General features: G+C 48.1%; 1 protein-coding gene across 4 annotated transcripts; it reads right to left on the minus strand.

Moving 5' to 3' along the window:
- Positions 1 to 11,176: 11,176 nt before the first annotated feature.
- On the minus strand, positions 11,177 to 442,545 carry MDGA1 (MAM domain containing glycosylphosphatidylinositol anchor 1). 4 transcript variants are annotated; one of them, XM_077282003.1, is made up of 18 exons: positions 441,913 to 442,545; positions 254,197 to 254,336; positions 235,009 to 235,183; positions 218,993 to 219,189; positions 212,478 to 212,610; positions 208,365 to 208,457; positions 172,872 to 173,141; positions 139,631 to 139,960; positions 135,557 to 135,850; positions 104,502 to 104,771; positions 104,150 to 104,301; positions 62,817 to 62,994; positions 60,365 to 60,388; positions 48,681 to 48,833; positions 47,661 to 47,813; positions 26,362 to 26,492; positions 15,023 to 15,131; positions 11,177 to 13,230 (listed from the first exon to the last, which is right to left on the minus strand). In XM_077282003.1, the coding sequence occupies exons 1-18, from the start codon at positions 442,067 to 442,069 to the stop codon at positions 13,139 to 13,141; spliced, it is 3,051 nt and encodes a 1,016-aa protein (XP_077138118.1). In that variant the 5' UTR covers positions 442,070 to 442,545; the 3' UTR covers positions 11,177 to 13,138. The 4 variants fall into 4 exon arrangements, with proteins under 4 accessions (XP_077138118.1, XP_077138117.1, XP_077138119.1 ...); XM_077282002.1 differs by having other exon boundaries at positions 441,904 to 442,545; XM_077282004.1 differs by lacking the exon at positions 208,365 to 208,457 and having other exon boundaries at positions 441,904 to 442,545.
- Between the last annotated feature and the right edge of the window lie 134,171 nt (positions 442,546 to 576,716).

Here is a 576,716-nt window from a genome sequence, read left to right on the forward strand (position 1 = left end):
CCCCCCACAAGTGACCCCATTTTAGAAACTGGAGCCCCCAAGGAACTTATCTAGATGTGTGGGGAGCACTTTGAACCCCCAAGTGCTTCATAGAATTTTATAACACAGAGCCGTGAAAATAAAAAATCCTTTTTTTCCCACAAAAATAATTTTTTAGCCCACATTTTTTTTATTTTCACAAGGGTAACAGAAGAAATTAGACCCCCAAAGTAGTTGTATAATTTTACCTGAGTATGCTTATGCCCCATATGTTTGGGTAAACCACTGTTTGGGGGCATGTCGGGGCTCGGAAGGGAGGGAGCACCATTTGACTTTTGGAATGCAAGATTGGCTGGAATCAATGGTGGCGCCATGTCGCGATAGGAGACCCCCTGATGTGCCTAAACAGTGGAAACCCCTCAATTCTAACCCCAACACTAACCCCAACACACCCCTAATCCTAATACCAACCCTAACCCTAACCCCAACACACCCCCAACCCTAATCCCAACCCTAATCACAAGCCTAACCCTAAGGCTGGGGTCACACATGGCGTAAGACAATACGCCACGTATTATACGTCCGTACTATGGCCGTAATACGGAGAAATGTTCCCAAAATAGTGATCCGTAGTCAGGGTGTGTCAGCGTATTTTGCGCATGGCATCCTCCGTATGTAATCCGTATGCCATCCGTACTGCGAGATTTTCGCGCAGGCTTGAAAAACCGACATCTAATGGATTTATTTGCTCAAATGTTCATTAAAACATATATACAGTATATATATATATATATATGTCATTGAGACACATATATATATATTCTGTATTTAGATTTCATTCAGCGCGATATCTGTGAACAGCCGGTAAATCAATTGCCGGCTTTTCATTTCTCCTGCACAAACCCGACAGGATATGAGACATGATTACATACAGTAAACCATCTCATATCCCCTTTTTTTTTGCATATTCCACACTACTAATGTTAGTAGTGTGTATGTGCAAAATTTCAGCGCTGTAGCTGCTAAAATAAAGGGTTAAATCGCGGAAAAAATTGGCGTGGGCTCCCGCGCAATTTTCTCCGCCAGAATGGTAAAGCCAGTGACTGAGGGCAGATATTAATAGCCAGGAGAGGGTCCATGGTTATTGGCCCCCCCGTGGCTACAAACATCTGCCCCCAGCCACCCCAGAAAAGGCACATCTGGAAGATGCGCCTATTCTGGCACTTGTCCCCTCTCTTCCCACTCCCTGTAGCCGTGGGATATGGGGTAATGAAGGGTTAATGCCACCTTGCTATTGGAAGGTGACATTAAGCCAGATTAATAATGGAGAGGCGTCAATTATGTCACCTATCCATTATTAATCCAATTGTTGGAAAGGGTTAAAAAACACACACACATTATTAAAAAGGATTTTAATGAAATAAACACAGCGGTTGTTGTAATAATTTATTGTTCTCGCAATCCATTTCCAGGCCCTCGCTTGGCAAAATAATAAACACACAAGATACATACCTTCTGATGTCAGATCACGTCCCACGAGGTAATCCATCTGAAGGGGTTAACTAATATTACAGGCACGAGCTGCGATAAACCACTCGCTCGTGCCTGTAATCCCCGGGTGCTGAAAGGAAAGCTGGATCTGTACTTACATTGAGTCGCGGTGATGCGCCCCTGCTGGATGTTCTCATGAACTGCAGCCTGGGAACTTTTTCCCACGCTCCAGGTCATATGAGGACATCCACCAGGGGGCGCATCACCGCGACTGAAGGAAATGTAGGTCAATGACCTACATTTCCTTCATTCGCCGGGGATTACAGGCACGGAGCACAGCTGCATTTAGCAGGGCTCCTGCCTGTAAAATAATTAACCCCTTCAGATGGATTACTTCGTGGGACGAGATGGTTCACCAGAAGGTATGTATCTTGTGCGTTTATTATTTTTCCAAGCGAGGGTGTTCCTGATGGATTGAGAGAACAATAAATTATTACAACAACCTCTGTTTATTTCATTAAACTACTTTTAAATCATGTGTGTGTGTGTGTGTTTTAACCCTTTCCTACAATTGGATTAATAATGGATAGGTGACATAATTGACGCCTCTCCATTATTAATCTGGCTTAATGTCACTTTACAATAGCAAGGTGGCATTAACCCTTCATTACCCCATAGCCCACCGCTACAGGGAGTGGGAAGAGAGTGGCCAAGTGCCAGAATAGGCGCATCTTCCAGATGTGCCTTTTCTGGGGTGGCTGGGGGCAGATGTTTGTAGCCACGGGGGGGCCAATAACCATGGACCCTCTCCTGGCTATTAATATCTGCCCTCAGTCACTGGCTTTACCACTCTGGCGGAGAAAATTGCGCGGGAGCCCACGCCAATTTTTTCTGCCATTTAACCCTTTATTTTAGCAGCTACAGCGCTGAAATTTTGCACATACACACTACTAACATTAGTAGTGTGGAATATGCAAAAAAAAAGGGGATATGAGATGGTTTACTGTATGTAAACCATGTCTCATATCCTGTCGGGTTTGTGCAGGAGAAATGAAAAGCCGGCAATTGAATTACCGACTTTTCACTAACAGCGCTGCGTATTTCTCGCAAGTCACACTGCAGGTCCGTGTGGAATCCGTATTTTTCTCGCCCCCATAGACTTTCATTGGCGTATTATTTGCGCAATACGCTGACAAACGCAGCATGCTGGGATTTTGTACGGCCGTAGAAAGCCGTATATTACGGATCCGTAATATACGGCTGATAGGAGCAGCCCCATTGAGAAGCATTGTGCCGTATGTAATGCGAGTTTTACGTACGTAGTTTTTGCGCTCTTACGTACGTAAAACACGCATGTGTGACCCCAGCCTAACCCCAACACATCACTAACCCTAATCTTAACCCTAATTCCAACCCTAACCCTAATTCCAACCCTAACTCTAGTTCCAACCCTAACCCTAAGGTTATGTCCCCATATTGCGGATTCGTGTGCAGATTTTTCTGCACCGTTTTTCAAAAATCCGTAGGTAAAACGCACTGCATTTTACTTGCAGATTCACCATGGATTTCCAGTGTTTCTGGTGCGGATTTCACCTGTGGATTCCTATTGAGGAACAGGTGTAAAACGCTGTGGATTCCGCACAAAGAATTGACATGCTGCGGAAAATACAACGCAGCGTTTCTGCACGGTATTTTTTACACCATGGGCACAGCGGACTTGGTTTTCCATATGTTTACATGGTACTGTAAACGTGATGGAAAACTGCCACGAATCAGCAGCAGCCAATCCGCACCGTGTGCACATAGTCTAATTCTAACCCTAACCCTAATTCTAACCCTAATTGCAACCCTAACCCTAATTGCAACCCTAACCCTAATTCTAACCCTAACCTTAATTGCAACCCTAACCCTAGTGGAAAAATAAAAATAAATATATTTTCTTTATTTCATTATTTTCCCTACCTATGGGGGTGATAAGGGGGGGGCTATATTTAATATATTTTTTTTATTTTGATCACTGTGATAGGTTCTATCACAATGATCAAAATGTGCCTGGAATGAATCTGTCGGCAGATTCGGCGGGCACACTTCTTTGGGAAGTTTTGGAACATTTTGGAAGATGGCGGCGCCCATCGCTGAAGACAGATGGACACCAGGAGGGAAACCGGGACTCGGTAAGTATGGGGGGTGGGATCGGACAGCGGGGGGGTGGCAGAGGGGAGGCCGGGGGCAGGCGGAGGGGAGAGGAGGGCAGCGGACAGGACGGAGGGGAGGAAACACTGACAGCGGTGGCAGATCGCCGCTGTCAGTCGGTGATGGGGGCAGATCACGGTCTCCAGCCATGGCCGATGATATTGCAGCATCGGCCATGGCTGGATTGTAATATTTCACCAAGTTTCATAGGTGAAATATTACAAATTGCTCTGATTGGCTGTTTCACTTTCAACAGCCAATCAGAGCGATCGTAGACACGTGGGGGCAAAGCCACCCCCCCAGGCTGAAGTACCACTCCCCCTGTCCCCGCAGGTCGGGTGAAATTTTAGTTAACCCTTTCACCCGATCAGCAGGAACGTGATCCTGCCATGACACCACATAGGCGTCATAGGTCGGATTGGCACTGTCTTTCATGATGCCTATGTGGCATCACAGGTGGGGAACGGGCTAAAGGGCCAGTACAGCAAAAATACTGCAATGGAAACCTTTACAACCTAATTATTTCATCCTTTTGCCACCACTAGAGGGAGCTCACTGCTTGGCTAGTACTGCACTCAATGGGTGCTGTATATATGTGTGTAATGAGCTCCCCCTAGTGGTGGCTGCAGTTTGCTTCTGTCACATCATGTTGAGCTCAAGGACTTAATACACCCTGATTGCAATCATGAGAATAACCCCGGGGTCACTGTCACCATGACGTTAGAATATTGCAGCAGTGTGACAGAATCGCCGGGAGTACCCACTATATGCACAGTGTAGTAAAAGTACAAACCAGAAGTAATTATCAGTTCCATAGTCTGTGAATTCTGTTGAGCTGCTGTGGCTCCATTTGTTACAGCAGCCTTCATAGGTTTCTACCCCCTCCTGCGATGCCCAAACCAGGAGATGTCCCGTCCGTGGTCACTTGACCCATTACTGGTCTCAGCGGTCATTTGCTAAACGTGTCAATGTCAATCCCAATGACATCATTTCTGGAATTCGCAGGGACCACAGAGCGGAGAGTGGGGGGACACAGGGGTAAGTTGTGTTTATTTATAACTTTTTTATTTACCCCAGATTAGATTTTGTAAAGTTATGGAAAAATCCTCTAATTAATATAAAGTAAACACAAAGACTAAGTGAGGCTAGATTGTGAGAATGACGGTAATGTCCAGGTCACTCTCACTGAGAATATTCCGCAGCGTCGGAATGTCCGGAGGAATCGGACACGGATTCCACTAATATGACAAAGGTTTATCAATAAAGGTACGATTTATGGTCTGTAAATTCCCTCATACTGATTAGAGGACGTTTCCAGTCTTCTTTAAAGGTTAGAATCATAGAATGGTGGAGTTGGAAGGGACCTCCAGGGTCATCGTGTCCAACCCCCTGCTCAATGCAGGAGTCACTAAATCATCCCAGGGTGATTCTCATTACAGTGTTCAATGCATGGTCACCATGAGAACATGAATCTCCAGAGATTGTCACAAAATATTAAAAGTATAAATCGTATTAGCTGACATATACTCCCACCATCAACCACCACCCACTCTGCGGCTCAACAGATTCCCCTGGTCATTCTCACTCCAATGATATTCAAGCATGAGACATGAATACGCCAATAATGAATCCTCTACACTGGCTCAGTATATCAGTATAGAGGCTCTGCGGAGCCGGGTAAATACTGAGAAGAACCCTAAGGTCATTCCTAAATATCAGCTGCATGAGAATGTCCTCCGGAATCTCCAGAAGATTCTTACAATATAGTAAAAGCACAGAACATAAATAAAGATTCCCAGCAGCTGGATAATGTGGAGATTGTCCAGGGTTATTCCCATAAATGTGGTATAATGTCTCAGCTGCTTGAGAATGTCCTCCGGAATCTCCAGAAGATTTGCACACTGTAATAAAAGTATAGAATATAAGTAGGGATTAGTCTAGATATTCTCCACCCCGAGCAGTTCAATATTCCATAGATTCCCTAGAGTTATTCTCATAACTGTAGAATAAAATATCAGCTGCATGAGAATGTCCATGAGAATGTCCTTCGGAACCTCCAGAAGATTGATGCTCCAGATATAATACAAGTACAATGGATCAGTAAGGATTCCTAGCTAGGATACGCTCCATCCTCAGGACTTTGTGGATTCCCCAGGTCATTCTCATTGCAGTATTACAATATTCCTGCTGCATGAGAATGTCCTCAGGAATCAGCAGAGGAGTCTCATACTATAATAATGGACAGAACATGAGCTAGAACTTGTAGCCATGATATTCTCCCCTCTCGGTGGCTCAGTTGTCTTTACATTCTCCAGGTCATTCTCACACCAATGGAATACAAGCACGAGCTACGAATAAGGATCGACCGTAGCATTCCCTACTGCAAGCAGCTGGGTTCTCTCTACGGGACTTTGTGGAGCTTGGCTGCAATGAGAACAACCCCGGGTCACTCTCACTATTTATGATTGTGAGGCCCCAATTCACTGAATTAGAGATGTTTGGTCTTTGCTTGTGACCCCAGAATTGCATCCTCCTGCCGGCCATCGTTACGGTCTTCTGGTTCTCTATGCCATGAACATAGGGGCTGTGATTGGGGCTGTTTGCCCCTCGGGGGAGGTGCTGACTCCTGGCTCCGCTCCTTATACCCTGTGATCCAGGAGCCTCGCTGGTTTCAGCTTCTCCAGTTTAATGCGCGCGAAGCCAAAACCTGATTAGAGTTTTCCGAGCGAGCGGGTGGAACAGATGTCAGGCGCTAATCTGTATACCTGGAATATCTGAGCTCCAATCCTGTGCTCTGTGCAATGTCTGTAGGATCTCCCCGAGGTGGCGCTGCCCCGCTGTCAGGCAGATGTCAGCAGCAAACAAGGGGGACCTGGGTAATTCATCTGTAATAAGGCAATTAATCTCCGCCATCTCACCTCCTGACAGCGGTGGCAAGGAGATATTTCATGTCTGACCCAAGTGATCAGCAGCCAGGAAAAATGAGAGTAAACTTCCCACAGCTGAGGACATTGTTACAATGTATCCAGCCTGGAGAACCCTCTGTCTAATGTATCAGTGTGCAGCCCAGATTGTAGAGTGCCACAAGGGCCACAGGCTCCCAGTTATCCTCCCATCATTGTGGCTCCTGACTGGTCAGTACTGGAGAAAGGAGAAGACGTTTGTGGACTCGGTAAAGGGTTTATGAGAGATGTAAAATAATTGTCTGCTGGTAGACGTGCCGGACCCTCCTCATGTTTTACGGGTATTATTGCAGCGCTCAGGGATCCATCTTGTCACCTTTTTTCGGAGAGTCAAATAAGCAAAGGTCTCCATTCTCCAAAATCAGTAAGGAAATTGCAATCTCATTGCACAAACTCCGTTGTTTTCTTCCTCCAATAATTCATTATTCGGGGGGGGAAAGACAGAATTGGTGCCATTATAATCACACTTTACACCTTATTAGCTTTAGGGTTTCCTTTTTTTGTGAGATTTTTGGAAAAAAATGAGTTAAAAATGACTTTTGTACATAAATCCTAATGAAGTGTCCGTGGTCCTGAAGTTTGGGGTCTGTTCAGATTGAGCGGTTTGGCAGCACAGGTGGACAGCAGACCCCTCGGCATTCACAGCATCTCTAAGGGCTCAGCAGGTGAGATGGAATCACGGGGACTAGGACTAACTGGAAACTCAGGAGCCGACGGGCCGATGGAGGGGAACCCAGGAGAGATGGACACAATTAGTACTGATAATGGAGGAACCCAAACATGGGACATTAGAGTCAAAGTCCTAAGACACCGGTGTGCCTCAATGGCCTTAAATAGATCTAGGGAGATTATGTCAATGATCCACGCCGACAACCTGCAAATCTCGACGTGGAGCACAGCAGAAGACATCGGACCCAGGGGAAGGAAGTGGAGCCAGGGAAACCCAGGGCAGGTGTGTGACAGAATCTGCGAGGTCTTTGCTGCACTTTGGTGATGAACATGAATCGAAATTAAAAGAGACATTGGGGCCGGGGAACACATCAGCCGCCCCACACACCGGTGACAGCGGTTCCTTCCATGTCTGTGATTTTTTTTCCCAAGAGTTCGTACACATCCAGCTGACATGAGACTTGGGACCCTCGCTCATATAAAGGAAGGGGAGACTCTGGCTTCTAAAGATAAACTTTTAGTACAGAGCTTGTTTAGAGGGGTGCGTAGGCCGCACTGGAGGTCTGGACAGGCCGCAGGAGCGATATCTGCTGTGCTCAGGCATTACCAGGATCGCTGCCGCCTGTCACTGGCTGCAGCTGTAAGGTGCTCAGGGCGGTGGCCGTGGGCGAGAGGCTGCTGTTGTGCCACACCCTGGCACCGCACAGTCAGACACTTTCCTGATTGTCCTGTGCTCTGCGTGTGGTGCCTGACTCTCACATTCTGGTCGCAGTCCTCTGCTGTCTCTGATTCTTCAGCTTCAGGAACGGCCGCACGCATCACAGGACATCCAATTCGATTTATAAAAGAGAAATACTCTGTGCTGCTGAGGGACCCGGCTTTTTGTGCTAGGTAACCCTCAATATGTCACCTACCACAAGATCCGCACACTCCAGTCCTGAAATCCTCTGTGCTCCTGGCATGCACAACCTTTCTCAGCTACGTAGCTCTATATGGGACCCCTAGAAAACATGCACCCTCCTCTCCTAAAATACTCTGTGCTGCTGAGGGACCCGGCTTTTTGTGCTAGGTAACCCTCAATATGTCACCTACCACAAGATCTGCACACTCCAGTCCTGAAATCCTCTGTGCTCCTGGCATGCACAACCTTTCCCAGCTACGTAGCTCTATCTGGACCCCTAGAAAACATGCACCCTCCTCTCCTAAAATACTCTGTGCTGCGAGGAACCTGCTCTTCCTAATATTTAACTCTGTATCCTATAAATGTATCTCTTCTGCTTTGTAAATCGCAATCTCCCCCCATCGGGATGATTTCTGTGCCCAGCGGAGCCTGGCGGAACAGTCATGATCCCCAATTACCCAGAAGCCTCGGAGTGTTGTCATCATTAACCTGCAGCCCAGAGCCCAGGAGGAGCCGTCCTAATGAGGGGGAATTGGTTAATTAAGTGTTAATTAGAGATGAGCGAGCCAAAATCATTCAGCTGGAATCCCCTCCCCCGCCCGCAGTGATGAAGCTCCGCCGGATGCTTAGAATATCCTTACAATACATAGACCCCGTATAATAATAATAATAGCAGAGCAGCAACATACAGAGGGTGCGGAAAGTATTCAGACCCCTTTACATTTTTCACTCTTTGTTTCATTGCAGCCATTTGGTAAATAAAGTTCATTTTTTTCGCATTATTGTACACTCTGCACCTCATCTTGACTGAAAAAAAAAACCCAGAAATGTAGAAAGTTTTGCAAATTTATTAAAAAAGAAAAACTGAAATCTGACATGGTCATAAGTCTTCAGCCCCTTTGCTCAGACCCTCATATGTAAGTCCCATGCTGTCCATTTCCTTGTGATCCTCCTTGAGATGGTTCTGCTCCTTTATTGGAGTCCAGCTGTGTGTAATTAAACTGATAGGACTCGATTTGGAAAGGCGCACACCTGTCTATATAAGACCTCACAGCTCACAGTGCATGTCAGACCACATGAGAATCATGAGGCCAAAGGAACTGGCCAAGGAGCTCAGAGACAGAATTGTGGCACAGCTCTGGCCAAGGTTACAACAGAACTTCTGCAGTACTCAAGGTTCCTAAGAGCACAGTGGCCTCCACAATCCTTAAATGGAAGAAGTTTGGGACCACCAGAAGTCTTCCTAGACCAGGCCGTCCAGCCAAACTGAGCAATTGTGGGAGAAGAGCCTTGGTGAGAGAGGTAAAGAAGAACCCCAAGATCACTGTGGCTGAGCTCCAGAGATGCAGTAGGGAGATGGGAGAAAGTTCCACAACTATCACTGCAGCCCTCCACCAGTCAGGCCTCAGGCAGAGTGGACCGACGGAAGCCTCTCCTCAGTGGAAGACATATGAAAGCCGCATAGAGTTTGCTAAAAAACACATGAAGGACTCCCAGACTATGGGAAATAATAATAATAATAATAATAATCTTTATTTTTATATAGCGCTAACATATTCCGCAGCGCTTTACAGTTTTGCACACATTATCATCGCTGTCCCCAATGGGGCTCACAATCTAAATTCCCTATCAGTATGTCTTTGGAATGTGGGAGGAAACCGGAGTGCCCGGAGGAAACCCACACAAACACGGAGAGAACATACAAACTCTTTGCAGATGTAGTCCTTAGTGGGGTTTGAACCCAGAACTCCAGCGCTTCAAGGCTGCAGTGCTATCCACTGAGCCACCGTGCTAAGATTCTCTGGTCTGATGAGATGAAAATAGACCTTATTGGTGATAATTCTAAGCGGCATGTGTGGAGAAAACCAGACACTGCTCATCACCTGCCCAATACAATCCCAACAGTGAAGCATGGTGGTGGCATCATGCTATGGGGGTGTTTTTCAGCTGCAGGAACAGGACGACTGGTTGTCATTGACGGAAACATGAATGCGGCCAAGTACAGAGAGATCCTGGATGAAAACCTCTTCCAGAGTGCTCTGGACCTCAGACTTGGCTGAAGGTTCAGCTTCCAACAAGACAATGACCCTAAGCACACAGCTAAAATAACAAAGGAGCGGCTTCAGAACAACTCTGTGACCAATCATGACCGGCCCAGCCAGAGCCCTGACCTAAACCCAATGGAGCATCTCTGGAGAGACCTGAAAATGGCGTCCACCAACGTTCACCATCCAACGTGCCGGAACTGGAGAGGATCTGCAAGGAAGAATGGCAGAGGATCCCCAAATCCAGGGGTGAAAAACTTGTTACATCATTCCCAAGAAGACTCATGGCTGTACGAGCTCAGAAGGAGCTTCTATTCAATACTGAGCAAAGGGGCTGAAGACTTATGGCCATGGGATAGTTCGGTTTTTCTTTTTTAATAGATTTGCAAAAATTTCTAAATTTCTGTTTTTTTCAGTCAATTTACCAAATGGCTGCAATGAAACAAAGAATGACATTTTCAAAGAGGTCTGAATACTTTCCGTACCCACTGTAATTGATACCCTGTACAATTCGGTTGCAGCTTTGTATGTGAGCACTGGATGCTTTGTATAATTTATAGGCTGTACCATCCGGTTGCAGCTTTGGATGTGAGCACTGGATGATTTGTATAATTGATACCCTGTACCATTTGGTTGCAGCTTTGGATGTGAGCACTGGATGCTTTGTGTCATGGATACACTGTACCATTCGATGCAGCTTTGGATGTGAGCACTGGATGCTTTGTATAATTTATACGCTGTACTATTCGGCTGCAGCTTTGGATGTGAGCACTGGATGCTTTGTGTCATGGATACACTGTACCATTCGATGCAGCTTTGGATGTGAGCACTGGATGCTTTGTATAATTGATACCTTGTACCATTCGGTTGCAGCTTTGGATGTGAGCGCTGGATGCCGAGGCTCATCACTTCGCAGACAGACTCAGGCACGAATAGAAAACGATATCAGATTTATTTAAAATTCTCAGATTTGGTAACAATATCCTAAATGTCATCTACAGATCAGATGACGTCTGTCCCCTGCGGTAATCTATGAGCGATGGAGGTGAGGTGGCGATGATGGCGGTGGGAGCGGCACAGATAGATGGGTCCTATGGGGCACTTTCCTCGGTGGAGACTCTAGGGTTCACGTGTCGCGATGGATAAACCACTAATTAGCTGGACTTTGGGCAGCCGCCATTGTATGTCCCCTTCTATTGTACAGGAGCGTCTCACAAAATTAGAATATCACCACAAAGTGAATCTCCTATATTCTATAGAGCCATTACACACAGAGTGATCTATTTCACGTGTTTATTTCTGTTAATGTTGATGATTATGGCTTACAGCCAATGAAAACCCAAAAGTAATTATCTCAGTAAATTAGAATAATTAACAATAAACCCCTGTAAAGGCTCCTAAGTGTTTATAAAGGTCCTTAGTCTGTTTCAGTAGCTCCACAATCATGGGGAAGACTGCTGACCTGACAGATGTCCAGAAGGCGTCACTGACACACTCCACAAGGAGGGGAAGCCACAAAAGGTCATTAAGAAGCCGGCTGTTCACACAGTGCTGTATCCAAGAATATTAATGGAAAGTGGAAGGAAAAAGTGTGGTAGAAAAAGGTGCACAAGCAACCGGGATAACCGCAGCCTGGAAAGGATTGTTAAGAAAAGGACATCTATGGAGCATTGTCAAGAGGAAGATGAGACACCAGACCCAACAATGCAGACGAGCTGAAGGCTGCTATCAAAGCAACCTGGGCTTCCATAACCCCTCAGCAGCGCCACAGGCTGATCGCCTCCATGCCACGCCGCATTGATGCAGTAATTGATGAACAAGGAGCCGCGACCAAGTACTGAGGGCATTTACTGATCATACATTTCAGTAGGGAACATTTCAGATTTTACAGTCATTTTTCCATCTGGTGTTATAAAGTATTCTAATTTACTGAGATAATGACTTTTGGGTTTTCATTGGCTGTAAGCCATAATCATCAACATTAACAGAAATAAACACATGAAATAGATCACTCTGTGTGTAATGACTATAGAATATAGGAGATTCACTTTTTGTACTGAAGAACTGAAATAAATTCACTTTGTGATGATATTCTAATTTTGTGAGAAGCCCCTGTAGAGCTACTGTCCGCGGTCTCTGGGCCGTCTGACCACTCGGGCGTTAATATGGGCCCATGATGTGGGAAGACCTGGGGTGAGAGCTCGGAGGCCAGCAATCCTTAGCTAAAGTCTACAATCATGGTGGTCTGGTGGTGAGGGTCAGCGCCCCCTCCAGGACCGTGGATGGTAGGAATGGAGTCTGTGATGGGAAGGACATGATTACATGGAGATACATGAACATATGAAGTGGGGAGAACATGCATCTGTCATGAGCATACATGAGCGTCTATGACACTGAGCAGCACGCAAGGGATCTACGTAGAAAACGATGGAGCCGGGACGTGTCCTACCAGGATCCTGCCCCAGGGCAGATAACATTCTCCAGCCACGGCCTCCACACTTTCACTAGAAATTTGTGCTTATATTCTCTGTACTGTTCCTTCTAGTTTTTGTGTTTTTGTTTCCACATTTCCCGGTGTGGACAACAAGTCCCAGCATCTCCAGGTATGAAGTCTCATTACATCCCTACTGTCTTCTTCTCTCGCTCGTCTCGCCTGTTTGTTCTCATCTCTCGCAGTTCTTGTAATTCCGTCTTTTTCTCTCCCCTTGGTTGTATTGTAGACGCAATGATCTTCCTAAAGGAATCCCTCAGTCTGTTGTGGGCTCCTTCAAGCAGTCATGCTCGCCGCTCTTTGGTAAGATCTGGACACTTTGGTGTGTCGGTGGAGGAGGAAAGAGGAGGAAAAGGGCACAAGGTTGGGGAGGCCACATTCGGAATCCAGTGGATGCCACTTTGTATCATCTCAGGAGCACGAAGAGAAGGAAAGATACCAGCCAGATGGGAAATCCTGAGAGCGGAGGGCAGGCGGAGCTGCTGGGGGATGCTACAGCTGCAAAACAAGAAGACAGGTCCAAGTTATCACAAGGTCCAGCAGAAAGTGCAGAGAAGTCATCTACAATGTAACAGGAATGTAACTGTGATGGTGTGATATGCTATGTGAGATCATTTTGTGAATATTTATATTTTACTGATTATCATGGTGTTCTCTTGTAGTATGAGTTATTTGCCAATTGATGAATGGCTGTTATTTGCCATCTGATATCAGCCCCCACATTCCTGTACTGTTATCTCTCCACAGGGTCAGTGAATAAACCTGTTTGCTAATATGCTAATGACATATTGAACTAGCTTGTTGAAACAATGACCCCCTGTAGAGCCTTAATCCTCCAGGCACCTTTGTCAGGTGTGGGAGGCCTGAAAACCAAACCAACCTGTTTCACTACTTCTGGACATAAGGAGAGGACAGGAGCTGGGGGGAAGTCAGTCTTGTGTGAAATGAGGTGAACTCAGCACCTCAGAGAGAGAAAGAAGGGAATATGGACTGTTATCCTCTGTGCTGGATTGTTGGACTTTTATTCTGTAACTGAACTGCATTCGTGTTCTGGAATATTTTATCCTTTGTGTGGTCGATCGTATATGGACCTTTTGTACTTTTGCCTAAATAAAGGTCTTGGGATTGTTCACTCTTCGCTGGCTCTATTGATTGTGTGGTACTGGAGAAGGAACCTGTGACAGTAACCCAATGGAAAAGCCACATCAAGTCTGAACCAGAGCTGCAATCATAATTCTGCAAGATACAGGAGCTCACACAGAAGCCTGTACCTGCACCCACAGCTGCCAGCCTGGGGCCATAAGAAGTCATTCACAAGATCGCGTGTATCTCACATTTGTCCTGAGAAAACTGGGCAGCAACAAGACGACATGGCTGATTGATGATTATTAGGGCATGGATAACAATCCAATGTCAGCAGCAAAATATGTAAAGCAATCGATAGTATTAGTAAAAAGCCTTAAATGAGCATTGAGCGATCTGTTGTGGGTCAGCGCTCGTCAGTGGCAGCACTTTGTCCTTATTATGGAGTATAAATATTCGGAGGATCCGACAAGTCTGATAACCGCAGATGCTTCCAATGATGCTCCACCACTAAAGAGTAAGAATATCCATTGTGAACAAACCCTTGGAAGTATATGGAACCCGTGATATCTTTTCTTGGCCTATTTTGTCTATCAAACATTTCTGCAATTATGAATGAACTTGGACGTGCCTTGTGCAGGATTCCAGCTTGCCGTACATTGCAAGCTGCTGAGCGCAGTTCAGTTGTACGATCATTCAGTCTCCAGCACCTGTCACTTCTCATGGACGTGCCTCTTATTAATTTTGGGCTTGGATTCATGTTCAGGAGAGGAGAGAGGATTGGAGGCTGAGCACACGTGGAGGCTCCCGTCAGGATCTGAACTGAGCAGCACTGAGCAGCTTGCAGTGTATTGTAACACAAGGAAGATTCAGAAAACAAATACTTAGAAATGTTTAACTAAAACCAATTCCAGAAATGTTTTATATCATAAAATACATAAAGTGAGCAAAAAATATGTCTGTTTCCTATAAAACAAATAAAGGGTCAAACTCCAGAACATCAGCAGATTTATAACGCAGAGACTTGATTGTTTGCTTTATGAGTTGTCCTATTGTGTTTGACACTGGCCTCCAGGATTCTGAAATTCGGACTTTTAAGATGGAGACTCAGTGATCAATTAATTGACAAGGGACGGAATCTACTGTATCAATCCTGCTGGATACGTTGCCCATCTTTCAGGAAGGACATTGAGGAGGATGGACTCACCTTTTGTTGGGGGGATCTGTCTTTTCGGACACTCTCCCTTCTTTATGGTGACATCATCAATGGCCACGTCTCCTTCTATCCCTTTTCCAATGACACATTCAAACACAATCTGGGGAAAGAGAAGACACGAGGGCAACAAAAGACCCATCATTAGGAACGAAGCCCGGGCACCAATACATTACGCATTCATCATTGTACAGCAAGATACATTCAGACTCAGCGAGCGCATCAGGATTGTGCCGCCGCACCGAGATTAATCCCCTGAAAGATTTATTTCCCACAGAAGCAAATGTCACCCACAAATAACACAGCGAGCAGCGAGATTTTACATAATTCCAGGAGAGGAAACAATAACACAGAGATGTCGGATAGTCAAGGATCCAGCCACATCTATCGCTACCTGCTCGCTGTGGATACAGTGCGCCGGAGGGGGGGGGGGGCAGAGATGTCTCAAGGGTTTTGTTAAGTAATAAGCCTCAGAAATTTTTGTCGGAGCATGAAACCTTACTGTAAACCATAATCCGCTGCCATACTCTGCAGAGAACTCCGGACACTGACTCCTTATTTACTTTACAAAATCCACAGATTGGCAAAACAATCTATTTCCTGGGTGGAGATATCAGAAATTCCAGAAGATGGCATGAAAAAAATGTTATGTACCCATGACAACACTTCCTGCTGACAGGTCAGCATTGTCATAGGGATGTTGTGTGGATCCAAAGGACCATAAACATCAATATTCGTACTGTGCACACAAAGCTTCTGTGAAGGATTCTTCAGGCAATTAATAGAACATTCCTGGAGCAGAAACCATACAGGACCTCTGGGCTCTGGGGGTCTGAGAACTTCAGCTCTTCGTTCTTTTGGTGCTAGGTCTTCTAGGTTCCACAGCGCGGGAACGTTTATTGTTAGGTCTCGACTCTGGATATTTTTCTGTGGATTCTCCAGCTCTCAATAACAAACCTCTCACTTCTGGATCTCCTTGCTTTGGGCATCTCAGCTCTGTGTGCCATGTCCTTGTTTTGAGTCCTTTCGTTCTTGGTCTCTTGGTGTTAGGTCTCTTCTCTCTGGATATCTTGGATCTCTATGTTCTGGATTTCTCAGTTTTGCATCTCTTGGTTCTGGGTCACTGAGATCACAATCTCATTGCTCTTGATCTTCTTGCTATGGTTCTATTACTTCTTAATCTCTATCTTCTGGGTCTCTCAGATGTCTCAGTTCAGAATCTCTTGGCTCTAGGTCTTTCCATTCTTAATTTTATGTACTTGATCTCTCAACCCTAAATTTTTCGGTTTTGGTCTATTGGTTGTGTATGTGAATGAGACTAGCGGTGGATACCGTATCGGGAGGCCGTGCCCTTCATCTCGCATACCGGCACTATCAGCCTGTGGGTGCTCTTTTGTGGAGTGTGGTCATCGCCCCACCACTACAGCACTTTATTTAAGCTACATTTAACCTTATCATTAATGCCCCAAGGGGTGGCGGCGCTCTTGCACACTTCGTGTAACTTTTTTCTCCTGCATGAACTTTGCCATATTTGCTATAATTAAGCACGTGACTGATGAAAGTCCCTATGGACTGAAACGTTTCAAGTGCTACAAATAAATCAAACCCATCGTTGCTCAAGTTGAGTGCTAGACTTCTTTTTTATTGGTTGTGTATGTCTTCACTCTTGCTTTATTGGTTTTGCATATTCCTGTTTGAGTCTCTCCATACTGAATGTCGCAGATCTGGGTATCTTGGTTGTGGATCTTGTTGCTTTAGTATCTGATCTTCAAGTGTTTGAGCTCTGCAGCTCCTGGCTCTGGGTCACAGAGCTTTAACCCCTTAGGGTACAGTCACACAGTGCAATTTTGATCGCTACGACGGTACGATTCGTGACGTTCTAGCGATATCCATACGATATCGCAGTGTCTGACACGCAGCAGCGATCAGGGATCCTGCTGAGAATCGTACGTCGTAGCAGATCGTTTGGAACTTTCTTTCGTCGCTTGATCACCCGCTGACATCGCTGGATCGTTGTGTGTGACAGCGATCCAGCGATGTGTTCGCTTGTAACCAGGGTAAACATCGGGTAACTAAGCGCAGGACCGCGCTTAGTAACCCGATGTTTACCATGGTTACCAGCGTAAACGTAAAAAAAACAAACAGTACATACTTACATTCCGGTGTCTGTCCTCCGGCGTCTCAGCTTCTCTGCACTGTGAGCGCCTGCCGGCCGGAAAGCGAGCACAGCGGTGACGTCTGACGTCTGACGTCACCGCTCTGCTTTCCGGCTATGGTGCTTACACAGTGGAGAGAAGCAGAACGCCGGGGGACAGACACCGGAATGTAAGTATGTACTGTTTGTTTTTTTTACGTTTACGCTGGTAACCAGGGTAAACATCGGGTTACTAAGCGCGGCCCTGCGCTTAGTTACTCGATGTTTACCCTGGTTACCCGGGGACTTCGGCATCGCTCCAGCGCCGTGATTGCAACGTGTGACCGCAGTCTACGACGCTGGAGCGATAGTCATACGACGCTGCGACGTCACGAATCGTGCCGTCGTAGCGATCAAAATTGCACTGTGTGACAGTACCCTTAGTGACGGAGCCAAATTTTTGAAATCTGATTATGTGGTAATAACTCTGGAAAGATTCAACATATCCCAGTGATTTTGAGATTATTTTCTCATGATACATTATATTTTATGATAATGGTAAATTTATGTCAATATGTTTTGTGTTTATTTATAAAAATATCAGAAATTTGAGAAAAATGTTAAAAAATTAGCAATTTTCTAACTTTGAATGATTATCCCTTTAATCCAGATAGTCATACCATAGAAAAACATTAATAAATAACATTTCCACATGTCTGCTTTACATCTGCACTGTTTGTAAAGTGTTCTTTTATTTTGTTAGTATTTTAAGAGGTTTAAAAATGTAGCAGTAATTTTTCATTTTTTCAAGGAAATGTACAAAATTTATTTTTTTAGGGACCTATCCATGTTTGAAGTGACTTTAGGGGTCCTATATATTGGAAACCCCCAATAGTGATATCATTTTTAAAACAGCACCCCCTGACATATTGAAAACTGCTGTCAGGTTGTTTATTAACCCTTCAGTTGCTTTTCAGGAATTAATGCAAAGTGACATAACAGAAATGAAAATGTGTATTTTTACCACCTAAACGCCTCTAACTTCTGAACAGGTTACAACAGCCGGCAGACTCTAAGGCCGCCATTTGGTCATGAATTGCCATGGCAAACATCAGGACCACACAATCATGATCCGAGAGCACCAATTGGGATAAAGAGGAAGCCCTCACACTCTGTTAACCATTTATAATGATGTAGTCTTTATTGACAGCAGCATCTAAGGGGTTAAACAGATTTTTACGGTGCAAGCACTGATTCTGGCTGATGCAGCAAGTTGTCAGCTATAGTGTACAGCCGACAGCTGCTGGATTGTCACCTGTATGGGGAGGCTATTCTCTTATATCTCAGGTCAGTTAAAAGACGTATTGACGGTCATTAAGGGGTTAAGTCTCTCGATTGAGTGTTTTGATTTTGGCTCTGCTGTTTCTGGTTCTTTGAGCTCTGCCTTTATTGTCTCTGGATCTGACAGCTATGGGTCTCTTAGTTCTTGATCTCTCTTAGTATTGGTTTTGATGCCTCTGGCTCCCTTGGCTTTGGATTAGGTCAATGAACTTTGAATTTCATGGCTCTGGATCTCTTTGCTCTAGAACTGCAACTTTTGGCTGTATCAGATTTGTGTCCCTTGGTTTTGCCTGTCTAGGCTCGGGCTCTCAGCTGTGGGTCACTTGGCTCTGGATTGGTTTGTGCTAGATCAGCATCTCTTGTCTCTCTCAGCTTTGCGTCTCATGATTTGGCTGTCTTGGCTCTGGCTCTCAGCTTTGCGTCTCATGATTTGGCTGTCTTGGCTCTGGCTCTCAGCTTTGTGTCTCTTGGTTTTGGATGTCTTGGCTCTGGCTCTCAGCTTTGTGTCTCTTGGCTTTGGCTGTCTTGGCTCTGGCTCTCAGCTTTGTGTCTCTTGGTTTTGGATGTCTTGGCTATGGCTCTCAGCTTTGTGTCTCTTGGCTTTGGCTGTCTTGGCTCTGGCTCTCAGCTTTGTGTCTCTTGGTTTTGGCTGTCTTGGCTCTGGATCTCAGCTTTGTGTCTCTTGGTTTTGGCTGTCTTGGCTCTGGATCTCAGCTTTGTGTCTCTTGGTTTTGGCTGTCTTGGCTCTGGCTCTCAGCTTTGTGTCTCTTGGCTTTGGCTGTCTTGGCTCTGGCTCTCAGCTTTGTGTCTCTTGGTTTTGGCTGTCTTGGCTCTGGCTCTCAGCTTTGTGTCTCTTGTTTTGGCTGTCTTGGCTCTGGCTCTCAGCTTTGTGTCTCTTGGTTTTGGATGTCTTGGCTCTGGATCTCAGCTTTGTGTCTCTTGGTTTTGGCTGTCTTGGCTCTGGATCTCAGCTTTGTGTCTCTTAGTTTTGGCTGTCTTGGCTCTGGCTCTCAGCTTTGTGTCTCTTGGTTTTGGATGTCTTGGCTCTGGATCTCAGCTTTGTGTCTCTTGGTTTTGGCTGTCTTGGCTCTGGCTCTCAGCTTTGTGTCTCTTGGTTTTGGCTGTCTTGGCTCTGGCTCTCAGCTTTGTGTCTCTTGGTTTTGGATGTCTTGGCTCTGGATCTCAGCTTTGTGTCTCTTGGTTTTGGCTGTCTTGGCTCTGGCTCTCAGCTTTGTGTCTCTTGGTTTTGGATGTCTTGGCTCTGGATCTCAGCTTTGTGTCTCTTGGTTTTGGCTGTCTTGGCTCTGGATCTCAGCTTTGTGTCTCTTAGTTTTGGCTGTCTTGGCTCTGGCACTCAGCTTTGTGTCTCTTGGTTTTGGATGTCTTGGCTCTGGATCTCAGCTTTGTGTCTCTTGGTTTTGGCTGTCTTGGCTCTGGCTTTCAGCTTTGTGTCTCCTGGTTTTGGATTTCTTGGCTCTGGCTCTCAGCTTTGGGTCTCATGGTTTGGTTGTCTTGGCTCTGGTTCCCAGCTTTGTCTGTTAATTTTGGCTGTCTTGGTTCTGGCTCTCAGCTTTGGATCTCTTGGTTTTGTTTCTCTTGGCTCTGGCTCTCAGCTTTGTGTCTCTTGGTTTTGGTTCCCTTGGCTCTGGCTCTCCACTTTGGGTCTCATGGTTTTGACTGTCTTGGCTCAGGCTCTCAGCTTTGGGTCTCTTGGTTTTAGTTCTCTTGGCTCTGGCTTTCAGCTTTGTGTCTCTTGGTTTTGGTTCCCTTGGCTCTGGCTCTCAGCTTTGGGTCTCATGGTTTTGACTGTCTTGGCTCTGGCTCTCAGCTTTGGGTTTCTTGGTTTTGGTTCTCTTGGCTCTGCCTTTCAGCTTTGTGTCTCTTGGTTTTCGTTCTCTTGGCTCTGGTTCTCAGCTTTGTGTCTTTTGGTTTTGGCTGTCTTGGCTCTGGCTCTCAGCTTTCGGTCTCTTGGCTCTGGATCTCTTTGCTCTAGATCTGCATCTCTTGGCTCTCTCAGCTTTTGGTCTCTTGGCTCTGGCTTTCAGCTCTGGATCTCTTGGCTGTGGTTCCCTCAGTCCCAGATCTCCATATATTTAATTTAAGTTGAGGACAACAGATGTGTTTTCATAATGAATTCCTCCAGGAGCGACCTTCCTCCCCACGCTGTGCGGTAATGTACAGGCATTAATCCGTTCTCCCGTTCCCCCCTTCCAATGTTCCAGGACAATTATCTATAATTGCGGTGAGAAAATATACTGCTAACATAAACAAGATTAGAATGGATTTACTAAAGGTCGGTGAACTTCACAGGCTTATTAATATTATTGATCGCCCGGACTGTGGAGAAGATGCGTTCTTCCACCTCCCTCTCTATTATGAGCAGCTGTCCATGGGGATCACATGTGAGCAAGTCATGATATTTATGTTTCATAACCTGGATATCTGGGGTCAGCGGGGTCCATGTAAAGGGTCCTAGAGCAAAAACAGTGTCAGGAGGGTGGATGTAAAGGGTCCTAGAAAAAAAACAGTGCCAGGAAGGTGGATGTAAAGGGTTTCTAGAGATTAAACAGTATCAGGAGGGTGCATGTAAAGGGTCCTAGAGAAAAAACAGTGTCAGGAGGGTGCATGTAAAGGGTCCTAGAGAAAAAACAGCGTCAGGATGGTGGATGTAAAGGGTCCTAGAGCAGAAGCAGCGTCAGGAGTGGGTGTGTAAAGAGTCCTAGAGCAGAAGTAAAGTCAGGAGGGTGCGTGTAAAGGGTCCTAGAACAGAAGTAGCGTCAGGAGGGTGCGTGTAAAGGGTCTAGAGCAGAAGTAGTGTCAGGAGTGGGTGTGTAAAGGGTCTAGAGCAGAAGTAGTGTCAGGAGTGGGTGTGTAAAGAGTCCTAGAGCAGAAGTAATGTCAGGAGGGTGCGTGTAAAGGGTCCTAGTGCAGAAGTAGAGTCAGGAGGGTGCATGTAAAGGGTCCTAGAGCAGAAGTAGAGTCAGGAGGGTGCATGTAAATGGTCCTAGAGCAGAAGTAGAGTCAGGAGGGTGCATGTAAATGGTCCTAGAGCAGAAGTAGAGTCAGGAGTGGGTGTGTAAAGAGTCCTAGAGCAGAAGTAGTGTCAGGAGGGTGCATGTAAATGGTCCTAGAGCAGAAGTAGAGTCAGGAGGGTGCGTGTAAAGGGTCCTAGAGCAGAAGTAGTGTCAGGAGGGTGCGAGTAAAGGGTCCTAGAGCAGAAGTAGAGTAAGGAGGGTGCGTGTAAAGGGTCCTAGAGCAGAAGTAGAGTCAGGAGGGTGCATGTAAAGGGTCCTAGAGCAGAAGTAGAGTCAGGAGGGTGCATGTAAATGGTCCTAGAGCAGAAGTAGAGTCAGGAGGGTGCATGTAAAGGGTCCTAGAGCAGAAGTAGAGTCAGGAGGGTGCGTGTAAAGGGTCCTAGAGCATAAGTAATGCCAGTAGGGTGCGTGTAAAGGGTCCTAGTGCAGAAGTAGAGTCAGGAGGGTGCATGTAAAGGGTCCTAGAGCATAAGTAATGTCAGGAGGGTGCATGTAAAGGGTCCTAGAGCATAAGTAATGTCAGGAGGGTGCATGTAAAGGGTCCTAGAGCATAAGTAATGTCAGGAGGGTGCGTGTAAAGGGTCCTAGAGCATAAGTAATGTCAGGAGGGTGCGTGTAAAGGGTCCTAGTGCAGAAGTAGAGTCAGGAGGGTGCATGTAAAGGGTCCTAGAGCATAAGTAATGTCAGGAGGGTGCGTGTAAAGGGTCCTAGAGCATAAGTAATGTCAGGAGGGTGCATGTAAAGGGTCCTAGAGCATAAGTAATGTCAGGAGGGTGCGTGTAAAGGGTCCTAGAGCATAAGTAATGTCAGGAGGGTGCATGTAAAGGGTCCTAGAGCATAAGTAATGTCAGGAAGGTGCATGTAAAGGGTCCTAGAGCATAAGTAATGTCAGGAGGGTGCATGTAAAGGGTCCTAGAGCATAAATAATGTCAGGAGGGTGCGTGTAAAGGGCCCTAGAGCATAAGTATTGTCAGGAGGGTGCGTGTAAAGGGTCCTAGTGCAGAAGTAGAGTCAGGAGGGTGCATGTAAAGGGTCCTAGAGCAGAAGCAGCGTCAGGAGTGGGTGTGTAAAGAGTCCTAGAGCAGAAGTAAAGTCAGGAGGGTGCGTGTAAAGGGTCCTAGAACAGAAGTAGCGTCAGGAGGGTGCGTGTAAAGGGTCTAGAGCAGAAGTAGTGTCAGGAGTGGGTGTGTAAAGGGTCTAGAGCAGAAGTAGTGTCAGGAGTGGGTGTGTAAAGAGTCCTAGAGCAGAAGTAATGTCAGGAGGGTGCGTGTAAAGGGTCCTAGTGCAGAAGTAGAGTCAGGAGGGTGCATGTAAAGGGTCCTAGAGCAGAAGTGGAGTCAGGAGGGTGCGTGTAAAGGGTCCTAGAGCAGAAGTAGAGTCAGGAGGGTGCATGTAAATGGTCCTAGAGCAGAAGTAGAGTCAGGAGGGTGCATGTAAATGGTCCTAGAGCAGAAGTAGAGTCAGGAGGGTGCGTGTAAAGGGTCCTAGAGCAGAAGTAGAGTCAGGAGTGGGTGTGTAAAGAGTCCTAGAGCAGAAGTAGTGTCAGGAGGGTGCATGTAAATGGTCCTAGAGCAGAAGTAGAGTCAGGAGGGTGCGTGTAAAGGGTCCTAGAGCAGAAGTAGTGTCAGGAGGGTGCGTGTAAAGGGTCCTAGAGCAGAAGTAGAGTAAGGAGGGTGCGTGTAAAGGGTCCTAGAGCAGAAGTAGAGTCAGGAGGGTGCATGTAAAGGGTCCTAGAGCAGAAGTAGAGTCAGGAGGGTGCATGTAAATGGTCCTAGAGCAGAAGTAGAGTCAGGAGGGTGCATGTAAAGGGTCCTAGAGCAGAAGTAGAGTCAGGAGGGTGCATGTAAAGGGTCCTAGAGCATAAGTAATGTCAGGAGGGTGCATGTAAAGGGTCCTAGAGCATAAGTAATGTCAGGAGGGTGCGTGTAAAGGGTCCTAGAGCATAAGTAATGTCAGGAGGGTGCGTGTAAAGGGTCCTAGAGCATAAGTAATGTCAGGAGGGTGCGTGTAAAGGGTCCTAGTGCAGAAGTAGAGTCAGGAGGGTGCATGTAAAGGGTCCTAGAGCATAAGTAATGTCAGGAGGGTGCGTGTAAAGGGTCCTAGAGCAGAAGTAGAGTCAGGAGGGTGCATGTAAAGGGTCCTAGAGCAGAAGTAGAGTCAGGAGGGTGCATGTAAAGGGTCCTAGAGCAGAAGTAGAGTCAGGAGGGTGTGTGTAAAGGGTCACATTTGTATGATCCGCCTTTAGCAGAAGAAGTTACTATTACACAGTGGATACACCGGGACCCCCGGACCCCACAATCTTTCTCTTTCCCTGTATTAGATGTTCGGACACTTTCTGTCCCGTCTCCGGTTCCTGTGCAGTTCGGCAGAGCGGACAATAAACGAGGCGCCGCAGGGATTGATTCCGTATTAAATATTTTAACATTCAGAGCGTTTCACTTTTTATGATTTGACTATTCAGAGCGGCGGCCGCTGACAGGACGACATTACTTCTATGGATCCGCTGTTTCCTCAGATGTCGGACGCACGTTTACGAGTCAAAGCCGCATTATGATGGTGGAGGCCGCACCGTACATCACAGTAATGTCCTCCAAAGGCTCTTACATCACAGCGTGGAGCTTATAGGGAGATATTAGTGCAGTCAGCGTCAGTCTAGGAACAGGAGAGGAAGAGGAACAGGAGAGGAAGAGGAACAGGAGAGGAAGAGGAACAGGAGAGGAAGAGGAAGAGGGAGAGGAACAGGAGAGGGAGAGGAGAGGAACAGGAGGGGAAGAGGAAGAGGAACAGGAGAGGAAGAGGAACAGGAGAGGAAGAGGAACAGGAGAGGAAGAGGGAGAGGAACAGAAGAGGGAGAGGAGAGGAACAGGAGGGGAAGAGGGAGAGGAACAGAAGAGGAAGAGGGAGAGGAAGAGGAACAGGAGAGGAAGTAGGAGAGGAATAAGATAGGAAGAGGGAGAGGAAGAGGAACAGAAGAGGGAGAGGAAGAGGGAGAGGAGGGGAAGAGGAAGAGGGAGAGGAACAGGAGAGGAAGAGGAACAGGAGAGGAAGAGGAACAGAAGAGGGAGAGGAAGAGGGAGAGGAACAGGAGAGGAAGAGGGAGAGGAAGAGGGAGAGGAACAGGAGAGGAGAGGAACAGGAGGGGAAGAGGGAGAGGAACAGGAGAGGAAGAGGGAGAAGAAGAGGAAGAGGGAGAGGAACAGGAGAGGAAGAGGGAGAAGAAGAGGAAGAGGGAGAGGAACAGGAGAGGAAGAGGGAGAAGAAGAGGGAGAGGAACAGGACAGGAAGAGGGAGAGGAACAGGAGAGGAAGAGGGAGAGGAACAGGAGAGGAAGAGGAAGAGGAGAGGATGAGGAAGAAGAGGTCGCCACACAACGGAGAACAGTCCAGAAAGCAACAGATGTAGCAGAGCTGAGCCGCGGACGAGGAGGAATCTGCTACATCATCTGTACACGGAGGAAACAGAGATCCCACATACATTGTGTGAGTACAACCGGGGTCTGGCGGACAAAGCACGCCCTGTAAGACCCACGACTCACCAAATCAGCTCTATTAGAACATATTCACAAGGAGAAAGAACACGAGCATTGATTTGTACAAAAACTTTAATTTAGATTATAGATAAATATACATATTGCAAGTTTTAATAGTAAATGGCTAAAAACACAGGGTGAATGCCTAAATGTGCTGATATAAACCCCTATACACCACACTCCCCAGATGACATGGCGGTTCTATGACAAATTGGTAAGTAACTCTATTAGTCCCCTATATTGGGGGTAAAGCAGACGGGGAAGAACACAATAGGTGCATAATAGCACCCATGCAACCAGGTTAAACCACCCAAGTGGGGACCCAGTAATGAAAACCCCATTAGTACTAGGATGAGACTCAGATAAAACAGGTATTAGCACTTACCAAGAGTACAGACCGGGTGGGGAGACTGGTGGGGAGAAAAAAAGCGCCCCAACGCGCGTTTCGTGGCCGCACAGGACCACTTCCTCAGGGGGATAAATTTGCTGCATGGAAGGACCTTCAAATAACCCATGGCCGTAGTCACATGGTAATCGGCGGCCAATGAGAACGGCGCTATCGGCGCATGCGCACTGCGCCCGACAGGTCCTAGCAGTGGATCAAAGCGTCAAGCCAAGTGCGCACGCGCAGGGCATCTGTACACGGAGATAGCACTGATATCTGTGTGTTACATAGGACTGCGGGTGACATCTACTATATAATCTGCACTCAGAATTATCACTGTGTTACATAGGTGCAGGTGACACCTACTACATTGTCTGTACGAAGAGTTATCACTGTGTTATCTGTGGTGTTACATAGGACTGCAGGTGACATCTACTACATTATCTGTACTCAGAGAGTGATCACTGTGTTATCTGTGGTGTTACATAGGACTGCAGGTGACATCTACATTATCTGTACTCAGAGAGTTATCACTGTGTTATCTGTGGTGTTACATAGGACTGCAGGTGACCTCTGCTACATTATCTGTACTCAGAGAGTTATCACTGTTTTATCTGTGGTGTTACATAGGACTGCAGGTGACATCTACTACATTATCTGTACTCAGAGAGTTATCACTGTGTTATCTGTGGTGTTACATGGGACTGCAGCTATATTCTGTGTCGTTCTTATTGTGCTGTGAATAAGCTATAATTGTCAGGATGGAGCAGTATACATTGTGCATTGTTGCCCGGCCGTTGTGTTCTCCCTGTTTCTTCTGTCTGCGTTGATCACTCGGGTTTTGTATCGGACCCTCCTCAGCTTCTGTAACAATCGTCTACGGGTCATGTGACTCCACAATGTTCTTACCTGGAAGGGCGCGGTGGGGTTCACCTGCAGGTTCTCTAGCTGCCACTTGTGCCCTTGGTTGCCTTTCTTGGACCAGACAGGAATATCCTGGGTGCCAATATTTTTGAGGCGCAAGAAAACTGTCAGGTTACCTGCAAAGGAAACAAAGAAATCTATAAAAAGTGAAGAACAGCGGACAAAAGGCGAAACAATCACCTACATCTATAGCTATCTATTATCTATCAATTATCTATCTATTATCTATCTATCTATATATCATCTATCTATTATCTATCTATCAATTATTTATGTATTATCTATCTATCTATCAATTATCTATCTATCAATTATCTATCAATTATTTATGTATTATATATCTATTATCTATTCTCTCTCTCTCTTTGCAGTGTGCGCTCCGGGTTTCCCTTTCCTGCTGGTTCTTGGAATAATAATTTTTCAACCATAAAGCTGGAGAAAGACTAAATGTTTCTCTGGCTCCTCAGAGATCTGCAGTGAGTGTAGCGTGGCCTGGGCAGCTCATTACTCGGCAGCTCATTACTCGGCAGCTCATCTCCCGGCAGCTCATTACTCGGCAGCTCATTACTCAGCAGCTCATCTCCCGGCAGCTCATTACTCGGCAGCTCATTACTCGGCAGCAGATTCTCATGTGCCCTCCTTTATTACCACTCACTGATGTTGAGCCCCGAGACCCGGCAGCTGCAGATATTCAGATTCTGCTGATTGCTCATGGTTTCCGCAGCGTGAGACCTAGAACTGGGAGATGAAAGCCTGAGAACTCTCTGCCCGGGTGTAATGTCCTTATGTGAGGAGCAGGTGAGGTGCGGAGGAGATGGACAAAGTGATTTCTCCATCTCCTCCATCAGCAGTAATCACACTGCACTTGGATGACATCTGAGTGCAGTCCTAGGATTCACACGCTCCCATAGACTTGGATGGATAAGTGCGATCTGATTATCAGATGCGCTCGCATCATGCTGCCAAATCGTGACGAGAAAATCATGTCAGATCTGCGCTGCCCCATAGGATGACCCCGGGCTGAGTGCTGCCCGATACCCCTTAGACTCGGCCGTGTTATTCGCCAGTGTGAACGAGTCCTTCAAGAACCCGTTGTATCAAAGTGATCATCCTCTTACCATACTGCAGTCACCATATTATACAGCGCTGGGCACTCACAGTTGCTCATTTTTCCTTTCTACCCGGCTAATTGTTCTCTCTTCCATCATATTTATGACATCACGAGATTAATAACTGACGAGCTGAATCCTCTGCTCCGCGCCCGGCTCCAAACTAGGAAGCTCCAGTAGAGAAATCCGCTCTGAAGCACAAACTGCAGCTTAGGTGACCGTCACCCTGATCCCTGAGCGGAGCCTGGAGCAGATCCCTGAGCAGATCCCCGATTGGATCCATGAGCAGATCCCTGTTCACATCCCTGAGTGGAGCCCTAAGCAGACGTGTGGAGCCTGGAGCAGATCCCTGAGCAGATCCCCGCCCTGAGCGGATCCCGGAGCAGATCCCTGAGCGGATCCCGGAGCAGATCCCTGAGCGGATCCCGGAGCAGATCCCTGAGCGGATCCCGGAGCAGATCCCTGAGTGGACCCCTGAGCAGATTTCTCAGCAGATCCCTGGTCACATCCCTGAGCGGATCCCTGAGCGGATGTGCGGAGCGTTATGTGGCCGGAGCTCTGTCCGTGCGCTCGGTGTTACAGCCTGCGATACGTCTTCTGCTCGCGCCCATTGTGATCTCAGACGTCTCCGGGCCGCGGCGGAGCCTGAACTTCACGTCTTCATTTTCTCCATCATTTCAGGGAGAAAAAAATGAATCTCTCTAAATACGAGACCCGAAATGTCGGCGCCGTGCTCCTGCATTATTTAGTGTCTGAGATTAATGTTCAGCTCAAAGCTCAACAGCCAAACAGTGAATCACCCCGGGCGCAGGAAACACCAGCATGGGGAATGAGCAGTGGAGCGTGCGGCACCGAGGTCACCGGCACCTGTGCACAGACAGCCACCTATACAGTGCGGCACCGAGGTCACCTGCACCTGTGCACAGACAGCCACCTATACAGTGCGGCACCGAGGTCACCTGCACCTGTGCACAGACAGCCACCTATACAGTGCGGCACCGAGGTCACCTGCACCTGTGCACAGACAGCCACCTATACAGTGCGGCACCGAGGTCACCTGCACCTGTGCACAGTCAGCCACCTATACAGTGTGGCACCGAGGTCACCTGCACCTGTGCACAGACAGCCACCTATACAGTGCGGCACCGAGGTCACCTGCACCTGTGCACAGACAGCCACCTATACAGTGTGGCACCGAGGTCACCTGCACCTGTGCACAGTCAGCCACCTATACAGTGTGGCACCGAGGTCACCTGCACCTGTGCACAGACAGCCACCTATATAGTGCGGCACCGAGGTCACCTGCACCTGTGCACAGACAGCCACCTATACAGTACGGCACCGGGGTCACCTGCACCTGTGCACAGACAGCCACCTATATAGTGCGGCACCGAGGTCACCTGCACCTGTGCACAGTCAGCCACCTATACAGTGCGGCACCGAGGTCACCTGCACCTGTGCACAGACAGCCACCTATATAGTGCGGCACCGAGGTCACCTGCACCTGTGCACAGTCAGCCACCTATACAGTGCGGCACCGAGGTCACCTGCACCTGTGCACAGACAGCCACCTATATAGTGCGGCACCGAGGTCACCTGCACCTGTGCACAGTCAGCCACCTATACAGTGCGGCACCGAGGTCACCTGCACCTGTGCACAGTCAGCCACCTATACAGTACGGCACCGGGGTCACCTGCACCTGTGCACAGACAGCCACCTATATAGTGCGGCACCGAGGTCACCTGCACCTGTGCACAGTCAGCCACCTATACAGTGCGGCACCGAGGTCACCTGCACCTGTGCACAGTCAGCCACCTATACAGTGCGGCACCGAGGTCACCTACACCTGTGCACAGACAGCCGCCTATACAGTGCGGCACCGAGGTCACCTACACCTGTGCACAGACAGCCACCTATACAGTGCAGCACCGAGGTCACCTGCACCTGTGCACAGTCAGCCACCTATACAGTGCAGCACTGAGGTCACCTGCACCTGTGCACAGACAGCCACCTATACAGTACGGCACCGGGGTCACCTGCACCTGTGCACAGACAGCCACCTATACAGTGCAGCACCGAGGTCACCTGCACCTGTGCACAGTCAGCCACCTATACAGTGCAGCACCGAGGTCACCTGCACCTGTGCACAGTCAGCCACCTATACAGTGCGGCACCGAGGTCACCTGCACCTGTGCACAGACAGCCACCTATACAGTGCGGCACCGAGGTCACCTGCACCTGTGCACAGACAGCCACCTATACAGTGCAGCACCGAGGTCACCTGCACCTGTGCACAGACAGCCACCTATACAGTGTGGCACCGAGGTCACCTGCACCTGTGCACAGTCAGCCACCTATACAGTGTGGCACCGAGGTCACCTGCACCTGTGCACAGACAGCCACCTATACAGTGCGGCACCGAGGTCACCTGCACCTGTGCACAGTCAGCCACCTATACAGTGTGGCACCGAGGTCACCTGCACCTGTGCACAGACAGCCACCTATACAGTGCGGCACCGAGGTCACCTGCACCTGTGCAGACAGCCACCTATACAGTGCGGCACCGAGGTCACCTGCACCTGTGCACAGACAGCCACCTATACAGTGCGGGACCGAGGTCACCTGCACCTGTGCACAGAGAGCCACCTATACAGTGCAGCACCGAGGTCACCTGCACCTGTGCAAAGTCAGCCACCTATACAGTGCGGCACCGAGGTCACCTGCACTTGTGTACAGACAGCCACCTATACAGTGCGGCACCGAGGTCACCTGCACCTGTGCAAAGTCAGCCACCTATACAGTGCGGCACCGAGGTCACCTGCACCTGTGCAAAGTCAGCCACCTATACAGTGCGGCACTGAGGTCACCTGCACCTGTGCACAGACAGCCACCTATACAGTGCGGCACCGAGATCACCTGCACCTGTGCAAAGTCAGCCACCTATACAGTGCGGCACCGAGGTCACCTGCACCTGTGCATATATATGCCCCTATAGGGTGCAGTTTCGCCCGGGGTTGCGGTCTCGCTCGGGGTTGCGGTCTCGCCCGGGGTTGCGGTCTCGCCCGGGGTTGCGGTCTCGCTCGGGGTTGCGGTTTCGCCCGGGGTTGCGGTTTCGCCCAGGGTTGCGGTTTCGCCCGGGGTTGCGGTCTCGCCCGGGGTTGCGGTTTCGCCCGGGGTTGCGGTCTCGCCCTGGGTTGCGGTCTCGCCCGGGTTTGCGGTCTCACCCTGGGTTGCGGTCTCGCTCGGGGTTGCGGTCTCGCCCTGGGTTGCGGTCTCGCCCGGGGTTGCGGTCTCGCCCGGGGTTGCGGTCTCGCTCGGGGTTGCGGTCTCGCCCGGGGTTGCGGTCTCGCCCGGGGTTGCGGTCTCGCCCTGGGTTGCGGTCTCGCCCTGGGTTGCGGTCTCGCTCGGGGTTGCGGTCTCGCCTGGGGTTGCGGTCTCGCCCGGGGTTGCAGTCTCGCTCGGGGTTGCGGTCTCGCCCGGGGTTGCGGTCTCGCCCTGGGTTGCGGTCTCGCCCGGGGTTGCGGTCTCACCCTGGGTTGCGGTCTCGCTCGGGGTTGCGGTCTCGCCCTGGGTTGCGGTCTCGCCCTGGGTTGCGGTCTCGCCTGGGGTTGCGGTCTCACCCTGGGTTGCGGTCTCGCTCGGGGTTGCGGTCTCGCCTGGGGTTGCGGTCTCGCCCGGGGTTGCAGTCTCGCTCGGGGTTGCGGTCTCGCCCGGGGTTGCGGTCTCGCCCTGGGTTGCGGTCTCGCCCAGGGTTGCGGTCTCACCCTGGGTTGCGGTCTCGCTCGGGGTTGCGGTCTCGCCCTGGGTTGCGGTCTCGCCCTGGGTTGCGGTCTCGCCTGGGGTTGTGGTCTCACCCTGGGTTGCGGTCTCGCTCGGGGTTGCGGTCTCGCCCTGGGTTGCGGTCTCGCCCTGGGTTGCGGTCTCGCCTGGGGTTGCGGTCTCACCCTGGGTTGCGGTCTCGCTCGGGGTTGCGGTCTCGCCCGGGGTTGCGGTCTCGCCCGGGGTTGCGGTCTCGCTCGGGGTTGCGGTCTCGCCCGGGGTTGCGGTCTCGCTCGGGGTTGCGGTCTCGCCCGGGGTTGCGGTCTCGCCCGGGGTTGCGGTCTCGCTCGGGGTTGCGGTCTCGCCCGGGGTTGCGGTCTCGCTCGGGGTTGCGGTCTCGCCCGGGGTTGCGGTCTCGCCATCGGATGAGGCTGGATTCTCGGCGGAGCCGTGCCGCTGACGTCTCTATTGTCACTGATGGTTTTCGTGGCCGTGTCATCCGCGCCCCCCGGGAATCCTTTCCTGGCTCCTTCGCTGTTTCTGTGTCCGGGGGGCCGGCAGCTACAAGCATTTCATCTCAGAGAGGTAACACTTCCAAGGGTCCCAGGGGCCCAGAGAGCGCAGCTCCAGAGAGCAGAATTCAGTGTAACCCCTTCACTGCAGAGACGAGAATCTACAGGTCTGCTCCACCTGCGCTCTCCGCCGACCCAACAACCCCCAAGAATCATCCCTGGTCCGGGATGTAGCGCCATTCACCCCTTGTTAAAGGGAGTGTCCACCTTGTGGGGACATTATTGTTTTGCCTACATTCATGTATTTTGGGATAACAATCATCTTTGCAATCAGGTTTCATAAATGGTCGCAGTTCGGCTTTTGGGCAGATGTTTCCGTCTCTTTAACCTTTGTGGCCCTAAATCAGCTGAATGCAGGAGAAAAAGTCATAAAACAATTAGGCCTCAATCACACGTCAGTATTTGATCAGTGTAAGGCCGGCGTCACACTTGGCGTAAGACAATACGCCACGTATTATACGGCCGTAATACGGAGAAATGTTCCCAAAATAGTGATCCGTAGTCAGGGTGTGTCAGCGTATTTTGCGCATGGCATCCTCCGTATGTAATCCGTATGGCATCCATACTGCGAGATTTTCGCGCAGGCTTGCAAAACCGACATCTAATGGATTTATGTGCTCAAATGTTCATTAAAACATATATACAGTATATATATATATATATATATATATATATATATATATATATATATGTGTCATTGAGACACATATATATATTCTGTATTTAGATTTCATTCAGCGCGATATCTGTGAACAGCCGGTAATTCAATTGCCGGCTTTGCATTTCTCCTTCACAAACCCGACAGGATATGAGACATGATTACATACAGTAAACCATCTCATATCCTTTTTTTTTTGCATATTCCACATTACTAATGTTAGTAGTGTGTATGTGCAAAATTTCAGCGCTGTAGCTGCTAAAATAAAGGGTTAAATGGCGGAAAAAATTGGCGTGGGCTCCCGCGCAAATTTCTCCGCCAGAGTGGTAAAGCCAGTGACTGAGGGCAGATATTAATAGCCAGGAGAGGGTCCATGGTTATTGGCCCCCCCTGGCTACAAACATCTGCCCCCAGCCACCCCAGAAAAGGCACATCTGGAAGATGCGCCTATTCTGGCACTTGGCCACTCTCTTCCCACTCCCTGTAGCGGTGGGATATGGGGTAATGAAGGGTTAATGCCACCTTGCTATTGTAAGGTGACATTACGCCAGATTAATAATGGAGAGGCGTCAATTATGACACCTATCCATTATTAATCCAATTGTATGAAATGGTTAAAAAACACACACACACATGATTACAAAGTATTTTAATGAAATAAACACAGCGGTTGTTGTAATAATTTATTGCTCTCTCAATCCATTTCCAGGCCCTCGCTTGGCAAAACAATAAACACACAAGATACATACCTTCTGATGTCAGATCACGTCCAACGAGGTAATCCATCTGAAGGGGTTAACTAATATTACAGGCAGGAGCTCTGCTAATGCAGCTGTGTGCTCGTGCTAATAATAATATTAAAACAACCTGTGTGTTTATTTCATTAAAATACTTTTTAATAATGTGTGTGTTTTTTAACCCTTTCATACAATTGGATTAATAATGGATAGGTGTCATAATTGACGCCTCTCCATTATTAATCTGGCTTAATGTCACCTTACAGTAGCAAGGTGACATTAACCCTTCATTACCCCATATCCCACCGCTACAGGGAGTGGGAAGAGAGTGGCCAAGTGCCAGAATAGGCGCATCTTCCAGATGTGCCTTTTCTGGGGTGGCTGGGGGCAGATGTTTTTAGCCACGGGGGGGCCAATAACCATGGACCCTCTCCTGGCTATTAATATCTGCCCTCAGTCACTGGCTTTACCATTCTGGCGGAGAAAATTGCGCGGGAGCCCACGCCAATTTTTTCCGCCATTTAACCCTTTATTTCAGCAGCTACAGCGCTGCAATTTTGCACATACACACTACTAACATTAGTAGTGTGGAATATGCAAAAAAAGGGGATATGAGATGGTTTACTGTATGTAATCATGTCTCATATCCTGTCGGGTTTGTGCAGGAGAAATGAAAAGCCGGCAATTGAATTACCGACTTTTCACTAACTCCGCTGCGTATTTCTCGCAAGTCACACTGCTGGTCCGTGTGGAATCCGTATTTTTCTCGCCCCCATAGACTTTCATTGGCGATTTTTTTTGCGCAATACGCTGACAAACGCAGCATGCTGCGATTTTGTACAGCCGTAGAAAGGCGTATATTACGGATGCGTTATATACGGCTGATAGGAGCAGCCCCATTGAGAATAATTGTGCCGTATTTAATGCGAGTTTTACGGACGTAGTTTCTGCGCTCTTATGTCCGTAAAACTCGCCAGTGTGACGCCGGCCTAAGAGCGGAGTAGTGTGCATACTGATGTGAATGAGGCCTTACAGCCTCTCCTGGCAGACCGAGCTCACTGACAGATCCTCAGATAGCTCACACTGCAGCCAGCAATGCACAGGACAGCAGCGCGGCTACAGGAGGGGATATGTAATGAGGGCTACAGGAGGGGATATGTAATGAGGGCTACAGGAGGGGATATGTAATGAGGGCTACAGGAGGAGATATGTAATGAGGGCTACAGGAGGAGATATGTAATGAGGGCTACAGGAGGAGATATGTAATGAGGGCTACAGGAGGAGATATGTAATGAGGGCTACAGGAGGGGATATGTAATGAGGGCTACAGGAGGGGATATGTAATGAGGGCTACAGGAGGGGATATGTAATGAGGGCTACAGGAGGAGATATGTAATGAGGGCAACAGGAGGGGATATGTAATGAGGGCTACAGGAGGGGATATGTAATGAGGGCTACAGGAGGAGATATGTAATGAGGGCAACAGGAGGGGATATGTAATGAGGGCAACAGGAGGGGATATGTAATGAGGGCTACAGGAGGGGATATGTAATGAGGGCTACAGGAGGGGATATGTAATGAGGGCTACAGGTGGAGATATGTAATGAGGGCTACAGGAGGAGATATGTAATGAGGGCTACAGGAGGAGATATGTAATGAGGGCTACAGGTGGAGATATGCAATGAGGGCTACAGGAGGAGATATGTAATGAGGGCTACAGGAGGAGATATGTAATGAGGGCTACAGGAGGGGATATGTAATGAGGGCTACAGGTGGAGATATGTAATGAGGGCTACAGGAGGAGATATGTAATGAGGGCTACAGGAGGAGATATGTAATGAGGGCTACAGGTGGAGATATGTAATGAGGGCTACAGGAGGGGATATGTAATGAGGGCTACAGGAGGAGATATGTAATGAGGGCTACAGGAGGAGATATGTAATGAGGGCTACAGGAGGAGATATGTAATGAGGGCTACAGGTGGAGATATGCAATGAGGGCTACAGGAGGAGATATGTAATGAGGGCTACAGGAGGAGATATGTAATGAGGGCTACAGGAGGAGATATGTAATGAGGGCTACAGGTGGAGATATGCAATGAGGGCTACAGGAGGAGATATGTAATGAGGGCTACAGGAGGAGATATGTAATGAGGGCTACAGGAGGAGATATGTAATGAGGGCTACAGGTGGAGATATGTAATGAGGGCTACAGGAGGAGATATGTAATGAGGGCTACAGGAGGAGATATGTAATGAGGGCTACAGGTGGAGATATGTAATGAGGGCTACAGGAGGGGATATGTAATGAGGGCTACAGGAGGAGATATGTAATGAGGGCTACAGGAGGGGACATGTAATGAGGGCTACAGGAGGAGATATGTAATGAGGGCTACAGGAGGGGATATGTAATGAGGGCTACAGGAGGGGATATGTAATGAGGGCTACAGGAGGGGATATGTAATGAGGGCTACAGGAGGGGATATGTAATGAGGGCTACAGGAGGGAGGAGATATGTAATGAGGGCTACAGGAGGGGATATGTAATGAGGGCTACAGGAGGGGACATGTAATGAGGGCTACAGGAGGGGATATGTAATGAGGGCTACAGGAGGAGATATGTAATGAGGGCAACAGGAGGGGATATGTAATGAGGGCTACAGGAGGAGATATGTAATGAGGGCTACAGGTGGAGATATGCAATGAGGGCTACAGGAGGAGATATGTAATGAGGGCTACAGGAGGGGATATGTAATGAGGGCTACAGGAGGGGACATGCAATGAGGGCTACAGGAGGGGATATGTAATGAGGGCTACAGGAGGGGATATGTAATGAGGGCTACAGGTGGAGATATGTAATGAGGGCAACAGGAGGGGATATGTAATGAGGGCTACAGGTGGAGATATGTAATGAGGGCAACAGGTGGAGATATGTAATGAGGGCTACAGGAGGGGATATGTAATGAGGGCTACAGGAGGAGATATGTAATGAGGGCTACAGGAGGGGATATGTAATGAGGGCTACAGGAGGGGATATGTAATGAGGGCTACAGGAGGGGATATGTAATGAGGGCTACAGGAGGGGATATGTAATGAGGGCTACAGGAGGAGATATGTAATGAGGGCTACAGGAGGGGATATGTAATGAGGGCTACAGGAGGGGACATGTAATGAGGGCTACAGGAGGGGATATGTAATGAGGGCTACAGGAGGGGATATGTAATGAGGGCTACAGGAGGGGATATGTAATGAGGGCTACAGGAGGAGATATGTAATGAGGGCTACAGGAGGGGATATGTAATGAGGGCTACAGGAGGGGATATGTAATGAGGGCTACAGGAGGGGATATGTAATGAGGGCTACAGGAGGGGATATGTAATGAGGGCTACAGGAGGGGATATGTAATGAGGGCTACAGGAGGGGATATGTAATGAGGGCTACAGGAGGAGATATGTAATGAGGGCAACAGGAGGAGATATGTAATGAGGGCTACAGGAGGAGATATGTAATGAGGGCTACAGGAGGAGATATGTAATGAGGGCTACAGGAGGGGATATGTAATGAGGGCTACAGGAGGGGATATGTAATGAGGGCTACAGGAGGGGATATGTAATGAGGGCTACAGGAGGGGATATGTAATGAGGGCTACAGGAGGAGATATGTAATGAGGGCTACAGGAGGGGATATGTAATGAGGGCTACAGGAGGGGATATGTAATGAGGGCTACAGGAGGGGATATGTAATGAGGGCTACAGGAGGAGATATGTAATGAGGGCTACAGGAGGAGATATGTAATGAGGGCTACAGGAGGAGATATGTAATGAGGGCTACAGGAGGGGATATGTAATGAGGGCTACAGGAGGGGATATGTAATGAGGGCTACAGGAGGAGATATGTAATGAGGGCTACAGGAGGTGATATGTAATGAGGGCTACAGGAGGAGATATGTAATGAGGGCTACAGGAGGAGATATGTAAAGAGGGCTACAGGAGGAGATATGTAATGAGGGCAACAGGAGGGGATATGTAATGAGGGCTACAGGAGGAGATATGTAATGAGGGCTACAGGTGGAGATATGCAATGAGGGCTACAGGAGGAGATATGCAATGAGGGCTACAGGAGGGGATATGTAATGAGGGCTACAGGAGGGGACATGTAATGAGGGCTACAGGAGGGGATATGTAATGAGGGCTACAGGAGGGGATATGTAATGAGGGCTACAGGAGGAGATGTAATGAGGGCTACAGGAGGGGATATGTAATGAGGGCTACAGGAGGGGACATGTAATGAGGGCTACAGGAGGGGATATGTAATGAGGGCTACAGGAGGGGATATGTAATGAGGGCTACAGGAGGAGATATGTAATGAGGGCTACAGGAGGGGATATGTAATGAGGGCTACAGGAGGAGATATGTAATGAGGGCTACAGGAGGGGATATGTAATGAGGGCAACATCAGAAATGATATATAGAAGGTGGACAACCCCTTTAAATATATTTGCGTCTAGGAAAGCTGGGCGACTTCTCGATAGCGGTGGCTTGGTGCTTACTGACCATCCTGGGGTCGTGATGCCGATTCTGGCCATTACTAGTCATAATAAGAAAATATTTGTGTAGAACTTTCCCTTGAAGACGGTACAAGCAGCAGACACTGATATACTCTGAGCATTAAGCCCTGACGTACACAAAATGAGAATATAACCAAGAAGTGAATCTCCTCTATTCTATAGAGTCATTACACACAGAGTGATCGATTTCACGTGTTTATTTCTGTTAATGTTGATGATTATGGCTTACAGCCTATGAAAACCTAAAAGTCATTATCTCAGTAAATTAGAATACGGTAATTAACAAAAAACACCTCCACAGGCTCCTAAGTGTTTATAAAGGTCCCAGAGTCTGTTTCAGTAGCTCCACAATCATGGGGAAGACTGCTGACCTGACAGATGTCCAGAAGGCGTCACTGACACACTCCACAAGGAGGGGAAGCCACAAAACGTCATTGGTAAAGAAGCCGGCTGTTCACACAGTGCTGTATCCAAGAATATTAATGGAAAGTGGAGTGGAAGGAAAAAGTGTGGCAGAAAAAGGTGCACAAGCAACCGGGATAACCGCAGCCTGGAAAGGATTGTTAAGAAAAGGCCATTCAGTAATGTGGTGGAGATTCACAAGGAGCGGACTGCTGCTGGAGTCATTGCTTCACCACACACAGACGTGTCCAGGACATGGACTACAAGTGTCACATTCCTTGTGTCCGGCCACTCAGGACCAATAGACAACGCCAGAGGCGTCTTACCTAGGCCAAGGAGGAAAAAAACTGGACTGTTGTCAGTGGTCCAAGGTCCCAGAGTCTGGAGGAAGAGTGGAGAGGCCACAATCCAAGCTGCTGGAGGTCTAGTGTGAAGTCTCCACAATCAGTGATGGTCTGGGGAGCCATGTCATCTGCTGGTGTAGGTCCACTGAGTTTTATCAAGGCCAAAGTCAGCGCAGCCGTCTACCAGGACATTGTAGAGCACTTCATGCTTCCCTCTGCCTACAAGCTTTTTGGAGATGGAAATGTCATTTACCAGCAGGACTTGGCCCCTGTCCACACTGCCAAAAGTACCAATACCTGATGTAAAAACAACAGTATCACTGGGCTTGATTGGCAGCAAACTCTCCTGACCTTAACCCCATGGAGAATCTATGGAGTATTGTCAAGAGGAAGATGAGAGACACCAGACCCAACAAGCAGATGAGCTGAAGGCTGCTATCAAAGCAACCTGGGCTTCCATAACCCCTCAGCAGCGCCACAGGCTGATCCCTCCATGCCACGCCGCATTGATGCAGGAATTGATGAACAAGGAGCCGCGACCAAGTACTGAGGGCATTTACTGATCATACATTTCAGTAGGGAACATTCCAGATTTTACAATCATTTTTCAAGCTGGTGTTATAAAGTATTCTAATTTACTGATAATGACTTTTGGGTTTTCATTGGCTGTAAGCCATAATCATCAACATTAACAGAAATAAACACATGAAATAGGTCACTCTGTGTGTAAAGACTCTATAGAATATAGGAGATTCACTTTTTAATGATATTCTAATTTTTGCGAGAAGCCCCTGTATCTCTGCTGGCTGTTAGTGAATGAGAGCAGTCTGAACATGAGTTCGGCAGTGACGCTCCCACTGCTGACGGCTTGTAACATTGTATCCAGTGAACTGGACAACTTCACCGATACATTGTAACAAACTGCCAGGGCCGGAGAGAGACGTGCTACAGACATAGCTTCTGTAGGGTCGTCAGATGCAGGCTCGGACTGGACCATAGGGGAACAGTGGAATCCCCGGTGGGCCCCTGTGCAGATCTGGGCCCCCAACCCCACTGTATGGGCAGTACTTGGCATAATTCACTCCGTACAGAAAAAAGCAGCATCTTATCATTCAAACTGCCCAGTTTATTATCAGATAGAGACATAGGCAAATCTGTGAACAAGGGTAGTGAAATATTTGTATAAAGGTGAAAAGTGTGCCCCCCAAAGTCGATGTTACTGGTGGGCCCTTGTCACCCCAGTCCAACACTGGTCAGATGGATACATTGTATCCAGCTCGCCTCCCCCCGCTCCCCTGCTCGCTTCCCTTCCTCGCTCCCCTTCCCCTGCTGCCCTCTCCCTCTTCCCATGCTCCTCTGCTCCCCTTCCCCTCGCTCCCCTCCCTCTGAACCCCTTCCCCCGCTTCCCTTCACCAGCTCCCTTCCCCTGCTCCCCTTCCCACCCTCGTTCTCCTTACTCTGCTTCCCCTTCCCCCCGCTTACCCTCCCCTCCCCCGCTCCCCTTCCTCTTGCTCCGCTTCCCCTTGCTCCCCTTCTCCCACTCCCCTTCCTCTTGCTCCGCTTCCCCTTGCTCCCCTTCCCTCCCTTGCTCTCATTACCCAGCTCCCCTTCCTCTGCTCCCCTTCCTCTTGCTCCCCTTCCCTCCCTCTCCTTATCTTGCTCCCTCTTCCCCAGCTCACCTTCCCCTTGCTCCTCTTACCCAGCTGCCCTTCTCCAGCTCCCATTCCCTTGCTCTCCTTCCCCTGCTTCCCTACCCCTTGCTCCCCTTCCCCTGTTCCCCTTCCCTCCCTCGCTCTCCTTACTCTGCTCCTCTTCCCCAGCTCCGCTTCCCTTCCTCCCCTTCCTTCCCTTGCTCTCCTTACCCTGCTCACTCTTCCCTTGCTCTCCTTACCCTGCTCCCCTACCCCTTGCCCCGCTTCCCCTCCTCCCCTTCCCTCCCTCGCTCTCCTTACCCTGCTCCCTCTTCCCCAGCTCACCTTCCCCTTGCTCCCCTTCCCCTACTCCCCTTCCCTCCCTCGCTCTCCTTACCCTGCTCCCCTTCCCTTGCTCTCCTTACCCTGCTCCCCTACCCCTTGCTCCGCTTCCCCTCCTCCCCTTCCCTCCCTCGCTCTCCTTCCCCTGCTCCCATTTCCCCCGCTTTCCTTCCCCTCGCTCCCCTCCTGCTGCTCCCCTCCCCCGCACTGTTCCCATGTTTGCACAAAGTTAATCATTTTGCCGCATTTCACAAACAAAAATCAGAATTGGATAAATTAAAATCGAATGTCGAGAAAGAAAAGACAAAATAAACAAACCCGGAATAAACCCCAGAGCGCTGCGCGGACATCAGAGCGATCAATCACCCGTCAGCAGCGCTCCCGAATCTGGCGCATTTCATTCCTTATTTAAGAGACTGTTAATGAAATGTGACCGGCCGCGCCGACGGCGATAAATGACTGCGGCGAGGGGCGGGGCCAGTGCTAATAGGGGGAAATATTAATTAACCCCAAAGGCTCCACGGTGTGGAAGTGTTTCAGGTTAGGCTTTGGCGCTGCCGCCCTTCCCAGCAGTGACGGGGTTAATCCGCCCCTCGTTCGCCAGCCGGTGATTTCCTTGCCGTTATGATAGGTTGTAGTTAACATTCTCGTTCCGCTTAATGGGCCGCTCCCCAGAAACACGGGATGAAGCCAATTAGACGCAGGCGCTTTCTCCGCCGCTCCGTTCACCTAAGTGTTTGGTTAATTGCTGCAATCTTATATTTGCTCCCAGACCATCTGTGAAGCTCGCGCCTCATCTGTGCCGCTCCAGCCCGGGGCCGCGGGGGGCTCACCCAGCAGCCCCACTAATGGCCGCCATGCCAGTGCCCGTAAGGGCCATCACCCGGCTCCACATTGACCCTGAATGGCGCAGCATTGCTTCTGCGTCTTTATCTTTCTTGTGTCGCTTCTTCACAGCGTTTAGCCGTGTCCGTGACGTATGATTGGTGCAACCTGTGCAGCTGCACAAGGGCCCAAGAGGTCTGGGGGCCACATCACCTCCACAGCAGCATTGTGATGAGGGCCAGGCCCGCATGTTGTTCTGGCAGCGGCCTCCTCCATATGTATCCGCCAGCGATGCCGAACAAGTCAGCAGTCCCCTCGAGCGTCCTCGGAGAGTCGACATCACGTCTCCATTTTGCAGCGGTGACATTTGGGCGAAGCCTGGCTCTTCGTGGCGATTGGTGACATTTACTGTGGTTTTTCATTCACCCTTGTGTCCCGAAGCTCCTCACCATTCCCGCAGAATCTGATTACAAGGGCTCCGACTGCAGCACCAGCGATCCCAAGCCCCTGTGTGAATGGAGCATGTGAGCTGCAACTTCATGGCTTCTCTGTGAGATCTCCGAGCTCTGGACTCAAGTCTCAATGAGAATGGACAGAGAAGCCGCGCATGTGCAGCCTGAGCGCCAACCACACAGGGGACGCACGGATCTCTGCTCGTGATCACGGGCGCATCACATTTGTCCTTGTGCATGCACCCAACATTGAAGCTTTGTCACTTATTGAGGCAAAGCCGTGTAGGCTAGGGTTAAATCCTAGCGCTGCAGATCTTGATTGGATGCACATGGCTAGTTTTGACTAAGGGCCAGGGCCTGTGTTCACCTAGGAGCTCTCGTCTGCTGAATGTTGGGCGGAGTAGAATGTGTTGAAGCTGGTGAGTGACCAGCCAAAATGCGAGCTGCAGCTGGTAGAGCGACAAGCCAGAGTCTCTCTGAATGGAGCCTGCAAGGGTCAGCTCGGAAAGCTGAGCAGTCTGTGTGTTGGAGCTGGAGCCTGTTCAGTGTGAACTGTGCTGTGTGAAGACTTCTGGTTGGTGCTGCTGTAGCTCGGGCTGAATGTCATAATGATACTGGGGGGACTGTACCTCTTCTGTGTAAGCAGTCCGCTCCAGGGAAAGGCCTGTCCTCTGCTGGGGTGAGCGGCACAGACATATGTGCTGCTGGATGAACTGTTATTTGCTCGGACCTTTGTGCACAGGCTGGTCTTGGTTCCCATGGGAACTTTATGAATAAAACTGCACCTGTGTGAACCAAACCGCACCGCCTGTGTGAACGGTGCCTAATCCTGAGCATGAATCCTTGCATTGTCCACAGGATCAGGAGGGAAGACGATCACCAGCAATCCCCCAGATCAGCGATCCTGTGTGCCTGGAGCACGCTGCGGCTTCACAGCTTCTCTGTCCGGACTCCAGGAGAGAATGGAGAGAGACGACCACTGGGACCCAGCAATCAGTGGTCCCCTATATGAGCTGGGTGGGGTCTGCACATCCTTATGGGACTGATGAAGACAGAAGATTTCTGCACTTGGTACCAAAGATCGGAGGAGCAGCACAAGCACCACCCCAGTCACAGGACACAGGTGATCTCTGGCCCCGCGATCAGATCATGTGGAGAGCTGACTACATTTTGGCCATTATCAGAGCTCAGGTGTCAGTTTGCACTGTCATTGTGGTATTCCATTCATGAATCAGGCGGCCCAGGATGAGCCTATGTGTTGGGGAGACACCGTGGGGCATGACTGTGGGACGTCTGATCATCTGATTCTCCTGCAGCCCTGCAGCATTATAGTGACGTTTAATATCTCAGTACTTTGGGGAACTGCCATACGAGCGATTGCCCATAGTGCTGTCGGTATGAGGTGTCGCCCCTGGTGCCTTGTCCTAGTCTGGGCTGTCATGTGAGGATAGCTGCAGACTGCAGATGTGGTTTGTGGCTCGTCGACACATAGCATCACCACATGCAGCTGCTGGCGGTCTCTGTTGCCCCCCGGGCCGGCTCCTCTCCAGCTGATCAAAATCATTGAAAGCGCGGAGTGTCGGCCTGGACGGCTGTGCAGAGTATCCCCCGGACAGGCGCACAGATGCTTCCAGAGTCTGTAATTGGGCAGTCATCCCGACTGACTGCAGCGCTGGCTCCGAAGAACGAGCCGAGGGGGCGACCGCTTATAGGGGGCATCAGCTGCTGAGGGTAGAGTGCACGCTCCTCAGACAAGACCCCGGCAGCCACATCTCACACGACACCGAGGCTCTAAAAAGTTACAGGACATTGCAGGTCTCTGATCTGCCTCAGAAGAATCTCTATCGAACGCAACAGGCGCAATGGAATGAGACAGAAGCAAAGATCACCTGCAAAATGTGCTGCACAATCCCCTGCAAAATCTGCTGCAAAATCACCTGCAAAATCTGCTGCAAAATCCACCGCAAAATCTGCTGCAAAATCACCCGCAAAATCTGCTGCAAAATCCACCGCAAAATCTGCTGCAAAAATCACTGGCAAAATCTGCTGCAAAATCACCCGCAAAATCTGCTGCAAAATCCACCGCAAAATCTGCTGCAAAAATCACTGGCAAAATCTGCTGCAAAATCACCTGCAACATATGCTGCAAAATCTCCCGCAAAATCTGCTGCAAAATCACCTGCAACATATGCTGCAAAATCTCCCACAAAATCTGCTGCAAAATCACATGCAAAATCGGCTGCAAAATAACCTGCAAAATTGCGGCAAAAATCAACCGCAAAATCTGCTGCTAAATCACCCGCAAAATATGCTGCAAAATCACCTGCATAATCTGCTGCAAAAATCACCGGCAATATCTGCTGCAAAATCCACAGCAAAATCTGCTTCACATTATTTATAGCTGATTGATAAATTGTAACTTTCTCCCTGCGGAGATTTTTGTGCGCCTGTTTTTTTTGTGTTTTATGTTTTAATGCACAGATTTTTCTATAGTCTGGAAGAACATACAACTTTTCAGAAAAAAAAAATCAGTGTTGATTTTGATGACGCTGAGGAACCACCTGAGCAATTTTGAAGAATTTGGAGGAAAACTTAAATACCGGAAGGCAATAACGAAAAGACAAGGGACTAAAATCCCACAAGTGATGAATCGGCCGTGTCTGGTGTCTCAGGAGAGGAACAATGTCTTCATTTCAAAAGTAACAAATTTAGGTTTTGTTAAAATAAAAGATACAAAGGAAAACTGAGAAGTTCCTTAAAGGAGCCTTGGCTCATCAGTCAGTCCTCCAGTCCAGGCGCGGGGGTCTCGGCTCATCCGTCAGTCCTCCAGTCCAGGCGCGGGGGTCTCGGCTCATCCGTCAGTCCTCCAGTCCAGGGGCGGGGGTCTCGGCTCATCCGTCAGTCCTCCAGTCCAGGCGTGGGGGCCTCGGCTCATCCGTCAGTCCTCCCGTCAAGGCGCGGGGGTCTCGGCTCATCCGTCAGTCCTCCAGTCCAGTCGTGGGGGCCTCGGCTCATCCGTCAGTCCTCCAGTCCAGGCGCGGGGGTCTCGGCTCATCCGTCAGTCCTCCAGTCCAGGCGTGGGGGCCTCGGCTCATCCGTCAGTCCTCCCGTCCAGGCGCGGGGGTCTCGGCTCATCCGTCAGTCCTCCAGTCCAGTCATGGGGGCCTCGGCTCATCCGTCAGTCTTCCAGTCCAGGCGCGGGGGTCTCGGCTCATCCGTCAGTCCTCCAGTTCAGGCGTGGGGGCCTCGGCTCATCCGTCAGTCCTCCCGTCCAGGCGCGGGGGTCTCGGCTCATCCGTCAGTCCTCCAGTCCAGGGGCGGGGGTCTCGGCTCATCCGTCAGTCCTCCAGTCCAGGCGTGGGGGCCTCGGCTCATCCGTCAGTCCTCCCGTCAAGGCGCGGGGGTCTCGGCTCATCCGTCAGTCCTCCAGTCCAGTCGTGGGGGCCTCGGCTCATCCGTCAGTCCTCCAGTCCAAGCGCGGGGGTCTCGGCTCATCCGTCAGTCCTCCAGTTCAGGCGTGGGGGCCTCGGCTCATCCGTCAGTCCTCCCGTCCAGGCGCGGGGGTCTCGACTCATCCGTCAGTCCTCCAGTCCAGGCGCGGGGGACTCGGCTCTGGACCCAGGGACATTCCCTAGTTCTGGGGTGCAATCAGCGCAGGTTTGTGATTAAAGCTTCAGGATGTTTTTCAGGTTTTCTCTTTTTGTTATTTTTCAGTTACTTTCTGCTTTGAAGCTAATGAAGAGACTAAAAGCTGAAGCTTTGGGGAGGGCTCGGACCACCCGGATTCCTCACAGGGCGGCTGCAATCACACAGAGGAGGATAGCTTCATACAGAGGCGACATTGTGGAGACAGACGAGCTGTAATAAAGGGGATTTCTTACCCATTGCAGTCATTACAGCTCAGTGCTCCCCCACGCTCATTTTTTACTTGGATGCAGCAATACACACATGACCGCTGCAGACAATCACTGGCCTCAGTGCTACCCTTTGCACTGAGCACTTCATAGAGCACCAATTTCCCACAGGTTATTTCCCTGAATTAACTCGTCACTGTCCTCACAATGGATCCTGGGACTCATGAATGTACAGATCATTTACACTGTGGCCCCATATCTCAGCCCTGGACAGTGGGAACCCCTGAGATGTGACCGATACAAGACTGTGCGACTAATGAGCATCCGAAATGCCCCCGACATTGGTGGCATCAGGCGGAGTGTGAATGAGCGCGGTCCGGGGGCTGCAGGTCACTGATGGAGGGTTTAGTAGGAATCCGGTCTCCTGCAATGATTCGCTCCGGATTTTGTGGCGCTCACATCTTTTCACAATGAGACAATTAGTTTATAGACGTGTTAAGTATTCCGAGCACCTAACAGCTGCCCCGATGATGAAAAGCTAATGCCTCTAATCAGCCATGAAAACGGTTTGTTGTGAATATTTATTCCCCAGAAGTCATCATTATACGGCCGCTGATTGTTTAGAAAAAGTGCACAAAGACAAAACCCAAAATGACAGTGTCAAAATATCTGCACCCCAACAAGAACTAAACTACGAGTCCATGAAATCCCAGAACATCCCCAGAGGAACAATCCCCAATAGCCACATGCTCAAGGACCAGTCCAGGAAATTCCCTAATATCCCAAGAGAAGCCATCCCCGATAGTCTCATACCGCAGGACCAGTCCATGAAATCCCAGAACATCCCCAGAAGAACAATCCCCAATAGCCACATCCTGGAGGACCAGTCCATGAAATCCCAAAACATCCCAAGAAGAACAATCCCCAATGGCCACATCCTGGAGGACCAGTCCATGAAATCCCAGAACATCCACAGAAGAACAATCCCCAATAGCCACATCCTGGAGGACTAGTCCATGAAATCCCAAAACATCCCCAGAAGAACAATCCCCAATGGCCACATCCTGGAGGACCAGTCCATGAAATCCCAGAACATCCCCAGAAGAACAATCCCCAATAGCCACATCCTGGAGGACCAGTCCATGAAATCCCAAAACATCCCCAGAAGAACAATCCCCAATGACCACATCCTGGAGGACCAGTCCATGAAATCCCAGAACATTCCCAGAAGAACAATCCCCAATAGCCACATCCTGGAGGACCAGTCCATGAAATACCAAAACACCCCGAGAGAAGCCGTCCCCAATAGTCACATACCGCAGGACCAGTCCATGAAGTCTCAGCACGTTCCCAGAAGAACCATCCCCAATAGCCACATCATGGAGGACCAGTCCAGGAAATCCCAGAGTATCCCCAGAGGAACAATCCCCAATAGTCATATACTAAAGGACCAGTCCATGAAATCCCAGCACATTCTCAGAAGAACCATCCCCAATAATGACATTCTGGAGGGAGGACCAGTCCATGAAATCCCATAACGTCCCCTAGGAGCCAGCCCTAGAAAGCCACAAAACAAGGACCAGACAATTTAATACCTCTAAGCTCAGTATGACCACAGAGAAAGCCGCACAAGAAAGTCACCCACAGACATACACCCAAAGCCAAAACAGCCCAGAGGAACCATCATGACAAGGTCAGACATTGAAAGATAGGCCTATCCAAACCCAGAACATTCACAGAGGAACTAACGTTAAAGGGATAGTCCCATCTTGAAGATCCTATTGGTGGACTCTGTATGATGCATTATTCCTGGATCCCTGGTCATCACCAACCAAGACCCGGCTTCAGACCACAACCATTAGAGGGGGGAAGACCACTTTTATCCACATCACCCACCCCAGCCTGGACAGTGAAGACCACACTTCATATAACCAGTGACACATTTGTAGGTGGTCATGTGACCGTATCTTGCAGATCTCCCCAGCATCAGTTACGTCTCGTATTGTGATCCTGCCCGCGGTGGGCACCACTCACCTATGTGCCGCCCGTACATGTGGTAGTAGAAGGACACACAGTAGATGGTTTTCAGGGACGGGAACTTGGAGGTGATGTTGTACTGGGGGCTGATGAGTCTCGCCTTGTCTCCAAACTTCTGGGGTTTGGAAGCTTCAATAAACATGTAGAAACCTGGGGAGAAAATAGAGAAAAGTCAGCAGCGCCCCCCGGACTGAGGAGCGTGCGATGGAGGGGAGCAGCAATGACAGAACTGTGGTGAAGCAGGAGCCCCCTTTATATCATCTGATACTTTGTATCTCGTCGTGTCTTGGGGTCCTTGTGTCCCCCCATTACAGCCCTGCAGGATCACTCTGTGCCACCCTGGCTCGGTCCTGCCCGCTCCGCTCTGCTGGGTCACAGATGGTGCCCGGCCCCCGGCACCTGTCCTGCTGCGTTATGTAAGGAGGACTGTAAACTCCTCAGCAGAGGATCGGGAGGAGCCGGAGCCAAATGTGAGGGGCACAATGCCCGGCACACAGGTGGTCCGAGCGGGCAATGTCCAAGTGGCAGCAGAAGACGGAGGTAAATGACCGGACAGCGTTCCAGGAGCCGATGGCACTTACCTGGGCTGGGAAAAGGGGCGGCCATGGTCCAACTCACACAGCTGAGGATTTGCTTCAATGTATCGGTGCAAACAATTCTCTGGGGACTAATCGCACCAGCAGCACCTGTCCACTGTTCACTATTAGTTGATACATTGTAACAAGCCCCTCAGCTGCGAGATGGGGCGGATACTTACAGAACGACGTCTCATTCACAGACATTAAAACAGAGACAGTGACAAAGTCTGGTAACGATATACAACTGCAGGCGGGGGCCACAGGATGGGGTTCTCTGTACATGTCTCCCTCTGTGGGGCCGGAGGGGTTCTCCAGTCTCTATAGAGGACCCTCATACATCTCTATGAGCAGCTGTTACCCTCTGGTGTGCCAATGCGGACCCTCCTGGGGGTCCCATCTCTATAGATGACCCTCATACATGTCTATGAGCAGCTGTTACCCTCTGGCATGCCGCTGCGGTCCATTTCCGGCCCCGTGTTCACCGTTCGTTTGATGCTCTCGGTGACTTTGCTCTGTCGGATCCAATCGAAGGTGTCGTATTTATCCTGGACGAAGCCACAAAGCTTCTCATCCTCGAACCTGCAGGTGCTGTCTGTGAAAAAACATAGTGGGGGCGGCCAGTCAGTACAGGGGGTCACTGCACCGTTCAGACATCATTCATACAGTAACATAATGAGCGGTGGAGAACGGTAAGCGAGAGGGAAAGGGAGCGAGGGGGAAAGGGAGCGAAAGGGAAAGGGAGCGAGAGGGAAAGGGAACGAGAGGGAAGGGGAGCGAGAGAGAAGGGGAGCGAGGGGGAAAGGGAGCGAGAGGGAAAGGGGAGCGAGAGGGAAAGGGGAGCGAGAGGGAAAGGGGAGCGAGAGGGAAAGGGGAGCGAGAGGGAAAGGGGAGCGAGAGGGAAGGGGGAGCGAGAGGGAAGGGGGAGCGAGAGGGAAGGGGGAGCGAGAGGGAAGGGGGAGCGTGAGGGAAAGGGGGAGCGTGAGGGAAAGGGGAGCGTGAGGGAAAGGGGAGCGAGAGGGAAAGGGAGCGAGAGGGAAAGGGAGCGAGAGGGAAAGGGAGCGAGAGGGAAAGGGAGCGAGAGAGAAGGGGAGCGAGAGAGAAGGGGAGCGAGAGGGAAAGGGAGCGAGGGAACGGGAGCGAGAGGGAAAGGGAGCGAGAGGGAAAGGGAGCGAGAGGGAAAGGGAGCGAGAGAAGGGGAGCGAGAGAGAAGGGGAGCGAGAGGGAAAGGGAGCGAGAGAGAAGGGGAGCGAGAGAGAAGGGGAGCGAGAGGGAAGGGGAGCGAGGGGGAAAGGGAGCGAGGGGGAAAGGGAGCGAGGGGGAAAGGGAGCGAGGGGGAAAGGGAGCGAGAGGGAAAGGGGAGCGAGAGGGAAAGGGGAGCGAGAGGGAAAGGGGAGCGAGAGGGAAAGGGAAGCGAGAGGGAAAGGGAAGCGAGAGGGAAAGGGGAGCGAGAGGGAAAGGGGAGCGAGAGGGAAAGGGGAGCGAGAGGGAAGGGGGAGCGAGAGGGAAGGGGAGGACATCGCTACAAGAATGGATCAACTGGGAACTTCTGGAAAACTTAAACTGCGCCCATAATGACGAAAAGAAAAACAGGGTTAGACATAAAACCAAATGAGGCGCAAATCAAAAGCAGGAGAAAAAAAGACCAAAACACAGGTACAAAGGCATCAATGAGTCGGGACACGGGGTTCTGTTGACACACAGCTCCAGGAAGGGGATTAACACATTTAAAAAAATTCAAATCTACTTGAATAAACCGCCCATAGTGCACAGGTTAAGAATAAAAATGGACAATCCCTTTAAGAGGACGTTTGTGGAGTTTTCTGCGGCTCGTGCAGGTGTCGGATATTCCGTGTCAGATCCGGTATCAGGCCCGCGGGTGAAGGTTCGCTTCTCCGCCGCCCTGGCTGATTACAAGCCGCCCGCGATGATTATTCTGACACTTCAGTCGCTAACACACGAGGCCGGACCTTTCCTTTCCACTTCATTTCTCGCTAACAAGAATCCGGAAAATGACCTTTTTATAATCAAAATGCAAAGTCCCGGCTGGACTTAATGAGCGTCGGCACGAGGAGGCGGGCACGGACCAGAGGTCGTTATATCAGCCGCCGCGGTTTCCTGCCCTCGCATTAACCCCTCGGCGCCCGCAGCGTCCGGATCCATCTCAGTGCGGCATCGGAGGCCGTAAAAAAAGAAAAGTGAAAGGAAAATTTATGTGACTTTAGTGGAAATGTAAAAATAAATGAAAAACGGACGGAGAAATATTTAAGAACTGAGAATCGAATAAAAAAAAAATGATGAACAGAAAATGAGATTCTCCCCGTTTCCCGCGGTCCCTCGTCAGAGCCATAATGTGCGATTCTGGTAAATGGCAGATCTGGAGCCTCCTGGCGCCGCTGACATTTACCGCCGTTCGTACACACACATTAACCGCATCACGGCTGGAAAATGGCGCAAGGAAAGGAAGATTACAGAGGATTCCTTCCTACACAGACTTATCTATTGTGTCCCCATGACAACACTTCCTGACCCAACACTTGGGATATACAGGAAAAAGTCTAAAACATTCTACAAATAATAGTAAAAAATTTGCACCATATTTTAACCTCTTGTGTCCATTTATTATGGACTTTGCCTTCATTATAAGTCCGGGTCCATCTACTAATCACGTCCGCAGTTCATCTTTTATCAACGTCTCCAGGTCGGCGCCTCATGACAATAATACAGATCACAGATTTAACAAGCGGCACCCCCCCATCACCGAGAAGCCCCATATCTCAGGGGTAAAGCAGTCACAGCATCTCCAGATCGACCGCGCCGGCGCAGAACGCATGAACGCTCACGGCTCGCCTGTTGCTATGGAATTCATTTATGGGAGAAGCGCAGATATTTCCTGAGTAATTGGGAACAAGTGACGGGACGCTAAAAAGGCAGAATTAGAGGGGGGAAGCATCACTGACAACCCCAAATATTAATATTATAGGAAGAGCTGCAGCTCCAAGAAAAGAATGTGACATTCAACCCTGCACTTATCCCAAGTTACATCCTGTATTATATTCCAGAGCTGCACTCACTATTCTGCTGGTGCAGTCACTGTGTACATACATTACTGATCCTGAGTTACATCCTGTATTATACCCCAGAGCTGCACTCACTATTCTGCTGGTGCAGTCACTGTGTACATACATTACTGATCCGGAGTTACATCCTGTATTATACCCCAGAGCTGCACTCACTATTCTGCTGGTGCAGTCACTGTGTACATACATTACATTACTGATCCTGAGTTACATCCTGTATTATACCCCAGAGCTGCACTCACTATTCTGCTGGTGCAGTCACTGTGTACATACATTACATTACTGATCCGGAGTTACATCCTGTATTATACTACAGAGCTGCACTCACTATTCTGCTGGTGCAGTCACTGTGTGTCACGAACCCCTGACTGCTTTCACCAATATGTCAGGGATCCACAACGTGACCGTCACCCCTACATCACGGATCGGGGTGACTTTAGGCCAACAGACGGCTATCACATGTGCAGGGGGCTTATTTTAGTGATCCCTCCACTCCACAATGTGATAAAAAGACACACACAAGGCTATTGACCTCTTGTTTACAGCAGGGGCTTATTTTAGGTATCCCACTGCTCTTCTATATACCACGAACTGCAGGGACTTATGTATCCCGCTTACAGTTCCACTTAACACTTGCAGCTCTCTGGGGCCCCCCTTACTCTCAGGTCAGATTAGGTACTGCACCTAGGGTAATTAGTCGCCAGAACGGCTACCTGCTATGTACTGGCTATTGGGCACGCTGCAGCGACGCGATAACTACTCCCACTCAGGCAGGAACAATAATTATTAACGCAGCAGTCGCTTCAACATCACCCAAGGTCCAGTGCACACGTTTTTGCTGCCACCAGCTCCGATTAAACGGGTCCGAAGCTAACCCAATACAGTAGCGTAATTCCCTTCAGGAGACTTAGGGTACGTTTTAGAGCATGGAGAAAGAACTAGTATTAAATATTATACCCCACAAAATTTAGGCAGTGCTTTATCAAAATATTTTACAAAGATGTTACAAATGAGACAATTGCAAATATGTACAAGATAATTATATAAAAGAAAACAAGGATTACATGAGAATAACACTTACATGTGTTCAAAGCATTGCAGGCAACCAGGCTAGTGGAGTTCCCATATGTCAAAATGCATCAGTAGGTCTGGATAGACAGCAGACAGACAGCTCAGGTAAAAACTGAAAAACTGACTCCTGGAAGCCTGGTTGAAACTTAAAACCTACAGCCTGTGACATCACAGAAAGGGCTGGCTTTTCCAAACCCTCCTACCTCTTCAGTTTTACTAACTGTGCATTAAATATATCTGATGCCCATAACTTCGCTACAGAACATGTCATAATCATACCACACCCAGCATTCATCTCGTATTATCGCTGGCATTCTAGTGAGATCAAATATGTCCTATTTGGGATGTATATTTACAGAGAAATCCCTACTTCTTTACCTGATGGAGTTAGAAGCTCATGTTAACAGTGCTGGATAGAGGCTCCGATGGAGATTAAGAATATATATTTTCGTGTTCCTATCTTAAATGGTTGGCCTAATATCTTACAAAAACAGAACAAAGGACTTTCATGGATTCTGGAAGTTTCTAATCCAGTTATAGCTGGAGAAGAGTTTACACTGCAGGAAACCGGTCGTAAATACCTCGGCTCTCAGAGCTAGAGGCCATAAAATCTCTACACTCATTGACAAGACAAGCTAAAACACAGTGAAGGGGGGGTCAGCGCCCACCCTATGGGTGCTGGCAGAGAAACTAAACTTATATATTTCATACCATATTGTGACACTGTGTACATACATTACATTACTGATCCGGAGTTACATCCTGTATTATACCCCAGAGCTGCACTCTCTATTCTGCTGGTGCAGTCACTGTGTACATACATTACATTTCTGATCCTGAATTACATCCTGTATTATACTCCAGAGCTGCACTCTCTATTCTGCTGGTGCAGTCACTGTGTACATATATTACATTTCTGATCCTGAGTTACATCCTGTATTATACCCCAGAGCTGCACTCACTATTCTGCTCGTGCAGTCACTGTGTACATACATTATATTGCTGATCCTGAGTTACAGCCTGTATTATACCCCAGAGCTGCACTCACTATTCTGCTGGTGCAGTCACTGTGTACATACATTACATTACTGATCCTGAGTTACATCCTGTATTATACTACAGAGCTGCACTCACTATTCTGCTGGTGCAATCACTGTGTACATACATTACTGATCCTGAGTTACATCCTGTATTATACTGCAGAGCTGCACTCACTATTCTGCTGGTGCAGTCACTGTCACTGTGTACATACATTACTGATCCTGAGTTACATCCTGTATTATACCCCAGAGCTGCACTCACTATTCCGCTGGTGCAGTCACTGTGTACATACATTACTGATCCTGAGTTACCTCCTGTATTATACTCCAGAGCTGCACTCACTATTCTGCTGGTGCAGTCACTGTGTACATACATTACATTACTGATCCTGAGTTACCTCCTGTATTATACTCCAGAGCTGCACTCACTATTCTGCTGGTGCAGTCACTGTGTACATACATTACATTACTGATCCTGAGTTACATCCTGTATTATACCCCAGAGCTGCACTCACTATTCTGCTGGTGCAGTCACTGTGTACATACATTACATTACTGATCCTGAGTTACATCCTGTATTATACTCCAGAGCTGCACTCACTATTCTGCTGCTGCAGTCACTGTGTACATACATTACATTACTGATCCTGAGTTACCTCCTGTATTATACCCCAGAGCTGCACTCACTATTCTGCTGGTGCAGTCACTGTGTACATACATTACATTACTGATCCTGAGTTACCTCCTGTATTATACCCCAGAGCTGCACTCACTATTCTGCTGGTGCAGTCACTGTGTACATACATTACATTACTGATCCTGAGTTACATCCTGTATTATACCCCAGAGCTGCACTCACTATTCTGCTGGTGCAGTCACTGTGTACATACATTACATTACTGATCCTGAGTTACATCCTGTATTATACCCCAGAGCTGCACTTACTATTCTGCTGGTGCAGTCACTGTGTACATACATTACATTACTGATCCTGAGTTACATCCTGTATTATACTCCAGAGCTGCACTCACTATTCTGCTGGTGCAGTCACTGTGTACATACATTACATTACTGACCCTGAGTTACATCCTGCATTATACTCCAGAGCTGCACTCACTATTCCCCTGGTGCAGTCACTGTGTACTGTAAGATAGTGCTTACCGCATGCGTTGGGGGACACTCGCTTGGCAGCGATATTCAACACACGGGCATAGTTGTTTCAAACGAAGCAGTCCATGTGGTGTATTAAGCCTCATAAACCATATCATGAGCAGTCCATTTACACACTGAACCAGGACATCACATCAAGTTTCAGATCCTTAATCTGTGGCAACTAAACACGCTGGTCCTCTCTGACCAGTTGCCGTGTACCACACAGTTCATGATACAATAAGTACCAACAGTCTGTGGAGGTACCTGACGGGAGCTCCTGCTCCACCTGCTGACTCCTTGTCAGTCCTCTCTTCCGGGTAAGCTGCCTCACGGGGGTCACCAACTTGCCTGGCCGGCACACATTAGTCAGTCCAGACCCACCGGAGGACTGTAGCTTCCCCACACAGTAGCTGTCACTGACTCTGCAGATCCCAGTCCTCACCTCGTGCTGTTCAGGGATCCGGTCCTACTCCCAGGACCTTCCAACACCCAGGTTACACAGGATCACACAGGTGGCCAGTCCGGGTACTATTCAGGACGTCCATCCCCAGCTGGGACCGTCCAATACCCAGGTCACCAGTAGCAAAGTCCCACCACGTGCTCTTCAGGGCCTAGCACACCCAATACCGAGGCATCTCTCAGGACCTTGCACCTGTACTATACAGGTCTGCACACTCAGACCACACAGGACCCATGTGACCCACACCCTGGTCACATTATATACCTTTTAACCACTCCCCCGGGTGGGACTGTGGGTGTATGTGGCTAGTTTGTCCCGCCCATCTCACATAACTAGCCCTGCCTAGCCTGCCATTATAATTATGCCAAATACTATAACTGTAGGACTACAGGTCCCAGAACACCACATTGCTTCAGGCAGGCAGCGCAGAGTCTCCTCCTCTGCGACACACATATCGGCCATTCACCACAATGCCGGACTTTGTCACATAATCACGTCCATGCATGCAACGGCCATGCACTGTCACAGCCTCAATACGCCTCCGTGCGTATACTGGGGAGACCATGCAGCGCCCCCTACCTGTCACAGGGGTCACTGCATCACATACCCCCCCCCCTCGGTTCAAACGTGTGGGGTTGAACATTTGTCTTAACCCAGGGGCCTCGCGACCGGGTACCCAAGGCACCTTGCCCTACCAGTCGAGAGGGCCCTCTCAGTCGGGTTTGGGCAACATGGTCAATCTGGTGTCGCAGTCCCCTTGCACCTATACGACCTGTCTGGACTGACTCTGTCAACACGTTCACTACCGGGTCTCCCACCTAAGTCACTCAGCCCTGAGCTAACTGAGGAGTCACTGCCTCTAACTCTTCCTTCAGGCTGGGTGCTTCCACCCCTTTGTTTGTCCACATTTCGGGTCGAAAGTGGCCGCCATCATCTTCGCCTTTCTGGCAGCTGTTTATTAACTTGCAGTCTTTCAAGTCTCAGCTGGTCTACCTCCCTTAGGTATGCCATGTGATATTCTAGGAGCATGCGGATATTCTCAAGACTCTCTCTGGATCTGACAACAAGAAATGGAACCATACCATCTTCACCCATGACCTGGACCTCGTCATGAGCCGGTATCCTCAGTCTCTTCACACTGGATTTATCCACCATCTCCTTCATCACTCTCCCAAGTCTCCGAATGACTTTCGCCACCAGAACTTTGGGTACTTGGACTGTGTCTTCCTCTAAGCCCAGCCGACTAAGAGCTTTCCTTTCACGCTCCAAACGTCGAACGGCTTCATCATTCTTCAAAATGATCCTCTGTTTTGTACGGAGGCAGTGTAGGTGCATATCCCTCAGGACAGCCACCCGCTTCACTGTGACTTCCTTAGTCGACAGTACGACCAATTGCTGAGTCTCAGGCACCCAGTGCACACTACACGCCTCATGCACACCCTTACTGGCACACACTTCTTGCATGTCTTCAGGTACTTCTATTATGCTCTTGAAAAGTGTGGTCTCATCATCTTCACGGACATCTGCCACGACCGGGTGACTGTCTTGTTCCGCTTTTAGCACAAACTCTTCCTCAGTCTTCTCTTCTGCTTGAGCCTTCGCCAAGATGGGCATTGGCAACTCCTCTGCCAGGCAGCGACGTTCCTCCTCTCTCTGGAGAAACTCCTGTTGATGCTTCTCTTGAGCCATTCTGAGCACCTCCATATTTTCCAATATGGCCCTATTCATGATTTGACACGCCGACAGGTGACGTTTGAGCTCAAAGACCTCCCTCTCCAGCTCGTCCACTCTGTGCACAACCGCTTGTCTTAGAACTCCTTCTTGTTCGACAGACTCTTTAAGCAGCTCTATCTCGCTTCTCCCATCCTCTGGATTGGTGGAGCATCCATCTCTTGAGGAGGTATTTACTTCAGGCACCACTTCTTTGGTAGCCTCCTCCACTTCTGCACCCTCAGACTCTGCATTGTCAGCGTCAGCCCTCTCTTGGGTCTCAGCAGTGACATCTTTAGGTTCGTCCTTTTTCCCTGGGACTTTAAAGTACTTCAGATACTCTAAGTCCTCAGTACCAGGGTTTCTGGAGCCTTCCCCACCTTCCGTCAAATCTTCAGAAGATGCAACTGGTTCAGCCCCTTTGCCTTTTTTTCGTCTCCGGCGACGGGAGGAAGTATTGCCATTTGTACCTGAGTCAACTTTACTGCACTCTTTCCCACTGGCGTCATCATCTGAATGAGAGTCACCACAATAGTCTGTCTCACACCCCACAACCTGGTGAACCCTCAAGTCACTCTTTAACCGGGTGTCAGCTTCACAGGCTTTATTAACCATGTCACCTAAAGTCAACTTGGGGTACCCATCAGGTGACATGTCCGTAAGTTGGGCAGACGCACCTTCCCCACTGGTCAACCCGTCGTCTGACCCACCAACTTTGGGAGGAATAAATGCTTTAAGGTACGCAACCCCACCAGCTGAGAGCCCCCCATTCACCTATTGTAAAGAAGCTCCCTTCTCCCACAAGTCTGTGAACAACTCAGAGTCCCGGCCAATTATCACTGGGCAGGGTAAGGTTGAGACTACGGCCACATCATGGATTGCACTGTCCTTGGTTGTCTCTAGGACCACCCTGGCTACTGGATAACCCTTAGTGTGCCCATGGATGCAGGTGACCCTGACCTTCCTACCGGGTATTTCGAATTCCTCAGGTGCAACCCTCAGTACAGTCACCGGGCCCCCAGAATCGACCGGTCTGTACATTTCCATCTCATACATCCGCAGGGCACACCCCCGTAAACTTTCACCAGGTGGATAGTTCACACAACATACCGGACACACATAACTCACAGGCCCTGGGCACCAATTTGTCTGCAGTACCTCTTTGGGACGCTCCGCCCCCTTTTGGGAAACCACCATTTCCCGAGATTACACCTCTTTTTGGGCTACTACCCCTCTTCGGGTTACCGCCCCTTTTTGGGACTCCACCCCCTTTTGGGCAACCATCCCCGTTTGGGTCACCACCCACTATTATAGACACCACCCCTTTTAGGGACACCCCTCGTGGACTCCCCCATGGCACTCAGGCCCCAGTTCGCACAGTACACCCTTATGTCTCTGGGCTTGTACTCGCCCTTTAAGAGTCTGCACGACTTTATTTATTTATTTATTTTTTTATAGGTCACTTCACCAGCTCCTGCTGGTTCTGCCACAGCTCCCGCTGCAGTCACATATAACCGGCACCTCCGGCTGCTGACCACAAGCCACCGCCAGTGCCACTGCAGCTCCGCCTGCTGCGGAACCTCTTGCTGCAACTGCAGCTATGCTCCACAAGGCTCTGCACGGCTCCTCCGCAAACTTCGTGGACCCGCTGATCCACAGCAAGCTGCTTGTTACTTTCGTAACCCTGCCGGGTTACAGCCAGACACAATCTTCGTGGCCCCGCCGAGCCACAGCAAACAACTCTGAACGTGCCTCCTGGACCGTTGCCCGCATTCTCCACCATATGTAAGATAGCGCTTACCGCATGCGTTGGGGGACACTCGCTTGGCCGTGATATTCAACACACAGGCATGGTTTTTTCAAACAAAGCAGTCCATGTGGTTTATTAAGCCTCATAAACCATATCATGAGCAGTCCATTTACACACTGAACCAGGACATCACATCAAGTTTCAGATCCTTAATCTGTGGCAACTAAACACGCTGGTCCTCTTTGACCAGTTGCCGTGTACCACACAGTTCATGATACAATAAGTACCAACAGTCTGTGGAGGTACCTGAAGGGAGCTCCTGCTCCACCTGCTGACTCCTTGTCAGTCCTCTCTTCTGGGTAAGCTGCCTCACGGGGGTCACCAACTTGCCTGGCCGGCACACCTTAGTCAGTCCAGACCCACCGGAGGACTGTAGCTTCCCCACACATTAGCTGTCACTGGCTCTGCAGATCCCAGTCCTCACCTCGTGCTGTTCAGGGATCCGGTCCTACTCCCAGGACCTTCCAACACCCAGGTTACACAGGATCACACAGGTGGCCAGTCCGAGTACTATTCAGAACGTCCATCCCCAGCTGGGACCGTCCAATACCCAGGTCACCGGTAGCAAAGTCCCACCACGTGCTCTTCAGGGCCTAGCACACCCAATACCGAGGCATCTCTCAGGACCTTGCACCTGTACTATACAGGTCTGCACACTCAGACCACACAGGACCCATGTGACCCACACCCTGGTCACATTATATACCTTTTAACCACTCCCCCGGGTGGGACTGTGGGTGTGTGTGGCTAGTTTGTCCCGCCCATCTCACATAACTAGCCCTGCCTAGCCTCCCATTATAAATATGCCAAATACTATAACTGTAGGACTACAGGTCCCAGAACACCACATCGCTTCAGGCTGGCAGTGCAGAGTCTCCTCCTCTGCGACACACATATCGGCCATTCACCACAATGCCGAACTTTGTCACATAATCACGTTCATGCATGCAACGGCCATGCACTCTCACAGCCTCAATATGCCTCTGTGCGTATACTGGGGAGACCATGCAGCGCCCCCTACCTGTCACAGGGGTCACTGCATCACAGTACATACATTACATTATATCAGACAGTACATACTGATCATTCTCATAGGGAGGATGAAACACAGTTATTTACAGAAACAAAAACAGCAGTGTAGGAAGAGAGAGAGAGAGTTGAAGGAAAGATGAATGCAGCACGTTATCAGCAAATACTGGAGGCAAATTTGCACTCATCAGCCCAGAAGCTACACATGGGACGTACTTGGATGTTCCAACATGGCAACGATCCAAAACACAAGGCCAAGTTGACCTGTCATTGGCTACAGCAGAACAAAGTGAAGGTTCTGGAGTGGCCATCTCAGTCTCCTGACCTCAGTATCATTGAGCCACTCTGGGGAGATCTCAAGCGCGCAGTTCATGCTAGACAGCCCAGGAATTTACAGGAACTGGAGGCTTTAGGCCAAGAAGAGTGGGCAGCTTAACCATCTGAGAAAATAAAGAACCTCATCCACAACTACCACAAAAGACTTCACGCTGTCATTGATGTTAGAGGGGGCAATACACGGTATTAAGAAATAGGGGATGTGAACTTTTGATCAGGGTCATTTGGATGTTTTGGGTTGTCATTATGATTTATAAAGAGAAAACACAGTAGTCTGACAATAAATGGCTTCACCCAACCACTGACCATGAGGGGAGAAAAACGTTTGGTGTTATCATTCATATTCTCTGAAGAAAGGCCAAGAAAGCAAAAATTGTGTTGGGGTATGTAAACTTTTGAGCGCAACTGTATATACACACATTACACATATGGACTCACCTGATTGGCTCGGGTAATTGACAGCTGGAAAACAAAAAATGATTATTAAGTTTTATCAATGAAAGTCTAATAAAATGAAAAAAAAACAAAACACAAAATCTCCTATCATCCACCGAGCCGCAGACATCAGGTCTTATCCTCCAGTCACCTCCAGAGCTGCAGTCACTATTCTGCTGTTACATCGTGTCATCCTCCAGTCACCTCCAGAGCTGCGGTCACACCCCTATAGTTATGTATTTGGACAGCTTTCCCGACCTCTTTAGGGGGATACATTTATATTAGTCAGGGGCTTCTGGCTGCTGCAGATCTTCTTCTCGGGACCCCCGGGGCGCTGCGGACAATCCATACATACACTGTACACTTTAGGGCAGTAACCCGACAGTCGGACCGTTCCGCCTCTGCAGCTCCGCACTATAAGGGGTTAACACCTCTGTATAAACATCCAGCCCCATGATTGGGGTCCTCCATGGCGGCGGTGGGCCAGCGGTGCTCCGCAGCTGCACACACAGAGCACGGGACTCTTGGGGGCTTCACGTGTCGCTGATCCGGCGCTGACCAGACAATCAGATCCCCTCATAGGAGAAACCGCACGGAAAACAGGTGACGAGCGGAGCGACGAGCGGACCCCCACAGACACTACAGACAGCGGGGGGCACAGAAGACACGGAAAGAAACAGACTCACCCCCGAAAAAGGAGGAACCGGAGGCGTATTAGAGTTATATGAAAAAGTTTGGGCACCCCTATTAATCTTAAGCTTAATGTTTTATAAAAATTGTTTTTTTTGCAACAGCTATTTCAGTTTCATATATCCAATAACTGTTGGACACAGTAATGTTTCCGCCTTGAAATGAGGTTTATTGTACTAACAGAAAATGTGCAATCTGCATTCAAACTAAATTTGACAGGTGCATAAGTATGGGCACCCTTATCATTTTCTTGTTTTAAATACTCCTACCTACTTTTTACTGACTTACTAAAGCACTTTTTTTGGTTTTGTAACCTCATTGAGCTTTGAACTTCATAGCTAGGTGTATGCAATCATGAGAAAAGCTACTTAAAGTGGCCACTTGCAAGTTGTTCTCCTGTTTGAATCTCCTCCGAAGAGTGGCATCATGGGCTCCTCAAAACAACTGTCAAATGATCTGAAAACAAAGATTATTCAACATAGTTGTTCAGGGGAAGGATACAAAAAGCTGTCTCAGAGATTTAACATGTCAATTTCCACTGTGAGGAACATAGTAAGGAAATGGAAGAACACAGGTACAGTTCTTGTTAAGACCCAAAGTGGCAGGCCAAGAAAACATCAGAAAGGCAGAGAAGAAGAATGGTGAGATCAGTCAAGGACAATCCTCAGACCACCTCCAGAGAGCTGCAGCATCAACTTGCTGCAGATGGTGTCACTGTGCATCGGTCAACTATACAACGCACTTTGCACAAGGAGAAGCTGTATCGGAGAGTGATGCGAAAGAAGCTGTTTCTGCAAGCACGCCACAAACAGAGTCGGCTGAGGTATGCAAAAGCCCATTTGGAGAAGCCAATTTCTTTTTAGAAGGTCCTGTGGACTGATGAAACCAAGATTGAGTTGTTTGGTCATACAAAAAGGGGTTATGCATGGCGGCCAAAAAACACAGCATTCCAAGAAAAACACTTGCTACCCACAGTAAAATTTGGTGGAGGTTCCATCATGCTTTGGGGCTGTGTGGCCAATGCCGGCACCGGGAATCTTGCTAAAGTTGAGGGATGCATGGATTCCTCTCAGTATCAGCAGATTCTTGACAATAATGTTCATGAATCAGTGACAAAGTTGAAATTACGCAGGGGATGGATCTTTCAGCAAGACAATGATCCAAAACACCACTCCAAATCTACTCAGGCATTCATGCAGAGGAACAATTACACTGTTCTGGAATGGCCATCCCAGTCCCCAGACCTGAATATCATTGAACATCTGTGGGATCATTTGAAGAGGGCTGTCCATGCTCGGCGACCATCAAACTTAACTGAACTGGAATTGTTTTGTAAAGAGGAATGGTCAAAAATACCTTCATCCACGAGCCAGGAACTCATTAAAAGCTACAGGAAGCGACTAGAGGCTGTTATTTTTGCAAAAGGAGGATCTACTAAATATTAATGTCACTTTTCTGGTGAGGTGCCCATACTTATGCACCTGTCAAATTTTGTTTGAATGCAGATTGCACATTTTCTGTTAGTACAATAAACCTCATTTCAAGGCAGAAACACTACTGTGTCCAACAGTTATTAGATATATGAAACTGAAATAGCTGTTGCAAAAAAAAACAATTTTTATAAAACATTAAGCTTAAGATTAATAGGGGTGCCCAAACTTTTTCATATAACTGTATATCAATGATCTCACCACCGGGGCTGACAACCTCTCGCACCATGTACAGTCAGGTTGTCAGCAGCGATAGATGAGGAGCTACCACTTACGCTCTTTGTACCGGATGGTCCGGGACGTGGAGTCGCCAGCACCGGCCGCTGTGTGCGGGGTCACCTTCACCTCGTAGCTCTGCGGGATCTTCAGATCGGTCAGTCGGGTCTCGTACAGAAAACCTTTCAGCACCTCGCGGCTCTTCACCAAGAAACTGTTCACCCCCTTCATGTTCGGCTGCAAATAAGACGATAAAAGCATCAGACCCTTATTATCAGACAGATACATTGAATCCCCCTAGTGGTGGCTGCAGACAGGATCTTATCATGTATCTCTGTATACAGGGAGCTCCCCCTAGTGGTGGCTGCAGACAGGATCTTATCATGTATCTCTGTATACAGGGAGCTCCCCCTAGTGGTGGCTGCAGACAGGATCTTATCATGTATCTCTGTATACAGGGAGCTCCCCCTAGTGGTGGCTACAGACAGGATCTTATCGTGTATCTCTGTATAGAGGGAGCTCCCCCTAGTGGTGGCTACAGACAGGATCTTATCATGTATCTCTGTATACAGGGAGCTCCCCCTAGTGGAGGCTGCAGACAGGATCTTATCATGTATATCTGTATACAGGGAGCTCCCCCTAGTGGTGGCTGCAGACAGGATCTTATCATGTATCTCTGTATACAGGGAGCTCCCCCTAGTGGTGGCTACAGACAGGATCTTATCATGTATCTCTGTATACAGGGAGCTCCCCCTAGTGGAGGCTGCAGACAGGATCTTATCATGTATCTCTGTATACAGGGAGCTCCCCCTAGTGGTGGCTACAGACAGGATCTTATCATGTATCTCTGTATACAGGGAGCTCCCCCTAGTGGTGGCTGCAGACAGGATCTTATCATATATCTCTGTATACAGGGAGCTCCCCCTAGTGGTGACTGCAGACAGGATCTTATCATGTATCTCTGTATAGAGGGAGCTCCCCCTAGTGGTGGCTACAGACAGGATCTTATCATGTATCTCTGTATACAGGGAGCTCCCCCTAGTGGTGGCTGCAGACAGGATCTTATCATATATCTCTGTATACAGGGAGCTCCCCCTAGTGGTGGCTGCAGACAGGATCTGACCATGTATCTCTGTATACAGGGAGCTCCCCCTAGTGGTGGCTGCAGACAGGATCTTATCATGTATCTCTGTATATAGGGAGCTCCCCCTAGTGGTGGCTGCAGACAGGATCTTATCATGTATCTCTGCATACAGGGAGCTCCCCCTAGTGGTGGCTGCAGACAGGATCTTATCCTGTATCTCTGTATACAGGGAGCTCCCCCTAGTGGAGGCTGCAGACAGGATCTTATCATGTATCTCTGTATACAGGGAGCTCCCCCTAGTGGTGGCTGCAGACAGGATCTTATCATGTATCTCTGTATACAGCGAGCTCCCCCTAGTGGAGGCTGCAGACAGGATCTTATCATGTATCTCTGCATACAGGGAGCTCCCCCTAGTGGTGGCTACAGACAGGATCTTATCTTGTATCTCTGTATACAGGGAGCTCCCCCTAGTGGTGGCTACAGACAGGATCTTATCATGTATCTCTGTATACAGGGAGCTCCCCCTAGTGGTGGCTACAGACAGGATCTTATCATGTATCTCTGTATACAGGGAGCTCCCCCTAGTGGAGGCTGCAGACAGGATCTTATCATGTATCTCTGTATACAGGGAGCTCCCCCTAGTGGTGGCTGCAGACAGGATCTTATCATGTATCTCTGTATAGAGGGAGCTCCCCCTAGTGGTGGCTACAGACAGGATCTTATCATGTATCTCTGTATACAGGGAGCTCCCCCTAGTGGTGGCTGCAGACAGGATCTTATCATGTATCTCTGTATACAGGGAGCTCCCCCTAGTGGTGGCTGCAGACAGGATCTTATCATGTATCTCTGTATACAGGGAGCTCCCCCTAGTGGTGACTGCAGACAGGATCTTATCATGTATCTCTGTATACAGGGAGCTCCCCCTAGTGGTGGCTGCAGACAGGATCTGACCATGTATCTCTGTATACAGGGAGCTCAGCCTAGTGGTGGCTGCAGACAGGATCTTATCATGTATCTCTGCATACAGGGAGCTCCCCCTAGTGGTGGCTGCAGACAGGATCTGACCATGTATCTCTGTATACAGGGAGCTCCCCCTAGTGGTGGCTGCAGACAGGATCTTATCATATATCTCTGTATACAGGGAGCTCCCCCTAGTGGTGGCTGCAGACAGGATCTTATCATGTATCTCTGTATACAGGGAGCTCCCCCTAGTGGTGGCTGCAGACGGGATCTTATCATGTATCTCTGTATACAGGGAGCTCCCTCTAGTGGTGGCTGCAGGATCTTATCATGTATCTCTGTATACAGGGAGCTCCCCCTAGTGGTGGCTGCAGACAGGATCTTATCATGTATCTCTCTATACAGGGAGCTCCCCCTAGTGGTGGCTGCAGACAGGATCTTATCATGTATCTCTGTATACAGGGAGCTCCCCCTAGTGGTGGCTGCAGACAGGATCTTATCATGTATCTCTGTATACAGGGAGCTCCCCCTAGTGGTGACTGCAGACAGTATCTTATGTATCTCTCTTATCATTTATTATAGTAGTTATATTCTTGTACATAGGAGCAGTATTATATTAGTTATATTCTTGTACATAGGGGCAGTATTATAGTAGTTATATTCTTGTACATAGGGGCAGTATTATAGTAGTTATATTCTTGTACATAGGGGCAGTATTATAGTAGTTATATTATTGTACATAGGAGCAGTATTATAGTAGTTATATTCTTGTACATAGGGGGACAGTATTATAGTAGTTATATTCTTGTACATAGGGGGACAGTATTATAGTAGTTATATTCTTGGACATAGGGGCAGTATTATAGTAGTTATATTCTTGTACATAGGGGCAGTATTATAGTAGTTATATTCTTGTACATAGGGGCAGTATTATAGTAGTTATATTCTTGTACATAGGGGGACAGTATTATAGTAGTTATATTCTTGTACATAGGGGGACAGTATTATAGTAGTTATATTCTTGGACATAGGGGCAGTGTTATAGTAGTTATATTCTTGTACATAGGAGCAGTATTATAGTAGTTATATTCTTGTACATAGGAGCAGTATTATAGTAGTTATATTCTTGTACATAGAGGCAGTATTATAGTAGTTATATTCTTGTACATAGGGGGACAGTATTATAGTAGTTATATTCTTGTACATAGGGGGACAGTATTATAGTAGTTATATTCTTGGACATAGGGGCAGTATTATAGTAGTTATATTCTTGTACATAGGGGGACAGTATTATAGTTATATTCTTGGACATAGGGGCAGTATTATAGTAGTTATATTCTTGTACATAGGAGCAGTATTATAGTAGTTATATTCTTGTACATAGGAGCAGTATTATAGTAGTTATATTCTTGTACATAGGAGCAGTATTATAGTAGTTATAGTCTTGTACATAGGAGCAGTATTATAGTAGATATATTCTTGTATATAGGGGCAGTATTATAGTAGTTATATTCTTGTACATAGGAGCAGTATTATAGTAGTTATATTCTTGTACATAGGAGCAGTATTATAGTAGTTATATTCTTGTACATAGGGGCAGTATTATAGTAGTTATATTCTTGTATATAGGGGCAGTATTATAGTAGTTATATTCTTGTACATAGGGGCAGTATTATAGTAGTTATATTCTTGTACATAGGGGCAGTATTATAGTAGTTATATTCTTGTACATAGGAGCAGTATTATAGTAGTTATATTCTTGTACATAGGAGCAGTATTATAGTAGTTATAATCTTGTACATAGAGGCAGTATTATAGTAGTTATATTCTTGTACATAGGGGGACAGTATTATAGTAGTTATATTCTTGTACATAGGGGGACAGTATTATAGTAGTTATATTCTTGGACATAGGGGCAGTATTATAGTAGTTATATTCTTGTACATAGGGGGACAGTATTATAGTTATATTCTTGGACATAGGGGCAGTATTATAGTAGTTATATTCTTGTACATAGGAGCAGTATTATAGTAGTTATATTCTTGTACATAGGAGCAGTATTACAGTAGTTATATTCTTGTACATAGGAGCAGTATTATAGTAGTTATATTCTTGTACATAGGGGCAGTATTATAGTGGTTATATTCTTGTACATAGGGGCAGTATTATAGTAGTTATATTCTTGTACATAAGGGCAGTATTATAGTAGTTATATTCTTGTACATAGGGGCAGTATTATAGTAGTTATATTCTTGTACATAGGGGCAGTATTATAGTAGTTATATTCTTGTACATAGGGGCAGTATTATAGTAGTTATATTCTTGTACATAGGAGCAGTATTATAGTAGTTATATTCTTGTACATAGGGGCAGTATTATAGTAGTTATATTCTTGTACATAGGAGCAGTATTATAGTAGTTATATTCTTGTACATAGGGGCAGTGTTATAGTAGTTATATTCTTGTACATAGGGGCAGTATTATAGTAGTTATATTCTTGTACATAGGAGCAGTATTATAGTAGTTATATTCTTGTACATAGGAGCAGTATTACAGTAGTTATATTCTTGTACATAGGGGCAGTATTATAGTAGTTATATTCTTGTACATAGGGGCAGTATTATAGTAGTTATATTCTTGTACATAGGAGCAGTATTATAGTAGTTATAGTCTTGTACATAGGGGCAGTATTATAGTAGTTATATTCTTGTACATAGGAGCAGTATTATAGTAGTTATATTCTTGTACATTGGAGCAGTATTATAATAGTTATATTCTTGTACATAGGAGCAGTATTATAGTAGTTATATTCTTGTACATAGGAGCAGTATTATAGTAGTTATATTCTTGTACATAGGAGCAGTATTATAGTAGTTATATTCTTGTACATAGGGGCAGTATTATAGTAGTTATATTCTTGTACATAGGAGCAGTATTATAGTAGATATATTCTTGTATATAGGGGCAGTATTATAGTAGTTATATTCTTGTACATAGGAGCAGTATTATAGTAGTTATATTCTTGTACATAGGAGCAGTATTATAGTAGTTTTATTCTTGTACATAGGGGCAGTATTATAGTAGTTTTATTCTTGTACATAGGGGCAGTATTATAGTAGTTATATTCTTGTACATAGGAGCAGTATTATAGTAGTTATATTCTTGTACATAGGGGCAGTATTATAGTAGTTATATTCTTGTACATAGGAGCAGTATTATAGTAGTTATATTCTTGTACATTGGAGCAGTATTATAATAGTTATATTCTTGTACATAGGAGCAGTATTATAGTAGTTATATTCTTGTACATAGGAGCAGTATTATAGTAGTTATATTCTTGTACATAGGAGCAGTATTATAGTAGTTATAGTCTTGTACATAGGAGCAGTATTATAGTAGATATATTCTTGTATATAGGGGCAGTATTATAGTAGTTATATTCTTGTACATAGGAGCAGTATTATAGTAGTTATATTCTTGTACATAGGAGCAGTATTATAGTAGTTATATTCTTGTACATAGGGGCAGTATTATAGTAGTTATATTCTTGTATATAGGGGCAGTATTATAGTAGTTATATTCTTGTACATAGGGGCAGTATTATAGTAGTTATATTCTTGTACATAGGGGCAGTATTATAGTAGTTATATTCTTGTACATAGGAGCAGTATTATAGTAGTTATATTCTTGTATATAGGAGCAGTATTATAGTAGTTGTATTCTTGTATATATGGGGCAGTATTATAGTAGTTATATTCTTGTACATAGGGGCAGTATTATAGTAGTTATATTCTTGTATATAGGAGCAGTATTATAGTAGTTATATTCTTGTACATAGGAGCAGTATTATAGTAGTTATATTCTTGTACATAGGGGGCAGTATTATAGTAGTTATATTCTTGTATATAGGAGCAGTATTATAGTAGTTATATTCTTGTACATAGGAGCAGTATTATAGTAGTTATATTCTTGTACATAGGGGGCAGTATTATAGTAGTTATATTCTTGTACATAGGGGCAGTATTATAGTAGTTATATTCTTGTACATAGGGGCAGTATTATAGTAGTTATATTCTTGTATATAGGGGCAGTATTATAGTAGTTATATTCTTGTACATAGGGGCAGTATTATAGTAGTTATATTCTTGTACATAGGGGCAGTATTATAGTAGTTATATTCTTGTACATAGGGGCAGTATTATAGTAGTTATATTCTTGTATATAGGGGCAGTATTATAGTAGTTATATTCTTGTATATAGGGGCAGTATTATAGTAGTTATATTCTTGTACATAGGGGCAGTATTATAGTAGTTATATTCTTGTACATAGGAGCAGTATTATAGTAGTTATATTCTTGTATATAGGAGCAGTATTATAGTAGTTGTATTCTTGTATATATGGGGCAGTATTATAGTAGTTATATTCTTGTACATAGGGGCAGTATTATAGTAGTTATATTCTTGTATATAGGAGCAGTATTATAGTAGTTATATTCTTGTACATAGGAGCAGTATTATAGTAGTTATATTCTTGTACATAGGGGGCAGTATTATAGTAGTTATATTCTTGTATATAGGAGCAGTATTATAGTAGTTATATTCTTGTACATAGGAGCAGTATTATAGTAGTTATATTCTTGTACATAGGGGGCAGTATTATAGTAGTTATATTCTTGTACATAAGGGGCAGTATTATAGTAGTTATATTCTTGTACATAGGGGCAGTATTATAGTAGTTATATTCTTGTACATAGGAGCAGTATTATAGTAGTTATATTCTTGTACATTGGAGCAGTATTATAATAGTTATATTCTTGTACATAGGAGCAGTATTATAGTAGTTATATTCTTGTACATAGGAGCAGTATTATAGTAGTTATATTCTTGTACATAGGAGCAGTATTATAGTAGTTATATTCTTGTACATAGGAGCAGTATTATAGTAGTTATATTCTTGTACATAGGGGCAGTATTATAGTAGTTATATTCTTGTATATAGGGGCAGTATTATAGTAGTTATATTCTTGTACATAGGGGCAGTATTATAGTAGTTATATTCTTGTACATAGGGGCAGTATTATAGTAGTTATATTCTTGTACATAGGAGCAGTATTATAGTAGTTATATTCTTGTATATAGGGGCAGTATTATAGTAGTTATATTCTTGTACATAGGAGCAGTATTATAGTAGTTATATTCTTGTATATAGGGGCAGTATTATAGTAGTTATATTCTTGTATATAGGGGCAGTATTATAGTAGTTATATTCTTGTACATAGGAGCAGTACTATAGTAGTTATATTCTTGTACATAGGGGCAGTATTATAGTAGTTATATTCTTATACATAGGGTCAGTATTATAGTAGTTATATTCTTGTACATAGGGGCAGTATTATAGTAGTTATATTCTTGTACATAGGAGCAGTATTATAGTAGTTATAGTCTTGTACATAGGAGCAGTATTATAGTAGTTATATTCTTGTACATAGGGGCAGTATTATAGTAGTTATATTCTTGTATATAGGGGCAGTATTATAGTAGTTATATTCTTGTACATAGGAGCAGTATTATAGTAGTTATATTCTTGTACATAGGGGCAGTATTATAGTAGTTATATTCTTATACATAGGGTCAGTATTATAGTAGTTATATTCTTGTACATAGGGGCAGTATTATAGTAGTTATATTCTTGTACATAGGAGCAGTATTATAGTAGTTATAGTCTTGTACATAGCAGCAGTATTATAGTAGTTATATTATTGTACATAGGGGCAGTATTATAGTAGTTATATTCTTGTACATAGGAGCAGTATTATAGTAGTTATATTCTTGTATATAGGGGCAGTATTATAGTAGTTATATTCTTGTACATAGGAGCAGTATTATAGTAGTTATATTCTTGTACATAGGGGCAGTATTATAGTAGTTATATTCTTGTACATAGGGGCAGTACTATAGTAGTTATATTCTTGTATATAGGGGCAGTATTATAGTAGTTATATTCTTGTACATAGGAGCAGTATTATAGTAGTTTTATTCTTGTACATAGGGGCAGTATTATAGTAGTTATATTCTTGTACATAGGAGCAGTATTATAGTAGTTATATTCTTGTACATAGGGGCAGTATTATAGTAGTTATATTCTTGTACATAGGAGCAGTATTATAGTAGTTATATTCTTGTACATAGGAGCAGTATTTTAGTAGTTATATGCAACAAAAGATAAAAATCAACACCAGTCATGCATGGATAACCGCAACAAGTGCTACGCAGCAAGTGCCAATAAGAATGTGAAAACATTTTTTTTTAATATACAGGATACCTTGAGGGGTTTGATATCCGTGTGCACACGCGCCCCGACGTGCGTTTCGGTAAGACTTCCTTCGTTCCGGTTATCCATGCATGACTGGTGTTGATTTTTATCTTTTGTTGCACTTTGTGCACTTTGGTTATTGATGTACTTACTATTTTGACACTTTATTTTTAGTGTTTGAACATGGAGCACTTATGTATTTTTACATGAAAAAATGTTTTGATATACTTTTATCTTTTGACACTTAATTCACGCTTACTTACATTTATCAGAATATCAGGATTTTCCAACAATCTTCTGAGAGGGCATTTATTTATTATACAAATCTATTAATGTATTATTATTATATATCCTGGAGCGCGCGCTGCTTTTCTTTTCTAACCATTTATTGTGATTTGCCTTACTGCCATAGATATAAATATAGATTATTATTATTATTATTATGTATTGTTATATCGCCATTTATTGCATGGCGCTTTACATGTGAGGAGGGGTATACATAATAAAAACAAGTACAATAATCTTAAACAATACAAGTCATAACTGGTACAGTAGGAGAGAGGACCCTGCCCGCGAGGGCTCACAATCTACAAGGGATGGGTGAGGATACAGTAGGTGAGGATAGAGCTGGTCGTGCAGCGGTTTGGTCGATCAGTGGTTACTGCAGGTTGTAGGCTTGTCGGAAGAGGTGGGTCTTCAGGCTCTTTTTGAAGGTTTCGATGGTAGGCGAGAGTCTGATGCGTTGTGGTAGAAGGTTCCAGAGTAGGGGTGATACGCGAGAGAAATCTTGTATGCGATTGTGGGACGAGGAGATAAGAGGGGAGTAGAGAAGGAGATCTTGTGAGGATCGGAGGTTGCGTGTAGGTAAGTATCAGGAGACGAGGTCACAGATGTATGGAGGAGACAGGTTGTGGATGGCTTTGTATGTCATGGTTAGGGTTTTGTACTGGAGTCTCTGGGCAATGGGGAGCCAGTGAAGGGATTGACAAAGGGGAGAGGCAGGGGAATAGCGGGGGGACAGGTGGATTAGTCGGGCAGCAGAGTTTAGAATAGATTGGAGGGGTGCGAGAGTGTTCGAGGGGAGGTCACAGAGCAGGAGGTTGCAGTAGTCAAGGCGGGAGATGATGAGGGCATGGACTAGGGTTTTTGCAGATTCTTGGTTGAGGAATGAACGGATTCGTGAATATTTTGAGTTGAAGTCGGCAGGAAGTGGAAAGGGCTTGGATATGTGGTTTGAAGGAGAGATCAGCATCAAGGATTACCCCGAGGCAGCGAGCTTGTGGGACTGGGGAGAGTGGGCAGCCATGCACTGTAATGGATAGGGTCGTTGGGGGGGTCGCGTGAGATGAGGGAAAGATGATGAATTCTCTTTTGTCCATGTTAAGTTTCAGAAATCTAGTGGAGAAGAAGGATGAAATAGTGGACAGACGTTGAGGGATTCTGGTTAGTAGGGAGGTGATATCTGGTCCAGAGATGTAGATCTGTGTGTCATCAGCATAGAGGTGATACTGAAAGCCATGAGATTCTATGAGCTGTCCCAGGCCAAAAGTGTAAATGGAGAAGAGCAGGGGCCCTAGGACTGAACCTTGTGGGACTCCGACAGATAGGGGGCTGTTATGATCCTTAGTGGTTGAGGATCACAAATGACTCCAGCTAAGTAACAAACATAGGACAAGCTCTAGGGAGGTGGCAAACTGGACTGACCGCAAATCTTAACCTATCCAAACACACTAGAAGTAGCCGGTGAACGTGCCTAAAAATCCTAGACGTCTCGAGCCAGCCTGAGGAACTAACTACCCCTAGAGAGAAAGAAAGACCTCTCTTGCCTCCAAAGAAATAATCCCCAAAGATATAGAAGCCCCCAACATGTAATAACGGTGAGGTAAGAGGAAGGCACATACACAGGGGTGAAAACAGATTCAGCAAATGAGGCCCACTAATGCTAGATAGCAGAAAATAGAAAAGGGGTCTGTGCAGTCAGTAAAAAACCCTTACAAAATATCCACACTGAGATTTCAAGAACCCCCACACCAACTAACGGTGTGGGGGGAGAAACTCAGTCCCCTAGAGCAACCAGCAAGTGAGGAGATCACATTTTAGCAAGCTGGACAAGAAACATGATGAATGCTGATAATCAAAAAATGAACAAACAAAAACTTAGCTTGTCTTGGAGAGACTGGGAGCAAGGTAGTCACAAGGAATCTGAAGAGCACTGAATACATTGATAGCAGGCAAGGAACTGAGTATCCAGGTGAGCTAAATAGGAAACCAACCAAGGATAACGAACCAGCTGATGCAGCCAACCTGCAGAAAGACAACACTACACAGTACCGCTTGTGACCACTAGAGGGAGCCTAGAAATAGAGTTCACAACAGTACCTTCCCCTTGAGGAGGGGTCACCGAACCCTCATCAAGACCCCCAGGGCGATCAGGATGAGCCGCGTGGAAGGCACGAACCAAATCGGCCGCATGAACATCAGAGGCGACAACCCAGGAATTATCCTCCTGACCATAGCCCTTCCACTTAACCAAATACTGAAGCCTCCGTCTAGAGATACGAGAATTCAAAATCTTCTCCACCACGTACTCCAATTCGCCCTCGACCAGCACCGGAGCAGGAGGCTCAACAGAAGGAACCACAGGTACCACATACCTCCGCAACAAAGACCTATGGAACACATTATGAATGGCAAACGATGCTGGGAGATCCAAACGAAAAGACACCGGGTTAAGGATTTCCAAGATCTTATAAGGACCGATGAAGCGAGGCTTGAATTTAGGAGAGGAGACCTTCATAGGAACATACCGAGAAGACAGCCACACCAAATCCCCAACACGAAGTCGGGGACCCACACCGCGGCGGCGGTTGGCAAAGCGCTGAGCCTTCTCCTGTGACAACCTCAAATTGTCCACCACCTGGTTCCAAATCTGCTGCAACCTATCCACCACAGAATCCACCCCAGGACAGTCGGAAGACTCAACCTGACCCGAGGAAAAACGAGGATGGAAACCAGAATTGCAGAAAAAAGGCGAAACCAAAGTAGCAGAACTAGCCCGATTATTAAGGGCAAACTCGGCCAATGGCAAAAAAGTCACCCAATCATCCTGATCAGCAGAAACAAAACATCTCAAATAAGTTTCCAACGTCTGATTAGTTCGCTCGGTTTGGCCATTAGTCTGAGGACGGAAGGCCGACGAAAAAGACAAATCAATGCCCATCTTAGCACAAAAAGTCCGCCAAAACCTGGACACAAACTGGGATCCTCTATCAGACACAATATTTTCAGGAATGCCGTGCAAGCGAGTCACATACTGAAAAAATAGAGGAACCAAATCGGAGGAGGAAGGCAACTTAGGCAAGGGCACCAAATGGACCATCTTGGAAAAACGATCACACACCACCCAGATGACAGACATTTTCTGAGATACTGGAAGATCCGAAATAAAATCCATGGAAATGTGCGTCCAAGGCCTTTTCGGGACAGGCAAAGGCAAAAGGAAACCGCAGGCACGAGAACAGCAAGGCTTAGCCCGAGCACAAATCCCACAAGACTGCACAAAGGAACGCACATCCCACAACAAGGAAGGCCACCAGAAGGACCTAGCCACCAAATCTCTGGTACCAAAAATCCCAGGATGACCCGCCAACACCGAAGAATGAACCTCGGAAATAACTCTGCTGGTCCATCTATCCGGGACAAACAATCTCTCTGGTGGACAACGGTCAGGTCTATCCGCCTGAAATTTCTGCAGCACTCGTCGCAAATCTGGGGAAATGGCAGACAAAATCACTCCCTCTCTGAGAATACCAGCCGGCTCAGAAACTCCCGGAGAGTCAGGCACAAAACTCCTAGAAAGTGCATCAGCCTTCACGTTCTTCGAACCAGGCAGGTATGAGACCACGAAGTTGAAACGGGAGAAAAACAACGACCAACGAGACTGTCTAGGATTCAGGCGCTTGGCAGACTCGAGGTAAATCAGATTTTTGTGATCAGTCAAGACCACCACACGATGTTTAGCTCCTTCGAGCCAATGTCGCCACTCCTCAAATGCCCACTTCATAGCCAACAACTCCCGATTAACAACATCATAATTCCGCTCGGCAGGCGAAAATTTTCTTGAAAAGAAAGCACATGGCTTCATCACAGAGCCATCAGAGCTTCTCTGCGACAAAACAGCCCCTGCTCCAATCTCAGAAGCATCAACCTCGACCTGGAAGGGGAGAGAGACATCTGGCTGACATAAGACTGGAGCTGAAGAAAACCGGTGCTTCAGCTCCCGAAAGGCCTCCACGGCCGCAGGAGACCAATTAGTCACATCAGAACCCTTCTTGGTCAAATCCGTCAAAGGTTTAACCACGCTAGAAAAATTAGCGATGAAACGACGGTAAAAATTAGCAAAACCCAAGAACTTCTGAAGACTCTTAACAGACGTGGGCTGAGTCCAGTCATGAATAGCCTGGACCTTGACTGGGTCCATCTCCACAGTAGAAGGGGAAAAAATAAAACCCAAAAAGGAGACCTTCTCTACTCCGAAGAGGCATTTTGAGCCCTTCACAAATAAAGCATTAGCACGCAGGACCTGAAACACCATCCTGACCTGCTTCACATGGGACTGCCAATCATCAGAAAAGACCAAAATGTCATCCAGATAAACAATCATAAATTTATCCAGATATTCTCGGAAGATGTCATGCATGAAGGACTGAAACACAGAAGGAGCATTAGAGAGTCCAAAAGGCATCACCAAGTACTCAAAATGGCCTTCGGGCGTATTAAATGCTGTTTTCCATTCATCTCCCTGCTTAATGCGCACAAGGTTATACGCACCACGGAGATCTATCTTGGTGAACCAACTGGCACCCTTAATCCGAGCAAACAAATCAGACAATAATGGCAGAGGATACTGAAATTTGACTGTGATTTTATTCAGAAGACGATAATCTATACAAGGTCTCAAAGAACCGTCCTTCTTGGCCACAAAAAAAAATCCTGCACCAAGAGGGGAAGAGGATGGGCGAATATGTCCCTTCTCCAAAGACTCCTTTATATAACTCCGCATCGCGGCATGCTCTGGTATAGACAAATTAAAAAGTCGTCCCTTAGGGAATTGACTACCAGGAATTAAATTTATAGCACAGTCACAATCCCTATGAGGGGGCAGGGCACTGGACCTGGGCTCATCAAATACATCCTGGTAGTCAGACAAAAACTCAGGGACCTCAGAAGGAGTGGAAGAAGCAATAGACACCAACGGAGTATCGCCATGAATTCCCTGACAACCCCAACTTGAAACAGACATAGCTTTCCAATCTAAAACTGGATTATGAGTCTGCAGCCATGGCAGACCCAAAACGACAACATCATGCAAATTATGCAAAACTAGAAAGCGAATCACCTCCTGATGTACGGGAGTCATGCACATGGTCATTTGCGTCCAATACTGAGGCTTATTCTCAGCCAATGGCGTAGCATCAATTCCCCTCAGAGGAATAGGAAATTCCAAAGGCTCCAGGACAAAACCACAGCGCCTGGCAAACGACAAATCCATCAGATTCAGGGCAGCACCCGAATCCACAAAAGCCATAACCGGGTAAGACGACAAAGAACAAATCAAAGTAACAGACAAAATAAATTTAGGCTGTATAGTACCAATGGTGACAGGTTTAGCGATTTTCTTTAAGCGTTTAGAGCATGCTGAGATAACATGAGTAGAATCACCACAGTAAAAGCACAACCCATTTTGACGTCTATGACTTTGTCGCTCAATTCTGGTCAGAGTTCGGTCACATTGCATAGACTCAGGTCTCTGTTCAGAAAATACAGCCAAAGGATGAGCAGATTTGCGCTCCCGCAAACGCCGATCAACCTGAATGGCTAAAGCCATAGAATCACTCAGACTTGTAGGGGTGGGAAACCCCACCATAACATTCTTAACGGCCTCAGAAAGACCTTCTCTGAAATTTGCAGCCAGGGCACACTCATTCCATTGAGTAAGCACCGACCATTTCCGAAATTTTTGACAATACACCTCTGCTTCATCCTGACCTTGAGAGATAGCCAGCAACGCTTTTTCTGCCTGATTCTCAAGATTAGGCTCCTCATAAAGCAGACCAAGAGCCAGAAAAAATGCATCTACATTAAGCAATGCAGGATCTCCTGGCGCCAGAGAGAAAGCCCAATCTTGAGGGTCGCCACGCAACAAGGAGATAACAATTTTAACTTGCTGAGCGGAATCACCAGAGGAACGAGGTCTCAGAGATAGAAATAACTTACAATTATTCTTAAAGTTTAGAAACCTAGATCTATCACCAGAAAACAATTCAGGAATGGGTATCTTTGGTTCTGACATAGGACTGTGAACAACAAAATCCTGAATACTTTGCACCCGTGCAGTAAGATGATCCACACTAGAAGTCAGAGTCTGAACATTCATGTCTGCAGCTGAGCTCAAAACCACCCAGAGTTCAAGGGGATGAAAGAAGCTAAACAGACTGCAGCAAAGGAAAAGCGGGAGGAAAAAAAAAAAAAAGTACTCAGGTCTTCTTTTTATCCCACTTCTGCGATGCATTAAACACTTTTTGGCCTGCTATACTGTTATGGTCCTTAGTGGTTGAGGATCACAAATGACTCCAGCTAAGTAACTAACATAGGACAAGCTCTAGGGAGGTGGTAAACTGGACTGACCGCAAAACTGAACCTATCCAAACACACTAGAGGTAGCCGGTGAACGTGCCTAAAAATCCTAGACGTCTCGAGCCAGCCTGAGGAACTAACTACCCCTAGAGAGAAAGAAAGACCTCTCTTGCCTCCAGAGAAATAATCCCCAAAGATATAGAAGCCCCCAACATGTAATAACGGTGAGGTAAGAGGAAGGCACATACACAGGGGTGAAAACAGATTCAGCAAATGAGGCCCACTAATACTAGATAGCAGAAAATAGAAAAGGGGTCTGTGCGGTCAGTAAAAAACCCTTACAAAATATCCACACTGAGATTTCAAGAACCCCCGCACCAACTAACGGTGTGGGGGGAGAAACTCAGTCCCCTAGAGCAACCAGCAAGCGAGGAGATCCCATTTTAGCAAGCTGGACAAGAAACATGATGAATGCTGATAATCAAAAAATGAACAAACAAAAACTTAGCTTGTCTTGGAGAGACTGGGAGCAAGGTAGTCACAAGGAATCTGAAGAGCACTGAATACATTGATAGCAGGCAAGGAACTGAGTATCCAGGTGAGCTAAATAGGAAACCAACCAAGGATAACGAACCAGCCGATGCAGCCAACCTGCAGAAAGACAACACTACACAGTACCGCTTGTGACCACTAGAGGGAGCCTACAAATAGAGTTCACAACAGGGGGCGAGGTGAGGAGGTGGTGTGTGAGTGGGAGACGCTGAATGTCCGGTCTGTTAGGTATGATGAGATCCAGGATAGCGCCAAGTCTGTGATGCCAAGGGATGAGAGGGTCTGTAATAATAGGGAATGGTCTACTGTGTCAAAGGCAGCCGACAGATCGAGGAGGAGGAGAACAGAGTAGTGTTGCTTGCTTTTGGCGGTTAAGAGGTCATTGGTGACCTTAGTTAGGGCAGTTTCAGTGGAGTGGTGTGACCGGAAGCCAGATTGTAAGTGGTCAAAGAGGGAGCAAGAAGAGAGATGGGAGGACAGTTCAAGGTAGACGTGTTGTTCTAGTAGTTTGGAGGCATAAGGGAGAAGTGATATAGGGCGATAGCTAGATACAGAGGATGGGTCAAGAGAGGGCTTTTTGAGGATAGGTGTGATGGAGGCATGTTTAAAGCTTGAGGGGAAAACACCAGTTGTTAGTGATAGGTTGAAGAGATGGGTTAGGGTTGGGATGAAGACTGTGGTGAGGTTTGGGATGAGGTGGGATGGGAGCGGGTCAAGTGCACATGTGGTGAGATGCGATCTTGAGAGTAGAGTGGAGAGTTGATCTTCTGTAATGGTGGAGAAGTTGGTTTTGGAGGTGGAGGGCTGGGAAGTCGGGAGGAAGGGCTCTGGGGCTTGTTGACCAAAACTGTCTCTGATGCTATCAATCTTCTGCTTGAAAAATGAGGCAAAGTCTTCAGCGGAGATAAGTGGGGAGGGAGGAGGTGCTGGGGGGCGGAGGAGAGAGTTGAAGGTGTTGAATAACTGTTTAGGGTTGTGAAAAAGGGAGGATATGAGAGATGAGAAGTAGGTTTGTTTAGCTGTGGCGAGTGTGGTCTTGAAAGTAGTGAGGGACTGTTTGAAAGCGATGAAGTGCTCGTTGGAGTGGGATCTTTTCCATCTGCGCTCAGCAGCCCTGGAAGCTCGCCTCAGTTCTAGTTAGATTAACTAATACTGATTCTTGTCTGGGATTTCTCTTTCTTTTAATTTATGCTTTGGTCTTGGTTTCACCTTTTCACTGAGTGGTCACCACTTGTCCTCACCACATACTTGATATATTTTATATATTATATATATCTTACTATATAGGTATATAATGATATTTTTTATATATATTTTATATTATTTTATTCTATTATCTCGTGTGTTGTGGTTTTAGCTCTCTATGCTGAACAGACTTGTATCATCCGCTCTACAGTATTCTGCCTTTTCATGCTGAGGTAAAAAGCCAGGAGTACGAAATAAACAGAAGGAAGAGACAACGGCGTAGTCAGGTAACAGTCCGAAGTCAGAGTACCAGGAGGATAGTGGTTCAGAGCAGAAGGGGTTAAACAGCCGGATGGTCAGAACTAGGTCTAAGGTCAGGGAATGAAAAATCAACATACAGAACGCAAGCCACAGAGAGACAAACCTCACAAGCTGAATTTACGTCAGGCAGAGGTCTGGGAGAAACAGCTCAGTTAAGTAGCTGGGCAATTACCTGGGACAATGAACACCTGGAGACAGCTAGCACCTCCCAGTCTCAGATTGGACGGCTGAGCTGTCAATCTAAACACCGGCAGCTCAGTACACTCCTGCACCAGACTGGACACTGACCTGTCCATCAAAACACTGACTGTTTCAGCACGCCCCTACATTGGATGGCTGAGCCGTCAGTAACTGCATCCCAGACACACTGAGGGGTGGAATTGTTACAATTGCCTCTTCATGCTGCACAGACTTGTATCATCTGCTCTACAGTACAGTGCGTCTCAATACTGCACAGATGTGAATTATTTGCTGCACATGCATGTTCATGCTGCCCTGCCTATTATAATTTGCTGTACAGTGAACTTCCTCTCGGTTTTGCACAGACTTGTATAATCTATCATGCTGTAGACTGCCTTTACATGCTGCACAGATCAGTATTGCCTGCTTCACACTACACTGTCCCACTATGCTGCACAAACCTGCATTTTCAGCTGTACAGGTGGCTGCCTCTTTCATTGTTTACTGCACTATAGGCTACGTCTCTGTGCTGCACACTCTTATATTTTCTGCTGTACAGTAGGCTGCATCTCCATGCTGCACAGACTAGTGTATACTGCTGTACTGTAGACCACCTCTCTAAGTTGTGCACCCATATTATCTGCTGTACAGGTGACTGCTGCTACATGCTGCATAGACTTGTTTGTAACCTTTACAGAAATATTGTATGATTGACTTTACTTGGTTTTTAGGTCAGGTACTGATGTCGGGGCGTGGGGTCATGAATATTGGATGCATCGAGTCCACAGACACATTGTACAGTTCTGCCTGATAGAAGAAGACAGATCCACGACCTGTGTAATGTGCGCGAACTGTCAGAAGCCATAGATGTCACCGGCTGACTGACGCGCCACACAGAAAGGTCACTACCTCCATTTACTATAAGGTCAGTGACCGTCACCAAATCCTCAGCAGGGCGCACGGCACCGTAACGTGCAACCTCAGAGGAGCCCACCATACACAAAGCATGATGGGAAATGTTACACTGTCAGCCCACCGCACCAAGACACGGATGTGGGACCAGAGAGTGAGGGAAGAAGGAATAAGATGATAGAAAGTAACTAAAAGAAAAGTGAGTGCAGCTCGGGAGCATAACTCAGAATCAGTAATGTAATGTATGTACACAGTGACTGCACCAGCAGAATAGTGAGTGAAGCTCTGGAGGATAATACAGGATGTAACTCAGGATCAGTAATGTAATGTATGTACACAGTGACTGCACCAGCAGAATAGTGAGTGCAGCTCTGAAGAATAATAAAGGAGGTAACTCAGGATCAGTAATGTAATGTATGTACACAGTGACTGCACCAGCAGAATAGTGAGTGCAGCTCTGGAGTATAATACAGGATGTAACTCAGGATCAGTAATGTATGTACACAGTAACTGCACCAGCAGAATAGTGAGCGCAGCTCTGGGGTATAATACAGGATGTAACTCAGGATCAGTAATGTAATGTATGTACACAGTGACTGCACCAGCAGAACAGTGAGTTCAGCTCTGGGGTATAATACAGGAGGCAACTCAGGATCAGTAATGTAATGTATGTACACAGTGACTGCACCAGAAGAATAGTGAGTGCAGCTCTGGGGTATAATACAGGATGTAACTCAGGATCAGTAATGTAATGTATGTACACAGTGACTGCACCAGCAGAATAGTGAGTGCAGCTCTGGGGTATAATATAGGAGGTAACTCAGGATTAGTAATGTAATGTATGTACACAGTGACTGCACCAGCAGAATAGTGAGTGCAGCTCTGGAGTATAATACAGGAGGTAACTCAGGATCAGTAATGTAATGTATGTACACAGTAACTGCACCAGCAGAATAGTGAGTGCAGCTCTGGGGTATAATACAGGATGTAATTCAGGATCAGTAATGTAATGTATGTACACAGTGACTGCACCAGCAGAATAGTGAGTGCAGCTCTGGGGTACAATACAGGATGTAATTCAGGATCAGTAATGTAATGTATGTACACAGTAACTCCACCAGCAGAATAGTGAGCGCAGCTGTGGAGTATAATACAGGATGTAACTCAGGATCAGTAATGTAATGTGTGTACACAGTGACTGCACCAGCAGAATAGTGAGTGCAGCTCTGGGGTATAATACAGGTGGTAACTCAGGATCAGTAATGTAATGTATGTACACAGTGACTGCACCAGCAGGATAGTGGGTGCAGCTCTGCTCAGCTGCTACTCACTGTGTTGATTGTGGGTGCGGTCGCTGCTGAACCTGCAGTGTGCTCCTGAGCTCCTGGGAACCACCACCTCTCCGCCCGGGGACCTGCTCTCTCTCTTACCCAGGGAGTGAGTGGGTTTCCTGGGATGAGTGAGGGGGCCAAGTCCCAGGCTTCTGCTTCCCGGACCAGGCTGGCGGGGGGCAGAAAGAGCCAGCAACCAGCCTGCACATCAGAAGATTCGGGGGTGAGACGCTCCACCAGGAGTCGCAGCAATGTGGCTCCTACTCCCCCCAGGTCTGCAGAGACCCAGAGAAGCCGCAAGGCTTCCATGGAGGAGAAGCCTGCTAGCGTGCAGGATGACGGCCCTTCCGGAGGAAAGCTGAGTGCTCACGGAGGTGAGGCCGACCTCGCTGAGGAGGGTTGGGCGCTGCAGAGACCCCGGGAGTCTGTGTCCACCTATGCCTCCCGGGTCATGAGCCACCTTCGTGAGTATGAAGAAGCAAGCAAGAGATTGAGAAGGCTCCGGGAGGAGCTGCGCTGCACAAGCGCAAAAGCTGCAGGCGCCTCCAGACCCAGGAAGACGCAATTCCAGGCGGAGGTAAAGAGGCTGAAGCTTGAAATTAATGACCTGGAGGTAAGAAAAGCGTTTATCCAAGAAAAAAGTGGACCATTTAAAGAAAAATTGCAAAATGAAGACCGATTTAGAGAAATGGCTGATAACAGAGAGCAAAGGCAGATAGGGCTGCAGCCTGGGAGCCAGGTGGATGATGATGATGATGATGATGAGGAGGAGAAGGAGGATGACCAGCAGAAAACCCCAACTGGCAGCCTGCTTAGTCACTCACAGGCCACGTGCAGCGAGCTCCCTGCTGGACAGGCGACAATGACATCTCGTCGCAGTTCTGCTGGCTCTGGGGAGGACAGTGACATCGGCCAGGGAGGGGCGCTAATGGCAGAGATCAAGCTCCTGGAGTCCCCAGTGTGCCTTCAGAACTTCCATCTTGGTGATGATTTACCAGAGGAGGCACCTGGGGGCCGGAAAAAAAAGGTGAAGAAGATCAAACCTAAGCTGCAGGAAGCGGTAAGCTATGTGTATGCCCCCCTCCCTGTACCCCCTGAGTCGGCTGCAGGGTCAGCTCGCTGTATAAGCCCCGTTGCCCAGCCCAGCCCGGGTTCTGCTGTGGATCCGGTGCAAAGGCGCGGGAAGACTACAAAGCAATGTAGTGAGGCGCAGAGCTCCGTTTCTGCTTGTAGTAGCAGGGACGTAGCAGCAGGTGCATCAGCCGAGAGGCTGGACAGTGAGGGCGGCCCGGCGGCGGGCGAAAAATCAGGCCACAATACTGTGGTGCGCTCCCCAGTGGGAGGGGGGAGCAGCCCGGTGTCAGGGGCAGCTCCGGTAGCCTCGGTGCCCCTGAATGCTGTTGCCGCTGATCACTTAGTTGAGAAGCGGCGGCAGTGTAAGGGGGTTACCGGGGCTGGGCGTTCTGGTCCTCCCACCAAAGTCCTGTTCTGTGTTGGCGCCGCTGGTCAACAAGATCCTGATGCTAAGGATCAGCGGTGCCTCACAGCAGCGAAAGATCAGCGGCGCCTGGTAGCAACCATGAAGCAGCGGAAAATATCAACTGATGATGCGGAGGGCACACATAAAACCAGGGGTGAGGTCACCTCCAGTTCTGTGGAGGAGACTCAGCCCCATGTGCCTGATGATGCGGAGGCCAAAATGTCACCCCCTGTTGTCACTGGTCCAGCAGGAGTGAATGTGGTGGTGGGTACGGATGAGGAAAACTCTTTGTCTAGTGGTTTGGTTGCTGGTTTGGTGGAGGGTGAGGAGGTTATGGAGGTGGGTAATGGTGATACTGTTGGTGTGGATGTGGTCACTGGTCCGGTTGCCCCCCCGGTGGTGGCAGCACCTGTGAGGAGTTTTGCCGCTGTCACCTCCGGGGGAAATAGGGCGTCCTCCTCGTCTCTGGGCTCTGGGGACGGCATGTTGCAACGGCGTCTCCTGGAGGCTCTAAAGAGGGGAGAGAGATCACTAATGGTAGAGGGTCGAGAGGTTGATCTATCCTTCTGGATAGAGAGGCATGGCCTCGGGGCCTTCCGAGAGCAAAGAGGGGGGGATACAGTGTGGTCCCTCCCAACAGCCGGGCCGGGTAGTGTGCGTAGGAATGTGGTCCGTCTTCGGTGGAGGGGCAGTGATGCGTGTCCTCCAAGGTCGAAGGTTGTGGAGCTCCTGCTGAGGATGGGCTTCAAGGCGGTTGACATCTACGCCTTGATACATCCCTATTCCACACCTGAGTTTGATGTCAGCTTTGTTCGGCCGGAGGGGCTTGAACTATTCTGGTCGAACTATGAGTTGACAAAAAATGAGCCCGGCTGGCGAGACTTTGCCGTTCAGGCGGTGTCTCGCCAAAATCAAGTCACGAAAGTGACCGTGATGACATGTAACGAGTCGCTTTCTTGTTATGACATCATGACGTGGCTTGGCCGGTATGGAGAGGTAGTGGAGATGCCAAAGAAAAACCGTGACGAGTTTGGTATCTGGTCAGGGGCCTGGACGTTTATGGTAAAACTTAAGCGTTCAGGTGGTACGGTTGCCCACATACCATCATCTGCCTTCCTGGGTAGGGATCGTATCCTGGTCTTCTACCAGGGGCAACCGAAGCTCTGTCACAAGTGCGGCGACCCCACACACTTCAGCGCAAACTGCACTGTGCAGAAGTGTGCATTGTGTGGGGATGTCGGCTATCTTGCTGCATCTTGTGTGGAGATTAGGTGCCACCTGTGTGGTGAGTTAGGTCACCCATTCAGCCGTTGTCCTCGCTCCTTCGCTAACGCAGTCGTGACCCCGGTGGGAGAAAGTCGTGAGGCTGATTCTGCTGGGGAAGGGACTAGCAAGGGTGAGGGAGCTGAGGGGCCAAGGAAGAAAAGCAATAAAAAGACGCCTGCCCAGCTAAGGCGTCTAGACAAGCGCAGACAGGATAGGGAGCTGGGCGAGCCTCGGGCTACTGGGGCGGCCCCTGTCCTGGATGCCAGTCTTGCTGCTGAGGCCCCAAGGGATGATGAGTTGGATGAGGAGGTCAGGAGGATCCACAGGGAGGAGAGTGCCACTGCCTCAGAATCCTCCCATTATGAAAGTATGGATGAGGATAATAGGCAGTGGCTAGAGGACAAGCGTAAGCTCGGCACCAGAAAGAAGAGAAAGAAGGGAGATAAAAAATCTTCTCTCACTCTGACCAAGGTACCTAAGGAAGGAAAAGCCGACTCCCCTCTGGTTGGTCTTTCTAACCGGTTCCAAGCCCTTGAAAACATCTCTTCCTCTGAGGAGGAAGCTGAGGGTGAGGTTCTGGCTTCGGCGGGGCTCACAGGGGGCGCCGAGTCTCCTCCTTCTGGGAACGTAAGATCCTTGGAGGGAGGGACTGGCCCAGAGTCCGGAGACGAGGACGAAAAAAATAAAAAACGCGTGGAAATGGATACCTCCATGTCATTAAAGAGGGGGAAGGATTCTTCCTCTGAGGCAGAGTATAAGGGGAGTGGGAAAAAGAAAGCCATCTAACTCAATCACCAATGATGGCGGAACCCACTCCGTTGACGCTGGCGTCCATTAATGTCGCCAGCATAAAGTCAAATACAGCTAGATTTGCGGCCTTTGATTTTCTCAGCCGGGTTGAAGCTGACATTTTCTTTTTGCAAGAGACGAGGCTGCCAAACATGGCAGATGTGTTTAAAGCTAAGAGGGAGTGGAGACTCGGGCCCTCCTATTGGTCTCTTGCGGCCGAGCCGTATAGCGGAGTGGCGGTCCTTTTTACCGCACCGGTGGAATGCCGACGGGTTATTGAGTTAGAAATGGGGAGGTGCCTGATCTTAGATGTCCTCATGAAGGGACAAGAGCTCCGGCTCATTAACATCTATGGTCCCCAATCTAAGTGGGACCGGAAGTGTCTCTTTATGAGGATCAAGCCCTACCTTTTTACAAGTCGGCAGGTTGTCTTTGGAGGGGACTTCAATGCTGTCACGAGGCCCCGAGATAGAGGAGGTTCCAGAGACAAGCTGACTTATGATAGCATCGCCCTTAATAGTATAGCTAGTGAGGCTCGCCTGGTGGATGTCCACATTCGGCACACCCCAGGCCACGAGGGGTTCACCTATCATAGAGGTAACTGTAGGTCCAGAATAGATAGGTTTTATTTAAAGGAGGAAGCTGTCTCTTCAGCAGTGTCTGTTGTTGAGGTGGAGTTCTCTGACCACTGTTTAATTTTGTTTTCTCTGAATGTTACAGAGACCCTCCGGATGGGAAGAGGCTTTTGGAGGCTCAATTCGTCTCTCTTGGAAGAAGCGGAGATAAGACAGTCCTTTGAGGATTTTCTTCAGAGCCAGGTACCCTTACTGGATCTTTGTAGTAGTAGGTCAGAGTGGTGGGAGATGTTCAAGGAAAGGGTGGCGAGATTCTTCCGCCAGCTCTCGAGCCTCAGGAGTCTGAGCAGGTACCGCCTGTATCAGGGTCTGAGGAGGAAACTCGAGCATCTTGTCTCAACTGGAGGTAGCCGCGAGGAGATCTCCAGAGTGAAATCTTTGCTTATGAGGTGTCAGTACGATAGACACGCATCTTTGGTTTTTGAGAGGGATTACGGGAAGTACCGCTCGCCTGACCCTTACAGAAACTGCAAGATGTCAGTGAATAGCAAAGTGGTTACAGGACTGGTCGACACTACGGGGTCCCTGAGGCGATCCAGATCAGGGATCCTGGAGGTTGTCAGATCCTTCTACTCGCACCTCTTGGGGAAGAGGGATCTTGATTGGGATGAGATGTCGGCTTTCCTGGCAGAAGCTGTCCCCGAACCAGGGGTAGACCCCTCTCTTGACGTTTTGACAGAAATGATCAGGGAAGAGGAAGTTCAGTTGGCGATTGAAGGGCTTGCTCCCAAAAAATCGCCTGGTCCAGATGGCTTAACATCTGAATTCTATAAGACCTTTAAGGACGTTTTGGTTCCCCTCTTGACTGAGGTATTCAATGAGTGTCTTTCCTCGGGCACTCTGCCGAAGTCAATGAGGAGGTCTGCTCTGATCATCTTGTCAAAGGGTAAGGACCCGTCTTGCATTGAGAATTGGCGTCCCATAGCGCTTCTCAATGCAGACAGGAAGGTTCTGGCAAAGGTGCTGTTTAATCGGCTGGTGAAATTTGCACCCCGACTCCTTTCGGGGGCCCAGCATTGCTCTGTTCCAGGCCGCAGCACATTTAGTGCTGTGCTCTGTGTCCGAGAGGCAGTGGAGCAGGGTAGGGCTGGTCACTGGAAGGGGTACATGCTGTCACTGGACCAGGCAAAAGCGTTTGATCGGGTTAATCACGAGTACCTCTGGTCCGTCCTTCTGAGATATGGCCTGCTGGGGGGGTTTGTTGATTGGCTTAAGACCTTGTACAGTGGGGCAGAGAGTTTCCCGCTTGTGAATGGTTGGATTGGTAGCTCTTTTGAGGTTGGGTCCGGTGTTCGCCAGGGTTGTCCCTTGAGCCCGCTGCTGTACGTGTTTGCGATTGACCCTCTTCTTAGGAGGGTGGAGCGTGGACCGTTGGCTGGGATCGGGATGGATCAGGCAGCACCGGAAGCCACTCTGAGGGTGGTGGCGTATGCCGATGATGTCACTGTGTTTGCTTCCTCTCACGAGGAGGCAGGGTGGCTGATGTCAGAGGTAGATCGCTACTCGGAGGCATCCGGGTCCAAGATCAACCGGGATAAGTGTGAGAGTCTCTGGCTGGGAGGAGGAGATCCTGGTTTTGAGCTCCCGGACACCCTTCCAGGACCCAAAGTCTCTGCAAAAGTCCTTGGCATTAAATTTGGCCAGGGGGATTACCCCAAACAAAATTGGGACAGCAGGCTAGAGATCGCCACTCAGAAGGTGAACCAATGGAAGGGTTGGTCTTTGACCCTAAGGGAAAGGGTAAACCTGAGCAAAACTTACCTGCACCCTTTACTGATTTATCTGGGCAGTGTGTGCATCTTGCCGGAATCTCTTTGGACTCGGGTCTACAGTTTGTTCTTCCAACTGTTATGGGGGAATAGACTGAACCTGGTCAAGAGGGAGGTTACTTACCGTACGAGGAGACTAGGAGGGTTGGGTATGGTCAACCCTGTGGTATTCCTTGTGGATACCTTCATTAAGATCAATATCGCAAACCTCTGGAAAGAGAGGGCTCCTCCGTGGGTATTCTCCTGTAGGGGATGGTTTCAGCCTTTCTTCCAGGAATGGGAGACAGGAGGGCAAGTGAAGGATCTTCGCACACCACATGGACATCTTCCGGCTTACGCTACCTTGGTTCTGAAGGTAATTCGTCGGTGGGGTCTGGGAATGTGGGAGATCAGGACTCTGCCAAGGAAACTACTTGACAGTAGGGTTCTGTTGACCCATTTCCAGAGGCCTCTGGCGCTCAGGGACTGCCCAAGTCGGGATCTTGGGGTGGGTTTGTATCTTTTGAATTCTATCAGGATCCCCTCGAAGTTTTGGGACTTGGCTTGGCGCTGCTTCCATGGGAAACTGTGTGTGAGGGACAATCTGAAGTGTAGGAGCTCTGAGGACAGGAATTGTCCTCGGGAGCATTGTGGTACCTTGCTGGAAAGCATGGACCACTTCCTGCTTCATTGTCCCTTCAACACAGAGGTGTACAACAGGGTGGGCGCCTTCATTGGCTGGTCTCGGCTGGCCGGTCTCTCCTATGCGGAATGGGCCTATGGAGCATTCGGAGACCTGGGTGGTCGGGACCGCTGCACCTTATTTCTAGTTAGCGCAGTGGTTAGGTATCACACGTGGAACGCACGGTGCTTAGTATCGACGCAACGAAAAATCCTCCCAGTGGAGGATGTGTTTAGGACCATACTCGGTGATCTGGTGAAGGTGCGCTCTCTGGAGTATGGGAGACTGGGCGCACGGAGGGCCGCGCTCCTCTGGAGGGGCTTTTCTTTTAGTGTGCCCTAGTCTGGTCATCTCCTTTCCTGGTGGTGGGCTGCTGCTGACACTGTAGATTTTTGTTTTGTTTGATCATTATACAGTGATGTAGGGCTGCAGGCGCCGAACTTGGGCTTCGTGTTTTGTAATTATTGTGGTGTGTACTGCTGTATATAATGTATATATTGTATATAGGGATATAGAATTGGGTGTAGGTGTTAGGTTGGGTGGTGGGAAAAGGGGGGAGGTGGGATTATCTTGTGGGACTATGGGACACTGGGTTGTTTGGGGGAAAAACTGGCACTGCCTGATCTGGCCTATGGACGTTGGACATGGACTGAGGCATGAGACGCAGGACCAGGGGGTTGGGAATGGAGGATAGCTTGTAGTATTGTATATATTTGTTTAATTTGTAGTTATTTTATTTAAAACTAAGAAAAAAAAAAAAAAGTTCATGTATATAGTCTTTGTTTGCCGTTGTTTATTTTATTTGTTATTATTATTTTGTTTGGTGACCGGACCAGGAGGTCAAAGTAGTTATTATGTATATACTGTGTGAGAGGAGAGAATGAGCGGCTGGACCAGTGTTCAGTATACTGATTATTTTTTTCTGGCTGATATTTCTGTTTTGTTTCTGTTATTATTATTGTTATGTTTTTCATTTTTATAATAAAAGATCTACAGGATGTAACTCAGGATCAGTAATGTAATGTATGTACACAGTGACAGCACCAGCAGAATAGTGAGTGCAGCTCTGGAGTATAATACAGGATGTAACTCAGGATTAGTAATGTAATGTATGTACACAGTGACTGCACCAGCAGAATAGTGAGTGCAGCTCTGGAGTATAATACAGGAGGTAACTCAGGATCAGTAATGTAATGTATGTACACAGTGACTGCACCAGCAGAATAGTGAGTGCAGCTCTGGAGTATAATACAGGATGTAACTCAGGATTAGTAATGTAATGTATGTACACAGTGACTGCACCAGCAGAATAGTGAGTGCAGCTCTGGAGTATAATACAGGATGTAACTCAGGATCAGTAATGTAATGTATGTACACAGTGACTTCACCAGCAGAATAGTAAGTGCAGCTCTGGGGTATAATACAGGATGTAACTCAGGATCAGTAATGTAATGTATGTACACAGTGACTGCACCAGCAGAATAGTGAGTGCAGCTCTGGAGGATAATACAGGGTGTAACTCAGGATCAGTAATGTAATGTATGTACACAGTGACTGCACCAGCAGAATAGTAAGTGCAGCTCTGGGGTATAATACAGGATGTAACTCAGGATCAGTAATGTAATGTATGTACACAGTGACTGCACCAGCAGAATAGTGAGTGCAGCTCTGGAGGATAATACAGGAGGTAACTCAGGATCAGTAATGTAATGTATGTACACAGTGACTGCACCAGCAGAATAGCGAGTGCAGCTCTGGAGTATAATACAGGATGTAACTCAGGATCAGTAATGTAATGTATGTACACAGTGACTGCACCAGCAGAATAGTGAGTGCAGCTCTGGAGTATAATACAGGATGTAACTCAGGATCAGTAATGTAATGTATGTACACAGTGACTGCACCAGCAGAATAGTGAGTGCAGCTCTGGAGTATAATACAGGATGTAACTCAGGATCAGTAATGTAATGTATGTACACAGTGACTGCACCAGCAGAAGAGTGAGTGCAGCTCTGTGGTATAATACAGGATGTAACTCAAGATCAGTAATGTAATGTATGTACACAGTGACTGCACCAGCAGAATAGTGAGTGCAGCTCTGGAGGATAATACAGGATGCAACTCAGGATCAGTAATGTAATGTATGTACACAGTGACTGCACCAGCAGAATAGCGAGTGCAGCTCTGGGGTATAATACAGGATGTAACTCAGGAACAGTAATGTAATGTATGTACACAGTGACTGCACCAGCAGAATAGTGAGTGCAGCTCTGAAGAATAATAAAGGAGGTAACTCAGGATCAGTAATGTAATGTATGTACACAGTGACTGCACCAGCAGAATAGTGAGTGCAGCTCTGGAGTATAATACAGGATGTAACTCAGGATCAGTAATGTAATGTATGTACACAGTGACTGCACAGCAGGAAGAGGTGGAGCCTGCTTGCCGTGTGCTCTGTGTGCTGCGTAGAGAGAGCTCCTGGGAAGGGAGGTAAACTTTTTCATCCAGGACTTTTTGTCTGCCCCCTTCCCAGGAAAGAAGGCTCATTTTGGGACTGGCCTCCGGGGCTGGGCCCCCGGCTCCCGCCTCCCGGTCCAAGCCGGCGGGGGGTGGGAGGACTCCAACTCCGGCTAGGGCTACAAGATCTGGCCAAGAATCAGGCAAGGGATCCAGCATGAAGACCCGTAGGACCCCTGAGGCCGCGGCGGCTCCTTCCCCCGGAGGTAGGCCGAGTACGAGCAGGGGTGCTGCAGCGGTGCCCCTTGGTTGGGGTACTAAGGCGGCTAGAGAATCCGCCGTGGGCTATGGTTCACGCATCCATGCGCACCTCTGCGAGTATGAGGACGCCTCAAGGAAGCTAAAATCCCTCTGGGGGGAGTTGAGGGTAGCTAAGGACAGGTCTGACAGGGCCTCCGGCAATAAGAAGGCCGAGCTATCCGCCGCGGTCAAGAAGATAAAACAATCCATACAAGACCTGGAAAGCCGGAGGTGTGAGATCCTGGATGGCAGCGGGCCCTTCCGTGAAAAGCTGGAGAACGACGACCGGTTCAGAGCCATGACCGGTGGGGCTCCGGAGGGGTCACGGAGCTCCGGCCAGGTGGTGGAGGAGGATGATGAGGAATGCGAGGAGGAGGTCGCGCCCTACCCACCGCCTGGTGGCCTGGTAAGAGATCTCCAGGCGTCGCATAGCGGGATAGCCCCCGAGCAGGTGGCTCTCCCGTCAGATTCTGGCCCTTCAGGGGACAGCGGGAGCGAGGGGGAGGATGAGGATGGTGGTAGTAGCAGCGAGGGGGGCTGCCTCGTCATGCAGCAGATCCGGCAGATCGAGTCCCCGGTCCGTTTTAACCAGCTGAGGTTCGGGGATGAGATCTGTGAGGACGAGGCAACCAGGAGGGGGATGAAGAGAAAGGCAAAGAAAAGTAAGAAGAAAACATCTACTGTGGAGAAATATGTGTATGTCCCCCTCGCTGGGGCCCCCCGATCCCGCTGTGCGGCACCCGCTACCCACCCCGGCTTGGGCTCTGTTGTGGGTCCGCAGCGAGGGAGCGGGGAGATTACAGGCCATGACACGCAGGGAGCTGCCTCTGTTTGTGGTAATGGAGGGGGTAGTGATGTGTCTGATATGGAGCATGGTGTGGAAGGTGGCCCAGCGGTGGGCAAGAGAGTGGCAGCCGGGACCGCATCTCCGGCGGTGAGCGCTGGGGTGTCCGGGTCCCCCACTTACGGATCCGCTAAATCTGGATCGCTTCTGGGGACCCAGGCACCTAGTAAAGTAAAGGGTGCGGGGCCTGCGGTGAAGGCGGGGTCTGCGGTGAAGTCGGGGCCTCCTGCATTGGGGGCACCGCCGCTGGTGGATGCTGAGGGAGAGTGGCCTAGCCTGGGGCCAGCCGCTGGAGTTGCTGTGGCCAGGCTGTTTGTGGCCCAGGGTGTGGTGGTGGGGGGTGCTGTGCCTCAGGGGACTGGTACCGCTGGGGGGATTCTGGGGGGTGGATCCAGCTCTGGGTCGGCTCTGGGGGTCCCGCTGCGGCCAGTCTCAGGGGGCGTGGCCTCCTCGGCACCCGCTGCCCATGCAGGTGCAGCTTTGGATAGCTCTGCTGTGCGGCTGAAGGCTGGGGGCGTGGCTTCCCAAAGAAAGGAAAAAAAAATGGACTTAGCCAGCAATGGAGCAGGGACTGCAGCAGATAGCAGCAAGGGCGCCTGCCTGGTGGGGTCCCCTGAGTCTGGGGGCTTACCTGCGGTGGGGGCTCCGGTGACAAGGCAGGATGGAGCTGGAGGCGGGTCTGCACCTGGCTTCCTACCTGCCAGTGAGGGAGGAGGCTCTGTGCCTGCTGTGGTGGACAGTCAGGCTGTGCTGCTTAAGTCCCATGGCAGCAGGACTCTTAAAGGGACAGCAGCGCTGTGTGTGCCAAACCCCCCAGCAGGGAGGATGCCACCAGTAGGTGGCGGTAGCCATGAATCTGGAAATACCCAAAAGGTGAGGCAAAATAAAACTGACCCCAGTGTGCATGTGAGTGAGAGTGGGGTGACTGATGGAGTGGATGAGGAGGGTGCGGGTATGGAAGTGTCTATGGTTGAGGATGCGAGTGGCAGTGCGTCTAAGGTGGCAAGTGTGAGTACGGTGTCTGATGGTAGTGGGAGAAGGGGGGAGGGGGCCGGTCCATCTGCCCCCCCAGCCACAGGTTCTCGGAGTTATTCGGGGGTGGTGGCTGGAGCCCCGGGGTCTAGTCAGGGGGTTTCCTCGCCTCTGGACCTCAGGGATAGCGTTTTGCGGCGCCGCTTCCTGGAGGCCCTCAAAAAGGGAGAACGGACGATCGAAGTAGAGGGAAGAGTGGTGGACTTGGCCTTTTGGCTGGATAGACACGGCCAGGCTGCCTTCCAAGATAAAAGGGAAGGGGAAACGGTTTGGTCCCTCCCGACAGCCGGGCAGGGGGTGGCCAGGCGGAATGTGGTCCGTCTTCGGTGGAGGGGCAGTGAAGCGTGCCCGCCAAGGGCGAGGGTTGTGGAGCTCCTTCTGAAGATGGACTTCAGGGCGACGGACATCTTTGCCCTGATTCATCCGTTTGGCACCTCCTTCTTCGATGTCAGTTTTGTTCGGCCAGAGGGCTTGGAGCTTTTCTGGTCGAATTTCGAACTGGCAAAGGGGGAGCCCGGCTGGCGAGACTTTGCCGTGCAGGCGGTGTCTCGCCAAAATAGTGTAAAGAGGGTGACCGTTCTGACAAGTAACGAGTCACTCTCTGGGGTCGACATAATGACGTGGCTTTCCCGTTATGGGGAAGTCACCGAGGTCCCTAAAAAAATAGGGACGAGTTTGGCATTTGGTCAGGGGGCTGGACCTTCATGGTAAAGTTGAAGGTTTCAGGAGGTACGGTCACCCACATCCCTTCCTCAGCATTTCTGGGGAGGGACAGAATCCAGATCTTCTACCAGGGGCAACCGAAGGTCTGCCACAGGTGCGGTGATCCCCGCCACTTCAGCGCAGGCTGCAAGGTACAGAAATGTGCCTTGTGTGGCGGGGTAGGCCATCTTGCCGCGGCCTGTGGTGACATTAGGTGTCACCTGTGTGGTGACCTAGGTCACCCGTATAGCCGCTGCCCCCATTCCTTTTCCAGCACCATCTCTGGCCCGGCAGGGGGGAGCCAAGGGGGGGTCCCCGGTGGTGCAACTTCTGCTGTGGCTGAGGGTGGAGGCATGAGGGGAGCTGAGGGGTCGGTGAGGAAAGGCGAGGCTGGTACATCTGCCCACCAGTGGCAACAGGTGAGGAGCCGTAAGGGCAGGGGGCAGGATAAGCCTCAGGCAACTGGGGTGATGACTGCCCCCACCCTGGAGACGGCAGCCGAAGCCTCTGAGGCCCTGGGGGAGAAGGCGGTGAGCGAGGAGATCCGGAGGATGGAGAGGGAGGAGTTGGCTGCTTCTGATAACTCTTCCCAGTATGAAAGTCTGGATGAAGAGGTGGTGGAGCAGCCTAAAAAAACGGGTGACAATCGTACCGGTAAGAGTCGGAAGAAGAGGAAGAACAAGGCTAAAAAATCTAAGCCGCCCCCCCTGGCCACTGGGGTGCCTACGGAAGGGCTCGCTGACTCCCCTCTGATCCCCCTCTCCAATCGGTTCCAAGCCCTCGATGACTCTGCTGTGTCGGAGGTCGGGGGTGAGGGGCCGGTCGCAACATCTGGGGTGCCTTCGGGGAGTGGTGAGGTCTGTCCTCCGGGGGATTCACACTCCTCTGGAGGGGGGACCACCTCGGGGTCCAGGGGCAAGGAATCTATTTCTGGGAAATCCAGTGCTATAAAAGAGGATATGGACACCTCGGTATCTTTAAAGAGGAGGGGTGAGTCGGGCTCCTCCTCAGAAGGGGAGAGGAAATCAGGGGGTACGGTTAAAAAACAGGCCATCTAACTCAATCACCCATGATGGCGGAACCTACCCCGTTGACTCTGGCGTCGATTAATGTCGCCAGCATAAAGTCAGATACGGCTAGATTTACGGCCTTTGATTTTTTCACCCGGGTTGAGGCTGATATTTAATTTTTGCAGGAGACCAGACTAACGGACCTGGGGTCCATCTACAAAGCAAAGAGGGAATGGAGGAGTGGGCCCTCATACTGGTCTCTTGCGGCCGAGCCGTATAGCGGGGTAGCGGTCCTTTTTAAGACCGTGGAGGTGGAATGCAGACGGGTGATCGAGGTAGAAATGGGAAGATGTTTGGTCCTTGACGTCTTCATGAGGGGACAGGAGCTTCGGCTCATCAATATCTATGGCCCACAATCCAAGTGGGACCGTAAATGTCTCTTCCTGAGGATCAAGCCCTATCTTTTTACGAGCCGGCAGGTGGTCTTCGGTGGGGATTTTAATACTGTAACCAGACTCCGTGATAGGGGAGGCCCCGGAGACCGGCTGGCTTATGATAGCGTAGCCTTGAATAGCATAGTAAGCGAAGCTCGCCTGGTGGATGTCCACATCCGGCACACCCCAGGTCACGGGGGTTTCACCTTTTTTAGGGGAAGCAGTAGGTCTAGGATAGATAGGTTTTTTTTAAAGGAGGAAGCCGTCTCTTCTGCAGTGTCCGCTGTTGAGGTGGAGTTCTCCGATCACTGTTTCATTTTCTTTACTTTGAATGTTACAGAGACCCCCCGGATGGGGAGAGGCCTATGGAAGCTGAATTCGTCCCTTCTGGAAGAGGCGGAAGTAAGACAGTCCTTTGAGGAATTTCTTCAGAGCCAGGTACCTCTCTTGGGTCTTTGCAGCAGTAAGTCTGAGTGGTGGGAGATCTTCAAAAGAAGGGTCGCGGGGTTCTTCCGTCAGCTCTCGAGCCTCAGAGGCCTGAACAGGTACCGCCTGTATCGGGAGCTGGGGAGGAAACTCGAGCAGCTCGTCTCGACTGGAGGGGACCGAGAGGAAATCTCCAGGGTGAAGACCTTGCTCAAGGGGTGCCAGTATGATAGGCACACATCCTTGGTTTTTGAGAGGGATTTCGGGAGGTACCGCTCGCCTGACCCTTACAGAAACTGCAGGTTGTCAGTGAATTGTAAGATGGTGAGAGGACTGATTGACAGTACGGGGTCCCTGAACAGATCCAAATCAGGGATCCTGGAGGTGGTCAGATCCTTCTACTTGCACCTCTTGGGGAGGAGGGATCCTGATCGGGATGAGATGTCGGCTTTCCTGACTGAAACCATCCCTGAGCCAGGGGATGACCCCTCTCTTCATGTTTTGGCAGAAGCAATCAGGGAAGAGGAAGTGAGACGGGCGATTGATGGGCTCCGGCCCAAAAAGTCGCCCGGTCCGGATGGCTTAACATCCGAGTTCTACAAGACTTTTAGGGACTCTTTGGTCCCCCTCTTGACTGAGGTTTTTAATGAGTGCCTCTCCTCGGACATTCTACCCAGTTCAATGAGGAAGTCAGCCCTGATTATCCTGTCAAAGGGTAAAGACTCGTCCCGTATTGAGAATTGGCGTCCCATAGCGCTTCTCAATACGGACCGAAAGGTTCTGGCAAAGGTGCTTTTTAATCGGTTGGTGCAGTTTGCGCCCCGGCTCCTTTCGGGGGCCCAGCACTGCTCTGTTCCAGGCCGCAGTACATTTAGTGCTGTGCTCGGTGTCCGGGAGGCAGTGGAGCAGGGCAGGGCAGGTCACTGGAAGGGGTACTTGCTGTCCTTAGACCAGGCGAAGGCCTTTGACCGGGTTAACCATGAGTACCTCTGGTCCGTCCTTCTGAGGTATGGTCTGCCTGGGAGGTTTGTTGATTGGTTGAGAGTTTTATACAATGGGGCAGAGACTTTTCCGCTCGTGAACGGTTGGGTCGGACACCCTTTTGAGGTGAGGTCTGGTGTCCGCCAGGGCTGTCCTCTGAGCCCGCTGTTATACGTGTTTGCGATCGACCCCCTTTTAAGGAGGGTGGAGCGTGGACCGTTGGTGGGAGTCAGGATGGACCAGGCGGAGCCAGAGGCCGCCTTGAGGGTAGTGGCGTACGCTGATGATGTTTCCCTTTTTGTATCCTCGAGAGAGGAGGCAGATTGGGTGATGTCTGAGGTTGAACGCTACTCGGTGGCATCCGGTTCCATGATCAACCGGGACAAGTGTGAGAGTCTCTGGCTGGGAGGGGGAGATCCAAGTTTTGATCTCCCGGACACCCTTCCAGGGCCTCAGGCCACAGCAAAAATATTAGGCATCAGTTTCGGCCCGGGGGACTATCCCCAGCAAAACTGGGAGGGCAGACTTAAGATTGCCGCCCAGAAGGTGGATCAGTGGAAGGGTTGGTCTTTGACCCTAAGGGAAAGGGTTAGTCTTGCCAAGGGCTATTTGCTTCCTTTGCTAATATATTTGGGCAGCGTCTGCATCTTGCCAGAGCCTCTTTGGACACGGGTCTACAGCCTGTTTTTCCAATTGTTATGGGGAAATAGGCTGAACCTAATCAAGAGGGAGGTCACGTACCGCACGAGGAGACTAGGAGGGTTGGGTATGGTCAACCCAGTGGTGTTTCTAGTAAACACCTTTCTTAAGGCAAACATCGCCAACCTCTGGTCAGAGAGGGCTCCTCTGTGGGTATTCTCCTGTAGGGGGTGGTTTCGGCCTTTCTTCCAGGAATGGGAGACAGGAGGGCAGGTAAAGGACCTTCGAACACCTCATGGGCATCTTCCGGCTTATGCTACCCCGGTTCTGAAGGTGATCCGTCGGTGGGGTCTGGGAGTGTGGGAGATCAGGACCATGTCGAGAAGGTTACTTGACAATAGGGTCCTGTTGACCCACTTTCAGAAGCCCCTGGCGCTCAGGGATTGCCCAAGCTGGGATCTGGAGGTGGGGCTCGGGTTATTGAACTCTAAGCGGATCCCCTTGAAGTTTTGGGACTTGGCTTGGCGCTGCTTCCATGGGAAGCTGTATGTGAGGGACAACCTGAAGTGCAGATGCTCTGATGACCGGGATTGTCCCCGCGAAGAGTGTGGCGGTATGCTTGAAAGCATGGAGCATTTCCTGCTTCGGTGTCCCTTTAATACAGAGGTCTACAGCAGGGTGGGTGCTTCCATTGGCTGGCCTAGGCTGGCAGGCCTTTCCTATGCGGAGTGGGCCTATGGGGCATTCAGGTCCCTTGGTGGCCGAGATCGGGGCACTGTTTTCTTAGTTAGTTTAGTAACTAGGTTCCACACGTGGAATGCACGGTGTCTAGTGTCTACTCAGCGGAAAGTCCTCCCCAGGGAAGAGGTGATTAGGAACATCCTGGGTGACCTGGCAAAAGTGCGCTTGCTGGAGTTTGAGAGGCTGGGTGCAGGGAGGGCCTCTCTTCTTTGGAGGGGTTTCTCCTTTAATGTGCCCTAGGGAGAGTTAGGTTCTGTGTGCCTGTGATAGGGTTGAGTTAGTCTTTTTTATCTTTTTATCTTTATTTTGTAGGGTCAGATAGATGTGTAGGGACAGGGAGGGACAGATAGGGACAGTCTTTAGGGACAGGTAGTTAGTATTAGGTTGGTAGTGAGGGTCAGTGAGGGACAGGTAGGGGCAGGTAGGGAGAGATTGGTAGGGCTATAGGGACAGGATTTTCTCTTTTGTGTTGTTAGGGAGGGTCAGGGTGATGTGCGGTAGATTAGGGTGAGAGCCTCTATGGTCTCCAGTTCCTGGTGGTGGGCTGTAACCCTCACTTATAGATTTTTGTTTTGTAATTGGTAACCCGGGTATAGGGCTTGCAAGCATTGAACTTGGGCCTGTTCTTTGGTCATGGTTATGGTGTGTACTGGTTATTATGTTATTATTGATTATATGTTATTATAAGGTTGTATACATGTTACATGTGTACTATGATGCGTGTAGGGGGGATTTAGTTTAGGTGGGGTGGGGGGTTTCTTGGGGGGTGGGGGGATGGGTTTTGGAGAATGGACGTCCGGCGGGATGCCAAGAAGAGGAAAAAAGGGCCATAAACTTCTATGGACCTTGTTCTATAGTGAAGGCCACAAACTTTCGTGGGACCTTGTGTGATAGGCCACAAACTCTCGTGGGACCTGGTGTGATAGGCCACAGACTTTCGTGGGACCTTTGGGGGAATGGTGGTGGTTTAGTTTAGGAGGTTAAAAAAAAATAAAATAAAATAAAAATATATATATATACAGTGCCTACAAGTAGTATTCAACCCCCTGCAGATTTAGCAGGTTTAATAAGATGCAAATAAGTTAGAGCCTTCAAACTTCAAACAAGAGCAGGATTTATAAACAGATGCATAAATCTTACAAACCAAAAAGTTTTGTTGCTCAGTTAAATTTTTATAAATTTTAAACATAAAAGTGTGGGTCAATTATTATTCAACCCCTAGGTTTAATATTTTGTGGAATAACCTTTGTTTGCAATTACAGCTAATAATCGTCTTTTATAAGACCTGATCAGGCCGGCACAGGTCTCTGGAGTTATCTTGGCCCACTCCTCCATGCAGATCTTCTCCAAGTTATCTAGGTTCTTTGGGTGTCTCATGTGGACTTTAATCTTGAGCTCCTTCCACAAGTTTTCAATTGGGTTAAGGTCAGGAGACTGACTAGGCCACTGCAACACCTTGATTTTTTGCCTCTTGAACCAGGCCTTGGTTTTCTTGGCTGTGTGCTTTGGGTCGTTGTCTTGTTGGAAGATGAAATGACGACCCATCTTAAGATCCCTGATGGAGGAGCGGAGGTTCTTGGCCAAAATCTCCAGGTAGGCCGTGCTATCCATCTTCCCATGGATGCGGACCAGATGGCCAGGCCCCTTGGCTGAGAAACAGCCCCACAGCATGATGCTGCCACCACCATGCTTGACTGTAGGGATGGTATTCTTGGGGTCGTATGCAGTGCCATCCAGTCTCCAAACGTCACGTGTGTGGTTGGCACCAAAGATCTCGATCTTGGTCTCATCAGACCAGAGAACCTTGAACCAGTCAGTCTCAGAGTCCTCCAAGTGATCATGAGCAAACTGTAGACGAGCCTTGACATGACGCTTTGAAAGTAAAGGTACCTTACGGGCTCGTCTGGAACGGAGACCATTGCGGTGGAGTACGTTACTTATGGTATTGACTGAAACCAATGTCCCCACTGCCATGAGATCTTCCCGGAGCTCCTTCCTTGTTGTCCTTGGGTTAGCCTTGACTCTTCGGACAAGCCTGGCCTCGGCATGGGAGGAAACTTTCAAAGGCTGTCCAGGCCGTGGAAGGCTAACAGTAGTTCCATAAGCCTTCCACTTCCGGATGATGCTCCCAACAGTGGAGACAGGTAGGCCCAACTCCTTGGAAAGGGTTTTGTACCCCTTGCCAGCCTTGTGACCCTCCACGATCTTGTCTCTGATGGCCTTGGAATGCTCCTTTGTCTTTCCCATGTTGACCATGTATGAGTGCTGTTCACAAGTTTGGGGAGGGTCTTAAATAGTCAGAAAAGGCTGGAAAAAGAGATAATTAATCCAAACATGTGAAGCTCATTGTTCTTTGTGCCTGAACTACTTCTTAATACTTTAGGGGAACCAAACAGAATTCTGGTGGGTTGAGGGGTTGAATAATAAATGACCCTCTGAAAATACTTTTCACAATTTAAAAAAAAAATAAACAAAGAAATAACATTCTTTTTTGCTGCAGTGCATTTCACACTTCCAGGCTGATCTACAGTCCAAATGTCACAATGCCAAGTTAATTCCAAATGTGTAAACCTGCTAAATCTGCAGGGGGTTGAATACTACTTGTAGGCACTGTATATATATATATATATATATATATATATATATATATATATATATATATATAAAAAAAAAATATATGATTAAGTTTTGGCCAGGTGGCCTATTTGCTTTCTTTAGGGCAGTTGGCCGACTTTTGTTTATTTTTCTAGGGATGAATGCATGGGTATGTGTGTATGAGGGAAGAAGGTACAAGGGGAGAGGAAAAAGGATATAGGTTGAGGTCTCTTCCCTTGCTGGGGGGCATTAATGAAATGGAGGAACATTTTGTTTGTATAAATATGCTGGACATTGGACTTTTGGGGACTGTGAATAATTTGTTTTGTTATTGAGTTTGTCTGTAAGCTTTGTTTTGTACTTTTATAATAAAAAAGAGATACAGGAGGTAACTCAGGATCAGTAATGTAATGTATGTACACAGTGACTGCACCAGCAGAATAGCGAGTGCAGCTCTGGAGTATAATACAGGATGTAACTCAGGATCAGTAATGTAATGTATGTACACAGTGACTGCACCAGCAGAATAGTGAGTGCAGCTCTGGAGTATAATACAGGATGTAACTCAGGATCAGTAATGTAATGTATGTATATAGTGACTGCACCAGCAGACTAGTGAGTGCAGCTCTGGAGTATAATACAGGAGGTAACTCAGGATCAGTAATGTAATGTATGTACACAGTGACTGCACCAGCAGAATAGTGAGTGCAGCTCTGGAGTATAATACAGGATGTAACTCAGGATCAGTAATGTAATGTATGTACACAGTGACTGCACCAGCAGAATAGTGAGTGCAGCTCTGGAGTATAATACAGGATGTAACTCAGGATCAGTAATGTAATGTATGTACACAGTGACTGCACCAGCAGAATAGTGAGTGCAGCTCTGGAGTATAATACAGGATATAACTCAGGATCAGTAATGTAATGTATGTACACAGTGACTGCACCAGCAGAATAGGGAGTGCAGCTCTGGAGTATAATACAGAAGGTAACTCAGGATCAGTAATGTAATGTATGTACACAGTGACTGCACCAGCAGAATAGTGAGTGCAGCTCTGGAGTATAATACAGGATGTAACTCAGGATCAGTAATGTAATGTACGTACACAGTGACTGCACCAGCAGAATAGTGAGTGCAGCTCTGGAGGATAATACAGGATGCAACTCAGGATCAGTAATGTAATGTATGTACACAGTGACTGCACCAGCAGAATAGCGAGTGCAGCTCTGGGGTATAATACAGGATGTAACTCAGGAACAGTAATGTAATGTATGTACACAGTGACTGCACCAGCAGAATAGTGAGTGCAGCTCTGAAGAATAATAAAGGAGGTAACTCAGGATCAGTAATGTAATGTATGTACACAGTGACTGCACCAGCAGAATAGTGAGTGCAGCTCTGGAGTATAATACAGGATGTAACTCAGGATCAGTAATGTAATGTATGTACACAGTGACTGCACCAGCAGAATAGTGAGTGCAGCTCTGAAGAATAATAAAGGAGGTAACTCAGGATCAGTAATGTAATGTATGTACACAGTGACTGCACCAGCAGAATAGTGAGTGCAGCTCTGGAGTATAATACAGGATGTAACTCAGGATCAGTAATGTAATGTATGTACACAGTGACTGCACCAGCAGAATAGCGAGTGCAGCTCTGGAGTATAATACAGGATGTAACTCAGGATCAGTAATGTAATGTATGTACACAGTGACTGCACCAGCAGAATAGTGAGTGCAGCTCTGGAGTATAATACAGGATGTAACTCAGGATCAGTAATGTATGTACACAGTAACTGCACCAGCAGAATAGTGAGCGCAGCTCTGGGGTATAATACAGGATGTAACTCAGGATCAGTAATGTAATGTATGTACACAGTGACTGCACTAGCAGAACAGTGAGTTCAGCTCTGGGGTATAATACAGGAGGCAACTCAGGATCAGTAATGTAATGTATGTACACAGTGACTGCACCAGAAGAATAGTGAGTGCAGCTCTGGAGTATAATACAGGATGTAACTCAGGATCAGTAATGTAATGTATGTACACAGTGACTGCACCAGCAGAATAGTGAGTGCAGCTCTGGGGTATAATATAGGAGGTAACTCAGGATTAGTAATGTAATGTATGTACACAGTGACTGCACCAGCAGAATAGTGAGTGCAGCTCTGGAGTATAATACAGGATGTAACTCAGGATCAGTAATGTATGTACTCAGTGACTGCACCAGCAGAATAGTGAGTGCAGCTCTGGGGTGTAATGTAGTAATGTACCGTGCAGGCTGTGCTGGGGAGTGCAGTAGGATAGACTCCACCTATAGAAGATATTTTACCCTTTTCTGATGCACTTTGATTTGTCAGTAATGTCGGCAGTCGTGCGCTCGGCAGGCGGTAGGTTCCTCGTACATTAGCGGTATATATTTATCTCGCCGCGGTAGCGATGCTTTTAAGGTGCTCTCTGTGAGCTTTGCGTGTCTCTTGGTGAAGTGCAGCCTCTGCTGTGGGGCGATTACATTAATATCTGCTACTGAAAACATAATGGAGTGAGGAAGAAGCAGAAGATACCGAGCAACACAGAAAAGAAAGCGGCCGTGCGCCCCCGACTGCCGGACCCTAATACAGGAGGACAGACACAATGTTACTACTAAGGGTTGTTTCCCACAGACATCGGTGCGGCATTATTTATTATAGTAACCAGACGGTTCATCTCTGCGTCACGGATACCACCTTCTATTCCAGGCTACACATCAACATGATCTAGAGATCTGCTCATCCTGAGCCTTCTGGTTTACAAATAGTGTCAGCTCTATAGAGAGGACAGTAGGAGCAGGGTACGGGGTCCCTGCCTCCATGGTGCAGTGTCCCGGCCTCCATGGTGTGGGTGCAGAGTCCCGCCTCCATGGTGCGGAGTCACTGCCTCCATAGTGCGGGGTCCCGGCCTCCATAGTGCGGGGTCCCGGCCTCCATAGTGCGGGGTCCCGGCCTCCTTGGTGCGGGGTCCCGGCCTCCTTGGTGGGGGGTCCCGGCCTCTATAGTGCGGGGTCCCGGCCTCCATAGTGCGAGGTCCCGGCCTCCATAGTGCGAGATCCCGGCCTCCATAGTGCGGGGTCCCGGCCTCCATGGCGCGGGGCTCATACATCACTATGCCATTCTTACCGGCTTCAGCTCCAGCTTGTAGTGCAGCACCGGGTCCACGGCGCCGGGATCCTTCTGCGTCCACTGGATGAGATAGGAGTAATTCTTGGACTGCTTGTAGCTCCCGATGGGGTTTGGGGTGTCGTAGTAGAATTCGGGGTTGTACGCTCGACCTGGAAGACGAAGGTATCAGAAAGTGTCATTGTCAGAGGAGATGCAGGATGTCGCCGCTCACAATGTGTCCACCTGTCACTTGCTACTCAGACGCCTTCCCTTCCGGGGAGCTTGCGGGGGTCCCGGCTCTCCGGGGGAAGGAAGGGTGAAATGTGGACTCATATAATGACAGGGGGTCCCAGACAATGCGGCCACTCACCAGTCACCTGAAAGACGCAGGAGTCGGAGCCCACGTCGTTGGAGATGGTGCACTCGTAGGTGCCGCTGGTGTCGCGGCTGGTGCTGTTGATGGTGAATGCGGAGAACTCCTGCTGCTCTATGGGGGGGACGCTCAGCAGTTTCCCATTAAACCTCCAGACCGCAGTGGCCACTTTCACCGGACTCCCCTTCAGCATCTTACACGTCAGGGTGTAGCTGCGCTCCATCGCCAGCCGGATGTCCTGGAACTTGGGGTCAACGACCGGAGCGACTGAGAAAGAGACAAGGAAAATAAGACGAGGAGGTGAAATATCAACCCCAATAATGACCACGGGGGGCTGGAGACACTGGAGGCTCACCACTGGAGAGGCCACCCTGTCCCCAAGGCCTCTCACCCTACTGCTGTCTGTGGCAGTCTTCACTGCACTATTAGCATTATGGCCAAGAAAAAGAGACTGCACAGGAAAAAGACTGCATGGGAAAAAGAGACAGAGAGTGCACAGGAAGATGAAACCGCAAAGGACGAAGAAGCTACACACCATGACTGCACAGGAGGCAGAGAGGGGGCAGCACAGGAGGTAGAGAGGGGGCAGCACAGGAAGCAGAGAGGGGGCTGCACAGGAGGCAGAGAAAGGGACTGCACAGGAGGCAGAGAGGGGGCAGCACAGGAGGTAGAGAGGGGGCTGCACAGGAGGTAGAGAGGGGGCAGCACAGGAGGCAGAGAGGGGGCTGCACATGAGGCAGAGAGGGGGCTGCACAGGAGGTAGAGAGGGGGAAGCACAGGAGGCAGAGAGGGGGCTGCACAGGAGGCAGAGAAAGGGACTGCTCAGGAGGCAGAGAGGGGGCAGCACAAGAGGTAGAGAGGGGGCAGCACAGGAGGCAGAGAAAGGGACTGCACAGGAGGCAGAGAGGGGGCTGCACAGGAGGCAGAAAGGGGGCTGCACAGGAGGCAGAGAAAGGGACTGCACAGGAGGCAGAGAGGGGGCAGCACAGGAAGCAGAGAGGGGGCTGCACAGGAGGCAGAGAAAGGGACTGCACAGGAGGCAGAGAGGGGGCAGCACAGGAGGTAGAGAGGGGGCTGCACAGGAGGTAGAGAGGGGGCAGCACAGAAGGCAGAGAGGGGGCTGCACATGAGGCAGAGAGGGGGCTGCACAGGAGGTAGAGAGGGGGCAGCACAGGAGGCAGAGAGGGGGCTGCACAGGAGGCAGAGAAAGGGACTGCACAGGAGGCAGAGAGGGGGCAGCACAGGAGGTAGAGAGGGGGCTGCACAGGAGGCAGAGAGGGGGCTGCACAGGAGGCAGAGAGGGGGCTGCACAGGAGGCAGAGAGGGCTGCACAGGAGGTAGAGAGGGGGCAGCACAGGAGGCAGAGAGGGGGCTGCACATGAGGCAGAGAGGGGGCTGCACAGGACGCAGAGAGGACTGCACAGGAGGCAGAGAAAGGACTGCACAGGAGGCAGAGAAAGGGACTGCATAGGAGGCAGAGAGAGGGCTGCACAGGAGGCAGAGAGAGGCCTGCACAGGAGGCAGAGAGAGGGCTGCACTGGAGGCTTAGAGGGGACTGCACAGGAGGCAGAGAGAGGGCTGCACAGGAGGCAGAGAGAGGCCTGCACAGGAGGCAGAGAGAGGGCTGCACTGGAGGCTTAGAGGGGACTGCACAGGAGGCAGAGAGAGGGCTGCACAGGAGGCAGAGAGAGGGCTGCACTGGAGGCAGAGAGAAGCCTGCACAGGAGGCAGAGAGAGGGCTGCACTGGAGGCAGAGAGGGGACTGCACAGGAGGCAGAGAGAGGGCTGCACTGGAGGCAGAGAGGGGACTGCACAGGAGGCAGAGAGAGGGGACTGCACTGAAGGCAGAGAGGACTGCACAGGAGGAAGAGAGAGGACTGCACAGGAGGAAGAGAGGGCTGCACAGGAGGTAGAGAGGGGGCAGCACAGGAGGCAGAGAGGGGGCTGCACATGAGGCAGAGAGGGGGCTGCACAGGACGCAGAGAAGACTGCACAGGAGGCAGAGAAAGGACTGCACAGGAGGCAGAGAAAGGACTGCACAGGAGGCAGAGAAAGGGACTGCATAGGAGGCAGAGAGGGGGCAGCACAGGACGTAGAGAGGGGGCAGCACAGGAGGCAGAGAGGGGGCTGCACAGGAGGCAGAGAAAGGGACTGCACAGGAGGCAGAGAGGGGGCAGCACAGGAGGTAGAGAGGGGGCTGCACAGGAGGCAGAGAGGGGGCAGCACAGGAGGCAGAGAGGGGGCTGCACAGGAGGCAGAGAGAGAGCTGCACAGGAGGCAGAGAGAGGGCTGCACAGGAGGCAGAGAGAGGGCTGCACAGGAGGCAGAGAGAGGGCTGCACAGGAGACAGAGAGGGCTGCACAGGAGGCAGAGGGGGCTGCACTGGAGGCAGAGAGGCCTGCACAGGAGGCAGAGAGAGGGCTGCACAGGAGGCAGAGAGGGGACTGCACTGGAGGCTCAGAGAGTGCTGCACAGGAGGCAGAGAGAGGGCTGCACAGGAGGCAGAGAGGGCTGCACAGGAGACAGAGAGGGCTGCACAGGAGACAGAGAGGGCTGCACAGGAGGCAGAGAGAGGGCTGCACAGGAGGCAGAGAGGGGACTGCACTGGAGGCTCAGAGAGGGCTGCACAGGAGGCAGAGAGGGCTGCGCAGGAGGCTGAGAGAGAGCTGCGCAGGAGGCTGAGAGAGGACTGCACTGGAGGCTCAGAGAGGGCTGCACAGGAGGCAGAGAAGGCTGCGCAGGAGGCAGAGAGAGGACTGCGCAGGAGGCAGAGAGAGGGCTGCGCAGGAGGCAGAGAGAGGGCTGCGCAGGAGGCAGAGAGAGGTCTGGACAGGAGGCAGAGAGAGGACTGCACTGGAGGCTCAGAGAGGACTGCACAGAAGGCAGAGAGAGGACTGCGCAGGAGGCAGAGAGAGGGCTGCGCAGGAGGCAGAGAGAGGGCTGCGCAGGAGGCAGAGAGAGGACTGCACAGGAGGCAGAGAGAGGACTGCACAGGAGGCAGAGAGAGGACTGCACAGGAGGCAGAGAGAGGACTGCACAGGAGGCAGAGAGAGGACTGCACAGGAGGCAGAGAGAGGGCTGCACAGGAGGCAGAGAGAGGACTGCACAAGAGGCAGAGAGAGGGCTGCAGAGGGAGCAGAGAACAGCGCCCTACCTGTGTGTAGGTAGTGTCTGGTATTGCAGTGCTGTGGAGTTGCCCTGTAATGTGTATTTGCCGTTACTGCGGGTGATTGACAACCTCTGAAGTTTGATTAGAGCCGCCGTGATTCGAGCGGCGCGGCCATGATATACAGTATTAATAGCAGCGGCCTCGGGGGTGACGTGAAGCTGGTCGGACCCTCCGGCAGGTTCCTGTCCTCCCTCATTCCTGAGCACCTTCATCTCGCCCTCGATGGTGTCCTTGCAGTGTGTGTATTGCTGGAGCACCGGGGTCTCCATAACTCACGTCCGCAGCGCCCGCTGAACTCTCGGATATAAGCCCCCCACCGGGGACCCGCTATTAAAGGCATCCATTATGTGGCGCAGGCCGGCGGCTCGCTCCTCCGCCAGTTGTTATTAGACCAATAAAATGTGTTATTATGACGGCAGAAGTCCCAATATCAGCAGTCCTGACACTTGGTATTTACCGGGTCCGTGCGCTCGGCCACGGGGGGCTTACGAAATGCGTGCGCTGCTAAAAGCAAAAACAAGACAATTTTCATTTCAGCTTCTCTGAGGCTTTTACTCCGACCATGAAATTCAGCTCGATGAGAACACGAAGAATTGGGAGAACATGGCGGACGATGCGTTCCTCTCCCCTACAAAACTGGTGCACGGGGATCTGTGAAATCCCACTCTGCACTGCAGTGGACTCCAACCTGCGGCAAACTACAACTCCCAGCATACCTTTGTGTGGAAACTTCCTGAAGAAGAAGCCATGAGCTTCGAAACGCGTTGAATAAACCACCTGAACACCTTACAACTATATCTGGATTCATTATTTGTCACAGCAGCGCAGATTTTATCCACATTCATCTATTATAACGTCTCTAAGAGGTCGCAGCGCCGACCTGTGGATCTGCAGCAGCTGACAAATTACACGCCTTTACTTTGCACCATCAGGTGAGCAGTTCTCTCATAATTCTTTAAGAGCAGTCCTGAGGATAAGACCCTATATGCGCTTTTTTGTCTCCTATTCTTCTATACTAGCATACCCCGACAGATGCTGAGCCCTGGGATGTGCTGTATAACAGCTCCGTGCTTGCCATTATGCGGTGCCTTGAAGTCTTCATACCCCATGAACGTTTCCACATTTTTCCTGTTACAGACACAAACTTAAATGCATTTTATTTGGATTTTATGTCATAGAAACCCAAACTAACAAGTATTTGTGACGTGTAAAGGAAATGATACAAGGTTTTCTAATGGCTTTAAAACTAATCTAAATGTAAAAATTGTTCTGTGCATTTGTATTCAGCCCCCCGCAGTCTGATGCCCCCAACTATAATCCTGAGTAACCAATCAGAAGTCACATAATTAGTCAATGACGTCCACCTGGGTGTGTTTTCTCCTCAGTATAACAACAGCTGTTCTGTGAAGGCCTCAGACCTTTGTGTGAGAACATTAGGGATGAAACCGAATCATGAAAACCAAGGAGCCCACCAGACAGGTCAGGGATAAAGTTGTGGAGAAGAAGAAAGCAGGGGGTTAAATTATAAAATAGCCCAAGCTCTGAACATCTCACAGAGCGCTGTGCAATCCATCATCAATGGTATAAAGAATATGGTAGAACTGCAAACCTACCAAGACATGGCCGTCCACCAAACCTGACACCCCAAGCAAGGAGAGCATTAATGAGAGAAGCAGCCAAGAGGCCCATGGTCACTGGAGGAGCCGCAGAGATCCACAGCTTAGGGGGAGAACCTGTCCACATGATGGAGGGAGGCTCAGGGCCGGTGCTGGGGGCCGATACTGACTTCTTTTCACCCTGAAGCCTTTCTTGTATACGGATATTTTTCCCATGTGTGCTTTGCTGCGGTATTTGTTCTGTAGGCCAGAAGCCTCTGCTACATCTCTGTCCCCGAGATCAGGATTAGTAACACACACCAGGAGACCTTGGGTTCAGCTTTACTGTACAGTTCAGCTACATTCGGCTGCGGCACAGTATGGGGCAGAGGCCCCTCCGGTTGGTGCTCCCATAAAACAGTACACTTCAAGGTCCTGTCTCCGTCCTGACCGAACTGTCTTCAGCTCAACAGCTCCTGTTGGCACTAGGAACTCCCCGTCCGACAACTTAGACTTCGTGAGGTGCTCCACCATTTCCTCTCCCTTTTCTCTGACCGGCCTCTTCCTCTTAGGACAGAAGGAGACATGGACTCCAATACCTCTTCCGGGTCATAGGCCCCAAACCATCCAGGGATCTGCACTAGACTCACGAGGCGCCCTTCTGGTGATTGGAAGCTTGGTGCTATTAGGACCATGACTATACGGACTATACTGACCTCCAGAATACAGACCATTGGTATATGGACCACCGGTAAACGAACCACCGGTATACAGGCCATCAGTAAACTGACCATCGGTATATGGACCATCGGTATACAGACCATCGGTATATGGACCATCAGTATATGGACCATCGGTATATGGACCATTAGTATATGGACCATCAGTATATGGACCATTGGTATACAGACCATCAGTATACGTACCATCGGTATACGGACCATCGGTATACAGACCATCGGTATATGGACCATCGGTATATGGACCATCGGTATACAGACCATCGGTATATGGACCATTGCTATACAGACCATCGGTATATGGACCATCGGTATACGGACCATCGGTATATGGACCATCAGTATACGGACCATCGGTATATGAACCATCAGTATACGGACCATCGGTATATGGACCATCAGTATACAGACCATCAGTATATGGACCATCAGTATACGTACCATCGGTATACGGACCATCGGTATACAGACCATCGGTATACAGACCATCGGTATATGGACCATCGGTATACAGACCATCAGTATATGGACCATCGCTATACAGACCATCGGTATATGGACCATCGGTATATGGACCATCGGTATATGGACCATCAGTATACGGACCATCGGTATATGGACCATCAGTACGCCATCCGATATTTACAGATACATCGCAATTCTGTAAGATGGGAAACTGTACATGGTCCTGTAAATGATTAATCGCTGCTGAGTAAAAAAAACAGATTGAGCACGGACAGCACACACACGACAGGTGAGAAAAAATCCTCCAACTTTTCTGGATGAAAATTGGATCCATTTTTTATAATCTTGTTCGACCCCAGCATTAGTCGTATACTGCACAAATCTGGCCTTTATGGAATAGTGACAAGAGGAAGCCATAAGAATGTAGGGGGCACAGCTAGTGGGTGGAAGAAGGGGCTCTGGCCAGGGCAAAGCACTATGTGTGGCAGAAAACTAACACTGCACATCACCCTGAAAACACCATCCCCACCGTCACACATGGTGGTGGCAGTATCATGCTGTGGGGAGGCTTTTCTTCAGCAGGGGCAGGGAAGCTTCCTACAGATCTTGCTGCACACTTGGGTGGAGAGCGCCATCTTGGACGAGTCCTGACAGTGATCATATTACACAATGTCAGGGTTAAGCCACATAACTGGTGATATTTGCTGCAGTAGACCAAGAAATGTACCAGGTGAACCCCCAGGAATCCCATGCACTCAGGAATTATTCTTACATTTTGCTGCAATTCTGACTGGAAGAGAAAATATCAGAGTCGCTGTCTCCTTGCGGTGTTGATCTTGTTACGCTCAGAAGCCGCCGCATTATCTGAGCTCCTGACGAGAGAGGTGGTGAAGCAGCTGTGACTTGTGTGCACATGAGAGGAGAGAGCACGACATCGGCGATGAGACGGCAGGACGCAGAGATAAGACAGTTATTATAAGAAGTTGTCAGAACGCACGCTCCGGCGTCAGGAGAGACGAGGAGCCGGCACCAGAGCCGCACTAATGATTAGAGCAGAGCCGCGCTAATGATTAGAGCAGAGCCGCGCTAATGACTAGAGCAGAGCCGCGCTAATGATTAGAGCAGAGCCGCGCTAATGACTAGAGCAGAGCCGCGCTAATGATTAGAGCAGAGCCGCGCTAATGATTAGAGCAGAGCCGCGCTAATGATTAGAGCAGAGCCGCGCTAATGACTAGAGCAGAGCCGCGCTAATGACTAGAGCAGAGCCGCGCTAATGATTAGAGCAGAGCCGCGCTAATGACTAGAGCAGAGCCGCGCTAATGATTAGAGCAGAGCCGCGCTAATGACTAGAGCAGAGCCGCGCTAATGATTAGAGCAGAGCCGCGCTAATGATTAGAGCAGAGCCGCGCTAATGATTAGAGCAGAGCCGCGCTAATGACTAGAGCAGAGCCGCGCTAATGATTAGAGCAGAGCCGCGCTAATGATTAGAGCAGAGCCGCGCTAATGACTAGAGCAGAGCCGCGCTAATGATTAGAGCAGAGCCGCACTAATGATTAGAGCAGAGCCGCGCTAATGATTAGAGCAGAGCCGCGCTAATGACTAGAGCAGAGCCGCGCTAATGACTAGAGCAGAGCCGCGCTAATGATTAGAGCAGAGCCGCGCTAATGATTAGAGCAGAGCCGCGCTAATGACTAGAGCAGAGCCGCGCTAATGACTAGAGCAGAGCCGCGCTAATGATTAGAGCAGAGCCGCGCTAATGATTAGAGCAGAGCCGCGCTAATGACTAGAGCAGAGCCGCGCTAATGATTAGAGCAGAGCCGCGCTAATGATTAGAGCAGAGCCGCATTAATGACTAGAGCAGAGCCGCGCTAATGATTAGAGCAAGAGCCACATTAATGATTAGAGCAGAGCCGCGCTAATGATTAGAGCAGAGCCGCGCTAATGATTAGAGCAGAGCCGCATTAATGATTAGAGCAGAGCCGCTAATGATTAGAGCAGAGCCGCGCTAATGATTAGAGCAGAGCCGCGCTAATGATTAGAGCAGAGCCGCGCTAATGATTAGAGCAGAGCCGCCCTAATGATTAGAGCAGAGCCGCGCTAATGATTAGAGCAGAGCCGCGCTAATGATTAGAGCAGAGCCGCGCTAATGATTAGAGCAGAGCCGCACTAATGACTAGAGCAGAGCCGCGCTAATGATTAGAGCAAGAGCCACATTAATGATTAGAGCAGAGCCGCGCTAATGATTAGAGCAGAGCCGCGCTAATGATTAGAGCAGAGCCGCGCTAATGACTAGAGCAGAGCCGCGCTAATGATTAGAGCAGAGCCACATTAATGATTAGAGCAGAGCCGCGCTAATGATTAGAGCAGAGCCGCGCTAATGACTAGAGCAGAGCCGCGCTAATGATTAGAGCAGAGCCGCGCTAATGACTAGAGCAGAGCCGCGCTAATGATTAGAGCAGAGCCACATTAATGATTAGAGCAGAGCCGCGCTAATGATTATAGCAGAGCCGCACTAATGATTAGAGCAGAGCCGCGCTAATGACTAGAGCAGAGCCGCGCTAATGATTAGAGCAAGAGCCACATTAATGATTAGAGCAGAGCCGCGCTAATGATTAGAGCAGAGCCGCACTAATGACTAGAGCAGAGCCGCGCTAATGATTAGAGCAGAGCCACATTAATGATTAGAGCAGAGCCGCGCTAATGACTAGAGCAGAGCCGCGCTAATGACTAGAGCACAGCCGCGCTAATGATTAGAGCAGAGCTGCACTAATGACTAGAGCAGAGCCGCACTAATGACTAGAGCAGAGCCGCGCTAATGATTAGAGCAGAGCCGCGCTAATGACTAGAGCAGAGCTGCACTAATGATTAGAGCAGAGCCGTGCTAATGACTAGAGCAGAGCCGCGCTAATGATTAGAGCAGAGCCGCGCTAATGACTAGAGCAGAGCCGCGCTAATGACTAGAGCAGAGCCGCGCTAATGACTAGAGCAGAGCCGCGCTAATGATTAGAGCAGAGCCGCTCTAATGATTAGAGCAGAGCCGCACTAATGACTAGAGCAGAGCCGCGCTAATGACTAGAGCAGAGCCACATTAATGATTAGAGCAGAGCCGCGCTAATGATTAGAGCAGAGCCGCGCTAATGATTAGAGCAGAGCCACATTAATGATTAGAGCAGAGCCGCGCTAATGATTAGAGCAGAGCCGCGCTAATGATTAGAGCAGAGCCGCGCTAATGATTAGAGCAGAGCGGCACTAATGATTAGAGCATAGCCGCGCTAATGATTAGAGCAGAGCCGCATTAATGACTAGAGCAGAGCCGCGCTAATGATTAGAGCAGAGCCACGCCAATGATTAGAGCAGAGCCGCAGTAATGATTAGAGCAGAGCCGCGCTAATGATTAGAGCAGAGCCGCCCTAATGATTAGAGCAGAGCCGCGCTAATGACTAGAGCAGAGCCGCGCTAATAATTAGAGCAGAGCCGCAGTAATGATTAGAGCAGAGCCGCGCTAATGACTAGAGCAGAGCCGCGCTAATGATTAGAGCAGAGCCGCGCTAATGATTAGAGCAGAGCCGCGCTAATGATTAGAGCAGAGCCGCGCTAATGATTAGAGCAGAGCCGCGCTAATGATTAGAGCAGAGCCACGCTAATAATTAGAGCAGAGCCACGCTAATAATTAGAGCAGAGCCGCATTAATGATTAGAGCAGAGCCGCATTAATGATTAGAGCAGAGCCGCGCTAATGATTAGAGCAGAGCCGCACTAATGATTAGAGCAGAGCCGCATTAATGATTAGAGCAGAGCCGCATTAATGATTAGAGCAGAGCCGCATTAATGATTAGAGCAGAGCCGCATTAATGATTAGAGCAGAGCTGCGCTAATAATTAGAGCAGAGCCACACTAATAATTAGAGCAGAGCCGCGCTAATAATTAGAGCAGAGCCGCGCTAATGATTAGAGCAGAGCCGCATTAATGATTAGAGCAGAGCCGAGCTAATGATTAGAGCAGAGCCGCGCTAATAATTAGAGCAGAGCCGCGCTAATGATTAGAGCAGAGCCGCGCTAATGATTAGAGCAGAGCCACATTAATGATTAGAGCAGAGCCGCGCTAATGACTAGAGCAGAGCCGCGCTAATGACTAGAGCACAGCCGCGCTAATGATTAGAGCAGAGCTGCACTAATGACTAGAGCAGAGCCGCACTAATGACTAGAGCAGAGCCGCGCTAATGACTAGAGCAGAGCCGCGCTAATGATTAGAGCAGAGCCGCGCTAATGACTAGAGCAGAGCCGCGCTAATGACTAGAGCAGAGCCGCGCTAATGACTAGAGCAGAGCCGCGCTAATGATTAGAGCAGAGCCGCGCTAATGATTAGAGCAGAGCCGCACTAATGACTAGAGCAGAGCCGCGCTAATGACTAGAGCAGAGCCACATTAATGATTAGAGCAGAGCCACGCTAATGATTAGAGCAGAGCCGCGCTAATGATTAGAGCAGAGCCACATTAATGATTAGAGCAGAGCCGCGCTAATGATTAGAGCAGAGCCGCGCTAATGATTAGAGCAGAGCCGCGCTAATGATTAGAGCAGAGCGGCACTAATGATTAGAGCATAGCCGCGCTAATGATTAGAGCAGAGCCGCATTAATGACTAGAGCAGAGCCGCACTAATAATTAGAGCAGAGCCACGCCAATGATTAGAGCAGAGCCGCAGTAATGATTTGAGCAGAGCCGCGCTAATGATTAGAGCAGAGCCGCCCTAATGATTAGAGCAGAGCCGCGCTAATGACTAGAGCAGAGCCGCGCTAATAATTAGAGCAGAGCCGCAGTAATGATTAGAGCAGAGCCGCGCTAATGACTAGAGCAGAGCCGCGCTAATGATTAGAGCAGAGCCGCGCTAATGATTAGAGCAGAGCCGCGCTAATGATTAGAGCAGAGCCGCGCTAATGATTAGAGCAGAGCCGCGCTAATGATTAGAGCAGAGCCGCGCTAATGATTAGAGCAGAGCCACGCTAATAATTAGAGCAGAGCCACGCTAATAATTAGAGCAGAGCCGCGTTAATGATTAGAGCAGAGCCGCGCTAATGATTAGAGCAGAGCTGCATTAATGATTAGAGCAGAGCCGCACTAATGATTAGAGCAGAGCCGCATTAATGATTAGAGCAGAGCCGCATTAATGATTAGAGCAGAGCCGCATTAATGATTAGAGCAGAGCCGCATTAATGATTAGAGCAGAGCTGCGCTAATAATTAGAGCAGAGCCACACTAATAATTAGAGCAGAGCCGCGCTAATAATTAGAGCAGAGCCGCGCTAATGATTAGAGCAGAGCCGCATTAATGATTAGAGCAGAGCCGAGCTAATGATTAGAGCAGAGCCGCGCTAATAATTAGAGCAGAGCCGCGCTAATGATTAGAGCAGAACCGCGCTAATGATTAGAGCAGAGCCGCACTAATGATTAGAGCAGAGCTCTGTTAATGATTAGAGCAGAGCCGCGCTAATGATTAGAGCAGAGCCGCACTAATGATTAGAGCAGAGCTCTGTTAATGATTAGAGCAGAGCCGCGCTAATAATTAGAGCAGAGCCGCGCTAATGATTAGAGCAGAGCCGCGCTAATTATTAGAGCAGAGCCACGCTAATAATTAGAGCAGAGCCACGCTAATAATTAGAGCAGAGCTCTGTTAATGATTAGAGCAGAGCCGCGCTGATTAGAGCCGCATTAATGATTAGAGCAGAGCCGCGCTAATGATTAGAGCAGAGCCGCATTAATGATTAGAGCAGAGCCGCACTAATGATTAGAGCAGAGCCGCGCTAATGATTAGAGCAGAGCCGCATTAATGATTAGAGCAGAGCCGTGCTAATGATTAGAGCAGAGCCGCATTAATGATTAGAGCAGAGCCGCATTAATGATTAGAGCAGAGCCGCATTAATGATTAGAGCAGAGCCGAGCTAATGATTAGAGCAGAGCCGCGCTAATGATTAGAGCAGTGCCGAGCTAATGATTAGAGCAGAGCCGCATTAATGATTAGAGCAGAGCCGCACTAATGATTAGAGCAGAGCCGCATTAATGATTAGAGCAGAGCCGCTCTAATGATTAGAGCAGAGCCGCATTAATGATTAGAGCAGAGCCGAGCTAATGATTAGAGCAGAGCCGCGCTAATGATTAGAGCAGAGCTGCATTAATGATTAGAGCAGAGCCGCACTAATGATTAGAGCAGAGCCGCATTAATGATTAGAGCAGAGCCGCATTAATGATTAGAGCAGAGCCGCATTAATGATTAGAGCAGAGCCGCATTAATGATTAGAGCAGAGCTGCGCTAATAATTAGAGCAGAGCCACACTAATAATTAGAGCAGAGCCGCGCTAATAATTAGAGCAGAGCCGCGCTAATGATTAGAGCAGAGCCGCATTAATGATTAGAGCAGAGCCGAGCTAATGATTAGAGCAGAGCCGCGCTAATAATTAGAGCAGAGCCGCGCTAATGATTAGAGCAGAGCCGCGCTAATGATTAGAGCAGAGCCACATTAATGATTAGAGCAGAGCCGCGCTAATGACTAGAGCAGAGCCGCGCTAATGACTAGAGCAGAGCCGCGCTAATGATTAGAGCAGAGCTGCACTAATGACTAGAGCAGAGCCGCACTAATGACTAGAGCAGAGCCGCGCTAATGACTAGAGCAGAGCCGCGCTAATGATTAGAGCAGAGCCGCGCTAATGACTAGAGCAGAGCCGCGCTAATGACTAGAGCAGAGCCGCGCTAATGACTAGAGCAGAGCCGCGCTAATGATTAGAGCAGAGCCGCGCTAATGATTAGAGCAGAGCCGCACTAATGACTAGAGCAGAGCCGCGCTAATGACTAGAGCAGAGCCACATTAATGATTAGAGCAGAGCCGCGCTAATGATTAGAGCAGAGCCGCGCTAATGATTAGAGCAGAGCCACATTAATGATTAGAGCAGAGCCGCGCTAATGATTAGAGCAGAGCCGCGCTAATGATTAGAGCAGAGCCGCGCTAATGATTAGAGCAGAGCGGCACTAATGATTAGAGCATAGCCGCGCTAATGATTAGAGCAGAGCCGCATTAATGACTAGAGCAGAGCCGCACTAATAATTAGAGCAGAGCCACGCCAATGATTAGAGCAGAGCCGCAGTAATGATTAGAGCAGAGCCGCGCTAATGATTAGAGCAGAGCCGCCCTAATGATTAGAGCAGAGCCGCGCTAATGACTAGAGCAGAGCCGCGCTAATAATTAGAGCAGAGCCGCAGTAATGATTAGAGCAGAGCCGCGCTAATGACTAGAGCAGAGCCGCGCTAATGATTAGAGCAGAGCCGCGCTAATGATTAGAGCAGAGCCGCGCTAATGATTAGAGCAGAGCCGCGCTAATGATTAGAGCAGAGCCGCGCTAATGATTAGAGCAGAGCCGCATTAATGATTAGAGCAGAGCCACGCTAATAATTAGAGCAGAGCCGCATTAATGATTAGAGCAGAGCCGCATTAATGATTAGAGCAGAGCCGCGCTAATGATTAGAGCAGAGCTGCATTAATGATTAGAGCAGAGCCGCACTAATGATTAGAGCAGAGCCGCATTAATGATTAGAGCAGAGCCGCATTAATGATTAGAGCAGAGCCGCATTAATGATTAGAGCAGAGCCGCATTAATGATTAGAGCAGAGCTGCGCTAATAATTAGAGCAGAGCCACACTAATAATTAGAGCAGAGCCGCGCTAATAATTAGAGCAGAGCCGCGCTAATGATTAGAGCAGAGCCGCATTAATGATTAGAGCAGAGCCGAGCTAATGATTAGAGCAGAGCCGCGCTAATAATTAGAGCAGAGCCGCGCTAATGATTAGAGCAGAACCGCGCTAATGATTAGAGCAGAGCCGCACTAATGATTAGAGCAGAGCTCTGTTAATGATTAGAGCAGAGCCGCGCTAATGATTAGAGCAGAGCCGCACTAATGATTAGAGCAGAGCTCTGTTAATGATTAGAGCAGAGCCGCGCTAATAATTAGAGCAGAGCCGCGCTAATGATTAGAGCAGAGCCGCGCTAATGATTAGAGCAGAGCCACGCTAATAATTAGAGCAGAGCCACGCTAATAATTAGAGCAGAGCTCTGTTAATGATTAGAGCAGAGCCGCGCTGATTAGAGCCGCATTAATGATTAGAGCAGAGCCGCGCTAATGATTAGAGCAGAGCCGCATTAATGATTAGAGCAGAGCCGCACTAATGATTAGAGCAGAGCCGCGCTAATGATTAGAGCAGAGCCGCATTAATGATTAGAGCAGAGCCACACTAATGACTAGAGCAGAGCCACACTAATGATTAGAGCAGAGCCGCGCTAAGGATTAGAGCAGAGCCGCGCTAATGATTAGAGCAGAGCCGCGCTAATGATTAGAGCAGAGCCGCATTAATGATTAGAGCAGAGCCGCATTAATGATTAGAGCAGAGCCGCATTAATGATTAGAGCAGAGCCGCTCTAATGATTAGAGCAGAGCCGCATTAATGATTAGAGCAGAGCCGAGCTAATGATTAGAGCAGAGCCGCGCTAATGATTAGAGCAGAGCCGAGCTAATGATTAGAGCAGAGCTCTGTTAATGATTAGAGCAGAGCCGCGCTAATGATTAGAGCAGAGCCGCACTAATGACTAGAGCAGAGCCGCGCTATTGATTAGAGCAGAGCCGCATTAATGATTAGAGGAGAGCCGCGCTAATGATTAGAGCAGAGCCGCATTAATGATTAGAGCAGAGCCGCGCTAATGATTAGAGCAGAGCCGCGCTAATGATTAGAGCAGAGCCGCGCTAATAATTAGAGCAGAGCCACACTAATAATTAGAGCAGAGCCGCGCTAATAATTAGAGCAGAGCCGCACTAATGATTAGAGCAGAGCCGCATTAATGATTAGAGCAGAGCCACGCTAATAATTAGAGCAGAGCCGCGCTAATAATTAGAGCAGAGCCGCACTAATGATTAGAGCAGAGCCGCATTAATGATTAGAGCAGAGCCGCGCTAATGATTAGAGCAGAGCCGCGCTAATAATTAGAGCAGAGCCACACTAATAATTAGAGCAGAGCCGCGCTAATAATTAGAGCAGAGCCGCACTAATGATTAGAGCAGAGCCGCATTAATGATTAGAGCAGAGCCGCGCTAATAATTAGAGCAGAGCCGCGCTAATGATTAGAGCAGAGCCGCACTAATGATTAGAGCAGAGCCGCACTAATGATTAGAGCAGAGCCGCACTAATGATTAGAGCAGAGCCGTGTCAATTAGAGCAGAACCATGCTAATGATTAGAGCAGAGCCGCACTAATGATTAGAACAGAGCCGTGTCAATGATTAGAGCAGAGCCGCACTAATGACTAGAGCAGAGCCGCGCTATTGATTAGAGCAGAGCCGCATTAATGATTAGAGCAGAGCCGCGCTAATGATTAGAGCAGAGCCGCATTAATGATTAGAGCAGAGCCGCGCTAATGATTAGAGCAGAGCCGCGCTAATGATTAGAGCAGAGCTGCGCTAATGATTAGAGCAGAGCCACACTAATAATTAGAGCAGAGCCGCGCTAATAATTAGAGCAGAGCCGCACTAATGATTAGAGCAGAGCCGCATTAATGATTAGAGCAGAGCCGCGCTAATAATTAGAGCAGAGCCGCGCTAATGATTAGAGCAGAGCCGCACTAATGATTAGAGCAGAGCCGCACTAATGATTAGAGCAGAGCCGTGTCAATTAGAGCAGAACCATGCTAATGATTAGAGCAGAGCCGCACTAATGATTAGAACAGAGCCGTGTCAATGATTAGAGCAGAGCCGCACTAATGATTAGAGCAGAGCCGCATTAATGATTAGAGCAGAGCTGTGTCAATTAGAGCAGAGCTGTGCGATGCACGGAAAAGTGACAGGTGACTTGTTATCTTCGACAATTGGAGAAAGTGCGTCCTCGGGTCATGGAGCAGAACGGTGGGAAGAGGTGATGAGAGGTGAGTGATGGAACGGTGCACAAAATCATCACCATACCAATACCACAGCGCTGTACAGAGGGTCCCCATATGACACCCCGCTACCATTCATGAGATTCTCAGCCTTTAGTATTATTCTCTTTTTCAGTAGCCATTATTATTATTATTATTATTATTTATATAGCACCATTATTTCCATGGTGCTGTACATGAGAAGGGGTTACATACAGGGTTATAGATATCGTTTACAGTAACAAATTTACGACAGACCGGTACAGAGGGGAGAGGACCCTGTCCTTCCGGACTAACATCCTATGGGATAATGGGGAACAGACAGAAGGTTGGGAGTGCGGCGGCTCTGGTGGTGGTGAGGTGGCAGCTCGGGTGCTGGTGAGGCGGCGGCTCTGGTGGTGGTGATGCGGCAGCTCTGGTGGTGGTGAGGCGGCAGCTGTGGTGCTGGTGAGGTGGCAGCTCGGGTGCTGGTGAGGCGGCAGCTCATGTGCTGGTGAGGCGGCAGCTCATGTGCTGGTGAGGCGGCAGCTCTGATGCTGGTGAGGCGGCAGCTCTGGTGGTGGTGGTGAGGCGGCAGCTCGGGTGGTGGTGAGGCGGCAGCTCTGGTGGTGGTGGTGATGCGGCGGCTCTGGTGGTGGTGAGGTGGCAGCTCGGGTGGTGGTGAGGCGGCAGCTCGTGTGGTTCTGAGGCGGCAGCTCGGGTGCTGGTGCGGCGGCAGCTCGGGTGCTGGTGATGCGGCGGCTCTGGTGGTGGTGAGGCGGCAGCTCAGGTGGTGGTGAGGCGGCAGCTCAAGTGGTGGGGAGGCGGAATTATTGTATCAGTTCTGGTTTCCTCTATTATGGTCCGATCCTCTCCGATTCCCTCTGTTCTGCTCCGTTCCTCTCTGCTCCACCCTACTCTGTTCCGCTGCTCTCCACTGTTCTGCACCACTCCGCTCTGCTCCGTTCCGCTACACTGCTCTGCTCCACCCTACTCTGTTCCGCTCTGGTCCGCTGTGCTCCACTGCTCTGCACCACTCCGCTCTGCTGTTCCGCTCCGTTTAGCTCTGCTCCGTTTCGCAGCACTGTTTTGCTCCACTCCGCTGTGCTCCACTGTTCTGCACCACTCCGCTCTCCTCCGTTCCGCTCCACTGTTCGGCTCCATTCCGCTCCACTGTTCGGCTCCGTTCCGCTCCACTGTTCGGCTCCGTTCCGCTCCATCCGTTCCGATTTGTGTTTTACATTTTTACTACTTTTTTAGGATTTTATCTCATTTTTTTTATTTATAGAATTTGTTTTTTGCTTCATTGTATTCAGTTTACAATTTGTAACTATAAGGAAACGTTTGAGCTGTCAGATAGAAGTATTGATGGACGGGGGTCCGCACCCCCTTGTGATCCTTCATATGAAGGCGCAATCAGCGCTCTCAGACACTGAGGATGGACTCTTGGACTTTCCTTCAGTTTCGTCCTCAGTCTTGCAGTAAAGAAATGCCTCTGTGTCTTAGCAATCGGCGGGGGTCTGAGCACCCGGACCCTCAACAACCAAAGCTTTTAGGGCTCGTTCACACAAGTGTCCCCAGTGCTCCCGACCGTCCTCCGACCAGTGTTATCCATGAGCAGATGAGCGATTGTATTCACTGATGGAATCTGTGTCTGGACAAAGAACCCAGACGGGATGTCACCGTTGTAATCTATGGGAGCAGAAATAAAACGGACGTGGTGGTCCGGAGCCGCAGTGAAGCGCCCGACTGTTACATTGTTATTGTGTAACAGGGAAGTGGGAATAGTCGTGTAAATGATTAATAGCGGCTGCAAAAAAGGACGGTACACGGACGACAAGTGAGAAAAACAATGGCAGACGATTCTGGAGGAAACTGATGTTTTTTTATACACCGTGTGAACCTGCCCCTACACAGACGAAAAACGGTTCCAGCCAGTAAAGGGGTCGTCCGGGGTTAGTCAGACATAGCTGCCCCCTATGGTCCATGGTTGTGTCTGTAATACCAAATACTACCAGCACACAGGGGGGCGCCCTTTTTACTTTTTTTTTGGACAGATATATATTTTTCTAAATCTTGAAAACTTCGTTAAAATGGAATACACATTGGATGAAGATCTGCCGTCAGATCTATGACGGGGGCCATTACACGAGGTCCCATTACTTGTATTCCTAGGAGGGGGAGGAGAAAGCCCCCACTGATCGGGGACTGAGGGTGACTGTGGCGCTGTATCTCCCCTGTGACTATCATCAGTGTCTCTGCCGCCTGGCTGTGACCTGTGGCCCTGGATAATGGCGGCACAATGTGACATCATTACCCCGCAGTAATAAATGCTGGAGCAGAGGCGGTAACAGATGCTCTCCGCCACGTCTGCCCTAAAATTCAATTCCCGCCTCGCCTCAGCATCACTTTAACCCTCTTTAACCTCCATATGTTGCACATATTCCATAATTCTGGCGTTATGGCTCCGCTCCGCCGCACAGATTGTGCTTTGTATTCATCTGAAACCTACAAGGGCACGGCGGATCTCCTGCGAGATAACGACCCGTCGTGCTGAGCGGCCACTGAATCACACGGACCCCGCACTGCGGGCGATGAGGACGATGCAGAGATAGAGACGCCCGGACCTGGAGAACGTCCTCCGGCAAATACGGACACGGGGGCTCTACAGTTAGGGGAAAAGGGGAACTCCACTGCACCCCGGCAGCATGGTCAGCGGGCAGAGCCTCAGGGGCGCCGAGCGGATTCTATTCTGTACACATCGCATGCTGTTGCTTTGCAGTTCTGCTTCCTCTCTGGGGACCGTTTGGTTACATGTAACAACATTTCACATTCCTAACTGCCCTTAAAGGGGATGTCCAGTGACGTCATCGAAAGCAAGCAACGACCATGACATTACAACCCACATAACTGCCAATGCACATGCAGGATGGGCAGCTACAGAGAACAGAGGGTGGGCAGGTATGGAGCACGCGGGATCAGCAGGTAGCGTCCAGGTGCTATTGGGAAGAAGCGTCCATGCAGGGTGGGCAAGTATGGAGCATTCGGTTTTAGGAAGTTTTGCTCCCAGTTCGCCCCCAGCAGTTCGCCCCCAGGTACACTTTGCCCCCGAACATTTCGCCCCCAGCATTTCGCCCCCAGGTTGTTTCGCCCCCGCACATTTCGCCCCCAGCAGTTCGCCCCCGGATGTTTTGCCCCCGGATGTTTCGCGCCCAGCAGTTCGCCCCCGGATGTTTCGCGCCCAGCAGTTCGCCCCCGGATGTTTTGCGCCCAGCAGTTCGCCCCCGGATGTTTCGCCCCCCAGCAGTTCACCCCCAGATGTTTTGCTCCCAGATGTTTTGCCCCCAGCAGTTCGCCCCCGGATGTTTCGCCCCCAGCAGTTTGCCCCCGGATGTTTCGCACCCGGATGTTTTGCCCCCAGATGTTCGCCCCCGGATGTTTCGCACCTGGATGTTTCACCCGCAGCAGTTCGCCCCCGGATGTTTCGCACCCAGCAGTTCGCCCCCGGATGTTTCGACCCCAGATGTTTCGCCTCTAGCAGTTCGCCGCTGGATGTTTCGCACCCAGCAGTTCGCCTCCAGATGTTTCACCCCCAGCTTTTTTCCCCCAGATGTTTCGGCCCCAAATTAGGCAGGGAATTTCAGCCTTGTGTTTTAGCCCTAAGTCCTCTTTCACAGTAGCCACTTTCCCAAGTGCTAAGCACTGGAAAATCGCTAAGAAGATGGCCAATTTTGAATATACTGGATGGTGGCCCGATTCTAACGTATCGGGTATTCTAGAAGGCACAGCCACGTGGTATGTTGCACAGATTATGTAGTATATTGGACAGCCGACGTAATATTTTGGACAGCGCACGTAGTAAATTGCACAGTCCACGTAGTAAATTGCACAGCGCACGTAGTAAATTGCACAGTCCACGTAGTAAATTGCACAGCGCACGTAGTAAATTGCACAGTCCACGTAGTAAATTGCACAGCACACATAGTATATTGGCCAGCCGACGTAGTATATTGCACTGCCCACGTAGTCTAGGAATGTGGGCACTATATAAGTGTTAAAAAAAATAATAAAGATATACTCACCTCAGCCACTGGCCCTGAAGTCCTCGCGCCTCTCTGCAGTGCTGGTGGTGGCTTCCGGTCTGAGCGTAGGACCTGCGATGACGTCGCGGTCATATGACCGTGACGTCATCGCAGGCCCTGGATGCATAGCATCGTTCGGACCGGAAGAGAGGCGCGGAGTACAGCGCGACGTCGGAGGGGGTGAGAATAACTTTTTTTATTATTATTATTTTAAACATTACATCTTTTCACTATTGATGCTGCATAGGCACCATCAATAGCGAAAAGTTGGTCACACAGGGTTAATAGCAGCGTTAACGGCGCGCGGTACACCGCGATCCGTTAACGCTGGCATTAACCCTGTGTGAGCGGTCAGCGGTGAGTGCAGGGCAGTAAAGCAACGGCCATTTTTCTGGCAGACTGTGACCATCGCTGATTGGTCATGGCAATGGTCGTGGGCGTTTTGCCATGACCAATCAGTGACTTGGATTTACATGACAGACAGACGCCGCGACCAATGAATATACAAATAAAACATTACAGACAGAAAGACGAAAGTGACCCTTAGACAGTTATATAGTAGATAAGTCAATGGCTGGAAAAGCGAGGTGTTGTTTCGGCCAGCTCTCTTTATTTTATTACAGGAGCTATTTTTGAGCACTTAGCGTTCATCAATAGCCTGTATCTTATGGGTCATTACCGAGCGCGCTCACAAAAGCGCTCTGAAAAATGCCAGTAAAGCACGTGCTTTGGAGTTCTAAAACAGTGGCAGCATAAGGGTGCTTTCACACTTCCGCTACATATGCACTACAGGCCGCCCGTTCGCTTCTGTGATGCCGCATTCCGCTAACCTGCAGCGGAACGAAAAGAAGAAAATGCTCTTCTTTTTGTTCTGACACTGATAGCGGAATGCGGCATTACAAAAGCGAACGGGCGGCTGCAGATCGAGGAACCGAGTCGTTCACTTCTATGGGCAATGCGAGCGGAATGCCAGCATTCCGCCAGCATTGCCCTGGGGTCAGCTGGATGTCAGATCCAGAGCGGATTGACCTCTGACGGCCACAAACACAAGTGTGAAACCACTCTAAAATTACAGTGTGCAAGAGGCCTAAAATCTAAACAATTTTGAACTTTTACCTGACCCAGCACTCACCTGCTTTGTTGCAAGTTTTGTTGCAGATGTAACAAGTAGCAGGCCACGTGTCCTGCAAGTTACATTAGACTAGCTTATATTCCACCTGTACATCAGAATATAGCAGTGTCTGAAATCTCCACAAAGAGAGAAGTGTACTGCCACAAAAAATCAGTCAGCTTCCACAGCAATTCACTTTCTACAAGTATGAATTCAGTTCTGTCCAAACGTGGAAGGAGGAAGTTGGTCCATGAGAATCACATTTACTTATTTTCCAAACGAACCGCTGATGATGTCCATTCCATCTGGGTATGTGAAAAACGGTCGACTTACAAGGGATGTGTTTGGACCAATGAAGAATCTGGCGAAGTTGTGAAAGTAGTCAATCTTCACAGTCACGCAGCACAAGCTGCAAGACCTAAAGCAATCCGACTTGTTAATGAGGCAGTCACCAGGGCAAGGACAACACAGGAGACACCACAACAGATTCTCACAGACGTCGTTTCAGGAGCCCATTCTAAGGGTATGTGCACACGTTGCGGATTTCTTGCAGAAATTTCCTGAAGAAAACCGGAAATTTTCTGCAAGAAATCCGCATTTTTTTTTTGCGTTTTTTTTGCGTTTTTTTAGCATTCTGCAAGCGTAATTAGCTTGCAGAATGCTAAAGTTTTCCAAGCGATCTGTAGCATCGCTTGGAAAACTGACTGACAAGTTGGTCACACTTGTCAAACATAGCGTTTGACAAGTGTGACCAACTTGTTACTATAGATGCTGCTTATGCAGCATCTATAGTAAAAGATAGAACGTTTAAAAATAATAAAAAAAATAAAAAAAATGCTTATACTCACCCGCAGACATCAGATCTCCTCACCGGCGTCCGTTCCTATAGCTGATGTGTGCGCGCAGGGCCTTCCATGACGTCACGGTCACGTGAGCGGTCTCGGCCAATCACAGGACAGTGACATCATTCGGCAAGGTCCTTCACCGCACACCAGCTACAGGAACCGAAGCCAGCGTGCAGCACAGAGGCGGGAACACTTCGGGGGCCATCAGAGGGCGAGTATAGGACTATTTTGTATTTTAATTCTTATTTTTTTACCAATTATATGGTGCCCAGTGCGTGGAGGAGAGTCTCCTCTCCTCCACCCTGGGTACCAACCGCACATAATCTGCTTACTTCCCGCATCGTGTGCACAGCCCCGTGCGGGAAGTAAGCAGATCAATGCACTCCTAGGTGTGCGGAATCCCCTGCAATTCCGCATTTTAATGAACATGTTGCTTTTTTTTCCGCGATGCGATTTTTTCGCGGAAAAAAAGGCTACATTTGCACAAAAAATGCGGAATACACTGAAAATAATGGGAGGCATATGTAAGCGTTTTTTTCGCGTTTTTATCACGTTTTTATAGCGAAAAAACGCGAAAAAAAACGCGAAAAATACTGAACGTGTGCACATGGCCTAATGTTGCAGCACTTCTCCCAAGAAAAGCATCACTGAAGAGGACAATACGATTAGCAAGGCAACTTGGCAATATCCCAAGGTTACCTCAAACCATTGATCAACTTGTTATCCCCCTGGAGTTCCAGGAGATCAGTATTGATGGTGTCCAGCAGCAGTTCCTTCTGCATGACTCTGGTGAGCTACTTAACCATTTAACATTGTATTAAAACAATTCCATTATGCATAATTATTGCAAAGTTTATTTTGCGCAATTATGAAAAATGCTAGACCATAAGGTGCTGATATAAAATACTATGTGATTTTTGCTTTCAAGGGAAACTTTGAGGGTAATATAATGTAGTGAGGCCTACTGATTCCAACTAGTGTTGGCCGATCACTGGAAATATGATCTAAATATATATATGCACACTGTACGCCCGAACAGTGTGTGTGTATATATATGTATATATGTGGGTGGGTGATGGTGGTCTGGCACTTTTGGACCTTTGTAATGCAATAAAGGATTTGCATAGGACTTCAGCAGTGCGGAGATCTTTCTTCATGGATGCATGTTAAGTATGGGCGGAAGCCAACCCCTGCTCTAGCAGCACACTGAGTCTTCAGCAACAATCTCAGTTGAGCCACTCTTCTTCCAGCTTTCTTGCATATATATAATGGCCCCAATCTGCGCTGTTAAAAAATAAACAAACCCAGTTATTCAACTCTCTCTCCGGTGTCCAGCGCTGTCTCCGGCGGTGCAGGGAATTTCGAAATCCCAACGCTATGCATTCTGGGGTGTGCATCACCACCTCTGCACATGTGCCGGGCTGTTCTGTGACGTGATGCTTTCCCAGGACCGTCTAGTGAGCGGTGCTGGGATCACTCTCCATTGCAGTTATAGTACGGCAGGCACAGAGGCGGAGAAGTGCCGCCTGGATTTCGGGATTCCCTGCACTGCTGGGCTAGGAGCCGGAGCCAGTACTGGACACTGGAGAAAGAGGTGAGTAACTGGGTTTGTTTATTTTTTAACAGCGCAGCCTGGAGCCATTTACTAAAGCTAAATATGCACACACGCTGTACACCCGTACAGTGTGTGTATATATATATATATATATATATATATATATATATATATATATACCCACACTGTTTTGGCATGTATGCCCGGACAGTGTTTTCAGATTACGGAGGATTCCGCTTTCTAATTCAGATCATCATCATGATCTGGCTACAAATCGGATCGTAATTTAAAATAACGATCAGCCTTAAAATCGTAATAAATTACGATCTTCAGTGATCGGATCGGCCAACACTAATTCCAAATATGCAGCATTGTACTGGCCATACCTGTCCTGGATGCTGCCCCGGAGTTCAGCCTCGCCTGCCTGCGGCATGCACCGGCTGAACTGCCATCGCCAGCTGATTCTTCGGCTCTCGTAGTTCAGTCCTGCAGATCCGTGGACAGGTCGGGCTGAACTCCAGAGCTCAGGTGAGATACGCCAGGATTTGCAGAGGCGTTTTGCCTGCTGCTTGCAAGCACTTTTTAAGCACTTTGCAAGCGCTGGCAAAACGCTTCTGCAAATAGGGGACGTGGCCAAGCTCTGCTATGGGCGTGGCCATGCCCTGCTATGGCCTAAACCGAGCGTATTTACCGTGGTTTGAAGGCATTTTTCGTGAGGTTTCCCTCTTGCCCATTCCCTTGAATGGGCGAGTTAAGCACGGGATCCGCCGGAAAATAGCTTTGAAGCTATTTTCCGGTGGGGCATTTTCCGGCCCCGGATGGAATCCGCCCGTAACCCGCACCATAGACATGAAAGGGCGGGTTTCATTCAGGAAACACAGCACGGAATACGCCTGTAAATCCAGCTTGTCTGGATAAAGCCTGAGGCCTCGTGCCCACTGACGGAAGGGGATTGCGGAGCGGCATCTCCGCAGCGGCTGTAATTGCGGTAGCAATTGCAGATCCCACAGGAATCTATTTGTGCCTGCAATTGTGGCCACTGTTGTGGTACCCTAATTCTGTATCAAAATCTTCACTTAACTCTATGGATTTAGGTGCAGCTTTTAGTGCAGGATTTCAGCCTCTTATCTGAATGGCTGGAATTTTCTTTGTATAATGGCAGCATACATTGACATGCTGCACTGCATGTTTTTTTTTTTGTAAACAAAATTTTTTCATCAGCATGTGGATGGGATTTACACATTAATGCTGCATATGACCCCAGCCTAATGGACCATTCAGTTATGCCTTAGGCCAAAAGCACACTGGTGATTTTACTGGCGTTTTTTGCATCCTGCACAATCCTCTCAATGAGACAGCATAGGCAGCGCGGATGTCACGAACGTCCGCACTGCCCACCCAACGACTAGCGCGCCCATCCGCCTGAATGGAACGCCCCATTCAGGCGAGCGGCCCGCCCCGTCGTTCATTCAGACGTCCAGCCACATGCCGCGTCTGGATGCGGCTGTCAACTAGACAGCTGTTCAGCATGGCGGCGATCGGCCGTGCTAAACGGCCGTCTAGTTGAAGGGTCTAAAGGTACCCTAAAAATGTGACCTATTTCAAGTTGAAGTAATTTTAATTTTAAACAAAAATATATCATTTTCCACTGGGACAATATATGTTGTAAAAAACTATTGGTTGGCCCCTTCACACTAGATTTTGCTTCCGTTTTTTTATTATGAAATCAGAAAATCTGGAGCAAAATGTGAGTTTTTAATGTGAGATATGAACAGAGGCTTCTGATTAGGATATTTTTTTTGTGAATTTATCCCAAAATTCTCTGTCTGCTGCTTGTTACACTTTTTCTGTTATTTCCTCTACTAATACTTTCATTTTAAATTAGGAAATGGACACAGCCGTTATGTTGATATTTGGAACAAGAGACAATCTCCATCTACTGGCACAAAGTAAAGAGTGGTTTGCTGATGGCATGTTTTTCACTACACCAGCCTTGTTTAAGCAACTTTACACAATCCATGTAGTCCACAGCGGCCTTGTTGTTCCGCTAGTGTACACCTTGCTGACAGACAAGAGCCGTTCTACATACCAGAGGTTGCTGCAAGAGCTGAAGAACTTGCAGCCTGGACTGCAGCCACACAACCTGATGTTGGATTTTGAACTAGCTGCAATACAGACATTGGAAAGTGAGTTCCCCAACCTTGTGAAGACTGGTGGCTTTTTCCACCTATCACAGTCGGTTTGGCGTAAAGTTCAAAATGAAGGACTCAAGATGCAATACCAAGGTGACCATGAATTTGCCCGTTGGATACGCATGATACCTGCCCTGGCCTTTCTACCACCACAGAATGTTGTGCAATCATTTGAAGAGTTGGTGGAAGATCCTGACTTTCCACAAGAAGCAATACCTATTGCTAACTATTTTGAAGACAGCTATATCGGTCGAATGAATCGCAGAGGACGTCAAGCACCTTTGTTTCCAATTCAATTCTGGAATGTGTATGAGCGAACATTGAATGATCAACAGCGAACAAATAATGATGTCGAAGGATGGCACCGTAGCTTTCGAGAAACATGTGGTACTCTTTCCCAAAATATATACCGGTTCATTAACTGTCTGAAACATCAGCAAGAGCTCCATAGTTTTGAAATAATTCAGATAATGGCAGGAAATCCCATCGCTGCAAGAAACAAAAAGTATGCTGCAATTTCAGCAAGGGTTAAACGTATCGTGCAAGATTTCAATAATAGAAGCTTGATGGATTATCTGAGAGGCATCGCCTACAGCTTTGAATTTTAGTTCATGGTCACATATTGTATGTTTTGAGAGCAGTGTTCTTAGCTGTAAAATAATTCAAGCATTATAACCTGTAATTTGTATTTTCTCTTTTTCTCTAATCCTTCCCCTCTATACCTTTTTATGTTTCTTGTTAAAACAGTTTTGATATATACAGTTAAAGCATAACTCTACAAAAAACATGGTATGTTATAGTACCTGTGCCCATGATATTAATTTCCAAAGGAGACCTTCCAGCAGCTTCACTTCTGTGTGAAAAGTCTCATCCAAGTTAAAGCTCCATGTGCTGCAGGATTTCAGTGGTTGCTAAGGAGGTTGTTTCTCCTTAGTAGCAGTACTTGTGGATGGATTCTAGAGGGTGTGGCTGCACAGGAGCATGCAACTAGCAATATATTCCTTATGATGTATAAAGGGCTGCTGGTTTACAGTCCTCTGCAAAGCCCCCCTATGTGTTCCATCCTGTAACGGCTTTACACAGGCAGGAGTGAGCCCTCCTCTTGTCCAGGACAGAGTACATGAGCGGAGGGTGAAGGGGAGCTTTGCAGAGGGCTGTGAGCAAGCAGCCCTGAATGTATCATAGGGAGCCAGAATCCATTCTGCTACCAAGGGGGCACGACCTCCTTAGTAACCAATGAAATCCTACTATTTTCCTGTCTGTTTGTAAAATTACTCATCTAGAAAACAAAGTTTTAGAATAAAAAAAACTAATTTGATCAGAATTCTATATCTTAGACTCATATGGTGTATTATTAGTGATAAGCGAACATGCCAATGTTCAGTTCAGGCAGGTCTTTCCCGGATGCGAAAGATCCAGGAGCAAATTGCTAGAGACAAAACATCCAGGGATGAACTGAACATCCGGGGGCGAACTGCTGGGGGCGAAACATCTGGGGGCGAACTGCTGGGGGCAAAACATCCTGGGGCGAAACATCCAGGGGCGAACTGCTGGGGGCGAAATGTGCGGGGGCAAAACGTGTGGGGGCAAACTGCTGGGTGCGAAACATCTGGGGCGAACTGCTGGGGGCGAAACATCGGGGCGAAACATCCGGGGGCGAACTGCTGGGGGCGAAATGTGCGGGGGCGAAACAACCTGGGGGCGAAATGTTCAGGGGCGAAGTGTACCTGGAGGCGAAATGCTGGGGGCGAAATGCTGGGGGCGAAATGCTGGGGGCGAAACTTCCAACTCCCGGAGCATTCAGGGTGGACAGGAAGCATCCATGCGGGATCGGCAGGTAGGATGCACACGGGATCTGCATCAAGATTGTCAAGACTACGAGGGATCGTCAGGAAGCGACCACATGGGATCGGCAGGTAGTGACCACGCGGGATCGGCAGGTAGGGTGCATACAACATTGGCAGGTAGTGACCACGCGGGATCGGCAGGTAGCGACCACGTGGGATCGGCAGGTAGGGTGCACACGGGATCTGCAGGTACGGAGAACGCAGGGTGGGCAGGTAGCGAGCACGCAGGATCAGCAGGTAGTGAGTATACAAGATTGTCAAGACTACACGGGATCGGCAGGCAGCGACCATGTGGGACCAGCAGGTAGGGTGCACACAACATTGGCAGGTAGTGACCACGTGGGATCGGCAGGTAGCGACCACATGGGATCGGCAGGTAGTGACCACGTGGGATCGGCAGGTAGTGACCACGTGGGATTGGCAGGTAGGGTGCACACAACATTGGCAGGTAGTTACCACGCGGGATCGGCAGGTAGCGACCACGTGGGATCAGCAGGTAGTGACCACGCGGGATCGGCAGGTAGGGTGCACACAACATTGGCAGGTAGTGACCACGTGGGTTCGGCAGGTAGCGACCACGTGGGATCAGCAGGTAGTGACCACGCGGGATCGGCAGGTAGGGTGAACACAACATTGGCAGGTAGTGACCACGTGGGTTCGGCAGGTAGCGACCACGTGGGATCTGCAGGTAGCGACCATGTGGGACCGGCAGGTAGGGTGCACACGGGATCTGCGGGCACAGAGAACGCGGGGTGGGCAGGTAGCGAGCACGCAGGATCAGCAGGTAGTGAGTATACAAGATTGTCAAGACTATGTGGGATCGGCAGGAAGCGACCATGTGGGATCGGCAGGTAGCCACCACGTGGGATCGGCAGGTAGGGTGCACACAACATGGGCAGGTACTGACCACGTGGGATCGGCAGATAGCGACCATGTGGGATCGACAGGTAGCGACCACGTGGGATCGGCAGGTAGGGTGCACACAACATTGGCAGGTACTGACCACGCGGGATCGGCAGGTAGCGACCACGTGGGATCGGCAGGTAGCGACCACGTGGGATCGGCAGGTAGGGTGCACACAACATTGGCAGGTAGTGACCACGTGGGATCAGCAGGTAGCGACCACGTGGGATCGGCAGGTAGTGACCACGCGGGATCGGCAGGTAGGGTGCACACAACATTGGCAGGTAGTGACCACGTGGGATCGGCAGGTAGCGACCACGTGGGATTGGCAGGTAGGGTGCACACAACATTGGCAGGTAGTGACCACGTGGCATCGGCAGGTAGCGACCACGTGGGATCGGCAGGTAGTGACCACGCGGGATCGGCAGGTAGGGTGCACACAACATTGGCAGGTAGTGACCACGTGGGATCGGCAGGTAGCGACCACGTGGGATCGGCAGGTAGGGTGCACACAGGATCTGCAGGTATGGAGAACGCGGGGTGGGCAGGTAGCGAGCACGCAGGATCAGCAGGTAGTGAGTATACAAGATTGTCAAGACTACGCGGGATCGGCAGGAAGCGACCATGTGGGATCGGCAGGTAGCCACCACGTCGGATCGGCAGGTAGGGTGCACACAACATTGGCAGGTAGTGACCACGCGGGATCGGCAGGTAGCGACCACGTGGGATCGGCAGGTAGTGACCACGCGGGATCAGCAGGTAGAGTGCACACAACATCGGCAGGTAGTGACCACGCGGGATCGGCAGGTAGGGTGCACACAACATTGGCAGGTAGCGACCACGTGGGATCGGCAGGTAGGGAGCACAGGGATCTGCAGGTACGGAGAACGCGGGGTGGTCAGGTAGTGAGCACGCAGGATCAGCAGGTAGTGAGTATACAAGATTGTCAAGACTGCGGGATCGGCAGGTAGCGACCACGTGGGATCGGCAGGTAGTGACCACGCGGGATCGGCAGGTAGCGACCACGTGGGATCGGTAGGTAGGGTGTACGCAACATTAGCAGGAAGCGACCACGCGGGATTGGCAGGTAACTAGCACGTAGGATCAGCAGGTAGCTAGCATGCAAGATTGTCAGGAAGGTACCGTGCGCGCTATGGCGGATGTTTGGGCCATAATGTCATCGGCACTGCTCATTATCGAGCAGTGCTGAACTTCAGCAGATCAACTTTTTAAGCTCTGCCCTGATACAAGAATCCCCTCCAAATGGACAGCATTGCTCCCATTATGGAATCAGTCTGTAAGACCCCCAACTCTTTAAGGTTCAGTTCCCAGGACCAGGACTGTCCTGTTTGCAGGGAAAGCAGCGGTCACAAGCGCTCACTGTCCCGTATCCCGCAATGGGAAGGACGAGATCGTGAAATCAGCACCGATCATTTAATGGAGGTCACGGACACAAAGTTCCAGATACATGATACAACTGTCTGCCTCCTGCCGTCACCACTAGATGGAGCTCCAGAGTGCACCGAATACAGGGGTATACATCCAGGTCAGTAATGACCAGGTGGTCACAAGTCCGTGAGGTTCATCCAGAGGAGTCAGAACAGAGTCACAGGGTCCCAGAGAGGACTGGAAGCAAAGGAATAACAAGTCATCACATCATCAGCACACACAATGCTGGACCGATCCGCACAGCGGCAACCTCTGCACACGCCGTGACTGTGCCCAGCAGGGTTGTCACCAGGCTGTATTCTCCTGTCCACCTACTGCTCTGTGCACCCCCAGCCAGTGCATCCTCAGCCCCTGTATCCTCAGCTCGTGTACCCCAGCCCATGCACCCCCAGCCCATGCACACCCGCCCGAGCACCCCCAGCCTGTGTACCCCAGCCCGTTCACCCCCAGCCCATGCACCCCCAGCCGGTGTACCCCAGCCTGAGCACCCTCAGCCTGTGTACCCCAGCCCGTGCACCCCCAGCCCGTGCACCCCCAGCCCGTGCACCCCCAGCCCGTGCACCCCCAGCCCGTGCACCCCCAGCCGGTGTACCCCAGCCCGAGCACCCCCAGCCTGTGTACCGCAGCCCGTACACCCCCAGCCCATGCACCCCCAGCCCGAGCACCCCCAGCCTGTGTACCCCAGCCCGTGCACCCCCAGCCGGTGTACCCCAGCCTGAGCACCCTCAGCCTGTGTACCCCAGCCCGTGCACCCCCAGCCCATGCACCCCCAGCCCATGCACCCCCAGCCTGTGTACCCCAGCCCGTGCACCCCCAGCCCGTGCACCCCCAGCCGGTGTACCCCAGTCTGAGCACCCCCAGCCTGTGTACCCCAGCTCGTGCAACCCCAGCCCGTGCACCCCCAGCCGGTGTACCCCAGCCTGAGCACCCTCAGCCTGTGTACTCCAGCCCGTGCACCCCCAGCCCATGCACCCCCAGCCCATGCACCCCCAGCCTGTGTACCCCAGCCCGTGCACCCCCAGCCCTGCACCCCCAGCCGGTGTACCCCAGCCTGAGCACCCCCAGCCTGTGTACCCCAGCCCGTGCAACCCCAGCCCGTGCACCCCCAGCCGGTGTACCCCAGCCTGAGCACCCCCAGCCTGTGTACCCCCATGTACCCCAGCACGCTGCGCTAGTACTCACACTGCACGTTCAGCTGCACCGCCGCCTCCCTGGACCGGATGTTGAAGCCGTTGTATCTCGCTGTCTGACACTTGTAGGTTCCGCTCATTTCCCGGGTGACGTTTTCCAGCCGCAGTTTTCCATCCAGAGTCTCTATCAGCATGTCACCGTTGGGGAACGAGGCCTCCTTGTCCATTCGCGTCCACAGAACGGGGGGCAGCGGTTTTCCTCGCACCTCGCACTGCAGCTCCGCCGTGGACCCCTCCCGCACGATGATCACCAACCGGCCCCTGGGAACGCTGATGGACGGCGGGACTGAAAAACAGCAGAAATCAGGAAACAGGGACTCGGCGGCAAATCACACAGGGTTTATCTACAGTATCACACACAGGGTGCATCTACAGTATCACACACGGTGTATCTACACGTATCACACACAGGGTGTATCTACAGTATCACACGGTGTATCTACACGTATCACACACAGGGTGAATCTATATGTATCACAGGGTGTATCTACACGTATCACACACAGGGTGTATCTACACGTATCACACAGGGTGTATCTACACGTATCACACAGGGTGTATCTACAGTATCACACGGTGTATCTACACGTATCACACACAGGGTGTATCTACACGTATCACACAGGGTGTATCTACACGTATCACACAGGGTGTATCTACACGTATCACACAGGGTGTATCTACACGTATCACACAGGGTGTATCTACACGTATCACACACAGGGTGTATCTACACGTATCACACACAGGGTGCATCTACACGTATCACACAGGGTGTATCTACACGTATCACACACGGTGTATCTACACGTATCACACAGGGTGTATCTACACGTATCACACAGGGTGTATCTACACGTATCACACAGGGTGTATCTACACGTATCACACACGGTGTATCTACACGTATCACACAGGGTGTATCTACACGTATCACACAGGGTGTATCTACATGTATCACACAGGGTGTATCTACAGTATCACACACAGGGTGCATCTACACGTATCACACAGGGTGTATCTACATGTATCACACAGGGTGTATCTACATGTATCACACACAGGGTGTATCTACACGTATCACACACAGGGTGTATCTACACGTATCACACAGGGTGCATCTACACGTATCACACAGGGTGTATCTACACGTATCACACACGGTGTATCTACACGTATCACACAGGGTGTATCTACACGTATCACACAGGGTGTATCTACATGTATCACACAGGGTGTATCTACAGTATCACACACAGGGTGCATCTACACGTATCACACAGGGTGTATCTACATGTATCACACAGGGTGTATCTACACGTATCACACACAGGGTGTATCTACACGTATCACACACAGGGTGTATCTACACGTATCACACACAGGGTGTATCTACACGTATCACACACAGGGTGCATCTACACGTATCACACAGGGTGTATCTACACGTATCACACAGGGTGTATCTACATGTATCACACACAGGGTGTATCTACAGTATCACACAGGGTGTATCTACATGTATCACACACAGGGTGCATCTACACGTATCACACAGGGTGTATCTACACGTATCACACACAGGGTGTATCTACAGTTTCACACACAGGGTGCATCTACACGTATCACACAGGGTGTATCTACACGTATCACACACAGGGTGTATCTACACGTATCACACACAGGGTGTATCTACAGTATCACACACAGGGTGTATCTACACGTATCACACAGGGTGTATCTACAGTATCACACACAGGGTGTATCTACAGTATCACACACAGGGTGTATCTACACATATCACACAGGGTGTATCTACACGTATCACACACAGGGTGTATCTACACATATCACACAGGGTGTATCTACAGTATCACACACAGGGTGTATCTACACGTATCACACACAGGGTGTATCTACAGTATCACACACAGGGTGTATCTACACATATCACACAGTGTGTATCTACATGTATCAGACACAGGGTGTATCTACACATATCACACAGGGTGTATCTACAGTATCACACGGTGTATCTACAGTATCACACACAGGGTGTATCTACACGTATCACACAGGGTGTATCTACATGTATCACACACAGGGTGTATCTACATGTATCACACAGGGTGTATCTACATGTATCACACACGGTGTATCTACAGTATCACACACAGGGTGTATCTACACATATCACACAGGGTGTATCTACAGTATCACACGGTGTATCTACAGTATCACACACAGGGTGTATCTACAGTATCACACACAGGGTGTATCTACAGTATCACACACAGGGTGTATCTACACATATCACACAGGGTGTATCTACAGTATCACACGGTGTATCTACAGTATCACACACAGGGTGTATCTACATGTATCACACAGGGTGTATCTACATGTATCACACACAGGGTGCATCTACACGTATCACACACAGGGTGTATCTATATGTATCACAGGGTGTATCTACATGTATCACACAGGTTGTATCTACAAGTATCAGATGTGTGTTGTACATTTATTATTGTATCCCTTTGTTTTCTTTTTCACGCCTCGATCTTTATTATAAAAATAAATGAGAACTCTTGCAGCTTTCCCGCTGACAGCGGGGCAGTTACAGAGTCGCCATCGGGGTCCTTTCAGGACCAGTTTTCAGCAGTTTCCTTATGATCGGTGACACCTCTGTATACAGTAAATAAATGAAAAACTGTTGTGTAACCGCTCAGATATTAATATATTATTTTCTTATTATTGTATACAAATATCAAATAACATAAAAATACATCAAATCAATGGGGAGGTGCACACGACATAAGGAGATCAGCTGTGAGGCGGCTCCATGAGGACGAAGCATCGGAAGTGATGGGAACAGAATGCAAAGAGTCACTAGAAGAGGAAAAGGGACTACCAGGTATACACAGTAAGGTGGCTGATGGGAGATATGTATCATGGAAGTCGATGTCCTCTGTGATGTAATCCTGGAGCAATGCTCCAGTATACATAGTACCGGTACTAAGAAGGATTAATCGGCCATGACAGGGTCAGGTCTTATTGTGAGCAGCTGAGGAGTTGGGGGGACGGCGGCCACATACTCCACTGATTCACATTGTAAAGAGGGACCTGTTGTCTCACACTGGTCTGTGTGTGGAGGTCTGCAGACCTCCAGGATTTTGTCTCTTTGCTACAGGACATAGAAGCTGGATTCTAAACTCCAGCAGGCGAATCAGCACTATTGTATGGACTTGTTACTTTATGTTTCACTTTGTGCCGGACACGGGCTGGATTTGAGTTTTCTGTGAGGAGTGAAATAACCAGCTGGATTTTAAAAAGAAATGGATCCCGTGACACCTTAGATCCCTCCCAAGTGAGGAGCATTGTTAGAGTACATACAGAATCTCCGATAAGATGGACATGGAACAGAAGGGAACGTCCGTGTCTGTATCAGCCCCAGGGGACGGTGAGAAGTTGGCAACATTTGTATTTGTCATAAAGAATGTGGATCACACATATTGGAAACATTCATGGCAATAACACGTTCCTGGGGTTGTCCGCTCCTCGCACAGCCGCACTCCCCCATATCACATAACAGCAGCCTGCGCTCACGGCCGGTGCGGGCGACGTTCCTGCAACGTTGGTGCCACGTCCTCTGGGGCTCATGTGACGTTCTCCATCTGAACGCTGCAGACAATCATCGGCCACTTCACGCTCACTTCCTTCTCACGAGATTGTAATCTGGAAGCAGTGAGTGGCCGCTGATTGGCTGCAGGGCTCAGATGGAGAACGTCACACGGATGATGGAGGACCTGGCACCGACATCGCTGGAGGTGACCACAGGGTGCGATTACTTTACACGGGGGAATATAGCTATTGAGAAGGGGCTGCACAAGTAGTGCACGACTTTCCCTTTAATGTATTCCTACCGCTGCTTGTTCAGTGTCTGCATTCAGGGAGGGGTGGTCTCTGTTCCTGACTGAGGGTCCGCACCATAATGCAGACTGACTGTAAGCAGCAGTTGATTGCAGCTCTGGATGTGACTGGAGCAGAACGCCGCACGTCTCACCTGTCTCCGCAGAGATGTTGATGTCGCTGCTGTTCAGGGTGATGGGCAGGTTGGGTAACGCGGCTTCGCACATGTAGGTGCCATAGTCGCTGAAGCGAAGCTCCGTTATTTCCAAGCTGCTGGTGACCGGGGGCAGCTCTGGGTCGTTCCTGGTGATCAGGATTCGGTCTGAGGTCTTGATCAGCTTCTGGTTCTTGTACCAGGTGTACTGGACCTTCTCTTGGGGCACCGCGTCCACGTGGCAGGAGACCTTCAGCTCCTGGCCCAGCTGGATGCTCTCACTCTCCTTGATGAGGTCCGGAGTAATCTGGTAAGTGATGTTCCTCATTGCTACAGGGCAGAAAAGAGATGGGGGCATTAACCGGGGCAGGTGAGAAATGGGCATTAACCGGGGGCAGATGAGAAATGGCCATTAACCGGGGAAGATGGGAAATGGGCATTAACAAGGGGCAGATGGGAAATGGGCATTAACCGGGGCAGATGGGAAATGGGCATTACCTGGGGCACATGGGAAATGGCCACTAACCAGGGGCAAATGGGTAGTGATCAGCGGTGACATCACTGAGAATGCCTCCTATCCATCACCAGAGATCAGCGGTGACATCACTGAGAATGTCTCCTATCCATCACCAGAGATCAGAGGTGACATCACTGAGAATGTCTCCTATCCATCACCAGAGATCAGCGGTGACATCACTGAGAATGTCTCCTATCCATCACCAGAGATCAGCGGTGACATCACTGAGAATGCCTCCTATCCATCACCAGAGATCAGAGGTCACATCACTGAGAATGTCTCCTATCCATCACCAGAGATCAGCGGTGACATCACTGAGAATGCCTCCTATCCATCACCAGAGATCAGCGGTGACATCACTGAGAATGCCTCCTATCCATCACCAGAGATCAGCAGTGACATCAGTGAGAATGCCTCCTATCCATCACCAGAGATCAGTGGTGACATCACTGAGAATGCCTCCTATCCATCACCAGAGATCAGCGGTGACATCACTGAGAATGTCTCCTATCCATCACCAGAGATCAGAGGTGACATCACTGAGAATGTCTCCTATCCATCACCAGAGATCAGAGGTGACATCACTGAGAATGCCTCCTATCCATCACCAGAGATCAGAGGTGACATCACTGAGAATGCCTCCTATCCATCACCAGAGATCAGCGGTGACATCACTGAGAATGCCTCCAATCCATCACCAGAGATCAGTGGTGACACTACTGAGAATATCTCCTATCCATCACCAGAGATCAGAGGTGACATCACTGAGAATGCCTCCTATCCATCACCAGACATCAGCGGTGACATCACTGAGAATGCCTCCTATCCATCACTAGAGATCAGCGGTGACATCACGGAGAATGCCTCCTATCCATCACCAGAGATCAGAGGTGACATCACTGAGAATGTCTCCTATCCATCACTAGAGATCAGAGGTGACATCACGGAGAATGCCTCCTAGCCATCACCAGAGATCAGCGGTGACATCACTGAGAATGTCTCCTATCCATCACCAGAGAGCAGCGGTGACATCACTGAGAATGCCTCCTATCCATCACCAGAGATCAGCGGTGACATCACTGAGAATGTCTCCTATCCATCACCAGAGATCAGAGGTGACATCACTGAGAATGTCTCCTATCCATCACCAGAGATCAGTGGTGACATCACTGAGAATGCCTCCTATCCATCAATAGAGATCAGCGGTGACATCACTGAGAATGTCTCCTATCCATCACCAGAGATCAGCGGTGACATCACAGAGAATGTCTCCTATCCATCACCAGAGATCAGCGGTGACATCACTGAGAATGTCTCCTATCCATCACCAGAGATCAGAGGTGACATCACTGAGAATGCCTCCTATCCATCACCAGAGATCAGCGGTGACATCACTGAGAATGCCTCCTATCCATCACCAGAAATCAAAGGTGACATCACTGAGAATGTCTCCTATCCATCACCAGAGATCAGAGGTGACATCACTGAGAATGTCTCCTATCCATCACCAGAGATCAGAGGTGACATCACTGAGAATGCCTCCTATCCATCACTAGAGATCAGCGGTGACATCACTGAGAATGTCTCCTATCCATCACTAGAGATCAGAGGTGACATCACTGAGAATGTCTCCTATCCATCACCAGAGATCAGCGGTGACATCACTGAGAATACCTCCTATCCATCACCAGAGATCAGGGGTGACATCACTGAGAATGTCTCCTATCCATCACCAGAGATCAGCGGTGACATCACTGAGAATACCTCCTATCCATCACCAGAGATCAGCGGTGACATCACTGAGAATGCCTCCTATCCATCACCAGAGATCAGAGGTGACATCACTGAGAATGCCTCCTATCCATCACTAGAGATCAGAGGTGACATCACTGAGAATGCCTCCTATCCATCACTAGAGATCAGCTGTGACATCACTGAGAATGTCTCCTATCCATCACCAGAGATCAGCGGTGACATCACTGAGAATACCTCCTATCCATCACTAGAGATCAGCTGTGACATCACTGAGAATGCCTCCTATCCATCACCAGAGATCAGAGGTGACATCACTGAGAATGCCTCCTATCCATCACCAGAGATCAGCGGTGACATCACTGAGAATGCCTCCTATCCATCACCAGAGATCAGCGGTGACATCACTGAGAATGCCTCCTATCCATCACTAAAGATCAGAGGTGACATCACTGAGAATGCCTCCTATCCATCACCAGAGATCAGCGGTGACATCACTGAGAATGCCTCCTATCCATCACTAAAGATCAGAGGTGACATCACTGAGAATGCCTCCTATCCATCACTAGAGATCAGCTGTGACATCACTGAGAATGCCTCCTATCCATCACTAGAGATCAGAGGTGACATCACTGAGAATGTCTCCTATCCATCACTAGAGATCAGAGGTGACATCACTGAGAATGTCTCCTATCCATCACCAGAGATCAGTGGTGACATCACTGAGAATGCCTCCTATCCATCACCAGAGATCAGAGGTGACATCACTGAGAATGTCTCCTATCCATCACCAGAGATCAGCGGTGACATCACTGAGAATGCCTCCTATCCATCACCAGAGATCAGAGGTGACATCACTGAGAATGCCTCCTATCCATCACTAGAGATCAGCGGTGACATCACTGAGAATGTCTCCTATCCATCACTAGAGATCAGAGGTGACATCACTGAGAATGTCTCCTATCCATCACCAGAGATCAGCGGTGACATCACTGAGAATACCTCCTATCCATCACCAGAGATCAGGGGTGACATCACTGAGAATGTCTCCTATCCATCACCAGAGATCAGCGGTGACATCACTGAGAATACCTCCTATCCATCACCAGAGATCAGCGGTGACATCACTGAGAATGCCTCCTATCCATCACCAGAGATCAGAGGTGACATCACTGAGAATGCCTCCTATCCATCACTAGAGATCAGAGGTGACATCACTGAGAATGCCTCCTATCCATCACTAGAGATCAGCTGTGACATCACTGAGAATGTCTCCTATCCATCACCAGAGATCAGCGGTGACATCACTGAGAATACCTCCTATCCATCACTAGAGATCAGCTGTGACATCACTGAGAATGCCTCCTATCCATCACCAGAGATCAGAGGTGACATCACTGAGAATGCCTCCTATCCATCACCAGAGATCAGCGGTGACATCACTGAGAATGCCTCCTATCCATCACCAGAGATCAGCGGTGACATCACTGAGAATGCCTCCTATCCATCACTAAAGATCAGAGGTGACATCACTGAGAATGCCTCCTATCCATCACCAGAGATCAGCGGTGACATCACTGAGAATGCCTCCTATCCATCACTAAAGATCAGAGGTGACATCACTGAGAATGCCTCCTATCCATCACTAGAGATCAGCTGTGACATCACTGAGAATGCCTCCTATCCATCACTAGAGATCAGAGGTGACATCACTGAGAATGCCTCCTATCCATCACTAGAGATCAGAGGTGACATCACTGAGAATGCCTCCTATCCATCACCAGAGATCAGCGGTGACATCACTGAGAATGCCTCCTATCCATCACCAGAGATCAGAGGTGACATCACTGAGAATGTCTCCTATCCATCACCAGAGATCAGAGGTGACATCACTGAGAATGCCTCCTATCCATCACCAGAGATCAGAGGTGACATCACTGAGAATGCCTCCTATCCATCACCAGAAATCAGAGGTGACATCACTGAGAATGCCTCCTATCCATCACCAGAGATCAGCGGTGACATCACTGAGAATGCCTCCTATCCATCACCAGAGATCAGCGGTGACATCACTGAGAATGCCTCCTATCCATCACCAGAAATCAGAGGTGACATCACTGAGAATGTCTCCTATCCATCACTAGAGATCAGCGGTGACATCACTGAGAATGCCTCCTATCCATCACCAGAGATCAGCGGTGACATCACTGAGAATGTCTCCTATCCATCACCAGAGATCAGAGGTGACATCACTGAGAATGCCTCCTATCCATCACCAGAGATCAGAGGTGACATCACTGAGAATGCCTCCTATCCATCACCAGAAATCAGAGGTGACATCACTGAGAATGCCTCCTATCCATCACCAGAAATCAGAGGTGACATCACTGAGAATGCCTCCTATCCATCACTAAAGATCAGAGGTGACATCACTGAGAATGCCTCCTATCCATCACTAGAGATCAGCTGTGACATCACTGAGAATGTCTCCTATCCATCACCAGAGATCAGCGGTGACATCACTGAGAATGTCTCCTATCCATCACTAGAGATCAGAGGTGACATCACTGAGAATGCCTCCTATCCATCACCAGAGATCAGCGGTGACATCACTGAGAATGTCTCCTATCCATCACCAGAGATCAGAGATGACATCACTGAGAATGTCTCCTATCCATCACCAGAGATCAGCGGTGACATCACTGAGAATGTCTCCTATCCATCACTAGAGATCAGCGGTGACATCACTGAGAATGTCTCCTATCCATCACCAGAGATCAGAGATGACATCACTGAGAATGCCTCCTATCCATCACCAGAAATCAGAGGTGACATCACTTCGAGAATGCCTCCTATCCATCACCAGAGATCAGCGGTGACATCACTGAGAATGCCTCCTATCCATCACCAGAGATCAGCGGTGACATCACTGAGAATGCCTCCTATCCATCACCAGAAATCAGAGGTGACATCACTGAGAATGTCTCCTATCCATCACCAGAGATCAGAGGTGACATCACTGAGAATGTCTCCTATCCATCACCAGAGATCAGCGGTGACATCACTGAGAATGCCTCCTATCCATCACCAGAGATCAGCGGTGACATCACTGAGAATGTCTCCTATCCATCACCAGAGATCAGCGGTGACATCACTGAGAATGCCTCCTATCCATCACCAGAGATCAGCGGTGACATCACTGAGAATGCCTCCTATCCATCACCAGAGATCAGAGGTGACATCACTGAGAATGTCTCCTATCCATCACTAAAGATCAGAGGTGACATCACTGAGAATGCCTCCTATCCATCACCAGAGATCAGCGGTGACATCACTGAGAATGTCTCCTATCCATCACTAAAGATCAGAGGTGACATCACTGAGAATGCCTCCTATCCATCACTAAAGATCAGAGGTGACATCACTGAGAATGCCTCCTATCCATCACCAGAGATCAGCGGTGACATCACTGAGAATGCCTCCTATCCATCACCAGAGATCAGAGGTGACATCACTGAGAATGTCTCCTATCCATCACCAGAGATCAGCGGTGACATCACTGAGAATGCCTCCTATCCATCACCAGAGATCAGCGGTGACATCACTGAGAATGCCACCTATCCATCACCAGAGATCAGCAGTGACATCACTGAGAATGTCTCCTCTCCATCACCAGAGATCAGCGGTGACATCACTGAGAATGTCTCCTATCCATCACTAGAGATCAGAGGTGACATCACTGAGAATGCCTCCTATCCATCACCAGAGATCAGCGGTGACATCACTGAGAATGCCTCCTATCCATCACCAGAGATCAGTGGTGACATCACTGAGAATGCCTCCTATCCATCACTAGAGATCAGCGGTGACATCACTGAGAATGTCTCCTATCCATCACCAGAGATCAGCGGTGACATCACAGAGAATGTCTCCTATCCATCACCAGAGATCAGCGGTGACATCACTGAGAATGTCTCCTATCCATCACCAGAGATCAGAGGTGACATCACTGAGAATGTCTCCTATCCATCACCAGAGATCAGCGGTGACATCACTGAGAATGCCTCCTATCCATCACCAGAGATCAGCGGTGACATCACTGAGAATGCCTCCTATCCATCACCAGAGATCAGCGGTGACATCACTGAGAATGCCTCCTATCCATCACCAGAGATCAGAGGTGACATCACTGAGAATGCCTCCTATCCATCACCAGAGATCAGCGGTGACATCACTGAGAATGCCTCCTATCCATCACCAGAGATCAGAGGTGACATCACTGAGAATGCCTCCTATCCATCACCAGAGATCAGAGGTGACATCACTGAGAATGCCTCCTATGCATCACCAGAAATCAGAGGTGACATCACTGAGAATGCCTCCTATCCATCACCAGAGATCAGCGGTGACATCACTGAGAATGCCTCCTATCCATCACCAGAGATCAGAGGTGACATCACTGAGAATGCCTCCTATCCATCACCAGAGATCAGAGGTGACATCACTGAGAATGCCTCCTATCCATCACCAGAAATCAGAGGTGACATCACTGAGAATGCCTCCTATCCATCACCAGAGATCAGCGGTGACATCACTGAGAATGCCTCCTATCCATCACCAGAGATCAGAGGTGACATCACTGAGAATGCCTCCTATCGATCACTAGAGATCAGCGGTGACATCACTGAGAATGCCTCCTATCCATCACTAGAGATCAGAGGTGACATCACTGAGAATGTCTCCTATCCATCACCAGAGATCAGCGGTGACATCACTGAGAATGCCTCCTATCCATCACTAGAGATCAGAGGTGACATCACTGAGAATGCCTCCTATCCATCACCAGAGATCAGCGGTGACATCACTGAGAATGCCTCCTATCCATCACCAGAGATCAGCGGTGACATCACTGAGAATGCCTCCTATCCATCACTAGAGATCAGAGGTGACATCACTGAGAATGCCTCCTATCCATCACCAGAGATCAGCGGTGACATCACTGAGAATGTCTCCTATCCATCACCAGAGATCAGCGGTGACATCACTGAGAATGCCTCCTATCCATCACCAGAGATCAGCGGTGACATCACTGAGAATGTCTCCTATCCATCACCAGAGATCAGCGGTGACATCACTGAGAATGTCTCCTATCCATCACCAGAGATCAGCGGTGACATCACTGAGAATGTCTCCTATCCATCACCAGAGATCAGAGGTGACATCACTGAGAATGTCTCCTATCCATCACCAGAGATCAGCGGTGACATCACTGAGAATGTCTCCTATCCATCACCAGAGATCAGAGGTGACATCACTGAGAATGCCTCCTATCCATCACCAGAGATCAGCGGTGACATCACTGAGAATGTCTCCTATCCATCACCAGAGATCAGAGGTGACATCACTGAGAATGCCTCCTATCCATCACCAGAGAACAGCGGTGACATCACTGAGAATGCCTCCTATCCATCACCAGAGATCAGAGGTGACATCACTGAGAATGCCTCCTATCCATCACCAGAGATCAGCGGTGACATCACTGAGAATGCCTCCTATCCATCACTAGAGATCAGAGGTGACATCACTGAGAATGCCTCCTATCCATCACCAGAGAACAGCGGTGACATCACTGAGAATGCCTCCTATCCATCACCAGAGATCAGAGGTGACATCACTGAGAATGTCTCCTATCCATCACTAGAGATCAGCGGTGACATCACTGAGAATGTCTCCTATCCATCACTAGAGATCAGAGGTGACATCACTGAGAATGCCTCCTATCCATCACTAGAGATCAGCGGTGACATCACTGAGAATGCCTCCTATCCATCACCAGAGATCAGCGGTGACATCACTGAGAATGCCTCCTATCCATCACTAGAGATCAGCGGTGACATCACTGAGAATGCCTCCTATCCATCACCAGAGATCAGAGGTGACATCACTGAGAATGCCTCCTATCTCCATCACTAAAGATCAGAGGTGACATCACTGAGAATGCCTCCTATCCATCACCAGAGATCAGCGGTGACATCACTGAGAATGTCTCCTATCCATCACCAGAGATCAGAGGTGACATCACTGAGAATGTCTCCTATCCATCACCAGAGATCAGCGGTGACATCACTGAGAATGCCTCCTATCCATCACCAGAGATCAGCGGTGACATCACTGAGAATGCCTCCTATCCATCACCAGAGATCAGAGGTGACATCACTGAGAATGCCTCCTATCCATCACCAGAGATCAGAGGTGACATCACTGAGAATGCCTCCTATCCATCACCAGAGATCAGAGGTGACATCACTGAGAATGTCTCCTATCCATCACCAGAGATCAGAGGTGACATCACTGAGAATGGCTCCTATCCATCACCAGAGATCAGAGGTGACATCACTGAGAATGCCTCCTATCCATCACCAGAGATCAGCGGTGACATCACTGAGAATGTCTCCTATCCATCACCAGAGATCAGCGGTGACATCACTGAGAATGTCTCCTATCCATCACCAGAGATCAGCGGTGACATCACTGAGAATGCCTCCTATCCATCACTAGAGATCAGCTGTGACATCACTGAGAATGCCTCCTATCCATCACCAGAGATCAGAGGTGACATCACTGAGAATGCCTCCTATCCATCACTAGAGATCAGAGGTGACATCACTGAGAATGCCTCCTATCCATCACCAGAGATCAGAGGTGACATCACTGAGAATGTCTCCTATCCATCACCAGAGATCAGCGGTGACATCACTGAGAATGTCTCCTATCCATCACCAGAGATCAGAGGTGACATCACTGAGAATGCCTCCTATCCATCACCAGAGATCAGCGGTGTCATCACTGAGAATGTCTCCTATCCATCACCAGAGATCAGAGGTGACATCACTGAGAATGTCTCCTATCCATCACCAGAGATCAGCGGTGACATCACTGAGAATGCCTCCTATCCATCACCAGAGATCAGCGGTGACATCACTGAGAATGTCTCCTATCCATCACCAGAGATCAGAGGTGACATCACTGAGAATGCCTCCTATCCATCACCAGAGATCAGCGGTGACATCACTGAGAATGCCTCCTATCCATCACCAGAGATCAGCGGTGACATCACTGAGAATGTCTCCTATCCATCACCAGAGATCAGCGGTGACATCACTGAGAATGTCTCCTATCCATCACTAGAGATCAGAGGTGACATCACTGAGAATGCCTCCTATCCATCACCAGAGATCAGCGGTGACATCACTGAGAATGTCTCCTATCCATCACTAGAGATCAGCGGTGACATCACTGAGAATGTCTCCTATCCATCACCAGAGATCAGCGGTGACATCACTGAGAATGCCTCCTATCCATCACTAGAGATCAGAGGTGACATCACTGAGAATGTCTCCTATCCATCACCAGAGATCAGCGGTGACATCACTGAGAATGTCTCCTATCCATCACTAGAGATCAGAGGTGACATCACTGAGAATGCCTCCTATCCATCACTAGAGATCAGAGGTGACATCACTGAGAATGCCTCCTATCCATCACCAGAGAACAGCGGTGACATCACTGAGAATGCCTCCTATCCATCACCAGAGATCAGAGGTGACATCACTGAGAATGCCTCCTATCCATCACCAGAGATCAGAGGTGACATCACTGAGAATGCCTCCTATCCATCACCAGAGATCAGCGGTGACATCACTGAGAATGTCTCCTATCCATCACCAGAGATCAGAGGTGACATCACTGAGAATGCCTCCTATCCATCACCAGAGATCAGCGGTGACATCACTGAGAATGCCTCCTATCCATCACCAGAGATCAGCGGTGACATCACTGAGAATGTCTCCTATCCATCACCAGAGATCAGTGCTGACATCACTGAGAATGCCTCCTATCCATCACTAGAGATCAGCGGTGACATCACTGAGAATGCCTCCTATCCATCACCAGAGATCAGAGGTGACATCACTGAGAATGCCTCCTATCCATCACCAGAGATCAGAGGTGACATCACTGAGAATGTCTCCTATCCATCACCAGAGATCAGAGGTGACATCACTGAGAATGCCTCCTATCCATCACCAGAGATCAGCGGTGACATCACTGAGAATGCCTCCTATCCATCACCAGAGATCAGCGGTGACATCACTGAGAATGCCTCCTATCCATCACCAGAGATCAGAGGTGACATCACTGAGAATGTCTCCTATCCATCACCAGAGATCAGAGGTGACATCACTGAGAATGCCTCCTATCCATCACCAGAGATCAGAGGTGACATCACTGAGAATGCCTCCTATCCATCACCAGAGATCAGCGGTGACATCACTGAGAATGCCTCCTATCCATCACTAGAGATCAGAGGTGACATCACTGAGAATGTCTCCTATCCATCACCAGGGATCAGAGGTGACATCACTGAGAATGCCTCCTATCCATCACCAGAGATCAGCGGTGACATCACTGAGAATGCCTCCTATCCATCACCAGAGATCAGCGGTGACATCACTGAGAATGCCTCCTATCCATCACCAGAGATCAGAGGTGACATCACTGAGAATGCCTCCTATCCATCACCAGAGATCAGTGGTGACATCACTGAGAATGCCTCCTATCCATCACCAGAGATCAGCGGTGACATCACTGAGAATGTCTCCTATCCATCACCAGAGATCAGAGGTGACATCACTGAGAATGTCTCCTATCCATCACCAGAGATCAGAGGTGACATCACTGAGAATGTCTCCTATCCATCACCAGAGATCAGCAGTGACATCACTGAGAATGCCTCCTATCCATCACCAGAGATCAGCGGTGACATCACTGAGAATGCCTCCTATCCATCACCAGAGATCAGAGGTGACATCACTGAGAATGCCTCCTATCCATCACCAGAGATCAGAGGTGACATCACTGAGAATGCCTCCTATCCATCACCAGAGATCAGCGGTGACATCACTGAGAATGTCTCCTATCCATCACCAGAGATCAGCGGTGACATCACTGAGAATGCCTCCTATCCATCACCAGAGATCAGAGGTGACATCACTGAGAATGCCTCCTATCCATCACCAGAGATCAGCGGTGACATCACTGAGAATGTCTCCTATCCATCACCAGAGATCAGCGGTGACATCACTGAGAATGCCTCCTATCCATCACCAGAGATCAGCGGTGACATCACTGAGAATGTCTCCTATCCATCACTAGAGATCAGCGGTGACATCACTGAGAATGCCTCCTATCCATCACTAGAGATCAGAGGTGACATCACTGAGAATGCCTCCTATCCATCACCAGAGATCAGAGGTGACATCACTGAGAATGCCTCCTATCCATCACCAGAGATCAGCGGTGACATCACTGAGAATGTCTCCTATCCATCACCAGAGATCAGAGGTGACATCACTGAGAATGGCTCCTATCCATCACCAGAGATCAGAGGTGACATCACTGAGAATGCCTCCTATCCATCACCAGAGATCAGCGGTGACATCACTGAGAATGCCTCCTATCCATCACCAGAGATCAGCGGTGACATCACTGAGAATGTCTCCTATCCATCACCAGAGATCAGTGGTGACATCACTGAGAATGTCTCCTATCCATCACTAGAGATCAGAGGTGACATCACTGAGAATGTCTCCTATCCATCACCAGAGATCAGCGGTGACATCACTGAGAATGCCTCCTATCCATCACCAGAGATCAGAGGTGACATCACTGAGAATGCCTCCTATCCATCACCAGAGATCAGCGGTGACATCACTGAGAATGTCTCCTATCCATCACCAGAGATCAGCGGTGACATCACTGAGAATGCCTCCTATCCATCACCAGAGATCAGCGGTGACATCACTGAGAATGTCTCCTATCCATCACTAGAGATCAGCGGTGACATCACTGAGAATGCCTCCTATCCATCACTAGAGATCAGAGGTGACATCACTGAGAATGGCTCCTATCCATCACCAGAGATCAGAGGTGACATCACTGAGAATGTCTCCTATCCATCACTAGAGATCAGCGGTGACATCACTGAGAATGTCTCCTATCCATCACCAGAGATCAGTGGTGACATCACTGAGAATGTCTCCTATCCATCACTAGAGATCAGAGGTGACATCACTGAGAATGTCTCCTATCCATCACCATAGATCAGCGGTGACATCACTGAGAATGCCTCCTATCCATCACCAGAGATCAGAGGTGACATCACTGAGAATGCCTCCTATCCATCACCAGAGATCAGCGGTGACATCACTGAGAATGTCTCCTATCCATCACCAGAGATCAGCGGTGACATCACTGAGAATGCCTCCTATCCATCACCAGAGATCAGCGGTGACATCACTGAGAATGTCTCCTATCCATCACTAGAGATCAGCGGTGACATCACTGAGAATGCCTCCTATCCATCACTAGAGATCAGAGGTGACATCACTGAGAATGTCTCCTATCCATCACCAGAGATCAGTGGTGACATCACTGAGAATGTCTCCTATCCATCACTAGAGATCAGCGGTGACATCACTGAGAATGCCTCCTATCCATCACTAGAGATCAGAGGTGACATCACTGAGAATGTCTCCTATCCATCACTAGAGATCAGAGGTGACATCACTGAGAATGTCTCCTATCCATCACCAGAGATCAGCGGTGACATCACTGAGAATGCCTCCTATCCATCACCAGAGATCAGAGGTGACATCACTGAGAATGCCTCCTATCCATCACCAGAGATCAGCGGTGACATCACTGAGAATGCCTCCTATCCATCACCAGAGATCAGCGGTGACATCACTGAGAATGTCTCCTATCCATCACCAGAGATCAGAGGTGACATCACTGAGAATGTCTCCTATCCATCACCAGAGATCAGAGGTGACATCACTGAGAATGTCTCCTATCCATCACCAGAGATCAGCAGTGACATCACTGAGAATGCCTCCTATCCATCACCAGAGATCAGCGGTGACATCACTGAGAATGCCTCCTATCCATCACCAGAGATCAGAGGTGACATCACTGAGAATGCCTCCTATCCATCACCAGAGATCAGAGGTGACATCACTGAGAATGCCTCCTATCCATCACCAGAGATCAGCGGTGACATCACTGAGAATGTCTCCTATCCATCACCAGAGATCAGCGGTGACATCACTGAGAATGCCTCCTATCCATCACCAGAGATCAGAGGTGACATCACTGAGAATGCCTCCTATCCATCACCAGAGATCAGCGGTGACATCACTGAGAATGTCTCCTATCCATCACCAGAGATCAGCGGTGACATCACTGAGAATGCCTCCTATCCATCACCAGAGATCAGCGGTGACATCACTGAGAATGTCTCCTATCCATCACTAGAGATCAGCGGTGACATCACTGAGAATGCCTCCTATCCATCAATAGAGATCAGAGGTGACATCACTGAGAATGCCTCCTATCCATCACCAGAGATCAGAGGTGACATCACTGAGAATGCCTCCTATCCATCACCAGAGATCAGCGGTGACATCACTGAGAATGTCTCCTATCCATCACCAGAGATCAGAGGTGACATCACTGAGAATGGCTCCTATCCATCACCAGAGATCAGAGGTGACATCACTGAGAATGCCTCCTATCCATCACCAGAGATCAGCGGTGACATCACTGAGAATGCCTCCTATCCATCACCAGAGATCAGCGGTGACATCACTGAGAATGTCTCCTATCCATCACCAGAGATCAGTGGTGACATCACTGAGAATGTCTCCTATCCATCACTAGAGATCAGAGGTGACATCACTGAGAATGTCTCCTATCCATCACCAGAGATCAGCGGTGACATCACTGAGAATGCCTCCTATCCATCACCAGAGATCAGAGGTGACATCACTGAGAATGCCTCCTATCCATCACCAGAGATCAGCGGTGACATCACTGAGAATGTCTCCTATCCATCACCAGAGATCAGCGGTGACATCACTGAGAATGCCTCCTATCCATCACCAGAGATCAGCGGTGACATCACTGAGAATGTCTCCTATCCATCACTAGAGATCAGCGGTGACATCACTGAGAATGCCTCCTATCCATCACTAGAGATCAGAGGTGACATCACTGAGAATGGCTCCTATCCATCACCAGAGATCAGAGGTGACATCACTGAGAATGTCTCCTATCCATCACTAGAGATCAGCGGTGACATCACTGAGAATGTCTCCTATCCATCACCAGAGATCAGTGGTGACATCACTGAGAATGTCTCCTATCCATCACTAGAGATCAGAGGTGACATCACTGAGAATGTCTCCTATCCATCACCAGAGATCAGCGGTGACATCACTGAGAATGCCTCCTATCCATCACCAGAGATCAGAGGTGACATCACTGAGAATGCCTCCTATCCATCACCAGAGATCAGCGGTGACATCACTGAGAATGTCTCCTATCCATCACCAGAGATCAGCGGTGACATCACTGAGAATGCCTCCTATCCATCACCAGAGATCAGCGGTGACATCACTGAGAATGTCTCCTATCCATCACTAGAGATCAGCGGTGACATCACTGAGAATGCCTCCTATCCATCACTAGAGATCAGAGGTGACATCACTGAGAATGTCTCCTATCCATCACCAGAGATCAGTGGTGACATCACTGAGAATGTCTCCTATCCATCACCAGAGATTAGCGGTGACATCACTGAGAATGCCTCCTATCCATCACCAGAGATCAGAGGTGACATCACTGAGAATGCCTCCTATCCATCACCAGAGATCAGCGGTGACATCACTGAGAATGTCTCCTATCCATCACCAGAGATCAGCGGTGACATCACTGAGAATGCCTCCTATCCATCACCAGAGATCAGCGGTGACATCACTGAGAATGTCTCCTATCCATCACTAGAGATCAGCGGTGACATCACTGAGAATGCCTCCTATCCATCACTAGAGATCAGAGGTGACATCACTGAGAATGCCTCCTATCCATCACTAGAGATCAGCGGTGACATCACTGAGAATGCCTCCTATCCATCACTAGAGATCAGAGGTGACATCACTGAGAATGTCTCCTATCCATCACTAGAGATCAGAGGTGACATCACTGAGAATGTCTCCTATCCATCACCAGAGATCAGCGGTGACATCACTGAGAATGCCTCCTATCCATCACCAGAGATCAGCGGTGACATCACTGAGAATGTCTCCTATCCATCACCAGAGATCAGCGGTGACATCACTGAGAATGCCTCCTATCCATCACCAGAGATCAGCGGTGACATCACTGAGAATGTCTCCTATCCATCACTAGAGATCAGCGGTGACATCACTGAGAATGTCTCCTATCCATCACCAGAGATCAGCGGTGACATCACTGAGAATGCCTCCTATCCATCACTAGAGATCAGAGGTGACATCACTGAGAATGGCTCCTATCCATCACCAGAGATCAGAGGTGACATCACTGAGAATGTCTCCTATCCATCACTAGAGATCAGCGGTGACATCACTGAGAATGTCTCCTATCCATCACCAGAGATCAGTGGTGACATCACTGAGAATGTCTCCTATCCATCACTAGAGATCAGAGGTGACATCACTGAGAATGTCTCCTATCCATCACCAGAGATCAGCGGTGACATCACTGAGAATGCCTCCTATCCATCACCAGAGATCAGAGGTGACATCACTGAGAATGCCTCCTATCCATCACCAGAGATCAGCGGTGACATCACTGAGAATGTCTCCTATCCATCACCAGAGATCAGCGGTGACATCACTGAGAATGCCTCCTATCCATCACCAGAGATCAGCGGTGACATCACTGAGAATGTCTCCTATCCATCACTAGAGATCAGCGGTGACATCACTAAGAATGCCTCCTATCCATCACTAGAGATCAGAGGTGACATCACTGAGAATGTCTCCTATCCATCACCAGAGATCAGTGGTGACATCACTGAGAATGTCTCCTATCCATCACTAGAGATCAGCGGTGACATCACTAAGAATGCCTCCTATCCATCACTAGAGATCAGAGGTGACATCACTGAGAATGTCTCCTATCCATCACCAGAGATCAGCGGTGACATCACTGAGAATGTCTCCTATCCATCACTAGAGATCAGCGGTGACATCACTGAGAATGCCTCCTATCCATCACTAGAGATCAGAGGTGACATCACTGAGAATGTCTCCTATCCATCACTAGAGATCAGCGGTGACATCACTGAGAATGTCTCCTATCCATCACCAGAGATCAGAGGTGACATCACTGAGAATGGCTCCTATCCATCACCAGAGATCAGCGGTGACATCACTGAGAATACCTCCTATCCATCACCAGAGATCAGCGGTGACATCACTGAGAATGCCTCCTATCCATCACCAGAGATCAGAGGTGACATCACTGAGAATGTCTCCTATCCATCACTAGAGATCAGAGGTGACATCACTGAGAATGCCTCCTATCCATCACCAGAGATCAGCGGTGACATCACTGAGAATGCCTCCTATCCATCACCAGAGATCAGAGGTGACATCACTGAGAATGCCTCCTATCCATCACTAGAGATCAGAGGTGACATCACTGAGAATGCCTCCTATCCATCACCAGAGATCAGCGGTGACATCACTGAGAATGCCTCCTATCCATCACCAGAGATCAGCGGTGACATCACTGAGAATGCCTCCTATCCATCACTAAAGATCAGAGGTGACATCACTGAGAATGCCTCCTATCCATCACTAGAGATCAGCTGTGACATCACTGAGAATGCCTCCTATCCATCACTAGAGATCAGAGGTGACATCACTGAGAATGCCTCCTATCCATCACCAGAGATCAGCGGTGACATCACTGAGAATGTCTCCTATCCATCACCAGAGATCAGAGGTGACATCACTGAGAATGCCTCCTATCCATCACCAGAGATCAGAGGTGACATCACTGAGAATGCCTCCTATCCATCACCAGAGATCAGCGGTGACATCACTGAGAATGCCTCCTATCCATCACCAGAGATCAGCGGTGACATCACTGAGAATGTCTCCTATCCATCACTAGAGATCAGAGGTGACATCACTGAGAATGCCTCCTATCCATCACCAGAAATCAGAGGTGACATCACTGAGAATGCCTCCTATCCATCACCAGAGATCAGCGGTGACATCACTGAGAATGCCTCCTATCCATCACCAGAGATCAGCGGTGACATCACTGAGAATGCCTCCTATGCATCACCAGAGATCAGAGGTGACATCACTGAGAATGCCTCCTATCCATCACCAGAGATCAGAGGTGACATCACTGAGAATGCCTCCTATCCATCACCAGAAATCAGAGGTGACATCACTGAGAATGCCTCCTATCCATCACCAGAGATCAGCGGTGACATCACTGAGAATGCCTCCTATCCATCACCAGAGATCAGCGGTGACATCACTGAGAATGCCTCCTATCCATCACCAGAAATCAGAGGTGACATCACTGAGAATGTCTCCTATCCATCACTAGAGATCAGCGGTGACATCACTGAGAATGCCTCCTATCCATCACCAGAGATCAGCGGTGACATCACTGAGAATGTCTCCTATCCATCACCAGAGATCAGAGGTGACATCACTGAGAATGCCTCCTATCCATCACCAGAGATCAGAGGTGACATCACTGAGAATGCCTCCTATCCATCACCAGAAATCAGAGGTGACATCACTGAGAATGTCTCCTATCCATCACTAGAGATCAGCGGTGACATCACTGAGAATGCCTCCTATCCATCACCAGAGATCAGCGGTGACATCACTGAGAATGTCTCCTATCCATCACCAGAGATCAGAGGTGACATCACTGAGAATGCCTCCTATCCATCACCAGAGATCAGAGGTGACATCACTGAGAATGCCTCCTATCCATCACCAGAAATCAGAGGTGACATCACTGAGAATGCCTCCTATCCATCACTAAAGATCAGAGGTGACATCACTGAGAATGCCTCCTATCCATCACTAGAGATCAGCTGTGACATCACTGAGAATGCCTCCTATCCATCACTAGAGATCAGAGGTGACATCACTGAGAATGCCTCCTATCCATCACCAGAGATCAGCGGTGACATCACTGAGAATGTCTCCTATCCATCACCAGAGATCAGAGGTGACATCACTGAGAATGTCTCCTATCCATCACCAGAGATCAGCGGTGACATCACTGAGAATGTCTCCTATCCATCACCAGAGATCAGAGATGACATCACTGAGAATGCCTCCTATCCATCACCAGAAATCAGAGGTGACATCACTTCGAGAATGCCTCCTATCCATCACCAGAGATCAGCGGTGACATCACTGAGAATGCCTCCTATCCATCACCAGAGATCAGCGGTGACATCACTGAGAATGCCTCCTATCCATCACCAGAAATCAGAGGTGACATCACTGAGAATGTCTCCTATCCATCACCAGAGATCAGAGGTGACATCACTGAGAATATCTCCTATCCATCACCAGAGATCAGCGGTGACATCACTGAGAATGCCTCCTATCCATCACCAGAGATCAGCGGTGACATCACTGAGAATGTCTCCTATCCATCACCAGAGATCAGCGGTGACATCACTGAGAATGCCTCCTATCCATCACCAGAGATCAGCGGTGACATCACAGAGAATGCCTCCTATCCATCACCAGAGATCAGAGGTGACATCACTGAGAATGTCTCCTATCCATCACTAAAGATCAGAGGTGACATCACTGAGAATGCCTCCTATCCATCACCAGAGATCAGCGGTGACATCACTGAGAATGTCTCCTATCCATCACTAAAGATCAGCGGTGACATCACTGAGAATGCCTCCTATCCATCACTAAAGATCAGAGGTGACATCACTGAGAATGCCTCCTATCCATCACCAGAGATCAGCGGTGACATCACTGAGAATGCCTCCTATCCATCACCAGAGATCAGAGGTGACATCACTGAGAATGTCTCCTATCCATCACCAGAGATCAGCGGTGACATCACTGAGAATGCCTCCTATCCATCACCAGAGATCAGCGGTGACATCACTGAGAATGCCACCTATCCATCACCAGAGATCAGCGGTGACATCACTGAGAATGTCTCCTCTCCATCACCAGAGATCAGCGGTGACATCACTGAGAATGTCTCCTATCCATCACTAGAGATCAGAGGTGACATCACTGAGAATGCCTCCTATCCATCACCAGAGATCAGCGGTGACATCACTGAGAATGCCTCCTATCCATCACCAGAGATCAGTGGTGACATCACTGAGAATGCCTCCTATCCATCACTAGAGATCAGCGGTGACATCACTGAGAATGTCTCCTATCCATCACCAGAGATCAGCGGTGACATCACAGAGAATGTCTCCTATCCATCACCAGAGATCAGCGGTGACATCACTGAGAATGTCTCCTATCCATCACCAGAGATCAGAGGTGACATCACTGAGAATGTCTCCTATCCATCACCAGAGATCAGCGGTGACATCACTGAGAATGCCTCCTATCCATCACCAGAGATCAGCGGTGACATCACTGAGAATGCCTCCTATCCATCACCAGAGATCAGCGGTGACATCACTGAGAATGCCTCCTATCCATCACCAGAGATCAGAGGTGACATCACTGAGAATGCCTCCTATCCATCACCAGAGATCAGCGGTGACATCACTGAGAATGCCTCCTATCCATCACCAGAGATCAGAGGTGACATCACTGAGAATGCCTCCTATCCATCACCAGAGATCAGAGGTGACATCACTGAGAATGCCTCCTATCCATCACCAGAAATCAGAGGTGACATCACTGAGAATGCCTCCTATCCATCACCAGAGATCAGCGGTGACATCACTGAGAATGCCTCCTATCCATCACCAGAGATCAGAGGTGACATCACTGAGAATGCCTCCTATCCATCACCAGAGATCAGAGGTGACATCACTGAGAATGTCTCCTATCCATCACCAGAGATCAGCGGTGACATCACTGAGAATGTCTCCTATCCATCACCAGAGATCAGAAGTGACATCACTGAGAATGCCTCCTATCCATCACTAGAGATCAGCGGTGACATCACTGAGAATGCCTCCTATCCATCACCAGAAATCAGAGGTGACATCATTGAGAATGCCTCCTATCCATCACCAGAGATCAGCGGTGACATCACTGAGAATGCCTCCTATCCATCACCAGAGATCAGAGGTGACATCACTGAGAATGCCTCCTATCCATCACTAGAGATCAGCGGTGACATCACTGAGAATGCCTCCTATCCATCACTAGAGATCAGAGGTGACATCACTGAGAATGTCTCCTATCCATCACCAGAGATCAGCGGTGACATCACTGAGAATGCCTCCTATCCATCACTAGAGATCAGAGGTGACATCACTGAGAATGCCTCCTATCCATCACCAGAGATCAGCGGTGACATCACTGAGAATGTCTCCTATCCATCACCAGAGATCAGCGGTGACATCACTGAGAATGCCTCCTATCCATCACTAGAGATCAGAGGTGACATCACTGAGAATGCCTCCTATCCATCACCAGAGATCAGCGGTGACATCACTGAGAATGCCTCCTATCCATCACCAGAGATCAGCGGTGACATCACTGAGAATGTCTCCTATCCATCACCAGAGATCAGCGGTGACATCACTGAGAATGCCTCCTATCCATCACCAGAGATCAGCGGTGACATCACTGAGAATGTCTCCTATCCATCACCAGAGATCAGAGGTGACATCACTGAGAATGCCTCCTATCCATCACCAGAGATCAGCGGTGACATCACTGAGAATGTCTCCTATCCATCACCAGAGATCAGCGGTGACATCACTGAGAATGTCTCCTATCCATCACTAGAGATCAGAGGTGACATCACTGAGAATGCCTCCTATCCATCACCAGAGATCAGCGGTGACATCACTGAGAATGTCTCCTATCCATCACTAGAGATCAGAGGTGACATCACTGAGAATGTCTCCTATCCATCACCAGAGATCAGCGGTGACATCACTGAGAATGTCTCCTATCCATCACTAGAGATCAGAGGTGACATCACTGAGAATGCCTCCTATCCATCACTAGAGATCAGAGGTGACATCACTGAGAATGCCTCCTATCCATCACCAGAGATCAGCGGTGACATCACTGAGAATGTCTCCTATCCATCACTAGAGATCAGCGGTGACATCACTGAGAATGTCTCCTATCCATCACCACAGATCAGCGGTGACATCACTGAGAATGCCTCCTATCCATCACTAGAGATCAGCGGTGACATCACTGAGAATGCCTCCTATCCATCACTAGAGATCAGAGGTGACATCACTGAGAATGCCTCCTATCCATCACCAGAGATCAGCGGTGACATCACTGAGAATGTCTCCTATCCATCACCAGAGATCAGAGGTGACATCACTGAGAATGCCTCCTATCCATCACCAGAGAACAGCGGTGACATCACTGAGAATGCCTCCTATCCATCACCAGAGATCAGAGGTGACATCACTGAGAATGCCTCCTATCCATCACCAGAGATCAGCGGTGACATCACTGAGAATGCCTCCTATCCATCACTAGAGATCAGAGGTGACATCACTGAGAATGCCTCCTATCCATCACCAGAGAACAGCGGTGACATCACTGAGAATGCCTCCTATCCATCACCAGAGATCAGAGGTGACATCACTGAGAATGTCTCCTATCCATCACTAGAGATCAGAGGTGACATCACTGAGAATGCCTCCTATCCATCACTAGAGATCAGCGGTGACATCACTGAGAATGCCTCCTATCCATCACCAGAGATCAGCGGTGACATCACTGAGAATGCCTCCTATCCATCACTAGAGATCAGCGGTGACATCACTGAGAATGCCTCCTATCCATCACCAGAGATCAGAGGTGACATCACTGAGAATGCCTCCTATCTCCATCACTAAAGATCAGAGGTGACATCACTGAGAATGCCTCCTATCCATCACCAGAGATCAGCGGTGACATCACTGAGAATGTCTCCTATCCATCACCAGAGATCAGAGGTGACATCACTGAGAATGTCTCCTATCCATCACTAGAGATCAGCGGTGACATCACTGAGAATGCCTCCTATCCATCACCAGAGATCAGCGGTGACATCACTGAGAATGTCTCCTATCCATCACCAGAGATCAGCGGTGACATCACTGAGAATGTCTCCTATCCATCACCAGAGATCAGCGGTGACATCACTGAGAATGTCTCCTATCCATCACCAGAGATCAGAGGTGACATCACTGAGAATGTCTCCTATCCATCACCAGAGATCAGCGGTGACATCACTGAGAATGTCTCCTATCCATCACCAGAGATCAGAGGTGACATCACTGAGAATGCCTCCTATCCATCACCAGAGATCAGCGGTGACATCACTGAGAATGTCTCCTATCCATCACCAGAGATCAGAGGTGACATCACTGAGAATGCCTCCTATCCATCACTAGAGATCAGAGGTGACATCACTGAGAATGCCTCCTATCCATCACTAGAGATCAGCGGTGACATCACTGAGAATGTCTCCTATCCATCACCAGAGATCAGAGGTGACATCACTGAGAATGTCTCCTATCCATCACCAGAGATCAGAGGTGACATCACTGAGAATGTCTCCTATCCATCACCAGAGATCAGAGGTGACATCACTGAGAATGCCTCCTATCCATCACCAGAGATCAGCGGTGACATCACTGAGAATGCCTCCTATCCATCACCAGAGATCAGAGGTGACATCACTGAGAATGTCTCCTATCCATCACCAGAGATCAGCGGTGACATCACTGAGAATGCCTCCTATCCATCACCAGAGATCAGCGGTGACATCACTGAGAATGTCTCCTATCCATCACCAGAGATCAGAGGTGACATCACTGAGAATGCCTCCTATCCATCACCAGAGATCAGCGGTGACATCACTGAGAATGTCTCCTATCCATCACCAGAGATCAGCGGTGACATCACTGAGAATGTCTCCTATCCATCACTAGAGATCAGAGGTGACATCACTGAGAATGCCTCCTATCCATCACCAGAGATCAGCGGTGACATCACTGAGAATGTCTCCTATCCATCACTAGAGATCAGAGGTGACATCACTGAGAATGTCTCCTATCCATCACCAGAGATCAGCGGTGACATCACTGAGAATGTCTCCTATCCATCACTAGAGATCAGAGGTGACATCACTGAGAATGCCTCCTATCCATCACTAGAGATCAGAGGTGACATCACTGAGAATGCCTCCTATCCATCACCAGAGATCAGCGGTGACATCACTGAGAATGTCTCCTATCCATCACTAGAGATCAGCGGTGACATCACTGAGAATGTCTCCTATCCATCACCACAGATCAGCGGTGACATCACTGAGAATGCCTCCTATCCATCACTAGAGATCAGCGGTGACATCACTGAGAATGCCTCCTATCCATCACTAGAGATCAGAGGTGACATCACTGAGAATGCCTCCTATCCATCACCAGAGATCAGCGGTGACATCACTGAGAATGTCTCCTATCCATCACCAGAGATCAGAGGTGACATCACTGAGAATGCCTCCTATCCATCACCAGAGAACAGCGGTGACATCACTGAGAATGCCTCCTATCCATCACCAGAGATCAGAGGTGACATCACTGAGAAAGCCTCCTATCCATCACCAGAGATCAGCGGTGACATCACTGAGAATGCCTCCTATCCATCACTAGAGATCAGAGGTGACATCACTGAGAATGCCTCCTATCCATCACCAGAGAACAGCGGTGACATCACTGAGAATGCCTCCTATCCATCACCAGAGATCAGAGGTGACATCACTGAGAATGTCTCCTATCCATCACCAGAGATCAGCGGTGACATCACTGAGAATGCCTCCTATCCATCACCAGAGATCAGCGGTGACATCACTGAGAATGTCTCCTATCCATCACCAGAGATCAGCGGTGACATCACTGAGAATGCCTCCTATCCATCACTAGAGATCAGCGGTGACATCACTGAGAATGTCTCCTATCCATCACTAGAGATCAGAGGTGACATCACTGAGAATGCCTCCTATCCATCACTAGAGATCAGCGGTGACATCACTGAGAATGCCTCCTATCCATCACCAGAGATCAGCGGTGACATCACTGAGAATGCCTCCTATCCATCACTAGAGATCAGCGGTGACATCACTGAGAATGCCTCCTATCCATCACCAGAGATCAGAGGTGACATCACTGAGAATGCCTCCTATCTCCATCACTAAAGATCAGAGGTGACATCACTGAGAATGCCTCCTATCCATCACCAGAGATCAGCGGTGACATCACTGAGAATGTCTCCTATCCATCACCAGAGATCAGAGGTGACATCACTGAGAATGTCTCCTATCCATCACCAGAGATCAGCGGTGACATCACTGAGAATGCCTCCTATCCATCACCAGAGATCAGCGGTGACATCACTGAGAATGCCTCCTATCCATCACCAGAGATCAGAGGTGACATCACTGAGAATGCCTCCTATCCATCACCAGAGATCAGAGGTGACATCACTGAGAATGCCTCCTATCCATCACCAGAGATCAGAGGTGACATCACTGAGAATGTCTCCTATCCATCACCAGAGATCAGAGGTGACATCACTGAGAATGGCTCCTATCCATCACCAGAGATCAGAGGTGACATCACTGAGAATGCCTCCTATCCATCACCAGAGATCAGCGGTGACATCACTGAGAATGTCTCCTATCCATCACCAGAGATCAGCGGTGACATCACTGAGAATGTCTCCTATCCATCACCAGAGATCAGCGGTGACATCACTGAGAATGCCTCCTATCCATCACTAGAGATCAGCTGTGACATCACTGAGAATGCCTCCTATCCATCACCAGAGATCAGAGGTGACATCACTGAGAATGCCTCCTATCCATCACTAGAGATCAGAGGTGACATCACTGAGAATGCCTCCTATCCATCACCAGAGATCAGAGGTGACATCACTGAGAATGTCTCCTATCCATCACCAGAGATCAGCGGTGACATCACTGAGAATGTCTCCTATCCATCACCAGAGATCAGAGGTGACATCACTGAGAATGCCTCCTATCCATCACCAGAGATCAGCGGTGTCATCACTGAGAATGTCTCCTATCCATCACCAGAGATCAGAGGTGACATCACTGAGAATGTCTCCTATCCATCACCAGAGATCAGCGGTGACATCACTGAGAATGCCTCCTATCCATCACCAGAGATCAGCGGTGACATCACTGAGAATGTCTCCTATCCATCACCAGAGATCAGAGGTGACATCACTGAGAATGCCTCCTATCCATCACCAGAGATCAGCGGTGACATCACTGAGAATGCCTCCTATCCATCACCAGAGATCAGCGGTGACATCACTGAGAATGTCTCCTATCCATCACCAGAGATCAGCGGTGACATCACTGAGAATGTCTCCTATCCATCACTAGAGATCAGAGGTGACATCACTGAGAATGCCTCCTATCCATCACCAGAGATCAGCGGTGACATCACTGAGAATGTCTCCTATCCATCACTAGAGATCAGAGGTGACATCACTGAGAATGTCTCCTATCCATCACCAGAGATCAGCGGTGACATCACTGAGAATGTCTCCTATCCATCACTAGAGATCAGAGGTGACATCACTGAGAATGCCTCCTATCCATCACTAGAGATCAGAGGTGACATCACTGAGAATGCCTCCTATCCATCACCAGAGAACAGCGGTGACATCACTGAGAATGCCTCCTATCCATCACCAGAGATCAGAGGTGACATCACTGAGAATGCCTCCTATCCATCACCAGAGATCAGAGGTGACATCACTGAGAATGCCTCCTATCCATCACCAGAGATCAGCGGTGACATCACTGAGAATGTCTCCTATCCATCACCAGAGATCAGAGGTGACATCACTGAGAATGCCTCCTATCCATCACCAGAGATCAGCGGTGACATCACTGAGAATGCCTCCTATCCATCACCAGAGATCAGCGGTGACATCACTGAGAATGTCTCCTATCCATCACTAGAGATCAGCGGTGACATCACTGAGAATGTCTCCTATCCATCACCAGAGATCAGTGCTGACATCACTGAGAATGCCTCCTATCCATCACCAGAGATCAGAGGTGACATCACTGAGAATGTCTCCTATCCATCACCAGAGATCAGAGGTGACATCACTGAGAATGCCTCCTATCCATCACCAGAGATCAGCGGTGACATCACTGAGAATGCCTCCTATCCATCACCAGAGATCAGCGGTGACATCACTGAGAATGCCTCCTATCCATCACCAGAGATCAGAGGTGACATCACTGAGAATGTCTCCTATCCATCACCAGAGATCAGAGGTGACATCACTGAGAATGCCTCCTATCCATCACCAGAGATCAGAGGTGACATCACTGAGAATGCCTCCTATCCATCACCAGAGATCAGCGGTGACATCACTGAGAATGCCTCCTATCCATCACTAGAGATCAGAGGTGACATCACTGAGAATGTCTCCTATCCATCACCAGGGATCAGAGGTGACATCACTGAGAATGCCTCCTATCCATCAACAGAGATCAGCGGTGACATCACTGAGAATGCCTCCTATCCATCACCAGAGATCAGCGGTGACATCACTGAGAATGCCTCCTATCCATCACCAGAGATCAGAGGTGACATCACTGAGAATGCCTCCTATCCATCACCAGAGATCAGCGGTGACATCACTGAGAATGCCTCCTATCCATCACCAGAGATCAGCGGTGACATCACTGAGAATGTCTCCTATCCATCACCAGAGATCAGAGGTGACATCACTGAGAATGTCTCCTATCCATCACCAGAGATCAGAGGTGACATCACTGAGAATGTCTCCTATCCATCACCAGAGATCAGCAGTGACATCACTGAGAATGCCTCCTATCCATCACCAGAGATCAGCGGTGACATCACTGAGAATGCCTCCTATCCATCACCAGAGATCAGAGGTGACATCACTGAGAATGCCTCCTATCCATCACCAGAGATCAGAGGTGACATCACTGAGAATGCCTCCTATCCATCACCAGAGATCAGCGGTGACATCACTGAGAATGTCTCCTATCCATCACCAGAGATCAGCGGTGACATCACTGAGAATGCCTCCTATCCATCACCAGAGATCAGAGGTGACATCACTGAGAATGCCTCCTATCCATCACCAGAGATCAGCGGTGACATCACTGAGAATGTCTCCTATCCATCACCAGAGATCAGCGGTGACATCACTGAGAATGCCTCCTATCCATCACCAGAGATCAGCGGTGACATCACTGAGAATGTCTCCTATCCATCACTAGAGATCAGCGGTGACATCACTGAGAATGCCTCCTATCCATCACTAGAGATCAGAGGTGACATCACTGAGAATGCCTCCTATCCATCACCAGAGATCAGAGGTGACATCACTGAGAATGCCTCCTATCCATCACCAGAGATCAGCGGTGACATCACTGAGAATGTCTCCAATCCATCACCAGAGATCAGAGGTGACATCACTGAGAATGGCTCCTATCCATCACCAGAGATCAGAGGTGACATCACTGAGAATGCCTCCTATCCATCACCAGAGATCAGCGGTGACATCACTGAGAATGCCTCCTATCCATCACCAGAGATCAGCGGTGACATCACTGAGAATGTCTCCTATCCATCACCAGAGATCAGTGGTGACATCACTGAGAATGTCTCCTATCCATCACTAGAGATCAGAGGTGACATCACTGAGAATGTCTCCTATCCATCACCAGAGATCAGCGGTGACATCACTGAGAATGCCTCCTATCCATCACCAGAGATCAGAGGTGACATCACTGAGAATGCCTCCTATCCATCACCAGAGATCAGCGGTGACATTACTGAGAATGTCTCCTATCCATCACCAGAGATCAGCGGTGACATCACTGAGAATGCCTCCTATCCATCACCAGAGATCAGCGGTGACATCACTGAGAATGTCTCCTATCCATCACTAGAGATCAGCGGTGACATCACTGAGAATGCCTCCTATCCATCACTAGAGATCAGAGGTGACATCACTGAGAATGGCTCCTATCCATCACCAGAGATCAGAGGTGACATCACTGAGAATGTCTCCTATCCATCACTAGAGATCAGCGGTGACATCACTGAGAATGTCTCCTATCCATCACCAGAGATCAGTGGTGACATCACTGAGAATGTCTCCTATCCATCACTAGAGATCAGAGGTGACATCACTGAGAATGTCTCCTATCCATCACCAGAGATCAGCGGTGACATCACTGAGAATGCCTCCTATCCATCACCAGAGATCAGAGGTGACATCACTGAGAATGCCTCCTATCCATCACCAGAGATCAGCGGTGACATCACTGAGAATGTCTCCTATCCATCACCAGAGATCAGCGGTGACATCACTGAGAATGCCTCCTATCCATCACCAGAGATCAGCGGTGACATCACTGAGAATGTCTCCTATCCATCACTAGAGATCAGCGGTGACATCACTGAGAATGCCTCCTATCCATCACTAGAGATCAGAGGTGACATCACTGAGAATGTCTCCTATCCATCACCAGAGATCAGTGGTGACATCACTGAGAATGTCTCCTATCCATCACTAGAGATCAGCGGTGACATCACTGAGAATGCCTCCTATCCATCACTAGAGATCAGAGGTGACATCACTGAGAATGTCTCCTATCCATCACTAGAGATCAGAGGTGACATCACTGAGAATGTCTCCTATCCATCACCAGAGATCAGCGGTGACATCACTGAGAATGCCTCCTATCCATCACCAGAGATCAGAGGTGACATCACTGAGAATGCCTCCTATCCATCACCAGAGATCAGCGGTGACATCACTGAGAATGTCTCCTATCCATCACCAGAGATCAGCGGTGACATCACTGAGAATGCCTCCTATCCATCACCAGAGATCAGCGGTGACATCACTGAGAATGTCTCCTATCCATCACTAGAGATCAGCGGTGACATCACTGAGAATGTCTCCTATCCATCACCAGAGATCAGCGGTGACATCACTGAGAATGCCTCCTATCCATCACTAGAGATCAGAGGTGACATCACTGAGAATGGCTCCTATCCATCACCAGAGATCAGAGGTGACATCACTGAGAATGTCTCCTATCCATCACTAGAGATCAGCGGTGACATCACTGAGAATGTCTCCTATCCATCACCAGAGATCAGTGGTGACATCACTGAGAATGTCTCCTATCCATCACTAGAGATCAGAGGTGACATCACTGAGAATGTCTCCTATCCATCACCAGAGATCAGCGGTGACATCACTGAGAATGCCTCCTATCCATCACCAGAGATCAGAGGTGACATCACTGAGAATGCCTCCTATCCATCACCAGAGATCAGCGGTGACATCACTGAGAATGTCTCCTATCCATCACCAGAGATCAGCGGTGACATCACTGAGAATGCCTCCTATCCATCACCAGAGATCAGCGGTGACATCACTGAGAATGTCTCCTATCCATCACTAGAGATCAGCGGTGACATCACTAAGAATGCCTCCTATCCATCACTAGAGATCAGAGGTGACATCACTGAGAATGTCTCCTATCCATCACTAGAGATCAGAGGTGACATCACTGAGAATGCCTCCTATCCATCACCAGAGATCAGTGGTGACATCACTGAGAATGTCTCCTATCCATCACTAGAGATCAGCGGTGACATCACTAAGAATGCCTCCTATCCATCACTAGAGATCAGAGGTGACATCACTGAGAATGTCTCCTATCCATCACCAGAGATCAGCGGTGACATCACTGAGAATGTCTCCTATCCATCACTAGAGATCAGCGGTGACATCACTGAGAATGCCTCCTATCCATCACTAGAGATCAGAGGTGACATCACTGAGAATGTCTCCTATCCATCACTAGAGATCAGCGGTGACATCACTGAGAATGTCTCCTATCCATCACCAGAGATCAGAGGTGACATCACTGAGAATGGCTCCTATCCATCACCAGAGATCAGAGGTGACATCACTGAGAATGTCTCCTATCCATCACCAGAGATCAGCGGTGACATCACTGAGAATGCCTCCTATCCATCACCAGAGATCAGCGGTGACATCACTGAGAATGCCTCCTATCCATCACCAGAGATCAGCGGTGACATCACTGAGAATGTCTCCTATCCATCACCAGAGATCAGAGGTGACATCACTGAGAATGTCTCCTATCCATCACCAGAGATCAGCGGTGACATCACTGAGAATGCCTCCTATCCATCACCAGAGATCAGCGGTGACATCACTGAGAATGCCTCCTATCCATCACCAGAGATCAGCGGTGACATCACTGAGAATGCCTCCTATCCATCACTAGAGATCAGAGGTGACATCACTGAGAATGGCTCCTATCCATCACCAGAGATCAGAGGTGACATCACTGAGAATGTCTCCTATCCATCACCAGAGATCAGCGGTGACATCACTGAGAATGCCTCCTATCCATCACCAGAGATCAGCGGTGACATCACTGAGAATGCCTCCTATCCATCACCAGAGATCTGCGGTGACATCACTGAGAATGTCTCCTATCCATCACCAGAGATCAGAGGTGACATCACTGAGAATGCCTCCTATCCATCACCAGAGATCAGCGGTGACATCACTGAGAATGTCTCCTATCCATCACTAAAGATCAGAGGTGACATCACTGAGAATGTCTCCTATCCATCACCAGAGATCAGTGGTGACATCACTGAGAATGTCTCCTATCCATCACCAGAGATCAGAGGTGACATCACTGAGAATGTCTCCTATCCATCACCAGAGATCAGCGGTGACATCACTGAGAATGCCTCCTATCCATCACCAGAGATCAGAGGTGACATCACTGAGAATGTCTCCTATCCATCACCAGAGATCAGCGGTGACATCACTGAGAATGCCTCCTATCCATCACCAGAGATCAGCGGTGACATCACTGAGAATGCCTCCTATCCATCACCAGAGATCAGCGGTGACATCACTGAGAATGCCTCCTATCCATCACCAGAGATCAGAGGTGACATCACTGAGAATGCCTCCTATCCATCACTAGAGATCAGAGGTGACATCACTGAGAATGCCTCCTATCCATCACCAGAGATCAGCGGTGACATCACTGAGAATGCCTCCTATCCATCACCAGAGATCAGCGGTGACATCACTGAGAATGCCTCCTATCCATCACCAGAGATCAGAGGTGACATCACTGAGAATGCCTCCTATCCATCACCAGAGATCAGAGGTGACATCACTGAGAATGCCTCCTATCCATCACCGGAGATCAGCGGTGACATCACTGAGAATGTCTCCTATCCATCACCAGAGATCAGCGGTGACATCACTGAGAATGCCTCCTATCCATCACCAGAGATCAGAGGTGACATCACTGAGAATGTCTCCTATCCATCACTAAAGATCAGAGGTGACATCACTGAGAATGTCTCCTATCCATCACCAGAGATCAGTGGTGACATCACTGAGAATGTCTCCTATCCATCACCAGAGATCAGAGGTGACATCACTGAGAATGTCTCCTATCCATCACCAGAGATCAGAGGTGACATCACTGAGAATGCCTCCTATCCATCACTAGAGATCAGAGGTGACATCACTGAGAATGCCTCCTATCCATCACTAGAGATCAGAGGTGACATCACTGAGAATGCCTCCTATCCATCACCAGAGATCAGCGGTGACATCACTGAGAATGTCTCCTATCCATCACCAGAGATCAGAGGTGACATCACTGAGAATGCCTCCTGTCCATCACCAGAGATCAGCGGTGACATCACTGAGAATGTCTCCTATCCATCACCAGAGATCAGCGGTGACATCACTGAGAATGCCTCCTATCCATCACCAGAGATCAGCGGTGACATCACTGAGAATGTCTCCTATCCATCACCAGAGATCAGCGGTGACATCACTGAGAATGTCTCCTATCCATCACCAGAGATCAGCGGTGACATCACTGAGAATGCCTCCTATCCATCACCAGAGATCAGCGGTGACATCAGTGAGAATGTCTCCTATCCATCACCAGAGATCAGCGGTGACATCACTGAGAATGTCTCCTATCCATCACCAGAGATCAGCGGTGACATCACTGAGAATGCCTCCTATCCATCACCAGAGATCAGAGGTGACATCACTGAGAATGTCTCCTATCCATCACCAGAGATCAGCGGTGACATCACTGAGAATGCCTCCTATCCATCACCAGAGATCAGCGGTGACATCACTGAGAATGCCTCCTATCCATCACCAGAGATCAGCGGTGACATCACTGAGAATGCCTCCTATCCATCACCAGAGATCAGAGGTGACATCACTGAGAATGCCTCCTATCCATCACTAGAGATCAGAGGTGACATCACTGAGAATGCCTCCTATCCATCACCAGAGATCAGCGGTGACATCACTGAGAATGCCTCCTATCCATCACCAGAGATCAGAGGTGACATCACTGAGAATGCCTCCTATCCATCACCAGAGATCAGCAGTGACATCACTGAGAATGCCTCCTATCCATCACCAGAGATCAGCGGTGACATCACTGAGAATGCCTCCTATCCATCACCAGAGATCAGCGGTGACATCACTGAGAATGTCTCCTATCCATCACTAGAGATCAGCGGTGACATCACTGAGAATGCCTCCTATCCATCACTAGAGATCAGCGGTGACATCACTGAGAATGCCTCCTATCCATCACCGGAGATCAGCGGTGACATCACTGAGAATGTCTCCTATACTGGTGGTGATATCACTGATCACTCTTTAGATTTGGGGCGCTCGTAGATTACTGCCATGATTCAGGACATACATCTCACTAGGAGGTTGACAGTCTTCTTCGCGGGGTTCCCCACATTGTTGATGGCCGTACAGTTATAAAATCCGGAATCTTCAGCTCGGATGTTCCATATTGTCAGATTTCCCCCTTTACTGACGCTGTTGGGTGGCATTGGTTTTGGGGCGTGAGACCAGACAGCTTTTGGTGGGGGGTCGCCTCCGGTAAGTGTGCACTGCATAGTGATGTTTTCTCCAGGGTTCACCACTAATGTCTCATTCACTGACATCTTGAGAGTAGGAGGAGCTGCACAGAGAAAGAGAGAGAGAAGGATGAGAAGACAAAGATATGAGCAGGAAAATATCTGACACCATGATGTGTGATAAAATGTCAGGACAAGTCATGAATTCAGAAACAGCCCAGATGATGTCAATTACCAAAACCAAAGACCTCACCTACTTTAATTAAATTACAGTGTTAAATTATGTGTATAATTACATTATAATGTAATTATAATATTTAATGTATACACAAGAATATAACTACTATAATACTGCTCCTATGTACAAGAATATAACTACTATAATACTGCTCCTATGTACAAGAATATAACTGCTATAATACTGCTCCTATGTACAAGAATATAACTACTATAATACTGCTCCTATGTACAAGAATATAACTACTATAATACTGCTCCTATGTACAAGAATATCTACTATAATACTGCTCCTATGTACAAGAATATAACTACTATAATACTGCCCCTATGTACAAGAATATAACTACAATAATACTGCCCCCTATGTACAAGAATATAACTACTATAATACTGCTCCTATGTACAAGAATATAACTACTATAATACTGCTCCCTATGTACAAGAATATAACTACAATAACACTGCCCCCTATGTATGTAAGGGCGGGTGAGGGTGGTAGTCATGGCTGAGAGTAAACCCTGTATCACACCCTGGCCTCCTCTCACAATACAATAATGTCTTTCCTTCTGCATACCTGTGTTCTGGGTCTCCGCGCCGTCAGGGTACACCCTGGGCTGCCGGAGGCTCCATGTCAACGGTACCGCACAAAGGGAGACACAGTCCAGCTCAACTTTAACAACTACAGCCTTACTTGGTTCTTTACGCACATCCATGTTCTTTCCAGCATCAACATCAGGTTTCACAATGTGCAACTCCTCTTCTGTCCCTGCCCTCCTCTCTCTGTCGCTAAGCTCGCTTCCGGGACGGACTGAAACTTTTGATTCCTCAGCGTCGTCTCTGCTCAGCCTTACTCTATTTGGGGACTCCCTCAGTCGTTTCGCACTGGTTCTGAGGGCTTCAGCCCACGCAATAAGCTGCCACATGATGAGCGACCTGCCCTTACTGCTTAGCCTATTCTAGCAACTGCAGTCCCACTAATACTGCACCACTAGCACTGTTGCTGTTGCTCCTTCTGATGAGGTCCTGGCCAGGGATGCTAAATGCCTGAGCCTTATACTTCTCCAACGTTGCGTAGCACGGTGTTGCCCAGGGCTAGTTAGCCCAAGTGAGCTGAACGGGCACCCTGGCTCCAACTGAGATCTATAAAGAAGTCCTTCCTGCCTTACCCACCCTGCCCCTCCTATTTAACTATTTACAACGCTATAACTACACCTATAATGTACCCCATCTTGTGGCTAACTTTGGGTACTACACTCACCCTACCAGTACAATGACATTACACATATATATTACATGGATATACAATGTATATACATACAGCAGAAAGAAATACAACCGGGACGTCACTTAAGGGGTTAGCGAGAGACGATGGACTTTACAACCTCTTACACTCCCCATTCCTTTTAACATGGTTGTCCCCAACCATAACATTTTTAATATTTACACATAATATCAGGGAGGAATATGGAGAACTGCTTTGACTCAATATGAGCTGAGTCAGTAAGTCTCTAAAGGAAGTTGGCCCCCTTCCTTTAAATATGGTGCTTCAGTACCCAGTCCTGCTTTCCAGCAGAAGGGGCGCAATGAGCACAACAGAAAATAACATGAGTCCATGCTCTAAACGGGAACACCTGGCTCACAGTCCTCCAGGTCAACAACACCGATTGTCCAAGGCATGTTTCAAATTATTAATCCCCTTTTTTATTATTATGACCGTCTTTAGTCATTCTATCCCCCCATCCTTTGGGGATGATCAGAGCTTCTCTTGCCCATAAGGACGCAGAACAGTCCTTCAGAAAATGTCTCTGTGCAACGAGCACAACAATATACAACAGAAAGTTTGTTCGGTTTTTTTTTCAACTCACCGGCACGCGTCCAGTGCCACTCTACTGGACCCGTTACGCTCCCGTGGACAGGCTGAAGGGGACTCTGCAGCCGCAGAGTCCATGGGCTGCCAAGATGCAGCAGAAGTAGAACCATAGGCAGGGGTGAAGGAAGCACAGGGTACCACCGATTCACATCTCGGGCCTGGATTCTTTTCCGAGCCGTCATCCTCGGTACATAAAGCAATAGCCACCGCATAGTAGCCTCGGGGGTAGTTCTCCCAATAAAAAGAGACCCGGTCCCTTTCACGTAAGGGTTTTCCAAATTTTATAGAGGAAGCATTGATATACACCTTGTCATTGGTGTCATCCTCCCATATAAACCCAAATCCCCGGTCAAGGTTGGTGTACATCAGTCAACCGTAAGTGCGGCGCTCTGCTAAGGTGCCCATCCCATACTGCCGCAGCTGGGCCCAGATTTCTTTTTCCCACTGCTTTTTGCCCGCAATCACATTCGCTATCCAGGCGGACTGCTCAGATGTAGGAAAAGGGCCCTTCTCGGTGGGGTAGCAATGTGAGGTGCCCAGCGCTAGGTCCACACCGGACGGGGCCTTGGCCTCTTGTCCATGATGGCCACAGGAGAGATCAAGAGGCTCAGTTGCGGAGGCGGAACACCAGTGGTTCGTCTGGCTAGGTGGAGCAAGCGGCAAGGGGGCAGCCTTTTGGGGTCACAGGCTGCAATAGACTCACCACAGTGGATCTCGGTAGTCCTGCTTCTACCGTCCCGCATATGATGTATCCCTCCACGGACGCTGCGAGGCCCTCTGGCTCCCGATGACGCAGTTCCGGCCGGATCATATCTTCTGGTTTAGGCTCCGCCAGGGAATATGGTCCCTGTCGACGCTGCAATGATGGCTCCGGGTACATAGGTTCTGGCTCTTCAAGCTGTTCTGGTCGTCATGGACGTCTCAGCTCCGTGTCTCGTGGCTCTTGCCGAGGAGGTTCCTGCTCCGTTGGGCCTTGTCGCTCTGGTTCTCACGAACGGTGTTATGGCTCTGGCAGCCACCTGGGTCCTTCGGTTTCAGGTACAGGGTGCACTCCAGCCGCATCGCTTCTCTGTCACCCGGGTTGGGTCCGCTCCTCCTCCTGCCACCATTTCCACTCGATGTGGCCTAATCCTGTGTAGTGTAGTGCTCAAGAGTGATGCATTGCTGCAGACGCAGGGTCCCATAATGGCGCCAGAGAGCTGCACCCAAGGTCCTCTTCTGGGCCCCACCCGTTCCCGGGTGCGGTCGCTTCTGGCCGCTCCACCCATTTCCTAGCCAGCAGTTTAAGCAAGCGAGGTGCTATCTGCCCCCGATGAATCTTCTGGAGGAGGGACGAGGGTCATCACCTGACAGATTTTCGCGCCATCACAGCACTGTCACGCCCACGAAGGGCGGAATCACAGTAGATGTCTTCTTCGTTGGTGCCATACTTCGCCATCTTCGTCACAATCAAGTTGTCAGGCAAATTTGTTATTCCAGTCACATTTAAAGTGCCAGTCTCTCCTTTCCTCGCAATTCCTTCACCTTACAAGGTGTTAGTAGATACAGCGGGGATACTTGTCACTTGTCTCAAACATGGTCATCTCTCTCGGCATTCTCACGCTCACGGCCGACTACACCAAGTGTAAGGGTGGGCCTGGGCAGTAGTCATAGCTGAGAGCAAACCCTGTATCACACCCTGGCCTCCGCTCACAAAACAATCATGTCTTTCCTTCTGCATACCTGTGTTCTGGGTCTCCGCGCCGTCAAGAGTCCATCCTGGGCTGCCGGAGGCTCCTTGTCGATGGTACAGCGCAAAGGGAGACACAGTCCAGCTCAACAACAGCCTTACTTGGTTCTTTACGCAGCACATGCATGTTCTTTCCAGCATCAACATCAAGTTTCACAACGTGCAACTCCTCTTCTTTCCCTGTCCTTCTCTCTCTGTCACTAAGCTCGCTTCCGGGACGGATAGTACCTCTTGATCCCTCAGCGTCTTCTATGCTCAGCCTTACTCCATTTAGGGAATCCCTCAGCCGTTTCGCCCTGGTTCTAAGGGCATTAGCCCACGTAATAAGCTGCCATATAATGAGCGACCTGCTCGTACTGCTTAGCCTTTTATAGCAACTGCAGTCCCACTAATACTGCACCGCTAGCACTGTTGCTGTTGCTCCTTCTAATGAGGTCCTGGCCAGGGATGCTATATGGCTGGGCCTTATACTTCTCCAATGTTGCGTGGCACGGTGTTGCCCGGGGCTAGTTAGCCCAAGTGAGCTGAACGGGCACCCTGGCCCCAATTGAGATCTATAAGGAAGTCCACCTGCCTTATCCACTGTGCCCGTCCTATTTAACTATTTACAACTCTATAACTACACCTATAATGTACCCCATCTTGAGGCTAACTTTGGGTACTACACTCACCCTACCAGTACAATGACATTAAACACAGGGCCGTATTTGCCACTAGGCACTTGAGGGCAGGTGTCTAGGGCGGGACGATGCGAGGGAGCGGCACATGAGCAAGTTTTTTGTTCGTTTTTTTTTTTTAAATTAAAGTCCGGGGTCTCCTGCCTCCCACCACCTCACCCCACCCCCCGTGTGCCCACCAGCCCACTTAAGGACGTCATACTCACCCTACTCCAGCGATGACTGGTCTCAGCGCCTGCAGCTCGTCCTGTGTGAGTGGTCACGTGGTACCGCTCATTAAGGTGATGAATATGGACGCATATTCATCACCTTAATGAGCGGTACCACGTGACCGATCACGCAGGAAGACGCTGCCGCACCGGGACAGAGATGGAGGGATGTTCGGCGCGGTGTGGGAAAGGTGAATATGACAGCCAGGGAGGACGGGGGAGAGAATAAAGGAGGGTGGATGGAGGACGGGAGGAGGATGGGGGAGCGAGCCACGCATGCAAGATGGGAGTGGGAGGGGAGGAAAGCTGAGCCATTCATTCAAGATGGGAGGGGGGGAGCTGAGCTGAGCCATTCATACAAGATTGGGGGAAGCTGAGCCATTCATACAAGATGGGAGGGGGGAGGGAAGCTGAGCCATTCATACAAGATGGGAGTGGGGGGAAGCTGAGCTGAGCCATTCATACAACATGGGAGGGGGGGAAGCTGAGCCATTCATACAAGATGGGAGGGGGGAAGCTGAGCTGAGCCATTCATACAAGTTAGGAGGGGGGAAGCTGAGCTGAGCCATTCATACAAGATGCGAGGGGGGGAAGCTGAGCCATTAATACAAGATGGGAGTGGGGAAGCTGAGCTGAGCCATTCATACAAGAAAGGAGGGGGGAAGCTGAGCTGAGCCATTCATACAAGATGGGAGGGGGGAGCTGAGCCATTCATACAAGATGGGAGGGGGGAGCTGAGCCATACATACAAGATGGGAGGGGGGAAGCTGAGCCATACATACAAGATGGGAGGGGGGGAAGCTGAGCCATTCATACAAGATGGGGGGGAAGCTGAGCCATTCATACAAGATGGGAAGGGGGGAAGCTGAGCCATTCATACAAGATGGGAAGGGGGGAAGCTGAGCCATTCATACAAGATGGGAGGGGGGAAGCTGAGCCATTCATACAAGATGGGGGGAAGCTGAGCCATACATACAAGATGGGAGGGGGGGAAGCTGAGCCATTCATACAAGATGGGAGGGGGGAGCTGAGCCATTCATACAAGATGGGAGGGGGGAGCTGAGCCATACATACAAGATGGGAGGGGGGAAGCTGAGCCATTCATACAAGATGGGGGGGAAGCTGAGCCATACATACAAGATGGGAGGGGGGGAAGCTGAGCCATTCATACAAGATGGGAGGGGGGAAGCTGAGCCATACATACAAGATGGGAGGGGGGGAAGCTGAGCCATTCATACAAGATGGGGGGGAAGCTGAGCCATTCATACAAGATGGGAAGGGGGGAAGCTGAGCCATTCATACAAGATGGGAGGGGGGAAGCTGAGCCATTCATACAAGATGGGAAGGGGGGAAGCTGAGCCATTCATACAAGATGGGAGGGGGGAAGCTGAGCCATTCATACAAGATGGGAGGGGGGAAGCTGAGCCATTCATACAAGATGGGGGGAAGCTGAGCCATACATACAAGATGGGAGGGGGGGAAGCTTAGCCATTCATACAAGATGGGAAGGGGGAAGCTGAGCCATTCATACAAGATGGGGGGAAGCTGAGCCATTCATACAAGATGGGGGGAAGCTGAGCCATACATACAAGATGGGGGGGAAGCTGAGCCATACATACAAGATGGGGGGGAAGCTGAGCCATTCATACAAGATGGGGGGAAGCTGAGCCATACATACAAGATGGGAGGGGGGGATATTTGAGGACAGAAAATGAAGAGCAAAGGGGGAGATGGGGAAACAGTACAGGGGAATGGGTGGCATGTATGAGGAAACAGTACTGGGGAATGGGGGGCATGTATGAGAAAACAGTACTGGGGAATGGGGGGCATGTATGGGCAATGGGGGGTATGTATGAGGAAACAGTACGGGGGAATGGGGGGCATGTATGAGGAAACAGTACTGGGGAATGGGGGCATGTATGAGGAAACAGTACGGGGGAATGGGGGGCATGTATGAGGAAACAGTACTGGGCAATGGGGGCATGTATGAGGAAACAGTACGGGGAATGGGGGGCATATATGAGGAAACAGTATGGGGGATGGGTGCAGACAGCATGGGGAGCAAATGGGGGAATGTATGCGGACACAGTAGCGATGTGAAAAATTTATGTGGACAGAGCACGGGGAGTGAGGGTGATGGGATGTGTGCAGACACAGTATGGGGAGTCAGGTGAGCAGGCAGTATAGAAAGTGAGGGGGTAAATATATGAGGAGACAATATGGTGAACAGGAGGGATGTTAGAGGAGACAGTATGAGGAGGGAGGGGAATAGTGTGATGAGACAGTATGGGGGGACAAAAGTGAGTGGGCACAGAATAGAAACTGAGTAGTGGGTTCGTAGCATGGGGGACAATATACCAAGGAGGGGGAGTGTGATGAGAGTACAGTATAAATACTGGGCCCTATAGGGGGGGGACACAGTATGAGAGGACAGTGTGAAGAGGGGGCCGGTATAGAAAGGAGAGGTCAGTGTGAAGAGCATGTACCATAAGAGGGACAGTGTGGGGGTCATATTTTGTGCAGACAATATAGTGAGGGGCAATTTTTTATTCAGGAGCATTATAATGACACTTGTATCTTTAAGGGCGTCATGTGGAGATTTTCTGCAAAAGAGCGGAGAAGATGGAAGTCTGCAGAGACGGCTGTGGATGAGAAAACTCATCATGGGGTCTGGACAAGATGAAGAAAAGAAGAACGACTCCAGAGGCGACGTCATCTATAAGGTACCTGGATGTAAATGTTATTTGTGATACTGACTAAGGGTACTGTCACACCGTGCTATTTTTGTCGCTACGACGGCACGATCCGTGACGTCGCAGCGTCGTATGAGTATCGCTCCAGCGTCGTAGACTGCGGTCACACTGTGCAATCACGGCGCTGGAGCGATGCCGAGGTTCGCTGGTAACCAGGGTAAACATCGGGTTACTAAGCGCAGGGCCGCGTTTAGTAACCCGATGTTTACCGTGGTTACCAGCGTAAAAGTAAAAAAAAAAAAACCGTACATACTGACCATCTGATGTCCGTCAGGTCCCTTGCAGTCTGCTTCCCGCTCTGACTGAGTGCAGCCGTACAGTGAGAGCAGAGCGCAGCAGTGACGTCACCGCTGTGATCTGCTCTCACTTTCCGGCCGGCGCTCACAGTCAGAGCGGGAAGCAGACTGCAAGGGACCTGACGGACATCACATGGTGAGTATGTACGGTTTGTTTTTTTTTACTTTTACGCTGGTAACCACGGTAAACATCGGGTTACTAAGCGCGGCCCTGCGCTTAGTAACCCGATGTTTACCCTGGTTACAAGCGAACGCATCGCTGGATCGCTGTCACACACAACGATCCAGCGATGTCAGCGGGAGATCCAGCGACGAAAGAAAGTTTCAAACGATCTGCTACGACGTACGATTCTCAGCAGGGTCCCTGATCGCTGCTGCGTGTCAGACACAGCGATATCGTAACGATATCGCTAGAACGTCACGAATCGTACCGTCGTAGCGATCGTAATTGCACTGTGTGACAGTACCCTAATTCTCATGTTTTTATTTATGTTAGGAGCATTAAAGGGGATGTCCAGGTTTGTGATGAGTCTGCAGTCATTCCTTGTGACTGCAGACTTCTGAGTTCTCACAGTGCGCCCTGCACGCTGTCAGGATTCTCTCGTGCCGGCGGTTTACATACATGCGGTCATGTGCTGACTAGACATATGTGGCCTCCGTCAATGATAATGAACTGAGCGAGGCCGGGCACGTCTAGTCGGAATGTGGTCAGAGGTATACAAATCCCATGCTTGTGCTGACATGACCGTCCACCGGCAAGGGAAAATCTTAGAAGTGTGCAGTGCATTAGTTGTGAGAATTCAGAAGCTGCGATGTCAGGATTCAGCTCTGCAGGTTCCAATAGTCGTCACATGGACACTTCACTCATATGCGACTTTTACACTTATGGTCCTGTGACAACGAGCTTCTCTTCTGCTTTTCTCAGTTTTTCACTGAACATTGGGAGCATTAGGGAGAGGAGCTCGTGGGTACATGACTAAGTGTGAAAATCGCATATGTCCTTGGCGGAGGGGGGGCGCCAAAATTAATTCTTGCCCCAGGTGCCAGAAACCCTAGATACACCTCTGCCGGTATGCTACTGCGAGCTGTGGTTACCGGGTCCGGTGGAGGGAGGTCTGTGCACAGCGCAGCACAGGCAGTGAGGCAGGGACTGAGGGTGTGAGAGAATGGAGACCCAGAGACTGCCCGACCCAGTCTACGCCGTAGCCTGGAGCCTCATTATCAGAGGAATATGTCAGGTAATACATTGTTTTTCTAAAGCTTTATAGTGTAGTTTTAGGTCAGAGAGGGATGAGCTAGCAAGGTGCAGGGACAGGTAGTGATGGCTACTTGCGGACATGTGCGGCACTTGCGGTGAGACACACTGCTAGCAGCGTTTTATTCCATTGCTGCAAGTACCGCATTTGCCAGATCGCCCGCAAGTCCCATAGGGAATGAATGAGGCCGAACGCAGTGTTGCCGTAAGTGATCCATTACGCGGCAGATGTCTCCCATATATAAAGGCTGAGGGTTGCAGTATTATTTATATGTGACGGCCCTGTGGTGTGATATCATTAGACAGCGGGCGCTTGGTGCTCGGGGGTGTGTGAGGAGGCGAGTGCTCGGGGGTGTGTGAGGAGGCGAGTGCTCGGGGGTGTGCGAGGAGGCGAGTGCTCGGGGGGGTGTGAGGAGGCGAGTGCTCGGGGGTGTGTGAGGAGGCGAGTGCTCGGGGGTGTGTGAGGAGGCGAGTGCTCGGGGGTGTGTGAGGAGGTGAGTGCTCGGGGGTGTGTGAGGAGGCGAGTGCTCGGGGGTGTGTGAGGAGGTGAGTGCTCGGGGGTGTGTGAGGAGGCGAGTGCTCGGGGGTGTGTGAGGAGGCGAGTGCTCGGGGGTGTGTGAGGAGGCGAGTGCTCGGGGGTGTGTGAGGAGGCGAGTGCTCGGGGGTGTGTGAGGAGGCGAGTGCTCGGGGGTGTGTGAGGAGGCGAGTGCTCGGGGGGGTGTGAGGAGGCGAGTGCTCGGGGGTGTGTGAGGAGGCGAGTGCTCGGGGGTGTGTGAGGAGGCGAGTGCTCGGGGGTGTGTGAGGAGGCGAGTGCTCGGGGGTGTGTGAGGAGGTGAGTGCTCGGGGGTGTGTGAGGAGGCGAGTGCTCGGGGGTGTGTGAGGAGGCGAGTGCTCGGGGGGGTGTGAGGAGGCGAGTGCTCGGGGGTGTGTGAGGAGGCGAGTGCTCGGGGGTGTGTGAGGAGGCGAGTGCTCGGGAGCGCGGCGCCTCCTCTGGTCGCTCTCTTGGCTGTTGATATTGTGAGTATTTCCTGGCACTTGCAGTGCTCACATTTGTGTTACTTGCAATCATCCAGATCGCGCTTTGCCCCTCGGGGGTCTCATAGAAGCTTCAATTAAAAGTAGAATCCGTTGTTTTAATTTGGTGTTTGCGGAACATATGACAGAGGTGGAGCGAGAGTCGTCCATCATTGTAGAGAACGTCACCCCCAGCCGGGAGCTGCGCAGATTGTGCTTTGCATGCAGAATGCATCGGATCGGGGCCTGCGCGCTGCCATGTGGCGGTGGGATAAGTGCCTGTACCCGCTGGTGGCGGCTCTGGAGGATCGTTACACTGGATTTGGAGCGGTGCACGCGGCGTCCCCCATGATCCGCTCCTGCTGTTGTTGGAGCTGCGCTGGAGGGCGAACAGGTGTTGTGGAAGTCAGAGAACAGGTAGGGCCCAAATACAGCATTAACCCCTCTGATGCCACGGCAGGGTACGCACATAGGAGCTCGGAACGCGCACTCGGGACGTCTGACCGGCACCTTCGTGTCATTCTCACATTTCTCATCAATCTCTGATATTTTCGCCGATCATCAGCTGATTTAGATTTCCAACATTTTGTAAGATCCCAAACCAGTTAACCCCTTGTATCCTGGCCCTTCGGGTGGATCAGCAGGTGGACACATCAATGTGCTTCCCTCTGCCGCAATCTTACAAGATGTCCTTTTGGGTCCTTTCTATTTTGCAGTTATTCCCAGCGTCACCTTATTCTTCACCCAGCACAGAAACTGTTAATATACAGACTAACATCTAGTTTCTTGCATCCTTGTGTCTGTTTTTATCACTGTCTGCTCTTGAGTCCTATTCTCATCTGTTAACACTTCCTTTCCCAGCTGCACTTGCTTCTCCCCAGTGCTGCACCCTCCCCTCTTCTGTGCTCACTTTTCTCAGTTCTCATTCAGTGTGGAGTTCACCCTTTGCCTCGGTGCAGGGTCTGCTCCTGTGCAGAACCCACCTGGCCGATTTCATCTCCTCCAATCCACATGGGTGCAGATGTCTGTGGGGTTTTACATAGTTGCTACCTGGTTTCCAGCAGAACTCTACTCTGCCGCACAACAGAAGCTTGTAAACATTAGGGAGAGCGGAGCTGAGTTTGTTGCCTGGTGCTGACAGATCAGTTTTGTGAAACTGCAAATGCCCCTGTCTAGATACATACAGCAGAAGAGATCCTCTGTCATTTGCATTAATAGAGCGACATTTGGTGTTTCACATCACTGGTCTCTCTGCAGCAGGCACCAAACACAGTTAATCTAATCTCTACCCCCGTACACAGAGCCCCATCCTGCAGTGTGTGATCTCAGCCCCAAGCCCCTTCATGCAATACGCAGCCCTCTCCTGCAGTACATCTCTCCTCTCAGCCTACACGAAGAGCTTACTATCACCGGTGTCAAAAATCAGAAATTCTCACAAATACCTAAGAAAACAAAGGGTAGACACAGGCCCAACGTTCCTGGTAACAATATCCGCAATGAAAAATGCACACAAAATTCACATGGAAAATGAATAAAGCACTCTAGTCAATGCATTTGGCATAACAATCCTTAATCATGACTGTCCTCTCACTCCCCTGTATACAGAGCCCCATCCTGCAGTGTAAGCTCTCAGAGCCCCATTCCAGGGCAGGAGAGGCCAGTACTGCCTTCAAAGCATGTGGAAACATGCATTGGACTGCAATCGCCCATATCCTGTTCTCGCTCATGGGACCTCTTCTGTCGGCGTTCTCCCCTGCCCCATTCTGCAGTACATCATTCCTTTCAGCCTCCTCCTAATGTGTATCTCTCCTCTCAGCCTCTCTATACAAAGCTCCATCCTGCAGTACATTTATTTGCTTAGCCCTTGTATACAGCCCCATCCTGCAGCATATCCTCTCATCCCCTCTATACAAAGTTCCATCCTGCAGTATATGTCTTCGTTCAGCCCCTCTCTGCAGTATATTTCTCCTCTCACACCCTGTATCAGCCCCCTTCCTGCAGTAAATGTCTTCTTAGCCCTTATATGCAGCCCCATCCTGCAGTATATCCTCTCAGCCCCTCTATACAGAGCCCCATCCTGCAGTATATCCTCTCAGCCCCTCTATAGAGAGCCCGATCCTGCAGTATATCTCTCCTCTCAGCCCCTCTATACAGAGCCCCATCCTGCAGTATATCCTCTCAGCCCCTCTATAGAGAGCCCCATCCTGCAGTATATCTCTCCTCTCAGCCCAATGTATACAGAGCCCCATCCTGCAGTATATCCTCTCAGCCCCTCTATAGAGAGCCCCATCCTGCAGTATATCTCTCCTCTCAGCCGCTCTATACAGAGCCCCATCCAGCATTATATCCTCTCAGCCCCTCTATAGAGAGCCCCATCCTGCAGTACATCTCTCCTCTCAGCCCCTCTATACAGAGCCCCATCCTGCAGTATATCCTCTCAGCCCCTGTATAGAGAGCCCCATCCTGCAGTATATCTCTCCTCTCAGCCCAGTGTATACAGTCCCATCTTGCAGTATATCCTCTCAGCCCCTCTATACAGAGCCCCATCCTGCAGTATATCTCTCCTCTCAGCCCCTCTATACAGAGCCCCATCCTGCAGTATATCCTCTCAGCCCCTCTATACAGAGCCCCATCCTGCAGTATATCCTCTCAGCCCCTCTATAGAGAGCCCCATCCTGCAGTATATCTCTCCTCTCAGCCCAATGTATACAGAGCCCCATCCTGCAGTATATCCTCTCAGCCCCTCTATAGAGAGCCCCATCCTGCAGTATATCTCTCCTCTCAGCCCCTCTATACAGAGCCCCATCCAGCATTATATCCTCTCAGCCCCTCTATAGAGCCCCATCCTGCAGTATATCCTCTCAGCCCCTCTATACAGAGCCCCATCCTGCAGTATATCCTCTCAGCCCCTGTATAGAGCCCCATCCAGCATTATATCCTCTCAGCCCCTCTATACAGAGCCCCATCCTGCAGTATATCCTCTCAGCCCCTCTATACAGAGCCCCATCCAGCATTATATCCTCTCAGCCCCTGTATAGAGAGCCCCATCCTGCAGTATATCTCTCCTCTCAGCCCAATGTATACAGTCCCATCTTGCAGCACATTGTTACAGCACACACCACAGCCTCCTGGTGTGAGTTCCCGCAGTGTAATGTGGGGGCTTCGTCCCTTTCTGTGACATCATCCCTTACAATAGAAGCTGTGGTATAGACATGTCTCAGGTTCAGTGGACATGGACAGCACTGCGCATGACCATCCATGAGCTGGAGCGATGGGCCATTTCCACAAGTAACTAGAGGATGAATTGAGCCTGGAGGAGATGTACATTATTATAAGACCACATTGTGATTTTGGAAAAACCCTTTAAATGAATGTATTTTGTGCTAAACATATCTTTTTTTCACTTGTAATGTTGCCACGTTTGGCTTTAACAGTTCGCGGTGTCTGACTGCAGGATGATGTCACGGAGGGTCTGTCACGGAGGGTCTGTCACGGAGGGTCTGTCACGGAGGGTCTGTCACGGAGGGTCTGCCAGCGAGCTTCTTCTGATGGAGAGTTTGTATCTCCGGTTTGAAGCTCTTCCATTCTGATTTAAAACACATTAAAGTTCAGATAAACTTTTAGAGGTCAGCCTAGAAAAAAGCAGATAAAAGCCTTACAAAACTCTCCGTAAAAAGCGCTCACTGACAGATTCTCAGTTAAATCATTAGCACCGTGCAGGGAGACAAAGAGCTTGTAAAAGCCAAAACGTGAAACATTTGTAGTGAACAACAAAAGCAAAAATGATTCTTAACCTAAAATACATGCATTTAATAAAACAAATGCCCCCTGAAGGCTTCCATGTCCTTGCCGACGGCGGACTTCATTTTCTCAGCCAGCCCCCTTCTGTTACATAGTTTTGTAATGTCTCGTCGTATTTCATGGTTCCATGTTTAATATACAGTGGGGCAAAAAAGTATTTAGTCAGTCAGCAATAGTGCAAGTTCCACCACTTAAAAAGATGAGAGGCGTCTGTAATTTACATCATAGTTAGACCTCAACTATGGGAGACAAACTGAGAAAAAAAAATCCAGAAAATCACATTGTCTGTTTTTTTATCATTTTATTTGCATATTATGGTGGAAAATAAGTATTTGGTCAGAAACAAAATTTCATCTCAATACTTTGTAATATATCCTTTGTTGGCAATGACAGAGGTCAAACGTTTTCTGTAAGTCTTCACAAGGTTGCCACACACTGTTGTTGGTATGTTGGCCCATTCCTCCATGCAGATCTCCTCTAGAGCAGTGATGGTTTTGGCTTTTCGCTTGGCAACACGGACTTTCAACTCCCTCCAAAGGTTTTCTATAGGGTTGAGATCTGGAGACTGGCTAGGCCACTCCAGGACCTTGAAATGCTTCTTACGAAGCCACTCCTTCATTGCCCTGGCGGTGTGCTTTGGATCATTGTCATGTTGAAAGACCCAGCCACGTTTCATCTTCAATGCCCTTGCTGATGGAAGGAGGTTTGCACTCAAAATCTCACGATACATGGCCCCATTCATTCTTTCATGTACCCGGATCAGTCGTCCTGGCCCCTTTGCAGAGAAACAGCCCCAAAGCATGATGTTTCCACCACCATGCTTTACAGTAGGTATGGTGTTTGATGGATGCAACTCAGTATTCTTTTTCCTCCAAACATGACAAGTTGTGTTTCTACCAAACAGTTCCAGTTTGGTTTCATCAGACCATAGGACATTCTCCCAAAACTCCTCTGGATCATCCAAATGCTCTCTAGCAAACTTCAGACGGGCCCGGACATGTACTGGCTTAAGCAGTGGGACACGTCTGGCACTGCAGGATCTGAGTCCATGGTGGCGTAGTGTGTTACTTATGGTAGGCCTTGTTACATTGGTCCCAGCTCTCTGCAGTTCATTCACTAGGTCCCCCCGCGTGGTTCTGGGATTTTTGCTCACCGTTCTTGTGATCATTCTGACCCCACGGGGTGGGATTTTGCGTGGAGCCCCAGATCGAGGGAGATTATCAGTGGTCTTGAATGTCTTCCATTTTCTAATTATTGCTCCCACTGTTGATTTCTTCACTCCAAGCTGGTTGGCTATTGCAGATTCAGTCTTCCCAGCCTGGTGCAGGGCTACAATTTTGTTTCTGGTGTCCTTTGACAGCTCTTTGGTCTTCACCATAGTGGAGTTTGGAGTCAGACTGTTTGAGGGTGTGCACAGGTGTCTTTTTATACTGATAACAAGTTTAAACAGGTGCCATTACTACAGGTAATGAGTGGAGGACAGAGGAGCCTCTCAAAGAAGAAGTTACAGGTCTGTGAGAGCCACAAATCTGGATTGTTTGTTTCTGACCAAATACTTATTCTCCACCATAATATGCAAATAAAATGATAAAAAAACAGACAATGTGATTTTCTGGATTTTTTTGTCTCAGTTTGTCTCCCATAGTTGAGGTCTACCTATGATGTAAATTACAGACGCCTCTCATCTTTTTAAGTGGTGGAACTTGCACTATTGCTGACTGACTAAATACTTTTTTGCCCCACTGTAAGAATCTGGTGATAATAAAGCAATGATGGGACGGCGGCTGCGCGGCGGAGATGGCGCCAGATTGATACCGCTCCCTGCACCAGCCGTCCGTAGCTTGGTATTTCGCTGGTTTCTCCTCGGTCCTGAGGCCACAGTCACGTTTTACAGTGTTTTGTCCCATAAACCACCCAGACGTCATATGTTATGAGCACCCCCCGCTCCGTGCCCCCCACGCCGCCCCCAGAGGCCGATCCTGTATTTGTGTCGCCTGCCAATAACCGCGGCTCGGGGTAATGGCCTCGGTCAGGTGGCAGCGCACTTTGCTCTCTCCCCGAGTGGCGCGGCGTTGGCCGCTAAGTACAAGTGACAGTTTAATGGGGTCCTGGTATAAGGCACTTCATTAGTCGCTGACTTCTTCAGGTCTTTGTTTCATCCTCCGGTGGAGGGTGGGGGAGGGGAGGTGGATTGAGACGCAGCGATCGACTTCTGCAATGTGCTCAGTTCTCTTCCGCGCCTCCGTCTCCCAGGACCAAGTAACCTGGCGATCAATAGCGCCGGTGATATCACTGCTGTCCGGAAACCCAGACACTAGAAAGGCTCGAAAGACGGCGGAAAAAAGGAAAGAAAAATCAGTGTTGTGACTCAGAAAATAAAAATTCACCAGTGAGAAGGCGGCTTTATGCTTCCCAGTGTTCGTGGGCCTGATCCAGCAGCGCGGGGGTCCCGCTAAGCCCCTGTTGCTTCTGATTCCCAGATTCTAGGGAGGAGGATCCGTATGGATGCACCATATGGCGGCACACGGATTGGATCCAGCTCCATAGCACAAAGCTGTAGGGACTGCGGAGCGCAGACGGCGGCGCATTGCTCTGCCGGATCAGAACATCTGCATGAAGCTTCCGCCTTCTCCCCGTGTTCTTTTCCCCCATGTGCCAAGAAAATCCTGAGGAGTTCATTAGAATCTGAGCACGAAATATGGAGATGAGAGTGAACCCGGCAGAGGCCGAGCAAAGCAGAGGCCGAGCAAAGCAGAGGCCGAGCAAAGCAGAGGCCGAGCCAGGCAGAGACGGAGCAAAGCAGAGGCCGAGCAAAGCAGAGGCCGAGCAAAGCAGAGACGGAGCCAGGCAGAGGCCGAGCAAAGCAGAGGCCGAGCCAGGCAGAGACGGAGCAAAGCAGAGGCCGAGCAAAGCAGAGGCCGAGCAAAGCAGAGGCCGAGCAAAGCAGAGGCCGAGCCAGGCAGAGACGGAGCAAAGCAGAGGCCGAGCAAAGCAGAGGCCGAGCCAGGCAGAGACCAAGCCAGGCAGAGACCAAGCCCGGTAGAGACAGAGCCCGGCAGAGACCGAGCTTAGCAGAGGTCAAACCTGGCAGAGACCGAGCCCGGCAGAGGTCAAACCCGGCAGAGACTGAGCCTGGCAGAGACCGAGCCCAGCAGAGGCCGAGCTTAGCAGAGGTCAAACCTGGCAGAGACCGAGCCCGGCAGAGGTCAAACCCGGCAGAGGCTGAGCCAGGCAGAGACCGAGCAAAGCAGAGGCCGAGCAAAGCAGAGGCCGAGCAAAGCAGAGACCGAGCAAAGCAGAGACCGAGCAAAGCAGAGGCCGAGCAAAGCAGAGGCCGAGCAAAGCAGAGACTGAGCCAGGCAGAGGCCGAGCAAAGCAGAGGCCGAGCCCGGCACAGACCGAGCCAGGCAGAGACCGAGCAAAGCAGAGACCAAGCAAAGCAGAGGCTGAGCAAAGCAGAGGCCGAGCCCGGCACAGACCAAGCAAAGCAGAGACCGAGCAAAGCAGAGGCTGAGCAAAGCAGAGACCGAGCAAAGCTGAGGCCGAGCCCGGCAGAGACCGAGCAAAGCAGAGACCGAGCAAAGCAGAGGCTGAGCCAGGCAGAGACTGAGCAAAGCAGAGACCGAGCAAAGCAGAGGCCGAGCCAGGCAGAGACTGAGCAAACCAGAGACCGAGCAAAGCAGAGACCGAGCAAAGCAGAGGCTGAGCAAACCAGAGACCGAGCAAAGCAGAGACCGAGCAAAGCAGAGGCCGAGCAAAGCAGAGGCCGAGCAAAGCAGAGACCGAGCAAAGCAGAGGCCGAGCAAAGCAGAGACCGAGCAAAGCAGAGGCTGAGCCAGGCAGAGACCGAGCAAAGCAGAGGCCGAGCAAAGCAGAGGCCGAGCAACAACAGAGGCCGAGCCCGGCACAGACCAAGCAAAGCAGAGACCGAGCAAAGCAGAGGCCGAGCCAGGCAGAGGCCGAGCAAAGCAGAGGCCGAGCCCGGCAGAGACCGAGCAAAGCAGAGGCCGAGCAAAGCAGAGACCGAGCAAAGCAGAGGCCGAGCCCGGCACAGACCGAGCCAGGCAGAGACCGAGCCAGGCAGAGACTGAGCAAAGCAGAGGCCGAGCAAAGCAGAGGCCGAGCAAAGCAGAGGCCGAGCAAAGCAGAGACCGAGCAAAGCAGAGGCTGAGCCAGGCAGAGACCGAGCAAAGCAGAGGCCGAGCAAAGCAGAGGCCGAGCCAGGCAGAGACCGAGCAAAGCAGAGGCCGAGCCAGGCAGAGACCGAGCAAAGCAGAGGCCGAGCCAGGCAGAGGCCGAGCAAAGCAGAGGCCGAGCCCGGCACAGACCAAGCAAAGCAGAGGCCGAGCAAAGCAGAGGCCGAGCCAGGCAGAGGCCGAGCAAACCAGAGACCGAGCCCGGCACAGACCGAGCAAAGCAGAGACCGAGCAAAGCAGAGGCCGAGCAAAGCAGAGACCGAGCCAGGCAGAGGCCGAGCCTGGCAGAGACCGAGCAAAGCAGAGGCCGAGCAAAGCAGAGGCCGAGCCTGGCAGAGACCGAGCAAAGCAGAGGCCGAGCCAGGCAGAGACCGAGCCCGGTAGAGACAGAGCCCGGCAGAGACCGAGCTTAGCAGAGGTCAAACCTGGCAGAGACCAATCCTGGTAGAGACCGAGCCCGGCAGAGACTGAGCCCAGCAGAGGTCAAGCCTAGCAGAGACCAATCCTGGTAGAGACCAAGCCCAGCAGAGGCCGAGCAAAGCAGAGGTCAAACCCGGCAGAGACCGAGCCTGGCAGAAAATGAGCCCAGCAAAGAAGACAGAGTCCGGGCCTATGAAAGATCGCAGAGACCGAGCCCAGCAAAGAAGACAGAGACCCAACCTGGCAGAGGCTGAGCCCAGCAGAGGTCGAGCCCGGCAGAAAACGAGCCAAGCAAAGAAGACAGAGACCAGGCCTATGAAAGTTCGCAGAGAGGAAGCCCGGCAGAGACCGAGCCCAGCAGAGAAGGCAGAGACCGAGCCCAGCAGAGAAGGCAGAGACCGAGCCCGGTAGAAAGTGAGCTCAGCAGAGAAGGCAGAGACCGAGCCCGGCAGAGACTGGAGGGGTCATCACTGCAGCACAACGGATAGTTCAGGGCCACAGATACTTTGTCTTGGATTTATCAAAGCATTTACGTCATAATTCTGCTGTAATTTGCTTGGAAAATATTTTCAACTTTGTTGTTCTCTCACCAGATTGGCAGAATTGTGGTATGATGCCGCAGATTGTCTGATGACGAGTGGTGTCGTTTTTTTACGCCAGAAATCTCACTCCAATCTCTGATTTTTTTCTCTGGAGTAAGATCACGACACTCGTCAGACGCGCCTGATATTAATAGGTGCGGACCGCTGAATGAATCGGGCGCCTCTGACTCCAGCATCCCCTCATCAAGATCAGCAAGAAAACAATGATGAATCTGCACCTTTATGTCTGAAGTAGTAAATGAAAGTGTAGAAAATACAGATTCCCCCCGCGATGTAATAACATAACAGTTCTAATACTTATACCAGCACTAAATACTAATACTGCACCTCTGCTACTATAGTATTACCGCACCACTACTACTATAGTATTACCGCACCACTACTACTATAGTATTACCGCACCACTACTACTATAGTATTACCGCACCACTACTACTATAGTATTACCGCACCACTACTACCATAGTATTACCACACCACTACTACTATAGTATTACCGCACCACTACTACTATAGTATTACCGCACCACTACTACCATAGTATTACCGCACCACTTCTACTATAGTATTACCGCACCACTACTACCATAGTATTACCGCACCACTACTACCATAGTATTACCGCACCACTACTACCATAGTATTACCGCACCACTACTACTATAGTATTACCGCACCACTACTACCATAGTATTACCGCACCACTACTACTATAGTATTACCGCACCACTACTACCATAGTATTACCGCACCACTACTACTATAGTATTACCGCACCACTACTACTATAGTATCACCGCATCACTACTACTATAGTATTACCGCACCACTACTACCATAGTATTACCGCACCACTACTACTATAGTATTACCGCACCACTACTACCATAGTATTACCGCATCACTACTACTATAGTATTACCGCACCACTACCACTATAGTATTACCGCACCACTACTACCATACTATTACCGCACCACTAACACTATAGTATTACCGCACCACTACTACCATAGTATTACCGCACCACTACTACCACAGTATTACCGCACTACTACTACTATAGTATTACCGCACCACTACTACCACAGTATTACCGCATCACTACTACTATAGTATTACCGCACCACTACTACTATAGTATTACTGCACCACTACTACTATAGTATTACCGCACCACTACTACTATAGTATTACCGCACCACTACTACCATAGTATTACCGCACCACTACTACTATAGTATTACTGCACCACTACTACTATAGTATTACCGCACCACTACTACTATAGTATTACCGCACCACTACTACCATAGTATTACCGCATCACTACTACTATAGTATTACCGCACCACTACTACCATAGTATTACCGCATCACTACTACTATAGTATTACCGCACCACTACTACTATAGTATTACCGCACCACTACTACCATAGTATTACCACACCACTACTACTATAGTATTACTGCACCACTACTACTATAGTATTACTGCACCACTACTACCATAGTATTACCGCACCACTACTACCATAGTATTACCGCACCACTACTACTATAGTATTACCGCACCACTACTACCATAGTATTACCGCACCACTACTACCATAGTATTACCGCACCACTACCACTATAGTATTACCGCACCACTACTACCATAGTATTACCGCACCACTACTACCATAGCATTACCACACCACTACTACTACTATAGTATTACCGCACCACTACTACTATAGTATTACCGCACCACTACCACCATAGTATTACCGCACTACTACTATAGTATTACCGCATCACTACTACTATAGTATTACCGCACCACTACTACCATAGTATTACCACACCACTAGTTGTAGTATTACCGCCCCACTACTACTATAGTATTACCGCACCACTACTACTATAGTATTACCGCACCACTACTACCATAGTATTACCGCACCACTACTACTATAGTATTACCGCACCACTACTACTATAGTATTACCGCACCACTACTACCATAGTATTACCGCACCACTACTACTATAGTATTACCGCACCGCTACTACTATAGTATTACCGCACCGCTACTACTATAGTATTACCGCACCACTACTACCATAGTATTACCGCACCACTACTACAATAGTATTACCGCACCACTACTACCATAGTATTACCGCACCACTACTACTATAGTATTACCGCACCACTACTACTATAGTATTACCGCACCACTACTACTATAGTATTACCGCACCACTACTACTATAGTATTACCGCACCACTACTTGTAGTATTACCGCCCCACTACTACTATAGTATTACCGCACCGCTACTACTATAGTATTACCGCACCGCTACTACTATAGTATTACCGCACCACTACTACCATAGTATTACCACACCACTACTACTATAGTATTACTGCACCACTACTACTATAGTATTGCTGCACCACTACTACCATAGTATTACCGCACCACTACTACCATAGTATTACCGCACCACTACTACTATAGTATTACCGCACCACTACTACCATAGTATTACCGCACCACTACTACCATAGTATTACCGCACCACTACCACTATAGTATTACCGCACCACTACTACCATAGTATTACCACACCACTACTACTATAGTATTACCGCACCACTACTACCATAGTATTACCACACCACTACTACTACTATAGTATTACCGCACCACTACTACTATAGTATTACCGCACCACTACCACCATAGTATTACCGCACTACTACTATAGTATTACCGCATCACTACTACTATAGTATTACCGCACCACTACTACCATAGTATTACCACACCACTAGTTGTAGTATTACCGCCCCACTACTACTATAGTATTACCGCACCACTACTACTATAGTATTACCGCACCACTACTACCATAGTATTACCGCACCACTACTACTATAGTATTACCGCACCACTACTACTATAGTATTACCGCACCACTACTACCATAGTATTACCGCACCGCTACTACTATAGTATTACCGCACCACTACTACCATAGTATTACCGCACCACTACTACTATAGTATTACCGCACCACTACTACTATAGTATTACCGCACCACTACTACTATAGTATTACCGCACCACTACTACTATAGTATTACCACACCACTACTTGTAGTATTACCGCCCCACTACTACTATAGTATTACCGCACCGCTAATACTATAGTATTACCGCACCGCTACTACTATAGTATTACCGCACCGCTACTACTATAGTATTACCGCACCAGTACTACTATAGTATTACCGCACCACTACAACCATAGTATTACCACACCACTACTTGTAGTATTACCGCACCACTACTACTATAGTATTACCGCACCACTACTACTATAGTATTACCGTACCACTACTACCATAGTATTACCGCACCACTACTACCATAGTATTACCGCACCACTACTACTATAGTATTACCGCACCACTACTACCATAGTATTACCGCATCACTACTACTATAGTATTACCGCACCACTACTACTATAGTATTACCGCACCACTACTACCATAGTATTACCGTACCACTACTACCATAGTATTACCGCACCACTACTACTATAGTATTACCGCACCACTACTACTATAGTATTACCGCACCACTACTACTATAGTATTACCGCACCACTACTATAGTATTACCGCACCACTACTACCAGAGTATTACCGCACCACTACTACCATAGTATTACCGCACCACTACTACTATAGTATTACTGCACCACTACTACCATAGTATTACCGCACCACTACATTATTACTGTACCACTACTACCATAGTATTACAGCACCACTACTACTATAGTATTACCGCACCACTACTACTATAGTATTACCGCACCACTACTACTATAGTATTACCGCACCACTACTACTATATTATTACCGCACTACTACTACCATAGTATTACCGCACCACTACTACTATATTATTACCGCACCACTACTACCATAGTATTACCGCACCACTACTACTATATTATTACCGCACTACTACTACCATAGTATTACCGCACCACTACTACTATATTATTACCGCACCACTACTACCATAGTATTACCGCACCACTACTACTATAGTATTACCGCACCACTACTACCATAGTATTACCGCATCACTACTACTATAGTATTACCGCACCACTACTACTATAGTATTACCGCACCACTACTACCATAGTATTACCGTACCACTACTACCATAGTATTACCGCACCACTACTACTATAGTATTACCGCACCACTACTACTATAGTATTACCGCACCACTACTACTATAGTATTACCGCACCACTACTATAGTATTACCGCACCACTACTACCAGAGTATTACCGCACCACTACTACCATAGTATTACCGCACCACTACTACTATAGTATTACTGCACCACTACTACCATAGTATTACCGCACCACTACATTATTACTGTACCACTACTACCATAGTATTACAGCACCACTACTACTATAGTATTACCGCACCACTACTACTATAGTATTACCGCACCACTACTACTATAGTATTACCGCACCACTACTACTATATTATTACCGCACTACTACTACCATAGTATTACCGCACCACTACTACTATATTATTACCGCACCACTACTACTATATTATTACCGCACCACTACTACTATATTATTACTGCACCACTACTACTATATTATTACCGCACCACTACCATAGTATTACCGCACCACTACTACTATAGTATTACCGCACCACTAGTACTATATTATTACCGCACCACTACTACCATAGTATTACCGCACTACTACTACTATAGTATTACCGCACTACTACTACTATATTATTACCGCACCACCACTACCATAGTATTACCGCACCAGTACCATAGTATTACCGCACCACTACCATAGTATTACCGCACCACTACCATAGTATTACCGCACCACTACTACTATATTATTACCGCACCACTACTACTATATTATTACTGCACCACTACTACTATATTATTACCGCATCACTACCATAGTATTACCGCACCACTACTTGTAGTATTACCGCACTATTAGTACTATATTATTACCGCACCACTACTACTATATTATTACCGCATCACTACCATAGTATTACTGCACCACTACTACTATAGTATTACCGCACCACTACTTGTAGTATTACCACACCATTAGTACTATATTATTACCGCACCACTACTACCATAGTATTACCGTACCACTACTACTATAGTATTACCACACCACTACTACTATAGTATTACCGCACCACTACCATAGTATTACCGCACCACTACTACTATAGTATTACCGCACCACTACTACTATATTATTACCGCACCACTACTACTATATTATTACTGCACCACTGCTACTATATTATTTCCGCACCACTACCATAGTATTACTGCACCACTACTACTATAGTATTACCGCACCACTACTTGTAGTATTACCGCACCATTAGTACTATATTATTACCGCACCACTACTACCATAGTATTACCGCACCACTACTACTATAGTATTACCACACCCCTACTACTATAGTATTACCGCACCACTACCATAGTATTACCGCACCACTACTACTATAGTATTACCGCACCACTACTACTATATTATTACCGCACCACTACTACCATAGTATTACCGCACCACTACCATAGTATTACCGCACCACTACTACTATAGTATTACCGCACCACTACTACCATAGTATTACCGCACCACTACTACCATAGTATTACCGCACCACTACTACTATAGTATTACCGCACCACTACTTGTAGTATTACCGCACCACTAGTACTATAGTATTACCGCACCACTACTACTATAGTATTACCGCACCACTACTACCATAGTATTACCGCACCACTAGTACTATATTATTACCGCACCACTACTACCATAGTATTACCGCACCACTACTACCATAGTATTACCGCACCACTAGTACTATATTATTACCGCACCACTACTACCATAGTATTACCGCACCACTACTACTATAGTATTACCACACCCCTACTACTATAGTATTACCGCACCACTACCATAGTATTACCGCACCACTACTACTATAGTATTACCGCACCACTACTACTATATTATTACCGCACCACTACTACCATAGTATTACCGCACCACTACCATAGTATTACCGCACCACTACTACTATAGTATTACCGCACCACTACTACCATAGTATTACCGCACCACTACTACCATAGTATTACCGCACCACTACTACTATAGTATTACCGCACCACTACTTGTAGTATTACCGCACCACTAGTACTATAGTATTACCGCACCACTACTACTATAGTATTACCGCACCACTACTACTATAGTATTATCGCACCACTAGTACTATATTATTACCGCACCACTACTACCATAGTATTACCGCACCACTACTACCATAGTATTACCGCACCACTACTACTATAGTATTACCGCACCACTACTACTATAGTATTATCGCACCACTAGTACTATATTATTACCGCACCACTACTACCATAGTATTACCGCACCACTATTACCATAGTATTACCGCACCACTACTACTATAGTATTACCGCACCACTACTACCATAGTATTACCGCACCACTACTACCATAGTATTACCGCATCACTACTACTATAGTATTACCGCACCACTACTACTACTATAGTATTACCGCACCACTAGTACTATAGTATTACCGCACCACTACTACTACTATAGTATTACCGCACCACTACTACCATAGTATTACCGCACCACTACTACTATAGTATTACCACACCACTACTACTATATTATTACCGCACCACTACTACCATAGTATTACCGCACTACTACTACTATAGTATTACCGCACCACTACTACCATAGTATTACCGCACCACTACTACTATAGTATTACCGCACCACTACTACCATAGTATTACCGCATCACTACTACTATAGTATTACCGCACCACTACTACCATAGTATTACCGCACCACTACTACCATAGTATTACCGCATCACTACTACTATAGTATTACCGCACCACTACTACTATAGTATTACCGCACCACTACTACTATAGTATTACCGCACCACTACTTGTAGTATTACCGCACCACTACTACTATATTATTACCGCACCACTACTACTATAGTATTACCGCACCACTACTACCATAGTATTACCGCACCACTACTACTATAGTATTACCGCACCACTACTACCATAGTATTACCGCATCACTACTACTATAGTATTACCGCACCACTACTACCATAGTATTACCGCACCACTACTACCATAGTATTACCGCATCACTACTACTATAGTATTACCGCACCACTACTACTATAGTATTACCGCACCACTACTACTATAGTATTACCGCACCACTACTTGTAGTATTACCGCACCACTACTACCATAGTATTACCGCATCACTACTACTATAGTATTACCGCACCACTACTACCATAGTATTACCGCACCACTACTACCATAGTATTACCGCACCGCTAGTACTATAGTATTACCGCACCACTACTACTATATTATTACCGCACCACTACTACTATAGTATTACCGCACCACTAGTACTATAGTATTACCGCACCACTAGTACCATAGTATTACCGCACCACTACTACTATATTACCGCACCACTAGTACTATATTATTACCGCACCACTACTACTATAGTATTACCGCACCACTACTACTATAGTATTACCGCACCACTACTACTATATTATTACCGCACTACTACTACCATAGTATTACCGCACCACTACTACTATATTATTACCGCACCACTACTACTATATTATTACCGCACCACTACTACTATATTATTACTGCACCACTACTACTATATTATTACCGCACCACTACCATAGTATTACCGCACCACTACTACTATAGTATTACCGCACCACTAGTACTATATTATTACCGCACCACTACTACCATAGTATTACCGCACTACTACTACTATAGTATTACCGCACTACTACTACTATATTATTACCGCACCACCACTACCATAGTATTACCGCACCAGTACCATAGTATTACCGCACCACTACCATAGTATTACCGCACCACTACCATAGTATTACCGCACCACTACTACTATATTATTACCGCACCACTACTACTATATTATTACTGCACCACTACTACTATATTATTACCGCATCACTACCATAGTATTACCGCACCACTACTTGTAGTATTACCGCACCATTAGTACTATATTATTACCGCACCACTACTACTATATTATTACCGCATCACTACCATAGTATTACTGCACCACTACTACTATAGTATTACCGCACCACTACTTGTAGTATTACCACACCATTAGTACTATATTATTACCGCACCACTACTACCATAGTATTACCGTACCACTACTACTATAGTATTACCACACCACTACTACTATAGTATTACCGCACCACTACTACTATAGTATTACCACACCCCTACTACTATAGTATTACCGCACCACTACCATAGTATTACCGCACCACTACTACTATAGTATTACCGCACCACTACTACTATATTATTACCGCACCACTACTACTATATTATTACTGCACCACTGCTACTATATTATTTCCGCACCACTACCATAGTATTACTGCACCACTACTACTATAGTATTACCGCACCACTACTTGTAGTATTACCGCACCATTAGTACTATATTATTACCGCACCACTACTACCATAGTATTACCGCACCACTACTACTATAGTATTACCACACCCCTACGACTATAGTATTACCGCACCACTACCATAGTATTACCGCACCACTACTACTATAGTATTACCGCACCACTACTACTATATTATTACCGCACCACTACTACCATAGTATTACCGCACCACTACCATAGTATTACCGCACCACTACTACTATAGTATTACCGCACCACTACTACCATAGTATTACCGCACCACTACTATAGTATTACCGCACCACTACTACCATAGTATTACCGCACCACTACTATAGTATTACCGCACCACTACTACCATAGTATTACCGCACCACTACTACTATAGTATTACCGCACCACTACTTGTAGTATTACCGCACCACTAGTACTATAGTATTACCGCACCACTACTACTATAGTATTACCGCACCACTACTACCATAGTATTACCGCACCACTAGTACTATATTATTACCGCACCACTACTACCATAGTATTACCGCATCACTACTACCATAGTATTACCGCACCACTAGTACTATATTATTACCGCACCACTACTACCATAGTATTACCGCACCACTACTACTATAGTATTACCACACCCCTACTACTATAGTATTACCGCACCACTACCATAGTATTACCGCACCACTACTACTATAGTATTACCGCACCACTACTACTATATTATTACCGCACCACTACTACCATAGTATTACCGCACCACTACCATAGTATTACCGCACCACTACTACTATAGTATTACCGCACCACTACTACCATAGTATTACCGCACCACTACTACCATAGTATTACCGCACCACTACTACTATAGTATTACCGCACCACTACTTGTAGTATTACCGCACCACTAGTACTATAGTATTACCGCACCACTACTACTATAGTATTACCGCACCACTACTACTATAGTATTATCGCACCACTAGTACTATATTATTACCGCACCACTACTACCATAGTATTACCGCACCACTACTACCATAGTATTACCGCACCACTACTACTATAGTATTACCGCACCACTACTACTATAGTATTATCGCACCACTAGTACTATATTATTACCGCACCACTACTACCATAGTATTACCGCACCACTACTACCATAGTATTACCGCACCACTACTACTATAGTATTACCGCACCACTACTACCATAGTATTACCGCACCACTACTACCATAGTATTACCGCATCACTACTACTATAGTATTACCGCACCACTACTACTACTATAGTATTACCGCACCACTAGTACTATAGTATTACCGCACCACTACTACCATAGTATTACCGCACCACTACTACTATAGTATTACCACACCACTACTACTATATTATTACCGCACCACTACTACCATAGTATTACCGCACTACTACTACTATAGTATTACCGCACCACTACTACCATAGTATTACCGCACCACTACTACTATAGTATTACCGCACCACTACTACCATAGTATTACCGCATCACTACTACTATAGTATTACCGCACCACTACTACCATAGTATTACCGCACCACTACTACCATAGTATTACCGCATCACTACTACTATAGTATTACCGCACCACTACTACCATAGTATTACCGCACCACTACTACCATAGTATTACCGCACCGCTAGTACTATAGTATTACCGCACCACTACTACTATATTATTACCGCACCACTACTACTATAGTATTACCGCACCACTAGTACTATAGTATTACCGCACCACTAGTACCATAGTATTACCGCACCACTACTACTATATTACCGCACCACTAGTACTATATTATTACCGCACCACTACCATAGTATTAGCAGAATGGATCAATTTTGGACACATTTTTGTACTGTGTCTCAGGAGTCGTCCCAACATGACATCCCCAGGCCTTATGTTCCTTGCACTGCAGTGAGCTGCCTGCGTAGCCTAAACCTGCTCTTCTGGCTGCAGCGTCTCCGGACTTGTCTCCATCGGGGACATCATTGGTCGCTGATTACACAGGAGCTGCCTGCAGCGAATCCTGATGATTTGTACAATCAGCGGCAGAGCAGTCCTCAGACGACCTCAGTGATTAATGACCTCAGTGACGGCAGCCGAGATCATTGATGTCTATATCCTGGGATTCCCGTAATTCCACCATTTCCCCCCATTGTTGATGAATATATATATATATACACTGCACAGCACGCACAGCGTCTCCAACCATCGAGGCCAATAGTAAGTGAGTGAATCACTACAGATGTTGGGAGACTGGAGAGAAACTGGGGAGATTTCTGTGTAATGGACGCTGTCATCACCGACCATAGAATATACGGCACATTATGTAATATCATAGACATTATACCCCCCCGCCATACGATGTGATTATGTGGCCGCGCTGTCACCGCTCATCACATCATTTCTACATTATTTATTACATTCATACATGAACAAAAAAATCACTGAATATTTTACTTTAGAAAGTTTGTAGCAATAAAGAATAAACAGCTGCAATAGATACATTATGCTTTTCTTTCACATTACATTATTTTTTATATAAAACGAGTAAAAAAAAAATTAAAAAAATAAGAAAATAAAATGTTGTGGCGGCAGAAATAGAACATATAATGTACGTATACACTGAGCAGACCGGATATTATATCATTGGATTATTTGTAGCAAAATGTAACAATGATTTACTAATAATAAAAAGAATAACAGCCTCAACCCCATGAAATAAATGTATGTGAACCCCCAGCAAGGGAAATACAGTATATCGACAGGACTTCACCCGCACTACAGACAGCAATATTTACGGCAAATGTGGAATTTCTTGTCTGTTTTCTTACTGAGCAAGAAATTCTAGAAGCAGCAAAAAGACTAAGCAGCAAAACTTTAATAAAGGCCACGTTCATAGACTCACACTCAGAGACTCATATACACACTAAAAACTCATACCAAGGTCTATACATGCTCATATCCTCATACTCACCTCTACACTCACTCATATACTCACTCATATCCTCATACTCACCTCTATACTCACTCATACTCACATCTGTACTCACTCATATCCTCATACTCACCTCTATACTCACTCATATCCTCATACTCACCTCTATACTCACTCATATCCTCATACTCACCTCTATACTCACTGATATACTCACTCACATACTCACATTCACCTCTATACTCACTCATATCCTCATACTTACCTCTATACTCACTCATATACTCACCTCTATACCCACTCATATACCCACTCATATACTCACACTCACCTCTATACTCACTCATATCCTCATACTCACCTCTATACTCACTCATATCCTCATACTCACCTCTATACTCACTCATATACTCACTCACATACTCACATTCACCTCTATACTCACTCATATACCCACTCATATACTCATACTCACTCATATACTCATACTCACCTCTATACTCACTCATATCCTCATACTCACCTCTATACTCACTCATATACTCACTCACATACTCACATTCACCTCTATACTCACTCATATACCCACTCATATACTCATACTCACCTCTATACTCACTCATATACTCACTCACATACTCACATTCACCTCTATACTCACTCTATCCTCATACTCACCTCTATACTCACTCATATACTCACTCACATACTCACCTCTATACTCACTCATACTCACATCTGTACTCACTCATATACTCACTCACATACTCACATTCACCTCTATACTCACTCATATACTCACCTCTATACTCATACTCACATCTATACTCACTCATATACTGATACTCACCTCTATACTCACTCATATACTCACCTCTATACTCACCTTTATACTCACTCATATACCCACTCATATACTCATACTCACGTCTACAGTCACTCATATACTCATACTCACCTCTATACTCACTCATATACCCATACTAACATCTACAGTACAGACCAAAAGTTTGGACACACCTTCTCACTTAAAGATTTTTCTGTATTTTCATGACTATGAACATTGTACACTCACACTCTTGGCATTCTCTTGATGAGCTTCAAGAGGTAGTCACCGGGAATGGTTTTCACTTCACAGGTGTGCCCTGTCAGGTTTAATAAGTGGGATTTCTTGCCTTATAAATGGGGTTGGGACCATCAGTTGTGTTGTGCAGAAGTCTGGTGGATACACAGCCGATAGTCCTACTGAATAGTCTGTTAGCTGCTTTTTTCTTGCCATAATACAAATTCTAAGTACAGAAAAACGAGTGGCCATCATAACTTTAAGAAATGATGGTCAGTCAGTCCGAAAAATTGGGAAAACTTTGAAAGTGTCCCCAAGTGCAGTGGCAAAAACCATCAAGCGCTACAAAGAAACTGGCTCACATGAGGACCGCCCCAGGAAAGGAAGACCAAGAGTCACCTCTGCTTCTGAGGATAAGTTTATCCGAGTCACCAGCCTCAGAAATCGCAGGTTAACAGCAGCTCAGATTAGAGACCAGGTCAATGCCACACAGAGTTCTAGCAGCAGACACATCTCTACAACAACTGTTAAGAGGAGACTTTGTGCAGCAGGCCTTCATGGTAAAATAGCTGCTAGGAAACCACTGCTAAGGACAGGCAACAAGCAGAAGAGAACACAAGGAATGGACATTAGACCAGTGGAAATCTGTGCTTTGGTCTGATGAGTCCAAATTTGAGATCTTTGGTTCCAACCACTGTGTCTTTGTGTGACGTAGAAAAGGTGAATGGATGGACTCTACATGCCTGGTTCCCACCGTGAAGCATGGAGGAGGAGGTGTGATGGTGTGGGGGGGCTTTGCTGGTGACACTGTTGGGGATTTATTCAAAACTGAAGGCACACTGAACCAGCATGGCTACCACAGCATCTTGCAGCGGCATGCTATTCCATCCGGTTTGCTTTTAGTTGGACCATCATTTATTTTTCAACAGGACAATGACCCCAAACACACCTCCAGGCTGTGTAAGGGCTATTTGACCAAGAAGGAGAGTGATGGGGTGCTACGCCAGATGACCTGGCCTCCACAGTCACCAGACCTGAACACAATCGAGATGGTTTGGGGTGAGCTGGACCGCAGAGTGAAGGCAAAAGGGCGAACAAGTGCTAAGCATCTCTGGGAACTCCTTCAAGATTGTTGGAAGACCATTCCCGGTGACTACCTCTTGAAGCTCATCAAGAGAATGCCAAGAGTGTGCAAAGCAGCCATCAAAGCAAAAGGTGGCTACTTTGAAGAACCTAGAATATAAGACATAATTTCAGTTGTTTCAGACTTTTTTGTTAAGTATATAATTCCACATGTGATAATTCATAGTTTTGATGCCTTCAGTGTGAATGTACAATTTTCATAGTCATAAAAATACAGAAAAATCTTTGAATGAGAAGGTGTGTCCAAACTTTTGGTCTGTACTGTATATACACTCATATACTCATACTCACCTCTATACTTACTCATATACCCACTGATATGGCCTCTATAACATCTATACTCTCTCATATACTCACACATATACTCATACTCACTTATATACTCACTCACCTACTCATACCCATGTTGATATTCACACCCAGTATGATTCATATCTATGTTCCTACCGTAGTGAAAATCATTCATAATCTCGTAGAAACCTCTCTCTCATAAACTAACAATCAGAACACTGATACATGCACCCACACCAACTCTGAGACTCCTTCCTATCTCTTCACACCTCATCATCCATACTTACTCATAACCTCAGACACTGTTACTTGCTCCTACATCACACTTACTTACACTGCTACTCACTGTATGACCGCAACTAAACACTCATAATTCTCATAATTACACTTCAAAACCATTTATACACAAATAAGTGCCTCCATGAATACTGAAAATCTCACTCATGCCGACACTCACTAATAATACGACTGTCCGCTCAGCATCACTATACAAGTGACAGATCAGACACTACTACATACAGACTATTCATACAAGTCACTAAGACGCCCACTGCCCAACCCAGACTCACACCCCTCACTTCTACTCGCACCAGGACCCCACTCATTCACATACCCACTCTTGTATTAATGTGTATATCCACTCATACACCCACTCACAACCTACATTCACTCACTTATCATCACTCATGCTAGTGAAATTCATCCCTACATTCACACATAATCTCACATGAATACATTCACTCATAATTCGTTTATGCGCCAACTCATTTGTTTAACTACTCGCTCACTGACCTACTCATACCCTCACTCATAATTAGAGACGGGAGGAAGAAAACGACGGACAAAGTCCTGGGACTCCGTTCTCTCATCTCTACTCATATCCATCTCCACCAACACCCACGAGTATAGTCTCCTGGTCACACACAAATACTGACACTCGTACACCCACTCACACCGTCATTTATGTATTCAATGACACGCCCGCTCACCATACTATTCACACCCTCACCTATAACTCCTCATACCACGCTTACACTTATCCCATGGTCACACACTAATACACCCAGACATTCCGTACAGAAACTCACCAAACCATTCACGGCCTCACTTACAATACTCTCACCCACAGTCACTCTCCAATACACCTACTCACTCACTCATACAGCCACTCACTTATACAAACACTCAGTGAGACACCCACTCACACATTAGTGTATATACTCGCCCATACACCTACTCACCATTCCACTCATTTATATTCATCCAAACCACTCATAACCAGACATTAATACATCCACCCACTCACTCATTATCTGCTCACTAAACACCCACTGACTGAGCCATTCATACTCCTCAGCATTCCTCATACAAGCACTCATACTCACACTCATCATCCCTCATACACTCACACTCATTCCCGCAATGACACTGTAAGCAGGCACTCAGTTTCCCAATCATTCAGACCCACATCCACTCATACTCACACTCATCATCCCTCATACAAGCACTCACACTCATTCCCACTATGACACTGTAAGCAGGCACTCAGTTTCCCAATCATTCAGCCACACGTCCACTCATACTCACACTCATCATCCCTCATACAAGCACTCACACTCATTCCCGCTATGATACCATCATGCAGGCACTCAGTTTCCCAATCATTCAGCCCGACGTCCACTCATACTCACACTCATCATCCCTCATACAAGCACTCACACTCATTCCCACTATGACACCATCATGCAGGCACTCAGTTTCCCAATCATTCAGCCCCACGTCCACTCATACTCACACTCATCATCCCTCATACAAGCACTCACACTCATTCCCGCTATGATACCATCATGCAGGCACTCAGTTTCCCAATCATTCAGCCCCACGTCCACTCATACTCACACTCATCATCCCTCATACACTCACACTCATTCCCGCTATGACACCATAATGCAGCCACTCAGTTTCCCAATCATTCAGCCCCACTCACACTCACATTCGAGCCCCTTCTTATGCAGAAAGAAACAGAGGACACTGACCGGCCTCTGCTTTGAGCCATAGGGGAGACTGGAGCGATTTCTTGCTTCTATACAGCTTTTTGTCACCTCCTGGTCGTCCCCACCAAGCTGCTCCTGAACGGAGAGAGGACTGATAAGTGGTCAACGTCTTACTAGGTGTTCAGTCATATATATACTGTATATGTGCTGCTGCCGAGCGCCGGCCGGCCACTTGTGGACAGGGGTGTCCATTACATGTCTACCTGGTAGTACCATCCTGTTACCCCCCGCATAGTGAACCGGGGTCCAGGATCCAGGGCCACACGTGACCAGAGGTTGTATGTGCTTCCTGGGCTCCTCAGATCCCGTGTGCATCACTACAGCCTGAGATGGCGCCATAGCTATACATACAGGGCATAGCCAGAAGACATTGCCTGAGGCGGCACGTGAGGAGGACGGGAGTCACTAGGAGCCTCATCGCCTCCCATAACACGCAGTGACAGATACATTTACACCGGGGGATCAACCTCCAGCTGTTTCCTACAGAGCGCTCGGGGGGTCCCGGAGGTCTCAGGTCTGCGCTCACACAGGTTTCTTATCTTACTGGGTTTGGAGCAGAAGCTCAAAGTTTTTAAGGGATTTTAAGAGTTGGAGGAAGATTTGGAAAGTTTTCGCTTAGCTTCCGCTACAAAATATCCTGTAGTCCCCGAATGTGTCGCAGCCTTCCTCACTCTCTCCGTAGACTTCACCAGCCAAAAATGTCAACCAAAATCCGGGAGTGTCGAATAAGACGATACTGAGAATGGCTGTACACATGGCCGACAACCTCATGGAAGACAGACTCATGGCCGGCCCTCTGTCCTCCATTACATTACAGACCCCTGAGTCGTCCTCTCTTCAGTTCAGATCTTCTTTCAAAAATGTTATAGAATATTGTGTGACAACCAACATGGACGCAAAACCGGCTTCAATGTGTTGTCAGACGGCTTTACCAGAAGCTACAGGTGGGGAGGGGACATATGACGCCACGTAAGAGCCACCGTGGCAGCCATATTGGTGGGGTGGAAAATGTGGAACTGAAGGTGACGTGGAAAGGAGGGTAGTGGACACCATCTCCGAGCACCCATAGTCCAGAGACCCCTGGGACAGTATCTTCCTGGAAAAGGCCCCAGGGTGTAAGGTGGGCTTCAGTACTGGAGCAGTCACTGGGGGGCTCATTACCGGTTGCACCATTGCCCCCGGGAGGTCACATATACAGTATATACAGTTGTGCTCAAACGTTTACATACCCCGGCAGAATTTTTTCTTTCTTGGCCTTTTCTCAGAGAATATGAATGATATCACCAAATCTTTTCCTCCACTCATGGTTAGTGGTTGGGTGAAGACATTTTTGTCAGACTACTGTGTTTTCTCTTTATAAATCATAATGACCCAAAACATCCAAATGACCCTGATCAGAAGTTCACATCCCCTGCTGATTTTGTCCTGATAACATGCACAGAAGTTGACACCAATGGGTGTGAATAGCTACTAAAGGTGACATCCTCACCTGTGACCTGTTTGCTTGTAATCAGTGTGTGTGCATAAAAGCTGAGTGAGTTTCTGGGATCCAGACAGACTCTTGCATCTTTCATCCAGCCACTGACGTTTCTGGATTGTGAGTCATGGGGAAAGCAAAAGAATTGTCAATGGATCTACAGGAAAAGGTAGTTGAACTGTATAAAACAGGAAAGGGATACAAAAAGATATCCAAGGAATTGATAATGGCAGTCAGCAGCGTTCACACTGTGATTAACAAATGGAAAATCAGGGACTCTGTGAAAACAAAACCACGGTCAGGTAGACCAACAAAAATGTCATCCACAACTGCCAGGAAAATTGTTCAGGATGCAAAGAAAAACCCACAAATAACATCAGCTGAAGTACAGGACTCTGAAATCTAGCGGTGTGGCTGTTTCAAGATGCATAATAAGAAAAATGGGCTACATGGTCGAGTCGCCAGAAGAAACCATTACTGTGCAAATGCCACAAAGTATCTCACCTACAATACACAAAACAGCACAGAGACAAACCTCAGAACTTCTGGAAGAAGGTCATTTGCAGTGATGAGACCGAAATTGAACTTTTTGTCCACAAACATAAACATTACATTTGGAGATCTATGATGAAAGGAACACCATTCCTACTGTAAAGCACGGAGGTGGATCACTGATGTTTTGGGGATGTGTGAGCTACAAAAGCACAGGAAACTTGGTCAACGTTGATGGAAAGATGAATGCAGCACGTTATCAGCAAATACTGGAGGCAAATCTGCAATCATTAGCTGGGAAGCTGCGCATGGACGTACTTGGATGTACCAACATGACAACGATCCAAAACACAAGGCCAAGTCGACCTGTCATTGGCTACAGCAGAACAAAGTGAAGGTTCTGGAGTGGCCATCTCAGTCTCCTGACCTCAGTATCATTGAGCCACTCTGGGGAGATCTCAAGCGCGCAGTTCATGCTAGACAGCCCGGGAATTTACAGGAACTGGAGGCTTTATGCCAAGAAGAGTGGGCAGCTTTACCATCTGGGAAAATAAAGACCCTCATCCACAACTACCACAAAAGACTTCAAGCTGTCATTGATGTTAGAGGGGGCAACACATGGTATTAAGGAATGGGGGATGTGAAGTTTTGATCAGGGTCAGCTGAATGTTTTGGGTTGTCATTATTATCTAAAAAGAGAAAACACGAAAACACAGTAGTCTGACAATAAATGGCTTCACCCAACCACTGACCACGAGTGGAGGAAAAGTTTTGTTGTTATCATTCATATTCTCTGAAAAAAGGCCAAGAAAGCAAAAATTCTGCGGGGGTAAGTAAACTTTTGAGCACAACTGTATATATACAGCCGCAGTACGGGGGCTCATTGCTGGTTGCACCAGTGCCCCCGGGAGGTCACACACATATACAGTATATATACACTCACTGGCCACTTTATTAGGTACACCTGTCCAACTTCTTGTTAACACTTAATTTCTAATCAGCCAATCACATGGCGGCAACTCAGTGCATTTAGGCATGTAGACATGGTCAAGACAATCTCCTGCAGGTCAAACCGAGCATCAGTATGGGGAAGAAAGGTGATTTGAGTGCCTTTGAACGTGGCATGGTTGTTGGTGCCAGAAGGGCTGGTCTGAGTATTTCAGAAACTGCTGATCTACTGGGATTTTCACGCACAACCATCTCTAGGGTTTACAGAGAATGGTCCGAAAAAGAAAAAAAATCCAGTGAGCGGCAGTTCTGTGGGCGGAAATGCCTTGTTGATGCCAGAGGTCAGAGGAGAATGGGCAGACTGGTTCGAGCTGATAGAAAGGCAACAGTGACTCAAATCGCCACCCGTTACAACCAAGGTAGGCCTAAGAGCATCTCTGAACGCACAGTGCGTCGAACTTTGAGGCAGATGGGCTACAGCAGCAGAAGACCACACCGGGTACCACTCCTTTCAGCTAAGAACAGGAAACTGAGGCTGCAATTTGTACAAGCTCATCGAAATTGGACAGTAGAAGATTGGAAAAACGTTGCTTGGTCTGATGAGTCTCGATTTCTGCTGCGACATTCGGATGGTAGGGTCAGAATTTGGCGTAAACAACATGAAAGCATGGATCCATCCTGCCTTGTATGGAGCATCTTTGGGATGTGCAGCCGACAAATCTGCGGCAACTGTGTGATGCCATCATGTCAATATGGACCAAAATCTCTGAGGAATGCTTCCAGCACCTTGTTGAATCTATGCCACGAAGAATTGAGGCAGTTCTGAAGGCAAAAGGGGGTCCAACCCGTTACTAGCATGGTGTACCTAATAAAGTGGCCGGTGAGTGTATATATATATACACCCGCAGTATAGGGGTTACAGGGAGAGGACAGCGCCGTCCTGCCGGCGGGGGCTGATACAGTTGATTTTTTATTTTTCGGGACATTATATAAATCTCACGGACCCTTCATAAAATGATAATAAATCCTCCCGACTGTCGGCGACGCGTTCACAGCCGGACTCTGCAGTTAGTAAATTCCATTATTTTATGGGCTGCCGGGAATCTCGGCCCGGGGTGAATGTGGATGAGATGACCGGTCCCGGACGCTATACCCCTCCATCCCCCGGCGCCTCTTACCCGTCCTGTTAGTGAGGCAGAAGGTGATGGACTTATTCGGGATCCCGCACACATTCCGCACGGACACCTCACATGTGTAGTTGGCAAAATCCTGAGGACGCAAATTCTTTAACTTCAAAACTTTGGTTTCACCCTGAGAAAAAGAGCAAAAAATTGAAATATTAATGCACTAATATATGTATCTAGTCCTGAATGGTAGTGTCTGCGGAGCTGTGTATCTAATCATGTGTGATACCGTCTGCTGAGCCGTGTATCGCATCCTTTCATGTGTGATACTGACTGCTGAGCTGTGTATCTAATCATGGTATGAATTTGGACACGTTGTGGCGGCATCTTGTCACATGTGGAGCTCCAGTCACTTTCCTAACAGCCGGACCCGTCCATTTCTTCCCACCAGGCCCCCCCATCATGCTGCTACCTGGGATAAACCTAATAACGTAGGATGGGAGACATTCTGGATTTCCAAGTTGTTCCCCCAACAATCATTTCCATCCCTTCGTCCTGTTTCCTGGCAGCTTGATGTGGAGGTGATGACTGTGAAGACAATGTTTCTTTCTCTAGATACATGAGACTGTGACTAGACTTTCTGCTGTGAGAGCGTAGGGAGATCGGCATCATTCATGGTCTGGACGGCGGAGGAACCACAGACGTGGACATGACGACGGAGGAACCACAGACGTGGATATGACAACGGAGTAACCATAGACGTGGACCTGACGACAGAGGAACCACAGACATGGACCTGATGACAGAGGAACCACAGATGTGATCATTACGACAGATGAACCACAGACGTGGACATGAAGACAGAGGAACCACAGACGCGATCATGACGACGGAGGAACCACAGACGTGGACATGACGACAGAGGAACCACAGACGTGATCATGACGACGGAGAAACCACAGAGGTGGACATGACGACAGAGGAACCACAGACGTGGACATGACGATGGAGAAACCACAGAGGTGGACATGACGACGGAGGAAACACAGACATGGACATAATGACGGAAGAACCACAGACGTGATCATGACGACGGAAGAACCACAGACGTGGACATGACGACAGAGAAACCAAAGACGTGATCATGACGACGGAGAAACCACAGAGGTGGACATGACAACAGAGGAACCACAGACGTGGACATGACGATGGAGAAACCACAGAGGTGGACATGACGACGGAGGAATCACAGACATGGACATAATGACGGAGGAACCACAGACGTGGACCTGGCGACAGAGGATCCGCAGACATGGACCTGATGACAGAGGATCCGCAGACATGGACCTGACGACGGAGGAACCACAGACGTGGCCCTGATGGTGGAGGAACCACAGACGTGGCCATGACGGCGGAGGAACCACAGACATAGTCCTGACGGTGGAGGAACCACAGATGTGGCCTGGACGGTGGATGAACCACAGACGTGGCCCTGATGGCGTAGGAACCAAAGACGTGGCCATGACGGTGGAGGAACCACAGACATAGCCCTCATGGTGGAGGAGCCACAGACGTGGCTCGGACGCTGGAGGAACCACAGACGTGGTCTGGACGGCGGAGGAATCACAGACATGGACGGGACGGCGGAGGAACCACAGATGTGGACCTGATGGCAGAGGAACCACAGACATGGACCGGACAACAGAGGAACCACAGACATGGACCGGACTGCGGAGAAACCACAGATATGGGTCGGATAGCGGAGGAACCACAGAGATGGGTCGGATGGGGAAGGAACTACAGACGTGGCACGGACGGCGGAGGAACCACAGACATGGACGGGACAGGAACCACAGACATGGACGGGACGGGGGAGGAACCACAGACATGGACCAGACAACAAAGGAACCACAGACATGGTCCGGAAGGCGAAGGAACCACAGATGTGAACCGGACTGAGCACTTTTCTTGTGTGTTAGATTTCGAGTTTCCATCCAAACAGAGGCGCTAATGTTGATGCTCATCCATGAAGCTTTATGAGGCAGGGCCCTTGGGCTACTTTCACACTAGCGTCACTGCACGACGCTAGCAGTGAAAGCGCCGCACAAAGGGGGCAGCGGATGCTGTTTTTCAACGCATCCGCTGCCCCATTGTGAGGTGCGGGGAGGCGGGGGCGGTGTTCCGGCCGCGCATGCGCGGTCGGAAATGCTGCAGACGACGCACCAAAAAACGTTACAAGCAACGTTTTTTGGTAGCGACGGTCCGACGCAACACGACGCAACCGTCGCACGATGGTTGCGACGTGTGGCAATGCGTCGTACTGCGTCGCTAATGCAAGTCAAGGAGAAAAAAACACATCCTGCAAGCACTTTTGCAGGATGCGTTTTTTCTACAAAACGACGCATAGCGACGTGCAGTGCACGACGCTAGTGTGAAAGCAGCTGAGAAACTTTCCTCTCCTTCAACTCCAACCACATTATTGTCCACAAGAAGACGGCGGCGCTAATTTACTGAATGAAGCGGAAAGCAGAGCGTCACTACAGTAGATGAGGTGATCGGGTCGACAGCGGCGGATCCCCCTTCTGATCTGTACAGGACACCGGGAGAGTTGTGATATTAGCAGTGATTAATAAGACAACACTGCAAAGAACGGGAGAACACAAGAACGAACGCACACACGATCCTCCCCAAACACAAGAACGCATGATCCCCCCCCAAACATAAGAACGCACGATCCCCAACCACAACAGCGCACAATCCCACCAAACACAAGAGCGCACGATCCCCAAACACAAGGACGCACGATCCCCCAAACACAAGAAAGCACGATCACCCCAAATACAAGAACGCACGATCCCCCAACCACAAAACACACGATCCCCCAACCACGAAACCGCACAATCCCCAAACACAAGAGCGCACGATCCCACCAAACACAAAAACGCACGATCCCCAATCACAAAAACACGATCCCCAAACACAAGAACGCACAATCCCCCAAACACAAGAGCACACGATCCCCCCAAACACAAGAACGCACGATCCCCCAACCACAAAACCGCACGATCCCCCTAACACAAGAGCGCACGATCCACACCAAACACAAGAACACGCAATCCTTCAACCACAAAAAAACATGATCCCCCAAACACAAGAACGCGCGATCCCCCATTCACAAAAATGTACAATCCCCACCAAACACAAGAATGCGCGATCCCCCCAAACACAAGAACGCGCAATCCCACCAAACACAAAAACGCATGATCCCAAACCACAAGAGCACACGATCCAACCAAACACAAGAGCGCACAATCCCTACCAAACACAAGAGCACGAGATCCTCCAACCAAAAAAACTGCCAGAGGTGAACTGACAATGTGACATTATGGATGCAGTCCATCACTGCAATTGGAGCAGATGCATCAGCTTTGGGGCGGCCACGACTCTCCTGCCGTCGTCTGAAGCATTGGGCCCTGGGGTATTCATGGTTCTCAGGGTCCGGGATATTCATGGTTCTCAGGGCCTGGGGTATTCATGGTTCTCAGGACCCCGGGTATTCATGGTTCTCAGGGTCCAGAGTATTCATGGCTCTCAGGGCCCAGGGTATTCATGGTTCTCAGCATCCTGGGGTATTCATGGCACTCAGGATCCAGGGTATTCATGGCTCTCAGGGCCCAGGGTATTCAAGGTTCTCAGGGTCCGGGGTATTCATGGTTCTCAGCTTCCTGGGGTATTCATGGCACTTAGAATCCAGGGTATTCATGGTTCTCAGGGTCCAGGGTATTCATGGTTCTCAGGGTCTGGGGTACTCATGGTTCTCAGAGTCCAGGGTATTCATGGTTCTCAGGGCCCAGAATATTCATGGCTCTCAGGGCCCGGGGTATTCATGGTTCTCAGGGTCCGGGGTATTCATGGCTCTTAGGGCCCAGAGTATTCATGGTTCTCACGGTCCGGGGCATTCATGGCACTCAGGATCCAGGGTGTTCATGGCTCTCAGGGCCCGGGGTATTCAAGGTTCTCAGGGTCCGGGATATTCATGGCACTCAGGATCCAGGGTGTTCATGGCTCTCAGGGCCCGGGGTATTCAAGGTTCTCAGGGTCCGGGGTATTCAAGGTTCTCAGGGTCCATGGTATTCATGGCACACAGAATCCAGGGTATTCATGGTTCTCAGGGTCCAGGGTATTCATGGTTCTCAGGGTCTGGGGTACTCATGGTTCTCAGGGTCCATGGTATTCATGGTTCTCAGGGTCTGGGATATTCACGGTTCTCAGGGCCCGGGGTATTCACGGTTCTCAGGGTCCGGGGTATTCATGGTTCTCAGCGTCCGGGGTATTCAGGGTTCTCAGGGCCCGAGGTATTCGTGGTTCTCAGGGTCCGGAGTATTCATGGTTCTCAGGGCTCGGGATATTCACGGTTCTCAGGGCCTGGGGTATTCAGGGTTCTCATGGTCCTGGGTATTCATGGTTCTCAGGGTCCGGGGTATTCATGGTTCTCAGCGTCCGGGGTATTCATGGTTCTCAGCGTCCGGGGTATTTATGGTTCTCAGGGCCCGAAGTATTCGTGGTTCTTAGGGTCCGGAGTATTCACGGTTCTCAGGGCCCGGGGTATTCACGGTTCTCAGGGTCCGGGGTATTCATGGTTCTCAGGGTCCGGGGTATTCACGGTTCTCAGGGTCCGGGGTATTCACGGTTCTCAGGGTCCGGAGTATTCATGGTTCTCAGGGTCTGGGGTATTCATGGTTCTCAGGGTCATTATGTGCAGTCACTAATGGTGTGCCGTTCGGTGGATGGGGATGTTTCAGCTCCACCAAGGTGCTGATTGTTGCAGGACCCCGCCACAAACATGGACATCAGTAAGTAATTAATTCACATCAGGGGCCACAATAATTATACTTATTGGTTTCCGTTATAAAACGTCCATGCGTCCATGAGATGCAGCACGGGGACGACGTCGCCGGAGTCGCGGTAGCAGCAGAGCTCGATGGCTTTACCTAATGGGACATATTCAGTGGCTTTGATTACATGTCTAGAAGAAGTCCGATGTTCTTCCCAATCATTGCTACATATGGATCTCACAGAGGGAGCGATAGATGCAGAAAGTTGGAGGTATCTGTCATCTGAAGAACAATGTTTGGATTTAGCCGTTAGCTCCGGACCATTACCTCTCAGACAACACCTATTTATACATCGTCTATTGCTGGCAGAATGATGTCCCCCGGGAACGAGAGCTGAGATTCTCCTGCACATCACAGGAACATGAAATAGCCTTCATCAAACATGCCAGATAACGATGGGCGCTGGGGAATTCACCAGGTCGAGGAGCCGTCCAGAAGCCAAATGCAAGGACTGTCAGATTATTCACAATGGAGAAACCTCTCATCCAAAGAATTCGGAGCCGTCCAGGGGAGGAATACAGATTATCCCACAACTCAGAATGTCCATAGTCCAGCAGCCGGTGACTCAGATTATTACATTATTACAAACTAACAGCAAAGTACACGGACAATAGCAAGAAACAGGGTATTTGTAGGGGATCGGCAGGTCATGAAGAGCTTCAGGGGTAGAAATGAAAATGACGGCCCCCAACACGCTGTCTTTTCTGCGGGATATGGAGCTGTCTGAGTGCTGAATATAGAGATCGTCATAAGTAAAGTAACACCCAAAACATAGAGGGGGAACACCTGGAAAATGCGCCTGTCCTCAGCAGATCCCCCACATGGACTCCACTGCGTATTATGGGAGGCTGCAAATTATTAACCGACCGTCCAATGCCAGAAACCGGTAGAATATTCGACTTCGGACTCTACTGAGGACGATGGAGGAGGACACGTCTTACAAACACTTACACTCATGAAGTGACCCCATCTTTTGCCATGACCTGATTGGCAGCTATTGGCGGCGGTGGAGATGATTGAGGTAAGTACAGACAATGGTGATGCTCCAACAACCAGACGCTTTTCCTCTTGGGGCTTCTTATTTATATTTCCATTTGAGGCTTTCAGATCCGTTATTTACCTTCGTGTCATCTGTACATGGACACTTGTGATTGATGAGTCCGTATAGAAGGCACCGGGGAGTGATGACATCCACAGAGCGTATTGATCGGTGCGATGACTTTGTGGTGAGACGTTTCCTCTTGTATCATTATGACCAGTAATGGCTGATTCTGCCAACTAGAAGAGGCCACTCAGATTGTATCCAATTCATTACGTGAAGCTGCAACCAATCGCCAAATGTAACAGAACTAAACTTGTGATTGGAAACATTGTATTTGGGGCACGTTTCCATAGGACTGCATGTTCTCCGCTCTCACAGTGCGACACACATCAGTTACAATATGATAACGGGGGACGCGGTGGGACACGATTACAAATAGTATCAAAACAGTAAAAATTGAAATTTGATTTGATGCAAAGTTCACCACGTTTTCAGGATTCCAGCAGCCCGATGAAATGAGCAGGAAAACACGACTAATGTGACAAGACTTTGCTCATGTTTGGGGTACAATTTAAAAGATTTCTTCGAAGGGTTGAGGTGACAATGCACAGAATGTGAGATGACAGTGTTACCTGTGTGTAGAGAGGTTCATAGATGTCTACTCCGTTGTCCTGATTGTGGGACAGAGTCTCCATCTCCCGTTTCCAGATGAAGCGAGCAGGTGGGTTGGAGCTGACAGTACATCGAAGGAACACGGTCTTCTCCTGATAGAAGCTCCCTCGCACGTCGCTGATGGTCTGGTGAATGGTTAAAATGGGTTCATCTAGATCTGGAGGAAAGGGTTGCAATGCACATTTATAACGTAACGTATAATGACATTAATTTACTCAATATCTTAATTATGATTAATTAATTTCTCAATAATCAATCCATTATGCACGGAATTATCCATAAACCAATTCATCCCCCAATCAAGAAAGAATAAAAAAAAGCAGACAAAACACCCAGAAAAAAAAACACCAACCTTCCAGGAATGTAACCCACCAACCAAGAATTCAACCAACCTCCCAAGAAACGAATCTGACATCAAATAATCCAACCAACGATTAACCAAGAAATACACTAAACAAGCAAAAAAAGGAAACCATCACTTAAGAAACTAACTCAACATTCAACATATAAATCCATCATCCAAGGAACCCATCAACCAACCAATGAATAAGCTCAATAATCAGAACCGATGTATGAACTCACCACTCAAGAAATCAATCCACTTGACTGAAAAACCAACCCACTGTCTGTGAAACTCCCCATCCTACGAAAGACCTACCATTCAAAGAAAGCATAGGGCAGCCAACGAAAGAACCCCAAAATCAAGGAAACATACCCATGTTTAAATAACCAACCCAACTTTAAAGAAACCAATTCACTATCCAATGAACTAAGAAAAGAAGCCACCATTTAAGAAAAACTCAAAATCTACTGTCCAAGAAGCCAATCCACCAAACAAGAAATAAACCCAACCAGAGGGAATCAGCTACAGAACGCGTGCAACAACCAATGAGCCATCTAATAAAAAAAACAACCTACTGTCACGCACAGTGTGGGAAAGTGCAACACGAAGGGATGAGGGGAAGGGAGCCCAACACTAGGGAAGGGGGGAATGGGGATCCCTAGGCAAATCTAACGTCACTATGTCTGCTCTAAACATCCCTATAAAGGTTTTGCACCTATCACCGGGCAGGAACCTAATCCCTGCCTGACCCTGGCGATAAGCCCTGCTTAGGGAAGGACGGGGTACGCACTTGTCAATCTCCACTACAACTAAAGACAAATGGGGATAGACGACCAAGCGAACAAGGGGAACACTTATCTTGAAAAGACTCAGATGTGACACAGACGTACTCCAGCAGCACCAAAGAGGAAGATAGCCAACTGCTGTAGCTTCAAGCCTAAACCGGGGAAAATGGAAATATCACTGGCAACTCCCAGTAGCAGGCTGGGAGTCTATAAACACCCAGTCCAGGTGTGTCAACTAGAGCTGGGGGAAGGCTGCCACTAGGCCAGAGTCAGAAACGTTAAGAAGGTGTCTGCAAAGCCAAACGCAGAGACCTTCTGCAGCTAGATGCAGTGCGACTGTCTGCAGCTTCTGACATACTAGTGACACCTACTATCTGGGATCCAATCCACCATCCAAGCAATAAACCCAGCCAAGAGAATGAGTTAAGGAACACGTGCGCCAACCAGACAACAGCCAATGAGCCACAGAATCAGCTAAGGAACGTGTGCGCCAACTAATGAGCCCTCCAAATAAAGAAGGCAGCCTCATGCTCAAGAAACAACTCAGCTTTCAATAAACTAACCCACTATCCAAAAACCCAATCCATCATCCAAGCAATAAACCTACCAAGAGAATGAGCTAAGGAACGAGTGTGTAAATCATACAACAACCAATAACCAATGGAATCAGCTAAGGAACATATGCGCCAACCAACGAGTCCTCTAACCAGGAAAGCAACCCACCATCCAGGGAACTAACCCATGAGATAATTTCCCAAGAAACTCAATCAAGAAACCAACCAAACAGTCCAAAAACCAACCCACACCCAAATGGTCCAATAAGACATCCCCATACCCTCAGGGCCACAATTCTACAGTTTTGCTCAGCTGACCCACCAAGATGAGCGATATTGAGCGTTTCATCTTGATCTACTGGACAGTCCATTCCTACACATAGTTTGTTATTAATTGCCAAATAATTAATCCAGAAAGGACATTTTTTTCTTCGCAAAAAGTGAAAACATTAGTGAAAGCGCCCCACTGAGACACAGCGGCATCCTCAGTAATATACATGGAAATAGTTGGCATATCCACGACACATAAATAGAAACCACCTATCATTTCAGACCAGGATTCTGTGCCGGAGACCATTAAAACTAATAAACTATAATATGCTATAATGGGTTACTAAGGAACGCCAGGTTTTCTCGGAAAGAATTTAAATGGCGTCTCCCATGGTTCCTCTACTTACCTGGGAGATAAGAAGAATTTAAAGGAACCAGAGAACGAATGGAGAAAAGGAAAATAAAAAAAAGCTTTCAGATATGGGGTGTAAAACACAAACTGGGAGAAGATGGGGAGAATAACAGAATCCACCAAATCCAGCTCCATCATTGACACCTAGTGTCACCACCGGGAGAGTGGAGGTTAATGGGAGGCGTCAGGAGTCTTGTATAAACCAGAGAATAATCAGATAAAAGAGACATTAATTAATGAGATGGAAGAAGCTGATCGATGAGAACGTCGCCATCCGGGGATACAAAGCGCAGGCTCTCATCACTTAACGAATAATCCTCTCTGGTGAGTCAGTCCCTCCTCTCCCTGTTATCGTGGCCTGACCCCTCACAGACTGACAAGCGGCTGCCCAGGACAAACACATAACACTTCACTTGTAAGAGGCTGATCCCCCCTGAGCGGAGCCGGGAGGGCGAACACCAGGAAAAGCCCCACCGACCGATGAACGAGTGAAAAATACATGTACAGTGGCGGTATACACAGCAGAGAGGAAACGGGGGAGACCGAAAACTAAGGGGTTCACATAATTATATTATTCACTATGGCGGCATTATTATGGTAGTTATATTCTGCACATAGGGGCAGTATTATAGTAGTTATATTCTTATACTTAGGGGGCAGTATTATAGTAGTTATATTCTTGTACATAAGGGCAGTATTATAGTAGTTATATTCTTGTACATAGGAGCAGTATTATAGTAGTTATATTCTTGTATATAGGAGCAGTATTATAGTAGTTATATTCTTGTACATAGGGGCAGTATTATAGTTGTTATATTCTAGTACATAGTGGCAGTATTATAGTAGTTATATTCTTGTACATAGGGGCAGTATTATAGTAGTTATATTCTAGTACATAGTGGCAGTATTATAGTAGTTATATTCTTGTACATAGGAGCAGTATTATAGTAGTTATATTCTAGTACATAGGAGCAGTATTATAGTAGTTATATTCTTGTACATAGGGGGCAGTATTATAGTAGTTATATTCTTGTACATAGGAGCAGTATTATAGTAGTTATATTCTTGTACATAGGAGCAGTATTATAGTAGTTATATTCTTGTATATAGGAGCAGTATTATAGTAGTTATATTCTTGTACATAGGAGCAGTATTATAGTAGTTATATTCTTGTACATAGGGGCAGTATTATAGTAGTTATATTCTTGTACATAGGACCAGTATTATAGTAGTTATATTCTTGTATATAGGAGCAGTATTATAGTAGTTATATTCTTGTACATAGGGGCAGTATTATAGTTGTTATATTCTAGTACATAGTGGCAGTATTATAGTAGTTATATTCTTGTACATAGGGGCAGTATTATAGTAGTTATATTCTAGTACATAGTGGCAGTATTATAGTAGTTATATTCTTGTACATAGGAGCAGTATTATAGTAGTTATATTCTAGTACATAGGAGCAGTATTATAGTAGTTATATTCTTGTACATAGGGGGCAGTATTATAGTAGTTATATTCTTGTACATAGGAGCAGTATTATAGTAGTTATATTCTTGTACATAGGAGCAGTATTATAGTAGTTATATTCTTGTATATAGGAGCAGTATTATAGTAGTTATATTCTTGTACATAGGAGCAGTATTATAGTAGTTATATTCTTGTACATAGGAGCAGTATTATAGTAGTTATATTCTTGTACATAGGGGCAGTATTATAGTAGTTATATTCTTGCACATAGGAGCAGTATTATAGTAGTTATATTCTTGTACATAGGAGCAGTATTATAGTAGTTATATTCTTGTACACAGGGGCAGTATTATAGTAGTTATATTCTTGTACATAGGGGCAGTATTATAGTAGTTATATTCTTATACTTAGGGGGCAGTATTATAGTAGTTATATTCTTGTACATAGGAGCAGTATTATAGTAGTTATATTCTTGTACATAGGGGCAGTATTATAGTAGTTATATTCTTGTACATAGAGGGTAGTATTATAGTAGTTATATTCTTGTACATAGAGGGTAGTATTATAGTAGTTATATTCTTGTACATAGGAGCAGTATTATAGTAGTTATATTCTTGTACATAGGAGCAGTATTATAGTAGTTATATTCTTGTACATAGGAGCAGTACTATAGTAGTTATATTCTTGTACATAGGGGCAATATTATAGTAGTTGTATATATGTACATGGGGCAGTATTATAGTAGTTGTATATATGTACATAGGAGCAGTATTATAGTAGTTATATTCTTGTACATAGGAGCAGTATTATAGTAGTTATATTCTTGTACATAGGGGCAGTATTATAGTAGTTATATTCTTGTACATAGGGAGCAGTATTATAGTAGTTATATTCTTGTACATGGAGCAGTATTATAGTAGTTATATTCTTGTATATAGGGGCAGTATTATAGTAGTTATATTCTTGTACATAGGAGCAGTATTATAGTAGTTATATTCTTGTATATAGGGGCAGTATTATAGTAGTTATATTCTTGTACATAGGAGCAGTATTATAGTAGTTATATTCTTGTACATAGGAGCAGTATTATAGTAGTTGTATATATGTATATAGGGGCAGTATTATAGTAGTTATATTCTTGTACATGGAGCAGTATTATAGTAGTTATATTCTTGTACATAGGAACAGTATTATAGTAGTTATATTCTTGTATATAGGGGCAGTATTATAGTAGTTATATTCTTGTACATAGGAGCAGTATTATAGTAGTTATATTCGTGTACATAGGAGCAGTATTATAGTAGTTGTATATATGTATATAGGGGCAGTATTATAGGAGTTATATTCTTGTACATGGAGCAGTATTATAGTAGTTATATTCTTGTATATAGGGGCAGTATTATAGTAGTTATATTCTTGTACATAGGAGCAGTATTATAGTAGTTATATTCTTGTACATAGGAGCAGTATTATAGTAGTTATATTCTTGTACATAGGGGCAGTATTATAGTAGTTATATTCTTGTACATAGGGAGCAGTATTATAGTAGTTATATTCTTGTACATGGAGCAGTATTATAGTAGTTATATTCTTGTACATAGGGAGCAGTATTATAGTAGTTATATTCTTGTATATAGGGGCAGTATTATAGTAGTTATATTCTTGTACATAGGAGCAGTATTATAGTAGTTATATTCTTGTACATAGGAGCAGTATTATAGTAGTTATATTCTTGTACATAGGGAGCAGTATTATAGTAGTTATATTCTTGTATATAGGGGCAGTATTATAGTAGTTATATTCTTGTACATAGGAGCAGTATTATAGTAGTTATATTCTTGTATATAGGGGCAGTATTATAGTAGTTATATTCTTGTACATAGGAGCAGTATTATAGTAGTTATATTCTTGTACATAGGAGCAGTATTATAGTAGTTGTATATATGTATATAGGGGCAGTATTATAGTAGTTATATTCTTGTACATAGGAGCAGTATTATAGTAGTTATATTCTTGTACATAGGAGCAGTATTATAGTAGTTATATTCTTGTACATAGGAGCAGTATTATAGTAGTTATATTCTTGTACATAGGAGCAGTATTATAGTAGTTATATTCTTGTACATAGGGGCAATATTATAGTAGTTGTATATATGTACATGGGGCAGTATTATAGTAGTTGTATATATGTACATAGGAGCAGTATTATAGTAGTTATATTCTTGTACATAGAGGGTAGTATTATAGTAGTTATATTTTTGTACATAGAGGGTAGTATTATAGTAGTTATATTCTTGTACATAGGAGCAGTATTATAGTAGTTATATTCTTGTACATAGGAGCAGTATTATAGTAGTTATATTCTTGTACATAGGAGCAGTATTATAGTAGTTATATTCTTGTACATAGGGGCAATATTATAGTAGTTGTATATATGTACATGGGGCAGTATTATAGTAGTTGTATATATGTACATAGGAGCAGTATTATAGTAGTTATATTCTTGTACATAGGAGCAGTATTATAGTAGTTGTATATATGTATATAGGGGCAGTATTATAGTAGTTATATTCTTGTACATAGGAGCAGTATTATAGTAGTTATATTCTTGTACATAGGGGCAGTATTATAGTAGTTATATTCTTGTACATAGGGGCAGTATTATAATAGTTATATTCTTGTACATAGGAGCAGTATTATAGTAGTTATATTCTTGTACATAGGGGCAGTATTATAGTAGTTATATTCTTGTACATAGGGAGCAGTATTATAGTAGTTATATTCTTGTACATGGAGCAGTATTATAGTAGTTATATTCTTGTATATAGGGGCAGTATTATAGTAGTTATATTCTTGTACATAGGAGCAGTATTATAGTAGTTATATTCTTGTACATAGGAGCAGTATTATAGTAGTTATATTCTTGTACATAGGGGCAGTATTATAGTAGTTATATTCTTGTACATAGGGAGCAGTATTATAGTAGTTATATTCTTGTACATGGAGCAGTATTATAGTAGTTATATTCTTGTATATAGGGGCAGTATTATAGTAGTTATATTCTTGTACATAGGAGCAGTATTATAGTAGTTATATTCTTGTATATAGGGGCAGTATTATAGTAGTTATATTCTTGTACATAGGAGCAGTATTATAGTAGTTATATTCTTGTACATAGGAGCAGTATTATAGTAGTTGTATATATGTATATAGGGGCAGTATTATAGTAGTTATATTCTTGTACATAAGAGCAGTATTATAGTAGTTATATTCTTGTACATAGGGGCAGTATTATAGTAGTTATATTCTTGTACATAGAGGGTAGTATTATAGTAGTTATATTCTTGTACATAGAGGGTAGTATTATAGTAGTTATATTCTTGTACATAGGAGCAGTATTATAGTAGTTATATTCTTGTACATAGGAGCAGTATTATAGTAGTTATATTCTTGTACATAGCGGCAGTATTATAGTAGTTATATTCTTGTACATAGGAGCAGTATTATAGTAGTTATATTCTTGTACATAGGAGCAGTATTATAGTAGTTATATTCTTGTACATAGGGGCAATATTATAGTAGTTGTATATATGTACATAGGAGCAGTATTATAGTAGTTATATTCTTGTACATAGGAGCAGTATTATAGTAGTTGTATATATGTATATAGGGGCAGTATTATAGTAGTTATATTCTTGTACATAGGAGCAGTATTATAGTAGTTATATTCTTGTACATAGGGGCAGTATTATAGTAGTTATATTCTTGTACATAGGGAGCAGTATTATAGTAGTTATATTCTTGTACATGGAGCAGTATTATAGTAGTTATATTCTTGTATATAGGGGCAGTATTATAGTAGTTATATTCTTGTACATAGGAGCAGTATTATAGTAGTTATATTCTTGTACATAGGAGCAGTATTATAGTAGTTATATTCTTGTACATAGGGGCAGTATTATAGTAGTTATATTCTTGTACATAGGGAGCAGTATTATAGTAGTTATATTCTTGTACATGGAGCAGTATTATAGTAGTTATATTCTTGTATATAGGGGCAGTATTATAGTAGTTATATTCTTGTACATAGGAGCAGTATTATAGTAGTTATATTCTTGTATATAGGGGCAGTATTATAGTAGTTATATTCTTGTACATAGGAGCAGTATTATAGTAGTTATATTCTTGTACATAGGGGAAGTATTATAGTAGTTATATTCTTGTACATAGGAGCAGTATTATAGTAGTTATATTCTTGTACATAGGGGAAGTATTATAGTAGTTATATTCTTGTACATAGGGGCAGTATTATAGTAGTTATATTATTGTACATAGGGGCAGTATTATAGTAGTTATATTCTTGTACATAGGAGCAGTATTATAGTAGTTATATTCTTGTACATAGGGGCAGTATTATAGTAGTTATATTCTTGTACATAGGAGGCAGTATTATAGTAGTTATATTCTTGTACATAGGAGCAGTATTATAGTAGTTATATTCTTGTACATAGGGGAAGTATTATAGTAGTTATATTCTTGTACATAGGGGCAGTATTATAGTAGTTATATTCATGTACATAGGAGCAGTATTATAGTAGTTATATTCTTGTACATAGGGGCAGTATTATAGTAGTTATATTCTTGTACATAGGGGCAGTATTATAGTAGATATATTCTTATACATAGGAGCAGTATTATAGTAGTTATATTCTTGTACATAGGAGCAGTATTATAGTAGTTATATTCTTGTACATAGGGGCAGTATTATAGTAGTTGTATATATGTACATAGGAGCAGTATTATAGTAGTTGTATATATGTACATGGGGCAGTATTATAGTAGTTGTATATATGTACATAGGAGCAGTATTATAGTAGTTGTATATATGTACATAGGGGCAGTATTATAGTAGTTATATTCTTGTACATAGGAGCAGTATTATAGTAGTTATATTCTTGTACATAGGAGCAGTATTATAGTAGTTATATTCTTGTACATAGGAGCAGTATTATAGTAGTTATATTCTTGTACATAGGAGCAGTATTATAGTAGTTATATTCTTGTACATAGGGGCAGTATTATAGTAGTTGTATATATGTACATAGGAGCAGTATTATAGTAGTTGTATATATGTACATAGGGGCAGTATTAGCATTGGTACTAGCAGGTAGTATTGTTTTAGGACTGAATTGAGGGACCAGGGACTTCTATATAATTTGCATTATTCAATGTGACAATGCTCCTATTTGTAAATCCTTTTCTTCTTCTGTCTTTTTTCCACTTGGTAACACTTGATGATAAACCAAATACATCCCAGATATAATTACTATTGTGGCCGCCCTGCTGAGTCCCTGAGATAACGACGTGGGACTGGCGGTTACTTAGATCTTTCTGAACCCGCCATGATCCGCAGGAGATCTGCTCTAATGGGAATCGCAGTCATCTTAAGACAAAAATAAAAAAGAACAAAAAAAAAATCTAAATGTTTTAAAGAAATGAAATTGAAATAAGACTCCGGCGTCCCGGAGAGAAGTAATCAAATCAATTTGTGCATGATAACGAGATTCTCACACTTCCAGACGTCTCTTCTCCTGGAAATTGTCGCTTCAGTCAGCTGGAAGTCCAGGTTATGTCGTACTGGAAAAGGAAATTGGATCGGAGAGGAAGATTGTGAGCCAGGAGAGGAGCGGCGCACACGGGGCAGAGCTGGAGCGGTGACAGGAGGCTTCTCCCCCGGTCCAGAATCTGCACATTATCCGGGAGGACAGATGGCGGCAGATACATCCCGGCTGTTCCACATCTCCTCTAAGCCGTGAGATCACACAGCGCCACAAAGATGGCAGACAGCTGGCACGATGGCGGGGACAGCGCTGGTACCATCGCCCTGTGCTGTGAGCGACTGATGCTCTACTGTCACCCTGTGCAGGATACAGACCCCGCACCACCATAAGGTCTTATTACAACGTGTCATATGTCTGCACTGGATCCAATATGTCACTGCCGCCATCCCACCAGCATCAAAGTGAGCAGAGCGCGGCTCATGCAGGGGCCGAGAAGAAGCTTAAAGGGCACCTCCACCTTCCATCATCATCATTCCCAGAACATATCCTCACTGGGGATTTCTGACACACGGCCCCGATCCTCCCACGGCCAAGAGTTTCATTAAGGCTACGTTCACATTTGCGGTCAGCGCCGCAGCGTCGGGCGCCGCAGCGGCGCCGCATGCGTCATGCGCCCCTATATTTAACATGGGGGCGCATGGACATGCGTTGTGCTGCGTTTTGCGCCGCATGGCCGCAAGCGTTGGACGCAAGAAACGCTTCAAGTTGCATTTTTTTTGCGTCCAACTTTCGGCCAAAAAGGACGCATGCGGCGCAAAACGCAGCGTTTTAGCGTGCGTTTTGCCGCGTTTTTGTTTGCGTTGTGCGCTGCGGCGCCGACGCTGCGGCGCACAACGCAAGTGTGAACGTAGCCTTAGGCTCATACTCACATGAGAGAAACTCGTATGGGTCTCGCACGGCAATAGCCGGCACTGCACCCGGCACAGAGGAGCGGAGCGTGCGGTCACATGTATTCCTATGCGGCCGCACGCTCTGATCTGAGTGCCGGCTATTGCCGTGCGAGACTCATTAGAGTTTCGCCCAACTGAGTATGAGCCCTAATAGTAATTGTTCACTAGAGGGATTCTGGAGCTGGAGTTATGTAGGTAAGTTGTAGAAAAGCCAGATAACAACCAGCATGGTCTCCGGTGTAGCCCCCTCCTTTCTCTCCGGTGTAGCCCCTTCCATGCTCTCCGGTGTAGCCCCTTCCTTGCTCTCCGGTGTAGCCCCTTCCATGCTCTCTGGTGTACCCCTTCCATGCTCTCTGGTGTACCCCTTCCATGCTCTCTGGTGTAGCCCCTTCCATGCTCTCTGGTGTAGCCCCTTCCATGCTCTCCGGTGTAGCCCCCTCCTTGCTCTCCGGTGTAGCCCCTTCCATGCTCTCTGGTGTAGCCCCTTCCATGCTCTCTGGTGTAGCCCCTTCCATGCTCTCTGGTGTAGCCCCTTCCATGCTCTCTGGTGTAGCCCCTTCCATGCTCTCCGGTGTAGCCCCTTCCTTGCTCTCCGGTGTAGCCCCCTCCTTGCTCTCCGGTGTAGCCCCTTCCATGCTCTCTGGTGTAGCCCCTTCCATGCTCTCTGGTGTAGCCCCTTCCATGCTCTCCGGTGTAGCCCCCTCCTTGCTCTCCGGTGTAGCCCCCTCCTTGCTCTCCGGTGTAGCCCCCTCTTTGCTCTCCGGTGTAGCCCCTTCCATGCTCTCCGTTGTAGCCCCCTCCATGCTCTCCGGTGTAGCCCCCTTCCATGCTCTCTGGTGTAGCCCCTTCCATGCTCTCCGGTGTAGCCCCTTCCATGCTCTCCGGTGTAGCCCCCTCCTTGCTCTCCGGTGTAGCCCCCTCTTTGCTCTCCGGTGTAGCCCCTTCCATGCTCTCCGGTGTAGCCCCCTCCATGCTCTCCGGTGTAGCCCCCTTCCATGCTCTCCGGTGTAGCCCCCTCCATGCTCTCTGGTGTAGCCCCCTCCATGCTCTCCGTTGTAGCCCCCTCCATGCTCTCCGGTGTAGCCCCCTTCCATGCTCTCTGGTGTAGCCCCTTCCATGCTCTCCGGTGTAGCCCCTTCCATGCTCTCCGGTGTAGCCCCCTCCTTGCTCTCCGGTGTAGCCCCCTCTTTGCTCTCCGGTGTAGCCTCTTCCATGCTCTCCGGTGTAGCCCCCTCCATGCTCTCCGGTGTAGCCCCCTTCCATGCTCTCCGGTGTAGCCCCCTCCATGCTCTCTGGTGTAGCCCCCTCCATGCTCTCCGGTGTAGCCCCTTCCATGCTCTCTGGTGTAGCCCCTTCCTTGCTCTCTGGTGTAGGCCCTTCCTTGCTCTCCGGTGTAGCCCCTTCCTTGCTCTCTGGTGTGGCCCCTTCCATGCTCTCTGGTGTAGCCCCTTCCATGCTCTCTGGTGTAGCCCCTTCCATGCTCTCTGGTGTAGCCCCTTCCATGCTCTCTGGTGTAGCCCCTTCCATGCTCTCTGGTGTAGCCCCCTCCATGCTCTCCGGTGTAGCCCCTTCCATGCTCTCTGGTGTAGCCCCTTCCATGCTCTCTGGTGTACCCCTTCCATGCTCTCTGGTGTAGCCCCTTCCATGCTCTCTGGTGTAGCCCCTTCCATGCTCTCTGGTGTAGCCCCCTCCATGCTCTCCGGTGTAGCCCCTTCCATGCTCTCTGGTGTAGCCCCTTCCTTGCTCTCCAGTGTAGCCCCTTCCTTGCTCTCTGGTGTAGCCCCCTCCTTGCTCTCCGGTGTAGCCCCTTCCTTGCTCTCTGGTGTAGCCCCTTCCTTGCTCTCCGGTGTAGCCCCTTCCTTGCTCTCTGGTGTACCCCTTCCATGCTCTCTGGTGTAGCCCCTTCCATGCTCTCTGGTGTAGCCCCTTCCATGCTCTCTGGTGTAGCCCCCTCCATGCTCTCCGGTGTAGCCCCCTCCATGCTCTCTGGTGTAGCCCCCTCTTTGCTCTCTGGTGTAGCCCCCTCCATGCTCTCTGGTGTAGCCCCTTCCTTGCTCTCCGGTGTAGCCCCTTCCATGCTCTCTGGTGTAGCCCCTTCCATGCTCTCTGGTGTAGCCCCCTCCATGCTCTCCGGTGTAGCCCCTTCCATGCTCTCCGGTGTAGCCCCCTCTTTGCTCTCTGGTGTAGCCCCCTCCATGCTCTCTGGTGTAGCCCCTTCCTTGCTCTCCGGTGTAGCCCCTTCCATGCTCTCTGGTGTAGCCCCCTTCCTTGCTCTCCGGTGTAGCCCCTTCCTTGCTCTCTGGTGTAGCCCCTTCCTTGCTCTCTGGTGTAGCCCCTTCCTTGCTCTCCGGTGTAGCCCCTTCCTTGCTCTCTGGTGTAGCCCCTTCCATGCTCTCTGGTGTACCCCTTCCATGCTCTCTGGTGTAGCCCCTTCCATGCTCTCTGGTGTAGCCCCTTCCATGCTCTCTGGTGTAGCCCCTTCCTTGCTCTCTGGTGTAGCCCCTTCCTTGCTCTCCGGTGTAGCCCCTTCCTTGCTCTCTGGTGTAGCCCCTTCCATGCTCTCTGGTGTACCCCTTCCATGCTCTCTGGTGTAGCCCCTTCCATGCTCTCTGGTGTAGCCCCTTCCATGCTCTCTGGTGTAGCCCCCTTCCTTGCTCTCCGGTGTAGCCCCTTCCTTGCTCTCTGGTGTAGCCCCCTCCTTGCTCTCCGGTGTAGCCCCTTCCATGCTCTCCGGATATTGATTCAGAACTTATTTTACTCCTCGCCTTGTAACATTTCTCCTTATGATTCCAGTATTTATTATGGTTGGTTTCTATAGCCATTAGAGTTGGGGTCTATGGCCAAAGGGTCTGCCTTGACCACTGAGTTAGAAGGAATGTGTAACCAAGTTTTTGCTCCCCAATCTGAGTGAGGCATGATGTAGAGGCAGAGACCCGGATTCCAGTGATTCGTCAATTACTGGGCTGCTTGCTGCAGTTTAGATAAAATCCCTGTTTTCTCTGCTGCAGATCTAGCAGTTCTCTGAATGCTGTGCACAGTATAACCATTTCAACAGTACTGATCGCCAACGCTCTGTGTATTCTGTTCATAGGCAGAAAGCTGCCAATCACTGGTGGGGGCGGTGTTACAGAGCTCATGAACATGCAGGACACGTGTTAGAAAAATAACACTTCCTTACTTTTTCAAGTAAGAGCACGGTGAGGATAGAAAGGAAAGCAATATTGAATTGTGTGGATAAAACAAATCTTGTTTAATGTCCATTCAAAAAGTGATTACAAAAATGAAGAAAAGTATAAGTTCATAGCACAAAATTAAATATTAGATTATAGAAGAGAAATCAGGCACTCATTGATCTTACATATGATGTGGTCCGTGGTCAGATTTCTCAAGGTACGAGAGATCTCACTGTACAGGAGTCGGGTCTGCTTTATATACTATTTTGACCCATAGACTTACATTGGTTTCTATTTTTCTATCTCAAAAGCACATATGGTGATCTACCGCTACTATATTAGAAGAACACTAGCAACGTGCAGAATATGCATGTTAGTTATGTACATTAGCTCATTTTAAAATGCTTAAGCATATACAGTAACCTTTACAAGAACCATTTATTATCTTCAAATAGCCACATTCTGACTGTTCTGACAAGAGTCCTATAGCTATGACATACAGAGAACAGATGTATCTAGCAAGGTCCTCAAAATAACTAAGTCACAAACTAACCCGAGTCCCTGCTCGCTAGTTGAACTCTGAATACGTTAAGTAATCTTCCATATTTTTTATTCTTGATATATTAATATTTTACAACACGGCACAAGTCAACTTGTCCTTTAGGGACAAGCTCCTGCCCATAAAGCTACAGAAAGTAGCCCAGTAAGTGACGCATCGCTGTGATGAGGGTCTCTGCCCATGCATCATCCTGGTCTCAGATATTCAGATATGGTGGCAAAAACCCAGTGACAGATTCCCTTTAACCAGGACAAGGCTTGGTGTCATTGCTTCATTTCCTCACATTACCTCCCATTCCTACTATTTCTTGTCCTTTGAGCTCATTTCCTCTTCCCCACCATCCAGTTTCTGGCTCTTTTCCATTAGTGGTACTTGTGATCATGATGGACCCCCATTCCCAGTAGAAGTGGACCTCCTGAGCTGTCTGATCCACACCTCCTGTTATGCCTGGCTTATGGCCAAGTGGACGTTGAGGTGGGCTGCACCATTGCCCGTGCCCTACATTGTATAATTAGGATTATGCATCGGTGATAACTTTCGCTTATTACCAGTGGATCCATGTTGTTGACCCTCCCAGGCCCACAGAATATACTAGGAGATCAGCCTCTACAAGATCCATGCCACCGATACGAAGGTCATCGATAGGAGCTTGTATTACCAAGTCCATGTGAAGAGTAGATGTTAGTATGACCAGGCCTCGGGCCACACCATTCACCCCATAGTTCTAAATGTGATGTATTAAAGCAGAAACCTCCGGTCGGTGCTTTAACATTGAACATTTCAGGACTCAACATCATGAGGAGCTGGAACAAGACTGAGGGCAAAGTGACTAGAGAACAGAGGCTGATGATGGAGGCAACACCTCTGTGTGGGGTACGAAAGTGAAGGGGCTGCTGTGCTCAATTATCAATCTCAGGATCAATGGCGGTTCGGGGAGCAGAACCCCACTGATCCAACAACGGTGGTGTCACATCCCAACAATGGGAATGTTCCTTCATCTGATGGATGTTCTGCCCTCAACAATCATCAGAGGACTGAACCATCCTGAGGGAAATCAACAACTAAAGAGGTTTTCTGTGATCGCAAAGTGAAGTTATATCGATAGGGTCTGCTATGACTGCATATCTGAAGGGTCCAACTACCAGGATCCTCACTGATCTGCTTTCACTTTTTCCAGTCCAGCTTTGCCAGAGTTCCCGACACATTGGGTGGCCAAGAGCAACACTGGGGAGGAGACATGTCCCTTCACTCTCCAGATTAGTGGTGTTCACCAGTAGCACATCCCAGACATATGCCTATATAGCCCATATATGAGGATCAATGCTACTATGATAATAGCGAGATATTCCACTAGGGCCTATGAGCTTCATGTGCCACCAGTGTTTTAACTGCATCTGTGGCTGAATGAGACAGAGGAAAACTTAGGAACGTCTAGAAAATGATTGCAAACAGCTCCTCATATCTCAGCCTCCCTGATATTTAGCAGTGGGAGAATAAGGACTGTCAATGAGTGGTCATGGATCTATGACTTCCATATTAGAGGTACCTCCATACCCATAACAAGACATCACTAGGGCGCTGCTGACTAGAGGCTTCCAATGGCCACCAAGAAGAACACCATGAGCTACTTTTGGGGTCACAATTGGGACCATTTCTTGGCTGTTGGACCCTCCTATGACTAGTGCTAAATACTTGCACGTTGTCCATTGGTTTAGTCTTCGAAGACACCACTGCTGTGCGTACAGACCTCAGGGTGTATCCGGATACTTCCAGGACTGATTTCTGGTCTTTTGCTCCTCAGAACGAGCTCAGATTATGTTGAGTCCTGGATGGGTTCACAGAAGGTTGGGCGCACACTAGAACTGTGGGAATAATCTGGGCTGCCTTTGAATGACTTACACTGCACATCTACTCGAATGGACTTGATGGCCGGGACCCCAACCCCATTCTCAGCTTTACAATAGTAACGACCTCCCTGCATCCTCTGGACCTTCTCGATGCATAAGGTCTCGTTGTAGATGGAGGTCTCCTGGAACTTTTCTGATGCGCTGCCTGCAGTTTTTGTCCACCGTACCTACAAAAGGAAAGGAAACATCCATTAATAACGGATCTCCAATGGTTCTATAATGCAGTAAAAGAAATTACAACAGAAGACGAAGAAACAGAGAAAGTGATTCCTGCAATCCACAGAGAAGGTCTCCTGTCGTCATCTCCACCATCTGTCCAGGCTCCTATGGACATTCATCACATCTCCTGCTCCCTTACGTATCTCCAATTATGAGACGTTTCTCCTGATCACTCCATGGAAAAGTCTCCAGTCATTCGTTGTGTCTCAGCTTCAAGGTTTCAGGCTCTTGTCTCTTGTCGTTCTTCAGGAGTCAATCTCATATCTCCTTCTTGTTACTTATCAATCTTCTGTCTCCTTGTATTAGATTCCCCCAGTCAATCTCTGGTCTCCTTTCAGTTTCCGGTTATCTTCCATAATGGGGTTGTTTAGGCATATAATCCTTAGGTCATCAATATCAAATCATCGGGGGTCCAACACCTGACACCGCACAGCTCCAAGCAATGTGTAGCAGCCTCTGCTGAGAATGACGGATCTTCTCCTATTCTAATAAGGCCGGTTTCACACGTCAGTGGCTCCGGTACGTGAGGTGACAGTTTCCAGTACCGGAGCCACTGACACACGTAGACACATTGAAATCAATGCATCTGTGCAGATGTCATTGATTTTTTGCGGACCGTGTCTCCGTGTGCCAAACATGGAGACATGTCAGTGTTCGTGGGAGCGCACGGATTACACGGACCCATTAAAGTCAATGGGTCCGTGTAAAACACATACCGCACACGGACGTTGTCCGTGTGCAGTCCGTGTGCCGTGCAGGAGACAGCGCTACAGTAAGCGCTGTCCCCCCCACATGGTGCTGAAGCCACCATTCATATCTTCTCTGCAGCAGCGTTTGCTGTAGAGAAGATATGAATAATCCTTTTTTTTTTTGTTTCTCGTGTTTAACATAAAGATCCATGTCCCCACCCCCCTCCCACCACCTGTGCGCCCGCCCGCTGTTATTAAAATACTCACCCGCCTCCCTCGCAGTGTCCTGTCCTGGCCGCAGCTTCTCCTGTATGCGGTCACGTGGGGCCGCCCATTACAGAAATGAATATGCGGCTCCACCCCTATGGGAGGTGGAGCCGCATATTCATGACTGTAATCGGCGGCCTCACGTGACCGCTCATACAGTAGAAGGTGCGGCCAGGACAGGAAGCAGCGCCAGCGACGGAGGCGGGTGAGTATTTTAGCGGGCGGGTGCACAGGGGGTGGGGACATGGATCTTTATGTTAAACACAAGAAACAAAAAGAAAAAAGGATTATTCATATCTTCTCTACAGCAAACGCTGCTGCAGAGAAGATATGAATGGCGGCTTCAGCACCACGTGGGGGGACAGCGCTTATCTCTAGCGGTGTCTCCTGCACGGTGCGTGTGGTACCCAGTCGGCACACGGGCAGCACACTGATGTGCCACAGAAACGCACGGGCACACGGACACGGATAACTTCGGTACCGATTTTTCCGGTACCGGAATTATCTGGACGTGTGAGACTGGCCTAAATAGCATCTGATCTGCAGGTCTCAGCAGCAGTTGCTACACATTGTGCCACGTTCTGCTGTTCGGCTCTTTCCTGTTCCTGGCAACGGACATTTCATAATCACATTTCACACTGAGGAAAAGAACAACTTGAAAACTCTTTGCTATCTTCTTATAGCTTCTCCTGCTTTGTGGCCTCCACCATTCTCAGAGTGCTCGGCAGATGCTTAGAAGAACCCATGGCTGCTGTTTTTTGGCACAAGGTTAGAGGAGGCCGGGTTTTACAAAGCTGGAAATTTGCCTCAACTTATCTTTCCTAACAATGATAGCGAACAAGTCATAACTCTAACATGGGTAATTTAGGTCTGGCACCTTGGTCAAAGTTATCTGCGAACACAAATCTTCAAGGGTATATGTGTTATCTGTAACTTCAGGCCTTTAGATCATTTCATCTTCAACTTGCTTAACTGTTCACAATAACAGTAATTTTGACCAGGGGTGCACAAACTTTTACATACCACTGTACATCCAGCAAACAGTTAATATCAGCTAATCAGTGGGTGTCTGAAGTCATCAAAGTTATATGCCAAACAACAACCCCTTTAAGGACATAATTTTCCACTGATCAGTACCCAATATTCAACCATCAGTCTCCAGCCTTCTATCACCCATCAGTCTCCAGCCTTCTATCACCCATCAGTCTCCAGCCTTCTATCACCCATCAGTCTCCAGCCTTCTATCTCCCATCAGTCTCCAGTCTTCTATCTCCCATCAGTCTCCAGCCTTCTATCTCCCATCAGTCACCAGCCTTCCATCACCCATCAGTCTCCAGTCTTCTATCTCCCATCAGTCTCCAGCCTTCTATCTCCCATCAGTCACCAGCCTTCTATCTCCCATCAGTCTCCAGCCTTCTATCTCCCATCAGTCTCCAGCCTTCTATCTCCCATCAGTCTCCAGCCTTCTATCACCCATCAGTCACCAGACTTCTATCACCCATCAGTCTCCAGCCTTCTATCACCCATCAGTCTCCAGCCTTCTATCTCCCATCAGTCACCAGCCTTCTATCACCCATCAGTCTCCAGCCTTTTATCACCCATCAGTCTCCAGCCTTCTATCTCCCATCAGTCTCCAGCCTTCTATCTCCCATCAGTCTCCAGCCTTCTATCTCCCATCAGTCTCCAGCCTTCTATCTCCCATCAGTCTCCAGCCTTCTATCTCCCATCAGTCTCTAGACTTCTATCACCCATCAGTCTCCAGCCTTCTATCACCCATCAGTCTCCAGCCTTCTATCTCCCATCAGTCTCCAGCCTTCTATCTCCAATCAGTCTCCAGCCTTCTATCACCCATCAGTCTCCAGTCTTCTATCACCCATCAGTCTCCAGCCTTCTATCACCCATCAGTCTCCAGCCTTCTATCACCCATCAGTCTCCAGCCTTCTATCTCCCATCAGTCTCCAGTCTTCTATCTCCCATCAGTCACCAGCCTTCTATCACCCATCAGTCTCCAGCCTTCTATCACCCATCAGTCTCCAGCCTTCTATCACCCATCAGTCTCCAGCCTTCTATCACCCTTCAGTCTCCAGCCTTCTATCTCCCATCAGTATCCAGCCTTCTATCTCCCATCAGTCTCCAGCCTTCTATCTCCCATCAGTCTCCAGCCTTCTATCACCCATCAGTCTCCAGCCTTCTATCACCCATCAGTCTCCAGCCTTCTATCACCCATCAGTCTCCAGCCTTCTATCACCCATCAGTCTCCAGACTTCTATCTCCCATCAGTCTCCAGCCTTCTATCACCCATCAGTCTCCAGTCTTCTATCTCCCATCAGTCTCCAGTCTTCTATCTCCCATCAGTCTCCAGCCTTCTATCTCCCATCAGTCACCAGCCTTCCATCACCCATCAGTCTCCAGTCTTCTATCTCCCATCAGTCTCCAGCCTTCTATCTCCCATCAGTCACCAGCCTTCTATCTCCCATCAGTCTCCAGCCTTCTATCTCCCATCAGTCTCCAGCCTTCTATCTCCCATCAGTCTCCAGCCTTCTATCACCCATCAGTCACCAGACTTCTATCACCCATCAGTCTCCAGCCTTCTATCACCCATCAGTCTCCAGCCTTCTATCTCCCATCAGTCACCAGCCTTCTATCACCCATCAGTCTCCAGCCTTTTATCACCCATCAGTCTCCAGCCTTCTATCTCCCATCAGTCTCCAGCCTTCTATCTCCCATCAGTCTCCAGCCTTCTATCTCCCATCAGTCTCCAGCCTTCTATCTCCCATCAGTCTCCAGCCTTCTATCTCCCATCAGTCTCTAGACTTCTATCACCCATCAGTCTCCAGCCTTCTATCACCCATCAGTCTCCAGCCTTCTATCTCCCATCAGTCTCCAGCCTTCTATCTCCAATCAGTCTCCAGCCTTCTATCACCCATCAGTCTCCAGTCTTCTATCACCCATCAGTCTCCAGCCTTCTATCACCCATCAGTCTCCAGCCTTCTATCACCCATCAGTCTCCAGCCTTCTATCTCCCATCAGTCTCCAGTCTTCTATCTCCCATCAGTCACCAGCCTTCTATCACCCATCAGTCTCCAGCCTTCTATCACCCATCAGTCTCCAGCCTTCTATCACCCATCAGTCTCCAGCCTTCTATCACCCTTCAGTCTCCAGCCTTCTATCTCCCATCAGTATCCAGCCTTCTATCTCCCATCAGTCTCCAGCCTTCTATCTCCCATCAGTCTCCAGCCTTCTATCACCCATCAGTCTCCAGCCTTCTATCACCCATCAGTCTCCAGCCTTCTATCACCCATCAGTCTCCAGCCTTCTATCACCCATCAGTCTCCAGACTTCTATCTCCCATCAGTCTCCAGCCTTCTATCACCCATCAGTCTCCAGCCTTCTATCACCCATCAGTCTCCAGCCTTCTATCACCCATCAGTCTCCAGCCTTCTATCACCCATCAGTCTCCAGCCTTCTATCACCCTTCAGTCTCCAGCCTTCTATCTCCCATCAGTCTCCAGTCTTCTATCTCCCATCAGTCTCCAGCCTTCTATCACCCATCAGTCTCCAGCCTTCTATCTCCCATCAGTCACCAGCCTTCTATCACCCATCAGTCTCCAGCCTTCTATCTCCCATCAGTCTCCAGTCTTCTATCTCCCATCAGACACCAGCCTTCTATCACCCAACAGTCTCCAGCCTTCTATCTCCCATCAGTCTCCAGCCTTCTATCTCCCATCAGTCTCCAGCCTTCTATCACCCATCAGTCTCCAGCCTTCTATCACCCATCAGTCTCCAGCCTTCTATCACCCATCAGCCTTCTATCTCCAATCAGTCTCCAGCCTTCTATCACCCATCAGTCTCCAGTCTTCTATCACCCATCAGTCTCCAGCCTTCTATCACCCATCAGTCTCCAGCCTTCTATCTCCCATCAGTCTCCAGCCTTCTATCTCCAATCAGTCTCCAGCCTTCTATCACCCATCAGTCTCCAGCCTTCTATCACCCATCAGTCTCCAGCCTTCTATCACCCATCAGTCTCCAGACTTCTATCACCCATCAGTCTCCAGCCTTCTATCACCCATCAGTCTCCAGCCTTCTATCACCCATCAGTCTCCAGACTTCTATCACCCATCAGTCTCCAGCCTTCTATCTCCCATCAGTCTCCAGCCTTCTATCACCCATCAGTCTCCAGACTTCTATCACCCATCAGTCTCCAGCCTTCTATCACCCATCAGTCTCCAGCCTTCTATCTCCCATCAGTCTCCAGCCTTCTATCTCCCATCAGTCTCCAGCCTTCTATCACCCATCAGTCTCCAGCCTTCTATCTCCCATCAGTCTCCAGCCTTCTATCACCCATCAGTCTCCAGCCTTCTATCTCCCATCAGTCTCCAGCCTTCTATCTCCCATCAGTCTCCAGCCTTCTATCACCCATCAGTCTCCAGACTTCTATCTCCCATCAGTCTCCAGCCTTCTATCACCCATCAGTCTCCAGCCTTCTATCTCCCATCAGTCTCCAGACTTCTATCACCCATCAGTCTCCAGCCTTTTATCTCCCATCAGTCTCCAGACTTCTATCACCCATCAGTCTCCAGCCTTCTATCACCCATCAGTCTCCAGCCTTCTATCACCCATCAGTCTCCAGTCTTCTATCACCCATCAGTCTCCAGCCTTCTATCTCCCATCAGTCTCCAGCCTTCTATCTCCCATCAGTCTCCAGCCTTCTATATCCCATCAGTCTCCAGCCTTCTATCTCCCATCAGTCTCCAGACTTCTATCACCCATCAGTCTCCAGCCTTCTATCACCCATCAGTCTCCAGCCTTCTATCACCCATCAGTCTCCAGCCTTCTATCACCCATCAGTCTCCAGCCTTCTATCTCCCATCAGTCTCCAGCCTTCTATCTCCCATCAGTCTCCAGACTTCTATCACCCATCAGTCTCCAGTCTTCTATCACCCATCAGTCTCCAGCCTTCTATCACCCATCAGTCTCCAGCCTTCTATCACCCATCAGTCTCCAGCCTTCTATCTCCCATCAGTCTCCAGCCTTCTATCTCCCATCAGTCTCCAGCCTTCTATCACCCATCAGTCTCCAGCCTTCTATCTCCCATCAGTCTCCAGCCTTCTATCTCCCATCAGTCTCCAGCCTTCTATCTCCCATCAGTCTCCAGCCTTCTATCTCCCATCAGTCTCCAGCCTTCTATCACCCATCAGTCTCCAGACTTCTTCTATCACCCATCAGTCACCAGCCTTCTATCTCCCATCAGTCTCCAGCCTTCTATCACCCATCAGTCTCCAGACTTCTTCTATCACCCATCAGTCACCAGCCTTCTATCTCCCATCAGTCTCCAGCCTTCTATCTCCCATCAGTCTCCAGCCTTCTATCTCCCATCAGTCTCCAGCCTTCTATCACCCATCAGTCTCCAGCCTTCTATCACCCATCAGTCTCCAGCCTTCTATCTCCCATCAGTCTCCAGCCTTCTATCTCCCATCAGTCTCCAGCCTTCTATCTCCCATCAGTCTCCAGCCTTTTATCTCCCATCAGTCTCCAGCCTTCTATCACCCATCAGTCTCCAGACTTCTTCTATCACCCATCAGTCACCAGCCTTCTATCACCCATCAGTCTCCAGTCTTCTATCACCCATCAGTCTCCAGCCTTCTATCACCCATCAGTCTCCAGCCTTCTATCACCCATCAGTCTCCAGCCTTCTATCTCCCATCAGTCTCCAGCCTTCTATCTCCCATCAGTCTCCAGCCTTCTATCACCCATCAGTCTCCAGCCTTCTATCACCCATCAGTCTCCAGCCTTCTATCTCCCATCAGTCTCCAGCCTTCTATCACCCATCAGTCTCCAGCCTTCTATCACCCATCAGTCTCCAGCCTTCTATCTCCCATCAGTCTCCAGCCTTCTATCACCCATCAGTCTCCAGCCTTCTATCACCCATCAGTCTCCAGCCTTCTATCTCCCATCAGTCTCCAGCCTTCTATCACCCATCAGTCTCCAGTCTTCTATCACCCATCAGTCTCCAGACTTCTACCACCCATCAGTCTCCAGCCTTCTATCACCCTTCAGTCTCCAGCCTTCTATCACCCATCAGTCTCCAGCCTTCTATCACCCATCAGTCTCCAGACTTCTAACACCCATCAGTCTCCAGCCTTCTATCTCCCATCAGTCTCCAGACTTCTATCACCCATCAGTCTCCAGCCTTCTCTCACCCTTCAGTCTCCAGCCTTCTATCACCCATCAGTCTCCAGACTTCTATCACCCATCAGTCTCCAGCCTTCTATCTCCCATCAGTCTCCAGTCTTCTATCACCCATCAGTCTCCAGCCTTCTATCTCCCATCAGTCTCCAGCCTTCTATCACCCATCAGTCTCCAGCCTTCTATCACCCATCAGTCTCCAGCCTTCTATCTCCCATCAGTCTCCAGACTTCTATCACCCATCAGTCTCCAGCCTTCTATCACCCATCAGTCTCCAGCCTTCTATCTCCCATCAGTCTCCAGCCTTTTATCACCCATCAGTCTCCAGCCTTCTATCTCCCATCAGTCACCAGCCTTCTATCTCCCATCAGTCTCCAGTCTTCTATCTCCCATCAGTCACCAGCCTTCTATCACCCATCAGTCTCCAGCCTTCTATCACCCATCAGTCTCCAGCCTTCTATCTCCCATCAGTCACTAGCCTTCTATCTCCCATCAGTCTCCAGCCTTCTATCTCCCATCAGTCACCAGCCTTCTATCACCCATCAGTCTCCAGCCTTCTATCACCCATCAGTCTCCAGTCTTCTATCACCCATCAGTCTCCAGTCTTCTATCTCCCATCAGTCTCCAGCCTTCTATCTCCCATCAGTCTCCAGCCTTCTATCACCCATCAGTCTCCAGTCTTCTATCACCCATCAGTCTCCAGACTTCTATCACCCATCAGTCTCCAGTCTTCTATCACCCATCAGTCTCCAGCCTTCTATCTCCCATCAGTCTCCAGCCTTCTATCTCCCATCAGTCTCCAGCCTTCTATCACCCAACAGTCTCCAGACTTCTATCACCCATCAGTCTCCAGTCTTCTATCACCCATCAGTCTCCAGTCTTCTATCACCCATCAGTCTCCAGCCTTCTATCTCCCATCAGTCTCCAGCCTTCTATCTCCCATCAGTCTCCAGCCTTCTATCTCCCATCAGTCTCCAGCCTTCTATCACCCATCAGTCTCCAGACTTCTTCTATCACCCATCAGTCACCAGCCTTCTATCTCCCATCAGTCTCCAGTCTTCTATCTCCCATCAGTCTCCAGCCTTCTATCTCCCATCAGTCTCCAGCCTTCTATCTCCCATCAGTCTCCAGCCTTCTATCACCCATCAGTCTCCAGCCTTCTATCACCCATCAGTCTCCAGCCTTCTATCTCCCATCAGTCTCCAGACTTCTATCACCCATCAGTCTCCAGCCTTCTATCACCCTTCAGTCTCCAGCCTTCTATCACCCATCAGTCTCCAGCCTTCTATCACCCATCAGTCTCCAGACTTCTATCACCCATCAGTCTCCAGCCTTCTATCTCCCATCAGTCTCCAGACTTCTATCACCCATCAGTCTCCAGCCTTCTATCACCCTTCAGTCTCCAGCCTTCTATCACCCATCAGTCTCCAGTCTTCTATCTCCCATCAGTCACCAGCCTTCTATCACCCATCAGTCTCCAGCCTTCTATCACCCATCAGTATCCAGCCTTCTATCTCCCATCAGTCTCCAGCCTTCTATCTCCCATCGGTCTCCAGACTTCTATCACCCATCAGTCTCCAGCCTTCTATCACCCATCAGTATCCAGCCTTCTATCTCCCATCAGTCTCCAGCCTTCTATCTCCCATCAGTCTCCAGCCTTCTATCTCCCATCAGTCTCCAGTCTTCTATCACCCATCAGTCTCCAGACTTCTATCACCCATCAGTCTCCAGCCTTTTATCACCCATCAGTCTCCAGCCTTTTATCACCCATCAGTCTCCAGCCTTCTATCACCCATCAGTCTCCAGTCTTCTATCACCCATCAGTCACCAGCCTTCTATCTCCCATCAGTCACCAGCCTTCTATCTCCCATCAGTCTCCAGTCTTCTATCTCCCATCAGTCACCAGCCTTCTATCTCCCATCAGTCACCAGCCTTCTATCTCCCATCAGTCTCCAGCCTTCTATCTCCCATCAGTCACCAGCCTTCTATCTCCCATCAGTCTCCAGCCTTCTATCACCCATCAGTCTCCAGTCTTCTATCTCCCATCAGTCTCCAGCCTTCTATCACCCATCAGTCTCCAGCCTTCTATCACCCATCAGTCTCCAGCCTTCTATCACCCATCAGTCTCCAGACTTCTATCACCCATCAGTCTCCAGTCTTCTATCTCCCATCAGTCTCCAGCCTTCTATCTCCCATCAGTCACCAGCCTTCTATCACCCATCAGTCTCCAGTCTTCTATCTCCCATCAGTCACCAGCCTTCTATCACCCATCAGTCTCCAGCCTTCTATCTCCCATCAGTCACCAGCCTTCTATCTCCCATCAGTCTCCAGCCTTCTATCACCCATCAGTCTCCAGTCTTCTATCTCCCATCAGTCTCCAGCCTTCTATCTCCCATCAGTCACCAGCCTTCTATCACCCATCAGTCTCCAGCCTTCTATCTCCCATCAGTCACCAGCCTTCTATCACCCATCAGTCTCCAGCCTTCTATCTCCCATCAGTCACCAGCCTTCTATCTCCCATCAGTCTCCAGCCTTCTATCACCCATCAGTCTCCAGTCTTCTATCTCCCATCAGTCTCCAGCCTTCTATCTCCCATCAGTCACCAGCCTTCTATCTCCCATCAGTCTCCAGCCTTCTATCACCCATCAGTCTCCAGTCTTCTATCTCCCATCAGTCTCCAGCCTTCTATCACCCATCAGTCTCCAGTCTTCTATCTCCCATCAGTCTCCAGCCTTTTATCACCCATCAGTCTCCAGCCTTCTATCTCCCATCAGTCTCCAGCCTTCAATCTCCCATCAGTCTCCAGTCTTCTATCTCCCATCAGTCTCCAGCCTTCTATCACCCATCAGTCTCCAGCCTTCTATCACCCATCAGTCTCCAGCCTTCGATCTCCCATCAGTCTCCAGCCTTCTATCTCCCATCAGTCTCCAGCCTTCTATCTCCCATCAGTCTCCAGTCTTCTATCTCCCATCAGTCTCCAGCCTTCTATCACCCATCAGTCTCCAGCCTTCTATCACCCATCAGTCTCCAGCCTTCGATCTCCCATCAGTCTCCAGCCTTCTATCACCCATCAGTCTCCAGCCTTCTATCACCCATCAGTCTCCAGCCTTCGATCACCCATCAGTCTCCAGCCTTCTATCTCCCATCAGTCTCCAGACTTCTATCTCCCATCAGTCTCCAGCCTTCTATCACCCATCAGTCTCCAGCCTTCCATCACCCATCAGTCTCCAGACTTCTATCTCCCATCAGTCTCCAGCCTTCTATCACCCATCAGTCTCCAGCCTTCTATCACCCATCAGTCTCCAGCCTTCAATCTCCCATCAGTCTCCAGTCTTCTATCACCCATCAGTCTCCAGCCTTCTATCACCCATCAGTCTCCAGCCTTCAATCTCCCATCAGTCTCCAGTCTTCTATCACCCATCAGTCTCCAGCCTTCTATCTCCCATCAGTCTCCAGACTTCTATCTCCCATCAGTCTCCAGCCTTCTATCACCCATCAGTCTCCAGCCTTCCATCACCCATCAGTCTCCAGACTTCTATCTCCCATCAGTCTCCAGCCTTCTATCACCCATCAGTCTCCAGCCTTCTATCACCCATCAGTCTCCAGCCTTCTATCACCCATCAGTCTCCAGTCTTCTATCTCCCATCAGTCTCCAGCCTTCTATCACCCATCAGTCTCCAGCCTTCTATCACCCATCAGTCTCCAGTCTTCTATCACCCATCAGTCTCCAGTCTTCTATCTCCCATCAGTCTCCAGCCTTCTATCACCCATCAGTCTCCAGCCTTCTATCTCCCATCAGTCTCCAGCCTTTTATCACCCATCAGTCTCCAGACTTCTATCTCCCATCAGTCTCCAGCCTTCTATCTCCCATCAGTCTCCAGCCTTCTATCTCCCATCAGTCTCCAGCCTTCTACCACCCATCAGTCTCCAGCCTTCTTCTATCACCCATCAGTCTCCAGCCTTCCATCACCAATCAGTCTCCAGCCTTTTATCACCCATCAGTCTCCAGCCTTCTATCTTCCATCAGTCTCCAGCCTTCTATCACCCATCAGTCTCCAGCCTTCTATCTCCCATCAGTCTCCAGCCTTCTATCTCCCATCAGTCTCCAGCCTTCTATCACCCATCAGTCTCCAGCCTTCTATCTCCCATCAGTCTCCAGCCTTCTATCTCCCATCAGTCTCCAGCCTTCTATCTCCCATCAGTCTCCAGCCTTCCATCACCCATCAGTCTCCAGACTTCTATCTCCCATCAGTCTCCAGCCTTCTATCACCCATTAGTCTCCAGCCTTCTATCTCCCATCAGTCTCCAGCCTTCTATCTCCAATCAGTCTCCAGCCTTCTATCACCCATCAGTCACCAGACTTCTATCTCCCATCAGTCTCCAGCCTTCTATCTTCCATCAGTCTCCAGCTTTCTATTACCCATCAGTCTCCAGCCTTCTATCTTCCATCAGTCTCCAGACTTCTCCCATCTCCCATCAGTCACCAGCCTTCTATCACCCATCAGTCTCCAGCCTTCTATCACCCATCAGACTCCAGCCTTCTATCACCCATCAGTCTCCAGCCTTCTATCACCCATCAGACTCCAGCCTTCTATCTTCCATCAGTCTCCAGACTTCTACCACCCATCAGTCTCCAACCTTCCATCACCAATCAGTCTCCAGCCTTCTATCTCCCATCAGTCTCCAGACTTCTATCTCCCATCAGTCTCCAGCCTTCTATCACCCATCAGTCTCCAGACTTCTACCACCCATCAGTCTCCAGCCTTCTATCACCCATCAGTCTCCAGCCTTCCATCACCCATCAGTCTCCAGCCTTCTATCACCCATTAGTTTCCAGACTTCTATCTCCCATCAGTCTCCAGCCTTCTATCACCCATCAGTCTCCAGCCTTCTATCACCCATCAGTCTCCAGTCTTCTATCTCCCATCAGTCTCCAGCCTTCTATCACCCATCAGTCTCCAGCCTTCTATCACCCATCAGTCTCCAGCCTTCTATCTCCCATCAGTCTCCAGCCTTCTATCTCCCATCAGTCTCCAGCCTTCTATCTCCCATCAGTCTCCAGCCTTCCATCACCCATCAGTCTCCAGACTTCTACCACCCATCAGTCTCCAGCCTTCTATCACCCATCAGTCTCCAGCCTTCTATTACCCATCAGTCTCCAGCCTTCTATCACCCATCAGTCTCCAGCCTTCTATTACCCATCAGTCTCCAGCCTTCTACCACCCATCAGTCTCCAGCCTTCTATCACCCATCAGTCTCCAGACTTCTATCACCCATCAGTCTCCAGCCTTCTACCACCCATCAGTCTCCAGCCTTCTATTACCCATCAGTCTCCAGCCTTCTACCACCCATCAGTCTCCAGCCTTCTATCACCCATCAGTCTCCAGCCTTCTATCACCCATCAGTCTCCAGCCTTCTATCTCCCATCAGTCTCCAGCCTTCTATCACCCATCAGTCTCCAGCCTTCTATCACCCATCAGTCTCCAGCCTTCTATCTCCCATCAGTCTCCAGCCTTCTATCTCCCATCAGTCTCCAGCCTTCCATCACCCATCAGTCTCCAGCCTTCTATCACCCATCAGTCTCCAGCCTTCTACCACCCATCAGTCTCCAGCCTTCCATCACCCATCAGTCTCCAGCCTTCTATCTCCCATCAGTCTCCAGCCTTCCATCACCCATCAGTCTCCAGCCTTCTATCACCCATCAGTCTCCAGCCTTCTACCACCCATCAGTCTCCAGCCTTCCATCACCCATCAGTCTCCAGCCTTCTATCACCCATCAGTCTCCAGCCTTCCATCACCCATCAGTCTCCAGCCTTCTATCACCCATCAGTCTCCAGACTTCTACCACCCATCAGTCTCCAGTCTTCTATCACCCATCAGTCTCCAGCCTTCTATCACCCATCAGTCTCCAGCCTTCTATCACCCATCAGTCTCCAGACTTCTACCACCCATCAGTCTCCAGCCTTCCATCACCCATCAGTTTCCATCCTTCAATCACCCATTAGTCTCCAGACTTCTATCACCCATCAGTCTCCAGCCTTCTACCACCCATCAGTCTCCAGCCTTCTATCACCCATCAGTCTCCAGCCTTCTATCACCCATCAGTCTCCACCCTTCCATCACCCATCAGTCTCCAGACTTCTATCTCCCATCAGTCTCCAGACTTCTATCTCCCATCAGTCTCCAGCCTTCTATCACCCATCAGTCTCCACCCTTCCATCACCCATCAGTCTCCAGCCTTCTATCACCCATCAGTCTCCAGCCTTCCATCACCCATCAGTCTCCAGCCTTCTATCACCCATCAGTCTCCAGACTTCTATCTCCCATCAGTCTCCAGACTTCTATCTCCCTTCAGTCTCCAGCCTTCTATCACCCATCAGTCTCCAGCCTTCTACCACCCATCAGTCTCCAGCCTTCCATCACCCATCAGTCTCCAGCCTTCTATCACCCATCAGTCTCCAGCCTTCCATCACCCATCAGTCTCCAGCCTTCTATCACCCATCAGTCTCCAGACTTCTACCACCCATCAGTCTCCAGTCTTCTATCACCCATCAGTCTCCAGCCTTCTATCACCCATCAGTCTCCAGCCTTCTATCACCCATCAGTCTCCAGCCTTCCATCACCCATCAGTCTCCAGCCTTCTACCACCCATCAGTCTCCAGTCTTCTATCACCCATCAGTCTCCAGCCTTCCATCACCCATCAGTCTCCAGCCTTCTATCACCCATCAGTCTCCAGACTTCTATCTCCCATCAGTCTCCAGACTTCTATCTCCCTTCAGTCTCCAGCCTTCTATCACCCATCAGTCTCCAGCCTTCTACCACCCATCAGTCTCCAGCCTTCCATCACCCATCAGTCTCCAGCCTTCTATCACCCATCAGTCTCCAGCCTTCCATCACCCATCAGTCTCCAGCCTTCTATCACCCATCAGTCTCCAGACTTCTACCACCCATCAGTCTCCAGTCTTCCATCACCCATCAGTCTCCAGCCTTCTATCACCCATCAGTCTCCAGCCTTCTATCACCCATCAGTCTCCAGACTTCTACCACCCATCAGTCTCCAGCCTTCCATCACCCATCAGTTTCCATCCTTCAATCACCCATTAGTCTCCAGACTTCTATCACCCATCAGTCTCCAGCCTTCTACCACCCATCAGTCTCCAGCCTTCTATCACCCATCAGTCTCCAGCCTTCTATCACCCATCAGTCTCCAGCCTTCTATCACCCATCAGTCTCCAGCCTTCCATCACCCATCAGTCTCCAGCCTTCTACCACCCATCAGTCTCCAGCCTTCAATCACCCATTAGTCTCCAGCCTTCAATCACCCATTAGTCTCCAGACTTCTATCACCCATCAGTCTCCAGCCTTCTACCACCCATCAGTCTCCAGACTTCTATCACCCATCAGTCTCCAGCCTTCTATCACCCATCAGTCTCCAGCCTTCCATCACCCATCAGTCTCCAGCCTTCTACCACCCATCAGTCTCCAGTCTTCTATCTCCCATCAGTCTCCAGCCTTCTACCACCCATCAGTCTCCACCCTTCCATCACCCATCAGTCTCCCAGCTTCTTCCCCTTCGGTATTCTTCCTCCGTTCAGGTCTCCTGATCTCACCTTCTCCTGTCACTTTCCCTCTCTATGTAACTTTATGAAGTGGTTTTACAATGTGTGATGATTTGCAGATCACCCGTGTGCCCACATTGCACAGAACACATAACTTCTACTCTGTGTCTTCCCCCGATCTCCTCCGTGGAGGCAGCAATGATGAGCAGCGTTTGCCCGTGTCCTACATTGTGCCGCACCATCATCCGCATCCTCGAGTTCTGCTAACTGCTGAGCTTTTTGTCTACAAACCTGGAAAGTGAGATTTGTATCATTGTCTTACAAGGCTGACACTACAGACTTCAGACTCCGGGGATCACAAAATAATACATCAAAAAGCTTCCACCGAATGTAAAACCTTCCTGCTACATAAGTAATAGACTCGAGCGAGGGGACAAAAGGACTAGTGATGAAATCTGGGACAATCAATAGACAAGGAAGAAAGAAAAGCTCCAACCAACACTCTTCCCTGCAATCAATCTCCCAAAGCTTTCATTATACCAATATATGAGAGCGGATTTCGGCAGCCGCGGCTGCACCCTGGCATTGTGCTGCCGTTCCAAGGCTTTCAGAAGTAACTGAGCGGAGGTTTGCATTGTCATCCGGGCCACTTAATAAACCGACCTGAGACATTCGTCTTGAAGAACTCAATAAGGATTTACAGAGAGGAATAAAAAGTGTATTAAATATTCATGACTAGACGAGAACTGCCAACAAGTCAGAGATCGGGGCTGCGCTCTGACAAGGTCACCACCGCTGCTATCAGATGATATCATTTCACAGAATGTCGTCGCAGCAGAAGGAAAATCTAAAGATCCGGATTATGGGCCGGGATCAGAATCGGAATCATTTCAGTCTGTTTAGGGGACTGGAACCTGCAGTGTTTTCATCACTTATTCTACGTACTGCAGGTGTAAAAAAATGGTGTGGGCTGTACAAGAGTACCAAGAAGAGGGGGCTTTCAGCAGGACCCCGACTGCCTCAGCATCTCTTTGATGCCCTGCGGTAATCACCCCATTCAAAAGGTTGATCTCAGTGATTGACAGCAGCGATCAGAGTCAGCACTGATCGCTGCTGTTAGAGGCAGATGCCGGCTGTATGACACAGCTCATGCAGACCCCAGTGTGGATGAGTGGTTAGATGACGCTCTTCATGGGGCTGAGAGCATGGACATCTTTCCCACCCGGCTGTGGATGAGATTGTGCTGGGATTTCCTGCTGGGAGAGGGTCAGAGAGAGCCGACCACCTTCATCGCCTGCACACCACAGGCCATAAAATAAGGCATTGTTAACATGATGGAACTCATTATCCATACGCTAAACTTAAATGTCTGCAGTCTTTCTGACTACAGATTGCTGGATCCTGACAGTGGCATTGTGATCCCCATTCGCAGGCTCCCCACGGTACATGGAATTTCTCCAATTGTGACTTTGTGCAGAGAGTACGGAGTCGGGTGTTGCACGGTGCCCTGTTATAACACATGACAACATTATATTATATTACATAGCTCCACCATTACTGACTGCGGGAGAGTGCCAAGATGGCACAAGGTAGGTGATGAGGTAGGGGAACTGTGTGCAGCCATTTATCCATTATGAGACTGTATAGGAGCCTCAGGATGGTGCTTTGCAGGTGGAGAGTGCAGGCACGGAGCGGTCAGGTGGTGGGAGCTGAGGGTCAGATACAGCACTGCCTCCTGGGAAATGTCTTCACTCCCTGACAGAAGTTATGTCGTTTATCCATGTTATGTCAATAAAAGCTTATAACCCGACGTTAAATACATCCATTGGTTGTATAAATTATTCTTTTGAAAGTTGAAACCCTTCGACATGTGGTTTAGGTTAAGAAAATAAATTGGCATCAATGCAGAAATATTGATCAATTAATGGACACAGAATGGTCAGATTTTGGCAAGACAAAAGCTTTGTCGCCTGGTCAGATAATGCACCCAATCCTAGTCTACATCTTCACCGGTGCTCAGTAAATGATCGGTTAATTAGTGTGTGTGTATAAAAAGAAACCCAGCACCCCAGACCTTCACTTGAACTGCAACTTGAGCTCTGACAACATGCCAAAAATCCACCCTGCGACCAAAGCCTGGATTATCAAGAGGCTGAAGACCAGATCCACTGCAGAGGTGGCTGGCACCTTTAATGTGTCTCAGCGTCACGTACAAAGAATTAAAAAAGATTTGAAGAGACTGGAGATGTGTTTGACAAGCCCAGGTCCGGCAGACCCCGCAAGACAACTGCTCAGGAGGAACGTTTGTTGGTTAGAAAATCCAAAGCAAGCCCCTCTTCCACTGCAGCAGAGCTCCAACAGGCCTGGTCACCTCAAGTCCCTGTGTCAACTAGAACAGATTGTAGGATTCTGTCTCGAAATGGCCTCCATGGTCGAATCAGTGCCCAGAAGCCAGCACTAAACAAAAGGCAAATAAAAAAACGTTTTACAAAGTCCCACAGCCTGCTAAACAGATGGACGCTGGAAAAGTGGCAGAAGGTGGATTCCCCTGATGAATCTTCAGTAGAATTACACCACAGCCGCCGCAAATACTGCAGGAGACCTACTGGGGCCCGTACGGATCCAAAATACACCCAGAAAACGGTTACATTTGGTGGTGGAAAGATCATGGTCTGGGGTTACATTCAGTATGGGGGGGGGGGGGTGCGAAACATTTACAGGGTGGAAGGCAATATCAATAGCCTAAAATATCAATAAGTATTAGCTACCTCTTATATTCCAAATCATAAAGGGGGTCACATTCTGCAGCAGGATGGTGCTCCATCTCATACATCCATCTCTACAACAAAAGTTCCTCCAGGCAAAAAAGACCAAGGTGCTCAAGGACTGGCCAGCCCAGTCACCAGACATGAACATCATTGAGCATGTTTGGGGTAGGGTGAAAGAGGAAGCTTGGAAGACAAAACCAAAGAATCTAGATGAGCTCTGGGAGGCAAGTAAGACTGCATTCTGTGCTATTCCTGATGACTTCATTAATAAATTGTATGAATCATTGTAGAACCGCATGGATGCAGTCCTTCAAGCTCATGGAAGTCACACAAAACATTAAATATTACTAACAGCACCACAACTTCATTCACCAATGTTATGCAGCATATATTTGTATTTTAAGTTAATTATTTGTTTGAATATCACATTACTTTCTGTGGGCGACAAAACTTTTGTCTTGCCAAAATCTGACCATTCTGGGTCCATTAACTGTTCAATATTTCTGCATTGACGCCAATTTATTTTCTTAACCTAAACCACATTTCGGAGGGTTTCAGCTTTCAAAAGAATAATGTATACAACCAATGGATGAATTTAACGTCAGGTTATAAGCTTTTATTTACATAACATGGATAAGCGACATAACTTCTGTCAGGGACTGTACAGTCACAGAGGAAAAGATGGCAGGAAGATCACGATGTAGACACTAACCAGCCACAAAGATGGCTGCCAGGGGTGAAGGGGAGCTAAAATGCAAAACTAAAGGCGACACAGGACTTTGGGGACTCATCACAGAGACAGATATAGTTCTGTCCCCTTTAATGTTCTATGGAGAGATGCAGGAAACTCTGCTGGACGTCATGTGATCAGCAGTAAGCAAACCGCACACAAGAGGTAAAGTGACAACTGCTGGGGCAACAGATGGCGATCCTGACAGTATGCATATGGCGCGCCGTTACAATCCGCAGTCAGAATGGCTCCATGCAGAACAGTGAGCTTAGCCCAGGAAACCCCTGTAATATTGTGGGGTCCGCTGTTCAGGATCCTTTATGTTTTATTACCAGACCAGAGAACGGACAAGTAAAAGCCAAGTGTTCCTCTTGCGGACTGGTGCTGTCCTCCATTCCACAGTTATGAATGGGAATTGTGCAATGCGTCTCCTCTCCTGGGGTGGCGCTGCAGAGAAATCGCACGCTTAGTGCCAGGTTTGCCTGCTGGGAGGACACTTTGTGATCAGCTGATGCTTCCGGGGGGTTGTGTACATCGGAGAGCCCCTCTAAGCTTCAACATAGGGGGCAAAATTCAGTTTTCTTTATAAAAATGAAAAAACGAATATTCCTGGGAACAGTGGGAACAAAATAAGAGCAAAACTGGACAATGCTGATGTGGTGGCCGCTCCCCTTTAAATCTCCCAGAGCGAAGGTTGGAGCCGGATCTCCTGCATGAGAGCGGTGGAGCGGAGATTAGGGCGAGCCCCGGCGGTGTCCTACCTGCGGCCGCGGGTGCCCACTGATCAGACACTGCAGCACCAGCGTGTCGCCCTCCCGGATGGTGTACACCCGCTCGCTCATGTTGTCCTCTTTCACCACACAGGCCTGACCGGCGTGAATGATCTGCGCCTGCGCCGGAGCTGTAAGAAAACACGAGAGCGTTATTATCGGGGGTCCCGGAATATGTGTGATCATCTCAGGCATACGGGGCGGGGGGCCCTAAATATCAGTCACTCAGGTCATGTGACGCTATTATTTACATGATGTTTCACACATACATTGTTTTTGGTCATTTCCTATAACTTCACAACTATAAATGCAATTACTGCGATTCCTAAAAGATCCTCGTTCTTTCTTGGGATTCTTAGGACCCTTTAAGTAACAATCATTTCCTTAAATAGAATAACAAAAAGAATTCAACTATTTTTCCCCAAAACAGCGCCACCCTTGTCCACAGGTTGTATGTGGCATTACAACTCAATTCTATTCATGTAAATGGATGTGAGCTGCGATACCAGGCACAACCTGTGGACAGGGGTGGCGCTATTCCTGTAACGATACGCAGCCATGATTTTATAACCCCGGACATCACTAGGTCTCGTCAAAAGCAAGAAGCCATGTCCTGTGCAGCAGAACGGACCCCGTGCAGGTTTATGGCAGAGACGCTGGTAATTAAGATTAACCATCCTCTCCATCAGGCGCCATTGATCTCCAGGAAGAAAGGACATTGCTAAATAGAACGTTCCTTCAAGTAACGATCAGACGCTTCTGAGCTGATGAGCGCCGCGCTCCTGTGATGTGGCGGTAAATGGGCCGCGGACCACCATCGATCTGACAGGACAAGCTTTCTGATATCATAATGTGTAAATCAATGTCAGGACTCTTCTCCTCGCGGTGTCCGGTAGTGAAGGTTCTCGTAGTCCGGAGAACCGGGGAAGGGTCTACGTCCACCATGGACACATCACACACAATACTGATGGGGGCAGCGGGGGGCAACGTGCTCAAAACGGGCACACAGACCCCCCTCACTGCCGGGGAGCAGACCTAAACCCGGCTGAATATCTGTGTGTGCAGGAAGGTACGACCCAGAGCCCCCCGGACCACTCAGTATAATAAATGTATTAATATTATTACTATGGCCCTGAGACCTAGCAGGCAGGAATCTGTTAACTACCTGCCTGGTCCACCGGGAGGCAGCACAGAGCAGTCACAATGTCACGCTGACTCATGGCTTGTTCCTCAATGACTGCAAGGAGCTGACTGCCAACAAGCAGAAGCCAGAAGTCACGCCGCCCTGCTGACAGGAAGAGACGCAGCAGAATCGCAGGCAGGAGAGGTCCGCGTGACCACTGCGAAGGTGGAATAAACAGATCGCTACTAGCAAATACCTGCCTGTTAGTTCTCAGGCCCATAGTAATAAATAAGAAAGTCATGCAAAATCCCTTTAAGTAATTAGCTCCAACGAATAACTGCCAGTAACTGCTTATCATGTATCTCTGTATACAGGGAGCTCCCCCTAGTGGTGGCTGTAGACAGAATCTTATCATGTATCTCTGTATACAGGGAGCTCCCCCTAGTGGTGACTGCAGACAGAATCTTATCATGTATCTCTGTATACAGGGAGCTCCCCCTAGTGGTGGCTGCAGACAGGATCTTATCATGTATCTCTGTATACAGGGAGCTCCCCCTAGTGGTGGCTGCAGACAGGATCTTATCATGTATCTCTGTATACAGGGAGCTCCCCCTAGTGGTGGCTGCAGACAGGATCTTATCATGTATCTCTGTATACAGGGAGCTCCCCCTAGTGGTGGCTGTAGACAGGATCTTATCATGTATCTCTGTATACAGGGAGCTCCCCCTAGTGGTGGCTGCAGACAGGATCTTATCATGTATCTCTGTATACAGGGAGCTCCCCCTAGTGGTGGCTGTAGACAGGATCTTATCATGTATCTCTGTGTACAGGGAGCTCCCCCTAGTGGCGACTGCAGACAGGATCTCATCATGTATCTCTGTACACAGGGAGCTCCCCCTAGTGGTGGCTGCAGACAGGATCTTATCATGTATCTCTGTATACAGGGAGCTCCCCCTAGTGGTGGCTGCAGACAGGATCTTATCATGTATCTCTGTATACAGGGAGCTCCCCCTAGTGGTGGCTGTAGACAGGATCTTATCATGTATCTCTGTGTACAGGGAGCTCCCCCTAGTGGCGACTGCAGACAGGATCTCATCATGTATCTCTGTACACAGGGAGCTCCCCCTAGTGGTGACTGCAGACAGGATCTTATCATGTGTCTCTGTATACAGGGAGCTCCCCCTAGTGGTGACTGCAGGCAGGATATTATCATGTATCTCTGTATACAGGGAGCTCCCCCTAGTGGTGGCTGCAGACAGGATCTTATCATGTATCTCTGTATACAGGGAGCTCCAGCTAGTGGTGGCTGCAGACAGGAGCTTATCATATATCTCTGTATACAGGGAGCTCCCCCTAGTGGTGGCTGCAGACAGGAGCTTATCATGTATCTCTGTATACAGGGAGCTCCCCCTAGTGGTGGCTGCAGACAGGATCTTATCATGTATCTCTGTATACAGGGAGCTCCCCCTAGTGGTGGCTGCGGACAGGATCTTATCATGTATCTCTGTATACAGGGAGCTCCCCCTAGTGGTGGCTGCAGACAGGATCTTATCATGTATCTCTGTATACAGGGAGCTCCCCCTAGTGGTGGCTGCAGACAGGATCTTATCATGTATCTCTATATAGGGAGCTCCCCCTAGTGGTGACTGCAGACAGGATCTTATCATGTATCTCTGTATACAGGGAGCTCCCCCTAGTGGTGACTGCAGACAGAATCTTATCATGTATCTCTGTATACAGGGAGCTCCCCCTAGTGGTGACTGCAGACAGGATCTTATCATGTATCTCTATATAGGGAGCTCCCCCTAGTGGTGACTGCAGACAGAATCTTATCATGCATCTCTGTATACAGGGAGCTCCCCCTAGTGGTGACTGCAGACAGGATCTTATCATGTATCTCTGTATACAGGGAGCTCCCCCTAGTGGTGGCTGCAGAGAGGATCTTATCATGTGTCTCTGTATACAGGGAGCTCCCCCTAGTGGTGACTGTAGACAGGATCTTATCATGTATCTCTGTATACAGGGAGCTCCCCCTAGTGGTGGCTGCAGAGAGGATCTTATCATGTATCTCTATATACAGGGAGCTCCCTCTAGTGGTGGCTGCAGGCAGGATCTTATCATGTATCTCTGTATACAGGGAGCTCCCCCTAGTGGTGGCTGCAGACAGGATCGTATCATGTATCTCTGTATACAGGGAGCTCCCCCTAGTGGTGGCTGCAGACAGGATCTTATCATGTATCTCTATATAGGGAGCTCCCCCTAGTGGTGGCTGCAGACAGGATCGTATCATGTATCTCTGTATACAGGGAGCTCCCCCTAGTGGTGACTGCAGACAGGATCTTATCATGTATCTCTGTATACAGGGAGCTCCCCCTAGTGGTGGCTGCAGACAGGATCTTATCATGTATCTCTGTATACAGGGAGCTCCCCCTAGTGGTGGCTGCAGACAGGATCTTATCATGTATCTCTATATACAGGGAGCTCCCTCTAGTGGTGGCTGCAGGCAGGATCTTATCATGTATCTCCGTATACAGGGAGCTCCCCCTAGTGGTGACTGCAGACAGGATCGTATCATGTATCTCTGTATACAGGGAGCTCCCCCTAGTGGTGGCTGCAGACAGGATCGTATCATGTATCTCTGTATACAGGGAGCTCCCCCTAGTGGTGGCTGCAGACAGGATCTTATCATGTATCTCTATATAGGGAGCTCCCCCTAGTGGTGGCTGCAGACAGGATCGTATCATGTATCTCTGTATACAGGGAGCTCCCCCTAGTGGTGACTGCAGACAGGATCTTATCATGTATCTCTGTATACAGGGAGCTCCCCCTAGTGGTGGCTGCAGACAGGATCTTATCATGTATCTCTGTATACAGGGAGCTCCCCCTAGTGGTGGCTGCAGACAGGATCTTATCATGTATCTCTATATACAGGGAGCTCCCTCTAGTGGTGGCTGCAGGCATGATCTTATCATGTATCTCTGTATACAGGGAGCTCCCCCTAGTGGTGACTGCAGACAGGATCTTATCATGTATCTCCGTATACAGGGAGCTCCCCCTAGTGGTGACTGCAGACAGGATCGTATCATGTATCTCTGTATACAGGGAGCTCCCCCTAGTGGTGGCTGCAGACAGGATCGTATCATGTATCTCTGTATACAGGGAGCTCCCCCTAGTGGTGGCTGCAGACAGGATCTTATCATGTATCTCTATATAGGGAGCTCCCCCTAGTGGTGGCTGCAGACAGGATCGTATCATGTACCTCTGTATACAGGGAGCTCCCCCTAGTGGTGGCTGCAGACAGGATCTTATCATGTATCTCTATATAGGGAGCTCCCCCTAGTGGTGGCTGCAGACAGGATCTTATCATGTATCTCTATATACAGGGAGCTCCCTCTAGTGGTGGCTGCAGGCAGGATCTTATCATGTATCTCTGTATACAGGGAGCTCCCCCTAGTGGTGACTGCAGACAGGATCTTATCATGTATCTCTGTATACAGGGAGCTCCCCCTAGTGGTGGCTGCAGACAGGATCTTATCATGTATCTCTGTATACAGGGAGCTCCCCCTAGTGGTGGCTGCAGACAGGATCTTAGCATGTATCTCTGTATACAGGGAGCTCCCCCTAGTGGTGGCTGCAGACAGGATCTTATCATGTATCTCTGTATACAGGGAGCTCCCCCTAGTGGTGGCTGCAGACAGGATCGTATCATGTACCTCTGTATACAGGGAGCTCCCCCTAGTGGTGGCTGCAGACAGGATCTTATCATGTATCTCTATATAGGGAGCTCCCCCTAGTGGTGGCTGCAGACAGGATCTTATCATGTATCTCTATATACAGGGAGCTCCCTCTAGTGGTGGCTGCAGGCAGGATCTTATCATGTATCTCTGTATACAGGGAGCTCCCCCTAGTGGTGACTGCAGACAGGATCTTATCATGTATCTCTGTATACAGGGAGCTCCCCCTAGTGGTGGCTGCAGACAGGATCTTATCATGTATCTCTGTATACAGGGAGCTCCCCCTAGTGGTGGCTGCAGACAGGATCTTAGCATGTATCTCTGTATACAGGGAGCTCCCCCTAGTGGTGGCTGCAGACAGGATCTTATCATGTATCTCTGTATACAGGGAGCTCCCCCTAGTGGTGACTGCAGACAGGATCTTATCATGTATCTCTGTATACAGGGAGCTCCCCCTAGTGGTGGCTGCAGACAGGATCTTAGCATGTATCTCCGTATACAGGGAGCTCCCCCTAGTGGTGACTGCAGACAGGATCGTATCATGTATCTCTGTATACAGGGAGCTCCCCCTAGTGGTGGCTGCAGACAGGATCGTATCATGTATCTCTGTATACAGGGAGCTCCCCCTAGTGGTGGCTGCAGACAGGATCTTATCATGTATCTCTATATAGGGAGCTCCCCCTAGTGGTGGCTGCAGACAGGATCGTATCATGTATCTCTGTATACAGGGAGCTCCCCCTAGTGGTGACTGCAGACAGGATCTTATCATGTATCTCTGTATACAGGGAGCTCCCCCTAGTGGTGGCTGCAGACAGGATCTTATCATGTATCTCTGTATACAGGGAGCTCCCCCTAGTGGTGGCTGCAGACAGGATCTTATCATGTATCTCTATATACAGGGAGCTCCCTCTAGTGGTGGCTGCAGGCATGATCTTATCATGTATCTCTGTATACAGGGAGCTCCCCCTAGTGGTGACTGCAGACAGGATCTTATCATGTATCTCCGTATACAGGGAGCTCCCCCTAGTGGTGACTGCAGACAGGATCGTATCATGTATCTCTGTATACAGGGAGCTCCCCCTAGTGGTGGCTGCAGACAGGATCGTATCATGTATCTCTGTATACAGGGAGCTCCCCCTAGTGGTGGCTGCAGACAGGATCTTATCATGTATCTCTATATAGGGAGCTCCCCCTAGTGGTGGCTGCAGACAGGATCGTATCATGTACCTCTGTATACAGGGAGCTCCCCCTAGTGGTGGCTGCAGACAGGATCTTATCATGTATCTCTATATAGGGAGCTCCCCCTAGTGGTGGCTGCAGACAGGATCTTATCATGTATCTCTATATACAGGGAGCTCCCTCTAGTGGTGGCTGCAGGCAGGATCTTATCATGTATCTCTGTATACAGGGAGCTCCCCCTAGTGGTGACTGCAGACAGGATCTTATCATGTATCTCTGTATACAGGGAGCTCCCCCTAGTGGTGGCTGCAGACAGGATCTTATCATGTATCTCTGTATACAGGGAGCTCCCCCTAGTGGTGGCTGCAGACAGGATCTTAGCATGTATCTCTGTATACAGGGAGCTCCCCCTAGTGGTGGCTGCAGACAGGATCTTATCATGTATCTCTGTATACAGGGAGCTCCCCCTAGTGGTGGCTGCAGACAGGATGTTATCATGTATCTCTGTATACAGGGAGCTCCCCCTAGTGGTGGCTACAGACAGGATCTTATCATGTATCTCTGTATACAGGGAGCTCCCCCTAGTGGTGGCTGCAGACAGGATCTTATCATGTATCTCTGTATACAGGGAGCTCCCCCTAGTGGTGGCTGCAGACAGGATCTTATCATGTATCTCTGTATACAGGGAGCTCCCCCTAGTGGTGGCTGCAGACAGGATGTTATCATGTATCTCTGTATGCAGGGAGCTCCCCCTAGTGGAATCTTATGTATCTCTGTATAGTTGGTCCTTCTCTTAGTTTGAGCTGCAGACAGAATATTATAATACATTTCTGACTTTAAATTTATCACAGCGGCAAACAAAAGACTCTCAAATCAAGAACATCCAAGACATTTAAACAATACGGCGGATTCTCTGTAATAGATGCATGAATTAGACAATACTTTGGGTCAAGTGACTGTAACATTAATTGTCTTGTATCTGATGTATGGAGCAAGGTAATTAATCAAATGAGATGACTTTAATGAGTAATTAGATACACGGAGCTGTTGAGTAAAGGGAAGGGTTCAGTCGTGTTTAGCTGCTTGTTTGCCATCATTTCCAGTGTTACTGACAGATGATTATATGTTGTGCGGAGTAAGAAAATCAGCGAAGTGCGAGGACTCTGCACTGTGGAGAATGTGGATTTCCTGCAGTTTCACTTCATGTAGGGACAGGGGGTAGATGAACTTTTCTAGTTCAGTGGATGTGCAATTGGTGAATGGTGAGAAATAAGCCATCGATTAGTATCCGAGGACGTGTAGATTCCTGCGGCTCGTCATATACTGACACACAAAACATTAATTATATCTGATGTGAGGAATACGTATCCCTCCATTTACCAGCCCACCGACGGCCAGCGCAGTGTTTAATCCCTGGTGGATCCTGAGCCAATATATAAATCAGATCAATTATAACAATGATACAATGTAGACACAACAATTCATTGTGGCAAGAAAAGGCTCCAGGAAGGTTCGGGCTGTGATTGGGGTCAGCGCGGCTCTCATCCCACTCATGATCATATACACCCCAGTGGGCTCCAGTACCGCTCAGGCGTCCTCGAGCCCCCCGCTCGGTGACTTTCTGCATCGCCTACATGAATTGTGATCCGGTCCCCACCCCCAGGACCAAGAAACACAAAATCCATTGATCAACACTGATAGAAAACGTCTTTAAAAGAAAACATATAGAAAGCGGCATATTGCAGTTTTCACACTGGCCACTAGATGTCAGAACATCAAGACTGGCAAATAAGGGCATCTTGCTTTGCAGCCTGCTGTGAAGCTGAATGTTATCTTATTATCAGTTTTAGCTGGAGTTTTAATGTAAAGTGTGCATTTCTATTGTACCGCCTGTCACGATATGGTATGAAATATCATAAGTTAGTTTTCCTGCTAGCATGCGGGGGCTAAACCCCCCTTCTCTCTGGTTCTCTTTCTTTCCCTGTGTTTCTAGCTGTCTGTGTAGAAGAGCTTGCCTTGTGGGGGAGTTTTATTGACGAAAGGTATTTACGACGGGCATAGCTGCAAGAGAAATTTGTGTTAGCAGGAACTGTTAGAGAAACTTCTAGAATGCATGGGATTTCTTTGTTCTGTTTTTGGAAGATATTATGCAAACCGTTTAAGTTACGAACACCAAAATATATCGTCATAATCACACTCGGAGGATCTACGCATCACTCTAAATACGGGCGTCTAACTCCATCTGGTGAAGAAGTAGGGATTTCTCTGTAAATATGTATCCCAGACAGGGCATATTTGATCTCATCGGAATGCCCACGATACTATGAGATGAACGATGGGTATGGTGCGATTATTTTATGTTCTGTAGCGAAGATACGGGCATCAGATATATTTAATGCCCAGTTAGTGAAACCGAAGAGGTAGGAGGAGTTGGAAAACCAAGCCCTTTCTGTGAGGTCACAGACTGTAGGTTTTAAGTGCTGGCAGGCATCCAAGAGAGGAGAGTTGTGAGTTTTTACCTGAAGCGACCAGACTGCGAGTGCCCAATGCACTGGGATAGATGGAAAGCTCCTAGCCTGTTGCCTGCAATGCAATGATCTAAGAACATGTGAGTTATCTTTTCTTCCTTTAATCCTTTTATTTTTATAATTACCTTGTACATATTTGCAATTGTCTCATTTGTAACATCTTTGTTAAATATTTTATAAACACTGCCTAAAAATCATTTATGGGGTATCATATTTATTACTAGTTCGTTCTCCATGCTCTAAAAACGTACCCTGTCTTTGAAGGGAATTTACGCTACTATTTTGGGGGTTAGCAGCCGAACCCGTTTAATCGGCGCTGGTGGCAGCTTACCGTGTGCCGGCTGTTGGGGGGTCACTGTAGCGACTGCGGCTTGATAATTATTGTTCCTGCCTGAGTGGGAGTAGTTATCGCGTTGCTGTAGTGCGCCCAATAGCCAGTACATAGCAGGCAGCCTTTCTGGCGACTAATTACCCCAGGTGCAGTACCTAATCTGACCTGAGAGTAAGGGGGGCGCCAGAGAGCTGCAAGTGTTAAGTGGAACTGTAAGCGGGATAGACACAAATCCCTGCAGTTCATGGTATATTGAAGAGCAGTGGGATACCTAAAATAAGCCCCTGCTGTAAACAAGAGGTCAATAGCCTCGTGTGTGTTTTTTTCATCACATTGTGGCAGTGGAGGGATAACTAGGATAAGCCCCCCCTGCACATGTGATAGCCGTCTGCTGGTCTAAGGTCACCCCAATCCGTGACATATTGTAGGCAGCGGCTGAGGGATCTTGACAGTCACGGTGTGAATCGTGACATATTGGTGGCAAGGCGGTGGGATATTAGAGCATTAGTGATTTGGTTTGAGCAATCATTCCTCTCACTAAAAACTTGCAGAAAGTTCTTGCGAGAACTCGGCGCAAATAAGTTTGGAGAAAGAACTCAGTGTTTATTAGTTGTGAGACAATTGTGTACTGGTAATTATCCCTTCCCTTTTTCTTCGTTTTTCTATCCTATCTTTTATTTGGCAACCATGGTTGTGCTGGGAGAAACCTTTTATGAGCAGCAGACCAAAGACACCCTTGTGGCCTTGTGCAAGTCACAGCACATTGACTATGCAAGCAAAAACAAAAGCGAACTGGTCGCAGCCCTGATGCAATGGGAAGCCGCTCTAGACCACTCACAGGGCCCAGAAGCCGCAGATGCCAGCACCCGCGAACATGGTGCTGCAGCAGAGGTCCAACCACTGAATGCTCGCCCCGTTAGCAATCCGGGCGAATTGGACCCCCACCTGCAGGCAGCCTTGAAAGAATTCCCCACTGACGACCATGAGGGACGTCGGCAGCTGATTCAGCAATACCGGCAGGAGGCTGAGGCCCGAGCCGAGCGAGAGGCCCAGCGAGCCGAGCGAGAGGCCCAAGCGCAGCGGGAGTACCAGCTGCAGATGGCCCAACTGCAAATGCAGGGGTCGTCCCAGTCCAGCCGTGAGCCCAGCAGCGCTCAGACACCAAAGCCCCGGCCCGACCACTTTCCTGTTATGGAAAAGGATGGGGACTTGGACACTTTTCTGCGGGCCTTTGAGAAAGCCTGCAGACAGTACCAGCTGCCTACACAAGAATGGGCACGGTACCTGACACCAGGGCTGAGAGGAAAAGCTCTGGAGGCGTTTGCTGCACTCCCTCAAGAACAAGATGGTGACTATGAGGCCATCAAGCAGGCTCTGATAGCCAAGTACCAGCTTACACCCGAGGTGTACCGTAAAAAGTTTCGGACCCTCCTACGTGGCCCACACGACAGTTACAGTGATGTGGTGCATAGACTGGGGACCCACTTTGACCAGTGGACCCAAGGACTGTCAGTGACCACCTTTACACAGCTGCGAGACCTGATGATCAAAGACCAGTTCTTCCGTCTTTGCCCAACTGAAGTGCGACAGTTCGTGATGGACAGAGAACCCAACGATGTGACGAAAGCAGCGCAGATTGCCGATGCCTATGAGGCCAACCGTAGATCGGAAGTGCGGAAGCCAGTCACCACCAGCTGGAGAGGGGGTAAGCCTGCAGCCAACGCCAGTACCCCTGCCAGCCAACACACCAGAGGTCCTGTCCCCGTGGCCAACAGCACCAGACCTACCACCGAACTTCGCCAGTGTTACCACTGCAGGCAGACTGGACACCTCAGTCACCAATGTCCAGCCAGGCAGAAGAACCCCTCATCCCAGGCCCCAGGGCCTAATGCAGCCGTTCTTTTGGTGGGTGGTGTGGTTGGGAGGGTGTGTGACAACGTACAGCCCGTCACTGTGGGAGGTCGTGTTGCTACAGGCCTCAAGGACACCGGGGCTGAACGAACCCTCATCCGACCCGAACTGGCGGCCCCTGAAGAAATCATTCCGGGGAAAACCCTAACTGTCACTGGGATTGGGGGCATCAGCTGTCCCTTACCGATGGCCCGGGTTTTTATTGATTGGGGTGCCGGGAGCGGGGTGAAGGAAGTGGGGCTGTCTGATAATTTGCCCACTGATGTTTTGTTGGGGACTGATTTGGGGAGGTTGGTTGCATACTTCGTGGATGACCCTCCTCCCCAATCTACTAATGAGGGTAAAGTTAACCCTGATGATGATGATGATGATGATGATGGGAAATCGCATGTGTTACCTGACCATGCTTTATCTTGTAGTGATGCATCTGTTAACCATTTTTTCCCTAGGATTGATGGTGAAAATGTTGTACCTGTGCCAACTGTATCTGATAATAATGTTTCTGTGAAAGTTGATGTGTCCATAGGTACAGGAGTGCTCAGCCACGTCGCTCTGCGGAGTGAGACGGCTGAGGAACCCCTAGCAGGGGCAAGTGTCGGTGCTACAAGAAATGGGGAGATACATGGGAACCGTGAGCAAGGTGATGCCATGCAATTGACCAGTGCCACCGAGGAAGGTAACTGGCCCATAAGTAGCAATGCTCCTGAGGTAATGGGGGTGGATGGGGAGGTAGAGCCCATAGCAGCGTCGGCTGTTGGGTCTGTAGAAATCCCCGGGGAGACAGCCTACGTAGCTGCTGTCACCCGCAGTCAGAGTGCCCGGAACGCAGATACCTGTCTGCCTTCCGGACCCTCCTCAGTCATCAGTGTGACTGAACCAGAGGTGGACCCAGTGCAGGTCCCAGAGGGCTCCCGTGGGGAAGGGACCCTGACGTCACTTCTGGCTTCCCCTAGCCAGGAGTTTCAGGCCGCTCTGCACACAGATGCGAGCCTAGAGAGTTTGAGACAACTCGCCGGGACGCGCTTCTCCGAGACTGATAAGGAGAAGGTGTTCTGGGAAGGAGGAAGGTTGTACCGGGAGACAGTACCCGGAGAATCACAAAAGGAGTGGTTGAGGGAAAGACAGCTGGTCGTCCCACAGCAATTCCGGGGTGAGTTGTTGCGGATTGCCCATGAGATCCCGCTAGCTGGACACTTGGGTATCAGCAAAACTAAGGCCCGGCTGTCTCAACACTTCTATTGGCCGAAGATGGGGACAGATGTGTCAAACTACTGCCGCTCCTGTGTCACCTGTCAAAGAGTGGGGAAGGCGGGGCCTGCTCTTAAGGCTCCCCTGATCCCTTTGCCAGTGATAGAGGAGCCTTTCCAGAGGATTGCGGTGGACATTGTGGGCCCGCTGGCCGTCTCCAGCAGCTCTGGAAAGCGATTTATTCTTACTGTGGTAGACTACGCTACCCGGTACCCAGAGGCAGTAGCTCTGTCGTCAACTAGGGCAGATAAGGTGGCGGATGCCCTGTTGGCCATCTTTTCACGTGTAGGATTTCCCAGGGAAATGCTTACTGATCGAGGGACCCAATTTATGTCTCACCTAATGGAGGCTCTCTGTAAGAAAATGCAGGTGAAGCACCTGGTATCGAGTGCGTATCACCCACAGACCAATGGCTTGTGTGAACGCTTCAATGGTACCCTCAAACAGATGCTACGCATGCTGGTTGAGACACAAGGGCGCGACTGGGAGCGGTACCTCCCACACCTGCTATTCGCTTCCAGAGAGGTTCCGCAGGCCTCGACGGGGTTCTCCCCCTTCGAGCTCCTGTACGGCAGGCGAGTCCGGGGACCCCTTGGGTTGGTAAGAGAATCCTGGGAAGAGGAGCCGAACCCTTCTGAAGTGTCCATAGTGGAGTATGTCATGCGCTTCCGTGACAAGATGCAGACCTTGACACAGTTGGTGCATGACAACATGACGCAGGCTCAGGCTGATCAGAAGCACTGGTACGACCAGAACGCCCGGGAGCGGACCTACCACGTGGGTCAAAAGGTGTGGGTGCTGGTTCCTGTACCAACGGATAAGCTTCAGGCAGCCTGGGACGGCCCGTACGTCATCCACCAACAGCTCAACCCGGTCACCTATGTGGTCACGCTTGACCACACTCGGGGTAGGCGAAAGGCCTTTCACGTCAACATAATGAAGGCTCATCACGAACGTGAACCTTTCGTCCTAACGGTCTGCAGCGCACCCGAAGAAGGGGAGGAAGACGCCCTCCTGGACATGCTGGCCCAAGCCAAGGCCCGTGGGTCCATTGAGGACGTGGAGGTAAGCGCCTTGCTAGATGAACCACAGCGGTTGCAGTTGCAAACCACACTGGAACCCTTCCGGGTCGTGTTCTCCAACCGGCCTGGAAGGACTGAGTTAGCGGTCCATGAGGTGGACACCGGGAATCACGCCCCACTACGGCGAACACCCTATCGAATCTCTGACCAGGTGCAGCAGATTATGCGCCAGGAGATCGATGAGATGTTACAGCTGGGGGTGATTCGACGGTCAAAGAGCGCGTGGGCCTCACCTGTAGTTCTCGTGCCAAAGAAGGACCGGACCACCCGGTTCTGCGTGGACTACAGGGGGCTCAACGCCATGACAGCCTCTGACGCGCACCCAATGCCGCGCATCGAGGAGCTGCTTGAGAAGTTAGCTGGCGCAGAATACCTGACAATAATGGATCTGAGTCGCGGATACTGGCAGATTCCCCTGAGCCCCGAGGCGCAGGAGAAGTCCGCCTTTATCACACCCTTTGGACTGTACGAGTCCACGGTCATGCCCTTCGGCATGAAGAATGCCCCTGCCACTTTCCAGCGGATGGTCAATCTCCTGCTTCAGGGACTGGAGAAGTACGCTGTGGCGTACTTAGATGACATTGCCATCTTCAGTCCCTCCTGGGATGAACACCTGCAGCATCTCGAGGAGGTGCTCAGGCGAATTCACCGAGCAGGACTGACCATCAAGCCGGGAAAGTGCCAGATGGGCATGAGGGAGGTTCACTACCTGGGGCACCGGGTAGGCGGAGGCACCCTGAAACCGGAGCCTGACAAAGTGGGCGTGATCGTGAACTGGCCCACTCCCAGGAACAAGAAACAGGTGATGTCCTTCCTGGGCACTGCAGGGTACTATAGGCGCTTCGTGCAGCACTATAGTAGCCTGGCAAAACCTTTGACGGACCTCACCAGGAAGAAGCTACCCCACATCGTCAACTGGACAGATGGCTGTGAGGGGGCCTTCCAGGCGTTGAAAACAGCACTGTGCAACGCCCCTTTGTTGAAAGCAGTCGACAGCAGTCGACCGTTCTTGGTACAGACCGACGCCAGCGAGTTTGGCCTTGGTGCTGTGCTCAGCCAGGTTGACTCGGAGGACCAAGAGCACCCCGTGTTGTACCTGAGCCGGAAACTTTTGCCGAGGGAAGTGGCCTACTCCACCATCGAGAAGGAGTGCCTGGCCATAGTCTGGGCTCTGCAGCGCTTGCAGCCCTACTTGTACGGTCGCACCTTCACGGTGGTGACCGACCACAACCCTCTGCGCTGGCTAAGCACCATGTGTGGAACCAATGGCAGGTTGCTACGCTGGAGCCTTGCCCTTCAGCAATTTGACTTCACCATTAAGCACAGAGCGGGCAAAGAGCATGGTAATGCAGATGGACTTTCCCGTCAGGGTGAACCCACGGACGTGCGCATGGAGGCATACCGAGAGGTCCTGCCGCGGTAGCGCACGCTAAAAGGGGGAGGTGTCACGATATGGTATGAAATATCATAAGTTAGTTTTCCTGCTAGCATGCGGGGGCTAAACCCCCCTTCTCTCTGGTTCTCTTTCTTTCCCTGTGTTTCTAGCTGTCTGTGTAGAAGAGCTTGCCTTGTGGGGGAGTTTTATTGACGAAAGGTATTTACGACGGGCATAGCTGCAAGAGAAATTTGTGTTAGCAGGAACTGTTAGAGAAACTTCTAGAATGCATGGGATTTCTTTGTTCTGTTTTTGGAAGATATTATGCAAACCGTTTAAGTTACGAACACCAAAATATATCGTCATAATCACACTCGGAGGATCTACGCATCACTCTAAATACGGGCGTCTAACTCCATCTGGTGAAGAAGTAGGGATTTCTCTGTAAATATGTATCCCAGACAGGGCATATTTGATCTCATCGGAATGCCCACGATACTATGAGATGAACGATGGGTATGGTGCGATTATTTTATGTTCTGTAGCGAAGATACGGGCATCAGATATATTTAATGCCCAGTTAGTGAAACCGAAGAGGTAGGAGGAGTTGGAAAACCAAGCCCTTTCTGTGAGGTCACAGACTGTAGGTTTTAAGTGCTGGCAGGCATCCAAGAGAGGAGAGTTGTGAGTTTTTACCTGAAGCGACCAGACTGCGAGTGCCCAATGCACTGGGATAGATGGAAAGCTCCTAGCCTGTTGCCTGCAATGCAATGATCTAAGAACATGTGAGTTATCTTTTCTTCCTTTAATCCTTTTATTTTTATAATTACCTTGTACATATTTGCAATTGTCTCATTTGTAACATCTTTGTTAAATATTTTATAAACACTGCCTAAAAATCATTTATGGGGTATCATATTTATTACTAGTTCGTTCTCCATGCTCTAAAAACGTACCCTGTCTTTGAAGGGAATTTACGCTACTATTTTGGGGGTTAGCAGCCGAACCCGTTTAATCGGCGCTGGTGGCAGCTTACCGTGTGCCGGCTGTTGGGGGGTCACTGTAGCGACTGCGGCTTGATAATTATTGTTCCTGCCTGAGTGGGAGTAGTTATCGCGTTGCTGTAGTGCGCCCAATAGCCAGTACATAGCAGGCAGCCTTTCTGGCGACTAATTACCCCAGGTGCAGTACCTAATCTGACCTGAGAGTAAGGGGGGCGCCAGAGAGCTGCAAGTGTTAAGTGGAACTGTAAGCGGGATAGACACAAATCCCTGCAGTTCATGGTATATTGAAGAGCAGTGGGATACCTAAAATAAGCCCCTGCTGTAAACAAGAGGTCAATAGCCTCGTGTGTGTTTTTTTCATCACATTGTGGCAGTGGAGGGATAACTAGGATAAGCCCCCCCTGCACATGTGATAGCCGTCTGCTGGTCTAAGGTCACCCCAATCCGTGACATATTGTAGGCAGCGGCTGAGGGATCTTGACAGTCACGGTGTGAATCGTGACACCGCCTGAGCCTAGAAAAGCAGAATTCACAGAATTCAGTAAATACATGCGTGCGATGGTAGATCCGATATCACGTATACTATGCCGAATAATACATACAAGTCACAGCTTTTGGTAATCTCTGACCTGGCTCCTGGACTGCTGGAATGACTTCTTCACCCCCTGACAGGTGTCCGTGCACACAATGTATAGAATATTGCACCCGGACATCCATGTTCATGATTCCTGAGCCTGAAGCCGGTCCTGAGCCCGACATCAATCTCACAGCTGTGAGTCTGACAGGCGAGAGCTGATGCCGGAGGATGAAGTGTGTGCGCGGGGCTGCGGAGCTTGTTATCACCTGTCTGCCATGAACAGCCGGACGCGTCTGCGGTGACGGCACCTATCAATATGGAGATATAAGGACGGTCATCAACCTTCAGGCCTCTTTCACACATCAGTTTTTTGCAATCCGTCGACTGATGCCGCCGGATCCGTTATTTTCTCATAGACGTGTATTAGTGACGGATTGCATCGGATGGCCTCACGTTTCACCCGTCGTTTGCCGGATCCGTCAAAAATTGTTTGTCCGGCGGCTGGAGACAATTGATACAGTAACGTTTTTTGTGTCCATCGCAAAAAATGGACAACGACGGATTCGTTGCCGTCCGTCGTTTGCTCGAATGGAAGCCTATGGGCGCCGGATCCGTCAAATGATTCCGTCGAAGGATTCCGTTTTCTTTAACTGAGCATGCTCCAATTTTTTTACGATCCAATTAGCCAGATCTGCCAAAAAAAGGATCCGTTGAATCAGTTTATCACAATCTGCTACGGATCCGTCGAGCCAACGGATTGTGACTGACAGCAAAAAACTGATGTGTGAAAGGGGCCTAACAGAAACGCCCTTCACCCAGTGCAATTACCCGTCTGTGGAGCCGGACAGGAATGGTGAAGGCGGCACAAGACGCTATAACAGGGCTGGTATTAAGGATGGGTAAGAGGACGACGCATAGTCTGAAGCTTGATGGCCCTGATGGAAAATCACAAGCCCATTCATAGTGCTGCTGAACAAGCTGTGACAGACGGGCCAGTGACGGACAGGGCCAGTGCCGGATGGTGACTGGACCCTAGCTTTGGTCCAGAATGAAGGTGCTGGACTCCAAATCAAAAAGTGCAACCTGATGAAGCAGAAACTGCACAGTATTTATCGCAATGGAATTTTTTAAATTTTGGGCAGGAAGACCACTAGGGCACCATCATGGCTAAGGCGCTAAGGTTCTGCAGCCCTCATATTAACACAGCTCTGTTTATAGGCTATGGTTAAAGCAATGATTCAGGGATGTAGACCTCCCATAGTGTAGCCACTCCACTAACTGACAGCAGGGAAGTGAACACCCCATTCACTGAGAGCAGAGAAATAGATGTTCCAATTGCTGTCCCTTAGCTGTCTGAAAACAGCGAAATAGACCACTCACATCTCAGTCCTTTCACTAAATATAAACGTTGAGAGAACCATGTTGTTCTCCAATGACTGACAGCAGGAGAGTAGACCTCCCCAAATGCTGTTCTCCAATAATTGACAGCAGGAGAGTAGACCACCCCAAATGCTGTTCTCAAATGACTGACAGCAGGGAAGTGGACCATTCCAAATTCTGTTCTCCAATGACTGACAGCAGGAGAGTAGACCACTCCAAATGTTGTTCTTCAATGACTGACAGCAGGAGAGTAGACCTCACCAAATGCTGTTCTCCAATAATTGACAACAGTAGAGTAGACCACCCCAAATGCTGTTCTCCAATGACTGACAGCAAGAGAGTAGACCACCCCAAATTCTGTTCTCAAATAACTATCAGCAGGAGAGTAGACCACCCCAAATGCTGTTCTCAAATGACTGACAGCAGGGAAGTGGACCATTCCAAATGCTGTTCTTCAATGACTGATAGCAGGAGAGCACACCAACCCAAATGTTGTTCTTCAATGACTAACAGCAGGAGAGTAGACCACCCCAAATGCTGTTCTCCAATAATTGACAACTGGAGAGTCGAATAATTCAAATGCTTTTCTCAAATCACTGACAGCGGGGAAGTGGACCATCCCAAATGTTGTTCTTCAATGACTGACAGTAGAAGAGTAGACCATCCCAAATTCTGTTCTTCAATAACTGACAACAGGTAATTATACCACCCCAAATGCTGTTCTCCAATGACTGACAGCAGGAGAGTAGACCACCCCAAATGCTGTTCTCCAATGACTGACAGCAGGAGAGTAGACCACCCCAAATACTGTTCTCCAGTGACTGACAGCAGGGAAGTATACCATCCCAAATGCTGTTCTCCAATGACTGACAACAGGCAATTATACCACCCCAAATGCTGTTCTCCAATGACTGACAACAGGAGAGTAGACCACCCCAAATGCTGTTCTCCAATGACTGACAGCAGGAGAGTAAGCCACCTCAAATGCTGTTCTCCAATGACTGACAGGAGGAGAGTAGACCTCCCCAAATGCTGTTCTCCAATGACTGACAGCAGGAGAGTAGACCACCCCAAATGCTGTTCTCCAATAATTGACAGCAGGAGTAGACCACCCCAAATGCTGTTCTCCAATGACTGACAGCAGGAGAGTAGACCACCCCAAATGCTGCTCTCCAATGACTGACAGCAGGAGAGTAGACCACCCCAAATGCTGTTCTCCAATGACTGACAGCAGGAGAGTAGACCACCCCAAATGCTGTTCTCCAATGACTGACAGCAGGAGAGTAGACCACCCCAAATGCTGTTCTCCAATGACTGACAGCAGGAGAGTAGACCACCCCAAATGCTGTTCTCCAATGACTGACAGCAGGAGAGTAAACCACCCCAAATGCTGTTCTCCAATGACTGACAGCAGGAGAGTAGACCACTTCAAATGCTGTTCTACAATGACTGACAGCATGAGTAGACCACCCCAAATGCTGTTCTCAAATAACTATCAGCAGGAGAGTAGACCACCCCAAATGCTGTTCTCCCATGACTGACAGCAGGAGAGTAGACCTCCCCAAATGCTGTTCTCCAATGACTGACAGCAAGAGAGTAGACCACCCCAAATTCTGTTCTCCAATAACTATCAGCAGGAGAGTAGACCACCCCAAATACTGTTCTCCAATGACTAACAGCAGGAGAGTAAACCACCTCAAATGCTGGTCTCCAATGACTGACAGCAGGAAAGTGGACCACCCCAAATGCTGTTCTCCAATGACTGACAGCAGGAGAGTAGACCACCCCAAATGCTGTTCTCCAATGACTGACAGCAGGAGAGTAAACCACCCCAAATGCTGTTCTCCAATGACTGACAGCAGGAGAGTAGACCACTTCAAATGCTGTTCTACAATGACTGACAGCATGAGTAGACCACCCCAAATGCTGTTCTCAAATAACTATCAGCAGGAGAGTAGACCACCCCAAATGCTGTTCTCCCATGACTGACAGCAGGAGAGTAGACCTCCCCAAATGCTGTTCTCCAATGACTGACAGCAAGAGAGTAGACCACCCCAAATTCTGTTCTCCAATAACTATCAGCAGGAGAGTAGACCACCCCAAATGCTATTCTCTAATGACTGACAGCAGGAGAATAGACCACCCCAAATGCTATTCTCCAATGACTGACAGCAGGAGAATAGACCACCCCAAATGCTATTCTCCAATGACTGACAGCAGGAGAGTAGACCACCCCAAATGCTATTCTCCAATGACTGACAGCAGGAGAATAGACCACCCCAAATGCTATTCTCCAATGACTGACAGCAGGAGAATAGACCACCCCAAATGCTATTCTCCAATGACTGACAGCAGGAGAATAGACCACCCCAAATGCTATTCTACAATGACTGACAGCAGGAGAATAGACCACCCCAAATGCTATTCTCTAATGACTGACAGCAAGAGAATAGACCACCCCAAATGCTATTCTCCAATGACTGACAGCAGGAGAATAGACCACCCCAAATGCTATTCTCCAATGACTGATAGCAGGAGAGTAGACCACCCCAAATGCTATTCTCCAATGACTGACTGCAGGAGAGTAAACCACCCCAAATGCTGTTCTCCAATTACTGACAGCAGGAGAGTAGACCACTTCAAATGCTGTTCTACAATGACTGACAGCATGAGTAGACCACCCCAAATGCTGTTCTCCAATGACTGACAGCAAGAGAGTAGACCACCCCAAATGCTGTTCTCAAATAACTATCAGCAGGAGAGTAGACCACCCCAAATGCTTTTCTCCAATGACTGACAGCAGGAGAGTAGACCTCCCCAAATGCTGTTCTCCAATGACTGACAGCAAGAGAGTAGACCACCCCAAATACTGTTCTCCAATGACTAACAGCAGGAGAGTAAACCACCTCAAATGCTGTTCTCCAATGACTGACAGCAGGAAAGTGGACCACCCCAAATGCTATTCTCTAATGACTGACAGCAGGAGAATAGACCACCCCAAATGCTATTCTCTAATGACTGACAGCAGGAGAATAGACCACCCCAAATACTATTCTCCAATGACTGAGAGCAGGAGAATAGACCACCCCAAATGCTATTCTCCAATGACTGACAGCAGGAGAGTAGACCACCCCAAATGCTATTCTCCAATGACTGACAGCAGGAGAATAGACCACCCCAAATGCTATTCTCCAATGACTGACAGCAGGAGAATAGACCACCCCAAATGCTATTCTCTAATGACTGACAGCAGGAGAATAGACCACCCCAAATGCTATTCTACAATGACTGACAGCAGGAGAATAGACCACCCCAAATGCTATTCTCTAATGACTGACAGCAAGAGAATAGACCACCCCAAATGCTATTCTCCAATGACTGACAGCAGGAGAGTAGACCACCCCAAATGCTATTCTCCAATGACTGACAGGAGAATAGACCACCCCAAATGCTATTCTCCAATGACTGATAGCAGGAGAATAGACCACCCCAAATGCTATTCTCTAATGACTGACAGCAAGAGAATAGACCACCCCAAATGCTATTCCCCAATGACTGACAGCAGGAGAATAGACCACCCCAAATGCTATTCTCCAATGACTGACAGCAGGAGAGTAGACCACCCCAAATGCTATTCTCCAATGACTGATAGCAGGAGAATAGACCACCCCAAATGCTATTCTCCAATGACTGACAGCAGGAGAGTAGACCACCCCAAATGCTATTCTCCAATGACTGACAGCAGGAGAATAGACCACCCCAAATGCTATTCTCCAATGACTGACAGCAGGAGAATAGACCACCCCAAATGCTATTCTCCAATGACTGATAGCAGGAGAATAGACCACCCCATATGCTATTCTCCAATGACTGACAGCAGGAGAATAGACCACCCCAAATGCTATTCTCCAATGACTGACAGCAGGAGAATAGACCACCCCAAATGCTATTCTCCAATGACTGATAGCAGGAGAATAGACCACCCCAAATGCTATTCTACAATGACTGACAGCAGGAGAATAGACCACCCCAAATGCTATTCTCCAATGACTGATAGCAGGAGAATAGACCACCCCATATGCTGTTCTCCAATGACTGGCAGCCTGGAAGTTGGACCAGCACAATTCCAATCCCTCAACCTTCTGATACTTGGGAGTATCGTCCGCTTCATCAGATTCCCTCCGCAGAATGACAGCAGGAGAGCAGACTGTCAAAATCCCATCACTAATTAAAAGTAGAGAATTACAGACTGGCTTTTATGCTAATCCTGTCTCTTCACAATTAATAACGTTGTCATATTATTGTTCTCATTGATTTGTTTGACCCGAGACTGATACCGAGGGACGTGGTGCAGCTGAAGAAGACTCCACACCAAGACGGGAGCATCTGAATTTGAGCCTCCCTCATTAGTGTTTACCCCCAGTTAGATTAACGAACCTTACTTTACTTAATGTCAAACAGCACAGTAAAAATCCATCTTGATAATAGTTGTCTTTTAAGATCTGTCAAGCAGCTTGTTACACGGCAGATCCCCCCGAAGACTCCATACAATAACTGTGTATCTTATAGCGGGGCTTGTGGGGAAACTTCACAAGATTATTATGCAAATTGCCTATAATGCAGCTGGCATGGACCGTTCCCTAAAGGAGCCGACATAACCCAGGCAGAATACATAATGCTGCTCCTGCAAGAAGCTGCTCTGGATTAACCCTGTGGAAGGAGGAGAGAACACCTGACAGCTGGGACTCCGGCATGTAGAAATATAACCGGAGAACCGAAGTTATAGAGCTGGGGTGAATAATCGACCCCCAAACCTGACAGGAGACGAAAACCAGAAAATGTTAGGTCTGATAACAGAATAATAGCACTCAGACCATACAATAACTGGAGAATTAGTGTTCTTACTGCCCCTACCGACAGGTATAAAACCAGTATACAGTGGGGAAACAAAGTATTTAGTCAGCCCCCAATTGTGCAAGTACAAAGATGAGAGAGGCCTGTAATTGACATCATAGGTAGACCACAACTATGAGAGTCACAATGGGAAAACAAATCCAGAAAATCACCTTGTCTGATTTGGAAGATTTATTTAGCAAATTATGGTAGAAAATAAGTATTTGGTCACCTAAAAACATGCAAGATTTCTGACTCTCACAGACCTGTAACTTCTTCTTTAAGAGGCTCCTCTGTCCTCCACTCATTGCCTGTAGTAATGGCTCCTGTTTAAACTTGTTATCAGTATAAAAAGACACCTGTGCACACCCTCAAACAGTCTGACTCCAAACTCCACTATGGTGAAGACCAAAGAGCTGTCGAAAGACACCAGAAACAAAATTGTAGCCCTGCACCAGGCTGGGAAGACTGAATCTGCAATAGGCAAGCAGCTTGGTGTGATGAAATCAACTGTAGGAGGAATAATAAGAAAATGGAAGACATACAAGACCACTGATAATCTCCCTCGATCTGGGGCTCCACGCATGATATAACCCAGTGGGGTCAAAATGATCACAAGAACGGTGAGCAAAAATCCCAGAACCACAAGGGGGGATCTAGTGAATGACCTGCATAGAGCTGGGACCACCGTAACAAAGGCTTCCATCAGTACCACACTACGCCACCAGGGACTCAGATCCTGCAGTGCCAGACGTGTGCCCCTGCTTAAGCCAGTACATGTCCGGGCCCGTCTGAAGTTTAGGAGAGATCATTTGGATTATCCAGAAGAGTACTGGGAGAATGTCATATGGTCTGATGAAACCAAACTAGAACTGTTTGGTAGAAACAAAACTCGTCGTGTTTGGAGGAGACAGAATGCGGAGTTGCATCCAAAGAACACCATACCTACTGTGAAGCATGGGGGTGGCAACATCATGCTTTAGGGCTGTTTCTCTGTAAAGGGGCCACATACAAATGATCCGTGTACATGAAAGAATGGGGCCACGTATCGTGAGATTTTGAGTGCAGACCTCCTTCCATCAGCAAGGGCATTGAAGATGAAACGTGGATGGCTCTTTCAGCATGATAATGATCCCAAGCACACCGCCAGGGCAACAAAGGAGTGGCCTCATAAGAAGCATATGAAAGCCCTGGAGTGGCCTAGCCAGTCTCCAGATCTCAACCCCATAGAAAACCTTTGAAGGGAGTTGAAAGTCTGTGTTGCCCAGCGACAGGCCCAAAACATCACTGCTCTGGAGGAGATCTGCATGGAGGAATGGGCCAACATACCACCGACAGTGTGTGCCAACCTTGAGAAGACTTACAGAAAACGTGTGACCTCTGTCATTGCCAACAAAGGATATATTACAAAGTATTGAGATGAACTTTTGTTAATGACTAGTGATGAGCAAATATACTCATTACTCGAGATTTCCCGAGCACGCTCAGGTGTCCTCCGAGTATTTTTTAGTGTTTGGAGATTTAGTTTTCCTCGCCTCAGCTGAAAGATTTACAGCTATTAGACAGCATAAGTACATGTGGGGTTTCCCTAGTAACCAGACAACCCCCACATGTACTTATGCTGGCTAATAGCTGTAAATCTTTCAGCTGAGGCAAGAAAAACTAAATCTCCGAGCACTAAAAAATACTTGGAGGTCACCCGAGCGTGCTCGAGAAATTTTCTCATCACTATTAATGACCAAATACTGCACTTATTTTCAACCATAATTTGCTAAATTAATCTTTCCAAATCAGACAAGGTGATTTTCTGGATTTGTTTTCTCATATTTGTGGTCTACCTATGATGTCACTTACAGGCCTCGCTCATCTTTTTAAGTGGGAGAACTTGCACAATTGGTGGCTGACTAAATATTTTTTTCCCCACTGTAATACTACCCCTATGTTCATAAATATAACTACTAGAATACTGCTCCTATGTACAAGAATATAACTACCAGAATACTGCTCCTATGTACAAGAATATAACTACCATAATACTGCCCCCTATGTACATGAATATAACTACTATAATACTGCCCCTATGTACAAGAATATAACTACTATAATACTGCTCCTATGTACAAGAATATAACTACTATAATACTGCTCCTATGTACAAGAATATAACTACTATAATACTGCTCCTATGTACAAGAATATAACTACTATAATACTGCCCCTATGTACAAGAATATAACTACTATAATACTGCTCCTATGTACAAGAATATAACTACTATAATACTTCCCCTATGTACAAGAATATAACTACTATAATACTGCCCCCTATATACAAGAATATAACTACTATAATACTGCCCCTATGTAAAAGAATATAACTACTATAATACTGCCCCTATGTACAAGAATATAACTACTATAATACTGCTCCTATGTACAAGAATATAACTACTATAATACTGCTCCTATGTACAACAATATAACTACTATAATACTGCTCCTATGTACAAGAATATAACTACTATAATACTGCCTCTATGTACAAGAATATAACTACTATAATACTGCTACTATGTACAAGAATATAACTACTATAACACTGCCCCTATGTCCAAGAATATAACTACTATAATACTGCTCCTATGTACAATAATATAACTACTATAATACTGCTCCTATGTACAAGAATATAACTACTATAATACTGCCTCTATGTACAAGAATATAACTACTATAATACTGCTCCTATGTGCAAGAATATAACTACTATAATACTGCTCCTATGTACAACAATATAACTACTATAATACTGCTCCTATGTCCAAGATTATAACTACTATAATACTGCTCCTATGTACAATAATATAACTACTATAGTACTGCCTCCTATGTACAAGAATATAACTACTATAATACTGCTATGTACAGGAATATAACTACTATAATACTGCTCCTATGTACAAGAATATAACTACTATAATACTGCTATGTACAGGAATATAACTACTATAATACTGCTCCTATGTACAAGAATATAACTGCTATAATACTGCCCCTATATACAAGAATATAACTACTATAATACTGCTCCTATGTACAAGAATATAACTACTATAATACTGCCTCTATGTACAAGAATATAACTACTATAATACTGCTCCTATGTACAAGAATATAACTACTATAATACTGCCTCTATGTATAAGAATATAACTACTATAATACTGCTACTATGTACAAGAATATAACTACTATAACACTGCCCCTATGTCCAAGAATATAACTACTATAATACTGCTCCTATGTACAATAATATAACTACTATAATACTGCTCCTATGTACAAGAATATAACTACTATAATACTGCTCCTATGTACAAGAATATAACTACTATAATACTGCCCCATATGTACAAGAATATAACTACTATAATACTGCTCATATATACAAGAATATAACTACTATAATACTGCTCCTATGTACAAGAATATAACTACTATAATACTGCTCCTATGTACAAGAATATAACTACTATAATACTGCTCCCTATGTACAAGAATATAACTACTATAATACTACTCCTATGTACAAGAATATAACTGCTATAATACTGCCCCTATATACAATAATATAACTACTATAATACTGTTCCTATGTACAAGTATATAACTACTATAATACTGCCCCCTATGTACAATAATATAACTACTATAATACTGCTCCTATGTACAAGAATATAACTACTATAATACTACTCCTATGTACAAGAATATAACTGCTATAATACTGCTCCTATGTACAAGAATATAACTACTATAATACTGCCTCCTATGTACAAGAATATAACTACTATAATACTGCCTCCTAGCTGTGAGGTTGTGTGTTGGTAGCTCTCCTGATGTCTGGAGCAAGCCCAGGGAGGGGCCACCCTGGGCGGGGAAACTCCCCAAGCAAGGCCCAGGCTTCCAGGCCTACTCTTGGAAGAAACTCCCAAGCTGTTTCTAATGAGGATACAGATTTGAAAGTGATTTCTGAGGGAAAGAAAGGTCAGAATGAAAGTAATAACAAGAGCAAGAAAGTGAGTAAAGTAATGGAACAAGGAAAAGCCATGGTTGTAGGCAAGAAAGTTCCAGTTAAGCAGTCGTCCAGCCAAGGCAAGCAGAGTGAAGTGCGATTAGGAGAAATCCAAAAGAAATCTAGTGGTGAGAAGCTGAATGGAGGAAAGCAGCCTGAAGCTCAGGAGATGCCATCACCGGCCTCAGGTGTGCAGCTGACTCCCAACAGGCAGTGGAGAACTTCACTGGAGAGACAGATACTCCAGGAGAAACATGTGGTGACCAGCATGGCGAGCTCTGGACACACAAGGTCGCAGTCAGGTGGCAGCAGTAAAAGTGCTGCGGAGCCTGGAGCCACGAAATCAGCGGTGGTAAAAATCAAGGAGACATCTGGTCCCATGAAGCTGGAGACATTGCTGATAGCAGGATCTCAGAAGGACACACCATGTGCACCTGAGCTGCAGCTTGCAGAGGAGATCCCAGGACTGGTCCAGAAGCTCGGTGAGTTACACCAGCAGAAAAGCCTGCTACAGAAGCAGATAGACGCTCTCTGTGAGGTAAAGGCTGCTAACACCGGGGATCACACCATGTGTGACCAGAGTCTGAACTCACTGGGTGTATGGCTGGCAAGAGTGGTGGGGGACATAGACTGTGTCCTAGAGAGGATGGGGCCCCTGGCGGAGACTTATAGGAACCAGGAACTGTTTACGTCACACAAGCAGAACTCTGCAGATTGCAGGTCACACATTGTCCCAGGTGGACCCCAGAAGCAGGTACGGCCAGTGCTGCAGCCCGCAAGCTTCTGCTTCCAGATGGGTCAAATATTGCACCAGCAGCCTGTGGCGGATACCAAGCAGCCGCCTGTAGAGCAGATTCCAGCAGAGGTACCACAAGTCTCAGGATGCCCAGCGCAGCAGTCTGCTGCAGATTCAGTGCACATTTCAGCAGAGGGACTACAAGTCTCAGAATGCCAAGCACAACAGTTGGGCAGTGGACATGTGCCGATAGTTATTGATGGTGCCCAGCAGGGCTCTGATGCTGGGGATAACCGCGCTGTATCTGAGGGGTCGGGGGCTTGGGGGAGCACAGTATCTTTGGACGCTGTACAATCTGATAATGACATTAATGTTGATGATAACAGTGTGCTTGATAATGTCTGTGATTTCCCCCCATTAATTCCGAGCACACAAGGTGTGGCAGCCCCCCCTGCTGCAGAACCTCACCCTAGTGAGACCCCGCAGGTTCCCCCCAGTAATGCTTGGAGCCATGGTGCTCCGTCCTTCACCTTTGGTGCCAACTATACCGGCCAGGCGTTTAAACGGAGAAACGTGGTGCGTTTCCGGCACAGAGGTGCCAAGGAGGACCTGCCGGACAGGAGGTTTGTGGTCAGGGAGCTCCTGTGCCGCCAGATGGGGTTCGTGCCAGTCAGCATCTTGGCAGTGATTAATCTTCCAGACAGGCAGGGCTATGACGTCAGCTTTAAGCTCATGACTGACCTGGACAGATTCTGGTCTAACTTCCCCAAGTTTAGAGACACTGAGGGCTGGAGTAAGTTCAGCTTTATTCCCATCTCTAAGCCAGACACGGTTACCGTAAATGTGATCTTCTGGAAAGAGTCTGTTCCCCCGCAGGACATTGTGGTGTGGCTCCGGAGGCATTGTGACCTGGTCTCTGACCTCACCAAAAGCAGAGACAGCGATGGTATCTGGACGGGAGGGTGGAGGGTCTTGGTAAAACTGCGCCAGTGTAATAATATCACTGCCCACTTACCCAACTCCTTCTTTATTGGGAGGGAGAGGGGTGTGTGTTTCTACCCCGGGCAGCCCCGTAAGTGCTTTAAATGTGGGAAAGGTCACCTGGCAAATACCTGTACTGTGGGGAAGTGCAGCCTGTGCGGGGAAGTCGGCCATATAGCAGCAGACTGCCAGAACATCAGGTGCAACCTCTGTGGGAAGATCGGCCACCCTTACAGGGACTGTCCAGACGCCTGGCATAATATCTGTAAGGACTTTCCTGATGAGGATTTGGTGGCAGGGGCAGAGATTCTGGAGGAGTCAGCTTTAGGGTATGTGTCCACGTTCAGGTTTGCTTCAGGCTTTGGTCAGGATTTTATGCAGGTAAAATCCTGACCAAAAATGCACCTGAGGTCACTGGCAGGTCACCTGCGGTGTTCCTGCGTGTTTTGCTCATTGTAACAACATGCTGCGTTCTGAAAAAACGCAACGCATGTGCGTTTTTGCGGGAAAAATGCATGCGTTTTTTAATGCACAGTGGAGACGGGATTTCATTAAATCCCCTCCACTATGCTGTAACATCTGGACGCAGTGTTTCCTGAACGTGGACACATATCCTAAGAGTATGTGTCCACGTTCAGGATTGCATCAGGGTTTGGTCAGGATTTTACGTCAGTATTTGTAAGCCAAAACCAGGAGTGGGTGATAAATGCAGAAGTGGAGCATATGTTTCTATTATACTTTTCCTCTAATTGTTCCACTCCTGGTTTTGGCTTACAAATACTGATGGAAAATCCTGACCAAATCCTGATGCAATCCTGAACGTGGACACATACCCTTACTGTCAGGGGAAATACTGACCGGACCAGAGGTCCACCAGGGGTCTGCTCAGCTCACACCAGAGCAGCAGGGTTCAGAGGGTACACAGGGGAGCATGGAGGTTGTGCCTCAGGAGCAGCAGTCTCAGGAAGATATTACTTCAGTACTACCATCTGTGTCTGAAGGAAATAGCAATATTCAGACTAAAAGGAAGAAAAAGAACAAGACCTCTCGTAAACCTGAGAAGTATGATACTGGCCCAGGAGCCAGGAGGAAAGTCCAGAGTTCTGCAGGGGTAATGGTCGTATCCAATAGGTTTGATGTTCTGTCTGAGTCTGATGGTGATTTTGAACATGACCTTAAAAGAATTGACGCAGAGTGTGATAGGGACGTAGAGGACCGTCCTCCGCCTAAGCGGAAGCCCTTACCTGAGGGCACTCGGGAAGAGTCTGAAATGGAGACAGGAGGTGGGCGGAATAACTCCGACTCAGATCTGTGACGCTGTCAACCAGATAATGTCTGAAGTCAGATAGATAAAATCATTAGGAAATGGAAGGTTTTGGAAGGATGTGTTGCTGGGTTCAAATATGATGAGCTAATTTTGCAATGTTTTTTTTCCCCTCAAACCAGAAGTATGGACTCTAAGTTAATTTTACATATGTAATCTTGAAATGTAATGAATGTTTGTACAATCCAGGTGATTTGAGTATTGTATTACTGAAGAATTTTGCTAAATTCAACTGTATTTGTTTGTTTTTACAATAAAAATTGTCCCTATGTACAAGAATATAACTACTATAATACTGCCCCTATCTACAAGAATATAACTACTATTATACTGCCCCTATGTACAAGAATATAACTACATAATACTGCTCCTATGTACAAGAATATAACTACATAATACTGCTCCTATGTACAAGAATATAACTACTATAATACTGCCCCTATGTACAAGTATATAACTACTATAATACTGCCCCTATGTACAAGATTATAACTACTATAATACTGCCCCTATGTACAAGAATATAACTACATAATACTGCTCTTATGTACAAGAATATAACTACATAATACTGCTCCTATGTACAAGAATATAACTACTACAATACTGCTCCTATGTACAAGAATATAACTACTATAATACTGCCCCATGTACAAGAATATAACTACTATAATACTGCCCCTATGTACAAGTATATAACTACTATAATACTGCCCCCTATATACAAGAATATAACTACTATAATACCATCCCCTATGTACAAGAATATAACTACTATAATACCGCCCCGTATGTACAAGAATATAACTACTATAATACTGCCCCCTAAGTACAAGAATATAACTACTATAATACTGCTCCTATGTACAAGAATATAACTACTATAATACTGCCCCTATGTACAAGAATATAACTACTATAATACTGCCCCTATGTACAAGAATATAACTACTATAATACTGCCCCTATGTACAAGAATATAACTACTATAATACTACTGCTATGTACAAGAATATAACTACTATAATACTGCCCCTATGTACAAGAATATAACTACTATAATACTGCCCCTATGTACAAGAATATAACTACTATAATACTGCCCCTATGTACAAGAATATAACTACTATAATACTACTGCTATGTACAAGAATATAACTACTATAATACTGCCCCTATGTACAAGAATATAACTACTATAATACTACTGCTATGTACAAGAATATAACTACTATAATACTGCCCCTATGTACAAGAATATAACTACTATAATACTGCCCCTATGTACAAGAATATAACTACTATAATACTGCCCCTATGTACAAGAATATAACTACTATAATACTGCTCCTATGTACAAGAATATAACTACTATAATACTGCTCCTAAGTACAAGAATATAACTACTATAATACTGCTCCTATATACAAGAATATAACTACTATAATACTGCCCCTATGTACAAGAATATAACTACTATAATACTGCCCCTATGTACAAGAATATAACTACTATAATACTGCTCCTATGTACAAGAATATAACTACTATAATACTGCCCCTATGTACAAGAATATAACTACTATAATACTGCCCCTATGTACAAGAATATAACTACTATAATACTGCCCCTATGTACAAGAATATAACTACTATAATACTGCTCCTATGTACAAGAATATAACTACTATAATACTGCTCCTATGTACAAGAATATAACTACTATAATACTGCCCCTATGTACAAGAATATAACTACTATAATACTGCCCCCTATGTACAGGAATATAACTACTATAATACTGACCCTATGTACAAGAATATAACTACTATAATACTGCCTCTATGTACAAGGATATAACTACTATAATACTGCCCCTTCATGTAAGAATATAACTACTATAATACTGCCCCTATGTACAAGAATATAACTACTATAATACTGCCCCTATGTACAAGAATATAACTACTATAATACTGCCCCTTCATGTAAGAATATAACTACTATAATACTGCTCCTATGTACAAGAATATAACTACTATAATACTGCCCCTATGTACAAGAATATAACTACTATAATACTGCCCCTTCATGTAAGAATATAACTACTATAATGCTGCCTCTTTGCACCACCGCTCTGCTCTAATTGCGCTGTTGGAGCAGTTTTTTCTGCCATAATGAACTGCTCGGTGTATACATCATTATTCGGACGTTGTAAATCAATAAAGTGTTTAACATGAGGCTCCCACAGGAAATTACCTCTACAAATGGCAGGTGAATATCTGATTGTTTAGCTCCTTTGTACTAAATAAATATTTGTCGTCATTATCTTATCTCAGTTCTGCTGAATCCACCTAAAAAAATCAGACTTTTATTTTCGTTGCCGATGACTTTGACTTTAATAGAAAACAAATTTATTTTATCACATATTCCAACTTCTTACAGGATTTACAAACGTACTACATGTCACCTGCAGTCCCATGTAACACCACAGATAACACAGTGATAACTCTCTGAGTACAGATAATGTAGTAGATGTCACCTGCAGTCCTATGTAACACCACAGATAACACAGTGATAACTCTCTGAGTACAGGTAATGTAGTAGATGCCACCTGCAGTCCCATGTAACACCACAGATAACAGCGATACCTCTCTGAGTACAGATAATGTAGTAGATGTCACCTGCAGTCCTATGTAACACCACAGATGACAGTGATAACTCTCTGAGTACAGATAATGTAGATGTCCCCTGCAGTCCTATGTAACACCACAGATAACACAGTGATATCCTCTGAGAACAGATAATGTAGTGATGTCACCAGCAGTCCTATGTAACGCAGAGCTCCCGCTCATATTTTCATGCTTCTGACCTCCTCACAGGGGTTGCAGGATTTTCGGGTGTCTGTGGGGGGCGCTATCCTCTGGAGGTGACACCTTACGGTGATACATCAGGTCTCTCCGTCTTGGCGGCGGCGGTTTCTCGTCACCTCTTCTGTACAGAGCTGTTAATTTGTGAAGTTAAACACGATAATTGGCGGAATGTGGTGACGACTTTGTCGCTAATGATGGGGGAGTGAATGTGAAATATGGAAACTCTTTCCCTGGAGCGCCGGTTAACCCTTTATGGGCATCTGATAATATCTGCCATGGGGCTGCATAATTCCCATCCCCCGGAGCTATAGCCCTGATGCGCTCATGTCCCCTCTGCTGGCCATTCCTGCGCGGTTCTACATTATGGCGCCAGACACTGGTCACACAGGACTTCATCAAACATTTTCTACTCACTTTTTTTTGTCTTTAAAAATTGCTAGTTTTGTTGCGACCTATTTTTTGTGGAAATTCTGTATATTTGTTTCTGCTCTCGACACTTTCATAAAGTGCAGTAAACTGGGTGACAGTCTATGGAAGTGACATTAACGCCAGATTTATGACTTGTGACTATCTGAAAAGTCACATAAACCGTCACAAAATCCCTCAGGTCCAGACAGCAGGGCTGTACACCATCAGGGAGGCATCTGATCGGCTCCAAATTTATCCTGCAGCCGGACAACGACCCCCAACATCGAACAACGATGATCCAGTCCCACCGAGCCCTGATCTCCCATCATCCCAACTCCCTGGGATCACATGAGAGACAGAAGGATCCGCACAACCCTCAAACACAGAAGAGCTGGGGTCAGGTCTACAAGATGTTTGGAATAGAGATGGGTGAATCGATTCACGGGACTCCAGGTCACTGATCTGTGACCGCTTGTGAATCTCTTCCTTTATTCTTCCTTCTATATTTTTATTCAGACACTACAACAATGCTCTCACCCTGTGTCAGTCATTGCACTGGTTACCCATCCGTTACAAAGTCCAATACAAAGTTATATCTTTCACTCACCAAGCTCTTCACAGCTCTGCACCATTCTACATCTCCATCTACCACACTAACCGTCCTCTCCATGACCCTACATCTCCTCCTCATCCCTGTCTACCATCCTACCCGTCCTCTCCATGGTTCTGCACCGCCCTACATCTCCTCCTCATCTATCTACCATCCTACCCGTCCTCGCCACAGTGCTGAACCGCCCTCCATCTCCTCCTCTTCATCCCTGTCTACCATCCTACCTGTCCTCTCCATGGTTCTGCACCGCCCTACATCTCCTCTTCATCTGTCTACCATCCTACCCGTCCTCTCCACAGTGCTGAACCGCCCTCCATCTCCTCCTCTTCATCTCTGTCTACCATCCTACCTGTCCTCTCCATGGTTCTGCACCGCCCTACATCTCCTCCTCATCTGTCTACCATCCTACCCGTCCTCGCCACAGTGCTGAACCTCCCTCCATCTCCTCCTCCTCTCTGTCTACCATCCTACCCATCCACTCTTCAGTTCTGCACCACCCTACATCTCCTCCTCATCTCTGTCTACCATCCTACCCATCCACTCTGCGGTTCTGCACTACCCTACATCTCCTCTTCAACTCTGTCTACCATCCTACCCATACTTTCCACAGTGCTGCACCACCCTACATCTCCTCCTCATCTCTGTCTACCGCCTACCCGTCCACTCTGTGGTTCTGCACTGCCCTTCATCTCCTTTGCTCTGTCTACCATCCTACCCGTCCACTCTGTGGTTCTGCACTGCCCTACATCTCCTCCTTAGCTCTGTCTACCACCCTACCCGTCCTCTCTACAGTGCTGCACAGTCCTACATCTCCTCCCCATCTCTATCACACTACCCATCCTCACCACAGTGCTGCACCGCTCTACATCTTCTCCTCATGTCAGTCTATCACCCTAACCGTCCCCTCCACAGTTCTGCACCGCCCTCCATCTCCTCCTCATCTCTGTGTAGCATCCTACCCATCCTCTCCATGGTTCTGCACGCCCTACAGAGCTCCTCCTCAACTTTACCTATTATCCTACCCGCTCTTTTGTCTCCAAGACTTCTCTGGTACTGCACCAGTTTTCTGGAATGTACCACCCTGAACGATCCGACTAATACCTAGCCACCACGTTTTTTAAGCATGCTTTAAAACACATCTCTTTAGACAGCCAATCACCTCAATTCCCTAATCAAACTCTTCTGTGTTTCCTCTTTCTAAATTTTTCATAGAAATTGGTACCTACTATTCATCTGATCATCTTAGATACCGGCTGATGCTCGGATCATACATGTACATGTACAGACACCGGCTGATGACCGGATCATACACATACAGATACTGGCTGATGACCGGATCATACATGTACATATACAGATACTGGCTGATGAATGCATCATACATGCACATATACAGATACTGGCTGATGACCGGTCATACATGTACATATACAGACACCGGCTGATGACCAGATCATACATGTACATATACAGATACTGGCTGATGACCGGATCATACATGTACATATACAGACACCGGCTGATGACCGGATCATACATGTACATATACAGATACCGGCTGATGATGGATCATACATGTACATATACAGATACTGGCTGATGACCGGATCATACATGTACATATACAGATACTGGCTGATGATGGATCATACATGGACATATACAGATACTGGCTGATGACCGGATCATACATGCACATATACAGATCCTGGCTGATGACCGGATCATACATGTACATATACAGATACCGGCTGATGACTGGATCATACATATACATATACAGATACTGGCTGATGACCGGATCATACATATACATATACAGATACTGGCTGATGACCGGATCATACATGTACATATACAGATACCGGCTGATGATGGATCATACATGTACATATACAGATACTGGCTGATGACCGGATCATACATGTACATATACAGATACTGGCTGATGACCGGATCCTAAAAATAGTCTGTGAGGCGGACACTGCATGACCTGTGTGTGACCAGCGCCTTATACAAGCCGCGTCTGTGCAATCTAATACTAATCCATCACCCTCCATGTGTTGGGAGCGGTCGTCTCATCAGTATTTTGCACCTGTGTTGCCGCCATCTTTATCACATCCTGAGCGTGCATTAGTCCTGACACCGGGGCAGCTGAGCACTGCTCCCCATATTTTGCTGTATAAATACTGTACTATGTATAAAGCTGCAGATAAATTAATTCTGCTACAGAATACCGCACCTCGCTATAATGCTCCGCTCTCAGGAGCACGGATTTGGAGTCGTCGCTTTGTGAGTGCAGTTTGCTGCTAATTGCTGTTTGGAGTGAGCTCTGCGGTATAATAGGTGCAGACTCCAGTAATTAGACGGGTTTTAATGATCTCCTCTGCAGTCACACCGAGATTTATACACTTTAAACAGTGTCAGGCCGACTGCGCAGTGAAGAGCGGAGAATTTATCGCCTATCGATGCGCTGTGTAATATACGGGGAATTGATGAGAAGCCCCAGTGCTGAAACAAAGGATTCAGATACAATATAGCTGAAAAAGCCGCATGTGTTACATTGTATCCTGGCTAACAATTCCCAATTATAGGAACAGGACTGAAGCAGGAATCAAAACACAAGAAGACGACACGGGAGGCAAAACATCACCGAGTAATGATGGCTGTCCCTCCTATAAGGAACAGAGCACACGTCATAGATTCACTAAATCAACGGCCATGTGTTCTGGCTGCTATTCCCTACAGAGTAACATACAAAGCATGCTACAGAAGAAATGTCATAGTATACCCGAGACAGGACATTAAATAATAATGGGAATATTCAAATAACAGAAATATAACTGTAAAATACAAACAATACAAGAATATAACTACTATAATACTGCCCCTATGTACAAGAATATAACTACTATAATACTGCCCCCTGTACAAGAATATACCTACTATAATACTGCCCCTATGAACAAGAATATAACTACTATAATACTGCTCCTATGTACAAGAATATAACTACTATAATACTGCCCCTATGCACAAGAATATAACTACTATAATACTGCTCCTATGTACAAGAATATAACTACTATAATACTGCCCCTATGTACAAGAATATAACTACTATAATACTGCCCCCTATGTACAAGAATATAACTACTATAATACTGCCCCCTATGTACAAGAACATAACTACTATAATACTGCTCCTATGTACAAGAATATATCTACTATAATACTGCTCCCTACGTTCAAGAATATAACTACTATAATACTGCTCCTATGTACAAGAATATAACTACTATAATACTGCCCCTATGTACAAGAATATAACTACTATAATACTGCCCCTATGTACAAGAATATAACTACTATAATACTGCCCCTATGTACAAGAATGTAACTACTATAATACTGCCCCTATGTACAAGAATATAACTACTATAATACTGCCCCTATGTACAAGAACATAACTACTATAATACTGCTCCTATGTACAAGAATATAACTAGTATAATACTGCTCCTATGTACAAGAATATATCTACTATAATACTGCTCCTATGTACAAGAACATAACTACTATAATACTGCCCCTATGTACAAGAATATAACTACTATAATACTGCCCCTATGTACAAGAATATAACTACTATAATACTGCCCCTATGTACAAGAATGTAACTACTATAATACTGCTCCTATATACAAGAATATAACTACTATAATACTGCCCCCTATATACAAGAATATAACTACTATAATACTGCCCCTATGTACAAGAATATAACTACTATAATACTGCCCCTATGTACAAGAATGTAACTACTATAATACTGCTCCTATGTACAAGAATGTAACTACTATAATACTGCCCCTATGTACAAGAATATAACTACTATAATACTGTCCCTATGTACAAGAATGTAACTACTATAATACTGCTCCTATGTACAAGAATATAACTACTATAATACTGCTCCTTATATACATAGACGCTACCAGCAGCTCCTGCGTAATCACCGACCAATGACGTCCCTGATGTGCTCGATGGAGACAAGTCTGGCGAACCTGCTGCCATGGAGACTACACTGGTTTAACAACCAAATCAATGTGTCCAGGATCTGGTTTTCCACACAACAATGCTAGGTCTTATGGTGCTTATTATACTGTGAGTCTCTTATGTGACCTATTTCTGCTCCCATGGCTGCAGCGTCTCTGGACTTGTGTCCATCGAGCACATCAGAGACATCATTGGTCGTCGATTACACAGGAGCTGCCAGCAGCGGATCTTGATGATTTGAACAATCAGCGGCAGAGCAGTCCTCAGACGACCATTAATGACCTCAGTGACGGCAGCTGAGGCCAGAGGTGTTGGGATTTTTCCACGAGGTTCTTTTTACAAACTGGAGAATACAGAGGTTTGGAAAATGTAGCTTCCATTTTTTCATCATTTGCAGATTAATGCCGCCTCCATCTTATAATATTTCCATACGTCCCACCAATTTCAGCATTGAGTATATTATTATTATTATTATTATTATTTATTGTTATAGCGCCATTTATTCCATGGCGCTGTACATGTGAGGAGGGGTATACATAATAAAAACAAGTACAATAATCTTAAACAATACAAGTCATAACTGGTACAGGAGGAGAGAGGACCCTGCCCGCGAGGGCTCACAATCTACAAGGGATGGGTGAGAATACAGGAGGAGAGAGGACCCTGCCCGCGAAGGCTCACAATCTACAAGGGATGGATGAGGATACAGGAGGAGAGAGGACCCTGCCCGTGAAGGCTCACAATCTACAAGGGATGGATGAGGATACAGGAGGAGAGAGGACCCTGCCCGTGAAGGCTCACAATCTACAAGGGATGGATGAGGATACAGGAGGAGAGAGGACCCTGCCCGCGAGGGCTCACAATCTACAAGGGATGGGTGAGGATACAGGAGGAGAGAGGACCCTGCCCGCGAGGGCTCACAATCTACAAGGGATGGGTGAGGATACAGGAGGAGAGAGGACCCTGTCCGCGAGGGCTCACAATCTACAAGGGATGGGTGAGGACACAGGAGGAGAGAGGACCCTGCCCGCGAAGGCTCACAATCTACAAGGGATGGATGAGGATACAGGAGGAGAGAGGACCCTGCCCGCGAGGGCTCACAATCTACAAGGGATGGGTGAGGATACAGGAGGAGAGAGGACCCTGCCCGCGAGGGCTCACAATCTACAAGGGATGGGTGAGGATACAGGAGGAGAGAGGACCCTGCCCGCGAGGGCTCACAATCTACAAGGGATGGGTGAGGACACAGGAGGAGAGAGGACCCTGCCCGCGAGGGCTCACAATCTACAAGGGATGGGTGAGGATACAGGAGGAGAGAGGACCCTGCCCGCGACGGCTCACAATCTACAAGGGATGGGTGAGGATACAGGAGGAGAGAGGACCCTGCCCGCGACGGCTCACAATCTACAAGTGATGGGTGAGGACACAGGAGGAGAGAGGACCCTGCCCGCGACGGCTCACAATCTACAAGGGATGGGTGAGGACACAGGAGGAGAGAGGACCCTGCCCGCGAGGGCTCACAATCTACAAGGGATGGGTGAGGACACAGGAGGAGAGAGGACCCTGCCCGCGACGGCTCACAATCTACAAGGGATGGGTGAGGATACAGGAGGAGAGAGGACCCTGCCCGCGACGGCTCACAATCTACAAGTGATGGGTGAGGACACAGGAGGAGAGAGGACCCTGCCCGCGACGGCTCACAATCTACAAGGGATGGGTGAGGATACAGGAGGAGAGAGGACCCTGCCCGCGAGGGTATACATTTGATCTGTGGCTGCTGAGAGCACAATTCTTATAGTAATGAAGACCTTGGACGATTTTGGGTTATCGATTTGGTTTAGCGCCATCTCAGTGACATGATAATTCATTAGACTTAATGACGCTTCAGTATTAAAAGGTCTTCTTCATTAATTGGCCTCGGCAGGGAGATATGTAACGTCTCTCAGGTCCGGTCCGCAGTAGATCAGACATTTCTCCCTTCAACATCCATCGATCTGTAATTGCTCGGACACAGGATTCGCTCAATACACGGAGAACTAAAATCTAAATTGATCTAACAGACAAAAACAAGATTGTGCGCGGCTTCCCGGGACGTGATTCACCTTGTATCATCGTTGTCATTGTTTACAAATACATTTTTCCGGGAAGAGATTTGTTCCCTCATTACAGGATGTTCCAGAGGGAAATCACTGAAATTACTAGAAAAAAATGTTGATTTTCTAGCTGCAGTCATGGAGGCAGACGTCACCGGCTGATGCCGGCCCTACGCATGAGATGAATGTTGGCCAAAACCAACAATTTCTTTGAAACCTTATGATCATCTAATTTTTTATGGGATTGTTACTATTTTTTTCCTCAATTTTAGATGCTTGTGAAAGCAGCAGGGCATTCGCGAGAGACAGGACACCAACATTGGTTTCCAGAGAGGATAGAACTCTGAATGGAAGAGAAGAGGCTTAAAGAAGAGTGGATTCTGGAGAAGACAGAGTTATCATGAGGGGAACAGAGGGAAATGGACGGGAACAGAAGGGTGTGAAGGAGAAAGATGGAAAGGAGGAAACAAAGGTGTCTGGAAAACGACAGAGGAATTTGATGGGAACAGAGGATACTGGACGGGATACAGAGGTGTGGAGTGAGGGCAAAGGAGTCTGGAAGAGACATTGGAATCTGGAGAAGAGCGATGATGCTGTATGGGGACAGAGGAGTCTGGAGGAGAGGAAAGAAGCCTGAAGGGAGTGCAGAGAAGTCAGAGCGGTCTGGAGGAGAAACAGGTAGAGGAGCCTAGAAGAACAGAGAAATCTAGGTATGGGGTGAGGGGAGACAAAGGAAGCTGAAGGGGACAGAAGAGTCTGTATGGGGACAGAGGAGTCTGGAGGAGAGGAGAGAGATGCCTGAAGGGAGTACAGAGGGGTCTGGAGGAGAAACAGGTAGAGGAGCCTAGAAGTACAGAGAAATCTAGGTATGGGGTGAGGGGAGACAAAGGAAGCTGAAGGGGACAGAAGAGTCTGTGTGGGGACAGAGGAGATTGGAGAAGAGGAAAGAGATGCCTGAAGGGAGTACAGAGAAGTCAGAGGGGTCTGGAGGAGAAACAGGTAGAGGAGCCTAGAAGTACAGAGAAATCTAGGTATGGGGTGAGGGGAGACAAAGGAAACTGAAGGGGACAGAAGAGTCTGTATGGGGACAGAGGAGACTGGAGTTGAAAATGAAATCTGGAGGCGTTTGGAAGAGTAGACAATGGAGACTGGAGGAGGACAGGACAGAGTCTGGAGATGGACAGAAGATTCATGTGGAGACAAACGGTCTGAAGGGGGACAGCGGAGACTGAAAAGGGACAAAGGATTGTGGAGGAGACAGAGGAATCTGGAGAACACAGAAGAGGCTTAAGGAAGGGAAAGAGAGGAGTCTGGAGCCATAGAAATTAAGAGAACAGTGGAGTCTGGAGGGGACAGAAGATTCCTATCCTTTGGGGACAGAGGAGGCTTGAGACAGAGGAATTTGCAGGCGTTTGAAGGAGAAAACAGAGGATTTTGGAGTAGGGGACAGAGGAACCTGGAGGAGAACAGAATGATCTAAAGACACAGAGGAGACTGTAGGTGGACAGAGGAGGGAATAAAATGCTGGAGTGCATAGGAGAGTCTAGAAGAGGAGTTTGTAGGGCACCGAAAAGCCAAAAGGAGGACCGAGGACCCTACAGGACAATATAATCTCTAGTAGACAGAAGAGTTTGGACTAGAGGACAGAATATTAACATGAGTACAGAGGAGTTTGCAGACAACAGTTGAATCTTTAGGGTGCAGAGGAGACTGGATGAAAAAAGAAGAGTTTAGAGGGAAAATCTAATCTGGAAGAGGCAGAGCAGTCTGGAGGGAGGAGAAGACCGAGGAGCTTAGTGTGTCTTACAAGGTTTTTAAGTAAATAGAGGGGTTTCAGGAAAAAAGAAGCCGATGGAAAGGTGTCTGGAAGGGACAGAGGAATGTGGAAGAGGAGTAGATCCTGTTGATCTGAAAAGGACAGGGAAGTCTGGAGGACTATAAATTGGGTGGAGGATGAAAGGAAGGAGACAATGTAATCTGGAGGATACAGACAAGACGTGAGAGGAAAGAGGAGTCTGGAGGGGACAATGGTATCAGGAGAAGACAGGTGAGTCTTGAGGGGACAGAATAGTCTGGAAAAGAGAATTCAGAAGTTTGGGAGAGGTAGAGGAGCCTGGATCGGGAAGAGGAATCTGGAAGGGGAGTCAGGAGGACAGGAATCTGGAGGAGACAATGGAATCTGCACTGGGCAAAGGCATCTGGAGAGGATAGAAGGATCTAGGAGATCTGGAAGAGACAGACATGTCTGAGGACAGAGGAGTCTGGCGCTATGTGTTCTTCTCTGCTGAGATGACATGTCTGCTCAGCTGAGCATTTGTGGTGGAGGTGAGGAGGAACAATAGTTGGCCAAACAGTGATTTCCGAGGTATATGGCCACCCTCCTGCCCCAGGACAGGACTGTTCGAAATCTACCTGATCTCCTAATGTATTCATGTGACTGGAAATAACCTATGTCCATCTAGTGGTGGAGGGGCAGGAAGTGTGCGGAGTGCAGCCATTAAATACGCACCGTACAAACCTAGAAACACATGGTTATATCCACGGCACATTAGTGGCCGTGTCCTCAGCTGAGCCACGGTTCTCGTTTTTCCCAGTGCATCATAAAGTGCAGGAAAGTGCAGGAAAATGCATCATTTTCTGCAGAAATTTATCTTTCCAATTACTGCACGTCCCCACCACAACAAAGACGAATCTTATGGGATCATTCCTGACAAATCTGACTTTTTCTAATATGTTTAATTGATCTAACAAAGAATAGTGACATCATGGAAGCGAATGTGTAAAAACCGAGATATCTCCTCCTATTGGCCTTACACATTGGCCTCCCTGATCTCTCCTCCTATTGGCCTTACACAGCAGCCTCCCTGATCTCGCCTCCTATTGGCCTTACACAGCGGCCTCCCTGATCTCGCCTCCTATTGGCCTTACACAGCAGCCTCCCTGATCTCGCCTCCTATTGGCCTTACACAGCAGCCTCCCTGATCTCGCCTCCTATTGGCCTTACACAGCGGCCTCCCTGATCACGCCTCCTATTGGCCATATACAGTGACCTCCCTGATCTCGCCTCCTATTGGCCTTACACAGCGGCCTCCCTGATCTCGCCTCCTATTGGCCTTACATAGCAGCCTCCCTGATCTCGCCTCCAATTGGCCTTACATAGCAGCCTCCCTGATCTCGCCTCCTATTGGCCTTACACAGCAGCCTCCCGGATCTTGCCTCCTATTGGCCTTACACAGCGGCCTCCCTGATCTCGCCTCCTATTGGCCTTACACAGCAGCCTCCCTGATCTCGCCTCCTATTGGCCATATACAGTGACCTCCCTGATCTCGCCTCCTATTGGCCTTACACAGCAGCCTCCCTGATCTCGCCTCCTATTGGCCATATACAGTGACCTCCCTGATCTCGCCTCCTATTGGCCTTACACAGCAGCCTCCCTGATCTCGCCTCCTATTGGCCTTACACAGCAGCCTCCCTGATCTCGCCTCCTATTGGCCTTACACAGCGGCCTCCCTGATCTCGCCTCCTATTGGCCTTACACAGCAGCCTCCCTGATCTCGCCTCCTATTGGCCATATACAGTGACCTCCCTGATCTCGCCTCCTATTGGCCTTACACAGCAGCCTCCCTGATCACGCCTCCTATTGGCCATATACAGTGACCTCCCTGATCTCGCCTCCTATTGGCCTTACACAGCGGCCTCCCTGATCTCGCCTCCTATTGGCCTTACACAGCGGCCTCCCTGATCTCGCCTCCTATTGGCCTTACACAGCGGCCTCCCTGATCTCGCCCTCCTTCCTCATCTGACACGATATATGGATCGGTGGATAATACATCAGCGTCTCTCCGTTGCCGCTTCTCTCCGGGTGTCAGACCGGCAGATTGTATTTGGACTGACACAGTTTCATTAATAAGAACATGACTATAAACTGCCCTTAATACAATTCCCGGCAGATCAGAGAGCTCATCTCTTCCGCTCCCCGGATGTTTTATCGTCTCTTATAAATGTCAACTCAATAATGTGTCACATCTCATCTCTTCTCCCATCGCTGAGAAAGGACTGCGGTGGTGGCGGCCGACGTCCCTGCACTCCTGTCACTACCCAGAGGAAACTGCTACTAAGACCTGATGGAGACATCTGTAATCCGCCTCTAAGGACACAGCCGACGGGATCAGCTTTGTGCAGGTCCTTGTATCTCAAGATGATTCCTTTATTCACCATTCCAGGAGCTGAAGATCATCAGCGAGAATGGGAACAGTGGAGATGGTGTGTGATAGAGGGTGTGTGCAGAGAGGGTGTGTGCAGAGAGGGTGTGTGCAGAGAGGGTGTGTGCAGAAAACATATGTGCAGAGAGGGTGTGCAGAGAGGGTGTGTGCAGAAAACATGTGCAGAGAGGGTGTGTGCAGAGAGGGTGTGTGCAGAAAACATATGTGCAGAGAGGGTGTGTGCAGAAAACATGTGCAGAGAGGGTGTGTGCAGAGAGGGTGTGTGCAGAGAGGGTGTGTGCAGAAAACATATGTGCAGAGAGGGTGTGCAGAGAGGGTGTGTGCAGAAAACATGTGCAGAGAGGGTGTGTGCAGAGAGGGTGTGCAGAAAACGTGCAGAGAGGGTGTGCAGAGAGCGTGTGCAGAGAGGGTGTGTGCAGAAAACATGTGCAGAGAGGGTGTGTGCAGAGAGGGTGTGTGCAGAAAACATGTGCAGAGAGGGTGTGCAGAGAGGGTGTGTGCAGAAAACATGTGCAGAGAGGGTGTGTGCAGAGAGGGTGTGCAGAAAACGTGCAGAGGGTGTGTGCAGAGAGGGTGTGTGCAGAAAACGTGCAGAGAGGGTGTGTGCAGAAAACATATGTGCAGAGAGGGTGTGTACAGAGAGGGTGTGTGCAGAAAACATGTGCAGAGAGGGTGTGTGCAGAAAACATGTGCAGAGAAGGTGTGTGCAGAGAGTATGTGTGCAGAAAACATGTGCAGAGAGGGTGTGTGCAGAAAACATGTGCAGAGAGGGTGTGTGCAGAAAACATGTGCAGAGAGGGTGTGTGCAGAAAACATGTGCAGAGAGGGTGTGTGCAGAGAGGGTGTGTGCAGAGAGGGTGTGTGCAGAGAGGGTGTGTGCAGAAAACATGTGCAGACAGGGTGTGCAGAGAGGGTGTGCAGAAAACATATGTGCAGAGAGGGTGTGTGCAGAGAGGGTGTGCAGAGAGGTTGTGTGCAGAAAACATGTGCAGAGAGGGTGTGTGCAGAGAGGGTGTGTACAGAAAACATGTGCAGAGAGGGTGTGTGCAGAGAGGGTGTGTGCAGAAAACGTGCAGAGAGGGTGTGTGCAGAAAACATGTGCAGAGCGGGTGTGTGCAGAGATGTGTGTGCAGAGATGGTGTGTGCAGAAAACGTGCAGAGAGGGTGTGTGCAGAGAGGGTGTGTGCAGAAAACATGTGCAGAGAGGGTGTGTGCAGAAAACATATGTGCAGAGCGGGTGTGTGCAGAGAGGTGTGTGCAGAGATGGTATATGCAGAAAACGTGCAGAGATGGTGTGTGCAGTGAGGGTGTGTGCAGAGAGGGTGTGTGCAGAAAACATGTGCAGAGAGGGTGTGTGCAGCCGTGGTGTGTGCAGAGATGGTGTAAGCAGAGATGGTGTGTGCAGCCGTGCTGTGTGCAGATGTGGCGTATGTAGAGATGGTGTGTGCAGTGATGGTGTGTGCAGACGTGGTGTGTGCAAACGTGTGTGCAAACGTGTGTGTAGAGATGGTGTGTGCGGACGTGGTGTGTGCGGACGTGGTGTGTGCGGACGTGGTGTGTGCAGAGCTGGTGTGTGCAGAGCTGGTGTGTGCAGAGCTGGTGTGTGCAGAGCTGGTGTGTGCAGAGCTGGTGTGTGCAGAGCTGGTGTGTGCAGACATGGTGTGTGCAGAAGTGGTGTGTGCAGAGATGGTGTGTGCAGAGGTGGTGTGTGCAGAAATGGTGTGTTCAGAGGTACCATATGTAGAGATGGTGTGTGCAGAGATGGTGTGTGCAGTGGTGGTGTGTGCAGCGGTGGTGTGTGCAAACGTGTGTGTAGAGATGGTGTGTGCAGTGATGGTGTGTGCAGAGCTGGTGTGTGCAGAGCTGGTGTGTGCAGAGCTGGTGTGTGCAGAAGTGGTGTGTGCAGAAGTGGTGTGTGCAGAAATGGTGTGTGCAGAAATGGTGTGTGCAGACGTGTGTGCAGAGGTAGCATATGTAGAGATGGTGTGTGCAGCGGTGGTGTGTGCAGAGATGGTGTGTGCAGTGATGTTGTGTGCAGACGTGTGTGCAGAGGTGGCGTATGTAGAGATGGCGTGTGCAGCGATGGTGTGTGCAGAGGTGGTGTGCGTAGCAATGGTGTGTGCAGAGGTGGTGTGTGCAGAGGTGGCGTATGTAGAGATGGCGTGTGCAGCGATGGTGTGTGCAGAGGTGGTGTGCGTAGCAATGGTGTGTGCAGAGGTGGTGTGTGCAGAGGTGGCGTATGTAGAGATGGCGTGTGCAGCGATGGTGTGTGCAGAGGTGGTGTGCGTAGCAATGGTGTGTGCAGAGGTGGTGTGTGCAGAGGTGGTGTGCGTAGCAATGGTGTGTGCAGAGGTGGTGTGTGCAGAGGTGGCGTATGTAGAGATGGCGTGTGCAGCGATGGTGTGTGCAGAGATGGTGTGCGTAGCAATGGTGTGTGCAGAGGGGGTGTGTGCAGAGGTGGCGTATGTAGAGATGACGTGTGCAGCGATGGTGTGCGCAGACGTGGTGTGTGCAGAGGTAGCGTATCTAGAGATGGTGTGCGTAGCAATGGTGTGTGCAGCGTTAAAAGTTTGTGATTGTAACGCAGAGTATCAGCAGGGAAGAGCCGGGTTTGGACGGACACTGAAGCTACGAGCGGCAGATCCAGCCTGAGAGGAGAGAGGACAAGCAGCCGCATTACAGAGATGGCGAGCTCATCTGTTCGGTTATACCGCGTCAGTCTCAGACTACTTCTCACATTTGCTCCTTCACATCAATACAGTTCTCAAAATTAACATAGGAAAACAAGCAAAATCCACTGATCTCACACCAATGCTGATCAGGATCCCAGGAGCCAATGAGAACTGGATATACTTCCTGATCAATCAAGTAAGGGGTTTCCTGCCGCCAAGTCCAGGGGCTCATAAACATTAACACTGAGGTTTTCCTACTCAATACACAATAAACACAGGCACCAGAGTGACCAGAAAGCTTCCTCGGTCGCCCTGTGCTGAGACCCCTCTGATGTGACGGCATTTGGCAACTGCACAATACACTGGGTGCACTGGAGAACATACACAGTGGATATAAAAAGTCTACACACCCCCTGTAATAATAGCAGGTTTTTGTCATATAACTAAATCTTTCCAAGAAGAAACATTTGAGAAGAGAGTGTTGCTGTTCCTGGAGGATTTTCCTGACATTTTCTGGTCTGTAAACAGCTGACAACACATCAAAGGTTCTCATTGTGGAAAGTTATCAGTCAGAAGAAGGGGACACAAACATTTTCCAGGCATTAGACCCATCACAGACACTGTGAATATGTCACCAAGAAGGGGCTTAAATGAGGCATACCAATGATATTACCTAGAACTAGACGTCCCTCAAATATTGATAAAAAGAGAAGACAAAAATTAGTGCTGGAGGCTTAGAAGAGGCGGACTTGAACTTGTGGATTCGCAGGAAAGATGGAAGCCCTTGCATACATATGGAGTCATCCAAGCCTGGCTATGTTCTGTCAAAACCTCCATCACTTTGGCCAAAAGCAGGAAATGTGTTATGTCTGATGGGACTGAGGGGGAAGGGAACTTTATGGCCATAATTCCAAGAGATGCAAAGTCAACACGAGTGCATCAACAGAAGATCACCATCCCCAATGTGAGGCATGGTGGAGACAGCATTGTACCTTGTGGCTGCTGTTCAGTAGCTAGAACTTGTGCTTTAGTCAATATGGTGGGCATTATAGACAGAACAAATATCAGTCAATTTTACATCAAAACCTTCAGGCCTCTGCTAAAAAGCTGAAGGTGAGGAGGAATTTCACATTTCATCACGACAACAACCCTAAGTGACCTCCAAATCACCAAAAGAACGGCTTCACCAGAGTAAGATGGGAGTTCTACTTCATAGCATTTTTTCCACACCTAAAACGTTTGCACAGCGCTGTATACACAGGGGCTTCTCACAAAATTAGAATATAATCAAAAAGTGAATTTATTTCAGTTCTTCAATACAAAAAGTGAGTCTCCTATATTCTATAGTCATTACACACAGAGTGATCTATTTCACGTGTTTATTTCTGTTAATGTTGATGATTGTGGCTTACAGCCAATGAAAACCCAAAAGTCATTATCTCAGTAAATTAGAATACTTTATAACACCAGATGGAAAAATGATTGTAAAATCTGAAATGTTCCCTACTGAAATGTATGATCAGTAAATGCCCTCAGTACTTGGTCGCGGCTCCTTGTTCATCAATTCCTGCATCAATGCGGCGTGGCATGGAGGCGATCAGCCTGTGGTGCTGCTGAGGGGTTATGGAAGCCCAGGTTGCTTTGATAGCAGCTTTCAGCTCGTCTGCATTGTTGGGTCTGGTGTCTCATCTTCCTCTTGACAATACTCCATAGATTCTCTATGGGGTTAAGGTCAGGCGAGTTTGCTGCAAATCAAGCCCAGTGATACTGTTGTTTTTACACCAGGTATTGGTACTTTTGGCAGTGTGGACAGGGACCAAGTCCTGCTGGAGATTGACATTTCCATCTCCAAAAAGCGGGCAGAGGGAAGCATGAAGTGCTCTACAATGTCCTGGTCCAGTTCTTCTTCTCCTTGGCCCAGGTAAGACGCTTCTGGCGTTGTCTATTGGTCATGAGTGGCCTGACACAAGGAATGTGACACTTGTAGCCCATGTCCTGGACACGTCTGTGTGTGGTGAAGCAATGACTCCAGCAGCAGTCCGCTCCTTGTGAATCTCCACCACATTACTGAATGGCCTTTTCTTAACAATCCTTTCCAGGCTGCGGTTTTTCCCGGTTGCTTGTGCACCTTTTTCTACCACACTTTTTCATTCCACTTCACTTTCCATTAATATGCTTGGATACCAGGGCCGGCGTCAGCACCCGGCGTACCCAGGCAAGTGCTGGGGCCCTGGCGAGACAGTGGGGCCTATTCAGGGCCGGCGTTAGGGGCAGGCAGCTGCCTGGGGCCCCCGCTCCCCCAGGGGCCCTCAGCTAGCGGCACATCACGCAGCTGCCTGGGGCCCCCTGTGAGGCAGGGGGGCCCGCCTGTCATCAGCGCCGACTCCCCCGCCGCCGCATTGAACTATACTGGCGTCTGCCGGTAAAGTTCAAAGCAAATGATTGAGGAGAGAGCGTCACCTGACGCTCCCTCTCCCATTGTTCCCCACTCTGCCTCTGACACTGCCGCTGCGGGTGCGTGATGATGTCATCGCGCACTCGCTGTGTGTCAGGTAGTGCAGCGGCAGCCACCGAGACCGGAGCAGGGAGCAGCGCGGGCACGTTTAGAGGTGAGGAGTGTTATTTTTGTTGTTGTAACTATAACAGTGAGTACTGGACTATGGGGCCATTCTTGGGGGGAGGGGGGCTGTGCTGTATATTACATGTCTGTGCTATATACTACATGGCTGTGTTATGTACTACGTAGGCTGTGCTATATACTATATGGGCTGTTATATGCTACGTGGGCCGTGTTATATACTATATGTTTGTTCTATATACTACATGGGCCGTGTTATATACTATGTGGCTGTGCTATATACGATACGGGCTGTTATATGCTATGTGGGCTGTGCTATATACTACATGGCTGTTCTATATACTACGTGGGCCGTGTTATATACTACTAGATGGTAGCCCGATTCTAACGCATCGGGTATTCTAGAATATGTATGTAGTTTATTTATGAAGATTTTAGAATAATACATTGAATACACAGGATTGTTCGCAGCCGGCCACTTAGTATATAGCACAGCCATGTAGTATATAACAGCCCACGTAGTAAATAGCACAGCTATGTAGTATATAGCACAGCCATGTAGTATATAGCACAGCCACATAGTATATAGCACAGCCCACGGAGTATATAGCACAGCCCACGGAGTATATAGCACAGCCACGTAGTATGTAGCACAGCCCACGGAGTGTATAACAGCCCACATAGCATATAACACAGCTCACGTAGCATATAACAGCCCACGCACACAGTATATAACAAAGCCCACGTAGTGTACAACACAGGCCACGTAGTGTACAACACAGGCCACGTAGTGTACAACACAGGCCACGTAGTGTATAACACAGGCCACGTAGTGTACAACACAGGCCACGTAGTGTACAACACAGGCCACGTAGTGTACAACACAGGCCACGTAGTGTACAACACAGCCCACGTAGTATATAGCACAGCCACATAGTATATTGCACAGCCCACGTAGTATATAGCACAGCCACGCAGTATATTGCACAGCCCACGCAGTATATTGCACAGCCCACGCAGTATATTGCACAGCCCACGCAGTATATTGCACAGCCCACGCAGTATATTACACAGCCCACGCAGTATATTGCACAGTCCATGCAGTATATTGCACAGCCCACGCAGTATATTGCACAGCCTACATAGTATATTGCACAGCCACGTAGTATATTGCACAGCCCACGTAGTATATTGCACAGCCCACGTAGTATATTGCACAGCCTACGTACTATATAGCAATGTGGACATCATATCCCTGTTAAAAAAAAGAATTAAAATAAAAAATAGTTATATACTCACCTTCCTGAGCCCCTGGATCCAAGCGAAACATTTACCGATGCCTCTCACGCGCTCCGGTCTCAAGAGTGCATTGCGGTCTCGCGAGATGATGACGTAGCGGTCTCGCGGGACCACTACGTCATCATCTCGCAAGATTGCAATGCATGGAGCGGTCACCGGAGCGTCGTGAGGAGCGGGAAAGGCCGGTTCTGGATCCGAGGGGCCGATGGACGGTGAGTATATAACGATTTTTTACTTTTTAAATTATTTTTAACATTAGATCTTTTTACTATTGATGCTGCATAGGCAGCATCAATAGTAAAAAGTTGGTCACACAGGGTTAATAGCAGCGTTAACGGAGTGCGTTACACCGCGGCATAACATGGTCCGTTAATGCTGCCATTAACCCTGTGTGAGCGGTGACTGGAGGGGACTATGGAGCGGGCACTGACTGCGGGGAGTAAGGAGCGGCCATTTTGCCGCCGGACTGTGCCCGCCGCTGATTGGTCGTGGCTATTTTGCCGCGACCAATCAGCGACTTAGGATTTCCGTGACAGACAGACAGACGGAAGTGACCCTTAGACAATTATATAGTAGATATGGGCTGTTATATGCTACGTGGGCTGTGCTATATACTACATGGCTGTTCTATATACTACGTGGGCCGTGTTATATACTACGTGGGCCATGTTACATACTATATGGGCTGTTATATGCTACATGGGCTGTGCTATATACTACATGGCTGTTCTATATACTAGGTGGGCCGTGTTATACACTACGTGGGCTGTGCTATATAATATGTGGCTGTGCTATATACTATATGGGCTGTTATATGCTACGTGGGCTGTTATATACTACATGTCTGTGTTATATGCTACGTGGCTGTGTTATATACTATGTGGGCTGTGTTATATACTACATGGCTAGTGTAGGTGCGATCATGAATCGTGGTATGTGTTAAAGGGGTGGCCCACTGACACTCTTTCGCCCAGGGCCCTCAAAAACCTGGAGCCGGCCCTGTTGGATACAGCACTCTGTGAACATCCGGCTTCTTTACCAATGACCTTTTGTGGCTTCCCCTCCTTGTGGAGTGTGTCAGTGACGCCTTCTGGACATCTGTCAGGTCAGCAGTCTTCCCCATGATTGTGGAGCTACTGAAACAGACTAAGAGACCTTTGTAAATGCCTAGGAAGCCTTTACAGGTGTTTATTGTTAATTATTCTAATTTACTGAGATAATGACTTTTGAGTTTTCATTGGCTGTAAGCCATAATCATCAACATTAACAGAAATAAACACGTGAAATAGATCACTGTGTGTAATGGCTCTATAGAATATGTGTCACTTTTTGTATTGAAGAACTGAAATAAATTCACTTTGTGATGATATTCTAATTTTGTGAGAAGCCCCTGTTCATTTGCATATTGTATGTGTGCTCATACTTGCCACCACTGTAGTCGTACTCATATATATGCTGATCCCCCACCATTACTGCAGTAGGGGCACGTGCTCTTTGTACAATCGCAGCCTCTTGGCTTATTTATTCGTCTTCTTGTATCGTCGCCGCTGCCCAAGTAAAGTTTATGAAACTTAAGGCAAAAGAATCAGAGGACGGAGAGTGAGAATTATTCATAGCGGAGCCTGAGAAAGCTCTGAATATTTCATGAGGCCAGAACAGCTGCCTCTCTCCGCTTCAATGATAAGAGGCTGATTAGCAAAAATATATCCAATACATTACACAAGCAGCTTAACTGTCATGTCTCCCTGTCCCCGTCCCTCCGCGCCACCGCTTGACCTTCCTTCCCTCCAAATCTCAATTGTCAGATACATCTCTGTGCCCGTCCTCTCCTCCTCATTATCCTGGCAACATTCAATAGATAGATGGGGAGCAACTAACACCATCATGTGTGTAAGGAGTCGCTCGCCTGCAAGGTGCAAATTTTCATATTTCTTTGTGCTTCCTCCAGTAATCCACCTGTTACATTTGTATCATCGCCACTAATGAAGCGACTGGATGAGTCCTCAGAGCCGCGCAGCCGTCAATCACCGCTGGACACACAATTCTCGGCTCTTGATCAAGTGAAGCCCTGGAGCTACGCCAGGGTGGAGGGAGTCCGAGAGGAAATCAGGACCTGTTGTGATTAGTGAAGATTAAACGTTCTGCAACGCTGACTGCTGCTCTCCAGAATATTGACGAGAAGCCGGAGAAAACGCCATCTACCCTCTGGTCCAACTGTGAGAAGAGGATGGGGGCTTTATAGAAATAAAACCAAAATATGGGATCTTATCTAAGACCAGCAGTGGGCAAGTCGCAGCCTAGAGGTTTCAGCTCAAAATCAAGAGGTTTCTCAAAAGGATCCTAAGATGATATCGTAGCTTTTATGGACCTGTGTGGTGGCTCCGTGATTGGTTTTGGGGTGTCAAAAAAGATCCTTGAAGGAGGCTTGGAATTTGTAGCATCTTTTGCAGCTCTTGGAACCATCTGAACTGAAGATGTAGTTGAAGACCAGACATGGATGGAAACAAAAGTGAAATGAAATCATGTAAGTGGTGGCCAGAAGATATGACCATAGGACATTTACGGTCCAAGCCAAGAGAAGAAAACGGCTACAGTTGGTGAAGAGGAAGAAGGGCTCTCGAGATACAGCTTCTGTGGGGTCCGAAGCTCTTCATTTACATAAGGTGTCTCCAGTATTATACATATGGCATGAGGACAACTCAGACTACAGACCAGTGGTGGGGCCTCAAAGCAGGGGACGGAATAGGGCATGAGCCAAATGCTAGAGTTGTGATAAAGAATAATGGTGGGCAAAATAATAAGAACCACTTGATATCACTGAGAGGCCATGACATCACGACATGGCTGAAGATAAGATGTGGGATCTGGAATGATACATATAAATGATAGGTTGTTCCATATCCATGTTTTTGGTGAGAAAAATTGGAAGTCTGCTCCCCTGCACGGTCCACTGCAGGCTGAGAATATAAAATAGCATCGTTTACAATGCACCCGCCTATTGCTATAAGAAGCTTATCCCGAGCTAATGTAAAACCATAGAAGAATATTCATAATGCCAGAGACATCCATGGGACCATATTGACTTTCATATCAATTATTTTGTAATACATTATTTGTTATCCTGCAGGACATTTCACCCTAGTGTTCTCCATTCCAACTATTGTCACCCTGACATCTCATTCTACCCCTTTCCTGCATCCTACTCCACTTCTCCTCTGTATCTCACCCCTGATTTCCTCCAATACCACCCAGGCTCTCCTCACCATCCCACCCTGGCTCTCCTCACTATCCCACTCTGTCTCTCCTCACTATCCCACCATGGCTCTCCTTACAATCCCACCCTGGCTCCCCTCACCATCCCACCTTGGTTCTCCTCTCTATTCCACCCTGGCTCTCCTCCTCACCATCCAACCCTGTCTCTCCTCACCATCCCACCTTGGTTCTCCGCTCTATTCCACCCTGGCTCTCCTCACCATCCCACCCAGTCTCTCCTCACCATCCCACCTTGGTTCTCCTCTCTATTCCACCCTGGCTCTCCTCCTCACCATCCAACCTTGTCTCTCCTCACCATCCCACCCTAGCTATCCTCACCATCCCACCCAGTCTCTCCTCACCATCCCACCCTGGCTCTCCTCAATAGCCCATCCTGGCTCTCCTCACTATCCCACTCTGGCTCTCCTTACTATCCCACCATGGCTCTCCTTACTATCCCACCCTGGCTCCCCTCACCATCCCACCTTGGTTCTCCTCTCTATTCCACCCTGGCTCTCCTCCTCACCATTCAACCCTGTCTCTCCTCACCATCCCACCCTAGCTCTCCTCACCATCCCACCCAGTCTCTCCTCACCATCCCACCCCGGATCTCTTCACCATCCCACCCTTGATCTTTTCTCCAACCCACTCTGGCTCTCCTCCCCATCCCACCCTGGCTCTCCTCCCCATCCCACCCTGTCTCCCCGCATCATCCCACCCTGGATCTCCTCACCATCCCACCCTGGCAATCTTCACCATTCCACCCTGGCTATTCTCTCTCTCTTACTCAGGCTATCCTCTTCATGCCACTTTAGCTCTCCTCACAATTCCACCCTGGCTCTCCTCACCATCTCACCTTTGCTCTCCTCACCATCCCATACTGGCTCTCCTCACCATCCCACCCTGGCTCTCCTCACCATCCCACCCTGCCTCTCCTCACCATCCTACCTTGGCTCTCCTCACCATCCCACCCTGGCTGTCCTCCCCATCTCACCCTGGCTATCCTCTCTCACTTATTCAGGCTGTCCTCCTTATACCACCTTAGCTCTTTTCTCCATCCCAGGCCAGATCTAGTTTACAGCCCTCTATTCTCTCTTCTGTATCCATCCCAAGTTCTCACTTCATTAATTCCAGCAATCATCTTGAACCTGCAGTTTTCTCATTATTTGCTGCTACCCCTGCCACTGTCCACAACATACAGGAGACTGGGCAGACGGCCAGTGACTAAACAGAACAATGACTAATGCCTTTATCTTGCTCCTGCTCAATGCATGCCCACTTTGCAAGATTCATAGCTTATTCATGAGAGAAATTATAAGATTTTTTAAATATTGTCTACAGCAGGTACAGAAAGTGAGCACTTACAGAACATTAGAAAGGATAAGCCCCGAGGATGTACAACCACTGAGGCGAGACAACAACTGAAGGACAACCACTGAATAGCAACAACTACTGAGGAAGGACAACCACTGGGGAAGGCCACAACTGAGGAAGGACAAGCCAAGCACTGAGGAAGGACAACCACCGAGGAAGTGCAACCACTGAGGACAGTCAACCACTGAGGAAGGACAACCATTGAGGAGAGACAACCACTGATGAAGGACAACCTCTGGGGAGAGACAACCACAGAGGAAGGACAACCACTGAAGAGGGACAACTACTGAAGAGGGACAACTACTGAGGAAGGACAACCTCTGGGGAAGGACAACCACTGAGGAGAGACAACCACTGTGGAAGGACAACCACTAAGGAAGGACAACCACTGAAAAAAGACAGGAAGGACAAACACTGAGAAAGGACAACCACTGAGGACAGACAACCACTGAGGAAGGACAACCACTGAGGAAAGACAAGCACTGAGGAGGAACAACTACCGAGGAGGGACAGCTTCTAAGAGGGACAAACATAGAAGAGGGACAAACCCTGATGAGAAACAACATCTGCAGTGGTACAACCCCTGAGAAAGGAAACTCCCTGAAGGAGTGATAACCGATGCTGATGGACAGCCATAGATGGACAGACTCGTGAGAAGAGATAATGGCAGAGAAAGGACAACTGCTCCATAGGGACCACCCCTGAAGTGGGCTAACCACTGTAGAATTACAACCTGGTCCAAGACCACCACCAAGACTGTATTGCCCTTCTCTCTCCTAAATTACTCCATCAAAGGCTTAGATTATTTTTTTGATGCATTTGGGACTTTTTGGGGATATCATATTGCATTAGTAAGGGAGACCCTACAAGTAGAACCATGCAGCAGCACAGCTGGGGTTAAAGCTCTGACATTCAGATACCTGCTCATTATCACCATCTCACCACCCAAGGGGTAAACGCCCTCCTCAGCTCCTCCGCCAGACAGGTCCAATTAGCACATCAGGTTCTGCATCTGATTGTCACATCCTCATCCGAATGCAGATATCACAGGTCGTCGGTGTGACGTCTCAATGCCAGGCGCTGAACGAGACCTCGTCATGTAACCCTTCATATATACGAGTCCTACCCAACAACGCAACCAACCTAGAGTGCGTAAAGATGAATGCTGCCATCTGACATAAAACCGAATCACAGGAGCAGTGCGGCAACTTTCTGGACTTTGGGGTTCCTATCTTTACCTGCATCAGATCTCTGCTTGCTGGCAATGAATAGACACATTATGGTTCACATCCAGAAGCTGAATGTTAAAACTGATTTATTATCCCATATTCCCTTGTGTAGCCACGAGAACATCCACACGGCGTCTTCTGTCAGCAAATAATCTGACGGGGAAATATTGGTATGAATTGATTATCCAATTTCTTCCTTCTTCCCGAGACTGAAAATCATTGATCCCTGGAGGATCCCCGGACCATGGTGTAAACGGAGCATCATCAGCTAATCTAATGCAGCCGTCTGCATGGAAATGATCCGCACGGTGTATTTCCCGATCAATAATATTTCACCGCATCGCTGCCACAAAATAAGAGTCTGAGGGAAGGACGGAGCCGCCAGCTCTGCAGCAATGATGGTGGCGATGGTGGAGCCCACCCGACCGGCGGACCTTACAGATGGGACACAGGATCTTGTGCCCCCATATACAGCAGTGTTCAAAATAAGAGCAGTGTGTTCTGAAACATGAATTAATCACACAATCTTTACACCAGTTTTTATTTCCAGCATTGGGAACGTTGCACGCTGTTTCCCAATTCGAAACATGAAGAGAAATTTAGATAATTTTTAACTAATAAATAATAAATCGCAGTGATAGCATTCGTCTTCACAAACTCACAATATGTATTAGTTGTGTGGAATTATCATTGCTGTGAATCACTGACCCGATATTTAGTTGTTACCCGCAGTTTTTTAGATCGGCTTCACATCTATGTTGCAGAGTCACCACCTTCTGGCCCCGGTCACCTGCTATTCCAGCCCAGGACTACATCCCACAATTTTTTGGCATTTGTTGGCTTTGCCTCAGAAACGTCATTTTAGATGTCCCCCCACAAGTGTATTGGATTAGGGTCCGGGGACTGGGCTGGCCACTCCATGACCTCAATTTTATTGGACTGCAACCAAGATTTTGCTCGTTTCTTGGTATGTTTGGGGTCGTTGTCTTGGTGAAACCCCCATTCCAAGGGCATATCCTCTTCAGTGTAAGGCAGCATGACCTCTCCAGGTATTGTAGTATCTGCAAACTGGTCCATGATCCCCGGTATGTGGTAAATAGGTCCGGCCCCATAGTAAGAGAAACCTGCCCATATCATGATGCTTCACCACCATGCTTCACTGTGTGCAGACTGTATTGTGGCTGCAGAGTTTGGGGGTGGTCTGCTGAACTGTCTGCAGCCCTTGGACCAAAAAGAACAATTTTACTTTCATCAGTCCACAAAATGTTTCTCAATTTCTCTTTAGACCAGTTGATGAGTTCTTTGGCAAATGGCATCCGCTTCAGTACATGTCTTCTTTTTTAACAATGCGACGTTGTGGGGACTTCTTGCTCAGAGATGAGCGTCACACAGACGTCTTCTGTCACAGTCCTCACAGGTAACGCAAGACTGTCTGTGATCAGCCTGGAGCCGATCATTGGCAACGTGAGACTGTCTGTGATCATCCTGGAGCCGATCATTGGTAACGTGAGACTGTCTGTGATCATCCTGGAGCCGATCATTGGTAACGTGAGACTGTCTGTGATCATCCTGGAGCCAATCATTGGTAACGTGAGGCTGTCTGTGATCATCCTGGAGCCGATCATTGGTAACTAGTGTTGAGCGATACCGTCCGATACTTGAAAGTATCGGTATCGGAAAGTATCGGCCGATACCGTCACAGTATCGGAATCCAATCCGATACCGATACCCGATACCAATACAAGTCAATGGGACTCATGTATCGGACGGTATCCCTGATGGTTCCCAGGGTCTGAAGGAGAGGAAACTCTCCTTCAGGCCCTGGGAACCATATAAATGTGTAAAAGAAAGAATTAAAATAAAAAATATCGCTATACTCACCTGTCCGACGCAGCCGGGACTTCAGCGAGGGAACCGGCAGCGTTGTTTGTTTAAAAATCGCGCTATTACTTGGTTACGTGAATTCCCGGCTTGTGATTGGTCAGGTCGGCCATGTTGCCGGGACGCGGACCAATCACAGCAAGCCGTGACGAAATTACGTCACGGCTTGCTGTGATTGGTCCGCGTCCCGGCAATATGGCCGCCCTGACCAATCACAAGCCGGGACGTCACGGGAGGCTGGACACGCGCTCATTTTAAAATGGGCGCGTGTCCAGCCTCCCGTGACGTCACGGCTTGTGATTGGTTGCGCCGCGATCAACCAATCACAAGCCGGGAGGCTGGACGCGCTCATTTTGAAATGGGCGCGTGTCCAGCCTCCCGTGACGTCACGGCTTGTGATTGGTTGCGCCGCGATCAACCAATCACAAGCCGGGAGGCTGGACGCGCTCATTTTGAAATGGGCGCGTGTCCAGCCTCCCGGCTTGTGATTGGTTGACCGCGACGCAACCAATCACAAGCCGTGACGTCACGGGAGGCTGGACACGCGCCCTTTTTAAAATGAGCGCGTTTCCAGCCTCCCGTGACGTCACGGCTTGTGATTGGTCCGCGTCCCGGCAACATGGCCGCCATTAACCAATCACAGCAAGCCGTGACGTATTTTCGTCACGGCTTGCTGTGATTGGTCCGCGGCCCGGCAACATGGCCGCCCTGACCAATCACAAGCCGGGACTTCGCGTAACCATGTAAAAGCGGGAATTTTAAACAAACAACGCTGCCGGTTCCTGCGCTGAGGTCCCGGCTGCGTCGGACAGGTGAGTATAGCGATATTTTTTATTTTAATTCTCTATTTTACACATTTTAACATTAATGTTGTTCCGATACCCGATACCACAAGAGTATCGGAATCCCGGTATCGGAATTCCGATACAGCAAGTATCGGCCGATACCCGATACTTGCAGCATCGGAATGCTCAACACTATTGGTAACATGAGACTGTCTGTGATCATCCTGGAGCCGATCATTGGTAACATGAGACTGTCTGTGATCATCCTGGAGCCGATCACTGGTAACGTGAGACTGTCTGTGATCATCCTGGAACCGATCATTGGTAACGTGAGACTGTGATCATCCTGGAGCCGATCATTGGTAACGTGAGACTGTCTGTGATCAGCCTGGAGCCGATCATTGGTAACGTGAGACTGTCTGTGATCATCCTGGAGCCGATCATTGGTAACATGAGACTGTCTGTGATCATCCTGGAACCGATCATTGGTAACATGAGACTGTCTGTGATCATCCTGGAACCGATCATTGGTAACGTGAGACTGTCTGTGATCAGCCTGGAACCGATCATTGGTAACGTGAGACTGTGATCATCCTGGAACCGATCATTGGTAACGTGAGACTGTCTGTGATCATCCTGGAGCCGATCACTGGTGACGTGAGACTGTGATCATCCTGGAACCGATCATTGGTAACGTGAGACTGTCTGTGATCAGCCTGGAACCGATCATTGGTAACGTGAGACTGTCTGTGATCAGCCTGGAGCCGATCATTGGTAACGTGAGACTGTCTGTGATCAGCCTGGAGCCGTTCATTGGTAACGTGAGACACTATGGGGCAATGGAGGACATGGAGCAATGGAGGACACTATGGGGCAATGAAGGACATGGAGCAAGGGGGACACTATGGGGCAATGGAGGACATGGAGCAATGGAGGACACTATGGGGCAATGGAGGACATGGAGCAAGGGGGACACTATGGGGCAATGGGGGACATGGAGCAATGGAGGACATGGAGCAAGGGGGACACTATGGGGCAATGGGGGACATGGAGCAATGGAGGACATGGAGCAAGGGGGGGACACTATGGAGCAATGGAGGACATGGAGCAATGGAGGACATAGAGCAAGGGGGGACACTATGAGGCAATAGAGGACATGGAGCAATGGAGGACATGGAGCAAGGGGGACACTATGGGGCAATGGAGCAAGGGGGGACACTATGGGGCAATGGAGGACATGGAGCAAGGGGGACACTATGGGGCAATGGAGGACATGGAGCAATGGAGGACATGGAGCAAGAGGGGACACTATGGGGCAATGGGGGACATGGAGCAATGGAGGACATGGAGCAATTGGGAACATGGGGAACCCTACAGGATAATGGGAAACACTATGGGTCAATGGGGAAAATGGAGGTCATTATGGGACAATACAGAACACAATGGGAGACACTATAAGGCAATGAAGGGCAATGTGGGGACAATGGCGGACATTATGGGACGATGGTGGAAATTATAAGACAATGGGGACATTATGGGGCAGGCAATGGTGGACACAATGGGTGACATTAAAGGGAACCTGTCACCCCCCCCCCCCCAGGCATTTTTAACTAAAGGAGCCACCTTGTGCAGCAGTAATGCTGCATTCTGACAAGGTGGCTCTTTTAGTTCTGGGTGCTGTAACTGCCGAAATAATCCGTTTTGTAATTAGTCCAAAATACCTTTCTTCAGTCCTGGAGGCAGGCCTTTCCCCCCTGCTGCAGACGCCACACAGCCGTCACTCAAGCCTTCTTGGCGCCGAGCGCCACCTCCTCTCCACTGTTTTGAAATGAGCCGGCGCCTGCGCTCTTTTCTCCTGCGCAGTGAGCGCTGCCCGTCTGTCCTCATATGCAGTCTAGCTGACTGCGCCTGTGCGGCCGCCCTGCCTGTGAATCCCAGCCCCACAGTGTCATGTTATTTATTCACATTGCGGGGCTGGGATTCACAGGCAGGGCGGCCGCACAGGCGCAGTCAGCTAGACTGCATATGAGGACAGACGGGCAGCGCTCACTGCGCAGGAGAAAAGAGCGCAGGCGCCGGCTCATTTCAAGACAGCGCTGAGGAGGCAGCGCCAAGAAGGCTTGAGTGACGGCTGTGTGGCGTCTGCAGCAGGGGGAAAGGCCGGCCTCCAGGACTGAAGAAAGGTATTTGGGACTAATTACAAAACGGATTATTTCGGCAGTTACAGCACCCAGAACTAAGAGAGCCACCTTGTCAGAATGCAGCATTACTGTTGTACAAGGTGGCTCCTTTAGTTAAAAATGCCTGGGGGGGGGGGGGGGGGGGGTGACAGGTTCCCTTTAAGAGACAATGGGATATATTATAGGGCAATTAGGGGGGTTGTGAATGGCGTCATGCAGAGAGGCAATGTGAAGGAGATATTATAGAAAAGTGCAATTTGGGGGGACATTATGGAGAGGGGTAGTATGGGGGGGGGGATGTGTGAGGGGGGATAGTTTATACTGGAAGCACAGTGAAGAGCAATTAAGTATTCAAGGGTGTCGCATGGGAGATTCTTATATCTATGGGGCAATATAATGATACTTTTATTTCTAAGGGCACCAAGAAGGGTATCAAGAAGTGCTACTGAAGACGGAGAAGAGGAAACACTGCTACACAGAGACAAAAGGGAAGGGAACAGTTTGAATCAGAGAAGATGTCACTTATAAGGTACCTGGAGGCAAAAAAATATTTGTGATCCTGCCTGCGTCTCATCAATACTGTGGTTCCTGTATGATCTTTAGTCTGATAACGGCTGGTAACAACTCACAGCATCTCCTTACCATTGTTAAGGACATACTGTGCTGCCATTACAATTGATCGCTGAACTAAGCATAGTACTGCATTCATGTACTGACGGTGGTTCTGGTACTACATTCATGTACTGACGGTGGTTCTGGTGCTACATTCATGTACTAATGGTGGTTCTGGTACTACATTCATGTACTGACGGTGGTTCTGGTGCTACATTCATGTACTGACGGTGGTTCTGGTGCTACATTCATGTACTAATGGTGGTTCTGGTACTACATTCATGTACTGACGGTGGTTCTGGTGCTACATTCATGTACTGACAGTGGTTCTGGTGCTACATTCATGTACTAATGGTGGTTCTGGTGCTACATTCATGTACTGACAGTGGTTCTGGTGCTACATTCATGTACTGACGGTGGTTCTGGTACTACATTCATGTACTAATGGTGGTTCTGGTACTACATTCATGTACTGACGGTGGTTCTGGTGCTACATTCATGTACTAATGGTGGTTCTGGTACTACATTGATGTACTGACGGTGGTTCTGGTGCTACATTCATGTACTAATGGTGGTTCCAGCATCACAGACATTGGTTCCGGTCCATATTGTGCTTGATGGTTATGTTAAAATGTAAAAATCCTCAAAATTTAGAGAATTGAGATTATGAAGAGGATTTGATGAGTTTCTGCTGCAAAACTCTGCTTAAGTAAGTGTGTATTTAGACAGATTTTTTTGGAGCAGAAACACACAAAATTCTCCTCAAATGCTAAAAACTTGGTTCTTTTGATGTATTAATGTACTGGTGGTGGCTCTAGTGATGTATTCATGTAAATACTCCTTTAAAAATGTTTGCGGCCCTTTGGTTTGGTTCAGCATGACCATGTGGCCCTTGGAACAAAAAATGTTGTGTACCCCTGTTCTAGCCTTTTCTGTCTTGAAACTGTCTCCTCATCTAAACTCCTTTATCCTGCAGACTCTTCTGCTCTTCCCCCAGACTACTTGGTCTCCTCCATACTTATGTGTCCTTCTCCAGAGTCCTCCATCCTTCCAGATTCCTCTATGCTCTCCATACTGTCCTCCTGCAGACCACTCAGCCTTCTTCATCCTCCTCTGTCCTCTCCAGACTCCTCTGTCTCCTCCTAAGTCCCCGCTACTTGGAGGTGCCTCATCCTTGTTTTGTCCAGACCCCGCTAGCTGCTTTTCTGGAACCAGAGAAAAGTTCTAAGACTCCACAATAATGTGTAGGAAACAAAAACTTTCCTCTTACTGTATCTTATGTACAGCTCCAGATGCGGCAGCAGGACACAGAAGAAACCTATTTTCATGAATCCATGAACAATATCAGGCCACTAAGCGCTGAGGAAACGTTCATCCAAACTTCACTGCATAAAGTACAAGGCGAGCGCAAGTGTTTTATGGAGAGTAGACGAGACTGCGGCTCCAGATATCAAAAGATCAAGAAAATATATAACATCAAAGCGCATTGTCTCTGCATTAATGTGACAGCCACCTCCATCCCTTCTGCTCGCTCGGATATTTCCTCCGAATTCTCCACTATTATGTTGATGCATTCTAAAGCTCTAAATATTTATACACTATGTGCAGCTTAAAGGTTTTCTTTCTCGTGTGAGGTCTCCAGATATTCGTCTCCATATGTATGAAAATTGTATCTGCTGTTAAAGTCAACAAATCAAACTGAAAAATAACTTATACAGAAGAACAACAGGAGAAGCGAAAACCTCGTCACCGACAGCGACTACTAAAAACGGGGGAACAGAATGAAAACAGGTCACTAAATAGTGATGATATAGATCACATGGAGGAAATGGGGTGGGGAGACTGACAGCCAGAATAGAGATCAGCGGTGACATCACTGAGAATGTCGCCTATCCATCACTAGAGATCAGAGGTGACATCACTGAGAATGTCTCCTATCCATCACCAGAGATCAGAGGTGACATCACTGAGAATGTCTCCTATCCATCACCAGAGATCAGAGGTGACATCACTGAGAATGTCTCCTATCCATCACCAGAGATCAGAGGTGACATCACTGAGAATGTCTCCTATCCATCACCAGAGATCAGAGGTGACATCACTGAGAATGCCTCCTATCCATCACCAGAGATCAGAGGTGACATCACTGAGAATGTCTCCTATCCATCACCAGAGATCAGAGGTGACATCACTGAGAATGCCTCCTATCCATCACCAGAGATCAGAGGTGACATCACTGAGAATGCCTCCTATCCATCACTAGAGATCAGCGGTGACATCACTGAGAATGCCTCCTATCCATCACCAGAGATCAGAGGTGACATCACTGAGAATGCCTCCTATCCATCACTAGAGATCAGCGGTGACATCACTGAGAATGCCTCCTATCCATCACCAGAGATCAGAGGTGACATCACTGAGAATGCCTCCTATCCATCACTAGAGATCAGCGGTGACATCACTGAGAATGTCTCCTATCCATCACCAGAGATCAGTGGTGACATCACTGAGAATGCCTCCTATCCATCACTAGAGATCAGTGGTGACATCACTGAGAATGTCTCCTATCCATCACCAGAGATCAGCGGTGACATCACCGAGAATGCCTCCTATCCATCACCAGAGATCAGCGGTGACATCACTGAGAATGTCTCCTATCCATCACCAGAGATCAGAGGTGACATCACTGAGAATGCCTCCTATCCATCACCAGAGATCAGCGGTGACATCACTGAGAATGCCTCCTATCCATCACCAGAGATCAGAGGTGACATCACTGAGAATGTCTCCTATCCATCACCAGAGATCAGCGGTGACATCACTGAGAATGTCTCCTATCCATCACCAGAGATCAGCGGTGACATCACTGAGAATGTCTCCTATCCATCACCAGAGATCAGAGGTGACATCACTGAGAATGCCTCCTATCCATCACCAGAGATCAGCGGTGACATCACTGAGAATGTCTCCTATCCATCACTAGAGATCAGCGGTGACATCACTGAGAATGCCTCCTATCCATCACCAGAGATCAGAGGTGACATCACTGAGAATGCCTCCTATCCATCACTAGAGATCAGCGGTGACATCACTGAGAATGCCTCCTATCCATCACCAGAGATCAGAGGTGACATCACTGAGAATGCCTCCTATCCATCACTAGAGATCAGCGGTGACATCACTGAGAATGTCTCCTATCCATCACCAGAGATCAGTGGTGACATCACTGAGAATGCCTCCTATCCATCACTAGAGATCAGTGGTGACATCACTGAGAATGTCTCCTATCCATCACCAGAGATCAGCGGTGACATCACCGAGAATGCCTCCTATCCATCACCAGAGATCAGCGGTGACATCACTGAGAATGTCTCCTATCCATCACCAGAGATCAGAGGTGACATCACTGAGAATGCCTCCTATCCATCACCAGAGATCAGCGGTGACATCACTGAGAATGCCTCCTATCCATCACCAGAGATCAGAGGTGACATCACTGAGAATGTCTCCTATCCATCACCAGAGATCAGCGGTGACATCACTGAGAATGTCTCCTATCCATCACCAGAGATCAGCGGTGACATCACTGAGAATGTCTCCTATCCATCACCAGAGATCAGAGGTGACATCACTGAGAATGCCTCCTATCCATCACCAGAGATCAGCGGTGACATCACTGAGAATGTCTCCTATCCATCACCAGAGATCAGCGGTGACATCACTGAGAATGTCTCCTATCCATCACCAGAGATCACAGGTGACATCACTGAGAATGTCTCCTATCCATCACCAGAGATCAGCGGTGACATCACTGAGAATGTCTCCTATCCATCACCAGAGATCAGCGGTGACATCACTGAGAATGCCTCCTATCCATCACCAGAGATCAGCGGTGACATCACTGAGAATGCCTCCTATCCATCACTAGAGATCAGCGGTGACATCACTGAGAATGTCTCCTATCCATCACCAGAGATCAGCGGTGACATCACTGAGAATGTCTCCTATCCATCACCAGAGATCAGCGGTGACATCACTGAGAATGTCTCCTATCCATCACCAGAGATCAGCGGTGACATCACTGAGAATGCCTCCTATCCATCACCAGAGATCAGCGGTGACATCACTGAGAATGCCTCCTATCCATCACCAGAGATCAGCGGTGACATCACTGAGAATGTCTCCTATCCATCACCAGAGATCAGCGGTGACATCACTGAGAATGTCTCCTATCCATCACCAGAGATCAGCGGTGACATCACTGAGAATGTCTCCTATCCATCACCAGAGATCAGCGGTGACATCACTGAGAATGCCTCCTATCCATCACCAGAGATCAGCGGTGACATCACTGAGAATGCCTCCTATCCATCACTAGAGATCAGCGGTGACATCACTGAGAATGTCTCCTATCCATCACCAGAGATCAGCGGTGACATCACTGAGAATGTCTCCTATCCATCACCAGAGATCAGCGGTGACATCACTGAGAATGCCTCCTATCCATCACCAGAGATCAGAGGTGACATCACTGAGAATGCCTCCTATCCATCACTAGAGATCAGCGGTGACATCACTGAGAATGCCTCCTATCCATCACCAGAGATCAGAGGTGACATCACTGAGAATGCCTCCTATCCATCACTAGAGATCAGCGGTGACATCACTGAGAATGCCTCCTATCCATCACCAGAGATCAGAGGTGACATCACTGAGAATGCCTCCTATCCATCACTAGAGATCAGCGGTGACATCACTGAGAATGTCTCCTATCCATCACCAGAGATCAGTGGTGACATCACTGAGAATGCCTCCTATCCATCACTAGAGATCAGTGGTGACATCACTGAGAATGTCTCCTATCCATCACCAGAGATCAGCGGTGACATCACCGAGAATGCCTCCTATCCATCACCAGAGATCAGCGGTGACATCACTGAGAATGTCTCCTATCCATCACCAGAGATCAGAGGTGACATCACTGAGAATGCCTCCTATCCATCACCAGAGATCAGCGGTGACATCACTGAGAATGCCTCCTATCCATCACCAGAGATCAGAGGTGACATCACTGAGAATGTCTCCTATCCATCACCAGAGATCAGCGGTGACATCACTGAGAATGTCTCCTATCCATCACCAGAGATCAGCGGTGACATCACTGAGAATGTCTCCTATCCATCACCAGAGATCAGAGGTGACATCACTGAGAATGCCTCCTATCCATCACCAGAGATCAGCGGTGACATCACTGAGAATGTCTCCTATCCATCACCAGAGATCAGCGGTGACATCACTGAGAATGTCTCCTATCCATCACCAGAGATCACAGGTGACATCACTGAGAATGTCTCCTATCCATCACCAGAGATCAGCGGTGACATCACTGAGAATGTCTCCTATCCATCACCAGAGATCAGCGGTGACATCACTGAGAATGCCTCCTATCCATCACCAGAGATCAGCGGTGACATCACTGAGAATGCCTCCTATCCATCACTAGAGATCAGCGGTGACATCACTGAGAATGTCTCCTATCCATCACCAGAGATCAGCGGTGACATCACTGAGAATGTCTCCTATCCATCACCAGAGATCAGCGGTGACATCACTGAGAATGTCTCCTATCCATCACCAGAGATCAGCGGTGACATCACTGAGAATGCCTCCTATCCATCACCAGAGATCAGCGGTGACATCACTGAGAATGCCTCCTATCCATCACCAGAGATCAGCGGTGACATCACTGAGAATGTCTCCTATCCATCACCAGAGATCAGCGGTGACATCACTGAGAATGTCTCCTATCCATCACCAGAGATCAGCGGTGACATCACTGAGAATGTCTCCTATCCATCACCAGAGATCAGCGGTGACATCACTGAGAATGCCTCCTATCCATCACCAGAGATCAGCGGTGACATCACTGAGAATGCCTCCTATCCATCACTAGAGATCAGCGGTGACATCACTGAGAATGTCTCCTATCCATCACCAGAGATCAGCGGTGACATCACTGAGAATGTCTCCTATCCATCACCAGAGATCAGCGGTGACATCACTGAGAATGCCTCCTATCCATCACCAGAGATCAGCGGTGACATCACTGAGAATGCCTCCTATCCATCACCAGAGATCAGCGGTGACATCACTGAGAATGTCTCCTATCCATCACCAGAGATCAGCGGTGACATCACTGAGAATGTCTCTGTCACGATATGGTATGAAATATCATATAAGTTTAGTTTCTCTTGTCAGCCCAGGATGTGGGCTAAGAAACCCCCCTTCTCTCTGGTTCTCTTTCCTTCCCTGTGTTTCTAACTGTGTAGAAGAGCTTGCCTTGTGGGGGAGTTTTATTGACGAAAGGTATTTACGACCAGTATTTCTTGTGGGGGGAAAGTGCCCAGCTTTAACTAGATTAGAACCTTCCAGAAAATGAAAGTCTTTTGTTCTGTTTTTGGAAGATATTATGCAAACCGGTTAAGTTACGAACACCAAAATATATCGTCATAATCACACTCGGAGGATCTACGCATCACTCTAATCACAGGCTTGTAGCTCCATCTGGTACAGAGGTAGGGATTTCTCTGTCAGTGTGCGTGACAAATAGGACATATTTGATCTCATCGGAATGCCCACGATACTATGAGATGAACGATGGGTAGGGTGCGATTATTTTATGTTCTGTAGCGAAGTTACGGGCATCAGATATATTTAATGCCCAGTGAGCAATACTGAAGAAGTAGGAGGGGTTGGAAAAACCAGCCCTTTCTGTGAGGTCACAGGCTGTAGGTTATAAAGTTGCTGGCAGGTTTCCAGGGGGGGAGTTGTGAGTTTTTACCTGAAGCGACCAGACTGCGAGTGCCAATGCACTGGGATAGATGGAAAGCTCCTAGCCTGTTGCCTGCAATGCAATGATCTGAGAATATGTGAGTGTTATCTTTTCTTCATTTAATCCTTTTATTTTCATAATTACCTTTTACATATTTGCAATTGTCTCATTTGTAACATCTTTGTAAAATATTTTATAAACACTGCCTAAAAATCATTCATGGGGTATCATATTTAATACTAGTTCGTTCTTCCTGCCCTAAACCGTACCCTGTCTCTGAAGGGAATTACGCTACTGTTTTGGGTTAGCAGCCGAACCCGTTTAATCGGCGCTGGTGGCAGCTTACCGTGTGCCGGCTTTTTGGGGGGTCACTGTAGCGACTGCGGCTTGATAATTGTTGTTCCTGCCTGAGTGGGAGTAGTTATCGCATCGCTGCAGTGCGCCCAATAGCCAGTACATAGCAGGCAGCCTTTCTGGCGACTAATTACCCCAGGTGCAGTACCTAATCTGACCTGAGATTAAGGGGGGCGCAAGAGAGCTGCAAGTGTTAAGTGGAACTGTAAGCGGGATAGACACAAATCCCTGCAGTTCATGGTATACTGAAGAGCAGTGGGATACCTAAAATAAGCCCCTGCTGTAAACTAAGAGGTCAATAGCCTCGTGTGTGTTTTTTTTTTCATCACATTGTGGCAGTGGAGGGATAACTAGGATAAGCCCCCCTGCACATGTGATAGCCGTCTGCTGGTCTAAGGTCACCCCAATCCATGACATATTGTAGGCAGCGGCTAAGGGATCTTGACAGTCACGGTGTGAATCGTGACAGTCTCCTATCCATCACCAGAGATCACAGGTGACATCACTGAGAATGCCTCCTATCCATCACCAGAGATCAGCGGTGACATCACTGAGAATGTCTCCTATCCATCACCAGAGATCAGCGGTGACATCACTGAGAATATCTCCTATCCATCACCAGAGATCACAGGTGACATCACTGAGAATGCCTCCTATCCATCACCAGAGATCAGCGGTGACATCACTGAGAATGCCTCCTATCCATCACCAGAGATCAGAGGTGACATCACTGAGAATGCCTCCTATCCATCACCAGAGATCAGCGGTGACATCACTGAGAATGCCTCCTATCCATCACCAGAGATCAGAGGTGACATCACTGAGAATGCCTCCTATCCATCACCAGAGATCAGCGGTGACATCACTGAGAATGTCTCCTATCCATCACCAGAGATCAGCGGTCACATCACTGAGAATGCCTCCTATCCATCACCAGAGATCAGCGGTGACATCACTGAGAATGTCTCCTATCCATCACCAGAGATCAGCGGTGACATCACTGAGAATGTCTCCAATCCATCACCAGAGATCAGAGGTGACATCACTGAGAATGTCTCCTATCCATCACCAGAGATCAGAGGTGACATCACTGAGAATGTCTCCTATCCATCACTAGAGATCAGAGGTGACATCACTGAGAATGTCTCCTATCCATCACCAGAGATCAGAGGTGACATCACTGAGAATGTCTCCTATCCATCACTAGAGATCAGAGGTGACATCACTGAGAATGTCTCCTATCCATCACCAGAGATCAGCGGTGACATCACTGAGAATGTCTCCTATCCATCACCAGAGATCAGCGGTGACATCACTGAGAATGTCTCCTATCCATCACCAGAGATCAGCGGTGACATCACTGAGAATGTCTCCTATCCATCACTAGAGATCAGCGGTGACATCACTGAGAATGTCTCCTATCCATCACCAGAGATCAGAGGTGACATCACTGAGAATGTCTCCTATCCATCACCAGAGATCAGCGGTGACATCACTGAGAATGCCTCCTATCCATCACCAGAGATCAGAGGTGACATCACTGAGAATGTCTCCTATCCATCACCAGAGATCAGCGGTGACATCACTGAGAATGTCTCCTATCCATCACCAGAGATCAGCGGTGACATCACTGAGAATGTCTCCTATCCATCACCAGAGATCAGCGGTGACATCACTGAGAATGTCTCCTATCCATCACTAGAGATCAGCGGTGACATCACTGAGAATGTCTCCTATCCATCACCAGAGATCAGATGTGACATCACTGAGAATGTCTCCTATCCATCACCAGAGATCAGCGGTGACATCACTGAGAATGTCTCCTATCCATCACTAGAGATCAGCGGTGACATCACTGAGAATGTCTCCTATCCATCACCAGAGATCAGATGTGACATCACTGAGAATGTCTCCTATCCATCACCAGAGATCAGATGTGACATCACTGAGAATGTCTCCTATCCATCACCAGAGATCAGATGTGACATCACTGAGAATGTCTCCTATCCATCACCAGAGATCAGCGGTGACATCACTGAGAATGTCTCCTATCCATCACCAGAGATCAGATGTGACATCACTGAGAATGTCTCCTATCCATCACCAGAGATCAGCGGTGACATCACTGAGAATGTCTCCTATCCATCACTAGAGATCAGCGGTGACATCACTGAGAATGTCTCCTATCCATCACCAGAGATCAGATGTGACATCACTGAGAATGTCTCCTATCCATCACCAGAGATCAGATGTGACATCACTGAGAATGTCTCCTATCCATCACCAGAGATCAGATGTGACATCACTGAGAATGCCTCCTATCCATCACTAGAGATCAGCGGTGACATCACTGAGAATGTCTCCTATCCATCACCAGAGATCAGCGGTGACATCACTGAGAATGTCTCCTATCCATCACCAGAGATCAGCGGTGACATCACTGAGAATGTCTCCTATCCATCACTAGAGATCAGCGGTGACATCACTGAGAATGTCTCCTATCCATCACCAGAGATCAGATGTGACATCACTGAGAATGTCTCCTATCCATCACCAGAGATCAGATGTGACATCACTGAGAATGTCTCCTATCCATCACCAGAGATCAGATGTGACATCACTGAGAATGCCTCCTATCCATCACCAGAGATCAGCGGTGACATCACTGAGAATGTCTCCTATCCATCACTAGAGATCAGCGGTGACATCACTGAGAATGTCTCCTATCCATCACCAGAGATCAGAGGTGACATCACTGAGAATGTCTCCTATCCATCACCAGAGATCAGCGGTGACATCACTGAGAATGCCTCCTATCCATCACCAGAGATCAGAGGTGACATCACTGAGAATGTCTCCTATCCATCACCAGAGATCAGCGGTGACATCACTGAGAATGTCTCCTATCCATCACCAGAGATCAGCGGTGACATCACTGAGAATGCCTCCTATCCATCACCAGAGATCAGAGGTGACATCACTGAGAATGTCTCCTATCCATCACCAGAGATCAGCGGTGACATCACTGAGAATGTCTCCTATCCATCACCAGAGATCAGCGGTGACATCACTGAGAATGTCTCCTATCCATCACTAGAGATCAGAGGTGACATCACTGAGAATGCCTCCTATCCATCACCAGAGATCAGCGGTGACATCACTGAGAATGTCTCCTATCCATCACCAGAGATCAGCGGTGACATCACTGAGAATGCCTCCTATCCATCACCAGAGATCAGCGGTGACATCACTGAGAATGTCTCCTATCCATCACCAGAGATCAGCGGTGACATCACTGAGAATGCCTCCTATCCATCACCAGAGATCAGAGGTGACATCACTGAGAATGTCTCCTATCCATCACCAGAGATCAGCGGTGACATCACTGAGAATGTCTCCTATCCATCACCAGAGATCAGCGGTGACATCACTGAGAATGTCTCCTATCCATCACCAGAGATCAGCGGTGACACCAGTGATAATGCCGCCTCTCCGTGGTCAGGTAATAGTGAGTTATTCCATTATAGATCATATATTGCACACTGCTGTAACCCTTTCCTCCCCCTGAGCTGTGTGACAGCACTAATAGGACTCTGATGCTTCTGCCTTTCCGCTTACTCAGACACCAGTTCATTTTTCAGCTGTGAATCAGACAGGACAAAGCAGAAATGCGTTAAATTAAAATTCTTGAGAGATGTGACGAGACGGATGCTGAAGTCACCAGCGCACGAAGGTCTCCAGACTGAATGTGCGGTTATCAGTGCTGAGACAGAAGGCAGCAAAGAAGCGAACAACATGGAGACGGCAGAAGGATTCACAGTCACCGGCCACGAGCAATTACAGCAAATCAATGGATACAAAGTAACCAACCAGGAAATATTCCCATAATAGGGGCAAAGAGAACAGATAATGTAGTAGATGTCACCTGCAGTCCTATGTAACACCACAGATAACACAGTGATAACTCTGAGTACAGATAATGTAGTAGTTGTAACCTGCAGTCCTATGTAACACCACAGATAAGTGATAACTGAGTACAGATAATGTAGTAGATGTCACCTGCAGTCCTATGTAACACCACAGATAACAGTGATAACTCTGAGTACAGATAATGTAGTAGATGTCACCTGCAGTCCTATGTAACACCACAGATAACACAGTGATAACTCTCTGAGTACAGATAATGTAGTAGATGTCACCTGCAGTCCTATGTAACACCACAGATAACACAGTGATAACTCTCTGAGTACAGGTAATGTAGTAGATATCACCTGCAGTCCTATGTAACACCACAGATAAGTGATAACTCTGAGTACAGATAATGTAGTAGATGTCACCTGCAGTCCCATGTAACACCACAGATAACACAGTGATAACTCTCTGAGTACAGGTAATGTAGTAGATGTCACCTGCAGTCCTATGTAACACCACAGATAAGTGATAACTGAGTACAGATAATGTAGTAGATGTCACCTGCAGTCCCATGTAACACCACAGATAACAGTGATATCTCTGAGTACAGATAATTTAGTAGATGTCACCTGCAGTCCTATGTAACACCACAGATAAGTGATAACTGAGTACAGATAATGTAGTAGATGTCACCTGCAGTCCTATGTAACACCACAGATAACAGTGATAACTCTGAGTACAGGTAATGTAGTAGATGTCACCTGCAGTCCTATGTAACACCACAGATAACACAGTGATAACTTTGAGTACAGATAATGTAGTAGATGTCACCTGCAGTCCTATGTAACACCACAAATAACAGTGATACCTCTCTGAGTACAGATAATGTAGTAGATGTCACCTGCAGTCCCATGTAACACCACAGATAACAGTGATAACTCTGAGTACAGATAATGTAGTAGATGTCACCTGCAGTCCCATGTAACACCACAGATAACAGTGATACAGATACATTTGTGCTCTTTTCCACATTATCACTCGCAGTGACACGTGTTTCTCAGCCATTACGAATCTTCGGTCTCGGCCGCTCTGTAACGAGATCCTGCACTTGGAAGAAATGAATTGTCAGTTCTCTTTTGGAGAGACTGTCTGTGTCCTATTATCCAGCTGGAAGGTGACAGTGCGCGGGCGAGCAGGGTGGAAATTGGACTTTGGTGTTCCTGGGATTGATGACTTACTCCTGCGATTTAATAAGACACGTCTGATAGTCTGGTCTGCGGGATACAGGTCAGTAACCCTATAAATAAAAGGAGCGATAGAAGAGCTGATATCAGTCACATACAATGTCCTTGTAGGATCTCAGCATCAGATATGACACATAAATGAGTCACAAAAGCCCAACATCTGCTGACCGATAACAGAAAGCAATAAACAAATATTTAATAACAGCTGTAAAGCTGCAGTAGCTCCGTACGCAGTGAAGAAGCAGTGACCCACAAATTCAAACACAAAAGTCTCTTTTATTGTGTTACTTCACACAGTCAATATAGTAAACGGCTTCTTCATACACTCCATTAATAATGCATGGCTATATGACGCAGTCAATACACAGGCCGAACTTCCCTCTGTCCAGTTTCCCTGGGTGACCGCACGCCGGTAACAAGTCTCTGTACTCACTCAGCGCACTGCACTCTTTATCCTCTGGAGTGCAGCCGGGTACACATAAATGCATATAACTTCAGTGATCAGTTTATACCAGTTCAATGCAATACATTTCACATGGCTTTAGATTTGCGGTCCCTAAACAGGCCAGACTTCCCTTGTCCAGTTTCCCTGGGCGACCGCACGCCATCTCAGTCTCTATACGTCTCCATACACATAGCCTCGTATGTTGCAGACACTACTCACGCCAGCCCTCCTCTGACTAGTTCTCGTGGGTGTCCTGCATCGCTGTATGACAGTCTCTTACAGACTCTACTCACACAGTCGTACACAGTTCAGGATATCCTCCGGATAACAGCCGGGCACCATATCCACCTGTTTGCAATCGTTGCACATGCTAGTCCTCTTTCGGGCACAGGACATCCACCTCCAGGCACAGGACTGTCCACCTCCGGGCACAGGACTGTCCACCTCCGAGACCAGTACCATGGACGACTTGCATCTCTGTGTACGCTGCGGGTGCCAGGCTATTCAGATGCCCTGGGTGCTGGCTCTGCTGGCCTCCATGCACTCTGCAGACCAGCACACACCAGACTGACACTGAAGTGCACCTGGCCTCACCTGGCCAGACACCTGCCATGGCCTGCACGGCCTGACACACCCATACCCCTTACTGCAGGGCTTTTAAACACACACAAACCTGTGGCCTTCAGCCACCTGGAAAACCCGGAACGGAAATCCGTGACTCTCATGCACAACTATGGACTTCATCCGTCTGCATGCACATTCTGGGGACAACAAACAGAGCCCCCTAGCTGTATCAGAGGCCACAGCCTCACACAGCGAACAAGACTATAACTAATATACTATTGCTCCTATGTACAAGAATATAACTACTATAATACTGCTCTTATGTACAAGAATATAACTACTATAATACTGCCCCTATGTACAAGAATATAACTACTATAATACTGCTCCTATGTACAAGAATATAACTACTATAATACTGCCCCTATGTACAAGAATATAACTACTATAATACTGCTCCTATGTACAAGAATATAACTACTATAATACTGCCCCTATGTACAAGAATATAACTACTATAATACTGCCCACTATGTACAAGAATATAACTACTATAATACTGCCCCTATGTACAAGAATATAACTACTATAATACTGCCCCTATGTACAAGAATATAACTACTATAATACTGCTCCTATGTACAAGAATATAACTACTATAATACTGCCCCTATGTACAAGAATATAACTACTATAATACTGCTCCTATATACAAGAATATAACTACTATAATACTGCCCCTAGGTACAAGAATATAACTACTATAATACTGCCCCTATGTACAAGAATATAACTACTATAATACTGCTCCTATGTACAAGAATATAACTACTATAATACTGCTCCTATGTACAAGAATATAACTACTATAATACTGCCCCTAGGTACAAGAATATAACTACTATAATACTGCCCCTAGGTACAAGAATATAACTACTATAATACTGCCCCTAGGTACAAGAATATAACTACTATAATACTGCTCCTATGTACAAGAATATAACTACTATAATACTGCTCCTATGTACAAGAATATTACTACTATAATACTGCCTCTATGTACAAGAATATAACTACTATAATACTGCCCCCTATGTACAGGAATATAACTACTATAATACTGCTCCCTATGTACAAGAATATAACTACTATAATACTGCTCCTATGTACAAGAATATAACTACTATAATACTGCTCCTATGTACAAGAATATAACTACTATAATACTGCTCCTATGTACAAGAATATTACTACTATAATACTGCCTCTATGTACAAGAATATAACTACTATAATACTGCCCCCTATGTACAGGAATATAACTACTATAATACTGCTCCCTATGTACAAGAATATAACTACTATAATACTGCCCCTATGTACAAGAATATAACTACTATAATACTGCCCCTATGTACAAGAATATAACTACTATAATACTGCTCCTATGTACAAGAATATAACTACTATAATACTGCTCCCTATGTACAAGAATATAACTACTATAATACTGCTCCTATGTACAAGAATATAACTACTATAATACTGCTCCTATGTACAAGAATATAACTACTATAATACTGCTCCTATGTACATGAATATAACTACTATAATACTGCTCCTATGTACAAGAATATAACTACTATAATACTGCTCCTATATACAAGAATATAACTACTATAATACTGCTCCTATGTACAAGAATATAACTACTATAATATTGCCCCTATGTACAAGAATATAACTACTATAATACTGCCCCTATGTACAAGAATATAACTACTATAATACTGCTCCTATATACAAGAATATAACTACTATAATACTGCCCCTATGTACAAGAATATAACTACTATAATACTGCCCCTATGTACAAGAATATAACTACTATAATACTGCTCCTATGTACAAGAATATAACTACTATAATACTGCCCCTATGTACAAGAATATAACTACTATAATACTGCCCCTATGTACAAGAATATAACTACTATAATACTGCCCCTATGTACAAGAATATAACTACTATAATACTGCCCCTATGTACAAGAATATAACTACTATAATACTGCCGCTATGTACAAGAATATTACTACTATAATACTGCCGCTATGTACAGTAATGACTTATGCAGCTTTGCCGCTGTCGTTATTCTCCGCTTCTGCAGTGTGTCAGTCGCTATCAGTTACGTCTCGTTCTATACATATTCATACTTAGCGCCCCCTGTTGGTGCTGGGCTCATGGCGTCCGTCAGATGAAGCATCTGGGTCCCGCCGTCGCTGCTGCCAAGATCTAATTAGAGATTGTGTAAATAAACGCTAATATTTAGAGAGCAGCGCGCGTCGCTTCTCGCAGACATCAGGCAAATCGGAGGAAAATGAACATTTATATTAAACAAACAGACGTCGTATTTCGGGGCCACGCTGTTTCTAGAATCCGTGGGTGCCGCGGTGTCACCCGTGCACTGAGCACACTGTTTGCATACACAATTCCAGCATTTCTGGCTGAATTCCTGGCAAACATTCGGGCAGACGCGTCGGTGACTGCAGCTCCCAATGATGGCAGAACAGAACGTGACGGCCGCAGGCACAGGACGCGCTGGGGAGAAATGACTCCAATATATCGCACTTCAGACCAGATGGAAACAGAAAATCCACCTTCCTTTCTGGATATTGGGGGCTTCAACTCAAGGGGCAAATCAAAATCAGGGGTCCCATAACAATCCATGTGAAGCCCCCTACCAATGTGGTGGTAATCTGACCACTCACCAGGATAAGGGGGTTTTGAACCTTTTAACCCCCATGTTCCCAGCAATGCCCTACGTGTACCCTGTTGAGGAGCCTTTGAAAAGACTTGTGTAGAGAGGACTGGGTCCGGCTGAGGTTCTTTATCACATAAAATTAACATTGCCTTCATAATACTACCATACAGTGCTAAATAACAGTACCGTACTATTCTTACCTAAGACTGCCATACAGTGTCATATACTATTTCCATATAGCTTGTTTTTAGTACTGCCATATAGTGGTAAATAAGAATACAATAAATTGCGTACACAATATTAACAATAGTGTAAAGCCCATTCAGTGCCTACATAATACTGCCAAACAGTAATAAATAAAATCCCCATAGAGTGCCTACATGTTTTGTACAGTGCTAGAGAACAATACAGTGTCCACATATGACTGCCATACAGAACCTACATTATGCCAGCATTTATTTCTAAATAAGAATGCAATAAAATGCTTACATAATACTGCCAAATAGTGATGAATAATAGTACCATATAATGTTGGCATATATTACTAAATAGGAATACCATATACTGTAGTGTCAACATAGCGCTGCTATGCTGGGCTTATTAACAACAACATGCATGATATTTTCATAAAGTTCCAAAATCCAGAATCATACAACGCCCGCGTATCGCTGCCATAAAAGTCCTTACAACAGTATGTTATAGTTCCTGTATAATATTTCCATGCAGAACAAAATATCGGTATCATACAGTGCTCATATAATGTTGCCACATAGACTTTACCACCGTGCAGTGCTAAATACCCTTAGTCCTCGTTCTCTATTTAATTTTGTGACACAATGAATAAAAAAAGTGCAACACAGTGTCTACATAATACTGCGACACAATGATAAATAACAGTACCATACAGTGTCTACATAATACTGCGACACAATGATACATAACAGTACTGTACAGTGGCTACATAATACTGCGATATAATGATAAATAACAGTACTGTACAGTGCCTACATAATACTGCGATATAATGATAAATAACAGTACTGTACAGAGCCTACATAATACTGCGATACAATGATAAATAACAGCACCATACAGTGCCTACATAATACTGCGATATAATGATAAATAACAGTACCATACAGTGCCTACATAATACTGCGATACAATGATAAATAACAGTACCGTACAGAGCCTACATAATACTGCGATATAATGATAAATAACAGTACTGTACAGAGCCTACATAATACTGCGATATAATGATAAATAACAGTACTGTACAGTGCCTACATAATACTGCGATATAATGATAAATAACATTACTGTACAGAGCCTACATAATACTGCGATATAATGATAAATAACAGTACTGTACAGTGCCTACATAATACTGCGATATAATGATAAATAACAGTACTGTACAGAGCCTACATAATACTGCGATATAATGATAAATAACATTACTGTACAGAGCCTACATAATACTGCGATATAATGATAAATAACAGTACTGTACAGTGCCTACATAATACTGCGATATAATGATAAATAACAGTACTGTACAGTGCCTACATAATACTGCGATATAATGATAAATAACAGTACTGTACAGTGCCTACATAATACTGCGATATAATGATAAATAACAGTACCATACAGAGCCTACATAATACTGCGACACAATGATAAATAACAGTACCATACAGTGCCTACATAATACTGCGATATAATGATAAATAACAGTACCATACAGAGCCTACATAATACTGCGACACAATGATAAATAACAGTACCATACAGTGCCTACATAATACTGCGATACAATGATAAATAACAGTACCGTACAGTGCCTACATAATACTGCGATATAATGATAAATAACAGTACCGTACAGTGCCTACATAATACTGCGATATAATGATAAATAACAGTACCGTACAGAGCCTACATAATACTGCGACACAATGATAAATAACAGTACCATACAGTGCCTACATAATACTGCGATATAATGATAAATAACAGTACCGTACAGAGCCTACATAATACTGCGATACAATGATAAATAACAGTACTGTACAGTGCCTACATAATACTGCGACACAATGATAAATAACAGTACTGTACAGTGCCTACATAATACTGCAATATAATGATAAATAACAGTACCGTACAGTGCCTACATAATACTGCGATATAATGATAAATAACAGTACCGTACAGTGCCTACATAATACTGCGATATAATGATAAATAACAGCACCATACAGAGCCTACATAATACTGCGACACAATGATGAATAACAGTACTGTACAGTGCCTACATAATACTGCGATATAATGATAAATAACAGTACCATACAGTGCCTACATAATACTGCGATATAATGATAAATAACAGTACTGTACAGTGCCTACATAATACTGCGACACAATGATAAATAACAGCACCATACAGTGCCTACATAATACTGCGATACAATGATAAATAACAGTACCATACAGTGCCTACATAATACTGCGACACAATGATAAATAACAGCACCGTACAGTGCCTACATAATACTGCGACACAATGATGAATAACAGTACTGTACAGTGCCTACATAATACTGCGATATAATGATAAATAACAGTACTGTACAGTGCCTACATAATACTGCGACACAATGATAAATAACAGTACCGCACAGTGCCTACATAATACTGCGACACAATGATAAATAACAGTACCATACAGTGCCTACATAATACTGCGACACAATGATGAATAACAGTACCGTACAGTGCCTATATAATACTGCGATACAATGATAAATAACAGTACCGTACAGTGCCTATATAATACTGCGATACAATGATAAATAACAGCACCGTACAGTGCCTACATAATACTGCGACACAATGATGAATAACAGTACCGTACAGTGCCTATATAATACTGCGATACAATGATAAATAACAGTACCGTACAGTGCCTATATAATACTGCGACACAATGATAAATAACAGTACCGCACAGTGCCTACATAATACTGCGACACAATGATAAATAACAGTACCATACAGTGCCTACATAATACTGCGACACAATGATGAATAACAGTACCGTACAGTGCCTATATAATACTGCGATACAATGATAAATAACAGTACCGTACAGTGCCTATATAATACTGCGATACAATGATAAATAACAGCACCGTACAGTGCCTACATAATACTGAGATACAATGATAAATAACAGTACCGTACAGTGCCTACATAATACTGCGATATAATGATAAATAACAGTACCATACAGTGCCTACATAATACTGCGACACAATGATAAATAACAGTACTGTACAGTGCCTACATAATACTGCGACACAATGATGAATAACAGTACTGTACAGAGCCTACATAATACTGCGATACAATGATAAATAACAGTACTGTACAGTGCCTACATAATACTGCGACACAATGATAAATAACAGTACCGTACAGTGGCTACATAATACTGCGACACAATGATGAATAACAGTACCGTACAGTGCCTATATAATACTGCGACACAATGATAAATAACAGTACCGTACAGAGCCTACATAATACAGCGATATAATGATAAATAACAGTGCCGTACAGAGCCTACATAATACTGCGATATAATGATAAATAACAGTACTGTACAGAGCCTATATAATACTGCGATACAATGATAAATAACAGTACCGTACAGTGCCTACATAATACTGCGATATAATGATAAATAACAGTACTGTACAGTGCCTACATAATACTGCGATATAATGATAAATAACAGTACTGTACAGTGCCTACATAATACTGCGATATAATGATAAATAACAGTACTGTACAGAGCCTACATAATACTGCGATACAATGATAAATAACAGTACCATACAGTGCCTATATAATACTGCAATTCAATGATAAATAACAGTACCGTACAGAGCCTACATAATACTGCGACACAATGATAAATAACAGTACTGTACAGTGCCTACATAATACTGCGACACAATGATGAATAACAGTACCGTACAGTGCCTATATAATACTGCGATACAATGATAAATAACAGTACCGTACAGTGCCTATATAATACTGCGATACAATGATAAATAACAGTACCGTACAGTGCCTATATAATACTGCAATTCAATGATAAATAACAGTACCATACAGTGCCTACATAATACTGCGATATAATGATAAATAACAGTACTGTACAGTGCCTACATAATACTGCGATACAATGATAAATAACAGTACTGTACAGTGCCTACATAATACTGCGATACAATGATAAATAACAGTACTGTACAGTGCCTACATAATACTGAGATATAATGATAAATAACAGTACTGTACAGTGCCTACATAATACTGCGATATAATGATAAATAACAGTACCGTACAGAGCCTACATAATACTGCGATACAATGATAAATAACAGTACCGTACAGTGCCTACATAATACTGCGATATAATGATAAATAACAGTACTGTACAGTGCCTACATAATACAGCGATACAATGATAAATAACAGTACCATACAGTGCCTACATAATACTGCAATATAATGATAAATAACAGTACCGTACAGTGCCTACATAATACTGCGATATAATGATAAATAACAGTACCGTACAGTGCCTACATAATACTGCGATACAATGATAAATAACAGTACCGTACAGTGCCTACATAATACTGCGATATAATGATAAATAACAGTGCCGTACAGTGCCTACATAATACTGCGATACAATGATAAATAACAGTACCGTACAGTGCCTATATAATACTGCGATACAATGATAAATAACAGTACCGTACAGTGCCTATATAATACTGCGATTCAATGATAAAAAACAGTACCATACAGTGCCTACATAATTCTGCGATATAATGATAAATAACAGTACTGTACAGTGCCTACATAATACTGCGATATAATGATAAATAACAGTACCATACAGTGCATACATAATACTGCGACACAATGATAAATAACAGTACTGTACAGTGCCTACATAATACTGCGATATAATGATAAATAACAGTACTGTACAGTGCCTACATAATACTGCGATATAATGATAATTAACAGTACTGTACAGTGCCTACATAATACTGCAATATAATGATAAATAACAGTACCATACAGTGCCTACATAATACTGCGATACAATGATAAATAACAGTACTGTACAGTGCCTACATAATTCTGCGATATAATGATAAATAACAGTACTGTACAGTGCCTACATAATACTGCGATATAATGATAAATAACAGTACTGTACAGTGCCTACATAATACTGAGATATAATGATAAATAACAGTACTGTACAGAGCCTACATAATACTGAGATACAATGATAAATAACAGTACTGTACAGTGCCTACATAATACTGCAATATAATGATAAATAACAGTACTGTACAGTGCCTACATAATACTGCGATACAATGATAAATAACAGTACTGTACAGTGCCTACATAATACTGCGATATAATGATAAATAACAGTACTGTACAGTGCCTACATAATACTGCGATACAATGATAAATAACAGTACCATACAGTGCCTACATAATACTGCGATACAATGATAAATAACAGTACTGTACAGTGCCTACATAATACTGAGATATAATGATAAATAACAGTACCGTACAGTGCCTACATAATACTGCGATACAATGATGAATAACAGTACCGTACAGAGCCTACATAATACTGCGATATAATGATAAATAACAGTACTGTACAGTGCCTACATAATACTGCGATACAATGATAAATAACAGTACCGTACAGTGCCTACATAATACTGCGATATAATGATAAATAACAGTACCGTACAGTGCCTACATAATACTGCGATATATTGATAAATAACAGTGCCGTACAGTGCCTACATAATACTGCGATACAATGATAAACAGTACCGCACAGTGCCTATATAATACTGCGATACAATGATAAATAACAGTACCGTACAGTGCCTATATAATACTGCGATACAATGATAAATAACAGTACCGTACAGTGCCTACATAATACTGCGATACAATGATAAATAACAGTACCGTACAGTGCCTACATAATTCTGCGATATAATGACAAATAACAGTACCGTACAGTGCCTACATAATACTGCGATATGATAAATAACAGTACCGTACAGTGCCTACATAATACTGCGATACAATGATAAATAACAGTACCGTACAGTGCCTACATAATACTGCGATATAATGATAAATAACAGTACTGTACAGTGCCTACATAATACTGCGATATATTGATAAATAACAGTGCCGTACAGTGCCTACATAATACTGCGATACAATGATAAACAGTACCGTACAGTGCCTATATAATACTGCGATACAATGATAAATAACAGCACCATACAGTGCCTACATAATACTGAGATACAATGATAAATAACATTACCGTACAGTGCCTACATAATACTGCGATACAATGATAAATAACAGTACCGTACAGTGCCTACATAATACTGCGATATAATGATAAATAACAGTACCGTACAGTGCCTACATAATACTGCGATATAATGATAAATAACAGTACCGTACAGTGCCTACATAATACTGAGATATAATGATAAATAACAGTACTGTACAGAGCCTACATAATACTGCAATACAATGATAAATAACAGCACCATACAGTGCCTACATAATACTGCGATATAATGATAAATAACAGTACCGTACAGAGCCTGCATAATACTGCGATATAATGATAAATAACAGTACCGTACAGTGCCTACATAATACTGCGATATAATGATAAATAACAGCACCATACAGTGCCTACATAATACTGAGATACAATGATAAATAACAGTACTGTACAGTGCCTACATAATACTGCAATACAATGATAAATAACAGTACTGTACAGTGCCTACATAATACTGCAATACAATGATAAATAACAGTAATGTACAGTGCCTACATAATACTGCAATATAATGATAAATAACAGTACCGTACAGTGCCTACATAATACTGCGACACAATGATAAATAACAGTACCGTACAGTGCCTACATAATACTGCGATATAATGATAAATAACAGTACTGTACAGAGCCTACATAATACTTAGATACAATGATAAATAACAGTACTGTACAGTGCCTACATAATACTGCAATATAATGATAAATACCAGTACTGTACAGAGCCTACATAATACTGCGACACAATGATAAATAACAGTACCGTACAGTGCCTACATAATACTGCGACACAATGATAAATAACAGTACCGTACAGTGCCTACATAATACTGCGATATAATGATAAATAACAGTACCATACAGTGCCTACATAATACTGCGATATAATGATAAATAACAGTACTGTACAGTGCCTACATAATACTGCGACACAATGATAAATAACAGTACTGTACAGTGCCTACATAATACTGCGATACAATGATAAATAACAGTACCGTACAGTGCCTACATAATACTGCGATATAATGATAAATAACAGTACTGTACAGAGCCTACATAATACTGCAATATAATGATAAATAACAGTACTGTACAGAGCCTACATAATACTGCAATATAATGATAAATAACAGTACTGTACAGAGCCTACATAATACTGCGATATAATGATAAATAACAGTACCGTACAGAGCCTGCATAATACTGCGATATAATGATAAATAACAGTACCGTACAGTGCCTACATAATACTGCGATATAATGATAAATAACAGCACCATACAGTGCCTACATAATACTGAGATACAATGATAAATAACAGTACTGTACAGTGCCTACATAATACTGCAATACAATGATAAATAACAGTACTGTACAGTGCCTACATAATACTGCGACACAATGATAAATAACAGTACTGTACAGTGCCTACATAATACTGCGACACAATGATAAATAACAGTACTGTACAGTGCCTACATAATACTGCGATATAATGATAAATAACAGTACTGTACAGTGCCTATATAATACTGCGACACAATGATAAATAACAGTACCGTACAGAGCCTACATAATACTGGGAAACAATGATAAATAACAGTACCGTACAGTGCCTACATAATACTGCGATATAATGATAAATAACAGTACTGTACAGTGCCTACATAATACTGCGATACAATGATAAATAACAGTACTGTACAGTGCCTACATAATACTGCGATATAATGATAAATAACAGTACTGTACAGTGCCTACATAATACTGCGATACAATGATAAATAACAGTACTGTACATTGCCTACATAATACTGAATACTGCGATATAATGATAAATAACAGTACTGTACAGAGCCTACATAATACTGCGATACAATGATAAATAACAGCACCATACAGTGCCTACATAATACTGAGATACAATGATAAATAACATTACCGTACAGTGCCTACATAATACTGAGATACAATGATAAATAACATTACCGTACAGTGCCTACATAATACTGAGATACAATGATAAATAACATTACCGTACAGTGCCTACATAATACTGCAATATAATGATAAATAACAGTACCGTACAGTGCCTACATAATACTGCAATATAATGATAAATAACAGTACCGTAAAGTCCCTACATAATACTGCAATATAATGATAAATAACAGTACCATACAGTGCCTACATAATACTGTGATACAATGATAAATAACAGTACTGTACAGAGCCTACATAATACTGAGATACAATGATAAATAACAGTACTGTACAGTGCCTACATAATACTGCAATATAATGATAAATAACAGTACTGTACAGTGCCTACATAATACTGCAATATAATGATAAATAACAGTACCGTAAAGTCCCTACATAATACTGCAATATAATGATAAATAACAGTACCATACAGTGCCTACATAATACTGCGATACAATGATAAATAACAGTACTGTACAGTGCCTACATAATACTGCAATATAATGATAAATAACAGTACTGTACAGTGCCTACATAATACTGCGATACAATGATAAATAACAGTACCGTACAGTGCCTACATAATACTGCGATACAATGATAAATAACAGTACTGTACAGAGCCTACATAATACTGCGATACAATGATAAATAACAGTACTGTACAGTGCCTACATAATACTGCGATATAATGATAAATAACAGTACTGTACAGTGCCTACATAATACTGCAATACAATGATCAATAACAGTACTGTACAGTGCCTACATAATACTGCGATATAATGATAAATAACAGTACCGTAAAGTCCCTACATAATACTGCAATATAATGATAAATAACAGTACCATACAGTGCCTACATAATACTGCGATACAATGATAAATAACAGTACTGTACAGTGCCTACATAATACTGCGATACAATGATAAATAACAGTACTGTACAGTGCCTACATAATACTGCGATATAATGATAAATAACAGTACTGTACAGTGCCTACATAATACTGCAATATAATGATAAATAACAGTACCGTAAAGTCCCTACATAATACTGCAATATAATGATAAATAACAGTACCGTACAGTGCCTACATAATACTGCGATATAATGATAAATAACAGTACTGTACAGTGCCTACATAATACTGAGATACAATGATAAATAACAGTACTGTACAGTGCCTACATAATACTGCAATATAATGATAAATAACAGTACTGTACAGTGCCTACATAATACTGCGATATAATGATAAATAACAGTACCATACAGTGCCTACATAATACTGCGATACAATGATAAATAACAGTACTGTACAGTGCCTACATAATACTGCGATATAATGATAAATAACAGTACCATACAGTGCCTACATAATACTGCGATACAATGATAAATAACAGTACTGTACAGTGCCTACATAATACTGCGATATAATGATAAATAACAGTACCGTAAAGTCCCTACATAATACTGCAATATAATGATAAATAACAGTACCATACAGTGCCTACATAATACTGCGATATAATAAATAACAGTACTGTACAGGATCTACATACAGTTGTGCTTAAAAGTTTACATACCCCGACCTCATTTTTGCTTTCCTGGCTTTTTCAGAGAATATGAATGATAACACCAAAACTTTTTCTCCACTCATGGTCAGTGGTTGGGTGAAGCCATTTATTGTCAGACTTCTGTGTTTTCTCTTTAGAAATCATAATGACCCAAAACATCCAAATGACCCTGATCGCAAGTTCACATACCACGGCAATTTTGGCCTGATTACATGCACAGAAGTTGACACAAATGGCTTTGAATGGCTACTAAAGGTAACATCCTCACCTGTAACCTGTTTGCTTGTAATCAGTGTGTGCAGAAAAGTTGAGTAAGTTTCTTGGATCCACACAGACTCTTGCATACTTCATCCAGCCACTGACGTTTCTGGATTGTGAGTAATTGGGAAAGTAAAAGAATTGTCAATGGATCTACGGGAAAATGTAGTTGAACTGTATAAAACAGGAAAGGGATACAAAAAGATATCCAAGGAATTGATAATGCCAGTCAGCAGTGTTCAACCTGTGATTAACAAATGGAAAATCAGGGGCTCTGTGTCACGATAATATGAATATGCCATGTTTTGAGTACATACCAAAAAGGTCCATGGCTTTTCAGTCCCATGCCTGTGGGTGATGACAGCCCCCTTTCACCTGAGGAAAAAACAGCTTTTCTCCTTCTGCCTCTGCCTGCGTGTGTAATCCTAAACCCCTCATTTCCCCCCTCCCACCGGAATGTTTATGGCTTGGTGCTGTGAAAACCAGACTCTGTGTTAAACTCCTCATTCACTCCTCCCACCTGATACTGACCAAAAATGGTACAGCAAGCATGGGATTCTATTGTTCTTTAAAGGTTATGTATATTGGCGCCGATCCGAGCTAGAGATATAAGGATTATATATTCCGGATGTCCATTGAGAGATCCATAGCTCACGGAAATTGCTATGAGCTAATCCCAACGAGTGCAAGGAACAGGTTTCTGCGTAAGCAGGTCATGTAACTACGCAGTGTTTACACTTAAAATATTCCCCCGACGTCGTGCACATCCTGATCATTGTGTCGTTCATATACGAGGTTCATACAGCGAGCTATGTATAAAAATGGTTTGTCACAGCTCTAAGAAAGGGGAGGATTCAGCCCTGAGTGAGGTCACCACAGGGGGAGTGCCTTGGTTTTAGGCTGGGAAATAAGTGAGTGAAGCAGCAGTCTCCCAGTGTGTTTTGTCCAGGGTCTAGCTGAGAGACAGGGGTGATGCATCTGGATATATGCTCGTCCTTCCCTCTCAGCCATGAGATTAAATAACATAATGAAATGTGTTTTTTTCAACTTTAACCCCATTTTATTTTGTACTGTACATGCAATACTCGTCTTCTTTATAATATCTTTTTATACTTCTGTAAACACTGCCTACCTTTTTTGGAGTAAAATATATAAAATTACTAGCTTTGTCTCTCCTTGCTCTATAACGAACTGTCACGCCCTCTGAGGTGAATTACGCTACTAATCTGGGTTGGCTCCGGACCCATTAACAATTAAGAAATCGGAGCTGGTGGCAGCGGGATTTGTCCTGTGCGTTTGGGAGGCTTTGTAGCGACGGCGGCATTGATAATTATTGTTCCCGCCTGAATGAGAGTAGTTACATCGCCCTCGCTGCAGTGTGCCCATTTGCCAGTGCAAAGTAAGGCAGCCTTTCAGGCAACTAATTATCCTAGGTGCAGTACCATGCCTGATCTGAGGGTAAGGGGGGCACCAGAGAGCTGCAAGTTCCAAATCGGAACTGGGAAGTGGGATATAGATAAATCCCCTTCAGAAAGAACCAGGGGCAACCAAACAACCCTGGTTCATGACAAATTGGTGTGAGTGGTGGGGATGATAAGGGTATCCACCCCGTGAACCGTGACACTTTGTAAAAACAAAACCACGGTCAGGTAGACCAACAAAGATGACGTCCACAACTGCCAGGAAAATTATTCAGGATGCAAAGAAAAACCCACAAATAACATCAGCTGAAATACAGGACTCTGAAAACTAGCGGTGTGGCTGTTTCAAGATGCACAATAAGGAGGCAATTGAAGAAAAATGGGCTGCATGGTCGAGTAGCCAGAAGAAAGCCATTACTGCATAAATGCCACAAAGTATCTCGCCTACAATACGCAAAACAGCACAGAGACAAGCCTCAAAAGTTCTGGAACAAGGTAATTTGCAGTGATGAGACCAAAATTGAACTTTTTGGCCACAAACATAAACATTACATTTGGAGATCTATGATGAAAGGAACACCATTCCTACTGTAAAGCACGGAGGTGGATCGCTGATGTTTTGGGGATGTGTGAGCTACAAAGGCAAAGGAAACTTGGTTAAAGTTGAAGGAAAGATGAATGAAGCACATTATCAGCAAAAAACTGGAGGGAAATTTGTACTCATCAGCCCGGAAGTTGCGCATGGGACGTACATGGACATTTCAACATGACAACGATCCAAAACACAAGGCCAAGTCGACCTGTCATTGGCTACAGCAGAACAAAGTGAAGGTTCTGGAGTGGCCATCTCAGTCTCCTGACCTCAATATAATTGAGACACTCTGGGGAGATCTCAAGCGCGCAGTTCATGCTAGACAGCCCAGGAATTTACAGGAACTGGAGGCATTTTGCCAAGAAGAGTGGGCAGCTTTACCATCTGAGAAAATAAAGAACCTCATTCACAACTACCACAAAAGACTTCAAGCCGTCATTGATGTTAGAGGGGGCAATACATGGTATTAAGAAATGGGGTATGTGAACTTTTGATCAGGGTTATTTGGATGTTTTGGGTTGTCATAAGATTTGTCACGGTTCACGGAGAGGATACCGTTATCATTCCCACCACTCACACCAATTTGTCATGAACCGGGGTTGTTTGGTTGCCCCTGGTTCTTTCTGAAGGGGATTTATCTATATCCCACTTCCCAGTTCCAGTTTGGAACTTGCCTCTCTCTGGTGCCCCCCTTACCCTCAGGTCAGACAGGGCACTGCATCTAGGATAATTAGTCGCCAGAAAGGCTGCCTTACTTTGTACTGGCTAATGGGCACACTGCAACGAGGGCTATATAACTACTTCCACTCAGGCAGGAACAATAATTATCAACGCCGCCGTTGCTACAAAGCCTCCCAAACACACAGGACAAATTCCGCTGCCACCAGCTCCGATTTCTTAATTCTTAACGGGTCCAGAGCCAAACCAGATTAGTAGCGAAATTCACTTCAGAGGACGTGACCTGTTATGATCCTTAGTGGCTGTGGATCACAGAACTGACTAGCTAAGTTACTGAACATAGAACGAGCTCTAGGGAGGTGGTAACTGGACTGACCGCAATCCTGATCCTAACCGATCACACTAAAGGTAGCCGGTGAACGTGCCTGAATTCCTAGACGTCTCGACGCAGCCTGAGAAACTAGCTACCCCTAGAGAGAAAGAAAGTAAGACCTCACTTGCCTCAGAGAAATAACCCCAAAGATATAGAAAGCCCCCAACAAATAATAACGGTGAGGTAAGGGGAAAATACAAACGTAGAAATGAAACAGATTCAGCAAATGAGGCCCGCTAATACTAGATAGCAGAAGACAGATAGGAAACTGTGCGGTCAGTAGAAAACCCTATACACAATATCCACGCTGAGAATTCAAGAGCCCCCACACCAACTAACGGTGTGAGGGGAGAAACTCAGCCCCATAGAGCTACCAGCAAGCGAGGAAATCACATATTAGCAAGCTGGACCAGGACAGATAATAAACCAAGAAACATATTGAACACTGATGATCAAAAAATGAACAAACAGAAACTTAGCTTCTCTTGGAGAGACTGATAACGAAGGTAGGCAGGAGAGATCAAAATAGCACTGAATACATTGACAGCAGGCAACAACTGAAAGTCCAGGTGAGCTAAATAGGAAACCAACCAGCAGATAACGAGACAGCTGATCCCAGCCACAGACCTGCAGAATGACAAAAAGAGCCACCAGAGGGAGCCCAAAGATAGCACTCACACAGTACCACTTGTGACCACAAGAGGGAGCCCAAAAACAGAGTTCACAACAGTGACCGTACATTATAGAGCAAGGAGAGGCAAAGCTAGTAATTTTATATTTTACTCCAAAAAAAGGTAGGCAGTGTTTACAGAGGTATAACAAGATATTACAAAGTAGACAATTATTGCATGTATCGTACAATTACAAATAAAATGGGATTAAAGTTGAAGAGAACACTTACATTTCGTTCAGATCATTTAATCTCATGGCTGACTGTGTGCTCAGGGGCCACATCTAGGTGCAAATCACACAACTGTATAGCAGCTAGACACCGGACAAAAGACACACTCACAAATCAGCAGGGTTAAGATATGCCCTCTCGTGGTGACATCACGGAGTGGGCTGAGTTATGAAATGCACTTCTCTTTTCTCAGAGTTATGACAAACCATTTTTTGACCTAGCTCGCTGTGTGAACCTCGTATACGGATGACACAATGATCAGGAGGTGCACCATGTCGGGGGGATTCTTTTAAGTGTAAACACGGCATAGTAACACGACCCGCTTACGGAGAAATTTGCTCCTTGCACTCGGGTTTAGCTTCTAGCGATTTCAGGGAGAAATAGATCTCTCGATGGACATCCGGAATATGTAATCCTTTTATCTCTAGCCCTGATCGGTGCCAATATATATAACTTTAAAAGAGCAATAGAATCCCATGCTTCCTGTACCAGTTTTGGTCAGTATCAGGTGGTAGGTGGGAATGAGGAGTTTTACACAGAGTCTGGTTTTCACAACACAAAGCCATAAACATTCCGGTGGGAGGGGGAAATGAGGGGTTTAGGATTACACACGCAGGCAGAGGCAGAAGGAGAATAGCTGTTTTTTCCTCAGGTTAAAGGTGGGACGGGGGAATGAGGAGTGTAGGGAGATCTGCTTTCGCAGCTCAAAGCCATAAAAATCCTTGAGGGAGGGGGAAATGAGGGGTTTAGGATTCCAGCCGTCTGCTGGCAGGCACAAGAAACTGCAGCTGAGAGCTCTGTATGCGTAATTGCAGTAATCAGAACTTCTTCCTATTTCCTGACATGATTTAAAAAGAGAAAACAGAAGTTTGACAATAAATGTCTTCACCCAACCACTAACCATGAGTGGAGAAAAAGGTTTTGGTGTTATCATTCATATTCTCTGAAAAAAATGCCAAGAAAGCAGAAATTCTGCCGGGGTATGAAAAGTTTTGAGCACAACTGTAATACCGCACTATAATGATAAATAAAAGTACCATATAGTGCCTACATAATACTGCGATATAATGATAAATAACAGTGCCTTCATAATATATTTATGCAAATTAGTATGATAATGAATACTGTTTGGAGCAGGTCATGGTCTCAGCAATGCTTTGTGGGTGTTCTAAGGTGTGAATAGATGCATTGCATAAATATCGGTCATGTGCTCCGCTGGACGCCATGACGGTGTGGCTTGTTAACACCCTGGCAACTGGATTGCCATCAGTCATCGTTGTTACTTTAAGAAGTGATTAGCTGTTGGACAATCCATGTATCAGCGTGGGGACTGCAGCCCGTCAGGATCTGAGGAGTCACTCGTCTCACTGCTGATGATTGACGCAGATCAATAGAAAGTGATATTTAAAGTGACAGTAACTCCACTTATTATCAACAGGATCCTGGGCCTAGCACCCCTCGCTGCCCCAAATAACGAGATTACTTATTAATCAGAATATTGGGAAAAAAGCGAAAGATCGAAGGTCGCAGCGTAACCAGCTCCAGCTCAGAGGCGGCGCCGGCATCGCTGTATGTAGATGAGGAAACCTACAATGCAGAACCATTAATATATAAATGAGGAGCAGAGAGGATGTGGCATTAATTCTGCTCCATATTCTTGACCTCCGCGGCGTCCGCGACAACGAGCGACGCTCTGAAGTGAGGAAATCAGGAGTGACAGGAGCTGAGGTTACCAGAGATCAGGGGGCGGAAAACTGTTATTCTCAACAAAGGGAATCGAAAGTGAAGAAATCCACCAAGATAATGGAGGAAGAGATTCGCCCCATCATACTGCACGACGCGCGTCAGTCTGCACCGCCACTCTGGAATTCTATACATGAACCAGGACGATCAGAATGAATAAAGCTGCAGATATCTGCAATATGAGGAAGCCTGCAGAGCGGGGAATTGTGGGGAAGGTCAGTAATAAACCCAAACATACACATCTTTGATGGATACAATGCTGCACCCTGTGAATGGGGCAGCAGCTATACAAGTGGCAATTATTAGCCTATTTATGACAATGAGAGAAGAGGTAACAGCGCCTCCACCTGGAAATACATGGTAATGAGGCGTATGGAAATCGGGGCATTGCAGAAACTGTGGAAAAGGAATGTCAAGCATTTAGATATCTTGTCTTTTGGGATGTTTTTCTTTTCGTAGGAGTGCAGCGTAGTCCTGGGCTTCACGGAGACTATATCTCTGCTACTGAACCCAGCAACAGAGGGACTGCTGCAGCCCACAAGGCTGGGATCAATGGTGCAGTGTACTCCTGTGCTCCTCCTCACCTGTGCCGCCCTCCCTGCAGCACACAAGGCTAGGATCACTACTACAGTGTGTACTCCTGTGCTCCTCCTCACCTGTGCCGCCCTCCCTGCAGTCCACAAGGCTAGGATCACTACTACAGTGTGTACTCCTGTGCTCCTCCTCACCTGTGCCGCCCTCCCTGCAGTCCACAAGGCTAGGATCACTACTACAGTGTGTACTCCTGTGCTCCTCCTCACCTGTGCCGCCCTCCCTGCAGTCCACAAGGCTAGGATCACTACTACAGTGTGTTCTCCTGTGCTCCTCCTCACCTGTGCCACCCTCCCTGCAGTCCACAAGGCTAGGATCACTACTACAGTGTGTACTCCTGTGCTCCTCCACACCTGTGCCGCCCTCCCTGCAGTCCACAAGGCTAGGATCACTACTACAGTGTGTACTCCTGTGCTCCTCCACACCTGTGCTGTCCTCCCTGCAGTCCACAAGGCTGGGATCACTACTACAGTGTGTACTCCTGTGCTCCTCCTCACCTGTGCCGCCCTCCCTGCAGTCCACAAGGCTAGGATCACTACTACAGTGTGTACTCCTGTGCTCCTCCACACCTGTGCTGTCCTCCCTGCAGTCCACAAGGCTAGGATCACTACTACAGTGTGTACTCCTGTGCTCCTCCTCACCTGTGCCGCCCTCCCTGCAGCACACAAGGCTAGGATCACTACTACAGTGTGTACTCCTGTGCTCCTCCTCACCTGTGCCACCCTCCCTGCAGTCCACAAGGCTAGGATCATTACTACAGTGTGTTCTCCTGTGCTCCTCCTCACCTGTGCCACCCTCCCTGCAGTCCACAAGCCTGAGATCACTAATACAGTGTGTACTCCTGTGCTCCTCCTCACCTGTGCTACCCTCCCTGCAGTCCACAAGGCTAGGATCACTACTACAGTGTGTACTCCTGTGCTCCTCCTCACCTGTGCCGCCCTCCCTGCAGCACACAAGGCTAGGATCACAACTACAGTGTGTACTCCTGTGCTCCTCCTCACCTGTGCTGCCCTCCCTGCAGGTTACAAGGCTGGGGATCACTACTACAGTGTGTACTCCTGTGCTCCTCCTCACCTGTGCCACCCTCCCTGCAGTCCACAAGGCTAGGATCATTACTACAGTGTGTTCTCCTGTGCTCCTCCTCACCTGTGCCACCCTCCCTGCAGTCCACAAGCCTGAGATCACTAATACAGTGTGTACTCCTGTGCTCCTCCTCACCTGTGCTACCCTCCCTGCAGTCCACAAGGCTAGGATCACTACTACAGTGTGTACTCCTGTGCTCCTCCTCACCTGTGCCACCCTCCCTGCAGTCCACAAGGCTAGGATCATTACTACAGTGTGTTCTCCTGTGCTCCTCCTCACCTGTGCCACCCTCCCTGCAGTCCACAAGGCTGGGATCACTACTACAGTGTGTACTCCTGTGCTCCTACTCACCTGTGCCACCCTCCCTGCAGGTTACAAGGCTAGGGATCACTACTAGTGTGTACTCCTGTGCTCCTCCACACCTGTGCCGCCCTCCCTGCAGTCCACAAGCCTGAGATCACTAATACAGTGTGTACTCCTGTGCTCCTCCTCACCTGTGCTACCCTCCCTGCAGTCCACAAGGCTAGGGATCACTACTACAGTGTGTACTCCTGTGCTCCTCCTCACCTGTGCCACCCTCCCTGCAGTCCACAAGGCTAGGGATCACTACTACAGTGTGTACTCCTGTGCTCCTCCACACCTGTGCCGCCCTCCCTGCAGTCCACAAGGCTAGGATCACTACTACAGTGTGTACTCCTGTGCTCCTCCACACCTGTGCCGCCCTCCCTGCAGTCCACAAGGCTAGGATCACTACTACAGTGTGTACTCCTGTGCTCCTCCACACCTGTGCCGCCCTCCCTGCAGTCCACAAGCCTGAGATCACTAATACAGTGTGTACTCCTGTGCTCCTCCTCACCTGTGCTACCCTCCCTGCAGTCCACAAGGCTAGGGATCACTACTACAGTGTGTACTCCTGTGCTCCTCCTCACCTGTGCCACCCTCCCTGCAGTCCACAAGGCTAGGATCACTACTACAGTGTGTACTCCTGTGCTCCTCCTCACCTGTGCCACCCTCCCTGCAGTCCACAAGGCTAGGATCATTACTACAGTGTGTACTCCTGTGCTCCTCCTCACCTGTGCTACCCTCCCTGCAGTCCACAAGGCTAGGATGACTACTACAGTGTGTACTCCTGTGCTCCTCCACACCTGTGCCGCCCTCCCTGCAGTCCACAAGGCTAGGATCACTACTACAGTGTGTACTCCTGTGCTCCTCCTCACCTGTGCCGCCCTCCCTGCAGTCCACAAGCCTGAGATCACTAATACAGTGTGTACTCCTGTGCTCCTCCTCACCTGTGCTACCCTCCCTGCAGTCCACAAGGCTAGGGATCACTACTACAGTGTGTACTCCTGTGCTCCTCCTCACCTGTGCCGCCCTCCCTGCAGTCCACAAGGCTGGGATCACTACTACAGTGTGTACTCCTGTGCTCCTCCACACCTGTGCCACCCTCCCTGCAGGTTACAAGGCTGGGATCATTACTACAGTGTGTTCTCCTGTGCTCCTCCTCACCTGTGCCACCCTCCCTGCAGTCCACAAGGCTGGGATCACTACTACAGTGTGTACTCCTGTGCTCCTCCTCACCTGTGCTACCCTCCCTGCAGTCCACAAGGCTAGGATCACTACTACAGTGTGTACTCCTGTGCTCCTCCTCACCTGTGCTGCCCTCCCTGCAGTCCACAAGGCTGGGATCATTACTACAGTGTGTACTCCTGTGCTCCTCCTCACCTGTGCTGCCCTCCCTGCAGGTTACAAGGCTGGGGATCACTACTACAGTGTGTTCTCCTGTGCTCCTCCTCACCTGTGCCACCCTCCCTGCAGTCCACAAGGCTGGGATCACTACTACAGTGTGTACTCCTGTGCTCCTCCTCACCTGTGCCACCCTCCCTGCAGTCCACAAGGCTGGGATCATTACTACAGTGTGTTCTCCTGTGCTCCTCCTCACCTGTGCCACCCTCCCTGCAGTCCACAAGGCTGGGATCACTACTACAGTGTGTACTCCTGTGCTCCTCCTCACCTGTGCCACCCTCCCTGCAGGTTACAAGGCTAGGGATCACTACTACAGTGTGTACTCCTGTGCTCATCCCCACCTGTGCCACCCTCCCTGCAGGTTACAAGGCTGGGATCACTATTACAGTGTGTACTCCTGTGCTCCTACTCACCTGTGCCACCCTCCCTGCAGCACACAAGGCTAGTATCACCACTACAGTGTAATCCTGTGCTCCTCATCTGTGCAGCCCTCCCTGCAGGTTACATGGCTGGGATCATTACTACAGTGTGCACTCCTGTGCTCCTCCTCACCTGTGCCACCCTCCCTGCAGTCCACAAGGCTGAGATCACTACAACAGTGTGTACTCCTGTGCTGCCCTCCCTGTGTCACAACTCTGTTGTCGGGTATCCCAGGACTAGGGGCTCCTTCCCTGTCTCTAACGCTAGGGGTGCCCGAGCACACCCTGCTCCCTGGATTATTTCTGATGGTGAAGACGCCGGGACCACGTACCTTGCCTTAGCTCCTGAATCCGCCCTCAGTCTGTACCCTTCCCCCACCCAGATAAGAGGGGAGTAGTAATAAACTAACCAGACGAACAAGGTAACACGGACAGGGGAAACGGAAAATACCAAACATACAAATATGCTCACATATAACAGAGGAAGGCATCGGAGAGTGCAGCAAAACCAAATGAGGAGAAGGAAATAGGGAATTATTACACTCACAAGCAACAGTCACAGAAAAATCCACCAAACATCAACGAAAACCGGTGGACGATAGCACATATCCTAGGAAAGGATACATTTCTCAGGTTCAACTTATTGTTTCGGTGTATTTGTAAGACCTGCCTGACATGTACCTGATGTGACTCAAGGTCAGGGGAATAAATGAATATGTCATAAAGATAGATCACAAGGAACCTGCCTACCAGGTGACTAAAGATGTCATTTACAAAGTGCTGAAATTGCGGGCGCGTTTGTCTCCTAGTGTCCCTCAGGTGTATTGAAAGCTGTTTTCCACTCATCCCCCTCTTTAATACGAATGAGATTATACGCCCCCCTGACATCCAGTTTAGAAAACAATTTTGCTCCAACAATCTGATTAAAGAGGTCCGGGATGAGAGGGGGTGGATATGGATCCCAGACCGTGATCATATTGAGTTCGCGGAAATCTAAGCAAGGGCGTAACCCTCCCATCTTTCGTCTTTATATAAAAAACCTCCGCAGCAATGGGGGATGAGGATGGTCTGATATGACCCTTTGCCAAACTTTCCGCTATATAGTCCTTCATTAACTGCCTCTCTGTAGTTATTATACAGTCTGCTTTTAGGCCGCTTGGAACCAGGAACAAGATTAATGGCACTGTCATAAGGATGATGGGGAGGGAGTTCTTGACACCCCTGTTCCGAGAACACATGCTCAAAATCAGACAGGTATTTTGGCACAGACTGGGTATCCACCCTAGCAAGTTGAGTACCCAAGTAGTGTCCTTGAATGTACTCACTGCACTTTACTACTTCCTGAGTCTGCCAATCTACCCCAGGGTTGTCCTGAGTGAGCCAAGGAAGTCCAAGAAACACAGGAGAGGGGAGACCCTCTAGCGCATAACAGTCACCTAAAGCCTGAATAGGTAGCCCCTAGAAGCTTCTGTTGGGATCGGAGAAGGCTGCCGCATGTCATACGCTAAGCATTAGGTACAGGGAGGGTACTAAGGAAGTCTGGCTAGGCTAGCCAGGTCAGTGGATGCTGACGCAGGTCAGGTGCCATGACTCTGCCCCTCTACGCCAGCCACTGAGATGTAGGACCGTAGCCAGGTCACTACACTTTGAATAGTTTCTCTTTTGTTAAATGTTCCTTATCATTAGAAATGTTTCACAGCAAAGAGACGTGTATTTTACATGTTTAGAGATATTTATCCCTATATTGGTGGGAGACCCCCGCTTGGTGGGTCTACTATCCTCCCAGTCATGCAGCATAAGGTAGCTCTGAAAATATGTGTCAGTCAGGATCCAGATTATATAGGGGATAGGAGTGGATAATCGGGCTCAACTGAGAGCCCAGACTCCCAGAGCTCCAACATGGCTGATTAACCCCTGTACAGCCAAAATAAATTTACACCGTTTAAAAAGAAGATGAAGTGCTTCTATTCAGTGCAGGTTTAGGAGCAATCAGACGCTGCATTTCTCTGGCTCCTCTCTGTAGTGGTAACCCTGTGACAGTATCGTAATTCACTAAGCAGACTAGCAAACAGTGATAAAGGAAAATATCAATCATATGAATATACTCAGATATAATGGAGGAATGCACCAGGGAGTGGAGGATGGGGTTAAACCAAAGTAGGTGAAGAAAGGGAATTATCACACACTCAAAACCTAGCAACTGTCACAGATAAATCCACCAAAAGCCTTCTCCAATAATAACTATCAACACCATCAAGCCATGCAGCATAAGCTACTCTGACAATGAGTGCTAGCCAGGGCCCAGATTATATAGGAGACGGGAGTGGCTAACAGTGCACAGCTGAGAGCCTTAATGCAGGAAAGCTTCCAGGAGCTCTCAACTGAGCAGATTAAGCACTGCAATGCCTAAAGAAACCTGCACTGTTTAATAACAAAGTGAAGTGCTGCTAATCCGTGCAGCCTGTAGTCTACAAGGCTGGGATCATTACTACAGTGTGTACTCCTGTGCTCCTCCTGACCTGTGCTGCCCTCCCTGCAGACCACAAAGCTGGGATCATTACAACGGTATGTGCTTCTGTGCTCCTCCTCACCTGTGCCACCCTCCCTGCAGTCCACAAGGCTGGGATCATTACTACAGTGTGCAATCGTGTGCTCCTCCTCACCTGTGCCGCCCTCCCTTCAGGTTACAAGGCTGGGATCATTACTATATTGTGTATTCCTGTGCTCCTCCTCACTTGTGCCACCCTTCCTGCAGCCCACAGGGCTGGGATCACTACTACAGTGTACACTCCTGTGCTCCTCTTGACCTGTGCCACCCTTCCTGTGGTCCACAAGGCTGGGATCATTACTACAGTGTGCACTTCTGTGCTCCTCCTCACCTGTGCCACCTTTACTGCAGCCCACAGGGCTGGGATCACTACTACAGAGTACTCTCCTGTGCTCCTCTTGACCTGTGCCTCCCTTCCTGTGGTCCACAAGGCTGGGATCATTACTACAGTGTGCACTTCTGTGCTCCTCCTCACCTGTGCCACCTTTACTGCAGCCCACAGGGCTGGGATCACTACTACAGAGTACACTCCTGTGCTCCTCTTGACCTGTGCCTCCCTTCCTGTGGTCCACAAGGCTAGGATCATTACTACAGTGTGCACTCCTGTGCTCCTCCTCACCTGTGCCGCCCTCCCTGCAGGTTACAAGACTGGGATCATTACTAGTGTGCACTCCTGTGCTCATCCTCACCTGTGCCGCCACGCCTGCAGCCCTCATTCTCTTTGACCTCTTTGCTCCTGTCCAGGCCTCCCAGGTGCCTGAGTGATGGCTTGAATCCTAGACATGCCGAATCCAAAGCCTTGATAGAAATGGTTGAAGAGAATATGTGACACCCCAGGAATCCAGCTGTCACAGTGGTATTGCCTGCCTCCCGGGGAGGGTGATGCCATGCCTGAAAGTGAGAAGGAGTCCCCTTGGCAGGTAACACTAGCATACACTTTTCTGACTCCAGGCCAGAAGTGGGAGCTCTATACCCGGTTTCAGGGGAGTTTATATATATATATATATACACACAGTATATATATATGGAGGAGGAGTTAGAGGTCAGTCTGTGTGAGACACTGAAGGGATAGGAAGCACAGGAGAAGACAGGAACTGGAGTGGAGCTGCAATTGGGCTCACTCCAGGTCTGAGTGCAAGAAACCGGAAACCCCGGCATCCGAGGTTGTGTGGGAACTGTATGCCCCACAGCAGAAACTGGAGGGCAGGAGATTGCAGGTCTCCTGACCACCACTGACACCCGAAGGCACAGCAGCAGATTTGAGCCCGGAGTCACCATGAGAGAGGGACACCTGTAAAAAGGCTCGAGCTGCCTGCCATGCGGATAGTCTCCACCTAAAAGGACAGATTAAGAGAGGGACTTGTGTGAAGTCTCAGGCAGCAAGGGATAGAGAATTCAGCACATAAAGGAAGGCTTCCAACCCCACCTGGCTAGGGGGATACCGAATCACTTCCAGGCTGCCCAGATTCCAAAGATCACCTGTAACCTGAGCCCTGGACTGCAATTTCACCAGTAAAAGAAACTGCAAATCCTGTGTCCTCCAATTATTTCCTGCACCCCAACATCTACAACCTCTCATAGACTGTCCTGGGAGCCCTGCGGACTAAGTTCTACCTGTGGGGAGCTATACCAACTCTGCTGCAACACCATCAGCCCCAGTGGACCCCTTTAAGCAGCGTCGGCCATCCCTGGCCGAGTACCACAGGTGGCATCACAAACACATCCCATAAACTCTATTCCCCTTTCTCTTATTTTAATGGACGCCCAGGGCCACGGATCGGGTCATTGCTGCCGTGATACATCCCTTTAAGAAACCGGCCCGATACCGAGTATCCCACGGTCCCAGCGGGCTCTCCAAATATGTGTGATGGGGGGGTGAAAAGAAGAGGCGCAGAGGAACGGACAGCAGACAGGGAAGTGGTGTTATTTTTCCTCTTTTTTTCACCCCCAGAGTCTTTATGCTGGAGAGACCCCAGAACATGATAAGGAACGCTCAATTTGCAGTGAATGATGTCACTTTGAATTGAATTTCCTGGTAAAATCTGCACAATTTGCCGAATTTGAATCTGGCAGATTCCTCATCTCTCATCAGGTAGGGATCTCTTGCTCGCCCCATTTCCTCCGGCTGAACATCAGATCCGTCGGCTCCATTCTCACAGACATAAATCATAATTTTCACGATGTGCGGAGCCCTTTCAGTCCGGAGCGATGGCGGCCGGCGTACCAGATGTGATGACACAGGATGACGCTGCTTTTGGTGAATGTAACAGTTGTCGGATTGTTTTGTATGATCCGGTGACCCGGTCGGACGCGATTACCGGCCGAGTTCACGTGCACTGTCTCCACGCCGAGGACCGGCGGCCTGGAGATCCTCGTTCCCCCAGCGTAACGCAGCACTCACCGTCCTTCGTGAGGGAAATCTGAAGTGACGAGATCTTAAATCATCCACCTCGCACTTCCGTAGAAAGTTATTTCTTTTGTCCTCAAGGTCACGGAGAGAAGAGAATCTCACTGGAGAACTAAATGTGGAGTAAAAGCTTTTCTTCATCTCAATCATGAGCGGCGGCGGCTCGGTAACTGATCTGCGGCGCGCGCTCCACCCCACTGACTGCCACATAAGTCGCCATACACACACAGCTCCGCGGCCGCCTGCAGGATATTCCTGAGGATGAGTTACCATTGAACAGCAGTATACCTCCACCCAGAGCTGCATTCACACTTCTGCTGACTGCCTAAAAGCTCAGCGGAGATCTCCGGAGTCATAAACATGCTGGGAGGACCGATTGCTTCATTATGTCCCTTCTTCTCCAGTCACATCTAAAGCTGCAATGACCGAAGCGCTGCACCTTCTGTGGCTGGATCCAATGTCCTCATGAAGTATACAGAGTATATACCTGTAGTCACACATGCAGAGCGCTCCGCCATCGCTGCTTCTTGTTTGTGTTGTCAGCGGTCCACGGGGGGAGACAGGATTAGTGATGGCTGAAGCTTTAATGAGCCCCATTCTCCCAAAATGCACTGCTGCGGCCGGCGCTAATCATCAGATCTGGGCCGCTGCTTACATCGGTAGCTTTCATCTCTCTCCCATCTCTGGTATCTGCGGCTTGTCAGCCGGACCGCAGGGAGGAAGACCGGATGAAAATATGACCAGGACCGGCCATGTGGAACACAGCTGGATGCATCCGCAGCTCAGGATGATGGATTTATGCTGATATTAAATGTATATTTATAGAATAAAATGTCGGGATAAAACGTATAGAAATCCGACCCGCGAGTAGTCTTCAAACTATGGGAAAAGGGCGCTGGCTGCTCTGCCACCTGCTGGCCACAGGCAGCGCTACAATGACTGGTGTGAAGCAATACTCCATTGTCAAACAGGGTCAACTGCTGGTCTCATACTGCAGAAGGGTCAGCTGCTTGTCTCTTCTTGTAGGAGGTCAGCTGCTTGTCACTTGTAGGAGGATCAGCTGCTGGTCTCTTCTTGTAGGAGGGTCAGCAGCTTGTCTCTTCCTGTAGGAGGGTCAGCTGCTGGTCTCTTCTTGTAGGAGGGTCAGCTGCTGGTCTCATACTGCAGAAGGGTCAGCAGCTTGTCTCTTCTTGTAGGAGGTCAGCTGCTTGTCACTTGTAGGAGGATCAGCTGCTGGTCTCTTCTTGTAGGAGGTCAGCTGCTTGTCACTTGTAGGAGGATCAGCTGCTGGTCTCTTCTTGTAGGAGGGTCAGCAGCTTGTCTCTTCCTGTAGGAGGGTCAGCTGCTGGTCTCTTCTTGTAGGAGGGTCAGCTGCTGGTCTCATACTGCAGAAGGGTCAGCTGCTGGTCTCTTCTTGTAGGAGGGTCAGCTGCTGGTCTCATACTGCAGAAGGGTCAGCTGCTTGTCTCTTCTTGTAGGAGGGTCAGCTGCTGCTCTCTTCATGTAGGAGGGTCAGCTGCTGGTCTCATACTGCAGAAGGGTCAGCAGCTTGTCTCTTCTTGTAGGAGGTCAGCTGCTTGTCACTTGTAGGAGGATCAGCTGCTGGTCTCTTCTTGTAGGAGGGTCAGCAGCTTGTCTCTTCCTGTAGGAGGGTCAGCTGCTGGTCTCTTCTTGTAGGAGGGTCAGCTGCTGGTCTCATACTGCAGAAGGGTCAGCTGCTGGTCTCTTCTTGTAGGAGGGTCAGCTGCTGCTCTCTTCATGTAGGAGGGTCAGCTGCTGGTCTCATACTGCAGAAGGGTCAGCTGCTGGTCTCTTCTTGTAGGAGGATCAGCTGCTGGTCTCTTCTTGTAGGAGGGTCAGCTGCTGGTCTCATACTGCAGAAGGGTCAGCTGCTGGTCTCTTCTTGTAGGAGGATTAGCTGCTTGTCTCTTTTTGTAGGAGGGTCAGCTGCTGCTCTCTTCTTGTGGGAAGATCAGCTGCTGCTCTCTTCTTGTGGGAAGATCAGCTGCTTATCTCTTCCTGTAGTAGGAAAAAGTAGGCGTGTGCACAGACGTAAAGAGGTGCCAGAGTAGGTAGGATAAGCTGCTTGTCTCTTCTTGTAGGAGGGTCAGCTGCTTGTCACTTGTAGGAGGATCAGCTGCTTGTCACTTCTTGTAGGAGGGTCAGCTGCTTGTCTCTTGTAGGAGGATCAGCTGCTTGTCTCTTCTTGTAGGAGGGTCAGCTGCTGGTCTCTTCTTGTAGGAGGGTCAGCTGCTTGTCTCTTGTAGGAGGATCAGCTGCTTGTCTCTTCTTGTGGGAAGATCAGCTGCTGGTCTCTTCTTGAAGGAGGGTCAGCTGCTTAGGAAAAAGTAGATGTGTGCACAGACGTAAAGAGGTGCCAGAGTAGGTAGGATAAGCTGCTTCTCTCTTCTTGTAGGAGGGTCAGCTGCTTCTCTCTTCTTGTAGGTGGATCAGCAGCTTGTCTCTTCTTGTAGACTGCTCCCTCACATTTATCAACTGTGACTGATGAAGGTCCGGATGTAAGACCGAAACGTTTGTTATTTTGTGGACACCATTAAATCACCTGTCTTACCTTGAGTGCCGGGTTTTTGCTATATATCTTCCTGTAGGAGGGTCAGCTGCTTGACTCTTCTTGTAGGAGGGTCAGCTGCTTGTCTCTTCTTGTAGGAGGGTCAGCTGCTTGTCTCTTCTTGTAGGAGGATCAGCTGCTGGTCTCTTCTTGTAGATCAGCTGCTGGTCTCTTCTTGTAGGAAGATCAGCTGCTTGTCTCTTCTTGTAGGAGGATCAGCTGCTTGTCTCTTCTTGTAGGAGGGTCAGCAGCTTGTCTCTTCTTGTAGGAGGATCAGCTGCTTGTCTCTTCCTGTAGGAGGGTCAGCTGCTGGTCTCTTCTTGTAGGAGGGTCAGCAGCTTGTCTCTTCCTGTAGGAGGATCAGCTGCTGGTCTCTTCTTGTAGGAGGGTCAGCTGCTTGTCTCTTGTAGGAGGGTCAGCTGCTTGTCTCTTGTAGGAGCAGCTGCTTGTCTCTTCTTGTAGGAGGGTCAGCTGCTTGTCTCTTCTTGTAGGAGGGTCAGCTGCTTGTCTCTTCTTGTAGGAGGGTCATCTGCTTGTCTCTTCTTGCAGGAGGGTCAGCTGCTGGTCTCTTCTTGTAGGAGGGTCAGCTGCTGGTCTCTTCTTGTAGGAGGGTCAGCTGCTTGTCTCTTCTTGTAGGAGGGTCAGCTGCTGGTCTCTTCTTGTAGGAGGGTCAGCTGCTGGTCTCTTCTTGTAGGAGGGTCAGCTGCTTGTCTCTTCCTGTAGGGGGGTCAGCTGCTTGTCTCTTCCTGTAGTTTAGCTGCTTGTCTCTTCTTGTAGGAGGGTCAGCCGCTTGTCTCTTCTTGTAGGAGGTCAGCTGCTGGTCTCTTCATCATCCAATGTGAAGAAGCTGGCAGGTCAATGATTTTGTAGTGTTAACATGTGATGCTCTGCTAAGACTAATCATATTTTGTGCACATAGAATGATCCTGTTGTTATATGCACATCAAAAATGTGGTCTACCTGTCTGAATAGACATGGAGCTGATGGATGGTCGTTTATCGGCCATGGATTGCCAGGATGCATGCTCGCTAACCCCACACAAGCTGTGATGTCCCATGAGCAGAGTCTGGCCATTCACACCCTGCGTCACTCCTCTCCTCTGACACCAGACTAGAGAAGGACGGTGCCCGTCTACATAGTTGTGAATGAGGAGGAACAGGATACAGAACCTGTAGGACCGGGATCAGGCAGATCTCTCAGATTGTCTTATGATTGGCTGATATGAGGCAGAGATCTCTGCTGGAAGTGTGAATATTGTGTTTCCTTCAGAGTTGTGTCTGTTGCTGAAATGTCCTACAGTGACGATCCTGAATGTAGCGCTATCACAGCAGGAGCGAGGATTTCTGTCCACCCCCACGCAGCAGCATCCTCAGCCGTGTGTGGGCTCAGGACATGGTGATGATGCGGAGGCTGATAAGACCTCCATGGTCCTGTGCAGCCTCCACCCTCTAAGAAGCTGGAGAGTCCAAGCCAAGAAATCTTTACAGCCGGAGTTTACTCCGATCTCCAAAGTCAAAGGAACATTGGAAATCTATCAAGTAATTGGCAAATAGTGATGGAAGTGCTGCCGGACATTACGGTCCCTGACGGGGGGAGACATGGAGTAATATCCTGCAGCTTTCTATCAATTACTGCAATCATCAGCGAGTACCGCGCCAATCACTCAGCAAGATAAGTGGATGTCAGCCGAGAACGCAGCGGCCAACGTGGCCTGACCCTTTATTTGCAAGTGACCGATGGTGGTCGGTGCCACTAACTGGTTAACGCCTGTGAACGGCAGACTTTGCAGCGCCTGCCCGCCCGCCTGTTCTGTGCTAGTGGAAATCCTTTCTGCGCTATTGATCGTCCCCGCCGCTCCGGATTGTTGTATCTCGCTCAGTGGGTTAATTAGATAAACACTGACAGGTCCGCGCTCGTCCTCCCTCCCCGACTATCGACTTCCCACTGCTCCGCATTAATTACACAGTCTCCTTATGAGCTGGGCTTGTTCTTGGGAGACCTCTGCAGCCCCCCCCGCAGAATATCAAAGCTAAGGGGACCCCTGACACATGCATCACAGAGTGCAAGATGTCCCCCAAATCTCTGTCCAACCAAGAAGAGATGGCATCTCCCACCAGCACCTCCTGCTTGTTCAGTGTCTGACAGATAAAATCCCCAGCAATAGCCCAGACTCACATTATTGTCATATCTCTATCTGTGTAGATTAAATCCACCCACATCACAATAGTCCGGTATCAGAAGAGATCAAGTCTCCTAGCATCCCCTGCTTGTTCAGTGTTTGCACAGATGTAGTTCCTCCACATCACCTTCTCCTTCAGTGTTTACAGGGATAAAATCCCCCTCGCAGGGTACTGCTTGTTCAGTCTGTACAGATGTAACCTCCTCCACATCTCCTGCTTGTTCAGAGTTTGTACAGATGTAACCTCCTCCACATCTCCTGCTTGTTCAGTGTCTGTACAGGTGTAACCTCCTCCACATCTCCTGCTTGTTCAGAGTCTGTACAGATGTAACCTCCTCCACATCTCCTGCTTGTTCAGAGTCTGTACAGATGTAACCTCCTCCACATCTCCTGCTTGTTCAGAGTCTGTACAGATACAACCTCCTCCACATCTCCTGCTTGTTCAGAGTCTGTACAGATGTAACCTCCTCCACATCTCCTGCTTGTTCAGTGTCTGTACAGATATAACCTCCTCCACATCTCCTGCTTGTTCAGAGTCTGTACAGATACAACCTCCTCCACATCTCCTGCTTGTTCAGAGTCTGTACAGATATAACCTCCTCCACATCTCCTGCTTGTTCAGAGTCTGTACAGATATAACCTCCTCCACATCTCCTGCTTGTTCAGTGTCTGTACAGGTGTAACCTCCTCCACATCTCCTGCTTGTTCAGAGTCTGTACAGATATAACCTCCTCCACATCTCCTGCTTGTTCAGAGTCTGTACAGATATAACCTCCTCCACATCTCCTGCTTGTTCAGAGTCTGTACAGATGTAACCTCCTCCACATCTCCTGCTTGTTCAGAGTCTGTACAGATGTAACCTCCTCCACATCTCCTGCTTGTTCAGTGTCTGTACAGGTGTAACCTCCTCCACATCTCCTGCTTGTTCAGAGTCTGTACAGATATAACCTCCTCCACATCTCCTGCTTGTTCAGAGTCTGTACAGATGTAACCTCCTCCACGTCTCCTGCTTGTTCAGAGTCTGTACAGATGTAACCTCCTCCACATCTCCTGCTTGTTCAGTGTCTGTACAGGTGTAACCTCCTCCACATCTCCTGCTTGTTCAGAGTCTGTACAGATATAACCTCCTCCACATCTCCTGCTTGTTCAGAGTCTGTACAGATGTAACCTCCTCCACATCTCCTGCTTGTTCAGTGTCTGTACAGGTGTAACCTCCTCCACATCTCCTGCTTGTTCAGAGTCTGTACAGATATAACCTCCTCCACATCTCCTGCTTGTTCAGAGTCTGTACAGATGTAACCTCCTCCACATCTCCTGCTTGTTCAGTGTCTGTACAGGTGTAACCTCCTCCACATCTCCTGCTTGTTCAGAGTCTGTACAGATATAACCTCCTCCACATCTCCTGCTTGTTCAGAGTCTGTACAGATGTAACCTCCTCCACATCTCCTGCTTGTTCAGTGTCTGTACAGATATAACCTCCTCCACATCTCCTGCTTGTTCAGTGTTTGCACAGATATAACCTCCTCCACATCTCCTGCTTGTTCAGAGTCTGTACAGATGTAACCTCCTCCACATCTCCTGCTTGTTCAGAGTCTGTACAGATATAACCTCCTCCACATCTCCTGCTTGTTCAGAGTCTGTACAGATGTAACCTCCTCCACGTCTCCTGCTTGTTCAGTGTCTGTACAGATATAACCTCCTCCACATCTCCTGCTTGTTCAGTGTTTGCACAGATATAACCTCCTCCACATCTCCTGCTTGTTCAGAGTCTGTACAGATGTAACCTCCTCCACATCTCCTGCTTGTTCAGTGTCTGTACAGGTGTAACCTCCTCCACATCTCCTGCTTGTTCAGAGTCTGTACAGATATAACCTCCTCCACATCTCCTGCTTGTTCAGAGTCTGTACAGATGTAACCTCCTCCACATCTCCTGCTTGTTCAGTGTCTGTACAGGTGTAACCTCCTCCACATCTCCTGCTTGTTCAGAGTCTGTACAGATATAACCTCCTCCACATCTCCTGCTTGTTCAGAGTCTGTACAGATGTAACCTCCTCCACATCTCCTGCTTGTTCAGTGTCTGTACAGATATAACCTCCTCCACATCTCCTGCTTGTTCAGTGTTTGCACAGATATAACCTCCTCCACATCTCCTGCTTGTTCAGAGTCTGTACAGATGTAACCTCCTCCACATCTCCTGCTTGTTCAGAGTCTGTACAGATATAACCTCCTCCACATCTCCTGCTTGTTCAGTGTCTGTACAGATATAATCTCCTCCACATCTCCTGCTTGTTCAGTGTTTGCACAGATGTAGTTCCTCCACATCACCTTCTTCTTCAGTGTTTACAGGAATAAAATCCCCCTCGCAGGGTACTGCTTGTTCAGTGTCTGTTCAGATGTAACCTCCTCCACATCTCCTGCTTGTTCAGAGTCTGTACAGATATAACCTCCTCCACATCTCCTGCTTGTTCAGTGTCTGTACAGATATAACCTCCTCCACATCTCCTGCTTGTTCAGTGTCTGTACAGATATAACCTCCTCCACATCTCCTGCTTGTTCAGTGTCTGTACAGATGTAACCTCCTCCACATCTCCTGCTTGTTCAGAGTCTGTACAGATGTAACCTCCTCCACATCTCCTGCTTGTTCAGAGTCTGTACAGATGTAACCTCCTCCACATCTCCTGCTTGTTCAGTGTCTGTACAGATATAACCTCCTCCACATCTCCTGCTTGTTCAGACTCTGTACAGATATAACCTCCTCCACATCTCCTGCTTGTTCAGACTCTGTACAGATGTAACCTCCTCCACATCTCCTGCTTGTTCAGTGTCTGTACAGATGTAACCTCCTCCACATCTCCTGCTTGTTCAGTGTCTGTACAGATATAACCTCCTCCACATCTCCTGCTTGTTCAGAGTCTGTACAGATGTAACCTCCTCCACATCTCCTGCTTGTTCAGAGTCTGTACAGATGTAACCTCCTCCACATCTCCTGCTTGTTCAGTGTCTGTACAGATGTAACCTCCTCCACATCTCCTGCTTGTTCAGTGTCTGTACAGATGTAACCTCCTCCACATCTCCTGCTTGTTCAGACTCTGTACAGATATAACCTCCTCCACATCTCCTGCTTGTTCAGAGTCTGTACAGATATAACCTTCTCCACATCTCCTGCTTGTTCAGTGTCTGTACAGATGTAATTCCTACACATCTCCTGCTTGTTCAGACTCTGTACAGATATAACCTCCTCCACATCTCCTGCTTGTTCAGAGTCTGTACAGATATAACCTTCTCCACATCTCCTGCTTGTTCAGTGTCTGTACAGATGTAATTCCTACACAGCCCCTTCTTGTTCGAAGTCTACAGGGATAAAATCCTCCCTGCAATTAGTGCTTGTTCAGTGTCTGCACAGATATAACCTCTATACATCCCCTGCTTGTTCACTGTCTGCACAGTTAAATCCCCATAACTTATTTTTGTTCAGTGCCTTTACAAATTAAATTCCTCACACATCCTGCTTGTTCAGTGTCTGCAAGGATTAAATGTCCTCCTCACATCCTGCTTGTTTTATTTGTCTGTACAGATAAAATCTCCCACACGTCCAGTTTTGTTCAGCATCTAAGAATCCCTCCATTTCCCCTGCATGTTCAGTTTTTGCACAGATACAATACTCCCACATTTCCCAACTGTTCGTGGTCTGTACAGATTAAACACCCTCCTTACACCCTGCTTGTTCAGTGTCTGTAGACATGAAATCCCTAGAACTTTTACTTGCTCAGTGGCTCCAAATGCATAACCCTTCACATCCCCTGCTTGCTCAGTGCCTGTACACATGAAATGACTGGCAATGCACAGTCCCTGCATTCTTCTACTGTTTCCCTTTTCTCACTATAAATGTCCTGGAAGATTTACAGCAGAAAACTTGATTGCGGGGACTGGACAGGTCTGCGTGTGGGGGGCAGTTATATGATCTGGCATTCACAGTAAACATCTGGACCATTCAGCAGCATTTTCCAAAGTAAACTGATTACTCTGCACAGCACTCTCTGCCACCATCCCGCTGCTGCTTCTAGCCCACTGCTGCCCCCAGCCCACCACTGCCACATCCCGCCGTTGCCACCATCCCGCCACTGCCCCCAGCCCAGCGCTGCCCCCAGCCCACTGCTGCCCCCAGCCCAGCGCTGCCCCCAGCCCACTGCTGCCCCCAGCTCAGCGCTGCCACCATCCCACCGCTGCCCGCAGCCCAGCGCTGCCCCCAGCCTGCCGCTGCCACCATCCCGCCACTGCCTCCAGCCCACTACTGCCACCATCCTGCTGCAGCTTCTCACACCCACAGTTAAGGTGCGATTCCACATTCAGGAAACCCAGCTCTTTGGACGCAGCGGATACCCCGCTCCACCTATAGCGCCGCCCCTTGTTGTACGCGCGATTGAACACATCCGGAATCACCGCATCCTCTACATAGACTGTGTTATTTATCTTGCGGAGACGGAGCGTCTCCGCAAGATAGACATGCTGCGGTCTATAAAGAAGAGCTGCATGTCCGGATATGCAGAGTCGCCGCATGCGACCGTGTGCACATAGTGGATTTATGGTGAATTTTAACATCATTCATGTTCCCCATCGGCAACATTTATAATGCGCGAGTCATCACTGGATGACATCTGTCCTATTACTATAGAGCCGGACATCAGCCATGAAAAGAGGACATATGAGAAACCGCACAATCAAAGCTGCTTTGTGTGTGACTGGAATGTATAAGGCACAATGTAACAGCAGAATAGTGAGTGCAGCTCTGGAGGTGACTGGTGGATAAGACACAATGTAACAGCAGAATAGTGACTGCAGCTCTGGAGGTGACTGGAGGATAAGACACAATGTAACAGCAGAATAGTGAGTGCAGCTCTGGAGGTGACTAGGGGATATGTATCAGCAGAATAGTGTGTGCAGCTTTGAGTGTGTTTGGAGCATTAAACACTTAACATAAGATCAGTGTGCGATGTTAATCCTGTAAACTGACGTGGTGAAGTGGATCGTCTCGGCTCAGCTTCAGTACTTGATGATTTGTTTGCACAGTATTTTCTACCAGGAAAAGCTCCAAAATAAATGAAATCTCAGCACTCGGCTCCTGGTTCCTCCCCGTCACCCTCCGCGCCCCTAATCCTCTCTATAATTAGATATTATGTGACACATGGGCTCTCACCGTCTGCACAGATCCGCTCTGGTTCCCTTATGTTACACACATTTCGCAGCCAAAGAAAACTTAGACAAATCCATGTGCAAGCAAATATCATGCAAATAATGGGAGACGACTGATCCTACAAGTCCCAACATCTCTGGCTGAACGGAGCATCCCAAATCCGCTGACAATCACTGCAAACCTCAGCTTCAATTCTGCTGGCTGCTGTGGACATGTGCACATTCTGCTGTAATGCAGCGGGGTTGGTGCAGTGTGACAGACAGGCAGTGACCCAGGAAAGTTCAAACAAAAGTCTCTTTCAATAGTCAGTGTACTCACAAAACAGAAAGTAACTAGAATCCTCCGGATCGCAACTGGGAAACAAGATAGTCCCCAATTGGGACCTGTTACCGTGGGTGACTGCACCGCTGTGTGCGCTGAGGCATGCCAGGCCTTTTGGCTCTGCTTGGCTCTGTGTTGCCTCACACAGGTGGAGGTCTGCAGAGCCTCCTTCCCCTACACGCTTGCAAAACCAAAACTGACACACCCAAACCCTTTGCTGCGGGGTTTTTACAAAGAACCTGTGGCCATAGTCCACATGGAAAACCTGGGCCGGGGAGAAAGCAGAAGGCCCCACTACCATCCTGTAGTCCGCTTCAAAAATTAAAGCTCATTGTGGGGTTTTCCTAAATCTGCCTTGAGCAAATAACTTGTCCAAGACCAAAATGTACTTTTATTTTGCATTGCAATCACAGCTAGGCCTGTGACTTCAATGCACTCCCGCGGCCTCAATACGCTTTTGTGCACATCCTGTGGACACATAGTGACCATCGCATATAACACCAGTCACTGCCTCACTCTGTCTACATGCAGAATGCAGGGAGTACCTGTAGCTATACCCACCTGATGCCAGCTGTGAAAAGTAAGTGCTCCTCAGAAGATCAATGTATCTGACACTGAAAATAACAGTCCCTACCTGCAAATCATAGGCTTTACTGACAACTTCTGCTGTTAAAGTCATGGGTGTCTTTGGCAATGTGCCCAGAGTATTCAGGGGTGGGTTTGGAGGTGTGCCCAGAGTATTCATGGGTGGGTTTGGAGGTTTGCCCAGAGTATTCATGGGTGGGTTTCGAGGTGTGCCCAGAGTATTCAGGGGGTGGGTTTGGAGGTGTGCCCAGAGTATTCATGGGTGGGTTTGGAGGTTTGCCCAGAGTATTCATGGGTGGGTTTCGAGGTGTGCCCAGAGTATTCAGGGGGTGGGTTTGGAGGTGTGCCCAGAGTATTCAGGGGGTGGGTTTGGAGGTGTACCCAGAGTATTCAGGGGTGTGTTTGGAGGTGTGCCCAGAGTAATCAGGGGTGTGTTTGGAGGTGCGCCCAGAGTATTCAGGGGTAGATTTGGAGGTGTGCCCAGAGTATTCAGAGGTAGATTTGGAGCTGTGCCCAGAGTATTTAGGGGTGGGTTTTGAGGTGTGCCCAGAGAATTCAGGGCTTGGTTTGGAGGTGTGCCCAGAGTATTCAGAGGTAGATTTGGAGGTGTGCCCAGAGTATTCAGAGGTAGATTTGGAGGTGTGCCCAGAGTATTCAGAGGTAGATTTAGAGGTGTGCCCAGAGTATTTAGGGGTGGGTTTTGAGGTGTGCCCAGAGTATTCAGGGGTGGATTTGGAGGTGTGCCCAGAGTATTCAGGGGTGGGTTTGTAGGTGTGCCTAGAGTATTCAGGGGTGGGTTTGGAGGTGTGCCCAGAGTATTCAGGGCTTGGTTTGGAGGTGTGCCCAGAGTATTCAGAGGTAGATTTAGAGGTGTGCCCAGAGTATTTAGGGGTGGGTTTTGAGGTGTGCCCAGAGTATTCAGGGGTGGATTTGGAGGTGTGCCCAGGGTATTCAGGGGTGGGTTTGTAGGTGTGCCTAGAGTATTCAGGGGTGGGTTTGGAGGTGTGCCCAGAGTATTCAGGGCTTGGTTTGGAGGTGTGCCCAGAGTATTCAGAGGTAGATTTGGAGGTGTGCCCAGAGTATTCAGAGGTAGATTTGGAGCTGTGCCCAGAGTATTTAGGGGTGGGTTTTGAGGTGTGCCCAGAGAATTCAGGGCTTGGTTTGGAGGTGTGCCCAGGGTATTCAGAGGTAGATTTGGAGGTGCACCCAGAGTATTCAGGGGTAGATTTGGAGCTGTGCCCAGAGTATTTAGGGGTGGATTTTGAGGTGTCCCAAGAGTATTCAGAGGTAGATTTGGAGCTGTGCCCAGAGTATTCAGGGGTGGGTTTTAAGGTGTTCCCAGAGAATTCAGGGCTTGGTTTGGAAATGTGCCCAGAGTATTCAGAGGTAGATTTGGAGGTGTGCCCAGAGTATTCAGAGGTAGATTTGGAGGTGCGCCCAGAGTATTCAGAGGTAGATTTGGAGGTGTGCCCAGAGTATTCAGAGGTAGATTTGGAGGTGCGCCCAGAGTATTCAGAGGTAGATTTGGAGGTGTGCCCAGAGTATTCAGAGGTAGATTTGGAGGTGCGCCCAGAGTATTCAGAGGTAGATTTGGAGGTGTGCCCAGAGTATTCAGAGGTAGATTTGGAGGTGCGCCCAGAGTATTCAGAGGTAGATTTGGAGGTGTGCCCAGAGTATTCAGAGGTAGATTTGGAGGTGTGCCCAGAGTATTTAGAGGTGGGTTTGGAGGTATGCCCACAGTATTCAGGGCTTGGTTTAGAGGTGTGCCCAGAGTATTCAGAAGTAGATTGGGAGGTGTGCCCAGAGTATTCAGGGGTAGGTTTGGAGATGTGCCCAGAGTATTCAGGGCTTGGTTTGGAGGTGTGCCCAGAGTATTCAGAGGTAGCTTTGGAGGTGTGCCCAGAGTATTCAGAGGTAGATTTACAGGTGTGCCCAGAGTATTCAGGGGTAGGTTTGGAGGTGTGCCCAGAGTATTCAGAGGTAGATTTAGAGGTGTGCCCAGAGTATTCAGGGGTAGGTTTGGAGGTGTGCCCAGAGTATTTAGGGGTGGGTTTGGAGGTGTGCCCAGAGTATTCAGGGGTGGGTTAGGAGGCGTGCCCAGAGTATTGAGGGGTGGGTTTGGAGGTGTGCCCAGAGTATTCAGGGTTTGGAGGTGTTTCCAGAGTATTCAGGGGTAGGTTTGGAGGCATGCCCAGAGTATTCAGGGTTTGGAGGTGTTTCCAGAGTATTCAGGGGTGGGTTTGGAGTTGTGCCCAGAGTATTCAGGGGTGGGTTGATAAATGGATGACATCTCCAGCCAATATTAAAAACTTGCTGTATAATGTAGACTTGTCCACATTCTAGTCATATTTATTCCTTTCATTTTACTCACTTATATTGCACTATCATAAATCACAGCGCTCTAAAGACATCATAATCACTGTCCCATCGGGGCTCACAATCTACATTCCCTATCAGTCTTTGGAGTGTAGGAGGACAGCAAAGAACCCAATGGAAACCCATAAAACATGGGGAGAACATACAAACTCCTTGCAGATATTTCCTTGATAAGATTTGAACAAAAGACCGTAGCATTGGTAGGCTACAGTGCAAACCACTGAGCCAATGTGCTGCCCTATATATAGTACAATACTAACAACTAAGCCACTCTGCTGCCCTAATAGGACAGTGGAAACCCCTGAGTCACCATGGTGCCCTATATATAGTACAGTGCTAACCACTGAGCCATTGTGTTGCTCTATATACAGAACAGTGGTAACCAATAAGCCATTATGCTGCTCTCTATATATATATATACAAAACTAACCACTGAGCCACAGTGGTGCTCTATAAATAGCACAGTAGTAACCAATGAGCGACCGTCCTTTCATGTATATAGTACAGTGCTAACCACTCAGCCACCGTGCTGCCCTATATATAGCACAATGATAACCACTGAGCCACCTTACTGTCCTATATATAGTACTAACCACTGACTCACTGTGCTGCCCTATATATAGTACAGTCCTAAAAACTGAGCCACCCTGCTATCCTATATATATAGCACCTGGCTAACCACTAAGCCACCATGCTACCCTGTATATAGTACAGTGCTAACCACTGAGTCACTGTGCTGCCATACATACAGTTCAGTGGTAACAACTAAGCTGTTATGCTGCCCTATATATAGTACAATACTATTCATTGAGTCACCGTTGTTTCCTAAGAAGAGCACAATGGTAACCACTGAGGCAATGTGCTGTCCCATATATAGTACAGTGCTAACCACTGAGCCACTGTGCTCCCCTATATATAGTAGTGCTAACCACTGAGATACTGTGCTGCCCTATATATAGTACAGTGATAACCACTGAGCCACCCTGTTGTCCTATGTATATCACAGTGCTAACTACTTATCCACCATGCTGCCCTGTATATAGTGCAGTGCTAACCACTGAGCCACCCCCTTCCAAATAGGAAGCAGCCTTTCTTTAAATAAATTCTACACTTGATGAATCATAATTGTGATTAAAAATAGATGTGGAAGGACCAATATTGAGGGCTCTGTCATAAGCTGATACAGTGTAGAATCTGATACAATATAGAATCTGATATATTTAATCTGATATAATGAATAATCTGATATAATGTATAATCAGATATAATATAGAATCTGATACAACATAGAATCTCATCTGATACAATATAGAATAAGGTACAATGTATATTCTTATATAATGTATAATTGATATAATGAATAATATGATACAATGTATAATCATATATAATGTAGAACATATAATAGTAGAATCTGATACAATAAAGAATCTGATATAATGTAGAATCTTATATAATGTAGAATCTGATACAATATAGAATCTGATACAATGTAGAATCTTATATAATGTAGAATCTGATACAATATGTTATATTCTTCCTGAATGAATTGAGATTTGTCCGTTTCATCCATCGCCAATCGAGCATGATTTCACCAAGTTGCAGTTACTTGATTGTGTAATTTTTATACGTGCCATATGTTCGGCCATGACAACATCTGCAGATTTGTTGCAGAATTTGGGGTGGTTTCTGCAGCAGGTGAATGGAAATTTAGGAAATCAGATACAATCTTCCCCCATAAATAATCGCTTGCCCCCTCATTAAAACTAAGGAAAAGGAATCATCTGATTCTCGGGCACCTCAGGGGTTAACGAGCTGAGCAGGGTTTAATAATTTAGCACCAAGCGTTCTTTCCTCGACTCTAGGTCGCCCCTCCAGAGAGAATTACATTGAAAGGAAACCAAAATTTCGAGTGAGACAAATGGGATTGTTTATAAGGAAGAAATACAATCAGGCTTTTCCTGCTGCTGGTAGGGAATAAATAAGCAGAAAGAGGGTGAGGAGCGAGGGCGGAAGGGTGGGCTGCAGCAGCGCAGGAGAGGACCAAGGGGTACTGACCTATGGCAAGGCTGGGCACACAGGGTTCACTGTATCCCCGGCCCCCCAGGGGCACAGAATTATCACACGTGGCACTGAGGTCCCCAGAGGGCGTGATGGAGCCGCAGCAATTAATCTCAGATGAAGTGCATTTTATAGCGGCTACAAAACTGTCTCATCCCATGTCATAAAATCACAATGAGCGGACTATAAATCCCAGCACAACACAAGGATCCTATCAGCCAGGAGAGTGCAGAGAATTATGATCCAAGCTGTGTATAGCAGATCAGGGGCTGCGAACACGTCTTCATCTACCGAGAGCGAGGCCTCAATTAAAGGGAAACGACCGGATAAATAGATGGATCGAAGGATTGATACATAATACATAGATACAGTGGCTTGCAAAAGTATTCACCCCCTTGGCATTTTTCATGTTTTCCTACCTTACAACCTGGAATTTCACAGTTTTTTTTTTACGGTTTGCATCAGTTTATGTAAAGTACAAGCCGACAAATGTGAACGTTCGGTTTTCTTTTTATCGTGAGACAAATGACAAATAGGACAAAAGAACTGAAAACTTCAGTGTGCATAACTATTCAACCCCCTAAAGTCCATACTTTGTAGAGACCCCTTTTGCGGTAATTACAGCTACAAGTCACTTTGGATAAGTCTCTATGCGAATTCCACATCTCGTCACTGGGATTTTTGACCATTCCTCAAGGCAAAACTTCTACAGCTCTTCAGGTTAGATGTTTCCTCTGATTAACTATCTTCTCATCTGACCACAGATTCTCCATTGAATTAAGGTCTGGGCTGTGACTTGGCCACTCCAGAACATTTACATGTTTCCCCTTACACCTCTCGAGTGTTGCTTTAGCAGTATGCTTTGAGCCATTATCTTGTTGGAAGGTGAACCTCCGTTCAAGTCTCAAACGACTGGCAGACTGAAACAGGTTTTGCTCAAGAAAATGTCTGTATTTCACACCATCTATCTTCCCCTCGACTCGACCATTTTCCCTGTCCCTGCCACCAAAAGACATCCCCACAGCATGATGCTGCCACCATGTTTCACTGTAGGGATGCTGTTCTTGTGGTGATGAGCTGTATTGGTTTGGGGCCAGACATAGCTTTTATCTTGGTTGCCAAAAAGTTTGATTTTGGCCTCATCTGACCACAGCACCCTCCTCCATACAAACTGAAAACGAGCCTTACAATTTTGTCCCTGACTTGTCTGGAGATCTCCTTGTTCTTCATGGTGTTTTTTAGAGATCTCCTTGGTCTTCATGGTGTTGTTTGGAGATCTCCTTGGTCTTCATGGTGTTGTTTGGAGATCCTCTTGGTCTTCGTGGTGTTGTTTGGTTCTCTTGTTGGTCTTCATGGTATTGTTTGGAGATCTCCTTGGTCTTCATGGTGTGGTTTGGAGATCTCCTTGGTCATCATGGTGATGTGCGGAGATCTCATTGGTCTTTGTGGTGTTGTTTGGTGATCTCCTTGGTCTTCTTGGTGTTGTTTGTAGCTCTCCTTGGTCTTCATGGTGTCATTTGGAGATCTCGTTGGTCTTCATTGTATTGTTTGAAGATCTCCCTGGTCTTCATGGTGTAGTTTGGAGATCTCCTTGGTCTTCATGGTGCTGTGTGGAGATCTCCTTTGTCTTCATGGTGTTGTTTGGAGATCTTCTTGGTCTTCATGGTCTTCTCTTGTTAATGGTGTTGCTGCCTCTGTGGCCTTTCAGGGAAGGTAATGTGTATATACTGACAGACATGTGACACTTAGATTGCACACAGGGGGACGTCCTGTCACTAAGCATGGGACTTATGAACGGAGTTGCTTGCACCAGAAATTTTAATATTGTGTTTCAATTGTTTAAATAAAGTTTTTACTCTAAATCTCTTCTGTATTTGACCTATTATTTGGTTCAAATTCTGGTATATATAGTTAGTGAAGTGCCTAAAATAATAGTTGTGGACCCTTTCTGTATAATTAGGGATTTATGTAAGTCAGATCTTCACAACACATTTATGGAAGTGTATCATGGTGCAACAAATGAAATTTCTGAGAACCTCAGAAGAGTTGTGGATGACAAAAACCATCATTAAAGAGTTTGAACTCCTCCAACCCACAGTCAGACAGACTGTGTAAAAATGGAGGAACTTCAAGACTATTATCACCCTCCTCATGAGAGATTGAAGAGCAAAAATCACTCTGAGAGCAAGGCATGTAATAATCCTTGAGGTCACAAAGAACCTAAGGTCACCTCCAAGCAGCCAAAGGCCTTTTTCACATTAGCTAATATTAATGTTCAGGAGTCCCCGATCAGCAGGACAGTGAATAACAGTGGTGTGCATGGCTGGATGGCAAAGAGAAAGTCACTGCTCTCCAAGAAGAACATTGCTGTCCGTCTGCAGTTTAATAAACCTGCCAGGAGTCTGTAAGTTCTCCCCGTATTTTGTGGGTTTCCTCTGGGTTCTCCTGGTTCCTCCCATACTCCAAAGACTGATAGGGAATGTAGATTGAGCCCCGATGGGGACAGTGGTGATGTATGTACAGCACAGTGGTATATGAGGGCGCTATATAAGATAAATAATAAATGATAACTCAGAGAATCCAGAAGACTTCTGGAACAATATTCTATAGGAGGATGAGACCAAACAAGAACTCTTTGGTTTACGTGAGAAGCCTTATGTTTGGAGCAAGAAAACAATGCAGAAATATGAAAAATCTTGAAGGGTTCACAAACTTTCCAGCAGCACTCCGGCTGAGGCATGATGCAGTCTCCATCTCCTTGTTTGGCCATTCAGTACAGATCCTGTTCTATAATATAAATTGGAGCAGGAAATAAGAGCGGTGTGAATGGCGAGCAGACGGCGGTGTTAGTGTGCGTAGGAGTCCCCCGGCGCTCGCCCCTGACACGCTGCTGCCATCATTGATGCCGGGGAATCGCATGCTTGTGTTTGTGGGCTGCATGTCCACTGAATAATGTAATATATGAGGCCGGAGAACAATGCATCACAGATCTCCCCGGGGCCTCCAAATATTGACTTCCTGTTAGTCAAAGAAGAAATGGATGCGGAGCTGCCTGCAATAATATTCAGCAGACGTCCTCGGAGGACTGCGCAGCCATAAATCGTCAGCGCCGGGAGAAAACACCATCACATGCACAGACGTGTCTAATGATGCTAATAACACGGCAGAGAACGGGGAGGATCATTCTCCACCATTACCAACGTCGCTGTACGTAACTGAGCGCCACCAGGGGAAGACCCCGTCACCCGCCTCAGTGACCCCTCAGTCATCCTGGGTGTATGGATGTAATAACAGGAGTCCTGTCCGTCTCAGCACATCTGTACTTTACACAACTCTTTATCACAATGTCCTATCTATAATGTCTCCTGTATCTCTGCAGAAAATAAGTAACAGCTGATCTCACTGAGACCCCCAAATCTATAGAAACCCTACAGAGGGGCGCCTGGAGCCATGTATGTGGCCACCAATATTCAGGTTTTCTGGATGCCTCTGATCTCTGAATGTTTTACTCATAGTTCTACATCTGTTTACAGGTCAGTGGTGCCATAATCTTCAGAACATATTACTGTACCGCAGATATGGAAAAGAAGACGTGGACGGCACATAGATGTCACACACTGACCTGCTGCAGACAGTAAAAAATTTACAAAACTGAACTCGAGGTTATTAGTTAACATTTTGATGAAAATGTACAAGCTGCCGCCACATCATGGAGATCCTCTGACACCGCACCAGCAGGGAAGCGACCCAGTGCCACACACCATCAATGATACCAGACCAAGCACTTATGGCTCTGGGCCACAACAGACTCGGCACCACAGAAACACCAAAACCCAGACCACATGGAGGGCGAGGGTCATAGATCAGTTCTTCTGGTGTTGGTGCACTGCTGCTGTATCTGTGGGGTGGCTCACCTGCTGGTCACTGCACAGCATCCACCTAACAGCTTAGAAATCCTATAGAAGAGTCACTCTGACGTGTCAGTGGCTCATACATCCTGATCAACACGACCTGTTCAGCAGCTCAGTGTGCGATGTCCATGTACCCAGGTACAGTGCCTTTCAAAAGTATTCGGCTCCCTGAAACTGTTCAACCTTTTCCCACATATCATGCATCAAACATAAAGATACCAAATGTACATTTTTGATGAAGAATCAACAACAAGTGTAACACAATTGTGACGTTGAAATAAATTTATTGGTTATTTTAAATTTTTGTGGAAATTCCAAAACTGAAAAGTGGTGCGTGCAATATTATTCGGCCCTTTTAACTTAATACTTTGTTGCACCTCCTTTTGCTGCGATTACAAGTCGCTTGGGGTTTGTCTCTATCAGTTTTGTACATCTAGAGACTGAAATTCTCGCCCATTCTTCCTTGGCAAATAGCTCGAGCTCAGTGAGGTTTGATGGAGATTGTGAACAGCAGTTTTCAGCTCTTGCCACAGATTCTCGATTGGATTGAGTCTGGACTCTGACTTGGCCATTCTAACACCTGGATACGTTTATTTGTGAACCATTCCATTGTAGATTTTGCTTTATGTTTGGGATCATTGTCTTGTTGGAAGACAAATCTCCGTTCCAGTGTCAGGTCTTTTGCAGACTCCAACAGGTTTTCTTCCAGAATGGTCCTGTATTTGGCTCCATCCATCTTCCCATCAATTTTAACCATTTTCCCTGTCACTGCTGAAGAAAAGCAGGCCCAAACCATGATGCTGCCACCACCATGTTTGACAGTGGGGATGGTGTATTCAGGGTGATGAGCTGTGTTGCCTTTACGCCAAACATATCATTTGGCATTGTTGTCAAAAAGTTTGATTTTGGTTTCATCTGACCAGAGCGCCTCCTTCCACATGTTTGGTGTCTCCCAGGTGGCTTGTTGCAAACTTTACACAACACTTTTTATGGATATCTTTGAGAAATGGCTTTCTTCTTGCCACTCTTCCATAAAGGCCAGATTTGTGCAGTGTACGACTGATTGTTTTCCTATGGACAGACTGTCCCACCTCAGCTGTAGATCTCTGCAGTTCATCCAGAGTGATCATGGGCCTCTTGGCTGCATCTCTGATCAGTCTTCTCCTTGTTTGAGATGAAAGTTTAGAGGGACGGCCGGGTCTTGGTAGATTTGCAGTGGTATGATACTCCTTCCATTTCAATATGATCGCTTGCACAGTGCTCCTTGGGATGTTTAAAGTTTTGGAAATCATTTTGTATCCAAATCCGGCTTTAAACTTCTCCACCACAGTATCACGGACCTGCCTGTTGTGTTCCTTGGTCTTTATGATGCTCTCTGTGCTTCAAACAGAACCCTGAGACTATCACAGAGCAGGTGCATTTATACGGAGACTTGATTACACACAGGTGGATTATATTTATCATCTTTAGGCATTTAGGACAACACTGGATCATTCAGAGATCCACAATGAACTTCTGGAGTGAGTTTGCTGCACTGAAAGTAAAGGGGCCGAATAATATTGCACGCCCCACTTTTCAGTTTTTGAATTTCCACAAAAATTTAAAATAACCAATAAATTTCATTCAACTTCACAATTGTGTTCCACTTGTTGATTCTTCACCAAAAATTTACATTTGGTATCTTTATGTTTGAAGCATATGTGGGAAAAGGTTGAAAAGTTCCAGGGGGCCGAATACTTTCGCAAGGCACTGTATGTATCACTAGGTTAGACTATGTGATCACATCTGCAGGAGGAGACAGAGGGGACAGATAATAAGTGCCTCCACCTCCATATTGGTCAGGAGGAGCAATCCCCGGGCGTGCACTCCTGTAATTTGTCATTGTTAGAACCCTTCTCTTTCTTCTCAGGATGTGGGGGCTGTCTTTTCATTTCTACAGAAGATGGGGTGGTCTTTGTCTCTCTACAGGAAGTGGGGGCAGGTCTTTGTCTCTCTATAGAAAATGGGGGTGTGTGTATGTTGCTCTACAGGAAGTGGAGGGGTCTTTGTCTCTCTACGGGAAACGGGGGTGGGTTTATGTTGATCTACAGGAAGTGGGGGCAGGTCTTTGTCTCTCTACAGGAAGGGGTGGTCTTTGTCTCTCTACAGGAAGTGGGGGTGGTCATGGTCTCGCTACAGGAAGTTGGGATGAGTCTTTGTCTCTACAGGAAGGGGGAGGATCTTTGTCTCTACAGGAAGTGAGGGGCATCTTTGCCTCTAGAGGAAGTGAGCGCAGATCTTTGTCTCCAGAAGAAGTGGAGGTGGGTCTTTGTCCCTCTAAAGGAAGTGGGTGTGGGTCTTTGTTGCTCTACAGGAAGTGGGGGTAGATCTTTCTCCCTTTAAAGGAAATTGGGGTGGGTCTTTTTTTACAGGAAGTGGGGGTGTGTCTTATTTTTAAAAGAAGTGTGGGTGGGTCTTATTTCTACAGGAATTGGGGGCCTAGTCTTTCTACAGGAATTGGGTCTTTGACTCTCTGCTCCTGCTCTCCTGTCAGTCAAACTGCGTACAGGCATAAAAAAGGTGTTAGGGAAGACAAACCACAGTATAATGGCAGGAGCAATGAGTGCTGTAAAAAAACAAAATTTCATGCACCTATAGTGCTGGTAGAATGCTGATAAGGAGCAAACTCCTATTCACCAAGGGAGAATGAAGAGTTACAGAGCAGGAGAATCAGGACGGTTCCTGGACATGCTAGTCTGGGGTGAACCCCAGAAGCAGAGAAGTTATGCTTCTGGGGCTCACACCAGACTAACATGTCGAGGAACCATCCTGATTCTCCTGCTCTGTAACTCTTCATTCTCCCTTGGTGAATAGGAGGTTGCTCCTTATCAGCATTCTACCAGTCACGTTCAAGGCCTTGGTTCGGTCACAGGGTTTGGTAATGGAGTCATGTACATTTTTTAGATCAGCTCTCTCTCTTTAGTTGTCCTGAAGTGACTAGAGCTGAAATTTCACTCCTTTCGATTGATCCAATCTGTAAACTCTCGATCTGAACCCGATTTTGCTTTGTGTCTCATGAGCCTGAAGCTGCTGGTCATGGATAATACCATCTCCTCCCATGAGATCAATGAGAATAAATAATCTCCTGCAACACACTATCCTGTGGAAATGACCACTTATGGCTCCAAGCGAAGACTTCAGAACTGCCACATCACAAGTCATCACTACAGTGGAAAACTCTGACCAAGTATGAGACATCCGAGCTGTGGACGGAGGCGGCAGCGCCTGATCCCTGGATATGGGCGTCAGTGACTGATCCATGGACGGAGGTGGCAGAGTCTGATCCCTGCACGGGGCCGGAAGTGACTGATCCGTGGACGGGGCCGGCAGTGACTGATCCGTGGACAGAGCCAGCCATGACTGATCTGTGGATGGGGCCAGCAAAGACTGATCCATGGACAGAGCCAGCCGTGACTGATCTGTGGATGGGGCCAGCAAAGACTGATCCATGGACGAGGCCGGCAGAGACTGATCGATGGAGGGAGCCGGCAGTGACTGATCCATGGACGGGGCCGGCAGAGACTGATCCATGGAGGGAGCTGGCAGTGACTGATTCGTGGACGGGACCTACAGTGACTGATCTTTGGACGGGACCGGCAGTGACTGATCTATGGATGGGGCCGGCAGTGACTGATCTTTGGACGGGGCTGGCAGTGACTGATCCGTGGACGGGACCTACAGTGACTGATCTTTGGACGGGGCCGGCAGTGACTGATCTATGGATGGGGCCGGCAGTGACTGATCTTTGGACAGGGCTGGCAGTGACTGATCCTTGGACTGGTCCGGCAGTGACTGACCCATGGATGGGGCTGGCAGTGACTGATCTATGGATGGGGCTGGCAGTGAATAAATCCCTGGACAGGGCCGGCAATGACTGATCGATGGACAGGGCTGGCAGTGACTGATCGATGGACGGGGCTGGCAGTGACTGATCCATGGACGGAGCCGGAAGTGACTGATTCGTGGAAGGGGCAGGCAGTGACTGATCCATGGACAGGGCCAGCACTGAGCCTTGGACGGGGCCGACAGTGACTGATCCATGGATGGGGCCGGCGGTGACTGATCCATGGACGGGGCTGGCAGTGACTGATCTATGGATGGGGCCAGCAGTGACTGATCTATGGACGGGGCCGGCAGTGACTGATCCATGGACAGGGCCAGCAGTGACTGAGCCGTGGAAGGGGCCAGCAGTGACTGATCCATGGACAGGGCCGGCAGTGACTGATCCATGGATGGGGCCGGCGGTGACTGATCCATGGACGGGGCCGGCAGTGACCGATCCGTGTATGGGCCAGCAGTGACCGATCCGTGGACGAGGCCGGCAGTGACTGATCCATGGACGGGGTCGGCAGAGACTAAGCCATTGACGGAGGCAGCAGTGCCTGATCCATGGACAGGGACAGCAGTGACTGATCCATGGACAGGGCCGGCAGTGACTGATCTATAGACAGGGCCAGCAGTGACTGGTCCATGGACGGAGCCAGCAGTGACTGGTCCATGGACGGAGCCAGCAGTGACTGATCCATGGATGGGGTCGGCAGTGACTGATCTACGGACGGGGACGACAGTGACTAATCCATGGATGGGGCCGGCAGTGACTGATCTATGGACGAGGCCGGCAGTGACTGATATGTGGACGGAGCCAGTAGTGACTGAGCCATGGACGGGGCCGGCAGTGACTGATCCATGGATGGGGCCGGCAGTGACTGATCTATGGATGGGGCCGGCAGTGACTGATCCATGGATGGGGCCGGCAGTGACTGATCTATGGACGGGGCCGGCAGTGACTGGTCCATGGACAGAGCCAGCAGTGACTGAGCTGTGGACGGGGCCGGCAGTGACTGATCCATGGATGGGGTCGGCAGTGACTGATCTATGGACGGGGCTGGCAGTGACTGATCCATGGATGGGGTCGGCAGTGACTGATCTATGGACGGGGCCGGCAGTGACTGGTCCATGGACAGAGCCAGCAGTGACTGAGCTGTGGACGGGGCCGGCAGTGACTAAACCATGGATGGGGCCGGCAGTGACTGATCTATGGATGGGGCTGGGAGTGACTGATCCATGGGTGGGGCCGGCAGTGACTAAACCATGGATGGGGCTGGCAGTGACTGATCTATGGACGGGGCCGGCAGTGACTGATCCATGGACGGGGACGGCAGTGACTGATCCATGGATGGGGCCAGCAGTGACTGAGCCGTGGACGGGGCCAGCAGTGACTGATCCATGGATGGGGCCGGCGGTGACTGATCCATGGACGGGGCCGGCAGTGACCGATCCGTGTATGGGCCAGCAGTGACCGATCCGTGGACGAGGCCGGCAGTGACTGATCCGTGGACGGGGTCGGCAGATACTAAGCCATGGACGGAGGCAGCAGTGCCTGATCCCTGTGGTCAGCCGGAGCAGAAGGATCGCAATGTTCTGGGCAATTGCGTAACTCATCCAATAAATCATTGATGTCTCATCCTCCAACGAAGCCAAACAATCCTGTGGCAAAGCGCGACTTGAGAAGATTCCGACCCTCGGAGGCCTCGTTTACTGCACTACAGCCGGGCACTTGTGTAACAAGGACCGGTGCTACAAGCACGAAAATATCCAAAGTGATAAGAGGTAAATGGAGAACACGTCCCTCCACAAGAAGCCATTGGGAACACCGTCCTCCAAACTTCTGCAATGCGAAACATCCCAGAGCGCCTCTGCGACGTTCCTGGCACAGATTATTCCTGCATGCTGATGGTATCTGCATAGATTACTAGACATGGAAGCTAGAGATGAGCGAAGTGATTCACAGGCCCCTGTTATAGCAGCCAGGTCAGTGTCCCATGACCGCTGGACGGCAGCCCTGCAATCCACCTCCTAACGGCCGGTATCCCTTACACCTCTTCTGATGACATCATGAGCGCGTCACACCACCATGATGACATAATGGTAGCCCTGCAAATCAGTGGCGGGATACTGGCAGGTGTCGTGCAGTGCTCCCGTCATATAGCTGCTGGACCAGGGTCCTGTAAATCACTTGTACTCCGCCGCTGCTTTGGTCCCTGTGTCCCAGCCAGGGGCATAACTACCGCGGTCGCAGCGGTCGCCATTGCGACCGGGCCCCGCAGGTCAGGGGCCCAGGGCCGGTCCCTGACCTGCGGGGCCGGACTGGCCATCGGGCACTTCTGGCAAATGCCAGAAGAGCCGGTGCCAGTAGTGGTCCGCCCGCTGCACTGTTCCCCCCCGCCCCCCGCCAGTGCCGCCGCCGCCGCATTTAACTATACCGGCGTCTATGACACCGGTACAGTTCAATGCAATGATGGAGGAGACAGCGTCACCTGACGCTCCCTCTCCCATCATTCCCCGCTCTCTCTGCCTGTGACAGTACACTGCGGGTGCGCGATGACGTCATATCATCGCGCACCTGCTGTGTCCTGCGCAGACTGCAGCCGCCGGGAGCAGTGCGGGCAAAAGGAAAGGTGAGGAGACTTGTTTTTTTTTCTTTTTAACTGGACTGTGGGGCCATTATCGGGGGGGGGAATGAGATGTGGGCTGTGCTCTATATACCCCTGTGCGGGCTGTGCTCTATATACCCCTGTGCGGGCTGTGCTCTATATACCCCTGTGCGGGCTGTGCTCTATATACCCCTGTGCGGGCTGTGCTCTATATATCCCTGTGCGGGCTGTGCTCTATATACCCCTGTGCGGGCTGTGCTGTATATATCCCTGTGCGGGCTGTGCTTTATATATCCCTGTGCGGGCTGTGCTGTATATATCCCTGTGCGGGCTGTGCTGTATATATGCCTGTGCGGGCTGTGCTGTATATATCCCTGTGCGGGCTGTGCTCTATATACCCCTGTGCGGGCTGTGCTCTATATATCCCTGTGCGGGCTGTGCTGGATATACCACTGTGTTGGCTGTGCTCTATATACCCCTGTGCGGGCTGTGCTGTATATACCACTGTGTGGGCTGTGCTGGATATACCACTGTGCGGGCTGTGCTGGATATACCACTGTGCGGGCTGTGCTGGATATACCACTGTGCGGGCTGTGCTGGCACCCAACACCATGTTGCAGTGCAGGAGATTCCTGCAACAGTCCGAGGCATATCTAGGGGAAGGTGGGGGGGGCGGGCGTGGGGGGGGGGGCCCATTTGGAAGTTCGCACCGGGGCCCATAACTTTGTAGTTACGCCACTGGTCCCAGCAGTGATATCATGTCAACATCGCATGTCACCACTGCAGCCAATCACTTTACTCGGTGGCTCTGCTCATGGAAATGGCCCTCTCTACATTAATGCGTGATGCCGGTGGAAGAGAGAACGGCTCGTGTGGAGTGAGTCACTGATTCTAGGATTAAGCCATGACAAAGGCCATGTGCACACATTGCGGAAAGTGGTGGGGATTTTTCCAGACTGATTTTGGTAAATCCGCAGGTAATCCATACTGCGGATTTCCTGCAGAATTACTGCGGATTTACCATGATTTTTTTTGCTGATTTTGTGCTGATTCCACCTGCGGTTTTACAGCTGCGGATTCCTATTATGGAGCAGGTGTAAACCGCTGCAGAATCCGCACAAAGAATTGACATGCTGCGGAATAAACAATGCTATGTTTCCGTGCGTCTTTTTCCGCATCATGTGCACTGCGGATTTTGTTTTCCATAGGTTTACATGGTACTGTAAACTGAGGGAAAACTGCTGCGAATCCGCAGCAAAATCCACAACGTGTGCACATACCCTAACAGTACAGCCAGGAGCGGCGCTGTTCTTGTAAGAGAGCAGCCATATTTTTTCTGATCCTGGAAACCCCTTTAAGGCTTCCTGCTCTTGATTCTGCAGCAGATGTTACTTCTGAGTCCCTCCTATAGGCAGGGGAGTCCGGTGACGATTAGTGCCCATCCATAGGAGTCCCGAGTGTTTGGCTACAACGTGCTCCCATGACACTGACCCTGGATCCCGCAGGTCTGCCGCCCCCCGCCCGGCCTTACCATGAGCCGCTGTTCTCTTACTTTTGATTATGCTCGTTACTTCGGGTCTCTGATTCCCCCTGACAGGTGTGAGATGAGCGCAGGCTCCACATCCTTCCAATCAATACACGGGGAGTAGATGAAAGCTGGTGCGGTGCTAAATGCCGAGACGCTGTACCTGAGGATGAAGCGCTAGGATCACGAAGCCCCTGTATGTGCATGAACACGGGGGTAAGACAAAGCTGGGCTGACTTCATTAGTGATGGATCAATAGCAGAAGCTGCACCGCGCGGGATCACGGCTCTCGTATCTGAGCCGCCAGAGCTTCTACATATTGTTCTGCGTCCTTAAGGATTGCTCCACACGTGGCGGATTAGCTTTTAAGGACATGTTGATGTAAAACCTAAAGGGGCCCTTGACCCCAGCACTGAGGCACTCGAGCCGCACTCCAACGCCTCAACCACTGCGGCTCAGGATCAGCCGAGGGGGGATGGGAGACGAGAGAACGGGCTCAGAGCTTGTCACGTACTGGATAGAAAAAGAGCAAAAAAGCCAAAATCCAGAGGTTGCGGAGCGAATCGAGGCGGGTGTCGGGGTATGTCACATGGATTAGGCAAGTGTCGGGGTATGTCACATGGATTAGGCGAGTGTTGGGGTACGAGACATGGAGTAGGTGAGTGTCGGGGTACGTGACATGCAGGAGGCGAGTGTCGGGGTATGTGAAGTGCAGTAGGCGAGTTTCGGGGTATGTGACATGCAGTAGGCGGGTGTCGGGGTATGTGACGTAGTAGGCGAGTGTCGGGGTATGTGACGTAGTAGGCGAGTGTCGGGGTATGTGACGTGCAGTAGGCGAGTGTCGGGGTATGTGACGTGCAGTAGGCGGGTGTCGGGGTATGTGATGTGCAGTAGGCGGGTGTAAGGGTATGTGACGTGCAGTAGGCGGGTGTCGGGGTATGTGACGTGCAGTAGGCGAGTGTCGGGGTATGTGACGTACAGTAGGCGGGTGTCCGGGTATGTGACGTGCAATAGGCGAGTGTCGGGGTATGTGACGTGCAGTAGGCGAGTGTCGGTGTCATGATAATGTATAAAATAGAGTAGTATTTTTCATTTTCACTGTTATCACGCACGTGAATCCTAAACCTCTCATGTCCTCCCACAAGAATGTTTACGACCTCTGTAGCTGCAACAATTCTCCCATCTAGTACCAGTTGAAACTGGTCTAGTCTCTCTCAAAAGACATGAGGTTCTTCGTTCTATTATAGTAAGATGTTGGGCCACCGATTTGGGCTAGGAAAATAAGGAGTACATATTGCGAATTCCCATCGGTAGATCTGTCAATCACTCTAAGCGCTAGCAGCTAAACACAACGAGTACAAAGTGTGGATTTCTCCTGAACCGTGCGGACCAACTAGTCCGAGTGCAGTATCATTAGAAAGCAAATTTTAATATAAGATGAATGATGGGTGTGCTGTGACTCTGCCATGTTCTGAAGCCAAGATATGAGAATTATAAGTATTGCTGGTACAATCTGTAACTTTGAGGAGAGGGGAGGGTGAAGACAAACCAGCCCCTTTAGTGATGTCACAAGCCTGCACGTATAAGTGACTGCACTCAAGCCAGCCTTCATTCTTACCTGGGATTTGACTACAGAAAGATCTCCTGACGCACTGGGATATTTGGATCCGCCTACCAGCATGGTTAGCTGACATGATCTAAGCAAATGTGAGCTTTATCTTTCTTTAATCCATGTTTTTTATAATTGCTGTACATACTTTAAATTGTCTCATATTGTAAAATCTTGAAATACCTTTTATAAACACTGCCTAATCTTTTTATGTTGTAAAAGTTATATTTACTAGTTTTGTTCCCTTGCTCTAAAACGTACCCTAAGTCTTCTGAAGTTAATTACGCTACTAATTTGGGTTGGCTCGAACCCCTCTCTGTGAGAAATCTGAGCTGGTGGCAGCGAAGTGTGTTCTGGGCTAGGTGGCTGCTGCTGGCAGCGACGGAGTGGTGTTTTATAAGCTATTGTCTGGCTGCGGCCTGAGCATTTATAATTCCCTTGCTGCAGCGTGCCTGCTAGCCAGTCCACAGTGAAGCGGCCCGTCTAATTATCCCAGGTGTAGTTCTCTGACTGACCTGAGGGTAAGGGGGGCGCCGGAGAGCTGCAAGTTCCGAAGCGGAACTGGAAAGCGGGATATACATAAATCCCTGCAGTTCGTGATATTGTAGCAGCAGTCGGATAACTAAGATAAGCCCCAGCGGTAAATTGATAGGTCAATAGCCTTGTTTGTGTTTTCATCACACTGTAGAAGTGGAGGGATAACTAAGATAAGCCCCCTGCACATGTGATAGCTGTATGCTGGCCAAAGGTCACCCACGATCCGTGACCTATTGGTGTGAGCACGGTGGGATTCGTGACATATTGGTGGCAGCGGTGGGATCATAGAGCATTAGTGATCTGGTTTAAGCAATCATTCCTCTCACTAAAACTTGCAAAGTTCTTGCGAGGACTCTGCACAAATAAGTTTGGAGAACGAACTCAGTGTTTATTAGTCCTGAGACAATTGTATGTACTGGTGATTATCCCCTATCCTTCTCTTCGATTTTCTTTCCTATCTTTTATTTGGCAACCATGGCTGCAATGGGAGAAGAGTGGTATAAGCAGCTTAAGAATGACGCTCTTATTGCCCACTGCGGGGTGTGGCGGATAGACGTCACAAACAAAAACAGCCAGAGCTCAGAGCCCGCAGAAGCCAGCACAAGCAGAGGTGGTGCTGCAGCAGGGGTCCAACCACGGAATACAGGCCATACTAGCAACCAGGGCAAATTGAACCCCCACCTCCTAATAGCCTTGGAACAACTCCCCGCTGACGACCGTGAGGGACGTCTGCCGCTGATCCAGCAGTACCGGCAGGAGGCCCAAGCCAAGTGAGAGGCTGAGAGAGCCGAGCGGGAGGCTGAGAGAGCCGAGCGCCAAGCCCAGCGAGAATATGAACTGGACATGGTCAAGAAGGGGGGATGCCCTCCACTGCCCGGAGCCGTGAGCCCAACAGCGCCCAGATACCGAAGCCCCGGTCCGAGCACTTTCCTGTGATAGAAAAGGACGGGGACTTGGACACTTTCCTGCGGGCCTTTGAGAAAGCCTGCAGACAGTACCGGCTGTCTGGGGACCAATGGACCTGATACCTGACCCCAGGGATGAAAGGCAAAGCTCTGGAGGCGTTTGCTGCTCTCCCTCAAGACCAGGATGACGACTATGAGGCCATCATGATATCCAAGTACCAGCTTACACCTGAGGTTTACCGTAGAAAGTCCCGGAACCTCCAACATGGCCCACACAACAGCTACAGCGATGTGGTGCATGGACTCAAGACCCACTTTAACCAGTGGATCCAAGGACTGTCAGTGACCACATTTGAGCAGCTGGGAGACCTGATGATCAAAGACCAGTTCTTACATGTTTGCCCAGCTAAGGTGCGAGAGTTCGGAATGGACAGAGAACCCAAAGATGTGACGAAAGCAGCGCAGATTGCCGATGCCTATGAGGCCAATCGTAGATCGGAAGTTCGGAAACCAGTCACCGCCAGCTGGAGAGGAGGTAAGACTGCAACCAAAGCCAGTGCCCCTGCCAGCCAACACAACAGAGGCCCTGTCCCTGCTGCCAACAGCACCAGACCTACCACCGACCGCCAGTGTTTTTCCTGCAAACAGACTGGTCATATCAGTGCCTACTGTCCAGCGAAAGAGAAGAACCCCCCAGCCAAGGCCCCAGGGCCTAATGCAGCAGTTCTTTTGGTGGGTGGGGTGGTTGGGAGGGCGTCTGACAATGTACAGCACGTCACCGTAGGGGGCCATGTCGATACAGGCCTCAAGGACACCGGGGCTGAACGAACCCTCATCCAACCCGAACTGGCGGCCCCTGAAGAGATCATTCCGGGGAAAACCCTGTCACTGGGATTGGAGGCATCAGCTGTCCCTTGCCAATGGCCCGGGTTTATATAGATTGGGGTGCCGGGAGCGGGGTGAAGGAAGTGGGGCTGTCTGATAACTTGCCCACTGATGTTTTATTGGGGACTGATTTGGGGAGGATGGTTGCATACTATGTCCCTGACTCTCCTACCCGATCGAATGATGATAATGGGAAATCGCATGTGTTACCTGACCATGCGTTATCGAGTAATGATGTACCTGATAGCCATTCTTATCTCTAGGGATGTTGCTGAAAATGATGTAAATGTGCCAACTGAACCTGATAACCATTTTTCCGCCAAGGTTGATGCGTCCACAGATGCAGGAGTGCTCAGCCACGTCACTCCGTGGGGTGGGATGGCTGAGGAACCCCTAACAGAAGCGTCGGTGCTCAAGAAAATGGGGAGGTGCATGGGGACCGTGAGGAAGGTGATGCCATGCAACTGACCAGTGCCACCGAGGAAGGTAACTGGCCCATAAGTAGCACTGCTCCTGAGGTAATGGGGTGGATGGGGAGGTAGAGCCCATAGCAGCGCAGGCTGATGGGTCTGTGGAAATCCCTGGGGAGACAGCCTACGTAGCTGCTGTCACCCGCAGTCAAGAGTGCCAAGAACGCAGATAACGTTCTGCCTTCTGGACGCTCCTCAGTCATTATGACTGAACCAGAGATGGACCCAGAGCAGGTCCCAGAGGATTCTTGTGGGGAAGGGACCCTGATGTCGCTTCTGGCGTCCCCTAGCCAGGAGTTTCAGGCCACTCTGCATGCAGATGCGAGCCTAGAGAATTTGAAACAACTTGCCGAGACACCCACCTACGTGACTGATAAGGAGAGGGTGTTCTGGGAACGAGGGAGGTTGGACCGGGAGAGAGTACCCAGAAAATCGCAAAAGGAGTGGTTGAGGCAAAGACAGCTGGTTGTCCCGCAGCAATTCCGGAGTGAGTTGTTGCGGATTTCCCATGGAATCCCGCTCGCTGGACACTTGGGGATCAGCAAAACTAAGGCCCGGCTGTCTCAACACTTCTATTGGCACAAGATGGGGACAGATGTGTCAAACTACTGTATCACCTGTCAAAGAGTGGGGAAGGCGGGGCCTCCTCTTAAGGCTCCCCTGATCCCTTTACCAGTGATAGAGGAGCCTTTCCAGAGGATCGCGGTGGACATTGTGGGCCCGCTGGCCGTCCCCAGCAGCTCTGGAAAGCAGTACCTTCTTACTGTGGTAGACTATGCTACCCGGTACCCAGAGGCAGTAGGTCTGTTCTCAACTAGGGCAGATAAGGTGGTGGATGCACTGGTGGCTATCTTTTCACATGTAGGATTTTCCAGGGAGATGCTTACCGATCAAGGGATTCAATTCATGTCTTGCCTAATGGAGGCTCCCTGTAAGAGAATAAAGGTGAAGCGTCTAGTATCGAGTGTGGATCACCCACAGACCAATGGCTTGTGTGAACGCTTCAATGGTACCCTCAAACAGATGCTCCGCATGCTGGTTGAGACCCAAGGACGCGACTGGGAGTGGTACAACCCACACCTGCTGTTCGCTTACCGAGAGGTTCCACAGGCCTCGACGGGATTCTCCCCCTTTGAGCTCTTGTACAGCAGGCGAGACCGGGGACCCCTTGGATTGGTAAGAGAATCCTGGGAAGAGGAGCCAAACCCTTCTGAAGTGTCCATAGTGGAGTATGTCATGCGCTTCTGTGACAAGATGCAGACCTTGACGCAGTTGGTGCATGACAACATGACGCAGGCTCAGGCTGACCAGAAGCACTGGTATGACCAGAACGCCTGGGAGTGGACCTACCACGTGGGTTAAAAGGTGTGGGTGCTGGTTCCAGTACCAATGGATAAGCTTCAGACAGCCTGGAAAGGCCAGTACGTCGTCCACCAACAGCTCAACCCGGTCACCTACGTGGTCACGCTTGACCACATGGGGTAGGCGAAAGGCCTTTCACGTCAACATGAGGAAGGCTCAGCACGAACGTGAACCTTACGTCCTACCGGTCTGCAGCCTGCCCGAAGATGGGGAGGAAGACCCCCTCCTGGACATGCTGGCCCAAGCCAAGGCCGGTGGGTCCATTGAGGATGTGGAGGTAAGCGCCTCACCAACCAAACCCCAGCGGTTGCAGTTGCGGACCAAGCTGGAACCCTTCCGGGCCGTGTTCTCCAACCGACCTGGAAGGACTGAGTTAGCGGTCCACGACGTGGACACCGGGAATCATGCCCCACTACGGCGAACACTCTATTGAATCTCCGACCAGGTGCAGCAGGTTATGCGCCAGGAGATCAATGAGATGTTACAGCTGGGGGTGATTCAACGGTCAAAGAGCGGGTGGGCCTCACCTGTAGTCCTCGTGCCAAAGAAGGATCGGACCACCCGGTTCTGCGTGGACTACAGGGGGCTCAACGCCAGTACATCCACTGACGAGCACTCAATGCCGTGCATCGAGGACCTGCTTGAGAGGTTAGCTGGTGCAAAATACCTGACTATAATGGATCTAAGTTGAGGATACTGGCAGATTCCGCTGAGCCCCAAGGAGCAGGAGAAGTCTGCCTTTATCACACCCTTTGGACTGTATGAGTCCACGGTCATGCCCTTCGGCATGAAGAATGCCCCTGCCACTTTTCAGCGGATGGTCAACCACCTGCTTCAGGGACTGGAGAAGTACGCGGTGGCGTACTTGGATGACATTGCCAACTTCAGTTCCTCCTGGGATGAACAACTGCAGCATCTCGAGGAGGTGCTCAGGCGAATTCACCGAGCCGGACTGACTATCAAGCCGGGAAAGTGCCAGATGGGCATGAGTGAGGTCCACTACCTGGGGCACTGGGTAGGCAGGGGCATAATAAAGTGAGAGCCTGAGAATGTGGGAGCGATCGTGAAGTAGCCCACCCCCAGGACCAAGAAACAGGTGATGTCCTTCCTGGGCACTGCAGGGTACTACACTATGTTCCAAATTATTATGCAACTGACATTTTTATCGGATTTTCCTAAATGGTTGGTGGAAATGACAGTCAGTTTAATAAAAGTAATCACCAGTTAGAGTATACATCAAATTTTATTGAAGAAACCTCCCAATGATAACACTATAATCTCCAAAATGAATAAAAACTTAAAATGCACTGTTCCAAATTATTAGGCACAGTAGAATTTCTAAACATTTGATATGTTTTAAAGAACTGAAAATGCTAATTTGTGGAATTAGCAGCATTAGGAGGTCACATTAACTGAATAAAAAATCTATTTAACTCCAAAACATCCTAATGGGCCAAGTTACATGTTAACATAGGAGCCTTCTTTGATGTCACCTTCACAATTCTTGCATCCATTGAACCTGTGAGTTTTTGGAGAGTTTCTGCTTGTATTTCTTCCCTCCCTGAGCTGCTGTTTTGATGTCAACTGCCTCCCACACTCATAGATCCTTTGCTTGATGATACTCCAAAGGTTCTCTATAGGGTTGTGGTCAGGGGAAGATGGTGGCCACTCCATGAGTTTATCTCCTTTTAAACCCATAGCAGCCAATGAGGTATTCTTTGCAGCATGAGATGGTGCATTGTCATGCATGAAGATGATTTTTCTCCTGAAGGCACATTTCTGCTTTTTATACCATGGAGGAAAGTTGTCAGTCAGAAACTCTACATACTTTGCAGAGGTCATTTTCACACCTTCAGGAACCTTAAAGGGCCCTACCAGCTGTTTCTCCATGATTCCGGCCCAAAACATGACTCCTCCACCTCCTTGCTGACGTTGCAGCCTTGTTGGGACATGGTGGCCATCCACCAACCATCCACTACTTCATCCATTTGGACCATCCAGGGTTGCTCAACGCTTATCAGTAAACAAGAATGTTTGGAAATTAGTCTTCATGTATGTGTGGGCACAATGCAACCATTTCTGCTTGTGAACACTGTTTATGGGTGGCCGAATAGTAGGTTTATGCACCACAGCAAGCCTTTGAAGGAGCCTACACCTTGAGGTTCGAGGGACTCCAGAGGCATCAGCGGCTTCAAATATCTGTTTGCTGCTTTGTAATGGCATTTTAGCAGCTGCTCTCTTAATCCGATGAACTTGCCTGGCAGAAATCTTCCTCATTATGCCTTTATCAGCATAAACACATCTGTGCTCAGATACAGCCACAAATCTCTTAACACTACGATGATCACGCTTAAGTTTTTGGGAAATTTTTAATGTTTTCATCCCTTCACCAAGACATTGCACTATTTGATGCTTTTCGGCAGCAGAGAGATCCTTTTTCTTTCCCATGTTACTTGAAAACTGTGACCTGCTTAATAATGTGGAACATCATTTTTAAGTAGTTTTCCTTTAATTAGAATCACCTGGAAAACCAATTATCACATGTGCTTAAGATTGATTTCAGTGATACATTGAGCCCTGAGACACAATACCATCCACGAGTTTATTTGAAAAACAAAACAATTAAATCTTTATGACACTTAAATCCAATTTGCATAATAATTTGGAACACAGTGTATAGGCGCTTCGTACAGCACTATAGTAGCCTGGCAAAACCCTTGATGGACCTCACCAGAAAGAAGCTACCCCACATCGTCAACTGGACCGACGGCTGTGAGGGGGCCTTCCAGGCGTTGAAAACAGCACTGTGCAACGCCCCTGTGTTGAAAGCAGTCGACCATTCGTGGTGCAAACCGATGCCAGCGAGTTTGGCCTCGGTGCTGTGCTCAGCCAGGTTGACTCGGAGGACCAAGAGCACCCCGTCTTATACCTGAGCTGGAAACTTCTGCCAAGGGAAGTGGCCTACTCCACCATCGAGAAGGAGTGCCTGGCCATAGTCTGGGCCCTGCAGTGCTTGCAGCCCTACTTGTATGGTCGCACCTTCACAGTGGTGACTCACCACAACCCTCTGCGCTGGCTGAGCGCCATGTGTGAAACCAATGGAAGGTTGCTACGCTGGAGCCTTGCCCTCCAGCAGTTTGACATCACCATCGAACACAAAAGGGGCAGGGAGCATGGCAATGCAGATGGCTTGTCCTGCCGGGGTGAACCTGCTGAGGTGCCCATGGAGGCATACCGAGGGGTTCTGCCTCCGTAGCGCAGACCAAAAGGGAAAGGTGTCACGATAATGTATAAAATGGAGTAGGATTTTTCATTTTCCCTGTTATCACGCACGTTGTGGGCTTTGACACCCCTTCTCTCTTTGCTTCTGCTGCTGTGTATGTGTGTGAATCCTAAACCACTCATGTCCTCCCACAACAAGAATGTTTACTACCTCTGTAGCTGCAATAGACAATTCTCCCATCTAGTACCAGCTGAAACTGGTCTAGTCTCTCTCAAAAGATATTGGGCCACCGATTTGAGCTAGGAAAATAAGGAGTACATATTGCGAATTCCCATCGGTAGATCTGTCAATCACTCTAAGCTTTAGCAGCTAAACACAATGGGTACAAAGTGGGATGTCTCCTGAACCGTGTGGACCAACTAGTCCGAGTGCGGTATCATTAGAAACAAATTTTAATATAAGATCAATGATGGGTGTGCTGTGACTCTGCCATGTTCTGAAGCCAAGATATGAGAATTATAAGTATTGCTGGTACAATCTGTAACTTTGAGGAGAGGGGAGGGTGAAGGCAAACCAGCCCCTTTAGTGATGTCACAAGCCTGCACGTATAAGTGACTGCACTCAACCCAGCCTTCATTCTTGCCTGAGATTTCACTACAGAAAGACCTCCTGATGCACTGGGATATTTGGCTCTGCCTATCAGCATGGTTAGCTGACATGATCTAAGAAAATGTGAGCTTTATCTTTCTTTAATCCATGTTTTTTTTTATAATTGCTGTACATACTTTAAATTGTCTCATATTGTAAAATCTTGATATACTTTTTATAAACACTGCCTAATCTTTTTATGGAGTAAAAGTTATAATATTTACTAGTTTCGTTCCCTTGCTCTAAAACGTACCCTAAGTCTTCTGAAGTTAATTACGCTACTAATTTGGGTTGGCTCGAACCCCTCTCTGTGAGAAATCTGAGCTGGTGGCAGCGAAGTGTGTTCTGGGCTAGGTGGGTGCCGCTGGCAGCGACAGAGCGGGGTTTTATAAGCTATTGTCTGGCTGCGGCCTGAGCATTTATAATTCCCTCGCTGCAGCGTGCCTGCTAGCCAGTCCACAGTGAAGTGGCCCATCCGGCGACTAATTATCCCAGGTGTAGATCCCTGACTGACCTGAGGGTAAAGGGGCGCCGGAGAGCTGCAAGTTCCGAAGCGGAACTGGAAAGCACGATATACATAAATCCCTGCAGTTCGTGATATTGTAGCAGCTGTGGGATAACTAAAATAAGCCCCTGCGGTAAATTGATAGGTCAATAGCCTTGTTTGTGTTTTCATCACATTGTAGCAGTGGAGGGATAACTAAGAAAAGCCCCTGCATATGTGATAGCCGTGTGCTGGCCAAAGGTCACCCACGAACCGTGACCTATTGGTTTCAGCACGGTGGGAATCATGACAGTCGGGGTGACATGTAGTAGGCGGGTGTCGGGGTGACGTGCAGTAGACGGGTGTCGGGGTATGTGATGTGCAGTAAGCAGGTGTTGGGGTATTTTACGTGCAGTAGGCGGGTGTCGGGGTATGTGAAGTGCAGTAGGCGGGTGTCAGGGTATGTGAAGTGCAGTAGGCGGGTGTCGGGGTATGTGACGTGCAGTAAGCGGGTGTCGGGGTATGTGACATGCGTTAGGCGGATGTCGGGGTATGTGAAGTGCAGTAGGCGGGTGTCGGGGTATGTGATGTGCAGTAGGCGGGTGTCGGGGTATGTGACGTGCAGTAAGCGGGTGTCGGGGTATGTGATGTGCAGTAGGTGGGTGTCGGGGTATGTGACGTGCAGTAGATTGGTGTCGGGGTATGTGACGTGCAGTAGGCAGGTGTTGGGGTATGTGACGTGCAGTAAGCGAGTGTTGGGGTATGTGACGTGCAGTAGGCGAGTGTCGGGGTATGTGACGTGCAGTAGGCGAGTGTCAGGGTATGTGACGTGCAGTAAGCGAGTGTTGGGGTATGTGACGTGCAGTAGGCGAGTGTCGGGGTATGTGATGTGCAGTAGGCGGGTGTCGGGGTATGTGACGTGCAGTAAGCGAGTGTTGGGGTATGTGACGTGCAGTAGGCGAGTGTAGGGGTATGTGATGTGCAGTAGGCGGGTGTCGGGGTATGTGACGTGCAGTAAGCGAGTGTCGGGGAATGTGACGTGCAGTAGGCGGGTGTCGGGGTATGTGATGTGCAGTAAGCGAGTGTCGGGGTATGTGGCGTGCAGTAGGCGGGTGTCGGGGTATGTGACGTGCAGTAGGCGGGTGTTGGGGTATGTGACGTGCGGTGGGTGTCGTAGTATGTGACGTGCAGTAGGCGGGTGTCGGGGTATGTGACGTGCAGTAGGCGGGTGTTGGGGTATGTGACATGCAGAAGGCGGGTGTCGGGGTATGTGACGTGCAGTAGGCGGGTGTCGGGGTATGTGACGTGCAGTGGGCGGGTGTCGGGAGTATGTGACGTGCAGTGGGCGGGTGTCGGGGTATGTGACGTGCAGTAGGGGGGTGTTGGGGTATGTGACGTGCAGTGGGCGGGTGTCGGGGTATGTGACGTGCAGTAAGCGAGTGTCGGGGAATGTGACGTGCAGTAGGCGAGTGTCGGGGTATGTGACGTGCAGTAGGCGAGTGTCGGGGTATGTGACGTGCAGTAGGCGGGTGTCGGGGTATGTGATGTGCAGTAAGCGAGTGTCGGGGTATGTGGCGTGCAGTAGGCGGGTGTCGGGGTATGTGACGTGCAGTAGGCGGGTGTCGGGAGTATGTGACATGCAGTAGGCGGGTGTCGGGAGTATGTGACATGCAGTAGGTGGGTGTCGGGGTATGTGACGTGCAGTAGGCGGGTGTCGGGAGTATGTGACATGCAGTAGGTGGGTGTCGGGGTATGTGACGTGCAGTAGGCGGGTGTCGGGGTATGTGACGTGCAGTAGGTGGGTGTCGGGGTATGTGACGTGCAGTAGGCGGGTGTCGGGGTATGTGATGTGCAGTAAGCGAGTGTCGGGGTATGTGGCGTGCAGTAGGCGGGTGTCGGGGTATGTGACGTGCAGTAGGCGGGTGTCGGGGTATGTGACGTGCAGTAAGCGAGTGTAGGGGTATGTGGCGTGCAGTAGGCGGGTGTCGGGGTATGTGGCGTGCAGTAGGCGGGTGTCGGGGTATGTGACGTGCAGTAGGCGAGTGTCGGGGTATGTGACGTGCAGTAGGTGGGTGTCGGGGTATGTGACGTGCAGTAGGTGGGTGTCGGGGTATGTGACGTGCAGTAGGCGGGTGTCGGGGTATGTGACGTGCAGTGGGCGGGTGTCGTAGTATGTGACATGCAGTAGGCGGGTGTCGGGGTATGTGACGTACCGTCGGGACGTGTCAGCCCTTATATACCAGTCTGTATCTGGTCTCTGCTTTTCTAATTAAAAGTGTTACATAAAATGGCGGCAGTGGCATCGATCCTGTGCACACATGGCGTCACATCAGTCGCGGGTGATCAGTCCATTCGGAAGCGTTTTGGCCCAACCACGGCCTTTCTCCACCATAGAGGATTCTCCTACCTCAAGCGCAGCACCACACGGCAGAGTGACTGTAATAACACCCTCTAGATAAAGGGGTCTCGGGCCGCTACACTGATTGGTCAACATCAAACCGTCACTGATCAGCAGCTCTGCCGGGATTGGCTTCTCCATTGTTCAGGGAGACAGTAAGAGTTAATGGACAAAATAATGACAATAGCACAAAATCGTAAAATAACAGAGGTGACTCTGCAGACGTCAGAAGATGAGTGAGACGACTCTGCTCATATTGTCCCAGGTTATACAGCAAAGCTGATGAATGTCGGTTTATTGCGCCCATTCTGGCGCCCATTGATTGGCTGACTCTGACCCATCTAGCTCTAGTGCAGAATTCCACATAACTGGACGCCATCATTGGACAGAATATGAACCCCAATAAATAAAGCAGTAGATGATCCCAGCAGACTCGTCCATGGAGAGACGCTGCTGACACTGGCCCGCAGAGACGGCCGGGGGGTGCTGGGGACCTACATTCTGGCATCTGCTTTTATGTCCGGGAATAGTTGGATTTTTTATGAGGCCGCATTTTCCCTTTAATGAATTGGTGATGGTTCCGGGGCCGCGGCCGTTATTAAGCCGTCAAATCTCCACAAAAAGAGCTGCAGAAAATGAACAATAAAAAGGCACAAAACCCATTTTACAACCAAAGCTGCGGAGATGGAACGTTCCCCGTCCTGGACGCTTTTATCACCATCTTCAGATTAATAGAATGTTCTCTGGGAGATCGCGGTTCAGGGCCACATCTCCGCAATTTATCCCGAAGGATCACTCATTCACACGTCGTCATTCTTGGTTTGTGGCTTTTTCATTTTTTTGCAGGGCAGCGATTTGCAAAGTGCGAGTCTTCAACTGTCAGGGAACCACAACTCCCAGCAAGCCCCGACAGCTGAGTACTATAGGTACGAGCATAGCTGTGTGAACGAGGCCTTACATGTCAATGAATAGTGATGGCCTAGGAGCAGCACTAATGGACCCACAGCACGAGCCTCGCGGCACACGAGGGGTTACTCAGCCTCGCGCCTTCATTCTGCTGCTGACAGTGGGTAATAGGTAAAAAAGCGATTTGATTCTTCCATGTAGAGAACAATCCGGGATGAATCTTCTCAGATCCGGGAATCCAATAACAGAGAATCCTCCACAGGTTCAAAGCTGAGAGAATAATCCCCGAGAGAAAATCCCTTTAAAGCGAGCGGCAGTCGCCATTCTTCAGGGAGCGCGGGCGGAATTATGCAATAATCCCCTAAACTTGGACTTACACCATGATGAGATGTTCTGGCGCTCTCCCCGCACCCTGACACTACAACAACGGAAGAGAAATAGTGGCCCCCGACTGTGAGTAAGGGGCCCCGTGTTGTCTGGGCTCCGTACACGGCAGTGTGGGGTCTGTGGACCCCCATCTAGGTAGCTGTCCATGCAGGTTCTGTCTCTCCTGACCGCCCCATCTGGGGTCACCTAACGGATACAATGTATCAGTCTACACAATGCTCAGAGGGGCCCGGAATGATACATTGTAGCAAAACGTCAGAACATGTGTGCAGCCGCTGATGTGATGAGTTCAGCTCATAGAGCATTGCCTACACTGATACAATGTAACAAAGTATCAGAACACGTGTGCAGCCACTGAAGTTATGAGTTCAGCTCACAGCATTGTCTACACTGATACATTGCAACAAAGTATCAGAACACGTGTGCAGCCGCTGATGTGATGAGTTCAACTCACAGAGCATTGTCTACACCGATACATTGTAACAAAGTGTCAGAACACGTGTGCAGCCGCTGATGCGATGGGCTCAGCTCACAGAGCATTGTCTACACCAATACATTGTAACAAAGTATCAGAACACGTGTGCAGCCGCTGATGGGATGAGTTCAGCTCACAGAGCATTGTCTACACCGATACATTGTAACAAAGTGTCAGAACACGTGTGCAGCCGCTGATGTGATGAGTTCAACTCACAGAGCATTGTCTACACCGATACATTGTAACAAAGTGTCAGAACACGTGTGTAGCCGCTGATGCGATGGGCTCAGCTCACAGAGCATTGTCTACACCAATACATTGTAACAAAGTATCAGAACACGTGTGCAGCCGCTGATGTGATGAGTTCAGCTCACAGAACATTGTCTACACTGATACATTGTAACAAAGTGTCAGAACACGTGTGCAGCCGCTGATGTGATGAGTTCAGCTCACAGAGCATTGTCTACACTGATACATTGTAGCAGAACGTCAGAACACGTGTGCAGCCGCTGATGTGACGAGTTCAGCTCACAGAGCATTGCCTACACTGATACATTGTAACAAAACGTCAGAACATGTGTGCAGCCACTGATGTGATGGGTTCAGCTCACAGAGCATTGTCTACACTGATACATTGTAACAAAACGTCAGAACATGTGTGCAGCCACTGATGTGATGGGTTCAGCTCACAGAGCATTGTCTACACTGATACATTGTAACAAAACATCAGAACACGTGTGCAGCCGCTGATGTGACGAGTTCAGCTCACACAGCATTGTCTACACTGATACATTGTAACAAAACATCAGAACATGTGTGCAGCCACTGATGTGACGAGTTAAGCTCACAGAACATTGTCTACACTGATACAATGTAACAAAACATCAGAACACGTGTGCAGCCGCTGATGCGATGGGCTCAGCTCACAGAGCATTGTCTACACCGATACATTGTAACAAAGTATCAGAACACGTGTGCAGCCGCTGATGTGATGAGTTCAGCTCACAGAGCATTGTCTACACTGATACAATGTAACAAACTATCAGAACACGTGTGCAGCCACTGATGTGATGAGTTCAGCTCACAGAGCATTGTCTACACTGATACATTGTATCCACTTCCCAGCCGGGAGCAGGACGAGCTGTGTCTGATCTCTGGCCATAAATTACGAACTGACATCTACACTCCATCCTCATCCTCCTGCTTCAGTCCGTGTCCTTATATTGATCCATTACATCTTCAGGTATCTGCTGGTTTGTATGTTCCCTATGTCACATCCATCTCCTGCTTAACAGGTTCCTCCTCATCAACTTCACCCAAGTCTGAGACATCGACCATCATCCACCTCCGAGCAACGTCCCCCAATCTCCTGTTACCACTGAGGTATCACCCCCTGATCCAGAGGTCACCGAGACCATCAGACCCTCCAAAAAACGTCTGAAAAGAGAACAGGACAAAATGACCAAAGTACAGATAGGAGAACAGTTGTAGTTGTAACCTGCAGTCCTATGTAACACCACAGCTAACACAGTGATAACTCTCTTGAGTACAGATAATGTAGTAGATGTCACCTGCAGTCCTATGTAACACCACATATAACAGTGATAACTCTGAGTACAGATAATGTAGATGTCACCTGCAGTCCCATGTAATACCACAGACAGCACAGTGATAACTCTCTGAGTACAGATAATGTAGTAGATGTCACCTGCAGTCCCATGTAACACCACAGATAACACAGTGATAACTCTCTGAGGACAGATAATGTAGTAGATGTCACCTGCAGTTCCATGTAACACCACAGATAACACAGTGATAACTCTCTGAGTACAGATAATGTAGTAGATGTCACCTGCAGTCCCATGTAACACCACAGATAACACAGTGATAACTCTCTGAGTACAGATAATGTAGTAGATGTCACCTGCAGTCCCATGTAACACCACAGACAGCACAGTGATACCTCTCTGAGTACAGATAATGCAGTAGATGTCACCTGCAGTCCTATGTAACACCACAGACAGCACAGTGATACCTCTGAGCACAGATGATGTAGTAGATGTCACCCGCAGTCCTATGTAACACCACAGATGACACAGTGACACCTCTGAGCACAGATAATGTAGTAGATCTCACCTGCAGTCCTATGTAACACCACATATAACAGTGATAACTCTGAGTACAGATAATGTAGATGTCACCTGCAGTCCCATGTAACACCACAGAAAGCACAGTGATAACTCTCTGAGTACAGATAATGTAGTAGATGACACCTGCAGTCCTATGTAACACCACAGAAAGCACAGTGATACCTCTGAGCACAGATGATGAGTGTTTTGCAGGTTCAGTGATTCTTTCTTCCTCCCTCTGCTCTTTTCTTTCTTTGCTTAGTACAGGGATCCAAGAAGTATTGTTTCTCCTTGCGGAGAGTGACATGTTAAGCATGTCGAGGTGAGGAGACTTAAAGCCGCAATGCTCCTCTGGGAAATATGCAAATTGTCTCTTGAGAGAGGGAGAGGACTAGGACTCTAGCGCCACCTATCGGCATGCTTAACATGTCACTCTCTGCAAGGAGAAATGATACTTCTTGGATCCCGGTCAGACACCTGTCACTCAGCCAAACCAGATCTCCACTTTGCACTGACGAGGGGCAGTACCTGAAACACAGTGTCTGCAAATTGAGATTCTGGTTTGGCTTTTATCCTAAGGCTTCTTTCACACTTCCGTTTTTTGCCATCCATCGCAATCCGTCGTTTTGGGAAAAAAAACGGATCCTGCAAATGTGCTCGCAGGATCCGTTTTTTTCCCATAGACTTGTATTAGCGACAGATGGCCATACGTCGCGTCCGTCGTGCAACAGATCCGTCGTGTCTTGGCGGACCCTCAGCACGAAAAAACATTCAAGTGAACGTTTTTTTATCCGTCGCGTCCGCCATTTTCTACAGCGCATGCATGGCCGAAACTCCGCTTCCTCCTCCCCGGACTTCAGAAAGGGCAGCGGATGCGCTGAAAAACTGCATCCGCTGCCCACGTCGTGCACAAACTTCACAACGTGCGTCGGTACGTCGGCCCAACACATAGCGACAGACCCGTACGGACGCAAGTGTGAAAGTAGCCTAAGTCATGTGACAAGGCTCGTTAAAGGGTCGACATTGACTGTTAGGATTGCTACTTCCTATAGGTGGCGCTAGAGTTCTAGTCCTCTTCCTCTCTGAAGAGACAATCTGCTTCGTACAGAGATTCTATTTAGATTTTAATGATATTTTTAGATTTGTTCATTAATTGTTTTAGACGTCAGTGAGAAACAGTCGGATCCATTTCGGGAGCGATCGGTCATTGTCTCGGATGTGCTGCGATCGTCTCGCTACATTTCATACTGCTTGGATTATATATTTTGATGCCAAAGACCAACAGACATTCTGTAAATCTATTTGTATCGATCGCTTCTGCTGCATGTGTGTCCACCGAGGACGGCGAGAGATCAGCTCCTAGAAGATGCCGGTAGATGAATGCATCACAGTGAGGAAGGAGAAAGACAAGTTGTCGAAAACATCTTAAAGACAACGGTCATATTATCCCAATAACACAAGATACATGACCAGCAGAGTCTCTGTGCAGATACAGGGGAAAGAAGTATTTGACATATTTGATCCACTGCCGATACTACAAGTTTTCCCCCTACATAGAATGGAGAGGTCGGTAATATTTACCATAGGTACACTTCACCTGTGAGAGACAGAATCTAATGATAAAACACAGAAAATCACCTTGTAGGATTGTTACATAATTAATTAGCATTTTATTGCATTGAATAAGTATTTGATCACCGACCAACCAGCAAGAATTCTGTCTCTCAGAGACCTGTTAGTTTCTCTTTGAGAAGCCTCCTACTCTGCACTCATTACCTGTATAAAAGATACCTGTCCACTCCAACCTCTCCACCATGGCTAAGACCTAAGAGCTGCCTAAGGACACCAGGGACAAGGCCTGCACAAGGCCGGCATGGGCTACAGGACAATAGGCAAGCAGCTTGGTGAGAAGGCAACAACTGTTGGCACAATTATTTGAAAATGGAAGAAACCCAAGATGACTGTCCACCTTCCTCAGTCTGGAGCTCCATGTAAGGGCTCACACCTCGTGGAGGAAGGATGATTCTGAGATAGGTCAGGCAACAGGCCAGAACTACATGGGAGGACCTGGTCAATGACCTGAAGAGAGCTGGGACCATAGTCGCCAATATTACCATTAGTAATGCCTCCTTAACATGTCCTGATGATTCCTGTACGTGTGCCCGAATCTGTGTGCCATCCGTGTAAGACATACCAGAGCCTGGGAAAACCAGTACAGGTCGCAGTGTTTCCAGTGACCGGCAGCTCTCATAATTGTCTCCTGCTCTCCCTGAGATCACTGCGACAAGGAGACAATGATGGGAGTTGTATTCAGCAGCACCTGTGTCCCTCCTGTGTAAAACAAAGAATTAAATAAAAAAATGGCGTGGGCTTTCGCACAATTTTCATAACCAGCAGAGGTAAAGCCCACAGATGGGGGTTGACCTTAACAATCAGGGACAAGGGACAATACCCCATAATGTTCCCAGGATAGTAGCATCAGCTCACAACTGTTTGCTTAGCCTTTACTGATGAATTTACGGAGGGAACCCAGTAAAAATAAATGATGTAATGTCACCCTATAAATTTATACCAGCAAAGGCTAAACAGACAGCTGTAGGTTGATATTAATAACATACTAAGTGGTCAGAGATATTGTCCCCCCTCCGAGGCTACAAATATTCGCCCTCAGCCACCCCAGAAATGGCATATCCATAAGATTTGACAAATCTGGCACATTGCCTCGCCCTGTGGTGGTGGCAAGTAGAGTAATAGTGCTGGGGTTGATCTCAACTTTGTATTTCCAGGTGACATCAAGCCCAGGGGTTTGTAATGGGGGCATGTCTATATCATGTCCCCCATTACTAACACCATAGTAAGTTTGGTAATAAACACAAAGCAAGAGTAAAGTCCTTTATTTGAAATAAAAATCAACACCATGTTTTACACTTAATTACAAATAAAAAACAAAGTTATACTAACATTACACCTATTACATTGAAGCCATTGTCCCCTGTAAGATGGAAAATAAACAACCATGATACTCACCCTATGCCTAATACACTGAAGCCCATGTCCCCTGTAAAAAAATATAAAAATAAACAACCATATACCTCACCTGTCCGAAGTAAAAGGAGAATCCATATTATCCCACGCTGTAATGTACCTCTGCGATATCTGGTTTATACCTGAATGGTAGAATAGTGTGAACATCCAGGAGGAAATTCTGGAGACAATGAGGTGCTGTGAGGGCAGCTTCAGTGACGAGGTGACATCATAGAGGTTACCCCTGGTCACTGAAGGTGCATTCCCACTGTCAGTTCACTGTGAGCCGGGATGATGAGCAGCGGTGCCCTCAATAACCAGAGTGAGAATTTTCTCATGGTGCTCATGGGGATCTCACTGAGGTCACTGGAGTTCATAGCTCTGGCTCACAGTGAAGTGTACCTATGATAAAAAAATTACAGACCTCTACACGGTGACAGCAGAATAGTGAGCACAGCTCTGGAGTATAATACAGCATGTAACGCAGGATCAGAAATGTAATGTATGTACACAGTGACTGCACCAGCAGAATAGTGACTGCAGCTCTGGGGTATAATACAGGATGTAACTCAGGATCAGTAATGAAATGTATGTACACAGTGACTGCACCAGCAGAATAGTGAGTGCAGCTCTGGAGTATAATACAGGACGTAACTCAGGAACAGTAATGTAATGTATGTACACAGTGACTGCACCAGCAGAATAGTGAGTGCAGCTCTGGGGTATAATACAGGAGGTAACTCAGGATCAGTAATGTAATGTATGTACACAATGACTGCACCAGCAGAATAGTGAGTGCAGCTCTGGGGTATAATACAGGATGTAACTCAGGATCAGTAATGTAATGCATGTACAGAGGGACTACACCAGCAGAATAGTGACTGCAGCTCTGGAGTATAATACAGGAGGTAACTCAGGATCAGTAATGTAATGTATGTACACAGTGACTGCACCAGCAGAATAGTGAGTGCAGCTCTGGAGTATAATACAGGATGTAACTCAGGATCAGTAATGTATGTATGTACACAGTGACTGCACCAGCAGAATAGTGAGTGCAGCTCTGGAGTATAATACAGGATGTAACTCAGGATCAGTAATGTATGTATGTACACAGTGACTGCACCAGCAGAATAGTGAGTGCAGCTCTGGGTATAATACAGGATGTAACTCAGGATCAGTAATGTATGTACACAGTGACTGCACCAGCAGAATAGTGAGTGCAGCTCTGGGGTATAATACAGGATGTAACTCAGGATCAGTAATGTAATGTATGTACACAGTGACTGCACCAGCAGAATAGTGAGTGCAGCTCTGGGGTATAATACAGGATGTAACTCAGGATCAGTAATGTAATGTATGTACACAGTGACTGCACCAGCAGAATAGTGAGTGCAGCTCTGGGGTATAATACAGGATGTAACTCAGGATCAGTAATGTAATGTATGTACACAGGGACTGCACCAGCAGAATAGTGAGTGCAGCTCTGGGGTATAATACAGGATGTAACTCAGCATCAGTAATGTAATGTATGTACACAGTGACTGCACCAGCAGAATAGTGAGTGCAGCTCTGGGGTATAATACAGGATGTAACTCAGGATCAGTAATGTAATGTATGTACACAGTGACTGCACCAGCAGAATAGTGAGTGCAGCTCTGGAGTATAATACAGGATGTAACTCAGGATCAGTAATGTAATGTATGTACACAGTGACTGCACCAGCAGAATAGTGAGTGCAGCTCTGGAGTATAATACAGGATGTAACTCAGGATCAGTAATGTAATGTATGTACACAGGGACTGCACCAGCAGAATAGTGAGTGCAGCTCTGGGGTATACGGTTATTCATTTTGGTGAAGTATCTGTACCATTTTACTGGACAGGTGTATGGAGCGTGCTTTTTGGGTGGCGGACACATGGTGGGATTCTGCAGTGAATGCTATCGGCTCGATACATTGATATTGTCGGTGTAATGGTGTACTCGGCCTCCTGAGCACAGACTCCGGTGACAGCAGAACGCGCTCCTGATCGCAGTCAGATATCTGTGTTTAGATGAATCCATCAGAAGACGTGGAGCGCTCCGTGGTGTCCGCACAATGTCAGCTCATTAACCCCCTGCCCGTTACATGGCTGCTGGATACAATGTCTTCGGGTCGGTGGGAGAGAACATAAATCCCGTCTAGTAATGAGATTGATCATCAGTCTGTGATAACTCATATATCCATATCATCATCAGACATAAATAATAGTGCGAGCCCTCTATATTATCACACTATCCGGACGTTCTCGTCTCATATTTTGCTTTTACAGATTTTAGTGACTAAATCTGTGAATGGTGCTGAGCTCGCCCCACATTGGGAAATGCAGCAATATCCAGAACGTGGCATCAATCACCGCAGGGAATCTGCAGGTACGATGTGTCCTACATTAACCTGGACGGGAGCTGTGAAAACCTGTCACCCTGCTCCCAGAATTAGGAGAATAAATGTGTCGCCAAACCCTGCTGCTCCTACACCCGAAGCCGGATTAAAATCTGTTATAGGACAAGTTGCTCCAATAACATTGTCCTGAAATTTAGTATTCGGAGCTGAGAATATACAGTTACATCCGGCTCAGCTCTCGGCAGCACGTGATACTGATAGACAGCCGTATACACACGAGGTCCAAACTGCTGGTGCCCCTCGTTTAATGACAGAAAACCCACAATGGTCACAGAGATAACCGGAATCTGACAAAAGTGATAATAAATAAAAGATCTATGAGAATGAACAAATAAAAGTCAGACATTGCTTGTCCACCATGCGTCCACAGAATTAATAAGATAAAATAACACTCATGAAATCGGCCTGGACAGAAATGATGGAACCCCTGAGAATAATGTGACAAAAGGGACGTTAGATCGCAGTGTGTCCACTAACTATCATCACAGGGGTCTACAATCCTGGAGTCAGTGAGGGGCTGGTATATAGGGTACAGATATCACTGTGCTGTGTGGTGACATGGTGCGTATCACACTGAACATGGACCAGAGGAAGCGAAGGAAAGAGTTGTCTCAGGAGATTAGAAAGAAAATCATAGACAAACATGTTACAGGTAACAGTTATAAGACATCTCCAAGCAGCGTGTTGTTCCTGTGACTACAGCTGCACATATTATTCAGTAAGATCCATGGGACTGTAGCCGACCTCCCTGGACGTGCCCGCAGGACGAACATTGATAACACTATAATACTACCCCTATGTACAAGAATATAACTACTATAATACTGCCCCTATGTACAGGAATATAACTACTATAATACTGCCCCTATGTACAAGAATATAACTACTATAATACTGCCCCTATGTATAAGAATATAACTACTATAATACTGCTCCTATGTACAAGAATATAACTACTATAATACTACCCCTATGTACAAGAATATAACTACTATAATACTGCCCCTATGTGCAAGAATATAACTACTATAATACTGCTCCTATGTACAAGAATATAACTACTATAATACTACCCCTATGTACAAGAATATAACTACTATAATACTACCCCTATGTACAAGAATATAACTACTATAATACTGCCCCTATGTATAAGAATATAACTACTATAATACTGCTCCTATGTACAAGAATATAACTACTATAATACTACCCCTATGTACAAGAATATAACTACTATAATACTACCCCTATGTACAAGAATATAACTACTATAATACTGCCCCTATGTGCAAGAATATAACTACTATAATACTGCCCCTATGTGCAAGAATATAACTACTATAATACTGCCCCTATGTGCAAGAATATAACTACTATAATACTGCCCCATGTACAAGAATATAGCTACTATAATACTGCTCCTATGTACAAGAATATAACTACTATAATACTACCCCTATGTACAAGAATATAACTACTATAATACTGCTCCTATGTACAAGAATATAACTACTATAATACTGCTCCTATGTACAAAAATATAACTACTATAATACTGCTCCTATGTACAAGAATATAACTACTATAATACTGCCCCTATGTACAAGAATATAACTACTATAATACTGCCCCTATGTGCAAGAATATAACTACTATAATACTGCCCCTATGTGCAAGAATATAACTACTATAATACTGCCCCTATGTGCAAGAATATAACTACTATAATACTGCCCCATGTACAAGAATATAGCTACTATAATACTGCTCCTATGTACAAGAATATAACTACTATAATACTACCCCTATGTACAAGAATATAACTACTATAATACTGCTCCTATGTACAAGAATATAACTACTATAATACTGCTCCTATGTACAAAAATATAACTACTATAATACTGCTCCTATGTACAAGAGTATAACTACTATAATACTGCCCCCTATGTACAAGAATATATCTACTATAATACTGCCCCTATGTACAAGAATATAACTACTATAATACTGCTCCTATGTACAAGAATATAACTACTATAATACTGCTCCTATGTACAAGAATATAACAACTATAATACTGCCCCTATGTACAAGAATATAATTACTATAATACTGCTTCTATGTACAAGAATATAACTACTATAATACTGCCCATATGTACAAGAATATAACTACTATAATACTGCCCCTATGTACAAGAATATAACTACTATAATATTGCCCCTATGTACAAGAATATAACTACTATATGCTTCTGTGCTTCTATGTACAAGAATATAACTACTATAATACTGCTCCTATGTACAAGAATATAACTAATATAATACAGCTCCTATGTACAAGAATATAACTACTATAATACTACTCCTATGTACAAGAATATAACTGCAATAATACTGCCTCTATGTACAAGAATATAACTACTATAATACTGCTCCCTATGTACAAGAATATAACTACTATAATACTGCTCCTATGTACAAGAATATAACTACTATAATACTGCCCCTATGTACAAGAATATAACTACTATAATACTGCTCCCTATGTACAAGAATATAACTACTATAATACTGCTCCTATGTACAGGAATATAACTACTATAATACCGCCCCATGTACAAGAATATAACTATTATAATACTGCTCCTATGTACAAGAATATAACTACTATAATACCGCCCCTATGTACAAGAATATAACTACTATAATACTGCTCCTATATACAAGAATATAACTACTATAATACTGCTCCTATGTACAAGAATATAACTTCTATAATACTGCCCCTATGTACAAGAACATAACTTCTATAATACTGCCCCTATGTACAAGAATATAACTACTATAATACTGCTCCTATGTACAAGAATATAACTTCTATAATACTGCTCCCTATGTACAAGAATATAACTACTATAATACTGCTCCTATATACAAGAATAACTACTATAATACTGCCCCTATGTACAAGAATATAATTACTATAATACTGCTCCTATGTACAAGAATATAACTACTATAATACTGCCCCTATGTACAAGAATATAACTACTATAATACTGCTCCTATTTACAAGAATATAACTACTATAATACTGCTCCTATGTACAAGAATATAACTTCTAGAATACTGCTCCTATGTACAAGAATATAACTTCTATAATACTGCTCCTATGTACAAGAATATAACTACTATAATACTGCCCCTATGTACAAGAATATAACTACTATAATACTGCTCCTATTTACAAGAATATAACTACTATAATACTGCTCCTATGTACAAGAATATAACTTCTATAATACTGCTCCTATGTACAAGAATATAACTTCTATAATACTGCCCCTATGTACAAGAATATAACTACTATAATACTGCTCCTATGTACAAGAATATACCTTCTATAATACTGCACCATGTACAAGAATATAACTTCTATAATACTGCCCCTATGTACAAGAATATAACTTCTATAACACTGCCCCTATGTACAAGAATATAACTACTATAATACTGCCCCTATGTACAAGAATATAACTACTATAATACTGCTCCTGTATACAAGAATATAACTACTATAATACTGCTCCTGTATACAAGAATATAACTACTATAATACTCCTCCTATGTACAAGAATATAACTACTATAATACTGCTCCTATGTACAAGAATATAACTACTATAATACTGCTCCTATGTACTAGAATATAACTACTATAATACTGCCCCTATGTACAAGAATATAACTACTATAATACTGCTCCTATGTACAAGAATATAACTACTATAATACTGCTCCTATGTACAAGAATATAACTACTATAATACTGCTCCTATGTACAAGAACATAACTACTATAATACTGCTCCTATGTACAAGAATATAACTACTATAATACTGCTCCTATGTACAAGAATATAACTACTATAATACTGCTCCTATGTACTAGAATATAACTACTATAATACTGCCCCTATGTACAAGAATATAACTACTATAATACTGCTCCTATGTACAAGAATATAACTACTATAATACTGCCCCCTATGTACAAGAACATAACTACTATATTACTGCCCCTATGTACAAGAATATAACTACTATAATACTGCCCCTATATACAAGAATATAACTACTAAAATACTGATCCTATGTACAAGAATATAACTACTATAATACTGCTCCTGTATACAAGAATATAACTACTATAATACTGCTCCTATGTACTAGAATATAACTACTATAATACTGCCCCTATATACAAGAATATAACTACTATAATACTGCCCCTATGTACAAGAATATAACTACTATAATACTGCCCCTATGTACAAGAATATAACTACTATAATACTGCTCCTATGTACTAGAATATAACTACTATAATACTGCCCCTATGTACAAGAATATAACTACTATATTACTGCCCCTATGTACAAGAATATAACTACTATAATACTGCTCCTATGTACAAGAATATAACTACATAATACTGCTCCTATGTACAAGAATATAACTACTATAATACTGCCCCTATGTACAAGAATATATCTACCATAATACCGCCCCCTATGTACAAGAATATAACTACTATAATACTGCTCCTATATACAAGAATATAACTACTATAATGCTGCTTTCTGTAACTAAGAATACATATTTTCTTCCAGACCTTTCTGATATTTTATATAGATTTGTTTCTGTTATAGGACACGTTGGTTTGATGATAACCTCGTCTCTGTTGTTGGCGGTTTTCTTTGTTGTATCTTGCGGTACACTTGGGGGGCGGCTTTTCTCAGCATTTATTACATTTCTTATCATCAGGGCTCTCGGCAGGATGTCAGTAAATGATGCTGCCAGTCTGATGTATTAATATGGGGGAGAGTTTTGTTCCTGATTAAAACCATAACCCCTCAGCAGCTTGTAGAGAAGAGGGATCGGACAGGGTATTAATGTTTTCTGGAGAGATTCCCAGGGAATTAGTAGGGAGTGGGAGGGCAGCTGACACCCGGCTGATGGATGCTGACTTGGAGCAGAAAGTAACATGTCTCAGGCAGAATGTGAGGTGTGTGGATAATGGGCTGGGGGCTGTTCTCACCCCATAGGACAAAGTGTCCAGCAGAACATTATCTGGAATATTGTATCCTGTGCACTTACTGCCCTCAATATGAGAAGAAACATTGGGGATGATGAGCTACCTGGGGTCCCCTGTGGCCCTATTTTCTGGGGTGCCTGCATGTGTTGCTTTCTTTATGGCTGCTGAAAAGATACTTAAGACTCAAAACCTTTAAAAATTCGGTGATGTCACCACTTATACTGCAATGAATCACTTCTGCTGCAATGATGTCATCTGTCTTCCTCTGATGTCATCACTTCTGCTGCAATGATGTCATCTGTCTTCCTCTGATGTCATCACTCCTGCTGCAATGATGTCATCTGTCTTCCTGTGACATCATCACTACTGCGGCAATGATGTCATCTGTCTTCCTGTGATGTCACTTGATGTGATGCTCAGCGAAAAGAAAAATGGAATGCAAAAATCTATCATTGCTGGGCCCCACAGTGTACACGCACAGGATGTGGGGCCAGTTGGACTTGTGCTTCCCCACGGCTCAGCACGATGCTATCCAATAGGGCGACTTAGTTCATTCCATGTAACTTGTCCCTGGACATAATTTAATTTACTCTTTGCAGTAATACACCAAGAAGGGGGTTTAGACTGCAGACCCCTCACTGACTGTAACGGGGTCTACCAAGCTGGAGTACCTCTTTCAGTACCACCCCGTGTTTCAGGAGGTCCACTCTGCATTGGCTGGAGTCTGAATGAAGGACGCTGGCTGGAATTCCTTGATTACATGAGAGCATATAAAAGCTGACTGCTTCTCCACATATTTCCAGTCTCACAACACTTTATTCACAGAACACAGAATATATGTAACAACAGATACAGAGGGCAGGCCAATAGAAAAGCAGCAGGCCAGACATACATTACAATAGCCGCAGGGGGCCGGAGCCTGACGATATTTACTGTGGGAATTACAAAGGTGGGGAAGGTCAGAAGGGGGATATCTTGTCTCCTCTGCCCAGGGGCGCAGCCTGTGGGCTGATGCATTAGGGACATATATCTCACATGGAACCTATTATATATACAAATAACTGCATAACATATTCTGGGTGCTGGGGGGTTCTGTAACACTGACCTCATATTGTGTCCAAATTGTTTTGTATGAGGATAAAAGTGGAATATTGGAGATTATTGTGATACAGTTACAAGATATCTTCAAGAAGAAGTGTCAGAGCTGCAATCTATGGTCTCTCTGCAGCAGACTGTTGGTCTGGGAGCAGTAAGGCTTAACCGGAACCTAAGGTGGCCCTCCCAGATAGGTTTTCTGGGGGACGAGATAACTTTGTGGTCTTCCATGAAGTCTGCAAGCTGTATTTTACTCTTCATCCTCGGTCATCTGGAACTGAGGAGCAACAAGTTGAGATTGTTATTTCTCTCCTTCAAGGAGATCCTCAATCCTGGGCCTTCTCCCTACCATCAGACTCACTGTCTCGCCGGTCCGTTGATGTTTCTTTTTGGTGCCCTAGTCATCTTGAAGCTCCAGCAGGAAGATGGGCCAACACACAAGTTCCAGCAGGGAGAACGGCCAACACATAAGCTCCAGCAGGGAGACCGACCGACACGTAAGCTCCAGCAGGGAGACTGGCCGGAATGTAAGCTCCAGCAGGATGACGGGCTGGAATGTAAGCTCCAGCAGGAAGACCGGCCGACATGTAAGCTCCAGCAGGGAAACCAGCCGACACGTAAGCTCCAGCAGGAAGACTGGCCCGAATGTAAGCTCCAGCAGGAAGACGGGCTGGAATGTAAGCTCCAGCAGGGAGACCGGCCGACACATAAGCTCCAGCAGGGAAACCAGCCGACACGTAAGCTCCAGCAGGAAGACTGGCCCGAATGTGAGCTCCAGCAGGAAGACGGGCTGGAATGTAAGCTCCAGCAGGGAGACCGGCCGACACGTAAGCTCCAGCTGGGAGACCGGCCGGAATGTAAGCTCCAGCAGGAAGACCGGCCGACACGTAATCTCCAGCAGGGAGACCGGCCGACACGTAAGCTCCAGCAGGGAGACCGGCCGGAATGTAAGCTCCAGCAGGAAGACCGGCCGACACGTAATCTCCAGCAGGGAGACCGGCCGAAATTTAAGCTCCAGCAGGGAGACTGGCCGGAATGTAAGCTCCAGCAGGGAGACCAGTTGGCACGTAAGCTCCAGCAGGGAAACCAGCCGACACGTAAGCTCCAGCAGGGAAACCAGCCGACACGTAAGCTCCATCAGAGAGACCGGCCGAAATGTAAGCTCCAGCAGGAAGACCGTCCGACACGTAAGCTCCAGCAGGGAGACGGGCTGGAATGTAAGCTCCAGCAGGGAAACGGGTTGGCAGAGGAATTCTGCTCAGAGTCCTGTAGATGGGTTACTAACACCCAGTGGAATGATTCTTAGGAGAGTGTTATGATCTGGTGGCCTAAGAGCAGCATGAGACGTACTCTGGAGAAGGTGGTACCTGTACTGACCGCAGACCCTGAACTTAACACCGCAACTAGAAGTAGCCGTGGAATGTACCTTTCACTCCCTAGACATCTCGACACAGCCGGAGGACTAATTACCCCTAGAGATAGAAAAGGGAAAACTATCTTGCCTCAGAGAAAATCCCCAAAGGATAGACAGCCCCCCACAAATATTGACTGTGAGAGGAGAGGGAAAAAACATACACAGACTGAAATGAGAATTTAGAAAAGGAGGCCACTTCTAGCTAAATAGAAAGGATAGGACAGAGTACTATGCGGTCAGTATTAAAACACTAGAAAATATCCACCACAGAAAATACAAAATCTCCACAGCTAACTAAAGGTATGGAGGGTATATCTGCATCTCCAGAGATACCAGCTTTGCTAAACAAATCCTTATACAGACCAAGCTGGACAAGACAAAAACATGGAAAAGAACTGAACAATAAGGCCACAACATGTGGACAGCAAAAATCAAGGCCAGAACTTATCTTTGTTGAAATGAACTGCAAAGCAGAAGAGACCAGGCTGGGATGTGAATCCTCCAGGAACAATGGACAACTGGCACTGACTAAAGGGTGAAGCAAGACTAAATAGCCCAGTCAAAATTGCAAAAAGTGAACACACCTGATAAATGCTGCGATTCAGAGACAGCAGCGCTACCACTTATAACCACCGGAGGGAGCCCAAGAGCAGAATTCACAACAGGAGAGTTTTGTCAGGGTCTGTCTGAAAGACTAAAAAATGCACTAGAGCTTTAGGAGACTCCTGAGTTTTAGGAGGTCGCCATGGCTCTGGCCATACACATTGATAGACATCTTAGGGATAGACCTGTTGTGACTCTGCCCCCCATAGTACTCCCTAAAACCAAGGTTTTCCCTGTGTGCCCTGCAGAACCGATGCAGTTAGGAGCGGCCTCCCCTCGGTATCAGTCTCTTACAGATTGCCGCAAAACGGTGTTGTGTTTTTCTGTGGTCAAAAGGGGCATTTCATTGGGATCTGTCCTTCTTTACCAAAGCACAAAAAAACTGTAAGAAAACTTCTGACCCCAGGTTGTGTGGAGGATAACCACCTGGGTGGATATGACTCCTCCGCATGTGTATCTCAGGTTTTCTTACCCATCCTCATGGATAGTGTGTGGGAGCCAATATGGTGGATGCTCGGTTCGCACTGGACTGGTCTTCCCTGTAGTACTCTGGCGATGCAAGTCCCCATATTTGCTATTGACTCGGTCAGGGAAATTTTATGTAAGTAGTGCATGGTGTGAACCTGCTCTTAGGGATCTTCACAGGGAGATGCTTTCTTGTTATATCTTGGAAGTCTCCCTACTCCCATTGTGTTGGGTCTTCCTTGGCTGACTAAACATAATCCGGTCACAGACTGGCCGCCCAGAGAGATAATTAAGCGGAGTGATTTTTGCAAAAAAATAATTGCCTCGTTGCTGCTATCTAGTTCTCTGAAGAGGGGTGTCGGGATCTGCCTCCCCACCATGGGTATGACTGTCCTGGGATTCAGAATGTCACAGCGGATACTTTGTCACGGAGTTTCCCGGGGGTGGGAGCATTGACTATGCTGTCCCTATTTTACAAGAAGGGGTGGTCATCTCCGCAGTGTTCTGAACTTGAGGGCGAGGTATTGAAGGCTTGAGGGAATTGTTTAACGCTTTAGAGGCACATCAAGACTCGGCTCTGGCTGGCCACCCAGGTAGTAAGGCGACCTTGGACCTCCTTTCTCGTTGTTTCTCGTGACTAAGGTTTCATACGGATGTCGTTGACTTTGTGTCTTCCTGTAGCGTCTGTGCGTGTTCTTAGATCCTGCATACTCATCCGTCTGGGGCTCTTTTGTTATTGACCGTTCCTGACCGACCATTGACTCATTTATCCATGTCTCAATCATCTCAATGACTTTGTTTCTCATTTGTTCCGGAATTTCTTTGCATCGCTGCATGATGTCGAGCTTTTAAGGATCTTTTGGTCTACTTCACTTTGTCAGGCATGTCCTATGTGAGTGAACGTGCCGCAACGTGAAATTTATTGTGTCTCACCGCCCCAGACAAAGGGGAATAAAGACATTGTCATCAACCGAGAAGAAAGCAAGAAGATCTCATTGTCTCCTTGTTTATGTAGAGAAATGAAGCTGACAATCCACGAATCTGATAACTGCCATCGCTCGCCATTGTGCGCTAATTAACACTCGTCCTTGTGGGACCTCATCAACCTTTATATCGTGGAGTAATGGGCAGCCCGGCGCGGGTGGATAAGGGAGGACTCGGCCCCGTAACACGTCGCCGTATCGCCGGGATCATTAATATTCTGGGAATATCAGGACGCGACCATCATTCCAAAGACATACTGATAGGGAATTTATATTGTGAGCCCCAACGGGGACAGCGACGATAATGTGTGCAACCTGTAAAGCGCTGCGGAATATGTTAGCGCTATATAAAAATAAAGATTATTATTATCATTAACATATTAATGGATTACTAACAATTGTTCCTAAAGTTTAGATCCAGAAGATGAACTGATAGGAGTGAGGACTGGACGATGAAAAGTATCCTTAACCCCGAACAGTCACAATGCCAGAAAGTGTCACTTTTTACAGCTCACATCCATACCACCGCAGCATATTCCGGGCCCTTCAGTGCATATTAACCCCTTAATGAGGACGCTTATTTTGACCTGTAATAATAATGTTTACACTTCGACACGTCTTGTGATACATTTGTCTCCTCTTGCTACATGTTACACAACGTTCTCATCCTCGCCTCACTCTTTGCATTTCTATTGATTATGTTGCGTTTACTTTTCTCTTTTTACTTTGTTACATTTGAATTCACACAATAGTTTGCAATGAATTAACAAGTGGAATGAACTCGAGGAGAAGAGGAGAATCCACCAGAGGCTGGGAACAAGGAGACATATACAGTGGAGCTAAGGTGAGAGGGTTAAATAAAGGAGGGCAAAGAAGGCAGAACAGAGTATAGTATATTATATTATTATTATTATATTATATTATTATAGTATATTAGTGGACTCAGAAGCAAGAGAAGGGCATGCACTTTCTTCCCGCTGGGGAACAGCTCCGGGTTAGAAGCTGATATTTTTGGTGGTAATTTTAGGTTCCCAGTGAGATCACCACTAATATTTGCCTCCCAGGGTCCGGTTCATTTACAAGGTGATTCTTGGGTAACAGACCATTGTGAAAACTTTCCTGATGAAAGGAATCATTGTCTCAAATGGCAGAAATCATCTGAAGAGAGGACTACTTTTCTGCAAATGCTGAAAGAACCACTACTACATATGATAAACCGCCCACAAGAAAACGCACAACTAACGGACTGTGGCACTCAATAATGGACTGTGGCACTCAATAATGGACTGTGGCTCTCAATAATGGACTGTGGCTCTCAATAATGGACTGTGGCTCTCAATAATGGACTGTGGCTGTCAATAATGGACAGTGGCTCTCAATAATGGACTGTGGCTGTCAATCATGGACTGTGGCTCTTAATAATGGACTGTGGCTGTCAATAATGGACTGTGGCTCTCAATCATGGACTGTGGCTGTCAATAATGAACTGTGGCTCTCAATCATGGACTGTGGCTGTCAATAATGAACTGTGGCTCTCAATCATGGACTGTGGCTCTCAATCATGGACTGTGGCTCTCAATCATGGACTGTGGCTCTCAATAATGGACTGTGGCTCTCAATCATGGACTGTGGCTCTCAATCATGGACTGTGGCTCTCAATAATGGACTGTGGCTCTCAATAATGGACTGTGGCTCTCAGTTATGGACAGTGGCTCTCAGTTATGGACAGTGGCTCTCAATAATGGACTGTGGCTCTCAATCATGGACTGTAGCTCTCAATAATGGACTGTGGCTCTCGGTTATGGACTGTGGCTCTAAACAATGGACTGTGGCTCTTGGTTATAGACTGTAGCTCTCAATAATGGACTGTGGCTCTCAATAACGGACTGTGGCTCTCAGTTATGGACAGTGGCTGTCAATAATGGACTGTGGCTCTCAGTTGTGGACTGTGGCTCTAAATAATGGACTGTGGCTCTCAATAATGGACTGTGGCTGTCAATCATGGACTGTGGCTCTCAATAATGGACTGTGGCTGTCAATAATGGACTGTGGCTCTCAATCATGGACTGTGGCTGTCAATAATGAACTGTGGCTCTCAATCATGGACTGTGGCTGTCAATAATGAACTGTGGCTCTCAATCATGGACTGTGGCTCTCAATCATGGACTGTGGCTCTCAATAATGGACTGTGGCTCTCAATCATGGACTGTGGCTCTCAATCATGGACTGTGGCTCTCAATAATGGACTGTGGCTCTCAATAATGGACTGTGGCTCTCAGTTATGGACAGTGGCTCTCAGTAATGGACAGTGGCTCTCAATAATGGACTGTGGCTCTCAATCATGGACTGTAGCTCTCAATAATGGACTGTGGCTCTCGGTTATGGACTGTGGCTCTAAATAATGGACTGTGGCTCTTGGTTATAGACTGTAGCTCTCAATAATGGACTGTGGCTCTCAATAACGGACTGTGGCTCTCAGTTATGGACAGTGGCTGTCAATAATGGACTGTGGCTCTCAGTTGTGGACTGTGGCTCTAAATAATGGACTGTGGCTCTCAATAATGGACTGTGGCTCTGAATCATGGACTGTGCCCTCTCATTAATGGACTGTGGCTTTCTGTTATGGACTGTGGCCCTTGGTAATGGACTGTTACTCTCAGTAATGGACTTAGACATTAATTCCAATAGATATCATGGACATTTTTTGACCAACTCGTTGCGGCTGGAAGCATTGGTTAATGCTGCCCTCATAGTATCCACCATAACTTTTGCTCCAGGCATTTCGATCTAGTCTTCTCCATGAAAATCTTAAAGAACAACATTATTTTTCCATATTATATTTCGGACGGCGAGCGCGGCCCCATTTTTGCTTTTTTTTTTTCCTTGGATGTGTTTCTCCTTGTAAATTATGTGGAACTGAGCAGAGACGTTACTAATTCTCCATAAATCTATAGTTCCAGGAGAACGGAGGCGCGGAGCCATGCACGGAGCAGAGAATCGCTGGCATCCCGTACTCCCCATCTGCCACCAGGGATGTGCTGCGACACCAGAGCGATCCACAACTGGGAAATTTATGTCACCAGATAAGTATGGTGACAGCGCCGGATATTTACTGCCATTATATTCATGAGATGAGCAGCACATGGGTTTACAGAAGTCTGCCTACACTGACACACTGTAACTAACACCCAGCTGTGAGGAGATCTTGAAAATAGTGAAAAGTTTCTGATTATAGATGGAGCACTAGGACACCATGATCAAAAGAATAGAAGGAAGAAGATGAAGAGGAAGAGGAGCAGCCCGATGGCTGGATACAATCAAGATAACGGTGGAGAAGACCCTGGTGGTCCTATCTAAGATTACACAAGATCCATCTTCCTACAGAACGTTCATCCATCATGTCGTCATGGCTTGAGAGTGAAAGGAGGGTGGGGGGGCAGACGGAGGATGGAGAGAAGATGGAGGACGGGGAGCAGACAGAGGATGGACAGGGAGCGGATCGAGGATGGAGAGTGGACGGAAGGAGAGTAGAAGGAGAGCGGGGAGCGGACGGAGGATGGAGAGAAGATGGAGGACAGTGAGCAGACAGAGGACGGGGAGCAGACAGAGGACGGGGAGCAGACAGAGGACGGGGAGCAGACAGAGGACAGGGAGCAGACAGAGGACAGGGAGCAGACAGAGGACAGGGAGCAGACAGAGCACGGAGAGCAGATGGAGGATGAGGAGTAGACGGAGGACGAGGAGTAGACGGAGGACGAGGAGCAGACGGAGGACGAGGAGCAGACGGAGGACGGGGAGCAGACGGAGGACGGGGAGCAGACAGGACGGGGAGCAGACAGGACGGGGAGCAGACAGGACGGGGAGCAGACAGGACGGGGAGCAGACAGGACGGGGAACAGACGGAGGACAGGGAGCAGACGGAGGACAGGGAGCAGACGGAGGACGGGGAGCAGACGGAGGACGGGGAGCAGACGGAGAACGGGGAGCAGACGGAGAACAGGGAGCAGACGGAGGACGGGGAGCAGACGGAGGACGAGGAGCAGACGGAGGACGGGGAGCAGATGGAGGACGGGGAGCAGACGGAGGACGAGGAGCAGACAGAGGACAGGGAGCAGACAGAGGACAGGGAGCAGACGGAGCACGGAGAGCAGACGGAGGATGAGGAGTAGACGGTGGACGAGGAGTAGACGGTGGACGAGGAGTAGACGGAGGACGAGGAGCAGACGGAGGACGGGGAGCAGACAGAAGACGGGGAGCAGACAGGACGGGGAGAAGATGGAGGACGGGGAGCAGACGGAGGACGGGGAGCAGACGGAGGACGGGGAGCAGGCGGAGGACGGGGAGCAGGCGGAGGACGGGGAGCAGACGGAGGACGGGGAGCAGACGGAGGACGGGGAGCAGACGGAGAACGAGGAGCAGACGGAGGACGCAGACGGAGGACAGGGAGCAGACGGAGGACGGGGAGCAGACGGAGGATGGAGAGCAGACGGATGGGGAACAGACGGAGGAGCAGACGGAGGACGGAGAGCAGATGGAGGACGGGGAACAGACGGAGGACGGAGAGCAGACGGAGGATGGGGAACAGACGGAGGAAGGGGAGCAGATGGAGGACGCGGAGTAGACAGAGGACGGACAGGGTGTGGACCAAGGACGGACAGTGGATGGAAGGAGAGCAGAAGGGGGACGGAGAGCAGGAGGATGGAGAGCAGAAGGAGGATGGGGAGCAGATGGAGGACGGACAGGGTGCGGACTGAGGACGGACAGTGGACGGAAGGAGAGCGGAAGGAGGACGGGGAGCAGATGGAGGATGGAGAGCAGATGGAGGATGGAGAGCAAACCGGGGATGGAGAGCGGACCAAAGACAGACAGCGTAAAGATGAAGAGCGGGCAGCGGATAGAGAGCAGTCAGAGGACAACAAGCAGACAAAAGACGGAGAGTGGACGGGGAGCGGACAAATGACGTAGAGCAGACAAAGGACAGGGTGCAGGTGGATGATGGAGAGCAGATGGAGGATGGAGAGCAGGCGGGGGATGGAGAGCAGATGGAGGATGGAGAGCAGGCAGGGGATGGAGAGCAGACAGTGGATGGAGAGCAGGCAGTGGATGGAGAACAGGCAGGGGATGGAGAGCAGACGGAGGATGGAGAGCAGGCGGAGGATGAAGAGCAGGCGGAGGACGGAGAGCAGGCGGAGGACGGAGAGCAGGCGGAGGACGGAGAGCAGGCGGAGGACGGAGAGCAGATGAAGGACGGAGAGCAGATGGAGGATGGAGAGCAGATGGAGGGCGGGGAGCAGATGGAGGGCGGGGAGCAGGCGGAGGATGGAAAGCAGATGGAGGATGGAGAGCAGGCGGAGGATGGAGAGCAGGCGGTGGACGGAGGATGGAGAGCAGATGGAGGATGGAGAGCAGATGGAGGATGGAGAGCAGGCGGAGGACTGAGAGCAGATGGAGGATGGAGAGCAGATGGAGGGCGGGGAGCAGATGGAGGATGGAGAGCAGATGGAGGGCGGGGAGCAGATGGAGGGTGGGGAGCAGATGGAGGGCGGGGAGCAGGCGGAGGATGGAGAGCAGATGGAGGATGGAGAGCAGGCGGAGGACGGAGGATGGAGAGCAGATGGAGGATGGAGAGCAGATGGAGGATGGAGAGCAGGCGGAGGACTGAGAGCAGATGGAGGATGGAGAGCAGATGGAGGGCGGGGAGCAGATGGAGGGCGGGGAGCAGGTGGAGGGCGGGGAGCAGGCGGAGGATGGGAGTTACGCTGACACCGGATTGCATACAGCGGCGATGCTCGCAGCCCCAATCTCTCCTGGTAATGGAGCACAATGAAATCGCATCTGTAAAGCTTTGTGTTTATGATTCCAGAATTTAGAAGTAAAATGAAGGCTGAGACGAATCCATTTATTCTATATTAATCCCCTGGCGGGAGCGGACTGTAAATAATAAGAGAGCAGATTACGCCTTATAAATAAATGTTTTATTACAGATCAGCGCGTTGATGTAAAAGTGCCCCCGGGGAAAGGCAGAGGGGCCGTGCGCCAGGAAATGAAGCATTCAGAGATATTCACAGCAGCACAGAGGACTTCAGAAGTGTGCTGATCTTGTGCGGTGTCACAGAATGAGAGGGACAGAGTGGAAGGAGCAGGGTCTGCCAGCAGCACAGAGGATTTCAGAAGGGAGGTGTGCTTGCCTTGGATGTCACAGAATGAGAATTACATAGTGGAGTAGTATCTCCAGCAGCGGAGTATTTCAGGAGAGGAGCGTGCTGGTCTTGAGAGGGGTCACAGCCTGAGTTTAACTGTAATTCTAGGCTTCCATGAACAGGGGCCCGGGGCCCCTTTGCAACTAGAGAGCTGAGTGTTAGCTCCCTCTTGTGGACTCCTCTGTACATGGCAGCGGGTGGTGATTTGGGGCAGCCCTCACAATGGGACCTGGTCATATGAGAGCAATAGATCACAGTAAATGCTCTGTGCATACACTGAACCAGCAGGAGGAGCTCAGGAGAGGCTCCTGGATCACAGCTCATGGCCCTGTATGCAGCTGACACCTCTGCACTGTCGCCCAGCAGGGGCTGCTCCGAACAGATGCATAACCACTAGGGGGCAGTATGGAGACGTGAAGTCCTCTAGTCAGGGCGCAGGAGGTCAGCAATGTGTGCAGCTCTGGATGTGAATGGAGCAGAGGTTATAATTACTGTGATTAATTTGCTTATCATTAAGCATACTAAAACAATAAACTAACAATGTTCGGGAACAGGAAGGTAAAGGGATTTGTCTCTTCTGGAATGGTTAGAATTGCAAACTGCTGGTGAAATAATCAACTTTATATTTTTCCTCATTAAAAATCCTTTGAGCTCTCAAGAATGAAGGGAATTTTTAATGTCTAATTTACGTGTTGCATTGGTTAACGGCCACCTCTGTTCTGTATCAGAGGTGGTCGATTTCCTAGGCAACGAATGCATGAAGGTTCTTTGCTGTTGAGCTTGGAAGAGCTGCAATGAAGTTTTCTGGGAACCTTCTTTGCGGGGGACACAGCAACCTGGAGATGTGGCATCGGGGGGATACAGCGACCTGAGGATGAGGCATTGGGGGGATACAGCGACCTGGGGATGAGGCATTGGGGGGATACAGGGGCAGGATAATACGGCATCGGGGGATACAGCGGCCTGCGGATGAGGCATCGGGGGATACAGCGACCTGCGGATGAGGCATCGGGGGATACAGCGACCTGCGGATGAGACATCGGGGGATACAGCGACCTGCGGATGTGGCATCGGGGGGATATAGCAGCCTGCAGATGAGGCATCATGGGATACAGCGACCTGCGGATGAGACATCGGGGGATACAGCGACCTGCGGATGTGGCATCGGGGGATACAGCGACCTGCGGATGAGGCATCGGGGGATACAACAACCTGAGGATGAGGCATCGGGGGATACAGCAGCCTGCGGATGAGGCATCGGGGGATACAGCGACCTGCGGATGAGGCATCGGGGGGATATAGCAGCCTGCGGATGAGGCATCGGGGGATACAGCGACCTGCGGATGAGGCATCGGGGGATACAGCGACCTGCGGATGAGGCATCGGGGGATACAGCGACCTGAGGATGAGGCATCGGGGGATACAGCAGCCTGCGGATGAGGCATCGGGGGATACAGCGACCTGCGGATGAGGCATCGGGGGATACAGTGACCTGCGGATGAGGCATTGGGGGATAAAGCGACCTGCGGATGAGGCATCAGGGGATACAGCGACCTGCAGATGAGGCATCGGGGGATACAGTGACCTGTGGATGAGGCATCGGGGGATACAGTGACCTGTGGATGAGGCATCGGGGGATACAGCGACCTGCGGATGAGGCATCAGGGGATACAGCGACCTGCGGATGAGACATCGTGGGGGATATAGCGGCCTGCGGATGTGGCATCGGGGGATACAGCAGCCTGCAGATGTGGCATCGGGGGGATACAACGACCTGCGGATGAGGCATCAGGGGATACAGTGGCAAGATAATTCGGCATCGGGGGATACAGTGGCCTGCAGATGTGGCATCGGGGGGATACAGCGGCAGGATAACACGGCATCGGGGGGTACAGCAGCCTGCGGATGTAGCATCGGGGGGTACAGCGGCATCGCTAACATCCCTTCGGCTCTGTCATCTGCTGAATACATTGTCGTCTCCCGGGACTCTGAAGACAACGGACGGCTCCTTACAACTCCACTAATAAGCTCCAGGCGTCTTCGTAGACGAGGGATGTATGAAATATATATGGCGGCTGAGGCTTTGAAGTCGCCACCTACCAGCTCCGGAGTCGGCGCTGCCCGTTATTCACCTCCTCAATAATTGACCGGAGACGAAGGTTCAAGCAGATAATTGCAAAAGTAAGCGACTCCGATCCAGCCCAATGTATAATGCATGGAGCGAGAAGACCCCGCTCTGCGACTACCGGACCCCAATGTTTATTCAGCACAGCCATGTTTGTCATCCTGCTGATCAGAGCGCAACTCCTCTGACCATGCGGGCCACATAGAAGAAAATGACTCACAAGACGGATTGCAAAGCTCGATGCAGCAGAGTTAGATCTGTAAGATGTTCCGTAGATTACAAGGCTGAAGGCCGACTGTCCATTGTGTGCATCCTATAACCTAACATGTCGATCCAGAGGAAGCACAAACTCCAGGGGGCAGATGATAATAGCTCCATATTAGGGGGTAATTCCTTCCCGACCCCATACGGCGATCAGACGAGTTCCTTGGATCAACGTCCATCACAGAATCCAGCAACTATTACCTGTAATATTATATTTATCAAGAAAGACATCCAGGACACTCTTCAATTTTAGTAGTGAATCAACCATTACAACTTTATGTGGCAGAAAGTTCAATAGTCTCACTGCTCTTACAGTAAAGAATCCATAGTCTCACTGCTCTTATAGTAAAGAATCCATAGTCCCACTGCTCTTACAGTAAAGAATCCATAGTCCCACTGCTCTTACAGTAAAGAATCCATAGTCCCACTGCAGCTCAGCAGAGCAGTGGCGGTGTCAGAAAAGTGACAAGTGTGTTCAGCGATACATCAATGATTTCAGAGGTGAGGTGGTGTGATAAAAGGCAGGCTAGTGAAATCATGGGTGGGCGAGTGTCTTCAGGGGTGGGTCAGATAATCAGGAAAGGGTCAGTGTATTCAGGTACGGGCACGTGTGTTCAGGGACGGGTCGGTATATTCAGGGGAGGGCCAGTGTGTTCAGAGGTTGGTCAGTGTATTCAGGGGCGGATCACTGTATTCAGGCTCGGGTCATTGTGTTCAGGGGCGGGTCAGTGTGTTCAAGGACGGGTCAGTGTGTTTAGGGGCGGGTCAGTGTTTTGAGGGGCCGGTCAGTGTATTCAGGGGCCGGTCTGTGTATTCAGGGGTCGGTCATTGTATTTAGGGGCCGGTCATTGTATTCAGGGGCCAGTCATTGTATTCAGAGGCCGGTCATTGTATTTAGTGGCTGGTCAGTGTATTCAGGGGCAGATAAGTGTATTCAGGGGTCGGTCATTGTATTTAGGGGCCGGTCAGTGTATTCAGGGGCAGATAAGTGTATTCAGGGGTCGGTCATTGTATTTAGGGGCCGGTCAGTGTATTCAGTGGCAGATAAGTGTATTCAGGGGTCGGTCATTGTATTTAGGGGCAGGTCAGTGTATTTAGGGGCAGATAAGTGTATTCAGGGGTCAGGGGTCGGTCATTGTATTTAGGGGCAGGTCAGTGTATTTAGGAGCCGGTCAGTGTATTCAGGGGTCGGTCATTGTATTTAGGGGCAGGTCAGTGTATTCAGGGGCCGGTCAGTGTATTCAGGGGCCAGTCAGTGTATTTAGGGGCCGGTCATTGTATTCAGAGGCCGGTCATTGTATTTAGGGGCCGGTCATTGTATCCATAATTTCACTGCTCTTGCAGTAAAGAATCTATAGTCTCACTGCTCTTACAGTAAAGAATCCATAGTCCCACTGCTCTTGCAGTAAAGAATCCAGTCTCACTGCTCATATAGTAAAGAATCCATAGTCTCACTGCTCTTACAGTAAAGAATCCATAGTCTCACTGCTCTTACAGTAAAGAATCCATAGTCCCACTGCTCTTACAGTAAAGAATCCATAGTCTCACTGCTCTTGCAGTAAAGAATCTATAGTCTCACTGCTCTTACAATAAAGAATCCATAGTCCCACTGCTCTTGCAGTAAAGAATCCATAGTCTCACTGCTCATATAGTAAAGAATCCATAGTCTCACTGCTCTTACAGTAAAGAATCCATGTAAAGAACCGGTATGTGCTGCCGATATTGATGGTATCTGTCAGGGAACAGCAGGGAGATCACGCAGATATGACACCAATTAGTCAAGAGTACATAGCTGGGGAATCACACAGGTCTCCCGGCTGGCACCAATGGTCAAGAACAAACACTGCCTCCAATCATCAGGACACTTATGGAAGCGATTGACGAGTGATGGACGAGGCCGTGGCTGCGTCCACTGCTAGATTGGTTATTGGGGAACTCACAGTGAGCGTGTGGTATATACCCCTCTGATGCCAATGTATGGAATATATATATATATATATATATATATATATATATATATATATATATATATATATATATATATATATATATATATATTTATACCCTGGTACGATCAGTGCCAGCTCCACAATAACTGAAGAACTACTCGCTGCCACCACCAATCGTTTATACCAGCCGATTGGACACCCATTACAGGTAGTGTATGGCTTCAGGGGTGCGGTTTACAGAACAAGAGGAACAGATCTATTACATTTCATATATTTAATCCAGAAAGGTAGGCAGTGTTTATAAAAAATACACAAAGATGTTACAAAATGGACAAAACAAAACGGTATATACAATTATATGAAATAAAAAGAATAGACAAAAGAAAAGCACTAAACCTGTGTCATGGAAAAGTCGCAGATCTCAGTGGAGGACAGCTCTACTTTTAGGGAAATGGTACTGAGCCCCACGGCGAACTGTCTTCCAGGACCGAGAAAGACAAAAAATCAAAATCTGCTTTTATTGGATAAAACCCACAACAACATACCTCAGTGAGAGGGGACTGGTCATGGGATGGGGCTAGGTGAACCAAAAATTAAGAGATCTCCAGCTTTCAGGATATCTTCACCCCTGGAGGTCCCAGGCGGGAGATAGTACTGTCATACTTCCTATTATGATTTTAGCTTTCCATAGATAGGAAACATGGCAACTATATTGTCATCTGTCAGATTTTAATTTAGGACTGATGGGACAACCACCCAGTGATGTAAGTCAATGAGTTATGTTCATCACAACGCTAGAAATATGCCTGCCATAACTGCAGCACCCTTGGTAGTCACAAAAAAAACCAATATTCAGATCCTGAATCCGGCTCACAGCAATCTGTAGTTCTCTGACAAAGGGAAGAATAGGCCACAAGGCATCTCCACAGGCCACAAATCCATCGCCTCCCACATTCTCCTGCAAGATGTACAAGGACTGTATGTCTGCCATCCATCAGATAACACACTTTAATTACCTGTTTGCAGCAGGGGGTCCTGGCTGCACTGAGGTTATGTGGAGTGTATTAGAGTGTGAGCTTTTGTTCCCTTCAATTCTTGATGAAGCCATGCTTCCATGTTCACTGAGAGCTATGAGAAGGCTCTATAGATTTTACAATTACATTAATGACCGTATTCTGTGTGATTGCCCTGTGTGTCTAGCGTGTGCTGCCCAGAACATGATTTTCTATGTGATTGTCCTGTGTATCCAGTATGTGCTGCCGAGAACATAATATTCTATGTAATTGTCCTGTGTCCAGTATGTGCTGCCGAGAACATGATATTCTATGTGACTGTCCTGTGTGTCCAGTATGTGCTGCCGAGAACATAATATTCTATGTAATTGTCCTGTGTCCGGAATGTGCTGCCGAGAACATAATATTCTATGTAACTGTCCTGTGTCCAGTATGTGCTGCCGAGAACTTGATATTCTATGTGACTGTCCTGTGTCCAGAATGTGCTGCCAAGAACATAATATTCTATGTGACTGTCCTGTGTCCAGTATGTGCTGCCGAGAACATAATATTCTATGTAACTGTCCTGTGTCCAGTATATGCTGCCGAGAACTTGATATTCTATGTGACTGTCCTGTGTCCGGAATGTGCTGCCAAGAACATAATATTCTATGTGACTGTCCTCTGTCCAGTATGCGCTGCCGAGAACATAATATTCTATGTAATTGTCCTGTGTCCGGAATGTGCTGCCGAGAACATAATATTCTATGTGACTGTCCTGCATGATTAGCATGTGCAGCGGATAATGATGATGTTTTATGTGACTGTTCTGTGTGAACCGTACGAGCTGCTGAGAACATAATACACTTTGTGCACAGAACTGTCTCACACGTAGCTAATTGGTAGTTGTTTAATGGCCGCTGTCATCACGTGTAATTGTGCTTTCAGGAGAACTGAGTTTATCTGGTGTAGTGGGGCTGAATGTGACAGATGTAGTTGAGTGAAGTTTGCATAAAACACAATTTTGTCAGTCCCAGGGAAGCTGAGCTCAGCAGAGCAGTGGCGGTGTCAGAAAAGTGACAAGTGTGTTCAGCGATACATCAATGATTTCAGAGGTGAGGTGGTGTGATAAAAGGCTGGCTAGTGAAATCATGGGTGGGCGAGTGTCTTCAGGGGTGGGTCAGATAATCAGGAAAGGGTCAGTGTATTCAGGTACGGGCACGTGTGTTCAGGGACGGGTCGGTATATTCAGGGGAGGGCCAGTGTGTTCAGAGGTTGGTCAGTGTATTCAGGGGCGGATCACTGTATTCAGGCTCGGGTCATTGTGTTCAGGGGCGGGTCAGTGTGTTCAAGGACGGGTCAGTGTGTTTAGGGGCGGGTCAGTGTTTTGAGGGGCCGGTCAGTGTATTCAGGGGCCGGTCTGTGTATTCAGGGGTCGGTCATTGTATTTAGGGGCCGGTCATTGTATTCAGGGGCCAGTCATTGTATTCAGGGGCCGGTCATTGTATTTAGTGGCCGGTCATTGTATTTAGGGGCAGGTCAGTGTATTTAGGGGCAGATAAGTGTATTCAGGGGTCGGTCATTGTATTTAGGAGCCGGTCAGTGTATTCAGGGGCAGATAAGTGTATTCAGGGGTCGGTCATTGTATTTAGGGGCCGGTCAGTGTATTCAGTGGCAGATAAGTGTATTCAGGGGTCGGTCATTGTATTTAGGGGCAGGTCAGTGTATTTAGGAGCCGGTCAGTGTATTCAGGGGTCGGTCATTGTATTTAGGGGCAGGTCAGTGTATTCAGGGGCCGGTCAGTGTATTCAGGGGCCAGTCAGTGTATTTAGGGGCCGGTCATTGTATTCAGAGGCCGGTCATTGTATTTAGGGGCCGGTCATTGTATTTAGGGGCCGGTCATTGTATTCAGGGGCAGATAAGTGTATTCAGGGCCAGATAAGTGTATTCAGGGGTCGGTCATTGTATTTAGGGGCCGGTCAGTGTATTCAGGGGCAGATAAGTGTATTCAGGGGTCGGTCATTGTATTTAGGGGCCGGTCAGTGTATTCAGGGCAGATAAGTGTATTCAGGGGTCGGTCATTGTATTTAGGGGCAGGTCAGTGTATTTAGGAGCCGGTCAGTGTATTCAGGGGCAGATAAGTGTATTCAGGGGTCGGTCATTGTATTTAGGGGCCGGTCAGTGTATTCAGGGGCAGATAAGTGTATTCAGGGGTCGGTCATTGTATTTAGGGGCCGGTCAGTGTATTCAGGGCAGATAAGTGTATTCAGGGGTCGGTCATTGTATTTAGGGGCAGGTCAGTGTATTTAGGAGCCGGTCAGTGTATTCAGGGGCCGGTCAGTGTATTCAGGGGCCAGTCAGTGTATTTAGGGGCCGGTCATTGTATTCAGAGGCCGGTCATTGTATTTAGGGGCAGGTCAGTGTATTTAGGGACCGGTCAGTGTATTCAGGGGCCGGTCAGTGTATTCAGAGGTCGGTCAGTGTATTTAGGGGCCAGTCAGTGTATTCAGGGGCCGGTCAGTGTATTCAGAGGCCGGTCATTGTATTTAGGGGCAGGTCAGTGTATTTAGGGGCAGGTCAGTGTATTTAGGGACCGGTCAGTGTATTCAGGGGCCGGTCAGTGTATTCAGAGGTCGGTCAGTGTATTTAGGGGCCAGTCAGTGTATTCAGGGGCCGGTCAGTGTATTCAGAGGCCGGTCATTGTATTTAGAGGCAGGTCAGTGTATTTAGGGGCCGGTCAGTGTATTCAGAGGTCGGTCAGTGTATTCAGGGGTCGGTCATTGTATTTAGGGGCAGGTCAGTGTATTCAGAGGTCGGTCAGTGTATTTAGGGGCCGGTCAGTGTATTCAGGGGCCGGTCAGTGTATTCAGAGGCCGGTCAGTGTATTCAGAAGCCGGTCAGTGTATTCAGAGGCCGGTCAGTGTATTCAGAGGCCGGTCAGTGTATTTAGAGGCAGGTCAGTGTATTTAGGGGCCGGTCAGTGTATTCAGGGGCCGGTCAGTGTATTCAGGGGTCGGTCATTGTATTTAGGGGCAGGTCAGTGTATTCAGGGGCCGGTCAGTGTATTCAGGGGCCGGTCAGTGTATTCAGGGGCCGGTCAGTGTATTCAGGGGCCGGTCAGTGTATTCAGGGGCAGGTCAGTGTATTCAGGGGCAGGTCAGTGTATTCAGGGGCCGGTCATTGTATTTAGGGGCCGGTCAGTGTATTTAGGGGCACACGTGTTTCCGCATGGCTCTGGGGGACCGGTACAGAGGGACTGTACTGATATAAAGCACTCAGCTAACACCGGACCAGCACTGAATCACTTATTGTAGATCCCCTATAAGTCGTCACCTTTCTTAAGAGATTTAGAGATTCAAAAAAGAAATAAAATGTGAATGAACTAAATGCCTCCCATGACGCTTGTCAGGGTAACAGGCAGAGATTTATGGCACAACCCTGCAGGGTCAGGGGGTAGTGTCATACAATGGCCGCTTACTGTCCCTGAGATCCCGGGTGGTCACAGGGTCCGGCAGACTTTCCCTCTCCCTGCAGCTCATAACAAACCCCCATTGTCCTCCACCCCCAGCATTCACTGCTTCGTCCTGTTTCCATTCGTCACTGGCTGCTTCGCTTTTTCCTGGGAACTTCTCTCTCACTGATTCAACACCGGAGTCACCATAGTAAACACAGGAAGGACGAATACAGCAGTCCCATGTAAATCGCTGCCTTAGTTACAGCAGCGGAATAATAACCCTGTGAAATCTGTGCATAAGGAAAGTGCGACCACAGCGCAACTGGACTATATCCAATCTACCTTATCTATGGGGAAGGATTTTCTGACGCATTTCCTGTAGATATGAGGGAATTGATTTGCAGCCAGATAAGAACCCTGCGAGCCACCTCCTACCTACTCGAATCCCAGGCGCCTCTCCTGGTTTGTGGGTTGGTGTAATGTCATCGTTGTGATGTCATCTTACGACTAATCAGAGATAGCGCCAGTGATGCCACCAGGTAGTAGGGGGTCCGCAGGACTCTCATAAGGAGGACAAAGAATACTGACTCGGCTCCTGTCTAGGGTCCTGAGAGTCGACTCGCTCTTTTCTAGATTCTATGTTGCGTGCTTCTCTCCAGTAAAATGTCAGACACCTTATGGAGCTTTCACCTTGCGATTTGTCACACATTCGTTGGTCTCATCGGGGCTTACGTCCAAAACCCCTACAAAATGGGATTCAGGTGTAGCAGACTGCGTCTGGGTGTCCACCTCCAGTAATTGTATACACCCGAAAATGATGTACGTCAGAGAGCACGATCACTCTTTTGGCACCATTATAGTTTATTGCCCTGTTATCGCACACATTTGGAGGGGAGTTCGAACGTAAACCCCGATGGGACCAACGAATGGGTGACAAAACGCAATGTGAAGGCTCCATAAGGTTCTGTTTACACCTGCAGTTAAAGGAGTGATACATTGTAGCAAGGTACAAGATATGTGATCAGTGCTCAGGATACAACTGTAACACTCAGCCCAGAGCCGGAGAGCGATCCCCATGGGTGCAGCCTGGTCTCATCCACTAATGCAGAGCTTCAGACCAGAAGAATCTGTTTGCCGCCGCCGGATTCTGCTCTCACGCCACATAATATAACGTAGATCTCCGCACCCAGGCCGACAAGTGAGTCAGTGACATGTTATGTGTAAGGCAATCTACAGCGGGGAGACGCTTCTCTAATGCCGATTGCCCGGGCTCAGAGGGTGACAGCACCGTCACTCACAAGCCTGGGGGGAGAATTCTACTGTAACATGTTCTCATTCACTGACAGCAAGCACATCCTAAAAATGGTGAAATGAAGGTCCATCAGAAAGTTGCACAACTTTTCTTCTAGACTAAGAGTAATTCTAAAACTACGAGCCCCAGAAGCTCGGGCAGTTATAGGCGCTGTATGATTTTCTTCTCTTGAGTGTAATTCGTCTTTCAGCCTGAAGATGTCGCTGTTGTTGATCAGCGGATTGTGTGCAGTGCTGATCCGTCTGTGATCTGATCCCCTCCATCACATCCATCCACGTCCTCCTCCTGTCACCTCTAATAAGCAGCATCTCAGACCTGCGCTCACGGATGACAGAGTCGCAGCTCTCGCCGCTGAGAGAATGACGTTCCTGTAACACACAGGAAGGGTCTGTCTGGACTGTGGCTCTCGGGGGGCTTCATGTGGCCGTTTTCAGGCTGTTTTTAAAGCCAAAGGTGGAGTGGGATAAGGAATGGTCATCTAATACATTTCTGGCTGGCAGCAGTTTACCCCCTGGAAAAGTTACCTGTTTTCCAGAGATGCTTAGAGCAGGACCATTAAGTCATTCGGGCCACACTCTAAAAGGGGCAGTCTCTGATGAGACACCCCTTTAAGGCTGGTTTCACACATGCGATTTTTTACTCGTCACTCTTTACATTGTTGATTTTGGCAAGGTGACGAGATGTTAGAAGTAAGTGGCTAGGGCGCTAATAAATACACAAGGACAATACTGATAGGGAATTTAGATTGTGAGCCCCAACGGGGACAGCGGTGATAATGTGTGCAAACTGTAAAACGCTGCGGAATATGTTAGCGCTATATAAAAATAAAGATTATTATTAAGGAGTGCTGCAGGAGTAGCACAGGCCTGTGTGCCGCACTCATTTATGGAACCAAAATTCTGTCTTTTTAGGCTGAATGAAGACATCAGAGGTTCACAGACCAGACATGGACCACAATGCCCAGACTGACCACAGATCTCCACACATGAAACTAAAAGCCTCATATGTGCACATTGTGGATGAGAAGCCCCCGCACATTGTGAGCGATCCCCCTCCATGGATGAGAAGCCCTATACATAGAAGGGTCACTCACAATGTGTGGAGAATAAGGGGGAGGAGTGTGGAGAATAAGGGGCAGGAGTGTGGAGGATAAGGGGCAGAAATGTGGAGAATAAGGGGCAGAAATGTGGAGAATAAGGGGCAGGAGTGTGGAGGATAAGGGGCAGGAGTCTGGAGAATAAGGGGCAGGAGTCTGGAGAATAAGGGGCAGGAGTCTGGAGAATAAGGGGCAGGAGAGTGGAGAATAAGGGGCAGGAGTGTGGAGAATAAGGGGCGGGAGTGTGGAGAATAAGGGGCAGGAGTGTGGAGGATAAGGGGCAGGAGTGTGGAGGATAAGGGGCAGGAGTGTGGAGGATAAGGGGCAGGAGTGTGGAGAATAAGGGGCAGGAGTGTGGAGAATAAGGGGCAGGAGTGTGGAGAATAAGGGGCAGGAGTGTGGAGAATAAGGGGCAGGAGTGGGAAGAATAAGGGGCAGGAGGTGGAAAATAAGGGGGAGGAGTGTGGAGAATAAGGGGCAGGAGTGTGGAGGATAAGGGGCAGGAGTGTGGAGGATAAGGGGCAGGAGTGTGGAGAATAAGGGGCAGGAGTGTGGAGAATAAGGGGCAGGAGTGTGGAGGATAAGGGGCAGGAGTGTGGAGGATAAGGGGCAGGAGTGTGGAGAATAAGGGGCAGGAGTGTGGAGAATAAGGGGCAGGAGTGTGGAGAATAAGGGGCAGGAGTGTGGAGAATAAGGGGCAGGAGTGTGGAGAATAAGGGGCAGGAGTGTGGAGAATAAGGGGCAGGAGTGTGGAGAATAAGGGGCAGGAGTGTGGAGAATAAGGGGCAGGAGTGTGGAGAATAAGGGGCAGGAGTGGGAAGAATAAGGGGCAGGAGGTGGAGAATAAGGGGGAGGAGTGTGGAGAATAAGGGGCAGGAGTGTGGAGGATAAGGGGCAGGAGTGTGGAGAATAAGGGGCAGGAGTCTGGAGAATAAGGGGCAGGAGTGTGGAGAATAAGGGGCAGGAGTCTGGAGAATAAGGGGCAGGAGTGTGGAGGATAAGGGGCAGGAGTGTGGAGGATAAGGGGCAGGAGTGTGGAGGATAAGGGGCAGGAGTGTGGAGAATAAGGGGCAGGAGTCTGGAGAATAAGGGGCAGGAGTGTGGAGAATAAGGGGCAGGAGTGTGGAGAATAAGGGGCAGGAGTGGGAAGAATAAGGGGCAGGAGGTGGAGAATAAGGGGGAGGAGTGTGGAGAATAAGGGGCAGGAGTGTGGAGGATAAGGGGCAGGAGTGTGGAGGATAAGGGGCAGGAGTGTGGAGAATAAGGGGCAGGAGTGTGGAGAATAAGGGGCAGGAGTGTGGAGGATAAGGGGCAGGAGTGTGGAGGATAAGGGGCAGGAGTGTGGAGGATAAGGGGCAGGAGTGTGGAGGATAAGGGGCAGGAGTGTGGAGGATAAGGGGCAGGAGTGTGGAGGATAAGGGGCAGGAGTGTGGAGGATAAGGGGCAGGAGTGTGGAGAATAAGGGGCAGGAGTCTGGAGAATAAGGGGCAGGAGTGTGGAGAATAAGGGGCAGGAGTGTGGAGAATAAGGGGCAGGAGTCTGGAGAATAAGGGGCAGGAGTGTGGAGAATAAGGGGCAGGAGTGTGGAGGATAAGGGGCAGGAGTGTGGAGAATAAGGGGCAGAAATGTGGAGGATAAGGGGCAGGAGTGTGGAGAATAAGGGGCAGGAGTGTGGAGAATAAGGGGCAGGAGTGTGGAGAATAAGGGGCAGGAGTCTGGAGAATAAGGGGCAGGAGTCTGGAGAATAAGGGGCAGGAGAGTGGAGAATAAGGGGCAGGAGTGTGGAGAATAAGGGGCAGGAGTGTGGAGAATAAGGGGCAGGAGTGTGGAGAATAAGGGGCAGTAGTCTGGAGAATAAGGGGCAGGAGAGTGGAGAATAAGGGGCAGGAGAGTGGAGAATAAGGGGCAGGAGTCTGGAGAATAAGGGGCAGGAGTCTGGAGAATAAGGGGCAGGAGTCTGGAGAATAAGGGGCAGGAGTCTGGAGAATAAGGGGCAGGAGAGTGGAGAATAAGGGGCAGGAGAGTGGAGAATAAGGGGCAGGAGAGTGGAGAATAAGGGGCAGGAGTGTGGAGAATAAGGGGCAGGAGTCTGGAGAATAAGGGGCAGGAGTGTGGAGAATAAGGGGCAGGAGTCTGGAGAATAAGGGGCAGGAGTGTGGAGAATAAGGGGCAGGAGTGTGGAGAATAAGGGGCAGGAGTGTGGAGAATAAGGGGCAGGAGTCTGGAGAATAAGGGGCAGGAGAGTGGAGAATAAGGGGCAGGAGTGTGGAGAATAAGGGGCAGGAGTGTGGAGAATAAGGGGCAGGAGTCTGGAGAATAAGGGGCAGGAGTGTGGAGAATAAGGGGCAGTTGTCTGGAGAATATTTATTTACAGAAACTTCATGTATTTGTCAATAAAACTGTAACAACTTTTGGAATGTTTAGAATTATTCATCTGTAACCATAGAAACATCCGACTAGAAGAAAGAAAAACACTTAAACCGCAAAATGTGAAAATCAAAATGTGTGTTCGTCTCAGGACTTTTGGCCGCAGCTGTATACAGCCCCGGACTCTATAGAGCAGTATATAACAGTGTGCGGTAGAATATATTACAGCATTACTATTACACTGGTGACTGCAGATCAGTGAGGTATAATGAGTATACAACGATAGTTTATTACAGTACAGCAGCGCTCCTCCTGCCTTATCACCATATACACAGGTATATAGTCCGGGGTATGTAGGATATTGAATGTAGCAGTAATGTATCGGGCACAGAACACAATATGTCGTCGCTCTGCCGGCTGCAGATGGTTGTGAATCCTCAGATAATAACTTATTACAGTCCAGTCCTCGGCTCCCTCTCCGTAATCGCCGGCTGTCCTGTAAGGACACATATCGCACAGGAGACGGTACTGCGGTATATAACAAGGGAGCAGCACATGGCAGTATTATCATATTGGCGATATATATATATATATATTATATGTATATTACACCACATCTGCTGCAGTGTCTCCTGCCCTGAACGTCTGTAGAAGGGGCAGATATAACGATACAGGGCATCACTTCCATACTGTATAATCGCTAGCGTCTGATTATCATCTGTAGATTATAGCTCTAGCTTCATCTGCTGTAGAATAAAGGCAGAAAATGTTATTAAACTTGTATCATATTATTCACACACTGGACGTCGTGCTCCTGGCTATTATACTGTAGATGATAGTTTATTACACCCTAGCATCCCTACACCTCATCTGCTCTCACCCTCGGCCCTGTGCAGTCAGTCCTGGAATACAATAGTGTAGGGGTGACGGGCGCGCTATCGCAGCACTTATATACCAGAGACGATCATACAGTCATTATTATCGCTTATTACAGTCCAGCTCCACTCTGCAGTCACTTATTGTGCGCTCCATGGCAGACAGCAGTACAGGTAAGTGATGGCTCAGTATTAATACTGCAGCATGGTGCAGGTGTATTATACTGGAGATTATCATTTATTGCAGTCTAATAATGTATGTCATAAATGACAGAAGGGCGACCAAAAGATGGAATATTAAACTGGAGATTACAGCAAAGTGCAGGATCATAATACACTACATAGAGCGCTGACCTGCACCGCTGCTGTATCCTCTCATCATACACATCAGTCTATTACAGGACGGCAGCCCGGGATAATGAACACAGCATAATGACCAGTGCAGGACAGATAACAGCACAGTATAATGCACCACTGCAGACTACAGCTCTTTTATTACACCTCCTGCACTGGCACTGACTATCTGTAATGATGCACAGCCCAGTGCGGTATACAAACCAATGCAGTACACAGCCCAGTGCTGTATATAGACCAGTACAGTGTACAAACCAGTGCAGTGTACAGACCAGTGCGGTATACAGAGCAGCACGATATATAGAACAGTGCGGTATACAGACCAGTGCAGTAAACAGCCCAGTGCTGTATATAGACCAGTGCAGTGTACAGACCAGTGCGGTATACAGAGCAGCACGATATATAGAACAGTGCGGTATACAGACCAGTGCAGTAAACAGCCCAGTGCTGTATATAGACCAGTGCAGTGTACAGACCAGTGCGGTATACAGAGCAGCACGATATATAGAACAGTGCAGTAAACAGCCCAGCGAGTATACAAACCAGCGCGATATACAAACCAATGAATTATACAGAGCAGTGCGGTACACAGCCCAGCGCCGTATATAGACCATCGCGGTATACAGACCAGCGCGATATACAGACTAGTACAGTATGTAGACCAGTACAGCACACCGACCATTATATTATATACAGACCAGTACAGTATATAGACCAGTACAGCACACCGACCATTATATTATATACAGACCAGTACAGTATATAGACCAGTACAGCACACAGACCATTATATTATATACAGACCAGTACAGTATATAGACCAGTACAGCACACAGACCATTATATTATATACACTAGTACAGTATATACACCAGTACAGCACACGGCCCAGTATATTATATAGACCAGTACAGCACACGGCCCAGTATATTATATAGACCAGTACAGCACACGGCCCACTATATTATTCAGACCCGTACAGTATGGAGCACAGGACGGTAGGAGGCGCATGGCCGGGCGCACAGTCTATGATCGGGGCAGTATACACCACTGTACATTATCACTATTGCACGTGTCTGCAGGATGCCGTCAGAAGCGGTCGAGAAGCTCAGGTCCTAATATTAGTGACTGCTGGACCCGAGCTGTGAAGCCCCCACAGAGACCCCAATGTCAGTAATAACCCAGATGTTGGCCCCCAATAATAGGGCGCAGGAGGGCCTACAGCAAGTGTCATAGAGAGGAAGGTGCCGGGGCAGAGGGGGATCTACACCCACCACACAGACTATAGAGTCACCACCCAGTATAAAGGGGGCACCAGGTCTGGGGGTGCGCAGAGATTAGAGCGGGATGCGCTGCAGGGGGCACAGACACTTCAGATAGGAGAGCAAGGGGCACGGAGCTGTTGTATTGGGGGCACAAAGCTGTGGTAAGGGGGGGCACAAAGCTGTGGTAAGGGGGGCACAGAGCTGTGGTACAGGGGGGTCGCAAAGCTGTGGTACAGGGGGGCACAGAGCTGTGGTACAGGGGGGCACAGAGCTGTGGTAACGGGGGGCACAGAGCTGTGCTAAGGGGGGGCACTGAGCTGTGGTATGGTGGGTCACAAAACTATGGTAAGGGGGGGGCACAGAGCTGTGGTATGGGGGGTCACAAAACTATGGTAAGGGGGGGCACAGAGCTGTGGTATGGGGGGTCATCACAAAGATATGGTAAGGGGGGGCACAGAGCTGTGGTATGGGGGGTCACAAAGCTATGGTAATGGGGGCACAGAGCTGTGGTACAGGGGGGTCACAAAGCTGTGGTAAGGGGGGCACAGAGCTGTGGTAGGGGGGCACAGAGCTGAGGTAAGGGGGGGCACAGAGCTGTGGTATGGGGGGGCACATAGCTGTGGTATGGGGGGGCACAGAGCCGTGGTATATACCCGCACCGACACTTCCAGACAGGAGAGAAAGGGGCACAGAGCTGTGGTAAGGGGGGGCACAGAGCTGTGGTAAGGGGGGGCACAGAGCTGTGGTATGGGGGGGCACAGAGTTGTGGTAGGGGGGCACAGAGCTGTGGTATGGGGGGGCACAGAGCTGTGGTAAGAGGGGGCACATAGCTGTGGTATGTGGGGGCACAGAGCTGTGGTATGGGGGGGCACAGAGCTGTGGTATGGGGGGCACAGAGCTGTGGTAAGGGGGGGCACAGAGCTGTGGTAAGGGGGGCACAGAGCTGTGGTATGGGGGGCACAGAGCTGTGGTAAGGGGGGGTACAGAGCTGTGGTAAGGGGGGGCACAGAGCTGTGGTATGGGGGGGCACAGAGCTGTGGTAGGGGGGCACAGAGCTGTGGTATGGGGGGGCACAGAGCTGTGGTAAGAGGGGGCACATAGCTGTGGTATGGGGGGGCACAGAGCTGTGGTATGGGGGGGCACAGAGCTGTGGTAAGGGGGGGCACAGAGCTGTGGTAAGGGGGGGCACATAGCTGTGGTATGGGGGGGCACAGAGCTGTGGTATGGGGGGCACAGAGCTGTGGTAAGGGGGGGTACAGAGCTGTGGTAAGGGGGGGCACAGAGCTGTGGTAGGGGGGCACAGAGCTGTGGTAAGGGGGGGTACAGAGCTGTGGTATGGGGGGCACAGAGCTGTGGTAAGGGGGGGCACAGAGCTGTGGTATAGACCCGCACCGACACTTCCAGACAGGAGAACAAGGGGCACAGAGCTGTGGTAAGGGGGGGTACAGAGCTGTGGTATGGGGGGCACAGAGCTATGGTAAGGGGGGGCACAGAGCTGTGGTAAGGGGGGGCACAGAGCTGTGGTATAGACCCGCACCGACACTTCCAGACAGGAGAACAAGGGGCACATTGCTGTGGTAAGGGGGGCACAGAGCTGTGGTAGGGGGGCACAGAGCTGTGGTAGGGGGGCACAGAGCTGTGGTATGGGGGGGCACATAGCTGTGGTAAGGGGGGGCACAGAGCTGTGGTATAGACCCGCACTGACACTTCCAGACAGAAGAGCGAGAGGCACAGCTCTTGTGGTAGATAGAGGGGGCATCAACACTTCCAGACAGGAGAGCAGGGGGCACAGGTACAGATACAGTATATCTGGGGGTCTCCTAGGGGCAGAGAACGTCCAGACAAAGGGTGAGAGGAGAAGAGAAGCCCTGTACATGACCCTCCACTTTCCCTGGCTGCTCCTCTACCCTCTCCCAGGCTGCTCCTCTTCCTTCTTCCCAGCTGCTCTCTTCCTCTCCGAGGCTGCTCCTCTCCTCACTCCTCGGCTGCTCCTCTACCCTCTCCTCAGCTGCTCCTCTCCTCTCACCACCTGTTCCTCTCCCCTCTACTCCTCTCCCAGGCTGCTCCTCTCTGTTCATCCCTCTCCCTGGCTGCTACTTTCCCCTCTCCCTGGCTGCTTCTCTCCCCGGCTGCTCCTCTCCAGGGCTGCTCATCTCTCCTCTCCCCGGCTGCTCCTCTCCTCCTCTTCCCAGCTGTTCCTATCTCCACTAACCTCTCCCCGGCTGCTCCTCTCCGCTCTCCCCAGCTGCTCCTCTCCCCAGCTGCTCCTCTCCCGGCTGCTCCTCTCCTCCTCTTCCCAGCTGTTCCTATCTCCACTAACCTCGGCTGCTCCTCTCCTCGGCTGCTCCTCTCCTCCTCTCCCCAGCAGCTCCTCTCTCCTCTCCCCGGCTGTTCCTCTCCTCTCTCTCCGGCTGCTCTTCTCTCCTCTCCCCTGCTGCTCTTCTCTCCTCTCCCCGGCTGTTCCTCTCCTCCTCTCCCCGGTTGTTCCTCTCCTCCTCTCCCCGGCTGCTCCTCTCCCCATTCCTCGGCTGCTCCTCTCCTCTCCCCTCCCCTCTACTCCTCTCCCAGGCTGCTCCTCTCTGTTCATCCCTCTCCCTGGCTGCTACTTTCCCCTCTCCCTGGCTGCTCCTCTCCCCGGCTGCTCCTCTCCAGGGCTGCTCATCTCTCCTCTCCCCGGCTGCTCCTCTCCTCCTCTTCCCAGCTGTTCCTATCTTCACCAACCTCTCCCTGGCTGCTCCTCTCCGCTCTCCCCAGCTGCTCCTCTCCCGGCTGCTCCTCTCCTCCTCTTCCCAGCTGTTCCTATCTCCACTAACCTCGGCTGCTCCTCTCCTCCTCTCCCCAGCAGCTCCTCTCTCCTCTCATGGCTGTTCCTCTCCTCTCCCCGGCTGTTCCTCTCTTCTCTCTCCGGCTGCTCTTCTCTCCTCTCCCCTGCTGCTCTTCTCTCCTCTCCCCGGCTGTTCCTCTCTCCTCTCCCCGGCTGTTCCTCTACTCCTCTCCCGGCTGCTTTTCTCTCCTCTCCCTGGCTGCTCCTCTCCCGGCTGTTCCTCTCCTCCTCTCCCGGCTGTTCTTCTGTCCTCTTCCTGGTTGTTCCTCTGTCCTCTTCCCGGTTGTTCCTCTCCTACTCTCCCCGATTGTTCCTCTCCTCCTCTCCCGGCTGTTCCTCTACTCCTCTCCCCCCTGGCTGCTCCTCTCCCGGCTGCTTTTCTCTCCTCCTCTCCCCGGTTGTTCCTCTCTCCTCTCCCCGGTTGTTCCTCTCCTCCTCTCCCCGGTTGTTCCTCTCCTCCTCTCCCCGGTTGTTCCTCTTCTCCTCTCCCGGCTGTTCCTCTCTTTCTCTCCCCGATTGTTCCTCTCTTTCTCTCCCCGGTTGTTCCTCTCCTCTTCTCCCCGGCTGCTCCTCTCCTCCTCTCCCGGTTGTTCCTCTCCTCTTCTCCCCGGCTGCTCCTCTCCTCCTCTCCCCGGTTGTTCCTCTCCTCCACTCCCGGTTGTTACTCTCCTCCACTCCCCGGCTGCTCCTCTCCTCTCCGGCTGCTCCTCTCCTCCTCTCCCCGGCTGCTCCTCTCCTCCTCTCCCCGGTTGTTCCTCTCCTCCTCTCCCGGTTGTTCCTCTCCTCTTCTCCCCGGCTGCTCCTCTCCTCCTCTCCCCGGTTGTTCCTCTCCTCCTCTCCCCGGTTGTTCCTCTTCTCCTCTCCCGGCTGTTCCTCTCTTTCTCTCCCCGGTTGTTCCTCTCTTTCTCTCCCCGATTGTTCCTCTCCTCTTCTCCCCGGCTGCTCCTCTCCTCCTCTCCCGGTTGTTCCTCTCCTCTTCTCCCCGGCTGCTCCTCTCCTCCTCTCCCCGGTTGTTCCTCTCCTCCACTCCCGGTTGTTACTCTCCTCCACTCCCCGGCTGCTCCTCTCCTCTCCGGCTGCTCCTCTCCTCCTCTCCCCGGCTGCTCCTCTCCTCCTCTCCCCGGTTGTTCCTCTCCTCCTCTCCCGGTTGTTCCTCTCCTCTTCTCCCCGGCTGCTCCTCTCCTCCTCTCCCCGGTTGTTCCTCTCCTCCTCTCCCCGGTTGTTCCTCTCCTCCTCTCCCGGTTGTTCCTCTCCTCCACTCCCCGGCTGCTCCTCTCCCTTCTCCCCTCTCCTCGCCTCCCGGTCGCCGCTTACCGTACGCGCCTTGTCCTCTGCTGGATCCGGGGAGCAGAGACAGGAAGAGCAGCCACAATATCTCCATCCTCGGCGACCCCCGGGCTCCGCGCAGCCCCCGCAGCATCCAGCAGCCCCGGCCGGGCTCAGAGAACGGATCCCAGGCTCCTCCGAGTCTCCGCCGCATCCATCAACTCCACCGAAGTGCTGCCCAGAGCCCCCGACCCGGAGCCCCTCCTGGTGTCCTCACACCGGATCCCTGCAGATCGGCGCCAAGTAATCCACTGCCCGGAGCCGCGATCCCGCAGCGCAGACGCCGCAACAAGTGTCCGCCGCTCCCCGCAGCCGCTCAGGCATCCAGGACCGGGGGGCGCCGCATGCACCCGGCATCAACCTGCGGCCCCGGAGACGGAGGGGTTAACCGAGCCCCCCGGCACCAGCAGCCCCCGGACGTGCCGCCCTGGAGGGGCTAATCCCGTGCACGTTCACACATCGCGGTATCCAGAGCGTCACTTGGGAGTGAAGGAGTTAATCCCGTGCTGGAGAAGAAGTTCTGCGGCAGCTCAGCCTCCTCCGCTGCCGCCGCTCAGCCTCCTCCGCTGCCGCCGCTCAGCCTCCTCCGCTGCCGCCGCTCAGCCTCCTCCGCTGCCGCCTCCTCTGTGCTCTCCGCTCCCCTCCACTTTATATGAAGAGGCTGAGGACCAATTACATGATGCGATCTGCAGAGGAGCAGCCCCCACATCCAGGGCCTCCCCCAGGACCAATTACCGGACCCAGCCCGGGCGGGGGCTCCGCTGTCTCCTCCTCTGGACAGGTGGGGGGGCAGATACCTGAGGGCAGACAGGTGGGGGGGGCAGATACCTGGGGGGCAGATACCTGAGGGCAGACAGGTGGGGGGGCAGATACCTGAGGGCAGACAGGTGGGGGGGGCAGATACCTGGGGGGCAGATACCTGAGGGCAGACAGGTGGGGGGGGCAGATACCTGAGGGCAGACAGGTGGGGGGGCAGATACCTGAGGGCAGACAGGTGGGGGGCAGATACCTGAGGGCAGACAGGTGGGGAGGGGGGCAGATACCTGAGGGCAGACAGGTGGGGGGGCAGATACCTGGGGGGCAGATACCTGAGGGCAGACAGGTGGGGAGGGGGGCAGATACCTGAGGGCAGACAGGTGGGGGGGCAGATACCTGAGGGCAGACAGGTGGGGGGGCAGATACCTGAAGGCAGACAGGTGGAGCCGGCAGGGAACAAGATCAGCTTCCAGTATCACTGGGAGTTGTTGCAGCAGGTGACTGGTAGCAGCGCCCCCATAATAACGCGTGCGGGACCCTCCTGTATCATGTGAAGGGACAGACCCCAATATACCGGAAACCTTGCGGAGCGACAGCGGGACTCCAGCAGCCGAGAGGACCAGGGACAGCACCCTGCGCTACCAACGACCGCCGCCAGGGGCGCTGCTCAGTCACAGAATGCTCTGAAGGAAGGAGCTCTCTCTCCTTTTAGTCTTTCTTTCTTTCTTTCTTTCTTTCTTTCTTTCTTTCTTTCTTTCTTTCTTTCTTTCTTTCTTTCTTTCTTTCTTTCTTTCTTTCTTTCTTTCTTTCTTTCTTTCTTTCTTTCTTTCTTTCTTTCTTTCTTTCTTTCTTTCTTTCTTTCTTTCTTTCTTTCTTTCTTTCTTCTCCCTGGAATTCAACAATTTCACAAGGTATAAACCCCTCCATCCCGGCTTGTCACTCTCGCAGCGCAGCCGCCTAATCCTGCCAGCTTCCATTATTGCCATTACACCTCTGAAGGAAGCTTTCCCTCAGCCCCTCCAGGTGAGCGCGGCCATCGCTTCTACCTGTCCCTTCTCTCTTTTTTTCTGTCACTTATTCTTTCACACTCTCTTTGCTTTTTCTTTCTCTCTTTCTTTTTCTTGAAACTCAGGGTACAGGATAATGACACTGACACTCGGGGTACAGGATAATGACACTGACACTCGGGGTACAGGATAATGACGCTGACACTCGGGGTACAGGATAATGACACTGACACTGGGGGTACAGGATAATGACACTGACACTGGGGGTACAGGATAATGACACTGACACTGGGGGTACAGGATAATGACACTGACACTCGGGGTACAGGATAATGACACTGACACTGAGGGTACAGGATAATGACACTGACACTCGGGGTACAGGATAATGACACTGACACTGGGGGTACAGGATAATGACACTGACACTGGGGGTACAGGATAATGACACTGACACTGGGGGTACAGGATAATGACACTGACACTCGGGGTACAGGATAATGACACTGACACTGGGGGTACAGGATAATGACACTGACACTCGGGGTACAGGATAATGACACTGACACTCGGGGTACAGGATAATGACACTGACACTGGGGGTACAGGATAATGACACTGACACTGGGGGTACAGGATAATGACACTGACACTGGGGGTACAGGATAATGACACTGATACTGGGGGTACAGGATAATGACACTGACACTGGGGGTACAGGATAATGACACTGACACTGGGGGTACAGGATAATGACACTGACACTGAGGGTACAGGATAATGACACTGACACTAGGGGTACAGGATAATGACACTGATGCTGGGGGTACAGGATAATGACACTGACACTGGGGGTACAGGATAATGACACTGACACTCGGGGTACAGGATAATGACACTGACACTGAGGGTACAGGATAATGACACTGACACTCGGGGTACAGGATAATGACACTGACACTGGGGGTACAGGATAATGACACTGACACTGGGGGTACAGGATAATGACACTGACACTCGGGGTACAGGATAATGACACTGACACTCGGGGTACAGGATAATGACACTGACACTGGGGGTACAGGATAATGACACTGACACTGGGGGTACAGGATAATGACACTGACACTGGGGGTACAGGATAATGACACTGATACTGGGGGTACAGGATAATGACACTGACACTGGGGGTACAGGATAATGACACTGACACTGGGGGTACAGGATAATGACACTGACACTGGGGGTACAGGATAATAACACTGACACTGGGAGTACAGGATAATGACACTGACACTGGGGGTACAGGATAATGACGCTGACACTCGGGGTACAGGATAATGACGCTGACACTCGGGGTACAGGATAATGACACTGACACTCGGGGTACAGGATAATGACACTGACACTCGGGGTACAGGATAATGACACTGGGGGTACAGGATAATGACACTGACACTCGGGGTACAGGATAATGACACTCGGGGTACAGGATAATGACACTGACACTCGGGGTACAGGATAATGACACTGACACTCGGGGTACAGGATAATGACGCTGACACTGGGGGTACAGGATAATGACACTGACACTGGGGGTACAGGATAATGACACTGACACTGGGGGTACAGGATAATGACACTGACACTGGGGGTACAGGATAATGACACTGATACTGGGGGTACAGGATAATGACACTGACACTGGGGGTACAGGATAATGACACTGACACTGGGGGTACAGGATAATGACACTGACACTGGGGGTACAGGATAATAACACTGACACTGGGGGTACAGGATAATGACACTGACACTGGGGGTACAGGATAATGACACTGACACTCGGGGTACAGGGTAATGACACTCGGGGTACAGGATAATGACACTGACACTGGGGGTACAGGATAATGACACTGACACTGGGGGTACAGGATAATGACACTGACACTGGGGTACAGGATAATGACACTGACACTGGGGGTACAGGATAATGACACTGACACTGGGGGTACAGGATAATGACACTGACACTGGGGGTACAGGATAATGACACTGACACTGGGGGTACAGGATAATGACACTGACACTGGGGGTACAGGATAATGACGCTGACACTGGGGGTACAGGATAATGACACTGACACTCGGGGTACAGGATAATGACGCTGACACTCGGGGTACAGGATAATGACACTGACACTGGGGGTACAGGATAATGACACTGGGGGTACAGGATAATGACACTGACACTGGGGGTACAGGATAATGACACTGACACTCGGGGTACAGGATAATGACACTGACACTGGGGGTACAGGATAATGACGCTGACACTGGGGGTACAGGATAATGACACTGACACTGGGGTACAGGATAATGACACTGACACTCGGGGTACAGGATAATGACACTGACACTCGGGGGTACAGGATAATGACACTGACACTCGGGGTACAGGATAATGACACTGACACTCGGGGTACAGGATAATGACACTGACACTGGGGGTACAGGATAATGACGCTGACACTGGGGGTACAGGATAATAACACTGACACTGGGGGTACAGGATAATAACACTGACACTGGGGGTACAGGATAATGACACTGACACTGGGGGTACAGGATAATAACACTGACACTGGGGGTACAGGATAATGACACTGACACTCGGGGTACAGGATAATGACACTGACACTCGGGGTACAGGGTAATGACACTGACACTGGGGGTACAGGATAATGACGCTGACACTGGGGGTACAGGATAATAACACTGACACTGGGGGTACAGGATAATAACACTGACACTGGGGGTACAGGATAATGACACTGACACTGGGGGTACAGGATAATAACACTGACACTGGGGGTACAGGATAATGACACTGACACTGGGGGTACAGGATAATAACACTGACACTGGGGGTACAGGATAATGACACTGACACTCGGGGTACAGGATAATGACACTGACACTCGGGGTACAGGATAATGACACTGACACTGGGGGTACAGGATAATGACGCTGACACTGGGGGTACAGGATAATAACACTGACACTGGGGGTACAGGATAATAACACTGACACTGGGGGTACAGGATAATGACACTGACACTGGGGGTACAGGATAATAACACTGACACTGGGGGTACAGGATAATGACACTGACACTCGGGGTACAGGATAATGACACTGACACTCGGGGTACAGGATAATGACACTGACACTGGGGTACAGGATAATGACACTGACACTCGGGGTACAGGATAATGACACTGACACTGGGGGTACAGGATAATAACACTGACACTGGGGGTACAGGATAATGACACTGACACTGGGGGTACAGGATAATAACACTGACACTCGGGGTACAGGATAATGACACTGACACTCGGGGTACAGGATAATGACACTGACACTCGGGGTACAGGATAATGACACTGACACTGGGGGTACAGGATAATAACACTGACACTGGGGGTACAGGATAATGACACTGACACTGGGGGTACAGGATAATGACACTGACACTCGGGGTACAGGATAATGACACTGACACTGGGGGTACAGGATAATGACACTGACACTGGGGGTACAGGATAATGACACTGACACTCGGGGTACAGGATAATGACACTGACACTCGGGGTACAGGATAATGACACTGACACTCGGGGTACAGGATAATGACACTGACACTGGGGGTACAGGATAATAACACTGACACTGGGGGTACAGGATAATGACACTGACACTCGGGGTACAGGATAATGACACTGACACTCGGGGTACAGGATAATGACACTGACACTGGGGTACAGGATAATGACACTGACACTCGGGGTACAGGATAATGACACTGACACTGGGGGTACAGGATAATAACACTGACACTGGGGGTACAGGATAATGACACTGACACTGGGGGTACAGGATAATGACACTGACACTCGGGGTACAGGGTAATGACACTCGGGGTACAGGATAATGACACTGACACTGGGGGTACAGGATAATGACACTGACACTGGGGGTACAGGATAATGACACTGACACTCGGGGTACAGGATAATGACACTGACACTGGGGGTACAGGATAATGACGCTGACACTGGGGGTACAGGATAATGACACTGACACTGGGGTACAGGATAATGACACTGACACTCGGGGTACAGGATAATGACACTGACACTGGGGTACAGGATAATGACACTGACACTCGGGGTACAGGATAATGACACTGACACTGGGGGTACAGGATAATGACACTGACACTGGGGGTACAGGATAATGACACTGACACTCGGGGTACAGGATAATGACACTGACACTCGGGGTACAGGATAATGACGCTGACACTCGGGGTACAGGATAATGACACTGACACTGGGGTACAGGATAATGACACTGACACTCGGGGTACAGGATAATGACACTGACACTGGGGGTACAGGATAATGACACTGACACTGGGGGTACAGGATAATGACGCTGACACTGGGGGTACAGGATAATGACACTGACACTGGGGGTACAGGATAATGACACTGACACTGGGGGTACAGGATAATGACTCTGACACTCGGGGTACAGGATAATGACACTGACACTGGGGGTACAGGATAATGACGCTGACACTCGGGGTACAGGATAATGACACCGACACTGGGGGTACAGGATAATGACGCTGACACTCGGGGTACAGGATAATGACACTGACACTGGGGGTACAGGATAATGACACTGACACTCGGGGTACAGGATAATGACACTGACACTGGGGGTACAGGATAATGACGCTGACACTGGGGGTACAGGATAATGACACTGACACTGGGGGTACAGGATAATGACTCTGACACTCGGGGTACAGGATAATGACACTGACACTGGGGGTACAGGATAATGACACTGACACTCGGGGTACAGGATAATGACACTGACACTGGGGGTACAGGATAATGACACTGACACTGGGGGTACAGGATAATGACACTGACACTGGGGGTACAGGATAATGACACTGACACTCGGGGTACAGGATAATGACACTGACACTCGGGGTACAGGATAATGACACTGACACTGGGGGTACAGGATAATGACACTGACACTCGGGGTACAGGATAATGACACTGACACTCGGGGTACAGGATAATGACACTGACACTCGGGGTACAGGATAATGACACTGACACTCGGGGTACAGGATAATGACACTGACACTCGGGGTACAGGATAATGACACTGACACTTGGGGTACAGGATAATGACGCTGACACTCGGGGTACAGGATAATGACACTGACACTCGGGGTACAGGATAATGACACTGACACTTGGGGTACAGGATAATGACGCTGACACTCGGGGTACAGGATAATGACACTGACACTGGGGGTACAGGATAATGACTCTGACACTCGGGGTACAGGATAATGACACTGACACTGGGGGTACAGGATAATGACTCTGACACTCGGGGTACAGGATAATGACACTGACACTGGGGGTACAGGATAATGACACTGACACTCGGGGTACAGGATAATGACACTGACACTGGGGGTACAGGATAATGACACTGACACTGGGGGTACAGGATAATGACACTGACACTGGGGGTACAGGATAATGACACTGACACTCGGGGTACAGGATAATGACACTGACACTCGGGGTACAGGATAATGACACTGACACTGGGGGTACAGGATAATGACACTGACACTCGGGGTACAGGATAATGACACTGACACTCGGGGTACAGGATAATGACACTGACACTCGGGGTACAGGATAATGACACTGACACTCGGGGTACAGGATAATGACACTGACACTCGGGGTACAGGATAATGACACTGACACTGGGGGTACAGGATAATGACACTGGGGGTACAGGATAATGACACTGACACTCGGGGTACAGGATAATGACACTGACACTCGGGGTACAGGATAATGACACTGACACTCGGGGTACAGGATAATGACACTGACACTGGGGGTACAGGATAATGACACTGGGGGTACAGGATAATGACACTGACACTCGGGGTACAGGATAATGACACTGACACTCGGGGTACAGGATAATGACACTGACACTCGGGGTACAGGATAATGACACTGACACTGGGGGTACAGGATAATGACACTGACACTCGGGGTACAGGATAATGACACTGACACTCGGGGTACAGGATAATGACACTGACACTCGGGGTACAGGATAATGGCACTGACACTGGGGGTACAGGATAATGACACTGACACTGGGGTACAGGATAATGGCACTGACACTCGGGGTACAGGATAATGACACTGACACTGGGGTACAGGATAATGACACTGACACTGGGGGTACAGGATAATGACACTGACACTCGGGGTACAGGATAATGACACTGACACTGGGGTACAGGATAATGACACTGACACTCGGGGTACAGGATAATGACACTGACACTGGGGTACAGGATAATGACACTGACACTGGGGGTACAGGATAATGACACTGACACTGGGGGTACAGGATAATGACGCTGACACTCGGGGTACAGGATAATGACACTGACACTCGGGGTACAGGATAATGACACTGACACTGGGGTACAGGATAATGACACTGACACTCGGGGTACAGGATAATGACACTGACACTGGGGTACAGGATAATGACACTGACACTGGGGGTACAGGATAATGACACTGACACTCGGGGTACAGGATAATGACACTGACACTCGGGGTACAGGATAATGACACTGACACTGGGGTACAGGATAATGACACTGACACTCGGGGTACAGGATAATGACACTGACACTGGGGTACAGGATAATGACACTGACACTGGGGGTACAGGATAATGACACTGACACTCGGGGTACAGGATAATGACACTGACACTCGGGGTACAGGATAATGACACTGACACTGGGGTACAGGATAATGACACTGACACTCGGGGTACAGGATAATGACACTGACACTGGGAGTACAGGATAATGACACTGACACTGGGGGTACAGGATAATGACACTGACACTGGGGGTACAGGATAATGACACTGACACTGGGGGTACAGGATAATGACGCTGACACTGGGAGTACAGGATAATGACACTGACACTGGGGTACAGGATAATGACACTGACACTGGGAGTACAGGATAATGACGCTGACACTGGGGTAAAGGATAATGACACTGACACTGGGAGTACAGGATAATGACACTGACACTCGGGGTACAGGATAATGACACTGACACTGGGGTAAAGGATAATGACACTGACACTGGGAGTACAGGATAATGACACTGACACTGGGGGTACAGGATAATGACACTGACACTGGGGGTACAGGATAATGACACTGACACTCGGGGTACAGGATAATGACACTGACACTGGGGTACAGGATAATGACACTGACACTGGGGGTACAGGATAATGACACTGACACTGGGGGTACAGGATAATGACACTGACACTGGGGGTACAGGATAATGACACTGACACTCGGGGTACAGGATAATGACACTGACACTGGGGTACAGGATAATGACACTGACACTGGGGGTACAGGATAATGACACTGACACTGGGGGTACAGGATAATGACACTGACACTGGGGGTACAGGATAATGACACTGACACTCGGGGTACAGGATAATGACACTGACACTGGGGGTACAGGATAATGACACTGACACTGGGGGTACAGGATAATGACACTGACACTGGGGGTACAGGATAATGACACTGACACTCGGGGTACAGGATAATGACACTGACACTGGGGGTACAGGATAATGACACTGACACTGGGGGTACAGGATAATGACACTGACACTGGGGGTACAGGATAATGACACTGACACTCGGGGTACAGGATAATGACACTGACACTGGGGGTACAGGATAATGACACTGACACTCGGGGTACAGGATAATGACACTGACACTGGGGGTACAGGATAATGACACTGACACTGGGGGTACAGGATAATGACACTGACACTGGGGGTACAGGATAATGACACACACTGGGGGTACAGGATAATGACACTGACACTGGGGTACAGGATAATGACACTGACACTCGGGGTACAGGATAATGACGCTGACACTGGGGGTACAGGATAATGACACTGACACTCGGGGTACAGGATAATGACACTGACACTGGGGGTACAGGATAATGACACTGACACTGGGGGTACAGGATAATGACACTGACACTCGGGGTACAGGATAATGACACTGACACTGGGGTACAGGATAATGACACTGACACTCGGGGTACAGGATAATGACACTGACACTGGGGGTACAGGATAATGACACTGACACTCGGGGTACAGGATAATGACACTGACACTCGGGGTACAGGATAATGACACTGACACTGGGGGTACAGGATAATGACACTGACACTCGGGGTACAGGATAATGACACTGACACTGGGGTACAGGATAATGACACTGACACTGGGGGTACAGGATAATGACACTGACACTGGGGGTACAGGATAATGACACTGACACTCGGGGTACAGGATAATGACGCTGACACTCGGGGTACAGGATAATGACACTGACACTCGGGGTACAGGATAATGACACTGACACTGGGGGTACAGGATAATGACCCTGACACTGGGGTGCAGGATAATGACACTGACACTGGGGTACAGGATAATGACACTGACACTCGGGGTACAGGATAATGACGCTGACACTCGGGGTACAGGATAATGACACTGACACTCGGGGTACAGGATAATGACACTGACACTGGGGGTACAGGATAATGACCCTGACACTGGGGTACAGGATAATGACACTGACACTGGGGGTACAGGATAATGACACTGACACTGGGGGTACAGGATAATGACACTGACACTGGGGGTACAGGATAATGACACACACTGGGGGTACAGGATAATGACACTGACACTGGGGTACAGGATAATGACACTGACACTCGGGGTACAGGATAATGACGCTGACACTGGGGGTACAGGATAATGACACTGACACTCGGGGTACAGGATAATGTCACTGACACTGGGGTACAGGATAATGACACTGACACTGGGGGTACAGGATAATGACACTGACACTCGGGGTACAGGATAATGACACTGACACTGGGGTACAGGATAATGACACTGACACTCGGGGTACAGGATAATGACACACACTGGGGGTACAGGATAATGACACTGACACTGGGGTACAGGATAATGACACTGACACTCGGGGTACAGGATAATGACACTGACACTGGGGGTACAGGATAATGACACTGACACTCGGGGTACAGGATAATGACACTGACACTCGGGGTACAGGATAATGACACTGACACTGGGGGTACAGGATAATGACACTGACACTCGGGGTACAGGATAATGACACTGACACTGGGGTACAGGATAATGACACTGACACTGGGGGTACAGGATAATGACACTGACACTGGGGGTACAGGATAATGACACTGACACTCGGGGTACAGGATAATGACGCTGACACTCGGGGTACAGGATAATGACACTGACACTCGGGGTACAGGATAATGACACTGACACTGGGGTACAGGATAATGACACTGACACTCGGGGTACAGGATAATGACACTGACACTGGGGGTACAGGATAATGACACTGACACTGGGGGTACAGGATAATGACACTGACACTCGGGGTACAGGATAATGACACTGACACTGGGGTACAGGATAATGACACTGACACTCGGGGTACAGGATAATGACACTGACACTGGGGGTACAGGATAATGACACTGACACTGGGGGTACAGGATAATGACACTGACACTGGGGGTACAGGATAATGACACTGACACTCGGGGTACAGGATAATGACACTGACACTCGGGGTACAGGATAATGACACTGACACTGGGGGTACAGGATAATGACACTGACACTCGGGGTACAGGATAATGACACTGACACTGGGGTACAGGATAATGACACTGACACTGGGGGTACAGGATAATGACACTGACACTCGGGGTACAGGATAATGACACTGACACTGGGGTACAGGATAATGACACTGACACTCGGGGTACAGGATAATGACGCTGACACTGGGAGTACAGGATAATGACACTGACACTGGGGTACAGGATAATGACACTGACACTCGGGGTACAGGATAATGACACTGACACTGGGGTACAGGATAATGACACTGACACTGGGGTACAGGATAATGACACTGACACTCGGGGTACAGGATAATGACACTGACACTGGGGGTACAGGATAATGACACTGACACTGGGGTACAGGATAATGACACTGACACTCGGGGTACAGGATAATGACGCTGACACTGGGAGTACAGGATAATGACACTGACACTGGGGTACAGGATAATGACACTGACACTCGGGGTACAGGATAATGACACTGACACTGGGGGTACAGGATAATGACACTGACACTGGGAGTACAGGATAATGACTCTGACACTGGGAGTACAGGATAATGACACTGACACTGGGGTACAGGATAATGACACTGACACTGGGGGTACAGGATAATGACACTGACACTGGGGTACAGGATAATGACACTCGGGGTACAGGATAATGACACTGGGGGTACAGGATAATGACACTGACACTGGGGGTACAGGATAATGACACTGACACTCGGGGTACAGGATAATGACACTGACACTGGGGTACAGGATAATGACACTGACACTCGGGGTACAGGATAATGACGCTGACACTGGGAGTACAGGATAATGACACTGACACTGGGGTACAGGATAATGACACTGACACTCGGGGTACAGGATAATGACACTGACACTGGGGGTACAGGATAATGACACTGACACTCGGGGTACAGGATAATGACACTGACACTGGGGGTACAGGATAATGACACTGACACTGGGAGTACAGGATAATGACTCTGACACTGGGAGTACAGGATAATGACTCTGACACTGGGAGTACAGGATAATGACACTGACACTGGGGGTACAGGATAATGACACTGACACTGGGGGTGCAGGATAATGACACTGACACTGGGGGTGCAGGATAATGACACTGACACTCGGGGTACAGGATAATGACACTGACACTGGGGGTACAGGATAATGACACTGACACTCGGGGGTACAGGATAATGACACTGACACTAGGGGTACAGGATAATGACACTGACACTGGGGGTACAGGATAATGACACTGACACTGGGGGTACAGGATAATGACACTGACACTGGGGGTACAGGATAATGACACTGACACTGGGGGTACAGGATAATGACACTGACACTCGGGGTACAGGATAATGACACTGACACTGGGGTACAGGATAATGACACTGACACTGGGGGTACAGGATAATGACACTGACACTCGGGGTACAGGATAATGACACTGACACTGGGGTACAGGATAATGACACTGACACTCGGGGTACAGGATAATGACACTGACACTGGGGGTACAGGATAATGACACTGACACTGGGGGTACAGGATAATGACACTGACACTCGGGGTACAGGATAATGACACTGACACTGGGGGTACAGGATAATGACACTGACACTGGGGGTACAGGATAATGACACTGATACTGGGGGTACAGGATAATGACGCTGACACTGGGGGTACAGGATAATGACACTGACACTCGGGGTACAGGATAATGACACTGACACTGGGGGTACAGGATAATGACGCTGACACTGGGGGTACAGGATAATGACACTGACACTCGGGGTACAGGATAATGACACTGACACTGGGGGTACAGGATAATGACGCTGACACTGGGGGTACAGGATAATGACACTGACACTCGGGGTACAGGATAATGACACTGACACTCGGGGTACAGGATAATGACGCTGACACTGGGGGTACAGGATAATGACACTGACACTCGGGGTACAGGATAATGACACTGACACTGGGGGTACAGGATAATGACACTGACACTGGGGGTACAGGATAATGACACTGACACTCGGGGTACAGGATAATGACGCTGACACTGGGGGTACAGGATAATGACACTGACACTGGGGGTACAGGATAATGACACTGACACTCGGGGTACAGGATAATGACACTGACACTGGGGGTACAGGATAATGACACTGACACTGGGGGTACAGGATAATGATACTGACACTGGGGTACAGGATAATGACACTGACACTGGGGGTACAGGATAATGACACTGACACTGGGGGTACAGGATAATGACGCTGACACTGGGGGTACAGGAAAATGACACTGACACTGGGGGTACAGGATAATGACACTGACACTAGGGGTACAGGATAATGACACTGACACTGGGGGTACAGGATAATGACACTGACACTCGGGGTACAGGATAATGACACTGACACTGGGGGTACAGGATAATGACACTGACACTCGGGGTACAGGATAATGATGCTGACACTCGGGGTACAGGATAATGACACTGACACTGGGGGTACAGGATAATGACACTGACACTGGGGGTACAGGATAATGACACTGACACTGGGAGTACAGGATAATGACACTGACACTGAGGGTACAGGATAATGACACTGACACTCGGGGTACAGGATAATGACACTGACACTGGGGGTACAGGATAATGACACTGACACTCGGGGTACAGGATAATAACACTGACACTCGGGGTACAGGATAATGACGCTGACACTGGGGGTACAGGATAATGACACTGACACTGGGGGTACAGGATAATGACACTGACACTGGGGGTACAGGATAATGACACTGACACTGGGGGTACAGGATAATGACACTGACACTCGGGGTACAGGATAATGACACTGACACTGGGGGTACAGGATAATGACACTGACACTCGGGGTACAGGATAATGACACTGACACTGGGGGTACAGGATAATGACACTGACACTCGGGGTACAGGATAATGACACTGACACTGGGGGTACAGGATAATGACACTGACACTCGGGGTACAGGATAATGACGCTGACACTGGGGGTACAGGATAATGACGCTGACACTCGGGGTACAGGATAATGACACTGACACTCGGGGTACAGGATAATGACGCTGACACTCGGGGTACAGGATAATGACACTGACACTGGGGGTACAGGATAATGACACTGACACTCGGGGTACAGGATAATGACACTGACACTGGGGGTACAGGATAATGACACTGACACTCGGGGTACAGGATAATGACACTGACACTCAGGGTACAGGATAATGACACTGACACTGGGGGTGCAGGATAATGACATTGACACTCGGGGTACGGGATAATGACACCGACACTGGGGGTACAGGACAATGACACTGACACTCGGGGTACAGGATAATGACGCTGACACTGGGGGTACAGGATAATGACACTGACACTGGGGGTACAGGATAATGACACTGACACTGGGGGTACAGGATAATGACACTGACACTGGGGGTGCAGGATAATGACACTGACACTCGGGGTACGGGATAATGACACCGACACTGGGGGTACAGGACAATGACACTGACACTCGGGGTACAGGATAATGACGCTGACACTGGGGGTACAGGATAATGACACTGACACTGGGGGTACAGGATAATGACATTGACACTCGGGGTACGGGATAATGACACCGACACTGGGGGTACAGGACAATGACACTGACACTCGGGGTACAGGATAATGACGCTGACACTGGGGGTACAGGATAATGACACTGACACTCAGGGTACAGGATAATGACACTGACACTGGGGGTACAGGATAATGACACTGACACTGGGGGTACAGGATAATGACACTGACACTGGGGGTACAGGATAATGACACTGACACTCGGGGTACAGGATAATGACACTGACACTGGGGGTACAGGATAATGACACTGACACTCGGGGTACAGGATAATGACACTGACACTGGGAGTACAGGATAATGACACTGACACTGGGGTACAGGATAATGACACTGACACTCGGGGTACAGGATAATGACGCTGACACTCGGGGTACAGGATAATGACACTGACACTGGGGGTACAGGATAATGACACTGACACTCGGGGTACAGGATAATGACACTGACACTGGGGGTACAGGATAATGACACTGACACTCGGGGTACAGGATAATGACGCTGACACTGGGGGTACAGGATAATGACACTGACACTGGGGGTACAGGATAATGACACTGACACTGGGGGTGCAGGATAATGACACTGACACTCGGGGTACGGGATAATGACACCGACACTGGGGGTACAGGACAATGACACTGACACTCGGGGTACAGGATAATGACGCTGACACTGGGGGTACAGGATAATGACACTGACACTGGGGGTACAGGATAATGACACTGACACTGGGGGTGCAGGATAATGACACTGACACTCGGGGTACGGGATAATGACACTGACACTGGGGGTACAGGACAATGACACTGACACTCGGGGTACAGGATAATGACGCTGACACTGGGGGTACAGGATAATGACACTGACACTCGGGGTACAGGATAATGATGCTGACACTCGGGGTACAGGATAATGACACTGACACTGGGGGTACAGGATAATGATACTGACACTGGGGGTACAGGATAATGACACTGACACTCGGGGTACAGGATAATGACACTGACACTGGGGGTACATGATAATGACGCTGACACTGGGGGTACAGGATAATGACACTGACACTGGGGGTACAGGATAATGACACTGACACTCGGGGTACAGGATAATGACGCTGACACTTGGGGTACAGGATAATGACACTGACACTGGGTGTACAGGATAATGACACTGACACTGGGGGTACAGGATAATGACACTGACACTCGGGGTACAGGATAATGACGCTGACACTCGGGGTACAGGATAATGACACTGACACTGGGGGTACAGGATAATGACACTGACATTTGGGGTACAGGATAATGACACTGACATTTGGGGTACAGGATAATGACACTGACACTGGGGGTACAGGATAATGACGCTGACACTCGGGGTACAGGATAATGACACTGACATTTGGGGTACAGGATAATGACACTGACACTGGGGGTACAGGATAATGACGCTGACACTTGGGGTACAGGATAATGACACTGACACTGGGGGTACAGGATAATGACACTGACACTGGGGGTACAGGATAATGACACTGACACTGGGGGTACAGGATAATGACACTGACACTCGGGGTACAGGATAATGACACTGACACTCGGGGTACAGGACAATGACGCTGACACTGGGGGTACAGGATAATGACGCTGACACTGGGGGTACAGGATAATGACACTGACACTGGGGGTACAGGACAATGACGCTGACACTGGGGGTACAGGATAATGACACTGACACTGGGGGTACAGGATAATGACACTGACACTGGGGGTACAGGATAATGACACTGACACTGGGGGTACAGGATAATGACACTGACACTCGGGGTACAGGATAATGACACTGACACTGGGGGTACAGGATAATGACACCGACACTGGGGGTACAGGATACTGACACTGGGGGTACAGGATAATGACGCTGACACTGGGGGTACAGGATAATGACACTGACACTCGGGGTACAGGATAATGACACCGACACTGGGGGTACAGGATACTGACACTGGGGGTACAGGATAATGACACTGACACTGGGGGTACAGGATAATGACACTGACACTCGGGGTACAGGATAATGACACTGACACTGGGGGTACAGGATAATGACGCTGACACTCGGGGTACAGGATAATGACACTGACACTGGGGGTACAGGATAATGACACTGACACTGGGGGTACAGGATAATGACACTGACACTCGGGGTACAGGATAATGACACTGACACTCGGGGTACAGGATAATGACGCTGACACTCGGGGTACAGGATAATGACACTGACACTGGGGGTACAGGATAATGACACTGACACTCGGGGTACAGGATAATGACACTGACACTGGGGGTACAGGATAATGACACTGACACTCGGGGTACAGGATAATGACACTGACACTCAGGGTACAGGATAATGACACTGACACTGGGGGTGCAGGATAATGACATTGACACTCGGGGTACAGGATAATGACACCGACACTGGGGGTACAGGACAATGACACTGACACTCGGGGTACAGGATAATGACACTGACACTGGGGGTACAGGATAATGACACTGACACTGGGGGTACAGGATAATGACACTGACACTGGGGGTGCAGGATAATGACACTGACACTCGGGGTACGGGATAATGACACCGACACTGGGGGTACAGGACAATGACACTGACACTCGGGGTACAGGATAATGACGCTGACACTGGGGGTACAGGATAATGACACTGACACTGGGGGTGCAGGATAATGACACTGACACTCGGGGTACAGGATAATGACGCTGACACTGGGGTACAGGATAATGACACTGACACTGGGGGTACAGGATAATGACACTGACACTGGGGGTGCAGGATAATGACACTGACACTCGGGGTACGGGATAATGACACTGACACTGGGGGTACAGGACAATGACACTGACACTCGGGGTACAGGATAATGACGCTGACACTGGGGGTACAGGATAATGACATTGACACTCGGGGTACAGGATAATGATGCTGACACTCGGGGTACAGGATAATGACACTGACACTGGGGGTACAGGATAATGATACTGACACTGGGGGTACAGGATAATGACACTGACACTCGGGGTACAGGATAATGACACCGACACTGGGGGTACAGGACAATGACACTGACACTCGGGGTACAGGATAATGACGCTGACACTGGGGGTACAGGATAATGACACTGACACTGGGGGTACAGGATAATGACACTGACACTGGGGGTGCAGGATAATGACACTGACACTCGGGGTACGGGATAATGACACTGACACTGGGGGTACAGGATAATGACATTGACACTCGGGGTACAGGATAATGATGCTGACACTCGGGGTACAGGATAATGACACTGACACTGGGGGTACAGGATAATGATACTGACACTGGGGGTACAGGATAATGACACTGACACTCGGGGTACAGGATAATGACACTGACACTGGGGGTACAGGATAATGACACTGACACTGGGTGTACAGGATAATGACACTGACACTGGGGGTACAGGATAATGACACTGACACTCGGGGTACAGGATAATGACGCTGACACTTGGGGTACAGGATAATGACACTGACACTGGGTGTACAGGATAATGACACTGACACTGGGGGTACAGGATAATGACACTGACACTCGGGGTACAGGATAATGACGCTGACACTTGGGGTACAGGATAATGACACTGACACTGGGTGTACAGGATAATGACACTGACACTCGGGGTACAGGATAATGACGCTGACACTCGGGGTACAGGATAATGACACTGACACTGGGGGTACAGGATAATGACACTGACACTCGGGGTACAGGATAATGACACTGACACTGGGGGTACAGGATAATGACACTGACATTTGGGGTACAGGATAATGACACTGACATTTGGGGTACAGGATAATGACGCTGACACTCGGGGTACAGGATAATGACACTGACATTTGGGGTACAGGATAATGACACTGACACTGGGGGTACAGGATAATGACGCTGACACTTGGGGTACAGGATAATGACACTGACACTGGGGGTACAGGATAATGACACTGACACTCGGGGTACAGGATAATGACACTGACACTTGGGGTACAGGATAATGACACTGACACTGGGGGTACAGGATAATGACACTGACACTGGGGGTACAGGATAATGACACTGACACTCGGGGTACAGGATAATGACGCTGACACTCGGGGTACAGGATAATGACACTGACACTGGGGGTACAGGATAATGACACTGACACTCGGGGTACAGGATAATGACACTGACACTGGGGGTACAGGATAATGATGCTGACACTCGGGGTACAGGATAATGACGCTGACACTTGGGGTACAGGATAATGACACTGACACTGGGGGTACAGGATAATGACACTGACACTTGGGGTACAGGATAATGACACTGACACTGGGGGTACAGGATAATGACACTGACACTCGGGGTACAGGATAATGACACTGACATTTGGGGTACAGGATAATGACGCTGACACTCGGGGTACAGGATAATGACACTGACACTCGGGGAACAGGATAATGACGCTGACACTCGGGGTACAGGATAATGACACTGACACTGGGGGTACAGGATAATGACGCTGACACTTGGGGTACAGGATAATGACACTGACACTCGGGGTACAGGATAATGACGCTGACACTCGGGGTACAGGATAATGACACTGACACTGGGGGTACAGGATAATGACACTGACATTTGGGGTACAGGATAATGACACTGACATTTGGGGTACAGGATAATGACGCTGACACTCGGGGTACAGGATAATGACACTGACATTTGGGGTACAGGATAATGACACTGACACTGGGGGTACAGGATAATGACGCTGACACTTGGGGTACAGGATAATGACACTGACACTGGGGGTACAGGATAATGACACTGACACTCGGGGTACAGGATAATGACACTGACATTTGGGGTACAGGATAATGACGCGGACACTGGGGGTACAGGATAATGACACTGACACTCGGGGTACAGGATAATGACACTGACACTGGGGTACAGGATAATGACACTGACACTGGGGGTACAGGATAATGACACTGACACTCGGGGTACAGGATAATGACACTGACACTCGGGGTACAGGATAATGACACTGACACTGGGGTACAGGATAATGACACTGACACTCGGGGTACAGGATAATGACACTGACACTGGGAGTACAGGATAATGACACTGACACTGGGGGTACAGGATAATGACACTGACACTGGGGGTACAGGATAATGACACTGACACTGGGGGTACAGGATAATGACGCTGACACTGGGAGTACAGGATAATGACACTGACACTGGGGTACAGGATAATGACACTGACACTGGGAGTACAGGATAATGACGCTGACACTGGGGTAAAGGATAATGACACTGACACTGGGAGTACAGGATAATGACACTGACACTCGGGGTACAGGATAATGACACTGACACTGGGGTAAAGGATAATGACACTGACACTGGGAGTACAGGATAATGACACTGACACTGGGGGTACAGGATAATGACACTGACACTGGGGGTACAGGATAATGACACTGACACTCGGGGTACAGGATAATGACACTGACACTGGGGTACAGGATAATGACACTGACACTGGGGGTACAGGATAATGACACTGACACTGGGGGTACAGGATAATGACACTGACACTGGGGGTACAGGATAATGACACTGACACTCGGGGTACAGGATAATGACACTGACACTGGGGTACAGGATAATGACACTGACACTGGGGGTACAGGATAATGACACTGACACTGGGGGTACAGGATAATGACACTGACACTGGGGGTACAGGATAATGACACTGACACTCGGGGTACAGGATAATGACACTGACACTGGGGGTACAGGATAATGACACTGACACTGGGGGTACAGGATAATGACACTGACACTGGGGGTACAGGATAATGACACTGACACTCGGGGTACAGGATAATGACACTGACACTGGGGGTACAGGATAATGACACTGACACTGGGGGTACAGGATAATGACACTGACACTGGGGGTACAGGATAATGACACTGACACTCGGGGTACAGGATAATGACACTGACACTGGGGGTACAGGATAATGACACTGACACTCGGGGTACAGGATAATGACACTGACACTGGGGGTACAGGATAATGACACTGACACTGGGGGTACAGGATAATGACACTGACACTGGGGGTACAGGATAATGACACACACTGGGGGTACAGGATAATGACACTGACACTGGGGTACAGGATAATGACACTGACACTCGGGGTACAGGATAATGACGCTGACACTGGGGGTACAGGATAATGACACTGACACTCGGGGTACAGGATAATGACACTGACACTGGGGGTACAGGATAATGACACTGACACTGGGGGTACAGGATAATGACACTGACACTCGGGGTACAGGATAATGACACTGACACTGGGGTACAGGATAATGACACTGACACTCGGGGTACAGGATAATGACACTGACACTGGGGGTACAGGATAATGACACTGACACTCGGGGTACAGGATAATGACACTGACACTCGGGGTACAGGATAATGACACTGACACTGGGGGTACAGGATAATGACACTGACACTCGGGGTACAGGATAATGACACTGACACTGGGGTACAGGATAATGACACTGACACTGGGGGTACAGGATAATGACACTGACACTGGGGGTACAGGATAATGACACTGACACTCGGGGTACAGGATAATGACGCTGACACTCGGGGTACAGGATAATGACACTGACACTCGGGGTACAGGATAATGACACTGACACTGGGGGTACAGGATAATGACCCTGACACTGGGGTGCAGGATAATGACACTGACACTGGGGTACAGGATAATGACACTGACACTCGGGGTACAGGATAATGACGCTGACACTCGGGGTACAGGATAATGACACTGACACTCGGGGTACAGGATAATGACACTGACACTGGGGGTACAGGATAATGACCCTGACACTGGGGTACAGGATAATGACACTGACACTGGGGGTACAGGATAATGACACTGACACTGGGGGTACAGGATAATGACACTGACACTGGGGGTACAGGATAATGACACACACTGGGGGTACAGGATAATGACACTGACACTGGGGTACAGGATAATGACACTGACACTCGGGGTACAGGATAATGACGCTGACACTGGGGGTACAGGATAATGACACTGACACTCGGGGTACAGGATAATGTCACTGACACTGGGGTACAGGATAATGACACTGACACTGGGGGTACAGGATAATGACACTGACACTCGGGGTACAGGATAATGACACTGACACTGGGGTACAGGATAATGACACTGACACTCGGGGTACAGGATAATGACACACACTGGGGGTACAGGATAATGACACTGACACTGGGGTACAGGATAATGACACTGACACTCGGGGTACAGGATAATGACACTGACACTGGGGGTACAGGATAATGACACTGACACTCGGGGTACAGGATAATGACACTGACACTCGGGGTACAGGATAATGACACTGACACTGGGGGTACAGGATAATGACACTGACACTCGGGGTACAGGATAATGACACTGACACTGGGGTACAGGATAATGACACTGACACTGGGGGTACAGGATAATGACACTGACACTGGGGGTACAGGATAATGACACTGACACTCGGGGTACAGGATAATGACGCTGACACTCGGGGTACAGGATAATGACACTGACACTCGGGGTACAGGATAATGACACTGACACTGGGGTACAGGATAATGACACTGACACTCGGGGTACAGGATAATGACACTGACACTGGGGGTACAGGATAATGACACTGACACTGGGGGTACAGGATAATGACACTGACACTCGGGGTACAGGATAATGACACTGACACTGGGGTACAGGATAATGACACTGACACTCGGGGTACAGGATAATGACACTGACACTGGGGGTACAGGATAATGACACTGACACTGGGGGTACAGGATAATGACACTGACACTGGGGGTACAGGATAATGACACTGACACTCGGGGTACAGGATAATGACACTGACACTCGGGGTACAGGATAATGACACTGACACTGGGGGTACAGGATAATGACACTGACACTCGGGGTACAGGATAATGACACTGACACTGGGGTACAGGATAATGACACTGACACTGGGGGTACAGGATAATGACACTGACACTCGGGGTACAGGATAATGACACTGACACTGGGGTACAGGATAATGACACTGACACTCGGGGTACAGGATAATGACGCTGACACTGGGAGTACAGGATAATGACACTGACACTGGGGTACAGGATAATGACACTGACACTCGGGGTACAGGATAATGACACTGACACTGGGGTACAGGATAATGACACTGACACTGGGGTACAGGATAATGACACTGACACTCGGGGTACAGGATAATGACACTGACACTGGGGGTACAGGATAATGACACTGACACTGGGGTACAGGATAATGACACTGACACTCGGGGTACAGGATAATGACGCTGACACTGGGAGTACAGGATAATGACACTGACACTGGGGTACAGGATAATGACACTGACACTCGGGGTACAGGATAATGACACTGACACTGGGGGTACAGGATAATGACACTGACACTGGGAGTACAGGATAATGACTCTGACACTGGGAGTACAGGATAATGACACTGACACTGGGGTACAGGATAATGACACTGACACTGGGGGTACAGGATAATGACACTGACACTGGGGTACAGGATAATGACACTCGGGGTACAGGATAATGACACTGGGGGTACAGGATAATGACACTGACACTGGGGGTACAGGATAATGACACTGACACTCGGGGTACAGGATAATGACACTGACACTGGGGTACAGGATAATGACACTGACACTCGGGGTACAGGATAATGACGCTGACACTGGGAGTACAGGATAATGACACTGACACTGGGGTACAGGATAATGACACTGACACTCGGGGTACAGGATAATGACACTGACACTGGGGGTACAGGATAATGACACTGACACTCGGGGTACAGGATAATGACACTGACACTGGGGGTACAGGATAATGACACTGACACTGGGAGTACAGGATAATGACTCTGACACTGGGAGTACAGGATAATGACTCTGACACTGGGAGTACAGGATAATGACACTGACACTGGGGGTACAGGATAATGACACTGACACTGGGGGTGCAGGATAATGACACTGACACTGGGGGTGCAGGATAATGACACTGACACTCGGGGTACAGGATAATGACACTGACACTGGGGGTACAGGATAATGACACTGACACTCGGGGGTACAGGATAATGACACTGACACTAGGGGTACAGGATAATGACACTGACACTGGGGGTACAGGATAATGACACTGACACTGGGGGTACAGGATAATGACACTGACACTGGGGGTACAGGATAATGACACTGACACTGGGGGTACAGGATAATGACACTGACACTCGGGGTACAGGATAATGACACTGACACTGGGGTACAGGATAATGACACTGACACTGGGGGTACAGGATAATGACACTGACACTCGGGGTACAGGATAATGACACTGACACTGGGGTACAGGATAATGACACTGACACTCGGGGTACAGGATAATGACACTGACACTGGGGGTACAGGATAATGACACTGACACTGGGGGTACAGGATAATGACACTGACACTCGGGGTACAGGATAATGACACTGACACTGGGGGTACAGGATAATGACACTGACACTGGGGGTACAGGATAATGACACTGATACTGGGGGTACAGGATAATGACGCTGACACTGGGGGTACAGGATAATGACACTGACACTCGGGGTACAGGATAATGACACTGACACTGGGGGTACAGGATAATGACGCTGACACTGGGGGTACAGGATAATGACACTGACACTCGGGGTACAGGATAATGACACTGACACTGGGGGTACAGGATAATGACGCTGACACTGGGGGTACAGGATAATGACACTGACACTCGGGGTACAGGATAATGACACTGACACTCGGGGTACAGGATAATGACGCTGACACTGGGGGTACAGGATAATGACACTGACACTCGGGGTACAGGATAATGACACTGACACTGGGGGTACAGGATAATGACACTGACACTGGGGGTACAGGATAATGACACTGACACTCGGGGTACAGGATAATGACGCTGACACTGGGGGTACAGGATAATGACACTGACACTGGGGGTACAGGATAATGACACTGACACTCGGGGTACAGGATAATGACACTGACACTGGGGGTACAGGATAATGACACTGACACTGGGGGTACAGGATAATGATACTGACACTGGGGTACAGGATAATGACACTGACACTGGGGGTACAGGATAATGACACTGACACTGGGGGTACAGGATAATGACGCTGACACTGGGGGTACAGGAAAATGACACTGACACTGGGGGTACAGGATAATGACACTGACACTAGGGGTACAGGATAATGACACTGACACTGGGGGTACAGGATAATGACACTGACACTCGGGGTACAGGATAATGACACTGACACTGGGGGTACAGGATAATGACACTGACACTCGGGGTACAGGATAATGATGCTGACACTCGGGGTACAGGATAATGACACTGACACTGGGGGTACAGGATAATGACACTGACACTGGGGGTACAGGATAATGACACTGACACTGGGAGTACAGGATAATGACACTGACACTGAGGGTACAGGATAATGACACTGACACTCGGGGTACAGGATAATGACACTGACACTGGGGGTACAGGATAATGACACTGACACTCGGGGTACAGGATAATAACACTGACACTCGGGGTACAGGATAATGACGCTGACACTGGGGGTACAGGATAATGACACTGACACTGGGGGTACAGGATAATGACACTGACACTGGGGGTACAGGATAATGACACTGACACTGGGGGTACAGGATAATGACACTGACACTCGGGGTACAGGATAATGACACTGACACTGGGGGTACAGGATAATGACACTGACACTCGGGGTACAGGATAATGACACTGACACTGGGGGTACAGGATAATGACACTGACACTCGGGGTACAGGATAATGACACTGACACTGGGGGTACAGGATAATGACACTGACACTCGGGGTACAGGATAATGACGCTGACACTGGGGGTACAGGATAATGACGCTGACACTCGGGGTACAGGATAATGACACTGACACTCGGGGTACAGGATAATGACGCTGACACTCGGGGTACAGGATAATGACACTGACACTGGGGGTACAGGATAATGACACTGACACTCGGGGTACAGGATAATGACACTGACACTGGGGGTACAGGATAATGACACTGACACTCGGGGTACAGGATAATGACACTGACACTCAGGGTACAGGATAATGACACTGACACTGGGGGTGCAGGATAATGACATTGACACTCGGGGTACGGGATAATGACACCGACACTGGGGGTACAGGACAATGACACTGACACTCGGGGTACAGGATAATGACGCTGACACTGGGGGTACAGGATAATGACACTGACACTGGGGGTACAGGATAATGACACTGACACTGGGGGTACAGGATAATGACACTGACACTGGGGGTGCAGGATAATGACACTGACACTCGGGGTACGGGATAATGACACCGACACTGGGGGTACAGGACAATGACACTGACACTCGGGGTACAGGATAATGACGCTGACACTGGGGGTACAGGATAATGACACTGACACTGGGGGTACAGGATAATGACATTGACACTCGGGGTACGGGATAATGACACCGACACTGGGGGTACAGGACAATGACACTGACACTCGGGGTACAGGATAATGACGCTGACACTGGGGGTACAGGATAATGACACTGACACTCAGGGTACAGGATAATGACACTGACACTGGGGGTACAGGATAATGACACTGACACTGGGGGTACAGGATAATGACACTGACACTGGGGGTACAGGATAATGACACTGACACTCGGGGTACAGGATAATGACACTGACACTGGGGGTACAGGATAATGACACTGACACTCGGGGTACAGGATAATGACACTGACACTGGGAGTACAGGATAATGACACTGACACTGGGGTACAGGATAATGACACTGACACTCGGGGTACAGGATAATGACGCTGACACTCGGGGTACAGGATAATGACACTGACACTGGGGGTACAGGATAATGACACTGACACTCGGGGTACAGGATAATGACACTGACACTGGGGGTACAGGATAATGACACTGACACTCGGGGTACAGGATAATGACGCTGACACTGGGGGTACAGGATAATGACACTGACACTGGGGGTACAGGATAATGACACTGACACTGGGGGTGCAGGATAATGACACTGACACTCGGGGTACGGGATAATGACACCGACACTGGGGGTACAGGACAATGACACTGACACTCGGGGTACAGGATAATGACGCTGACACTGGGGGTACAGGATAATGACACTGACACTGGGGGTACAGGATAATGACACTGACACTGGGGGTGCAGGATAATGACACTGACACTCGGGGTACGGGATAATGACACTGACACTGGGGGTACAGGACAATGACACTGACACTCGGGGTACAGGATAATGACGCTGACACTGGGGGTACAGGATAATGACACTGACACTCGGGGTACAGGATAATGATGCTGACACTCGGGGTACAGGATAATGACACTGACACTGGGGGTACAGGATAATGATACTGACACTGGGGGTACAGGATAATGACACTGACACTCGGGGTACAGGATAATGACACTGACACTGGGGGTACATGATAATGACGCTGACACTGGGGGTACAGGATAATGACACTGACACTGGGGGTACAGGATAATGACACTGACACTCGGGGTACAGGATAATGACGCTGACACTTGGGGTACAGGATAATGACACTGACACTGGGTGTACAGGATAATGACACTGACACTGGGGGTACAGGATAATGACACTGACACTCGGGGTACAGGATAATGACGCTGACACTCGGGGTACAGGATAATGACACTGACACTGGGGGTACAGGATAATGACACTGACATTTGGGGTACAGGATAATGACACTGACATTTGGGGTACAGGATAATGACACTGACACTGGGGGTACAGGATAATGACGCTGACACTCGGGGTACAGGATAATGACACTGACATTTGGGGTACAGGATAATGACACTGACACTGGGGGTACAGGATAATGACGCTGACACTTGGGGTACAGGATAATGACACTGACACTGGGGGTACAGGATAATGACACTGACACTGGGGGTACAGGATAATGACACTGACACTGGGGGTACAGGATAATGACACTGACACTCGGGGTACAGGATAATGACACTGACACTCGGGGTACAGGACAATGACGCTGACACTGGGGGTACAGGATAATGACGCTGACACTGGGGGTACAGGATAATGACACTGACACTGGGGGTACAGGACAATGACGCTGACACTGGGGGTACAGGATAATGACACTGACACTGGGGGTACAGGATAATGACACTGACACTGGGGGTACAGGATAATGACACTGACACTGGGGGTACAGGATAATGACACTGACACTCGGGGTACAGGATAATGACACTGACACTGGGGGTACAGGATAATGACACCGACACTGGGGGTACAGGATACTGACACTGGGGGTACAGGATAATGACGCTGACACTGGGGGTACAGGATAATGACACTGACACTCGGGGTACAGGATAATGACACCGACACTGGGGGTACAGGATACTGACACTGGGGGTACAGGATAATGACACTGACACTGGGGGTACAGGATAATGACACTGACACTCGGGGTACAGGATAATGACACTGACACTGGGGGTACAGGATAATGACGCTGACACTCGGGGTACAGGATAATGACACTGACACTGGGGGTACAGGATAATGACACTGACACTGGGGGTACAGGATAATGACACTGACACTCGGGGTACAGGATAATGACACTGACACTCGGGGTACAGGATAATGACGCTGACACTCGGGGTACAGGATAATGACACTGACACTGGGGGTACAGGATAATGACACTGACACTCGGGGTACAGGATAATGACACTGACACTGGGGGTACAGGATAATGACACTGACACTCGGGGTACAGGATAATGACACTGACACTCAGGGTACAGGATAATGACACTGACACTGGGGGTGCAGGATAATGACATTGACACTCGGGGTACAGGATAATGACACCGACACTGGGGGTACAGGACAATGACACTGACACTCGGGGTACAGGATAATGACACTGACACTGGGGGTACAGGATAATGACACTGACACTGGGGGTACAGGATAATGACACTGACACTGGGGGTGCAGGATAATGACACTGACACTCGGGGTACGGGATAATGACACCGACACTGGGGGTACAGGACAATGACACTGACACTCGGGGTACAGGATAATGACGCTGACACTGGGGGTACAGGATAATGACACTGACACTGGGGGTGCAGGATAATGACACTGACACTCGGGGTACAGGATAATGACGCTGACACTGGGGTACAGGATAATGACACTGACACTGGGGGTACAGGATAATGACACTGACACTGGGGGTGCAGGATAATGACACTGACACTCGGGGTACGGGATAATGACACTGACACTGGGGGTACAGGACAATGACACTGACACTCGGGGTACAGGATAATGACGCTGACACTGGGGGTACAGGATAATGACATTGACACTCGGGGTACAGGATAATGATGCTGACACTCGGGGTACAGGATAATGACACTGACACTGGGGGTACAGGATAATGATACTGACACTGGGGGTACAGGATAATGACACTGACACTCGGGGTACAGGATAATGACACCGACACTGGGGGTACAGGACAATGACACTGACACTCGGGGTACAGGATAATGACGCTGACACTGGGGGTACAGGATAATGACACTGACACTGGGGGTACAGGATAATGACACTGACACTGGGGGTGCAGGATAATGACACTGACACTCGGGGTACGGGATAATGACACTGACACTGGGGGTACAGGATAATGACATTGACACTCGGGGTACAGGATAATGATGCTGACACTCGGGGTACAGGATAATGACACTGACACTGGGGGTACAGGATAATGATACTGACACTGGGGGTACAGGATAATGACACTGACACTCGGGGTACAGGATAATGACACTGACACTGGGGGTACAGGATAATGACACTGACACTGGGTGTACAGGATAATGACACTGACACTGGGGGTACAGGATAATGACACTGACACTCGGGGTACAGGATAATGACGCTGACACTTGGGGTACAGGATAATGACACTGACACTGGGTGTACAGGATAATGACACTGACACTGGGGGTACAGGATAATGACACTGACACTCGGGGTACAGGATAATGACGCTGACACTTGGGGTACAGGATAATGACACTGACACTGGGTGTACAGGATAATGACACTGACACTCGGGGTACAGGATAATGACGCTGACACTCGGGGTACAGGATAATGACACTGACACTGGGGGTACAGGATAATGACACTGACACTCGGGGTACAGGATAATGACACTGACACTGGGGGTACAGGATAATGACACTGACATTTGGGGTACAGGATAATGACACTGACATTTGGGGTACAGGATAATGACGCTGACACTCGGGGTACAGGATAATGACACTGACATTTGGGGTACAGGATAATGACACTGACACTGGGGGTACAGGATAATGACGCTGACACTTGGGGTACAGGATAATGACACTGACACTGGGGGTACAGGATAATGACACTGACACTCGGGGTACAGGATAATGACACTGACACTTGGGGTACAGGATAATGACACTGACACTGGGGGTACAGGATAATGACACTGACACTGGGGGTACAGGATAATGACACTGACACTCGGGGTACAGGATAATGACGCTGACACTCGGGGTACAGGATAATGACACTGACACTGGGGGTACAGGATAATGACACTGACACTCGGGGTACAGGATAATGACACTGACACTGGGGGTACAGGATAATGATGCTGACACTCGGGGTACAGGATAATGACGCTGACACTTGGGGTACAGGATAATGACACTGACACTGGGGGTACAGGATAATGACACTGACACTTGGGGTACAGGATAATGACACTGACACTGGGGGTACAGGATAATGACACTGACACTCGGGGTACAGGATAATGACACTGACATTTGGGGTACAGGATAATGACGCTGACACTCGGGGTACAGGATAATGACACTGACACTCGGGGAACAGGATAATGACGCTGACACTCGGGGTACAGGATAATGACACTGACACTGGGGGTACAGGATAATGACGCTGACACTTGGGGTACAGGATAATGACACTGACACTCGGGGTACAGGATAATGACGCTGACACTCGGGGTACAGGATAATGACACTGACACTGGGGGTACAGGATAATGACACTGACATTTGGGGTACAGGATAATGACACTGACATTTGGGGTACAGGATAATGACGCTGACACTCGGGGTACAGGATAATGACACTGACATTTGGGGTACAGGATAATGACACTGACACTGGGGGTACAGGATAATGACGCTGACACTTGGGGTACAGGATAATGACACTGACACTGGGGGTACAGGATAATGACACTGACACTCGGGGTACAGGATAATGACACTGACATTTGGGGTACAGGATAATGACGCGGACACTGGGGGTACAGGATAATGACACTGACACTCGGGGTACAGGATAATGACACTGACATTTGGGGTACAGGATAATGACGCTGACACTCGGGGTACAGGATAATGACACTGACATTTGGGGTACAGGATAATGACACTGACACTGGGGGTACAGGATAATGACGCTGACACTTGGGGTACAGGATAATGACACTGACACTCGGGGTACAGGATAATGACGCTGACACTCGGGGTACAGGATAATGACACTGACACTGGGGGTACAGGATAATGACGCTGACACTTGGGGTACAGGATAATGACACTGACACTCGGGGTACAGGATAATGACGCTGACACTTGGGGTACAGGATAATGACACTGACACTCGCTGTACAGGATAATGACACTGACACTGGGGGTACAGGATAATGACGCTGACACTCGGGGTACAGGATAATGACGCTGACACTCGCTGTACAGGATAATGACACTGACACTGGGGGTACAGGATAATGACACTGACACTGGGGGTACAGGATAATGACACTGACACTGGGGGTACAGGATAATGACACTGACACTCGGGGTACAGGATAATGACACTGACACTGGGGGTACAGGATAATGACACTGACACTGGGGGTACAGGATAATGACACTGACACTCGGGGTACAGGATAATGACACTGACACTGGGGGTACAGGATAATGACACTGACATTTGGGGTACAGGATAATGACGCTGACACTGGGGGTACAGGATAATGACACTGACACTGGGGGTACAGGATAATGACATTGACACTGGGGGTACAGGATAATGTCACTGACACTCGGGGTACAGGATAATGACACTGACACTGGGGTACAGGATAATGACACTGACACTCGGGGTACAGGATAATGACACTGACACTGGGGGTACAGGATAATGACACTGACACTGGGGGTACAGGATAATGACACTGACACTGGGGGTACAGGATAATGACACTGACACTGGGGGTACAGGATAATGACACTGACACTCGGGGTACAGGATAATGACACTGACACTGGGGGTACAGGATAATGACACTGACGCTCGGGGTACAGGATAATGACACTGACACTCGGGGTACAGGATAATGACACTAACACTGGGGGTACAGGATAGTGACACTGACACTGGGGGTACAGGATAATGACACTGATACTGGGGGTGCAGGATAATGACACTGGGGGTACAGTATAATGACACTGACACTGGGGGTACAGGATAATGACACTGACACTGGGGGTACAGGATAATGACACTGACACTGAGGGTACAGGATAATGACACTGATACTGGGGGTGCAGGATAATGACACTGGGGGTACAGGATAATGACACTGACACTGGGGGTACAGGATAATGACACTGACACTGGGGGTACAGGATAATGACACTGACACTGGGGGTACAGGATAATGACACTGACACTGGGGGTACAGGATAATGACGCTGACACTCGGGTTACAGGATAATGACGCTGACACTCGGGGTACAGGATAATGACACTGACACTCGGGGTACAGGATAATAACACTGACACTCGGGGTACAGGATAATGACACTGACACTGGGGGTACAGGATAATGACACTGACACTCGGGGTACAGGATAATGACACTGACACTGGGGGTACAGGATAATGACACTGACACTGGGGTACAGGATAATGACGCTGACACTCGGGGTACAGGATAATGACACTGACACTCGGGGTACAGGATAATGACACTGACACTGGGGGTACAGGATAATGACACTGACACTCGGGGTACAGGATAATGACACTCGGGGTACAGGATAATGACACTGACACTGGGGGTGCAGGATAATGACACTGACACTGGGGGTACAGGATAATGACACTGACACTGGGGGTACAGGATAATGACGCTGACACTCGGGGTACAGGATAATGACACTGACACTCGGGGTACAGGATAATGACACTGACACTGGGGGTACAGGATAATGACGCTGACACTCGGGTTACAGGATAATGACGCTGACACTCGGGGTACAGGATAATGACACTGACACTCGGGGTACAGGATAATGACACTGACACTCGGGGTACAGGATAATGACACTCGGGGTACAGGATAATGACACTGACACTGGGGGTACAGGATAATGACACTGACACTCGGGGTACAGGATAATGACACTGAAACTGGGGGTACAGGATAATGACACTGACACTCGGGGTACAGGATAATGACACTGACACTCGGGGTACAGGATAATGACACTGACACTCGGGGTACAGGATAATGACGCTGACACTGGGGGTACAGGATAATGACACTGACACTGGGGGTACAGGATAATGACACTGACACTCGGGGTACAGGATAATGACACTGACACTCGGGGTACAGGATAATGACACTGACACTCGGGGTACAGGATAATGACACTGACACTGGGGGTACAGGATAATGACACTGACACTGGGGGTACAGGATAATGACACTGACACTGGGGGTACAGGATAATGACACTGACACTGGGGTACAGGATAATGACACTGACACTGGGGGTACAGGATAATGACACTGACACTCGGGGTACAGGATAATGACACTGACACTAGGGGTACAGGATAATGACACCGACACTGGGGTACAGGATAATGACACTGGGGGTACAGGATAATGACACTGACACTGGGGGTACAGGATAATGACACTGACACTCGGGGTACAGGATAATGACACTGACACTGGGGTACAGGATAATGACACTGACACTGGGGGTACAGGATAATGACACTGACACTCGGGGTACAGGATAATGACACTGACACTCGGGGTACAGGATAATGACACTGACACTGGGGGTACAGGATAATGACACTGACACTGGGGTACAGGATAATGACACTGACGCTCGGGGTACAGGATAATGACACTGACACTGGGGGTACAGGATAATGACGCTGACACTGGGGTACAGGATAATGACACTGACACTGGGGGTACAGGATAATGACACTGACACTGGGGGTACAGGATAATGACACTGACACTCGGGGTACAGGATAATGACACTGACACTCGGGGTACAGGATAATGACACTGACACTCGGGGTACAGGATAATGACACTGACACTCGGGGTACAGGATAATGACACTGACACTGGGGGTACAGGATAATGACACTGACACTCGGGGTACAGGATAATGACACTGACACTCGGGGTACAGGATAATGACACTGACACTCGGGGTACAGGATAATGACGCTGACACTGGGGGTACAGGATAATGACACTGACACTGGGGGTACAGGATAATGACACTGACACTCGGGGTACAGGATAATGACACTGACACTCGGGGTACAGGATAATGACACTGACACTGGGGGTACAGGATAATGACACTGACACTGGGGGTACAGGATAATGACACTGACACTCGGGGTACAGGATAATGACACTGACACTCGGGGTACAGGATAATGACACTGACACTGGGGGTACAGGATAATGACACTGACACTTGGGGTACAGGATAATGACGCTGACACTGGGGGTACAGGATAATGACACTGACACTGGGGGTACAGGATAATGACACTGACACTCGGGTACAGGATAATGACGCTGACACTGGGGGTACAGGATAATGACACTGACACTGGGGGTACAGGATAATGACGCTGACACTCGGGGTACAGGATAATGACACTGACACTGGGGGTACAGGATAATGACACTGACACTGGGGGTACAGGATAATGACGCTGACGCTGGGGGTACAGGATAATGACGCTGACACTGGGGGTACAGGATAATGACACTGACACTGGGGGTACAGGATAATGACACTGACACTGGGGGTACAGGATAATGACACTGACACTGGGGGTACAGGATAATGACACTGACACTGGGGGTACAGGATAATGACACTGACACTGGGGGTACAGGATAATGACACTGACACTCGGGGTACAGGATAATGACACTGACACTCGGGGTACAGGATAATGACGCTGACACTCGGGGTACAGGATAATGACACTGACACTGGGGGTACAGGATAATGACACTGACACTCGGGGTACAGGATAATGACACTGACACTCAGGGTACAGGATAATGACACTGACACTGGGGGTGCAGGATAATGACATTGACACTCGGGGTACGGGATAATGACACCGACACTGGGGGTACAGGACAATGACACTGACACTCGGGGTACAGGATAATGACGCTGACACTGGGGGTACAGGATAATGACACTGACACTGGGGGTACAGGATAATGACACTGACACTGGGGGTACAGGATAATGACACTGACACTGGGGGTGCAGGATAATGACACTGACACTCGGGGTACGGGATAATGACACCGACACTGGGGGTACAGGACAATGACACTGACACTCGGGGTACAGGATAATGACGCTGACACTGGGGGTACAGGATAATGACACTGACACTGGGGGTACAGGATAATGACACTGACACTGGGGGGTACAGGATAATGACATTGACACTCGGGGTACGGGATAATGACACCGACACTGGGGGTACAGGATAATGACACTGACACTCAGGGTACAGGATAATGACACTGACACTGGGGGTACAGGATAATGACACTGACACTGGGGGTACAGGATAATGACACTGACACTGGGGGTACAGGATAATGACACTGACACTCGGGGTACAGGATAATGACACTGACACTCGGGGTACAGGATAATGACGCTGACACTCGGGGTACAGGATAATGACACTGACACTGGGGGTACAGGATAATGACACTGACACTCGGGGTACAGGATAATGACACTGACACTGGGGGTACAGGATAATGACACTGACACTCGGGGTACAGGATAATGACACTGACACTGGGGGTACAGGATAATGACACTGACACTCGGGGTACAGGATAATGACGCTGACACTGGGGGTACAGGATAATGACACTGACACTGGGGGTACAGGATAATGACACTGACACTGGGGGTACAGGATAATGACACTGACACTGGGGGTGCAGGATAATGACACTGACACTCGGGGTACAGGACAATGACACTGACACTCGGGGTACAGGATAATGACACTGACACTGGGGGTACAGGATAATGACACTGACACTGGGGGTGCAGGATAATGACACCGACACTGGGGGTACAGGACAATGACACTGACACTCGGGGTACAGGATAATGACGCTGACACTGGGGGTACAGGATAATGACACTGACACTGGGGGTACAGGATAATGACACTGACACTGGGGGTGCAGGATAATGACACTGACACTCGGGGTACGGGATAATGACACTGACACTGGGGGTACAGGACAATGACACTGACACTCGGGGTACAGGATAATGACGCTGACACTGGGGGTACAGGATAATGACACTGACACTCGGGGTACAGGATAATGATGCTGACACTCGGGGTACAGGATAATGACACTGACACTGGGGGTACAGGATAATGATACTGACACTGGGGGTACAGGATAATGACACTGACACTCGGGGTACAGGATAATGACACTGACACTGGGGGTACATGATAATGACGCTGACACTGGGGGTACAGGATAATGACACTGACACTGGGTGTACAGGATAATGACACTGACACTGGGGGTACAGGATAATGACACTGACACTCGGGGTACAGGATAATGACGCTGACACTTGGGGTACAGGATAATGACACTGACACTGGGTGTACAGGATAATGACACTGACACTGGGGGTACAGGATAATGACACTGACACTCGGGGTACAGGATAATGACGCTGACACTCGGGGTACAGGATAATGACACTGACACTGGGGGTACAGGATAATGACACTGACATTTGGGGTACAGGATAATGACACTGACATTTGGGGTACAGGATAATGACGCTGACACTCGGGGTACAGGATAATGACACTGACATTTGGGGTACAGGATAATGACACTGACACTGGGGGTACAGGATAATGACGCTGACACTTGGGGTACAGGATAATGACACTGACACTGGGGGTACAGGATAATGACACTGACACTCGGGGTACAGGATAATGACACTGACACTTGGGGTACAGGATAATGACACTGACACTGGGGGTACAGGATAATGACACTGACACTGGGGGTACAGGATAATGACACTGACACTCGGGGTACAGGATAATGACGCTGACACTCGGGGTACAGGATAATGACACTGACACTGGGGTACAGGACAATGACGCTGACACTGGGGGTACAGGACAATGACGCTGACACTGGGGGTACAGGATAATGACGCTGACACTGGGGGTACAGGATAATGACACTGACACTGGGGGTACAGGACAATGACGCTGACACTGGGGGTACAGGATAATGACACTGACACTGGGGGTACAGGATAATGACACTGACACTGGGGGTACAGGATAATGACACTGACACTCGGGGTACAGGATAATGACACTGACACTGGGGGTACAGGATAATGACACCGACACTGGGGGTACAGGATACTGACACTGGGGGTACAGGATAATGACGCTGACACTGGGGGTACAGGATAATGACACTGACACTGGGGGTACAGGATAATGACACTGACACTGGGGGTACAGGATAATGACACTGACACTGGGGGTACAGGATAATGACACTGACACTCGGGGTACAGGATAATGACACTGACACTGGGGGTACAGGATAATGACGCTGACACTCGGGGTACAGGATAATGACACTGACACTGGGGGTACAGGATAATGACACTGACACTGGGGGTACAGGATAATGACACTGACACTCGGGGTACAGGATAATGACACTGACACTGGGGGTACAGGATAATGACACTGACACTGGGGGTGCAGGATAATGACACTGACACTCGGGGTACAGGATAATGACACTGACACTCGGGGTACAGGATAATGACACTGACACTGGGGGTACAGGATAATGACACTGACACTGGGGGTGCAGGATAATGACACCGACACTGGGGGTACAGGACAATGACACTGACACTCGGGGTACAGGATAATGACGCTGACACTGGGGGTACAGGATAATGACACTGACACTGGGGGTACAGGATAATGACACTGACACTGGGGGTGCAGGATAATGACACTGACACTCGGGGTACGGGATAATGACACTGACACTGGGGGTACAGGACAATGACACTGACACTCGGGGTACAGGATAATGACGCTGACACTGGGGGTACAGGATAATGACACTGACACTCGGGGTACAGGATAATGATGCTGACACTCGGGGTACAGGATAATGACACTGACACTGGGGGTACAGGATAATGATACTGACACTGGGGGTACAGGATAATGACACTGACACTCGGGGTACAGGATAATGACACTGACACTGGGGGTACATGATAATGACGCTGACACTGGGGGTACAGGATAATGACACTGACACTGGGTGTACAGGATAATGACACTGACACTGGGGGTACAGGATAATGACACTGACACTCGGGGTACAGGATAATGACACTGACACTGGGGGTACATGATAATGACGCTGACACTGGGGGTACAGGATAATGACACTGACACTGGGTGTACAGGATAATGACACTGACACTGGGGGTACAGGATAATGACACTGACACTCGGGGTACAGGATAATGACGCTGACACTTGGGGTACAGGATAATGACACTGACACTGGGTGTACAGGATAATGACACTGACACTGGGGGTACAGGATAATGACACTGACACTCGGGGTACAGGATAATGACGCTGACACTCGGGGTACAGGATAATGACACTGACACTGGGGGTACAGGATAATGACACTGACATTTGGGGTACAGGATAATGACACTGACATTTGGGGTACAGGATAATGACGCTGACACTCGGGGTACAGGATAATGACACTGACATTTGGGGTACAGGATAATGACACTGACACTGGGGGTACAGGATAATGACGCTGACACTTGGGGTACAGGATAATGACACTGACACTGGGGGTACAGGATAATGACACTGACACTCGGGGTACAGGATAATGACACTGACACTTGGGGTACAGGATAATGACACTGACACTGGGGGTACAGGATAATGACACTGACACTGGGGGTACAGGATAATGACACTGACACTCGGGGTACAGGATAATGACGCTGACACTCGGGGTACAGGATAATGACACTGACACTGGGGTACAGGACAATGACGCTGACACTGGGGGTACAGGACAATGACGCTGACACTGGGGGTACAGGATAATGACGCTGACACTGGGGGTACAGGATAATGACACTGACACTGGGGGTACAGGACAATGACGCTGACACTGGGGGTACAGGATAATGACACTGACACTGGGGGTACAGGATAATGACACTGACACTGGGGGTACAGGATAATGACACTGACACTCGGGGTACAGGATAATGACACTGACACTGGGGGTACAGGATAATGACGCTGACACTCGGGGTACAGGATAATGACACTGACACTGGGGGTACAGGATAATGACACTGACACTCGGGGTACAGGATAATGACACTGACACTCGGGGTACAGGATAATGACGCTGACACTCGGGGTACAGGATAATGACACTGACACTGGGGGTACAGGATAATGACACTGACACTCGGGGTACAGGATAATGACACTGACACTGGGGGTACAGGATAATGACACTGACACTCGGGGTACAGGATAATGACACTGACACTCAGGGTACAGGATAATGACACTGACACTGGGGGTGCAGGATAATGACACTGACACTGGGGGTACAGGATAATGACACTGACACTGGGGGTGCAGGATAATGACACTGACACTGGGGGTACAGGATAATGACACTGACACTCGGGGTACAGGATAATGACACTGACACTCGGGGTACAGGATAATGACACTGACATTTGGGGTACAGGATAATGACGCTGACACTCGGGGTACAGGATAATGACACTGACATTTAGGGTACAGGATAATGACACTGACACTGGGGGTACAGGATAATGACGCTGACACTTGGGGTACAGGATAATGACACTGACACTCGGGGTACAGGATAATGACGCTGACACTCGGGGTACAGGATAATGACACTGACACTGGGGGTACAGGATAATGACGCTGACACTTGGGGTACAGGATAATGACACTGACACTCGGGGTACAGGATAATGACGCTGACACTTGGGGTACAGGATAATGACACTGACACTCGCTGTACAGGATAATGACACTGACACTGGGGGTACAGGATAATGACGCTGACACTCGGGGTACAGGATAATGACGCTGACACTCGCTGTACAGGATAATGACACTGACACTGGGGGTACAGGATAATGACACTGACACTGGGGGTACAGGATAATGACACTGACACTGGGGGTACAGGATAATGACACTGACACTCGGGGTACAGGATAATGACACTGACACTGGGGGTACAGGATAATGACACTGACACTGGGGGTACAGGATAATGACACTGACACTCGGGGTACAGGATAATGACACTGACACTGGGGGTACAGGATAATGACACTGACACTGGGGGTACAGGATAATGACACTGACACTCGGGGTACAGGATAATGACACTGACACTGAGGGTACAGGATAATGACACTGATACTGGGGGTGCAGGATAATGACACTGGGGGTACAGGATAATGACGCTGACACTGGGGGTACAGGATAATGACACTGACACTGGGGGTACAGGATAATGACGCTGACACTCGGGGTACAGGATAATGACACTGACACTCGGGGTACAGGATAATAACACTGACACTCGGGGTACAGGATAATGACACTGACACTGGGGGTACAGGATAATGACACTGACACTCGGGGTACAGGATAATGACACTGACACTGGGGTACAGGATAATGACACTGACACTGGGGGTACAGGATAATGATACTGACACTCGGGGTACAGGATAATGACACTGTCACTGGGGGTACAGGATAATGACACTGACACTCGGGGTACAGGATAATGACACTGACACTGGGGGTACAGGATAATGACACTGACACTCGGGGTACAGGATAATGACACTGACACTCGGGGTACAGGATAATGACACTGACACTGGGGGTACAGGATAATGACACTGACACTCGGGGTACAGGATAATGACACTGACACTGGGGTACAGGATAATGACACTGACACTGGGGGTACAGGATAATGACACTGACACTGGGGGTACAGGATAATGACACTGACACTCGGGGTACAGGATAATGACACTGACACTGGGGTACAGGATAATGACACTGACACTTGGGGTACAGGATAATGATACTGACACTCGGGGTACAGGATAATGACACTGTCACTGGGGGTACAGGATAATGACACTGACACTCGGGGTACAGGATAATGACACTGACACTGGGGGTACAGGATAATGACACTGACACTCGGGGTACAGGATAATGACACTGACACTCGGGGTACAGGATAATGACACTGACACTCGGGGTACAGGATAATGACACTGACACTGGGGTACAGGATAATGACACTGACACTGGGGGTACAGGATAATGACACTGACGCTCGGGGTACAGGATAATGACACTGACACTGGGGGTACAGGATAATGACGCTGACACTCGGGGTACAGGATAATGACACTGACACTCGGGGTACAGGATAATGACACTGACACTGGGGTACAGGATAATGACACTGACACTGGGGGTACAGGATAATGACACTGACGCTCGGGGTACAGGATAATGACACTGACACTGGGGGTACAGGATAATGACACTGACGCTCGGGGTACAGGATAATGACACTGACACTGGGGGTACAGGATAATGACACTGACACTGGGGGTACAGGATAATGACACTGACACTGGGGTACAGGATAATGACGCTGACACTCGGGGTACAGGATAATGACACTGACACTCGGGGTACAGGATAATGACCCTGACACTCGGGGTACAGGATAATGACACTGACATTGGGGGTACAGGATAATGACGCTGACACTCGGGGTACAGGATAATGACACTGACACTGGGGGTGCAGGATAATGACACTGACACTGGGGGTACAGGATAATGACACTGACACTGGGGGTACAGGATAATGACGCTGACACTCGGGGTACAGGATAATGACACTGACACTGGGGGTACAGGATAATGACACTGACACTCGGGGTACAGGATAATGACACTGACACTGGGGGTACAGGATAATGACATTGACACTGGGGGTACAGGATAATGACACTGACACTGGGGGTACAGGATAATGACACTGACACTGGGGGTACAGGATAATGACGCTGACACTCGGGTACAGGATAATGACACTGACACTGGGGGTACAGGATAATGACATTGACACTGGGGGTACAGGATAATGACACTGACACTGGGGGTACAGGATAATGACGCTGACACTCGGGGTACAGGATAATGACACTGACACTCGGGTACAGGATAATGACGCTGACACTCGGGGTACAGGATAATGACACTGACACTGGGGGTACAGGATAATGACACTGACACTGGGGGTACAGGATAATGACGCTGACACTCGGGGTACAGGATAATGACTCTGACACTGGGGTACAGGATAATGACTCTGACACTGGGGGTACAGGATAATGACATTGACACTGGGGGTACAGGATAATGACACTGACACTGGGGGTACAGGATAATGACACTGACACTCGGGTACAGGATAATGACGCTGACACTCGGGGTACAGGATAATGACACTGACACTGGGGGTACAGGATAATGACACTGACACTGGGGGTACAGGATAATGACGCTGACACTCGGGGTACAGGATAATGACACTGACACTGGGGTACAGGATAATAACACTGACACTCGGGGTACAGGATAATGACACTGACACTGGGGGTACAGGATAATGACACTGACACTGGGGGTACAGGATAATGACACTGACACTGGGGGTACAGGATAATGACGCTGACACTCGGGGTACAGGATAATGACACTGACACTGGGGTACAGGATAATGACACTGACACTGGGGTACAGGATAATGACACTGACACTGGGGGTACAGGATAATGACACTGACACTGGGGGTACAGGATAATAACACTGACACTCGGGGTACAGGATAATGACACTGACACTCGGGGTACAGGATAATGACACTGACACTGGGGTACAGGATAATGACACTGACACTGGGGGTACAGGATAATGACACTGACACTGGGGGTACAGGATAATAACACTGACACTCGGGGTACAGGATAATGACACTGACACTGGGGGTACAGGATAATGACACTGACACTGGGGGTACAGGATAATGACACTGACACTGGGGTACAGGATAATGACACTGACACTCGGGGTACAGGATAATGACACTGACACTGGGGGTACAGGATAATGACACTGACACTGGGGGTACAGGATAATGACGCTGACACTCGGGGTACAGGATAATGACACTGACACTGGGGGTACAGGATAATGACACTGACACTGGGGGTACAGGATAATGACACTGACACTGGGGGTACAGGATAATGACACTGACACTGGGGGTACAGGATAATGACACTGACACTCGGGGTACAGGATAATGACACTGACACTGGGGGTACAGGATAATGACGCTGACACTCGGGGTACAGGATAATGACACTGACACTGGGGGTACAGGATAATGACACTGACACTGGGGGTACAGGGTAATGACACTGACACTCGGGGTACAGGATAATGACACTGACTCTGGGGGTACAGGATAATGACACTGACACTGGGGGTACAGGATAATGACACTGACACTGGGGGTACAGGATAATGACACTGACACTCGGGGTACAGGATAATGACACTGACACTCGGGGTACAGGATAATGACACTGACACTCGGGGTACAGGATAATGACACTGACACTGGGGGTACAGGATAATGACGCTGACACTGGGGGTACAGGATAATGACACTGACACTGGGGGTACAGGATAATGACACTGACACTGGGGGTACAGGATAATGACACTGACACTCGGGGTTCAGGATAATGACACTGACACTCGGGGTTCAGGATAATGACACTGACACTGGGGGTACAGGATAATGACACTGACACTGGGGGTACAGGATAATGACACTGACACTCGGGGTTCAGGATAATGACACTGACACTGGGGTACAGGATAATGACACTGACACTGGGGGTACAGGATAATGACACTGACACTGGGGGTACAGGATAATGACACTGGGGGTACAGGATAATGACACTGACACTCGGGGTACAGGATAATGACGCGGACACTGGGGGTACAGGATAATGACACTGACACTGGGGGTACAGGATAATGACACTGACACTGGGGGTACAGGATAATGACGCTGACACTCGGGGTACAGGATAATGACACTGACACTGGGGGTACAGGATAATGACACTGACACTGGGGGTACAGGATAATGACACTGACACTGGGGTACAGGATAATGACACTGACACTAGGGGTACAGGATAATGACACTGACACTGGGGGTACAGGATAATGACACTGACACTGGGGGTACAGGATAATGACACTGACACTCGGGGTACAGGATAATGACACTGACACTGGGGGTACAGGATAATGACACTGACACTGGGGGTACAGGATAATGACACTGACACTCGGGGTACAGGATAATGACGCGGACACTCGGGGTACAGGATAATGACACTGACACTCGGGGTACAGGATAATGACACTGACACTCGGGGTACAGGACAATGACACTGACACTGGGGGTACAGGATAATGACACTGACACTCGGGGTACAGGATAATGACACTGACACTCGGGGTACAGGATAATGACGCTGACACTCGGGTACAGGATAATGACACTGACACTGGGGGTACAGGATAATGACACTGACACTGGGGGTACAGGATAATGACACTGACACTGGGGGTACAGGATAATGACATTGACACTGGGGGTACAGGATAATGACGCTGACACTCGGGGTACAGGATAATGACACTGACACTCGGGTACAGGATAATGACACTGACACTGGGGGTACAGGATAATGACACTGACACTGGGGGTACAGGATAATGACGCTGACACTCGGGGTACAGGATAATGACACTGACACTGGGGGTACAGGATAATGACTCTGACACTGGGGTACAGGATAATGACACTGACACTGGGGGTACAGGATAATGACTCTGACACTCGGGTACAGGATAATGACACTGACACTGGGGGTACAGGATAATGACACTGACGCTCGGGGTACAGGATAATGACACTGACACTGGGGTACAGGATAATAACACTGACACTCGGGGTACAGGATAATGACACTGACACTGGGGTACAGGATAATGACACTGACACTGGGGGTACAGGATAATGACGCTGACACTCGGGGTACAGGATAATGACACTGACACTCGGGGTTCAGGATAATGACACTGACACTGGGGTACAGGATAATGACACTGACACTGGGGGTACAGGATAATGACACTGACACTGGGGGTACAGGATAATGACACTGGGGGTACAGGATAATGACACTGACACTCGGGGTACAGGATAATGACGCGGACACTGGGGGTACAGGATAATGACACTGACACTGGGGGTACAGGATAATGACACTGACACTGGGGGTACAGGATAATGACGCTGACACTCGGGGTACAGGATAATGACACTGACACTGGGGGTACAGGATAATGACACTGACACTGGGGGTACAGGATAATGACACTGACACTGGGGTACAGGATAATGACACTGACACTGGGGGTACAGGATAATGACACTGACACTGGGGTACAGGATAATGACACTGACACTAGGGGTACAGGATAATGACACTGACACTGGGGGTACAGGATAATGACACTGACACTCGGGGTACAGGATAATGACACTGACACTGGGGGTACAGGATAATGACACTGACACTGGGGGTACAGGATAATGACACTGACACTCGGGGTACAGGATAATGACGCGGACACTCGGGGTACAGGATAATGACACTGACACTCGGGGTACAGGATAATGACACTGACACTCGGGGTACAGGACAATGACACTGACACTGGGGGTACAGGATAATGACACTGACACTCGGGGTACAGGATAATGACACTGACACTCGGGGTACAGGATAATGACGCTGACACTCGGGTTACAGGATAATGACACTGACACTGGGGGTGCAGGATAATGACACTGACACTGGGGGTACAGGATAATGACACTGACACTCGGGGTACAGGATAATGACACTGACACTGGGGGTACAGGATAATGACATTGACACTGGGGGTACAGGATAATGACACTGACACTGGGGGTACAGGATAATGACGCTGACACTCGGGTACAGGATAATGACACTGACACTGGGGGTACAGGATAATGACACTGACACTGGGGGTACAGGATAATGACACTGACACTGGGGGTACAGGATAATGACATTGACACTGGGGGTACAGGATAATGACGCTGACACTCGGGGTACAGGATAATGACACTGACACTCGGGTACAGGATAATGACACTGACACTGGGGGTACAGGATAATGACACTGACACTGGGGGTACAGGATAATGACGCTGACACTCGGGGTACAGGATAATGACACTGACACTGGGGGTACAGGATAATGACTCTGACACTGGGGTACAGGATAATGACACTGACACTGGGGGTACAGGATAATGACTCTGACACTCGGGTACAGGATAATGACACTGACACTGGGGGTACAGGATAATGACACTGACGCTCGGGGTACAGGATAATGACACTGACACTGGGGTACAGGATAATAACACTGACACTCGGGGTACAGGATAATGACACTGACACTGGGGTACAGGATAATGACACTGACACTGGGGGTACAGGATAATGACGCTGACACTCGGGGTACAGGATAATGACACTGACACTGGGGTACAGGATAATAACACTGACACTCGGGGTACAGGATAATGACACTGACACTGGGGGTACAGGATAATGACACTGACACTCGGGGTACAGGATAATGACACTGACACTGGGGGTACAGGATAATGACACTGACACTGGGGGTACAGGATAATGACGCTGACACTCGGGGTACAGGATAATGACACTGACACTGGGGGTACAGGATAATGACACTGACACTGGGGGTACAGGATAATGACACTGACACTGGGGGTACAGGATAATGACGCTGACACTCGGGGTTCAGGATAATGACACTGACACTGGGGTACAGGATAATGACACTGACACTGGGGGTACAGGATAATGACACTGACACTGGGGGTACAGGATAATGACACTGGGGGTACAGGATAATGACACTAACACTCGGGGTACAGGATAATGACACTGACACTCGGGGTACAGGATAATGACGCGGACACTGGGGGTACAGGATAATGACACTGACACTGGGGGTACAGGATAATGACGCTGACACTCGGGGTACAGGATAATGACACTGACACTGGGGTACAGGATAATGACACTGACACTGGGGGTACAGGATAATGACGCTGACACTCGGGGTACAGGATAATGACACTGACACTGGGGGTACAGGATAATGACGCTGACACTCGGGGTACAGGATAATGACACTGACACTGGGGGTACAGGATAATGACACTGACACTCGGGGTACAGGATAATGACGCGGACACTGGGGGTACAGGATAATGACACTGACACTGGGGGTACAGGATAATGACACTGACACTGGGGGTACAGGATAATGACGCTGACACTCGGGGTACAGGATAATGACACTGACACTCGGGGTACAGGATAATGACACTGACACTGGGGGTACAGGATAATGACACTGACACTGGGGGTACAGGATAATGACGCTGACACTCGGGGTTCAGGATAATGACACTGACACTGGGGTACAGGATAATGACACTGACACTGGGGGTACAGGATAATGACACTGACACTGGGGGTACAGGATAATGACACTGGGGGTACAGGATAATGACACTGACACTCGGGGTACAGGATAATGACGCGGACACTGGGGGTACAGGATAATGACACTGACACTGGGGGTACAGGATAATGACACTGACACTGGGGGTACAGGATAATGACACTGACACTGGGGTACAGGATAATGACACTGACACTGGGGGTACAGGATAATGACACTGACACTCGGGGTACAGGATAATGACACTGACACTGGGGGTACAGGATAATGACACTGACACTGGGGGTACAGGATAATGACACTGACACTGGGGGTACAGGATAATGACGCTGACACTCGGGGTACAGGATAATGACACTGACACTGGGGGTACAGGATAATGACACTGACACTCGGGGTACAGGATAATGACACTGACACTCGGGGTACAGGATAATGACGCGGACACTGGGGGTACAGGATAATGACACTGACACTCGGGGTACAGGATAATGACACTGACACTGGGGGTACAGGATAATGACACTGACACTGGGGGTACAGGATAATGACACTGACACTCGGGGTACAGGATAATGACGCGGACACTGGGGGTACAGGATAATGACACTGACACTCGGGGTACAGGATAATGACACTGACACTGGGGGTACAGGATAATAACACTGACACTCGGGGTACAGGACAATGACACTGACACTGGGGGTACAGGATAATGACACTGACACGGGGGGTACAGGATAATGACACTGACGCTCGGGGTACAGGATAATGACACTGACACTGGGGGTACAGGATAATGACACTGATACTGGGGGTGCAGGATAATGACACTGACACTGGGGGTACAGGATAATGACACTGACACTGGGGGTACAGGATAATGACACTGACACTGGGGGTACAGGATAATGACACTGACACTGGGGGTACAGGATAATGACACTGACACTCGGGGTACAGGATAATGACACTGACACTGGGGGTACAGGATAATGACACTGACACTCGGGGTACAGGATAATGACACTGACACTGGGGGTACAGGATAATGACACTGATACTGGGGGTACAGGATAATGACACTGACACTGGGGGTACAGGATAATGACACTGACACTGGGGGTACAGGATAATGACACTGACACTGGGGGTACAGGATAATGACACTGACACTCGGGGTACAGGATAATGACACTGACACTGGGGGTACAGGATAATGACACTGACACTCGGGGTACAGGATAATGACACTGACACTGGGGGTACAGGATAATGACACTGACGCTCGGGGTACAGGATAATGACACTGACACTCGGGGTACAGGATAATGACACTGACACTGGGGGTACAGGATAATGACACTGACACTGGGGGTACAGGATAATGACGCTGACACTGGGGTACAGGATAATGACACTGACACTGGGGGTACAGGATAATGACACTGACACTGGGGGTACAGGATAATGACACTGACACTGGGGGTACAGGATAATGACACTGACGCTCGGGGTACAGGATAATGACACTGACACTCGGGGTACAGGATAATGACACTGACACTGGGGGTACAGGATAATGACACTGACACTCGGGGTACAGGATAATGACACTGACACTGGGGGTACAGGATAATGACACTGACACTGGGGTACAGGATAATGACGCTGACACTCGGGGTACAGGATAATGACACTGACACTCGGGGTACAGGATAATAACACTGACACTCGGGGTACAGGATAATGACACTGACACTGGGGGTACAGGATAATGACACTGACACTCGGGGTACAGGATAATGACACTGACACTGGGGTACAGGATAATGACACTGACACTGGGGTACAGGATAATGACACTGACACTGGGGGTACAGGATAATGACACTGACGCTCGGGGTACAGGATAATGACACAGACACTGGGGGTACAGGATAATGACACTGGGGGTACAGGATAATGACACTGACACTGGGGGTACAGGATAATGACACTGACACTCGGGGTACAGGATAATGACACTCGGGGTACAGGATAATGACACTGACACTCGGGGTACAGGATAATGACACTGACACTCGGGTTACAGGATAATGACGCTGACACTCGGGGTACAGGATAATGACACTGACACTCGGGGTACAGGATAATAACACTGACACTCGGGGTACAGGATAATGACACTGACACTGGGGGTACAGGATAATGACACTGACACTCGGGGTACAGGATAATGACACTGACACTGGGGTACAGGATAATGACACTGACACTGGGGGTACAGGATAATGACACTGACGCTCGGGGTACAGGATAATGACACAGACACTGGGGGTACAGGATAATGACGCTGACACTGGGGGTACAGGATAATGACACTGACGCTCGGGGTACAGGATAATGACACAGACACTGGGGGTACAGGATAATGACACTGACACTGGGGGTACAGGATAATGACACTGACACTGGGGTACAGGATAATGACACTGACACTGGGGGTACAGGATAATGGCACTGACACTGGGGGTACAGGATAATGACACTGACACTGGGGGTACAGGATAATGACACTGACACTGGGGGTGCAGGATAATGACACTGACACTGGGGGTACAGGATAATGACACTGACGCTCGGGGTACAGGATAATGACACTGACACTGGGGGTACAGGATAATGACACTGACACTGGGGGTACAGGATAATGACACTGACACTGGGGGTACAGGATAATGACGCTGACACTCGGGGTACAGGATAATGACACTGACACTGGGGTACAGGATAATGACACTGACACTGGGGGTACAGGATAATGACACTGACACTCGGGGTACAGGATAATGACACTGACACTGGGGGTACAGGATAATGACACTGACACTGGGGGTACAGGATAATGACACTGACACTGGGGGTACAGGATAATGACGCTGACACTCGGGGTACAGGATAATGACACTGACACTGGGGTACAGGATAATGACACTGACACTGGGGGTACAGGATAATGACACTGACACTCGGGGTACAGGATAATGACACTGACACTGGGGGTACAGGATAATGACACTGACACTGGGGGTACAGGATAATGACACTGACACTGGGGGTACAGGATAATGACGCTGACACTCGGGGTACAGGATAATGACACTGACACTGGGGGTACAGGATAATGACACTGACACTGGGGGTACAGGATAATGACACTGACACTGGGGGTACAGGATAATGACACTGACACTCGGGGTACAGGATAATGACACTGACACTGGGGGTACAGGATAATGACACTGACGCTCGGGGTACAGGATAATGACACTGACACTCGGGGTACAGGATAATGACACTGACACTGGGGGTACAGGATAATGACACTGACACTGGGGGTACAGGATAATGACGCTGACACTGGGGTACAGGATAATGACACTGACACTGGGGGTACAGGATAATGACACTGACACTGGGGGTACAGGATAATGACACTGACACTCGGGGTACAGGATAATGACACTGACACTGGGGGTACAGGATAATGACACTGACACTGGGGTACAGGATAATGACGCTGACACTCGGGGTACAGGATAATGACACTGACACTCGGGGTACAGGATAATAACACTGACACTCGGGGTACAGGATAATGACACTGACACTGGGGGTACAGGATAATGACACTGACACTCGGGGTACAGGATAATGACACTGACACTGGGGTACAGGATAATGACACTGACACTGGGGTACAGGATAATGACACTGACACTGGGGGTACAGGATAATGACACTGACGCTCGGGGTACAGGATAATGACACAGACACTGGGGGTACAGGATAATGACACTGGGGGTACAGGATAATGACACTGACACTGGGGGTACAGGATAATGACACTGACACTCGGGGTACAGGATAATGACACTGACACTCGGGGTACAGGATAATAACACTGACACTCGGGGTACAGGATAATGACACTGACACTGGGGGTACAGGATAATGACACTGACACTCAGGGTACAGGATAATGACACTGACACTGGGGGTACAGGATAATGACACTGACACTCGGGGTACAGGATAATGACACTGACACTGGGGTACAGGATAATGACACTGACACTGGGGGTACAGGATAATGACACTGACGCTCGGGGTACAGGATAATGACACAGACACTGGGGGTACAGGATAATGACGCTGACACTGGGGGTACAGGATAATGACACTGACGCTCGGGGTACAGGATAATGACACAGACACTGGGGGTACAGGATAATGACACTGACACTGGGGGTACAGGATAATGACACTGACACTGGGGGTGCAGGATAATGACACTGACACTGGGGGTACAGGATAATGACACTGACGCTCGGGGTACAGGATAATGACACTGACACTGGGGGTACAGGATAATGACACTGACACTGGGGGTACAGGATAATGACGCTGACACTCGGGTACAGGATAATGACACTGACACTGGGGGTACAGGATAATGACGCTGATACTCGGGTACAGGATAATGACACTGACACTGGGGGTACAGGATAATGACACTGACACTCGGGGTACAGGATAATGACACTGACACTGGGGGTACAGGATAATGACACTGACACTGGGGGTACAGGATAATGACGCTGACACTCGGGTACAGGATAATGACACTGACACTGGGGGTACAGGATAATGACGCTGATACTCGGGTACAGGATAATGACACTGACACTGGGGGTACAGGATAATGACACTGACACTCGGGGTACAGGATAATGACACTGACACTGGGGTACAGGATAATGACACTGACACTCGGGGTACAGGATAATGACACTGACACTCGGGGTACAGGATAATGACACTGACACTGGGGGTACAGGATAATGACACTGACACTGGGGGTACAGGATAATGACGCTGACACTCGGGTACAGGATAATGACACTGACACTGGGGGTACAGGATAATGACATTGACACTGGGGGTACAGGATAATGACACTGACACTGGGGGTACAGGATAATGACGCTGACACTCGGGTACAGGATAATGACACTGACACTGGGGGTACAGGATAATGACGCTGATACTCGGGTACAGGATAATGACACTGACACTGGGGGTACAGGATAATGACGCTGACACTCGGGTACAGGATAATGACACTGACACTGGGGGTACAGGATAATGACGCTGATACTCGGGTACAGGATAATGACACTGACACTGGGGGTACAGGATAATGACACTGACACTCGGGGTACAGGATAATGACACTGACACTGGGGTACAGGATAATGACACTGACACTCGGGGTACAGGATAATGACACTGACACTCGGGGTACAGGATAATGACACTGACACTGGGGGTACAGGATAATGACACTGACACTGGGGGTACAGGATAATGACGCTGACACTCGGGTACAGGATAATGACACTGACACTGGGGGTACAGGATAATGACATTGACACTGGGGGTACAGGATAATGACACTGACACTGGGGGTACAGGATAATGACGCTGACACTCGGGTACAGGATAATGACACTGACACTGGGGGTACAGGATAATGACACTGACACTGGGGGTACAGGATAATGACATTGACACTCGGGGTACAGGATAAAGACACTGACACTCAGGGTACAGGATAATGACACTGACACTGGGGGTACAGGATAATGACACTGACACTGGGGGTACAGGATAATGACACTGACACTGGGGGTACAGGATAATGACACTGACACTGGGGGTACAGGATAATGACACTGACACTCGGGGTACAGGATAATGACACTGACACTCGGGGTACAGGATAATGACACTGACACTGGGGGTACAGGATAATGACACTGACACTCGGGGTACAGGATAATGACACTGACACTCAGGGTACAGGATAATGACACTGACACTGGGGGTACAGGATAATGACACTGACACTGGGGGTACAGGATAATGACACTGACACTGGGGGTACAGGATAATGACACTGACACTCGGGGTACAGGATAATGACACTGACACTCGGGGTACAGGATAATGACACTGACACTCGGGGTACAGGATAATGACACTGACACTCGGGGTACAGGATAATGACACTGACACTCGGGGTACAGGATAATGACACTGACACTGGGGGTACAGGATAATGACACTGACACTCGGGGTACAGGATAATGACACTGACACTGGGGGTACAGGATAATGACGCTGACACTCGGGGTACAGGATAATGACACTGACACTGGGGTACAGGATAATGACACTGACACTCGGGGTACAGGATAATGACACTGACACTCGGGGTACAGGATAATGACACTGACACTCGGGGTACAGGATAATGACACTGACACTGGGGGTACAGGATAATGACACTGACACTCGGGGTACAGGATAATGACACTGACACTCGGGGTACAGGATAATGACACTGACACTGGGGGTACAGGATAATGACACTGACACTCGGGGTACAGGATAATGACACTGACACTGGGGGTACAGGATAGTGAGACTGACACTGGGGGTACAGGATAATGACGCTGACACTCGGGGTACAGGATAATGACACTGACACTGGGGGTACAGGATAATGACACTGACACTCGGGGTACAGGATAATGACACTGACACTCGGGGTACAGGATAATGACACTGACACTGGGGGTACAGGATAATGACACTGACACTCGGGGTACAGGATAATGACACTGACACTGGGGGTACAGGATAATGACACTGACACTCAGGGTACAGGATAATGACACTGACACTCGGGGTACAGGATAATGACGCTGACACTCGGGGTACAGGATAATGACGCTGACACTCGGGGTACAGGATAATGACACTGACACTGGGGGTACAGGATAATGACACTGACACTGGGGGTACAGGATAATGACGCTGACACTGGGGGTACAGGATAATGACACTGACACTGGGGGTACAGGATAATGACACTGACACTCGGGGTACAGGATAATGACACTGACACTCGGGGTACAGGATAATGACACTGACACTGGGGGTACAGGATAATGACACTGACACTCAGGGTACAGGATAATGACACTGACACTGGGGGTACAGGATAATGACACCGACACTGGGGGTACAGGATACTGACACTGACACTGGGGGTACAGGACAATGACGCTGACACTGGGGGTACAGGACAATGACGCTGACACTCGGGGTACAGGATAATGACACTGACACTGGGGGTACAGGATAATGACACTGACACTGGGGGTACAGGACAATGACGCTGACACTGGGGGTACAGGACAATGACGCTGACACTGGGGGTACAGGATAATGACGCTGACACTGGGGGTACAGGATAATGACACTGACACTGGGGGTACAGGACAATGACGCTGACACTGGGGGTACAGGATAATGACACCGACACTGGGGGTACAGGATACTGACACTGACACTGGGGGTACAGGACAATGACGCTGACACTGGGGGTACAGGACAATGACGCTGACACTCGGGGTACAGGATAATGACACTGACACTGGGGGTACAGGATAATGACACTGACACTGGGGGTACAGGACAATGACGCTGACACTGGGGGTACAGGACAATGACACTGACACTGGGGGTACAGGATAATGACGCTGACACTGGGGGTACAGGATAATGACACTGACACTGGGGGTACAGGATAATGACACTGACACTGGGGGTACAGGATAATGACACTGACACTCGGGGTACAGGATAATGACACTGACACTGGGGGTACAGGATAATGACACCGACACTGGGGGGTACAGGATACTGACACTGACACTGGGGGTACAGGATAATGACGCTGACACTGGGGGTACAGGATAATGACACTGACACTGGGGGTACAGGATAATGACACTGACACTCGGGGTACAGGATAATGACACTGACACTGGGGGTACAGGATAATGACACTGACACTCGGGGTACAGGATAATGACACTGACACTGGGGGTACAGGATAATGACACTGACACTGGGGGTACAGGATAATGACACTGACACTGGGGGTACAGGATAATGACACTGACACTCGGGGTACAGGATAATGACACTGACACTGGGGGTACAGGATAATGACACTGACACTGGGGTACAGGATAATGACACTGACACTGGGGTACAGGATAATGACACTGACACTGGGGTACAGGATAATGACACTGACACTGGGGTACAGGATAATGACGCTGACACTCGGGGTACAGGATAATGACACTGACACTGGGGTACAGGATAATGACACTGACACTGGGGGTACAGGATAATGACACTGACACTGGGGGTACAGGATAATGACACTGACACTCGGGGTACAGGATAATGACACTGACACTCGGGGTACAGGATAATGACGCTGACACTCGGGGTACAGGATAATGACACTGACACTGGGGGTACAGGATAATGACACTGACACTCGGGGTACAGGATAATGACACTGACACTGGGGGTACAGGATAATGACACTGACACTCGGGGTACAGGATAATGACACTGACACTCAGGGTACAGGATAATGACACTGACACTGGGGGTGCAGGATAATGACATTGACACTCGGGGTACAGGATAATGACACTGACACTGGGGGTACAGGATAATGACACCGACACTGGGGGTACAGGACAATGACACTGACACTCGGGGTACAGGATAATGACTCTGACACTGGGGGTACAGGATAATGACACTGACACTGGGGGTACAGGATAATGACACTGACACTGGGGGTACAGGATAATGAGACTGACACTGGGGGTACAGGATAATGACACTGACACTCGGGGTACAGGATAATGATGCTGACACTCGGGGTACAGGATAATGACACTGACACTGGGGGTACAGGATAATGATACTGACACTGGGGGTACAGGATAATGACACTGACACTCGGGGTACAGGATAATGACACTGACACTGGGGGTACATGATAATGACGCTGACACTGGGGGTACAGGATAATGACGCTGACACTTGGGGTACAGGATAATGACACTGACACTGGGTGTACAGGATAATGACACTGACACTGGGGGTACAGGATAATGACACTGACACTCGGGGTACAGGATAATGACACTGACACTGGGGGTGCAGGATAATGACACTGACACTCGGGGTACAGGATAATGACGCTGACACTCGGGGTACAGGATAATGACACTGACACTGGGGGTACAGGATAATGACACTGACATTTGGGGTACAGGATAATGACACTGACATTTGGGGTACAGGATAATGACGCTGACACTCGGGGTACAGGATAATGACACTGACATTTGGGGTACAGGATAATGACACTGACACTGGGGGTACAGGATAATGACGCTGACACTGGGGGTACAGGATAATGACGCTGACACTCGGGGTACAGGATAATGACGCTGACACTCGGGGTACAGGATAATGACACTGACACTGGGGGTACAGGATAATGACACTGACACTCGGGGTACAGGATAATGACACTGACACTGGGGGTACAGGATAATGATGCTGACACTTGGGGTACAGGATAATGACGCTGACACTTGGGGTACAGGATAATGACGCTGACACTGGGGGTACAGGATAATGACACTGACACTGGGGGTACAGGATAATGATGCTGACACTTGGGGTACAGGATAATGACACTGACACTCGGGGTACAGGATAATGACGCTGACACTCGGGGTACAGGATAATGACGCTGACACTCGGGGTACAGGATAATGACACTGACACTGGGGGTACAGGATAATGACGCTGACACTTGGGGTACAGGATAATGACACTGACACTCGGGGTACAGGATAATGACGCTGACACTCGGGGTACAGGATAATGACACTGACACTGGGGGTACAGGATAATGACACTGACATTTGGGGTACAGGATAATGACACTGACATTTGGGGTACAGGATAATGACGCTGACACTCGGGGTACAGGATAATGACACTGACATTTGGGGTACAGGATAATGACACTGACACTGGGGGTACAGGATAATGACGCTGACACTTGGGGTACAGGATAATGACACTGACACTCGGGGTACAGGATAATGACACTGACATTTGGGGTACAGGATAATGACGCTGACACTGGGGGTACAGGATAATGACGCTGACACTCGGGGTACAGGATAATGACACTGACATTTGGGGTACAGGATAATGACACTGACACTGGGGGTACAGGATAATGACGCTGACACTTGGGGTACAGGATAATGACACTGACACTCGGGGTACAGGATAATGACGCTGACACTCGGGGTACAGGATAATGACGCTGACACTGGGGGTACAGGATAATGACGCTGACACTTGGGGTACAGGATAATGACACTGACACTCGGGGTACAGGATAATGACGCTGACACTTGGGGTACAGGATAATGACGCTGACACTCGGGGTACAGGATAATGACACTGACACTGGGGGTACAGGATAATGACACTGACACTCGGGGTACAGGATAATGACACTGACACTGGGGGTACAGGATAACGACACTGACACTGGGGTACAGGATAATGACACTGACACTCGGGGTACAGGATAATGACACTGACACTCGGGGTACAGGATAATGACACTGACACTGGGGGTACAGGATAATGACGCTGACACTCGGGGTACAGGATAATGACACTGACACTGGGGGTACAGGATAATGACACTGACACTGGGGGTACAGGATAATGACGCTGACACTCGGGGTACAGGATAATGACACTGACACTGGGGGTACAGGATAATGACACTGACACTGGGGGTACAGGATAATGACACTGACACTGGGGGTACAGGATAATGACACTGACACTGGGGGTACAGGATAATGACACTGACACTAGGGGTACAGGATAATGACACTGATGCTGGGGGTACAGGATAATGACACTGACGCTGGGGGTACAGGATAATGACACTGACACTCGGGGTACAGGATAATGACACTGACACTGGGGGTACAGGATAATGACTCTGACACTGGGGGTACAGGATAATGACACTGACACTCGGGGTACAGGATAATGACACTGACACTGGGGTACAGGATAATGACTCTGACACTGGGGGTACAGGATAATGACACTGACACTCGGGGTACAGGATAATGACACTGACACTCGGGGTACAGGATAATGACACTGACACTGGGGGTACAGGATAATGACACTGACACTCGGGGTACAGGATAATGACGCTGACACTCGGGGTACAGGATAATGACTCTGACACTGGGGGTACAGGATAATGACACTGACACTCGGGGTACAGGATAATGACACTGACACTGGGGGTACAGGATAATGACACTGACACTGGGGTACAGGATAATGACGCTGACACTCGGGGTACAGGATAATGACACTGACACTGGGGGTACAGGATAATGACACTGACACTGGGGGTACAGGATAATGACACTGACACTGGGGGTACAGGATAATGACACTGACACTGGGGGTACAGGATAATGACACTGACACTCGGGGTACAGGATAATGACACTGACACTGGGGGTACAGGATAATGACACTGACACTCGGGGTACAGGATAATGACACTGACACTCGGGGTACAGGATACTGACACTGACACTCGGGGTACAGGATACTGACACTGACACTGGGGGTACAGGCTAATGACACTGACACTGGGGGTACAGGATAATGACACTGACACTCGGGGTACAGGATAATGACACACTGGGGGTACAGGATAATGACACTGACACTCGGGGTACAGGATAATGACACTGACACTGGGGTACAGGATAATGACACTGACACTGGGGGTACAGGATAATGACACTGACACTGGGGGTACAGGATAATGACACTGACACTGGGGGTACAGGATAATGACACTGACACTGGGGGTACAGGATAATGACACTGACACTAGGGGTACAGGATAATGACACTGATGCTGGGGGTACAGGATAATGACACTGACGCTGGGGGTACAGGATAATGACACTGACACTCGGGGTACAGGATAATGACACTGACACTGGGGGTACAGGATAATGACTCTGACACTGGGGGTACAGGATAATGACACTGACACTCGGGGTACAGGATAATGACACTGACACTGGGGGTACAGGATAATGACACTGACACTCGGGGTACAGGATAATGACACTGACACTGGGGGTACAGGATAATGACGCTGACACTCGGGGTACAGGATAATGACACTGACACTGGGGGTACAGGATAATGACACTGACACTGGGGGTACAGGATAATGACACTGACACTCGGGGTACAGGATAATGACACTGACACTGGGGGTACAGGATAATGACACTGACACTCGGGGTACAGGATAATGACACTGACACTCGGGGTACAGGATAATGACACTGACACTGGGGGTACAGGATAATGACACTGACACTCGGGGTACAGGATAATGACACTGACACTCGGGGTACAGGATACTGACACTGACACTCGGGGTACAGGATAATGACACTGACACTGGGGGTACAGGATAATGACACTGACACTGGGGGTACAGGATAATGACACTGACACTGGGGGTACAGGATAATGACACTGATACTGGGGGTACAGGATAATGACACTGACACTGGGGTACAGGATAATGACACTGACACTGGGGGTACAGGATAATGACACTGACACTGGGGGTACAGGATAATGACACTGACACTGGGGGTACAGGATAATGACACTGACACTGGGGGTACAGGATAATGACACTGACACTCGGGGTACAGGATAATGACACTGACACTGGGGGTACAGGATAATGACACTGACACTCGGGGTACAGGATAATGACACTGACACTCGGGGTACAGGATACTGACACTGACACTCGGGGTACAGGATAATGACACTGACACTGGGGGTACAGGATAATGACACTGACACTGGGGGTACAGGATAATGACACTGACACTGGGGGTACAGGATAATGACACTGACACTGGGGGTACAGGATAATGACACTGACACTGGGGGTACAGGATAATGACACTGACACTGGGGGTACAGGATAATGACACTGACACTGGGGGTACAGGATAATGACACTGACACTCGGGGTACAGGATAATGACACTGACACTCGGGGTACAGGATACTGACACTGACACTCGGGGTACAGGATAATGACACTGACACTGGGGGTACAGGATAATGACTCTGACACTGGGGTACAGGATAATGACACTGACACTGGGGGTACAGGATAATGACTCTGACACTGGGGTACAGGATAATGACACTGACACTGGGGGTACAGGATAATGACACTGACACTGAGGGTACAGGATAATGACACTGATACTGGGGGTACAGGATAATGACACTGACACTGGGGTACAGGATAATGACACTGACACTCGGGGTACAGGATAATGACACTGACACTGGGGGTACAGGATAATGACGCTGACACTCGGGGTACAGGATAATGACACTGACACTCGGGGTACAGGATAATGACGCTGACACTCGGGGTACAGGATAATGACACTGACACTGGGGGTACAGGATAATGACACTGACACTCGGGGTACAGGATAATGACACTGACACTGGGGTACAGGATAATGACACTGACACTCGGGGTACAGGATAATGACACTGACACTCGGGGTACAGGATAATGACACTCGGGGTACAGGATAATGACGCTGACACTCGGGGTACAGGATACTGACACTGACACTCGGGGTACAGGATAATGACACTGACACTGGGGGTACAGGATAATGACACTGACACTGGGGGTACAGGATAATGACACTGATACTGGGGGTACAGGATAATGACACTGACACTGGGGGTACAGGATAATGACACTGACACTGGGGGTACAGGATAATGACACTGACACTCGGGGTACAGGATAATGACACTGACACTGGGGGTACAGGATAATGACACTGACACTCGGGGTACAGGATAATGACGCTGACACTCGGGGTACAGGATAATGACACTTACACTGGGGGTACAGGATAATGACACTGACACTCGGGGTACAGGATAATGACACTGACACTGGGGGTACAGGATAATGACACTGACACTGGGGGTACAGGATAATGACACTGACACTGGGGGTACAGGATAATGACACTGACACTGGGGGTACAGGATAATGACACTGACACTGGGGGTACAGGATAATGACACTGACACTGGGGGTACAGGATAATGACACTGACACTGGGGGTACAGGATAATGACACTGACACTCGGGGTACAGGATAATGGCGCTGACACTCGGGGTACAGGATAATGACACTGACACTCGGGGTACAGGATAATGACACTGACACTGGGGGTACAGGATAATGACACTGACACTGGGGGTACAGGATAATGACACTGACACTCGGGGTACAGGATAATGACACTGACACTCGGGGTACAGGATAATGACGCTGACACTCGGGGTACAGGATAATGACACTGACACTCGGGGTACAGGATAATGACACTGACACTGGGGGTACAGGATAATGACTCTGACACTGGGGTACAGGATAATGACACTGACACTGGAGGTACAGGATAATGACACTGACACTGGAGGTACAGGATAATGACACTGACACTGGGGGTACAGGATAATGACACTGACACTCGGGGTACAGGATAATGACACTGACACTCGGGGTACAGGATAATGACGCTGACACTCGGGGTACAGGATAATGACACTGACACTCGGGGTACAGGATAATGACACTGACACTGGGGGTACAGGATAATGACTCTGACACTGGGGTACAGGATAATGACACTGACACTGGAGGTACAGGATAATGACACTGACACTGGAGGTACAGGATAATGACACTGACACTGGGGGTACAGGATAATGACACTGACACTCGGGGTACAGGATAATGACACTGACACTCGGGGTACAGGATAATGACACTGACACTGGAGGTACAGGATAATGACACTGACACTGGAGGTACAGGATAATGACGCTGACACTGGGGGTACAGGATAATGACACTGACACTGGGGGTACAGGATAATGACACTGACAATCGGGGTACAGGATAATGACACTGACACTCGGGTACAGGATAATGACACTGACACTGGGGGTGCAGGATAATGACACTGACACTGGGGGTACAGGATAATGACACTGACACTCGGGGTACAAGGTAATGACACTGACACTGGGGTACAGGATAATGACACTGACACTGGGGGTACAGGATAATGACACTGACACTCGGGGTACAGGATAATGACACTGACACTGGGGGTACAGGATAATGACACTGACACTGGGGGTACAGGATAATGACACTGACACTGGGGGTACAGGATAATGATACTGACACTCGGGGTACAGGATAATGACGCTGACACTCGGGGTGCAGGATAATGCCACTGACACTGGGGGTACAGGATAATGCCACTGACACTCGGGGTACAGGATAATGACGCTGACACTCGGGGTACAGGATAATGACACTGACACTCGGGGTACAGGATAATGACACTGACACTGGGGGTACAGGATAATGACTCTGACACTGGGGTACAGGATAATGACACTGACACTGGAGGTACAGGATAATGACACTGACACTGGAGGTACAGGATAATGACACTGACACTGGGGGTACAGGATAATGACACTGACACTCGGGGTACAGGATAATGACACTGACACTCGGGGTACAGGATAATGACACTGACACTGGAGGTACAGGATAATGACACTGACACTGGAGGTACAGGATAATGACGCTGACACTGGGGGTACAGGATAATGACACTGACACTGGGGGTACAGGATAATGACACTGACAATCGGGGTACAGGATAATGACACTGACACTCGGGTACAGGATAATGACACTGACACTGGGGGTGCAGGATAATGACACTGACACTGGGGGTACAGGATAATGACACTGACACTCGGGGTACAAGGTAATGACACTGACACTGGGGTACAGGATAATGACACTGACACTGGGGGTACAGGATAATGACACTGACACTCGGGGTACAGGATAATGACACTGACACTCGGGTTACAGGATAATGACACTGACACTGGGGTACAGGATAATGACACTGACACTCGGGTTACAGGATAATGACACTGACACTCGGGGTACAGGATAATGACACTGACACTGGGGGTACAGGATAATAACACTGACACTGGGGGTACAGGATAATGACACTGACACTGGGGGTACAGGATAATGACACTGACACTGGGGTACAGGATAATGACACTGACACTCGGGGTACAGGATAATAACACTGACACTCGGGGTACAGGATAATGACACTGACACTGGGGGTACAGGATAATGACACTGGGGGTACAGGATAATGACACTGACACTGGGGGTACAGGATAATGACGCTGACACTCGGGGTACAGGATAATGACACTGACACTGGGGGTACAGGATAATGACACTGACACTGGGGGTACAGGATAATGACACTGACACTCGGGGTACAGGATAATGACACTGATGCTGGGGGTACAGGATAATGACACTGACACTGGGGGTACAGGATAATGACACTGACACTCGGGGTACAGGATAATGACACTGACACTCGGGGTACAGGATAATGACACTGACACTGGGGGTACAGGATAATGACACTGACACTGGGGGTACAGGATAATGACACTGATACTGGGGGTACAGGATAATGACACTGACACTGGGGGTACAGGATAATGACACTGACACTCGGGGTACAGGATAATGACACTGACACTGGGGTACAGGATAATGACACTGACACTCGGGGTATAGGATAATGACGCTGACACTCGGGGTACAGGATAATGACACTGACACTGGGGGTACAGGATAATGACACTGACACTGGGGGTACAGGATAATGACACTGACACTGGGGGTACAGGATAATGACACTGACACTCGGGGTACAGGATAATGACGCTGACACTCGGGGTACAGGATAATGACACTGACACTCGGGGTACAGGATAATGACACTGACACTCGGGGTACAGGATAATGACACTGACACTCGGGGTACAGGATAATGACACTGACACTCGGGGTACAGGATAATGACACTCGGGGTACAGGATAATGACGCTGACACTCGGGGTACAGGATACTGACACTGACACTCGGGGTACAGGATAATGACACTGACACTGGGGGTACAGGATAATGACACTGACACTGGGGGTACAGGATAATGACACTGACACTGGGGGTACAGGATAATGACACTGACACTGGGGGTACAGGATAATGACGCTGACACTCGGGGTACAGGATAATGACACTGACACTCGGGGTACAGGATAATGACACTGACACTGGGGGTACAGGATAATGACACTGACACTGGGGGTACAGGATAATGACGCTGACACTCGGGGTACAGGATAATGACACTGACACTCGGGGTACAGGATAATGACACTGACACTGGGGGTACAGGATAATGACACTGATACTGGGGGTACAGGATAATGGCACTGACACTGGGGGTACAGGATAATGACACTGACACTGGGGGTACAGGATAATGACACTGGCACTCGGGGTACAGGATAATGACGCTGACACTCGGGGTACAGGATAATGACACTTACACTGGGGGTACAGGATAATGACACTGACACTCGGGGTACAGGATAATGACACTGACACTGGGGGTACAGGATAATGACACTGACACTGGGGGTACAGGATAATGACACTGACACTGGGGGTACAGGATAATGACACTGATACTGGGGGTACAGGATAATGACACTGACACTGGGGTACAGGATAATGACACTGACACTCGGGGTACAGGATAATGACGCTGACACTCGGGGTACAGGATAATGACACTGACACTGGGGGTACAGGATAATGACACTGACACTGGGGGTACAGGATAATGACACTGACACTGGGGGTACAGGATAATGACACTGACACTGGGGGTACAGGATAATGACACTGACACTCGGGGTACAGGATAATGACACTGACACTCGGGGTACAGGATAATGACGCTGACACTCGGGGTACAGGATAATGACACTGACACTCGGGGTACAGGATAATGACACTGACACTGGGGGTACAGGATAATGACTCTGACACTGGGGTACAGGATAATGACACTGACACTGGGGGTACAGGATAATGACACTGACACTGAGGGTACAGGATAATGACACTGATACTGGGGGTACAGGATAATGACACTGACACTGGGGGTACAGGATAATGACGCTGACACTCGGGGTACAGGATAATGACACTGACACTCGGGTACAGGATAATGACACTGACACTCGGGGTACAGGATAATGACACTGACACTGGGGGTACAGGATAATGACTCTGACACTGGGGTACAGGATAATGACACTGACACTCGGGGTACAGGATAATGACACTGACACTGGGGGTACAGGATAATGACACTGACACTGGGGGTACAGGATAATGACACTGACACTGGGGGTACAGGATAATGACACTGACACTCGGGGTACAGGGTAATGACACTGACACTAGGGGTACAGGATAATGACACTGATGCTGGGGGTACAGGATAATGACACTGACACTGGGGGTACAGGATAATGACACTGACACTGGGGGTACAGGATAATGACACTGACACTAGGGGTACAGGATAATGACACTGATGCTGGGGGTACAGGATAATGACACTGACACTGGGGGTACAGGATAATGACACTGACACTCGGGGTACAGGATAATGACACTGACACTCGGGGTACAGGATAATGACACTGACACTCGGGGTACAGGATAATGACACTGACACTCGGGGTACAGGATAATGACACTGACACTGGGGGTACAGGATAATGACACTGACACTGGGGGTACAGGATAATGACACTGACACTCGGGGTACAGGATAATGACACTGACACTCGGGGTACAGGATAATGACACTGACACTGGGGGTACAGGATAATGACACTGACACTGGGGGTACAGGATAATGACACTGACACTCGGGGTACAGGATAATGACACTGACACTCGGGGTACAGGATAATGACACTGACACTGGGGTACAGAATAATGACGCTGACACTGGGGGTACAGGATAATGACACTGACACTGGGGGTACAGGATAATGACACTGACACTGGGGGTACAGGATAATGACGCTGACACTCGGGGTACAGGATAATGACACTGACACTGGGGGTACAGGATAATGACTCTGACACTGGGGTACAGGATAATGACACTGACACTGGGGGTACAGGATAATGACACTGACACTGGGGGTACAGGATAATGACACTGACACTCGGGGTACAGGATAATGACACTGACACTGGGGGTACAGGATAATGACACTGACACTGGGGGTACAGGATAATGACACTGACACTGGGGTACAGGATAATGACACTGACACTCGGGGTACAGGATAATGACACTGACACTCGGGGTACAGGATAATGACACTGACACTGGGGGTACAGGATAATGACACTGACACTCGGGGTACAGGATAATGACACTGACACTCGGGGTACAGGATAATGACACTGACACTGGGGGTACAGGATAATGACACTGACACTGGGGGTACAGGATAATGACACTGACACTGGGGGTACAGGATAATGACACTGACACTGGGGGTACAGGATAATGACACTGACACTGGGGGTACAGGATAATGACACTGACACTGGGGGTACAGGATAATGACACTGACACTGGGGGTACAGGATAATGACACTGACACTCGGGGTACAGGATAATGACTCTGACACTGGGGTACAGGATAATGACACTGACACTGGGGGTACAGGATAATGACACTGACACTGGGGGTACAGGATAATGACACTGACACTCGGGGTACAGGATAATGACACTGACACTGGGGGTACAGGATAATGACACTGACACTCGGGGTACAGGATAATGACACTGACACTCGGGGTACAGGATACTGACACTGACACTCGGGGTACAGGATAATGACACTGACACTCGGGGTACAGGATAATGACACTGACACTGGGGGTACAGGATAATGACACTGACACTGGGGGTACAGGATAATGACACTGACACTGGGGGTACAGGATAATGACACTGACACTGGGGGTACAGGATAATGACACTGATACTGGGGGTACAGGATAATGACACTGACACTGGGGTACAGGATAATGACACTGACACTCGGGGTACAGGATAATGACGCTGACACTCGGGGTACAGGATAATGACACTGACACTCGGGGTACAGGATAATGACACTGACACTGGGGGTACAGGATAATGACACTGACACTCGGGGTACAGGATAATGACACTGACACTGGGGGTACAGGATAATGACACTGACACTCGGGGTACAGGATAATGACGCTGACACTCGGGGTACAGGATAATGACACTGACACTGGGGGTACAGGATAATGACACTGACACTCGGGGTACAGGATAATGACACTGACACTGGGGGTACAGGATAATGACACTGACACTCGGGGTACAGGATAATGACACTGACACTGGGGGTACAGGATAATGACACTGACACTCGGGGTACAGGATAATGACACTGACACTGGGGGTACAGGATAATGACACTGACACTGGGGTACAGGATAATGACACTGACACTCGGGGTACAGGATAATGACTCTGACACTGGGGTACAGGATAATGACACTGACACTCGGGGTACAGGATAATGACACTGACACTGGGGGTACAGGATAATGTCACTGACACTGGGGGTACAGGATAATGACACTGACACTGGGGGTACAGGATAATGACACTGACACTCGGGGTACAGGATAATGACACTGACACTGGGGTACAGGATAATGACACTGACACTGGGGGTACAGGATAATGACACTGACACTCGGGGTACAGGATAATGACACTGACACTCGGGATACAGGATAATGACACTGACACTGGGGTACAGGATAATGACACTGACACTGGGGGTACAGGATAATGACACTGACACTGGGGGTACAGGATAATGACTCTGACACTGGGGTACAGGATAATGACACTGACACTGGGGGTACAGGATAATGACACTGACACTGGGGGTACAGGATAATGACACTGACACTGGGGGTACAGGATAATGACACTGACACTCGGGGTACAGGATAATGACACTGACACTGGGGGTACAGGATAATGACACTGACACTGGGGGTACAGGATAATGACACTGACACTGGGGGTACAGGATAATGACACTGACACTCGGGGTACAGGATAATGACACTGACACTGGGGGTACAGGATAATGACACTGACACTGGGGGTACAGGATAATGACACTGACACTGGGGGTACAGGATAATGACACTGACACTCGGGGTACAGGATAATGACACTGACACTCGGGGTACAGGATAATGACACTGACACTGGGGGTACAGGATAATGACACTGACACTGGGGTACAGGATAATGACACTGACACTCGGGGTACAGGATAATGACTCTGACACTGGGGTACAGGATAATGACACTGACACTCGGGGTACAGGATAATGACACTGACACTGGGGGTACAGGATAATGTCACTGACACTGGGGGTACAGGATAATGACACTGACACTGGGGGTACAGGATAATGACACTGACACTCGGGGTACAGGATAATGACACTGACACTCGGGGTACAGGATAATGACACTGACACTGGGGGTACAGGATAATGACACTGACACTGGGGTACAGGATAATGACACTGACACTCGGGGTACAGGATAATGACTCTGACACTGGGGTACAGGATAATGACACTGACACTCGGGGTACAGGATAATGACACTGACACTGGGGGTACAGGATAATGTCACTGACACTGGGGGTACAGGATAATGACACTGACACTGGGGGTACAGGATAATGACACTGACACTGGGGGTACAGGATAATGACACTGACACTCGGGGTACAGGATAATGACACTGACACTGGGGGTACAGGATAATGACACTGACACTCGGGGTACAGGATAATGACACTGACACTCGGGGTACAGGATAATGACACTGACACTGGGGGTACAGGATAATGACACTGACACTGGGGTACAGGATAATGACACTGACACTCGGGGTACAGGATAATGACTCTGACACTGGGGTACAGGATAATGACACTGACACTCGGGGTACAGGATAATGACACTGACACTGGGGGTACAGGATAATGTCACTGACACTGGGGGTACAGGATAATGACACTGACACTGGGGGTACAGGATAATGACACTGACACTGGGGGTACAGGATAATGACACTGACACTCGGGGTACAGGATAATGACACTGACACTCGGGATACAGGATAATGACACTGACACTGGGGTACAGGATAATGACACTGACACTGGGGGTACAGGATAATGACACTGACACTGGGGGTACAGGATAATGACACTGGCACTGGGGGTACAGGATAATGACACTGACACTGGGGGTACAGGATAATGACACTGACACTGGGGGTACAGGATAATGACTCTGACACTGGGGTACAGGATAATGACACTGACACTCGGGGTACAGGATAATGACACTGACACTGGGGGTACAGGATAATGACACTGACACTGGGGGTACAGGATAATGACACTGACACTCGGGGTACAGGATAATGACACTGACACTGGGGGTACAGGATAATGACACTGACACTGGGGGTACAGGATAATGACGCTGACACTCGGGGTACAGGATAATGACACTGACACTGGGGGTACAGGATAATGACTCTGACACTGGGGTACAGGATAATGACACTGACACTGGGGGTACAGGATAATGACACTGACACTGGGGTACAGGATAATGACACTGACACTGGGGGTACAGGATAATGACGCTGACACTCGGGGTACAGGATAATGACACTGACACTGGGGGTACAGGATAATGACTCTGACACTGGGGTACAGGATAATGACACTGACACTGGGGGTACAGGATAATGACACTGACACTGGGGGTACAGGATAATGACACTGACACTCGGGGTACAGGATAATGACACTGACACTGGGGGTACAGGATAATGACACTGACACTCGGGGTACAGGATAATGACACTGACACTCGGGGTACAGGATACTGACACTGACACTCGGGGTACAGGATAATGACACTGACACTGGGGGTACAGGATAATGACTCTGACACTGGGGTACAGGATAATGACACTGACACTGGGGGTACAGGATAATGACACTGACACTGGGGGTACAGGATAATGACACTGACACTGGGGGTACAGGATAATGACACTGATACTGGGGGTACAGGATAATGACACTGACACTGGGGTACAGGATAATGACACTGACACTCGGGGTACAGGATAATGACACTGACACTCGGGGTACAGGATAATGACACTGACACTGGGGGTACAGGATAATGACACTGACACTCGGGGTACAGGATAATGACACTGACACTGGGGGTACAGGATAATGACACTGACACTCGGGGTACAGGATAATGACACTGACACTGGGGTACAGGATAATGACACTGACACTCGGGGTACAGGATAATGACACTGACACTCGGGGTACAGGATAATGACACTGACACTCGGGGTACAGGATAATGACACTGACACTCGGGGTACAGGATACTGACACTGACACTCGGGGTACAGGATAATGACACTGACACTGGGGGTACAGGATAATGACACTGACACTGGGGGTACAGGATAATGACACTGACACTGGGGGTACAGGATAATGACACTGATACTGGGGGTACAGGATAATGACACTGACACTGGGGGTACAGGATAATGACACTGACACTGGGGGTACAGGATAATGACACTGACACTCGGGGTACAGGATAATGACACTGACACTGGGGGTACAGGATAATGACACTGACACTCGGGGTACAGGATAATGACGCTGACACTCGGGGTACAGGATAATGACACTGACACTCGGGGTACAGGATAATGACACTGACACTGGGGGTACAGGATAATGACACTGACACTGGGGGTACAGGATAATGACACTGACACTGGGGGTACAGGATAATGACACTGACACTCGGGGTACAGGATAATGACACTGACACTGGGGGTACAGGATAATGACACTGACACTCGGGGTACAGGATAATGACGCTGACACTCGGGGTACAGGATAATGACACTGACACTGGGGGTACAGGATAATGACACTGACACTGGGGTACAGGATAATGACACTGACACTCGGGGTACAGGATAATGACGCTGACACTCGGGGTACAGGATAATGACACTGACACTGGGGGTACAGGATAATGACACTGACACTGGGGGTACAGGATAATGACACTGACACTCGGGGTACAGGATAATGACGCTGACACTCGGGGTACAGGATAATGACACTGACACTCGGGGTACAGGATAATGACACTGACACTGAGGTTACAGGATAATGACACTGATACTGGGGGTACAGGATAATGACACTGACACTGGGGTACAGGATAATGACACTGACACTCGGGGTACAGGATAATGACACTGACACTGGGGGTACAGGATAATGACACTGACACTGGGGGTACAGGATAATGACACTGACACTGAGGTTACAGGATAATGACACTGATACTGGGGTACAGGATAATGACACTGACACTCGGGGTACAGGATAATGTCACTGACACTCGGGGTACAGGATAATGACGCTGACACTCGGGGTACAGGATAATGACTCTGACACTGGGGTACAGGATACTGACACTGGGGGTACAGGATAATGACACTGACACTGGGGGTACAGGATAATGACGCTGACACTCGGGGTACAGGATAATGACACTGACACTCGGGTACAGGATAATGACACTGACACTCGGGGTACAGGATAATGACGCTGACACTCGGGGTACAGGATAATGACTCTGACACTCGGGGTACAGGATAATGACACTGACACTCGGGGTACAGGATAATGACACTGACACTGGGGGTACAGGATAATGACACTGACACTGGGGGTACAGGATAATGACACTGACACTGGGGGTACAGGATAATGACACTGACACTCGGGGTACAGGGTAATGACACTCGGGGTACAGGGTAATGATACTGACACTGGGGGTACAGGATAATGACACTGACACTAGGGGTACAGGATAATGACACTGACACTGGGGGTACAGGATAATGACACTGACACTCGGAGTACAGGATAATGACACTGACACTGGGGTACAGGATAATGACACTGACACTGGGGTACAGGATAATGACACTGACACTGGGGGTACAGGATAATGACACTGACACTGAGGGTACAGGATAATGACACTGATACTGGGGGTACAGGATAATGACACTGACACTGGGGTACAGGATAATGACACTGACACTCGGGGTACAGGATAATGACGCTGACACTCGGGGTACAGGATAATGACACTGACACTCGGGTACAGGATAATGACACTGACACTCGACACTGACACTGGGGGTACAGGATAATGACACTGACACTGGGGGTACAGGATAATGACGCTGACACTCGGGGTACAGGATAATGACACTGACACTGGGGGTACAGGATAATGACTCTGACACTGGGGTACAGGATAATGACACTGACACTGGGGGTACAGGATAATGACACTGACTCTGGGGGTACAGGATAATGACACTGACACTGGGGGTACAGGATAATGACACTGACACTCGGGGTACAGGATAATGACACTGACACTGGGGGTACAGGATAATGACACTGACACTCGGGGTACAGGATAATGACACTGACACTCGGGGTACAGGATACTGACACTGACACTCGGGGTACAGGATAATGACACTGACACTGGGGGTACAGGATAATGACACTGACACTGGGGGTACAGGATAATGACACTGACACTGGGGGTACAGGATAATGACACTGATACTGGGGGTACAGGATAATGACACTGACACTGGGGTACAGGATAATGACACTGACACTGGGGGTACAGGATACTGACACTGACACTCGGGGTACAGGATAATGACACTGACACTGGGGGTACAGGATAATGACACTGACACTGGGGGTACAGGATAATGACACTGATACTGGGGGTACAGGATAATGACACTGATACTGGGGGTACAGGATAATGACGCTGACACTGGGGGTACAGGATAATGACGCTGACACTGGGGGTACAGGATAATGACTCTGACACTGGGGTACAGGATAATGACACTGACACTGGGGGTACAGGATAATGACACTGACACTGGGGGTACAGGATAATGACACTGACACTGGGGGTACAGGATAATGACACTGACACTCGGGGTACAGGATAATGACACTGACACTGGGGGTACAGGATAATGACACTGACACTCGGGGTACAGGATAATGACACTGACACTCGGGGTACAGGATAATGACACTGACACTCGGGGTACAGGATAATGACACTGACACTGGGGGTACAGGATAATGACACTGACACTCGGGGTACAGGATAATGACACTGACACTGGGGGTACAGGATAATGACACTGACACTCGGGGTACAGGATAATGACACTGACACTGGGGGTACAGGATACTGACACTGACACTCGGGGTACAGGATAATGACACTGACACTCGGGGTACAGGATAATGACACTGACACTGGGGGTACAGGATAATGACACTGACACTGGGGGTACAGGATAATGACACTGACACTCGGGGTACAGGATAATGACACTGACACTGGGGGTACAGGATAATGACACTGACACTCGGGGTACAGGATAATGACGCTGACACTCGGGGTACAGGATAATGACACTGACACTCGGGGTACAGGATAATGACACTGACACTGGGGGTACAGGATAATGACACTGACACTGGGGGTACAGGATAATGACACTGACACTGGGGGTACAGGATAATGACACTGACACTCGGGGTACAGGATAATGACACTGACACTGGGGGTACAGGATAATGACACTGACACTCGGGGTACAGGATAATGACGCTGACACTCGGGGTACAGGATAATGACACTGACACTGGGGGTACAGGATAATGACACTGACACTGGGGGTACAGGATAATGACACTGACACTGGGGGTACAGGATAATGACACTGATACTGGGGGTACAGGATAATGACACTGACACTGGGGTACAGGATAATGACACTGACACTCGGGGTACAGGATAATGACGCTGACACTCGGGGTACAGGATAATGACACTGACACTGGGGGTACAGGATAATGACACTGACACTGGGGGTACAGGATAATGACACTGACACTGGGGGTACAGGATAATGACTCTGACACTGGGGTACAGGATAATGACACTGACACTGGGGGTACAGGATAATGACACTGACACTGAGGGTACAGGATAATGACACTGATACTGGGGGTACAGGATAATGACACTGACACTGGGGTACAGGATAATGACACTGACACTCGGGGTACAGGATAATGACGCTGACACTCGGGGTACAGGATAATGACACTGACACTCGGGTACAGGATAATGACACTGACACTCGGGGTACAGGATAATGACACTGACACTGGGGGTACAGGATAATGACACTGACACTCGGGGTACAGGGTAATGACACTCGGGGTACAGGGTAATGATACTGACACTGGGGGTACAGGATAATGACACTGACACTCGGGGTACAGGATAATGACACTGACACTCGGGGTACAGGATAATGACACTGACACTCGGGGTACAGGATAATGACACTGACACTCGGGGTACAGGATAATGACACTGACACTGGGGGTACAGGATAATGACACTGACACTGGGGGTACAGGATAATGACACTGACACTCGGGGTACAGGATAATGACACTGACACTCGGGGTACAGGATAATGACACTGACACTGGGGGTACAGGATAATGACACTGACACTGGGGGTACAGGATAATGACACTGACACTCGGGTACAGGATAATGACGCTGACACTCGGGGTACAGGATAATGACGCTGACACTCGGGGTACAGGATAATGACACTGACACTGGGGGTACAGGATAATGACACTGACACTGGGGGTACAGGATAATGACTCTGACACTGGGGGTACAGGATAATGACACTGACACTCGGGGTACAGGATAATGACACTGACACTGGGGGTACAGGATAATGACACTGACACTGGGGGTACAGGATAATGACGCTGACACTCGGGGTACAGGATAATGACACTGACACTGGGGGTACAGGATAATGACACTGACACTCGGGGTACAGGATAATGACACTGACACTGGGGGTACAGGATAATGACACTGACACTCGGGGTACAGGATAATGACACTGACACTGGGGGTACAGGATAATGACTCTGACACTGGGGTACAGGATAATGACACTGACACTGGGGGTACAGGATAATGACACTGACTCTGGGGGTACAGGATAATGACACTGACACTCGGGGTACAGGATAATGACACTGACACTCGGGGTACAGGATACTGACACTGACACTCGGGGTACAGGATAATGACACTGACACTGGGGGTACAGGATAATGACACTGACACTGGGGGTACAGGATAATGACACTGACACTGGGGGTACAGGATAATGACACTGATACTGGGGGTACAGGATAATGACACTGACACTGGGGTACAGGATAATGACACTGACACTGGGGGTACAGGATACTGACACTGACACTCGGGGTACAGGATAATGACACTGACACTGGGGGTACAGGATAATGACACTGACACTGGGGGTACAGGATAATGACACTGACACTGGGGGTACAGGATAATGACACTGACACTGGGGGTACAGGATAATGACACTGACACTGGGGGTACAGGATAATGACACTGACACTGGGGGTACAGGATAATGACACTGACACTGGGGGTACAGGATAATGACACTGACACTGGGGGTACAGGATAATGACACTGACACTCGGGGTACAGGATAATGACACTGACACTGGGGGTACAGGATAATGACACTGACACTCGGGGTACAGGATAATGACACTGACACTCGGGGTACAGGATAATGACACTGACACTCGGGGTACAGGATAATGACACTGACACTGGGGGTACAGGATAATGACACTGACACTCGGGGTACAGGATAATGACACTGACACTGGGGGTACAGGATAATGACACTGACACTCGGGGTACAGGATAATGACACTGACACTGGGGGTACAGGATACTGACACTGACACTCGGGGTACAGGATAATGACACTGACACTGGGGGTACAGGATAATGACACTGACACTGGGGGTACAGGATAATGACACTGACACTGGGGGTACAGGATAATGACACTGATACTGGGGGTACAGGATAATGACACTGACACTGGGGGTACAGGATAATGACACTGACACTGGGGGTACAGGATAATGACACTGACACTCGGGGTACAGGGTAATGACACTGACACTCGGGGTACAGGATAATGACACTGACACTGGGGGTACAGGATAATGACACTGACACTCGGGGTACAGGATAATGACGCTGACACTCGGGGTACAGGATAATGACACTGACACTCGGGGTACAGGATAATGACACTGACACTGGGGGTACAGGATAATGACACTGACACTGGGGGTACAGGATAATGACACTGACACTGGGGGTACAGGATAATGACACTGACACTCGGGGTACAGGATAATGACACTGACACTGGGGGTACAGGATAATGACACTGACACTCGGGGTACAGGATAATGACGCTGACACTCGGGGTACAGGATAATGACACTGACACTGGGGGTACAGGATAATGACACTGACACTGGGGGTACAGGATAATGACACTGACACTGGGGGTACAGGATAATGACACTGATACTGGGGGTACAGGATAATGACACTGACACTGGGGTACAGGATAATGACACTGACACTCGGGGTACAGGATAATGACGCTGACACTCGGGGTACAGGATAATGACACTGACACTGGGGGTACAGGATAATGACACTGACACTGGGGGTACAGGATAATGACACTGACACTGGGGGTACAGGATAATGACACTGACACTCGGGGTACAGGATAATGACACTGACACTCGGGGTACAGGATAATGACGCTGACACTCGGGGTACAGGATAATGACACTGACACTCGGGGTACAGGATAATGACACTGACACTGGGGGTACAGGATAATGACTCTGACACTGGGGTACAGGATAATGACACTGACACTGGGGGTACAGGATAATGACACTGACACTGAGGGTACAGGATAATGACACTGATACTGGGGGTACAGGATAATGACACTGACACTGGGGTACAGGATAATGACACTGACACTCGGGGTACAGGATAATGACGCTGACACTCGGGGTACAGGATAATGACACTGACACTCGGGGTACAGGATAATGACACTGACACTGGGGGTACAGGATAATGACACTGACACTGAGGGTACAGGATAATGACACTGATACTGGGGGTACAGGATAATGACACTGACACTGGGGGTACAGGATAATGACACTGACACTCGGGTACAGGATAATGACACTGACACTCGGGGTACAGGATAATGACACTGACACTGGGGGTACAGGATAATGACACTGACACTCGGGGTACAGGGTAATGACACTCGGGGTACAGGGTAATGATACTGACACTGGGGGTACAGGATAATGACACTGACACTCGGGGTACAGGATAATGACACTGACACTCGGGGTACAGGATAATGACACTGACACTCGGGGTACAGGATAATGACACTGACACTCGGGGTACAGGATAATGATGCTGACACTCGGGGTACAGGATAATGACACTGACACTGGGGGTACAGGATAATGACACTGACACTCGGGGTACAGGATAATGACACTGACACTCGGGGTACAGGATAATGACACTGACACTGGGGGTACAGGATAATGACACTGACACTGGGGGTACAGGATAATGACACTGACACTCGGGGTACAGGATAATGACGCTGACACTCGGGGTACAGGATAATGACGCTGACACTCGGGGTACAGGATAATGACACTGACACTGGGGGTACAGGATAATGACACTGACACTGGGGGTACAGGATAATGACTCTGACACTGGGGGTACAGGATAATGACACTGACACTCGGGGTACAGGATAATGACACTGACACTGGGGGTACAGGATAATGACACTGACACTGGGGGTACAGGATAATGACGCTGACACTCGGGGTACAGGATAATGACACTGACACTGGGGGTACAGGATAATGACTCTGACACTGGGGTACAGGATAATGACACTGACACTGGGGGTACAGGATAATGACACTGACACTGGGGGTACAGGATAATGACACTGACACTCGGGGTACAGGATAATGACACTGACACTGGGGGTACAGGATAATGACACTGACACTCGGGGTACAGGATAATGACACTGACACTCGGGGTACAGGATACTGACACTGACACTCGGGGTACAGGATAATGACACTGACACTGGGGGTACAGGATAATGACACTGACACTGGGGGTACAGGATAATGACACTGACACTGGGGGTACAGGATAATGACACTGACACTCGGGGTACAGGATAATGACACTGACACTGGGGTACAGGATAATGACACTGACAGTGGGGGTACAGGATAATGACACTGACACTCGGGGTACAGGGTAATGACACTCGGGGTACAGGGTAATGATACTGACACTGGGGGTACAGGATAATGACACTGACACTAGGGGTACAGGATAATGACACTGATGCTGGGGGTACAGGATAATGACACTGACACTGGGGGTACAGGATAATGACACTGACACTCGGGGTACAGGATAATGACACTGACACTCGGGGTACAGGATAATGACACTGACACTCGGGGTACAGGATAATGACACTGACACTCGGGGTACAGGATAATGACACTGACACTCGGGGTACAGGATAATGACACTGACACTGGGGGTACAGAATAATGACACTGACACTCGGGGTACAGGATAATGACACTGACACTCAGGGTACAGGATAATGACACTGACACTGGGGGTACAGGATAATGACACTGACACTGGGGGTACAGGATAATGACACTGACACTCGGGGTACAGGATAATGACACTGACACTCGGGGTACAGGATAATGACACTGACACTGGGGGTACAGGATAATGACACTGACACTGGGGGTACAGGATAATGACACTGACACTCGGGGTACAGGATAATGACACTGACACTGGGGGTACAGGATAATGACACTGACACTGGGGGTACAGGATAATGACACTGACACTGGGGGTACAGGATAATGACGCTGACACTCGGGGTACAGGATAATGACACTGACACTGGGGGTACAGGATAATGACACTGACACTGGGGGTACAGGATAATGACACTGACACTGGGGTACAGGATAATGACACTGACACTGGGGGTACAGGATAATGACACTGACACTGGGGGTACAGGATAATGACACTGACACTGGGGGTACAGGATAATGACACTGACACTGGGGTACAGGATAATGACGCTGACACTGGGGGTACAGGATAATGACACTGACACTCGGGGTACAGGATAATGACACTGACACTGGGGGTACAGGATAATGACACTGACACTCGGGGTACAGGATAATGACACTGACACTCGGGGTACAGGATACTGACACTGACACTCGGGGTACAGGATAATGACGCTGACACTGGGGGTACAGGATAATGACACTGACACTGGGGTACAGGATAATGACGCTGACACTGGGGGTACAGGATAATGACACTGACACTCGGGGTACAGGATAATGACACTGACACTGGGGGTACAGGATAATGACACTGACACTCGGGGTACAGGATAATGACACTGACACTCGGGGTACAGGATACTGACACTGACACTCGGGGTACAGGATAATGACACTGACACTGGGGGTACAGGATAATGACACTGACACTGGGGGTACAGGATAATGACACTGACACTGGGGGTACAGGATAATGACACTGATACTGGGGGTACAGGATAATGACACTGACACTGGGGTACAGGATAATGACACTGACACTCGGGGTACAGGATAATGACGCTGACACTCGGGGTACAGGATAATGACGCTGACACTGGGGGTACAGGATAATGACACTGACACTGGGGGTACAGGATAATGACACTGACACTGGGGGTACAGGATAATGACACTGACACTCGGGGTACAGGATAATGACACTGACACTCGGGGTACAGGATAATGACACTGACACTGGGGGTACAGGATAATGACTCTGACACTGGGGTACAGGATAATGACACTGACACTCGGGGTACAGGATAATGACACTGACACTGGGGGTACAGGATAATGACTCTGACACTGGGGTACAGGATAATGACACTGACACTGGGGGTACAGGATAATGACACTGACACTGGGGGTACAGGATAATGACGCTGACACTCGGGGTACAGGATAATGACACTGACACTGGGGGTACAGGATAATGACTCTGACACTGGGGTACAGGATAATGACACTGACACTGGGGGTACAGGATAATGACACTGACACTGGGGGTACAGGATAATGACACTGACACTCGGGGTACAGGATAATGACACTGACACTGGGGGTACAGGATAATGACACTGACACTGGGGGTACAGGATAATGACACTGACACTGGGGGTACAGGATAATGACACTGACACTGGGGGTACAGGATAATGACACTGACACTGGGGGTACAGGATAATGACACTGACACTGGGGGTACAGGATAATGACACTGACACTGGGGGTACAGGAGAATGACACTGACACCGGGGTACAGGATAATGACGCTGACACTCGGGGTACAGGATAATGACACTGACACTCGGGGTACAGGATAATGACGCTGACACTCGGGGTACAGGATAATGACACTGACACTGGGGGTACAGGATAATGACACTGACACTCGGGGTACAGGATAATGACACTGACACTCGGGGTACAGGATACTGACACTGACACTCGGGGTACAGGATAATGACACTGACACTGGGGGTACAGGATAATGACACTGACACTGGGGGTACAGGATAATGACACTGACACTGGGGGTACAGGATAATGACACTGATACTGGGGGTGCAGGATAATGACACTGACACTGGGGGTACAGGATAATGACACTGATACTGGGGGTACAGGATAATGACACTGACACTGGGGGTACAGGATAATGACATTGACACTGGGGGTACAGGATAATGACACTGACACTCGGGGTACAGGATAATGACACTGACACTGGGGGTACAGGATAATGACACTGACACTCGGGGTGCAGGATAATGACGCTGACACTCGGGGTACAGGATAATGACACTGACACTGGGGGTACAGGATAATGACACTGACACTGGGGGTACAGGATAATGACACTGACACTGGGGGTACAGGATAATGACACTGACACTCGGGGTACAGGATAATGACACTGACACTGGGGGTACAGGATAATGACACTGACACTCGGGGTACAGGATAATGACGCTGACACTCGGGGTACAGGATAATGACACTGACACTGGGGGTACAGGATAATGACACTGACACTGGGGGTACAGGATAATGACAATGACACTGGGGGTACAGGATAATGACACTGATACTGGGGGTACAGGATAATGACACTGACACTCGGGGTACAGGATAATGACGCTGACACTCGGGGTACAGGATAATGACACTGACACTGGGGGTACAGGATAATGACACTGACACTGGGGGTACGGGATAATGACACTGACACTGGGGGTACAGGATAATAACACTGACACTCGGGGTACAGGATAATGACACTGACACTGGGGGTACAGGATAATGACACTGACACTGGGGGTACAGGATAATGACACTGACACTCGGGGTACAGGATAATGACACTGACACTCGGGGTACAGGATAATGACGCTGACACTCGGGGTACAGGATAATGACACTGACACTCGGGGTACAGGATAATGACACTGACACTGGGGGTACAGGATAATGACACTGACACTCGGGGTACAGGATACTGACACTGACACTCGGGGTACAGGATACTGACACTGACACTCGGGGTACAGGATAATGACACTGACACTGGGGGTACAGGATAATGACACTGACACTGGGGGTACAGGATAATGACACTGATACTGGGGGTACAGGATAATGACACTGACACTGGGGTACAGGATAATGACACTGACACTCGGGGTACAGGATAATGACGCTGACACTCGGGGTACAGGATAATGACACTGACACTGGGGGTACAGGATAATGACACTGACACTGGGGGTACAGGATAATGACACTGACACTCGGGGTACAGGATAATGACACTGACACTGGGGGTACAGGATAATGACACTGACACTCGGGGTACAGGATAATGACGCTGACACTCGGGGTACAGGATAATGACACTGACACTGGGGGTACAGGATAATGACACTGACACTGGGGGTACAGGATAATGACACTGACACTGGGGGTACAGGATAATGACACTGACACTCGGGGTACAGGATAATGACGCTGACACTCGGGGTACAGGATAATGACACTGACACTGGGGGTACAGGATAATGACTCTGACACTGGGGTACAGGATAATGACACTGACACTGGGGGTACAGGATAATGACACTGACACTGGGGGTACAGGATAATGACGCTGACACTCGGGGTACAGGATAATGACACTGACACTGGGGGTACAGGATAATGACTCTGACACTGGGGTACAGGATAATGACACTGACACTGGGGGTACAGGATAATGACACTGACACTCGGGGTACAGGATAATGACACTGACACTGGGGGTACAGGATAATGACACTGACACTCGGGGTACAGGATAATGACACTGACACTCGGGGTACAGGATACTGACACTGACACTGGGGGTACAGGATAATGACACTGACACTGGGGGTACAGGATAATGACACTGACACTGGGGGTACAGGATAATGACACTGACACTGGGGTACAGGATAATGACACTGACACTCGGGGTACAGGATAATGACGCTGACACTCGGGGTACAGGATAATGACGCTGACACTGGGGGTACAGGATAATGACACTGACACTGGGGGTACAGGATAATGACACTGACACTGGGGGTACAGGATAATGACACTGACACTGGGGGTACAGGATAATGACACTGACACTGGGGGTACAGGATAATGACACTGACACTGGGGGTACAGGATAATGACACTGACACTCGGGGTACAGGATAATGACACTGACACTGGGGGTACAGGATAATGACTCTGACACTGGGGTACAGGATAATGACACTGACACTGGGGGTACAGGATAATGACACTGACACTGGGGGTACAGGATAATGACGCTGACACTCGGGGTACAGGATAATGACACTGACACTGGGGGTACAGGATAATGACTCTGACACTGGGGTACAGGATAATGACACTGACACTGGGGGTACAGGATAATGACACTGACACTCGGGGTACAGGATAATGACACTGACACTGGGGGTACAGGATAATGACACTGACACTCGGGGTACAGGATAATGACACTGACACTCGGGGTACAGGATACTGACACTGACACTGGGGGTACAGGATAATGACACTGACACTGGGGGTACAGGATAATGACACTGACACTGGGGGTACAGGATAATGACACTGACACTGGGGTACAGGATAATGACGCTGACACTGGGGGTACAGGATAATGACACTGACACTGGGGGTACAGGATAATGACACTGACACTCGGGGTACAGGATAATGACACTGACACTCGGGGTACAGGATAATGACACTGACACTCGGGGTACAGGATACTGACACTGACACTGGGGGTACAGGATAATGACACTGACACTGGGGGTACAGGATAATGACACTGACACTCGGGGTACAGGATAATGACACTGACACTGGGGGGTACAGGATAATGACACTGACACTGGGGTACAGGATAATGACACTGACACTGGGGGTACAGGATAATGACACTGACACTCGGGGTACAGGACAGTGACACTGACACTGGGGGTACAGGATAATGACACTGACACTCGGGGTACAGGATAATGACGCTGACACTCGGGGTACAGGATAATGACACTGACACTGGGGGTACAGGATAATGACGCTGACACTCGGGGTACAGGATAATGACACTGACACTGGGGGTACAGGATAATGACACTGACGCTGGGGGTACAGGATAATGATGCTGACACTGGGGGTACAGGATAATGACACTGACACTGGGGGTACAGGATAATGACACTGACACTGGGGGTACAGGATAATGACACTGACACTCGGGGTACAGGATAATGACACTGACACTCGGGGTACAGGATACTGACACTGACACTGGGGGTACAGGATAATGACACTGACACTCGGGGTACAGGATAATGACACTGACACTGGGGGTACAGGATAATGACACTGACACTGGGGGTACAGGATAATGACACTGACACTGGGGGTACAGGATAATGACACTGACACTGGGGGTACAGGATAATGACACTGACACTGGGGGTACAGGATAATGACACTGACACTCGGGGTACAGGATAATGACACTGACACTCGGGGTACAGGATAATGACACTGACACTGGGGGTACAGGATAATGACACTGACACTGGGGGTACAGGATAATGACACTGACACTGGGGGTACAGGATAATGACACTGACACTCGGGGTACAGGATAATGACACTGACACTCGGGGTACAGGATAATGACACTGACACTCGGGGTACAGGATAATGACACTGACACTCGGGGTACAGGATAATGACACTGACACTGGGGGTACAGGATAATGACACTGACACTGGGGGTACAGGATAATGACACTGACACTCGGGGTACAGGATAATGACACTGACACTCGGGGTACAGGATAATGACACTGACACTGGGGGTACAGGATAATGACACTGACACTGGGGGTACAGGATAATGACACTGACACTGGGGGTACAGGATAATGACACTGACACTCGGGGTACAGGATAATGACACTGACACTCGGGGTACAGGATAATGATACTGACACTGGGGGTACAGGATAATGACACTGACACTAGGGGTACAGGATAATGACACTGATGCTGGGGGTACAGGATAATGACACTGACACTGGGGGTACAGGATAATGACACTGGGGGTACAGGATAATGACACTGACACTCGGGGTACAGGATAATGACACTGACACTGGGGGTACAGGATAATGACACTGACACTGGGGGTACAGGATAATGACGCTGACACTCGGGGTACAGGATAATGACACTGACACTGGGGGTACAGGATAATGACACTGACACTGGGGGTACAGGATAATGACTCTGACACTGGGGTACAGGATAATGACACTGACACTGGGGGTACAGGATAATGACACTGACACTGGGGGTACAGGATAATGACACTGACACTCGGGGTACAGGATAATGACACTGACACTGGGGGTACAGGATAATGACACTGACACTCGGGGTACATGATAATGACACTGACACTGGGGTACAGGATAATGACACTGACACTCGGGGTACAGGATAATGACACTGACACTGGGGGTACAGGATAATGACACTGACACTGGGGGTACAGGATAATGACACTGACACTCGGGGTACAGGATAATGACACTGACACTCGGGGTACAGGATAATGACACTGACACTGGGGGTACAGGATAATGACACTGACACTGGGGGTACAGGATAATGACGCTGACACTCGGGGTACAGGATAATGACACTGACACTGGGGGTACAGGATAATGACACTGACACTGGGGGTACAGGATAATGACTCTGACACTGGGGTACAGGATAATGACACTGACACTGGGGGTACAGGATAATGACACTGACACTGGGGGTACAGGATAATGACACTGACACTCGGGGTACAGGATAATGACACTGACACTGGGGGTACAGGATAATGACACTGACACTCGGGGTACAGGATAATGACACTGACACTCGGGGTACAGGATACTGACACTGACACTCGGGGTACAGGATAATGACACTGACACTGGGGGTACAGGATAATGACACTGACACTGGGGGTACAGGATAATGACACTGACACTGGGGGTACAGGATAATGACACTGATACTGGGGGTACAGGATAATGACACTGACACTCGGGGTACAGGATAATGACACTGACACTGGGGGTACAGGATAATGACACTGACACTCGGGGTACAGGATAATGACACTGACACTCGGGGTACAGGATAATGACACTGACACTGGGGGTACAGGATAATGACTCTGACACTGGGGTACAGGATAATGACACTGACACTCGGGGTACAGGATAATGACACTGACACTGGGGGTACAGGATAATGACACTGACACTGGGGGTACAGGATAATGACACTGACACTCGGGGTACAGGATAATGACACTGACACTGGGGGTACAGGATAATGACACTGACACTGGGGGTACAGGATAATGACGCTGACACTCGGGGTACAGGATAATGACACTGACACTCGGGGTACAGGATAATGACACTGACACTCGGGGTACAGGATAATGACACTGACACTGGGGGTACAGGATAATGACACTGACACTCGGGGTACAGGATAATGACACTGACACTCGGGGTACAGGATACTGACACTGACACTCGGGGTACAGGATAATGACACTGACACTGGGGGTACAGGATAATGACACTGACACTGGGGGTACAGGATAATGACACTGACACTGGGGGTACAGGATAATGACACTGATACTGGGGGTACAGGATAATGACACTGACACTGGGGTACAGGATAATGACACTGACACTCGGGGTACAGGATAATGACGCTGACACTCGGGGTACAGGATAATGACACTGACACTGGGAGTACAGGATAATGACACTGACACTGGGGGTACAGGATAATGACACTGACACTGGGGGTACAGGATAATGACACTGACACTCGGGGTACAGGATAATGACACTGACACTGGGGGTACAGGATAATGACACTGACACTCGGGGTACAGGATAATGACACTGACACTCGGGGTACAGGATACTGACACTGACACTCGGGGTACAGGATAATGACACTGACACTGGGGGTACAGGATAATGACACTGACACTGGGGGTACAGGATAATGACACTGACACTGGGGGTACAGGATAATGACACTGATACTGGGGGTACAGGATAATGACACTGACACTGGGGTACAGGATAATGACACTGACACTCGGGGTACAGGATAATGACGCTGACACTCGGGGTACAGGATAATGACACTGACACTGGGGGTACAGGATAATGACACTGACACTGGGGGTACAGGATAATGACACTGACACTGGGGGTACAGGATAATGACACTGACACTCGGGGTATAGGATAATGACACTGACACTGGGGGTACAGGATAATGACGCTGACACTGGGGGTACAGGATAATGACACTGACACTCGGGGTATAGGATAATGACACTGACACTGGGGGTACAGGATAATGACACTGACACTCGGGGTACAGGATAATGACGCTGACACTGGGGGTACAGGATAATGACACTGACACTCGGGGTACAGGATAATGACGCTGACACTCGGGGTACAGGATAATGACACTGACACTGGGGGTACAGGATAATGACACTGACACTGGGGGTACAGGATAATGACACTGACACTGGGGGTACAGGATAATGACACTGATACTGGGGGTACAGGATAATGACACTGACACTGGGGGTACAGGATAATGACACTGACACTGGGGGTACAGGATAATGACACTGACACTGGGGGTACAGGATAATGACACTGACACTCGGGGTACAGGATAATGACGCTGACACTCGGGGTACAGGATAATGACACTGACACTCGGGGTACAGGATAATGACACTGACACTGGGGGTACAGGATAATGACACTGACACTGGGGGTACAGGATAATGACACTGACACTGGGGGTACAGGATAATGACACTGACACTCGGGGTACAGGATAATGACACTGACACTGGGGTACAGGATAATGACACTGACACTGGGGTACAGGATAATGACACTGACACTGGGGGTACAGGATAATGACACTGACACTGGGGGTACAGGATAATGACACTGACACTGGGGGTACAGGATAATGACACTGACACTCGGGGTACAGGATAATGACACTGACACTGGGGGTACAGGATAATGACACTGACACTCGGGGTACAGGATAATGACGCTGACACTCGGGGTACAGGATAATGACACTGACACTGGGGGTACAGGATAATGACACTGACACTGGGGGTACAGGATAATGACACTGACACTGGGGGTACAGGATAATGACACTGATACTGGGGGTACAGGATAATGACACTGACACTGGGGTACAGGATAATGACACTGACACTCGGGGTACAGGATAATGACGCTGACACTCGGGGTACAGGATAATGACACTGACACTGGGGGTACAGGATAATGACACTGACACTGGGGGTACAGGATAATGACACTGACACTGGGGGTACAGGATAATGACACTGACACTCGGGGTACAGGATAATGACACTGACACTCGGGGTACAGGATAATGACGCTGACACTCGGGGTACAGGATAATGACACTGACACTCGGGGTACAGGATAATGACACTGACACTGGGGGTACAGGATAATGACTCTGACACTGGGGTACAGGATAATGACACTGACACTGGGGGTACAGGATAATGACACTGGGGGTACAGGATAATGACACTGGGGGTACAGGATAATGACGCTGACACTCGGGGTACAGGATAATGACACTGACACTCGGGTACAGGATAATGACACTGACACTGGGGGTACAGGATAATGACTCTGACACTGGGGTACAGGATAATGACACTGACACTCGGGGTACAGGATAATGACACTGACACTGGGGGTACAGGATAATGACACTGACACTGGGGGTACAGGATAATGACACTGACACTCGGGGTACAGGATAATGACACTGACACTGGGGGTACAGGATAATGACACTGACACTGGGGGTACAGGATAATGACGCTGACACTCGGGGTACAGGATAATGACACTGACACTGGGGGTACAGGATAATGACTCTGACACTGGGGTACAGGATAATGACACTGACACTGGGGGTACAGGATAATGACACTGACACTGGGGGTACAGGATAATGACGCTGACACTCGGGGTACAGGATAATGACACTGACACTGGGGGTACAGGATAATGACTCTGACACTGGGGTACAGGATAATGACACTGACACTGGGGGTACAGGATAATGACACTGACACTCGGGGTACAGGATAATGACACTGACACTCGGGGTACAGGATACTGACACTGACACTCGGGGTACAGGATAATAACACTGACACTGGGGGTACAGGATAATGACACTGACACTGGGGGTACAGGATAATGACACTGACACTGGGGGTACAGGATAATGACACTGATACTGGGGGTACAGGATAATGACACTGACACTGGGGTACAGGATAATGACACTGACACTCGGGGTACAGGATAATGACGCTGACACTCGGGGTACAGGATAATGACACTGACACTGGGGGTACAGGATAATGACACTGACACTGGGGGTACAGGATAATGACACTGACACTGGGGGTACAGGATAATGACACTGACACTCGGGGTACAGGATAATGACACTGACACTGGGGGTACAGGATAATGACACTGACACTCGGGGTACAGGATAATGACACTGACACTCGGGGTACAGGATAATGACACTGACACTCGGGGTACAGGATAATGACACTGACACTGGGGGTACAGGATAATGACACTGACACTGGGGGTACAGGATAATGACACTGACACTGGGGGTACAGGATAATGACACTGACACTCGGGGTACAGGATAATGACACTGACACTGGGGTACAGGATAATGACACTGACACTCGGGGTACAGGATAATGACGCTGACACTCGGGGTACAGGATACTGACACTGACACTCGGGGTACAGGATAATGACACTGACACTGGGGGTACAGGATAATGACACTGACACTGGGGGTACAGGATAATGACACTGACACTGGGGGTACAGGATAATGACACTGACACTGGGGGTACAGGATAATGACACTGACACTCGGGGTACAGGATACTGACACTGACACTCGGGGTACAGGATAATGACACTGACACTGGGGGTACAGGATAATGACACTGACACTGGGGGTACAGGATAATGACACTGACACTGGGGGTACAGGATAATGACACTGATACTGGGGGTACAGGATAATGACACTGACACTGGGGGTACAGGATAATGACACTGACACTGGGGGTACAGGATAATGACACTGACACTCGGGGTACAGGATAATGACACTGACACTGGGGGTACAGGATAATGACACTGACACTCGGGGTACAGGATAATGACGCTGACACTCGGGGTACAGGATAATGACACTGACACTCGGGGTACAGGATAATGACACTGACACTGGGGGTACAGGATAATGACACTGACACTGGGGGTACAGGATAATGACACTGACACTGGGGGTACAGGATAATGACACTGACACTCGGGGTACAGGATAATGACACTGACACTGGGGTACAGGATAATGACACTGACACTCGGGGTACAGGATAATGACGCTGACACTCGGGGTACAGGATAATGACACTGACACTGGGGGTACAGGATAATGACACTGACACTGGGGGTACAGGATAATGACACTGACACTGGGGGTACAGGATAATGACACTGATACTGGGGGTACAGGAGAATGACACTGACACTGGGGTACAGGATAATGACACTGACACTCGGGGTACAGGATAATGACGCTGACACTCGGGGTACAGGATAATGACACTGACACTGGGGGTACAGGATAATGACACTGACACTGGGGGTACAGGATAATGACACTGACACTGGGGGTACAGGATAATGACACTGACACTCGGGGTACAGGATAATGACACTGACACTCGGGGTACAGGATAATGACGCTGACACTCGGGGTACAGGATAATGACACTGACACTCGGGGTACAGGATAATGACACTGACACTGGGGGTACAGGATAATGACTCTGACACTGGGGTACAGGATAATGACACTGACACTGGGGGTACAGGATAATGACACTGACACTGAGGGTACAGGATAATGACACTGACACTGGGGGTACAGGATAATGACACTGACACTGGGGTACAGGATAATGACACTGACACTCGGGGTACAGGATAATGACACTGACACTGGGGTACAGGATAATGACACTGACACTCGGGGTACAGGATAATGACGCTGACACTCGGGGTACAGGATAATGACACTGACACTGGGGGTACAGGATAATGACACTGACACTGGGGGTGCAGGATAATGACACTGACACTCGGGTACAGGATAATGACACTGACACTCGGGGTACAGGATAATGACACTGACACTGGGGGTGCAGGATAATGACACTGACACTGGGGGTACAGGATAATGACACTGACACTCGGGTACAGGATAATGACACTGACACTGGGGGTGCAGGATAATGACACTGACACTGGGGGTACAGGATAATGACACTGACACTCGGGGTACAAGGTAATGACACTGACACTGGGGTACAGGATAATGACACTGACACTGGGGGTACAGGATAATGACACTGACACTCGGGGTACAGGATAATGACACTGACACTGGGGGTACAGGATAATGACGCTGACACTGGGGGTACAGGATAATGACACTGACACTCGGGGTACAGGATAATGACACTGACACTGAGCGTACAGGATAATGACACTGACACTGGGGGTACAGGATAATGATACTGACACTCGGGGTACAGGATAATGACGCTGACACTCGGGGTGCAGGATAATGCCACTGACACTGGGGGTACAGGATAATGACACTGACACTGGGGGTACAGGATAATGACACTGACACTCGGGGTACAGGATAATGACACTGACACTCGGGGTACAGGATAATGACACTGACACTGGGGGTACAGGATAATGACACTGACACTCGGGGTACAGGATAATGACACTGACACTGGGGGTACAGGATAATGACACTGACACTGGGGGTACAGGATAATGACACTGTCACTGGGGGTACAGGATAATGACACTGACACTGGGGGTACAGGATAATGACGCTGACACTGAGGGTACAGGATAATGACACTGACACTGATTAGTGATGTTTGGGTCCGATGTTTATCCGATCATTTAAAAAAAAGCTTGGTTCCGGTACTGGAACAGTACTTAAATCCGAACCTGAACCTCATTCATCTGAATGGGTGCCCCAACATCTGTTGTTTGCCCAGTACAAAGAATAGAGGGGTCTCACAACATTTCTTTAAATTATTTAAATAAATAATTTAAAAAAACGGCTTGTAGTTCCCTCCATTTTTGACAACCAGCCAAGCTAAAGCAAACAGCTGGAAGCTGGTATTGTCAGATTGGAAAAGGGCCATGGATATTGGCCCTCCCAGCCTAAAAATAGCAGCCAATTCTAGCGCTTTGCCCGGCTCTTCCCACTTGCCTTGATGCTGTGGCATGTGGGGTTCATATTTGTGAGGTTGATGTCAGCTTTGCAATGTCAGCTGACATAAAGTCCACAGGTTAGTAATGGAGATGCTTCCATAAGGCACCCCCTCTATTTCAGCTGATATTACAAAGCTGACATCAAATCTCACAAATATGAACCCCACTTGCCCTGGTGTCGGGCACCAAGCCTAAGATGCACCTTTTCTGGGGTGGCTGTGGACTGCTATTTTTAGGCTGGGGAGGGCCAATATCCATGGCCCCTTCCCAGTCTGAGAATACCAGCCCCCAGCTGTCTGCTTTAGCTTGGATGATTGTCAAAAATGGGGGGTTCCTATGCCTTTTCTTTTTTTTCATTATTTACATTATTTTAAAAAAACAGCGTGGGACTCCTCTGTTCTTGATAACCAGCCATGATAAAGCTGACGGCTGCTGGTTTCATCTGACAGCTGTCAGTTTTGTCTGCGCTGGTTATCAAAATAGAAGAGACCCCACATCATTAAAAAAATATATATATTTATTGAACAGGCGCCATCTGGTGAATACTCACATCAACCTCGCTGTCACGATCCAAGTTTGGATTCGTGGCAGCTCTGGTTTTACTCTGTTTTAAATATAGCTTTTTCCTTTCAGGACCAGCGGAGGTTAATATCAGTTTTCTTTCGCTGGCTATGAGCTATAACTGCAGTGTGGCTAGGTCAGCTGATGGGGGTGGTGACTACTCCCACCATCCTTTAAATGGTCACCTGATGCACCAACTGTCGGTGATAGAGCAATCTACAGTGAACAAGCCTGGAGGAAGGAGCTCGCTGGCTGTTGTGGTGTATCAGCTAGTTTCATGAGCTTGTTATCCTGGTGTCTTTATTCTGCTGTGCGTTGCGCTGCAGCAGAGGAAGTTGAAGCTAAGTTGTGTTTTTACCCTGTCCCTTTCGTGTGTGTCACTGTCCCCTGTGTGGTATTATCTGCAGTGGTGAGGCTAGCGCCCCTTGCCGGCCAGTACACTACCCAGGGCAGTATTAGGTGACAGCGAGGGACAAGGTTCCTGACGGTGGTGGGGGGATGGACCCACTTAGGGCGTTAGGGGAGTGCAGGGACAGGCTCAGGTTTGAGCTCAGGTAGTTACCATCCTCCATTTACCTATTAGTATGGCCTTCTTCCCCCATTTCCATCCCGTTGTTAGTGTGTTGCGCCGTCCGCTGACCGAACCCCCGTTGGGTCGTGTCACATCATGAAACTTGCTTGCTCTTGCTGCACTCTGCGACAGCAGGCATATACTGATAAGAGTAGTACTCTCATCATCCAATGCCTGTGACCAGTGGTAACCTTTTTACCGTCAGTCACAGCTGCTCGCTCACGCTGACAGCGTTGGAACCACAGCTTTCTAACCAGCCGTAACGATCTTACTGCCAATCAGAGCTGCCAGTGTTTCTCAGGCTGTCACAGAGATGACAGCATGAGAAACAGCCGATGTTTGGGGTGCCGTACCCAAACAGTAACCCGGACTTCCTGGAGAAGTCTGTGTTTGGGGTCCATGCACAGATACTAAGTGTTCGGTACGGACCCCGAACTTTACTGTTTGGGGTCTGCCATTACTATTTCTGATACATTGTTGCAAGTTCTGGGCATTTCTTTGCCATCTCAGCCATGTGGGCTGATGATGTGGTCAGATTACCTGCAGTGTAATGCCACAGATTAAACCGCATGACAACAACGGGACTCATGCAATGTCACAATGGCAGCTCTGCTACATCTGCAGGTCTAATCTTGTATAATTTTGACCAAGGTGATACTTTTTGGATGCCCTTTCAGTAGATGCGGACGTCTCCGATATGCTCTTAATTGGTCTTCTCAAAAGATCCCTGTAGGAATCTGCAAACCCTCTTTTACCCTGTAAAAAAATGTTTTGGCAGCTCACGTTGTAGATTCTGCTCCTCTCTAGATTTTATGTGATGTTGACTGTTTATAACATTGAAGGAATGTAATTAAGCAGCTTATAAAACCAAACATTGGCAATAGGATCCAGAAATATCCCAGCGATGGAAGGAAAAAGCTGCCGAGGAATCAAGCTGCCAAAAGAAAAGCGAAAACTGGAGTAGAGACATGAACAGCGTGAAAGCGATGGGGAGAGGAGGGAGGTGCTGCAGCAGATGTGTCGGGGTGCGCACACCCACACTACACTAATACTAATTATATATATTGGACATTGTTTTGTCTGTTATCATGGCCTGACGCAGAAAACATCCTCCAGCAGTATAATTAGGGACTGGTGGAAGAATGACCAGACCTGTGAAATATCAGAAATAACGTAAAGTGAGAATGTGAGGGAAATAATATAGCAATAAAGCTACTGGTAACATTACTGTAACATTAAGCAGGAGGTAATATGAGAATGTCCAAAGCCTGACCTCCTAAGAGAATAACCCAAACCTAAGGGTATGTGTCCACGTTCAGGATTGCATCAGGATTTGGTCAGGATTTTACGCAGGTAAAATCTGCACCAAATCTGCACCTGAGGTCACTGGCAGGTCACCAGCGTTATTCATGCGTTGTTTGAGCATTGTAAGGACATGCTGCATTCTGAAAGGACGCGCCGCATGTCCGTTTACGCGGGTCTGCCGCATGCGTCTTTTAACACATAGTGGAGACGGGATTTCATGAAATCCCCTCCACTATGCTGTAACATCTGGACGCTGCGGGTTTGACGCTGCGGCTCTGCGCAGCGTCGAATGCAGCGTTTCCTGAATGTGGAAACATACCCTAAGGGTATGTGTCCACGTTCAGGATTGCATCAGGATTTGGTCAGGATTTTTCATCAGTATTTGTAGCCAAAACCAGGAGTGGAACAATTAGAGGAAAAGTATAATAGAACCATCTGCTCCACTTCTGCATTTATCACCCACTCCTGGTTTTGGCTTACAAATACTGATGAAAAATCCTGACCAAATCCTGATGCAATCCTGAACGTGGAGACATACCCTTAGTTAACATGAGAATAACCCAAGTTTGACCTAGTATGAGAACAACCCAGACCTGACCTAGTATGAGAAGAACCCAAACCTGGTCTAGTATGAGAATAACCCAAACCTGGTCTAGTATGAGATTAACCCAAACCTGACCTAGTATGAGAAGACCCCAAACCTGACCTAGCAGCAGAATAACCCAAACCTGAACTAGTATGAGAATAACTCAAACCTGACCTAGTATGAGAAGAACCCAAACCTGGTCTAGTATGAGAATAACGCAAACCTGACCTAGTATGAGAAGAACTCTGACCTAGTATGAGAAGAACCCAAACCTGACCTAGTATGAGAATAACCCAAACCTGACCTAGTATGAGAATAACCCAAACCTGGTCTAGTATGAGGAGACCCCAAACCTTACCTAGCAGCAGAATAACCCAAACCTGAACTAGTATGAGAATAACTCAAACCTGACCTAGTATGAGAAGACCCCAAACCTGACCTAGTATGAGAAGAACCCAAACCTGGTCTAGTATGAGAATAACCCAAACCTGGTCTAGTATGAGGAAACCCCAAACCTGACCTAGCAGCAGAATAACCCAAACCTGAACTAGTATGAGAATAACTCAAACCTGACCTAGTATGAGAAGAACCCAAACCTGGTCTAGTATGAGAATAACGCAAACCTGACCTAGTATGAGAAGAACTCTGACCTAGTATGAGAAGAACCCAAACCTGACCTAGTATGAGAAGAACCCAAACCTGGTCTAGTATGAGAATAACGCAAACCTGACCTAGTATGAGAAGAACTCTGACCTAGTATGAGAAGAACCCAAACCTGACCTAGTATGAGAATAACCCAAACCTGACCTAGTATGAGAATAACCCGAACCTGACCTAGTATGAGAAGACCCCAAACCTGACCTAGTATGAGAATAACCCGAACCTGACCTAGTATGAGAAGACCCCAAACCTGACCTAGTATGAGAATAACCCGAACCTGACCTAGTATGAGAATAACCTGAACCTGATCTAGTATGAGAATAACCCGAACCTGATCTAGTATGAGAAGAACCCAAACCTCACCTAGTATGAGTATAACCCAAACCTGACCTAGTATGAGAATAACCCAAACCTGACCTAGTATGAGAATAACCCGAACCTGATCTAGTATGAGAAGAACCCCAACCTGGCCTAGTATGAGAATAACCGAAAACTGGTCTAGTATGAGAATAACCCAAACCTGACCTAGTATGAGAATAACCCAAACCTGACCTAGTATGAGAATAACCCAAACCTGACCTAGTATGAGAATAACCCAAACCTGGTCTAGTATGAGAATAACCCAAACCTGACCTAGTATGAGAATAACCCAAACCTGACCTAGTATGAGAAGAACCCAAACCTGGTCTAGTATGAGAATAACGCAAACCTGACCTAGTATGAGAAGAACTCTGACCTAGTATGAGAAGAACCCAAACCTGACCTAGTATGAGAAGAACTCTGACCTAGTATGAGAAGAACCCAAACCTGACTTAGTATGAGAATAACCCAAACCTGGTCTAGTATGAGAATAACCCAAACCTGACCTAGTATGAGAATAACCCGAACCTGACCTAGTATGAGAAGACCCCAAACCTGACCTAGTATGAGAATAACCCGAACCTGACCTAGTATGAGAATAACCTGAACCTGATCTAGTATGAGAAGAACCCAAACCTGACCTAGTATGAGAATAACCCAAACCTGACCTAGTATGAGAATAACCCAAACCTGACCTAGTATGAGAATAACCCGAACCTGATCTAGTATGAGAAGAACCCCAACCTGACCTAGTATGAGAATATCCGAAAACTGGTCTAGTATGAGAATAACCCAAACCTGGTCTAGTATGAGGAGACCCCAAACCTTACCTAGCAGCAGAATAACCCAAACCTGAACTAGTATGAGAATAACTCAAACCTGACCTAGTATGAGAAGACCCCAAACCTGACCTAGTATGAGAATAACCCAAACCTGACCTAGTATGAGAAGAACCCAAACCTGGTCTAGTATGAGAATAACGCAAACCTGACCTAGTATGAGAAGAACTCTGACCTAGTATGAGAAGAACCCAAACCTGACCTAGTATGAGAAGAACCCAAACCTGGTCTAGTATGAGGAGACCCCAAACCTGACCTAGCAGCAGAATAACCCAAACCTGAACTAGTATGAGAATAACTCAAACCTGACCTAGTATGAGAAGACCCCAAACCTGACCTAGTATGAGAATAACCCAAACCTGACCTAGTATGAGAAGAACCCAAACCTGGTCTAGTATGAGAATAACGCAAACCTGACCTAGTATGAGAAGAACTCTGACCTAGTATGAGAAGAACCCAAACCTGACCTAGTATGAGAATAACCCAAACCTGACCTAGTATTAGAATAACCCGAACCTGACCTAGTATGAGAAGACCCCAAACCTGACCTAGTATGAGAATAACCCGAACCTGACCTAGTATGAGAATAACCTGAACCTGATCTAGTATGAGAAGAACCCAAACCTCACCTAGTATGAGTATAACCCAAACCTGACCTAGTATGAGAATAACCCAAACCTGACCTAGTATGAGAATAACCCGAACCTGATCTAGTATGAGAAGAACCCCAACCTGGCCTAGTATGAGAATAACCGAAAACTGGTCTAGTATGAGAATAACCCAAACCTGACCTAGTATGAGAATAACCCAAACCTGACCTAGTATGAGAATAACCCAAACCTGACCTAGTATGAGAATAACCCAAACCTGGTCTAGTATGAGAATAACCCAAACCTGACCTAGTATGAGAATAACCGAAAACTGGTCTAGTATGAGAATAACCCAAACCTGACCTAGTATGAGAATAACCCGAACCTGATCTAGTATGAGAAGAACCCCAACCTGGCCTAGTATGAGAATAACCGAAAACTGGTCTAGTATGAGAATAACCCAAACCTGACCTAGTATGAGAATAACCCAAACCTGACCTAGTATGAGAATAACCCAAACCTGACCTAGTATGAGAATAACCCAAACCTGGTCTAGTATGAGAATAACCCAAACCTGACCTAGTATGAGAATAACCCAAACCTGACCTAGTATGAGAAGAACCCAAACCTGGTCTAGTATGAGAAGAACGCAAACCTGACCTAGTATGAGAAGAACTCTGACCTAGTATGAGAAGAACCCAAACCTGACCTAGTATGAGAAGAACTCTGACCTAGTATGAGAAGAACCCAAACCTGACCTAGTATGAGAATAACCCAAACCTGGTCTAGTATGAGAATAACCCAAACCTGACCTAGTATGAGAATAACCCGAACCTGACCTAGTATGAGAAGACCCCAAACCTGACCTAGTATGAGAATAACCCGAACCTGACCTAGTATGAGAATAACCTGAACCTGATCTAGTATGAGAAGAACCCAAACCTGACCTAGTATGAGAATAACCCAAACCTGACCTAGTATGAGAATAACCCAAACCTGACCTAGTATGAGAATAACCCGAACCTGATCTAGTATGAGAAGAACCCCAACCTGACCTAGTATGAGAATATCCGAAAACTGGTCTAGTATGAGAATAACCCAAACCTGATCTAGTATGAGAAGAACCCCAACCTGACCTAGTGTGAGAATAACCCAAACCTGATCTAGTATGAGAAGAACCCCAACCTGACCTAGTATGACAATAACCGAAAACTGGTCTAGTATGAGAATAACCCAAACCTGATCTAGTATGAGAAGAACCCTGACCTAGTATGACAAGACCTCAAACCTGACCTAGCACCAGAATAACCCAAACCTGAACTAATCTGAGAATAACTCAAACCTGGTCTAGTATGAGAATAACCCAAACCTGACCTAGTATGAGAATAACTCAAACCTGGTCTAGTATAAGAATAACCCAAACCTGACCTAGTATGAGAAGAATCCTGACCTAGTAGGAGAAGAACCCAAACCTGACCTAGTATGAGAATAACCCGAACCTGACCTAGTATGAGAATAACCCAAACCTGACCTAGTATGAGAATAACCCAAACCTGACCTAGTATGAGAATAATCCAAACCTGACCTAGTATGAGAAGAATCCTGACCTAGTAGGAGAAGAACCCAAACCTGACCTAGTATGAGAATAACCTGAACCTGACCTAGTATGAGAATAACCCGAACCTGACCTAGTATGAGAATAACCCAAACCTGACCTAGAATGAAACTGTCCAACATGTGACCTAGTATGAAAATAACCCAAACCTGGTCTAGTATGAGAATAACCAAAGTCTGACCTAGTAGAGAATAACCTAAACCCAGCCAGGAATGAAAATAGCACAAAACTGACCTAGTTAGTTATTATTATTATTAGTTTTGTTTCTGTTTTTGCAGATTACCCAAGCTATGTAGTATAGTGGAGTCTACAGAAGATGTTCATAAGTTACAGGATGACTTGGACAAACTGAGTGTTTGGGCATCAACATGGCAGATGAGGTTCAATGTGGAGACATGTAAAGTTATGCCCCTGCTCACTAATAATATGCTGGCACCATATATTCTAGGGGCAGTAAAACTAGGAGAGTCACTTGATGAGAAGGATCTGGTTACACTTATAGATCGCAGACAATATAGCAGCATCGTGGAAACAAGTAGAGAAGGGGAAAAGGAGAGTCAGCTCACCGTTGATGCAGCCACAATCCTGCTGAAAAGCCTGGTATCTGGCTGAGGCAAACGAAGAGGAAAAATCCAGTGTGAAAGCAGGTAAGTAAAATGTCCAGTTTTATTGAGGAAATAAATCACATCTATAAAAACATGGTAAGTGTGGTTCTGGTCACAGTAGATACAACCGACGCGTTTCAACTCCGATGAGCCTTATTCATGGTTGTTTAGATCATCTTATATATATCTTATCTTAGATATAGCAGCATTGAGCGTCAATCAGCGGTTTCAAAAGGATATTGTAATGTGTTATGAGAGGCATGGACCCTCGGGACATGGACGTAATATGACCACTTTACAAAGAGTTAATGGAATGAACTTTAGTCTGCAGTTTGTATCCTATAAGTGTATCATACAAGTGTGAAGATCAGAATTAAAACTAGAATTGAACCAGAAGGGAACTGAAGGGAACTGGATACAGTCACTGTAAACAATGTTTCTGTTTGTTTTCACTCTCACCCCTATAATCCTTCACTTTCTGCCAACTCCCCTAATCCCTACACCTAGTAAGGAACTGTTCATCTCTTCTTCAATCCTCCCCATCCATCTCACCTCCTCCTCAGAACTGTTCCTCAACATACAATCCTCTGTCTCCAGACAGCCACCTCATGCCCTCTCCTGCTCCCACCTGCTAACACTTTCTCTGCTCCTTCTCACTGCTGGTGATATTGCTTCAAATCCTGGTCCTCCTCACCACATCCCCACAGTCAGTTCTACCTCCCATCCACGCTCTATCACAAATTTCCATAACCTCTCTAACCTTATACCCATTCGCCCAGCCCCCACTTCCCCAGTCCCACTAACAGGAGCACTGTGGAACGCTCGCTCTGTCTGCAACAAACTTTCCTACATCCATGATCTTTTTGTTACTACCAAACTTTCCTTCCTCGCCATCACTGAAACCTTGCTCACCCCTTCTGACACAGCCAATCCGGCTGCACTTTCTTATGGTGGATTCCACCTTTCTCACACACCCCGCCCCAGCAGCAAGCATGGTGGAGGAGTTGATTTTCTCCTGTCAGATAACTGCTCCTTCACCCCAATCCAATTACCACTTTCTGTTACCCTCCCTTTCTTTGAAGTGCACTCTGTGCGCATCTACTCCCCCTCCAACCTCCAACTGGCTGTCATTTATTGCTTCCATGGCCAGCCACCACCTTCTTTGACCACTTCACCACCTGGCAACTTCATTTCCTCTCTGTGGACATCCCCACTAACACCTTGGGTGACTTCAACATCCCCATTGACACTTCCCTCTCAGCTGCCACTAAACTTCTGTCTTTCACTTCCTCCTTCGGCCTTGCTCAATGGTCTTCTACAGCCACCCACAAAGATGGTCACACACTGGACCTCATCTTCACCTGCCTCTGCTCCCTATCTAAACTCTCAAACTCACCTCTTCCTCTTTCGGACCACAATCTACTCACATTCTCTTCCCTCTCCACTCCTTGTCCACAATCCTCACCCCACAAGCTTTGCACACCCTCGCAGAAATCTTAAATTCGTCGATCTACACTCACTGTCTGAATCCCTTCTCCCTTTTACAGATATAAGTTCCCTACACAATGCAGATGACGCTGACGCTCTATATAACACCACAATAGCTGTAGCTTTGGAATCTGCTGCCCCTCTCACACATACCAAAGTTTGCAAAATCAACAGGCAGCCCTGGCACACCAGCCTGACCAAAGAACTGAGGCGAGCTTCCAGGGCTGCTGAGTGCAGATGGAAAAGATCCCACTCCAACGAACACTTCATCGCATTCAAACAGTCCCTCACTACTTTCAAGGCCTCACTTGCTGCAGCAAAACAAACCTACTTCTCATCTCTCATATCCTCCCTGTCTCACAACCCTAAACAGTTATTCAACACCTTAAATTCTCTCCTCCGTCCCCCAGCCCCCCCTCCCTCCCCTCTCATCTCAGCTGAAGACTTTGCCTCATTTTTCAAGCAGAAGATTGATAACATCAGAGACAGTTTTGGTTGACAACCCCCAGAGCCCTTACTCCCAACTGCCCAGCCTTCGTCCACCAAAACCAACTTCTCCACCATTACAGAAGATCGACTCTCTACTCTCAAGATCGCATCTCACCACCTGTACACTTGACCCGATCCCATCCCACTTCATCCCAAACATCGCCACAGTCTTCATCCCAACCCTAACCCATCTCTTCAACCTATCACTAACAACTGGTGTTTTCCCCTCAAGCTTTAAACATGCCTCCATCACACCTATCCTCAAAAAACCCTCTCTTGACCCATCCTCTGTATCTAGCTATTGCTCTATATCACTTCTCTCCTATGCCTCAAAACGACTGGAACAGCACGTCCATCTTGAACTGTCCTCCCATCTCTCTTCTTGCTCCCTCTTTGACCACTTACAATCTGGCTTCCGGTCACACCACTCCACTGAAGCTGCCCTAACTAAGGTCACCAATGACCTATTAACCGCCAAAAGCAAGCGACACTACTCTGTCCTCCTTCTCCTGGACCTGTCCTCTGCCTTCTACACTATTCTGTCCTCCTCCTGGACCTGTCCTCTGCCTTTGACACAGTGGACCATTCCCTATTACTACAGACCCTCTCATCCCTTGGCATCACAGACTTGGCCCTATCTTGCATTTCGTCATACCTAACAGACCGGACATTCAGCGTCTCCCACTCACACACCACCTCCTCACCTCGCCCCATATCTGACGGAGTCCCGCAAAGTTCAGTCCTAGGGCCCCTGCGCTTCTCCATTTACACCTTTGGCCTGGGACAGCTCATAGAATCTCATGGCTTCCAGTATCACCTCTATGCTGATGATACACAGATCTACATCTCTGGACCAGATATCACCTCCCTGTTAACCATAATCCCTCAAAGTCTGTCCGCTATTTCATCCTTCTTCTCCACTAGATTTCTAAAACTTAACATGGACAAAACAGAATTCATCATCTTTCCCCCATCTCACGTGACCCCCCCAACGAACCTATCCATTACAGCAAACGGCTGCCCACTCTCCCCAGTCCCACAAGCTCGCTGCCTCTGGGTAATCTGTTATGGACCTAGTGGTTAGGAACACTTGAGATGACCTGATAGGTAAACCAGAAATATAGGACAAGCTCTGGGGACGTGGAAACTTTACTGACCGCAACCCTGATCCTATCACACACACTATAGGCAGCCGTGGAGCGTACCTAACTCTCCCTAGACGCCTCTTCACAGCCTGAGAACTAGCTACCCCTAGAGAGAAACAAAAGCCTCACTTGCCTCAGAGAAATTTCCCCAAAAGTAAAGTCAGCCCCCACAAATAATGACAGTGAGTTCAGAGGAAAATACAAACATAGGAATGAAAACAGGTTTTAGCATAGGAGGCCCACTAGTACTAAATAGTAAGAAGATAGCAAGGGAACTGTGCGGTCAGTATAAAATACTACAAAAATATCCACGCAGAGAATACTAAAGACCCTCACACCGACTCACGATGTGAGGGAGCAACTCTGCTCCCCAGAGCTTCCAGCTAGCAAGAAAATAGCATATAAGCAAGCTGGACTGAACTTAACATATACTGAGAAACATTTTCCAAAAGCAGTGAGCAAAAATGAACTAGCATGAACTTAGCTTCTCCAAGAGGAGACAGGTCACACGAGAAGTCCTAGAGAGATCTGAACCAATACTGAATACAACGACAGCTGGCAACAAGATCTAGGTGGAGTTAAATAGGCAGCAGCACAGCAGAAAACGAGGCAGCTGGAGCCCAGCTAAAGACCAGCAGTATCACTCAAAGCCACCAGAGGGAGCCCACGAACAGAACTCAACAAAGTACCATTCATGACCACAGGAGGGAGCCCGAGAACGGAATTCACAACAGTAATCCTTGACACTGATCTCTCCTTCAAACCACATATCCAAGCCCTTTCCACTTCCTGCTGCCTTCAACTCAAAAATATTTCACAGATCCGTACATTCCTCAACCAAGAATCTACAAAACCCCTAGTCCATGCCCTCATCATCTCCCGCCTTGACTACTGCAACCTCCTGCTCTGTGACCTCCCCTCTAACACTTTCGCACCCCTCCAATCTATTTTAAACTCTGCTGCCCGACTAATCCTCCTGTCCCCCCGCTATTTCCCGGCCTCTACCCTCTGTCAATCCCTGCACTGGCTCCCCATTGTCCAGAGACTCCAGTACAAAACCCTAACCATGACATACAAAGCCATCAACAACCTGTCTCCTCCATACATCTGTGACCTCGTCTCCCGGTACTTTCCTGCACACAACCTCCAATCCTTACAAGATCTCCTCTACTCCCCTTTTATCTCCTCTTCCCACAATCGCATACAAGATTTCTCTCGCGCATCACCCATACTCTGGAACTTTCTACCCCAACACATCAGACTCTCGCCTACCATCGAAACCTTCAAAAAGAACCTGAAGACCTACCTCTTCCGACAAGCCTACAACCTGCAGTAACCACCGATCGACCAAACCGCTGCATGACCAGCTCTATCCTCACCTACTGTATCCTCACCTATCCCTTGTAGATTGTGAGTCCTCGCGGACAGGGTCCTCTCTGCTCCTGGACCAGTCGTGACTTGTATTGCTCATTATTACTGTACTTCTTTTTATTATGTATACCCCTCCTCACATGTAAAGCGCCATGGAATAAATGGCGCTATAATAATAAATAATAATAGTAATAATGTTATCTGCAATATGCAGCTCAATTCTGGGCACCATCTCATATATATGATGGCCTGGATTGAGAAAAGTGCAAAGAAGAGCCACAAGACTGCTAAGGGGCATGTAGGATCCTGGTTTTGAGGAAAAAACTAGAATAATAATTTAGTCTGAGTAGAGACATCTTAGGAGCGACATAATTAATTTGTACAAGTACATAAATGGCCCAGACAATAAGTAAGGTGAATAGCTGCTCCATGTAAGACCCATTACAAGACAAGGGGAGATGTGGAGACATACCATTGTATATTAACCAGACTACTATTTTTTGCAAACCAAGAAGAATAGACTGTTGTCTGTATTTTGGCTTTTGAATTTATGTGTTGGACAAGAAAATAGACTTTTGTTTGTGTAAGCCTGTAATATTGACTTGTAAGCTGATATTTCATATAACATAGTGTGCTCTTATCCTTGATGACTAGTGATGTTTACTGATATGCTCATTATGCATTTTGTAGGCCTGATAGTTTGGTGACTTTAAAAACAGAGGATGAAAGACTATGCAATAGATTAAATAAGTAATGCTACTTGATCTCATCTCCATTCTTACCCTTCATGTAAATACTGGATGAAGGACACTTACTAAGTATAAAAAGAGGGTACATGCCTATATAGAGAGAGACAGAGAGAGACAGTCAGAGATTCTGCCAAGACATCCAAACATCCAGGGGACCCTACAGTCAGAGATTCTGCCAAGACATCCAAACATCCATGGGACCCCACAGGAGAGCAGCCAATTCATCATGGCTCAATCACAAGGGACACAGATCTATCATTCTAAGGAAACAAACTAGGCAACCTCTGCCCCAGTTGGAAGAATACAGATCTGCTTCATTGACCATCGCTGAACCATGAATACGTTTGAAGAAAGCCAGGATTGGGACCTGCCGGTCACCTGGCTCCATGGAGATTTCCGGAGAAGCCATGCTGTGACCCTTGGCCTTGCTCCTCAATGGACAGTCATCTTCCTAAGCTTGTTGTTACCTCCTCTCTTTGTGAGTGCCACAGATGGGGTAGTCGACCCTGGAAGATGAAGCAAGGTTGTGACCCTCCGGTCAACTGGCCTTGTACCTGAATGGACTGTCATCTTCCTACGCTTGTCGTTACCTCCTCTCTGTGCATGTCAAAAGTGGGGTAGCCAACCTTGGGAGCTCTGAAGTAACAGTTGCCATTATCCCGGCGAGTCAGCGGAAGGGTGAGACTCTGTAATGTGCACCATCTTAGGTATTTTGCTGGGACTGTTCTACATGTAATCTGCCTGTTTTATGGTTCAATAAAGCTTCGCCACACTGTGATACCCTCATCCTGTGTTGTCTGGGTAGCGTTATGCCCACATTAAAAGGAGAGCGGGTGTACGTGGGACGATCCCTGGTCCACAAGATTTCAGCTAGCGGACCTGGGCGCCTGCCAACCCCCTGTGTCTCCACAGGAGACAAAGATTCTTTACCATGAGAAATATCCATCTATGGAAAAGTCCAAGAATCCATATCAGTCTGCACTAGGTTTCCTGATGGGCTCGAGGTCTGCAGAGGGATGACTTGTTTTGGGAGGTCTAGTTATTCACAGCACAATACAATCGTCTCTGTCTTTCCCTTCTCTCCACCTCTCCACAATCACCCGGGTACTGCGCTCATTCACTGCAATAACCGACCACATCCTAAAGTTTTCTGCAGCAATTGATGGGTAAAATAAGAAAATGAAATTACATGTTGATGCCCGAGGACAAAACAGAGGAATTTACAGCATAATCTGCAATAAGAAGGAAGGTTAAAACACAAGAAGGAAACTTGGGGTTGCAGTATGCAGGTTGGAGCGGGTTATCCGGACCTTTCTGCAGGTTCATTGCCTGCTGTAATATTCCACAGCAGCAGAAAATACAGCCATAGTCTGGACTGTTTAATAATTGAGAGGGAAATCAACGTGCGAAGGCGTCCAACCTCACAGCAGCTACAAAAAGTTATATAGGCGCAATAAAATGTATGTCTCCAGGTGCTCCTGAATAATTCAGAGAATATTAAGTATACAAGTGCCGTAACGTCACCCGTCAACCCACCCTGCAGCTGATATTTAGGGCCTAAGAACCTTACACCAAATGTAATGAAATAGAAATCAATCTCTCCAAAGTCTACACCAGGGGGTTTACAATGCTGCTAAGAATGAACCTGCAGGGACTTTGACCACCTCCAATGGTTGTAGAGTCGTGATCCCACAATTTAATGCAGGGCTTTACTGTCTGGGGTCACAAAGTCAATGGTGAATCTAACCAAACTTTCATACTCACTGGTGGAGAGAGCCAGGTCCAATACTCATTGGAAGAGACAGATAAGGTCCTGTAATCACTGATGGACATAGGCAAGGTCTCATAATCGCTGTTGGACTTAATGTCACATGGACATACTCAAAGTCCAATAAACGCTGGTGATCTTGGTCAAAGTCTCTTACTTGTTAGATGATTTAGTCAAGCTCCCATACTATATGATGGACCTGGTCAAAGTCCTATACTCCCTGGTGGACATAGTCAATGTCTCATACTCAAGGCTGGACAATACTAAGGTCCAATGCTCAATGGTTAACAAAGTCAAGGTCTAATATTTAATGGTGCATGTAGTATAGCTGCGGAGACACCATCACGTGTTTCTCAACGCAAGCAGCGAATAGCCAGGCCTTTCCCTGGGAAGGAACAACCACGGGAAGGGCAGCATCCAATAAAGGAAAACATCCAATACAGGAAATCCACCTATGCCAAGCATGGTATCCATCCACAGACAGCTGTTTCGGGGTGTTTGCCCCTCATCAGTGTGGAGTAGGAATCTGGCTATTAGGAGCAGTGCCTAGTAAAAGGCTGTAAAGGAACAGATGATTGGCCTCGGGGAGACCAAAACATCCAACACCGCGGAGACACCATCCAACCAGGTGGTTTTCCTATATTGGATGTTTTCCTTTATTGGATGCTGCCCTTCCCATGGTTGTTCCTTCCCGGGGAAAGGCCTGGCTATTCACTGCTTGCGTTGAGAAACACGTGATGGTGTCTCTGCAGCTATCCTACATGCATTTGCATATTTCCCATAAGGGATGGGGGCAGTGTTCTGGATCACGGCGTTGAGAAACACGTGATGGTGTCTCCGCGGTGTTGGATGTTTTGGTCTCCCCGAGGCCAATCATCTGTTCCTTTACAACATAATATTTAATGGTGGACATAGTCAACAAGGTCTGGTACTCCATGTTGGACAAAATTAAGGTCCCATAAGCAATGGTAGACAAAGCCAGGGTCTCATATTCAATGGTGGACATTGCCAATGTCTAATACTCAATGGTGATGCGGCGCCCCAGTGTCCTGGTCGTCGCAGTGATGTCATTATCCTTTCAGGGGAGAAGTGATGTCATGTCTGAAGGCAATGAAAGACAGCCACATTCAGGTATCACACACATACAACATGTTCACACTCCAGACCAGAAGGGGGAGCTCTAAGCCTGTTTAGGGTGAACTCCCCTATTTAACATCCTGATCTGAAGGGAAAGGGGGTTCAGAGTTCAGTTCCTGTCAGGCAGGGAGAAGGAGAGGAGCTCTGCTGGCATGAAGTGCTGCAACTCCTGGGAAAAGACACTAAAAGGTGAACATACTGCAGAGAGTGTGCAGGAAAGCACAGGAGAGAAATACCAGATGGAGATCAGCCAGGAACAAGCTGCTCCTTTCTGAGGCGCAGAAGCCGGTAGCCAGAAACACCGAGGGAGTAACTGTCTCCAAGCCTTGCTCCAGAGACCGGCAGGACAGTCAATTCCAAGTTGGCTGCCCGACCTTAATACCTAAGAAGACACAGTGGCAACATGCGGGGGCCGGGGCGTCTCTAGGGTCCCTATAAAAAGCCTCAGGCCATCAGTCATACAGGTTTGTCCTATCCATACCATCTGGGGGACAGGGAGGAAGAAATAACATCTAGAACATCTACAAGAGTTGTGAGGACCTTACCGGGAAGCTCAGCAGGGAGGTACTACAACACACAGACGCTAGTAGGAAGGCTACTGATTTCCACCTGGATAAGGGGACTCTGGATTTGCCTTCAGACCAGCCGGACTCTGCCTGTCCTGTCATCTGGCGCTCCGGGCTGAGGATACCATCTGAAGTCTTCAGTAAACAAGGTAAAAGACTGCAAACCTGTCTCCTCGTTCTTTACTGCACCTTGCCCATATATAAACTCTTTTACTGGACACCCCTGAGGGCCACGGACCGGGTCAGCCACCGTGACATCCCCCGAACCGTAGGACCCGGTGCCGAGTACCCCATTGCCCTACTCTGGGGGCGATCCAGTGAACATAGTCAAGGTTTTAATATTTAATGGTGGACACAGCCAAGGTCCCATACTTAATATTGGACAAAATTAAGGTAAAATATGCAATAGCGGACATGGCTGAGGTCTAATATTCAATGGTGGATGCAGCCAAGGTCCTATACTCAATGGTGGAGAAAACCAAAGTCTCATATTCAATGATGGACATAGTAAAGTCTAATATTGAAGGTTATACGTAGTCAAGGTCCTATACTCAATGGTGGACATAGTTGATGCCAATACTCACTGATGGGCACTGCTAAGGTCTCATACTGTCTTGTGAGCAAGGCTAAGGACTCATAATTCCTGCTGGACTTAGTCAAGGTTGTGTTCCCACTGGAAGACATAGCCTACATCTTATACTGTTTTGTGAGCAAAGCCAATATTCCACATTCACTTTCGAACAAAAGCAAAGTCCCAAACCCATGAGTGGACATAGCCAAAGTCCAAATCTCAAAGCCTCCTAGTTACTAGTTGGCAAGACCAAATTTCTATATCTGCAAGACTGGAGTTGAAATCCAAGGTTTTGTTCAGATAATCTGAATTTCTTTTCATGCTAGAAATGGCAGTGCTTTACTTAATGTGGAAATAGGTTGCAAGCACAATACCATGCACTTCTAGGAGGACACAGACTGAGAATACAAGGTACATCCCTAAAACACATACAGTGGGGGAAATACATGTAAGTATTTGATATTCTGCCGATTTTACAAGTTTTCCTCCCTACAAAGAATGGAGAGATCTGAAATTTTTATTGTAAGTGCACGTCAACTGTAAGAGACAGAATCGAAAAATAAACAACAGAAAATCACATTGTATGAATTTTATATAATTAATTGCATTTTATTGCATGAAATAAGTATTTGATCACTTACTAATAGTGTTGAGCATTCCGATGCTGCAAGTATCGGGTATCGGCCGATACTTGCTGTATCGGAATTCCGATACCGGGATTCCGATACTCTTGTGGTATCGGGTATCGGGTATCGCAACAACATTAATGTTAAAATGTGTAAAAGAGAGAATTAAAATAAAAAATATCGCTATACTCACCTGTCCGACGCAGCCGGGACTTCAGCGAGGGAACCGGCAGCGTTGTTTGTTTAAAATTCGCGCTATTACTTGGTTACGTGAATTCCCGGCTTGTGATTGGTCAGGTCGGCCACGTTGCCGGGACGCGGACCAATCACAGCAAGCCGTGACGAAATTACGTCACGGCTTGCTGTGATTGGTCCGCGTCCCGGCAATATGGCCACCCTGACCAATCACAAGCCGTGACGTCACGGGAGGCTGGACACGCGCCCATTTTAAAATGAGCGCGTCCAGCCTCCCGGCTTGTGATTGGTTGACCGCGGCGCAACCAATCACAAGCCGTGACGTCACGGGAGGCTGGACACGCGCCCATTTTAAAATGAGCGCGTGTCCAGCCTCCCGTGACGTCACGGCTTGTGATTGGTCAGGGCGGCCATATTGCCGGGACGCGGACCAATCACAGCAAGCCGTGACGTAATTTCGTCATGGCTTGCTGTGATTGGTCCGCGTCCCGGCAACATGGCCGACCTGACCAATCACAAGCCGGGAATTCACGTAACCAAGTAATAGCGCGAATTTTAAACAAACAACGCTGCCGGTTCCCTCGCTGAAGTCCCGGCTGCGTCGGAGAGGTGAGTATAGCGATATTTTTTATTTTAATTCTTTCTTTTACACATTTATATGGTTCCCAGGGCCTGAAGGAGAGTTTCCCCTCCTTCAGACCCTGGGAACCATCAGGAATACCGTCCGATACATGAGTCCCATTGACTTGTATTGGTATCGGGTATCGGTATCGGATTGGATCCGATATTTTGCCGGTATCGGCCGATACTTTCCGATACCGATACTTTCAAGTATCGGACGGTATCGCTCAACACTACTTACTAACCAACAAGAATTCTGTCTCACAGACCTGTTAGTTTTTCTTTAAGAATTCTCCTACTCTGCACTCATTACCTGTATTGATTGCACTTGTTTGATCTCGTTACCCGTATAAAAGACACCTGTCCACACACTCAATCACACTCCTACCTCTCCACCATGGCCAAGACCAAAGATCTCTCTAAGGACTTCAGGGACAAAATTGTAGACTTGTGCAAGACTGAGATGGGCTACAGGACAATAGGAAAGCAGCTTGGTGAGAAGGCAACAGCTATTAGTAGGAATGGAAGAAACACAAGATGACTGTCAATCTTCCTTGGTCTGATGCAGGATTTCGCCTTGTGGGGTAACGATGATTCTGAGAAAGGTCAGGAATCAGCCCAGAACTACATGGGAGGACCTGGTCAATGACCTGAAGAGAGCTGGGATCACAGTCTCAAACATTACTATTAGTAAAACACTACAACATAATGGATTAAGACTCTGAAGGGCACACAAGTTCCCCCTCCTCATCTGGATGATCCGGAGGAGGCATGGGAGAAGGTCATGTGGTCAGATGAGACCAAAATAGAAATTTTTGGTAAGAACTCCACATGCCGTGTTTGGTGAAAGAAGAACAACCCCAAGAACACCATTCCAACTGTGAAATATGATGGGGGAAACATACATTGGCTGTGCTTTTCTGGAAATAGGACAAGACGACTGCACAGTATTGAAGGGATGATGGATGGGGTCATGTATCTTGAAATTTTGGCCAATAACCTCCTTCCCTCAGTGAGAGCTGGGTCATGACTGGGTCTTCCGGCATGACAATGACCCAAAACACACAGTGTGGCTCCGTAAGAAGCATTTCAAGGTCCTGGAGTGGCCTAGCCAGTCTCCAGACCAGAATCCAATAGAAAGCCTTTGGAGGAGCTGAAACTCAATGTTTCCCAGCTACAGCCCTGACACCTGAAAGATCTGGAGAAGATCTGTATGGAGGAGGGGGCCAATATCCCTGCTGCAGTGTCTGCAAACCTGGTCAAGAACTACAGAAAACGTCTGGCCTCTAATTGCAAGCAAAGGTTTCTGCAGCAAATGTTAAGTTCTGTTTTTCTATTGTATCAAATACTTATTTCATGCAATAAAATGCAAATTAATTATGTAACAATCCTACTGTCAAGGTGAAAATATATTTCTTATATACCTTTTTGTACTTTTATACTCTTATACTGTGAAACAATAAGTTTTTCCTAATTGCTGCTAATGCAAATGTAACTGTATTTAAAGATGGCTGCCAGTGTTCAGTTTCGTTTCAGGTTAGTATTCGAAGAGTTAACTTTCATTTCTTCAGAAATTGAAACTCAGGAATGTGAAGAAAAGGAGGATTCACCAGAAGACGTCAGGACAAATCAGGAAGACTGGATGCTAGCTTAAACCCCGCCTAATGCACGCCTTCCCCTAACACTCAATATAGTATTGTGTATTTTAGAATAAAGCCAGTTGCTGTGACGGTTACACACGTGTGTGGATCCACGAGCATGCACTAAGATTGAACCAGCTACCTGTCTGACTCATTCTTACCCGGTACCACATGCTTATAGTTTAATTTGGAATGACTGCTGAATGAGGGTAAATTGTCGTTTTTACGACCCCGACAATTTGGCGCGACCAACGTGGGGCGTGGCCAGCGATCCGAGACCCCCTGGACCCATGCCTGGATGTCTGTGGAAGATACCCGTAGTGGCTGACCTCGAGGACTGATCACCCTCTGAACACGGTAAGTGGCGATCATGTACACTGTATATGTCACACTTGCTAGTGTCTCAGCCGTTATTGGTTTGTCTGTGGTCTCTTTGGGTCTGGGGAGGTGACCGGTCGAGTGGTGAGACCGAACGCGATCCTGTGCCACGCTCTGAACCAGCAACTGAGAGACGTCGCATTCTGTGCGTCCTCTGTACACCACACCTCCTCCACCGGTCATTGTACTCCATTCAACCATCCTACCTGTGACTATTGTCTAGTAGTGAAGTGGAGTGAAAAATTGAGCGAGTTGTAGATTGTGGGGCGGCTTAGAGAAGGGATAGGAGACGCAGCCTCTGTGATATTGTACCAGCTAGGTAATTAAGACGTCCCGGAGGAGGACCACCTGTATTTCTGTGGAGGGCTCTCACTAGGAGACCGCCTCCCAAAGGTTTGGAATATCGTGGCAGGATAGCCTGTTAATCACTGTTGTTCTAGTTTAGGGACAGGAAATATTGAGCACGAGGCTCTTTTCCTAGTACGTTGAACGCGAAGTTCCGTGGTATAGGACACACTGTTGGTATCGCTGCCAGTGGCCTACTGCAGGAGGACATAGTATTCTGTAAGAGTCATGCTGCGTATCTTAAAGTAGAAGAAGTCTGTGCCCCACAAGTTAGATGAGGATGCCATGGAAGTCAAGACAGTAGTCACGGGAGGGCAAGAGGCAGTCAAGAAGCTTATCTGCGAGTTGCGCGAGGCTTAAAGAACAAAGGATGAAAATAGGTTGATGGAGAGGGAGGATCAGACAATGTAGAGCCCGTGTTTGGTTATAAAATGCCTTTGAACTGTGATCTTACAGATTGAAAAATGGCCGCCGTGCCACTGATGATGAAAATGCAGTCTCAGCCAGCGCCCTGTAATGGCGGCGGAAAGAGATCTCCAGAAGCGTAGGTGTGTCCTGTTTGTGTTGTGCAGAATCCAACCTGGGCGGAGACCTGCCTTGTGTGTGCGTACGGGCCGTCCTTGGGGCTCCGCCCAGACCACGGAGGATTATAGGAAAGTTTTGTAGAAATTACGTCTGAAAACTGCTGTAATTTGTGACTTTGTAGAGGATACGGAGCTTTGTATCAGTGCTGTGTAGTGTAGGGGAGGGGCGAAGCAGACCGCTGCGAGATTTCTTTGTCAGTTCTTCTCTTTTCTCCTTATCTGCGCTACGTGCCGGAGAAAGGGGGGGGGCAGGGAGCTGGGCTTCGCTTCTCCCTCTTGCGCTGAAGAATGCAGTGAAAGTTCTTATCTCTGCGTTACTGGATGGGAGGGGGTGAGTGAATCCCTGCGCGATCTGCTTGAAATTTTTCCCTTCGGTGCTGTGGGCTACAGACAGGGAAACCATGTATTGCATTCCAAAGTTTTCTCTGTCCTTGGTTTAATACACACTGAGAGATTTGTATTTCAAGCAATAAGTACTGTATGAAATTGAAAGTGAAATAGATCTGTGCCTAATCTTAGAGGCAAACTTGTAAGTAATTGAAAGATTGGTAATTACCTGTATCGAGTTGAGTGGTTGATATATAGCAAATTGAAGATTAACAGGGGGGGCTCCCTGTTAGATAATATGGTCTTTTCTCAGGAAATAAAGCCAAGGCACCAATATATATATCCTGGATTGCCGAGAAGTTCTGTGGGCGTCTTGTGGTGGTGTTTGAAGATCTGGGATTTTCACTGTAACAGGAAGCCCATTCATACCTTTTTGTAGTAGACCCGATATTGAGATTTCCACTCCGGATGATGCATTGAAAGTGGTAGAAAGTTTTCAAAAGAATTTAGCCCAGCAGGAAAGGCAAGGGTTAAATTACTAGCCGTAGTAATTCTTGCTCGCTCACTGGCCCCCATCGCTGCAGCTGCGAGGTCATAGTGTTCCTTATCTCCATGTAACAGACTCCAGTTTCTGCCTCCTCCTATCTACACGCAAGTCCAGCTTCACACTGCAATACGTCTTTAATTTTGTATGGGAATCTCCCTCCCCAGCCCCATGTCAATTTTCAGACCAAGAGCTTGCTTTAATCGGTGTAAATGGCAAACCCCCCTCCAGCCCGGAAAGGCTCCTACATCTCCTTTTCCCGTGAAACCTTCACACTTACAAGGCCAGACTTTCCAGGAATCTGAAGTTTAGTTTCCCTGTCATTCATGTTGCTACATCAAACCTCAGGGCTCCCAGGTTCTTTTCTCAGTAGGGTATGGGGACATAATTACCCACCAGGTAGGAGTCATAGTGAACCCAGCTAATTCTACCCTGTCACATAGAGGTTGTTTGGCCCAACAGATAGCTAGAAAAGGGAAGCCCAGTCATAGCCCAAGAGTGTCAGGCCTACCTTGCCACTTATGGCCCCTTGCATCCAGGAGACGCTATGTCCACCCAAAGAGGGAATTTGCCCTGTGATATAGTGTTACACACTGAAGGCCCCGTATATGATTCCAAGACACCCGAGCACTGCTGTACAGTATTGCAGACTGCCTTGCAGACAGAGCTCACCTATGCAGGACATGCTACAGGTGTGCTGACTCAGCTTCATGGAGACAAATAGAGACCTGTTGCTTATTACAGCGGCCGCCTGGATACGGTGGCAAGAGGAAGTCCCTTCTGTGTTCGGGCCGTGTTGTCTGTCCAGCTGTTGCTACACAAGTCTTCAGAGATTGTTTTGGATTATCCACTGATGGTCCACACCCCACACGATGTACATAGTATCCTTAATCAAGTACAACCTAGCCACATGTCCATGGCTGGACAGCTGCGACTTTGGTGTGCTATTCTCTTGCCTACTAATGTGATTTTAAAAAGTTGCACTGTCCTAAACCCCGCTACTTTTCTCCTAGTTCCCCTGGATCCAAAGGGGGGAGGAGTAGGTGACATGAGAAAGGACACTTTTTCTTTCTAGAAGGGATCCAGAGGAACAAGATTAGGTTTCCAAACCACATGATTGTCTAGAATTGATGTCTCAGGAAATGGCTGGTCTCTAGTGTGCCTATTCTAATGCTGATTTTGAGCTTTTTGTAGATGGATCCTGTCACCAAGATGACCAAGGACGCTACTGTACCAGATATGCTGTGGTCTCAGAACATGAGGTAATCAAGGCAGAGTCAATGCCAGCTCATATGTCTGCACAAGAAGCAGAGCGTGCAAACTAGCAGAAGGTAAGACTGTAAATATCTACACTGATTCCAGGTATGCTTTTGGCATTGCACACGATTATGGGCCTATCTGGAGAGCCAGGGCTTTCCTGACAGCAAATGGCCACCCCTTTAAACATGCTGAGGCAGTCCAGCAACTTATGAATGCACTACAGCTTCCCTCCCAAGCAGGCATCATAAAGGTAAAGGCACATACCAAAGGCACTGATGGACGGACAAAGGGTAACGCACTGGCAGACCAGGCTGCGAAGAAAGCAGCAAGCACTCCTGTAGCCTCTCAAGTACATCACCTAGACACCCCACCATCTCCACTTGTGTTGAAAGACATCTTAGCCCGGTTACAAGAACAGGCAAGTAAGGAGGAGAAAAATAGGTGGCAAAAGATAGGGGCTTGCTCTGATACCATCACTGGACTATGGGGGAGGGGTGAAAAGGTCTGCCTACCACAGGTACTGTACCCAATGATGGCACAGGTTCTGCACGGGAATGTGCACCACTTGAAGATGGCCATGTGTGACACCCTACAGAAACAATGGATTGCTCCCGGGTTTTCCACCTGCGCAGAAAGGCAGGTACAGAGCTGCATGATATGTGCCACACATAATCAGGGTAGGACAGTGAAAACCCCATCCAAACACACTCCCCGGCCCCTTTACCCATTCCAGAGACTGCAGATTGATTAAATTCAGTTACTCAGGGTAGGGACGTATGAGTATGTGTTGGTCTGCATTGATTTATTTTCAGGTTGGCCAGAAGCCTACCCAGTTGCCAAAGCTACGGCTAAGACAACGGCGAAGAAACTGATGGCTGAGATCATATGCAGGTATGGAGTTCCTGAAGTCATTGAAAGCGATCAGGGCTCCCATTTTACTGGAGAGATCATGTCAGAGGTAATGGCAGCACTGGGGGTAAGTCAAGCATACACAGAGCGGTGGAAAAGTGGAGAGACTAAATGGAACTCTTAAGCTTAAAATCCAGAAGGCAATGGCAGAGACTGGTAAACCATGGACAGAATGCCTTCCTCTAGCTTTGTTTTCAGTAAGATATACCCCAAACAGGAAGACAGGACTGTCACCGTATGAGATTCTGTTTGGCAGGAGCCCCAATCTTGAATGTTTCTTTCCACAACAGTTGCAGCTCAAGTACCAGGACTTGACTAGCTATGTGCAGGCCTTACATGGACACCTTGCCAAAGTGCATTTAACCGTTTTCAGTTCTCTTCTAGACCCAGACAAGGTTCCTGGACACCATCCCTTTGTGCCAGGAGACCTGGTGTATGTGAAAAAGTTTGTGCGCAGAGATTGTCTCCAGCCGAGATTTGAAGGACCTCACATGGTGATCCTGGTTACCCCCACTGCAGTAAAACTCGAAGGAAAGAGCACCTGGATCCATGCCTCACACTGTAAAAGAGACTGTTGTTTTTGATCCTGGAATTGAGGGCTATCCTCGCCCCTACCTCTTTGGTCCCTATTGTAAAAATAAGAATTCTGGCCCCACTATTCTCTGGGTAAACCTGACAGCCCCGGCGAATATCTGACGATTTGATTTCTGTAATGTAGTCAAGTGCCCCGAGACTGAACGGGTGGTAAAGGGGATCATCCAGTTTTATATGTGTGTTACCAGAAATGACAACAATAACCGTTATTATTGGTCAGATGCTGCCTGGAATACGGGGGATGATTGGGGATATAAACCTAGTGAAGCCATGTTCCCAAGGATGGGACGGGTAGGAGTTTTCGTGAGAGAATGCATCTAACAGCCCTTCCGCAACCACTTAGGGGCTGTAAATGGGGTAAAAGTTGTCACCCCCTCCTCCTAAATCTCGAAAGCCCCCAATCTGCTGACCTGCAGACATTTGTACTGGGAAGGCATTATAATTATGTATTTAGTAGTGGATACCATGAGAATTTAGGCCATATACAGCTCCAGGATATTAGCTCTAGACCAACCAAGGCCCTGTTACCAGTACACCTAAAACAGGCCCAGGTGAGCGTTTGCAAAATGTAGTTAATGAAGTGATCCCCATTCCATGTCTCAGTTGGCAAGAGGTTTTCTCCATAGAAACACAAACAGCCCCAAGGAAAAACCTGTGGTTAGAATGGGTGAGATACAATGTAAGAGTCCAGAATATCTCTGTAGGATGTATTGCTTGTGCTGCTGCGAATACACACCTATACACATGCATTGCTTTTCCCTGATGACAACACCACTGCCTGTGTCATGAATCTGTTGAAAGGTTTGAAGTCCACTGATTGTCCAGATTATGTCCCACTAATTCATGAGGAACCTAAACTAAAGGTTCCAGGAGAAGTAACCGTATTAGCTGACAATTACACCTGCTATAATTCCCACGACACCACAGGTACACTAGTAGGGATCTTCGAGACAGGTTTCTGCAAAGGGAAAAGTTCTCTAGATACTGATTTGCTAATCAAACATACACAATGTATGTACACCAAAGATACCTGATGAACCTACCAGAAAGAAGAGAAGTTTTGATCAGCTCCATATGAGTTATGAAGAAGATCCACTGATATATATAGATGCCATTGGAGTGCCAAGGGGGGTGCCTGACCAGTTTAAAGCCCAGAACCAGATCTATGCTGGCTTTGCTTCTATAATCCCACAGGTGCAGATTAATAAAAATGTTGAATGGATCAAATATATATATATATATATATATATTACAGTGAACAAAGATTTGTCAATTATAGCTGTGATGCCTTCCAGGATATAGTTGAGGGCTTGGGCCCTAAGACTTGTATGACCCGTGCTGCAACCCGACCTAAGAGAATTACACTGAATCCTGTCCAGACAAGATCACATGTAGTGACATAAGAAGCTGACACAGGATTGTGGTTGGTGGATAGTGGGGACATTAACTTTTAGGAGTAGGCTGACAGTAATCCTTTTGGGAAGGAGCTGTAGACCAGCATGTCATGTCGCCCCCACCACCAGAGAACCAACCACATCAGGTAGGGTAAGACAGATACAGGAGTATTATCCCTGGAGGCCCTCTGATTAGCTAGCTATGCAAAAACAATTGGCTGACCCTGAGAACCAACCTTTCCCATTTTTCAGATAAAGACAATATGATGGATGTATAAATCCACCTAGGCAGGCCTAGGTAGTTAGTGAGCACAAAAACAGGTGACGTGCTAAGACGCAAATTAAGATTTTCTACAGATGTGACAAAGGAGAGAGTGTAGAGATGTACTTTGGACGGTTACAGCTGAAATGGGAAGACATGGAGTACAGTCCCATAAACCCACTTGATGTTAGAGTATTGGTAAATACATTCATTGACGGTATGACCAAAGACTTACGAGACGAAATATAGACAGCCAGATCTGAATGGCGAAATGTAGATCCGAAAGACCTGAAGGTTTCTAAAGAAGTTGAACAAATTAGGACAATAAGACGATGTGTCATGTATGCTGGAGCAGACACATCTTTCTTCTCCAGTTGGTTAGGTGAGATCAAGGGATTCCTTCAATAAGTTTGTTTAGTACTAATTGCCCTCCTTATAGTTGGATCGATAATTCTCTGTTGTGTTATTCCCTTGTATAAAAAGTTATTGCCAAAGCAACTCCGACTGGCACTGTCCTCAATCAAGAAGTAGATCCATCAGAGTACAATGGTACTGATCCAAGGGAGATCCCGAAGTACATTCCTCTCAAGAGAGTAGACAGAACCCCCCATTCTCAGATGATGCTAAGAGATTTAGTTTAGGGACAGTGGGAGAACTCCATGTGAGGTTAGTGAAGGGTTCAGCTACCTGGAGGCCTCTCGCTAGGGGAGAGTTTCTGAGGTGTCTGGATGAAGAAATCCACCTCCCCTTTTCCCATCACATGGACAATCTCGAAGGATCTTTCTTTAAGGGAAAAACTTAGTGTTTAGGGGGGATTGTCAAGGTGAAAATATATTTCTTATATACCTTTTTGTACTTTTATACTCTTATACTGTGAAACAATAAGTTTTTCCTAATTGCTGCTAATGCAAATGTAACTGTATTTAAAGATGGCTGCCAGTGTTCAGTTTCGTTTCAGGTTAGTATTCGAAGAGTTAACTTTCATTTCTTCAGAAATCGAAACTCAGGAATGTGAAGAAAAGGAGGATTCACCAGAAGACGTCAGGACAAATCAGAAAGACTGGATGCTAGCTTAAACCCCGCCTAATGCACGCCTTCCCCTAACACTCAATATAGTATTGTGTATTTTAGAATAAAGCCAGTTGCTGTGACGGTTACACACATGTGTGTGGATGCACGAGCATGCACTAAGATTGAACCAGCTACCTGTCTGACTCATTCTTACCCGGTACCACATGCTTATAGTTTAATTTGGAATGACTGGTGAATGAGGGTAAATTGTCGTTTACGACCCCGACACTACATTGTGATTTTCTGTATTTTATTTGTAGATTCTGTCTCTCACAGGTGAAGTGTACCTATGGTAACAATTACCGACCTCGCCATTCTTTGCGGGGGGGGGGGGGGGGACTTGCAAAATTGGCCATGTGAATAACATTTGTGCAGCGCCCTAGAGTCCTGGTCGTTGCAGTACTGTTGCTCCGCCACGAAGGGGGGCTATGGTACATCTGATGGCACTTAAGGAGTTCACCTGATCAGGTATCACAGACACCAATTTCACACTCCAGCCTCCAGGGGGAGCAAAGGGTTCTATGTATTAGGCCACTCCTCACAATCTGGTAAAACTGGGGGCTGGATAGGAAGTTAGTCAGAAGCTGACTGGGTTGGAACCAGGCAACATCCTTTGGCAGGGGGTGTTGCAGGGGAAGATTCAGGGGGGTCCCTGTCAGGGGTGGGATCCTGACAGAGGCCTAGCGAACAGAACAGAACGTTAAGGAACCGTGCCTGCACTACATTGCGGCAGTATCTCAAGAAAGGACAAGAAGCGAGGTTTATTGTGGAGAAGTGAGAAACGAGATCACAGCAAAAAGGAGATAACACCAGTAGGAGTCGTGCTGTAAGATCGAGGCAACATCCTACTGAGGCGCGTAGCCGGTGGCCGGAACGCCGAGGAAGTATTAGGCTCCAAGCAATACTTCAAACAGCGGCAGGGCAGTTGACTTTAGGTTGGCTGTCTCACCTAAATCACCTAAGAAGACATAGGAGGCAATTGTGGGAGAGGGGCGACACTAGGGTCTCGGAAGAACTCCAGGCCTACCCGTCATACGGGTGCGTCCTATCCATATCATCTGGGGGACGGAGAAGAACATCAGAACAGATACACGTTGTGAGAAAGAACATCAGAAATATACACAACAGTTGTGAGGACTATCCCGTGGTGCTCAGCAGGGAGGTACTACAACACACAAGCGCTAGAAGGTAGGCACTGATTTCCACCTGCAAAGGGAACTCTGGAGGTGCCATCGGACCGGCCGGTCTCAGCCAGCCCTGTTAGCAGTGCTCTGGATTGCGGACTCTGAAGCCTTCAGTAAAGAGGTAAAGAGACTGCAACCCTGTGTCCTCGTTATTCATCGCGACCTGCACCACGCACCATCATCACACCTTTCATTGGATGCCCCTTAGCAGGGTCACGGACCGGGTCTAGCCACCGTGACAACCCCAGGACCGAGACAGAGAGGCCCGGTACCGAGTACCCCGCGGCCCTGCGTCTGGGGCCGCTCCATATGTATTTTCTCCACTGTAGACAGCAGAAGACCCTGTACATGGACACGGACTGGGCAGTGGCGGGTCTTTGTGCCTGGGCTGTGGCTCCACTGTCGGTGGTGTCGTCTGCAGACGCTTCAGGAAGGAGACACGCAGACATCTCTACTGAGGAGATAACGCTTCAATAATCGTATTATTTCTAACCCCAGAGACGATGTGGCCTCGACACATGCAGATACGTCTCTCTCTTCTGTAATGAACCAAATTCATATTAATACCAGCCGGACTTCTCCGGCACAGAGATCCATTATAATACCAACTCCAAAGTATTGGCACAAGGAGCGGCCTGAATGGAAATTCTCAATTACTCCAATATCAAAGATGGAAAAACTGCCCAGAGCTCATTTGCCTAACAAATCTGTTCATTACAGGAAATCCGAGCTGGAGGAGAAGCAGACAGGATCACCAGATCAGAATCTGTGCCGGGCCCTATGAAGACATTAATCAGCCAACATTACTGACCCAAAAGGTCATCTCTGCCACCCCAAGGATGAGGACACGAGACGGTCAGGGGTTATTGCTCTGAATGTTGTCAGCACACGCAGTATATGCACCAGGGAACAATGGGAAGTGCGTGTCCGGCTGCGGTGTCCGTTGCCGGAGTATAGACCGTTACCGTAGGCCCTTAGGTATCACGTCTAGCCAGATATGGAGACTCGTCCCTCTTCCCCAGCCTCAGGTCCCAAACAGAGAGGGGTGCCGGTCAGTGAACTGTCGGGGGCAATGCTCTGTTGGGGGGCTGCATTCTCTGGGCGTTCTGGACAACACCCTAAAGTTGCCCATCCTGATTTTCTGATTCTTTAGACTCTTTTCAGCTATTGGAATCAGTGAAGATTCATGAATGGAGTCAGGCACAGACCGAAGATCTGACTGTTCTCATACATCCTGATATTGTATCCTATTTCTGATATCTTATTTCTGATCTTTATCCAACAGGATTTTATCGAAACATTGTTACTTCTATGGGAAATATTCATGGCTGACTTATGGATTAAGAGCTGCGAGCTGCGAGAAGGGGTGGGAGGTTATCTGAGAAGTCTTAAGTCCTGGTAATCTGCTGAAGCCTCTACAGACACCAAATCGAAGGATCGTGGATGATGCCGGGATTATCGGCGGGATGTCTCCATCAGATGGAATATCCAGCTCCGCACCTTGCTGCACACAAGCATCTGACAGCTTCACGCGGCCCCGGAGATTCGGCACCTTCCTTTTCTCCACCATCTCCTCTTCCGTCTTCTTCTTCATCTCATTCTTACATACAGTAACCTTTTCTTTCCTCTTAGTTTTCTCATTCTTCTCTCCCGTTTCTCCTCCACGTTTTCTCTTCTCTTGTCTTACACTCCTTCAGCTGCAAAAGTTTCTTCTTCCTCATATTTCTGTTTAGTTTATTTTTCCTTTCTTTGTCCTGATAAATGTTTCCTCTTCTTTTTTCTTCTTCATTTTCTTCTGTTCTCTCTCCATCATCTATTCCTCCTGCCTCTTCATCCCATTCACGTTGTTTTTCTCCCTTTTTTCATCTTTGTATTCTTTTCTTCCTGCTCTTTTCCATTCTTCTCTTCCTTCACTCCCTTGTTATGCTCCTTCTTTTCATTCTCCTCTACTTCCACCTTTCCCTTTTTCTTTTAATTTATCTTCCTCTTTCATTGTTTTTCTTTTCTTACTTTCTCCTTCATCTTCTTTCTTTTCTACTCCTTTTCCTTACTTCCTTCCTCCTTCTTCTTTTCCCATCTCTGCCTTCTTCTGCTTGTTCTTTTTCTCCCTTTTCTTCTTTTTCACCTCCTATTTCTTTCACTTCTGCTCCTCACATATTTTTCCTTCTTCCTCTTGTCATTCTTTAACTTTTTATTTTTCTTATTTGGATTTTCCTTCTTCTTCTTTATTCTCACTTCACTTCCTCCACTTCCTTCACCCATACCCTATGCTCCCTTTTCTTCCTAACTTTTATTCACTTTTCACTTTCCTTCCCTTTTCATTATTGTCTTGTTCTTATTCTTCTGCCCTTCCCCTTAGTCTTGTTTTTTATCCTCTTCTCTTCTTAGATTACCTTTTTCTTCGTCTTTGCCTTCTGCTTTTCCTTCTTTATCTTCTCCTTTGTTTCCTTCTCCTTCCTCCTCTTTCCCTTCTCATTCTTTTACCTTTTATGTTTTTCATTTATACTTTCTTTTTTTTTTTACTCTTTTGATTCTCCTCTGCTTTTCTTCCTATGTTTTTTCTTCTTCTCATCATTTTCTGCATCCTCCTCCTTTCTATTCTTAGGTTCTGTCTGTTTCTTCATCTCTTGCATCCTTTTCCTTTTTCTGGCCAGTTGTGATACATTTATCCTGCAGCAGGTGCCATTCTGGTAGGTTTGGGGTAGTTTTCACCACTGAGTCCCTGCACAGGTCCCTTTATTTCGGTGGATTGGACAGTCTCTCATCAATGAGGGCACCGGTATCTGAGACGCCTTCATGCGCCAATCTGTAACATCCTTGATACAGTAAGAAGTCTCAGGCTTAATCTTGGCAGCATCTTGACCGATCTTCCTGCGCTTTATCAATTCTCTGTTACAAGCATTAAGAAACCTTGATAAATGTAAAGCTCTTTGTTCCCGATATTTCCAGATAATTGTATGTCAGCTATATACAGCCGCACAATGGTCCCGTCACTTTATTATGGAAATACAATGTGCGGTAACAACATCTCGCCTTTTCCTCGCCTGCGCTCCCACCTCCCGTGTCAGCACTCTGGAAAATGACTTCAGCTCTATGTATACCCTTGAATCACATTGTGGCTCAGTAACAATCCAATTACATTGCCTGGAGGTCACCGGGTCCGATCCTGACATTAGTCACATTGTTTCTGAGAATCCCAGAATGGTCGGACCAGGGTTTAATGCATTTAATATTGCAATAAAATTAACTTTGCATCTGAGCTACAAAGTGGCGGATGGCAGGAGCGAGTGAGTAGTGGCCCGCAGCCAGTGAGCCGCTCCTGGGAGTCTACGAGGCGGAGGCGGAGGGGAGCACACTCCGGATGGCATTGGTGGTGGTGAGAGCTGAGATGAGGAGAGGTCATCTGAGGACCCTTCACATTAGATAGTAAAGTACTTGGGAACGCCTTGTATAAGTAGAGCGCATCTTCCAAAAGCCGGCCCTAGAGAACCTGTATGTGCCTTCTGTGAGGGTCTATGGACTTCAGTGGGCACCATGTAGTGCTCTGCGGCAATAGAACGGCGGTCCTGTGATGATACCATCTGCAATGGGTTAATAATTGGTGGTGGTCTCAGAACTAGACGCTTGCAGTTGACTTTTCAGAATATTCTGTCCTCTGTGTACATGAGAAGAAATGCTATTACTGGCTATTACATGACTTGTACCTTTTATTTTTCACTAGTTTTCCCTTTTGCAGGGTCTGCCCCGAATTTTCAGTTGTCTCTGAGTTAGTGGGTAAACACCAGCTGCTATGAGTTCTCCATATAAAACACACAGACATCAGGATCTATTGTCTCTTTGTGACACATGATCAGAAACAGCAGCAGTGTAGCTCTGAATCCAGCTGTGGGGTGAGATACAACACTTACTAGAAGCAACAACATGGAGTGCATAACTGAGAAGTGTAGTTATTAAAAAAAATGTTTGGGCTGAGATCAACACTTATTAGAAGGCAGGATGGAGGACATTTTACAGCAGTACTGAGCATTATAGCTGTGAATCCAACATTAAGCTGTGAGATAAAACATTTACTAGAGAGTAGAAGTATCTAGGACATAATACAGTAGTACTGAATACTGAACAGTGTAGCTGTGAATCCAGCAGTGGGATGAAATAAAAATCTTAATAAAAACACAAAAATGTAGGACATTGTATAAACAGCAGTGCTAAGTAGTGTAGCTGAGAATCTAGCACTGAGGCAAGATAAAATACTTACTAGAAGGCAGCTCAGTGGACATCATACAGAAGTAATTAGCATTTTAGCAGTGAATCCAACACTAGGGTGCAAGATAAAACATTTATTAAAGAGGACAATGATGTAAAACACTATACAGCACTTCTGAACACTGAACAGTGTAGCTGTGAATCCAGCAGTGAGGTGATATAAAAAAAATCTTACTAGAAACACCAAAAGGAGGACATTCATTGTACAGCAGTACTGAGAAGTGTAGCTGTGAACAGGGCCGGACTGGGACTAAAATTCAGCCCTGGCATTTGAAGTTACACAGGCCCACTTGTCACATAGTGACTGTATAATATCTTTGTACACTTGTAGGCAGGGCCGGTTTTAGGCAAAGTGGGGCCCTAGGCAAAGTTTAAAATGGGTCCCCAAATGCTAACATATTGCACATCACACAGAAGCCTTTCTGTTGTATTTACGTGCGCTGAGTTCAGGCCGCTAAACGAGTGTGATCGACAATACTGAAGTTGTTCAACGCTTGTTTCCCGGCCTCTTTCCACCAGCTGAGGAATAATGATGAGACAGAACGATCACTAATAGATAACTAACAGATCACCATACAGTATCATGTTTTCAGCAGCACATCTACAGTTTACACTGGCAATGTGCTGCTGACAACAAGGCTTTTTGTTCCAGCAAAAACAATCCGAATATGCAGCATTTTACTTGTTTAGTAAAATACACCCCATAGTCCTCCATATATTATAATGTGCTCCATAGTCCTCCATATAGTATAATACACTCCCTATAGTCCTCCATATATTAAAATACACTGCTCAGTCCTCCACATAGTATAATACACTCCTCATAGTCCTCCATATAGCATAATACAATCCTCATAGTCCTCCATATAGCATAATACAATCCTCATAGTGCTCCATATAGTATAATGCACCGCCACAGTCATCCATGTAGTACAATTCACTTCCCATAGTATAATGCACCCCATAGTTCTTCATATAGTATAACGTATTCCCCATAGTCCTCGATACAGTATAATGCAGCCCACATATAGTATAATGCAGCCACCCCAGAGTATAATGCAGCCACCCCAGAGTATAATGCAGCCACCCCAGAGTATAATGCAGCCACCCCACAGAGTATAATGCAGCCACCCCAGAGTATGTAACCCCATAGAATATAATACAGCCCACCTCCCCATAATATATAATGTAGCCCCCCATAGAATATAATGCAGCCCCCCATAGTATATAACGCAGCCTCCCCCATAGAATATAATATACCCCCACAATAGTATATAACACAGCCACATAGTACATAACATGGCCTCCCCCATAGAATATAATATACTCCCCATAGTATATAGCAAAGCCCGCATATTATATAGCACAAACCGCATAGTATACAGCACAGCCTGCATACTATAGCACAGCTCGCGTAGTAGATAACACAGCCCACACAGCAGTATTCAGCACAGACCACACAGTAGTATACAGCACAGACCACACAGTAGTATACAGCACAGTCCACACAGTAGTATACAGCACAGACCACAGAGTAATATATACAGCACAGCCCACAAAGTAATATATACAGCACAGCCCACAAAGTAATATATACAGCACAGCCCACAAAGTAATATATACAGCACAGCCCACAGAGTAATATATACAGCACAGCCCACAGAGAACTATATACAGCACAGCCCACAGAGAACTATATACAGCACAGCCCACAGAGAACTATATAAAGCACAGCCCAGAGTACTATATACAGCACAGCCCAGAGTACTATATAAAGCACAGCCCAGAGAGTACTATATACAGCACAGCCCAGAGAGTACTATATACAGCACAGCCCACAGAGTACTATATACAGCACAGCCCACAGAGTACTATACACAGCACAGCCCACAGAGTACTATATACAGCACAGCCCACAGAGTACTATATACAGCACAGCCCACAGAGTACTATATACAGCACAGCCCAGAGTACTATATACAGCACAGCCCACAGAGAACTATATACAGCACACAGTAGTATACAGCACAGAGCACAGCCCACAGAGAACTATATACAGCCCACAGTAGTATACAGCACAGAACACAGCCCACAGATAACTATATACAGCACAGAGCACAGCCCACAGAGAACTATATACAGCCCACAGTAGTATACAGCACAGAGCACAGCCCACAGAGAACTATATACAGCACAGAGCACAGCCCACAGAGAACTATATACAGCCCACAGTAGCATACAGCACAGAGCACAGCCCACAGATAACTATATACAGCCCACAGTAGTATACAGCACAGAGCACAGCCCACAGAGAGCTATATACAGCCCACAGTAGTATACAGCACAGAGCACAGCCCACAGAGAACTATATACAGCCCACAGCAGTATACAGCACAGAGCACAGCCCACAGAGAACTATATACAGCCCACAGCAGTATACAGCACAGAGCACAGCCCACAGAGAACTATATATAGCACAGAGCACACAGTAGTATACAGCACAGAGCACAGCCCACAGAGAGCTATATACAGCCCACAGCAGTATACAGCACAGAGCACAGCCCACAGAGAACTATATACAGCCCACAGCAGTATACAGCACAGAGCACAGCCCACAGAGAACTATATATAGCACAGAGCACACAGTAGTATACAGCACAGAGCACAGCCCACAGAGAGCTATATACAGCCCACAGCAGTATACAGCACAGTGCACAGCCCACAGAGAACTATATATAGCACAGAGCACACAGTAGTATACAGCACAGAGCACAGCCCACAGAGAGCTATATACAGCCCACAGCAGTATACAGCACAGAGCACAGCCCACAGAGAACTATATACAGCCCACAGTAGTATACAGCACAGAGCACAGCCCACAGAGAGCTATATACAGCCCACAGTAGTATACAGCACAGAGCACAGCCCACAGAGAACTATATACAGCCCACAGCAGTATACAGCACAGAGCACAGCCCACAGAGAACTATATATAGCACAGAGCACACAGTAGTATACAGCACAGAGCACAGCCCAGAGAACTATATACAGCCCACAGCAGTATACAGCACAGAGCACAGCCCACAGAGAACTATATACAGCCCACAGCAGTATACAGCACAGAGCACAGCCCACAGAGAACTATATATAGCACAGAGCACACAGTAGTATACAGCACAGAGCACAGCCCACAGAGAGCTATATACAGCCCACAGCAGTATACAGCACAGAGCACAGCCCACAGAGAACTATATACAGCCACAGCAGTATACAGCACAGAGCACAGCCCACAGAGAACTATATACAGCCCACAGCAGTATACAGCACAGAGCACAGCCCACAGAGAACTATATACAGCCCACAGCAGTATACAGCACAGAGCACAGCCCACAGAGAACTATATATAGCACAGAGCACACAGTAGTATACAGCACAGAGCACAGCCCACAGAGAGCTATATACAGCCCACAGCAGTATACAGCACAGAGCACAGCCCACAGAGAACTATATACAGCCCACAGCAGTATACAGCACAGAGCACAGCCCACAGAGAACTATATACAGCCCACAGCAGTATACAGCACAGAGCACAGCCCACAGAGAACTATATATAGCACAGAGCACACAGTAGTATACAGCACAGAGCACAGCCCACAGAGAGCTATATACAGCCCACAGCAGTATACAGCACAGCCCACAGAGAACTATATACAGCCCACAGTAGTATACAGCAGAGCACAGCCCACAGAGAACTATATACAGCCCACAGCAGTATACAGCACAGAGCACAGCCCACAGAGAACTATATATAGCACAGAGCACACAGTAGTATACAGCACAGAGCACAGCCCACAGAGAGCTATATACAGCCCACAGCAGTATACAGCACAGAGCACAGCCCACAGAGAACTATATACAGCCCACAGTAGTATACAGCACAGAGCACAGTCCACAGAGAACTATATACAGCCCACAGCAGTATACAGCACAGAGCACAGCCCACAGAGAACTATATACAGCCCACAGCAGTATACAGCACAGAGCACAGCCCACAGAGAACTATATACAGCCCACAGCAGTATACAGCACAGAGCACAGCCCACAGAGAACTATATACAGCCCACAGTAGTATACAGCACAGAGCACAGCCCACAGAGAACTATATACAGCCCACAGCAGTATACAGCACAGAGCACAGCCCACAGAGAACTATATACAGCCCACAGCAGTATACAGCACAGAGCACAGCCCACAGAGAACTATATACAGCCCACAGTAGTATACAGCACAGAGCACAGCCCACAGAGAGCTATATACAGCCCACAGCAGTATACAGCACAGAGCACAGCCCACAGAGAACTATATACAGCCCACAGCAGTATACAGCACAGCCCACAGAGAACTATATACAGCACAGAGCACACAGTAGTATACAGCACAGAGCACAGCCCACAGAGTACTATATATAGCACAGAGCACACAGTAGTATACAGCACAGAGCACAGCCCACAGAGAACTATATATAGCACAGAGCACACAGTAGTATACAGCACAGAGCACAGCCCACAGAGAACTATATACAGCCCACAGCAGTATACAGCACAGAGCACAGCCCACAGAGAACTATATACAGCCCACAGCAGTATACAGCACAGAGCACAGCCCACAGAGAGCTATATACAGCCCACAGCAGTATACAGCACAGAGCACAGCCCACAGAGAACTATATACAGCCCACAGCAGTATACAGCACAGAGCACAGCCCACAGAGAACTATATACAGCCCACAGCAGTATACAGCACAGAGCACAGCCCACAGAGAGCTATATACAGCCCACAGCAGTATACAGCACAGAGCACAGCCCACAGAGAACTATATATAGCACAGAGCACACAGTAGTATACAGCACAGAGCACAGCCCACAGAGAGCTATATACAGCCCACAGCAGTATACAGCACAGAGCACAGCCCACAGAGAACTATATACAGCCACAGCAGTATACAGCACAGAGCACAGCCCACAGAGAACTATATACAGCCCACAGCAGTATACAGCACAGAGCACAGCCCACAGAGAACTATATACAGCCCACAGCAGTATACAGCACAGAGCACAGCCCACAGAGAACTATATACAGCCCACAGCAGTATACAGCACAGAGCACAGCCCACAGAGAGCTATATACAGCCCACAGCAGTATACAGCACAGAGCACAGCCCACAGAGAACTATATACAGCCCACAGCAGTATACAGCACAGAGCACAGCCCACAGAGAACTATATACAGCCCACAGCAGTATACAGCACAGAGCACAGCCCACAGAGAGCTATATACAGCCCACAGCAGTATACAGCACAGAGCACAGCCCACAGAGAGCTATATGCAGCCCACAGCAGTATACAGCACAGAGCACAGCCCACAGAGAACTATATACAGCCCACAGCAGTATACAGCACAGAGCACAGCCCACAGAGAACTATATACAGCCCACAGCAGTATACAGCACAGAGCACAGCCCACAGAGAACTATATACAGCCCACAGCAGTATACAGCACAGAGCACAGCCCACAGAGAACTATATACAGCCCACAGCAGTAGACAGCACAGAGCACAGCCCACAGAGAACTATATACAGCCCACAGCAGTAGACAGCACAGAGCACAGCCCACAGAGAACTATATACAGCCCACAGCAGTATACAGCACAGAGCACAGCCCACAGAGAACTATATACAGCCCACAGCAGTATACAGCACAGAGCACAGCCCACAGAGAACTATATACAGCCCACAGCAGTATACAGCACAGAGCACAGCCCACAGAGAACTATATACAGCCCACAGCAGTATACAGCACAGAGCACAGCCCACAGAGAACTATATACAGCCCACAGCAGTATACAGCACAGAGCACAGCCAACAGAGAACTATATACAGCCCACAGCAGTATACAGCACAGAGCACAGCCCACAGAGAACTATATACAGCCCACAGCAGTATACAGCACAGAGCACAGCCCACAGAGAACTATATACAGCCCACAGCAGTATACAGCACAGAGCACAGCCCACAGAGAACTATATACAGCCCACAGCAGTATACAGCACAGAGCACAGCCCACAGAGAACTATATACAGCCCACAGCAGTATACAGCACAGAGCACAGCCCACAGAGAACTATATACAGCCCACAGCAGTATACAGCACAGAGCACAGCCCACAGAGAACTATATACAGCCCACAGCAGTATACAGCACAGAGCACAGCCCACAGAGAACTATATACAGCCCACAGCA

The sequence above is a fragment of the Ranitomeya variabilis genome, chromosome 2 (assembly GCF_051348905.1).
Source record: "Ranitomeya variabilis isolate aRanVar5 chromosome 2, aRanVar5.hap1, whole genome shotgun sequence".
Classification (NCBI taxonomy): domain Eukaryota; kingdom Metazoa; phylum Chordata; class Amphibia; order Anura; family Dendrobatidae; genus Ranitomeya; species Ranitomeya variabilis.

What these genes read in the sequence shown, in the direction of transcription:
- MDGA1 (XM_077282002.1), bottom strand. Translation starts at nt 442,069, where the DNA reads ATGCGGCGGAGACTCGGAGGAGCCTGGGATCCGTTCTCTGAGCCCGGC. An exon ending in ATGAACCTCTCTACACACAG is followed by an intron (nt 212,611 to 218,992) that starts GTAACACTGTCA and finishes TCTTTTTCTCAG; the next exon opens with GGTGAAACCAAAGTTTTGAA. An exon ending in ATGGCTCAAAGCAGAGGCCG is followed by an intron (nt 173,142 to 208,364) that starts GTCAGTGTCCTC and finishes TTCTCTGTGCAG; the next exon opens with CTCCTCCTACTCTCAAGATG.